This window comes from Nyctereutes procyonoides, unplaced genomic scaffold (genome assembly GCF_905146905.1).
Source record: "Nyctereutes procyonoides isolate TBG_1078 unplaced genomic scaffold, NYPRO_anot_genome, whole genome shotgun sequence".
In the NCBI taxonomy this organism is placed as follows: domain Eukaryota; kingdom Metazoa; phylum Chordata; class Mammalia; order Carnivora; family Canidae; genus Nyctereutes; species Nyctereutes procyonoides.
The window spans coordinates 15,939,762-16,449,456 of record NW_026575021.1 but is presented as its reverse complement, the minus strand read 5'-3'; the positions used below and the strand labels follow the sequence as shown (position 1 = coordinate 16,449,456).

Here is a 509,695-nt window from a genome sequence, read left to right as displayed (position 1 = left end):
CACCCCCCGCAGCTCCCCACCCAGGGTCCACCTGCACCCCCACCCGCTCCCCGCCAGGATCCACCTGCACCCCCCGCAGCTCCCCACCCAGGGTCCACCTGCACCCCCCGCAGCTCCCCGCCAGGGTCCACCTGCACCCCCACCCGCTCCCCGCCAGGGTCCACCTGCAACCCCGCTGCTCCCCCCAGGGTCCACCTGCACCCCCCGCAGCTCCCCACCCAGGGTCCACCTGCAGCCCAGCAGCTCCCCCGCAGGGTCCACCTGCACCCCAGAGCTCCCCACCAGGATCCACCTGCACCCCCCGCAGCTCCCCACCCAGGGTCCACCTGCACCCCCCGCAGCTCCCCGCCGGGGTCCACCTGCACCCCCACCCGCTCCCCGCCAGGGTCCACCTGCACCCCCCGCAGCTCCACCCCAGGGTCCACCTGCACCGCAGAACTCATTTCCCTACCCTATATCCCAGGTAATGTGCTTGTTACTTGACTGTACTTGCTCATTTCCCATACGTCCCATGTTTCAGTGCGGTTCTTTTTTTTTTTTTTAATTTTTTTAGTTTATTTATGACAGTCACAGAGAGAGAGAGAGAGGCAGAGACACAGGCAGAGGGAGAAGCAGGCTCCATGCACCGGGAGCCCGACGCGGGACTCGATCCCGGGTCTCCAGGATGGCGCCCTGAGCCAAAGGCAGGCGCCAAACCTCTGCGCCACCAGGGATCCCTTCAGTGCGGTTCTTTCAGCTGCACGCGAGTACCCGGTGGCGGGGGCTAAGGGACCCAGACCCGGAATCATCGGCAGTCATGTCCCCAAGTCCGCAGCAGGCAGTTCCCCCGCTGGGCAGCACATCGGTCGCACTGCCAAAGCCTCTTCCGTATTTAGGCCTCACGCTCCAGCATTTTGGTTTTGCTCACACCTGTCACCTCATGGTTGTGAGATGACCACATCCTACACAAACATGCCGTCCTGGAACTCCCCGACCCAGGAGGGGAGGTGGCGCAGATCATCTCTCTCTCTCTCTCTTTTTAAGATTTTTTATTATTCACGAGAGACACAGAGAGAGAGAGGTGGAGACCCAGGCAGAGGGAGAAGCAGGCTCCATGCAGGGAGCCCGATGTGGGGCTCGATCCTGGGACCCCGGGGTCACGCCCTGGGCTGAAGGCAGGTGCTAAACCGCCAACTCCCGGGCTGCCCCCCCCACGCCCTATTACCAGTTTGTATGTAGGCGCCTCTGCCAAGTGGGGCGTGAGCTCAGGACCTCCAGACCAAGAGTGCAAGCCCCAGGCCTAGGCCAGCTTAGCGCCCCAGGGCATGCATGTGTCTCTATCAAAGGGCGCACTTTCCTGAAGATGCTCGGGGGACCTCTGACCAGATGGCGGCTCTCCACCCTCTCAGACCCAACACTCCCTTTCAAGGCACGTGACTTTGTAGTGTCCCCTTTACCATCCTGGCGTGAAATCCACAGATAATAGAACTTACGCAAAACAATAAAATAATCTACATGGTGCCTAACTGTAACAGAAGGGGAAAGGAAAGGAAAAAGTAAGTAACTTATCAGAAAATATTATTGCAATACAGACACACAGCATGTCCCTGCTACATTACATAGTGATGTGATCGGATGCTTGCATCGAATTATAATAGTTTCACAGAATATTAAACGTTTTTTCATCTACATTTGATGTTCCAGAATAAGGAATAAATATATTGTGCATATATATGAAGATACGTGTATGATAAGTGCACGTACATTACATGTATGTCGTGACCAGAGACTAACAAAAATGTGTTGATGACTCAAATATTGGAAGCATTTTCACTGTTGATGTTTTGAAATAGTGAACAATTCTTGGTAAAGTGCCAAAGTAAAACAGTCTTTCCTCTTTTTATGCAATATTTGCACACCTGGGAAATTCAGTGTACATTAAAACCATACCCGGATTACTCATATTTTGTAAATGGGGCTACGTTTTGGGCTCAAATAATCGTAAACAAATCTGTTGTTACTGTTTTCCTGTTTGTGTGTGACCGACCTGAACATCTGGCAGCGCATTCGCGTTCGGTGGGGGAGGTTGTGTGACTCTTGTGCAATTGTGCGCTGTGCAGTGCGGGCAATCTCACACCCATCAACCGCCAGAGGTGCTCCCCCACCACGGTCACAACCCAAATCACCCTCCCGTTCTCTGAATGTCTTGTTTCCACTGAGAAGCACTAACTTAGATCAATCACCGTGTGTCCTGTGGCTGGACTCGTTGCCTTTAAAAACAACAACACAAGTTTATTAATATTTAACTCATCTGTTTTAAGACCTTTCTATTTTATGATAATTGCAGATTTAAATGCAGGGGTAGGGGATCCCTGGGTGGCTCAGCGGTTTGGCGCCTGCCTTTGGCCCAGGGCGTGATCCTGGAGTCCTGGGATCGAGTCCCGCATCGGGCTCCCTGCATGGAGCCTGCTTCTCCCTCCTCCTGTGTCTCTGCCTCTCTCTCTCTCTCTCTGTCTATCATAAATAAGTAAATAATCTTTAAAAAATAAAAAAATAATAAATAATAAAAATAAATAAATAAATGCAGGGGTAAGAGGTAATAAAGAGTCTGCGTACACTTCACCTAGACTTCCCTGGCGTGAGAGCACGGTGGCACAGTAAGGACACTGAGCTGGGTACAGTCCTTGACTCCATTCAGATTCGAGCAGTTTTACACCTGCTCCTTTGCCAGGGTGTGTGTGTGTGTGTGTGTGTGTGTGTGTGTGTGTGTGTGTTGTGTAATTCTATGTGATTTTATCACTCACATGACTGTAGCCACGTAAGATACTGACCGTTTCCAAGGCTCCCTCTTCTTGCTCTTTCATAATCACACCCGCCTCCCTTGTACACTGGCTCCTGGTTAACCACCAATCTGTTCTCCATTTCTGTAATTTCTTTTTGTTTTTTAAAATTAATTTATTTATTAGAGAGAGACAGAGAGAGAGAGGCAGAGACACAGGCAGAGGGAGAAGCAGGCTCCATGCAGGGAGCCCAATGCAGGACTCGATCCCGGGACCCCGGGATTATGACCTCAGTTGAAGGCAGACGCTCAACTGCTGAGCCCCCCAGGGGCCCCTCCATTTCTGTAATTTCAACATTTCAATGCTGTTATACGAATGGAACCATGCTCTGTCTAACCTTTGGAGACCGGGTGTTTTTCAGTCAATGTCATTCCTGAGAGGTCATCAGGATTGTTATCATTAGGTGGTTCCTTTTTATTACTAAGTAGCACCCGTCACATGGATGCACCACAATTTGTCAACCATCCCTCACTGAGAGACATTTGGGCTGTCTTCCATTTGGGGCTCCTAAGGATAAGGTCGCTAAGGGCACTCATGTACAGGTGTTTGTGTAAGCATAAATTTCCATCTCCCTGTAATAAATGCCCAAGAGCACGGCTGTTGAGTTGTATAGTAATTACATATTTAGTGTTAAAGAAACTACCAAACTGGGGATTCCTGGGTGGCTCAGTGGTTCAGCACCTGCCTTTGGCCCAGGGTGTGATCCTGGAGTCCCAGAATCAAGTCCAGTGTCGTGCTCTGGGTGTGGAGCCTGCTTCTCCCTCTGCCTGTCTCTCTCTCTCTCTCTCTCTCTCTCCTCTCTCTCTCTCTCTGTCTCCCATGAATAGATAAATAAAGTCTTAAAAACAAAAGAAAAGAAAAGAAACTACCAAACTGTTTCCTGAAGGGACTGTATCGCTCTTACATTCGTACCAACGACATGAGTGATCCAGCTCTACACCCTTGCCAGCACTCGGGGACGTCACTATTTTCTACTTTAGCATTCTGAGAGGTGTGAAGTGATACCTCGTGCAGCTTTACTTAGCGTTTCCCTAAAGGCTGATGAATCTGAACACCTTTCCATGTGCCGATTCGCCATCTCTATATGCTCTTTGGTTAAATGCCTGTTCATGTCTTTTGCCCATTTTCTAGGTGGAGTGCTGTTTTTTTTTTTTTTTTTTTCCTACTGAGTTTTGAGAATTCTTTACACATTCTAGATGTAAAGTCAAAATGTGGTCTCCTTGTCAGAGATGCAGTTTGAAAATATTTTCTCTCAATCTGTAGCACAAGTTGCTTTTTCTCCCTCACAAAATGCTTTTTGGACAAAATCAGAGCTTTAATTAGCAAGGAAGAAGAGAAAACTACCGTAAGGCTGGCAACCCCCAGTGTCTGCCACGTTTCACCCTCTGCGAGGGCCCGTGGTGCCATGTCCAGCACCTAAGACAGTGCCTGGGACTGACGAGGCATGACGCAAATGTCCGTCCAACGAATGGAATGACTTGCTTGAGGTCGTACAGCCGTCAAGACCAAATTAAAAAGAAAGGCTAACACTTTGGTTCTCCTTTGAACATTTAGAAAATATGTCCTGAGTTTTTATTTAGAAGAGAGAGGAAGAACTTAGCCGGGGCAGAGCAGAGGAGGCAGACCTTCCGTGCGGGGCCACACACTGACCGTAACTGTACGCAGTTCACCCGTGGGAGCTTTGTCTCCCTACAGGAGCCCCAGCATTTCTTCCAACCACATCAGTATTCTTCAATGAGAAGTTTTCACGATACATTTTTTTCAAGGTTCTGTCCTGCGGAGACTTTGAGCTATTTCAGTTCCCCTTACACCTGTGTCCTGCCGAGGCCCATCTCTTTTTCTTTAATTAAATTTTTTATTTGGGAAAAAAAATTCAAGAATACAGAAATGGTGAGAAGATTATAATAAACTTTCTCACACACATCACCTAGATTTATCACCACCTCTCTTCCTGGGCCGCTGGCTGCTGTATGGGCCTCACCTCCTGGGATGCTCACCACCGTACAGGCCTTACCTCCTAGGCTGCTGGCCACTGTACAGGCCTCACCTCCTGGGACACTCGCAGCTGTAGAAGCCTCACCTCCTGGGACACTGGCCGCCGCCCCAAGGCCACCAGGTAAGGTGCTGCCAGCTGCAGGACGCGTGCGGCCCAGCTGGGCTGCAAATGCAAGCTGGCCCGCGTGTCCCCTGAAGTCCTGTGTTGTCTCAGAATCGGCTCCCCCACGGCCCCCCTGCAGCGTCCGAGGCAGCGGGAGCCGGGGTGGCTTCTCGAGGGCCCGGACGCCAGGAGCAAGGCCGGAGCCGGACTTCCCTTACTCCGGCAGGACACAGGCTGCCTGGTGCACATGCAAGGAGCCGGCGGGCCGAGTGACCGGAGGCAGCGCTGTGTGCACGCAGAAACTCTGTGCTCGGGATGTTTCCCAGCAGTGTGTGTGCGCCTGGTTCCTGTTTTCCAAAGGACCATGGTTGCCCCTCGGGCGACGCACCCCATCCCTCTCTGCAAGCGCAGGTGCCGCTGGACTCCGGACGCAGCTCAGGAGCCGGAGCTTAACGTAGTCGGAGGTGACAAAACACCAGGACTTCTGCTGAGGAAAGGAAGCTTCCAGGCTCCTCCAGAAGTCGGGGAGTGAGGTGGTGACATCTGGAGCCACTGCAGCCATTTCACCACCATGGCGGGGAGCCCAGCACTGTGGGGTCACCTGTGGGGACTCTGAGGGTGAAACCAAGAGAGGAAAAGACGATGCAGAGGAAGCCTGGGTCCCCGGTGCCAGCCCTTAGCCTGTGGGGCATCCTCTCAGTCTCCACAGGGACTTCCCCTAAAGCTGTTTTCTGTTCTGGGAGCCCATAAACCCCTTTGTAGGGTGAGCCGACCTGTGCTTCTGTTTGTGGTAACTGCTGACTTGCATCAAAACATCTGACTGTGGGGAGGGGGAGGGCGGGGCGGGGGACTGTGGGGAGGGTGGGGGGGCAGGGGGGTTGTGGGTAGGGCTGCCACCTGGGGGGCAGCGCCGGGTGTCCGCACCCCCGAGAATGCCGGCCGCCCCTGGTCCCTGAGCCCACAGACGTTTGGGGGGACGTTTGGGGCCACGGGGGGGGAGGGTGGGGGGCATGGCCTGCGGCGGGGGGTGTGTGTCAGGGAATCAGGGGTAGGGTCACAGGGCGTACTTCGGGTGCAGCCAGGAGCTGCAGGCAAACTGGGCTGTATCCTGTGAAGACAGCACCGGGCCCCGAGCAGCGACCCTTCTCTCAGGCCCCAGGACTGGCTCAGCTCAGGGCCTGTGCCCACCGTGGACACTGCTCCTAAGGTTGACAGGGGCATGCCCAGGGCCCAGCCCTGCTCCCATGGACTCGTGCCCTCAGCTCCCCCTGCATCAAGGGCACCCCTGGCCTCCTGCACCCCGTGCACCCCCTGTGCCCTGCACTACCACCCCACGGGGCGTCTCTGTCTCCCTCCCCCCCATCTCTCTCTCTCTCTAATGAGTAACTGAAAGCTTCAACTTGAGCCTCTTGGCTGGAGAGGACCTTCCCGGCTGCGGTTGGCAGCCGTGGCTCGGGGAGCCCAGGTCACAGCCCCCGCTATGGGCTGCGCCTCTGCTGGGAGAACGGTGCGGGTGCGGGTGCGGGTGATCAGCAGGGTCAGGGACGAGGGACACGCGGGCCCCCAGCTGCGGCCAGTCCCCCTGCCCTCGATGCTCCGTGCCCAATCTCCCCCAGCCTGGGCTCCCCACTGCCTCCTGAGTGAGGGTGGGGCGAGTCGGCTTCCGCCGCGGGGCTGTGAGCGCTTAGGGCGGACTCCAGGGGCAACTGCACTTGGGACCCAAAATGGCCATTAAAAAAAAAAAAAAGATTTGATTTATTCATTTGAGAGAGAGAGAGAGAGAGAGAGAGAGAGAGAGAGAGAACGAGCAGGGGGAGGAGCAGAGGGAGAAGCAGTTCCCCGCTGGGCAGGGAGCCCCATGCAGGACTCATCCCTGCCATCATCTTGACCAGAGCCCCCAGGCGCTACCTTCTGCGGTGCCGGCAGTGAGGGGGAGGGCGGGCAGGCCAGAGAGGAGGCGGGGAGGGGTCGCGGCACAGGGGAGGCCACAGGGGAGGAGCAGTCCCATGGTCTGCACGGGGTGCGGGGGGGGGGGGGGTGCTCCCGTGGGGGAGCTGCAGGCCTCTGCGGGGCCACCAGAGGTGGGGGTTTGGGTAAAGGATGGGCAGCGGGGAGTGCGGGCTGGGGTCTCTGCGAGCTGCTCCAGACGCCCCCGCCCCGGCCAGCGGACAAGGACTGGCTGCCGGGGGTGGGGGGGGGGAGCCGGGGCGCAGGGGGCTCAGTCCCTCGAGCCTGGACTCTGGGTTCCAGCTCGGGTCGTGATCCCGGGTCCTGGACCCAGCCCTGTGTGCGGCTCTGTGCTCCGAGGGGAGCCTGCCCTTCCCTTCCCTCCCCTCCCCTCCGCCCCCCTCCATGCTCTGTCTCTGTCTCTAAAATAGAAAAATTACGAAATAAGAGAAAGAGCCTGGCGCTGTATCGGTCAGCAAGTCAGGGGGAACCAGGGGCGACGGCCTCAGACAAGCAGCACGTGGGAGGGCCCGGGCGGCAGCCGGCGAAGGGGAGAAGGGGGATGAGTGTCAGGTGCGGGGTTAAGGGGACACAGGGATGGGGGCCGAGCCGAGGCCAGCAGCGTCCCCTGAGCGAGGAGTGAGGATAAGGACCCCGGGTTGCCCTTCCTCAGGTGCCCCGGGGCCGCAGGAGGCTGAGGGGGCCCGCCCCGGGCACATGGGCACACGGTGCCCCCTTCCCCTCCCACCAGGCGCCTGCTGTACCGGCTCCACACTCGGAACAGACGCATCCCGGGGCCTCCCAGAGCAGCTCCCACAGTGCCGCTGCATCACCCCAGGGTGCTCGCAGGGCCGAGGGGCGCCCGGCAGGTGCCAGGCATGGACTGCCTCGCCCCCGCAGGTGGAGGGGCGGCCCCTCTGTGGGTGCCGTGAACACAGAGCTCCAGCCCCGCAAACTCCTGTCTTCGAGGCCCGGGGACACAGGGCAGGACCTGGCCGCAACCCGGCTCTGCTGTCCCGGCCCCGTGACATGGCGCAAGCCCGACCCGTGTGTGTGTGACACGGGGGGGGGTGGGGGGGTGGGGGGGACGTGGGGCCTGCGTGTGTGCCCGATGCCCTCATGCGCACCACATGCCAGCCCACAGCCAGCTCCGAAGCCCGTTTCGAGGGCGCCCCTGCCCCGAGGCGTGAGCTCAGTCCCTCCTGAGCCTGCGCCTGACCTCTCCCCCAGCAGGACAGCTCCGGGCCGCTGGGCCAAGGCCCTCCCACGCTCGCGGTTCCTTGGAAGCCAGAGCACCATTCGGGGTGTCCCTGGGGCCCTCCCTGCCTGGCCCCTGGCCCCCAAGCCGGGGCCGCCTGTGGGGCCCCGAGTGACCTTCGTCCCCCGGCCTGTCCGCCTGCGATCCTGCCCTCGCTGTCACAGTGCAGCGCCCTGTCCTCCCGCAGCCTCCTGCCCCCATCCCAGGGCTGCAGAGCCTCTCCCTCCCGCGTCTGCAGCCAGGAACCCCCCCCCCCAGGAACCTGGGGCACGGACACCCGACCACGTGACCCCCCTGGGGTGGGCCCCGGGCCTGACGCACATGGCAGGGTCAGCCCAGCATCACTGCACGGTAAATATTTGCTCGTGGGTGGCGAGGACAGTACTCAGGGCTCCTCAGTGACGCTGGACAAAGCCTGTTGTACGGGTCAGCCCAGCTTTTCTGGATGCGAAGCCGAGGATGGGATCCTGTGATGCAGCCCGGAGGCGGGCTGCGTCCGGGGTCCCGGGGCAGGGCTGTGGGGACGTGCCGGCTCATGGACGCAGGCCCACTCGGCTCAGTCCCAACCTAAACACCGTTATTCTGTAAAGTGTTTTTTTTCCTTGACATTTCATTTATTAGAGAGGGGGAGGGGGAGGGACGGGGAGGGAGGGAGGGAGGGGAAGGGAGGGGCAGGGGGAGGGACAGGGAGAGGGGGAGGGAGGGGGAGATGGGGAGGAAAGGGGAGAGAGGGAGAGGAAGGGGGAGTGAGGGAGGAGGTGGGAGAGAGGGAGGGGGGAGGGAGGGGGATGGAAGGGGGAGGGAGGGGAGTGCTGAGTGCGGAGCCCACCTCAGGCCTGGACCCCAGGACCCCAGACGACGACCTGGATGCCTCACCTACTGAGCCGCCCTGGTGCCCCAGGGTCACGTTCTTAAAAAGCCAGAGGGGACCCCACAGGTGGCGTGGTGAGGCCTTGAGGGAGAGGCGGGGGACGCTTGGGCCTGCCAGAGCCCAGTGCGCAGGGGCAGGCGCAGGCCAGGGCTCGCAGCAGGTCGTGGGGACCCACCTGAGTTGACGCCAACACCCGTCGCTCTGTGCATTGCGGCTTCGTGGCACATGCAGGGGACAAAGGGTTCCCTGTAAGTTCTGGGCACCGGGCCCCGCCCAGACGGCCTGCTCTACAGTCAGGGATGGGTCGGGGATGGGACGGGGATGGGGATGGGATGGGGATGGGGACGGGACAGGACAAAGATGGGATGGGGACGGGACTAGACGGAGATGGGACGGGATGGGGTTGGGCCCATTGGCTGCCCGTTGTGCAGGGCTTTGACAGAGGCAGTGAAGCCGGGGTCCAACCCCCCGCCTGGGCCCCCGAGAGCACACAAGAGGCAGCTCTGCTGGGGGCCGGGGGCAGCCCAGGGGACAGACTCTGTGACCCCAGCCCCGCCGCTGGTGCACCCTGTGACCCCGCTCTGCACCCGTCCTGTCTGTGCGTCGGGGTGTCCCTCGACCCCTCCCAACTGAGGGAGTGCAAGGATCAGATGAGGTCACCAAGCACACACCCCCCCCCCCCCCCCGCCCCAACGGTCCCTGGGGGGCCAGGCAGGCCAACTGCGGACGTGCTAGATGGCCTTGTGAGTCTGTGGCTCTGGGACTGGGGGGGGGGGGAGCGGGGGGGGGGGTTGCTGACCTTCCGTGTCTGGCTGCGCAGGCAAGGAGCCCGAGAGCAGGTGCGGGGGGACGCGGAGCTAGTGCAGGGGCACAGCTGCCGGCACCGCGTCCACATGGGCCGGGTACACGGAGCCCGGAGGCAGCCACCAGAGCCGAGCGCAGATGGAGCGGGGAGGCCCCTGGGTCCCAGACCTCCGCGTCAGGGAAGAAACAGGAGGGATGGAGACGCGGCGCCCACCCGAGGGGCACGGCCTCGTGCTCCGACGCCCGGTGGCTCCATCGCGGTGCAGCAGCGAGCACAGGCCACGGCCTCAGGCCTCACTGACTGTTGCCAGTGCGTGTCTGCTCCCCACCGTGGGGGTACAGGTGAGCGCCGTCTCAGGAGGGCTGAGCCCCTCGGTCCGGGACCGTGCGTGCCCCCCACCCTGCAGGCCCCGAGCGCAGCGGGGCCCCTGGCTGCACCCTGGCCGGGGCTAGGTGGGGGTCGCCCGCCACCGGGAGCGTCAGCCCCACTCCTGGAGACTGCAGCAGTGAGGTCAGTGCGGCCGAGCCACCTGCTCTCCGCAATATACAGGAAAACCGTGTTTTTAAATGAAGAAAAGACCAGCAGTGGGTTTCGTGAAGTGTTTTTATTTCGGCTGCATCTGGACCTTGACGTTCTGTGTCCAACATGGAGCGGGGCCACGCTCTTCTGAGCACCGGGTGGGGACGGTGCAGGAGGGGACAGCGCGGGTGCCTCCCACGTCCCCATCCTGGGTGCATCGGCCCCTCGTCTGCACGCTGACCCACTAGCCCGAGCGCCCGGAGCCGCCCCCCCCCCCCGCCCCCCGCCTGCCCCAGTCCCGCTCCAGCAGACAGCTGTCCAGGCTTAGCAGTGACCCAATAAATAAGAGACGCCATGGTGCAGGACAGTGAAGGGGCAGGCGGGGCCTCCCCTGGACCGTGCTCTCCCTGCCAGCTCTTGGCCACGTCGGCTCCCGACGCCGCAGGCAGTTCCCGCGGTGCCGGTGCCTGGGACGGGCAGCGACCGGAGGTGTCCGCAGGCTGGTGGGCACAGGCGCGCGCTCAGCCGGGTGGCCCGGGGGAGGTGGGTGGGGATGGGCTCACACAGCTGACAGGAATGGGAAGAAGAAGAAGTCGAAGGCGAACTTGACGGCGCCGTGCACGGTGCTGCGCCAGTCGTGCTCAATCTTCACGTGGCGCCGGGCGGGGGACAGCTGCGCCATGCAGTTGAGGCAGCGGATGGCCTTGAGCTCGAAGACGGGCCACTTGCTGCCCAGGCGGCCCTCGAGGACGGTGCTGAACTCGATGAGGCTGCCGTGGCGCAGGCTGAGCAGCACGTCCTTGAACTCGCCGCTGGCCCGCAGCACGATGTCCTTGGTGACGTCGTCCTCCTCCGGGCCGCGGGAGCCGTTGGCGCCGCTGTAGGGCATGCCCACCGTGATCTCGAACTTGTAGCGGTCGAACTTGCGGATGTGGCAGGGGTGCTTGGCCAGGAGCTTCAGGCGGCACAGCTCCTCCGCGGCCGTGGAGGCGTTGCCGGGGCTGCAGGACGGGTAGGCCTCGCCGTACAGGCAGCGCATCCAGTCGCCCACGAAGAGCGGGAGCATGTTGATGGCCGCCTCGGCGCTGTTGTCGATCTCCGTCACCCGCACGTACTTGAAGCGGCCCGTCCACGTGACCCTGTGGCCCTCTAGGTGGCTGCACAGGATCTGGGTGCGGGCCATGTTGGTCTCCTTCCAGGCCCGGGGCCCGCACAGGAAGCCGTACTGCTGCCAGGTGAGCGTGGAGTTGTAGACCTTCATGCCCTCCGAGCGGTACACGTACAGCCAGCAGAAGAGCACGATGGCTGTGATCCACACCAGGATGAGCTTGACGATGGAGCTCCGCGTCAGGGACTTGACCATGGCCACTGGCGAGAAGCTGGCCTTGCTCCACCAGCGGAACAGCAGGGGGATGCTGCACAGCAGTGCGGTGACGGCCACCTTGGTGAGCTCCAGCGACAGGAACCAGCGGGCAAGCTGCAGCACGCCCACGAGTGCCAGGCCGGCCACCAGGACGGGGAGCGCGAACAGGAAGAGGAAGTAGCCCACGGTGGCTCGGGCGAGCCCCAGGCCGGTGGACTCGAGCAGGATGACCACGGACAGCTCGCACCACATGAAGCAGACCAGGTAGGGCACCAGGTAGCAGTAGGTGCCCTTGAAGCCCCGCAGCTGCGCCATGCGGAAGAAGAGGTACAGGAGGTACACATACAGCAAGCAGGGGACACTGACGTTCAGGACGACCAAGTGGCCCAGGGGCACGGTGACGAAGGTCTGGCCCAAGAGCTTCAGGTGCTGCCAGCCGCAGGGCAGGGTGGGCAGGAGGGACAGCAGGCCGGTGGCCACCTCGGTCACCAGGGCCCTCCGGGTGTAGGGCTCGGCAGACGAGCTCAGGCTCATGTAGCTGGTGGCGGTGAAGAAGACGGACACGACGGCCAGCTCGGAGCAGGGGATGCAATCCTTGCTGGCGATGGGGAAGGAGAAGATGACGAAAAAGACGGACAGCAGGAAGTGCACGTAGGGCTCCAGGTGGTTCCAGCCGAAGTTGACCTCGGCCTGCTCCACGTCCAGGTTGGGCTCAAAGCGCAGAAGCAGGCCCGTGAGGGTGCGGAAGCTCTCCCACGCCCTGCTGTCCTGGAACACCTTGAGGGTGCAGATCACCATGGAGACGAACGACAGGTAGAAGACGACCAGCGGGATGAAGAAGGCGAAGAAGTCGATGGTCAGGTTGCTGATGATGAAGAAGAAGATGAGGGCGTTGATGTGCTGGGTAGGCACGATGCTGGACAGCCAGTGCATGCCCGCCCGCGAGGCCACGTCGATCAGGTACTCCTTGATCTCCATGACAGCGTGCAACGGGTACTTGACCACCTGCAGGCGAGGACACGGACACCAGCTGTGACCCACACTGACCGGAGCCCCGCCGCCCTCCGCGCTCCGCTGACCGTGGGAGCCCGCTGCCCCTGGGCCCCTGGTCCCCTAGTCCCAGCGGGTCCCTGCACTCCGGTCCACTCGGCCCGTCCCCCAGCTGCACCGGGGCCGCAGGTCCTGTTGCCTGTCCTTGGCTCCCCTCCCACCCCAACCTGCCGGGTGTGCAGACTCCTGCGAGCCAGTGTCCCCTGAGACCTCAGCACCCGCAGGCACGTCGGGCGGGCCCCCCGCAGCAAGGGTGCCCCAAGCCTCGGACCCCGGCCCCCAGCCCCTCTGTCAGCTAAGGGCAGGGGAGCCCGCGGAGGGCTCTGCGCCATCCCTGGGCAGGCAGCGGGTGTGGGGAGCCAGGGGGAGGGCTCAGCCACCGTGACCTGTGGGGGATGGGGTTCATCCCTGAGGGCAGGGGAGCCACGCAGGCTAGTGGGCTAGCGGGCTAAGCGGGCTAGCGGGCTAGTGGCCAGGACCCTGAGGACCCGCGGCCTGGCTGCCACCTGCACGCAGCTGTGCTGCCCCACGCTCAGCCCCGACGGCCACTGGCACAACCTGCACCCAGTGCGAAAGGCAGGGGCGACCCTCAGACCTCTGCACAGCACAGAACGAAGGGGGATGGGGGGCGGTGAGGGGGGCCGTCCAGGGCAGGGGGCAGGGCGGTTCCAACACCCGGGCCGGGCTCCAGCGCCGTGCACAACTCTGAGGGGTGTCGCCCTGCTGGGCTCAGGGAAGCTAGGCAGGGGCGCAGGTGCTGGCCCTCCATGGGGTCTGCAGGGGCGGCAGCAGGTCCCCAAGGGCACAGCACCACCCACGGGGGGGCAGGGGAGCCTGGACGGTGCCCAGAGCCCCCTCAGGGGCCACGTAACGGCTCCTGCCACAGCCTGGAGAACCTGGGGGGGTCCTGGGTGGGCACGACTACGTGACCGTACCAGCGCAGGGTGTCGCGTGTCAGCCCGAGAGGACGACACCTGGGAGGAACTGGAGTGTGCTCTGCAGAGTCAGGGAGCCGGGCACACACGGGGGCCTGAGACACTAGGGAACATGTGCACCCACACCACCACCACCCCTGGCCGATGACCCTGCACGACCCAGCTGACGACCACACACCCCCTGCCCGCCCGGAGCAGCCTCCACCTCACAGGTGACCAGTGAGCACCTGTGCCGCCCGCCAGACCAGACGGAGGCAGGGCCAGGCGGCCAGCGGGGGTCCCTGAGCGCCAGCCGCGCAGACCGCAGCTCCCGGGCCGCTGTGGCCCCTGGACCCTCTGTGCAGGTGCCCGGATGCCCGGACACGCATGCAGCCCTGCCCAGGAACCGGGGCTCCCCGTCAGCGTGTCAACCACCTGCGCTGCTTTGCGGGAGCCTGCTGCACGTCAACCACCTGCGCTGCTTTGCGGGAGCCTGCTGCCCCCGCTGCTCCCCGCCACTCCCCCTGCTTCTGCAAGCGCGCTCTGTCAAACAGAGGAGTAATACGTCCAAAAAATGACCGTGAAGCTTGTGGAACGCCGTGTCCTGCCTGCGTCTGCACAGCGAGGTGCCAGGGCCACTGGGCCGCGGCCCCAACTCTGCCCCGGGAGCTTCCGTCCAAGCCCTACTCTAGGGGCCCTAACTGGGAAACTGAGAACCGTCCTGCGGACGAGGTCCAGCAAGTTACAACAGGCTGTTCCCTGAGCATGAAAGATGTTTTTAAGAAAGGAGCAGAACCCAGCCACAGGGCAGGACGGCGACCCGGCCTCGGAGCCCAGGCTCACCGGGCCTGTCCAGGAGAGCACGGCCCGTCCTCCCGCAGAGGCGCGGGGAAGCGTCCGAAGGACAACGTGGGGACGGTCCTTATAAGCCGCGGGCCCCAGAGGAGGGCAGGCCCAGGCGTGGGGGGAGGCCGGGTGGGCGGGCGCTGACAGCCCCCAGCCCCACTCACCTTCAGACGCAGGGGCAGGTCCTCGGGGCCCTTGCCCGCCAGCTCGTCATCGTCGTCATCCTGCAGGAACAGGTTGGCGGGGATGATGCCCTTTGCGTACTTCTTGGTGATCTCCACGAAGTCGTCTGGTGCTATGTGGCTCTTGGCTGGGCACAAGACAGAGGGCACAGGGTCCGCCCACCCTGCAAGCGCCCGGCCTCCCCACGCGGGCAGGCGGTCAGCCAGGGAGCGCAGGCTGGGGCCCGGCGGAGGGCGAAGCCCGGCAAGCTCTGTCCCGACACAGACGGCGGGCGAGGACAGGCGGACAGGAGGAGAGGGGCAGCCGAGACGGCCTCCAGCCGTGCCCTCCACCTGCTGCCACACTGACCCCATGCCCCCGCCCCAGCCCTCAAGTCCAGGGTCTGCCCCAGGCCCTGCGCCACCCTCACCACCAGCGCCTCCCGCCGCCTCATCTCAGCCCTGGCCTCACGGCACTGCTGACCCTCCACTCAGCACGTGCCCGACAGCCTACTGCGTGCCGGAAGCTGGGACGTGTGAGCCCAGCATGTGCCCGTCCAGGCTCCTGGCCTAGTTGACCGCCAGACCCCCAGACCCCACACAGGGCGCAGGGGCAGGTGGGCGGTGAGGCTTGAGATGCCTCGAGGTGACCAGTGGGAGGACGGGGCCCAGGGGCCCATCCGGGCTGCGCATCTGGTGTCTGGTGGCTGCCGAGGCATGGGGCCCGAGGACGGGTCAGCAGAGCCTGGGACAGAGCCGTGCTGGTGGGACGGCGAGGGCAGGGCCCAGACAGGAGAGGAGCCGGGGCCAAGGGGAGTGGCCGAGGGGAGACAGGACCAGGCGGGTTGCTATGGGAACGAGGGACGAGGGGGGGTCTCCTCCTTTTGGTTCTGGGAGGAGAGGAGTAGGCACAAGCCTGCGGCCGCGGTGGGGAGGGCGGAGAGCTGCACCCAAGGGGAGCTGGCCTGCTGGCGCGCACCGAGCACCCCACCGCGGACGTCTGCAGGGGCCGCACGGCCCCCGACCCTGACTGTCTGGCTCCAGGGGCCCCCGGGAAGTGGAGGGGTGGCCGAGAGGGCGGAGCTGGGCTCCTTCGGGGGCACCACCCCACGGGCTTGTGGGCACAGGGCTTCTGCCCTGAGAGCAGCTGGGCTCCTGGCGCGCCGGCCTGACGACCGCCCAGAATGGTCCGGCGCGCTGGCTTCCATCGCCGTCCGGCATCCCACAGCGCTTTGCCTCCCCGAACGGAGCAGGGAGGCGAGTCTGTGCCGCCCACGGCCCGACGCCCCGGGGAGACCACGCGACACGGGATGGGCACCCTGCTGAGCAGCCGGGTGGGGGGGGCCCTCTGCGCGGCCCGTGCACCCCAGGAGCTCTCGGGGCTGTGGCTCGGCTCCCTACTCCCACCATCACCGTGGGCTCGGCACCAGGAGGAAGCCAGGCCTGCCTGAGCGCACGGGCAGGAGCCAGGCAGCCCCACGTCCCTCCTGTCTGGTCCCCTCCGGGACGGGTGCCGGACCCTGAGAGCTGTGTGTCCACACGGCTGGGCCGCTTGCTCCTGGGGCACGTGAGGTTGTCTCCCGCCTGGACGCTCCCCGCCCCTGCGGGTGCCCCCGCACCCTCCCCGACCCTCCAGGGCCGACTGACTCCTTATCCTTGCTGACCTGCTCGGCCCCCCTGGTGCCCACAACCCACCCTGTCCTGCTGTCCTGCACGGACTGTCCTGCGGCCCTGCTGGGACCGGGTGCCTCCGCTGGGCAGGGGCCAGGTCCCACCGCCCAGAACACCCACAGCCCCCACCGGGCCGGACCCGTCAGGCCTCCCAGCCCCCAGGTCTGGACCCTGCAGCGGGGAGCGGACGTGGTGCCCGGGGTTGCGGGCCTAGGCGCCTGGCCAGAGGGGTCATGGGTGCGGGCCCGGAGGCCGTACTCACATTCGCTGCTGACCAAGCGCTCCAGCACCCGCCTCTGCTTCTGGAGGGACTTGGGGACGGGGCCCGGCTGTGCCGCTCCCTCTGCAAGTGACGCACAGATGGACGACCTAAGCAGGTAAGTCCTCTCAGGGCAGCTGTGGGTCTGGGGACCCCAGGGCCTCTGTGAGTCCTCCACGGGCCGGTCGGGGCCACCTCCCTGGCAGCCAGCTCCGACCCTGCAGCCCCGACACGCAGGGGTGCCCTGGTCAGCATGACTCATCCCCAGACACCTCTGCTGGCCGCGTTCCCCACACGCTTGTCCCCTGGAGTACAGTGGGCTCCCACCAGGCCTGTCCCTGTCCCCCTAGCCCTGGCGCCCACGTTGGGCAGCGGAGTGCTGAGCCTGGACCAGAGGATCCTCTCCTCGCGTCGCAGCCGCCACCTGCCACAGCCCTGGCCTGGCAAGCCCTGGTTCTCCTGACGCCGGGCATCACGGGGCCTTTGCAGGCCCGGCTCGGGCGGGAGGCGCGTGAGCGAGAGAGGCCGAGGACCACGGAAACGGTCTGGCGCGCAGGCAGCAGGGGCCCAAGCTGGCACCGCAGGCTCCAGGACCCCACAGTGGCAGCCCCGACCTCGCCCCATCAGGCACGCCTCTGCAGGGTGCTGCCCCCCAAGCCCCGGCCTCCGGGGCCCCTGCGCTCGCCCCAGCAGTGTCCCCCACCCCGGCCCGGGAGCAGGCCAGTCCTTGGCAGGTCTAGCTGGGCGGGGTCCTGCCCGGAGACCCTGGGGGGGGGGGACAAAGGCTTCCCCAGCAGCCTCCCCTGCTGCTGTGCTGTTGGCAGGGGGCAGCCCTGGGGGGCCAGAGAGGGCTGGGCGGGGCCCTGGGCACAAATCCCTCCTCAACGGCTGCAGGCGGATGCTTCCCCAGGGACGCAGAGGCAGTCGGGTTGGGCCCCGGGAAACAGTGCCGCCACTCCCGGCCGGGCACCCGCTGCCCTGCGCTCCTGGCCTCCTGTCCTCCTGGCCTCCTGGCTGGCTGCTGGTGCGGAGTCTGGGGGAGGCCTGCCTCAGGGAGGCCGTCGAGCCATGGTGGGCTCAGCGCCCCACAAGCCCGGGCATCCGGGGACCCGCTCCCCACCGCACCTCTTACTGCGCCCCGTCCCCACCAGAGAAGCAGGACACCCCGGAAGGACCAGCTCCGTGGCTCTGCCCATGGACTGCACCAGAGCTCAAGCAGGGCTCGGGAAGGCCACCCCCAGGACAGGACGACACCCAGAGGGGCTTGCCTGGGCCTTAGAGGGGACTCGGGGGTCTCTGCCCAGGACCCCACATAGGCTCCCAGGGGAGCCCCCCGTGTCCAGCAGAGAAGCCCAGAGGTCCCCGCGGGAGGCCCGGCCCCGTAAGGCTCACGTACCCTGCTCGTTGACCTGACCCACGTTCTCCAGCAGCTCGGACACGGCCACCTGCTTCTTCTTCTTGGGATTGAGCTTCCAGTACATGACCAAGGCCGCCTTGCGCACCGCCCGCTCCAGGTCGGTCTCGGAGGAGAGCTGCTTCACCTCCTGCTCGTTCTCAAAAGTGATGCCTATGACACAGGAGGCATCACAGGCCTCGTCCCGCCTCTTCCGCGCGCTTTCCAGGCTCTGTCCCCCCAGGGCGGCTGGGAAATCCGGGTCCCGCACAGCTGTCCCTTCCCGAGGAGACCACTTGCCGTGGAGGGAGGTGGGCCCGGGTCCCGCGGGTGCTGGAGCTGCCTCCCCCCCGACTGTCAGGGCCGTCGGTGCTCCCCCCCAAGGGCAGTGAGGCTGGAGATGGAGACAGGGCTTTCCATCCTTCCAAACATCTTCCAAGTCGTCCCCTCGAGCGCACATTTCTTTCCAGGCCGGGAAGCACATGGTATGGCAAAGGGGGGTGTGGGGGACACGTGGGGCCCCGGCTGGCCCCCTGCAGGACGTGCGCTCCGCCGGGCCCCACAGGCTCCCTCCCGACCTTGGGGAACCGCTGGCCGCAGCCGCGGGGGCCGCATGGACTGGCTCGGGCCAGCAGCAGCGCAAAGCCCCTGCTCCTGCCCAGGACGGGAGCCCACGGAGACTGGCCGTCCCGCGCTCTCAAAGGCATCTGCCCCACTTCCAAAGAAGGGAGATTCTGCACGATAACGTGGCTCTTAAACACACGATACAAACCAGGAGAAAATACTGCAAACTCAGAGCATTTCTGTCTGCGTTTCAAGATCACGGCTCATTTGTGTCCTGTTTTCTTTATATTCCAAGTTTTGTACAATAAACACAAAACAGTTTTCCGGCCTGAGAAAACTCGTTTAAAAAAATCCTTCGTGACAAGCGCTCCCGTCTCCCGGAGCCTGAAGCTCCCGGAGCAGAAGGGCCCCCGTGCCTCAGGCCTCTGCCCGCTCCTGAGGAGCTGCCGTCTGGGGGCTCTGCTGTGGCGCCTCCTCAGGGCGCTGAGGACGCCAACACGCACCGGGGGACGGCCCACGGCAGGCACCGCCAACCGCAGCGAAACCAGATCCACACCTCTTGTGGAGCAGCGGCAGCAGCACGGACTTCCCCGACTTCCCTGTCGTCACCTGACGGGCAAGCCCCGCCCCTGGGGCCGGGCACCTGTGCGACTTCCCGCGGACCCACCTTTCCTGTTGGTCAAGCACCTGCGCAGGAGCTTGACGGCCTCGCGCCGGCCCTGCTTGGCGGCGAGGATGAGCCAGTCGACGGCCGTGCAGTTGTTCAGTTCCTCGTCCCCGGCGCCCGCCAGGAGCAGGTAGTGCTTCCCCACCTGTGACGAGAACCTGCTGAAGCCTTGCCCCGAGGCGCCCCGCGTGTGCCCGGGCCAGGGAGCCCCGTGGCATCTGCGCCCGCTGGCCCGTGGGGGACCCCAGGGACGGTGTGGCCCCCATCCCGGCCGACAGGAGGGGCACGGAGGGCTTCCCGGAGGAGGAGGGGGAGCCCCAGGCGGGCTGGGAGGAACCCCCAGAGGGGCCCCCGGCTCCCAGGGCTGGGCCCCGGCATGCGGGCTCACCTCTGTCTGCGCCTTGGCGTCCCCCGCCTTGGCCCTCTCCAGCACGTCTCCAAAGGGCGCCTCCACATCTGCCTTCACAGGCCCTTGAGTAACACAAGACAGGAGCGCGTCAGGCCCGCAGGCCACGGCCGACCCGGGCCATCACTGACGTCGGGCAGATGTGGACGGAATATGCTGGAACGTGGCCTTCGGGCAACACAGGCACCCTGGAGCGCAGCACCCAAACCTTGGCGGCAGCTCCGAGCAGCAGGAAGGGCCCACGCTCACCCCGGGTGCAGGCCTGCTCGTGTGGGGCTCCAGAAAGATCCTGGCTCCAGCGTGGAAGCCCAGACCTACGGGGCACCTGAGCCCCGGTGAACATGGCACGTGCCCCCCGGACAGCGTCGGCGTCCCGTGGCCCTGGGAGGTCAGCGTCGGTGCACACACTCAGACGCACGCTCACACGGGCCCCACGCTGGACGGTAACCGGGGCGCCTGCAGCACCCCCAGGGCTCAGGAGGCCGCGCTCAGCTGCGGGCTGTCACCCCCCACGACCCCCAGTCTCCTCCCACGGTGCCGCCAACCCTTGCACGTGTTTTCCTCGGGGCTGTTCTCCCGCAGGTCCGGCTGCGCTCCCCGAAGGGTCCCGGCACGCAGGGCACGCTGCAGTCCGCCTCCCAAGGCGGCCTCTGACTTGCAGGGCCCCGGGAGCCCGGCCCCACAGCCTTAGGGGCCACAGCAGCCTCGGGCAGGAAGCGCAACGGCGGTGTTCCCATCCGTGTCCGGGGCCCACGGCCCTCCTCAGCGGGTGGCAGGTCCGGGGCGCCCCAGGCACCCGTGGGACGCGCACGCTCACCTCACTGCAGGGCTCCCGCTCAGCAGGGATGCGCCCCTCACCCCTGGGAGTCTGTGCCGCCCCCCAAGGGCTGACTTCCTGTGGGCTCCCCCGGGCCTCTCACCAGGGCCCCCAGCCCCGCGTCCGGGCCTGCGTCTCCCAGGGTCCTGCAGGGGCACGGCCGGAACACAGCGGGTGCCCTATGCCCCGGGACTGTGCGCTGCCTGCCCTGCCCGGCATGGCCTAGGCACGTCGCCCTTCCCTCGTGCCCGGGGCCTCGGGGCTTGGTTGGCGATCAGCACCCGCAGACCGGGGGTGGGGGGGCAGGACGGGCGCCGGGCCCTTGCTCCCCGTGCAACTGTGCGGCCGTGCGTGGCTCAGAGAGGGGAGCACACCTGACCTGCGGGCACGACCTGCCGAATTCAGACAGCAGTGCCAGCTCAGCTTCCGCCCCCCCTGCAACCGCCTGCACCCGCCCCGGCCCTGGCCCCGCCCAGGACGCCCTCCATGGGGAGAGGGAGGCTGTAAGAAAGGGTTGGGGGGCGGGGGTGGTGCTGTAGGAAAGGGCCGGGTGGAACCCAGCCAGGGAACATCGTGTGTGCTCATCCCGGTGGGTCCCTGCACCAGGGGATCCTTCAGGGGGGTGGGGGGGTCCTGTCCACAGAGAGCTGGGTCCCTGCACCTCGAGGTCCAAACAGGGGTCAGGGGTCCTGTCCACAGAGAGCCGGGTCCCTGCACCAGGGATACCCCCCAGGGGGGTGGGGGGTCTTGTCCACAGAGAGCTGGGTCCCTGCACCAGGGGTCCCCCAGGGGGTGGGGGGTCCTGTCCACAGAGAGCCAGGTCCCTGCACCTCGAGGTCCACACAGGGGTGGGGGGTCCTGTCTACAGAGAGCCAGGTCCCTGCACCAGGGGGTCTACACGGGGGGTGGGGGGTTCTGTCCACAGAGAGCCGGGTCCCTGCACCAGGGGGTCTACACGGGGGGTGGGGGGTCCTGTCCACAGAGAGCCAGGTCCCTGCACCTCGTGGGTTTCACCCCCTTTGTGGTTTCGGACTCTGGTTTTCATGAACAATGGGGTGACTATTTGCAGCCCCCAGCTCCTCCCCCCACCCGTCCAGGGCCAGCTGAGCTCAGGCCGGGGGTCTCGGCAGGTCATCACTCCCCTGACTCCCTGGAGAAGGGGGTTTGGCCCCAGCTCCTCGTCACACACCCAACCAGACGGATGGACGTGCCCGGAGGGGGCCAGTCCCCCAGGTACCAGGAGCGGGAAGGCCTGTGACATCTCTCAGTGCTGGCTGGGGGCGGAGTCATCAATGCTGCTAGGTTGGGGGGGGGGCGGGCGGCTTCCTGGAGGAAGCAATGCCTGAGGCTGGGAATGCAAAGACAGAGTTCAAGGTAAGCGAGGAGAGCAGGAGAGCGGGTTGCCAAGTCTCTCAAGGTCTCAGGAAAGCACCGCACCCAAAAGAGCCTCGTCTGAGCTGCCATCTGCGCTGTGACAGGACATCCTCCAGCGATGGGGCCACGGCCCGGCGCAGGAACCAGGGGAGCAGGGCTCGCACCAGCATCGTAGAAAGTCCCTCGGGTGCCCCTGGCCCATGTGACCAGAGCGGAGAACCAAGCCGCGACCTGTCCGCTGCCAGCAGGTGCCGCCAGCAGGTGCCTGACCCGGGGCCTCCACGCTCTGCGCCTTAGGACCCCACAGCGGCAGGGGGCTGGCCGCCCAGTGCTGAGCCCCCCACCCCGGCCCCTACCTGCGGCTCCCGCCGGACACCTGGAGGCCCGCCTGGCTTCCTGCGGCCCCTCTCCACCCGCCCCGCCACGGACTACGGGCCAGCACAGCCGCAGGGCCCTCGTGTGGAATGTTCTAAGGCTCCCCAACACCCTCTCCATATCACGAGCCCCGAGGGCACGGCCGCCCTGACCCGTACCCTGACCCCCACCCTGGGGCCTCCCTCTTGGAGCCCCAAGCGCCCAGAGCACATGCAGGGGCCCCCGGAGGGCAGGGCCCGCCTGCCATACCGTCTCCGCCCCCGCTGCATGGGTCCCCAGCAGCACTGGGGGGAGCGTCCTGGCAGCTCAGCGTCCCTGCCCTGGGCCAGCACCGGGGTCCCTGGGGAGAGGCCCCGCAGCCCTCCGACGAGCACCGTCCCGGCGTGTGCGCCCATCTCGAGCTCCCGGCTTCCCGGCCGGGGCCTTGCCGTCCCCCGGGTTTGTCTGACTGAGTTAGAGAAGTGGGGGGCTAACGCAGGGGGCCCAGCTGGGCGGCGGTGCTGCCTCACTCCCGCTCCCCGGGACCTGGAAGTGCCTACCTGGGTCTCCCTGCCCGTGCAGACGTGCAGGTGAGGAAGGAGCAGGGACATGTGCTCTCGGGCTGTGTAGGGCTGGCAGAGACACAGAGGACACGGAGTGGGACCCCACCCCACAGGACCACCGGGCCGGCGTCTCTCCTGCTCCTGGGGGCAGGCGGCCAACAGGCCACCGCTGTTTCCTCTTACGTGAAACCTACAGTCCTGACTGCCCTCCCGGGACGTTTGCACACTCAGATTGAAACCAAGTGTGTTTCCAGCCCTGGCTTTTGTGCTCGGCAGCCGCGAGGCGTGTGTGGCCGAAAGCCCAGGGTCAGGACCCCTCAGCGGCCCGGAGGCCTCGGAAACAGCGGAGAACACGGTGACCTTTCAAGGAGATGCAGGGATCAGGAGCGCCCGAGGACAGGCCGTGTTTCTGGAATAAACCAGGCCATGGCCCCGCGTGACCTGCGCAGGGGAGCCCCAGGCCCGCAGCTACCGGGCTCCATCTCCACCGGGCTCCATCTCCACCGGGCTCGGCCGCCCTTAACCTGGAGCCTCGGGTCACTCAGCGTTGGCCATTGGGGCACGTCTGTGCCTCCACGTCCTTGTCTCTACGTGGGGCCACACAGAGCTTCCCGCACCAGCCGCCGTGAGGGGGTGTGACGGGGCCCAGGGACAGGGCCGGCCACAGGGTACACACAGACGCCCACAGCAGGTGCTCGTAGGGGGCTTGGGCTGCACAGGCCGCACTGCTCAGCTGGCGGCGGTCGTCTGGAGCAGCGACCTCTAGAGGAAGGAGAAAGGGCAGCGCAGGTGTGGCCTGGGGCAGTGGGCGCTGGACTGTGTCAACCGTGCGGGCCATCTGGGGGAGCAAGGCCTCCTGCCAAGCCCGGGGATACAGGGGTCCCCGTGTCCTGGGCGCCTGTAGGGATGGAGCACGTGGCAAAAGCAGCCGCACCCGGCTCCTGAACACGTGCTCACAGCTGGGCTATAGCCAACAAGGCTCTCCCGGGAGACGTGTGCACACACGGGCGCTGGACACTCACGGCCCCAAGCTCACAGGAACACCAGTCACCGAACAGGAGTTCAGGAGGGGGGACCCCAGGAAGTCTGAACCGGGGTCAGGCGGCCTGGGGACGTTCAGGAAGCGTATCGGTGCCCGCGGGGTGGGGGCCCGACTCAGCACCCGCCTGCACGCGCGGGGGCCTGAGGAATGTCACCCGATGCGCACGGTCCTGGCACCGGTGCGACCCCCGCGCGACTCCTCACGGCTGCGGTGCTCTCGCCCTTCACAGATGCACACGTGGGCGCCTGCAGCCTCCTGACTCCCCAAGGGCACGCAGCCCAAGGGTCCCACCGCAGCTGTCGCTGGCCCTTCCCGGCCCATCCCAGGGCCCGATGACCTGTGAGTCGCGGTGCGTGGGGACAGACACGAGCTCCGGGGGGGCCCGGCTGGGAGAGGCTCACCGAGAACTGGCCCTGGAGCCAGACGGCGGGCAGCGCCGCACGCAGCGTGGGCTCTACACCCCGAGGTGCCCACACCGCAGACCACAGCCCACTTCCCTGCCTGCACGCGGCGCGGCCCCTGCACAGAAAGGCCCGACGCCCAGTCGGCCGGCAGCATGCACGGCAAGGAGAGTGGAGTTCGGGACATTTTTGCTCCCACCGAGAGTCCACGTGTGTGGGTGTCGGGCCCTAGCACCCCAGGCACGGCAGCAGGACCGGAGCTCTGGGTGGGCCGGCAAGAGCCCCATGTGGGAACGGGAGCCTGCGGGTGCCTGGCGGGCGGGGCGACAGGAAGACGCAGGGAAATCATGGGGTGAGGCACCCCAAGGCGTGTGGTACCAGCCCGTCTCCCCACAAGCCACAGGCCTGGAGTGCCCGGTGAGGCCCAAGCGCTGCCTCCTGCGGCCCCTAGAGCAGGAGCAGTGTCAGCGGCGGCCAGGCGACGGCTCCTCCCAGCGGCTGTGTCTCCATCACAGGCCTGACGCAGCCCCATTATCCCCCTGAGCCCCCCACCTGGACTGGGGGCCCGGGGCTCGTGGGCCACGCCGACCCCACCCCGGACCCGGGGGGTGCCCCTTCCTGCCAGCGCCCCCACCACTCACTCACTTGGGCCTCCCCTGTTCCCACACAGCAGGGTCCCGCCACCCAGCTCCCAGGCCCAAAGCACAAGCCCTCCCAGCCCAAGGCTTCCCTCTATGGCAACCCCGACTGTGCCTGGCTGGGGTCGGGGCACACCTGACTCACCTGTGCCGCCCGTGGCCACTGAGGGCTGCGCTGGGGAGCATGGAGGCCTGACCAAGCCCTGGTGCCCTGCCCAGATTCAGGGAGAGGCCCCATGACCCAGCCCTAGCACCCTGCCCAGATTCACCGAGGGGCCCCATGACCCAGCCCTAGCACCCTGCCCAGATTCACCAAGGGGTCCCATGACCCAGCCCTAGCACCCTGCCCAGATTCAGGGACGGGCCCCATGACCCAGCCCTAGCACCCTGCCCAGATTCACCGAGGGGTCCCCTGACCCAGCCCTAGCACCCTGCCCAGATTCACCGAGGGGCCCCATGACCCAGCCCTAGCACCCTGCCCAGATTCAGGGACGGGCCCCATGACCCAGCCCTAGCACCCTGCCCAGATTCACCGAGGGGTCCCCTGACCCAGCCCTAGCACCCTGCCCAGATTCACCGAGGGGCCCCATGACCCAGCCCTAGCACCCTGCCCAGATTCAGGGAGGGGCCCCATGACCCAGCCCTAGCACCCTGCCCAGATTCACCAAGGGGTCCCATGACCCAGCCCTAGCACCCTGCCCAGATTCACCAAGGGGTCCCATGACCCAGCCCTAGCACCCTGCCCAGATTCACCGAGGGGCCCCATGACCCAGCCCTAGCACCCTGCCCAGATTCACCAAGGGGTCCCATGACCCAGCCCTAGCACCCTGCCCAGATTCAGGGACGGGCCCCATGACCCAGCCCTAGCACCCTGCCCAGATTCACCGAGGGGTCCCCTGACCCAGCCCTAGCACCCTGCCCAGATTCACCGAGGGGTCCCCTGACCCAGCCCTAGCACCCTGCCCAGATTCACCGAGGGGCCCCATGACCCAGCCCTAGCACCCTGCCCAGATTCAGGGATGGGCCCCATGACCCAGCCCTAGCACCCTGCCCAGATTCGCCGAGGGGCCCCATGACCCAGCCCTAGCACCCTGCCCAGATTCACCGAGGGGTCCCATGAACACTCTGTCCCACTCCGGTCCTCACACCACCTCACCCCTACCCCTGGAAGGTCCCTAAGGGAGCAGAGACATGGGTGGGGGTTGCCCCAAGCAGCCCGGCCTGAGGATGGAGGACAGTGATCCACAGGGCACTGGGGATTGGGCCCAGGCGACTCCAAGTGGCAGCTGGTCCTGAAGGGGAGTGTCTCTGCCGCTCCCGGACCAAGGGGACTGCCTGGCCCAACGGCCCCGAGGGGCGGCCACAATGGGCAGGGGAACATGGGCTTCCCCATGCTGGGTGGGACCCACATGGAGGGGCTGCCCTCCTGCCCCTCCGTGGTCCTGGTGGGGACCACCCGCTGGCCCAGGGCGTGCACAGGTCGGCTCTGAGCCGTCACGTCATAAATAAGACGGAACCGTGACACCTGCTAGGCCCCAGGCCGTTCATCGCCAAGAGGGCCCGAGGGACCTGCCCCGCAGGAGGCCATGTGCCGGACTCGCCGCTCGCCTGGCTTCATGCAGCGCTGGTGGCGCTGAGGACGGTCAGCTTGCAGCCCCAGCCCCTTACCTGCTCTGTCTGCCCTTTCCTGGCTCTGAGCATTCGGGGCCCGGGCCGCAGCGGGGGCAGCCGCGTTGGCCGCATCTGGTCCTGGAGCATGGGGCGCCCCCCTCTCGTCCTGTTCCACCGAGGCAGTGGCATTGAGCCGCGAGCGGGCGTGGGGCTGCGGTGGCGGAGGCTGTGGGCCAGAGGGGCTCGCAGGGGGGGTGCTGGCGTCCATCCTGCCTGAGAGAAAAGCCGAGGGTCAGACATAGGGTGCCAGGCCCAGCCGGAGAGGGGACAGGAAAGGGATGGGTGGGGTTGCCTCCTGGTCTATGAGGGATCTCCCTCGACCTCACAATAGTCACCTAGACCTTCCCACTTTAACACATGAGGAAACCGAGGGAAGAAATTCCCTCGAGGCCTCTGGCTCTATAGGCCCCACAGCAGTCATGAGCTCGGGCCCTCCGTCCCGAGGCCTGGAGTCCAGCCTCACCGGGCACGCGCCATGCGACCCCAGTGTCCTCATCTGAGTGGCAGGAACGGTGCAACCTTGTGAGGTTCCAGTGAGATGCTCCACATGGAGCTGAGAACGGTGCCTGGCTCGGGGCGGAAGGGTGGCCTGCACGTCGTATGTCCACCCCCGTCCATGAAAGTGACCCTATTTGCAGGTGTGATTAAGGATCTTGGGATGAGATCACCCTGGTTGTGGGTGGGCCTGATCCCATGACCAGTGTCCTGACAAGAGGAGGAAGGAGACAGGGACACAGAGAGAGCACCACGTGAAGATGGCGCTGGGGACAGGAAATGCAGCTGCAACCACGGGCCACTGAGGGTCATGAGCCTTCACCAGAAGCCCAGAGGGAGGGCGGGAAGGATGACCTTGGAGCCCCCAGAGGGAACCAACCACAGAGAAAAAGTTCATAAATGTTAGAAGGTAAGTGGAAGGGAGGAAGAGAAGGTGGGGAGGGGAGGGCTGGGGGGGAGGAGGGGAGGGCTGGGGGGCTGGGAGGGGGGAGGGGTACAGGGAGATGCGGAGGAGGGGTGGGGAGGTGGGGAGGAGGGGTGAGGGTAGGGAGGAGGGGAGGAGGGAGAGGCAGGGAGGCGGGAAGGAGGGATGGGAGGAAGAGGGGGAGGTGGGGAGGGGTTGGGGTGGGGGGAGGCGGGGAGGAGGGCCCGCCAACGGCTTGGGCAGGTGAGTGGTGCGCAGCCTGGTACGGGCAGAGGCCCAGGAACAGGGAATGAGGGTTCTGCGGCCCTCGGGGACCCGGGCGGGGCTCAGTCAGGGGACCCTACGGCCCGCGGCAGAATGGCAGGAAGTACCAGGGCCACAGAGCCGGCTGGAAGCTCAGGGAGGAGCCCCACGGGCGGGCGGACCCGGGGCCAAGCACCCCTGAGCCGTCGGACGACACGTGTGCCCGGGCCCGGGGTGGCCCGTCAGACTCTGAGAAGACGCTGCGAGCCGCCCCGGATCAAGGCCACGGCCGCCCTTGTCACCCAGCCCAGGATCGTGAGCGTGGAGCAGGGAGAGGCTGCCCTGCATCCCTGGCAGGCCACCTAGGTGGGACAAGCGTCCCAGTGCGGGGCCGCGAGGACCAGATGACACTGGACGCGGCGGGCGGCACCTGGGCCCGGCTCCATCACCGGCTGCCACACAGGAAGGGGCAGGGGCCCAGGCACCACGTGGCCCTGCCCACCCTGTCCCCCAGCCACCGTGGGTCCCCAACACGGGATCTGCGTCCACCGAACAACCCCACAAACTTCAGTCTGGGCATTCCTACCCCCGAGGGACGGCATCCGTGTCCTGCGACATCCCGGGGCACGGCGGGGACATGGGCAGCCCCAGGAGCCCCCTGCCATCAGCTCACTGCTCCCAGCTGCCACCTGGCCTCAGGCCTTAGGGACCAAACACAGAGGCGACTCCCGTGAACCCCGTGCTTCAGCCGCATGCGTGGACCAGAAGGCTCCTGGAGCCAGTGCAGGTGGGGCCACACGGGTCACCCCCTACGCAAGGCGCAAGGCGGCAAGCACGTCCGCTCTATAGGCCCCACGGGGCCAGTCCCAGCCCCCGCCCCCAGGCCAAGCACCACCCCCTTGGCCTTGGGGACGCCCACTTGTGCCAGGCCCAGGCTCATGAATAGCAGCAGGGATGGGCATGTGTCTGGGGGCTCCTGGGGCGTCCCATGCGGCCCGGGGTACAGGCACCACTGCCGGCCAGTGTGCCTGATGGGCGGGCAGCTTAAGCTTCAATCCAACCTCGGCCTGTTTCACGGATGAGGAAACGCGGGTGGGGAAGGTGGAGCCGTGCTGGCAGCCACGGGCTTGTGGAGCTGGAATCCCACGCAGAGCCTGTATCCAGGTGGGGGCTGTTGTGTTCCAGCCCTGGCCGCCTCCCGCCCGCTCCATCCACCCTGCACGCCAGCCCCTCTTCCCACGCCGGCTGAGCCGAGGGCCCTGGGCCTCCCTCCTGGAAGGTCCCCTGCTGCGGGTAGTGGCCCCCAGGCCTCGGGCGGGAGGGACGGCGCAGGCCAACGGGACACGAGTCCCACTGTGCCCAGGCCCAGGGCCACTCAGCCTCTGTGCGCCTCGGCCTCCCGGTCTGCACGAGGGGTAACGCCCCCGTGTCGGGCCGGGGACTGAGGGTGTGAGGGCGAGGACATGGTCCGCACACCCTAAAACATTAAAGCATCCAGCGCCCCTGACCCAGGCTGGATCTCCCGGGGCTGAACCAGGGCACGTGCGTAGAAACCCGTCCTCTGGGGCGCAGGGCACGCGTGGGCTGCCTGTGGGCTGGGGTCCCACGTCGCTTGCAGTCAAACGACTAGTTCGAGCAAAATCTTGGTGAGTAGGAAGGCATGAAGGTTCTCTGAGTTGGTCAGAAGAGCCTCTCATGTGAAGGTCAACAAGACGAATCGCTGCACGGCGGGGTCACGGGCACGGTCACACGCTGTCCCCCCCCCCCCCCCCCCCCGCCCCGCACACTCGCCGTGTCTGGCCTTTCCTGCCATAACAAGCTCTCTCCCCGGTAATCCTGGGTGCCCTGAGGGCAGGGGCGCCCGCCTTCACCTAGAACACCCGCTGCCCTGCCCGCCCGGGAACGGCCCGGGCTCAGGAAGAGCCTCAGCTGGGCAACATGGGGCCCTGCGTGTGACTGAGCAGCACCCCCAGGCCCCAGACCGCGGCTGCAGGACAAGTGCATCTTCCCATAGATCCCCGCAGCCCGCGCGGAGGGGGGCAGTCCACCCCCTGCCACCTGAGGCCAGAGCGGCGTCGCTCAGAGCCTGTCACTGTGCAAGATCCAGAGAAGCAAAGTGCTGACATTCTTTCCCCGTGAGCACCAAGGCATATTTTTATCCCAACAAAACACAAACTACCGGCACCACGGAGCTTGGAGCTCGGCTGAGGAGCTGCCGCCCGCGCGTCTCCGGACACGTGCAGCACAGTGACCACGTGTGGCCTTCTGCCCCAAAGGCTCTAACCCGTGTGCAGCAAGGCCCCGCTCCGCTGCCCTGGTGGGGGAGGGGGCAGCCCACCTCTGAGGCACCCCTCACGGGAAGCTGTAAGGTCACTGAGCGCCTTCTGGCCAGAGCCTCGCACCAGAAGCCCGGCCCAGGGGAGTAGGCAGGGACGCTCGCAGGCGTTCGGGGCAAACCGGCACCATCCAGAGGGGCACCCTACAGCCCCTCCGCCCGCGGCGACCTCCACAGACCGTCACCGCAACCTGTACACAAATAAACGTTCCAGGCGCAGCCAGCTGTTGGTAAAACACTGTTAAACGGGATTTAAAGCAGCCTGAGAATTATCCTCCAGTGTCTTGAGAATGAAAGGAAAAACCTCCCTGCAGAAAAGAGGAAAGAAGGTGCCCCCTGGCCTGTTAGGACTGGCTCTCTCTGGGTGCACGGATGATTCGCGGCTTTAGTCTATTCTTTTCCTAAACGTATTTCCCTTATTTTCTCTAACAGCTGTATACGGCTTTGGAAATTAAAACAAAGTCGGGGCCCCCGGAGGCTCAGCGATGAAGCATCTGCCTTCAGCTCAGGCCGTGACCCCGGGGTCCCAGGATCGAGTCCCACATTGGGCTCCCCGCAGGGAGCCTGCTTCTCCCTCTGCCTGTGTCTCTGCCTCTCTCTGTGTCTCTCATGAATAAATAAATAAAATCTTAAAAAAAAAAAAGGAAATTAAACTAGATATTTTTTTTAATTTTTTTTTTTATGATAGTCACAGAGAGAGAGAGAGAGAGGCAGAGACACAGGCAGAGGGAGAAGCAGGCTCCATGCACTGGGAGCCCGACACGGGATTCGATCCCGGGTCTCCAGGATCCCACCCTGGGTCAAAGGCAGGCGCCAAACTGCTGCGCCACCCAGGGATCCCGCTAGATTTTAAAACGCATCTGTGCCTGAGCCCTGAGGGAAAGGGCTGGGGGTTCCCAAGGTCTGGGAGGTCTGCTCCAGTGCGGCCCAGCCCAGCCCCAGGCACAGGGCTGCTCCTCAAGACAAGGGCACAGAGCCCTTGGAGGCTCCCAGATACCTATTTTTGCCCCAGAGTATTAAGGGCCCAAGCAAGGAACATTCCGACTCCACTCAACATGCCAAGTTCACAGAAAGTGGGAGGCAGGAGAGAATGCCCAACCCTTGGTCAAGGACAGCCATGCACAATGCCCAGAGGCTGAGCCCGCACTGCATGCGCAGCCCCTGCTCTGCGCCCGGCCCCGGCGGGTCAGCACACCTGGACTGTGGGACGACCCCTTGCTACGCACTGTGCAGGGCCTCCCTGCCCCAGAGCGCTTCTGTAGGGCTGGCCTCTGAGCAGCTCACGCCCAGGGGGAGGACACCTAAACAGGCGGCTACAAAGACGGAGCAGCATTCGGGGCGCAGGCACCCCAAGGGGGGTTCTCAGTCAGCTTTGGGAAGCAAGGTAGGGACGGTAGAAGGAGGCCCTGACTCAGCCTTCAGGACAAGCAGGCGTGAGGCAAGCGAGGATGGCAGGAAAGAGGAACGGAGGAGTGTGGGCACCCCAACAGGGAACTGCCCAGAAGAAAAGGCAGTGGAGGGAGAGTGACCTGCGAAGTGGCCAGGAAGGGCGGGAGGCTGGGAAGTGACCCCCGGGAGTGTGGGCAGCTAGGGCAGGAGCCTCGGGCCTGAATGGGCGCCGGGCCTCAGAGCCAGAGTGCAGCGTGGGGCCAGGAGTGCAGGAGGACGGTGCCCAGAGGGAAGTGACAGTTACAGAACCACTGGGGTGTGTGGGGACAGGGCGGGGACACCAGGGAAGGGGCTGGTGACCCTCCGGGGGAAGCTAAGGAGGCCTGGTCCAGGGCAGGCATCTGCCTGTGGCTCTGGGCCCAGGAGAGAGAAGAGTGTCGGCAACTGAACGTGGGGGGAGGGGGGGCCCCCCCGAGGAGGCCTGGCTTGTGGCTGGGGCCACGGCAGCGGTGCCATGTTCCATGCTGGGGATGTGGGAGAGGGCAGGGGCCATATAAAGCTCCCTCCCTCCTATGATCCTTAGCATCATCGTCCTGGCCCTGGTTTGGTGTCCGTCCCAGAGCTCAGGTACCTCTGGGCCAGGGGTGAGCCAGGGACCCCTCTGTCGCCAGCCCCCGGGGCCTGTCCAGCTCTGGCGCGGGAGGGGCTGGAAGGCGTGAGCAAGGAGCCCTCCAGGCAGTCTTCCGTCCCCAGCATCCCTCCCTGTGTTCAGAGGTCCATCTGCATGGGGGGTGGCGCCCCTAAGGAGCAGGGATATGAGGAGCCCTCCTCTAAGTCTCGGGTCAGACACCTGGGGCTGCCCTGAGACTCAGCCCCTGGGGACGCGGGACCAGGACTGGACAGCGGGGAGCCTGCCCCGGGCTTCTGCCGACGAGGCTCCCTGGTGGGCAGCAGAGAGGGTGCCCGGGACCTGCAAGTGACAGATGCTGCCAGCAGCAGGGAGAGCCCTTAGCGAGCAGGCCAGGGGCCAGGGGTCACCGCGCAAGGTGAGGGGCGGGGCCGGGCTTCCTCCTCCAGCTCCTCCTGGTCGGGCCCAGCCTCCCCGCGCCCCCGCTGACCCCAGCCCCTGGGGCTCTGATTCCTGCTCCCCTGACACTGCAAAGGCCCACACCCCGACGCTGGGGGATTTGCTCCCCGCATCCCCAGGGCTGGGCGACATCCCTCCCAAAGTCTCCACCTGATACGACAGGACCAACGTGGAGGACGGAGGCCGGGCCTCGCCGCCCCTGCGCTGCCCCTGCTCGCCCCGCAGCGGGAGGGGCCCTGGGGACGCGCCGCGCTGACCCCCTGACCCCCCGGCGGGCTGTGCGGGCGGGACCCCTCCCCCTCCCCCGCCCCCTGTCCCCCTCCCCCCGGGGCGCCCTGGGTCCCCCCCCCCGCCCCGCCGCCTCCCGGTGCTCGGAGCCGCGGGGCCCCGCGAGGGCCGAGAGCGCCCCCCCCCGGCAGGCCCCGCCCCCGCCTCCCGGGGACCCGCTGGGGCCGCTGCGCAGGTGGAGAAACTGAGGCCCGCGGCGGGCGGCGCCTCCCGGCTGTCCTCCCAGCGCCCGCCGCCCTTCGCCCGCCGCGGGGGACTCACCGGCCGCGAGTGGGCCGCGCGACGCCCTCGGGCTCCGGGCCTGCCGCGGCGCCGCTCGCGAGAGCCGGACGCCCCGGGGCGGAGCGGACGAGCCTGCAGAGCCGGCGACGCGAGCGGCGGGGAGCGCCTGCGAGCGCGGCCCCCACGGGGCGGGGAGGGGCGGGGCCAGCGCGGGCGGGGCCAGCGCGGGGCGGGGCCAGCGCGGGGCGGGGCCAGCGCGGGGGCGGGGCCTCGGGCCGACCTCCACTCCCGACGCGGCTCGGAAGACGCGGCGCCGGCTCTGCCCGCGGAGCGGCCGGCGCGCCTGCCAATCACCGCGCGCCTCCGCCAATCACGGGGCGCCTCGCCTGGCCGCCGCCGGCCGCCTCCTGGAGGATCCGACCCGCCCACAGCGAAAGTTTCCGAACCGAGTCGGCCCCGGCTCCGCCCCGCCTGGCTGCAGCCACGCCCCACCCAGCGAGGGCCCGCCCCTGCCCCGCCCCCGCCAGAGAGGCCCCGCCCCCACGTACCCGAGGCCCCGCCCCCTGCCGAGGCGGCAGGCTCAGATCTAGGCCCCTTGGCCTCTCTATCTGTTAACAGGTGGCTGGGCCCTTGCACAAGACTCGGGCCACCTTTCACCCACCTCTCTGGCCCCAACGTCCCCAACTTCAGGTCCATGATCATTTCTTTACTTTTTTTTTTAGATTTTATTTATTTATTCATAAGAGACACAGAGAGAGACAGAGGCAGAGACACAGAGGGGGAAGCAGGCTCCATGCAGGGAGCCCCATGTAGGACTCATCCCGGGACCCTGGGGTCACGCCCTGGGCCGAAGCCGGCAACAAATAGCTGAGCCCCCCAGGGATGCCCCTCATGATCATTTCTATGGCCACATTAACAGGGCCTGCTGGGCACCTCACCGCTTAGCTCCAGCCCTGTCAGAGACCCAGAGGGCTCCCCTCATTCAGCAGCAGGGATAGAGAAAATGGCCCGTTTAAATGTGTGCAAGTCACCAAGTGCAGCTTTTTTTTTTTCTTTTTCTTTTTTTTTTTCCAAGTGCAGCTTTAAATGCACGGAGTTAGATGCACGCTTTTTACAAGGTAATTACGAGATTCGTTTAACAAATCAGCCCCGGGGATGGTGCAAGGCTCAGGCAGTTTGGAAACTCTCCTCTTTCAGTGGTGCCCTAGGTCTGAGAAGGTGTAGTTTGCAGGTGGGGGTGCAGGCTCCCCGAGTCAGGCTCTCCTGGCTGGCGCCCACCCCCACCCTGGGGGGAGGGCTGCATCTGCTCTGCATCTGGTCCTTGTAGCCAAGCTTGATGCCTGTCCTGGGTCATCATTACAGAACCCGTTTCAGAGTGACTGCCAGAGATATGTCACCAACAGGTGGGGAGCCAAAACATCCCAGATGGTTTTGAGGGTGGATTGTATACTCAGAACACACAGCCCCAAGGGCTTTCGTCAGAGCCGCGTGGTTCCTAACAGTCACCTCCTCTGATGCTCCAGCTGCCCCCCTTCTCATCGAAGGCTCTGAGGCCCACAGGGGAAGGAAGGAAATGGGTACCGAGCAGAGCAGCACCTCCTCCGCCCCAGGTTCTCAGTTTGGGGGCCTTTCACGCATTGAGGGTTTTCACTGCATCCTTAATGAGTGTGGCATTGAGACAAGTGGCATGGAGCTCATTTTCATCGATCAGAAAATTGAGGTTCAGGCATAGAAGGTTATTTGCCCAATGCCACATAGAAATCTTCCCCCTCTTATAATGTACTGATGACAGAAAATTTGGAGAATTGCAAAAGGTAGAAAGAAGAAAGAAATCACTCAAGGACTATTACTGTCCACGTTTTGGGATCGGTGCATATTGAAGAAGGGGTTTCCAAAGGTCCCTGCGGTGACACCGCACATGTGCACACATGCCTGCTTCAGTATGGCAAAGTCCTGGAAAGAGAAGTTCTGATCCTGATAGGCTTTATCAGGTCTCTAGGTACATTTTTACCAAAACCCATCTCACTACTGTCTCCCGCGCACCGCTGAGGGGTGCACACTGGCACGGGGAGCTACCTGGTTTACCCTTTTCCCACTACAGTAAGTGACAAATGGTCTCCTTGCCTTTGCCGTATGCATTCCCATGGAAACTAGTGAGGCTAGACTTCTCAGGTTTTTTTAATTTTGAAAAGCATCTGCTCTCTCACTCGTCTATTGGGCTCCTTAGGCTCCTTGAAAACCCACAGGATGAGCTCTTTTATACCTACCGTCTTTCCCGCCTGTCATCCCCTTCAGCCTGCAGGATGGGGGCCCACCCGGAAAGCTCAGGCAGCCCAGGCTTGGGGGCCGGCAGGCCTCCTCACACCCGGGAGGCTGGGGCAGACGGCCTTCCTCCGGGGATTTGGGAGCGCCTCGCCGACTCTTTCTTGGTGTCTACAGGAACATAAATGGCTCCTCCTCCACCCCGGGGGTGGGGGGGATCACCATGCCCGGTCCCTATGGGCCTCACACAGCCCAGAGAAGCCAAGACCCTCCCCTCTGAGGGGTCTCATAAGCAGAGGAAGGGTAAGGGCCGAGCAGCCCAGGCCAAGCCTGGAGGCACTTAACCTGCTGCTTGGAGCGAAAGGCCTTGAACGTCACAGGCAGGTTCAGAAGAACAGCCCTTGAGGCAAGGAAAATGAGCAAACGGGTTGATGACGTGGAGCAAATACCTTCCGAGATGGAGGAAAAGCATGTGGAGATCCTCCAGGGGAAAGCGAGGGGCTGCGGGCAGTCCCAGGAGGTGTAGCCGCTGGGAGTGCGAGAAAGGCCAGAGTTGCACGTCTGGGGCTGAAGCTCTACCATCCCAGAAAGGGAGGGAGTCCTGCAGAGTTCCAGAAAGAACCAGTGACATTGAGAGTCAGCGTGGTGCTAGCTCCTGGGGGACTTGAGAACAATTTCCAGGGACTCCGTTTATCTGATCAACAAGCCTCCCCCCCCCCCACGCTATGATGAATTCCTCTGCTGGGGAACAAGATGGAAAATATCCCCACGGCAAGACCAAGATGCACAGAGGGTCCCCGTGGGAGGTTTTGTCACCAAGTCAACTATAGCGGAGACGGTGAAAGAGAGAGCAGAGCCCAGAACAGGAAATGGTGGTGAGCTGTGAGCCTTGCAGAATACTCAGGTTTATCTAAATATGCTTGGGGTTTTGTACCATAATCGCTAAGTAAGGATTCTTGAAATCTGTGCCACGTACTCTCAGGGAAACCCACACGCATCTGGGAGGAAACACAGAAGCAATCTCGGCCGCCCCTGGGGTTGGAGGAGCAGGGGCGGTGGAGCCCTTCCCTTGCATCTGCTGCTGGGCGAGGGCGGGCGCCGGGGCAGGGGACCGGGTGGGACAGGGGAGGCTCCGGGGCTGCGGCCACCGCGCCTGTTCCTGCGATCACGGGGGAGAAGCGGCGTGATTATAAATATCAGGAACTGGGAGAGGCAAGTCCTGGAAAAAAAGCAGAATAGAACTTCTGCATTCAGGGAGGGGGTGGCCGGCGGTGTAGAGAACGAGCAGGAAAGCGAAATTAAGGAAGGAGGAAATGACAGCGGTAACAAAGTTCAGTCCAAGTAAACACAAAGGGAAGAGAAATAAATAAAACCACGCATGTCGGCTTTCTTTTCTTTTTTTTTTTTTTAAAAAAGGGAACGGGCCGAACTTCCCATCAAAAGCCTGTAAGGTTGGGGTAAAACTAAAAATCCAATAAAGTGCTGTTTACAGTAAATGCTCCCCAACTGATGAGAAGTAGAGGTCAAAGGGCACGACGTCTGAAAATTGAAATTCAAAAATGACAAGAATGGCCAATCAGTGGCCTCCAGGGAGGAATTCAAGACCGAAAGCGTTCACGGGAACGAACAGGGATATTAGGCAACGGTGCAAGGGGCAGTCCACGGAGGCCCAACATCGTGGATCTGAACGTACCAGGAGTACGGCAGCCGTGATGTGCTGCGTTCTGTGCGAGGCGCTGCGTTTCTGTCGCGGTGGCCAGGCCGTGGTACCCAGCTCTGTCATATGGCAGCCTAGACGTTGCCCCGAAGATACCTTTTAGGTGAGAGTAATGTCCGAATCAGTAAACTTTTGAGTAAAACCGATCACTGCTTGCAGTGTGGGTGGGCCACACCTAATCAGTTGAAGTCCTTAGGAAAGAAAGATGAGGAGAGCATTCTGCGGGCAGAGGACGGCCTTTGGGTCTCCGCTGCAGCCTCGACCCCCCCTGCGCCTCCAGCCCGCCCTTGCCCTGCAAACCGCACTTGCAGCCCCTGTGCTCACCTGTGCCAGCTGCTTATCTGCATCCCCCTGTGTTTATGATGTAGGTGGGCGTGTGAGAGCAGGGCAGGAGGCCTGTCCCCTCCCCCGCAGGGCCAAGCCCTGGGCTGTGCTGTTGAGGACAGGAAGGACCAGCGAGTCACCGAGTGCAAGGACCGCACGAGGAGCTCCTCGGCGTCGGAACAGCGTCTAGGCTCCTCAACGTGGCATGAACACGCCTGCCACTCTGGGTCCTGCTGTCCCGCCAGCCGCCCTCGGATTTTTTCCGCCCACTTCCAGAGTCCACACTCACGCGTGGGTCCCTCTTCCCTCCCTGCTGCCGCTCCAGCTGTCCCAACCTTGCCCACAGACGTTTGCCACCCTCGCGTCAGCTCCAAGCCCTGGGCTGCCTGCCAGGCCCACGGGGAAAAGCGAGGGAAGAGGCCACTGAGTCCTGTGCTGCAGGGGAGCCCGGTCGGGGCCTCTGCAGGCCGTCGGGGCCCCGGACCCCAACATACGGGCCCTGCCCCCCGGAGCCCGAGCGGGCCGAGGTGTATTTGGGAAAAGGCGGTTGCAGGTGGGCTGGGGCTGCGTGGGCTGTGCTCGCCCACAATGGGGCACTTCTCTGTGCCCCGGGCGGCAGCCAGATGCCATCACACGGAGGCGGGGGGGCACCCCCAGAGCGGGCGGTGTGGAAAGGGGCCGAGGCGCGTGGGGATGCCCCGACCATGGGAGGGATGCAGCCAAAAGCCAAAGCCTGCCGCCACCGGGAACTAAAGGGGACAGACGGGTGCTCCTGGGGGTTGACCGGACCTCAGGCCTCCGCACTGTGACAAATGCAGTCCTGCTGGGTGAGCTCCTGGGGTGATGCGCATTCGTCACAGCAGGAACCTTCCATAGGCGGTCACGCGTCACACCTCAGGGCCTCTATCACCCGCTGAGGAGCTGGCGTGGGGCCGGCAGGTCCACCCGTCGGCAAGCGGGCTTGGGGTCCACGTATCAGAGGGCGGGCCCCCACCCCGAGTGGTTTGCGGCCTCCATGACGGGGCGGCGGGCACCAGCCCCCTTTGCCTGGACGGGCGGCCCCCTCACACGTCCTGAGTCACCCCGTGATCTGTGCAGGTACTACAGCCCACGGGGCGCCCACACGGGCTCATGCTCCGGGGCCACCGTTCAGCCGGGCCTGCTGGGCCAGCAAAGCAGAGATCTGGGGCCTGCGAGGACGCTGGGGACGCAGCGAGAGGGGAGCCACACCAGGGGTTGGCAAGGCCCAGGTGCCCTAACAGGCCCCCTTCCCACTCCCCACCCCCACTGGATGCGGTCCCGCCTACCCTTGGCCACATCTAGGACAGGAGGCTCCTGCCCTCCCGGCTCAGTGGGCTCAGTGGATCATCTCGGTGCCACGACCGACCAGGGGGCTCCTTCCCATTTCGGGGGAGCAGGAGGCTCCCAGGCTCACGCACCAGCAGGAGCGCTCCCGGCTCCCAAGCCTCTGCTCCCCCTGTCCCCCCGACCCCCCGCGTCCTGCCAGCAGCTCCCTGGTGGAGGGTTTGGTGCTGCTCACACGGCCCCGTGTCACCAGGACTGGGGGGACGTCAGGCTCCGCAGCCCTGCGCACCTGCCCCTGCCTGCACCTCCACCCCCGCAGGCGCCCACACCTCGCCTGGGGGCCGAGCCGCCCACGGATCTGAGTCGTCATTACTCACCTCTGAAGGCAGACAGTTAATGCCACTTAATGGCCGGTAGTGAGTCACCAAGCACATTGCGAAGTGTCACGTGGGATTAAAGAACACCAAAGACCCAGAGGTAACTGGAGGCAGAAGAAGGACAAATGCTCTGCAAGAAGAGAAGCGCCTTCCGACACGGCCACTCCGTCTCTCACGCCACCCACGCCAGCCCTCATCACTGCTCATTGGTCAGCCTTGTCCGGGGACAGATCCCCGATGACAAGTACAGACACGTACGCGCAGGACTCACTCATGGGCTTGCAGAGGCCGAGAAGTCCCACGAGGCACTGGCTGCACTCCGGGGACCCGGGGAGCCGTGGTACACTTGGGGTCCACGTCCGAAGGCCAGAGGACCAGGAGTGCAGATGTTGGGAGCAGGGATGTCCAGGGGTGAGGGATGTCCAGGGGCAGGGATGTCCAGGGGCGAGGGATGCCCAGGGGCGAGGGATGTCCAGGGAGGAGGGATGTCCAGGGGGGAGGGATTCCCAGGGGGGAGGGGTACCCGGGGGGAGGGATGTTCAGGGACAGTGATACCCAAGGGGCAGGGATGTCCTGCCCCAACATACGTGGGTTCTTCGCCACCGATGACGTCCGGCACCATAATTGCTCTAATGGCTTGTGTGTCACAACCGATGTTCCTACGTCAACTCATGAGTCACCGGGTCTTGAGGGCACCGCACGGTCACCCTGGATCCTGTACATTCTCTGCGGTTTAACAAAGTGGGACAACGCGCACCTTCCTGTAGCTCCCTACACCGTGGTCCCGCTGCCCCAAGACCCCTGGGACCTGCCCTCCAGCCCCAGCAAGCACCCATCCTCACTACCCCCATAGGCTGCCTTCTGCAGAATGTCATGTACCTGGAACTTTCTGGAATGTCTTGTAGTGTGCAGCCTTTACAATTGTGCATCGAGCCCCGTTTACTCCTTTTCAGGGCTCGAAAGCTCATGCCGCTGAGCGCTGAGCAACACTGTGTGTGGATGGAGCGTCACCTGCTGAAGCCCCCGAGCGGGGCTGCTTCTCCATCACAGGACCGAGCACAAGGGTCACGAGGCAAGTGTGCTGCAGGAGACCTGTCTGGTGGTCACCGCATGCCCCTGTGCCCGGGGTCATCGGGACGGCCCACGAGATGGCCTGCGGGGGAGTGGCCGGCACAGTGCCAGCGCCAGGGCCCTCCCCGTGCACCAGACACCATCGCCACCGCTTGTGCACCTGCTGGCCCGTGGCGTCCAGGCGGTGACCCTGCGGGGCAGGTATCACCGCAGGCTACAGACGGGGACGCAGAGGCTGAGACACCTGTGTGACCGCATCGGTCCCTGCTGGGACGCCACCTCCCCCTGCCCAGACCCCATGTCTGAGACCCAGCGATCCCACGTGGGGCAGCGGTGTGCAGCATGTGTCACCAAGGGCCTCGCGACACGGATGCCCCGGTGTGTGGGCTCCTGGGTCCCCTGCTGCTTCCCTTCCTGGGGCTGGAGGAGGGCGCGGTGGCCCCCCTCCCTCCCCGGGGAATCTGCTTTCAGTCCTGAGCCCCAGCTGTCATGGTGACAAAGCCCAGAGCTGCGGGGGCCGGGACGCCTTGCTCACTCCGCCAGGAAGCAGTGGAGGGAGCGCAGGCGTCTGAGCCGCACGGGAAATGTCTGGGGCTGGCGACGTCCCCCGTGAAGGTCTCCCAGGACTTGGCCGACAGCGGTCAGACTAAGGGACACGTGCTGTGGGGAGGCTGGCAGCGAAAACCGGGGGGGGGCACCTCTGATGTCTGTGGGAGTACTTCGGACACTTGAGCAAAGAGACACAGTGTTTGGCAATCGGCAGAAATACAAGCGACTGGGAAAGCTCAGGGAGCTCACCGACGATTGCTTCCCTTTAAATCTCGAGACAATGGGAGCTGTCAGGCTGACTGCGACTTGCCCTGTGACAGGCCAGAGAGCTTGGGACCAGCGCGGAGAAGGGGCCGGGGGACGAGACGATCCCGGGGCTCACTTGGGGTCCGTGCCTGTGTTGCATTCGTGGCCGCGAACGTTTTCCTGGCGAGAACCCAGGATCAGCGGCTGATCTCATTCGCCCCCGTCGAGCAGCCCCCTAAGGGCGCATCTGCCCTTCGTTCGAGCAGAGGGCAGGGGGTCTGGATGGACGTCGGCACGGGGCTGGCCCGGGAGGCGCAGGGCCCGGGCCACGGCAGGTCAAGGGCCGCAGGCAGTTCTTTTCCAAATCAGGCTCAGGCGCGGCACGAAGGCCCCGGAGCCCACAGGTGCCTGCGCAGCTGCAGAAAGGGTGGTGTGGGGGCCCGAGCCCTAAGGAAGGAGGGGTTTGCTCCCGGAAGGGGAGGGCAGGGCCCTCGTGAAAGAAGGGGCGCTGAGCCTCGGAGGGCAGCAGAGCAGGGCAGTCCTCGCAGATGTTTGGGCCGCCGAGAGCAGAGGACATGGGGCGGCCGCCTGCGGGGACAGCGGGGACCAGGTGGGGGCCGTCTGGAGATTGTAGATAGGGAAGGAGCAGCACCCCGACCCCACACCCGCGTGTCCCAGAGCGGCCCCTGGGGAGGACGGAGGCTTATCTCGTGGGCCTCGGTCAACTGCTGCTGCCCACTACTCCGCGCCTACTTGCTCGGCTGTTGTTCAAAACCAGTCACCGAGAAGCCCGGATCAAGCCAGACCCAGCCCCGTGGGTGATGCGGAACGTGGAGACCCCCCGCCACAGCAAGGGCGCCCCGGGCATTAAGTGAGCGGCTTGGCGGTACAGTCGCGACGGGCAAGGTCGGAGCTCTGCTTCCGTCCAGGGCGCCCCGCCAGTGCTCCCTCGGTCACATGGTTCTCCACGGCACACGGTCAGCACAGGAAACGATTCCATCTAACGAGGCCAGTTGCTGGAATCAGGGCTCTGATCCTCTACTCCACCGAGTGCGTGGGGACTTTTTAGCTAAATGAAAAGGACAAGTAGGAGGACTTTGGGGAAGAAAGAAACAGGAGACGATGTTACTAAGCAACAAAAAGAAGGTAAAATGAATAGCATCAAACTAAATAGGGCTTTCCAACCGTCATCGCATCACAGCGCACGCAGAAAACATAGTTGCGCAGAGTGGGGTGAATCGTTGAGACCAGCCGTGTGGGTGCCCACTGGCCCCGGAACACTGCATCCCTGTGCTGAGGAAAGATGGTTATCCCAGCACATGGGAACCCATCTGTGGTTACCATCCCATCACTACCATCAACCATCATCACCAATGCATCACCACCACCACCACCACCACCACCATCACCACCACCACCACCATCACCATCACCACCACCAAATCACACCACCACACCACCACCACCCCCACCACCACACCACCACCACCACCACCACCACACCACCACCCCACCACCATCACCACCCACCACCACCACCATAACATCACCACATCACCACCACCACCACCACCACCCCACCACCACACCACCACCACCACCACCACCCACCACCACCACCACAACACACCACCATCACCACCACCACCCCACCACCACACCACCACCCCACCACCACCACCACCACCCATCACCACCACACCACCACCACCATAACATCACCACCATCACCACCACCACCTCCACCACCATCACCACCACCACCACCTCCACCACCACATCACCACCACCACCATAATCACACCACCATCACCACACCACCACCACCACCATAATCATCACCCACCATCATCACCACCACCACCACCATCATCACACTCTGTCATCTACAGAGGATGTGCGTCCATCTCAGCTCTATTCGGAGGAGCGGGAAGGGCAGCCATCGCTGCTGAGGGCCTCCTGGGTATCAGGAGCTCTGGAAAGGGAACCCAAGGCTCAGAGTGATGAAGTGACCACATCCAATATCCAAAGCATGGCCGCGGTAGGACTTGAATTTGGGACATGTGGCAACACCCTAATGGGGGACATTTGGCTGTTCTGGGAGGCAGAAATTACCCCAAGCCCCAGGCCCTCCCTAACGATCAGCTCAGCGGCTCTCGTCCTTAGTCACACGAAAATCTCTTGGAGAACTTTGAAAAACACAGATGCTCAACACCGCCCCCCTCGCCCCCACCCGCCAACACACAGATTTTGAGTCTGCTGGTTTGGGCGAGGCTGCCAGGGAAGCGCTATCTGCAGCCCAGGGGAGGGCCGTGGCCTGGACTAAGGTCGCAAGGTCACGTGCTTAACTCTACAGTGGCCCAAACAGCCAAGGCCCATCTCCTAAAGACCCAGCACTCGGTGTAGGGAACAGGAGACAATTTCACAAGAGAGCACTTCCTTGGGGACTGCGGAGAGATTGCTGTGCAAGCGCAGAGGCAGGAGGAGGTATTTCTCCCTGGGGTGCAGGGAGGAGCGCCTAGGGCGGCCTGCTGGGACGTGGCCTTTGAGCCTAGTGCAATGACCATCCAGTGTCCTGGGGCCACAGCCTGCGGAGAGCGGGTTCGGGCACACAGAGCGGCGCCCCCAAAGGATCGGAAGTGGGTGAGCGTGGGTGCGGGCGATGGCCTCCCCACTTCCATCCTTGTCCCCCATCCACGCTTGCCTGGGCAGCCAGGATGATGTCAGTTCTTGCAGTGCCTTGGACAGAAGCGTCCAGGGGCCCTGCCTCCCCCAGTGTGGGAGTCGAGGTCCTTCCCGTGGCCCACGGGGCCCTTCCTCTTGGGCCCCAGGCTCGGCTCCTCTCCTTTAGCTCACTGGCCTCACGCTGGCCTCGCTTGCCCCAGAACACAGGTGCTCCTTCACCTCCTGTGACGCCTGCCTGGCAGGGGTTCCCGAGCCCCGTGCTTCCCGGTGCCGGCCGCCTGCTCACCGAGGGGCCTCCCCCAACCACCTCATGGAGCACCTGCCGGTCCACCCCTCCCACCTCCCCAGGGAGTGAGCCTGGCACCTGCTAAGGGTCTGCAACAGAGGGAAGGAAGGCAGCTGGGCAGGTGACTGGGCCTTGCGCACCACACAGCCAGTGGGCCGTGGCGGGGGCAGGGTGGGGGGTCCCAGCCCCGGGGACGCCGACGCCACGCCGAGGAGTGCGGACTCACCTGCTCCGTCGCCCAGGCGGCCGCAGCCACGGGGGCTTTGGAGTGGGCAATGGCATGGTCGAGCTGTGACCAGGCCCCAGGATGACACGGCCCACCATGTGGCCCACGGGTGGAGGTCCCCAGTTAGCGTCCCTGGAGCCGAGTGGCACCGGGCGGGCCCCTAGCTGCGAGCAAAGGGCCCCGGCTCTCACCATGCTGGCAGGAAGCCCGGTGGCTCTAGGATCGTGGCAGGCAGCCCCTGCGGGCCTCACCCTGCTCCAGCGGCCGAGGCCCAGCTCCTCTCTGGGCGGCTGATGCGCGTGAGCCCATCAGCCCCCACGCGCTGCCCCCTCCCCGGGGACCCAGGCGACGAGGGGCCACCCACTCCCAGGGGAAGGAGGCCTTGAGCTCGTGCACTGCAGCCCTCCACCCCTGGATGCTTCGGCCCTCGGTCCAGCTTCCCCACTGACGCTGGGACCCAGGAGGGGTCACACAGCCATTCCTGGGCCTCGCTTTCCCCATCTGTGCGACTGCCGTTCCTCGGTCACCTCCTACCTCCCTCCACGCGCAGAACCCCCTGCACCGGGTGCAGAGGCCACCGAGCCGTGCCCTCCAGATCGCAGCCTCCTGCCGAGTCCGGACCTGCCACACCCCGCATTCCGAGGCACGGCCCCTCGTCCGCGTCGGCCCTGGAGGTAGGAAGAGGACATCCTGCCTGTGCAGATGGGAGCCCGCGGCTCGGTTCTGTCTCCTTGGGGCCCGGGACACACAGCTCCCACAGGCCAGATGGCGCCACGCAAGCTTAGGCTCTGAGGGGCCCTGAAGACCTCGGGGTCTGGCCGCCCATACTTCTTGGATGGAGTCATGTGGGCCTAGAGGGGAGAGGCGACTTGCCCAACGCCAGCCAGTGCTGGCAAGTGCCCTGCAAGCCCCCCCCGTACCCCCCCACAAGTGCCCAGCAAGCCCCCAGAAAGCCCCCAGCAAGCCCCCCGGCAAGCCCCCAGCAAGACTCCAGCAAGACTCCAGCAGCCCCAGCAAGCCCCAGCAAGACCCCCAGCAAGACTCCAGCAAGACCCCAGCAAGTACACAGCAAGCCCCCAGCAAGACTCCAGCAGGACCCCAGCAAGCCCCCAGCAAGACCCCAGCAAGACTCCAGCAAGCCCCCAGCAAGCCCCCCAGCAAGCCCCCAGCAAGACTCCAGCAAGGCCCCAGCAAGTACACAGCAAGCCCCAGCAAGCCCCCAGCAAGCCCCCAGCAAGCCCCCAGCAAGCCCCCAGCAAGCCTCCAGCAAGACCCCAGCAAGCCCCCAGCAAGCCCCCCCAGCAAGCCTCCCAGAAAGACCCCCAACAAGCCTCCAGCAAGTGCCCAGCAAGCCTCCAGCAAGCCCCCAGCAAGCCCCCCCCAAGACCCCAGCAAGACCCCCGAGCAAGACCCCCCAGCAAGCCTCCGGCAAGCCCCCAGCAAACCCCCCAGCAAGCCTCCAGCAAGCCCCCAGCAAGCCCCCAGCAAGCCCCCCAGCAAGCCCCCAGCAAGCCCCAGCAAGCCTCCAGCAAGCCCTCAGCAAGCCCCCCAGCAAGCCCCCCAGCAAGCCTCCAGCAAGCCCCCAGCAAGCCCCCAGCAACCCCCCAGCAAGCCTCCAGCAAGCCCCCCCAAGACTCCAGCAAGACCCCTGACCAAGACCCCCCAGCAAGCCCCCAGCAAGCCCCCAGCAAGCCCCCAGCAAGAGCGGCCCAGGGAGCCCAGCCCTGTTCACACCACCGCTACAGAACTCCCGAGGCCGCGCCAGGGATTCCTCACCGGGCTCCGCTGCCCTCCAGCGCACGGACGTAGAATAGCAGTCCTGGGGACGCCGAGGTGTAAGGGACCTGCCAGTCCTCCCCGAGCACCCGGTCCAGGTGGGTCTCAGACCTTCACACGTCCACACATCACCCTGGATTCGGTGAGGATGCAGAGCTGGCTCCGCACATTCGGGGTGGGATTCCCACCGAACACCCCGGAAAGCCAGGCTCCCCCACCCGTGGGACGTGTTAAGGGGCCCCACGGACGGCACACCACGGTTTACACGGAGCTTCCGCACCCGCGTCATCATCATCGGCGGTGTAATTGGCGGGGCTGGGTGGAAAACCTAAAAATGTACCTGAAAAGCTGGGGAGACGTGCAGTTGACGGCATGAATGATGATGATTTTCCCTTTAAAATGTCGTGTTACGCACCCACTGTGGTAGCGGCAACAGTGACGCGTGGGTAACGACGAAACCTTGCAAATCACAGAGCCTATATTTCGGTATCACAGTCCATATAATAACACCTTATTAAAGGAGAGCTTGATAATAAGGTTTTCCTGATTTGCTTTTCTGCGGATCCATTTCCTAGGTCACGAAACGTGTACTTCCAGCAACTCACTCCCAGTCCACGCAGCGGGAAGTGACGTCCGCTGCTCTTGGCAGGTTCAAGGTTGCAGATCGTTCCTGATGATTTTTCATCTTGAGGATCTTTCTGCCTATGCAAACGTTACTGGGGCCACTGAGCACTTTGCAGGCTGTGACGACACTGGGATCAATTTCAGACCAGTTATCGATTTGAAATACGGATTTTAGTCTGTGTAGAGCCGCCGAGTGTCGCAGAGCCTTGTTTCTAAAAAGACTGAACTCTTTTCAGTAAGTCAGTTCCATGTAAGTCTGAATTTAGTGTTAAATGTAAATTCATACATTCTAGGGTCTGGTGTCTGACGTTCTCTGTAACCCAGCAGGTCTTACAAGAAGCCACAGTGGCTTCACGACTCGCAGGTAGTTCAACGTCCTGCTCAAGCACTCTGTCGTCGTATCTTTTATTTTTTTATAATATTTTATTTATTTATTCATGAGAGAGAGAGAGAGAGGCAGAGACACAGGCAGAGGGAGAAGCAGGCTCCATGCGGGGAACCCGAGGCAGGACTCAATCCTGGGACCCGGGACCCTGCCACCACAACTGAGCTGGAACCCAGACTCGGCCGCCCAACCAACTGAACCCCCCAGGCGCCCCCCAAAATTTTCTTCCTTTTTAATAACTGGTTCGTCAGACTTTATATGGAAATAGACTTCTTTTCCACCAAATGTCACCATCTCTACATTACTTCCAGTTCGAGACCTTCGGATATTTGCTTTACAACGTTGTGATTGTTTTGACAGCCGGACGCCCTGCACCGGTTGGCGAGTGCTGGTAAGCGGCATGCTTTGTCGCAATGCCCACGTGCACACTTCTGCTCCGTGACGACTTGCAGGCCAGGTGTCCCGCCTGAGCCCACGTGGGCACTCAGGTGGGGAAGGTGTGGGCATGGGTGCCAGGTGGGCCCTGGACTCTCCGGGGTGGCCATGCTACACCACCACCAGCACCGGGCCTTCGCCCCAACCCGAGGCCCCATGGGTGTCAGCCAGTGGCCAGGCCAAGGGCTCGGCGCCCACGCTACCCACCAGGCCCGTGCCACAACCTCCCCTCTACCCACGTCACATGTCACTTGGAAAACGCAGGTTCAGAGACGAACTTCCGGAGGTTCTCAAGAGGACAACAGCAGACCGCCAACCCACGAGCTGCGGGGCCTCTGTGTGGCTCCGGGCTGCCCGGCTGTGAAACCGGCCCTGAACTTGTTGTGGCCAATACTTCCTGAGCTCAGCACGTGCCGGGCCCTGGCTCCTGTGGCCGTGACATCCCCACGGCAGCCCACGGGGGCCCTCCCAGCCCCGCTTTACAGATGGGGAAGCCCATCGGGCGCAGGTGCAGTAACTGGCCGGGTGGCGCAGCGGCAAGCGGCAGCCTGAGCCCCAGCCAGGTGGGCAGGTCCCTCCTGCCGACGGGCTCACCGTCCACCCGGGAGCATGTCACCGCCTCCAGTGCGAACAGAGGGCGGAGGCCAGGCCCGGACCTCCCGCCTGCCCAGCCAGAGAGGCCCGTCACCAGGACAGGTGTCCTGCCATCCGGGGATGGATCCTGGCAGAGCTGTGTCAGTGACCACGCCAACAGCCGCTGGCCCGGTGTTGAGATGCTGCTCCGCTGTCGCTGTTGTGGTGGCTCCCAGCGACCGTCCCGCCGGGCAGGTGCCTACCACTGGAGAGGACAGGGCTCCGGACCTGCCCGGCGTTCTGACTCGGCGACAAGCCCTGGCCGGTCTAGCTCCCGTGCAGGACGAGGGGATGTGCCCCAGGTCACCCGTCAGAGGCAGCCCTGAGCCCACAGTCAAGGCCACATTCCCGCGGGCTGGCGGGCACACACCACCAGCCAGGAAGCAGTGAACACCTCCTGACCCCGGGGCCCCTTCCCACCGGGGCGGGCCCAGCCTCACGCCCGGAGCCTGCGACCTGGGCTGGAGGCCCCGGCTCCCCGCTGCTCCGCCTGCGCTGGGCTTCTGGGGCTCAGTTTCCTCCGAGGTCTGGGCGCCCCGAAAACCCACGCGGCAGCGCCAGCCACCCCTGACTCCCAGGTGTGGACAGGAGCGGACGCGGGGAAGAAGGAAAGGCGTCGGCCCTTCTGACGGTAGGAAACGGCTAGGTCCGGCATCGGCCAGGGGCGCGGGAGGGCTGGCCTGAGCCCCGGCTCTGCCGCAGTGGCCTTCCCGCGCAGCCGCACCGGCTTGCAGGGCGGACAGCCCCGGCTCCCGCGGGCGGGTGTTCCGGAGAAGCCCACGAACAGCATCTTTAGGAGGGAAACCGTGACCTGCTCCCCGTGGACCCTCGGCCGAGGCTGCAGGATGCACCCTCTTCCGTGCTGATGTCCACTCGCGGGGCCCCGCCCCCCGCCAGGGCAGGCCCCGCCCCCGCCAGGCCCCGCCCACCCCGGCAGGCTAGGGCAGGTGCGGCCCCACGGGGCGTTGGGAGGCAGGGCACACAGGAGGTACCCACAGGACGGGACGTGGGCACGGCAGACCGTGGTGCCCGGCACACAGCGATCCGGCTCCTCCCGGCTCTCCTGCGGTCCTTGTTCAGTCACGGACCCGCAGCCTGGACGCCGTCCGGGGCATGTCGTCCGCGCTCCCGGGCCCCCGCCCCGCGCCGCAGCTACGGCTCGGCGCCCCGGGTGGCTCCGCCCGCCGCCGCGGGGGCCGGGGCCTGGGCTCGGGCCGCCGGAGTCGCAGCCGCGCAGGATGTCCGGGCTCCGGGGTTTGCGGGCAGCCGGGGCGGGCGGGGCCAGGAGGGGGCGGGGCTGGAGACGCCAGGAGGCGGTTTGGGGGCGGGGCCAGGAGGAGGGCGGGGCGGGAGACGTCAGGAGGAGGGGCGAGGCGGGAGACGCCAGGAGGCGGGGCCAGGAGGCGGCTCGGGGGCGGGGCCAGGAGGAGGGGCGGGGCGGGAGACGCCAGGAGGCGGGGCCAGGAGGCGGTTCGGGGGCGGGGCCAGGAGGAGGGGCGGGCGGGAGACGCCAGGAGGCGGGGCGAGGCGGAGCCAGGAGGCGGGCTCGGGGGCGGGGCCAGGAGTTGGGGCGAAGCGGGGTGGCGATGCCATGCAGGGAAGGGGCGGGGCCAGGAGGACGGGCGGGGCGGGAGACGCCAGGAGGCGGGGCCAAGAGGGGCGTGTCCAGGGCGGGGCCACCAGGGGCGGGGCGCGCCTGCCCCGCGCCCGCCCCGCGCCCGCCCCGCGCCCGCCCCGCCCCGCCCCGTGTTGGAGTCACGCTCGCGAATATTCCCGAATCACAGCAGAACACACACCGCCTTATCACTGTGGCGAGATTAGGAGTCAGAGCCGCCGCTCTCCCGGCACCGCTTCGAAGCCAACCGCGTCCTAGCCCGCCGGCGCCTCCCTTAGGCCGGCATCCTCGTTTCCCGAAACACCATCCCAAAGATCCTCGTGAGCGGTCGACGGCCGCGCGCTCCCCGCTCCCCCTGTGCCCTCCGGCCGCCGCGGGGTGGGGGTGGCGGGGGCTGCCCGTGCAGGCGGGCTGGGCGCCCTCGGCTCCGGCTCCGCGTCCCTGGGCCTCAAGCGCTTCACGGGTCCGGGGGCACCATGCTGGGGGCGGGCCTCAGGCTCGGGGTCCGGGGCACGCGGGCGCCCGGCGGGCGGGCGGTCACCACGTCTGCACGTGGCAGGCTAAGGCGCCGTCCTCCGCGGACACGAGTTTGGGTCGTTCCACTCCCGAGGCTCCGCGCTCCATCCCGTGTTTTCGTTTCAGCCAAGGACTCGCTGGGGAGGGCTCGGGCCGGGAGCAGCTCGCGGGCGGGGCGGGGCGGGGCTGCCGCAGGGGGCCAGTGCCCTTGACACCTGCTCTTTATTTTAATATTTTATTTATTTATCCATGAGAGTCACAGAGGGAGGCGGGACTCGATCCGGGGACCCGGGGTCACGCCCTCGCGCTCGGCCCCCCCCCCCACCCCGGTAAATAGCGGCGGCGCCGCGGCGCCCCCCCCCCCCCCCCCCCCCCCCCCCCGGAGCCCAGAAGGAGCAAGAGCGGCCTGGCGGGCTGCCAGGTCCTGCCCCGGGACGGACCCCTGTTAATCAAATTGAATTTAGGAACAAAACAAAACAAAACAACCAAATTGAATTTAAATTTTAAGAAATCATTTAAAAAGAGGCACATGCGAATGGTCGGTGGCGAGCGGTGTCTTCAGTCCAGGCGTGTGACTTCGGACCATGTAGGAGCCGGTTCAGGAGGAATGGGACGGCCAGGGGTGCTGCGGCCCGACCTAGAACGCGGGGGCAGCACCGGGCTGTGGGGGCGCAGGGCTGGCCCGCACCTGCACCTGCACCTCACCGGCACCTGCACTGCACCCACACCCGCACTGCACCCACACCCGCACCCGCACCTGCACCTGCACCCGTACCTGCACCTGCACCCGCACCCACACCTGCACCCATACCTGCACCCACACCCACACCCATACCCGCACCCGCACCTGCACCCATACTGCACCCGCACCTGCACCTGCACCCACACCCGCACCTGCACCCGCACCTGCACCTGTACCTGCACCCACACCCACACCCATACCCGCACCCGCACCTGCACCTGCAGCTGCACCCATACCTGCACCTGCACCCGCACCCGCACCCGCACCCTCACCTGCACCCACACCCGCACCCGCACCCGCACCTGCAGCTGCACCCATACCTGCACCCGCACCCACACCCATATCCGCACCCGCACTGCACCGGCACCTGCACCTGCACCTGCGCCCATACCTGCACCTGCACCTGCACCCGTACCTGCACCTGCACCCACACCCGCACCCGTACCTGCACCCACACCCATACCCGTACTGTACCTGCACCCACACCCGCACCCGTACCTGCACCCACACCCGCACCCATACTGTACCCGCACCCACTCCCACACCCGCACCTGCACCTGCACCTGTACCCACACTCACACCCGTACCCGCACCCGCACCCACACCTGCACCTGCACTCGTACCTGCACCCGCACCTGCACCTGCACCCACACCCGCACCCGCACCCGAAGCTCCTACACACATTTACAGGAGCTTTATTTGTAATGGCCCCAAAGGGCCATTAACAGGTAACCAGATAAATGAACCGTGGTCCCCCCATGAGATGGGAGTGCTGCTGAGCAGTAGGACTGTACTCCTGGCACACGCGGTGACCGGGACACGAGCCTCAACGTGACTGTGCCCTAGTGACACGAGTCCAGAAAGGCTGTCGGGGCGATGGGGGGATGTGGGGGGCAGGAAGGGACAGGGGGTTTGCAAAGGGGCTCTGGGAACCTTCGGGGGCACAGTTGCCTTCGTCCTCTTGACTGCATCGATGGGCACGGGGGCACATAGATGTGTCAAGGCTTCTCTGCCTCCCAGATACGCGCCGTTCATTCTGGACTGATTTTACCTCAATGAAGTCACAAAAATAGGTTGATGAAGCAAAAGTAATTGCACTACACTTGTGAGTTTGTAAGAAACACAGACGTAATATAGCCCTCCTGATAGCACAGAGGAAAGGCCGCAGGAGGGAGTCTGTGTTATTTGAGGCCACGACGAAGATGCACATGATAAAGTCTAGAACAACCAGCAAAAAAAAAGAAAATAGCGGGAGAGCTGTCAACAGAAGACATGAGACGGGGTCCCAAAGCGAGTGAACTCAAAACAAAGGGACAGAAGAAAAACGGACAAGGAGCAGGCGAGGAGGAGCAAGTGCTAAGGCAGAGGCGCTGGCCTCATGCGCCTGCAGCCTCGAGGGGGACTCGGCGCTGTGGGAGGGAGGCAGCCGCAGCCCACAGAGGGGCTGGGGGGCTGGGGCTGTGTCAGGGTGAAGGGGGAGAGGCTGGCGGCGGGCACAGGGGGCGGGGGGCGCAGGAGCCAGGGACACGAGCGACACCGACCTCACAGCCCGGGACGTCGCCGGGGATGTGTTGCGGGGCACAGGCCTGATGCACGAAGAAGCCACAGCAACCTTGACTGCGAACATCTGTGTTCGTGATGCCCCAAAATGCAGGATCTACACCGACAGCGCCAAAAGGACGGACAGACAGATGATTCGTGATCTGTTGCAGATTTCTTGACATCACTCCCTCTCTCAGCGGACAGCAGAGAAAGAAGGTGGAAGTGAGGAGCTGTGTAAGACCTGGAAAGCCCCCTCAAGGACCTGGCCTGCTTGACGTGAGCATCCTCTGCCCAGTAATAGCAGAAATTGCAGCTTTTCACGTGCGAATGAAAAATTCACCAGGATAGACCGCGTGCTGGTCCACCAAACACGCCTCAAATCGAAAGGAAGCAAAACCATACAGAGCCCTGTTCTCTGATGACCCAAGTCACAATGTAGGAACAGTGAGATGTGCACAAAAAAACCCAAATAGGAGGAAATTAAGCAACACATTTCTAAATTCTTTTTTTTATGAAAGATTTTTTTAAATTTTTATTTATTTATGATAGTCACACACACAGAGAGAGAGAGGCAGAGACACAGGCAGAGGGAGAAGCAGGCTCCATGCACCGGGAGCCCGACGTGGGACTCGATCCCGGGTCTCCAGGATCACGCCCTGGGCCAAAGGCAGGCGCTAAACCGCTGCGCCACCCAGGGATCCCAAGCAACACATTTCTGATTAATACATCAAAGAAGAAATCCAGGGAATGACTGGAGACCAAATATTTAAACCTGCAGAAGAATACGAATAGTGTCTGTAAAATGGGCGAAGCTCACACCCCAGAAGCTAGAACTCTAACACCGGACAAACTCCTCGCGACCCAGAGAAAGGTGACGGAGGGCAAAGCACGTATTGTTTGAGGTGATGGCTGAGACTTCTCTCTTTTCTTTAAGATCTTATTTATTTTAGAGCGAAGAAGAAAGTGCACACGCGAGTGGGGGACGGGAGTGACAGACGCAGTCCCAGGCGGCCTGTCCATGGAGCGGAGCCCAACCGCCGCGACCCCGAGCCGGGCCTGAGCCAAAGCCAGCGTGGGTGGCGGATCTCGAGGAGGCCGTGGGGCAGCACGAGGAAGGTTGCTGGCAGGTGTCAGGCCGCCGGGAAGGGGCCGCGCTGTAGGGCGCAGGTGCTTCGTGAAACAACGGCAGAGCCCCAAGGACAAGGGGACGAGTCCGCACCTCCGGGGGCCTCTTTCCAACACCTCATGGTTGTGACAAAACACGTGTGGCGTCGAGTCTGCCGTTGTCACCACGTAATGGAGGGATCGGGCGCGAGGCACGTGCGCTGTTGTGCCCCCATCGACACCATGCGTCTCCAGAACCTTCCTCCCAAGCGGAGACCCCCCACCTCCCACGGCCCCGGCCCCTGGTCCCACCCAGCACCCTGGCCCGTCCTCTCGGGGGGGCGGCGTGTCGCCCATGGGGAGATGAACCGGGCTTTCCCTCTTTGCTATGGGTGAACGGTGTCCCTCCGTGAGTGTGAGTGCGTGTGCGCCGCGTGCGGCCAACCGCTCACCTGCTGATGGGCCGCGGGCAGGACGGGCGGTGACGCTGCTGAGGACGGGAGCCTGCGACGGTCCCCTTCTGCGCCCGCTCCTCGGGCTGCTCTCCCAAGTCAGGGCCGCGTCCCGCGGGAGTGCTGTGTGACTTTGTGAGGAATCCTCACGCCGGTCCATGTCCCCGCCGAGGGCGCACACGGGGTAGGGGGTCTCCACACTCCTGCCCACACCGGCCGGTCTGTGGCGCGGCCACCCAGGGAGCGTGGAGTGTCCGCACACCTCCTCCTCGTCAGCAGGACAAGCCACAAATGCAGCGGCAGCAGCAGCAGCAGCAAGGCTGGGGCGGGCGGGGGACCCAAGCACAACTCAGGCCTCACCCGGTGAGCTCGGGCACTCTAACCGCGGTCGCCTGGGTCACCTGGGGGACAGCGGCGGTTTCCGTGAGGACACCGCTTATGGCGGCGAAGCAAAATGACAAATATCTCTGTTGACAAAAAAAAAAAGGATGCCCGGGGGCTCAGCAGTTGGGTGTCTGCATCATCCGGCCCAGGGCATGACCCCGGGGTCCCAGGATCGAGTCCCACGTCGGGCTCCCCGCAGGGACCCTGCTTCTCCCTCTGCCTGTGTCTCGGCCTCTCTCTCTGTCTGTCTCTCATGAATAAATAAATAAAATTAAAAAAAAAAGAGGAGACCTCTGTCCGATGATCTTGACCCCCCGGGGAATGGTGTTCACTGAGCAGGACCCGCGTGAGGGGGATCCAGCAGGGGAGGACCCGCCACCACAGGCCCCACACTGCCTGATTTCATACGGTTCCAAGCAGGAATCCAAAGGTTCTCTGCAAAACTCACTTTTCGGATTGTGAAGTGTATGCAGGGGTGCAGGGGGGTGCAGACGTGAGTGGGGAGAGCGGGCGGGGGGCGGACCTGCTGGGCCACCAACAGCGAGGCCCGCGGTGGTGCGACACTGCCACACAGGGACGTGGGGACCGGGCACAGAGTCACCCCGAGACTGGGCCCCGGGTTCCAGGGAAGCCGGGCCTGAGCATGCTGCTCCCGGGGGGAAAGGCACACGGGCCTCCTGCTGTCTCCGGGGTCGCCCAGCCCCTGGGCTGCGGTCCCAACCCTGGACAGTAAGGCTTGCGAGTGCCCAGACGGGGATCCGACAGGATGGTTTTGTAAGGACTCTAGGAAGGGAAAAATTTCTTAAAACACAAGAAGGCACCAGTCGTAGAGGAAAAATACTAAAAATGCCGGTTGCACTAAAACTGATATTTCTGTTCACCGACCCACTGCCCGGTGGGCACGGACACATCTGTGAAAACACGTAACACTACCGTGCGGTTTTGCACATCTGATTTAAATGACATCGTATTGCGCTGATCCTGGGCGGCTTGTACTGTCGCCTCTGGATGTTACGCTTTGGGGAGTCGCTCGGGGGATGCGAGGAGCCCTCGCCCACTCCCTTCACGGGTGGGAAGCACGCGCTTCGGGTGGGTGAATTACCAGGATCCTGCTGACTGCAGACTCCGGGGGGAAGGTGTGCGGCTGCAGGGGGGCCAGGCCTGGCCGGGGCGCCCTGGGGGCGCCAGGTCACGGGCACCATTGGCTTGTCCAGGCCCTTGCTGCTGAGCTCTCCGCTTGTTGCCTTGTTTTATTTTCCCATTACACACATTCTTACAGGGAACACCCTGTGCATGGCCCCTGGCACCCCTGGGGGCATTCTCGAGCTTATATCCACGGGGCGGCCACTGCTGGGCCATCGGGCCTCACGTGTGTGTGCATCTGTATGCGTGTGTGAGTGTGCGCGTATGTGCACGTACGAGTGTGTGCATGCGTGCACAGGGTCGTGTCGGCACATGGACTTAGCTTCGGCCCCCCGCAAGGGCTCGCCTCCTGCACACCCCCGGCCTCATCACTGACCCTGACTGTAGCCTCCGTGTTGGGCTTCTCGTCTCCGTGACTCGCAGACCTCGAACCCGGACGCCCGTCCTCCCAGACCCCACACCTGCGCCCCAGCCCTCGCCACCCTCCCCCGGCCACACCCGTCTGTTCCGGGGTTTATGCAGCTGTTGCTTTAGGGCCTCCACACCAGTGGAACCCGGCCGACTGCCCCACGCAGCGCCCCACCCCGGGCCGCCCAGGTAGTTGCGTGGCCGGCCCGCCTCCTCTTGTGGCGGCTCGGAGGCGCCCGTCACGTGTGTCTATTCACCCAGCTTCCCCCACTCGCCTCTCAGCAGCCCTGCGGCCTCCGTGGCCTGGCTGCTGGGATCGGTGCTGCAGTCAACTGGGGCGTGTATGTCTCCCCGAAGTGGGGGGGTATGTTTTGATAGAAACCCAGATGTGGAATTGCTGGACTGGGTGGCAGTTCTATTTTTACCTTTTCCAGGAAATTCCACATGGCCCTCCATGGGCCTCCCCCAACCCACAACCTCCCAGCGGCGAGTGCAAGGTCCCTTTTCTCCACGGCCTGCCCGACTTCCGCAGGGTCGCTAACGTGCTCTCCACGTGGGCCGTTTTCATGGACTCTCTTGTTAGCAGCTCGGAACAGTTCCTCTCGTGCCACACCCTTGCTCCACCGAGTATTGTCGGTGTGGGGTTGTGGGGTTCTTATTCATATATTTTTTAAACATTTTATTTATTTATTCATGAGAGAGGCAGAGACACGGGCAGAGGGAGAAGCAGGCTCCATGCAGGGAGCTGACGCGGGACTCGAACCCAGGACCCCGGGGTCACGCCCTGGGCCGAAGGCGGCGCCAAACCGCTGAGCCACCCAGAAATCCCCTCTTATTCATATTTTTATTGAACATTTGACTTCTTTGGCCCTTTTTCTGATGTTGCCCAGTAGGTCCAATGTCAGTGCATAACTCAGAAATACAATTTCCCTCACTTCACCGAAACACAACTTGGCTTCAGTTTCAAGCTTGTAGTTTGCCAGCCTGGTGGAGAATTAATCTTCGTCAATTCGGGGTCCTCTTACCACTTCGTCCCCCTGAGATTCAGTCGAAGTCCTAGGAGGGTTGTGCAGTGACAAGTGGTGAGGGCGTAGGGCCTAGATCCCTCCTCCCTATGTGGTCACCCAGACGTCCTTCACTCCTGCTAAGCTGCCCCCCCACCCCCCACCCTCACCCCCCCACCCCACCCCCTGCCCCCTGGGCTTGGCTTTGACTACAGTAGGAGCATCTGCCCTTCTTGCTGCACCGGGTGAGGAAGCGTCTACAAGATTCTCTAAAGACCCGGGACGTATGTGTTCCAGCAATTTCCTCCTGGAGCTTTGTGGACTCTGCGGGGTGGGGCAAGCAGGCTGCCCACCCAACAACCAGCCTCTGGGGCCAGGAATGCGCTCTCCTCTCTCCTCTCTCCTCTCTCTCATTTTCTTTCCAGCCCTGAGGGACTCCTTTTTTTTTTTTCCTGTCCATGGATTTTTTTTAATAAATTAATTTTTATTGGTGTTCAATTTACCAACATACAGAATAACACCCAGTGCTCATCCCGTCAAGTGTCCCCCTCAGTGCCCGTCACCCACTCACCCCCACCCCCCGCCCTCCTCCCCCTCCACCACCCCTAGTTCATTTCCCAGAGTTAGGAGTCTTTATGTTCTGTCTCCCTTTCTGATATTTCCCACACATTTCTTCTCCCTTCCCTTATATTCCCTTTCACTATTATTCATATTCCCCAAATGAATGAGAACATACACTGTTTGTCTTTCTCCGATTGACTTACTTCACTCAGCATAATACCCTCCAGGTCCATCCACGTTGAAGCAAATGGTGGGTATTTGTCGTTTCTAATGGCTGAGGAATATTCCAGTGTATACATACACCACATCTTCTTTATCCATCATCTTTCGATGGGCACCGAGGCTCCTTCCACAGTTTGGCTATTGTGGACATGGCTGCTAGAAACATCGGGGTGCAGGTGTCCTGGCGTTTCATTGCATCTGAATCTTCGGGGTAAATCCCTAACAGTGCAATTGCTGGGTCGTAGGGCAGGTCTATTTTTAATTCTTGAGGAACCTCCACACAGTTTTCCAGAGTGGCTGCACCAGTTCACATTTCCACCAACAGTGCAAGAGGGTTCCCCTTTCTCCACATCCTCTCCAACATTTGTTGTTTCCTGCCTTGTTAATTTTCCCATTCTCACTGGTGTGAGGTGGGATCTCATTGTGGTTTTGATTTGTATTTCCCTGATGGCAAGTGATGCAGAGCATTTTCTCAAGTGCATGTTGGCCATGTCTATGTCTTCCTCTGTGAGATTTCTCTTCATGTCTTTTGTGAGGGACTCCTTTCTTGTCTTGGGGATGGGGCGGGGAGCCGCGTGCCCTGGGGACGTCCTCTCCCATCCTGTCTGTCTCCTGGGCCAGTCTTCACGCCCCCCCCCCCCCCGGGGTGTAGGCTTCTGGGAATCAAAGTCAGGAACCCTCCTTTGGATCTTATTTCAGCCAGTTACATCCTTTCCCTGCAGCAAAGGGAGAAGAAAGACCCCGCAGCTTGAATGGCCGGACCGGGCAGGAAGGGGGGGCAGGTTTTGGCCTCGTGAGATGTTGCAGCCAATCTGGAAGAACAGTCTGGCAGTTTCTCAGAGGTTAAACCCGGAGTTACCGCAGGGGCCGGCATCCTACCCCCGTGCCCGTGCCTACGAGGACTGAGAATACACGCAAACACAAAATCAAATGTTTGCGGCGGCACTAGTCACCCTATAGCCCAAAGGGAAAAGCAGCCAAAGGTCCCTCAGCTGATGAATAGATAACTAAGATGCTCCCATCTGTACCATGGACTATTATTATTTGGGGATAAAAACGAAAGGCTCGCGGGCACACGTTACAGCGCGGATAAATCCTGGAAGCATATGCGACGCGAAAAGAAGCTTGACACATAAACCTGCACGTTGTGTGATTCTGTTTATAAGAACATCCAGAAGAGGCAAAGCTATAGAGACATAAAGTAAATTAGTGGTGATCTAGGTCTGGGCGGGGGGCGGGGAGGGCTTGGGGAGAAATGAGGAGTGACGGCTGGTGGGTATGAGGTTTCTTTTTGGGGTGATGAGTGTTCTAAAATTGTGGTATCGGTTGCACAACTCTGACTTTACCAAAAACCATTGGATTGTACGCTTTAAAAGGGTGGATTGTATGGTATGTGATTTATAACCCAATAAAATGGTTCCAAAAAAAAAAGTGAGCCAATTGAAAAGAAACACTGGTTGCTCCCCACCACACTACTTTTCAACTATACACACACATCGTATATATTGCGGATATTTTAAACATTGGAAGCAGACCCTATATACAGGTCATCCCGCTTTCCCTCCTAAATATGTATTAGACGCCTACTTTGATCAAAGTACCACGGTGGATACTGTGGAAATGCGAAGATGGATAAGGCACGTCCCCTCCTTCGAGAAGCTCACGGTATGATTGTTTCCATCCGCTCACTGCGCCGCTCGCTGTCTAGCTGCTGTGGCCTACAGGTGGTATCAATTATTCTTCTCACGTGCCCAAATTAACATCACAAACCACAGTGAGTTGAGAGCAGCAGTTAAAATAATCAAGAGAGTAGAAGGACGCTGGGAGGAGTCATCCTAAGAAGGGTGCAACTTCGCAGTCAGTAAAGAACACGTGTGGAGAAGGGCTAGGCCGGCCCGAAATTGAACGTACGCTTGAAATCTAGGAACCCGGGGATCCCTGGGTGGCGCAGCGGTTTGGCGCCTGCCCTTGGCTCAGGCCGTGATCCTGGAGAACTCGGGATCGAGTCCCACGTCGGGCTCCCAGTGCATGGAGCCTGCTTCTCCCTCTGCCTGTGTCTCTGCCTCTCTCTCTCTCTCTGTGACTATCATAAATAAATAAAAATTAAAAAAAATCTAGGAACCCTCCACTCTTGATGCAACCCTTTAACGGGGTTGCATCCTAGGCTTATTAAGCCAGATGCTGGGGGTGAGATGCGGGCAGAGGCTGGTCTTTGAAACCTCTCACTTGATTCCATGTGCAGGTTGGAGCTCCTGGCTTGGATGCTTGAACCAAGTAGCTTGTTGTGAATAAGGGAACCTGCAACTTCGTAAAGGGGAGGAGCAGTGACCTCGGGGGTGCGGGACCTCCCAAAGAGTGTGTCTGGAAGGTTGGGCCATACTCAGTGTGACCTGTCTGGGTGAGGGGGCCGTGTCAATACAGAAGGTGACTCCCAGCATCCTCTTTGTGATTTTATTTATTTTTTTATTCATTATTTATTTATTTATTTATTTTATTATTATTATTTTAAAGATTTCATTTATTTATTCAAGAGAGTCACAGAGAGGGGCAGAGACACAGGCAGAGGGAGAAGCAGGCTCCCTGCAGGGAGCCCGACGTGGGACTGGATTCCAGGACTCCAGGGTCACGCCCTGAGCCAAAGGCAGGTGCCCAACCGCTGAGCCACCCAGGTGTCCCTTGTTTGTGATTTTAAAAACCGTCGGATGGGATCCCTGGGTGGCGCAGCGGTTGGGCGCCTGCCTTTGGCCCGGGGTGCGATCCTGGAGACCCAGGATCGAATCCCACATCGGGCTCCCGGTGCATGGAGCCTGCTTCTCCCTCTGCCTATGTCTCTGCCTCTCTCTCTCTCTCTCTCTGTGACTATCATAAAAAATTTTAAAAAAATAATTTCAAAAAAATAAATAAATAAAAAGGATTAACCTGATGTTAAAAAAAAAAACCGTCGGAGGGACGTGGAAGGCGTTTCCAAACCAAGAAACGGAACCTTGGGTTAGAATCCAGAGGTGGTCATCCACTCATTAAACTGGACACGTCAAAAAAAAAGAAATGTGTTGAATGAAGTCTAAAGGGGGAGGAAGTAAAAGAAGCGGGAAGTTCAGGGGCTAACTCCTTGGGTGCTGAGGACTGTGTAACACGGATCCGTCTATCTGGCTGGGTTCAAGGCGGTAGTGTTACATGCTTTGCGTTAGGCTTCTGAGGCCCCGCAAGCTGTAATCAAGAGGAACTAGAGATATTTGGGGTCCGTCTATACCTTTGGGGCTTGACATCATGAAGGGCGATTATACTGTTCCTCAAAATATTCATTAGTCTCCACTCTTAGAAGCAAAATATTGTTTTGGATGGATTTCCCTCTGGTTTGGCTCAGTGGTTCCAACGTCTGAATGTCTTACATTTATTTTTTCCCCTTTTCTGGGGATTCATTTGTCCAGAATGAGTAGAGAATTGTGACTGGAAGTCTTTGTCCCCCATATGCTCGGAACGGGGACAAAGGTTTCTGTGTTTGCTCAAGGCTCTACGCCGAACAGGATGCCCTTTAGACATCGCAGTGTTTGGCGAAGGATTACCCCATTAGTAGCACTGGAATTAAATGCAGAATGTCAAACTGCACACGACCATGGTCTTGGCATTGGAGTCATAGTGTCAGCGCTAGGAGCTATTTCCTGGTATAGGAAGCTGGAAGAACTGCCTTCCTGTTATGTTTCGACTGTCTGATTCGACTATCTTCTCTCCCAGGGTGTCCAGATGCAGGCCAGCTCTGTGCGGGGGGGGGGGGGACCCCACCCAGGCTTTTAGGACCGATAGGCACAGTTTCCCGTGGCAGAGAGGCTGTCTGCAAAGCAGGGGCAGAGCACGTGTTGGAAGGGGATGGCGGGAGGTCAGATCAGTGCTTTGGAGGACCCTGGCGTTCGGGTTCAGCAGCCCGAAGGGGATTTGGTGTAGGGTCAAGCCAGAATTTCCTCAGCGTCTTTGAAATAAACCTAAACTGAATACTGAATAGGAGAAGAGGCCTCGAGGTTGGGTGGGGAGTGAGGGAAGGGGGAAGGGGGGGCCAGAGGGGGCTTGTGGTTCACTTCCTTCTTTGATTACACTTGAAAGTATGTTTTTTACCCAAATTCTAATTGCTCATAGGATTTAGCCCTGGAACTTTGAAAGAGTGACTATTTGAGATTTGAAAACCCATGTGCTGGGAAAGATAAGGAGTCCTAGAATTTTAGTTCTGTTAATGCTGTCACAAAAGTGACAGTAGTTTTTGCAAAATAAAATGGGCTTTTGGTTGGTTTTATTGTATTTTGATAGAACGAATCGATTGTTGATATTAAAGTTGGAGAAATGGGTGAGATTTTTGACGGAAGGGATAATGAACTGGTATTATCTGTTTTTTTTTTAAATTTTTATTTATTTATGATAGTCACACACACACAGAGAGAGGCAGAGACACAGGCAGAGGGAGAAGCAGGCTCTATGCACCGGGAGCCCGACGTGGGATTCGATCCCGGGTCTTCAGGATCGTGCCCTGGGCCAAAGGCAGGCGCTAAACTGCTGTGCCACCCAGGGATCCCATATTATCTGTTTTAATATCTCTATTTGGCTACTGGTCAAATATTTGAATTGGAAAACAGAATTGTTAAAGACTGGAATTGTCTCAATTTGGGTTTTGCTTTTGTACGTTGACACCGTTTGATTAAAGCCTTTACACATTCAGTTTATTTTCTTAAAGTTTGTTATAGGAGCAACCAAAGTTCTGCAGATTTGTAAATAAATTATATCTCACTGTACATAACCTGGGTTACATTCTTGGGTGACTCATATCAACATTGGCAGAGCGTTTAAATAAACATTCGGGAGAAGGTTAAACAGAGGTTAAACAGTTAATGCTCCCCTTCATACCGAGCTCCTCAGGCATTTCGATCTTAAAGTTTCTATTTTACTCAACAAAGATTTCAAGAACAAAAATTTTCATGATCAATCTCAATAAAAATATTCATATTCCTTAATAGGAAAGTCTATTCAACTTTTGGTAATCACTCACTTAATCTAAAGAGATCCTTAAAAAAAACCCAAAAAACTCACCACTCCCAACGTCACAAGATAAAAAATGTTTGCTAATGAGATTTTCTCACTATAGCATAACAGGAGTTTCAACTTTTAACAAAGCTTCTGGGTGGAGCAGCCATTGGGGTAAAGGGGTATAAATAAATGAGTTAGAATGTTGGAGTTTGGGGATCCTTGGGTGGCTCAGCGGTTTAGCGCCTGCCTTTGGCCCGGGGTGTGATCCTGGAGCCCCGGGACCGAGTCCCACGTCGGGCTCCCTGCATGGAGCCTGCTTCTCCCTCCTCCTGCGCCTCTGCCCCTCTCTCTCTCTTTCTATGTCTATCATGAATAAATAAATAAAATCTTAAAAAAAAAAGAACGTTGGAATTCCCTTGTTTTCTAGTAAGGCCCCAAACCCCTCGCTCCTTTCTCTAGCGGACTATCCCTTTGAACCTGGGTTGACACATGGCTCAAGCTGGACACTGTCCTCTTGGCCTCAGAGGTTGATCCAGGATAGACAAGTGATCCAAGCTGAACTGGGTTATCCTTCCTTGGAATATTTCAGCCTGGAGTTGGAAGTCAACAGTCCTTTTTCATTCCTCATCAGGGAGATATTGGGATGGGAGTCCATCACCATAGGCCACCATATTCCTCTTTGCATGGAGAATGAACTTTTGGAGAAAGAAAGACCAACAGGCAAGTGAAAGTAAAGGGAAACAGAGATGGATAGAGTCTTGGGGGAATCGTGAAAAATGGAAGACACTAGAATTACTCCAGTCCGAATAGTCTCTTGGTAGTAGTGTCAGGAATGACAGAAAATGCTGTCTATTATTTGAATGCGATTGACGACGCTCATCCATTAATTCACTCGGTGTATTCTTCATAGAGGAATACATTGCCCAGTCTTCCTGTTTCCTTAGGCAGAGAGATCCGTCGTGCCTCACTCGTGGCCCCTCTTGCCGATTCCTACTCCTCCCCATGGCAAGAGGAGTCCATTAGTTGGTTTAGTTGGTTTAGTTGAAATGGTTTAGTCGGTTACGTGGGAGAAGGAATTGGACGTGCTCAGCGAAGCTCGTCCCTCTCTCCTCTCTGTAGAGCCCTGCCGGCCACCAAAGGGCCTGTGTTCTGTTCTGGTTTCATGACCTGCATCTGGGAAGTACTTGAGGGAGAGAAACAAGGTGGATTCATGGACAGATGGCATGGATAGATGCGTAACTATAGGGTAAAGCAAGAGTGATAAAATGTTATACAGAATTTAGGTAGTGATCTAAGGGTATTAATTATAAAACTTTCAATTCTGCTGTATGGTTGAAGTTCTTCATAATAAAATGTTAGAAAAAAAACAGTCTGCATTATGACGGTCGAGCGTTTGACCTAAGGCGTTTCGATATACGTTGGGAAGCAGACAGAGATTATATTCCCTCAAAAGAGCCCGATATTGGGTATTGAGTTTTGCAGATCACGTAGGTATTACAACCAAGCATCAATCTAGCTGTACAGCTTCAAAAAGTGGCCAAACAGGTCATACTGGTAATGCCTCTGAGGAGCAATTCTTCCTCACAGGTGAAAGCTTTTGCTCTATTCACTGGCCGGAATTTTGAAATGCTACTCTCCTTACCAGAAAGCAAAGTAATGGAAACTGGATATTTCAATAGTTGATGGGATGTGGAGAAGTAGGTTAGGGGAAAGACATTTTGTAACTTAACTGAGATAATGCTTGTAAAAGGCTTACTGTGTTGGCTGAATAAGTTCTCAATAAATGTTAGCTGTGATTATAATTCGCTTATTTTTTAAAGGTTTTATTTTTTAAAAAATTTTATTATTTATTTGCAAAAGATACAGAGATGCACACTCACAGGCAGCGGGAGAAGCAGGCTCCATGCAGGGAGCCCAACGTGGGACTCGATCCTGGGGCGCTGGGATCATGCCTGGAGCCAAAGGCAGACGCTCAACCACTGAGCCACCTGGGCATCCCAATTAGCTTCTTATTTAAAAAAACATCATATATTAGGTGTCATGTATTAGTGGGTTGAATTGTGTCCTCCAAAATGATGTGTGCAAATCCTACCCCCAGGACCTTGAATGTGACCTTCTTTGGAAATAGGCTCTTTGCAGATGCAGCTAAGTTGTAGATGCTATCCAAGAGGTGAGAGAGCGTACTGGATTGAGGTAGGTCCTCAATCCAATGACAGGTGTCCACTGAAGAGAAAGAAGAAAAAGATACAGAAAAGAAAGGTATTTGAAGATGGAGGCAGAGATTGGGTTGTGCCATCACCAGGCCAGGAACCCCAGGAGCTTTTGGAAAGGAAGCCACAAGGGAGGATTTTCCCTTAAACCATCAAACGGAATGTATCACTCCTGATACCTTGATTTTGGCTTCCAGAATCGTGAAAGAAAAAGTTTCTGTTATTTTAAGGCCCCACATTTGTGGTGATTTGTTACAGCAACCCTAGAAAACCAACACAAGTGGTAAATGGAGATAAAGACCGTAACATGGTACTATGTGGTCTGGTACAACTGAATAGCATGGATTGGAGTGGGAGTGTTTGGGGGGAAATGTTTTAGAATCACCCGCAGGAGGTGTGAAGTCTCAGGCACGTCTTTTGCAGGGAGGAGGGCACTAGATGGGGAACAGGTTCTGCTTTAAAATCACCACCTTGTTTTTGGGGCCCTCAACTGGGCTGGATCTGAATAAAAGTAAGAGAACCAGAGGTATAGACGATAATTGTGGTATACAGATGGAGAGCAGATGAGTATCAGAGACATGCCACTCTAGGCTTGGTTGCCTAGGCAACACAGGCAAAGGGAAGTGCATTATCTATATTTAAGCCGTTTACATGAGATTTGAAATGTTAAGATATTGGCTCTAGTATTAATTCTCAAGGCTCTTGGTACCTGCTGAGAGAAATAGCTCAGTCATTTTTTACAGTTACGTTATTTACTGGAATGTCGAAAAAGCACCTCTTTGATGTGCAAGGCATAAAAATATCTCTGAGCTTATGATCTGCATCCTAAATGCCCATCCATTTCTCACTCTTATCGTTCAAGTATGGTTGCGGTAGGTTTCAGCCAGCTTCAGCTAATTTCCCTTTTTAAAAATAAGATTGAGAAAATAGTAACACAAGCAATCCATGTCCATCGTAAAGTAATTAGGAAATACAGGGAAATCAGATGGAGGGGTGCCTGGGTGACTCAGGGGGTTAAGTGTCCCACCCTTGATTCAGCTCAGGTCCTAATCTCAGGGTCATGATCTCAGGACCAAGCGGGGCTCCGTGCTCATCACGGAGTCTGCTTGGTGTCCCCTTCCCACTACCCTGGATAACCTTGGTATCCCTGCCACTGCTCCCGCTTGTGGACACGCGTGTGCGTGTTCTCTCACTCTCGAAATAAATCTTAAAAAAAAAAGAAAATACAGAGTAGTCAGATGGAAACAAAATTTAAATTATTCATGATCATATCGATCAAAGATTGCCATTGTTAACACATCAGAGAACATCCCTACAAAAGTTTTCCATGCAAGTATGTGGTTATAAGAATTTGATTAATATAAAAAAAAGAATTTGTTTTTATTTTTATTTATTTATTTATTTATGATAGTCACAGAAAGAGAGAGAGAGGCCGAGACACAGGCAGAGGGAGAAGCAGGCTCCATGCACCAGGAGCCCGACGTGGGATTCGATCCCGGGTCTCCAGGATCGCGCCCTGGGCCAAAGGCAGGAGCCAAACCACTGCGCCACCCAGGGACCCCTAAAAAAAAGAATTTGATTAATATATATACACTATTTGGAAACTTGTTTTTCTTCCCTTTCATTATATATTAGAAGCATACTATGTTAGTGAGCCTGGAACTACCTGGATGATTTTTAATGGCTATATATTGCTCCATTTTAATACTATTTTATAATTTACCCCTTATTGAGGGATCTGTTGCTGTGATTACACTATTGCGACACTCAAATGAACGCTCCTTACATATATTAAGTTGCTTGTCCAGTGATTTCCTTAGAATTGGTATATGGTTCCAGAATGTCCTCACTATCGTTTGTATTGGCTTGTTCTCCCGCCAGTGGTGTTGGTGAGGGCCTGTTCCCCTACAATAGTACAGACTGGTGATTATCAACCTATTTCATGCTTACCAATCTGCTAGGCAAAATAAGTGGAATTTTGCTATGACCTACCTGTGTATCTCTGATTATTAATGATTTCCAAAAGATGATAGGACACTCGTTCCACAATTTAGGAGTGCAAAAGGCACTGTTTCTTTATTTTTCTGTGCTCAGCCTCTTTTCTCATCCTCCGAGTCCTCATCCCACCGGAAGGATGGAAACAATCTCCATTCCACACACTTTTCCCCGGGATCGCGGCCAAATTCCAGGGCAGTAAGTGCGAAGGGTGTGAGAATTGGAGTGTGTTTTGGGGGATCCTGCTGATTGGCCAAGTCACTCCTCCCATCCTAGGACCGGCTGGAGTATCCATTGGGTTCTTGGTCCTCTGTCTGTCTCCGGAGGATAAGGGATGACAAGGTGCCGGGTGTCCAGGAGAGCCCTCGGCTCTGCCACCCCTGCGGCGGGCCACCCTCGGGGGGTTGGGGGGTTGCAGGCCATCACAGGCTCCGGCGCGCAGGCCGGCCACCCCTCCCGAGGGCACTCAGTACCAAACCTGGAGCTGTCGAAAGGCAGAGAGGGAAGGGCAAAGGGAGAAAGCAAATACCCGGTTAAAAACATCTGCCAATATTTCAGAGTATTATCTTACACTATTATTAGCCAATTGTACTAATCCTTCTGTGAGACACCTGCTCTTGCTCTTTGCTCGTGCCATCTGCTTCCAGTTTTCTCCCAAAACTGCATTTGCACTTGCAAATGTCTGTGCGTACTTTTTCTTCTGGTTAATTCCTGCTTCAATTATCTGTGTAATCCTAGTTCTAGTTCCCTCTAAATGAACACTTATCAGGCTACACTTAATTGTAGAGTTATTTGTTTGTGGGCGGTGTAGACCATGAACTCTGCCGACACAATTATCCTTCTCACTGAAATACCGCATTCCTTGAACAAAAGCATCGTGTCGGACTTTTTCCCTTTCTGAACATGTCCTAAAGCAGATTTAGAAATACGGAAATAGTTTAAGCTCTTACTGAATATACTTCACGAAAGCGGAGATGCATAAGCAGAAGTGGTTTATTTTTATTTTTTTTAATAATAAATTTATTTTTTATTGGTGTTCAATTTGCCAACATACAGAATAACACTCAATGAAGCAGAAGTGGTTTAATGTGGAACCTCTAGAATCAGAAAGCACTGAGCAAAGCTGGAATTTGTTATTTTTCAGCTGTATAACTTATCGATCCTCTTAAACCTCAGTGTTCTCGTCTGCAAAATGGGAAGCATGATCGGGACTGGATATGGAAATGCTTTAAAGCACGGTGCCTGCCACTTAGTAAGCAAACAGCAAATACCGGTGACTACTATTATTTTTTAAAAAGATTTATTTTTTTTATTTATTTATGATAGACATAGAGAGAGAGAGAGAGAGAGGCAGAGACACAGGCAGAGGGAGAAGCAGGCTCCATGCAGGGAGCCCGACGTGGGACTCGATCCCGGGACTCCGGGATCGCGCCCTGGGCCAAAGGCAGGCGCCAAACTGCTGAGCCACCCAGGGATCCCCAGGTGATTACTATTAATGAATATTCTTAGGTGAAGAACAGAAAAGCCGACATGCTCATAGTCTTCTACTTTGCTGGTACCCGACGGCCGGCCCTGCAAGTTGTTTAGATCAAGTGAAGTGTGCTGGAGACTTAGCGCTAGAGAAGCAAACAGAAGTAATTAATTTCATTGATGATTATTCCTAAGGGAATAGGACTGATTAGCCTGCGGGGCTGTTGGACACACTGTTCTGTGAGCTGGAACACGACTGAGTCGTGAGTTTGTGAGTCACTTTTAGGTAGCGAGCCTTACGTGGATCGAGGCCGAGATTGTGAAGGCAAGTGCCGCAGAGGCCACGCAGCTTCTGCTCCCGAATGAGGGCAAACGGGAGAGGGAGAGGATGCGGCGCCGCGGCGACTGCAGCACACGGCAGAGCCGCGCTGCTGGGGGCAGTGGCTGCGAGCCCTGGCCCGGGGGCGCAGGATGCAGAGCCCGTCGCCTCTTTCAAGTTGTCAAGAAAAGTCGGAAATCTAGAATTTTTTTCTTTTCCTTCCCCATGAAGTTTCTGAATTTCTAGAAGTTGGTGATCAATTCAAGCATTGCTTTAAAGCACCGCGCAGGCCCCAACCCTGTCTGTAGGCCGGAGCTGGTTCGCGCTCAGCCGCTTGCGACCTTCAATCTGAAATATCATCAGCGTTTCCAAGAAGCCCAGGGAAACGGGGCAATCAGAGCATAAAGGGCTCATAACACATTCCAGGGCCTCTGTCCTATTTTTCATATCCTGTCTCAGCCCCTTTGAGTTCCACGGAGGTTGATTCCGAAAAGCAGTGGCCCAGAGCCTCCGGGCCGGGGTTCTGAGTGCCCCGTCCTTCCCCTGCCTGTGCCGGTCGCGGCCTCCTGGGGACATGGCCCGGCTCGCAGGCAGAAGGAGGCGAGGAACCCACTGGAACTTCTGCGAGGCCCAGGTTTCAGGGCGACCGGGAGGCCAGCAGGACGCAGCCCCCCAGCAGCTGGCTTCGGGGCCTGGGGCCTGCGCGGCCCTAACCCTAACCCCGGGCTCTGCCTCGCACTCCCGACCAGGGGACAGCGACAGTGCGCTCAGGGACAGGTCAGAGCCCGACTCTTGGGGCCACCAAGGTAGCGAAAGTCTCTGCTGGCTGACGGCCCAGAGGCATTAACCCCCTTTAGCGTCCCCACGCCCAGGACTGTGTTCTTTGCCAGAGGGGCCCTCGGCGAGCAAAAGTCACTGCTTTAATCTTATTTTACTCTAAGGAATTCACAACTCAAACAGATTTAATTTTTCTGTCAATGTGGGTTTTTTTTTTCTTTAGGAATCAAGTTTATCAATAATATGTATTTGGTCTGAACTTCCTGGCATTCAACAGGGGAGGAGTAAGTGAGTCTGGAGAGTGGGTGCTTCTCTGAGTTAGGGAGCAGAGCGGAATCCTTTCATCGTGGGTCTGTCTCTCACCCGGGGGGCCGGTTAACCTGGAAGCCAAGGACTTTTTTTTTTTTTTAAAGATTTTATTCATTTATTCATGAGAGACACAGAGAGAGAGGCAGAGACACAGGCAGAGGGAGAAGCAGGCTCCCTGTGGGGAGCCCGACGCGGGACTCGATCCCAGGACCCCGGGGTCACGCCCGGGGCTGAAGGCGGCTGGGGCCACCGGGCTGCCCTGGACACAGGTATTTCCGAGGTGAGGGTAAGGGAAGGCCGACCTAGGGACACCTTGGTCATGGGTGTAGTGGGATATGTACGTGGGTGTGTAGGGTATTTTGCTGCCAGTTGTCGTGGAGTAGGAGTAACTTCTAGTACTGTCCCTGTGGCCCGCTACGCTAATCCACAGGGTGTCAGGTCCGGGATGCCTTGGAGCCAGTTCAGAGGCTGGATCGAGACGCGGGTATATGTCCTGCGGTGCCGGCGCCTGGGATGCGGGTGTGCGGGAGAAACAAACCTGGGTGCGGCCAGGCTCTAGCCTGTGGACAATGCTTTCCGTCATCAGACTGGGGAAGTTATAAATGGGAGACCTGGCTTCTTGATGGGTCCTAGAAAAACTGAAGTTCCAGCCTATGAGAAGTAGGCTTAATAAAGCCGCGTAGACGACAGTAAACATGCCGCACATTTCCCATGGGCATCGTGTGATTGAGAGCTCATCAGAATGCCCGTAAGTTCCCATCTGAATGACCACGAAGCGCTGACGACGAAGGTAACATGGAGCTCCATACGTAACCGCGCAGGGACACTGATGACAAGGTGGCCAGTGAGAACTGCTGATCCAAAGAGCAATTAAGATGGGTCATTACTGGGCGCCTGGGTTGAGCGTCCCCCTTCGGCTCAGGGCGTGACCCCGGGGTCCTGGGATTGAGTCCCCCATCGGGCTCCCTGCGTGGAGCCTGCTTCTCCCTCTGCTTGGGTCTCTGCCTCTTTCTCTGGGTCTCTCATGAGTAAATAAATAAAATCTTTAAAAAAAATCATCTGCTGGTCTAAGTTCAAAACGATCACTGCTGTTGCTATTGAGGTTTCACAACATAATAGATGCACTATTATTAGTTTAAATTAGTTTAAGTTAGTCCATCTTACGTTAGCTGGTCTTTAATAAGCATTATGGACGACATTGGAGTCATGTTTGACAAACTCCCACGTATCCAGGGCATCCCAGACATGCATTGACGCAGGTAGGTGTTATTTTGAGAGTAAGTTCATAAAGGTTCAGAATTATTCCAATTTACTTTAAGCTTTACTTGGGTGTGGCCCTAGCCCCTGTGATAATACACACTCCGCATATAAAACTGTAGCTTCTAATACACAATAATAGCAGGACGATTGTAAATATGAGGACATAGAACTTGAGTTACTGCAATGCTGTTCTTCTTAGTGAAAATCAGCCTCTGGACTTTGCAGAGTTTACTTTTTGGGATCAATTTTTCATGTGTTTCCCCCCCCATTTTAGAGAATATAGTAATGTAACTAAAAATATTAATCTATTACTTTTTTTCTTGTCTTTTCTGTAATGTGTTTTGTGATTTTACTATTTTATTTATTCCTATCATGAGTTATAAAGTCTAATAAAGGAAAATTTCAGTGAAAAAAGCCAAATCAAATGTGAATTTACCATGTAGGACACAAGGCGGCATAGTCTCTCTTCTCTCTCCAGAAAGTGATCATAGAAAACATCATATGAAGAGGTAATTAAAGAGGTTATAACCCAAAAAAGGTAGGAAAAAAGCTTTACAGACGTGTGTCAGGCAAGCAATCAACAAAAATAATTTTATTTTTCTGGATTTTGTCATGGTGCCTCTCAAAATTGGATAGCCTCTCAAAATTTATAATTTATTTCCTTTATCATTCTATCATCATATATATATTCATGTTTAAACCCAATTTTGTATTCATAATTTGTAGAAGCTTGAGGCCCAGTAAAATCTAGATCTACCCTTGTTCTCACTCCCCCATAACAGTAAAGTCAGGTTTTTTTTTTAAAGATTATATTTATTTACTCCTGAGAGACACAGAGAAAGAGGCAGAGACACAGGCAGAGGGAGAGGCAGGCTCCTTGTGGGCAGCCCGACGTGGGACTCAATCCCAGAACCCCGGATCATGACCTGAACCAAAGATGGACGCTCAACCATGGAGCCACCAGGTGTCCTGCAAAGTCAGGTTTTTAAGAGAAGAATTTAGAGACTAAAATGCACAGATCTTAAATATACAGATTATTGATTTTTAACCTATTTATATGGCTATATAACCAGCATCCATGAAGATGCAAAACATTTCCATCACCTCAAAAAAATTAAAATTTCTAAGATACTCAGGTTTAAGAAGTCAATATATTCGTAAAATAAGAATATTTTGCTGAGAAAAAGCAATACTCAACACAAGAAAACTCTTAGTGATAAACTTAGAGCTCCTAAACTTAAAAATTCAACAGAAAGATTAGAAACTAAGGTTGAGGAAGTTGCCCAGAACGTCAAGCAGAAATACAAAGACATGGAAAATCTGAGAAAAAAATGAGACATGGGGAACTGGTTAGAGGAACAGCTCCACCAGACAAGTCCCAGAAGAAAGAAAATGGAAGGTAGAAAACTTTGAAAGAAAAAAACATTTTTATTTATTTATTTATTTATTAATTATTTTTTTTTGAAAAAAACATTTTAAGACTTGAGGAATGACATGACTTTTCAGACTTTAAGGAGTTTCTCACTACCCAGAAGATCAATAGTTCAGAAGTATTTTTACTTGCATTTTCTTACAAAATCTTAAAATTTTGTGAAAAAAATGCAGCTGAAAAATTAAAAAGATTAAAAATGAGGATGTTAGAAGTGTAGTTGACTTTCACTATCGATTGGCTCACCCTATTTGTTCTAGGTCCCATGTGGCCATGGTCATTCATTCAGTCACTCATCCATCCGTCCATCCCACCCATCTGTCCATCCATCCATCCATCCATCCATCCATCCATCCATCCACCCATCCACCCATCCACCCATCCAGCAGTGCTAAGCCATGGCGGTGCTAATCTCAAAGGAAAGGGCTGATCCCTACTATACATCCAACCGCAGTACAGTGTTACGCGTGCTATGGTGGAGGTATAAAGGAGCAGCGATCGCAGTATTTCTCATTGTCATTAAATAATGTCTCTTTTAAATATATGTAATATGTTTTTCAGGATTCATTATGCTCCCTGAATCTAATAATTCATGCATTTCATTAATTCTAAAAAAAATTCTACCCATTATCTTTTGAAATACCACCTCTCCTCATTTTCTCCATTCTCTTCTATAATTCCTAGTAACTGTTTTGTGGGGAATTTGTATTTTCTTAACCATTCATTAGTACTTTTTCTTATTTTCCTCTGCTTCATTCAATATAATTTCCAGAGATCAATCTTCGAGTTCACAAATGTTCTCTTCACCTGTGTCTAACCTACACTTTAACCCGTCCTTTGTGTTTTAAACTTATGACTACAGTTTTCTAGTTGTTCTTCTCATACTCGTTCATGTCGCTGTGTTCTTTTTTCTGTGTCTTGTTATTTTCTTCTGTTTGGATTCATTATTCTATGTTTTCAGTCCCCTGAAACTTTATTTTGATCGCTGTATTAAATGAATTTCTGGGAAAGCTAATTGGGTTCTTTGTTGTGGCTCTTGAATTTTGTTTAGGTGACATGGTTTTTGCATGTACTTAGTACTTTTAAATGGAAAGTTCATCTCCATTAGGGTTTATTTGTGAGAGTCCCATGAGATTTAGATGGAAAGGATGTCTTCCAAAGGGACTTTACATTTGCTTCTTCTAGAGGCCCAAGAAGTCCTATATCAAGTTGTAAATTAATCTCTTAGCTTGAGGGGCCTTGGATCATGTACATGTTGTCTATAAAGAGGATTAGGCTTTTGTTTACATACCCTCAAGGAAGGTTCCCCAATATCCCCCCAACCCAGAGTGGAGGTCAAGACAAAGGAACGTCCTTATTGTCTCCCTATGTGGTGGTCAAGTATTTTCTGGTCTAGTCTCTCTCTGTGGGATTAGTGTGCGTGTGCGTGTGCGCGTGTGCATTGCTGCTCAGGTGCATTCTCCACATGGCTCAAGCACAAGGCCTCAACTTTCAGTACTACAGCTCTAACCCAAGGTTTCTGAGTCTAGCAGCTACTGTGCACTGTCCTTCCATGGGACAGTCAAGGGTGAAATCACACATTTACCCCTCTAGTTTTATCTCCCCTTTCCATTTTGCCTCCTGGGGGAATCTGTTAATTTCTTTTGAGCTCCACTCTTCATGTAAGGAATATTTTATTTATTTTGTGTGGCATTTACAGGAATTTTGGAGCAGGAAAGTTAGTCAGTCATAGTCTGGGAAATTGAAATTGTTATTCATGTTCTTCAGTGGCTTTAAAAATCAGAGCAATGATGAATTGAGAGTATTTTTCAAAGCCCTCCTTAAAGATTCTCACACCTACTTTGCTGTGTGGAGCACCCCCATATTATGGGAACATAGAAGAGGTGACTAATTCTGAGGGAGTTGCTAGAATGGTGACATTTACGTCAGACTTCAGAGCATGAGAAATTTAGTACACTTATCTACCGCCAACCATTAGTCTCCAAACTATTCTCCACAGTGAAATTTAGAGTTAATCTTGGTCCAGTTGAGTTAGCTTGTTTTATATATTAATAAGCATACATATTTCAACACACGATGTCTCAAAGTCATTATTATCCGTTGATTTCTAAGCAGCAGGCAAGGAAGCAGATGCTTTATCAGTAAAACTGAGGACCCAGAAAGGCCAAAGAGCATTTTCACTCCTGTAACATAATGAGCGACGGGGCTGGATTCGAACCCGAGTGTGGAGGCTGTAAAGTGCGCCCTTCCGGGAGCTTACCTGACCAATGGCCCAGCTGCCGTGCTCGGAAGTCCTTTGCACGTTGGCACAGAGCCCCGCCTTCCTCGGGCTGCTCCCAGCCCGCCACCGACGGCCGTAGGGACAGGGAAGCAGGCTCCACTCCTGGGGCAGAGCGGCTCACGGCCTCCCGTCAGCCCTGCCTCGACTGTGAGCAGCCCAGGCTGACCCTGCCTAACCCCCCCCTCTTTTTTTTAAAATAAATTTATTTTTTATTGGTGTTCAATTTGCCAACATATAGAATAATACCCAGTGCTCATCCCATCAAGTGCCACCTCAGCGCACTTGCGTTGTGCTCTGACTGCTTGCCCAGCATCTTCTCTCAAAGTCACTTCCCTAATGAAATCCTTGCACCTCTGACTCCATCGTGGTGTCCGCTTCTCAGAAGACCGACTATCACATCCAGTCTGTGTGACCTCAAAACCCACGCTTTTGTAAAAAATAGCTAAAAATGGGCCACAGATCAAAATGTAAGAGTCATAACTATACAACTGTTAGAAGCAGCGTGGGCATAAATCTCCATGCCCCTGGATTAGGCATGACACCCAAAGCACAAGCAGCAAAAGGAAAAAATCGATACCTTAGACTCATCAAAATCAAAAACTTTTCTGCTTCAAAGGACAGCATCAAAAAAGTGAAAAGTCAACACACAGGATGGAAGAAAACATTTGCAAATTATAGATCTGATAAGGGACTCCTAGCTAGAATATACAAAGAATTCGTACAACTCAATGATAAAAAGAGAAATGACTCAATTAAAAAAAGTGAACAAAGATATGAATAGACATTTCTCCCAAGAAGATGTGCAAACGGCCGATGGTACGTGAAAAGATGCTCAACATCATTAGGCACCAGAGAAATACAAGTTTAAACCGCAAGGAGAGACCACGTCACGTCCACTAAGAGAGCTATAGTCAAAAAAATCAGAAAATAGCAAGTGTTGACCAGGAGGTAGGTGTTGACCGTTTGCCCGCGGGAACGTCATAATGATGCGGTCATTTTGGACAATGGGTCTGGTAGGTCACCAGGTTAAACATGGAACCATCGTGGGACCCAGTGATTCCACTCGGCATTCACCAACACAAATGGAAACGTGGGTCCAAACACTTGCACATGAATAGGTTTACTGCAAGATTATTCACAATCACCGAAAAGTGAAAAGAACCTGAATGTCTATCAGCTGATGAACAGATACACAAAATGTGGCACGCCCAAACAACGGGCTATTATTTGCCCATAAAAAGGAATAAAGTATTGATACGTGCAGCCACTTGGATGAACCTTGAAAACATTATGCCGAGTGAGAGAAGCGACACTCAAAGGACCACATGTTGTATGATCCATTTCTGTGAAATGCCCTGAAGAGGCAAATTTATAAAGGCAGGAAGTAGATTAGGGCTCATGGGCCTGGGGAGTTTGGGGAGGTGACAGCTAAAGACTATGGGGTGTCTTTTTTGGAGAAACCAAAATGTTCCAAAATTAGCTGCAGTGCTTGTTGCCCCAGCGAATATACTAGAAAACAGCATGTGAATGAAATCTCAATAAAAAAAATCCACGCTCTTTGAATACACTATCCCCTTCATTTGGCATTTATCACAGAGAACCTCATCTTACGGTTATTTTTTTTTTCAACCAAAATGTTGCTCCATACCCTCCAAGGAGTGATGACCTTTGAATTGTGGATTTTGTGTCTTCATCACTGTTTTCGAATTTTCACCGTTTTCAAATTTTCTCCTGTGGGTGTATATTACTTTTATATCTGAAAACTACATCATACAGAGGTGAAAGTGTTGTTTCAGGAACGAAATGATTAGCTCCTAAAGGAAAATGCCTGTGTCCCCCTGTGGATTCCTCCGATGTTAGCACAGTCTCATACACAGTAGCTGCTTAACGATGATTTGAAGCTGTCCTTGGTGACGGCGCTAGGTTTGAACTCCACGGTGGTCCTCGGTCTTTGGTAATCCAGGGAAATTTCTTATTGGCCAGAGAGTCCGGGAAAAGTAGGGGTTATATGGTGATTATGAACCTTAAAAAAAAACATTAAAAGACTTGAAAAGTGTTTTCATTGAAAGAAAAACCTATTTTAGTTTGAATGCTATTTCGACAGCGGGTATTTTACAGATATGATGCATTTCACCTTAATGAATTCATTTTTGGGGCCCAGTGGTTGGGCGCCTGCCTTCGGCTCAGGCCGTGACCCTGGGGTCCTGGGATCTAGTCTCGCGTCGGGCTCCCTGAGTGGAGCCTGCTTCTCCCTCTGCCTGTGGCTCTGCCTCTCTCTCTCTCTCTCTGTGTCTCATGAATAAATAAAATCTCAAAAAAGAAATCACTTCCAAACAGATTCCGCTATGGCATTTGGGTCGCCGGCTGTGCCTTGCACTTGCTCCCTGCCGGGGAAGCGGCCTCTCCCATTGGCCTGCTGGAGTCTGCTTGTGAATTGTTCACTTGGGCGTGTTTCTCTGTGAGGCCAAGGTCATCCTCTGACAATATATTTTATTAGCCCCTTTCCTCAGCTTGTCTTCCTTCCTCCTCTTTATAATTTGTCCCTTCCGTCCCTTCTGGAAGGCGGGAGGGAAGGGGTGCTCGCAGATACTGGGCACTGTGTGCCAGCCCCGGCGGTGGCCCTTGCACATTCAGAAAGCCTGCTCCCTTCTCACAGTCATTCTGCCGGACAGTTGCCATTTCAACCTCACTGCAGTGAGGAAACTGAGGCACACATCGTCAGCAGCAGGGGCCGGCCCGGGGCGGCCAGGAGCGTGGTGTGTGCTTAAGGGCATATCTGGCGCTGGGCTGTCTGGGCTGAATCTGGGCTTCAGTGCTCACCAGCTGTGGGGACCCCCCTTCTCCTAGTTCCCTGCAGGGCGGATAATGGTCTAGGTGACCGGGTTGGAAGAGGGAACGAGCTAGCCGATTGTTTGTTATGCACTTAGACCGGCACCAAGCACGACGCAAGTGCCATCTGAGTGTTTTAAGAGTAAATAAACTGAAAGCTGTCTGACTCCACAGCCCGTCGTGGTGGAATTTCAGGCCTGCTTTTTGTTCTTTTCCCCTGTTAAAGCTGCAGAATTGGGACTAAACTAAGCTACACTTGGACCCTGAACAGGGGGCACCCACGGGCTTCCTGCCCCGGGCAGCCCCTCCTGCCATCAGCCAGGCTAAGAGGTGAACCCACTTGCTTTAAGTTGGCTCAGACTACTGTGCTCACCAGGGGATGCCCACGCCGTAAATCCCTGCCGGCCCAGCCTGGCTCCCTTCCCCGCCCAGGCCTGGCCTAGCCCGAGGCCTCTCTAGGGTCCTGTTCCCTCCTCACCCCGGCCCAGTCTGCAGGCCCGCCCTGGCTTCCTCGGCCCCCACCAGGCTCATTCCTATCTCAAGGCCTTTGCACGCACCCGGAATTATCTCCCCTGATTGCTGCACGATTAACACCTTTCCCACCCGTCACCTCCTCAGTTCGCCTTATCAGAAAGGCCTGTGACGGTCAGATTGGGCTCCCTAGCAAAACAGACGGCCGGGCTGCTCAAGGAGGGGCCCAATTTATCAGGACAGCGTTCGGGGAGGTGGGTAGGGGGCACAGTAAGGTGGGGAGGCCTTCAGCAGCACCTGGCCTGGGAGCCGGGTTGGCCCAAGAGGTGACCCGGGGCCTCCGAGAACCAAGGATAGGCCCCAGCCGGAGCTGTAGGCCCCGGGGCTGCAGGGGACCGCAGGCCGGGGTGTAGGGCCATGCAAACACCCCGCTCCCCTCTCCTTCCCCCTGACCTCCCGCCCTCCGCCTTCCTTTTTTTTTTTTTTTTTTTAAGATCTTTAAAGATTTATTTAGTCCTGAGACACCCAGAAAGGGACAGAGACCCAGCCCAGGGAGGAGCAGGCCCGCGGGGAGCCCGAGGGGGCTCGACCCCGGGACCGGGGCACCGCCTGGGCGCGACCCCGCCTGCCCCCGCCTGCCCCCGCCTGCCCCCGAGTCCCTGGTTCCTCTCGGTCCCCAGCGCAGCCCCAGGCCCGGCGCCCTCACTAGGCTCAGGGGTCAACAGGGCGCTGCCCGCAGCAGGGTGGGCTGGGGCAGCTCCTCCCGCGGGGGGTACGGGATGCGGCAGGTGCGCGGGGCGGCGGGCGGGGCCCCACACACAGCCCCGTCCGGGTATTTTTAGTCGGTAGCCGACAGCCTCCCCAGCCGGGGCCGAGCGGCGGGAGGAGGTGGGGCCGGGGGCGGGGCGCGGAGGCCGGGCGGCGGGCACAGCGGCTGGGTCCCGGGCCTGCGCCGGGCGGGGCGAGGGCCGGAGGGGGCGGGGCCGGGGCGTGGCGAGGCGGGTGGGTCGTGGCGAGGGGCGGGGCCAGGGCGGGCGGGGCGGGGCGCCTGGGACAGGCCTGCGTGGGCGGAGGCCGGGGCGGGAGGGGGTGGGCTGGGGGCGGGGCCGGGGCGGGGCGCCTGGGACGGGCCTGGGGCGCGGAGGCCGGGGTGGGGCGGAGCGCCGGGCGGGAGGGGCGGGGCGAGGGCGGGGCGCCTGGGACAGGCCTGGGGCGCGGAGGCCGGGCGGCGGGGGCACAGCTGCGGCGGCGCCCTGGGGGCCTGGGCGAGAGGGGGCGGGGCCGGGGCCAGGGGCGGGGCCAGGGACGGGTGGGCGAGGCTGGGCAGGAGGGGGCGGGGCCGGGGCGGGGCCAGGGGCGGGAGAGGGCGGGGCCATGGGCGGGGCGCCTGGGACAGGCCTGGGGCGCGGAGGCCTGGCGGCGGGGGCAAGGCTGCGGCGCCGGGCGGGGCGAGGGCAGGAGGGGCGGGGCTGGGGGCGGGGCCGGGGCGGGGCGAGGCGGGGCGCGGGGCGGGCGGGCGGGCAGGCGGGGGCGGGGCGCGCTCCTGCGCGGCGCGGCGGCGGCGGCGCGGCGCGGCGGCGGCGGCGGCGGCGGCGCGGCGGCGGCGGCGGCGGCGGCGGCGGCGGCGCGGCGGCCGTGCTCATCCCGGCGGCCCAGCACTCGAGTGCACGCGGGCTTCGCAAATGGCTTGTCCCGCCCTGGGGCTGGAAGCCCTTCAGCCTCTGCAGCCGGAGCCGCCCCCCGAGCCCGCTTTCTGCGAGGCGCAGAAGTGGATCGAGGTAGGTGCCCCCGGCTGGCGGGAGGCCTTGCAGGGGCGCCCGAGGCCCGACTCGCGCACACGCACCGCGCCCGGCAGGTCAGCCCCCCGCTCCCCCCCGCGCCCCCCGCTCCCTCCCCGGTTCCTTGGCCGGCGGCTCCGAGCCATCCTCCGGGCGGGCGTGAGCGAGGGGCGCCGCAGCCGGGCGGTGCGCGGGGGCAGGGCGCCTCCCTCCCTCCCTCCCTCCCTCCCCGCGCCCCGCGCACTCGGGGTCCTGCCCGCGTCCTGCCCGCCGCGCCCCCGGGCCGGGTCCTGCGGGTCAGGTGCGAGGCCGGGCCCGGAGCCCGCAGCACCCACCTGCCCGCCCCACCGCGCGCCCCGGGCGTCCCCGCCGCGCACTGCGCTTCTCGGGTGACCGGGTGGCGCCGGGAATCCCTGGAGCTCGGGGCCGACGCTCGGCGTCTCTGTCGGTGCAGCCCGCTGGCCCGGCGCCGCCCGGATGGCGTGTGCGCGGGGATCGGGCCTCGGAGGGCGCGAGGGGCAAGGTGACCCCCTGGGATCCTGGGCGGCCTTGCGGGAGGCCTGGCAAGGCGAATGTGACCCTCCGCTCGGTGACAGCCCTGCTCGCGGACAGTGGGGGGGGGGAGGTGCGGCTGCCAAGCCTGCGAGGACCCAGGCCGCCGCTCCGTGACACGCCTGCAGCCCAGCAGCTCCCCAGAGCCGGGGGGTGGGTGCAGATGGGACCCTGCCAGCGGCTGCACCCCGCCTGCCGCTCTCAGGCCCCCGCAGGAGCCCTGCCCCCCGGAGGGTCACCTGCTTCAAGCATGAGCCTTAGGCACAGCTTGGAAGCATGCATTTAAAAATAGGGTCAAAGAGACAAGACTGAACGTGAGGCTCCGTTGACAAAAGCCACAGTCATACACGTCTCCTACTTCGTTGGCACATGAGGAGATGAGGGAAAGACCCAGGCTTTTATTTATTTTTTTTTTTTTATTTTTTATTTTTTTTAAATTTTTATTTATTTATGATAGTCACACAGTGAGAGAGAGAGAGGCAGAGACATAGGCAGAGGGAGAAGCAGGTTCCATGCACCGGGAGCCTGACGTGGGATTCGATCCCGGGTCTCCAGGATCGCGCCCTGGGCCAAAGGCAAGCGCCAAACCGCTGCGCCACCCAGGGATCCCCAAGACCCAGGCTTTTAAATTAAATATGCGGCTGGAAGGGCGTGGGGTGTGACAGGTGCTGTCTGTGCTGAATCCTTGGGCTCATGGGACACACAGGGCACGTTTGTAGTCACTGGCTTAGTTGGGAGTTGGAGGGCTGTATTTTGTGTGTGTGTGTGTGTGTGTGTGTTCTGGACCTTTAAAATATTAAAGTTTTAAAATATTAAAAATATCCTCAGGAGAGATTTTGGACGTGGTGGGTGGTGAGGGGAGGGTAGCAGAGCGGAGCAATCTTGCAGGTCTTGAAGGCGAGTGGTTTACTTACCCTCAATATCCTGCACCGTAACTCGTAATTGTACAAATTGTAATTGGTAGAGTCTACCTAGAAGACGGGCGGTCGGCGTATAAATTCCACGCAGGAGAGTGCACACGTCTTCAGTGCACATGTCCCCGAACGCCCTCATGTCGCCCTCATGTCCGGACGGTTACAGCCCCACCTAGATCAGGGCCTGCGGTGCGGCCTTCGGCCCGGGGTGGGGGGACCACGGTCTGTTTTGGAGGAGTGGCACGTGGTAGGCCAGAGGTGATGCGGCACAGGAGAGCAGCTTTTGTCCTGGTTCCACTGGTTTCCAGCAGAAGAAGGGCTTCCCCCGGAAGGCCGAGCCCCGCTGGGCCCCGCGGTCGCCCGGCGTTGCTGGCGGGCCCGCCGTGGGCCGTGGCTCGGACGGGTGGCCTGGGCTCTGCTGGGCTCCACTGGGCGCGTGCATTATTGAAGCGGCCTATCTCCTTTCAGTTGCGGAGTTCGGTTTCTGGGAAAGGAGACCTTCCCCTCCCGGGCTGTAGAAAGGTATTTGCTCCAGGGACAGATAGCGACCTCCCCTCTTCCTTCCCGGACGTTCCTCTTGAGATGTAAATGCCGCGTCTGCGGAGCGGGGATCCCGGAGCCGTAACAGATGGTTCTGGGCGCACTGGCCGGCGAACAAAGATTCCTGGGCTCCTGGGGCGATAACGTGGTACTCTGAGGAGCCGAAAGCCTCCGTGGATTGTTATCTCGAGACAATTGCATCTCCTTTAGGGGCCCCATTGTCTTCGGCAACATCCTCATTGGAAGGGCTTTGTTTTCCACTTTTGTTGGGTCGGTGATTAAGTTTCCCACACGCTCCCCTCCCCTCCAGGCCCCCCACATCCTCCCCCTCCCTTTGAGTAGTCAGGAATTTCACCCTTTCAGAAAAATGTTCCCTTGGGTGCAGCAGGTTAATAAACAAACTTTGCAGCTTGTCTTTCCCCGCAGCCCTTGGTCTTCCTTGAGTCATGGGTTGGCGAGAAGAGACTCATTCTTAATAGAGGCTCAAGGGAAAAGCTCCCCGAGCTCACTCGTTAGTGAGGAATTTCTCGGCCTTGGCTCTGGGCGGGCGGCGTGACTGGCAGGAAGCGGTGGCCTGGGAACTGCTGCTTCCACCTCAGCTGGCAGAGGGGAGAGCCGGAATTGGGGTCAACCCCATAACACGGTGCCTTTTTTCCCCTTACGGCTGCAGAAGCAGGCTGCATGTCTTTTTTTTTTTTTTTAAGATTTTATTTATTTATTCATGATAGACACAGAGAGAGGCAGAGGCACAGGCCTAGGGAGAAGCAGGCTCCCTGCAGGGACCCGGACGTGGGACTCGATCCCATAACTTGGGGATCACTCCCTGAGCCAAAGGCAGACGCTCAACCACTGAGCCACCCAGGGCTCCCAAGGCTGCATGTATTGATTGTGGCCACCAGCAGGCGGGGGCCTGACTTCCTTCCACACTCCTTTTCTAGAAGGACCTTCCTCAACAAAGGAGCAGTTAGGACAGGGAGGTCCGACTCTGGATCTGGGCAGCCTGGATCTGGATCTGGATCCCGGGGCCGTGGCCCGCTAGCTGTGTACCCTGGGTCACGCTGCGTTTCCTCTCCTTTTGGTTCTGAATCATTTTCTTTGAAAGCCGGCTTGAGTGCTTAACAGCAGCAAAAATCCCAAAGATGTCGTCGAAAGCGTCCGTGAAACGGGGGCGCCTTGTAGGAACAGCGTACCCACCCCTGGGACTGCTGTGAGAGTTAAAGAACTTAACATATTCTAAGCGGGTGGGAGAGTGCCAGTGGGACGGTTGGTGGTAGGACCCTTAATGGGTTCTTTGGCTGTTTCTTCCCACCGTCACTACCATCATCACCAACACCCCTGTGACCGCCGTCGTTGCTGTCTTTCCTACTGCTGTTTTGGAAGAAAATCTTCAGGACCCTAAGTTTCTTACTATAAAGAAATACAACTCGATTTACACACCGGCCTCATTCCATTCTCTTACCCGACGGGCTCCCGATACCCGCCTAGAAGTTAAGTAGATGCTCCGACACCTCGCATTCAGAGCGATTTAGGGGATCTGAGCACAACCAGTCCTATCTACTCCTGAAATGATCCCGGTGGTCCAGGGAGGCTTAGAAAATAGATCCCTCACCTCGTGTCTAGTATCTGTGCTTAAGGCCGAGGCTCGTCCTGCAACTCCAAGCAGAGGCTCAGTGCCTGTCCTCGTGCGCACGACCCAGTCATTGTATAAAGAGGGACTGAGTGTGAATAGTCCCCTCCCCGGTTGCAGGGTCTTGTTGGCTCAAGTTGCATCTGCTCCTGGTAGGAAAAAAAGAACCCCTGCCCTCTATTTCCCTTCCTTCCTTCCTTTCTTTTTTTTCTTTTTCTCTTGAGGATCCTCATTTTCTTGGTAACCACCGCCCCCCCCCCGCCGGCCCCGCCCGGCCTTTGCCTCTCTGCCCACAGCAGTATTTATCGGTTCTAATCTGTAGCTCTGCTCTGCGGTGCCAAACCCTTTCTGGAGAGACAGATGTCCCTTCAGCTTGGTTTCAGTTGTGATTTGGAACAGGTTGCCAGGCCTTTGGGGAGGGGCTGCGAATTAACGCGGCTCAGGAGTGTCTGGGCTCCCGTAGCTCTCGTCACAGCCTGCCCGTGGGGCCGGTGCTGATTGCGATCTGATCTGTGACCCAGTGCATGAGCCCGGGAGGGATCCGATCATCGCTTTGGGTCATTCCCCCCCCCCCCCCATGTAGAATCGTTCTCCGACTCCACTGGGACCTGACGTTGAAGGTGAAAGGCACCAGGGTCCCTGAGCCCCCCAGGCTGAGAGGGGTGTATTGTTTGGCCGCGGGGAGCCCTCAGGCGTAGCCTTTGAGAGAACCTTGCGTTTAGCAGCCGGTAACACGTGACGTTCGCGGTGTAGTGACGAGCGAACACGTGCCCGAGTTCTCTGCTGATTCAAGTTCCCCACCTCCGTGGGGACGTGATGAGTCTTCTTGCTGCTGCAGTGGGAGCTGTGGCTTGGCAGGTGCCTGTGGGGCCCGGGAGCTGAGGAAGACCCAGGAAACCTCTTCTGCTAGGTCAGGAGAGGAGGAGGGTCTGAATACATATGTAAATTAAGGCGGGCAGCATCTTTCTCCCAAGGACGCGGGAATAATCGGGCCCATTTGTAGACCAGCGGCTCGGGCACAATGCCGTCACGTGGTAGGGGAACAGTGGGGTCCCACACATTTGGGGAAAGGCGATTGGAATAGGAGGTGGGGCTGGCGCTTCTTGCCCTGGCATCTCCCTGGAAACCAAGTTTGCATCCGGGCCCGGGCGAGCTCCACATGCAAGATTGAACTCTGGCCACCAAGGGGGGGTAGGGCGGGACATGTGTTCCCAGCCACTGGGTCTCTTGGCCTCCCCGCTCCGCCGGTGGGTGACAATGGAGCCGTGATGGAGCCGTGATGGGGACATCTGGCTATGATCCCATGGGTGGCAGTCCGTGCTCGGTGGGGCCAGGCAGCGCCTGCCACTTGGCCTGGCCGCTTCCCTCTTTGCTCTGGACCCTTCTGCAATTGAAGGATGTTGCAGTTAGGGTACCAGGGTGACGGTGGTGCGAAGCTGATGCCCACGAGGATAAAAGCTGGTGTCTGCCGAGTGCCTACTATGTGCTGGGCACCGGGCTGCGGCGTCTACGTCTCCGTGAATCCCTTCTAAGTGAGTACTACTGTTACCCCCATTTACAGGCGAGAAAATTGAGGCCCTGAGATCAAGTATCTTGCCCAAACCTTCAAGTAATTGGCGGAAGTAGGACTTAATTAAAGCACCCTTCCTTCCTTCCTTCCTTCCTTCCTTCCTTCCTCCCTCCCTCCCTCCCTCCCTCCCTCCCTCCCTCCCTCCCTCCCTTCCTTCCTTCCTTCCTTCCTTCCTTCCTTCCTTCCTTCCTTCCTTCCTTCCTTCCTTCCTCTCTTTCTTTCTTATTTTATTTATTTATTCCTGAGAGACACAGACAAAGGCAGAGACCCAGGCAGAGGGAGAAGCAGGCTCCCTGTGGGGAGCCCAAGGCAGGACTCGATCCCAGGACCCCGGGGTCACGCCCTGAGCCCAAGGCAGACACCCAACCACTGAGCCACCTGGGTGCCCTAAGCCACCATTTAACTTTTCTGAACATATGCATTGTTAGAGACCCAAAATCTATAGTTGAGGAAATCGGAGCTTTCGGGAACGGGGAACCCCATCCAGAGTCAGCTAGTCAGTGAGTCCTGATTGGAGTCGGGATTGAAATCCAGGCTGTCTGACTTTGCAGCCCTTGTTATCTGATTCCTTCTGTTGCCTCTCACATCAGGACCAGGTGTCACAAACTCCTGTAAGGACTGAGCTTCCTGTTTCTCTGGCCGCGGAGGCCTCCCAGTCCTCCACCCACCGCCCGTCTGTAGACTTTGGAAGCCGTGGGTCCCCATGGCTCGTCTCTTTCCCATAGAGCACGAAGGGATGTCCTTTCTCCAGGCTCACGTGTGGAAGCGCATGTGTCTGCAGCCTTGACCACCGCTCTCTCGCCCTCACCTGGGAGTGCTCCTGCCCGGCCAAGATCTCACCTGCGAACAGTTGTGTTGTTGGGCTCAGCCCGGAGGCAGGTCCTTCCAGGAGAGGAGATTGGCAGCCCCGTCCCATCCCCGGGAGCTGAAGGCCCGGAACAAAGCAGCTCTGTGACCTCTGGGGATCCTGCGTGCATCTTCCAGTCTCACCATAATCCTTCTGACCTTCATTTTCATGGTTGAGGACTGAATCGGTTAAAACTGGTTGCTCTTTAAACTACTCTTACCAGAACTAGATTTTTTCTTTTTTCATTTTTTTTAATTAAAAAAAATTTTTTTAAAGATTTTATTTATTCATGAGCGACAGAGAGAGAGAGAGAGAGGCAGAGACACAGGCAGAGGGAGAAGCAGGCTCCATGCACCGGGAGCCCGGCGTGGGATTCGATCCCGAGTCTCCAGGATCGCGCCCCGGGCCAAAGGCAGGCGCTAAACTGCTGCGCCACCCAGGGATCCCGATTGATTGATTTATGAGAGAGAGAGGGAGAGACTGAACAGAGTCCCTGCTGGGCATACAGCCTGCTGTGGGGCTCCGTCTGACGACCACGAGATCATGACTTGACCCCGAGCCAAGAACCGGGGCGCTTAACTGACTGAGCCACCCGGCCGCCCCTAATTTTTCTTTTTAATCCCAGTTTACTCCTCTGTGGTTCAGAACAAGGTGCAAAACAATTTTATAATATTTCCCCTCATTTGTTCCTAAGGATGTGTGTGTGTGTTTACATGTGAAGCAAAAGAAAGGTATCAGATATGATCTTTTTGGGGCGGAAGGTTGGGTGGGAAAACGCTGACTTCAGTGCAGTCCAATGAGGAAAAGGGAAGGATGAAATAACTTTGTTTTTAAGTGAGTATAAAAATAGTCCAAATTGGAGGGTTACTGGATGCTACAGGAAAAAAAAATAGTCCTCTAAAAAACAAAAAAAAGAAGAAAGACTGACAAGGTATGGGAAAGACACCTGCCTGGACGCGAGGGGCTGTGCCGTCGGTGTCCCGAGGAAGAAGGACATCGTGGAGTTGGGCTGTGCCGAGAACGACCTCGGGAGACGTGTCCTCGTGGCGCTGACCCTGTGGGGCGGCTGCTGTAACCTGGGGAGTTGTCTTCAGCGAGGGGACCGCGGGGCCGGGACCCAGTGTGGGTACGTCTTCCCGCTGGCCTTACACTCCAGGCAGAGGCCGCGTCCTTCCGCCCATGGCGGGACCCCAGGGACCGAATGCGGGTCACGCTGAGGAAGCTCCATGCTTCACTGCCCGCGTCCTGCCCATGACCGGCGTGGCCACCGGGCCCGGCGAGGACCGTCCAGCCGCACCCCGCCCATGCATCCCTAAATAGCCATCAGGAGGCCGTGTAAGGAGAGACAAGGAGAGACCTGCACTTGTTTCTCTTAAGTAAATGTCAAGGGCAAGGCCTTGTGGCGTTTTTACTTCCTTGACCCAAGGCTGTCATAAAAAAAATCCTCAGCCTTATTTTTCTGTTTTTTTTTTTAATTTTTTTTTTTAGCCTTATTTTTCTTACCGAGAGGTCGAAGTCTTATTTATTGCGCTGAGCACACAGCTCTCTTTTCCTCCCCCGGATAAACATTTGCAAAGAATGCTATTCACACAATTATCTTCTTCTAGTGGGAAAGTGAAGGGTAAGGCTACGGTAGGCTCGGCCAGACTGTTTAAAATATGAAAATAATTATTTGGGGCACCAGGCTATCAGTCATCTGTAAGTTCCCTCCAGTGCAGACGCTAAAAATAAGCATATGGTGAAAGTAAACATCAATGCGTGAAAGTATTTTAAACAAATTTTAAACCTCGTTTCCTGGAAAGTAGCTGCTGGAGCTGCCGTGGCGAGCAGGGCGTTGGCCGGCGAGGCCTAAGCCTGGCTCCCGTCCACGTGGGGCGCACGGTGCCTCACGCGCTGGCGGCTCGAGCTGGGGCACAAGCATGACTCGGGACACGCGGCGCGAGGACAGGAGACGGGGCTGGAGGGAAGGGGTCCTTGAGGCAGACGAGGGCCTGGGGAGCGTCGGGTTCACGCACGACCCTTGACGGGTTGGGCAGGTGGGGCGTGAAGTGATGCATGTGCAACGTGTGCTTGGGCTGCGGTGACGCGCTAAGGAAAGGGGGCAGAGCCGGGTGCAGGACCCCCAGGTGCCCTGAAGGCGGGGTGGGGGGTGTCTGACATGCCGAGTGTTCGGGTGGCCCATTGGCTGGGCGCTCCCCGCGCCTCTCAGGACCTGGCCCACCTGCCCTCCTGGGAGGGACCTGCCCCGCGGAGGGGAGAGGCCTGGAGAAGGCTGCCGGCGCCCCGTGAGCGAGCCGAGCGCCTTGGCCCGGGCCCCTGGATGGCGAGCGCGTGTCCTCTCGTCGGGGAACCTGCCCCAGGCTCGTCTACGAGAAGGTGCTTTTTGAGCACAAGTCCCCAAGTCTGCAGGTGCGGGGCTGGTTTAACACCTGGACACCCCCCCGCCCCCGGCGTCTCGTGGTTCCACGCGGCTGCTGCACACTCATCATCAAGTCATCTGTCCAGAGAGAAGGACGGAGGACTAGGCAATGAAGAGCACATCCTTCTAGAAAAGTCCTCCCGACACTTCCACTCACAGTCATCGCCCAGATGTTCAGTGACACGGCCACCGCTGGTCGTGGGGAGGCTTTGGGGTCCTCAGGCCATACGCCAGGTTCTGTTCGTCCAAGGAAAGGGGAGCCCGGGGGTGTCCTTTCTCCACTTCCCAGGGGGAAGATCCTTGCCAGACCGAGCTCAGATACGTCGGCCTCCGAAGCTGACTCCCCGATTCCTCCCAGCCCGTCAGTCCGTCCTGTCCATGCGCCCCTGGCGCCGAGTGTCCCCCTCTGTCCGAAGCGTCGCCGTAGGTCAGTGGGCCGAGCGTGTGCCCGGTCAGACGGCCTCCTCTGGGAAGCCCCGGAGCTCTTGCGGCCCGGCCTGCACCTTCCTGTTGCTTCGTTGAAGATTTTATGTATTTATTCCCGGGAGGCCAGAGAGAGGCGGAGACACAGGCTTCCGTGGGGCCTGACGCGGGACTCGATCCCGGGACCCCGGGCCTGGCCTGGTCTGCGTCACGTGGCCGCTCCTGCTCGTGTGCTCCCCGTGCCCGGGGTTCCCGGGAGCCCGGGCCCAGTGCACAGGCCACCTCATGGCACAGAAAACAGACTGACAGGAAGCAAGGTTGCTGGGTTTTTTTTTAAGACATAATGATTATAAAAAGCAGTTTGCCGGGGGTGGCCCGGAGACAGCCGCTGATTGGATGGACCCCGGGACCGTGATGTCACCACTGGCTGCAGGCAGGTGCTATCAGTTGGAGGAGTGACTTGGGCGGCCAGCTTCCCCTCTGGTGGATCGCCTTGGGCGGCCCCCCTGTTCTTTAAACACGTGCCCCCGGCGATCTCGCCTGGGACCCTCCCCTCTCCCTTCTCCCTCCTCCCTCCAAGCCGCCAGCTGCCCCTCTTCCCTGTTGAGGCGTCCGGTAATTCCCACCTCTTAGTATGAAAGAAAGACCGGAGCACGTCTGCTTACAGGATATCCCCCCCAAAAAGCCCTGAGGCATTTCTGAAAAAATTTTTCTTATTTTTAAGAATTTTTGAAAAAAAATTTTTTATTTTTTTCAGTGAAATACAGTATTTTTATTCTATAAATAATTGTCCAACATCCCTGTATGTGTTATACTATGAAAAATATACAATTGGGAAGACATAGGTGATTTCTTTAATTTTTTTTTACTGTTTGATTGTATTTCTTTCTTTTTAATTAATTAATTTTTTCAAAGATTATTTATTTATGATAGAGAGAGAGAGAGAGAGAGAGAGAGAGAGAGAGAGAGAGAGGCAGAGACACAGGAGGAGGGAAAAGCAGGCTCCATGCCAGGAGCCCGACATGGGACTCGATCCTGGGACCCCAGGATCACGCCCTGGGCCGACAGCAGGCGCTAAACTGCTGAGCCACCCGGGGATCCCCTTTATTTTTAATTTAAATTCAATTAACATGTAGTGTCTGGTTAGCTTCAGGGGCAGAGGTCCGCGATCCATCAGTCCTCTACAACACCCAGAGCTCATCCCATCACGTGCCCTCCTCTGTGCCCATCACCCGGTTACCCCGTCCCTCACTGCCCTCCCCCGCCCCATGACCCTCAGTTCATTTCCTGTGATTAAGAGTCTCTTATGGGTTGTTTTGTTTTATTTCCCCTCCCTTCCCCTCTCATCCTCTGTTTTGTTTCTTAAATTCCACATACGAGTGATGTCGTATGACAATCGCCTTTCTCGGATTGACTTATTTTGTTTAGCGTAACCCCCTCTAGTCCATCCCCCTCTAGTCCATCCATGTCATTGCAAATGGGAAGATGTCATTCTTTTGGACGGCTGGGTATGTATAGACCGCAGCTTCTTATCCATCATCCGCCTGGGGCCCCGAGCTCCTGCCGCAGCCTGGGTGTTGGGGACGCTGCTGCTGTGAACACTGGGGTGCAGCTGCCCCTCCAGATCGCTGTCTCTGTCCCTTTGGGGTAAATCCACAGCAGCGCACCTGCTGGCCGCAGGGCAGCTCTGCCTGGAACTTCCCGAGGAACCTGCCCGCCGCCCCGTCCCGGAGCTGCTGCACTAGCCGTGTCCCCCCACAGCGCAGCAGGTTCTTCCCCTTCCCCTGCCTCCTCCCAACCTCTCATGTTTCCTGAGTTTTTTTTTTTTAGCTTTTGTCTTTTTTTTTAATATTAAATTTATTTTTTATTGGTGTTCAATTTGCCAACATACAGATTAACACCCAGTGCTCATCCCATCAAGTGTCCCCTTCAGTGCCCGTCACCCATTCACCACCACCCCCCGCCCTCCTCCCCTTCCACCACCCCTAGTTCGTTTCCCAGAGTTAGGAGTCTTTATGTTCTGTCTCCCTTTCTGATATTTCCTACCCATTTCTTCTCCCTTCCCTTATATTCTCTTTAACTATTATTTATATTCCCCAAATGAATGAGACCATATAATGTTTTTAAGTGTAGCCACTCTGCCAGGTGTGAGGTGGCACCTCGTTGTGGTTTTGATGTGCATTTCCCGGAGGAGGAGTGATGCGGAGCATCCTGCGGTGCATCTGTTGGCCACCTGGATGTCTTCTTTGGAGAAATACCCGGTCGTGTCTTCTGCTTAGTTCTTGATCAGATGATTTGTTCTCTGGGTGTTGAGTCTGTTGAGTTCTTTATAGATGTTGGTTATCTGAAGAGACATTTGCAGATATCCTCCCCCGTTCTGCTGGTTGTCTTCTGGTTCTGTGGATTGTTTCCCTCGCTGCGCAGAAGCTTTTTACCTCGCTACGTCCCCGTAGTTCATTTTTGCCTTCGTTTCCCTTGTCTTTGGAGACGTGTCCAGCAAGAAGTTGCTGTGGCCGAGGTCACAGGGGTCGCTGCCTGTGTTCTCCTCTAGGATTTTGATGGGATCTTGTCTCACATTTAGATCTTTCATCCATTTTGAGTGTATCTTTGCGTCTGGCGTAAGAGAAGGGTCTAGTTTCATTCTTCTGCACGTGGCTGCCCAGTTTTCCAGCACCATTTGGTGAAGAGACGGTCTTTTTTTTTTTTCCATTAGATATTCTTTCCTGCTTTGTCAGAGATTAGTTGCCCATAGAGTTGAGTTGAACCCATTTCTGGATTCTCTATTCTGTTCCTCAGTCTGTGTCTGTTTTTGTGCCAGGACCACACTGCCTGGGTGATCACGGCTTTGTAAGTACAGCTTGACGTCCAGAATCATGATGCCTCCAGCACTGGTTTTCTTTTTCAACGCTGCTTTGGCTATTCGGGGTCTTTTTCGGTTCCATACAAATTTTGGGATTATTTGTTCCAGCTCTGTGAAAAAAGTTGATGGTATTTTGATAGAGATTGCATTGGATGCATAGATTGCTCTGGGTAGCATAGGCATTTTAACAAAATTTGTTCTTCCAGTCCATGAGCGTGGAACATTTTTGCATTTCTTTGTGTCTTCCTCGATTTCTTTCATGAATGTTTCATAGTTTTCTGAGTACAAATCCCTTGCCTCTTTGGTGAGGTTTATTCCCAGGTATCTTATGGTTTTTCGTGAGAGGAAAACTTCTAATATGGTGATAACCTGTGGATTCTTACTAGGTAGGTATTTTTTTTTTAAGAGGAGAATATCCCATAAAAGCTAATGGCCAGTAACTGGAATAAATAAATGACCACAGCTATGAACATCATTGTCATGACCCAATGGAAACACTGAGAAATAGCATCCTCTCTGCCTTTCCTGCAGAAAACTTACAAAGGCTCTTTTGGAGCTGAATGTTGTCATCAACCAACAGATGTGGTTGCCGCCTATTTCCGCAGAGACCTTGTAAGATGTAATAAATAGGAGGGCCGGGTGACAAGTGGCGTCTGATTCATTGTGTTATGAGAGAGTTGGCAAAATGTGATAACACAGAGTGATAAAGCGGCTAGTTCAGTGCCAAATTGTGCCAGTGCCAGTCTAGTCCCTTGTTTGAGTTAACGGGAAGTCGTATCTGTGTATCACACCTGGCCTGGTGCCTGGCACAAAGGTAAGTGCTGTTTTATGCCCATTTTATAGATGAGAAAGCTGGAATACAGTTAGCTGATTTGCCCGGTGTCATGTAGCTAATAAGTGGCAGGGCTGGAATTTGTACCCGGGAGGTCCTGTTTCAGAGCTGGAGCTTCAGCTGGTGACTGATGTAAAAGCAAAACTCCTAAAAATCATGGTCCGGATTAACTCTCTAACCAACCCCACCGCTCCCCCTCCTCTTTCCCGTAACAGCCGTTTATTGAGCACTTTCTTTGTGCGTGGTGCCATCAGTTGCTAGGAGACCGCTCTCTCTGTGCTAGTCACTTCCAGGGTTCTTACTGCTTTTGTCAGTGTTCTGGTTATGAAATTGAATGGGGCTTGAGCCTTCTGCCTGAAACCTATATTTTCCATAAGCCCTGTTATTTTTTTTAGGTTGTGCTTTTGCAAAACACAAGGTTGTTGGTTATTTGTCTTCCTTTGGTACAGTGTCCGTTCATTTTCAGGGGCATGTGTATTCTTTTAGAGTAGACATGCTTGGATCTCTGTGTTTTGTGCAGACTTTACCGTCTTTCACTCACGGGCTCAGACATACAGCTGTAATCAGGAAATCTAGGGTCTTGGGCTATAAAGCGACTTTTTAGGGAACTTCACATTTCCTATCCACTGTCAGAAGACCTCACGGGGTTACATTCCACTGTGAAAGATGGACCCTGAACACAGAGCTCCATGCACGATATGTGTTCAGAAAGGGGAGAGCAGGGTGTGTGGACAGTGGAGAGGCTGGGACCACCCTTGGTCTATGGGGCCTGGGTCAGGCCTCCAAGGAAGTGCTGTTTAAGCAGAGACCCAGAGGGTGAGCAGGGACTGGCCAGGCAAAAAGGAGCAGGATGTGGGAACCCTATGAAGGAGTCCAGTAAAGCAGGAGTGTTGGGAGTCAGAGGTGCAGGTGCAGGATGTAGCTGCCATAGGTGGAGGGGGAACTGCTCAACCCTCAGGTAGAATATAGGGGTCCTCAGTGCTGCTGGCCCGGGCCAGGGGGCCTTGCATGGCTGTCAAGGAGGTGGGGTCTTCTCCCAAACTCCCTCAAATTACCATAGCCCGTGACAATAGTTTCTGAGGGCTGGTAACCCCGTTGGCCCCGTTCTAAGCACTTCACTTCTCACCCACCCTGTGAGACAGGCTCGAACTCTCTTTATTTCCACTTTAAGGAGAAATAAGTAAAGCCACATAGTCATTAGGTGGCGAAGCGGACCTTCAAACCCAGGCAGCCTGCCTGCTTCACCTGTGCTGGTCACCCCCGTGCTATGGGGTGTGATATGGGCTCCTCACCAGGGGCACCCTTGAGGAAGAGTGGCGAGGGACAGCATAGCGAGGAGTGCAGGTGGGGCTGGGGCTGCCTAAGGATGCAGGAGGCCATTGTTAGCCTTAGACATGCTTTCAGTATTTTCAAAGAAAACCCCCCAAAATGAAGGTCTTCACTCAATACCCTGCTGGATAGTTGCCACTCGGGAAGGAGAGGAATCTTATCCAAACGAGGCTCTGGGCACGTCCCCAACCCCACATTCTAATGCATAAGGGAACCCCAGGCTCCAGGTGGCCCGATGAACCCTGGTGGTGTTCTGATATGGTGGGTCACTGACTTTTAACTACCACCAAGAGTCGTGAATTGCATGATGCCAAAAATTTTTTTTCCCCGTTCATTTGGTTTTATATGAGCGTGTGTTGCATAGTTTTTCATTAACGTTTTTTGGGTACGTGTTTCAGTTAGTATCCTGATGGCTGCAACCAAGAGAAATCCAACCCAAACTGGCTTGGATAGGAGGGTGGTTTACTGGCTCGTTGGCAGTCTGGCGGTAGATCCCTATTTCAGAGGAAGCTGACTCAGCAGCAGAATGTTATCAGTGAGGACAAGGGTTCTCTCCGCCATCCCCGAGCTGTGCATCGCGGGACTGTATGCTTAGGAATTACGCAGCACATCCGCACCTGTCCTGCGAGCCCCAGAAAGTCTAGGCTCCTCCAACTGAAGGCTGACGGGGCAAGAACGGTTCCAGTCCCCGCGTACTCCTTATGCCTTCTAGTCAGGAAGGGGACACATCCCCCTCTTGGTCACCAGGGGAATGGACGAGTTGACTAGCTTAAGCCAAACTGGCTCCACCCTGGTGTATCTCTAACGAAGATCGCGGCTGCACTACCCTGTAATGAAGCACTGGGCTCCCGAGAGCAAAATCTGGGAAGTAGACCCAAGGAGGCCACCAACAAAGTTACCAACGTTTTAATTAAAATGTGACAGTATGAGACACTCTCATACTGTCATCAGAGGGTCATGAGAGGGGCAGGGGCGGAGGGGACGGGGTAACTGGGCGATGGGCATGAAGGAGGACACGGGATGGGATGAGCACTGGGGGTTGTATAAGACTGATAGATCACTGACCTTTGCCTCTGATACTAATAATACATTATATGTTAATTAATTGAATTTAAATAAAATTTAAAAAAGAATAATAAAGATAGCATATAGGAATTCACACACATGGGTGACAAGACTCAAGAAAAGCAAGGAAATAATTAAAATAAAAAACTCAGAACAGTGGCTACATCTTGGAAGTGAGTTTGAGGGATTGACTAAAAAAAAAGGCGTTCATCAATTGTTTTATTCCGATTTTTAAAAAGATTTATTTATTTATTTATGAGAGAGAGAGAGAGAGGCAGACACAGGAGGAGGGAGAAGCAGGCTCCATGCAGGGAGCCTGACGTGGGACTCGATCCCGGGTCTCCAGGATCGCGCCCTGGGCCAAAGGCAGACGCCAAACCGCTGAGCCACCTAGGGATCCCTTATTCCGATTTTTATAAGACTAGAAGAGGGTCGGTTTTAAAGATGTCATTAAATGCAAAGTGCTCAACCCAGCACCTAATTGGTTCTACTAGGTATAAAAATGCGATTGAATGATTCAGAAGTGTTGATTAACAAGTAATACAGCCCACACGAGTCAATAGCAAAAATCCCAAATAATCCAATTTAAAAATAGGGAGAGGAATCGAATAGAGATTTTTTTCAAAAAGGACCTGCTGATGGCCCACAGGTGCCTGAAGAGGTGCTCCATCAACATCACTCATCCGCAGGGAAATGCAACTCAGAACCACAGTGAGACATCATGTCACACCCGTTGGGATGGCGATGGCACCGCCCCGGAGAGCAGAAGCAGCGTTGGTGAGGAGGTAGAGGGACGAGGGCCCTGGCGCCCTGGGGCTGCAAATTGGAGCGGCCACTGTGAGAACAGTATGGAGGCGGCTCAAAAATTAAAAGCAGAATTATCAGGGGCACGTAGGTGGCTTAGTCCTTTAAGCCTCCAGCTCTCGGGATCCCTGGGTGGCGCAGCGGTTTGGCGCCTGCCTCTGGCCCAGGGCGCGATCCTGGAGACCCGGGATCGAATCCCACGTCGGGCTCCCGGTGCATGGAGCCTGCTTCTCCCTCTGCCTGTGTCTCTGCCTCTCTCTCTCTCTCTCTCTCTCTTAAATAAATAAAAATAAAATAATAATAATAAAGAAAATTAAAAAAAAAAGCCTCCAGCTCTCGATATCAGCTCAGATCTCGATCACAGGGCGAGAGCTCAAGCCCCACGTTAATTAATTAATTAATTGCGAGAATTACGATATGACCCAGCGGCTCCACTCCTGGGTGCAATACATCCAAAGGGAATGAGAACAAGATACCAGGGGTGCCTGGGGGGCCCCTGGGTGGAGCGTCTGCCTTCTGCTCGGGTCATGATCCCGGGGTCCTGGGTTCCAGTCCCACGTAGGGCTCCCCACTCAGCGGGGGGCCTGCTTCTCCCTCTGCCCCTCCCCCACTCCATCTTTTTGCAAATAAATAAATAAATAAATAAAATCTTAAGAAACAACCAAAACCCAAGATACCAAAGAGGCATGTGCACTCTCATGTCTCGTGCAGCACTGTCCACGCTGGAGGAGATACGGGAACAATCCAGCTGCCCCCTCCCCATGGATAAAGAGGTGAGGCGTGGTGGGTCCCACACAGATGCACGTGGCGTGGACATGTCCGTAGTGTCCTGCCCGCACGTATCGCACTGTGGGGTGCCGCCAGAGAAAGAGGGAATCCTGCCATTTGTGGCAACGTGGGTGGCCATGAGGGCACGACTGGGTGAGGTGCCCACCCTGGGGCGGGGGGACATGGGGGGAGCTGGTGAAAGGGCCCAGGCCTTCACGGGGAGAGGAACAGGGGCTGGGGCTCTGGCTGTGTTGCAGCAGCGAGCTCTGCTGCGAGCAGAACTGAAACGTTTTCAGGTGTCCTCGAGCATCTTCTCACGTCTACATGTGTCTGCGTACTTGTGTGACACGCGAGGTGGCGCGTTGTAGTGGCTGGGCGAGCGGGAGCCTTTCCCAAGGTCACATGTCAGGTTACCACCTGTGCAGCTTTCAGTGCCTTACAAGTTTTGTCAGTTTGCCTCCATAAAGTGAGGGAGAGAGTCGAGGAAGGTGCACCTGGGCCTCAGTTTCCCTTTCTGCTCATGAACGGACCTTTGCGCCACGTCTTCAAACAGCACCTTGGGAAAAACATTCGACTTGAAAATCCTCGGCACTGGGATCTGCTTGGTGTCCCCACCGAGTTCCTATTCCTCACCTGAGGGTGTCCTTTGGGGGGACCTGCGGGCTGCGGGGAGGATCTGCGGGCTGGGGGGAAGACCCCACGGGCTGGAGGGAGGATCCGCAGGCTGGAGGACCCTGTGGGCTGGAGGGAGGACCTCGCAGGATGGAGGACCCCGCAGGCTGGGGGGGAGGACCCCGTGGGCTGGGGGGAGGACCCTGCGGGCTGGGGGGAGGATCTCGCAGGATGGATGACCCCGCGGGCTGGAGGGAGGATCTGCGGGCTGGAGGGGGGGATCCCGTGGGCTGGGGGGAGGACCCCACAGGCTGGAGGACCCCGTGGGCTGGAGGGAGGACTCCGCAGGCTGGAGGACCCCTTGAGCAGGAGGGAGGACCTCGCAGGATGGAGGACCCCACGGGCTGGAGGGAGAACCCCGCAGGCTGGAGGGAGGACCCCATGGGCTGGGGGGGGAGGACCTCGCAGGCTGGAGGGAGGACCCGCGGGCTGGGGGGAGGACCTTGCAGGATGGATGACCCCACGGGCTGGAGGGAGGACCCGTGGGCTCGGGGGAGGAGCTTGCAGGATGGAGGACCCCGCGTGCTGGAGGGAGGACCCCGTGGGCTGGAGGGAGGATCTGCGGGCTGGGGGGAGGATCCCACAGGCTGGGGGAGGACCCCACAGGCTGGAGGACCCTGTGGGCTGGAGGGAGGACCTCACAGGTTAGAGGACCCTGCGGGCTGGAGGGAGGACCTCGCGGTCTGGAGGGAGGACCTTGCAGGATGGATGACCCCATGGGCTGGAGGGAGGACCCGTGGGCTAGGGGAAGGATCTTGCAGGATGGAGAACCCCGCAGGCTGGAGGGAGGACCCGCGGGCTGGAGGGAGGAGCCCGTGGGCTGAGGGGAGGACCCCGCAGGCTGGAGGATCCCACAAGCTGCAGGACCCCACGGGCTGGGGGCCACTGGCTGTGCCTGGTGGTGGTCGCCCCCATCCTCTAGCCCAGGGCCCCGGATCGGCCGGGTGCAGCAGGTCTCCTGCGAAGCTAGTGCACGAAGGAGGAGGGTAAAAATAAAAACCAGTAGGCAGCCTGCCTGGGGTCAGGACCCCTGAAGCTCAGCGGCTGCTGGTCCTTGGTGGGATTTTCCATTCCCTGTGGTTGTTGACGGGGTCGTGGTGGTTCCGGTGATGGTTTGCAGGTTACTGGGATCCGGCTCAGCAGTTGCCCGGCCGGCGGGGCACCTGCCTCATTGGAGAGGGTGCTTGGAGTTTATGACCCTTGCCCTTGACACGAGCTTCTTATTTGCCTCATTGCTTACCATACAGCCTTCAATCAACTGTTTTTCCAAAGGCACCTCTTCTACGGAGTTACTCCTCGACCGAAGATGCTCCCCTCCCCGCCGCTCCTTTTTTTATTTTTTTTGGTTAATACAATTAAATGAGCATGTCATTATAGAATCATTAAAAAATATGGTTTTCTTTGTAATATGAAAAAAAAAAGAGTAACAGTGTTTTAGTATCGTATCAATGATCCGAGCAGAGCAGTTTTTCAATCCTGCCGTTCTTTGGGGTTTTGACCTTTGTGTTTTTTTTTATTCATTTTTTTAAATTTAAATTTTAATTTTTTTGACCTTTGTGCGTTTTTATTCATTTTTTAATTTTAATTTTAATTTTTTTGACCTTTGTGTTTTTTTATTCATTTTTTTAATTTTTATTTTTTGATCTTTGTGTTTTTAAAGTGTGCATTTGCTGGTTTTGAAAGCTCTGGTCCCTATTATTAGAAATACTGAGATTTTATTTTTGGCATTTGACTAAGTTTTTTTTTTAATCTTTTGGTGCTAATGCAGATTCCGTATCATGTTTTCCTCAGTTTACAGGTAGCTTTGAGCTATGTGGGATTTGGATTTTTTTTCTTCCCTCCTCCTGTAGGCTTTGTGGCTCTTAAGGTAGGCATCTCTCTGTGATCTGTAGACCGAAGTCAAATCCCCCAATGGCATTTGCTTGGCAGTGGCAATTGTAAAGAATATGAAACATTTATATTTAAAATATGTGAGAAAAAAATAAAATATATGAGAAATATAGGTATAAGTTATTTAAAAGAAGTAAAATGACTTTGAAATACCTAACAGAAACGTTTCTGAATTTTTTTTTTCTGCAACGTTTATATCATCCTGCTAGCGTGGAATAAGAATTCTTCTAAGAACTTTCTTACATATTCATTCATTAAGTCATGCATTTACAGACATCTTCTAAGAGACTGCTAATGGCCCCGGGTTTCCTTCTGGCGCGGTGGAAATATTCTTGAATTAAGGAGCGGTCATGGTTGTCCACTCATCTATAGTATTTAGTGAAAATACTAAAAAATTCTGATATATGCACTTTGAAAGGCTGAGCTTCTGTTATAGGAGTTGTATCTCAACAGTGTTAGGGTTCTTACTGTTCTAACCACTATGCTTAGCCTTCAAGACGTGGAAATAAGGCTTTCGGGTACGGGGAAGTCAGCTCTAGGTACGATGGTGCAACGATCCACCCCCAACGCCCGGTGGGAGACGGTGATGGTTTGTTCTTTTCTGGCTCACAGATCAAGGATGGTCCTGCCTCCAGCTCTGGGTTGGCCGCAGTCCGCTCGAGGCCGTGGGTCGGGTTCAGGTCGGCTCCGTGTCTGCGTCCTCTTCAACCAGAAGCACGTTGTCTTAACGGCAAATGAACGGCAGGTGCAGCAGAGCCTGTCAAGCCGTAAATGGGCTCCCAGTCTCCACTTGCTTCACGTCGGTTCGTGTTGCAGTGTCAGAGCACGAAATGTGGCCACGTCCAGAGTCCGGGGTGGGCGGGGGCAGGGGGAGGACAGTCTAAGTCACGGTGGGAGGGGAGCGCATGCATGTTTTTCGAATCCTATTCCGACTGCCGCAGTGTTGGGAAACGGGTCTGTGCTGGTTTCCTTGGGGCCACACAGGAGGAAGTGAACATCTCTTCCCTGGTAGGGGTTGGCACCCTCGAGGAGATGGGTGCTGGCTGGAGGCCTGAGCGGTGAGCAAGTATCGGCGTCTGGATGCGGAAGGTGGGGGCGAGAAGGGGGAAGAACGGGCTGGAGACGAGCCTTCTAGACTTGGGCAGAGGCGTGGGGGTGTGTGGGGCTGGGCGTGAGTGGACAGCTGCGGGGCTGGGGCGGGGCATGGTGCGAGAGGGCGCTGGGCTACGTCGGGGAGGGCCCGGCGCTCCTCGCATTCGGGCTTGGTGCTGAACCCGACTGGCGGCTCCAGCGTCGGCGGCCTCGCTTAGGACCTTTGTGAGCAGCTTGCTTGGCCTCTGTGGGGCTTGGTTCATCATCTGTGAAACGGCGAGGGTACTCCCAGTGTCTGCCGCGGGGATTGTGCCTCAGTGGAAGCGTTTGACACGCGGTCAGGGGCTCAGTAGGCGTTACCTGCTGTTAATACCTTAACATGGCGTGAGGGTTGTACCTGTAGGCAGTGGGGGGTAACTGCACGGTACGGATGGGATAATTGTAGGATCTTCCAGGAGGGTGACCTCGGGATGATGGTAGCGGCCAGTCCTGAAGCAGAGCGGCCGCAGGGTTGCTGCAGGGAGAGAGGTCAGAGGTGGTGATGTAAGAGCAGTGGACGTGAACGTTCAAGGTGCCAACTTGATGAGACCTAGTGACTGAATGAACGTGGGAGATGCATGGCAAAATGGAGAAATCGAGGAAACGTCCCAAATGTACTGCTTGGTCACCGGGGGGGGGGCTTGGATCATTTCCTGAGACGGGGAACCTCGGGGAGGAGTGGGGTGAGGGGATGGGGTGGTCAGGCCTGCACGTCGAGGATCCCGTGAGATGTTTTAAGGAGTAGGCCTGCGGCTGCGAGAGGTCGGGGGACAGGGCGAGCCGCCTTGTGACCGTGGGGGTGGCTGGAGGCCCCGGGGAGGCGTGGTAACGGGTCCGTCGTGGTCCTCGTCAGCGGAGGAGGAGAGCGGTGAAGAGCGGCAAGAGAGGAGCTGATCGCAGCTGGGGTCGCTTGCTTCTGTGTTTGAGGGGGACAGACGAGGACACAGTGGGGGCCTGCCGAGAGGGGAGGGGGACACACGTTACAGGACAGAGAAGGCAGGACGGGCACAGCCAGATCCCGGAGACACGTGGGGAGGGCGTTGAGGTCATGTGGTAGCAGAAGGGACACTGTGGGGTGTTTGCCAAGGGAGCATAACATTTTGTGTTGGTGTGTTACCGACGTTTGCTGCGTAATGAGTTAGCCTGATGCACGGCATCGTAAACCAACAAATATTGATCACGTTGTGGTTTCTGCAGGTCAGAGACTTGGGATCAGTGGGGAGTTCTGGCCCAGGGCCTTTTCTGAGGTTGCAGCCAAGGTGCTGGATGGGGTTGTGGTGGCCTGAGGGCCGGGTGACGGGGCTGCAGACCCCGGGCTAAGACGGTGAGCGGGAGCTTTGGGCCTTTGGTGGCGGTTGACCAGAGGTCTTAGGACCTCACCACCCAGGCCTCTCCACGGGGCCGTGTGTGTGTCCTTGTAACACATGCTGACCTTCCCCGTCACCCCGACTGAGTCAGAGGGCAAGGAGGACACAAGCCCTCTGAAGGATCGGCCGTAGACCTCACAGGCTTCCCTCCCGGCTCCACCCTGTTCCTGGAAATGGGTCCCTAACACAGTCCCCATCAAGCAGGATGGGGCTCAGGCTTCAGAGAGAGGGAGGAACCTCGAGGAACTTGTGGCCCTACTTGAAAACCACCACGGGGGCTATGGCACCAGCATGTGACGTGTTTTATGTACAAGGGAGTCGACATTAGAGATGCTGACGCAGAGTCGTTATGCCGACGCTCCTCTGTCTGGGTAAATGGTAAGTTTAAGAAGTTCTCTCTAGGTATCTCTCCCAAAGTGAATCTAGTCGTTTGCATTGTGGGGTCATAGGCGCCTGGGCGGCTTGGTTGGTGAAGCATAGCATTAATCTATTAATAAACATCTCAATAAAAAAATTAACTGTAAGATTATTAGCAACTGAAAACGATAGAGGAGTCAAAGAGCTTCGGAGCCCGAGTCTCACCGGGTACAGGCCATCGCTGCTAATATGCGCCATTTGCACCTAAATCCATGTGGCTCGGGATTTTGCTTCGTTCTGGAGCCTTTCGTTCAAATACAGTTGTATAGAAATCCGGGGTTTTCTCAAATTCTAGGTTTTAGGCTAAGCATTCAGTGATGATTGCTGCTGCCCTGCGCGTGTGGCGCCCAAGCACAGCGGTTCTGGGCTCCGGCGGCACAGTTCGGTCCCTGGTCCGTGGGGAGCTTTTGGTTGCAAACGATCTGGAGCAGGGCCTGGGCCTTGTTGGGTGTTGCCGTTTCCCCGAGCGATTCCAGGTGCAGCGGGGCGGAGACCCCAGATCTCAGGACCAGCAGGTGCCTTAGGGCGGTGTCCGCAGCGGTGGAATTTAAGGCGGATTCTAATGGTCATTTCTGTGGGGGCGTCGGAAGGGATGTGCACCGGGGCCCAGGGTCGTTTCTGCCAACATCGTCCCTGGCTCCTGTGATGGAGGAAATGGTGTGTCGCGGCGGCCTGCAGAGAACGGCATGGAATCCCGAATATCTGAGCTAATCTGACCACGGTTCCTTTAGGGGAAGCTCTGTGTTCCCTGCATCGCGTCCCGGGTGTCCCGGGTGTCCCGGGGTGTGTGCCCATGTCCCCGTCGCTGTCTCTGGCCTGGATGCCCTCATTTAGCGGGCAGTCCTTGGGCCGCTGTCGTGTGTTGGGGGCCATGTAGGCAAAGTGGAACATGGATTGCTGCCCCCCCCGACGGGCAGCTCCGCAGCCAGCGCAGGCGAGGGGCAGGAAGGGGCCAGGGCGCCCGCACCCTAAGGACCATTTTGTGAGACTTTTTAGCATTTAAATTCAATTTGCTAACCCAGAGTATGTTCCGTGGTGCTCCCCCCACCACGTGCCCCCGTTCCCTCATTAAGCACCTACTCTGTGTCTGTGCTTTCTGGAAGCTTCTGGTCTAGTGGGGATTGATAAACAGGCAATCACAGTACATGTTGGGACGAGGGAAGTAAAAGAGGGTTTTGGGGGATCCCCGGGGGGCTCAACAGTTTAGCACCACCTTCAGCCCAGGGTGTGACCCTGGAGTCCCGGGATTGAGTCCCGCATCGGGCTCCCTGCATGGGGCCTGCTTCTCCCTCTCTCTCTCTCTCTGTCCCTGTTTCTCATGAATAGATAAATAAAATCTAAAATAAATAAGTAAATAAATAAATAAATAAAATCTTAAATAAATAGATAAATAAATAAATATATAAAATTAAAAAAATAAAAAATAAATGAATAAAATCTTTAAAAAAATAAAAATAAAAGAGGGTGTGGGGTCATATTGGAGAGACAGTCTGGGGCAGAGGGTCCCAGTGAAGGCTCCCTGGAGGAATGAAATGGCAAAGAGGTAGGGTATGTTGTAGGAGGAACTAAGGCCGGGCAACTGTGGGTTTTCTGACCGTGGATCAAAGGAAAACATTCATATTTGGGGAACAAACTTGATCATAGCTTGAGATGACACGAACAGACACGTCTCTGCAGAAGGCCCACTCACGGCCAACAGGTGCATGAATAAATGCTCCACCTTGCTCGGCACCAGGGAACTACAGATCAACACCACGGTGGGATCCCACCCCACATCGGCCGGAATGGCTCAAATGAACAACAGATGTGGGCGAGGATGTGGAGAAAGGGGAAGAGCCCTGGTACACTGCCGGTGGGGATGCAGGCTGGTGCAGCCGCTGTGGGGAGCAGCGTGGAGGGTCCTCAAGCTGGAAATCGAGCTGTGACCCAGCAAGTGCGCCACTAGGTATTTATTCAGGAGCTGCAAACACTGTGACCCCAAGCGTCCACAGCAGCAGTGTCCACAAGAGCCAAAGTTTGCTTATTTTATTTTTAAGATTTTATTTATTTACTCATGAGAGACACAGAGCGAGAGGCAGAGGCACAGGCAGAGGGAGAAGCAGGCTCCATGCAGGGAGCCAGATGCGGGACTCGATCCCAGGACCCCGGGGTCACGCCCTGGGCTGAAGGCGGCGCTCAACCGCCGAGCCCCCCGGGGATCCCAAGAGCCAAAGTTTGGAAAGAGTCCAGATGTCCACGGACAGATGAATGGATACAGAAGACGCGGTGCATGTGTGCACGCGTATCGCTGGAGGGAGGTGCACGTATGTACGACTGGAATAGTACTCGGCGATCAAGGGGAATGGAATCCTCCCATTTGCGACAACATGGCTGGAACTAGAGGGTATTTTTTTTTTAATTTTTATTTTTTGGAACTAGAGGGTATTATGCGGAGTGGAGTAAGTCAATCAGGGAAAGACAAATACCATATGATCTCACTAGTATGTGGAATTTAAGAAACAAAAGAGATGGACGTAGGGGGAGGGAAGGAAAATAAAATGAAAATTGAGACAGAGGCAGATCATAAGAGAGACTTAATCATAGGAAGCAAATTGAGGGTCGCTGGAGCAGAGGGGGTGAGGGACAGGGTAACCGGGTCATGGGCATGAAGGAGGACGCGTGATGTAGCGAGCGCGGTGTGTTATATGCAACTGATGAATCGCTAAATTCTACCTCTGAAACCAATTAAAAAAAAGAAATCAAGCGTAGTTTGACTGTGAAGGGCCCTCATGGGTTGGGAAAAATCACTTTGATTGATTTTCAATTTTGGCTGCTCCATAACCACCTTATGGAGCTCTTAATAACACAGATATCTGAATCCCACTCCAAACCTATGGAACCACCGTTAGCGGAGCGTGTGGCCTGTCTACGTAGGTGCACATCCCCGTCCACACACGTGCGTGCGTCTGGGTGTGTATTTTAATGCGGGTGGTTCTGGTGCGTGGCCTGGGTTAAGACCCCGGGGCCTGCGGCACAGAGGAAGGAGTGGAGGGAAGGGGCCAGCTCCGAGTCGGGGAGACTAGGGGGGGCGGAGAGTTATCTGGGCCGCTGAGGACGGTGGCCCAAACCGGAGTCTTCGAGGGGATTGGGGCAAATGTGCGCACTTAGAGACTTAGGGGTTAAAATCAATGGAACGTGAGGTTGATTGCCTGCAGGGAGATGGAGGGGTGTGGTTCGCAGGTGACACCCAATGTGACCACGGAGCGGGAGGTAGTACTTCTCACTCATCTAGGATGTGTCTGAGGAGGAGCAAGTGTCGTGAGGAAGGGAAGGCTTTGGGTTTTAGCTCAGTCAGTGGAAGCTTCTCGTAGGATTGTCCACCAGGTAATTGTAATAGTCGTGAGAAGCTGGAGCTTGAAGGTAAAGGAGTGTAGGTCGTCGCTGTGCACCTGGCACTTGAGCCCGTGACAATGGGTGGGACCCTCCAGGGAGCAGGCAAGCCTTAAGCAGCGCCAAGGGCCACGTCATTCGGAGGGTGAGTGGGAGGCGGACCTGCCGAGGAGCCGGGGTACAGACGTCGGACATCTGGTTGGACGGCTGGGAGGGTGGAGTCTCAGAAGCTCCTGGAAGACAAGTTCTCAAGGGGGAAGGGGCGCACACGATTGATTGTCACATGCTGCCACGGAGACAAAGAACGAGCTGGAAGCGGCCAGTGGACTCGGGTCCTGAAGGCGGTTGGAGATCTTGGCTGCAGGGTGTCGTGGTGGGGACAACACTTGGCCGCGGGTGGGAGAAGAGAGAAGGCCGCCGGCCGCAGGTGCTCCCCACCGGGATCTGCCTTGTGGTCACCGAGAGTCCTCGGCGCTCACCGTGCAAGTCAGGGCAGGTGTGGGTGGTGGGAGAGGAAGGGGGCAAAGGGGACGAGCAGTTCGGCCTGATGTCTGGGCCCGGGGCCGCGGTATCCTCTGCGATTTGCAGCGAAGCGGGAGGAGGAGTCGGGGTGTGGTGTTGAGGCAGGCAGGGGTGCGCCTGTGTGTTGGGGCCGACACCCTCCTTCCGGCCGGCCGTGCCCTGTGCGCTGTCCTCCAGGCCCGTTCTAAGTACAGCCGGGGGGTTGCTTGCGGTCGACCAGAACTCCCTGAGCCTCGACTTCATGAGCTTAGGAACAGGATGGAACTCGCATGAAGAACCGGCGAGAAATTTAAGAAAAAAAGGGAATGAAGCAGCTCACTTCTGGGTGTAAATGGACTAGAGCTGATGGAAGGGGCAGTCTCCTTCAGATGAGCCAGTTGGGCTGGCTCGTCCACTCTCAGACCGTGTATTTGGCTTTTTCAGTGCATTTAACTTTCATCCTTTTGAAATTGGGAAAATTCAGTTAAAGTCGGGGCCAGCGGGTACCTGGGACCTGGCTGTGTTCCAGCCGGGCGAGCTTTGCTTCCTTAATGAACGGACTTCCTCATCTGTCAGCGATAAGCAGGCAAGTGAAGAATTCTTATCTGCATGCACGGATTGCACATCTGTTTCTGTTCCACCGTGTTCTAGTTCAGACATCCCTGCTAAGAAACTAATGCAGATAAGTGAGTCCCCTCGTGTGTGAAGCCATTTGGGATTGTGAGTATTTATTACCCGAGCACCTTATAGGGATGAAATTGATAATTCAGAGATTTTTCTCCCCCCCACTCCTTGATGTTTTGAGTCGTGCAGAAATCACTGTCATGCTTCTCCCTGTCTGCTGTGACAAATTTTTTGAAAATGTAATTTTTGTGGATGGTAACTGCCAAGTGTCTCCTGTGGGATAATTCGGAGTCGTTGGGAGTGCTGTCAGATATTTTATTCTGTGTATAAAAAATGTTCCAGAAAGGAGAGAAAAAAAAAAACAACACCATGGAAACTTGATAGAATGCTCATATTTGTTCCTCTGGAAGTGGAATTCTGAAACGAGGTGATGATGAGTGCAAGAGCAATGGAGAGCCTGCGGCTGGCTTCCTGGAAGTAAGCTCAAGAAAGAATGGATTTGGTGCCCTGTGGGGGGCAATGCCATTTAGTGAAGAAAGGTCACGAAAAATGTCCAGCAAATAGCCTGATGAATTTTTCTTTGCAATACAACCTTTTATTTATTTTAAAGATTTTATTTATTTATCCAGAAGAGACCCAGAGAGAGAGGCAGAGACATAGGCAGAGGGAGAAGCAGGCTCCATGCAGGGAGCCTGACCCGGGACTCGATTCTGGGACCCCAGGGTCACGGCCTGAGCCCAAGGCAGACGCTCCACCTCTGAGCCCCCTGGGCGTCCCTGCAATGCAGCCTTTTAGAAGTCACCTGCAAGTATCAGGGCCAAGGGAGGGGCAAGAGGTGCTGGGGCTGGTGAGAGAAGTTCCTCAAGATGCCAGAATGACCCAACCTGTGTACTTACCAGAATCATATCAGAAATGAAAAAAAAAAAAAAAGAGTCCTGGGCCCAAAGCCCGTCCTTGACGTCCTTGCTTTAAGTATTCTTCTGGGTGGTTGTCGTGGCCAGTTGGGTCAGAAAGCTGTCGCGTGGCTCTGGAGCACGAGCTCTCTAAATACAAGGACGTGGGAGGTTGTGATGTTGGATGTCCCCTTTTTTTTAATTTTTATATTATATTATTTTATTTTTGTTTTTTTGGACGCCCCCTTTCCTTCTGGTCCACGTGAGTAGGTGCCTGGCCCCCCTTAGAGCCCCGCGGCCGGCCCTGCCGTCTTGCTTCTTGTACTCAAAGCTACATGTGGTTTCTTTGCATCACCCTGGAGAACTTACCCACCCAGGAGCATCAGCACCACGGCTTTTTTTCTTTTTTTTCTTTTCTTTCTTTCTTTTTTTTTACTTAAAGACAGAAAAGTAGCATCAGCCATGGAGCAAACGGTGTCCGTGTTCGCCCTCAGCCTGTGACCTCTGCACCCTGCCACCGTGGGCCTCTCTCCCCGCTGCGTCCCGGAGCTCGATGACCCCACGCCTTCTTGCCGCCCCGCTTCCCTCCCCGGACAGTCCTCGGTCTGGGCCGCCCCCGACTCCCTGGAATCCTGGGGAATAGAGTGTCCCTCAGTCTGTTGCCCGGCTGCTGCGTGTGCCTGTCGCCGTGGCTGAGTCCTGCCTGGTCCCCTCCGGGCACACGCGCTGTGTGCGGGGATGCGCTCTGTCCAGGTGACCGGCTGGCGGCGAGGTACCTGTGCTCTGCGGTTGGACTCGGGCTGCCCGGCTCAGCAAATAAAAACACAGGGTGTCTGTTGGATCCGAGTTTCAAGTAAATAACAAGATTTTTAGTATCAGTCCGTTCTTTTATCTGAAATTCAAACCTAACTTTATTTCTGGCATTTTATTAGGTGACCCTGCACTTTAATTTTTTAAAAGATTTTATTTATTTATTCATGAGAGACCCAGAGAGAGAGGCAGAGACCCAGGCAGAGGGAGAAGCAGGCTCCATGCGGGGTGCTTGACGCAAGACTCGATCCCGGGACCCTGGGGTCACGACCTGGGCGAAAGGCAGCGCTAAACCACTGAGCCACCCGGGCTGCCCGACCCTACACTTTCCATCAGACGTGGCTTCACCCTTGGCTTCTCCACTTGGCTACTTAGAAATTCTGTAGGTTCTTTATTATTATTATTATTATTTTAAAGATTTTTTATTTATTTACTAGAGATACAGAGAGAGAGAGAGAAGCAGGCTCCATGCTGGGAGCCTGACATGGGACTCGATCCCGGGTCTCCAGGATCACACCCTGGGCTGAAGGCGGTGCTAAACCGCTGAGCCATTGGGTCTGCCCTATTACTATTTTTTAAAGGTTTTATTTATTCTCTGTAGGTTCTTTAACATCCCTGAACCGTGGGTTCTTTATCCGAAGTTTAGGGTCCGTGTGGCTTGCAGGTGCGGGCTCCCGTCCTCAGTGGACTTGGGTCTACGGGGCAGTACTAGCCCTAGCGCTGAGGCAGAACTCCCGCTCACATTTGATGTCCGGGGTTCAGGCACAGCGCACGGAGCTCTGAGGGCGCTTGCACTGGGTCTTTATTCTGAGCCATTGGTCTACGTCAAGGATTCCGTTATAAAGGCAAAACTTGGGGACAATTAACAGCCTTGGCCACACGTTTTTGTTTCCTTTCTAAAGCCCGTTAAATAAATGCCACTGAGGAAACACAATTGATGGAACAAAGGGTATCGCCCAGTTGCAACAATCAAGAAATTGGGTCGTTGCCAAAGACGCAGAGTAGGGGATTATTCTTGGGTTCGATTCACTTGCTGTTTTATTCTGCTCTGTTGGGGAAATATTTTAATCTTCCGGCCTCTACTTTTTCCGTTTCTGTGACCACGCTCAGCCTACTCCCGCCCCGCCCCCCGGTCCACAGAAATAATCCTAATACATGGCTGATGGCTGATTGCGTTTCTGGGACAAGCCGCCTACACTTCGTAGGCCTCACCTTGCCTTGGCGAACAGTTGAAAGCGGAGCTGCGTTTTTGTAGGAATTAGATTCTGACAGTCAGCACGCGATGCAAACGTGGGTAAAAGCGCCCCGGGTGTGGGCTGCTAGTGACTCACGCAGGACACGTGGGACGTGGACGGAGAGAGACGGCGCCCCGGCCTCACCTACCACTCCAGCCCGCGGAAAGCCAGGGACTCCTGAAGGGCCGTCCATGATGGGGGGGGGGAGTACGCAGGCAGGTGACCGAACAGACGGCGGGAGTAAACTGCTTGAGTTCATGGTCTCGTACTGACGGTCACTTCTTACTGTTAGTAAGGCGCCGTCACTAGATAAGACGTTAATATTAGAGAAAGCTGGGTGGAGGACGTGCAAGAACTCTCTTCGCAGCTCTTATAAAATCTGAAGTTTTTTATTTTTTATTTTTTTTAAATCTGAAGTTTTTTAAAAAAAGATTTCATTCATTCATTCATTCATTCATTTGTGAGAGACCCAGAGAGAGGCAGAGACCCAGGCAGAGGGAGAAGCAGGCTCCATGCAGGGAGCCCGATGCAGGACTCGATCCCAGGACCCCGGGGTCACGCCCTGGGCTGAAGGTGAGCCACCCAGGTGCCCCCAGGTTCGCTTTTCTTCCAGCATCAAAGCAGGTCACTGCCTTACCAGTGGATGTTTACACGTGAATTTCCCCGACCCTGGGGATACAGCAGTGGACACCAGGGTCAAGGAAGAAAGCCTCTGCCTTCACAGAGCTTGTATTCTTGTAGCAGAAGATGACAAACAAGATAAAAAAGCAACCTGTGTAGTGCACGTAGTTTTCAGTGCCGTGGGGAACTGTAAAGCAGGACGGAGAAATAAAATGTGGGAGGACTGATGGAGCCCAGCTTGGAGGCTCTGAGAGGACCTGACGGAGAAGACACGAAGACTGAGGGACGTGGCGCCTGGAGACCGTGGACATGTTTTGGCTAAAAGCCTCTCGGATGGAGGAGATCGCATGTGCAAAGGCCCTGAGGCTTCGCCCACTGTGGGTTTTCCCCACAGAGGACAGAACCACGGCTGTGTTTGGAGCCTTAGTACCTTGCAACGAAGCCGCTGAGGGCTTCGGCCGACGTCTCCGCCTGTAAACCAGCGGCCCCTGCCTTGAGCCTCCGGACGGACGCATATGAATGTAAACCATAACATGGGAAAGACTTGAAGATACTTGTACCGGAAGACGTGAACCTCCTTGTCCTCGGAAGGCTTGGCTTGGGCCAGCCAGACGGCCTCGCTTTCGGGAGATGGATAAAACGTGACCCTTTCAACTGCATTATCTCCGGAACGATTTTTTACTGTGTCTGTCAGGAAAAATGATGATGGTTTGGGAATAACATAAAACATCCCCGAGCCCGAAATCTATGGGCTTAAGTAGGAAGTTGACACGGGAGGGCGGCTTTTTGTCCTGGCTTTCGGGCGGAATTCTTTGTCTACGTAAACCTAGTCCCTGCAAGTCCAAAGTAACTATGTGAGGTTTTCCCTCCGATTCCAAAGTGTTCTAGGGCCAAGATTGGTCCTGTTTTAGGTCGTATTGGCGGTCTGCGATTGGACCCACCAGCGTCACCGGGTGGGCACGTCGCTGGGTCCCGTGCTGTGTGTGTGAGGGAACGAACGCTTCCAAGAGGCCCTGGTTGTGGCGTCCCAATGGAATCAGACATCGGACTCTTAGGTTTCACTCAAACCTCCCAATGAAAAGGACTTTTTTATTATACTATGAAACGAGAATGAAATATTCGTTTGCGTGGAGCCTGTTAAATTCTTAAATTTCATATAGGAGCTGCAGAATAAAGACCTATTGTGGGCTGACCCTAATCTGAAAATCTCTGTCATGCTTCTCTGCAGGCTGGAGAAGCCGTGCACTTGTGCCCTGGGTCCCAGGATTTAAAACCTTAGGATTTCCTGAGATTGGTAGTGGAAGGGAGCGTGGAGGTGAGAATGCCAGCAAAGCGCCTGCCCGTCTTGATCTGGGATTGCGCGGGCCCCTGCGGCCTCTAGTCCAAGATGCCTTCGGGTTCCCTGGCATCCGAGTGTCAGTAGCCAGGTAGGGCCGGGCGGCCGATGCACGGGCTTTGGTGGCTGCAGGAACCCGAGCGCCTGGAGACCCCGCAGCAGGTCACGGCCTTTCCGTGCTGTGCTCAGGGCGAGGGCACTGCCTGCATCCAGGGTGGAAAAGAAACTGCGGAGTCGGCCCGAGTCGCTCCTCTGAGAATCCGCGTAGACGGAATCATTAAACCTAACTTCGTGGCTTCACTTCTTTCTCTGGACAAAAGCAGAAGCATGCTGCTGGCTTGCTTGCGGTCAGGGAAACCGAGCCGCAGATGCATTTAGAGATGTTACTAATGCGCTGTCAGCGTAAGGCAGGAGGTACCAGGACTGCGCTCCCTACAGGCCCCCCAGTGCTTCTGCCGTCCTAAACTAGTTTCTTATTTAAAAAAAAAAAAAAAAAAAGGAGACGAGGGAAGAGAAAAAGTTTGCCTGCATTTTGTGATTGTTGGGCATCGAGTATGAATTTTAACAAAATACTTTTAATTGAACACCAGTAAAAAACAAATTTATTATTTAAAAAATAATAATTTTATGGGATTCCTCTTGCGCTTACCCTGTACAAATAACTCGATACACTATTTAATGTTTTTAAAATGTTTTTTCTTTATTAGCTGAATCAGTGGAAATATGCCCAGTGGCGGTGTGATTATTTTCACATTTGACTTTAAGAAAGAAAGGAAACGGGATCCCTGGGAGGCTCAGTGGTTGAGCATCTCCCTTCGGCCCAGGACGTGACCCCGGGGTCCCGGGATCGAGTCCCACGTCGGGCTCCCTATAGGGAGCCTGCTTCTCCCTCTGCCTGGGTCTCTGCCTCTCTTTCTCTCTCTCAGGAATAAATAAAATCTAAAAAAAAAAAAAAAAAAAAAAAAAAGGAAAGCCTACTGCTTGATGAAACTACTTCCTCGTGGTTAAGTCTTGATCTTCTTCTCTTAGGCTGTGGTGTCCTTTCGGGGAATACCTAACGGCTTGGGTGTATTTTTTTCCTGCTATGGTTTCCTGTTCTCTCCACTGTTCCACGCAGCGAATATTTATTGAGCACCTATTACGTGTCAGATGCTTTTCTAGCTCTTGGGGATCCCTGTCTTCAGGGAACTTATGCTCTAGGGGGTGGAGTCTTGAAAAAAAAAAAAGAAAGAGAAATACCTGTGTCGGATAGCTGCAGAGAAACAGGAAGCAGGGCCGTTGAGATAGGGGACGTTCGGGGTGGGGATACGCTCTGCATTAGATGGTCTCACTGAGAGGGTGACATCTGGGCAGAGACCCAACGGGGACGGAGTGGAGGGCGGGAGAGGCACTGAGAGGTCACGGGACCAGATCCGTAGGGTCTCACCGGCCAAGGAAAGGCTTGGGGTTTGGTGCCATGTGCGGGCATCCTCAGGGACCGCGGTGTCCCTTCTGCTCGCCCTCCGCTGTGCTCCTCTGCTGTCCCCGGTCGTCTCACCAGGCAGGCGCGTTCATGTTTAGCAAAAACGAAACATAACGACAAACAAACAAAAACACAACCCAAAGAACAAAGTGCTGAATGCAACGGTTGAAGCCTGGGTGTCTGTTTCTACGACAGCCCCCGTCTGGCTGCGGGCGCCACACTGGGGAGAGCAGCACTGGCCACAGGCCTGTTCGCCTGCGCCGCGCGCAGGGCCCTCCCCAGTCGGATGCACTGGACCCCTGGCCGGGACAGGAGCTTGGTGCGTAGTTTCGGGTCCAGCTTTGATGTTCACCTGCAGCAGGGCGTTTGCAGAAAGCAAGCCTGGGAAGGCAGGTGTGTTCTCCGTATGCTGCTTGGCGTGGTCGACTCGGTGACATGCGGGCCATCCTGTGCCACCCTGCTCATCTGGGGGCTCCCTGAGGCGCGTCTTTCCTATGCAGCCAGCCATGGCGGCGTTCCTTTGTTCCTTGCCAGGGATTGTCGCAGCACAGACGTGGCCAAAGTCGGGGAGACTTCCTGGAAGTGTTTCTTTGCTTCTAAGAAAGACACAGGAGGTTGTCTCTCGGCCTCTCGTCTGTCTGTCTGCGATCCTGGAGCAGCTGCAGGCTTCTTGCTGCGCTCGCCCCCGGCCCCCGACCGTGACGTCAGGACCTGCTGAGCTATGGGGCCATCCGACGCTGGAGCCCACCCGCTTTGGGCTTTTCATGGTATGAGGTGACACAGATTCATACTGACCGAGGCAGGTTGGCGGGTTTGTTTAGTTTACAGCCGAAAGCGTCCCAACGGACCAAGGCCTGTGAATTCTCTTTCCGCCGCCCTTTTCACAGACGTCCTATGGATTCACACTTAGTGTTTTCCAGAGGCACTTGGCTTCCTGGACCCTCAAGTTACTGAAATAATTTAGAAGATTAAAATGGAAGCACGGATACACTAAATTGCCTTCGTATAATATCTGGAGTTTTGTATATGTGCATTTATGTCATTTTGGGGGGGAAATATGATAACTTTGGGTATTTAAAAAGCTGAAAGGACTCTTTAGACAATGTTGGTTTATTCCAATGATCATTGCTCTTTAAGTTGAACCCTTTAAAATAAATATTCTTTTTTTAAAGATTTATTTATTTATTTATGATAGACAGAGAGAGAGAGAGAGAGAGAGAGAGAGAGAGAGAGAGGCAGAGACACAGGAGGAGGGAGAAGCAGGCTCCACGCTGGGAGCCCGACGCAGGACTCGATTCTGGGACTCCAGGGTCACGCCCTGGGCCAAAGGCAGGCACCAAACCGCTGAGCCACCCAGGGATCCCCCTAAAATAAATAAATAAATAAATAAATAAATTGAACCCTTTAAACATCTGAACTGACAATGGAACAAGCATAAAGGTAACTTTTAAGACACAAACGTAGCCCATATGCCAGATTCTTTGGGAGCTATTCTCACATAAACCCAGATATTTTAAGAACCTAAAAAGATACCATCCGAGAGCTTTGGATTCCTGCCTTTATCCCAGTCATCGACTAAGGCTGTACATGAGCACAAGTGATACTGGCAGCTCGGGACCCGAGTAGGCAAGGGTTTTAAGGCGGCCAGGACGGAAGTCCCACCAGTTCCTGTACTTTTCCATCATCTGACTGAGTTCGGCGGGTTAGGAACATCATTGCTTTATTTATCTTGAAACCATATTTTTGGTATTTTGTCCGAGCCCCTCATGTATCTCTTTAGTAGTTATAAAGGCTCAGGGAGGAACCTTGCTTCTCCAACGGGCCGTGAGCAGGTAGAAGGAGAAGTTTGGCCGTGACCCTGGGAAAATGCTAACAGTGAGTGTCTTTTCTGTATCTGAACTGAAATCTGAGAGGTTCTGAGTTTCTGCACAAGGTAGCTTTGTGCATATTTCTCTGATTGCCGAGTCTGGAGTGGGCTGCCTGGCAGGCTTCTGATAGTCAATTCCAAAAGATCAGAATTCTCTTTCTCTTTCGAAATCTTGCAGGAAAAGGTGAACAAAAAAAAGCGTGATTAGAACTCCCTGCCCACGTGTCCCCATCCCGAGCACAGCACGGCTGTGGGATACCGAAAAGACCTAAGAATACTCCTTGCTCCCACCTTCCTCACCCCTGGATGCACCAGCAAGCCAACAGCCCCAAACACCTCGCAGGGAGACAGCTCCTTTTTGATCCTGGCGGAATCCAGGAGCTCCTTGTGCATCGGGGTCCGCAGACATAAAAGGAGAGTCCCGCGAAATGATTTCAACCCGTTAACATCTCCGGGGGACCCGTCGCCCTGCCACCATGTGATGCGGTATTTAAGCTTCGCAGAGATACGTTAAAATTTGCCTTTTGTCTCCTTGCCTGCTCAGGGGGGAAGCGGGCACGGGAGGTGCCGTCACAGAATCAGGTCAGTTTGCGTGTGAGGCTTAACGCACGGCGCTTCATTGCTTTGTCTCATTGTTTCCGCTGACAAACACGGTGTTTTTATATGACACAGACTCCGTTATTTATTTGCTTGGACACTGAGACGGCTCAGTGGCATAAATAAGTGAGGACCCCCCCCCCCGATACGCACACACAAATAGGCTGAAGGGGTGCGGGTGCAGGGGGCGTGTAGAAAGAGCAGAAAGAGCGTGATCCGTGTCAGCGTGGCCGGGGGTGGGGGCGTGGGGTAAGCGGAGGTGCATTAGCTAAAACAAAAGAGGGCAGGTGTCGGAGCCCGCGGGCGGCCCTGGTCCTAGCAGAGGGACGTCGAGGAGGTCTTTCAAGGTCAGCTTACAGGACAGAAGGCTGAGGCCTGGGCGGTGTCCCAGGAACCCTTCCAGCCCCGCGCTTCCGCTCTCCCGAGGGCGCGGGGTGCACAGCCCCCTGGTTTCCGCAGCGCCTCCCTGGAGTGTAGGGCACAGGCCGGCTTTACCTGGGACCCTGCAGGGGCAATGGCTGGAGATGCTGTGAGCTACCGGATGGAAGCTGGGGTGCCGTGTCCCCGCCCCCTTGTGCCCTCCGCCCAGCAGGGGTGCAGCGCCAACAGCGACCAGCATCGTTACTGGGCTGTGAGCCGCCCCGGGCTCTGGAGTACAGTTTGGGTCTCGTTGGTGTTTTCTAGGTAGACCTCAAACGGGCATGAGGAGGAAACCAATGGGGAGGTATGGAGCACCGGGCCTGGAGCGTCAACTTTAGGACACGTTTTGGTGACAACATGAGCGATTAGCCATGGGTCACACTTTGCACCTTGAAATTTGCAACAGGAATTTCAAAGCTAAATACATTCAAGTGTCCTTGGAGCCTGCTTTTTTGTTTTATTAAAAAAAAAAATCTATCCAAATGCTCAGAGTGAAACGAGCAGGAGTTAGGTAAGGACGAAATACTTCACGGTGTTGGTTTTGTGTCCTTATCGTGCCCCGTTTCCCAAATCCAAAAACTAAAGGACCCTCGTGAATCAAATCTAAGATAATAGACTGAATGCTGCAAAAATGCCTCAACTGTCTATCAGACGTTTTGTGACTAAATTTTCTCGTGGACAAAGGGTGGCAGATGGAATTTCCTCCTTGATTTATAACATGAAATTCAAGATGTAAAGAACCGCAGCGTTGCCCCGTGTTAAGAGACCCACCGTTTCCTGATAGCAACCCTGCAGTCCGCTAACGCCTGCGTCGATCCTGTGTATTTTCCAGCCGGTCTGTTTCGGTTGGCCTGCTTGTGTGTGGGATTCCCGTGGCAGGATTCGCTAATCTCCTTAATTCCATGGCCTTGTCCGCTGCTGGGACGAAGAATTGGAACGGCAGCGGATTCCGTTGGATGAAAGGATGGGATGGTGGGAGCCCCCTTTCTTTCCTGCCTTCCCTCCCTCCTTCTCTTCTCTGCCTCCCTTTTTCCATCCACATTTGTTTTATTTTTTTATTTTTATTTTTTAAAGATTTATTTATTTATGAGAGACACACAGAGAGAGAGGCAGAGACACAGGCAGAAGGAGAAGCAGGCTCCCTGCGGGGAGCCCGATGCGGGACTCGATCCCGGGACTTGATCCCGGGATCCAGGATCGTGCCCTGGGCCAAAGGCAGGCGCCAAACCGCTGAGCCACCCAGGGATCCCCCACATTTGTTTTAAAGGAAGATCATCAAAACACTCACTTGGATCTTTGGAGATTTCCTGTATTGGGCCACGCTCAGGAGTGTTCCCGCCTCCCCTCGGGAAGCCGCAGGCTCCGTCCAGGTTGGGGCGGGCACGGCACCAGCCCTCCGGGCCCCGGGCTGCCCCCCGACAGCGTCTTCTTTTTTAAAGATTTGGAGCATTTCGATAAACGGACGTTGCAGGCGGAGGCGGTGGCCACATAAGTGATCCCAGGGCGTGTTTGTCTGTTCATTCTTTTCTTCATTCCTTCGTTCCTTTATCCCTTCAGTAAATATTTGTTGAGCTATCGTATATCAAGAACATAATGGAAGCCTTGATTTATTTGTTTTCTTGATTTTATTTTACTTGTGGACTCTTTGCTGTTTGTTTCTTTAACTCATTTTTACGGCCTTATCGATTTCTCGCGTGTGTGTTTCTTTTGAGTCCGTTATTCTTTAGCTTCCTTGGGGCATGAACCGGACCCGTTTTCTTTACTGCGCCGTCCTCCTGCGGTTCTTACTACATATTTGATGACCAAGCAGTGAGCAAACTGTATCCTTGGTGGTATGTTTTTCTCAGTATTTCCATGAAACAGTTTCAATTAAAACGCAAAACGAAACGATGATTTATTAAACATTTCAATTAACATCTTAAAGTTTTATCGGTAACGTGATTTTCCCCTTGCTGGTTTACCTGTAGGGGTCACATGACTATTATGCGTCATTCGGGTCACCTGAGAAAACCTCTGAATAATAAGTAAAGTTATTCTAGAGGAGTGGTCCCGTGGGGGGCACAGAGGGGTGGGGGGGCGGGGGGCGCGGGCTCAGGTGTGGGGCGCCGCGGCCTGCTGGGGGGTCCCTGGGCTCGAGGGAGCACGTCTCCCCACTGTGCTGTACGAAAGGAACGGTTGTGAAATTAAAACCCCGCCCCCCACCTCCCCACTCCCTGACCACCACCTCCCCACTCCCCGACCACCACCCCACTACCATCCTCCCACCCCCCACCCCATCCCACCACCATCACCACCCCCACCCCCCACCGCCCCCACTACCATCCCCCCACCCCCACCCCATCCCACCACCATCACCACCCCCACCCCCCACCGCCCCCACTACCATCTCCCCACCCCACCCCCATCTCCACCCCCCACCCCAACCCCCATCTCACCACCATCACCACCCCTACACCCCCACTTCACCACTCCCATCCCATTCCACCACCATCACCACCCCCACCCCCCACCGCCCCCACTACCATCCCCTCACCCCCACCCCACCCCATCTCCACCCCACACCCCAACCCCCATCCTACCACCATCACCATCCCCACCACCCCCACTACCATCCCCCACCCCCACCCCTATCCCCCCACCTCCCTACCTCCACCCCATCCCACCACCATCACCATCACCACCCCACCCCCCACTGTCCCCATTACCATCCCTACCCCATCACCAACCCCCATCCCAACCCTCACCCCACCTCCCCACCCCCACCCCATCCCCATCACCACCTCCCACCCCAACCCCCACCCCACCACCTCCCCACCCTTTATTCTGATGTAACAAAGTCTCCCTCAATCACTTCAATGTTCTTTTTACTGACTTCATTCTCCTGAAGTAAGTCCTTCTGGGACCAGGTCCAGTGTCTCTGCCTTGGAGAAACCTTGTTATGGGGTGCGCTAAACCCCCTCGTAGGCCTGCTCTGACCGCAGGTGAAGAGCACTACCTGATTTATGGTTTCTGGGAAGTCTGCTTTCGGACTGACTGGGTTTTACGGTAGCTCTTTTAGTTGATTACTTGGACTTTTATTTGGAAATTATCCACGCGGCCGTGTGATGCCGTCGGGAACTTGACTGTGACTCAACTGCTCCGGAGGCCGCGGCCAGGAGGGCGTCCATGCGCGGCGGGTCGCGGGCGAAGTCGCCGTCATTCCTTCGTGGAAGCTAAGGGTTTGGACGGTATTGAGAGTATTGAAACGCCAAGGATTTTGTTTTGTGACTTGGAGTCTCTGAAGACTGCAAGAGGCGGGATTGCAGGGTCACGTTCTGAGGACGCTGGCAAGGTGTTTGGCATTAACGTTTTTAAAAATTGCAACAAAAATTTTGCTTTTGTTGATCAAAAATGATCAAATGATCAAAGCTTCCTTTGGTGCGTGTGGTAGTGATTTCATTGCTCTGAGCTCAGGCAGGGTAGATTCTCCGCTAGGAAAGATCCCGGCGAGGATACAACGTTAGGTTTCGACGAGAAGATTCCCAGAGTCACTGTGCTTCCGGAAGCGTGGTGAAGAGTTGGTGACATTAGCTCCCGGCGTTGGCGGCTTGGGAGCGGGGGCACGTGTGCTGTCTCTGCTTACAGGCGTGTGTGACTGTGGCTCCGGGTGTTCCAGGATGTTCTTGGGGTCCCCTGTATCAGCTCCAGTTGCTGTGCCTTGTGGCTTTGGGATCCTTTCCTGGAGCCCAGCACTTTCATGGTAATGGGTCCCTCCGCTTTCTCATAAAGGTCTTCTGTTGGTCCTTGTGTCGGTTCTTGGGATTTGGGTAAAAGAGAGAAACTCCCTCGTGAGCCCAGACTCCCCACTGGGTGCTCCGTGGTCTCCATCCTCCACATGCGGAGCCCGGGGGCGGGGGGCAGTCCGCGTCCACGGGTGGGTGATGTCACGGTTGCCATTTGGCCTACCCATGCCCTCTGGGAAGGTGCCAGGCTAAGAAAAGCAAAACAAGACGAAACCAAAGGGCCCAGGTCTAGACTTGAATATTTGAGTATTGAAGCCGTTATAGCCAACTGCCGCTCCTCTTCCAGATTCTTAAACTCTAGGTGGCCGGTGTTGTGATTATTTCACTTGGTCATTCAGCAGAGCTGCTACGTGCATATGCTGGCCTTTTGGGGGAGCGTTTTATATATATATATATATATATATATAATGTTCCTGGAAACAATACAAACAAAAAGTATTTGTAAAGCTATTTTTTTTTAAAGATTTTATTTATTTATTCATGAAAGACATACAGAGAGAGAGAGAGAGGCAGAGACACAGGCAGAGGGAGAAGCAGGCTCCATGCAGGGAGCCCCACGCGGGACCCCATCCCTTGACCCTGGGATCAGGCCCTGAGCCACCCAGGCATCCCTATTTGTAAACTTATTGCCTGGCCTCATTTCATACCTCCTCTTGCTCAGAGTCTTGTCCATAACCGGCGCTCAAAATATCGGGTTGAGCGGATGAGGGACACGTACTCGGCAGATTTAGCAATAGAGGAAGTGAAGCAGCCACGGGGCAAGCATGCACGGGTGGGGAGTCCAGCCTGGGCATGCTTTAAGTAGTCAGAAAATCAGTCAATCAGTCAATCAATCAATCAATCTCTGGTTGATGAAGTCCGAGAAGGTTGAACAGAGGTGGCTGGACAGGGGAAAAATGGTTTTCTTGAAGCTATTATTCTGTGACATGTTCTCCGAAAGGCTCATGGGAAGGATGGGGTTTGGAATGAGACACAACTGGGCTCACACTTAGGGGCTGCGTGACCTTGACAGCCTGCGTGGGGTCTTGAGAGTGAACAATCCACACAGAAGTGGCCGCCAGCAGTCCGTGTGCGTGTGTTTAGGTGTGTCTATCACGTTTCCTTTCACGACTTGCCAGGTGTGCTCGGGGCCCCTTTCCAAGTACCTACTCATTTAATCCTCCCGGCAGGATGTTCGTTTGCTCTCATTTTCCTGGTATTTTTTGCAGATGAGGATGTTTGGGCATTGGCCAGTCACATAACATGCTCACAGGTGGGTGGCTAGTGTGTGGCGGAGCTGGACTGTGACCCCAGGCGGGCCCTCCAGAGGGCCCATCCCTTGGGTGCTTACGCCACAGCGACGCCTTTAATTTGAGCTCCTCCCGTGGATGTCGGCGCTGGGTAGACACTACATTGAAAATCACTTAGGCTGTCACGGTTGCTTTCACTCTGCTCAAGTTGCCACGCTCTGCCCCCCTCCCCCCAGCCCTTTAAAAAAAAAAAAGAAAAAGGAAAAATCTTGAGCCTTGTAGTTTTAGCATCTACTGGTTGTATCGCCCTGTTAGTCACCTAGCACCCCAGCCTTGACTTCCTCGTGGGTGCAGTGGGAGCATTTTATGTACCTAAGCTGACCGCCGGAACAGGTACCCGAGAAAACGTGTTTGGGAACAGGAAAGTGTAAGGCCGGGAAAGCTGGAGGGCACCGTCCTGGGACTCGTGCTCTAGCCTCCACCCATCCAGCGCATCTTTAGCTTCCTAGTGACAGCTTGCAAAGAGTGGCATCGGCTACTCTGAGGCCTCTGTGGCGTCCTTAAGCATCTATGTTTTAAATTCACCTCCAAGTCTGATCTTGCACAGGGAGTAGGATTTAAACTTAAAAGGCAGGTCCCGAGGGTGAAAAGTGAATGCAGTCACAGTTGTCCCTAAAATACCTCAACGTCCACCCTTATCGGTTGACTTAGTGTTACCTCCACGGCCTCTGCTGCCCTTGTTCACCGCAGCATCACCAAGGGCCTAGGGGAGCAATCGGCACATATTTGTTGAATGAATTAATAGCTGACTCACAGCGAGGAGCCAATTTCGTGAAAAAGCGAGACCTTTTCATGCCAGCATCCTGTTTAGTGCAGTAGAGGGTCCATCTTAAGAAGTCCGCATGGGGACCCCCTCCGTGGCACCCGTGTAGTTGGCATTTCTGTCACCGAATGCAAACATAACATGACTCCGCGGTGTGTGTTTCTGTGATTACAACAAGCTGCACAACGTTTGTTATTATCTTACTTCAGAAATGAGGAAATCGAGACTCCGTAGAGGCAAGAAACACAGCCAGAGCCTCCCTGCTGGCCCTCGAAACACATTCTCATGTTAAAAATATTGGGTTTTCCAATCTTCCTCCTGCCGCCGTAGAGTGTCTGTGTGCCACGGGCTGAAGTAGGGAGTGGGTGAGAAATAGGACTAAGGAGGGTCGTTTCTTGTGTGACACTGAGCCCAGAGGGCAGCAGGTGCTGTTTCCACCTGAAATAAAATCTTCATTTTGTTTAGCTCTTTCTTTTTAATTTATTTTTATTTATTTATGATAGACATAGAGAGAGAGAGAGAGAGGCAGAGACACAGGCAGAGGGAGAAGCAGGTTTCATGCAGGGAGCCCAACGCGGGACTCGATCCCAGGACTCCAGGATTGCGCCCTGGGCCAAAGGCAGGCACCAAACCGCTGGGCCACCCGGGCATCCCCTGTTTAGCTCTTTCTTAAGCGTCTGTGAAGGTTTAAGGTTTTGGGAGTTACTTCGATTGTACTGAAGGGTAAACTTCCCAGATTGGGGCGATTATTGGCCCCAAGAACTATTGTCATGGAATCTTCTAGCACTTAGATCAGTCTTGCTATTTCTTTTCTTTTTTTTTTCTATTTTTTTTTCTTTTTTTTAAGTCTTGCTGTTTCTCATAAATGCCAAAGTGCTCAGCAGTTTGGTCTTGGAATCAAGGCTTTTCACTTGGGCTGCGGGAACCGATGGCCTCCGACACTGCCTGCGTCGGCGTCTTGATTGGAGGTGGTTTATGAGGGGGTACCTGGGCGGCTCAGTCGGTTAAGCGGCTCTTGATTGGGGCGACCTGGGGTCCTGGGGAGTCTGTGTCGGGCTCTGCACCCAGTGGGGAGTCCGCTTGAGGATTTTCTCTACTCCCTCTGCTGCTCACCCCGCTCACAGGTTCTCTCTCTCTCTCTCTCTCTCTCTCTCTCTCTCTCTCCCCCTCTCAAATAAATAAATCTTAAAATTTTTTTTTTCAAAAATTTAAAAGTGTTTTATGAAATTTACCTTCCATGACTCGGCCAGCACGTGGATTGTGTGTGGATCCCTGTGCGAGAGGTGCTTGCTTCATTTCGGGGACTTTCTCTTCCATGACTTACATAAGGACTTTCTTACTTGACTTGAATTCCATGGTATGACTTCTTGTTCCTGAATTGACGCCAGGACTTGGCTTATTCCTCGGGCCAAATTAAAAAAAAATTACTTGTAAGGAATCACATTTGACTCATTATTACTCATGAGCACCTGAAATCAACGGCTTGAATTTTAAAGTCGGTTCATCAGGAAATATTCAGCAGACGTTTTCCGGGGGCCTCGCGGGGCCTAGAGTGTCATGGGGGTCAGCGTAGCTAGTAGGCTGTTTCCGTGATGACATTTCAGATTTGAAGGATTCTCCTCCACAGAGGTGAGTTGGGAAATGTTGTCCAGTGATAACTGGTCAGAGCTTGATATTGGGCAAATATTGACTGATTTGATTAGTCTTTACAGTTTTGGATGTTCTCCCTGTGGTCCAGGAAGCCGTCATGTGCACCCGAGTGGGGAAGGGTGGTGCTTGGCCCCGCGGAAAGCTGGTGGAGCCTTTTTTTTCAGAAATCGTATTGAAATGAACGTGCGGGCGTGCGGGCGGTTCCTATAAATGATGTCATGATACAGTAACACTGTATTAATCTTTTAGAAGTCTGTTCTTGGCTCATTTACCCAAATAATGTTGCCAGATATTACAGCTGCAGTGTAATTTGAAACAATGTGAAAATTGCCTTGTTTACTCATTGCGAGCGAGAAGGCCAATGCTAAATTAGTTTTCATGTTAAAAGTTGATTGAATTGAGTAATAACCAGCTTTATTCACTCTTCCCTGGTCCTTTTAATGAAAGTCTTTCCCCCCAGTGCAGTCCTTTTTGATTTAAACTCTTTGAAAACAAAAGAGAAAAAAAAATCCTAAAAAAGTTACTCCTTTCTCTCTTTTCTGCCTCAGAAGAGCTAAGGACGGGCACTGGGTTAGGAGTTGCCCCAGATGAAGTCCTAAAGGGCTTTGTAGCTCATGCTACCAGAATCCTTTTACGTGAACTGGAAAAACAAAAACTAATGTATCAGAATCTGAATGAAAGCACCGGGCGGGGGGGGGGGGCATGTGTAGAGGATGCGGCGCCCTGAACCCGGAGGCGAGGCCCTGGCCGGCCAGTACCGCGCACCTTCCTAGGAAGCAGCCTGAGGTTCCGGGGCCTCCGGATCACCGCATCCCGCCCAGCGCCGCGTCTCGGGCTCATGTCGGGCTCGTATGGGGCTCGTGTCGGGCAGCCCGGGCTCGGCCTCCAGTGGAGCTCTGCCCCCGCCTCTGCCCCAGGAATGATTGCCTCCTGTCCCATCCCCGGCGTCCTAGCAGCCGTTCTTCTTTGCTTTCCCAGGAGGAACCTGCCCTCCAGGTGCTTACACCTGTACCTGGATGTTTGGGGTCAAATCCTCTGCTTGGGGTCAGATATGGAGCTTCGTGCATCCCCTGCCGGACCGTCCCCTTCCCCGAGGTGTCCGTCACCGCCAGCAGTGCCCAACCTGAGCCGTGCATTCAGCGACAAGTCCTTGGGCCCCACACGTTTTGGGGTTGTTCGGCGCTTCTGTTTCTGCTACGTAATTGGCCCGTTTGCCATCTTAGGGCGTCAGCTCATCCTTGAGTTAGTGAAACGCTCCTCCGGTTTTTCTCTATACTTGTTGCAAAACCCCAAAGAGTTACTCTCACCCTTTTGTTGGATCACAGGCACTTTGTCTATGACTGCAGGTGGCTTGTCTCTGTCCTCTAGGGACCCTCTTAGGGCCAAGGGCCCTTAACGTCTTTCATGCCCTGGACCGCTTTGTTTGCTGGAGCCTATGGACCTCTCGCAGAATAATTTTTAAATGTATCAAATAATATACCTGCGGCTGCAAAGGAAGCCAGTTATGCTGGAATAAATCATGAAAATATTAAATTTACATGGAGCTATATGTATGTGCTTTTTTTTTCCTTAAAGATTTTATGTATTTATTTATTTTAGAGAGAGAGAGAACATGAGCAGGGGGAGGGGTGGAGGGAGAGGGAGAGAGAATCCCAAGCAGACGGCCCTGAGCACGGAGCCTGACATGGGGCTCGATCCCGGGATCCTGGGATCCTGACCTGAGCTGAAATCAAGGGTCATATGCTTCACCGACTGAGCCCCCAGGCCGCCCTCTACAGATGTGCTTTTTATTTGTTTTTTAAAAAAGATTTTATTTATTTATTCATAGAGACAGAGACAAAGAGAGAGGCAGAAACACAGGCAGAGGGAGAAGCAGGCTCCCTGCAGGGAGCCCGATGCAGGACTCCATCCCGGGACCCCGGGGTCACACTCTGAGCTGAAGGCAGACACTCAACTGCTGAGCCCCCCGGGTGCCCCTCCATATGTGCTTCTTTTAAAAAGCTAATTCAATGACAAGATTTAGTGGTGGATCAAAAACCTACCATAATTCCAAGGTAACCGTGACAGTAAAATATGTTTCCGAGGGATCCCTGGGTGGTGCAGTGGTTTGGCGCCTGCCTTTGGCCCAGGGCGCGATCCTGGAGACCCAGGATCAAATCCCACGTCGGGCTCCCGGTGTATGGAGCCTGCTTCTCCCTCTGCCTGTGTCTCTGCCTCTCTCTCTCTCACTGTGTGCCTATCATAAATAAATAAAAATTAAAAAAATATTTAAAAAAATATGTTTCCGGGATCTAAAATTGTAATGTCATGAACAAAAAAAATCTTTGCTCAGAGATTCTTTTTTGGTGACCAAGTCCCAGATTCTGCTAAGTGGTCCTACGAGTCTACTGTGGTTTATTAGTGGAAGTGAAGGGTAAATCGCAGTTAGACTTAGTGAAGTTAAGATGTAATTTTTCTTCTTCCAAATTCACGGACACGTTCAGCATGACCCGTAGACGCCTGCCTGTCTATGGGTAATGCCCACTTCGCCTGCTGTGGGTGACTATCTTGGGCTGCAGCCCCTATCTGCTCGGGACGAGATACCACCTGCTGTTTCCATTTCACCCGCTGGTCCTTGCTCTTCCTTGGCCTAACTGTGCGCTGACCTGACCCTGGGGGCAGGCCAGCTAACCCCATTCTGCAGTCTTGCCTGTTGTGTTTCTAGATGTTTACAAAATTCAAGAAATGGGGGGATCCCTGGGTGGCGCAGCGGTTTGGCGCCTGCCTTTGGCCCAGGGCGCGATCCTGGAGACCCGGGATCGAATCCCACGTTGGGCTCCCGGTGCATGGAGCCAGCTTCTCCCTCTGCCTGTGTCTCTGCCTCTCTCTCTCAATCTGTGTGTGTGACTATCATGAATAAATAAATAAAAAAAATTAAAAAAAAAGTCCAAGAAATGATGTACCTTCATCAGGTTACTTTCCCCCCTTCTGTTAGCCTCCACTGAAGACTCTCAGTCTTCTCAAATTCAACGCGTAAGTAATAGTTTGCATTTGTAAAGCATTTTTACGGTGTGTGTTTTCACCTTGACGTCTTACTCGATCTTAAGAGGGAAGAGAGGTAGACATTATTATCCCTTCCCTCCGTCGCTGCATCCCTCCAGTACTTGCTGAGCGTCTATACACCAGGTATCTGTACGTGAGATCTAGGCACCAGGGACATCGTAGAGAAATGCTATGTGACTGCACGGCATGGAGACCTAGTCTGACCTCGGACAGGGGAGGGCCGGAGGTTGAAAGACTTCAACTGAGATCTACAAGATCTGATGGAGAGAGTTGGGGAGCATGTGGCAGCCGGGGGCGGGGAGAGGCAGGACACGGAGGGAGTGTCGCAGAGAGAAGAAGCTGCAGGCAGTCTCCTACAGATGAGAAAGGAAGCTGTTCCTCAAGGTTAAATGACTTGTCAAAGCCATGCATCACGGACCTGGGAGTCCTTATGGCTTGTCTTTGTGCTGTCCCAGGGTTAGAAGTGACATCCTCCTCTGTCGTTCGTGGCTCCGCATGGAAGTAACCATTCTGACGTGTCTCTTTCCCTTCCAAGTTGGATATTCATTGAGGAAATCTGTGTGTGTGTGTGTGTGTGTGTGTATGTGTGTAAACTCTAATGGAAGTTAACATTCTGTGAACTTGATCGGCACCCAGAGAAGATCTAGCGTCACCCAATGATGATGATGATGATGATGATGGGAGGTGACAATAGGTCACGTTACCAGGGTACCAGGCACGCTTCCGTATACGTGACACGTGTTCATTCACCTGCTAGTCCTCAGAACATCTTCTGAGATGGTGTCACTGGAGGACACAGGCGTGGAGTGGCTGAGCTTACAGATGTGTCAGGAACCCAGGCTGGGATTGAAGGCAGGTAGTCTGGCTCCAGATCCTAAATTGTTAAATCACTAAGCTTCACGCTTGGGATGATAGAGAGAGAAGAACCTGCACAAGGGATGCCCGGGAGGCTCAGGCATTTAAAGTGTCTGCTTTTAGCTCAGGTCACGATCTTGGGGGTCATGGGGTCGAGCCCCACATCGGGCTCCCTGCCCTGTAGAGTCTGCTTCTCCCTCCCCCATCTCCCTGCTCTCTCTCTCACTTTCTCAAATAAATAAATAAATAAATAAGTAAATAAACTTAAAAAAACTTACACAAAACCCTGTATTATATTATTATATATTATATATAACCTGTTCCTTTGTTTGAGGTGCTCTAACTCATCATGGCCACAGTCATCATTAGTAGCCATCAGCCGAAAGTTACTATGTCATTGTTTTGCATTTTCTCAATGAGCTCCCTTGAAGATTTTTTTTAAAATTTTTATTTATTTATGATTGTCACACACACAGAGAGAGAGAGAGAGAGAGAGAGAGAGAGAGGCAGAGACATAGGCAGAAGGAGAAGCAGGCTCCATGCACCGGGAGCCTGATGTGGGATTCGATCCCGGGTCTCCAGGATCGCGCCCTGGGCCAAAGGCAGGCGCCAAACCGCTGCGCCACCCAGGGATCCCTGAAGATTTTTTTTAACAACTTTTTTTTTTTAAAGATTTTATTTATTCATGAGAGACACAGAGAGAGAGGCAGAGACACAGTCAGAGGGAGAAGCAGGCTCCATGCAAGGAGCCCAATGTGGGACTCAATCCCGGGATCCCGGGGTCACGCCCTGGGCTGAAGGCAAAGGCTCAACCGATGAGCGACCCAGGTGCCCCCCCTTGAAGGTTTTTAAAGAGACCTTCAAACCTCGCCTTTTCCTCTCTCTCTGGTTTGGCCACAGTCTGGTTCATGGCCTGGTTGACACTTTCACCACCCATTCCTGTGCCCTGCACCTGCCCATGAACTCAGCTTGCAAAGAAAGAAAACCTAGCCGTGACACAGGTTGAAAATTCTTGTTTAAAACAGATTGCAAAAAAACCCCCCAAAACCCCCAAAAAACCAGATTGCAGTTGGGCAACCTGGGTGGCTCAGCGGTTTAGCGCCGCCTTCAGCCCAGGGCGTGATCCTGGAGTCCCGGGATCGAGTCCTGCATCGGGCTCCCTGCATGGAGCCTGCTTCTCCCTCTGCCTGTGTCTCTGCCTCTCTCTGTGTCTCTCAGGAATAAATAAAATCTTAAAAAACAAACAAACAAAAAACATTGCAGGGAAGGTATAGTTTTAAAAGCCAACTCCATTGGCAGAGGTTATTAGCTAGATCCAACTTAAATGAAGTTCTTTTTGAAAAATGTTTCCTCCCTCTCCTTTGAGCCTGCGACCCACAGCTCCCATCCTCAGAGTTACACACGGGAGTTGGTGCCGCCGAGCAGCAATTTTTTTGGTCCTTATTGAAGATTTCACGTGGAGCTTGGTTTTCCTCTTGTGTCATGGAGCCAAATATTTTCAAATGTGTCTAAGAAGTGGTCCAGTTGAGGATGAGAGGTTGTGAATAAATTAAATTACGTACCGAAGATATCTGACAGCTGTTGTTCTCAGCGCCGAACTGCTTATCTCCACCCATATGTTTTCTTCACTCTTCAGGTTTGAAGACTTGTAGGTAATTCCATCGTCGGTAGAGGTTAGTCAAGGATACTAAGTGACTTGAGGTTTTGCAGTCGTAGGGGGAAATAGAGGTCAGATGGGAAACTCTTCAATACTAATATTTAGGGCAGTATTTTAAAAAAGTATGGTAATTGGGTCAGCTGATATATGTGTGCGTGTGTTTTAGAAAGATGCATGAATGGGAAAAGGGAAAAGGGAAGAATTTTTTTTTTTTGCATTACATTTGAACACTGTCATGTATTAGAATGACACCTTACTGATGGAGAGATCAGCCTTTGAGGGCTCAGAGGAGTTGACCAAGAGGCTGTGGGGTAGTTAGGACAGAGCCAGGATCGAAACATAACCTCTGCCTTCAAATATGCTTGACTTGTGCCTTCTGGGTAAACAGATTTCCAGCTTTGCAACCTGGGTAAGCAACAGGTCCTAGGCCAGGAGGATGGAGACCCTCATGCCTGACCTAAAGGCTCAGGGGGCCGGGATGAGCTTACTTACTTTCATCTCTGAGGTCAATTGATATCATAAATGTGGAAGTATCTGGTACCTGATAAATGTGAAATTTCTTTCTCCTTTACATATGGATCTGTAGATTGTTCAGACTTTTCCAGTGACATTACTTATTTTCCACCAAGTCCCCTTTGTCTTATAAAACCATAAAAAGAACCATCTTACTATATAGAGCATGTAGGCTGAGTAAGCTAAAAAAAAAAAAAAAAAAAAAAAAAAAGCAGAGCTCTCATATGCCGTAAGGTAACTTCCAAGAGGTTATCATCCAGCCAAAGGGTTCAAAGTCTCGTGGAGCCACTGAGGATTCCAGCTACGGTTTAACTTTTAAGAAAACAGCAGAGATGGAACGTAAACACCAAGAGAGAGGACGAGATGCTAACCTCTGTACCATTTGCACTCGCGGCTGCTGTGGTTTTGCTTGTGGGGCGGTTAATGTCCAGATCAGTTCCACATAATGGAAAACTGACCTCAAACAGAGGGAGGATAAATTGGATAAAAGGAGGAAAAAAAAAAAAAGACTAGAAGAGGTTGCTGTGGTTTCTAAGAAGGAAGTGGCTAGAGGAGAGATTGACAGCAGAGGATGACTGGTCGGACGGCTGGTGTGGGGCTCTGAGGTTGACCTTGGGGTGAGGGGCGGGGGCTGTGCCTCCCTCCTTCCTGGTAGAATGGGAAATATCATCGGAGGGTAATAAATATATTTAGTTTAAACTTCAGTTCTGTATGTTTATATGAGAAGAGATTAGATTACAGATTTATTATAACTCATTCCCCAGAATATCTGGGAAGGAGTAAAAAACCAAATAATCCGCAGTTACTCATCTTAACAGGACAGGGGAGGCAGGAAGCGGGTGTGTGTGGACGACACAGAACAATGAATAATAGGAAAACCACCGAGGGCCAAGGGACTCCCACGGAATCTTCTCCTCCGTCCTCTGCCTCACGTCCTTGGCTGAACGACACCGGCCACAGCCGCATCCTCCGCGAGAGGAAGGGGAAGTGTTGGAAGACACAGGTCACCCGCCAGTGACAGCGGATGACCTTAAACTTTCGGAAGACGTTACCCCGGCGTCGCCCCTCGGAGTCCGTGTTCCTCCCAACCGCCGCCCTCACAGCCGCACTCACAGGCCTCTGGTGCCCGCCTTGACCCTTGCGTCGTGATGAGAGTCAGATGTTTAGACACACGCGGCTAACGTGCCTCGACTTGGCCGCAGCTGGGACCATGACTCCATATGACAGATCCTGGGCAATTGCCGTTTTTGTCGTGAATGTGAATGATGCCGGGCCTGGAGCCCGACGAGATGTGATGCATGGTGTTGCTGCATTGACTGACCGTCGCGGAAGCCTTTGTCTGATGTTGGTCCTGGTCGTCTGATTTCGGGAGCATGGAGCACAGTCAGGGTGCCAGTTTCGAATTCAAATGTCAGCCAGCCGTGATGATTAGGTTCTATGAATTTGTGCTTTAAAGGAACTTACATCTTGCAGGTGGTTCTCAATATATAAAGAGTAAAATTGTTCAGGGCGCCTGGGTGGCTCGGCCTTTGGCTCATGTCGTGATCCTGGGGTCCGGGGATCGAGCCTCATGTAGCTCCCTGCTCCACGGGGAGCCTGTTCTCCTGCTCCCTCTGTCCCTCCCCCTGCGTGTGCTCTCACTCTCTCTCTCAAATAAATAGAATAAATAAATCTTTTTAAAAAAGAGGAAAATTGTTCAGTGTTTTAATTTTTTTTTTTAATTTTTATTTATTTGACAGAAAGCGAGCAAGGATGTGCAGGGGGAAGGACAGAAGGAGAGGGAGAAGCAGGCTCCCCGCTGAGTGGAGAGCCAGACACGGGGCTCGATCCCAGGACCCCGAGGGTCATGACCTGAGCCGCAGGCAGAGGCTTCACTGGCTGAGCCCCCCAGGCTCCCCTGTTTATGTTTTTAAAGTGTATTGTGCACGTATTACATTCACAATATTTAAAAAGTTTGTTATGGATTAAAAGGAAAGTACACGTAACACAATGGTCAGGAATGTGAGATTTGGAATTGAATCTTAGTTTAGGACTTAATCTTCCCGTTTAGTAGTTAATGCCCCTCAAGCTCGTTTCCCTGATACATACAATAGGGAGAGAGCATCCTGGTTTCGTGGAAATATTGTGTTGATTTACTGAGATGATGCTTTTTAAAAAAATTTTTTTAAAGATTTTATTTATTTATTCATGAGAGACACAGAGAGAGAGAGAGGCAGAGACACAGGCAGAGAGAGAAGCAGGCTCCGTGCAGGGAGCCCGACGTGGGACTCGATCCCGGGACCCCAGCGTCACACCCTGAGCGGAAGGCAGATGCTCAACTGCTGAGCCACCCACGTGTCCCATGATTTTTTTTTCCTTAAACATCCAGTTAAAGTGAAACGTTCCTTAAGCTTTTCATCCCCTCTGTTATTCCCTCCTCAGAGAGAAATTTGGTGGCAATAGCCTAACTATGGTATCTTTGCAGACCTCCGTGAGCTAGGTTCTCTGAGTTTATGAGATAACGTGGTGCGGGAGAAGAAGACCAGGGCCAGAAGCAGGGGGGCGCGGGGGGAGGCCCACCCTTGCACGTGCATCTGGGCTCAGCTCTGGAGGACAGCTTCTGGAAACCTCCCCGGCTCTCGGAGGCCTCTGTGCTTCCGCCGTGCGTCGCCTCCTTTGTCCGCATGTCTGGGGCTGCTCCTCATGCACGTGCCTCCCGTCATGCTTGGAACACCATACAGTTACTAAAAAACAAAAGTAGCTGCCTACCCGCTAGCCTGGAGGTCCTCTGAGGGCCTTGTCCGCATCTTCATATTCTCGGTGCCCAGCACGGGGCCTGGCAGTGAGCACTGACGTCGTAAAGGCGGTTGCCTCCCAGGGTGGAGGCAGGACTTGCTGGGTGGTCTTGAGCAATTTACTCCGTGTTTTGAACCCTGAACGTCCTTGCCTCTCCGTTGAGCCTCGCACCTTGATTTGTCTCCTGCAAAACATCGATGTCAACCCAAGTGGACAGATGTGAATATTTTTTTTTTCTGTAAATTTTCGGATGCTGGGCAATAGAAGGTAATATGAAAGAAGTCGTCATATTGGAATGTAAGCTACGATCTGTATCGCGGAGCTGTTTGTAACAGTGAGAGCTGGAAACGACTGAGACTTCTAACACGAGGGCGTTGCTGGAGGGCCGACGCCACATACACACCCTATAATACTGTGCAGCCGATGGTCATGAGAGTCACTGAATCTTGCATGATGCGCCAAGTCCTGTTCTGCACGTCTAACAAATATCTCCTTTAATCCTTGCGCCAACCCCCCCCCCCCCAGTCAGGCTGCCAGCATTCTCGATTTACAGGTGGAGGAGAACTAAGTATGCGCATAGCTTAGGAAGAGGTACAGACTGATTTGGATGCGGATAAAGGGCAAGTGGAAGGTGAGCGTGGACACTGCCGTTGGCATGTCGTGAGCGGAGAAGAGCGAGCCCCGGGTAGGTTATCCGCCAAAGAATCATCAGCAGTTGCCTCTAGGGACTGAATCTGTGGGGGAGCTTTTGCTCTCTGTATGGCACTTTTCGATTTGATTGGAAACATCTTTTTTTTTTTTTTTTTTACAATGAACATATTTTATAGTTAACGAAATGAAGCAGCGGATGATGGCTGTCATCAAAAGAAACTTCTGGTTTCTTATGCAAAACAAGAAATACCCAAGATTCCTTCTTTATTTCTCTCCCTCCTCGCTATTTTCGTGTTTCCTGGGTCTCGGGAATCCACTAGACTTCAAATTTGCAGTACCGGTGAGGGGCGCGCAGGTTTGGCCAGTACGCAGGGAGCGTGACACCTCGGTGACTCTGGGACTAGAGCTTGCAAGCCAGCGAGTGCCTCTTTCCGTCAGCAAACAAAGCCTCTACCTTTCACAAATCTAATGAACCCAGTGACTATCCTACATTCTACGGAAGCTGTAAAACTTAAACCTGCCTGGGCCGCTCACCAGTGTGCCAGAAGGTTCTGCGTGGGGTGAGCTGCTGTTCAGCAGCTGGCACGGGAATCCACAGCCACCCGCGCACGGGGGGAGACTACACAGCCGTGCAGCTTCGCCTCGGCGCCCGTCACCCGGCGCGGCGGTGCCACGAAGCCGCCAGGCTCCTGGGAGCCACCCCAGGCAGTGAGGCCTGGTTGCTGGGCCTCCTGGTGGCACCGGCGCCTTGTTGCCCCTGGGCTTGCAGCCCTCACTGTTGCTTCAGAAACTTTTGTTACTGCAGAAGTTTCTCACACTCGCTGGCCCAGATGTTTGCTGGATTCCGGGGCTGGTGCGTGTGGTCAGGCTGCCAAATTCCAATTTTAGACGCTGCTTGTGACCGTGCAACTCTGTTAACTCAGGCTTTACAGGGCTGACAGGGTGTGTGCTGTGTGGTGTGCTGCTGGGGAAGGGAGAGCAGTGAAGAGCAATCAATAAGCAACTACCAACCAGAGGATAAACCTATATTTCAAGAGGTTTTGAATGTTACCAGTGTTAAAGGTCTCTGAAAGGTGCAGTGGCCCTGGGATTGAAAATCACCCACATTTCACAAAGGATCAGGCTAACATTTTTTTTTCCCCAAAAAAGATTAGGCCACTCATTTTACTTCTGAATTTCCAGTTATTTCACAACTTTCTGTCGTTTTTAAAAATATTTTATTTTAGGGCAGCCCCAGTTGGTGCAGTGGTTTAGCGCCACCTGCGGCCCAGGGGCGTGATCCTGGGGACCCTGGATCGAGTCCCATGTCGTGCTCTCTGCATGGTGCCTGCTTCTCTCTCTGCCTGTGTCTGCGCCTCTCTCTCTCTCTGTCTTTATGAATAAAGTCTTTAAAAAATATTTTATTTTATTTTGTTTTATTTATTCATGAGAGACACAGAGAGAGGCAGAGACACAGGCAGAGGGAGAAGCAGGCTCCATGCAGGGAGCCCGACGTGGGACTCGATCCAGGGTCCCCAGGATCACGCCCTGGGCTGAAGGCAGGTGCTAAACCACTGAGCCACCCGGGCTGCCCACAACTTTCTTTCGTTTATGTGCCTCAGAATTTGACATCATTTCTAAGTCACAAAGTTCCTTCTAATGCATTCTCCTAATGGAGAAATTTATAGAGGCATCTGCATTTCCTCCGTCCCCCCTCCCTCCCTCCCCCCTTCCTTCCTTCCTCTCATACTTAAGTGCCTATTCTTTGCCAGCTCTTGTGACCGCCATTGAGTTCATTGTCACTGAACTTTGAACCAGGCAGACAAGTTCCTTTGCTCTCAGAAACTGACCTTCTGCTGGAGACAGACACTAAATAAATATAGGATTTCAGATAAGATCAGGTGCTGTGGATAAAACTCAACAAGATGACGTGATGGGGGTCTGAGAAGTGAGAAGGAGGGGACTTGTTGCCTTCCGCTGGCCGGCTGACCTTTCAGCTGAGACCTGAGTGATGAGAAGTTAGGGGGACACTGTTGGTCAGACGTGGGGGCCTCAGCTTTCCCATGTGTAAAGGTGGGGCAGGATGAGGATACCTGCCTCACAGGTGGTTGGGATTAACTGGGCTAACATGCGAGAATGGCTAGGATAGCGCTTTGATGGATAATAGCCATTATAAATTATATTATATATTATATATTATTATTATATTATATATATTATAATTATATTATTTTATATAATATATATTATATATTTATATATTATAATTATATATTATTATATTATATATTATATATATTATAGTATTATATATATATTATAAATTATAATAATAGTAGGGCTTTAAAAAATGTTTCTCTCCACCACAGTTTTGCAAGTCTGTTAGTTGAAGTCATCACCATATCATCTGTATAAAAATCCATTGGCAGTAGAGGCCAGAGTAAAAGACCTACTGGAGCCATGGTTTGGATTTAGGGTGTAGGACCAAACAAGATGATTCCAGAATCTAGCCTGGGGCCTCTTGAGATTACCAGAGGGCTAATTGCATTCCATTATATGCCAACTTTATTTCAAGAGTTGGCTAGAACTTAGTTATTTGATAGATGAGTTGGACAAAAGACTTCAGAATACGAACCACGCCTTGGGTTTACTTAACTCAGTTCTTCCTCCCCAAGGAGGTGAGTTTCTGGAAGCCCTGAAGGCAGGGCCAACACGCTAGCCTCAGGAGGCTCCTGAGATGTGTTCACATCTTGGCAGGTCATCCGCTGAAATTCCCTAGCTCCGTAATGCAGAGCGTGGAAGAGATGGCTTTGGCTTGGGAAGGTTTGACAGCAGGTGTTACCTTGCGGCTGCCAAGAGCTGGATGATAGAGATTCCTCATTGCAAAGAATGCTGGAGAAAGCACATTTTATTGTATGTGGGCCAATTTGAATTTATTCTTACCAGTCGTGGTTGTTGTAGACCTTATTCCGAGTGCTGTATGCCAGGTTTCCTGAAGGGACAGCACGATGACTAACACTCACATGGCGTAGCACATACACCTTGGCCTGGATCTTCGGGCCTTACAACCACCGCGGTGGTTCTCACCATTTGACGGTGTCCATGAGGACTGTCAGTGCCACGATGCTAAACATCTGAGTGTTGAATCTAGTCATACCACGACCTGTGAGACCCCGACTCGTGAGACCCGGAGTGACTTATTTAACTGTTCTGTGGTTTGGTTCCTCGTCGTGAAATGGGGCTCCCAGGAGTCACCTCAGAGGACTGCCATGCAGAGGAGGCCCATGTAGGTAAGCCCCTCGGAGGAACGCCTGGGTCGGAACCAAGACTACGTGGGGGTGACCCAGATGCCGGGGGCCACACGACTGGCTTGCCCGAGCAGATTCGCAGAGCTGCACCCCACGTGAGTCTCCTGATTCTAAGTCTGGAGAGCTTTCTGCTCTGCCTTGTGTTGAACGGTTGTTTATGATCTTAAAATAGGACTCCAGAAAGGAGTATATTAAGACATTTACGCTTATAACAATAAACTAGCACATTATTAGCAGCTGTTAGCCCTGCTTTACATATGGGGAAACTGAGGTTCAGAGTAGTTTTTGTTTTTGTTTTTTAAATATTTTATTTATTTATCCATGATAGACACAGAGAGAGAGACAGAGACACAGGCAGAGGGAGAAGCAGGCTCCATGCAGGGAGCCCGACGTGGGACTCGATCCCGGGTCTCCAGGATCACACCCTGGGCCAAAGGCAGATGCTAAACCGCTAAGCCACCCAGGGATCCCCTTCTGTTTGCTTTTTAAGTGAACTCTGCACCCGACTTGGGGCTTGAGCTCATGACCCTGAGGTCAGGACGTGCACAGCCTACGGACTGAGCCAGCCGGGCGCCCCCCATAGTAGCTATTTTGAAATGACTTCTGATGTTACTTTTGGTGACGGTTTTAGAATTGCCCCTGGTCCTTTTCTGTCTGCTTGCTGATGTCATAATGAGCGTGGAAAGCATAAGACGGGAGATGGCATTTCTAATGAAACGGTCAAATGGACTTTCCTTGAAGGCAGAACTATACAAAGGATGCGATTCTCAAAATGAACAGAGATGCGTGGATCACAGCGGGTGCTTTGTCTTCTGCGGTGAGCTCTGGCGGTCACTCCTCAGATAGTCTCCCTTTCTTTGGAAATTACCTGAACGATTAGCATTACCTTATTTTATTTTATTTTTTAAGATTTTATTTATTTATTCATGAGAGACACACATAGAGAGGTAGAGACCCAGGCAGAGGGAGAAGCAGTCCCCACGCAGGGAGCCTGACGCGGGACTCGATCCCGGGTCTCCAGGGTCACTCCCGGGGCCAAAGGCGGGTGCCAAACCGCTGAGCCACCCAGGGATCCCCTAGCATTACCTTATTTCAAATAAAATTTTTAAGGTGAATATTTAAATCTGAAAGTGTATACGAGGACACAGGAGAAACGAGAAAGAAGAAAGAGAATCCCTAGTTTCTTCAGACACAGAAAGTGACCTCTGCAGTAGACCAGGGAAACAGTGGGGGGCTCGTTGGCTGGTTTGCGGAGGCACTGGCCCGGCCAGGTTGTGACTTCGCGTGGCTCGGGCGATAGAAGGCGGCTGTGTCTGCACCCGCGGCGGCCAGCATGGGAGCCAGTAGCGTCTGCTGCGTGGGTGCTCGCGCCCTGGGCCTCGGCGGGCAGGACGGCCAGAGGGTTGTCCCTCGGGCACAGGCTCTGAGTGGACCCGGGACTTTCCTCTCCAAGGCGGCGGCTGAAGGGACAGCCCTGGCCCTGGGCCCACCACACCGGGCGCTTGGGGGTGATGCGGGTGGGGCCGCAGGGTGGGAGGGGGCCCAAGCTCCGAGGGGAGCACCGGGCGGGGTGGCCCAGGCTTCCCCAGCTCCCGAGGCCACAGCAAGCGGTGGGCCGCGGGTCCCGCGAGTGTCCCCGACTTGGGGTGACCTTGCGGCCGCGCATCGGAGGTGGCCACGGATCGGCCTCCATCCGGGCTTGGGCGCCGAGGAGGGATGGGGCCTCGGGGGCTGTCACCAGACGGGACCTGGCCGTTCTCCAACGACACCTACCCGGATGTCCCGGGCCCCATCTTGTGGCTCAGCGCGTGTGGGATTTGCATGCGTGGCCAGGGCACCCGTGGGACTGAGCTTCCACAGCGCGCTCATGTTTCAGATCGAGTCAGAGGCAGTCATGGTCGTGAACACGCGAGACCGTGTTTGGAGATGCAGCGGGAGGTGATTTCAGTGGCGCCGGAGCAGAGAGCAGCTGGCGTCGTCCAGGTGGCGGGTGGGTGGCCCCGGTGACGCCGACCCCCGTGACCGAGAGCCTGCCTGGGACCTGTCCTGCGGGGAGAGACAATCCCTGACCAGGGAAGGAAACGAGTGTCCCGTTGTCTCCAGACGGCAGCCCTGGCTGGGTGGGCGGAGGAGGGACAGCTCCGCGGCCTCGGGTCAATGCCGCGTCCGCCGGGTCTCCTCGCGGGATCACCCACGGCTTCTGTGTCGCTGGGTTTCTGCAAGACTTAAGCAACTGGGCCACAGGGGCCCCGGCAGGGGGAGGGCAGGCGCGGGCCTGGCGTCAGTGGTAGTCCCCGGCCCCTATTTGCGTTGGGATGCGTCCAGAGTCCCGTGCTCGCGGCCACGCGTGTGTGGGACCGTGGGCCCGAAGTGCCCCCCTCTGGCCGCGGAAGTCCGCGCTGCTCCCACTGCACGTGGCCCTGCCCGACCACAGCTTGCACGGGGTGGCCCGGCCTCGGCTGCGGGACCCGAGTGCTGCGCTAACGAGGGGCCGCCTGTCACCGCTTACCCGCCGGCCCAGGTGTGTGTCTCAGACTCCCTGGCAGCGTGGAGTAGCCACACCGGGCACGGACCCACGGCCACCCCTTGAGCTCCGGGGCCGAGGGCGTCTCGCGTTCCAGGGATTTCCACATCATCTCCAGGCCGCAGACCGTGCTGCGCGTGGCACCCCGAGTAGCGTCCTCTGCTGCGCAAACACGTGGACTCTTTGTCCTTGTAATGGCGGGAATGGTCATGTTGCATAAATGCAGAGAATACACAGCTTCGGGCAAATTCAGGTCAGATTTTGTCACAAACTGAGCCTTGAGCAAACCTATGCACTGGGTGTCTCGGGGCCTTTGGGCCTTGGGGATTGTGCGCCGGGAGCTGGGGGCCACGGCTCGCAGCTCTTCTCTTGTACGTGGCTGCCACAGGCCGCGGCCTTCGGACGTGGATTCCTCGGGGTCGGAGTGGCCGTTGGTACCGTTTGTCTTGTTTCCCAGAGGAAATCTGTGTTCCTTTTCTTTTCTTTCTTTTTGGAGACGTATTTGCGTCTCCAGAAGACAGGGGGTCTCCCGCTGTGGTTGTCCGTCCGGGCGCCCGTGTCGCATCCCCAGTGGCTGTGACCTTGGCTGTCTAAGTGTTTGCCTGTGGCCACGAGCTTCCCGCTTGCCCTCGTGGTCCCTCCCGCCCTTTACCGCGGCCCCGAGCAGCCTGGCTTTGGCCCTGGAGCTGAGGGGCCTGTAAATCCAGAGGAGCCCAGTCCGCTCTTGTGCAGACCCGTAGGAAGGTTTGGGACACAAGGCAGGTGGACTTCAGAGGCCACGGCTTCGGGTCGGCACGGGCCCGAGCGCCCGGGAGCGGTTCTGGCCTCGGCTCTTGCTCTTACCCCTCTTCCCACGGACGCACGCTCCCCCCGGGGCCCTTCCCAGCGCTCAGCGGCTCTTTCCTGCCACTGTCGCTAGTCCTGTCGCCTGCTGCCCCTGTTTCCTGCAACTTGCTGGACTCGCCGTCCTCTTCCCCAACACAGTGGGTGTCAGTGGGCGCCGCTCCCCAGCCCCCAGCCCCGGCCCGTCCCATCCCCCCGGGGCTGCCCTGGGCTCCCGCTCACGTGCAGGCCCTTGGAACTCGTGGCTTCGTGGCTTTTGGGGGAAGCGGGGCCTCCGGGCGGCCGGGCGCCAGGTGCGAGACGTGCCGCGGCCCCTCGGGTCCTTCGTGCGCATGTGGCCACTTCTGGTCTGAAAGTGGGGCTGACGGTGGAACCGAGGGCGCCCGCGGGGCCCACAGAAGTGCAGGCGGCTCTTAGGCCTCGTCAGGTCCGTGTGCAGGGGCGTGGGCAGCGGATGTCTGCGTTCCTGCTCGTGACCGCGGGAGGCTGGCTTCGTATGCGTGTCCCGTAGGGGACTAATGTGAGATCTGCGGGTCACCACCGGATCGCGGTGACCCTAGAGATGTCACGGGCCCCAGCAGCGCCGGTCCGAGCCTTCCTTACGAAGGGTGTCTCCGCGCCCCCGCCTTCCGTGCCTGGGACGAGATTTGGAAAAGCTGATTCCCCGGGTGTAAAGAACCGACCTGTGCCCCGGCTGTTTGCACACAGCACCGCCGTGTCCTACCAGGGACCCCCCCCACCCCAATAGGCTTGGGGTTGGCGAGGAACCCCTGGGGCTCAGACGAGCCGCCCACCCCACGCGGAGCTTGACGGCCCGGGGCGGCCCTTGTGGGCCTCGCTGGGACCACGCACCCGCCCGGGCTTGCGTGCTTAGCACCCAGGCCTTCTAGCAGCGGTCGGTTTCATTCTCAGGAGAAGCGATCATTACGGGAGGGACAGTGGGTTAAACACCTTCACTTCTCTTGCCACGTAAAAGCACACCTGCCTGATGCTTTCGTTGAAATCCTAGGGAGCCTGCCCGCCTCCGAGGCCGCCGATGGAGCAGGGGTGCTACAGTCTACGCCGGCGGGTCTCACGGCTCCTGGGCCCGGACGCACCCCCACGCATCGGGCCGATCAATGATCGATCGACCTTTGGCCCCTCCCAGTTCCAGCAGCTGATGATCAGGGAATGGATGGATCAGGGATTTTTTTTTAATTTATTTTTTATTTTTTTGGATCAGGGGTGTTAAACTGCGTTTTTTTTTATTTTTATTTATTTATTTTTATTTATTTTATTTATTTATTTTTATTAAACTGTGTTTAAACAGTTCTTGGGAAGTTTGCTGAGGGAGACATTTGGAGGCTGAAATCTGAAGTTTTGGAGAACGTCCACTGCTCTTACTGCCCCTTCCCTCTTTCTGCCGTGGGGTGCCTGGGGTCTGTTTCTTCCGACTCAGAGGACGGCCTCGTCATGCGCACCCCAAGTACCCCATAAAGATTGCCTTCCAGGTGAAGCTGCTCTTGCCACGCTCGCAGAAGGTGGGTTTTATTTTCTGTCTGCCCGAGGGTCAAGAGAATGGGCAGTTTTGTATTTATCAGTCTGCATGGCCATTTCCTCCTTCCTACCCTACTGCCCTCTCCGCGTCTTATGCAAGAACACGGTGTGGTCCGGTGTAGTGACCTCCACTGGGTCAAACACAATTCTGGAAGCCTTTGTGTGCTCATTTCCTTAAATAAATGGAAGGTAAAATATTTGAGTGCAGGGCAGCTCTGGGATGTTCCAAAACATCGCTGTTGATTGTTTGTTTTTCTGGATCTTAACAAAGGAGCTTTAGCCAGGAGACCTTTGCACTCCTGCTCATACCCCCAAACTACAAAAATACATAACAAAAATAAAACAGAAGCCAGACTTAAGGTTATCTTACCAAAACAGGGCTCCTTCCTTCTTCAGATTGAACAAACACACGAGTTCCTCGGTTAGGTTCCAATCAATCATCCCCGATAAATTCAGCGCAAGTTTAGCTTTATCTTTAACTCGTACCACATTGTCTAGTCCTCGGGGCTTAGCTCAGTTTCCTCACCTTGTTTACATGCCAAATGGTCAGTCCGTGTGGGAAAAAAAAAGAATAGTTTACTGATTTCTTTTCCCCTCCATGTGTTCCGCTGTTAGAACAAAAAGGCTCCAGAATGTGTGCAAGGGAAAAATAAGCAGTTTTCCTTGGGTGGTCTTAACAGCCCAATGGCTAGATTACTCTGAAAGTCGTATTTTTCAAAGGTGACCTCTCGATGAGGCAGGGGGAGCGTTGACTTTCTGATCTTCGGGAAGGAAGGGGATGCAGCAACGGAGAGAGAGAGCGGCGGACGGTGCTAAAAAACTCAACTCCGAGCCCAGTCTACGTGGTCTTCTGATGCTGGCGGTGGACTGAGCGCAAGTCACTTAATTGCTCTGCGTCTCATCTGCATAATGAGGATAATAATAGTACCCCCCCCCGTATCATGGTGATGAAATAAATTAATACTTCTTTAAAAAACTTTTTTTTAAAGATTTATTTATTTATGGTGGAGGAGAGAGAGAGAGAGAGGCAGAGACACAGGCAGAGGAATAAGCAGGCTTCATGCAGGGAGCCTGATGTGGGATTTGATCCCGGGACTCCAGGATTGCGCCCTGGGCCAAAGGCAGGTGCTAAACCGCTGAGCCATCCAGGGATCCCCCTAAAAAACTTTTTTGAAAAATATTTTGTTACCGAGTAATCTCTGTACCCAACATGCTTGAGCTCACAGCCCCAAGATCGAGAATTGCATCCTTTACCAGCTGAGCCAGCCGGGTGCCCCTAAAATAGTCAATATTTCTAAGGCGCTTAGAACAATGCCCGGCGTGTAGTAACTGCTCTATAAGCTTGTGTTAACATGAACTAAAAAGAGGTAGAGATGGGGAAATGCCAGGAGAGGTTGATTGATGTCAAGATCCCTTAGGGTTGATTGAAAGTGAAAAGAGCTACTTAATGGGGATAAAATAAAAGTGGTAGAGAGAGCAAGTAGGTCGACAGTCTGAAGGTAAACAAGGAGTCGGTCCTTGTTGATGGTTTGCAGAGCCTGAGCGGCTTCCAGCTATTCAGGTGTGTGACCTTAAGCGGGTCATTCAACCTTCCCATCTGTACAAGGTGCCAGTCAGCTGGCTAGATGTTCCTGTAGGTTCGTCCCAACTCTGGAAGTCAACAGGCCTGGCTTCTGTTTTTAATGAAACGCTTGGAGCAACAGCTAGACCGCGGTTTCAGGTAGGATGGAGGAGGGATTACAGAGGCCACACCTGGGATCTGTCATTATCTGGGTGCGAATGGAAAAGGAGGGCAACAAAGATACAGATGCAATGAAACGCGGGGACACCTGCACCCCGATGTTTATAGCAGCCATGTCCACAATAGCCACACTGTGGAAGGAGCCTTGGTGTCCATCGAAAGATGATGGGTAAAGAAGATGTGGTTTATGTGTACAATGGAATATTCCTCAGCCATTAGAAACGACAAATACCCACCATTTGCTTCGAGGTGGATGGACCTGGAGGGTATTATGCTGAGTGAAGTAAGTCAATCAGAGAAGGACAAACATTATATGGTCTCATTCATTTGGGGAATATAAAAAATAGTGAAAGGGAATAAAGGGGAAAGGAGAAAAAATGAGTGGGAAATGTCAGAAAGGGAGACAGAACATGAGAGACTCCTAACTGGGAAACGAACTAGGGGTGGTGGAAGGGGAGGAGGGCGGTGGGTGGGGGTGACTGGGTGACGGGCACTGAGGGGGGCACTTGACGGGATGAGCAGTGGGTGTTATTCTGTATGTTGGCAAATTGAACACCAATAAAAAATAGATTTATAAAAAAAAAAGAAAAAGGAGGGCAAGGCTGGGAGGCAGGAGTTGAGTTGCTTCATGAAGGTGGTTATTCACCGCTGCCTTAGGGACCTTCATGGGTTTCCTACATGTGTTCCCTCTCAAACGTTTGGCTGTGTTTCTTTCTTGATTCCCATCCATCCATCCATCCATCCATCCATCCATCCATCCATCCATCCTTTCCCTTTCTAAGTTGCACATGAAGGGGCCTCATCATTCGAGACCCACTGGGGAAGGGAGGCAGTGGTGTGCCTAGGATGCTAGCAGCAGCATAAGGAGCAGGTGCGAGTGCTCCAGGTGCTTCCCAGCAAAGGTCGGGCTCATGTGACTGCGGAGTTCTTTCTGCCTAACTGCACAGCACATTTTTGGTATTACGGCCCGTCTGTGCACCGTTTTCTTCTATGTATGGTGTGTGTGCGCATGGGGGTGGGTGTTGCTTTATCCTTCTCATTTTCCCCTTGGGCTCCTTAAATACTCTTGTTCTATAAAGCAGCATTTGGTTTCTGCTTCCAGTGCTCTGACCTCTTGGTCAGATATTATTATTAAATATACTATTTAATAATAATTTATTTAAATATAGTTTAAATAATAATTTAAATTAAAAATTTGTGTATTTATTAAATTTATTTATTAAATTAAAATTTAATGATTTAAATAATAATTCATTTAAATATAATATTTAATGTATTATTAAATATATTATTAAATATAAATTTACGGTGTTCAGTCATCGAGTGAAGGGTACTCGTTTCTGAGGAACAAACCTGTTATTCTGGCGTAAGAGATGAGAACAGGCTGTTCTCTATAGACCTTAGTGTCCTAGGGAGGTGGTGCTGACGGCAGGGGCATTAGGCAGCAGGATTAGCCGACCAGTAGTCGGCTTGGTTGTAGTAGTGCTCGTGTCGGGCTGGGGTAAGTGCACTATTCTCAGGTTTGCACTTGTAGGGGATTATGAAAAAAGAACCACGGTTTCAGTGGCAGTGGTCATTCCACCTATCATCTTCAGGTTTTCCTTTCTTGAGTTTTCTTCATTGAAAAGTTTCACTTAGAATTTTTTTTTTGTAATCACCTGGAGTGTGCTAGATCATGCCGCAGTAACACAGAACGCTCCTATCTCAGTTGTTAAGAGAATAAGGTTTTCGGGACGCCTGGGTGGCTCTGTGGTTGAGCGTCTGCCTTTGGCTCAGGTCGTGATCCATGAATTTATTTATTTATTTTTAATTTTATTTATTTATTCATAGAGACACACAGAAAGAGGCAGAGACACAGGCAGAGGGAGAAGCGGGCTCCATGCAGGGAGCCCGACGTGGAACTCGATCCGGGGTCTCCAGGGTCACGCCCCGGGCTGCAGACGGCGCTAAACCACTGCGCCACTGGGGCTGCCCATAAAAATGAATTTAAAAAAAGAATCAAGTTTTCATTATTGTTTATGGTACGTGTCTGTGGAGGGCTGGCTTAGGGTGAAGCTCAGTCCTGGATGGCTGTTGGGGGGGCCCTCCCCATCTGGACTGCTGTCAGTCACCACGTGAAGGGAAGGACACGAAACATGGTGACTCACGTACGGCATCTTAAGGGATTTGTCCTAGAAGTGATATTACTTGCACTCATGTTTCAGTGGCCAGTTGATAAAAGGCGAGCCAAGGCGTGTCAGCGGCCATGCCTATGTCCAGCAGGCAGGAAGACATGATCTTCTCATGTTCTTGGAGGGAGAGAAATCAGAAATATTTGGTGAACCGCACTAAATGCTTACCACAGACTTTCCCCATGGCGGATACCATAATGCACGCATGGAACATAGAAATGAGTAGGGTGGACCCTAGTCCTAGAGAAATTAAGTTTAGTGGAAACAGCTTTATGTAGGAATTTCAAAGATATAACAATGAGGCAAAAATGGTTAAAAAATGATCTCTGTATTAAAAAAAGATCGGCAAGGTCTCCTTTGCCATCCCATTTTTCTAGTTTTTGTAATTATTTTCCAAAAGTCACCAGATAGCTACAACGTGATCCTCAGGACGTAAATCTGTTTAAGGAAAATTGGCTTTCCCTGATTTTACACCAGTTTTGGGTCGTCCTTAGAATCTTTCTGAAACACAGAGTTTCTGTGTGTTTGCCATGCGTTAGCAGTCTAAAAATTGAATGTGCCCAAGGAGAATAACTTCTTTATTACATGCTGGCTGAAAACTCAGCCAAAATTCCATTGAAAGCCAACTGGTTCTCTCTTTTTTTTCCTCTATGTGACCTTCAGTGCTGAAACTGGAAATAAACCAGCAGTGTGAGTCCCCGGTTGAGAGTGTGGCAGTTCAGCACAATACACAAGCAAATTTGTCCTTTAAAGTCCCGGACATCTGTCCGAAGTTGGTGCTGACCTTCTAAACCGCGACTGAATGTCCAGATTGTTGCTTCTCCGTCCTCCTCGGAGGCATTTCCAGGGCCGGGTTCACAGCCCCATGCTTCTTGTCTGCTTCCTAGTGGGTTATGGGTTGTTTCCTAGAGTCTAGACATGAAATGAAAAATGCTTGTGTAATTCATTTCCTGTTCATCTCTGCAGAATTCGGAGGAAGGTCTCCAAGCTCTGGGACGCACCACGTCCTCTACTTGGTAGGAGTGGCAGGCCTTCTGGCCATCCAGACGCCCGTGGAAGCCTGGGCCGGCCTCTTGCTACCTGTAGAACCTCAGGCAAGTTGCATAATCCCTTTAGGTCTCAGTTTCTTCACGGTGAAACCAGGAACTTAAGAACCGTTTCAAAGGGTTGAGTATATGGTTTATAGAAAACGCCAATCCCGTCTGACATGTAACAAGCACCCAATAAATATTCTCTACTAGCACCGTGCTTACTGGTTTTCAGAGGATTTCATTGCATTTTATCTCCTGGGAATGCATCAAGGAGATGGAAGGCGTATAGTTGGATTGGTTTTCCATTTACTTGCAAAAAAAAATTTTTTTTTTGAATTCTCTTGGAGTAACAACCATAGTTGACTTAGCAAAGATCTCATTTAATCACATGTATCTCTTCTCTCCTCTGTTTACATTCTCCCTCATTCATCATCTTGTTAGATTCCGTGTAGACCGAGTCCCGTTAACTCCCTTTCTGAGCTTATAACTCTCTTCTCATGTTCTTTCGAAATTTGAGCGATTATTTTAGTGAGCAGTGAGGGCTAGTGGTAAGAAGAGCGTAAAGTTGGAAACCAGAAAAACCAACAGGCCCTGCCTTCCTGTCTGAACCACTCTCATTTTTTCCGCACCCCTGACCACTTTCCTGCTAAGTAAATCTAGGGGGTCCTCTGTCCTTGTTTGGACCTGGTGGCACTTGACCATGGCCTTGCATTCTTAAGGGAAGTGTTACGGGGCTGGGTGGCAGCTAATGGATCCAGATTTCTGCTGTGAATTCTGAAGCTTACTAGGCTGGACGCCGTCTTAAATGGTAGTGATCTTTCATGACTTCAAACCTGGGGCAGCCCGGGGTGGGGGCGGGGCTCAGTGGTTTAGGGCCGCCTTCAGCCCAGGGCGTGATCCTGGGGTCCCGGGATCGAGTCCCACATCGAGCTCCCTGCATGGAGCCTGCTTCTCCCTCTGCCTGTGTCTCTGCCTCTCTCTCTGTGTCTCTCATGAATAAATAAATAAAATATTTTTTTAAAAAATAAATAAAGCCTGGTTGCTCAAATACAGGACATTTTGGAGACCCTAAAAGGAGCCCGTACCTATAGAGGTTTTTTAAGCAGGCAGTGGAAGTGGGTGCGTGATTTTCTGATCTAGTTTCACGGTTCTTTTGATCAGCCACAAATAAAACTGAATAAGACAGCATTGCCCAAAGGGTTAATACCCTGGAATTTCACACTTAACAATTGGCATTATGTCCTCTGCATTCTTGAGGAATTTTCTCACTGATGTCAAAAGACTTTTGGTTTGTTATGCAAGACAGTGGTCCAGTGACTTTGCATATCACATTCTCTTACAGGGGGGCAGGGAGCCCTTGCACGCGAATTGGGGAGGAACACAGTAGTGTCAGTCGTTCTTTGGCCACAGCCGAGTTAAAGGAGCGAGTGCGTTTAGTGAGAAAATAAAGCACAACCGAACCAGATGCGCGGGCGTTCTGTGGAGATGCGCGCTTGCCACATCTTGGTCGTTTTGTGTCTTTTTGCTGTGTCACTACCATGTATTTATATAGTTTGTTTTTCTATTTGTTTCTTTTTCCTCCTGACTGCTTTTGTTCTCTATTCCTGGGCAGGAAACCAAACTTAGTGGCTTAAAATAACAACAGTGTATTATTTCTCAAGATTCCCTGCGTCGAGCAGCTCAGCAGGGCAGTTCTGTGCCTCGTGGTGTTAGCGGGTCGTCCTCCGCGGCTGTCAGGGCCGGGCTGGAAAGTCCAGAAAGCCTTCCCTGAAGTGCCTGGTGCCCCAGGACCTCGCCTCCTGGACAGGGGGGCAGGGGCGGGGGAGCTTGCCTTGTGTGTTCCCACCAACAGAGACCACCCACGTTGTAGTTTGAGCTGTCTCACAGCACTGTGGTCTCGAGGTTCTCGTACCCCCGTAGCCAGTGGGCTTTCAGGAGACAGAAGGCGGAGGTTCCAGTCCAGGTAAGGCTCGGCATGCAAGTTCCAGAACATTCCTTGCGCCGTATCTTCTAGGTCAAGGGAGTTAATGGGGTCAGGCCCAGACTCAAGGGCAGGGAGTTGGGAGGAGTAGATCCCACCTCCTAATGGATGGAAAGACATGTGCCCAGAAGGAGGAGAGGAACCCATGACCCAAATCAGACGGGTCGAGGGGAGTCTGAGAGCAGAGGGCCTCATGCCTAAGACGGAGGCGAGTTTTGTGCCACTTCCTTTCTAGGGTTCTGGGCAGAGGCTGGTGCATGGAGCAGCTCCATGCAAGCTGAAGAGTGCAGAGCAAGAGGACAACCAATGAGGTCAGATGAGGGAGATCTCACAGGCACTTGCAGTTCTCTCTTAGCTCCTCGGTGGTGGCAGAGGAAGCGAGAAGTTCCTGAATTTAGGAGAAAGGCTCCGAGGATGGCTGAGTTAAGAGGTGATGAGCTTAGGCCGGGAGCTGGGAGTCCATGAGGTCACAAGCCAGCTGTAGCATCCGAAGGGGCCTTGACCACCAGCGTGGATATCAGCAGCCAAGGCCCAGGGTTGAGGGTTTAGCCAGTCTCACGACCACAATCCCCCACAATCCCCCAAGCTGCAGCGCCGACCAGCCCTTTGCAGGAGGGGCCAGCCGGGATCCAGAGGACTCCGTTCCATTTCCCATCACCACCTCCCGGGCCAGTAACTAGACTGTCCTCGTCTAGTTACTGTTTTGGAGCTAAGCAGGAGGAGGGCGGTCATGATGGCTAAAGCAACTGGGTCTGGAGTAGCTGTTCAGTCCATCGCCTTGGTCCACCTTCACCTGGTCGCCTTCCCTCTGGTAGTCTCAATAATGCCCCCCCCCCAGGTACATTCATGCTTGCGTCCTCGAGGCCTCTCAATATGTTGTCTTACGTGGTGAAAGAGACTTTGTGGATGGGACTGAGCTCAGGATCTTGAGTTGGGGAGGTTTTCCTAGGTCATCGGAGTCGGCCCCGTGGAATCACCAGGTCTCCTTGTAAGAGGAATCCAGGACATCAGAAGCAGGAGAAAGAGATAGGATGATGGAACCAGACGTGGTTGGAGGGATACGTGTTGAGGGCAGAGGAAGGAGCCGTGAGCTCAGGGATGTGGGCGGGCACGTCAGCTGGAAAACACAAGGCAGGCTCCCAGGAAGCCTGGAGCGGGAATGTAGCCCTATCGACACCTTGATATCAGACTTCTGACACTGTTAGGAGAATATTTGTATTGTTGTAGACCACCAAGCTTCATGTGGCTCCTCCTAGGAGACGACTCTGTCCCTCCCATGTCCAGCCAAAGTCACTTAAACTAAAATTCCTTTCTTCGTGTGAGAGCAGCATAGAGCCCCCCCCACCCTTCCTTCTCCTCATGAGGTACTAGTTCTGTTTGATAAATAAGAATATTGAGGGGCGGGGAGTGAACTTGAGTAACTTTGTCCAGATTGAGTGGTCAGGATTAGAACTCAGTCCCTTTAGAGCCACAGATAGAGCTCTCTGGGGACATCCCACAAGAGCATGGTCTTGTGTCCAAGTATATCAAGTAGAAATCTATATAATGAGCAAGCTTTCAGGGTCTCAAAAATCCGGCCTTAAAAGTCTTATGCGTAGAACTCATGGATGTGATGCTTCATAGAAATAATACCAAGGCAGGTGGCTCTGCATGACCCCGTGGCCCCCTCATCCTTAGGGAATAGCCGGGATACCATATGCTCTACCTTTAGTGCTGCAGCCAGTCTCCAGTGCGTGCGCTTACGGATTTTTACGAAGTTCAGTTGTTCCAACTTCTCTGGGTGGGAGAGTTCAGGGAGCGGCAGAAAAATCTCTCAGATTTTATTTTTCTATTTAAAAAAAAAGAAAAAAGAAAAAGCAAAGCAATGACCACAGCTACATTCTGATGTTTGAATGAGGATGCCAGGAAGCCCTGTTTCATCTTTGGGGGTGATGTGGATGGTGGTGACTTGAGCCTCTTGTTTCCTCACCCAGATCCAGGGACGCAGACATGGGGACTGCCCACCGTGCACCCTCTCCACCTGCACGCAGGTGGGCACACCTCCAGGCCCCTTCTCCTTGGGCTCTTCTGGCGGAAGGAAGGTGGGCCGTCGTCCCCGCAGGCGCATCGGGGTGGCGGGCTCGCTCCGGGCCTGCTTGTGGGTCTGGGTCACTCAGAGGTGATATCCATATGCTCAGCTTGCGTTGAGCATACTCTTTGTGACCCAGTTAATACTCAGAGAGATTTTTTCCTGACATTGTCACCGTGCTATTTGCAGCACAAGTTGCAGCAAAACAGCTTTTGCGTGCTGTCGCTGGGACTGTAGGGGCGGCGTGGGAAGCAGCTGAATAATAGCCGGTGTGTGTGAAGCTGCTGGCAGGACCGGGAGGGGGACTCACCCGCGGGGAGCTGTGCTGTGCGTTCAGAGGTAAGGAAACAGATTTGGTCAGTGTGCGGCCGTGCATCGGGAGGGCGGCCCGAAGACAACAAATCCACTAAGGGCATGCATCACGAAGTGGAAAATTCGGGTAAAAATACCTGGTTTGGTGGCAGCCCAGGTGGCTAAGTGGTTTAGCGCCACCTTCAGCCCAGGTGTGATCCTGGAGACCCGGGTTCGAGTTCCGCGTCGGGCTCCCTGCATGGAGCCTGCTTCTCCCTCTGCCTGGGTCTCTGCCTCTCTCTCTCTCTCTGTGTCTCTCAATAATAAATAAATAAAATCTTAAAAATAAAATACCTGGTTTGGGCTGGTCTTCCACACTTCCTATCTATAAAGTGAATTCCTTTAATGTGGAAATGAAGGCCACCCCAGAGCTCCCCGGGCAACATGTCCAATACCCCCATGGTGCTCGGATCCCTCTCGATCCCTTTCGTTAAGCTCTTTGTTCTGTCGGAACCTGAGCCCAACACAGAAGTCTTCTCTAAGGAGGATTTCCAGAACGGCCAGTGTAGCTGCGTGCCTGCTTTAGGATAAAAGTAAATCTGTGTGTGTCTCACTGTTAAAAAAAAAAAAAACCTCCCAAAACAAAACAAAAAAACCCCCACAAAACCTAATTTGTGTCCATGAAAAATAGCTTTGCATGTCTAGACGGTCGTGCCGAGCATAAGGAAGGGGTACAGAAAAGCCATTATTCTCTGCAGAAATCTTGTAAGGTCCCGCGTGACCCTAGCGACCTCTTGCTCAGCTAGTGTAACGGGAGCCAGAAGTGTGCGAGGGGCCTGAGCTCGGGGACCGAGGCCGTAAACCAGTCCTGGCTTTAGGGGCTTTCCTGCCTCAGGCTGTGTGCCCTCGAGGACGCCTGGGGACTCCGCCGCAGACTGAGCGTGGGGGACGGATTCCCGAGCAGTACGCGCCGTGTGCACCTCGTCCTGCGGGGTCCCCACCGCGGGGGTCACAGCACGGAGGAAGCTCCGACACGAGGTCGTTAACTGGCACGAGGGAAGGAAGGATCGAAGCACGCTTTTCCCGGCACAAATCGCGTGCAGGGCCGGAAAGGGGATGCTCCTTTGCCAGATGCTGCGCTGGGGGTGCAGCAGGTGCCTTTGCAGTACTGGGCAGGGGGGTTCCGGGGTTGGTTTTCATTCACGGAGAGGCCAGAACGACGTCGGCGTGCTCGTGCAAATGGGCCTGCGTGTTGCCCCCCCTTCCACATAGATTGCACTTCGTCCTCCGGCTCCCCTCCACGGCTCCCGTGTTTATGGCCGTGAGTCGTGCGTGCCCCGGGAGCCGTGGGTCGGTCTCCAGCTGCTGTTGGACGCGGTTGAGAGGCCCAACCGTCCCATGTGGTGGGGCCCGAACCCACGGCCACCACGGGGTCATCGTGGCCACATCCAGTCCCTCGTGGGTGGGATTTGCTGCCCAAACCCTTCCCTCCTGGGGAAGGTGCTGGGCGCCCGCATGTGACCTCGGGGTTCGGACACACGGCCGCTCTTGCCCGTCTCGCCCGGTGCCGAGGAAGCAGCTGGCAGGGTGCAGAGGCTCGGAGGGCTGCTCGGGCCACACAAGTCAGGGGGGGGCCCGGTGGGATTGGCCTGCCCGCGCTTCGTGTCACAGGCCCCTTCAAGCTTTTGTGGCCCAGGTACCCCTTCGGTTCCCTGCATTTGGGCTGCGCTGTGCTGCGGCCCGTGGTGTGGCCCCGGGTTGGCACCGAGTGCACACGGCCTTCCCCGTGCTCCATGCCCCATGCCCCGTGCCCTGTGCACCGTGCCTCGTGCCCCATGCCCCGTGCCCTGTGCCCCATGCCCGCCACTAGGCCACCACTAGGCACTCACCCCTGTCGGTGCGCTGGGGCCTGGGTGATGTCAGGTGGCTGTGGGTGCATCTGGAGGTTTGTCTCCAGCACTGGCAGTCATGATGTCACGGGTCAGCAGTGCTGGGGTGGCAGCCCGGCCCGGGCAGGGGGCAGAGGGGCATGGGGCAGCTGGGTGCTGAGCAATGAGGAGGGGGCCTGGGCATCAGGTGGCGGGCTTGGTGCTTGGGCCACTGTGGGGGCCCCGTCACGCTCCTACCACAGGCAGGGCACCGCTGTGCCATCCTCTGCACCGAGTCATCTCCAGAACCCATGACAAGCCCTGCGGGGGGTGGGAGGACAGATTTGAAAGGACGAGGGCAGAGAGCAAGCGTCCCTATGGGAGCTCCCTCCGCATCCATCTCACTTGGCGGCCGCTGGGCTCCTGTGCCGGCCCGACCCATCCTCGGTGGGGGGCCCTGTCCCATCCTTGGTGGGGGGGCCTGTCCCGTCCTAAGCATGCGGGGCCCATCCCGTCCTCAGTGGGGGCCCCATCCTGTCCTTCCGGAAGGGCCCGTCCCATCCTCGGCACGCGGGGCCCCATCCCGTCCTAAGCACGCTGGGCCCGTCCCGTCCTCACGCGGGGCTGGCACCAAGGAGGGTGCCTGTGCCTCATGGCTCATTTTGCTGCCGGAGAAGGAAGGAAGGAAACCTGAAAAATACCACTGAATAAACATCAGCGTCAATTTTGTTATTAGTTGCTTTTCTCTAAGTGACAATTTTAAGGACATGTTTAAGGCTGGATTACAGCCCCTCCAGGTGCTGAGACCTGGCAGTGGGAGCAGTGTATGTTTGAGGGTATGCGCCGGGGAAGTAGCATCTAATTAGAACAGTGTTTCTATGGCAAAGTCACTTCTTGCTGGAATATTTTTGACTTTAATGCTTTCCTCGGGAATAAAACCTGTCGCACGAAAGTGCGAGAACTGCCTGCACTTAGCAGGGTAACTTATCCCGGGAGCCAGTCCCGGGTAAGCGGCGCAGTATGGTACCATTTGGGCTTCTGGGGTCTACAAGATAAAGGAACGACGCCCCGTCCGTCTCGGGCGGTTTGGGCGGACCCAATTTGATGCGACGGAGCATAAAAAACATGAGGGACATCCCGACATCAGTGACATCGCGGCGAGGCCGGCGACGAAGGCACCGACGGTACACCTGGTCCCAAGTCTCTGACTCTGTTCACTGACCCTTTTCCGGCAGATGTGCTTCCGCGCCACCATTTGGATGCCCGTCCCTTGGGGCGCTGCCCACGGAGGGGCACCGGCCTCGATCCCCCCCCACCCCTTTGTCCTGGAAGGTCAAGGATGACGCGGATTGCTGTGGGTTGACTGTTTAGCTGATCTTCCGAATTCAAATGAATTCACGGGGAGAAAATATGGAAATGCGTTTCTAAATCATTATGGGGATCAATGAATAATGAAATTTGCCTCCGCTTTAAATGAAAATGGAGACTTGAGCGGCTTTTTTTGCAAATAAAATCTATCCATAACATCTTAAGTAAAGATCTGATTTTTTTTTTTCAAATACGTATGTCTGTTTTAGATTCCTTGGCTCAGCCCTCTTTCTGGCTTTCTCTGTTGGTGAGTTTCTGTAGAGAAAGACTTGAGAACCTAAGGTGTGCGGTCTCTCAAATCCGCGATTTTCGCCCCCTCTTTGGTAAAGGCATATTGCTCCTTGGTTTTAATATGAAAGAAAATGAAGACGGGGTGGAATTTGTATGAAATATTTGGAGTTTTTCTTCCTCCCCACCCTCAGCATCTAAAATATGCATGGGATTTGGAAAACAAATTAGGAGCAAGATCTTTCACAGATACTCAAAAAATGCATTTCTAAATGGTGACAAGTTTGGGTTTCTGAACAGTGCTATTTCGTTTAGGAATTTTGATTGCTAAATTGTATGTAGGTCCTTAGTTTTCTTTTCCTTGGGTTTTTTTTTTTTTGATTTCCTAAAGAAAGACCTCATAAAAAAAATTAATACCAAGTAACCACTTTGCTAATAACCTAAACTCATTTGCTAGAATAAACTAATAATAGTAAAAGCTAAAAATATATTAGTTTTACAGGTTTTTTTGGTGGGACCTGTGGTGAGGAAATATAATTAGAATCCCAAATAGTTTTGCTCCTTTGTCTCTCTGTGTCCCTATACTCTTAGGTTAAGTGGGAACATGGAGATCGTGAGTGAAACAAGAGATATGATTCCTTCTCCAGGCATTTATTTATTTATTTTTAATTTTTTAGGAAATATTTATTTGGAGAGAGGGGAAGGGCAGAGGAAGAGGGAGAGAAGTTCTTAAGTAGAATCCACACTGAGCGTGGAGCCCACAGTGGGATTCTCATGACCTTGAGATCACCATTGAAGCCGATAAAAGAATATTAAAATAAAAAAAGACCACCACTTAGGGTCAGTATTTATTTTTTCTCAGTATTGTGTGCATGCTTGGCATGTTCCCTGGCACCTCCGAAGCTCCCAACATGTATCTGTGGAGCGAAAGCATGAAGGAAGAAATTGGGTATGTGACGAACCAATGGACTGAGTGATTTCGGTGGTAGTTTACAACTTCACTTGTGTGGGTCACCGTTATGGGTGCAATTACCTGCGTTTTCCAGACAAACTTTCTCTGTATTCATTTTCTCTGTACCCTGTGTTGATGAGGAAAGAGACTCTCCACCACCCAGAAGCCTAAATATAGCTTCTCACAAAAGAGCTCATGTTACTGTGATGCAAATGGAAAATAATAACAGACTGAGTTTTTTTTATTTTTTATTTTTTTTAATTTTTTAACAGACTGAGTTTTAATCACGTAAGGGGTGCAGGTCTGCTTTCCCTCCTCACTCCATTTAATCACAGATCATTACGGTATTAGGCATCCGTGGTTTAGCCAAGATAGGTAATAGTTGCTGGAAAACTGAAAAAACTTTTTTATTTTTTTTAATTTGAAGACAGGAATGGCTAAGTAAACTCAAGGGAGACATGCCTACGTGCAGTGTTTGGTGACCCTTTTTGTAGGACTGTTTAGCAATTCAGGAAGTGACTTAAATTTCGCCTGCCAATGTTTGATGCTAGATTTTTATCAGAGGAAGGGTCATCTCGTTTTTCTGTGTGTTTAGAGATTTGTTGAAATGGAAACATTAGTAAGTGACAGTATCACCTTTGGGGGGAACGCGTTCCCTCGTGAAAGCTTTGTGTCCCAGGCTCCGGTGTAAAGAGAAAAACGTCCTATGGGATGCCCTTCTCGTTCTGCTCCGGGGAGTGCATCACACACAACAAACACAGTGAGTTCAGACGACCTGGGAGACTCCAGATTGCTCTTCCTGAATCTATGTTGAACTGAAAAAGCAGCATTTGATTATGGTGTTTAAAGCAAATCACAGAATATTCAGACGACTCGGTGGATAAACACATTTAATAGTATGGACCTTGCTCTTCCTGCAGATAGATTACCATCTGGTGAAACCATTCTTCTTTCATGCTGTAAAGCTTTCCAGATTTCAGGAAGCCAAGGCAGCTGTATTTTTCAAAACCATCATATGGGATCCAAAAGCAGCATTTCCTAGGAGAAATGAAGATCTGTTAATGCATGGTTTTTGTTAAGCAATGCCTAAACTTTTTCTGAAGACATCAGAGATACACCTGGTGAAGGAAAGCCCTCATGCCAGATAAAGTGGGATGTTCTCCATGAACCAAGGGAGCAGTTTGGGAGCCAGGGAGCAACGCTGCAGGTGCTGCTGGGCCTCTCTTGCAGGCTGTGACGGGTGCAAGGAGATTTGCTTGGCCTCAAGGTGATTGATGATCGAGAACCAGCAATACAAGTGACTCAGCAACGTATGCCCCCGTTACTTGTTTGTCTTGCAGGACGTGCCACATCAGACTCATGGACTCAAGGCCCCGCAGGCTGCCGAGGCCCAGCCGAAACTGTGATTGATAAAAAGAAAAGGCTGCCCGAGAAAACCCTGCAATCAGACAGATAGGGCAGATGTTTCTGTCCGGATTGCAATTGTCAACGGGGTTGGAAGGGAGTTGAAATGTGTGCAGATGACTCAGAGACCTCTTCCAGTTGGTAGGAGTCCCAACACTTCCCCAAATTAGGCACTCATTTAGTTTAAGCTCTAGCAGATTTTCTTTGTGCACAATTTTATTCTCGATCCTCCTAAGCAGCCATTTGGTGACCGTTCGGTCGTATTTTGTACGTATTTCTCTCTGCTGTTCGGGGCACAGTGCGGGTTTATTTTTGTAGCATCATTAAGAAACATAAGGATGATGTACAGTGACAGAGTTTTAGGGAAAGTCAATATTAATACATAAGCTTGACCTTAAAGGTAGTCCACTGGTCCTGGGAATATTTGGTTGGTGTCTGGCCAGTGCAAACTTGGACTCGTGGTGGCTCTTCATTGCCCAACACGATGGCGTCTTTGCCTGGCAGGCTCTACCTCTCATTAAGGAGTCAACATGTCACAGCAGCACTTCCCTCCCCAAATAACCCTGGGAACAGAGGAGCTAACACAACCGTTAACCTTTGCCAAGGACAACAACATGAGGTTCCATCTGCCCTAAGGAGGGGCATCCTTAGGAACTTCGGGGCCTCAGAGGCTGTCCGTCAGAGCCATGGGATTTGATTTTTAGCCTTGCTCAACATTGGGGATTTGAGTATCTCTTTGGATAATCTTCCTTTTCCTAGTGGTTAGGCATATGGTTCTCATAAAAGAAATCTTATGGACTGTATTTTGCTCAAGTCTGCACATCCACAGTCTCTGATGTGATAACCAGACCACCAGACTGAGGTTAACATGCTAGACGATTCACTGGCAATGTTGCCAACTTCTTCTGGCTCGGGTGGTCTTGCTCAATAACCACTGCATGCTTTTGTAGGTGCAGATGAAAGGGCCCTCCACCATGTCCCCGCTCTTTATTAACTTGTAAGAAGCATATTTAGACCTCAAGCCTCTGACTGATGATCAGTTGATTGACCATGAAACGTAGGGCTTCATCCCATCCCGAGTTTGCCAGCACTAGTCTAGGGTGAAGGTGATGGCTCTCTTCTGAGATGGGAGCCCCTGCAAGGCAACCAGAAAGCCGAAAGAATTGAAGGCGTTTGTGGAATTTTTGTTCTCAAACGTTTTGGCAATAAAAATTGTAACTGGAAGCACTCTTAATATTTTCAAGAAAAACAGTAGAAGCGAATTGTTATAATTAGCTTCCCCAATTAGATATTCAAGGAAAACATGAAAGTATGTGAAGGTTTCCTTATCTATTTACCTGCCAACTTGTATCTTTCCACAATACTTTTCTTTTCCTTTTATTCTTTTTTTTTTAAAGATTTACTTATTTATTTATGATAGAGAGAGAGGCAGAGACACAGGAGGGGGGAGAAGCAGGCTCCATGCCGGGAGCCAGACGCGGGACTCGATCCCGGGACTCCAGGATCGCGCCCTGGGCCAAAGGCAGGGGCTAAACCCCTGAGCCACCCAGGGATCCCTATCTATCTATTTATTTATTTAATTTATTTTGCAAATTTATTTTTTTATTGGTGTTCAGTTTGCCAACATACAGATTAACACCCAGTGCTCATCCCATCAAGTGCCCCCTCAGTGCCCGTCGCCCAGTCACCCCCACCCCCCACCCAGAGACAGGGAATCTTAAGCAGGTTCCATGCTCAGCGAGGAGCTCGACGCGGGGGCAATGACATGAACCAACATCCAGAGTCAGATGCTTGACCCGCTGAGCCACACAGGTGCCCCATCCACAATACTTTTCAAATGGCACTTATTTAGCCTAAAAATAGAAATTAATTTTGCACCAACGACTTGAGAGGGGAGTTCCTGTGCATTCTGGAGATGGGTAGCTACTGACCTTTACATTTTGGTTTATTGTCTGTTGGTCTTGGCAGTAACCTTTCTCTTCCAGGATGCATTCCCAGAATGGCTCAGTGAAACAAATGCAATCTTTGGAAGACTTCGGCTCTTTGTGGCTGAGATAAATACATAGCAACTTGGAGTGGGTTTTATTTCCCCATATGAAGAATTCCCAGAGAATTACAATTGTGGGAAGAATTAAAGGTTCAGATATAATAGAAGGAAGTTTCCCTAAAGGATTATGGTTTGAAGCCTCCGTACATTGAGTAATTGTTCTGAAGTAGGTCTTTCTTGTCAGAGGATTGGAGGGTTTTTGCCAATCCATTTTCCAAACAGGAGATGAGGGGAGTGTTCTCAGCCGCAGGTACAACCGGGACGTAGCAGTGTAATAAGCTTGGCTTGTTTGAAGCCCGGACAAGATGTAGAAGATGGGGACAGTGTGGGCTGGGGGCTGGGGGTGCGGCCGGGCGCAGGGAATTTAAGCCTGTGTTTCCTAGTCCCGTTGTACTTTTGAAGCCTCAGAGTGTCCTAATACCCTGTACACGTGTGTGTGAAAATGGGTGGAAGACTAGATCCCTAACCAATATGGAAGGGAAGATCATCCCGAGGTTCGCCAACACAGATAATCCGTGAAACCATGACCCTTAGAAGTCAGTGTGTGGGGAACCGCGTGGGAGGAACTGGAGTGAAGTGAGTTTTGAACGTCTGTTGCTTTCTTTCCATACTAGCTAACGAGTTAATGTGCCACACATCCTCTACCCGTTCTGGAATGGTGAACAAATGGAGAGATGTGCTGAGTAAGTACTGGAAGGCAACACGAGCCCTCGGGCAATTAGCTGGAATTTAAAGGACTAGCCCATGCGTTTATGATTAAACCAGGAAAAGCCCACACACACGTAAATCCAGTCGGTGACACTTTACATAACGACAAGCGATAAAATCCCTAATGTTCTTGATCTTTCGAAGTCTCTTTAAAATGGAAAGTGGCTCCAGAAATTGAATCAGCAAGAGGTGAAGAGCAAGCATGCGGGGCGTGAGGGTGCGTTCCTCGGCTAGAGATCATAGTGCGGATGGATCGGTGTGACGGAAACACTAGACACAGACTCAAGGGTCACACCAACTCCATGCGTTTCGAGAGGCGCAGGTGCTTTGAGAGAAAGCGAGGGGCCCTTGGTTGAGGTGGGCCGGACGCTGGCGTCCGCTTCTTCAGCAGGACCACCACCCGTGTCTGTGTCTGGAGATAGGAGGACTCGTAGGCAGCGAAATGCTGTTTTTATTATCGAGGTGATGTCGATCCAAACTGGATGACTGTGATTCATGGAATCTTCAAGGAAAACCAGATTTTCTTTTTTTTTAATAAAGTAATGGAGTTGGGATTTGCACATCTGCTCTTAAGAATCTGTCTTCTGTAATACGGAACGTATGTTCATCACTCCATCTTTTATGAAACGGAGGGAGAATTCTTGTCGAGCGGCTTAATTCTGGGTCCTGAAAATGTGGAAAAACGGAGAACAGCCTAGTGAGACGGGTGCCTGTCCGTCTCACCTCTTGCTGGTGGAGCAGGGATTTGCACACTGCTGGTTGCGACCTTGCAAAGGTCGTCGTGTCACGGAACAGGTTGCGACTAGTGAGCGTTCCTTCTTTTACTTCTTAGGGATTTATTCGTTTCTTCCAGAGAGAGAGAGAAAGTGAGAGCATGTGTGGGCAGGGGGAGGGGCGGAGGGAGGGAAGCAGACACCCCAAGAGCACAGAGCCTCACACAGGCCGCGCCCCAGGACCCGAGATCGTGCCCCGAGCCAGAATCAGGAGACGGATGCTTCACCGACTGAGCCACCCGGGCGCCCCGCGTTGTGACCAGCATCCAAAAGCAAGGACATGGCATAAGCATGTCAGAGAGCATTGAATGCAGCAGAAGGCGGGTGCTGCTGTGCCAGCTGTGGACCTGCAAGCACGACGTGTGGCTTGTCCATCCTGGATTCCTCTTCGGAGGCAGCCTCGGGCTTGGCGGCACCGGGGGTCCCGTCACAAAGCAGTGCACATCCGATGTGGAGCAGCTACAGCTTTCGAGGACCGTGTTGTGAACGCTGCCCTGTCCCTGCAGCGTCAGCGGCCGCTCACCTGGCTGTCCCCCAGGCCCTGGGCGCGGGGGTCCCCTCCTGCGTTGCCGCGCTTCTCAGCCGCCTCTGGACCTGGAGGCAATGTTCCAGACGTGGAAGGAGGGACGACTCATTCAGTCTTTCTTTTAACTCTTGTTTGATAACAGCTCTGCGGACATCTAATCTATATCCCATACCCTATTGGCCACCCCCTTAAAGTTTGCAAATTCTGGCTCTTAGGATTTTCATAGAGCCGTGCAGAGCTTCACCACCATCAATTTTAGATATTGCCGCCCTCTCCGAAGGGAAACGGCGTGGCCGTCAGCCAGCCTTGTCCCCCAGTCCTTCTGGCCTTGGGCTGACAGGGCCCTCGAGGGAAAAGATTAACTTCCACCTCCAGGCTGACTCCGCGGTTTTCTCCAGGTCACTTCCCTCTTTAGAAAAAACTTTTGAGTGGGGACCCCGGGGGGGTCCGGGGTGGAGCATTGGCCTTGGGTCAGGCCGTGACCCCGGGGTCCTGGGATCGAATCCCGTGTGGGGCTCCCCGCCGGGAGCCTGCTTCTCCCTCCGCCTGGGTCTCTGCCCCTCTCTCTGTCTCTGTGTCTCATGATGAAATAAGTAACATTATCTTTAGGAGCCAGTCTTCGAGTACGAACTCCCAAGGGGGCTGCACAGACGCGCAACTACGAGGGGCATAGGTCACGGCGTGGACGTGTGACCGGCCAGTCAAGTGGGTGCTGGGGGTGCCGTCGAGGCAGGAGAGCTGCGGGGCCAGCACATCCTGGCAGCGTGGTCGGGGCTCGCCTGAGCCCTCGGCCCCTCTTCCGTCCTCCAGGACTCCAGCCTCCATTCCGGGAGCCCGGGGAGCCTCGCCAGAGGCCCGGAGTCCTGCTCCCCTCGTCCCCCCGCGGTCCCCTTCCCTAGGAGGCCGAATGCTTTACCTCCACCAGTTCTCTGGGATGGCCTAGTGCGGTTAGTGGCCCGGCCTCCCCATTCCCGGACCTCCTGCGCCTGTTCTCCTGGCTCCTTTACTTATTTATTTGAGAGCAGCAGCAGGTGGAGGGGCAGAGGCAGAGGGAGAAGCAGGCTCCCCGCTGAGCAGGGACTTGATCCCAGGGCCCTGGGGACGTGGTGGGGACGCAAGGCGGATGCTCAGCCAGTGGAGCCTCCCAGCCGCCCCTCCACTTGGCTTCTTAGAATTGATTCCTAAAGCAGTGACGCCGCTTTTTATCATAGTTAAAAATTTTCTTCCGGGATAATAGATTGGGATCCGATCGTGGAGGTGCCTGAATGTCCGACTGAAGCGATCCTGAGCACCCGGTGTGTGTCTGGGGTGGGCGCCTGCTGGGAACGCACGAGATCAGCGCTGTGCCGCGTGTTCCACGTACACGTTCCTTCCCGGCGCATGTCCCGTGAGCACTTGCAGCGGGCGTTTGCTGAAGAACCACAGAGAGTGAAATAGTGAGCAGAAAATCTGATTTTGGGATGTAAAGGTTGTAGGAGGTGTTGCTGGATGATCTGGGGACACTTACATATTTAAATTACTCTAAAATTGTCCTTTATCAGGACAGACCAAGTTTTTAGTCCCCAGCCCACTCTGTGTGTACGGCTCGTCCTAGAGGAGACGTGGGAGCCGAGATGCCATTATGAGAAGCTTGTGTAAAATACACTCATTACTACGGTCCCCCATTCCTCGTCGGGTGATTGAAAATTATTTATACTTCTTGGGAAGAGTAAGAAATGCCCTCAAAAGGGCAATTATGAGAGACTCCTCACTCTGGGAAACGAACAAGGGGTGGTGGAAAGGGAGGTGGGTGGGGGGATGGGGTGACTGGGTGACGGGCACTGAGGGGGGCACTTGATGGGATGAGCGCTCGGTGTTATGCTATATGTTGGCAAATTGAACTCCAATTAAATATATATATATATATATATATATATAAGAGCAATTATTTTAAAGCACTTATTTTTATGGTCAGAAGAAAACTGGAGTCAGCCTCCCGCCGTCCCCTGACGCATCTCCAGCCCCTGGACTCCTCGGTTCTGCTGAATGGGGCTTGGGAGGGGGCGAGGACGGGCCTCGGGCATCAGCACTCAACACGTCGTCCCCGGTCCTATAGACGAACGCGGAAATATTTTAAGTTCCAAAAGCACGGGGATGTTCTGCAGCTTGCAGGTCGCGGCTCCAGTCGCACACGGTGGCTTCGATGTTGACACCTACGCTCCTTAGTCACGGGCCTGGTCGGGACCTCCACCTTTGGGGTGGCACCACACGTTCCACTATTGTGTGGTTTCCTCTTCTTTCTCCTTTTTGTTCTGCGTGAAAATCCCCGTCTCCAGCGAAGCTCCCACCTGCCCGTCCTCTTCCCTTTGAGGCCGACTGTGCTGCCGTGAGCCTTGCTTCCCTGCAAGCCGAGGACGGGCTTTCTGGGTGAACTTCGTCCTTCTTGGAATCGAACAGCCCAGCCCCAGTTGGGCCCTTTCTCTTGGCTCCAGCTCTTGTCCGCAGAGCCTGACCCCACTGCCGCCCCCACCCCTGCCGCCCCCACGGAGAAAGAACTGGAAAACTGCAAAGCCGGCTTTTGCTGCCAAGGCAACCACTGCCTGCTTACTTATTAGCTCATTTTGAAGTTATTTCCTAGTTGGGAAGGTTAATTTGCATGACATTGTCCAACAGTGGGACCCGATGCTGCTAACTGTTCCCGATCCTCATTAGGAGGGTCTTGTCCCGCTTCCTTTGTTGTAGCTCCCGGGTGCCTGGGTTTCTCCGTTGCAGATCCTGGAGTGTTTGCCCCGCCGATGGCAGCATTGTCTCTAGAGCTTCCAAGCCCTTGTGTATGGGGTGGCGTCGGCTTGTTATGCACTCTCAGTGTGAAAACATCTTTGGGCCGGCCTGCGATCCACTGGAAATCCAGAGTAGGGTGATTGTTTCCAAAGTGCGGACTTAAGAACGCACGACATAGCTCACGTTGGGCCGTTGCGAGAGCAACAACCCGTCGTGGCTCCTGACAACAGTCGCCTTACAGACAGGGGCTACTCTAGTTGCTACCATTAGCGAGGATGAAGACGTCCAGAAGACGGTGGGAAGACAGACTTGGGTGCAGGCAGTGACGGGGAGCACGTGGAGGGCTTCCAACCATGATGAGAAATTCGAGGTCGCTTCTTTTAGATGGTCATTGAAGCAAAAATCCTGAAGTCTGTAAGCTCGTAGGATTCCCGAGTCCCTTTTATGGCTTTTGCACCCAGTAGGTTTCTTGCTCCACTGTTGATATGTTCAAGGTCTGGAAAGTCACTCTTTTTAATTTTTTTAATTTTAATTTTTTTTAATTTTTTAAGATCCTGTTCCAGCTCTTCCTTAGCACTTTCTTACTGAAGCTGCCTTTCTAAGATCTGTCGTCGTGTCGGCTGATTACAGGGTTTTCCAGCAGTTGAAATTCCCCAGGCAGTGTGCAAGTGTTGGCGTGTGTCATCGAGCAGCCAGGAGAGACCGTAGAAAGAAATGATGTGTCCACGCAAAGCCATGGAAGGCAAACGTCCGGTTAATGCTCAGAGGAAGTGTCGATGCGTCAACTCACTCATCGGACTTTGGGGACTAGAACTAGATGTTGGGCATAGTTCTAGACCACGGAGACCTGGGGGTCATCAGTGTTGTCGTGGCTTCGAGAGCCTCTGGTCTATCCGTGGAAGAGAGTGAATGTGATGCGTGCTTGAAGCCTACTCATGCCCCCACCCCCAGTTCCATTCTCTTTCCCCATCTGGCCACTAATCTGATTTTGGTTTTTATCATTTCCACGCATGTTTTGATATTTTTTTCACTGATATGCGTGTATCCATAAACTAGGTATGATATCGTTCTGCGCGTTTATAGAAACAACCACACACCGCTAGTGTCATTCTGTGCTTACCCTCTTCGCCTTTGCCATTTATCCGTGTAATTCCTCTTTGTGATGTTTGCCGTTGAGTCTTACTGCGTGAATAAGACGTTACTCCTTCATGCCGTTGGTTGATAAACTCTTAAGGTGTCTCGACTTTCCGCTGTAGCCGGCCCTGGTGGGTTGCACGGCTCTGCATGTGTCCTGGCGCAGGAGTCGCGCAGGTGTATTTGTGTGATTGTGGAGTCAGATGACCTGTGTGTCCTCAGCCTTTCTAGATTCCGGTCCATGAGTTGCTCCTGGCAGTGATTATACCAACTTACTCCTCCACCACTAAGACATCTGAGTGTCCGTTCCCTGCATTCTCTCTAACGCTGTTTTTGTTTGTTTGTTTGTTTTGTTTTGTTTTGTTTTTGATATTTGCCTTTGTGGTGTCCTTAGGGCTCCCGGCACCTCGGGCCTCTCATCCTACTTGATGAATGTCCTTTCCAAACCGTAGACTCTAATAGGCAGGGACGAACCAGCTCCTTCGTCCTCCTCCTATACCACAAGGCCGATTTCCAGTGCCGTACCTTCCACAAAGCCTTCGTTGATCACTCAAAATCAGACGGCTTTTCCGTATTGAGGGGCAGACAGGAGGCACTCTATTTGTACCACTTTCTCACTCACCAAAGCCTGCCCTATCTTTTTTTTTTTTAAGATTTTATTTATTTATTCATGAGAGACACAGAGACAGAGGCAGAGACACAGGCAGAGGGAGAAGCAGGCTCCATGCGGGGAGCCCGATATGGAACCAGATCCCGAGACCCGGATCACGGCCTGAGCCAGAGGCAGATGCTCCACCGCGGAGCCCCCCGGGCGCCCAAGCCTGCCCTGTGTTATATCTAGACATATATTTTCCTGTTGCCCCTCAGGTGGCTCGTCCTGAAGGCCAGGGAGCGCTTAGCGACCCTTTCCGTGCCCGTACTCTGTGGGCTTCAGGTGCTTGGTAGGTGTGCATGCAAACCCTCCACCGCCGGGTATGTTCTAGATGATTCACACCCTTGTTATTTCATGATACGCAGTGGAGTTGCCAACAAAAGACAGGCACTTACTGCAGCTGATGCCCTAGAAGGGCCTGAGGGACAGGAGGCCTTCCCGCCCCACACCCGTCCCGTGCGGGCATTGCCAGTCTTCATCTGTCAGTAGGAGAGGGAGGAATGTCATCTCTGTGCTTTGATTGACGTCGAACATTAGCTGGGATGGACGTCCTGTCAATGTCAGCTAGCTCATAGGTACGTGCACATACATGCAACACACACACGATTTCCTTTACTAAGACTTCCGTGCATATTCTTTGTTCTTTTTCTCTTTTAGGGTGTTCGTCTTGTTGTTTGTATGGCCTTTTCCTACATTAAGAATTTTAATGCTCTCACATGTTGCCAGTTTATGAATCCTATAAAGCTTGTTTCCTCAAATGAATTGCCTGCCTGAGTGCCTCCGCTCCTACGGTTTCTCTGGAAAAACCATTCCTTCCTTTTCCACCCTTCTCTTTCTCCTGCACCCTCCTCTCCTTGTTGCACTTCCTCGAACGCTCTTAACCCGGTCAACTCCTGCTCATCCTTCGTAGCTTAGTTTCGATACTACTGCTTAGGATTGGCCTTGAGTCCTGGCCCCTCTCCCCACGATTCTCTGCCATAACGGCCTTCGTGCTACCTGGTGGGGCCCCGACCATTTGCGATTATATGCACGTTTAATGTTTTAGCCACCACCACAGAAGAAACCCCTTCAAGGGCTGGGGATAGAATCTGTTTGGTTTAAAATAAGGGAGTGAGCGAATGCAACAGCCAGGTGGTTCTCTTGGATCAGTAGTTGATGAAGTCACACCACAGTCTCGTTTCTGTTTCGCCAGGTGGTAAAGCCCTGTCTAAAGACTTACACTCAGAAAAACGTACGTGTTTGCTGAATGACAATGGAAATGAGAGTTTTGTCAAATGGGTGGATGAGCGACAGGGTTAATGTGCATCTGAAGGCGCGTCTTGGGGAGTAGGTGCGCTGAGCCGTTCCAGGGTGCCGCCCTTGCCGGCTCTGGGGCTCTGCGTGCCGTTCACACGGCCCCTGAGGGGCTCACGGCGCCGCGTCCAGGGGCAGCACATCTTATAGCTCTCTCTAAAAGATGAAGCCGGGGCTGAGCTATGTGAGGCGCGTCGACATTCACAGCAGGCTGATTTCTGCAGGGCACGCGCGATTCTGATCTGATTACCGGGTATTTTCGCACTTGGTAGGTGCATGTTAAGGGCGGTCACATGCTCGGTGGTGAGAAAGTGGGAAACTGAAATCCTGGCCTTCTGTGATTCTGCCTCAAGTGCTCTCGTAGCACAGAAGGGGTATCTTTGGTGTTTTACATGTGGGTGTAGGCACACACGAGCGTGTGGGTACATGTGTGCGGTCAGATGCGACCCGGGGCTTCTTCGGCTGGTTAGCCGGGCTGTGGGTGACCGCTCTGCCCACGGCCGTGGGACCTGCTGTGCTTCTCTGCCGGCTTGACCGCTGTAAATACTTCTGTGTAGTTTCTTTTCTGGAATACGGTTTTCCCAGATCAGGAGGAACACCAAAGCTGAAGAACTGCGGGGCTGCTATCAATTACAGTGTTTGCAACTGTGGCTCCAGATGAAAGGATGACTAGTGGTTTAATGTATCAGACACTATCGTGAGCAAGTTCTGGTGGACCACATCTGGGTGTGTTCCCCTGGCCCTGACGGAGGGTGAGCCAGGAGTGACGGGGCTGGGAGCATCCTCGGGGTGGGGCTGGATCCCACGGTGCGGGGGGGTATCGGGGAGGATGCTGCTGTAGGCGGGCCATGCGCAGGGCCCGCGGCACGTGATCTGTAGCTGCTCGAAATCGGCCTCCTGGAATGTGGCTTGAACGCAGCTCTTTTGGGGTGGCTGGCATCTTCAGCTTGGTCCTCTTTTACGTGTATTTCATACACCACCTCAAATGATTTTTTTTTTTTAAGATTTTATTTATTCATGAGAGACACAGAGAGTGAGGCAGAGACACAGGCCGAGGGAGAAGCAGGCTCCACGCAGGGAGCCCGATGCAGGACTCGATCCCGGAACCTTGGGTTACGGCCTGGGCCGAAGGCAGACGCTCAACCACTGAGCCACCCAGGCGTCCCCCCACCCCTCCAACCGCAGATGATCTTTAAAAAATGACCAGCCATACCACAGACCTGCTGATGAAGCCCTCTGCATCTGGTTGCTTTGACTCAGCACACGGATAAATTTAATGCTGAGCTTGGGGAATTATTCCGGTCCTGAATCGTTGCTGCTGCGGCTGGTCCCTCGTGGCAAGAGTTTGTTGATCATCCCGGCTGTACTCACTACACGAGCGCTGGGGATCGACGGGCTGCGGACGGGAGCCCCGGGGTACTTCCCCCAGACTTGATCCTAAGCACATAGAAATGGCTTATTTCTTTACAATAACTGGAATAATCGCTTCCTTAGCTAGTGAAGATCTCAACATTCCTTTGGTTCTAATTCTGTGTATTTCCTGCATCGGAGACACTTTTTTTTACCTGTATGGGTTCTTATGGTTTCAGTGACCCAGTTAGATCAATACCTTTTATCACAGTAGTGATTTTGTCAATGAGAATAGTTGGTCCATCGACGTTTACAAAACTTGAGAGTCAGGAGCAGCGTGAGCATCATCAGCTAGTATTTGGAAGGTGGCTAAGCTTGTCTTCCTCACACAGCTTGTTACCAGCTGCCGTTTGAGGGTTCACATTGCGTCCTTTTGTTAACAGAGGAGATGAAGGACCCAGCCGGCTTCTCTGTTCTCACAGTCGTTAGGTATCTGGACCATCTTCGATACATTTTTTCTAATTTCTCAGGTTATTTGGTCTTTGGGGGTGATGTTTTCTTGCTGAAAAAAGGAACCACAGGTTTCCTGGGTGCAGTCGGTGATCTGCCTGGCGTCAAGCAATGCATTAGACACACGGTCTGTAATGATTCGTCATTTTAATGATTTAAGCTAAAATTAGCTTTATTTTATTTTTTTTAAAGATTTATTTATTTATTTATGATAGACACAGAGAGAGAGGCAGAGACACAGGCAGAGGAAGGAGCAGGCTCCATGCAGGGAGCCCGATGTGGGACTCGATCCTGGGACCCGGGATCACGCCCTGGGCCGAAGGTGGCTCTAAACTGCTGTGCCACCTGGGCCACCCCCAGGGAATTGGTTTAACAGCCAAGAGGCAAAACGGGAGTGGATGGCGGCGGAGAGCCAGGGACCCCAGGGCTGGGGGGTGGGGGGACCGCCGCTGGAGCCGCACACCTGGAGCAGGAGTCAGGAGGGCCTGGATGCCCCGAGACATAGAGCAGGGTGGGCCGCAGGCGGTGGAGCCGTGAGGGCAGCCGGGACGGTCGGAGTCGTGCTTGGCTCTGCGGTGGCCCTGGCCGCACGCAGCTGTTTAAATTAAATGTGAAATCGGCTCCTCAGCTGCAGTGGCTGCGTTTCGAGTGTTTAGGGGCACGCGGGGTTCCCTCGCCACCGAGAGTTGCTGGGCCACGCTGCTCCGTCCGCTGGCGTGAGGGTGGTGGGGTCACCGCGCAGGGACCAGTAGGCGCAGAGACATGGGGGAGTGGACAGCTCTCGGCCGGGGCGGGAGCACGGAGAAGACGGAGGCTTGTCCCCGTGGCCGACCCGCTGGCGCTCGGGGAGCGAGGGGGGCAGCTGGCGGGAGGCCTGCGTTGGAGGTGGGGAGCCCAGGCTTCCGTGGGGCCGTGGGGTCGAGGCTGCAGCAGCTCTGGGCTGGCAGCTGTGCTCCTGTTAGGGGTCGGGCTGGACATGGGCACGCGGTGCTGTCCGCACGGAAGTGACTGGTGGACGTTCGGGAGGAGGGCCGCCCGCTTAGGGCTGGGACCTGGCCGGGCACAGGTGCATGGGGAGCCCACCCACGGCCCGCGCCCTGGCCAGTCGGGATGGTGACTCCCTCCAAAGCTGCCACACACGTGGCCCAGCTGCCTGGGAATGTCATCGACGGCGGAACACCAGGGGCGACCACAGGACAGCGGGCCGGTTGGAGGTCCCGACGGAAGCGAAAGGCCAATCGTGTAGGTAGGAGGTGGTGTCAAGAGCCACAGGGACGGCGAGAAGTGGGTGCTGCTGGGAGGAGACCGGGTCTTCCGGGAGATGCTGCACGGGGTGGGCGCAGACAAGGCTTCAGCTGATGCGGACACTGGACAGAGGGGCCAGACGGGTGACCCCGGGGAGGAGCCCCAGGGCGCTGGGGGCGGGGACTTAGTCCATTAAGGGACCCTCGACGTCGGGTCCCAGGGTCCCAGGGTCACGAGATGGAGCCTGCTCTGGGCTCCACCCCAGGTGTGGAGTCTGCTTGACACTCCCCCCGCCCCCGCTCTCACTCGCACCCCGAGAAGGAAAAGTCCCACTGGAGGTTGACACGGCTGCGGATCCATCCAGTACGTCGACACCCATGGGCACTTACGGTGTGCGCGGCCGTAGGTCCTGGGGGTGGCTGCTGGGGACAGCCCGTCCCTTCCAGGGAGGTGCCAGCGGGAGTGGGGATCTGCAGGGGTGAGCCGCGGGGCGTGGGGGGTGAGCCACCTGTGGCTGCCCAGCAGAGGCCGCGGGCAGGAGGCGATGGGGCAGCGGGAGCGGGGGGCCGACTGTGGTTCCAAGGGGGCCGTGGCTCACCCAAGGCCAGACCCCGAGGACGGTTATAAAGGAGGTGGGGGCGGGGGCTGGGCCTAGAGTCATGGACGGCGGGAGGGGATGCCGAGGAGGCAGGTGTCACTTTAGGAGAAGCTTGGGGACGAGCCGGTCCCAAAATCTTGTGACCTGTTTTCTACCTGTAACCTTGGAGCTAGTGCTTCATAGAATCGGACTTGAGGGGTCTTGGTCATGGTGTTCCAGACGTGATGTGGTTGGTGCTCCTGACAGCCGGGGGGCCTGCCGTGAGGGGGCAGCCGGGGAGCCCCCCCAGGGGACAGCAGGGACCCCCCCTGAGGGGACAGCAGGGGAGCCCCCAGGGGACAGCAGGGGAGTCTCCAGGGGACAGGGCCTCTTCCAAAAGCCAGCACCTCCTGAACACTGATGAACTCACCGAATCCTTGCATAAACGTGAGGATGGGGACGAGGAGACCCCTCCTGTCCCCTGCTTCGCTGACGAGGAAACTGAGGCAGCATGTGCTGCAGTGGAAGTTGCCTGCGGCCAGGATGTGGGGAAACCGGTCTCAACCCCGCACTGCTCCGGCGCCCGTGGCCGCGGCCCTCCCATTCGAGGCCTAAAGGCCGCCTGGCTTGTGGGCGTGCGTTTCCTTGCTTATGGTGACCAAGGACATTTTGCCTCCCTCGATGCACAGTTGTATCGGGAGTTGCACAACTTTTACTGTCTTTTGCTGGAAACAAAACAAAACAAAACAAACCCCAAAACCACACACACACAAAAAAAACATAAAAGAAAATTACACGTGTTGTTTCTGAGAAGCTGAGGCTCCGTGGTTGCCTTTCACTGTGTGGATCCCTAACCCCCGACTCAAATCACGAGTATAGTCTTTGCTTATTGTGACCCCACCCACCCACCCACCCCCGCCCACTGGGACATGTGTCGTGACCTTAGCACAAAAATAGCAGAAAAGGCCTTATTACTGAGGTTGCCTTTGGGGCCGGTGCCTGATTTCTGTTAGGTTTGTGAAAGCTTGGCAATGTCTTACGGGCTGGGGGGCCTTCCACATAATCTGGATTTTTTTTGGGGGGGTGGGTCAGCAAAGCATTAGCCCGAGTGGCATTTCCCCTTCACATCTTGTCCCTTTCCTTTGCATGGAAATGATTACTTTAGTTGAAAAGCATAAAGGAGAAAAGCCCCGAGACCTAAGTAAGATCCTGATGAAGCGAACATGTGCAGCGCACGGCTGCTCGTCGGCCCGGGCCGTGATTGATGGTTCCGCGGGCCGGTCTAAATCAGTAGCATGTTTTTGGGGCAGCTCGCGGAAAACCCACCTATTTAGCATCCTGGCCAGCGTCAGCAGGGGCTCTGCTGCTCCAGGTCTGTGCGGTGCTTCGTGTGATAAATAGTAAATAATAATAAATAATACATAATAATAAATAAAGGGAACCGTGGAGTTGAGCATCTGGCTGATGGAAAGACTGACTTGAAAGCACGCTGAACTCTGGGTGGATCCAGCCCCAACATCTGGTGCGGGGACTTGATGGATTGGGGAGGGGGCAGGATGCTTGGCATGTGCACATTCGGCCCTAGAATGTTCCTTTCAAGTTGTTTGTTCTGGTCCCAGTGGACTTGTATTCTTTAGGAAATAAAAAGACAACTGCAAAAAGGATTAATTAGATTCCATTTCCCTGCAGAGGGGGCAGAAAAAAAGATCTTTATGGGTAGCTCGCTGTTTAGGAGGAGAGTTTTCATTGGAAATGTGACGTCCCACGGGGTTGACTTCCGCCTTGAGTAGCTGTAATCCAGGAGATGGCTCAAGAAGAAAAAAAAAAAGTTGTAACGTTGTAAAGGCAAAAAAGATAACAGAAGACGAGAGACCAAGAATCCCATGGGAAGCATGAGAGCGTTTGGTGTAGAGGAGCATAAGTAGTTCAAACATAAACTAAAAAAACCCAAAAAACCAAAAAACTAAAACAAAAAAGAAACGCTTTGAATCACCTAGAAAAGCATAAGTAAAAAAAAAAGTAAAAAAAAAAAAAAAGTAAAAAAAACTTTAAAAAAGTAAAAAAAAAAACTAAAAAAAAGCATAAGTAAGTCCTCGGTTTGTGCTGGGTGCATCTTGAGATTTTTGAACTTTTGTATGTTACATAAACTAAAAAGAGCACGAGTTTTATACCAGTGACCCAAAACCACGAAGTAATTACTTTTATTAGCATTGGAGTAAATACCAGTGTTTTCTGGCTTGTGGCTTGGATATGAAACATAAAAGAGGGTAAAAGTCTGTTTGGCTCCCCCCCCCCCCAAACTAAGACAGCTGGCAAAAGCCAACATTTTGCCTTACTTATAATGGCCCGGAAATTTAAAATAGACCTTTTGCTTTTTCGGAGTTTATATTGGAATTCCAGCCCTCCATGGAGTCCGGGCGCAGGTTTCACAGCGGACGTCGGCCCCCGCAGCCTGCAGCCCGTGAGAGGCCGGGGCGCCCGCGGGTGGGGCGGCCGTTCACCCCGGTGAGGTGACGGGTTGATGAATTTTTTTCCTTTTTTTAAAATTTTCTTTTCTTTTTTTTTACTGTGAAGCTCTGTGCGACACCTTACAGGCCCGCGGGCCGGCAGGGGAGCAGGGTGCCAGCTGTTTAAGAACTGGACACCGTCCACTTCCTGGGGGTCGTCTCTTCTTTTGATGATAAACCTGCGTTTTATGTCATCGGTGACCGTCCAACACGAGACTTCCTTACCTATTTTTAGGGCTCCGACCAGGAGAAAGCAAGAGGCGCTCCGGGGTCTTCCCTTTGCCTGGGCACTGTGACACGTGTCTAGGCCCCAGGGCTTTTAGGGTTGGTGCAGACCTGGCCGACAGGCTCGCCGCGGCGGCTTCCTGGGTGGGCGTCTCCGTGGGGCCCTCACCCGGGCCTGCTCCCCTGCAGGGTCTTCCTCAGGTGCATCTGGCCTGTCGCCCCTTGTCTCGCTCTGCTCAGGGTCACTCCGCGGCTCCTGCTGCTCCTGGGCTCGCCTGGCGTCTGGCGTGCCTGCGGGACCTTGGGGCCCTCGGGAGCCGGGTGCGGGTGGGGTCCCGGGTGCAGGTGGGGTCTCGGGTGCCGGCTGGGGTCCTGGGTCGGCTCTGCTCACCCGGCTCCCTCGGCCACCGAAGGAGCACTCTTCCCCCGGCGGCCGTGTCCCCGACTGGGGCTGTAGGGGGGCCCTGCGCTGTCTGCCCCCACCCCGCCCAAACTGCCCCACTTCTCTCCTGCCCGCGTCCCCAGCAGCGTAGCGCGGAGGCCCTGACTGCTACGGCCCTTGGCGCCTGTTGCCCTGTTCACAGGCTCCGCCGGGTCCCAAGGTTGCTCCCCACGAGGCCCCACATCGCCTGCCTTTTGGACCGCTCGGATTCGTGACCCCCCCGACCCGGGGCTCCCACCTGCCCCCACCTGCCCTCACCTGATCCTACCTGGGCGGTCGGCCCAATGAGGTTCCAGACCCGCGGTGCCTCGGGTGATGCTCCCGGGCCACTGCCACCTGCGGTGGGGGGGGTCCTCGGTGTTCTCGGCCACATGACCCTTCCAAGGCGCCACTTCCCTCAACTTCGGGACTCCAGGCCTTGAGTTAGGGCCCCGTCTATAGGGACGCGGTGGGAGGGGTTGCTCAGTGATGGAGCATCTGCCTTTGGCCCAGGCCGTGACCCTGGGGTCCCGGTATCGAGTCCCACGTCTGGCTCCCCGCAGGGAGCCTGCTTCTCCCTCTGCCTGCGTCTCTGCCTCTCTGTGTCTCTAATGAATAAATAAAATCTTAAAAAAGAAATTCCCCTTCCAAAGCCCAAGTAATAGTTTTTTTTTTTTTTTATCTACGTAGAAAATCTGAAGCCTTCTTTCCCATAGAGCAGAGGTCAGCACACTGCGGCCCACCACCTGGTTTTATAACTAAAGGTCTATGGGAAAAATAAATAAATAAAAAAAATAATAAAGGTCTATGGAAACCTCGCCCACTCGTGGACGTTAGTGCAGGGCTGTTTCCACACTACAAGGGTCGGACTGAGCAGCGACACAGTCCGCAGGGCTCCCAAAGCTGAAGGGGCGGGCCTGTCCGCCTGAAACCTTGGCGTCCCCCAGGCCAGGGGAGCGGTACTTTGGTGATGAAGGCAAATAACCCGAATCTGCCGCGTAGCCCTGTGAGGTGGGCCGGGGGCCTTAAGTGTCCCGCACTGTGCGGACCCCGCACAGCTGTGTCCATCCCGCACCCCTGCGCTTCGTCCCCACCCAGGACAGCTGCCTGGGCCCCGTGTGGCACCGGCCTTCCCGTGACCGGCTGCTGTCCGTGGGGCCCCCGCCCTCAAGCCTCAGTGGGTCCCCTGGACGCCTGTCGCGAGTCCTGCACCCGTCCCCTGCCGGCTGGTCCTGCGGTGGCTTCTGTCTTTCCGCTATTGCCAGGGAGGTGGCCTTGCGCTGAGCCCCGAGAGTCCCTGCCAGTCTGTCGCATCCCTTTCTGACCCGACGTCGCGGATCCTGCCTGTGGGGGATTCGGGCCTGGCCGTGGCCCCCATCCTCACGTTGCACGTAATGTTCCCGGAGCTCGGGGGCACCGGCGTTGTGTATCGTGCGGCTTGGGTGGAAAACAGGGTCTCGGCCTTGTGTCCACAGGGGCCCCTGGGCCCAGAGGCCAAGCGCCGCTCGGCCTGCGCTCAGCAGCATCAGGGCGCCGTTCCCGCTGGGCCAGAGCCTACTCCACCGGGCGCCTGCTGATGTGCGGCGGTGGCCTGTCCTCCTGTCCTCCTCCTGTTCTTCACATCGTAAAAGTGCAAGCTCTCTGGGGGTCTGCGCGTTCAGGATAGCAGATTTATGGGGTGAAGTTTGCATGTTTGCTTTTATTTTATTTTATTCTTTTTTTTGAAGACTTTAAAATTTATTTATTCATGAGAGACACACAGAGAGAGGCAGAGACCCACGCAGAGGGAGAGGCAGGCTCCATGCAGGGAGCCCGACGCGGGACTTGATCCCAGGTCTCCAGGATCAGGCCCTGGGCTGAAGGTGGTGCTAAACCGCTAAGCTCCCTGGGCTGCCTGTTTCCTTTTATTTTTATAGGTCCACAGTCACTTGAACACAATTACAAAACCTAAAGAAGTAGAGGCCTTCTTTTTAATTTTAGGTTTTCAAAATTTGAGGCTTTTTCCTTCTTCCTCCCTCCCTCTCCCCTCCAAACCCTCCCATCCCTTCCCTTCCTCCTTCCTCCCTCCCTCCTTCCTTCCTTCTTTCCTTCCTCCCCCCTTATTTCCTTCCTTCCTTCCTTCCTTCCTTCCTTCCTTCCTTCCTTCCTTCCTTCCATAATTTATTTAGTGGCAAAACTCTAACCTGATCCTAAATGACTCCAGGCTGTTCATTATCTTTATTTACTCCATTTAACGTGAACATTCCGACTCTTTGCCACAAAAACACTGTGTTTGACCACAGGGCACTCAGCCAGACCTCTTGGAGATGTTACGTAACAGACCGTACCTACATTAAATGACCTTCCAAAAATCGAAGAAACGGTAAACCACCTTCAGAAGCGTGGGGCACGGCTTCAGCCCTGCGTTATCTAGGGTCTGTTTTGCTCTCATTCAGATGAGATCAAAGGTGGCGATGACGTTCTAGGTCACTAGGTCTAGCCACTCTTGCTGTCTCGTCTTCGGCCACCACAGCATGTGAGTAGCTGCACAGCTTTCTAACCCGGGCTTGGATCTGCCGGGAATGTGCGGGAAGCTCGTTTGTTGAGAGATTCTTATTTTTAAGGAGCCGCAAAGCTGTCGCATTACCCAGGAAACCCAGGCATGGTGTTTATCTTAGTGCTTTTCACACCCTTCTTCCCAGGAGACTCCGCGGAGAATCTGTCATCGGGGCTCCACTTAAACATGGTCAGATGGGCAGCTTTCACCATATTGTAAGGCTGTCACAGGGTCATCCTGTGAATCGACGGGGCTGTAGACCACGGTGGCCTCCCGGGAGGTGCAAGGTCAGTCAGCTGTGCCTCTGGGTAGTTGAGCCCTGGGGGATTTAAACCACCACAGGGGCAGCCCAGGGGGCTCGGCGGTTTAGCACCTGCCTTCAGCCCAGGGCCTGACCCCAGGGTCCCGGGATCGAGTCCTGCCTCGGGCTCCCTGCATGGAGCCTGCTTCTCCCTCTGCCTGGGTCTCTGCCTCTCTCTGTGTCTCTCATGAATAAATAAATAAAATCTTAAAAAAAAAAACACCGCAACAATTGAGGGGCACCTGGGTGGCTCAGTCCGTTAAGTGTCCGACTCTTGATTTCAGCTCAGGTCCCGATCCCTGGGGTCACGAGATCGAGTCTTGGGTCGTTGGGCTCCGCACTCGGCAGGTAATTTGCTTGAGATTCTCTTTCTCCCTCTCCCTTGGCCCCTCCCCCCTAAATCTTCAAAACCATATAAAAAAAAATAAACCACTGCCACAGTTGAAATGAAGCTGACCACCTCTGAGTGATGGACCCTCTTCCACCTTTGTTGACCTCGCTTCTTTTTTGGGGGAAAAATAGGATCCTTTATGTTGCTCCAGGGTACGGAAGTGTGGTCACAACTCAAAACTCGTACCATGCTGGTTGATTTTCTGCCTCCTTCTTTATTTATTTTTTTAAATATTTATTTATTCATTCGTTCATTCATTCATTCATTCGTTCATGAAAGAGAGAGAGAGGCAGAGACACAGGCAGAGGGAGAAGCAGGCCCCATGCAGGGAGCCTGACGCGGGACTCGATCCCGGGTCTCCAGGATCACGCCCCGGGCCAAAGGCAGGCGCCAAACCGCTGCGCCACCCAGGGATCCCTGCCTCCTTCTTTAATTCAGGGATAGATTTCCCACATTTTTGCGAGTTGCCTCTCTGGGATGTCCCATCCATCAGTGGCTCCCATGTCTCATCAAAGTGAGAGATGGAGGGGACCCTGAACGTGGGCTAAGGGCCACGCTTGCATCCTGGGCATTTTCCATGGTGTCCAACGTGTGGCCGGCTACACACGGTCCAGAAAAACTTTCCTTTTAGTTCTAACACCCCATCTTTCAGGATAATATCATTGCTGCCGGTTTTGAAAGACTTGTAAAGATTCTTCTGGCTTTGAGTTTCTTCTGGCTTTCAAGTTTAGAGTTCCTCAAAGAAACAAGCCGCAGGATCTCGGGCTCGCAGACGACAGCTGCAAAGCTAGAGGGGTTCTTGAGCCAGAGCCCCAGGAGGGGATGAGGGAGGGATGGGCCCTCAAACGGCGGCTTTTCCTTCCTTTATCTCCCCCAGGCTGTGTGCATACTCACCATCCCCTGGCAATCGCTCACGTCAACGTCCCCTGTGCTCGTCATTGCCCAGATCCAACAGGTAGCGCCCTGCTCTCACCTTGCACAACCCCTCGGCACCGGTGGACCGCCAACCACGCCTTCCCTCTTCAAACATTTTTCGTCCTCCTCTTATAATTGGCCTCCTGGCACATGAGCTGTTCCCTCCGGTTCTCCTTTGCTGGGCTCTTCTCTTTTTCCTGACTTTCGATGGTTGGCCGGCCCCAGGGCTCAGCCGTCGGACCTCTTCTCTTGCTCGCGGACCGGTTTATGGCTGATTTTATCTCGTGGTCTACGTCGAAGCGCGTACCTCTAGCCCCTTGCCTCCGACCTCGACTGTATCTCTTTCCCCGGTGTCTCCACTGGGGTATCACATGGTCATCTCAGTCTTGATAGGAATAAAATGCTGCTCTCGATTTTTCTTTCCGGAGCTGCTCCTCTCCAAGCCCTCCCTGTCTGAGTGGCTTGTACCACCGTGCATCCTGTTGTTCACAACGTACAGATATTCTCGACTCTTCTCCTTTGCTGATATCTCTTGCTTGGTTAGTCCAGCAGCAAACCTCTTAGCTTCTATCTTCAGAATAAGCCTGGGATCTGACCACTTCTCAACGCCCCCCGTGGCTACCGCCTAGGCCAAATTACCGTTTTTCTCACCCGGCCTATGCGGTTCTGTCCTCAGTGTCTTCCTAGCATCAATCTTGCTTATGTGTCTCGCCGTGTCAATTCTCCATCCAATGGCCAGAGTAATTTTTAAAATGTTACTCAGGGGATTCCCTGGGTGGCTCAGCAGTTTGGCGCCTGCCTTTGGCCCAGGGCGCGATCCTGGAGTCCCGGGATCGAGTCCCGCGTCAGCTTCTCCCTCTGCCTGTGTCTCTGCCTCTCTCTCTGTATCTCTCATAAATAAATAAATAAAATATTTAAAAAAATAAAATGTTAATCAAATCACATCACTACCCCGCTTAAAACTCGGTTTCCAGTGGCTTTGAACAGAATAAGTCATGAGGTCCTTGTCATTGTCTGTAAGGCTATTAGCCGTCTCTCTGCCTGCGTCTCGTTGGCCTGCTACCCTCACTGGCTCCGTTTCAGCCATCCTTGCTTCTTCTTCACCAGGAATGCCGTGTGTCCATCCACCTGTGGGCCTGGAGCTTGCATTTCTCAGCCTGTAATGCCTTGCCCTTGGCAATGAGCGGTGCTCACTACCTCCTTCGTTGTCTGATTATGGGTCACTTCTTCGGTGAAGCCTTTTTAATGTAAACTATCTCCAGCAGCCAACCGTTCTTTCCACTTTTTATCCCCTTGTTTTGCTCTATTTCTCTTCATAGCTCTTATCACGACCCTATATCACGTCGTTTATTATCTGTGTTGTCTACTAGACGGTGCTGTTGATTCAGAGACCGCATCTCCAGGGTCTAGAATAGCATCAGAATACGTGCTCTGTAAATAAGTGTTGAATTCCTTAATCTACTCGGGAACCCGGGGACAAAACACACAGGTTCTTATGGCCGTTCTGGGTAGATTACACCAACAGTTCTCATGTGCTCTCATGTGCATCATCTCGTTTAATCCTTACTTAAGATCAGTGCTATTAAAAAAAAAAAAAGATCAGTGCTATCATCTTCCCCGTGTTAGAGGTGAGGAAAGAGCTTCGTACAGATGTACATCATCACATAGAGAATTAGTGGTGGGGGCAGGATTTAAGCCCAGATCTTTTGATCATAAATCCTATCTATTTCGCAGATGAGAGACAATAAGTGCTTTGGGAGTTGGAGAGAAATCTGGGTTACCAGGAAATATAGGCCCTCGTGGGTGCTTTGTAGAAATCTTAGAGTATTAGTATCTGGAGATCTGCACGTGGGACGGGGCATGTGCAAAGGGTGAAGGCATTCTGAATGCTGTGAACGGCTGAGCAAAGGCAAAGAAGCAGGGGTGTGTGTGGGGAATTCACAGGAAGAGGAGACTCCTGTAGCAGGTTCCTTGACCAGCAGTTTGCAGGTAGGGCTTGAGCTCCAGGCAGTAGGAGACATTTGGAAATATTTGAATCAAGACTGCCACAAGCAGACAGGTACTGCAGAGACCTCCTGGCTTGGTCATCAGTGCAAAGACGAGGGGGCGGAGGGGAGCAGAGTGGGACAAGCAGGAGCAAGGGCCTGGGTTGGAAGGATTTGCTCTGAAAGCAAGAGAGGCAATTCATAGAGGTAGAAAAAAAAAGGTGCTGATGGTGGAGGAGACTCCAAGATTTTGGAGAACAATTTTCTTTGTGTCTGAGAATGCCGTCCTTATTAAAGCAAGGCATGCTTTTGAGAATATAGGCGGAAGAGTAATCAAATCTGAGGTTGAAAAAAAATAAAAAAACCTCAACAAATCTGGGGTTGAGATTTTGAGTTGTTAGTAGAAATCTGGAAAAGAGTTGTCATGTGAAAAATAACAAGTTACAGGACGCCGACAGTTGGGTCTTAATTCAGGCAGAGAACCACGTTCTGAGCTCCTGTCCTGTGTTGGTTCTAACTTCTTAATAAGAAAATATTTTTTGTGTTTTTTTTGTTTGTTTGTTTGTTTTGCTTTTTAGACTGTGCTCATCGCGTTGTGGTGAAGTTAAACTACTATGCGTCGTGACTTTAGGCGAGGTGAAGCTTTATTTTAGAAGCTGACTCACTTTGAACTGGTTTTTAATAAATGTTCTAGGATGGTAGAAAGATCTGGGTGGAACAGTGCTTAATAGTTCAAAGCGAGCACTTGAAAATCTATTTCTGCTTCTTGGTAATAGGATCTCTGAAGTTCCAGAATCATTTTCGAACTGGTTCACTGGTTCTTGGAGGCCCTGCTATCCCAGGTCGGTGGAACTGGAGAGGATTCTGAGGTGATTGCTTTTGCACCTGGCATTCGATGGAAATTGTTTGGGGGAATTACTTAGTCGGATATCTAAGAAATATCTAGTGTTTATCCTCTCAGAGACTGGATTTAATGGCCAAATGGCTTGATTTGACCCCATGCATGGCTCTGAGCTACTTGATTATTAAAATTCCTGACTGCTGAGTTCCCCGGTTAAATTGCAAATTTAAATTAAACGTGTGTGTGTGTTTTGTATCTCTATTTTGAAGCAGCCTGTGATCTATCTTTATGACTTACTGAGTCCAGCCCTGTGCTCGTGTTCTGGGAGCTTCCTTTCCCCCTGCCCATCTGAGCTCATCCCCACTTTTCGGAAGACCTCTTTAACATCCCCTTCTCACTGGCCTTGTTTTGCTTCATACGCAAGTGCGCTTGTCATGTTTCTTTCCTTAAGTTCACCCAGTTTGGGTTTTATTTTTAAATTATTTTATGGCTTAAAAGCTTTTGCACAGAGAAAGCAAGTCTGTGGGCACGACATGCTCCATGAGTCCACCTTTTTTTTTTCCCTTCTTTCAAGAGAAGCAATAAAAACCCTTGATTGTTTAAACACTAGCACTTCTGATTTTTAAATTTGGCAGCTTATTCACATTTTTTAAAAACCCGGCGACTAGGTGACACAGTACGGCGAAGGCCGGACGACACGTGTGAGGGCCTGGTGGGTCCCCCCGGCCGGGATTCAGCCAGCTCTGAAGAAAGCCAGAGTTTCCTCTGGTTCCAACCACCAGGGACTTTTCTCCAAAAGAGGTCTCGGTCAGACGGTTGGGGAAGTGCTATGTCATCGCCCGCTGGAGGATGTCTGTGCACCCTGGCCCGTTACGAGTTCTGAGAAGCTCAAAGTCGGAAAAAACAACAAAAAAACCCCATACATTTTTTAAAAACACAGCATTCCCCAAAGTTACTTGACCGTGGAGCCTTCTTTCCACATCATATGGCTTGTATCCTGCGGAGCGAGGGTTCTGCGGGGCCCCGGAGGTGCTTCTCCAACAATTCCTCTCTTGGGCAGGACGTGAAGGCCGGTCCCCACGAACTAGTACCGGACGCCCCCAAAGACGTGATGTGAAGAGCCAGTATTGTCCGGGCATTTTCACCCCACCCAGGGCCATAAAATGCCAACCCACTAAGCTCCGGTGAATGGCTTTTGGAGGTACCTGCCGGTGCCCGGAGCGGGGTGAGGAAGCGTGTGCCATTCGCGGTCCGCCGTCTGAGGGGCCGGGTCTGCCCCTTTGTCTTTCGGCAGGTCTGTCACCGCAGTGGGTCCCGCCAGCACGGTGCATAATGGATGAGGCCAAAGGGACGGGGCAGCAGGTGTTCTAGCAATTAAAATAAAGGAAGGAGGAGAAAGAACAGAGCTGCTGATTGTTGGAAACAGCATCCGTCCTCCCTCCTTCCTTCCACGAACAGCAGCTCTCTGTGTCCCTCGGCGAGAGGCAGCAACTGCTCGGCCTGTGAGTTCCGATTACCTCCGAGCAGGGCCATCAAGGCTGTCGCTTGGGTAGCCTGTGTCCTTATGTCCGAGGGGAAGTGCATATTCCCCTCGTCCCGGGTAAATGCCCCCAAACTTACTTAGTTAAAAATCTCATTGCTGGGCAGCCCGGGTGGCTCAGCGGTTTAGCGACGCCTTCAGCCCAGGGCATGACCCTGGGGACCCGGAATCGAGTCCCGTGTCGGGCTCCCTGCATGGAGCCTGCTTCTCTGCCTGTGTCTCTGCCTGTGTCTCTGCCTCTTTCTCTATCTCTCATGAATAAATAAATAAAGTATTTTTTTTAAAAAAATCTCATTGCTGTGGGCACCTGGGCGGCTCAGTCGGCTGAGGGCTCTGGCTTCAGCGAGGGTCATGGGCTCCAGGTCCTGGGATCGAGCCCCGCGTCGGGCTCCCTGCTTGGCGGGGAGTCTGCTTCTCTCTCTGCTGCTTCCCCCACAGTCCTGCTTGCTCTCTTTCTTTCCCTCAAATAAAGATATAAATAAATAAGTAAAAAATAAAATAAATAAATAAATAAATAAATAAGTAAAATCTTTAAAAATATATACATTTTTAATGCTGTTTGTTAAATGCATCTGGGAACAATGACTAGCTTTGCTCTAATTCTTGGCTCTCCTCTAAAAGGAAGAGGAAGAACGACGTCTGCAAATTTAGGCTGAGAGACTGTACAAACTCTCAAGGACCTGAGCTATATTGCACAGCTCAGAAACATTGACTCTTCCGGAGAACAAAAGTAAAAAAAACAAACAAAAAGAACCCCAACTTTATATTTGAATTTGACTGCTTGCAAAAGGCCTGTTCTTTGGATGATTGTTATTGCTCCAGTTGTCAAGAATTCAGAAGAGACCTTTTGCATTGCTTAACCTGTAGCCAGAAAGTTGGAAACGGCGATCGGAAAGGATACTAGATCCCCATCATCACAATAGTTGCGTGTTCTCTAAGAGGTTGAGTATTTACACACAGGAGCGTGTGCGAGTTTAGGAGCATTGACGTTGCTATACGGTCCTGTGCTGTGTTTCCAATTATTATTTGATAGATTCCCAATATCATGGATATTTGGAAATTGTAATGCATCTAAAATACCGTATTTACCTGTTGGCCGCACCGTGTCTACGTAATTCGGATTGCAAGGTCGCGGTGACATTTTGCCGGAGAGAGGATTCTGTGACGCGCTGACATCAGGTTGAGCTTGCCCTGGGCGGTGGCGGGAACCCACGCGGCGGAGGCGGCAAGTGGCGGACATCAGGGCTCCCCGGTCCCCTCGGGAAAACCCACCGCCAGACGTGCAGCAGAACGTGCCTCGGCTCTAGGCCTTCTCTGAGGACGCCTTGATCATAAAAGGTCTTTAAAATATAACGCAGGACCTCGTAGAGCACAGCACTAGTGCTGACGACAACAGGGTCACCTCTTAAAACTTTTCTCCTTTCTTCTTCTCCCCGAGGTTTCGGTTAATGTTGGTTCAAGATGATGCGTGGGCAGCAGCGCCCGACGCTCAGTTGGTCTTGCTTTTGGTTAAGCGCAGCCCTCGCCTGTTGGGTTCACAGTCTTCTCGTTTTTTCCTTAATTGCCCCGCAGTTGTCCTGCGTTACACGGGTTTTCTCACAGTTTTTTTGCATCACCCTGAGGCCAGGGCTCCCTCTTGCTGATGTGGATCCTAGTCGTGCAGGAAGGGCGAGGAGAGCTGAAGACCCGGAGCAACGCTCTCTGCCGTGGGGCCGAGGTGGCAGCTGCTCCCTCCGTCTGGGCCGCTCATGGTGCCACAGAGTCGTGAGGCCCAGCGACGGGTGGCGTGTTGGGGGGGGGGGGACGACCACCTGCTGTCTTCACCACCAACCAGCCAACAGAGCAGATTTTCTGCCATAACACATTATTTGTGAGTTTAAAGAACCAGAGGACGATAGATAGGGAGGGATTTTTTTTAATTTTTAAAAAAATTTATTTATAAATTTATTTTGTATTGGTGTTCAATTTGCCAACATATAGAATGCTATATAACATATAGCATAACACCCAGTGCTCATCCCATCAAGTGCCCCCCTCGGTGCCTGTCACCCAGTCACCCCCACGCCCTGCCCACCTCCCCTTCCACCACTTTTTTTTTAATTTATAAATTTATTTTTTATTGGTGGATAGGGAGGGATTTTATTGCGGAAAAGTCTAACGGTCTTAGACAAGACGTCTTGCCTTCCTTCCTCCTCCTCCCCTCCATTCCCCGTCAATAGGCATTTATTTATTTTTCATTCCATAGGGGGTCACGTTGTATATAGGATTATTTCAGTTTGGATTCTTCGTTGTATATTTCTGATGATTCTTTGCATACAGAGATAAAAATATAGCGTATCACGGGTTGTTATTATTTTACCCCCACGGCATTGAGCCAAGTGATAACAAACGCGTAGCCGTTTTGACATTTTTCTGGGTTTGGGGATTTATTTCCTTTTTTTTTTATTATAAATTAATTTTTATTGGTGTTCAATTTACCAACATACAGAATAACACCCAGTGCTCATCCCGTCAAGTGTCCCCCTCCGTGCCCGTCACCCATTCACCCCCACCCCCCGCCCTCCTCCCCTTCCACCACCCCTAGTTCATTTCCCAGAGTTAGAAGTCTTTATGTTCTGTGTCCCTTTCTGATATCTCCCACACATTTCTTCTCCCTTCCCTTATATTCCCCTTCACTATTATTCATATTCCCCAAATGAGGGAGAACATACACTGTTTGTCCTTCTCCGATTGACTTACTTCACTCAGCATAATACCCTCCAGTTCCATCCACGTTGAAGCAAATGGTGGGTATTTGTTGTTTCTAATGGCTGAGTAATATTCCATTGTATACATAAACCACATCTTCTTTATCCATTCATCTTTCGATGGGCACCGAGGCTCCTTCCACAGTTTGGCTATTGTGGACATGGCTGCTAGAAACATCGGGGTGCAGGTGCCCCGGCGTTTCATTGCATCTGAATCTTCGGGGTAAATCCCTAACAGTGCAATTGCTGGGTCGTAGGGCAGGTCTATTTTTAACTCTTTGAGGAACCTCCACACAGTTTTCCAGAGTGGCTGCACCAGTTCACATTCCCACCAACAGTGTAAGAGGGTTCCCTTTTCTCCGCATCCTCTCCAACATTTGTTGTTTCCTGCCTTATTAATTTTCCCCATTCTCACTGGTGTGAGGTGGTATCTCATTGTGGTTTTGATTTATTTCCTAATTGCATGCTGTAAGGAAAAGGCACACTGAAGAGAGGAGAAGGTGACACGACAGTGGGAAGTCAGAGCCTTATTGACAACTCAGCTGATAATAGGGGAGAAATCACAGGGACACGGATATTTAGGAGTGATTTTGTGTGAACTCAAAAAGACCTCTCGGAGGGGACCGTGTGAGCTTGGGCACGCACCGTGGCTTTGTGTGAATTAGGAAAGCATGACTCTTCCTTTGGAAGCGTCAGTGGGGTCTGGCCAAGAGAGCCCACGCTGGCGCTTAGCCTCAACTTGACCAAGGAGCCAGTGGGACCCCCTTGTCCGAGGCACAACCTGTGTCATCAGCCATGACAACCCGACTACGCCCTGGGAAGCTGAGGCATCCATGAGTCGGTTGTGGTTCAGTAAAAGATGCTGTTATTATTGTCATCAGAATTGCAAGGTGGGAGGCTGGGGCGGAGGAGGGCTCAGAAAGCCTGTAGAGTTGCATGGGGCTGTCTTCCAGAAGGGAAGGGATTTGCCAGAAGTGGTTGGTTATTGGCAGGACTGCAGCCAGCACCCGTTGTCCTAACTTCTGGCCTCCTACCAGTGCTGAGGAGGTGTCGCCAGACAACTGTGTGACTCACACAAAAGTACCATTGATGGAAGATGAGGGTGAGGGCGCTGTGGCCACTCCTCGCACCCAGCGCCTGCTGAGAGCCATTCACATGGCAAACTCACAGATGATGCGTCTTCTTCTTCTTCTTTTTTTTTTTTTAAATGATGCGTCTTTTCAAAGCCAGACAGTATACATTGGCTCTTTTGTCCGATATCCACGTATTTGTTTTAAAATATACTATGCAGAGGACATGCATAGATCCCAGCCACCATTTTAATGGGCTTGAGGAGTATTATTATATGGAGGTGTCCTTCTGTTACACTGAAGTGAAAACCCTTCGAAAAGTGAAAGATGATGGATAAAGAAGATGTGGTTTATGTATACGTGGAATATTCCTCAGTCATTAGAAACGACAAATCCCCACCATGTGCTTTGACGTGGATGGACCTGGAGGGTATGATGCTGAGTGAAGTAAGTCAATCGGAGAAGGACAAACATCATATGGTCTCTTTCATTTGGGGAATATAAATAATAGTGAAAGGGAATAAAGGGGAAAGGAGAAAAAATGAGTGGGAAATATCAGAAAGGGAGACAGAACATGAGAGACTCCCAACTCTGGGAAACCAACTAGGGATGGTGGAAGGGGAGGTGGGGGGGGAGGGGGTGACTGGGTGACGGGCACTGAGGGGGGCACTTGACAGGATGAGCACTGGGTGTTATTCTATGTTGGCAAATTGAACTCCAATAAAAAACAAATTTATAAAAAAAAAAAAAGAAAAGTGGTCTCTTCACACTCCGAGCTCTTCTGAGTAAAACCAAATGGAAAATGGCTTTACTCACTAACGAGAAAAAAGAAAATGAGGTTGAGTGAGTCATGACAGAGGTCGGCCTATGTATTCCCAGTCCTCCCTCTAAAAATCTTCAGGATTGTAAAATATAACACAATTCTAGAAACCGCGTGAAACTGACACAGAGCTCAGTTAATTACTGAAGGGGGACGGTCTTGGAATCACCGTGTGCTTGATCCAAACCAAGGAATAGAATTTGCCCCCTTGGAGACTCTTCCTCACCTCCTCCCAAGGAGACGTCCTTCCCTCCTTGGAAGAGTCACTCTGCTCATCTTATGTTGACCATTTCCTTGGGTTTTTTTCTTACTTGTGTTGCCCAAGTCATGGCAACTTTTTAAGGGATAAGCTATTTAAAATGTCATCCTAATATCTATATATAATGAGCGCTTTATCATTTTTTTAAAGATTTTATTTATTTATTCATGAGAGAGAGAGAGAGGCAGAGACACAGGCAGAGGGAGAAGCAAGCTCCATGCAGGGAGCCCGACACGGGGCTCAATCCCGGGACTCCAGGATCACGCCCTGGGCTGAAGGCAGGCGCCAAACCGCTGAGCCACCCGGGCTGCCCCATTTTATAATTTTTTAAAGCATAATTAGCCTGTATTAGTTTCAAACGTACAACGTATCGATTTGACATTTTTAGAAACGACTCAAGTGTGCTCATCATGACGTGCGGTCGCGCTTGGTCTCCGTACGACCGTTGACCCTACTGCCGATGCTGGGCTTTGCGTCACCGTGCCTTATTTCTTTTATAACCAGGAGTTCGTACCTCTTAGTCCCCTTTATTTTTATTTTATTATTTTATTTTATTAGTCCCCTTTATTTATTTCACTCGTCCCCCCTGCCCTGTTCCCCGCTGCTGACCACAGATTTGTTCCCCATATTTAAGAGTCTGGGTTTTTCTTTTTCTGGGTTTGTTTGCGGTTCGCTTGTTATTATTACTTTTTTATATTCCACATATAAGTGCCGTCATCTGTGTTTGTCTTTCTCTGACCAACTCCTTCCACCGAGCACGATGCCCTCTGGGCCCATCCATGTCGTCACAAACGGCAAGGTCTCCTTCTCTTCCGCCGTGTTTTATTTTCGCTTGGTTATCTAATAACTTGTTCGGGTGAAGCCTAGTAGTGTCCTAATTTGACTTGGATGCCTTCTTAGATGCCAAATCCTGGTGAAAGACAACAGTTTTGCAGTTACTTGGGATTCTCGGTGGAGGATTCTTCGGTTATTAGACCATCAAGTGGCGAAATGGATCGTTCCTCACATGGCCCCGCCGCAGTGTACCTGGCAGCGTCCAGTCCAGGGCTTTGCCCCGAGTCAGGAAGCCGAGGGGCTTGACCCTTCTTTCCTTGCCATCCTCGGTGCTCACGTCAGGTTGGTTGGGTGGCTGGCGAGTGCCGTTTGCGTGCAGGGAGCAGGTGAGAGGGTGGGTGGATATAAATGAAACGCCCAGTAGCACACTGGCAAGTGAGCGATAGTGACTGTTGGTGGGAACAGGTAAGAGAAGGGGAGAAGGGGCCCTAGGAACGCAACCGAGTGAGGAGAAGGCGCGGGCTGGGCTGCGCACCTGCGCGCTCTGAGGGCTGAGCCGCTTGGTGACTTTGCAGTCCTAGCCCCAGACACCGGTTTGCTATGAACATCTTGGAACATTGAAAGAAAGAAGGAAAGAAGGAAAGGAAGGAAGGAAAGAAGGAGGAGGGGGGAGAGAGGAAGGAAGGGAGGTAGGTCAGTTCAAAGAAACCCACGTAAACCCCACCTGGTTTCAATAATTGCAAACATTTTCTGCATTTCTCTCTCTCACACGCTCTCACACGTACCCCAAGTATTTTTTCAACCATTCCAGAATAAATCACAGGCATCTGACCTCCTTCCCTCTAAATACTTGAGCGTGCAGCTCCAAGTCCCCCTACGTGGCCACAGGCCGCTGCCAGTCTTCGTCAAGTGGGTGATGCCCTCGTCGTAGCAAATGGCTGGAATGTGTTCAGGTTTCTGCGCTGGTGCCCAGAAGGCCTTCGGTGAAATTTCGTTGGAAACCGGGGTTTTCTTTCTTTTCTTTTCTTTTTTTTTTTTTAAGATTTTATTTATTCATGATAGAGAGAGAGAGAGAGGCAGAGACACAGGCAGAGGGAGAAGCAGGCTCCATGCAGGGAGCCCGACGTGGGACTCGATCCCGGGACTCCAGGATCGCGCCCTGGGCCAAAGGCAAGCGCTGAACCGCTGAGCCACCCGGGGATCCCTGAAAACCGGGGTTTTCTTAGAGAGCAGGCAATGCATTTGAACGATTGTCTCCCAAGCCTCTCCCCTCCTCTCTTCTTGGGGACGGTGGCATGTTGAAGGGCAGTCTTCCTACAAAACGTGTCATATCCTGGGTTTGCACAACTGTTTCCCCGTGGTCTCGTTTCGCCCAGATGCTGCGTGGAGGCGGCTGGCACACCGGCTGCCTGTGTGCTTTTGTACCCGGCACCTGTAGGCCCAGCTCCATCTGTCAAGTGGCCCCAACCGTACCCTTTCTCCTGAGCTCTTTCTGAAAATTGCAACCACTTGATTTAGACACTGAAGTCGTGAATTTCTTTCTTTTTTTTTCTTTTTTTCTCCTTAGATATAAAGCTTGGGGTGGGGGGGCGGGGAGGAAGTAAGAACTTCCAAGCAGGATGAAATATCCTACTAGATGGTTTCTACGTGTGATTCATAAACTCCAAGCGCCCCAAAGAACGGGCTCCTGCGACCGTGTCTCTGGGCCCCGGGAGCGGGCTCAGACCTGAAGCCGCTTGCTCAGGGTCACGCAGCTCCTGAGTGTCAGACCTGAAAGCTGGGCCCGGACCTGCCTCATTCCAAGGTTTTTCTGCGTTAGTGCGCCGAGGGGCGGGTGATGGTCATGTACACTGAGCTGCCAAAATTAGCCCGGACTGACGTATTTATTTAAGGACCAGACCATGCCACCAGGTAAGAATGACAGTGGAGCCAGAGCGTGTCTGCTGGACGCCGGCCTCCCGGGCCCCCGGTCGGCTTCGCTCCCTGCAACGCACGGACGCTTTGTGTCGTGTGGGGGCTCAGTGCGTGCTGCTGGGTCCCGTCCCCCGGGAGGCGAGTGCACCCCGAGGCTGCGCACCCACCATGGCCCACGGCACCCCACGCAGGATCCGAAGCTCCCGGGTGCTTCTGAGCGTGGCCTGCGTTCTTCATCAGGTCCGGCGGTTTCAAACTGGAGCCTGTCAATCTGCGGCTCCAAAAGGCGCCTCTGGCTTTCTGGTGACGGATGGCGTTTCGCTATCCTGCAGGCTAAGCGCCTCCACCTGGGGCTGGGGAGGATCACGGTCCTGACGCTGATTAAAGCACAGCAGGCCCGGCGTCCGTTCCTTGGCCACGCCGAGCGCAGGGCACGCAGGCAGCTGTCGTGCGGAGAGTGTGGCAGTGCAAGGGTGGCGGGAAGGGGCCTGGCCAGCCGCATCCTCGCCGAGAGCTACCGCGGGACCGCAGCGAGTCGCTCCACGGCACCTGTGACATGCAGGGCTGTGCCGATGACCCGGGCGGACGTCGGGGCGGTGCGAAGGGACGCCGGGCGGGCCGTGGGGGCTCCTCGGCGCTGCGCGCGGCCGTGGCCATGTCGGGCAGGCGGGACAGGCCCGAAGGCCGCTTGGAGGGAGCACCCGGCCCTCCTCGCTGCTCCTGGGTCAGGGACGCGTCTCATACTTCAGACCCCCTTCAGCGTGAAACGGTCAGTAGGTGACCGGGGGGACGTGTCAGGGAAGATGCTGGGCGTCGGATGCTTGAGCGTGGGGAGGAGGCTCGGTGCCACGTTGGAAAACGCGAGTTCAAGTGTCTTAGTTAAGGAGATGTGAAGGTGGGGTGCTTCTAGAAAGGCTGAGTTATGGTATGAGATGCATTCACAGGCGGGGCCTGCCCAGCGGGGGACTGTGCGGCTGGCGAGGGGCAAGGGCCAAGTGAAGGAAGCACGGGAACCTGTCGTACCCGCAGGGAGCGAGTGCCCACTGCAGCCGTGGCCGTGGGCCGCCCGGTGCTGGGGGGCTGCCTGCCGAGTGGGGGTCAAGGGGCAGGGGGGCTGTCCCACCCGGGGGGGCCTGTGCGACACTCGTGGTCCGAGGAGCAGGGAGTGGCCGCTGTCACGCTGCTGAGACATGGATCCACTGAGGACACGTCCGGGGGGGATCTGGGATGTCCCAGGAGGACCGGGGAGACGTGGGCTGCTGAACACCAGGGAGGAAGGACCCGCGCCCAGTATGGAAGAGAGAAAGTAGTAATGGGCTCTAACTTTAGTGCTGTTGTCTATGTGACAGTGACAGTCACCGTCCGGCCGTGCCCAGGTGCCGTGGCGGGATTGGCGTGCGCCCGCCGTGCAGGCCCCTGGAGGAGGGGCAGGCACCCTCCCTCTGGGTGGGGGGAGCTGACGGCGGCTGCAGGTTTGTGGCTCTGCTGAGCATGCTCATGCTCCTGCAGCCCGGGCCCAGCCCATGGGTCTCCACTCAACTCGAGGCCTTGTCCGCAGATTGAGAGCAGTCGGGCCGGCTCGTAGGCCTGCGGGTGATGGGGAGAAGGTGGCGGACACTGCACGCTCACGTGGGGAGCTTGGACCCTGGAAGGTGGGGAAAAGGGGCGCCTGGGGGCTCAGGTGGCGAAGCGTCAGGTCATCATTCTCGGGGCCTGGGACTGAGCCCCACGTGGGGTTCCCTGTTGGGGGAGCCTGTGCCTCCCCTCCCTCTGCCTGCCACATCCCCTGCTTGTGCGCTCATTTTCGGTGTCAGATAAATCAATAAATCTCTTATTAAAAAAAAAAAGGAAGGAGAAGAACCGGATACGGTTGGAGGGGCCAAATTCGGGTCCTTAAGGGAAGAGGGAACGCGCGCTCCCAGCCGGGAGATGAAGACTGCTGTGGGCCGAGGGGCAGGTAGGCGCCCGGGGATGGGATGGCACCTGGGGAGGCGACAGTGCCCGGGGAGGGGACGGCACCCGGGGATGGGAGGGGATGGCATCTGGGGACGGGAGGGGATGGCACCTGGGAATGGGATGGGATGGCACCTGGGGACGGGAGGGGACGGTGCCCGGGGACGGGATGAGATGGGTAAAGTGTAGTTCTTCCTTCGGAGGAAGGGCTGAAAAGAGAGGGTCAGAAAGCACCGGTAGAGGAGCGTGGGCTGGAGTAGCTGAAGGAGGCCTGGGCAGCCAGTGTGTACCCACCGTCGCCCTGACGGCGAGGTCGTTGTCCACCAACAGGGCTGGGAGGGTGCGCAAGGCCCTACGGATGGCATCCAGCACAATCTCACCTCGGAGGCCCTTGAGCGTGAGTGGTGGGGGCACCAGGAGAACGATGGCCAAGGAGCTCCTCCCCACCCCGCCTCGCTTCCCATCAGGGTCAGCCCGGGGCTGTGGCGCCCAGACCCTTGACGTGAGGGCCGTGCCCACGCTGGCGCCTCGGGACCCAGCACCCCTCCCGCGGCCTCCCGGCTGCGCTGGGCCCTTGGACCCCCCTGGGCTCAGGGAAGCCTCGCGGGGCCTGGGGTCTGCGTGGACGCCCTCCTCCGGCTCCTTCGTTGGGGCCTGTTGAGGAGCAGGTCCGCAGGGGCCGTCCTGGCCTGTCGTGGGCAGAGCCATTCATTCCTCTGCTCACCGCTGCCCCAATTGTGCTGGGGGCCGAGGACCCTGCAGTCCTACCACCCGGGGCTCAGTCCTTGGTCGCATTGCTTGACCTCTGGGTTTCCTTGGTCTCGCAGTGGAACCAATGACCATTGCAGGAGCCACCTCACTGGGTGCTTATGGGGTCACATGACATCATCCCTGGCGGCATTTGGACCCGAGAGCACGTCTGGCGGGGCTGGTGGATCTGAAGGCGCCCGGGACTCAGTTGTGCCTTCGGGGCCGCACCCTTGCCCGCTGCTCCAGCTGCGCCCTCGTAGGCCGCGTCCGTGCTCCCCCTCTGGCGCCCACCCTGCTGTGTGATCCTTGTACCTGGGTCGTGGGTTCTTGCTGGGCGGCCTACAGATTGCACTATTTCGGTCTCACAGGCACCCCTGGTACATCGCCTGGCACAACACGGGTACTCGGCGGATGATTGACTGGCCGATTGCTAATTCTAGTTCAGGGGAGTATGATTTATGGTTGTTTATGAAGAGTTTCCATAGAAACTTGATTGGATTTTTCTAGCAACCCCACGAAGGAGACAGAAATAGAGGTGGATTTATTTCTCAGAAAATGTGAAAAATAAGAGCAATTCTGTTCCACTTTATGTTACAGTTGAAGTGTGAAAATATGCAGAGATGTCCTTTTATTAAATAAGTCAGATGTGATCAGGAGAGAAGGGCGTGTAACGAGCCGCACATAATCTTCTCCCATGAATTTCAAAGGCGTATTATTTTTCATTTTACTGTTTAGAGGAGGAGATCACAACCTTGTGAAAGCATACCTTTTTTTTATTATTATTATTTCAACAAATATTTATTGAGTATCTACTGCGAGCCGAGGACTTCTCTAGGCTCGGGGTACGCAGCACGGAGGGACAAGTAAAATCTCCCACTCTCACCTTACGAGGTAGACTTGGGAAATAAACAAAATAAAACGTGGGATGAAGCGTGCCTGTTTTTGCACAACTTAGAAAATATCCATGTCTTTCAAAAAGTCAAAATATATTAAATTCTGTATTTTTTTCAGTCGCCTGAATCCAGGGACCATCGTTTTGTCAGGCAATGGACTCTCCTCTTAGGGCCATGTTAATAGGGTTTCCAACATTTATTTAAAATCCTCTTCAGGCGTGCAGTTTATTAGGGGACTGCAGTTTGTCCACCAAATTGCTTTATAAAACAACAACTGGGGGATTCCTGGGAGGCTCAGCAGTTTGGCGCCTGCCTTTGGCCTAGGACGTGACCCTGGAGTCCCGGGATCGAGTCCCGTGTCGGGCTCCCTGCATGGAGCCTGCTTCTCCCTCTGCCTGGGTCTCTGCCTCTCTCTCTCTCTCTCTATCTGTGTGTGTCTCTGATGAATAAATAAATAAGATCTTAAAAACAAACAAACAAAAAAACAACAACTGAAGATTAATGAGAATATTTCTGAAATATAGTTCGTATAAATGATAATGAGCAAGAGGCTGGCTCTTGGGAGTCTTTGACTCTTCCTGGCAATTAATAATAGTGTAACAAGGTAGTTAGCAAAGTGTATTTTGATATATAATGTGTTACATTAGAAACACATCATAAAAATGTTACCATCCAGTTGTGTGGTTATGTTAGTAGACTTTTTTTTTAAGCCCTCCATATTTCAGTGATTTGAATGGTTGAGAGCAGCGCCACCAACATCCACAGACTCAGAAATATAAAATTACCTTTTAGTTCAATGAGAAGGAAATCAACTACAGATGAGTTTACTTAATAATTCCTTGTGTAAAATAGTGTGATGACACAACTGTGGTGGCTTCCTCTGCTTTTGGTTTAATTTCTCAGGTAGATGGAAGCATTTCTTTTCCTTCAAAATCACCAGTGTTCTGTTAAGCTATCCATTTATTATTTTTTAAAAAAGATGTTGTTTATTCATGAGAGACACACAGAGAGAGAAGCAGAGACCCAGGCAGAGGGAGAGGCAGGCTCCCTGCGGGGAGCCTGGCACGGGACTCGATCCCGGGACCCTGGGGTCACGCCTAGGCCGAAGGCAGATGCTCAACCCCTGAGCCCCCCAGGTGCCCCATTTATTATTTTAATCTGACATTTGCCACATGTCCCTCCATTGCTGTAAATCACCACTATTTTGGATAGTGATAAAAATGAATTAATCCTGAAGCATAAAGCAGGGAAAGAAATCTGGTCTTAGGCTTTCCCAAAAGGCGCGCAGGGCACGGTTGGCGACATAGGTACCAGCGTAAGTGCTCCTTGGATCTCTCCGAATGAGGACGTGCGCACAAGGTCATTAGAGCTACTCATGGTGGCGTCCAGTGGTTTGGTCCGCGTGTTGTATTCGTTTTTTTATTTGTTTCTTGCTTGTTTCTCTGGTGAAGGCCTTGAGGGAACAGTAGGAACTTTGGCCCTTAGTGTGAGTGAGATGGGGAGATATTGAGGGATTTTAAGTGCAATAGTGGCATGATCTAACGTCACGAGATTACCCGGGCTTGCTCCGTTGAGAGTAGAGGGAAGGGAGGCAAGGGTGGAAGCAGGAAGGCCAGCGAAGAGACTTTTCCGGGCTCGGAGTAGGTGGTAGAGTGGAGGCAGTGAGAAGCGGTTGAGTCCTGGCTAAGTTCCGAAGGGAAAACCAATGGAATTTGTTGGTGGGTGTGATGGGGTGTGACGGGGTGTGAGGGAGAGGGGTCAAGCATGGCAAAGCTGAGCAGCTGCCAGGATGGAGCTGCAAGGACTAATGGTCAGATAGGTGAGGGTCAGCAGGGAGTGGAGAGCAGGATCTGGGGGAAATGATAAGGCGTCCTTGACATTTCAAGCTGCCTTTGCACTGCTAGCCCTGGGATGCTCCTGAACCCGGGCGCTCTCCCCACCACTCCTCTCTCCATCCCCACCTCAGGCTCTCTCCGTAGTAAGAGTTTTCCTGGATCTTCCCCATCCTGCTCAGCGTCCTTGGGGAGTCATCAGGAGCTCATGGCTTGGCCAGTGCCTTGTCTGGAAGGTTAATGAGAGGCCTTAGTTGGGATCCAGGAGGGAAGGTTAGTGAAGCGTTTGGGGGATGATTGTTCACTTCCACTGCTCCTGGACCGTGGGTGCCGGTGGTTGATTCTTGACAGTCCTATTTTTTATAGCAATGGTTTAATGCTGTCGCGAAAGGAACAGTAATTAACAGTCTTTAGCGACAAAATTCACAATGTGTGACATTGTAAACACAACATAAAGATGTTGCTGAGAGGGGTTGTTGAGACAAGACGTCCGAAATCCTGATTCCAGCAAAGGAAGGTCGTCCTTTTCTGATGCTGAGCTGTTGGCTCACGTTCATAGGCGAGGTCAGGGCTTTGTAAAATTTCCTGTGCGTGTGAGTCACATGGGGGGTCTTTTTTGGGATGTTGGTTCTGATTAAGTAGATCTTGTAGAGGGAAAGGAGGACTGGTCTGTATTTCTGACATTGATTCCAGGGGAAGATGCTGCTGCTGCTGGTCTCAGGACCTGCCTCTTCAGTGCATGGTCCTTGTTGAATCTCTGGAGTCTATTCAACTGTTGACCTTCTTTTTTTTTTTTTTAATATTTACCCTGTGACTTCAAGTTGTTTTTTTTTTATTTATGATAGTCACAGAGAGAGAGAGAGAGAGAGAGAGAGAGAGAGAGAGAGGCAGAGACATAGGCAGAGGGAGAAGCAGGCTCCATACACTGGGAGCCCGACGTGGGATTCGATCCTGGGTCTCCAGGATCGAGCCCTGGGCCAAAGGCAGGCGCCAAACCGCTGCGCCGCCCAGGGTTCCCAACTGTTGACCTTCTTAACCAAGATCTAGACCCGTCTATACTGAATGACTTGGGCTCGGAAGAAAGGATGGCATTAGAGTCCGCAGAGAGCAGTGAGAAGGCTGTGACCTGATGGACACAGGAGCAGGGAAGGAAGAGAGGAAGAACAGAGGCAGAAATGACCTTCCTCCAGATGCACGGGGCCCCGTTCCCACCTCCAGCGTTGGCAGTCGGGAAATTGAATTTAATGCGGCTACACCCTGGAGGATGTTAATTAGCAGACTGGCTGTTAAATCAAATCTCCTTGACATGTCTTCCTAGCCATGCATCACATACAACATAATTTTAAATAGTACATGAGAATTTTGAGTAATCCATGGACCACCAATGTTTTCTTATAATCTAAATAGTCCTGTTACCTTCTATTTAGGATATGAGTTTTAGGTATCCACTTTCCTTTCTGAGTGTTTCGCATGCAGTGTCCATGGCTGATTGTGTTTCTGATGACCCTGCCCATTATCATGGCTCAATAAATGGAGAGGGACCTGGGTTATCTTGGCCAGAGATTCTGTAATAGATATAGGTAAACCCTCTGGGTTCCCACTGTTAGCACCCCAAATTATAATAAAAATGTAAAGAATTGGGGGAAAATGTTTTCAGAACCTTCTAATCACTTCTTGGTGAATAAAGGTTACTTTTTTATATATAAATTTATTTTTTATTGGTATTCAATTTGCCAACATATAGAATAACACCCAGTGCTCATCCCATCAAGTGCCCCCAAAAAGGTTACTTTTACAGATCATGTTAGTGGTGTTTTAAGAATATAAATTAGAACTAATAGAGTCAGGAAAGAAAATGCTAAATTTTTTAAAGTCTGTGTTTAAAAATCTTAGCTTTTTAAAAGAGATCTTTCGTAATTTCTTTATTTTAGGGAGAGACCTAGATATTTGCAAACTGTAACTACAAGCTACTTTTTATCCATTTTCTCACATTTCCTTAAGTAAAAATGAGCAGATATTAACAAAGGACTATTTTTCTTTTTCTTCCTTCCTTCCTTCCTTCCTTCCTTCCTTCCTTCCTTCCTTCCTTCTCTTTCTTTCTTCTTTCTTTCTTTCTTTCTTTCTTTCTTTCTTTCTTTCTTTCTTTCTTTCTTTCTTTCTTTCTTTCTTCTTTCTTTCTTGAAAGTTTTAGGAAAGTAGGGAAAATTTTAAAAAGAGAATAAAAATCACACCTGCTTCCCACCACGAAGAGACAACATGTTGGCATATTTTCTGTGTGTGTGCATGTTGTAATATTTTTGTCTGATTTTGGAATCAGGGTAATCCTGACCTAATAGAATAAGTTGGGAAGTATGCTTTCCTCTTCAGTTGTCTGGAATAGTTTATGTAGAATTGCATTACTTCTTCCTTACACATTTGTTGTAATTTACCAGATAAACCTTCTGGGATTGACATTTTCTTTGGGGAAAGTTACCTATTTCTTTATTGAACGAACTTGGGTTGTTTGTGTCAAGAAATTTATCCAGTGCATCTAAGTTGGTAAATGTATTGAAATAAATTCATGTATAAAATTCACTGTTATCTGTTTAATGCCTGTAAAATCTGTAATGATGTCATCTCTATCATTCCTGATGTTAGTAATTTGTGTCTTTCTCTTCTGGCTAAAACCCAAAGATTTTCTGTTCTATTAGCTAAAGATTTATCAACCTGGCTAGATGTTTCCCAATTTTATTGGTCTCAAGTAAATTGCTTTTGATTTCATTGGTTTTTCTCTATTGCTTTGTGGTTTTCTATTTGATTTGATTGCAACTGATATGGTTCCCCCCTTTTTTCTACTTAATTTGGACTTAATTAATGTGGAAAGAAACAAAATTCATTAATTTAAGGTCTTCTTTTCTGTTACAGGTGTTTTGTGCTATATATTTCTCCAAAATACTGCTTTAGTGTCTTTCCATACATTTTTATGTTGCCATATTATTTCACTACAAAATATATTCTAATTTCTTTCTATTTCTTCTTTCATCAGTGGGCTAACATGGCATTACTTAGTCTAAAATTATTTAGATTTTTTTCCCTAGAGATATTTCTGTTGTTAATTTCTAAGTTAATTCCATTGTAGTCAGATGACATGCTTTTTTTATGGGTTGAGTTATTTTAAGTGTGTGGAGACTTGTTTACTGACTCAGAAGTTGGTCTATCTCAATACATGTTCATTGTGAAGTAAAGGAGAAAAATATGTATTCTGCTATTGTAGGGTGAAGTGTTGTTGGAATGTCAAGTAAGTCAATTTGGTGGACAGTGTTGTTCAAATCTTCTATATCCTTACTCATTTTTTGTTTGCTTATTCTATCACTTGTGGGAGAGAGATAATATATTTCTAATTTTAGTTGTGAATTTGTTTATTTCTCCTTGAAGATCTATGTTTTGGCTTATGTATTTTGAAGTTTTTATTAGATGCAAAACTGTTTAGGATTTTTTTTTTGTCTTCCTAATTAGCTAAACTCTTTGTCATTATGAAATGACTTTGTCTGTCTTTCATATTACTCTTCTAAAAGTTTCTTTGTCTGATATTAATATCCAGCTTTTCAAAATTAGCATTAGCATGTTATTATTTTATTCCATTCTTCTATTTTTAACCTACCACTATATTTATATTTAAACTGCATTTTTCCTAGGCAGCACATTGTTTGCTCTTGCTTTTTTTCCCAATATGATAATCTCTGTCTTTCAATTGGAGATGTTTAGGCCATTTGTATTTAATGCACTTATTGATATGGTTAGGTATAAGTGTACAGTATTGTCACTTAATTTTATTTTTTTATCTGTTCTGTATTCTCTTTTCCTCTTTTTTCTTTTTGCCTTTTTTAATTATTAAGAGTATTTTTTATGGCTCTAGTTTATCTCCTTTCCAAGCTTATTAACTATACTGTGTTTATTTTGCTACTTTAGAAGTTGCTTTAGGGTTTATAGTATTTATCAGGCACACTGTAGATACTCAATATTCTTATATTTGACAGTGAGTGCCCCGGTGCCTAGGTCAAAGGGCTGCTGAGAGCCAGAGGCATCAAGAATCAGTCCTGGGCTGTTACTCATTCTTTTCCAGATTTTATTTTCCTCTTTCACCCCAAATTATTATGGGTATTGACTCTCATATTCCTGTCTTGATGTTTGTCTCTTGAGGTTAAGTGTCTGTATCCTTCCCTCCTCTTCCCCTTTAATGTTTTTACAAATAGAGACTTTATCCTTAGGTGGTGCTTTCTGCAGACTTTTTTGAAAGTGTGTGGGTTGAGGCCGTGGCCTTGACTTATTATGGCCAAGCCCCAAAAGTAATATCCTTATCAGGAAGAACAGACATTTTTTTTAAGGTATTGGGTAGGAAAAAGCTTCAAAATAATGGTCTAAATTTAAGATTAGCTGATCTCAGCAAAGCTACACATGGAAAGGAAATTCAGACCTAACAGATTTTCCCCATTCTTGGAAATGTCACCAGTTATTTGAAGCCTCTTAAATATTAAAAAAAAAAATCATTGAGCTTCCTGATTGAAAAAGAAAAATTTATGCTCTCTCTCTCTCTCTTTTTTTTTTTCCAGCAAGTAACCGGCAGAAGTTTTGGTGACAAAGATTTTCGGACAGGGTTAGAAAATGGAATCCTCCTCTGCGAGTAAGTATAGTCTATTATTCAGTCTGTTTTTGTTAAGAAAAATCATTAGTGCTATTCAGTTCATCTGAAAACTATGTATTTTATTTTGAATTTATTCATAGTTTGATTCTGAAATTTTAAAAAAAATCACTGGGTCAGGCAGTAAATATAAGTAAGTGAGGGAGTTTGAGTGTACGATAGGGAGTGTTGGGGACTTTCTAATTAGATAAGAAGTATCTGGTAGCTGCTTTAGCTCCAACCATCATTTACTATGTAGGAATCTGGGCCCAAGTAATTGAAAGGATGTGGACCCAATTGTAGTAAAAGTAGCAGCTTTTCTACCCCTATTTCCCCAAAACAAAAGCAATTTATGCCAAGTGAAAAAAATGCATCCACTTACAACATCTTAAAACGTGACAGGTAATGTTCCTCACTGGGCTTGCTCCCCTGACTTATTTTGAATAATTTATGCCCTTGGCAAATGTCAAATGAGAACAATAACTGTAATGTTTAATTTTTATATTTTATGACAAAACCAGATTTTGTCATAAAGTGCTGCTGGGATGGTGGGTTCAGGAGCTCTCTGTGAAGTGGTTCTAGACACAAAATAAGCAAGAGCTTTAACGCTTAGAGATGGATGGACATAGACTTTCAGATCTCAAATTTTGAATTTAATAGGTTCTGTAATTTGGATACTGCTTTTTGTTCCATTGAGGTGAAATGCACCTCAGGAAATGCACAGCTTCAAAAACCCAGTCCGGTGGGATTTGAGAACTGTGTACACGCTTGCAGCCTACACCTGACCAAGAGGGAGGATGGCGGGTTCTCTCCTGCCCTTCCCGATCGGTCTCAACCTCCTCTAGAAAAGTACCGTAATTTCTATCACCATAACATTTACCTGCCTTACATCTGGAACTTTATGTAAGTGAAATTACATAGAATGAATCCACCCTGATTTTGGCGACTTCGGGAATGTTGTTTGGGACCCACTGAGGTAGTCGAAAGACTTCAGGCCTTGGAACCTGAGAACTAGAAACTCAAGCCTTACTATACCCCTTAAATCGTTTAGCCTCCATGAGTCTCAATTTTTTTTTCCTCTAAAATGGTAAGAAAAAGTGATCACTTTTGCTTATGTCATAGACTTTTCTTGAATTTCAACAGGATCACGTGGATGAGGTGCTCTAAAGAATCACGTGCCGTACAAAATGTTGATTCTTATGCAGCATCTTTCAACACAGTTCACACCAGCATGTTTTCCCTGCTCCCCATCGTCCTTTTTTTTTTCGATTAACTCTCATTTACTTTATTTATTTATTTTTGGATATGCAAAAATTCTTTTTATTATTATTAAAATATGACCTTTATTTTATTTTGTTTTTTTTTTATAAATTTATTTTTTATTGGTGTTCAATTTGCCAACATATAGAATAACACCCAGTGCTCATCCCATGAACTGGAGGGTATTATGCTGAGTGAAATAAGTCAATCATCTTTTTTTCTTCAAGGAGAAAGCATGCCCTGCTTGCTGTTTCCACGCATTCCTTCCTGCAGTGCCTCTTTGCTCCTCTCATACTTTTACTTCCTTCACTGTCTCTTTTCCCTTTATTTTTTTATTTTTATTTTTTATTTTTTTTTAGAAGGAGAAGCAGCCTCACTGCTAAGCAAGGAGCCCAATGTGGGGTTCGATCTCAGGACCCTGGATCATGACCTGAACGGAAGGCAGACGCTTAACTGGCTGAGCCACCCAGGCACCCCTCTTTTCCCTTTATTAAACCTTAATCAGAGCTCATCTCTTAGATGAACCATAAGTAGTTTAGCATCTCAGTGGAGACAAAGGCAGGCAAACCGCAGACACCTCCCTTGTGTTCTAACACCTGCTTCTCCGGTGGTTCTGGGCTTAGCTTTCTTCTGATGTGGATGGACTGAATCTGGTCTGGTTTATGTACGTTGTGGTCTCTTAATTCTGTTGAAGTGGGTCTTGGGTACCAAGTTTTATTTAACTGACATTCGCTCCAAAGGTCCCTGTAGGTGTCCACCTCCCCATGACGCTCCCCCGAGTAAATCTGCCGGGGTGCAGTATTGCCTCCCAGACTTCGGATTGGGCAGGTTCATCTGCAGACAAGGCTCTGGGTCTGGACACTTTTGCCTGAATAGAACTTGTTTCTCGGCGCACCTGGTGGCCCAATGCTTAAGCGACTACCTTCAGCTCAGGTCAGGATCCCAGCGTCCTGGCTCCCCGCTTTTCCCTCTCCCTCTGCCCCTCCCCACGTCTTGTGTGCATGCGCTCTTACTCTCTCTCAAATAAGCAAATAAAATCTCTAAAAAGAAAAAAAAAATAGAAGAAGAAAGAAGAAAAGAAGTTGCTTCTTCCCTCGATGAAAAGGTTAAGTTAGAGGATGGATTCAGTCCTGTGAGCAGTGGCGCTCTCCGTGGGCCTTTCCCAAACACGTTGATGAGTGTTGGGGCTGTTTAGGGGTGGAGGGATGGGGTTTGAGCCCAGGCCAGGTTAGGAAACACTATGGTTAGACAAGGTGGAGGCACAGAATGTAGCCGGGGGCCTCTTTAGATAAATAGAGGGTTTGGACTGCGAACAGCCAGGGGCAAGCGGAGGGAGCTGGCTGACTTGAGGCCGCACAAGGGTCACTGAGCGGTACTAGGCCAGGGCTCAAGAGAAGTGCGCTACTGTCTAAGCCTCCTACCCGCCGAGGATGGGAGTCCCTGGGGTACTTGCAGGAGTCGGAGGACCAGGGCGAGTCCTGGCTTCCCTGTGGGACCCACAGAGAGGGTGCTAAGGCGCATGCACCGGATGTAGCCCGTCTCCACCTGGGCCGTTGGGGCAGAGCTGGGGCCGCGGCTGGAGAAAGCAGAACCAGATGAGTTCCTCAGTGCAGGACCCCCGAGGCTGACTGCACCGAAGGTTGGGCGGTCCAGGAGGAAGAGGTCCCCTCCTCTCTGGGCAGAGCAGGGCCAGGCTGAGATCAGCAGTAGTGACTCCTGGGCCTTGGGTCCTGGGAGCGCGTGGCGAGGCCTTGTGCCGTCGCTGGGGTTGCTGGCTCACGGCAAGGACCAGACGGCAGAGACGGAGGGTCTGAGCACAGTGCGGGCTCCCTGACGGTGGGTCCCGGGTCTGAGAGCAGATGGGGGTGTGCAAGGCCGTGCCGCTCTCTAGGACCAGAAGGCACCTCCTGGGTGCTGGTGACTAAGGGGTTCTGGCTCGGAACCCTCCACCCATGGAGTGACACGCGACACTGTACGAAGAACTCCCTGTAATTTCAGATTTCAAAAACTAGCAATTCAGCTCCTCAGAGACTGAGGCTTTCATAACATGCAGCCCTCTTTTTATTTTTATTTTTTTGAAAGATTTTATTTATTTATTCATGAGAGACACACACAGAGAGAGAGAGAGGCAGAGACCTAGGCAGAGGGAGAAGCAGGCTCCATGCAGGGAGCCCGACACGGGACTCGAACCCGGGACCCTGAGGTCACGCCCTGGGCTGAAGGCTGGTGGTAAACCGCTGAGCCACTGAGCTGCCCGAGCCCTCTTTTTAAAGATTGTTGGATAAATAAAATCTTTATTTTTTTTAAAGATTTATTTATTTATTCATGATAGACATGGAGAGAGAGGCAGAGACACAGGCAGAGGGAGAAGCAGGCTCCACGCAGGGAGCCCGATGCAAGTCTCAATTCCGGGACTCCAGGATCACGCCCTGGGCCAAAGGCAGGCGCTAAACCGCTGAGCCACCCAGGGATCCCCTAAATAAAATCTTAAAAAACATAAAAATAAAAATTGTTGGAGCTTTTCAAGTTCGTATTATTCAGAACAGAAGCCCAGCTGGTGTCCTGTAATAGTGTTGTGACCCCAGCGGAGGAACACACGAACAGCGTCAGTGAATGACTCCTTTTGTTCGACAGACTCTCCTCCCTTTGTCCGGGTTGGATCGGCCCTAAATGCCGGTCCAGCCGGGGAGACGTCATGCTCCTTGTTCACTAAACATTTCCTGAGCTGTTGATGGGTCTGTAGAAATTCATAGTTCTCATCAAACAGAGGGCTTCCTTCTGGGTCTGGGGTCTGGTTTTTTGCTTCTTGCCAAACTTCCGTGTGGCCTGTGAGGACTGTCCTCATACCCGCTGCACGGAGGCGATCAGTGGAGGCTCGGGGGATTAACTAACCCGCCTGAGGCTGTACGGACGAGAAATACATCCAGGGGTCTGGTTTCTTAGCTTTTGCTCTTAACGACTGTCCTGAGCCTACAGTTGGGATGTTAAAGGGAGAGAGAAGCAAGAGGCCCGGGGCTGGTGCAGAAAAGGCTGAGTGTGGAGGGAGGAGAGAGCAGGGGGTGACGACGGGGTCTCAGCAGGACAGGGCGTGAAGGACAGCAGGTGGTCTTGGGGTGTAGGCACCCCGCGGGTGCTTGGGGTGGTCTGGTCTTTGCTTCTCTTCTACCATTATGTATTTTGGAGAGAGTGCACACGTGCGTGCGTGCACATGAGCAGGGGAGCGGCAGGGAGGGGAGAGAATCTCCCGCAGACTCCCCGCCGAGCGTGGAGCCCAGTGCAGGTTTGATCCCAGGACCTGAGATTAGGACCTGAAACGAGCCCTGGGTGCCCGGGGGCCTCCCGAAGAGGGGGAATGGGTGCAGGGGAGTGGTCGGGGGTGCGGTTTGGGCCTTCTCAGGTGGAGCCTGGGGACAGGGTGCCCAGGGGCACCTGGGGCTCCAGGGCAGGATGGAGCTCCAGGCGGGGAGGGAGCAGCACCAGGGAGACCTGGGACCTGGCCTCTGGCTGCGACACCAGCAGCGGACGGCGGGCCGTGTGTGCCCAGGCCAGGGACAGCTGACGCACTTTAGCTGTGACCGTTCGTCGCCCCAAACGTACCCTGGACGTGTGGGGGTTAGATGCTCACATGACGGGACGGCCCGTGAAACACGTGTGGTCCAAGTGGGGCCGGGCTGCAGCGGCGACAGGGTCACGCCGTAGAGGCGGGGACCAGCTACTGCAGGTGGCCCCGAGCACTGGAGGGCCTCAGAGGGAGGCGGCGAGCAGCAGCCCCTAGGGGGGCGCCCCCGCGCCCCGCTTCCCAGTACCCGGCTCGCCCCGCTCGGAGAGAATTCCAGAAAGGAGCCTTCCGAGTGTTTTCCGTGACGCGGACTGTACCATTTAGCGGGAGCTCGAGGACCTGCCGTGCAGCTCAGGGTGCAGCGGTGGCTCGTGTGTCCTGGCTCGGGGGCCATGGTGACGGTCCTCCAGTTTCCGGGGGGCTGCGGGTCGCGAGGGCAGGTGTACATGGCCCACGGGCGCAGGCTGCTCACGGGGAGCACTGGCCGTGGGCACCGTGCTGCGTTTCAGGTGGGACCGTCCCCCTCCTAGACTCAGGTCCTTGGGCTCGGGCAGCGCCAGAATGCTACTTAGGAGACTAAGACAGCTTTTCAGGAAAGGTTTTCCCAGGACTTTTTTATAAATCTCCCCCCGTGCCGCCCATCCAACTATTTTAAAAAATTTTAGACTTAAAGGAAAGTGACAGGAATCCCGTAGGGATGATGCATGCACCCGCTTCTAGAAGCAGATGATTCAGGAAAAGAGAGTTGTGTGCGGAGACACATGAAGTAAGGAGGCAAAAGGGGAGGCCGGCCGACCCTCCAACAGCGAGGTTGGACACGCACCTCCACTTCCCTGTGGGCCTTTTGGATCAACATAGGCCAGGACGGCACGTGTGTTTTCTCTTCCTTATGATGTTCCTTTCTTTTTAAAGATTTTATTTATTCCTGAGACACACAGAGAGAGAGAGAGGTAGAGACACAGGCAGAGGGAGAAGCAGGCTCCCTGCGGGGAGCCTGGTGCGGGACTCAAACCCGGGACCCTGGGGTCACGGCCTGGGCCGGGGCAGATGCTCACTGCTGAGCCTGGGGTGCCCCTTCCTTATGACTCTCCTAGGATGCTCTTCCCCTTCCTTCGCCGTGGGAATGCCGCACGGAACGCATGCATGTCGCACACCGCATGCACGGGGACGGGCCGCCGGCTACCGGCAAGGCCAAGGGGAGGCAGGAATAGGCAAGAGGCGGGGTCACGGGGGCGTCCGCGGCTGCAGGGGCACTTGTCACAGGGCACAGGCCCACCCTCCCTCCGTCGCCCTCTTTACTCTCCATTCCGCCTCCGTCCCGCGACGTGCACTCAACCGAAGCCAGTCCCCGTGCTTTCATGAGCAAGCGCAGTGCACTGCGGAGGCCTGAGTTCGAATCCTATCGAACTGTGCGAAATAGACTGAAACGGGTCAGAAAACACCGTGTCACACGGTGCAGCCGGGCGGACAGCTCGCGTCGTCCCCGCGCCGTTCCCGCGGCCTCCGGAGCCCGGGTTCCCATAGCCGAACAAGCGGCATGACTGGAGCTAATTAACAGGGCTGATGGGAGGCCCGGGTGAGCTGATAATGCGGATAAATAAACGTCTCTGTTGAGCGCTTGGAGCATTGTGAGCGCTGAACTGTTCGCTTGTGTCCCTTCATCTGCGAAATGGGGGGCTCGCTCGCTCACGAGGCCCCAGACCCCAAGCGAGGGCGGGAGGGCCGCGGCGCTCGGCAGGGCCCGGGGTTGGCGCTCCAGACCACCAGCCGTTGTCACCACTGGAAACAGGCCCGAGGTCATCACGGATACGGCACAGTCCGTGTCACCAGGCGCCCAGCAGCTCTTTCTCTGGGGCGGCCACCAGCCTAGGGGTGACGAGCTGGGCCCTGCTCCGCAGCTTGTCCTGCGTCGCCTGTGATCAAACGCTGGGCAGGGAGGTCCGGGCCCTTTACAGACCCGATCATCTGTGAATAACAAGCCTCGGCTGCCGGAGCCGGGGGCCTAGACCGACTGTGTGGGCCACCGCGGCCTTGCCCTCGCGGCGATGTCATTTCCTCCCACCCCGTCCAGCCTCCTGCGGTCTCCTGCTCTGGGAAGCTGTTCCGGAACCGTCCAGGCGGTGTTAGCAGGTTCCCGTCTGGCTTCCAAGCGGCCGTAGCCTGTGTCACAGCCAGCCCGGCCCGGAGGGAAGAGCTCTTCTGTTTGTCGTCGGGTCTGCTCCACTGGACCCTGGTCCCACCCGATGCCTGTGTCACAGGCACCTGTTGCCCCTGGGTACCGATCGTCAGCGACCTTTACTTTCTCCCCGTCCTAGCGGCGCTGTCGGGGTTGTCCCGTCTCTTCCCCTCCCCTCCGCTGCCCTCCTCTTCCTCTCCTTCTCCCCCTTCCCTCCACTCCCCTCCCGACCCTTCACACACACACACCCGTACGCTCTCACATGAGGAACAGCCCCATCCTTGAAGGCTAAAGCCTGCAGCATAGAAACATCTAGTTTCTTTTTTTTTAATTATTTTTTTATTTTTATTTTTTTATTTTATTTTATTTTTTTTTTTGAAACATTTATTTTCTTTAAGATTCTCTGTTACAGCTCCATCCGCCTCGGGGTTAATAGAGGTTGCACTTAACGGGTTTCGTTCTGCAGATGCGTTTTCGTGGAACGCAAAGCCTGAGGGTGTCCGTCTGCAAACGGGGAACCCCTCGACCACGTCTCAGTGGATTTTTGTCTCAGTTCTTAAGTCGGTGAAATAATTTTCTGAAGATAAGAAATCTGTCGGCAAATAGTTGTTTATATCGTTACTGATGAATGAGCTGCTTCTTCTGAGAAGAAAGGCTTGCCTTGGATTGCTGTCCCTGTTCCAGCGTGAGATGTGGCATGACACAGACGTGTCCTGGCCCTTCTCGGACGGGGTGGCTTTGCATGGAGACATTTTGCCATATGGAGGATTTGTTAGATAGTGACCGTGTTCTGCGCGGTCTCAGACTAGGAACAGAGGGGTCATAAAAGGGAACGGGAGGCCCGATCCGGATCTTCGAGATTTTTATGATGCGTTTGGGGCCCCGAACACATGCATGGAAACAGTTAAGTAGCCGCGGAGGCCAGCATGTGAGTAAATGAGACCAACCAAGTTTTAATTGCCAGGATTTAATAAGAAGCCAAACAAAGGGAGATTGTTACAGCTTGGGAGACGGTTACTGGGGAGATGCTACATCAACAGAATTTTACCGAAGACGAGAATAGGCTGAGGGGAGGGAAGGGCATCCCGGACGGAGGCAGGAGCAGAAGGCGAGGTCTGAAGTCAGGGAGCAGTGTGCCGTGCGTGACTTCCCCGGGAGGGACGTGCCTGACAGTGGGGGGGCATCCCTTCCTTCATTCAACCAGCCTTTGTAGGAACCCACTTACCAGTAAGTTACTGGAAGGACTAGGACATGAGCAATAAAACCACGTAGTAGGGCCACCCCGCTCAGATCTGGACTCTAGATCCTGACTCCCTACGGGATGTAAACCTCAGGTTCTCTTGCGGAAGAGACATGAAGGTAGAGACCTGAATGAAGAGTAGAGATTAGCCAGGAGAAAGGGAAGTAGGGAGGAGCCTAGAGCTGCAGCGTAACGTGTCTGAATTCCCGAAGATAGAAGCTCGTGCATTGGAGGAATCGCAAGGAGACTTATTTGACCAAACTGTAGGACGCAGGGCGGGGCGGGCGGCCGGGGATGATGGTGTGAGATGAGGGTAGGTGGAGAGGAGGACGAGGCAGGGGCAAAATTGAGGGCCTTGAAGCCATGGGAAAATTTTTGAGTTCGACCTCCACCAGAGCAATAGAAATAAGAAGAGTCCTGAAGAAATCAGTAGGACTTGGTAGGGTAGAGGATTCAGATAAGTGAAAGAAAAGGCTCAAAAATAACCGCGGTGTTTCAGTTAATGGGCCAGCAGACTAGGGCCGCTGGCACTCACTGAAGACGACCCTGTTTGTTGGAAGACGTCGTAATTTCAGGTGAGTTTGGGAAATAGCCCGTCCAGGGGGCGGCTTTGTAGACCACTGGGGACAAGGGCCTGGAGCTTAGGGGTGAGGCCATGGATTTCGCTTTTTCAAGTATGATTTGTTAGACATCAAGGCCCAACGGTGATGACACCAAAGTCTGAGTCTGACACCAAAGATCACGTTAAGAAAGAACAGCAGCAGTTTGAGGAGGCCTGCCCCCGGGTCAGGGGTGAGAGACGGAGAAGCTCGCCAAGGGGCATCAGAGAGGTGAGAAGGGCCCCCGGGAAGCGTGGTGCCCTGGACGCCAAGGGAGCTAAGAAGACGTAAGAAGTGGTGGTCACCCATAGTCCACGGTCCCGGTGGACGTCAACTTGCCCGAGGCCTCGGAACAGGCCTGCCTCCCGGGTAGAGGCGGGTCCTGCAGACTCTGAGCCAGTGGCCATCTCTGGCAACTGCCGGACCCGCAGATCATGATTTTACCAGATTGCTCCGAGTCTGGCTCATTCCTTTGCCTCATTCCAACAGGCTCTTGGTAGAGACTCCATCTAGTCTCAACGACACCTGCGGTATTTTCCTCAACTATTCAAAAAAAAAAAAAAAAAAAGGAAAAGAAGAGAGGTCTGGCCCCACTGACCGTATCGCCGAACTGACATTCAGGCGAGACGGTTTTGAGGGTGAAATTGGGGGCGTTAACCAGCCAAGACGCTGGAACAACCAATGAAACCGGAGACCGTCCCTGGCAAATGGGGGTATGTGGTCGCCCAGGTTGTGGGCAACCCCAGACCGATGCCTTCTAGTCCCTGCTGCTTTGTTCATCGTCGGCATAACCCATCCCCTACCTGATCCTCAGGGCGGCCCCGGTAGGTGAACATCCCGGGTCAGCCCTTCTCGCCTCCCTTTGTCGTGATGAGGCGGAGACCCAGGGTGGTTAGAGCGCAGCGTGTCTTCCAGCTCTTTGGAGCTCTTTCTCTAACCCAGATGCTCACTCGAATCTCAGCAAACTTGGGCCCTTTGGCCCTTGCTGATTTGGGGCTTAGCGGGCCGGTAAGAATTTGATAGGCCTTCTGTGTAGGCTTCTCCTTTGTCCCTCGGCCATATCGCAGTTGGCTTCACAGACTTGGCCAGGCTCCCGCTCTTTGGCACCAAGGCTCATTAAGCTTTCAAGTTCAAGTAAGGACATTTCAACCCACTCTTTTTTTTTTTTTTTAAGTTCTCCACTGAAAAGCTGCTTTTTTCTCTTTGATGATTGGCCTGGCTTAGGTGGGGGCTTAGGTGAGAACTGAGTATCCCAACAGCCTTCTGTCAGGAGGGATGGAAACAGATGAAGAACATAGGAGACCTTGTAGGACTCGTGATGAGCAGAATGGACTCTCAGTGTTGCCTTTTTTCCTTCTTGAATCTCATCAAATAAGCATGATTTCTACTCAAAAGGGGGGCTCAGCACAGTGCGTGCGGGGTGCTACTATCCCCATTCAAACTGAGTCTTAGCATCAATTACAGGCGTCTCCTGGGGGAGTGACGGGGACTTGTGTGCGTTGAAACGTTCTCAAGCTTATCCATCTTTGCAACTGTTTGTCCATGAAAAATTATATAATCCTGGTCACAACTTCTTTCTCCTTTCCTTTCTTTCTTTCTTTCTTTTTTTTTTTTTTTGGAAGATTTTATTTATTTATTTGAGAGAGAGCAAGAGCATGAGCACGGGGAGGGGCAGAGGGAGAAACAAGACTCCCTGCTGAACAGGGAGCGCCCCATTTGGGGCTTGATCCCAGGACTCTGGGATCATGACTTGAACTGAAGGCAGGCGTTTTACCATCTGAGCCACCCGGGTGCCTCAGCTTCTTTTTTCCTAATACACAGATTTGCATGACCGAGACTCAGTAGGGCAATTATAGAGCTTGTATTGATGCTTCTAAAAAATGTGTTTGAAACTTAATTTAGCATAATTATCTTCCGGGAACTGCTCCCTTCAAGATGCAGTGACTTCTTTCACCCTATCAATCCATGCCTTAAAAAAAAAAAAAAAGATTCCCTCACTTAAATCACAGGCTTCATCTCTTTACCCCTGAATAAATTTATTACGCATTTACTGGAATGATCAATTGATTTAAAAAATACATAAACAAGGGGTTTAAATATGGCCTGCTTGTGTGGTAGAGGAAACAGTGGTCTAGGTCATTGCCTGCCTGTGGGGTTCCATGCTGGATTAGGCTTTGCTTGCATTTGAGAGGATTTAGTAGCTCCCTAATTGCATTTCCTTAATAATCCATTTTTTTGGATTGTCTCTACCGGGCTGTCAGGCTGGGTGGGCTGACTTCTCACAATGAACTGTGCAAAATTCCTGCCTCGAGCCTGCCATTCTAAATGTTTCCTTTGGTAACCCACAGAAGAGGACCTTTTAAATAGCCCACCAAGGACCCCGGTTAGAAATAGTTTATTTTTAAGTCAACTATGCAGACGTAGACGTCCCCCTTTATATTAAGGAGAAGAAAGAGTGAATGACAAGACAAGGAGAATGGCTGAGTGATTTTGCTCCAGGGCCTGCCCTTCCTTCCACCACTGTGGACTTTGCCATGGGGCTAACATTTCCCAACTGGGCTGCATCACCCCTGATGCCCTTCCCGCAAAACAGGACATGATTCAAGTTCCTGAGCCCAGAACCTGGTGTCCCTCACTGCGTAGGTGCAGCGTTTCCCTTTGGCTTATCTCTCAGTAGAGAGATCCCTTTGGCCACGGAGAGTGATCCTCGTATCTCTGACTTCCTTTGTCCTAGGGCGCTCACTCCCTGTCCGTTTCCATCCCCCTAAATCCTAAACCCATCCATCGGGTACCTTTTCCTTCACTAAAATATCCTCCTCACGACAGCCCGAGTTCAGTGCTTCCCTACTCCTCTCCGCGCCCACGGTGGTGACAACCACGCATCCTGGGTCGGAGACGGCAACCGTGATTTCAAGTGCTCTCTTTCTCGTTTCTGGTTTGAAAAGTATTTTGACGGTGCCCAGGGCAAGTAATTCGTCTTCCATAGGGCACTATTCAGGAGATTGTACGTTTTGACTTTCTGTTTATGAGTTCTTGGTGTAGTGACTGCGACTCACCATCTTTCTGGGCCTAATGATGCCTACATGTGGCAGGGGTGTAATATAGCATTTTGAAGGAAGAATGGGAAGGGGGAAGATTAGTCCAAAATTCACATTTTTCAAATGGTTGATGTGTGGGACATCTGGGTGGCTCAGCTGGTAAAGTCTCCAACTCGTAATTTCGGCTCAGGTCATGATCAGGGTCGTGAGATTGAGCCCCGCACAGGGCTCCATGCTCAGCATGGCGTCTGCTTGAGATTCTCTCTCTACCTCTCCCTCTGCCCCATCCCTCCCCATGTGCCTGTGTGCTTTCTCTTTTTCTTCCTCTCTAAAAATAAATAAATTTTTAAAAAAACAAACAACCCAACCATGCTGTATCAGCTGAAAATGAACCATGGGCCTAAATGTAAGAACTGAATCTATAAAATTTTGGAATAAAACACGAGAGTATATCTTTGTGACCTTGGATTAGGCAGCCGTTTCCTGCATGCAATATCAAAAGTACAAGGGGCAAGAGAAAAGATAGATAAAAAAATAAATTTGTAATAATAAAAAAATAAAATTAAGAAAAAAGAAAGAAAAAATAGATAAATTGGACTACATTCAAAGTTAAGAGCTTGTGTCCTGCAAATGATACCATCACCAACCCACAGAATGGGAGAAAATTTGATGAAATTTGTAAATCCTGTGTGTGAGAAGGAACTTGTGTCTAGAATATATAAAGAACTCTTGTAACTCAACAACAAAAGAATAAACGATCTATTAAAAAATAGGCAAAGGTATCTGAATAGATATTTCACAAAAGGAGATATAAAAATGGCCAGTAGGCACAGGGACAGATGTTGAGCATCACTAATCTTTTGGGAAATACAGTTGGGCTCCCGGCATGGAGCCTGCTTCTCCCTCCTCCTGTGTCTCTGCCTCTCTCTCTCTCTCTCTCTCTCTCTCTGTCTATCATAAATAAAACTATACCAAAAAAAACCACCGCACACCCACTGGGATGGCCAAATAAAAGAGGAAGGTAATAGGTGTGTGTGGGGGGGTGTGGGCGATCTGGAACCTTCACGTTCTGCTGGAGGAATGCGAGACGGGACGGCCACTTTGGTAAACAACCTGGTAGTTCCTCAAAGGGCTACACGTTGGGTTATCATAACCCAGCACTTACACATCCAGGAGAAATGGAAGTGTGTATCCTAACAAAAACTTGTTCACAAATGTCTGTGACAACACGATTCACAATGGGCAAATGTCGGGAACAACCCAGCGTCCATCACCCGACGAGCAGCGAGGTAAACACGGCATGTTCACGTAATGTGAAATGATTCAGCCGTAAGAAGGAATCAACTACCGACGCGTAGGACAGCGTGGATGCACCCAAGCCGTTATGCCAAGTGAACGAAGCCAGTCACAGAAGACCACATTTGACGCGGTCCTGTTGCAATTACCCAGAATAAGCAAATCTGTAGACAGAAAGTACCATGCTGGTTGCCTGGGCCCGGGGGTCACGTGTGGGTGGATGGGAGTCAAGGTACCATGTCTGCGGCTCCTCTCAGAGGGGAGCAAAGTCAGAATTAGTTCGCAGAGATGGTTGCACGATCCTGCGAATGTACCAGAAAAATCGGATTCATTTAGTGCCTTTGTAGATGTATAACATCGTGGCGTAACGTGCTGCTATTCCAGAACTATCTTGAAGAGAAGGCCCTGTAGACAGGTTATGTTAATATTCTACTTCCAAAAAGATACAAAGAAAATTTTAAAACAAAAACTAAAACTCATTGATTAATCACGCATACTAACATGAGCACTGGGTGTTATTCTGTATGTTGGCAAATTGAACACCAATAAAAAATAAATTTATTATTTAAAAAAAATCAGGCATCATGACCTTAGACACAGAAAGGCCGTGGAAATGAGGGAAGTTTGAAAGTTTGTTGCTTAAATACTGCCCGCAGAGTCGGCCCCAACGCGTGGAATCCCGAGGCAAGACCTTCTAAGGCTCTTACGGTCTCTTCTTTGCGCCCGTTCCAGGCAGGGGCTCAACCAGCCTGATGCTCCAATGCCCTGAAGGATGCGTAGTGCCCTTGAAACATTCGGAAGGCATCTGTGATGGCGATTTACATTCCATCGCTAGCTTTTTGTTCGTGCAAAATTCTTGTTTGGCTCGGGTTTCACCTTTCCCTACATTCTGCTGAATTTTTCTTGACCTTGGGAGGTGGATTAACGTTAGTCCCTTTGCTGAGAGGCAAGTCTAGAAAGACGTCTTTAAAGATGACACCTGTAACAGGCTTACGGTCCCGGTTAGATGGATCACGGGCTTGGGTTCGGAGAGAGTTGCCACGTTAAAGGAAAGTGCATGCACTTTCGTTCAGGGTACGGGGTCAAACCCAGAAAGTGATCAAGGAAACCACGTGGAACTGAATTAGAAGGGACGCAACGTAGGTAATTTTGTGGTCTTCACCGCCTGTTGCAGCTGTACAAGCCCAGCCAATGAGACGGTGATGTGACCTCTGTTGCCCAGAATCGAGGGATTTCCCGTGAGATTCAGCATGACCTTCCCAACCCCGTGCTCACGGTCTAGCTATCTCCTCCACTCTCCCCCAAACACTCTCTCGGGTCATTTTTAGATTCTGAATTGATGAACTGAGTGACTCGTAGAGCGAGCTGAATTTTGCGATCCTTGTAAAATTTTGCCTTTGATGTTCACGCTGCCGTCCAATAACAGACTTCTTACTGGTTTGATTCCTAACGTCTGGACGGTCTCAGGACGTATCCTTGGTGACCATGTTCTCTGTGTCCTGCCCCTTGCAGGACTATTAGATTGGCTTCTGGAAGAATCAGAACGAACCGGAAACTCTCCATCCCAGCCTCGAGTTTTGAGATTTTTCTTTTTAATCGCAGGTAGACACAGATTTCTTCAGTGCGTATGTTGTGACCTTTGCACGTGGGTAAGAGGTCACCACAGGCTGGATATCGGATGTCATGAAGAGCGGCAGCCTGCACATCCTTCCTTGGTGTCCCAGCAATGGGTTCTTTAAGGAATCTCATCTTTAATCTTCTAAGAATCATCCTAATCTTCTAAGAACTCTGTTCCATTGAATCTATGCCGAGCGCGTCTTTAATTCGTCTTCTCGGAGACTCAAGATGGTCCCCGCATCAGGCGGTGTGCCGATGAACCACATATGTGCACGGCTCTGGTCTTCCTGTGGGTTTTAAGTCTTCAGTGAGCGCACCCGTGAGGGAGCAGCCTGGGGCCCGTGTCGTCTCCCCTTGTTCCCCCGCACCAGCTTCGGGCCAGAACAGCACGCGTGCTCTGTGGGCATTTGTCGCGAATGTGAAGGAACACACGGACGAGCCTTCCTTGAAATAGGTCGCAGTGTGTTTCGGATTGAGAATATGAGTTTAATAGAGACCATTTAATTTCTATCCCATAAGACACATCTATCTTCGCTTGCCTTTAATGTCATTAGCTCTTTCATAATTGAGGCTTATCCCGGACCGTGACTTGCCTTCCTGTGTCTAGTCATCTCTCAGTACATGTACATCAGGCAGGCTGTACATATGTGTTGACTTGATTCATTAATATGAAATGTTGGTGCAAAGGTGGCCAAAAACATAATAATAATAATAATAATAATAATAAAGAAAACTTATCATCTTCGGCAGCTGCCGATGGAAAGATTAAAACTAAAATGACCTGAGTTTATTTAGCAAAAAAGGGGTGTGCTTGGTATATACCACGTGGGTCTCCACGCACGGATTTCCACTTACCAAGTGAGCACCACACATTGTCCCATTGGCTCCTCACCACAGTCCTGGTTGGTGGAAGGTGAGGTTATTAAAATCTCCATTTTGGGAATCCCCATTAAGGGGAAACTGAGGTTACTCAAGTGACTCCCCGGTGGCCCACAGCTAATGAGTGTTGAGTTCAGCTTTTTTTTTTTCTTCAAGATTTTATTTATTTATCCATGAGAGACCCAGAGAGAGAGGCAGAGACACAGGAGAAGCAGGCTCCATGCAGGGACCCCGATGCGGGACTCGATCCTGGGACCCCAGGGTCACGCCCTGGGCCGAGGGCAGACGGTCGACCACCTAGCCCCCCGGGTGCCCCGAGTTTAGCTCTTAAAACCTAGACCACTTATTCCTAATCCACTACACCTTCCTTTTCATTAAGTGTTAAAGGTCTGTTTTCTGGGTACGTGGGTTTTGAGTCGTGCTTTGATAGCACAGGCTCAAGCTGGACTTTCCAAAGCTCTAAGTTTCTGTATAAAATGACGGGTCTACGATGCGAAGGCTGTCCTGGCGTCCTGCAGGCCAGTGTGCGTGCCTCTGGGGGAGCTCTTCGCGTCTGTCCAGGGCTGTCTTTTCTCCTGCAAAAACGGTGGGATGAATACATGACCCGTCTTTACAGGACAGGGTACTTGGAGATGCTGCATATCGCAAGGTTTGTGAATATAAAATATGTTCATCACTTTAGAGCATGTCATCAATAAGCATTTATGGAAAATATTTATATTTTAATTTACATATGAAGACAATAGTTTTTTTTTTCTTCAATAGGGTTTTTAGTAAAATTGCAAGTGGATATCCTTGGCTCTCACTCATAGCCGTATTTTTAAACTTCTCACCTGTCTCCTAACACATGGACAAGAAAGGTCCTCAGTTTAACACAAAATACAAGATAAGCAGGTGCTGGGCATGCCTGCAACGTCAATTCAGTGTAATCCTTTGTTGTTGTGTACTATAAACTGGGTTCGGGACTGAAGCAGTGTTTATACAAAAAAAAAAAATACAGCTGCCTCAGTCTTGAAAGCATTCCAGTTGTTTCAGGACACTTTGGCTTTTTATTTTATAATTTGTGGTTAAACATTTTGACCGATAAAGTGTTTTGTTGCACTTTTAACTGAGGTCCAGCATCATGGCTGTTATTTATTTTTATTTTTTTAAATATTTTATTATTTAATTCATGAGAGACACAGAGAGAGAAAGAGACAGAGACACAGGCAGAGGGAGAAGCAGGGTCTGTGCAGGGAGCCCAACGCGGGACTCGATCCCGGGACCCCAGGGTCACAGCCTGGGCCAGAGGCAGACGCTCAACCCCTGAGCCCCCCAGGGGCCCCCATAGTTGTTTTTTAACAACATCATGCGACAGGAAATATTTCTGCCACACAATTGTACAAGGGGTGAATACGCTGAAGTATTTAAGAGCGTTTAAAGATCTAAATGTGAATAGGAGAGGAATCGGGGCACATCGCCACTAAGCGTACTCATACGAGGAGCCCCTATAAAGGAGGAGTTTTAGTTGATTAATTCTTTAATAGGGTCTTTGTTGTTCTCTCTGCTGGGCTAATTCACAACGAAGCTCGAGGAGACTCTGGTAGCCGTGGCGTTTTATTTCATCGGGAAAACGAGAAGTATTCGAGAGAGTGGTCGATCTAAAATGCTATGCGTGGGGCAGCCTGGGGGGCTCAGCGGTTTAGCGCCGCCTTCAGCCCAGGGCATGACCCTGGGGTCCCGGGATCAAGTCCCATGTCGGGCTCCCTGCAGGGAGCCTGGGTCTCTGCCTCCCTCTCTCTGTGTCTTTCATTGATGAATAAATTAAAGATCTTTAAAAAAATAAAATGCTATGCGTTGAAATAGTAGAGGATAAACGCCGACCGACCGAAGCCGAGGAGCCCCGGTGAAAGCATGTTGAGCTCCAGGCCCCACGCTGGCCTGTTGGCCATGTCACAGCCGAGCCTCGCAGCTGGAGCCGCATCCCTGCCGAGGCTGCAGCTGATGGGCTCGAGGTCCCGGGAGCGGCGGGGCTGGCATGGGAGTCAGCAGCTCGGACTCCGGGGCCAGTGCCCCCGGCCCCTGCCAGCTCTGTACAGTCGGCAGTGCAGGCTGTCGGGGAGGACGTCGGTCCCCACGTGTGGAGCAGGGACATGTTCAGCCTCCGCGGGATGGCGGTGAGCGGCCAAACGACAGGCAGGAAGGCGTTTCCCATACGCCACATGTGTCCTTTTGAAAAAATCTTCTGTATCTTGATGCGTTTTCTGGGCAAGGTCTTTAAGGTCACCTTGAGGGGACAGTCCGGGGCTCTGGGGGATGGGGATACCAGTGAGACTTTTGAGTTATCGATACTGTGCACAGATATGATTTTAAAATCCGGTTAAAAACGACGGTGAAGAACTAGTGGGGAAAAGTAACCTGTCCTAAGCATTCACAGATTGAAAACCTTTACTTTGGAGACATCATCTCTCTGTTTTCAAGCATAAGATACGGGACGTTAACACCGCCCCAGAGAGCAGCTGGTCCAGGCACCTCGTGCTGGGCCTGGTTACACCACCGATCGGGCCTGGGCAGCTTCCTCACGCGTCATCAGCAGGCCCAATCTTCTAAGCTATAGAATGAGGAGAGGACAAGTTGTCTTCTGACTTGAAAAACTAGTGATTCCGAAATAAGTCATAAAGAAGCACTTAAAAAAAAATAATACTAGCCCTTTATCTGATGTGTCATTTGCAAATATCTTCTCCCATCTGTAGGTTGTCTTCTAGTTCTGTTGACTGTTCCTTTGGCTGTGCAGGAGCTTTTTATCTTGATGAAGTCCCAAGAGTTCATTTTTGCTTTTGTTCCCCTCACCTTCATAGATGGATCTTGCAAGAAGCCGCTGTGGCCAAGTTCAAAAAAGGGTGTTGCCTGTATGTTGGCAAATCCGACTCCACTAAAAACATTTACGTATAAAAAAAAAACTTAAAAATTTTAAAAAGGAAGAAAAATAAATAATAAATAAAAATAAAATAGAAAAATACTAAGTCCATTGTTAAAACTAATAAGCCATTAAAAAGATGTAAAAAAAAAAAAAAAGAAATGACAAATACCCACCATTTGCTTCGACGTGGATGGACCTGGAGGGTATTATGCTGAGTGAAATAAGTTAATCGGAGAAGGACAAACATTATATGGTCTCATTTATTTGGGGAATATAACAAATAGTGAAAGGGAATAAAGGGGAAAGGAGTGAAAATATCAGTGAGGGAGACAGAACATGAGAGACTCCTAACTCTGGAAAATGAACAAGGGGCGGTAGAAAGGGAGGTGGGTGGGGGGTTGGGGTGACTGGGTGACAGGCACTGAGGGGGGCACTTGACGGAATAAGCACTGTTTTTTTATGCTATATGTTGGGAAATTGAACTCCATAAAAGATATACCAAAAAATTCTTATGTTTTAATTATTTTGTGATTCTAAAAAAAAAATGAAAAAAAACTAATACGCAAGTTCATGAAAAGACTGCCGTCCTGGCTCTCTGCGGGCAAGACGCACGTGTGTCCTCTCAGGGGCACCTGCTGGGGGCAGCGGGTTGGACTCTCAGCGGAAGTCACGCAGAACAGGCGCTCAGTCACTGCCTGGTGCGGAACCAGTGTCCTGGCCGTCACAGCCCTGGAGCGACGGTTCTCCATTCAGGGAAACAGGATGTGTCAGAGTCAAATGCAAGCCAAATCCAAGACTAATCACTAGACTATGTCAGAGCATCTTTTGTTACTGATTCGTGGAGATCTATCAGGCATAGGTTCTTCAGAATTTTCTATGATCTTGGACTCCATGGTTGATAACCTAAGTTGGCAAACTTACTCTTGTAAAGAGCCAAATAGTGAAAACCATATGCTTTGCAGGCCATATGTTCTCTGTCACAGTAACTGAAGTCCGCTGTCCCCAAACCAGCAGTAGATATTACGGAAATGAGTGTGTGTGGCTGGGCTCCAGTAGAGCTTTATTTACGAAAGCAGGCCCTGGGCCATATTTGGCCCAGGGGTCGTAGTTCGCTGAACTCCAAGTTCTAATAAACTCCCGCCCTAGGTTTGTCCCTGCCCTGCATCCTCTCCTCTCTAACTCCTGAATGTGGGAGCACATGCTTCCAGGCTGCAGCCCCTCGACCTTTGATCGTCCCTTTCTGAATAACCTCGTTTGCAAGTGGAACATTCCACCACATGGTCCCGACGCCAAACATTTTCGTTTTACCGATTGCCTTCCTTGTTTCTCTTCACTCTGAACCATTTCCTGAAGACAAGTAGCTAGTGTTGTTTCTTTTGCATTCCTTTGCTTATATTACCATTTTTACATGATTTCAACCTCCACCCCCAAAATGTTTTGCTCACATATCTTCTCTACCTAGGGAGTTGTGGGGAGCCTTATTTAGGATCCCGAAGACATGACTGGTTAACCTCTCGCTAACCGCAGTCTTCCCTGTCTTAAGTGAAGATCACCCACATTTAACAAGCCACTCTCAACGAGCAAAAGGGTCTGGAGGTAGAATTAGTCTTGGCAAATTATTTGCGAAGGCAGATGTTGGTCTCTGAACTGACTGCATTCCTGGAGAGACCCCTGCCTTGGCCGCGAGAATTGGGAACAGGCCTCGCCTGTGGTAATAGCTGGCTCCGGTCCTAGACGGTTCCCTCCCGACCGCGACCCGGCTCGCAGCCGTGTCCTGTCCCTTGACGTACCTCCCCGTCTCCATCTCTCCTCTCCCGACACTTCGAAGTTCTCAAACTTCACATGCTACGGGCAGACCTGACGCTGGCACTGCCCTCCACTTGGATGCATGAAGGCTCATAGGTTATTGAGATTTACTACGTGCTTTAAATTCACTGCTTTTCCTATTCAGCAGTTTAGCCGTAGCCCCGGATAAAGGTGATTTGTGTGATCCGTCTTGCTTTATGTCTCACTTGACATTCTTTCTGCCTTTTTCATGACAGGTTGCTGAATGCTATAAAGCCAGGACTTGTTAAAAAGATCAATAGATTGCCTACCCCCATTGCGGGATTGGTGAGTATCCAGAATTGAGATTTATTTTCCAATATTCCTTTGCTCTAACCTAAGGGTCATGACAGTGCCATTTATTACGGCTCTCCCCTGCAATATATATTCCACTTGAATGAGGAGGCATTGAATGCATTAGGCTGAGAGGTCACTTAAAAATGAAAGATCGCAGTTATGCCTAAATGGCATCTTAATCTTTGTTTGTATCCTTCCCAGGAGTGATAAGGACCTTCATCCTTAAAAGAGGTGAATTTGTTTTGGGGTGAGAGGCTGATAATTAGGTTGACCCCAGGGGAGGAATGTGATTGTAATTATGGTTTCCTCATTTCAGTTTTTCCACTGCACTCCCCTGGGAGAAGAGGAGGGGAGGGGAGGCGGAGGAAGAGCATATGTCATGATTTACAAGCAGCGTTTCCATCATAAATTGCTGTTTTGAACCTCAAAATCTACTTGTGTTTAAATACCACATTTGTAGACCAACTCTTCTAAAGACCCGATGGACACTCAGGTGATCCTCTGGAGAATTGTTGGAGGAGAGCCCTTGACCTTTCTGGACCCAACCATTGAAACAGACAAAACTCACGTGTTCCCGTGTGGTCAGAAGCAGGATCTTTTAATGCATTGCTGTGTTTCATAATTCTTGGCAACCAATGATTATTTTAGTTGATGTTGCCTTTTATGTAAAAAGGCGGGGGGAGTTGAAAGATCAACGAGACAAACATACCTTAGTTCTGGAAGGAACATGCATACATACACACGTGCACAAAAAGCTGAGGATGGCTGTGGTCTAAAGACTGTTTCCATCGTGGCCTCCTTCTCTGCGTGTGGTTTTGCAGAAAACAATTAGAAAAATGTCAGGAATTTAGACAGGCTCCTGCATAGACCTTACTGAGTGTTGTCAAAAAGGTTCTTAGCCCTGTCAGGATGACTAATTGAAATTAGAGGTACCCTCCCCCCTCGAAAAAAATCGTGTTTGAGAACTGTGAGGGTCATGGGAATAAGGTACATGGTTTCAGCAAGTTGAACAAAGTAGGTTTGTTTTTAATCGTACGAACTGATATTTCTGTGGACCCATTTTATTTCCCATACTACTTAGTAGTGAGCTGGTAATTACTTAGTAAAAATCCTTCTAATTTTGTGAGCCAGGTAAGATAACAGGTGGATAGATAGATGGGTTTGGAAGGAATAGATTTGAATGACTTTATAAAACAAATAATCTCTGTATCTGTATTATATATTATGTATAGTAATGGGTATGTATATTATTTACATTTTTTATTAAGGTTGTTTCTTCCAAATGTTAGAATCATAGTCTTAAGGATGTTACACATATCCATTTGGCCTCAAGTCTGTGGCATCTCCTGACCTTGGAACTGTGGGATTTCGTCCGTGTAACAGAAGCAAGTAGCCCGGAGTCCAGAAAGTTAAGGAGAAAAGGGTTTTGTGACTGATTCAAACGTGAATTATAAATAATTTTAGAAAAATTACAGGTTTAAGACATGGGCATTGATCTTTACAGTATTTCTTATCATGATCAAAGTGTTATTCTTTACGTAGCGCAGAAATTTGATTCAAGAAAATAAGGGGCCCTGGTTGCTTTCCTCCCATTTATATCCTTGACTTTTATTTTTCCTCTTGCCCTTTTCATTTGAATTTCCTTTCTACTTTGTCCTTTCTGTGATTTTTCCTCTTTCTTGCCTTTTTCCAAGTGACACGTCCTCGCTTACCTTCGTTCCTTATCACTTATATCTTCTTTACCAGTTTGTTATTGTGGTACTGTCATTTGTAATAAGAAAAGTATATTTGGTCTTGTCCCTTTCTAGCACAGAGCTCCTAAAGCCCTTGAAATTTCCTAAGCATTAGGAGCCACGGGAACATCTTTGTAATAATACTTGGTCTTTTATCACTGGTTCCTGAAATAGCTTGGGTTCAGGGAAGTTTGAAGGGGTGTCTTGTTATTCATTACAAGCCCTTTTCAACTACACCTGGCTTTATGTTAATGAGGTAAGCACCTCATTATTGGGGCTTGGGAAGCCCCAGGGTGGGGGGTGTTGGTTGTCAGGGGAACCAACCAGGTGATCAGAGGGTTGGAACTTCCAGCTCCACCCCCAAACTTCAGGGAAGGGAGAGGGCTGGAAATGGAGTTCAGTCACCAGTGGCCAATGAAGCCTCCATAAAAACCCAGAAAAGGGGGTTCTGGAGGGCTTCCAGGGTGGTGAACCCACGGAGATTTGGGGAGAGTGGCAGTCCCAGAACGTATGGAGGTTCTCTGCCCTTTCCCACATACCTTGTCCTGTGTATTTTTTCACGTGGCGATTCACCCGTGTCCTTTATGGTAAACTGGTAAATATAAGTCCACGTTTCTCTGAGTTCTGCGAGCCAATCTGACAAATTAATCAAGCCCAAGTAGGGGGTCATGGGAGCCTCGGATTTCCAGCCCACTGATCAGAAGCACAGCTGGCAGCCTGGCTTTGGGATTCCGACCTGAAGTCAGGAAGGGAGCAAGTCTCATGGGACTGAGCCCTGAACCTGCGGAATCCAACACTATCTCCAGGTATATGGGGTCAGAATTGAGTTAATTGCATGACGGTGTTGAAAACACACACGATAGAGTTATCCTGAGTCCCCCTGGAAAGACTTACTGAAGGGTAGTTAATTGCTACCTGTTTGTTAGTGATTCCTGAACCTGCACATCTTGTCAAATGCTTTTCCTCTCCTACAGTCACCTTCAAAACAACATTGCCAAAACCGAGTACAGTAGTCAGGGACCTGGTAAGAAACCAAGCTGTCACCCTCTCTCCTGCATCCCCTCGTCCTGTTGCTGTCCTTCTAGATTCTCTCTTCCTCCGCTCATGTTCTTGTCTGACTCCGTGACTCCAGCTCTTCATAGCCCTGACCCAAATCATCATCCCTCACCACATTTTTTTCTCCTGAACTCTGACCTCTTGTTCTGTTTATTGGACAGCTCCACCTCGGTGTCCTACCAGCACCACAACTTAACATTCAAATTAGACCTAAATGACCACTTGCACCCACCAATTTCCCAGTGCCAGTAAAGGCCTCATGGACATGCAGTCGCCCCCGTTCAGCCCTCAGAGGATTTGGCAGCTTTCCCCAGTCTGCTCGTCTGCATCTGCTTGGCCACTAGCCAAGGCCTCGAGGAGGCTTCATCCCTTTCCTGCATTATTACCGTCAACCCACAGTTCCTCCAACAGTATTCACTCTAACGCACAGTGCCTTTGCTCATGACACGTCTTGTGAATATGACGCTTTCCCCCTGGATTCTCAACACGATCCTATTTGTTTATCAAGATCTAGTGGGAACCCACTTCCTTTGTAAAGCCTTTACCATTTACGGTGCCTGTGACCTTTTATTGTAGAACACAGTTAGCATTTCTTAGTTTAGGAAAAATGACCAGTAGAGAGGTAAAAGATAGCCCTGTTGAAGTATGCTTCAGTGAGTAAGATTTTGAATAACCGTTAGTAGCAGTTTGAAATAGAAGGTGGGCCCACGGTTTAGTATTCATGTTAAGACATTGTAGCTTTAGTTTATTGGCCATGATCAGAGTCACCAACATGCATAATGGGTACAAACAACGTAAAATACTGTGTCCTAATGATGCTGTAAGAAGTCACAGCATCACCTGGATAGAAAGTCTGCCAAAGTAATTGGCCTGAATCCAACTCTGAGGAACAATCGATTAGACAAGTCCAATATGAGGAGACATACCGTGAAGACACCTACCCTTCTCAAAAGGCTAGAAAAATGGTCACAGAGGAAAGATGACCTAGGAGCCAGGCCAAAGGACGTGTGATCCTTGGTTGAGAAGCAGCTATGATAGACATTATTGGGACAATTGGAGGATTTTGAGTGTAGATTGAATATTAGATAAGATATTCTCTCCGTCTTGAACTTCCTGCATGTGGTAACTCTATTGTCAGAGACAGTCGTGCACGCAGGGGAGCACTCTGGATGTTAGGAGGTGCTTAAGCTGACGTATTCAGGGATGAAGTGTCGTAATGTGTATGCTAGTCTTCAAATTGTTCAGCAAGAAGAAATTTGTGTATATACTGTATAATTTTATATAAGAGAGAGCGAGAGAGAGAGCGAAAGGGAGGGAAGTTGGGAAATGTGGCAAAATGTTGGCTCTGGAGAAAGGAGATACAGTTTTCATGGTACCCTTCTTGCAGTTGCAAGAAGGGCTTGGAGGGCTTGAAAACTTGCAATATAAAGAGTTGGGGATGAAAAGACATTAGTTCTCTTGTCTCTTCCTGAGGGGTCGGGGTGGGAACCGCGTGTAAGCAGTGGACTTGGAGATGGCGAGGCCCCCGCGGGTTGCAGAGCCGCAGTCTCCTACGCGCGTGTGTCCGCCGCATGGCATCTTCTTCCTCTCTCGTTATGACGTCGGGAAAGGGCAGACCGAGCCCCCGCGCGCACCTACACACTTGCAGGCTGGTTCGAACTCGGTCGGGGGGCTGACAGCTCACTGACCACCGAGGGCTCCAGAAGTCCTCAGTGGCCGGGCCTGTGGAGACCCGGGAAGTGTGGCTGGAGGGGTTTTGAGGCCTGGAAGCCATGCCTCGGTGTCTTAATGGCCTGGTGTTGAGAAGAATCCATTAAGGTGGCCCAGCTGCTCGACTTGAAGATAAATGAAGAAGTGTGTTTTCACATAGCAATCCCAAATTATAAACACGTGCACATTCACAGCGGCATGAATAGGTGTGTTCTAGCCTCCGAGTGGAGCTGTGGTTACCAAGCATTCAGGGGTGAAGGTGTTAAAACAAAGTAGTTGAAAATGATTTCCTGGCAGGAATGCAGCGACCCTGGATCCGGGTCTGGGTTTCTTCGGTAACGATTGCTGACATATGAAGCCGAGGGGTGACCGCCTACAGATGCTTGCATTCTTTTTTAGGTGTTAGTGATACTGCTGGCTCTTGCCAGTGAGAAAGATCTCGAATTTAGGGCTTGGCATACCAGAGACTTCTAAAAATGCTGCCCTTTAGTCTGCCAGCTTGTCAGGATTGCACAACGAGCCACATCCTGAAATGCAATTTAATGGTCATTAGAGATTGTGCTAAATTCTCTTTCATCCCAGAAATAGACGTTGTGTGAGAGACACAAATGTACGAAATCCTCGCTAACAATAGGAATTTGTGGATTAAGCCTTCTCTTGCCCAGATTTTAATTGTAACAGCCATTGTGTGTGCATGTACGTGTCCGGACACGCACACGCACATGTGTGAAGTATAACTGGCAAGAGATGATATTTGGGGATTCAGCCCTTGGGTGCTGAGCCTTTCTAGAGCCGTCGTGACATACTTGCTTGATCTTGCATGTGAATCCATGAGGATGAAAGTGATCCGAGAAAAAGAGAATTTTACAGCTGGAGGAGGGGCGTCTTGGGGATATTTGTTTTACAGACGAGGACATGCGGGTCTATAGAGGGGAGCTCTCTGCCCAAGGTCACACAAAGAATAAATGCTGAGATGGGGGCAGGGCTCGGGCCGCCCTCCTCCTCGGTTGTGTCACTCATCAATGCTTCCGGTTGGAAATGGGACACGTGTAAATGACAGGTTATTTTCCCTCTTACGAGAAAGAGTGGAAAGCAAAGACTTGCTTTTTAGGTTCATTTCTGTCCCCATCCCCACCCCCGTTCTGGGCCACTCTACCTTCAAAATCTCTTCCCAAGCTCTGAAGGGCTTCACTTCGTGGAGCGTCTCTTTGCCTGATGGATGCTGGAAATTTGCCGGTGGCCGGAGCTCAGTAGGAGATAGCAGGAATGAGGCCAGTAGAATTATCTCGCACCCACCCAGACAACCCACTCACTCACCCTTATTCTTTTGAAAGAGGATGTATTCTCCTTTAGTCAAAAGATAAAGATTTCAGATACAGCTGGAGCTGAGCTTCCTGAAGTGGATAAAAATGCGAGTTTCCATAAACCCTGTGGACTTTAGGAAGCTTTCAAAGCGTATCTGCTTTATTTTATGGGACTGATACCGGGACAGTTGGCGTTTCATCACTCGAGGGAGGTCAGAGCAGGGGAAGAGATGAAAGAAGCCAGTAGAGATCTCCGCATTACGAGAAGATTAAAAATTTTGCTCTGGACAAAAGGTAAACATACGAAGCTGTTGAAAACCGAGTAGCAGTCGAGAAAAGCCCTTACGCAAACTTAATGATTTCAGCAAGATGACGACACTGTAAATTTGAGTCGCAGGTGTGTTGGGTGTCTGCCTGCCAAGGCCTGGTTCCCTGCAGATCCTACCTGGAGCCTGACTCTTGTCGGCCGTAGCTCATCCCCAGCGGCGTCTGATGTTTCGGCCTTATATCCTATGGTTCCTTTAGAACTTCTCGAGCATTCCCCTTCCCTTCACAGGCTGGCTTACAGGGGTCCTCAGAAGAAGCCGGTCCACGTTCTGTTCTCTGCCTCTGTTTCTCTTCCAGTTGAAGTTAACATTTTAGGCCAGGACGGAGGCAGAGCAGACCAAGCGGGAGGCCAGAGGTGTAAAGGTGTAGTGATACCACCCCACGGGGAGTACCTGCATGACAGGTACAGTGGCGGGTTCTCCTTAGTCTCGACGATTGCCCTGCAATATAGTCATTGCCGTATCTTTAAATATCCCAGGAAATAAAGGTGCAACGTTACCAGTAAGTTACCAGCTTTCCAGTAAATAAGAGACGGAGTTGAGATTTGTGCCCCGGTTTGCCCCAACTGGAGACCGTGCCTTTTCTACTGGGTTGCTCTGTGTCCTTTAGGCCTTGCCCCATGTCACTGAACCCCAACACCCCTGAGTCGCTGTTTTTGGACACGTCTACGGCTAAGGAGATCTCATGTGTTGCATCCCTCTCACTGAAGATTTACTGACTTTGCCAGGTTGTGGCGGGGGCCCGTTCCAAATATGGCTCTTCTAGTGTCAATCCCATGAAGTCAAGCTCCTGGCAGGGCGGGGGTGGGGTGGGGTGGGGCACACCTCAAGTCTCATAGTGAAGTGCCAGTTCAGCAAATGATGAAATAACAGACTAGAAATCTTTCCTGAAGTCTTTGGGAAGAATATCATAGAGTGATTCCATTTATATCATGTGGCAGAACTTTCTAGAATGCCCTCCTCTCTTTCTCTCTGTTTTCCCCTCTTTACCGTGGGCAGGAGGTATTTTCACGGAGATAAATGAATAGACCTTGTGAGGAATCTCAGCCAGGATGGAGTTTCACGACACCCTTTCCTTTATCCTCATCCCTGGCACGTCGGTCATGTTCTACAACACGCAGAAGGAATGCACAATTTGCTGCTTTTGCCGAGCCGAAGTAGGGATGGTGGTTAGCATTTTTGCAGGTTTGGGCACAACGGAGCACAGGCTGCCGGGGAAAACAACAACAAAACACGCACGGCCTCTGGTACCCAACCCTGCCTTCGGTCAAGTGGTAGAAGGTGAACCTAGGGGCTGCTCGGTTTATTTGACGGCCCCCAAGTCAGTGTGGCTTGTGCGCTGCTGGTTGTAGCAGCCTCCACAGGTAGCTTCTAAAAGTACAGATTGTTTCGTGCCCCTTATCTTCGCAAATAACTTTCTACGGCCGCCCATTGCATATGGGACATAATCCAAGTCCCACAGAAGGGCGTTTGCGGCTTTCCCTGAGCTAAGGTGGCATTCCAGGTTTATTTTCCATTGAATACATCACTCTGACGAACCAGGATGACAGCGCACGGGTGACCTGAACCAAGAGACTTGGCCACGTAGTGAATACCAGGTGACAGTGTGACCATTGATGAGAGCCATTCTCCAGTGAGTTGGACAGAATGAAAGGGAAATCGGATCCTACTGACGTGCTTGGATCAGACCAATGGGTTAGTCCCCATGTACACCTATTTTGAGTTCTTGGGAAGACCTAATAGTAGCTTTTTTTGGTTCTTCCCATCCATCCTATGATTATCCACTTTCTGATTTTCTTATTTGGTGAGTGTGCTAAATACCCATTACTGGGTGACAAGTTCCCCCCAAGACTTAGTGACTTAAACCACTCATTGTCTCATCTTCCTGTGGGTCAAGACTCTGGGCGTGGCTTAGGGCAGACCCTGGTTCAGCACCTCTCAGAAGGCTACACTCAAGGAGTTGGCCAATGTCATGCCAAGACTTGACTAGGGAAGGTTCTGCTTCCAAGCTCACTTACGCGGATATTGGCAGGATTCAGTTCCTTGCAGGATGTTGGCCAAAGCCATCTTCAGTTCCTTGCCTTGTGGGCCTGCTCACATAAAACAGCTCACAAAGTGGCAGCTCGTTTCATCAGAGGGAACAAGGAAAAAGAACCAAAGAGAGAGAGAGAACAAACAAGATGGAAGTCACAGTCCTTTGTAGCCAAATCTCGGAAGTGACATTTCATCACTTCTACCATAGGCTATTCATTGAAAGCAAATCACACACACACACACACACACACACACAAACAAACACACAAAAAAAAACAAGATAAACTAAAAGCAAGTCGCTAGCGCAGCGCACGCTCAGGGTAGATCACACAAGGACACGTTCGCAGGAGGAAGGGTCGCTGGGCGCTATTCAGATGCTGCCTCCGCAGTGAGTGAGATGGTTACGTTAATCTATTGAGAAATCGGGGCATAGATTTCCGGTTTTCCTGATAATGCATCTCCTATAGGACTTTAAAGATAACACAGTTTCCCTCGGACCCCCCTCTTGCCTGCCATTTAAGGCCTGTCTTCCGGTTTTCCTTTGCACGTATGCGCCAAAGAGCGATGGTTTGCTCTCTCTTGCTTTCCAACTGAAAATCTACTCGTGACTCAAGACGTAATTCCTGCCTGTCAGGAGCTCACCTCCTGGGAGACAGATGCACAAACAAGGTCTAATAAAGGTAGGGGGTGCGGTGTTAATGAAATAGAACATGCGAGGATGAGCAAGGGGAAAGATATCTGAGATGAAGAGCTTTGGGAGTTGTGGGATCTGAGCTGGGAGTGAGGAGCACCAGAGTTGGAGGAAGGACATTCTCACCTCGGGGGTTGGAACGAGAAAGATTCGGGGCCACGAGAGCCAGGGTCTTGTCTGGGGGTGGCTGGTATTTGCACGTGGCCTGTGCATCAGAGCCACTGATCACAAAGGAGTCCCGTGTTCCAGACAACTGTGCTGGCGTCGTGAGGAGCAAGCTGTGGAGAGAGGCAGCGGCGGGGTCAGGGGTGGACGTCGAGATGGCGAGCACCTAGATCTTGGTAGAGGCGGCGGGAGTGGCGGGGAGGAGGCAGGATTTATGTTTCTGTGTTTCTCCCTAAATGTAATGTCCCTGAGACATTTTGTGCAGGATGACTGATTGGAGAAAAGCTACCGGGTGAGTTACGGCACCGCGCGGGGACGGCGGCGAGGGAAGAAGCGTCTTTATCTCAGAGGTTAAAAAAAAAAACGTGCCTTGTAGAGCTGATGAAATACGGTAAGCGATCTGGGGAGGACGGCATCGGCGTCTGGGACGCAGACGACCCGGAGGATAATGGTGCCGTTGATGCGAGTCGCGGGGGCCGCGGCTGGGAGGTGGGTTCCAGGAGCCCAGATGATCCGCTCCTGGCCATCCCGAGTCGGCCGTGTCTAGGAGGCCCTCACTCCGCGCAGAGGGCTGGCACACAGCTGGAAATAGCGGGATTGGAACTCAAGGAGAAAGTCATAAAACACTGCACGGGGTTGGTGCGCGGCTGGTTGTGAGGTTAGGTCCTGATGCTTAAGCGCATACGAAGACGAATCACGGCTTTCTCCGAAGCCGCGAGCTGTGAGGCCTTCCCCCGCGGTGGAGCCTCGCCCCCGAGTGTGGGCCGTGTGCAGGATGCGGGAGGAGCAGGTGCGGCAGTTGGCTTGTGACCACCGGGCCCGCACGCGGCGCCTGGACAATCGGCGGCTGGGCCAGCCCCACATCCTGCCCCCCGGACCCCAGGACGAGGAGGGCGGCCGTGTCCATCAGCACGGCAGGAGGTGTGTGCCCAGGAGGCCAGGGCCCCACGGTGGTGGGTGGCGGGCACCCTGCCATCTGCCCCGCTCCTCGCAGCTCCCCGGGCCGGGGCTACCGTCCACCATGGGCGCAGGCACGGCCGCTTCTGAGCCCTGGGGTCCTGACCTCTGTGCAGCGGGAGGCCCTGCTCAGCCCACGCCGTGGGAGGCCGGCCGGGCGCTTGCGATCCCGTCTCGCGTGTCCTGGGTGCCTCGGCCTGCCCGCCAAAGCCTCCTGTGCACCACAGGCTATTTTTCCAAGCTGGTTTCCAGGATTATTTGGTGTCCGTGCCGAGGTTATATATAGTACGGCTGCAGGGCTTTTTTACTATTTTTTGGTTTCTTAAAAAAAATTTTTTTTGCCTTCCTGTCCCTGAAAAAAAAAAACAAAAACCCACCACCACCACCAAAAACCCATTCTTTAAAGAAAGAAACCACTTGTTTTCCCTTATCTTTCGTTGGACAGCGTTTGGGAGTTTGTGACATTACATCAGTTCCTCACTTTTGTCCCCCTCAGGAACAGACCTTCAATTAGGAACGGTGAGGAAAGCATATATAATAGCAGGAAATACTTATTCCAGCCTGAGTTTTACTTCTATTTTTTTTTTTTTCCCTTCATGGCCCTAGCTTAAGAAGAAATTTGGGAGGAACCAAGTTCTGGCTCCCACTCCAGACCGGGGGCCGTAGGGATTTTGTTGTTTGGCGGCAGGAGAAAGTGCCCCCGGGCTCTGGAGCGTCGCGTGGCTCGGGGAGGCTGTGCGAGGCTCACCCAGGACTTCTCTCCAAAACGAGCCGTAATCTGAGGTTGTTTTTGCAGGAAGTTTGCCTTGGCAAGCATTTCAAAAGAACCCGCTAGACACCTCTCTCATAATTAGCTGGCTTCCTGCTGGGCTCCGAGGTCTCCCCTCATCCTGGTGAGTCCGAAAATTAGCCTCGAAGCTGGTCATTCTCGTCCCAGGAGAGAGCCTCGTATTTCCGAGCCGGTTGATATTTAATTCATCATTGGTGGATAATTTGTTGATTTTTTTTTACATAACTTTTTTTTTTCTTTTTTTATTTATGATAGTCACAGAGAGAGAGAGAGAGAGAGGCAGAGACACAGGCAGAGGGAGAAGCAGGCTCCATGCAGGGAGCCCCACGCGGGACTTGATCCCGGGTCTCCAGGATCCTGCCCTGGGCCAAAGGCAGGCGCCAAACCGCTGCGCCACCCAGGGATCCCAATTTGTTGATTTTTTTAATCGTTGGTATTCAACTCTGCTTAGCTTCAAGTCTTGATTTGCATATTTTCCCCGTTTATTTAAAAAAAATGAGAAGATGGCTAATTGGGTATTACGAGGGTGATGCTTCGGCTCCGTGATCCTCCTCCTTAAAACCTATTGCCCCCGTCCGACCATGAGGGAAATATCAGACAAACCCAAAATGCCGCGCCAAAGCCCCGACCGGAGCTCCTCCTAACCGTCAGGCCGTCGACGTGAGGAACGGCCGAGATGCAAGGCAAGTCCACAGGTAGTTAAGGAGACGGGACAACTAAACACCATGTGGTGCCCTGGATGGGATCTTGGAACGGAGAAAATACACGAGGGAACAACCGACAGAATCCAAATAAAACACCGCGTTTAGCTAAAAGTCGGATCCCAGCGTTTTTGTTCATTAACTGTGATAAATGTGCAGCACAGCAGCGTCAGAGGTACCGTGTGGGTCGTGCTGGAACCGTCTGTGCTGTCTTTGCAGTTCTCTGTGAACCTAAAAACCATCCTGAAATAAAAAGTTTACTTTAAAAAAAAAACAAAACAGAATGGAGATAAAGACAAAATAGAGCACGATACACAGAAACTACAAAAACAGGCAAAGCAGCACAGGAGTTATTAACAAATACTGGATGTCAGCCTAACATTTGATGTATGGGCCTCAATAAACGGCCCTATAGCAGGGAGCCCGTTGGCCCATCAAACGAACAAACTTTTATAAATGATGAATTGGTTGTAAACACTGTGTTTTACGGCATTTGAAAACTCCAAAACGGTAAATCCATACACATGAGTTTTCTGCTCACACATTTCAGGATCCCCGTTTTTAGAATCTGCACAAAGACACAGTTCATGTCCTTTAGGGAGGTTTCATAAAAAAAAAAAAAAACAGGTGGGAAATGGGTTCTGCAGTAGCACGAACAGCCATCACCATAAATACTCGGGCCTCGGAACGCTACCAGCGGAGGGCTGTAAACACATCAATCACCGGCCGCGCAGAAATTCCGTTCTCAGCTGTCATCTCAGTTTCAGCCGCAAAGATTAAACGCCTGCATTTCAATTCAAAGCACCGCACGGATAGGATCCACGGAGTGAGTTCACCGGCTTCCTTTTCTGTCAGACGGGGTTGGTGAATCTCGCCCGAGCTTTGCGGGACTGCTGTGCCGACGTCTGTGTGACACGCGTCCCTGAGGTGGCGGGTGGCACGCCTGGGTTTCCAGCGTCTGTGCTTATGGCTGAGGCTCGTGGCTATCACGACGCCTTTAGGGTTTCAGAAACAGACTCAGAGAGGCAGGGCCTGCCTGGGGTGGTGCAGCTCCTGTGTGCCAGGGCCAGGCCGCGGCCTCCTGCCCGGGGTCCTGCGGGCGCCCGCCCCGTGGCCAAGTGCCCCGCAGAGCTGGCGCTGGAGCATCTCCACCTCTTGGGGAGTCTGTTCCCCGTCCCCCCCATCCTCCGAGGGAGCGGAATTCTCCGCCTCCCTCCCCCACTAGGTGTGGCAATCACGCTCCCTTCCAGTAAGTTCCCTTTCCCTGCATCAGCACTTGGGCCGCTGCAGCCTGCCAGGCACGGCTGGCCGGGCGGCGGGCAGAGGGGGCGGGAGGGCACGGCCGGCCGCGTGCGGTCGCCGGGGAGCCGGACACCTGCCCGGGCCACGTCCCTGCGCAGGCAGGCGGGAGGACTCCAGGGGTAAGTCGGAGCCCCAGGGACTCAGGATTACGGGGTCGGTTGGGGGTGCGGGGGAGGAAAGACGCTCGTTCGTGACCACTCGGTTAAAAAAAAAAAGTTCCTTTTGATACAGTCAGCGGAGCGGCTGCGGCAGCAGCAGGGCTCCCGTCCCCCGAGCTCTCCGTGTGCCCGGCTCTCCTCCTGCCTAGTGCTTTGCAGGAAGCCTTTTTTTTTTTTTTTTTAAATATTCTAAGGAAAGCACTGTTTTATCTTTGGGGATGGGCTGTGGAGGATGCACAGACACCGAGTTCAGTCCTAAGAAAAGAGGGTTTTTTAAGAGTTTTGTGAACTCGCAGCGAGTCTGCTGCACCTGAGAGCCTGCCCCCGGCGCCCGGCATGCGTGACCGCGTGTGGGCAGTGCTCCCCGGGGCCCCCAGGTGTGCTTTTCCTCTGTCACCTGCACCTTTGCTTTCTAAAAATTTCTGTTTCTTGAAATGGGGGAGGGGGGAGGACCGAGAAAAGAGGGGGGCGGGTGTTTAAGGGGGCAGGTCGGGTCCAGGGGCCGCCCCTGCCCGGCCCTCCTGCCACCTGTGGCTCAGGGCCACGGGGTCACCGCGGCAGCTGGCTGATGACAGCGGGTCAGGCCTGCGTGGCCGCCGCCGCCCGGGCCCCGGGGAGGACGCTTCCCCTGCCAGGGTCGTGAGGCCACGGCAAGAAGCTCGCAGCGACAGCCGACAAGTCCCCGCGGCCCAAGGATTCCTCCTGCAGTGCTGGAAAGTCTATTTTTATCACCTCTCTTCAGCCAGCTCCCTGTCTGTTCTGTGGCTGAGCGGCGGCGCCTCTCCTGGGGGGCCCGCGGCCCGGGGGGGGGGACGGCCTGCCCCGGTGGCCCCCGCGTGTGTAGGCCGGGCCCAGCGGCTCGCTCGGAGGCCTGCCCGGGGCCGGGGGTGGGGGGTCGGGCCTCCTGCCTTGCAGGGCAGGTGCGTGCAGGGCAGCGTGAGCTGCAAGGTCGGTGCCCCTTCACCCCTCTGCCCCCTGCTTGCCTTTTGGACCCCGAAGCAGGACGTGGAGAGGCTGCCAAGGGGTCCGAGACACCCGTGTCCGTGCCTGTGGTCGTACTCACACGTCTGTGCCGCCCCCGCTGTGGCCCAGGGCTGCCCGCTCCGTCTTGCTGGAGCTCGAGGTGCGGGGGGAGGACTGTTTCCGGGGGGCCTTTGAAAGCTAGAGAGCGAGGAAAGAGGGATTGTTCCTGAATTTCCTGGTCCAGCGGACTCGGCGTGCTCAGCGTCGGAGTGATGAGGCAAACGGGACAGGAAAGCAACAGGAGCGCTGACTGTGACCCACCAACTGCCCTCCTGGCCGTTGGGGATGTTCTTGGCGTCTGGCATACAGTAGGTGCTCAATAAAGGCTTTAATGATTGGGATGGCCAGGCCCAGCTGTTTCCCAGGGGGCCGCGGGCACGGTCAGGTGCGCAGCCTCGCGGCATCTTAGGTTTGCAGCCCAGCCGGGGCTCTTTGGCAGGTTCGTGATGTCATTTGAGGCCTCTGTCTGCTTGTCTGCGAAATGGGAGCAATACAATCACTACCTTGTATGCTCCTCCTGAATCAGGTTAGTTAATAGGTAAAGAGCCTAGAATTTTTCCTGGGATGTGGCTCCAGGTATGAAGAGGAGGAGAAGCCGGAGAAGGAGGCGGAGGGGAAAGAGAGTTGGTTATTGGGACGAATTTGGGGACCTCTGGGGTTTTGGCCCTCCCTTTGGGTTCAGCAATTAATTCCCTTAAGCCACGATTTCGGTGATTTACAAACCCGCCTCTGTTTGGTACAGAAAATAACTTGAGAATAAAAGAACAGAGTTTAAGGGGGAAAAGAGATTACTTCTAAGCTGTGGACAAGTGGCTGTTGAGCTCCCGCCGCGTGCCAGGTACTGACCTCAGCGTTGGCTGCCCGTGTTGAAACAAGCCCGGTCGCGGGGCCGGGCCAAGCTGCGGGGCGTGGAGGCCTCGAGGGCTCGGAGGGCTCAGTGGCTGCGCTCCGTGGCCCCGTCACCGCGGGTGAGGCGTCGGTGGGCAGGGGGACCCGATGGCCTGTGGGGTCGGGAGCGAGGATGGTCGTCTGTGCTGCAGCGAGGAACACGGGTGGGGAGTGAGGGACTGAGAGCGGGTGGTAGAGACACCCTCCCAGCAAGGCCCGGGATCCCCCCTGTGCGACCCTGAAGGTGGGGGTGGCGGGGGTCCTCCTGCCCTTGCGGCCCCGGGCCCTCACGTCTCCTGGAACACGTGAGCAGCTTGTCTCCGTCGGCCTCGCCAGGCCGCAGATCGGTCTCGTGCTCTAACTTGGAGAAGCGCCCTTTGCCTTGCGGCTTTGGGGAACCCCAGTGGCGTCTGTCCCGGGCCCCCATAACCACGGCAGTGTGTCCCGGCCCCGTAACCACTCACTGCCTTGGCCAGATCCGATGCTGTGTGACCGCTTTGTCCCCAGGGGCCCCTGGTGTGCGCGGGTGGGGTGGCCCAGGAGCTTCGCCGGGCTCTCCCCCTGCGCCCGCCTTGCTCCCCGCGTTCCATTTCTCCCACAGCGGCCACATCGCAGGGAGCAGGGGACATGCTCCGCGGGGCTCTGCTCGGGCCTCTGGGCTTGGTTCCGTGGGGGCAGCGGTGTCCGCGGGGGCTCTGCGGGCAGTGCTGGCGAGTGAGGCTGCTCAGCAGAGGACACGGCTGCAGTGTCCCGGAGGTCCCCCGTCCCCCCGGAGCCGACCCCAGCACCGACGACGTGGGACATCCCGGGCTGGGGACGGCCCACGGAGAATGCTCCACCCCAGGGTGGGGGGGCTCCGCTGCCTCAGTTTCCCTTTCCCCCACTGCACGTCCTAGGATCCCCCCACCCCCCCGGCCCTGAGTCCGCTGCAGCATTGCGTCTTCCTCCTTTCTGCTTGAATTCTCACTCCCAGAATAACTAACCAGCCTCGGCAGTGGCTAATGTATTGATTTTATCCAGATCTACTGTTGCTGCATTTTGCTTTTAGAAACATGGAGAAGCCTAGGAAATTCTCAGATATGCACAGATCTCTCTCTCTGTCTCTCTCTCTCTCTCTCTCTCTCTCTCTATATATATATATATATATATATACCTATTTCCAGAAGCTGACCTATTTTCCCCGTTTCTCTCTTGTTCCTTTCCGGTAAAACAAATATTCGTAAAGTTCCTTGCCACGTGGATGTTTCCGTTGTCTCCAGAAATCCATCCATTTTGCTTATACGCATGAACTCCAATACAGGGGACAGAAGGACAAAAAAAAAATCATAAAATCTTAATGGAGTCTTCCACGACTCCTAAAGAACTAATCCGTTTTGAGGTCGGCAAAGCCGACCACCAAATATGACGCTCCAGGGATCAGCTGACATTCAAGAAATAATTAGCGGTCTTATCTTTGGCGCCATTGATATATTTTTTGGTGCATGACATGTTGAGCTGATGAAAGCTAAAAGCTGTCGCATGCAAGGGAGAAAGGAGCCTGCGGAACTGGGTCCAAGGGACGCCAAGTGTTAATTCTGCTGGATCCAGCCCTTCCTTCCCCAGTGAAGGAGCATTTGTTCCTAAGACGCCTGATGTCCTTCAAGCACAAAATGTCTAACCAGGCTAAAGATATTTAGTTTTTTACTAGAATATACCTGCTGTATATTTTCATGTAATTTATTTATTTATTTATTTATTTATTTATTTATTTTCATGTATTTTAATAGAAATATTTTAACTTATGTTTAAAGATTTAGATAGGGGATCCCTGGGTGGCTCAGTGGTTTAGCACCGCCTTCGGCCCAGGGCGTGACCCCGGGGTCCCGGGATCCAGTCCCACGTCGGGCTCCCTGCATGGAGCCTGCTTCTCCCTCTGCCTGTGTCTCTGCCTCCTTCTCTCTCTTTTTCTATGTCTATCATGAATAAATAAATAAAATATTTTAAATAAGTAAGTAAATAAATATTTAAATATAAAAACCGTAGAACACACGGAATAGGTTTAGTATGGCATTAGGGACGTTTCTGAGCTACCGCATTGAGCGACCGTGCCTTGCCCCTAAGACAACTTGGATTTTAAAAAGTTGGACTTTTCATGAAATCCACTCAAACGAAACAGCACAGCAGGTTTGATGGATGACAGTTAACCTTTGGGTCCGTCGGACCCAGATGGGAGCTTCCCGCCTTCCCTTTGAGCACAGGGCTCGAGGCCAGCACAGCGTCCAGGAGGCTGTGGGGCGTCCTTGTCATCATTCTGTCTGCATTACGGGCAGGATTAACAGGACAGCAGATGAAGGGATGTTGTCACCATCTCATGTTCCCACCCATGTCTGCATCTGCCCCCGTAGGTCCCAGAGCCCCAGAGGAGTGCCCGGCTCCGGGGGCCCCATGTCTTGGCCAGCTTTCTGATGAAAACACAAAGGCATCTCTGTGTCGTGCTTTTATGGAGTGCATATGGTGTGTATTTATTTTGTGATAGGTTTTTATCACTCGGTAGGAAGATGTTCCTGCGTCTGAAGTCCGCGATCACTCTCCCCATCCTTTCACAGATCCTGGTGGTTTCCTCAACATGGGTAACGAAGTTAGGGGGCACGCCGTGGGAACACTTCCTCTCTAGACGATTATTTCTATCTTCGTGTCTGAAATTCAGCCCTTGTGGCCGCAGACGTGCTTTCTGGGAGCAGATAGCGTGGTGGACTCTGGGCCTTGTGTCTCCGACTCCCCCGCTCAGCCCCAAGCCGTGATTACGCTGGATGCTCTCTGTGTTATGCTTTGGCTGCTAACGGGCCAGCCAAAAGATAAACTGCTCTTAAATAAACCTATGACCCTTTCGAAAACAAATAGAGCTGTTGAAAGAGTTTAAGAAAAAAAAAGAGCTTAAGAACATAGTGTGACTCCTTGAAAGATCGTCAACATTCTTGAACCCTTTGACTGAAAATGGATTTTCTTCTGTGTGTGTGTGTGTATACTTGAAATTTATTAAAAAAAAAAAAAAGGACCTCAGAACCTCAGTAGCAAGATATCTGGAGCCTTTTGTGTTCTTAACCTTGCAGTGTTTTTCTTGGCAGGACTTGAAGAAGACTTGGCTGCCGTCTGTTTTCTGCTCCTGTTGAGGGGAGCGGCTGGAGGGGGAGACAGGGGTGGCAGGGACAAGCCTGCAGAGGAGCACAAGCTGCAGGTGCCGCCAGGGCCAGATGCTTCCCTACTTATTCTGTTGCCTTTGCCCTGCTCCCCAAGGCTGGGTCCTTCTTCCCTTGTTATGTTTCCTCGTGGGTCTCCACCGCCATGGGGCTGGAGTCTGCCCGGGACCACACACACCCTCCATGGCCACCGGGTTCATCTGTGGACCCAAGACCTGCCTATGCCACTGGGGTGGCTGCACGTCCTTAGGAGCCGCATTTCTGGGTGCTGAGACAGCTGGCTGGAAGCGCATGGGCCTTGCCGCCGTGGGTTTAGCTCTCTGTGGGACTCCCCACATGGCCTGACTCACCCCTTGGGTTTTTGGTCTAAACCCCGGCTGCCAGGTAACGAGGATGCGGTAATCTGAACTTGTCTGTCTTCCCTCTTCTGTCTTGTTTCCATCCTGAGAACAGCTGCTCCCAGCTGGCCCAGGCCTGTGGGGACGTTGGCGTCGTGACACAGGATGCTCTACTCTTCTGTGCAGCCTCAGGGTTAGCACCAGTCTAGGGGTGGGGAACCAGGTTAGGTTCATCATCCCAAGTCGTAGCACGTCGTGTGTTGCAATGCTGGGAGCAACTCGGAGGTATTTTTAGCCAGATGAAATATTTTGATGCATATCCGTCACCTGAAATTTTTCCCAGATCTGCTATTTGTACCTTCTTAGCAACTTCACAAAGGGGTATTGTATTTGAGTCGGAAGAGAAAAATATTTTTATTTCCTGCCCTTGAGGTTGAGTGGAATTGATAAAAAGCATCAAGGCTCTTTGAGTTCTGGATCTACCCCCCACACACACACACACATACACACAAAAACATTATGTAAGAAAGAACTTGAGTGACTTTTTTTTTTTTTCCTGTTTGTCAGTATGAGGAGGGGAGTCACCGCGGAACGCGGTAGGCGGATCCTTGGCAGGAACGGAAAACAGAGAGCTTTGCTAGGAAAATCGTAGCAGGAGTGATTGGACGGCTCTGCCGTCCAAGTCACAGCGACCTTGACTGATGGCTTCCAGTTTTCCCTCCGCAGGTTGATTCAAAGGCTCATCGACTCGCGTGTATGCCTGGACGCTGTGTTCTATAAAATGGTTATTTGACCAACAGATGAGTGAGTGATAGTGTCTTTTGGTTGATCAGAAAATGTCCATGAAAGAAGTCACAGGTTTGTCTTTTCAAAAAGTGAAGTAAATACAGAGCTTATGTACTTACGGGGTTGGAAGACAGGGTGATGCGCTCGGTCGGGACTATCCATTTCATCTCATAACTTACTTGGCATTTTAATTCTGGGGGCCATGGTTTCGGTGGCCCAGCTGTTCTGTTGGTTAAATTTGCCAGCATGAAGTACTAACCACGGACTTTACAAAAAAATAAATCATCCCTGCTTGGCCTACCTGCTTATTCATTCACCAAGACTTTCCAGACTTTGCCAGTAGATCTGTAAACAGACGTCTGGTGATGTTGTTGTCGATGCGTAGAAGCCCACCTCCTCTGCAGAGTAGAAGGAAGCCCTTGCTTTTCTCTACTTTTTTTTTTTCGTTTTTTAATAAAAACGAAAAAAAAATTAAAAAAATTAAAAAAATAAAAACGATCCCAGGAGACATTGTGTTGTTCTGTTACAATCGTGTGTCCATGGAATGAGACCCACCTGTTGATTGTCTTTATTTCTTACCTTTCTCCAAGCTTAGGTCCCTTTTAACACCCTTCATTCAATTTCTTTGCTCCGGGCTCTTTTGGGCACTTTCTCACAGCCTTTCCTTGCCCGGTTTAATGTTCCACTGGCACAGCACTCCGGACAATTAACAGGTTGCTTCCTATCACGGCGCTTAAACAATAGTGAGCTTTGGTGCAGTTGGAGCAAAACTCGTTCTCCAGGGTCGACTCCGTTCTTCCTCAACTCAACCCCATGTTCTGTTAGCCACAGAAAGGCCAAGTGTTTCCGCCCACCCCACCCCGCGGTCATTCCTCTGGATCGTCACCATAGGTGTACCTCCCTGTCAACGTGAGTCTTTAATACAGAGACAGAGCTTTGCAAATGGACTTTTTCTTCGTCCTTCTTCCTAGTATTATCATCATTTATTTTATTTTATTTATTTTATTTAAGTATTTTTGCCATGTAATGTTGTATTAGTTTCAGGTGGACAACGTAATGATGCATGACGTGTGTATATTATGAGTCAGCACCGCAATAAGCCTGGTTACCTACCATCTGTTATCACACAGAGTTTACAGTATTTTTTTTTCCCCAGGATGGGAAATTTTAAGATCTGCCCCCTTAGCAACTTCCAAATATACAATAAAGCATATTGTATCTCTGGGACTTATTTATCTTATAACTGGAAGATTAGATCTTTTGATTCCCTTCACCCATCTTGCCCACTCCCCACCCCTGCCTCTGACAACCACCAATCTTGTTATTATTACTTTTTAAAGATTTATTTATTTATTTTAGAGAGATGGGATAGGGGCTGAAGGGGAGAGAAAGAGAGACAGAGAGAGTCTTAAGCAGACTCATCACGGTACATAGAGCCTGATACACGGCTGATCTCACAACCCTGAGGTCAGGACCTGAGCAGAAACCAAGAGTTGGACACTTACCGACTAAGCCACCCAGGTGCCCCCAATCCGATTATTCTTAAAGATGTTAACTGCAGAGGCCCAGATTTATCTCCTGGTAGGTGACCTTAGGCCAGTTATTTAACCTTCTTCTAATAAACCTCAGCATTCTCATCTGTAAAATGAGGAACAACCCTAGTACCAACCTCTTAAGACTATTGTAAAGGGTCAGTGAGCTAATGTAGGTAAAACTAGCATGTTTACCTGGTGCATAATACGTGCTCTAAAAAGGTCGTGATGATATTGGCGCTGAAACAGGTGGTCGTCACTCCCATTCTTCCTGAAACCTCTATTTTCTCATCTGTAAGATGGCATAGTAATAGTGCCTAACCCACTGATTAGTGAGGAATAAAGACACACAGGTCGGCGTAGTGTGTTGTCTGGCATCGTACGCGCTCTCCGTGGTGGTGGAGACTCTCGCGCTGATGTAGATTCATGATCCTTCTCCTGTTTGTCTTTACTCTTACTTTAGTTTCAGGGCCTCATGGATCAGCTCATGGCTCAAAGTGTCAGCTGTAGGCAGAGTGACTTAGAGCAAGGCACCGGCTCTTCCTGTTCCGATGACTCATTGTAAAATGACAGCGTTGAACTCAGTGCCCCAACGCGTCTCTTCCTCCTAAGTATTTTAACAATGATCATTCCATCAGTCAACGCAGTTTTGAAAATAACCTCTTAATGAGAAACTCATCCAAAAGAACTTCTTTGCCCTCTGCCACCAAAGACCTTACTAAATTAGTCTCCTTTAGCTCTTAGCAAATTTTCTCTTACTTTAAAAAATCGGGCTGTTTTGTTTGTATCAGTTAGCCCTACCCAGACGTGTAGCCGATCTGTCTAGATTTTCCAAAGCCATTGTTACTTCTCATACTTATATTTTTAATCTATAAACTCTTGGCCAGTTCTACCAAAAATTAAAACCTGATGCCTTTGCGATATATCCGTTTTGAGGAACAGTATTCAATTTTGTCTGTTTGCCAATGGCTGCTCTCGCATTGTTCTACCCCCCAAATCCCCAGCCAGTTTTTTCTCTTTGGAGAATAGACATGAGAAGCTGGTTTCTATTACGATCTCATCACCCTTGAGGTAGGAAGACTAAGTATGCAGTATGGTTTGAGTCCAAGAACATTGGACTGGAATCCCAAAGACCTGGGTTGCAGTCCAGGCCCGGCCCCCGGGGCTGTGAGGCTATGGATAGTACACGTACTGTTGGCTTTATCCTCACTTTTCCCATCTGTCAAATGAAAGGACAGAATGATCCCTTAGATTTATCTACCTGTGAAGCCTATCCCTATCCCTTCCCATTTTTATCTCACTCTTTTGTTTCCTGTGGCTTGTTTTTATTTTTATTGCAATCGAGGCATAATTGACACACAATATTCTATCAGGTATACAACACAGTGATTCCCGATTTGCTTATATTACAAATGATCTCCATGGGATCACGCAGTAAGTCCAGTTAACATCTGTCACCATGGTTAGTTACAGAATTTTTTTCAAAAAAAAAAAAGAAGAAGAAGAATTTTTTTCTTACGATGAGAACTTTTACGATCCACTTTCTTAGCAACCTTTTTGCTTAGAGAGGGGGAGGGGGAGGGGAGGAGCAGAGGGAGAGAGAGAATCTTAAGCAGGCTTCACACCCGGGATGGAGCCCAATGCGAGGCTCAGTCTCACAATCCTGAGATCAGGACCTGAGCCAAAAATCAAGAGTCAGATGCTTAACCGACTGAGCCACCACCCAGGTGCCCCTTAGCAACTTTCATATATGCAATATGATATTATTAACTATAGTCTCCATGCTGTATATTACATCCCAAGAGTTATTTATTTTATTTTATAACTGGGAGTTTGTACCTTTTGACTCCCTTTACCCATTTTGTTCACCCCTACCTCTGGCAACCACCAATCTGTTCTCTCTCTGTGAGCTTTGTTGGTTGTTTATTTTTAATTTCACACATAAGGGAGATCATAGGGTTTTTATCTCGCTCTCTGGCTTATTTCACCTAACATAACGTCCTTGAAGTCCACCCATGTGATCACAAATGGCAAGATTTTATTCTTTTTCATGGCTGAATAATATTCCAATAGATGGATCGATCTCTTGATTTCTTTATCCCTTCGTCTGTCAGCAGACACTTAGGCTGCTTCCATATCATGTCTATTATAAATAATGATGCAGTGAACGTGGGTGAGCATGTATCTTTTCAAAGTTAATGTATTTGTTTTCTTTGGATAAATACCCAGAAGTGGAATTGGTACTACTGGATCATGTGGTAGTTCTAGTCTTAATTTTTGAAGACCCTCCATGCTGTTGCCCATAGTGGCTTCCTCAATTTATATTTTGACCAACAGTGCATAAGCGTTCCCTTCATTCTACATCTATGCCAACCCTTGTGATTTTTTGTCCTTTATTTTTTATTTTTTTTATTTTTTTGTCCTTTTGATAATGGCCCTTCTAACTAGTGTGAGGCAACATCTCATCATGGTTTTGGTTTGCATTTCCCTGATGATCAGTGATGTTGAGCATCTTTTCCATACTGTCAATTTTTACTACCAGTTATTTAGTACCTATAAATGTCAGACATTATTCTAATAAGTTAACATTAATTGAGTGCTCGTTGTATGCTAACCACTTTACATGTATTATTTACTCCCCATAGTAACCCAACAAGGTAGATGCAACTAGTATCCTCCTTTCATAGATGAGGAAACCAAGACAGAGGGATGCTCGGTATATGCTCAAGGTGAATAAAGGAGCCAGTGAATGAGTGATGGCGCTGGAATTTGAATCCAGAGTCTGACGCCATACCCTTGCCCTTAATCATTTTGTTATACATCATTCCTTAAGCACTTCCCTTTTTCTCCTTTTCCTTCCTGCAACAACACTAGGAAGGATGTAATAGTGCCCTCGTTTTATAGATGAAGAAACTAAGCACGGGAAGGTCAAACGTTTGGCCATGGTAACCCAACGAGTGTTTGACACAGCTGGGGTTCAAACTCAAGCCTGGCTCTTACCCAGAACGTCCCATGGCCTCAGTGGATTTCTCACTACTTTCACAGGTACCTTTGGGATTAGTGAAAAGCTAAGTGATGGCACATTTTAGTTTGGGTATTTTATTTTTTTTAAGCATGTAAGACAGAAACTTTTATTTATTTTTAAATATTTTATATTTTATTGAAAGAGACAGAGCGAGAGCATGGAGCAGTAGGGAGTGAGGGGGGTCAGACGGAAAAGGAGAAACAGACTCCTCCCTGAGCAGGATGCTTAACGTGGGCTCGATCCCAGGACCCCGGGATCATGACCTGAGCCAAAGGCAGATGCTTAACCAACTGAGCCACCCAGGGGCCCCAGGTAGAAGCTTTTAAGTGATAAGATTTTTTTTAAGCACGTAAGAGACCAGATTTACTCAAAGAGCCGGGTATAAATCACCTTGTAATCAACATATTATTTATTTGCAAAGAGATTCTTTTTATTTAGTAAGATGTTACAGTTGAATCTAATTCCTATGTGATTTTCTTAGATTCCAAATAATGCTCTTTGAATTAATAAGACTTCATTGTAAGACCAAACTGCAGGAGACGACAGGTTTCACCCCCAACATCCTTAGTGCAGCTCTAATTATGTACATCCTTAATTATTCACTCTGCCATTTAAAAAATCTATTTTTTGTTTACAGGAAGATGAGACCCAAAACTTGATACAGAATCCAATTGGTTAATTTTTATTGTAGGTCTGACATGCAGTAGATGCTTAATTAATGCCTGCTGGCTGAATCAATAAGGAAAATTAATTTGATACCCTTACTTCATTTTACTCTCCAAGGCATTAAAAGAATGAGTCTTCTACTTTCTAAATGATATGGAGTAAATGACTCCAGGCCATCCCATCTCCCCGTCTCCGGGTGCATCAAGTTGGAATCAATCACATACCACTTGGCCTGAAATTTTAACTTAGAGTTGACAGGAAGTGGGCAGGAGTTGTTATTTTGCTTTTTGTTGTTTGTATAAATATTAAGTGTCATGGCAACAAAAAACTAACAGCCAGATGAAGAACAGAAACATATGGAGAAATGGAAGGCAATCTTGAAAAAGGATATTTGAAAGAAATGCTTCATTTGGGTTGTCTTGAAATAAATGTATTGCTAACATGGTTACATGGTTTATTCTGTTCCTGAGGAAAAATAAAGATATTGAGGCAAAAATAAATAAATAAAAGCTTTGAGCATTTGAAAATATCAGTATAGCCAAAGGATAAATATTTTTATTTGATTTCTATAACTGAGGCACAGACTTGACTCTGAGTTTTCTGGCAGCCACAACACAAAGGAAAACGTGATTAATTATATGATTAATTATAAACGTCTTCATGAGACATGGTCATATTAATTGATTTTGAGGGACAAGGCTATCTTTATTATCTAGATCTCAAAGAATTTTGAAATTCAAAGAGTTTAAAGAAATTCCTTTTATAAGTCTTTCTGTAAGGGACTCTGATTCTAAAAACGCAGAATGAAAAAAAAAACAACAAACAAACAAAAAATGCAGAATGTTTCTTTTACCTTTCTACCTCCATGATAGGAAATCGACACCGTTCATGGGAAGCAAATTTTAAAAATCATTGTCAGAAAATAAATAAATAAATAAATTAATTAATTAATTAATTAATTAAAAAAATCATTGTCAGGGGAGTTGTACAGTTAGATAAACATACAGCTAGCCTATGGGGGAAATGGTGTCTTTCATCCCTCAAGCACTGTCCCAAGGGTTCATGAGTGTAGCTGAACTTTCATAATCATGGATACTAATAACAGCCTTACTTTGTATTGTCAAGCTCACTAAAGGCCACAAACATAAGCGCCTGATAAGATGAGCACCAGGTGTTATGCTATATGTTGGCAAATTGAACTCCAATAAAAAAATAAATAAATAAGCGCCCGACCCTTAAAATTTTCTGAGGGTGTTGCGTGGGACAAGATAACTCCGGTGAGTTCTAACTTTTCCTTGTGCAGCTGTGTCGTAAAATTACAAGTTGCTCTTATCATATCAAAATGGTCACTCCTGAGCATCTTCTGGGGGCCGTCCTTTTTTTTTAATACTTGGAATTTTTATTATTATTATTTTTTTAATAATAAATTTATTTTTATTGGTGTTCAATTTGCCAACACACAGAAAAACACCCAGTGCTCATCCCGTCAAGTGCCCCCCTCAGTGCCCGTCACCCATTCACCCCCACCCCCCGCCCTCCTCCCCTTCCACCACCCCTAGTTCATTTCCCAGAGTTAGGAGTCTTCATGTTCTGTCTCCCTTTCTGATATTTCCTACCCATTTCTTCTCCCTTCCCTTCTATTCCCTTTCACTATTATTTATATTCCCCAAATGAATGAGAACATATAATGTTTGTCCTTCTCCGATTGACTTACTTCACTCAGCATAACACCCTCCAGTTCCATCCACGTCGAAGCAAATGGTGGGTATTTGTCATTTTAATGGCTGAGTCATTTTTGCGAGCATTGGGCAGTGGGAAGACACAACTATGAGATGTCATTAGAGTCCTCATGTAGACAAGGGGGCTGGAGCTGTGGCCCATGGGCCAGAACCAGCCTGCCGCCTTTTTTCATGGCCTACAAGCTAAGCGTGGCTTTTGTGTCTCTAAATGGCTAAAAATTAGAGACATAATAATTAAATTAATAATTAAATTAATAATAAATTAATAAAATAAGTTATTAATAAATTATAAGTTATAAAGTATATAATAAATAAAATAAGTGATAAATGATAATTATTAAATTAATAAAATATTAATTAAATTAATAAATGAAATTAAAGAAGAATATTTGGGGACACATGAAAATTAGTTTTGATTCTAGTGTCTGTAAATAAAGTTGTCTCTGAATATGGCTGTCCTCATTCACTTACGTGCCGTCTATGGCTACACATGACCACAAAGCCTAAAACGTGTACTGTTAAAAACAATTTGCTGACTTGTGTCGCAGTGCGGAGAGCACTTTCCGTGCCTTCCTGTGCTATGCAGAGATCTGCACAAAGAAGAGCTATTTTCTCTGAGGGGCAGGGACCTCCCTAAGCCTGAGGGGCCTCTGCACACGGGGCTCATCTCCTATATCCTCAGGTACTGACCTTTAGACCATGACGTCTGCTAAGCCTACATCAGGATCCATATGAGAGGAAGAATGTTCCAGAAGGCTGGAATCATGAGCCCAAGGCCTGTTATATTTATAAACACTGTCACCTTGCACTTGAAGCCTTTCCTTACCGGCTCACGTTCTCCTGGAATCAGTACCTTTCCTTTGTTCCTTGCTTCTTGTTGTCCTGGGCTGCTTCTCACTAATCTATAAAAATGATAACCATGAATATTTTAAGAGTCTTGTGCCACCAAATATCCATTATGTTCCACTTCTACCTCCCTGGACACTCAGCCTGTTATTTATTACTCCTGCTCCTTTCCTCGGGAACTTGGAAACTAGCTTTTATAAATATTTTTTCTGAATATTTTCTAAATATTTGGTTGGGTCTATGTGGTTTGTAGGCCCAATTTCGACAATTTGCCTTCTTGGATTCGGCGGGGCGTGGGGGGGGTGCGGGGGGACTAGGGGCCAGCCTTGCCGTCTTCCATTCGTTTTTGGTTTAATAAATATCTCTAGAGTACCTAGTCTGTGCTAGATCCTGTGCTATTGTCTGAATGCGTAAGGATGGAAGAACAAAACGGATAAGGTTCCTGAGCTAAGTGACCCAAGTCAGGCTCTCCGATATCAAGCCAGGGAAATCGCTTCCCGGCCTTTTGGCCGAGGTCAGGTGAAGCCAGGGCAGCGCAGGTCCAGCAGCTTCGACCAGCCTGTGATTGCTCACGGATCTGGGATGGTCAGCCTGGTATCTTCTGAGTTGGCCAGGCCCTCTCCGGTGCCAGGGGGTGACCTGGTGTCAGCCGGGCTGGTGGGGCTGAACCAGGGCCGTCCACTTGTCTGTCTTGCTCTGGTTGGCCGCCCTGCTCATGTTCTCGTGCCTCCCAGTTCCTTCTACTGTTACCTCTGAGACTTAGTTCCTGGACTACTCCCCATCAGGTCAGAACGGTACACCCAGACCTGGATAGCTCTCCGCCAGGTGTCGTTGGACCCCCTAAAAATGCAAAGGAACCATTTTTTTATCCTTATCCTCTGGACACTTTTGCTCTGTTAAGTGTTAATTTGGGCTCAGATGACATTAGCTTATTTAGCACATGAATTGCCAGTTGGCCCTCGACTCATATTGGGCTTGAGAAAAACAAAACCTCTCAGATCTCCTTCCATATATACGGCTGCCAATGCTCATTCATCCAGTTGGCCGCAATCTTTATCTAGTCCTTCAACTGTGTCAACTGGGTTTCCTAAAGGGTCTTTGAAATATGTATTAAAGGAGCTAGATTTGCTCACCCATTCAGTACATACTTGTCCGGGGCCTGGTAGGTGCTGGGTGCTCTTTGAAGGTCAAGGTATCGACGTCACCCTTGCTCATAGGGAATTTGTGCTGTAACTGCAGCAGGGTAGGCCGGATGCTGAAGACTCAGCAGTCAGGACTAAAAGGCAGGCGTTATCAACCCTGTAGTATCTTTTTTTTTTTTTTTTTTTTTTGCTTTGGGAGCCTCTCTGTTCTATTCGAGCACTCCTGTAGTCGATTAAAATTCCACTCATTGCCTTTTGATTGATAATTTGGTGAGATGTTGACACATCTGCTCGAACAAGGCATGAATAAGTCCGCGGATATGGAAACTGTTCACACATTTCAAAAAAGCAGGTTTCTGTTGAACATTTCGAGCTTGACCGACATCACGCTCACAGCGATGTTGATCTAGCCGGAGTCTCCTACTGTTTTCGTGGAAAGTTCAGACGCCTTCTCCTGGATGGGCATAATGTGTGAGGGATCTTGGGCAAGGGAGCATGTGGTGAACATGTAAGCCTATCTCCAAAAAGCTCCCCATGTCACTCAGAGCTTGGTATGTCCACGTGAGGGCCATACCCTCACACGTTGAGTGCGTCCTGATGGTCCTGGGCGCCCAGTTAGCAGCGCCGTCCCTCCCACGCAGAGCCTGGAGCTGACAGGTGAGCACCGTGGGGAAGCATTACCCCCCTTCGAGTGACCCAGCGTTCAAATACAGAACCAGCGTAGGCACACTTCTTCTTTCATCCATTCAGCAAATATCAAGAGCTCACCAAGCGCTAGACAGGCACCAGTAGGCGACACCCGCACAACTCCTGCCCTTGCAGAGCTGATGTTCTAATGGGACAAGAGGTCGTGATACAATAGGTGAGAAAACAGGAGAACATGTTCGGTGACCACGTTGGGAAGAACAGCCGTGGATTGTCCTGGTGGAGGACTGAATGGTCAGGGCTGGCCACCTTGAGAACATAGTATTTTGGTCAAGAATCTGACAAAAAGTCAAAAAGTGAGCCGTGCAGCCACCAGGAAGAATCACGGACAGGATCCAAGCCCCGGGTCCCACGTTTCCGCGGACCAAGAATCCTGGCCTCCGCTGCTCGGCACATCTGGCCAGGCCTTGGCTGCCTCACAGCCGTAGCCCGGAGGGAGGCTGTAGTGTCGATCCCCATCCGCAGTTGAGGAAACCGAGACTCAGATACATTCAGAAGTCTCGTCGGAAGCGTCAGTGGAGACGGGATTTGGATCTGTCCGGCTTCGAGCGTGAACACCTGAAGCCTAAGCGGTTTCCCTTTTGCCGTGTGGTTTTCCTCGCGTGTGTGATGTTGGGGGGAGCAGCCTGGGGAGTTACCCTCCGAATCAAGCCGTTTGGGGAGCGTCCTTGGAAACCCGAGAGATCGGGTTTCTAAAAGAATTACATCAGTCACACATTGTGCAAAATCTGCCTACGCGCCCAATCTGTGGTCTCTCCTGGATTTGGGCACAGGATGCTTCCGACTCGTTGCCCCCCCGGGCACCTGGGGCCCGTGAGCAGACCAAGGGCTGAACGAGTCTGCAGAGGTTGCCAGGCTCTCCGGGCCCCAGGGCTGCAGCCAACCTACACGTGAAGGGGAAGCACGATGCCGCCCTTGCCCATGTTTAAACCCTTTGCAAATAACTCTCCCTTCCCACCTCTCTCCCTCTGGTTTAGAAATGCCATACTTGAGTTTAGTTTCACCCCTTGGCTATATATATATATATATAATTTTATATAATATATTTTTATAATATATATATTATATAATAAATATATAAATATTTATATAAATAACATATAAATAAACATATATAAATAAATAAAATAAATATATAAATATTTATATAAATAATATATAAGTAAACATATAAATAAATAAAATATATAAGTATATATTTTAATAAAATATATTTTATTTTATTAAATAAATATTAAATATTTATTTATTTATTTTTATTTAAATATAAATATATTTATATTTATAAATATATAAATTATTTAAATTAAATTAAATTAATAACATTTTTAATTTAAATAAATTAAATTATTTAATTTAATTAATAAATATATATTTATTTTTATTTTTATTTATTATTTTTTTATTTTATTTTATTTTTTTATTTTTATTTTTATTTTTTTTTAATTTTTTTTTGCCCCAGCACCGCATGGATTTTTCTGTAGCTGTTAGGAAATCTAGATTCCAATTAACTTTGCCACTGATTGCTTTATAAATCTTGGTGAGTCAGGGCCTGTTCGTGAATGGCGATGAACGTCTTAAAGTTCTTTGAGCGGGGCGGCGCGTGAGCGGCATGCAGATAAACTAATTAGAATGTATGGTCGCCGCACTTGGCATGCGGGGTTTGGAGAAGGAGGCTGTAAATAAATATGGAGCTTTCGAGTCGTGTCGACGGTTTTCAAGGGGGAATTGGTGTGCTTTATCCTGTATGACAAACCAGTCCATAAAATGCTCTAAATCTCTCCTAATCTAAAATTCATATTCGTGGGCATTAAAATACGGTCCAAACACCATGGAGGGGAAAAAAAAAAGAAATGGATAGTTTTCAAAAATTCTACTGGCGCTGAATAACTGAACGACCAGGGATCTGATAAACAAGAGAACCAAAGGCAAAGCAAGATGAGAAAAGGACCCAACCATGTATTCTTTGTGCCTCCTAATTATACGGTGGAGAAATAGGAATGTCGCAAGGACACGCACGCCAGTAAACATTTGCCTGGAAACAGTATTTAACGATCCTCAGAAATCTCCCCGAAGACCTCTAAAAATCCTTCGGTCTGGAGGGAATTGGGGTGAGAAAACATCTTCTGTGCGTCTCGCCCTTATATGGGCAGCGTCACGGTTGCCTGTGGGCTCGGGCTTCTGGGAGAGCCCGTGCGTGGCCTTGGGAGGTGTGCAGAGCCTCACGCGGGTGCTGTGGGCCGGGCGGTCCACAGGCCTCGGCCGCTTCTCCACTGAGCCTGGTGGGTAACAAGCCGCTTCCTCACCTCTTAGCCAGAACTTTCCACAAGCTCTTATCCTCCTTCCAACATGTACGGATTTTTTTATCCCACAAACAGGTTGAGCGGCGCGGGTGGATGGGGAGGTTCTCTCCCTTCGGCGTGGTCAGGGCGACTCCGGCTTTCCGAGGTGTTATTTGTAGCTCTCCTTAGTCCCCAGTACCCTTCCAAGAAGTCGCAGAGAATGTCAATTAGCCAAGTTTCTATCCAAAAGTGAAAGGGAAAAAGGGGACATGTCAACAAGCCTGGCAGTAGGAGAACAGTCTTGGTGAGCTGTTTAAATGAAAAGGGAGTGTTTTTTGACCCGTTGTGAAAATTAGTGTGGGACCAGTCATCCTGTCCCAAAAGAGATTAATTTAGGGGCCGCTTCGTGGGTCAGGGGGTGAGCATCTGCCTCTGGCTCAGGCCTGGGATTGAGTCCCGCGTCGGGCTCCCTGCATGGAGCCTGCGTCTCCCTCTGCCTGGGTCTGCCTCTCTCTCTGTGTCTCTCATGAATGAATCAATAAATAAAATCTAAAAAAAAAAAAAAGAAATTAATTTAGACTTTAAATAAATTGTGCAGTCAGATAGCAAAATCTGCAGCTAACCCAAAGATTGTCCCCACCCCCATACACTGGGGAGCTTCCTACCCTTCCTGCAGCGCCCGTTGTTATTGATGCAGGGACTTTTAAACGGTAAAGTCTAGGCTTTTTCTGGCGCTAAGGGTCCAGACAGCTTTTCCTTGGTATCAGAAGGGTATTTGACCGTCTGCACCAGGGGGAGGAGAGTGCGCCCCCGGGGCCACCATGGGACGTGGGCCTCTAGCTTTCCCTGTCACCAGAACTGCTAGGCCTCAGATGGGAGGATCCTCGGGAGGCCTGGGAGTAAGACCCCACTGCAGTGCATGGTGAACACGCGGCCCCCCGGTTGCAGCACGCTCCACTGGGTCAAACTGAACAGCAGCATTTCCGGTAAAGGTGGGCCTTTTCCTCTCCAAGTGGCAGGCCGGACAGGACGGCCTGTCCGCTCCAAACTGCGTGCTTCGCTGGGGAGCTTCTTACCTCGAGTCGTTGGAGGATTACAGCACGAGCTACAGACTGTAGCCCTGAGTTCGAATCTCACTTGTGGCAGTCAACACCGCAACCCTCGGTGTCTGGCCTGTGACCTTAGTGGTGATAGACTCAAGGGCCCCCCATGTGGGCACGGGGCGAGCACTCCGTCCCCCGCTGTCCATCCTGCTGCAGATGTTATTCCATTCCAGGAAAGATCTGGAGCGTGGATAAGCAGAGCCCCGCCAAGAGCTGGGGAGGCAGACGTGCTGCCCATGACACTGTGGCAACGTGGTGTCCCCCAAAGAGCTTGTCAAAGGAGGAGAGTGCGTCCCAAATCCAAGGCACTTGGACCCTTGCAGATGGATTCTTGCATTTTCCCTGTAGGGAAGGGCAGAGTTAGGTCACTCAGAGCGACAGACACAAAAAAGAGGGCAAATTTCTTTTCTTCATGGTTCTTTTTTTAAAAGATTTTATTTATTCATGAGAGACCCAGAGAGAGAGAGGCAGAGACCCAGGCAGAGGGAGAAGCAGGCTCCATGCAGGGAGCCCGACGTGGGACTCGATCCTGGGTCCCCAGGATCACGCCCTGGGCTGAAGGCGGCACTAAACCGCCGAGCCACCTGGGCTGCCCAAGAACTGATGTTTTTACGACTCCCTCCCTCTCGTCCAGCGATCAGAAACTTCTCCATCAGGGGTCTCCTGCCACTTCCCTGGAGGTCACGGGGGCTGGACTTCTTAGCAGCCTCCCTGGCTCTGTGCTGGCATGGGAGGACTCTTGGATCCGTAGCTACCCTCTGCCCGCAGCTAGGTGACTTACCCAGGCCCTGGGACGAGCCAGTAGTGCGATGGCGGACGTCGTACTGGGTGCTTATTTGTAGGCTAAAAGCTCTCCTTAAGCATTTTGTCTCTTATTTCAATTACTTCTCCTAAGAAGCCCGAGAGGTGTCCACGATACTACCATCCCCGCTGTATGAAGGGCGCAGAGAGCACAGAGACGTTTGAGCAGACTCCTCAAGTTGGTAGACCTGGGATTAGAACACAGATGCCTGGTTCTAGAGGCTTCTCTCACCCATTTGCTCCACCAGCAGAATGGGGAAGAGGACTCAGATGAAGCTGTTTCCAATTTCCAACTTTCTGTAGAGAAGACTCCTGGGCCTTACATCAGCCCTGTTGCTCAAGGTCCTTATGGCGAAAGACAAAGGCTTGCTTTCCTGCAATTCGGGAACATTTATCCAGAAATGATTTATTGGGTACATAATATGGCAAAGGGTCTGTGTCGGGCTCTGGGGTGGAGGGGTGTGAAACTCAAAGAGAGAAATGATGCCAGCTTTGTCCTCAAAGAAGATTTGTTCTATTCCTGCAACTTCACAGCGACTTCAATCATGTTAACATGACTGATCGCTTTGTATCATGGGCCCTGTTTAGTCTTTAGGAAATCTGGATTACTTGAAGGATAAATAATAGGTCCTGTTAAAGCAAATAAGAGAAGAGAATAATGTCTGAATAAAGAATCCCCAAATTAGGCTTCGGGTAGATGGTGGGAACAGCTTGACAGCGGTGTGTTGACAGCGCCTAAGAGCTTGAGCGAGTTTGCAATGATTTTTCTCTTCTGAGTTGTCACCATCCCATTCCAAGCGAGGATCAGCCATTGGAGCCAAGATTTCCTTGGTTTTTGCATGTGGTTTTTGTTGCTCTCCATCAGAGGTTGGCGTCTTTGGAAAGAAGGTCAGAAAAAAAAAAAAAAAAAGAAGGTCAGAAGTAACTTAACTTCCGGGGGGTTAGGGATTTAGCTACTTCTGTCCCTTTTTTTCCAGCTTGGCATTCCTCGCTGATCCAAACAGTCCTGTGGTTTTCAGAATCTCCCGTCTCATAGTAAAATCTATCACGTGGTTTTAATATCTTTCGCTAAAAAGAGTTCCGCTACGTCTGCCAAAATCCATGTATCCACTCCTCTCGGTACGCTTGGAGTGGCACACGGGCGCGTAGGTAAGTCTCCAAAGCGCAGGTGAGTCATGTCGAGAAGGGGACACGCGGGTGTCCTGGCTCTCGTCTCGGGACACGGTGGTGACGTGCGTGGTGCACACTTAAGACTCAGAGTGTCTGCCCAGCTCTTCCTGTGCTGTCCTGGCGCTGGATCAGAGTGGGGGTCTCGTTCCTACTTGGGACCCCACAGTCTCACAACATCCCAGGCGATGACGGCAGCAACTATCGGCAACTGACATCTGGGGACACGTATTGTGTACCGGGCGTGGCACTGGGTTCTTGGGAGCTTCTTACAGGTCTTGGAGGTTTCTTAATCCCCGTCAGTTATCATATACGTATTCTCATTCCTGTTTGGCAGATGAGGAAACCTGCCTGAAGTCGCAGAATTAGGGAGACAGAGCTGGTGTTTGAACCAATGTCCGCCTCGCTCCATCCCCTAACGGTTGAGCACCAATGTAGAGTCCCCGGTGGAGAGGACAGCAAGGGCCGCACCATGTGGATGGAGCAACTGGGAGGCTTTGAGTGTGGGGAGGAGAAGCCAGAAGCCAGAGGGAGACGTGAGGGAGCCGCACAGTGTTGAAGGGCATGTGGGGGGGGGCAGCCTGAGCATGACGCGGGGCGGGCAGTTCCGTGGATCAGAATCAGAACCAACGAGGAGAAACCACTGGGAACAGCGTGTTGCGGGATATACGGGAGACTTTTATGTCACGTTCAGAGTTCTCCAAAAATGGACCGAAGTGCCTCAGAAATGGGTCACCGCCTCCTCAGTGAAGCTCTTCAGCCTCAGGCTGGACAGCAACCCGGCGAAGACTCCAACCACTGTCAGTCCTTCGCTTCTTTGATTCCAACTCCTAATGCTCTTATCGGTCAGTGCCCCAAAGTGCCCATCAGAAAGGCTGCAAAACCATCCACCTTCTCAGGCTTCTCTGTTCCTGAAGCCATTCTTCCTTTCACCAAGTTTCGGGAATGTCCAAGCACTCGGCCAGACGGCCCATCGTGGCCCAATGCGCCGGGAGGCAAGAGAGAGAACATTCAGGTTAAGGGTCGGTGTGCCAGGGTTTGCACCCTGGCTTAGCCACTTACTGCGTGTGCCTGACGAAGGTACTAAACCTTTCTGTGCACAGGTTCCTATTATGCTGTAAATAGGGTATTACGCTGTAAATAGGGTAATATTAAAATATTAAAAATTAAAATATTAAAATATTAATATTAAATATTAAAATAGATCAGTGAGTCAATACATTTAAGGCCTCAGAACAGTGCCTGGTATGTTCTGGGCGCTCAGTGTTCATGTTAGCTCCACACCATGGTGTGCTTTTGACCTTCTTTCAGCCAATTTATTCAACGGTAGCCATGACAAGTTCAACAGCAGCAGCAATAGTAGTTAATAAGTTATAGTCATAAGCCAGAATTAAATTCCAGAGTCCACACTTTTAACTACCTACTTGGAGTCGGTATGGAGTTACGTGCCGTGCCTCTGTGATCTCATTTATTACTTGGGGAAACCTGGTAGGCATGTTTTCTCACATTTGACAAGTGAGGAACCTGGGTCTCAAAGGGATTATGCAGCTTGCCCAGGTTTCCCAGGGAGTAGGAAAGCATGACTAGAACCCAGGTCTTTCTGGGTTTCTCTTTGGACATGTATCTACCCCCTGCGCAGTAATAATACAGCCTTTTTTGAGACAACTTCATAAATTAAGTGGCATCAGAAATGATTATGAGTTTGTTTCACTTCATAGACGATGTTCTTGGGGGTGATCCTGGAGACCCGGGATCGAGTCCCGCATCGGGCTCCCTGCATGGAGCCTGCTTCTCCCTCTGCCTGTGTCTCTGCCTCTCTCTCTCTCTGTGTCTATGAATAAATAAATAAAATCTTTTTTAAAAAAAGATTTAAGATTTGCAGCTCAGACCTTTACTTAACATGGGTAGTCAGACGGCATTTGAGAATAAATGGCCAGTGGGATCCAGTATGTGCAGCTAGAAGCGGCCACAAAATTACAGCCTTGCCACAAAGAAAGCTTTCCTCATTCTACGGTAAGGCATGTGATCTGAAAATAGTTTTCGTAAAAAAAGATCATTGACACCCAGCCTTGGGCTCTGCTATTGTTATACACTATTTGAAACACCGGATTTACAGGACGAGAATGTCACGGTCCCTTCGAAAGGGGTGTCATGGAATTTGACCCATGCAATCACCGGGTTTGTGTGTTCGAAAGTGTGGTGACGTGATGTTTTACTTATTTTTGGTAAATATCTTCAAACACCAGGGTTAGGAAACTCCTCTACAATGGACTGTTTCTTCTGGCTTTCCTTCAGAAAGGCTGTGTAAGAAGAACATGACGTTGCTAAAATGAGCCCAAACATTGATGAAATGTCTATGGGTGTTCAACCAGCTGTAAATTGTCTTCTTTGTCATAAAATAGAGCCAGGCTACAAGTGTAGGGGTTGGCATTTCCTGTGAATAGTAAGGAACTGTTCAAAGACCATGCCTGACTCTGAAGTTGCTCGCAAGAACAGACATTCACAAGTATTTTACCAAAGTCTAGGTCTTTGAGACATGTTTTTGACTTTCTATTCAGGTTACCCTGCCTGTCTTGACTTGTTGGCAATCTTGCTAAATTTTCCTTCTTTTTTTTTTTTTTTTTTTTTTTTGTCAGTTTGCATTCATATCGCCAGTTTTTCATCCTCTTGATCTTCCGGGTATCGGTGTTACGAAAATACACACTGAATGAAATAGAGAAACTGTTCTAAGTAACTAAGAAAACACCGTTGGGTTTCTTGACGTGATAGTAAAAAAGGAGTTCTCCGCCAGAGGAAATAGAAAAGAGCTGACTGTAAAAATAGCCCAAACCAGCATAGATACTGTCTGATAATTTGTTTTGTTTCTCATTATAATAACGCAATCACCTGTCTCCCCGCTCGAGAGATGTGGAATTTGACAGAAAAAGATCAAAATGCTCACTTCTTACTGGTAAGAACTAGGTTGGAGGCCGTGACTTTGGTCTGGCAGGGTTGCTTGCTCCTGGTGCAGCCCCAGCTCAGCGGGGCCCAGCCAGCCCGTGGACGCCCCGCCAAGCAGGCCTCTGCTGCAGGAGCTGGAGGGAAAGCCTGGCCCTCGCCAGCAGCGGCAGGAAGAGCCTAGGCTGGAAGTGCGGTCTCTTCTCCTTTTCTCAGCCCTCAGATGACTCGGGGGCCGAGAACGCTTGGGAGGGTTACCCTGCTGGGGCCCCGCCACCCGGAAACATGAAGCAAAGGAATAACAGGCCTGCCATCCGTGGGAAACCGTAGGGTGCAGCTGAAATCTAGGCCTTTTTACAAACCCGAACCTGCTAACCCGGTACGTGGTGCTTACTTACCGGGTGGCGTGATTAACTTACCCTACGAATGCAGATCAGTCGCGATGGCTGGTCAAGGCGGTGAGGTCCAGAGCCGCATTCAGTACTGGGGACGGCTTCAAAGGTGATGATACAGAGTAAGGACTCCAACAATGCCACTTCCGGCTGTGCATCAGGTGCACCACCGAAGAACAACCCACGGCTTTCTCGTCATCAGGAAGGAGTTTACGCATAGAAGCCCCTACACTATTTAATTGACGTGGTGTTTCTCTTGCTGTTATGACTGCACTTTCCTTCAAGGAGGAAAGGAGAAAACAGGCGGTCACCGTAGCATCCCGGGTGGGAGCGCAGCCGAGGGCCGCACAGTGTTAACCGCGTGTTTGCAGGATGGGGTTGTCGCGTCAGGTCCCCAGGAGATGCGCTGCATCAGCCTGATGGAAGACGGTAAGCCTGCCTGACCCCTGGAATTCTGTAGCCCCTCCAGCCCCCATGGCTTAACCTGTAGTCCTAAAGCAAAGCTCTTACCCGAGCATTCTGGTTATAACTCGAAAACAGCCTTGTCTCCCATGAGGTTCAAGTAAATCATCAAAACATGTGGTCACCGGCCCGATCCCGGTGGACATTCTGTGGTTCCAGTGGGAGCTGTAACGTCTGACGTTCGGGCCTCGCTCTTGTTCCATTCAGCCCTCTTTTCTTTACATGACGTGGTTGCCTTAGCGTTGCAGGGGAGTAGATATAAGCTCGTGTTTACTTCCGTTTGCATGCGTACACCAAGGCAGAGGCATTAATTCTGTAGATGGAAGGAATCATGATGTTGGGCCTAAGCACCGAGCAAAGGAGGAAATGGTCACTCGGCACCATCTGTAATGGTGACCGTTCTCGGGACATCGTGGAGCATGAAAGATGTCCTGCAGGCAGCTCTGGGAAATCTTGAAGGATTCAAGAATCGTGAATGTTTTGGCAACAGTTAGAACCACGGGGATGAATCGTAGGGCCCAAGAGCAGACTGAGAAGAGAAATCAGCCAAGGGGCGTGGGGGGGGGGGAAGTATCAGTGATGGAATAGGGAGAAGGAGGGACTCGGGAAGAGGACTGAGAAACGAGGGCGAGGACTGTTGGAGAGGGCCTCATTATCGCATCAGTAGGAGGGAGAAAGTCTTGAGGAAGAGAAAGCTAGTGAACTCTGTCACACGCGGGCAGAGAGCCCAGTGTAAGAACTGGGAAGTCTCCCTTGATTATTGACCTTAAGATCATTTGTACCAGGTGGTGAGACCTGGACTCAAGTTGTCATGGGTTCCAAAGCGGGGAGAGACATAAAGACTGTTCCTGGCAACACTACACATGGGCATGACAGCTGAGGGAGAGGCGGGGAGAGTGGGCATAGGCTGAGCGAGACACAGTCCGCGGAGGATTTTTCTATAGGGTAGGAACTGTTTTATCCTGTCTGTAGGACAAAGAGAAGACCAGAGAGGAAAAGGAGAAAAGGAGAGAAGGGAGAGGATAAAGTAGATGGAATGAAGTCTTCGGACATAGGAAGGGATGACCTTGACAAAGAAGGAGAGACATCTTGTGTCCTCAGTCCAGAGGAGCAGAGGGGAACACGATGTGTGTAAATAGGGAACAGAGTGTTGATGGTGCCCTCTCGAGGGCCTCGACTTTTCGGGGCAGTGACAGACAAGGATAGGTAAAAATAAGCAGCGGCAGTGTGGCACAAAGCACACACAGAGGAGTGGGAGGTTGCATTTGCTGCTGAGGGGGACTAGGAAGGTGCTCTCAGCAGGGACCCCACTGAGTTCAGAAATCATGAATTTATAATGGAGCCAACATGCTCTGTTGAGTGATCAAGAGGTTTGAACTCGGTTACGAGGTCTAAGAACTAATGGATTTTGCAGGTGAGAGCTCGATAGATAGATGTATTTGGCCATGTGAAGGGGCGCTGGATTTTCCAAGCTATCACTATAGGTAAGGACGAGGGTCCCGGGGGGCCTCCAGGGTGGAGCCTGGCCTAACAGGAGGGTGATGCAGGAGGCTTCCATGGGGTTTAAGGTCAGGGATGCTGAAATGCCATCCTCACTGCAGAAAGTCACCCCTGCTCCAAGTAGCTATTTACAGCCTAAAATTCCTATCTTGGGTGTTGTACACGTCCTTGCCTTTGTCGTAAACTGGTAATAGAACTGACACGGGTAATATTTTCATCTGTGATGACTCCTAGCTAACCATGAATGAAAGGTGAAAGGGACAGTTCCCAGAAATATTTTATTGCTTGGTGTGTCGACAGCGATAGGAGCGTGTGGAGAGAGTGCGTGTGAACTCCGACCACAGGCAAAGAGAGAAAACTCCAGCTGCTGAACTGAATTCACTCACTGTCAGCAAACTTGTCCACATGCAGCTCCTTCCGGAAATGTGACTCACAACATCATCTCCAATTCATAACAAAGTGGTCTTGCAAATGCCTCGCTTGGATTACTGTGAATAATACGGAGATGCTCACCGTTTGGGGATTTAGGATCACAGATAAATCACTGGATTTAGGTAGATGACCATAGGAAGGGGTTGTGTACTCCATCTCGGTGCCTAAGAAGGCATGTTCCATTATTTTATTTTATTTTATTTTATTTTATTTTATTTTATTTTATTTATTGATTTTATTTTGTTTACTTAGGGAAAGAAAACAGGAGACATCTTAACTCCTGAAGGAAAATTAAGCGTGGAATTTGAGTGAGAAGGAATTCAGCGGGGAAGTAAATGAAAAAAAGGGTCCACGAGACAAGACATTCTGGCAAAAGAAAGCAAGGCTTTTCGTAGCATATTTTAAGTGATCATAGTGAAGGACAATAATGTGAAACAGGCTGTTTTGTAAGCAAGGGAGAAAGGACACCAACAGGAACAACACAAGGTCAGGCCAGAATGAACTGTGAAGGTGGATTGCCAGGACGTTGCCTCACGGATTCGGGGTTTCGATTCCAGGATCTTGACGGTTAGAAATTTGGCTTGAAAGTGGGTAAGAGCCTAGTTAGCAAGTCTTTGGTTGGTTAGGGACACCCCAGTTCCGAGGCGTCGAGACATTAAAGGCAGAGAGAGATGAGGGCACTCGCGTAGGAGGAGGCAGACACCTCCCAGGAGCTGTGGCCCGGCGTCAACATCATGGGAATTCCTAGTTTAAGGGGTTTTTATTGCCTTAGACCAAGATACGGTAATGAAGCAATTTCTGCAGCAGGGGTTACATGGATAAGGGAAATCTCTAAGTAACTTTAGCCACTTTGGAATTCCAAATCTTGGCCAAACAGACGCATGGCGATCGGTCTGTCCTACCAAAAAAGATGGCTTTGGGTTTCACCCTCTCACTCCGCCTTTCGACACTGGTGATAATACCTATAAGCAATGAATCGGTCAGACTGCAGAAGGCGAAAGAGAAACAGTCCTGGACGACTGAGCTGACTGGAACCGGAGACGGCTCATGGCTCAGAGGGTCAACAGCATCTACAACCAATTTAAAAAATCTTTAAAAAAAAAAAAAAAGACCTATGTGTCATCTTTTTCTGGGTTTAACTGTAATATGTAATCATAACATCCACATTTGTGTCTAAACAAAAATTAAAAAAATATATGGAAGGGCAAATAAAGTCATGCATATAGTGCAGTCCCGTGGTTAGCATCCTGGATTACGGTCTTTTCGTTGCTTCTCCATGTGCGCGTTTACAAAGGACGTGGTTGAGGTTCTGCTATGCATCAGCTTTCTAGCTCTCATTATCCCTTGTCCTTGATGAGGAGGATTTTTCTGTGTTGTTTCCTTCGTAAACATCATTTCGATGGCGTATATCATTTTACCCCATGTGGACATTCAATAAATTATTATTATTTTTTAAAGAATTTATTTATTTATTCGAGAGAGAGAGAGAGAGAGAGGCAGAGACACAGGCAGAGGGAGAAGCAGGCTCCATGCAGGGAGCCCGACGTGGGACTCGATCCCGGGACTCCAGGATCACGCCCTGGGCCGCAGGTGGCGCCAAACCGCTGAGCCACCTGGGGATCCCCTGTCGTTGAGTATTTATGTTGTTTTCAGTTTTTCATTTTAAACGATATTGCAAAAAATAAAAAATAAACTATATTGCAGTCGACACTTTTACAAATATCTTTGTGAATCGCTTCACATTTGTCTTTAGAGCGTAATCTCAAGAGGGAAATTGCCACAGCCAAGGAACGTAAAGTCCTACAGCTTTGGCACTTCTTTCTTTCTTTTTCTTTTTTTCTCCCTTTCTTTCCAAGTTTCTATTTAAATCCCACTTGGTTAACACATGGCGTGATACCAGTTTCGGGTGTAGAATTTAGTGACTCACCACTTTCCTTCGACGCCCAGTGCTCCTCGCAGCAGCGGGCATGTGTTTCTAAATCACCCCCTGAAGGGCAGGACAGCCGATTTACACTCTTGCTCGCTCAGCAGCGGCACGGCCCATCTCCCATAGCTTCCCCTGTGCCGGGCCTCGGCATTTGTGCTCGTCGTGGCCAGTCTGACACTAAAGCTGTTTTACGCTGCGGTCTTAATTTGCATTGAATTTGGTTTGATAGGTTAAAATTTCCCCCTTATACTTATTGGCCGTTTGTACATCCGATGAGTAAAAGCTAGCAGAAGAAAAATAAACAGATTCCTAGTGGGACAGGTGCCTTAGAAGAAGTTCTGGGAGGATGAGACTGCGTGTGTCTGCTTAATCACGTATTTATTTTTGCCTGTCAAACATTCAGAGGAAAAGCTTTGACAAATGTCAAATCTAAAGTGGTCGCGTCCGTCCGCGGGCCAGCTGCTGCGCTATCCCCAACCGTGCCTCTCAGCGTCAGGGCCGCTCGCCCCGTCCAGTTGCCCATCCTCAGAAGCTGGCCCCGCAAATCCGTCACCACTTCTGACGCGTACGACGGCGGCGTTGACACAGGAAGAAGAGGTCGTAAAAGTTCACTGTAGCTTGTGGGGTGATTGGACTAGCAGCGCCACATCAGACCCTTAACGTGGGGGGGGGGGTCACGTGCACTAGGATGCTTTGACCTTAATCTGCTTTCCGAATGGTGCTGAGTCAGATGTCTCGCCGGGGTCGCTGTCCATCTGGCGCACAGACGGGCGTCGGTAATCCCACAGTTATCGGCATCGTGTGTAGGTGTCCAGACATCAAACAAATCAAACTCCTTTGATGTCCTTCTCCGTCAGCCCCGAGTTGCAGAACCGCTCTGCAGGACGTGGACTGGAGCAGCGAACCCGCCCTGGGAGCCCTCCTTGGTGCCCCCACTTCCGCGCACCCACGCAGTGTTTCCAGGGCATTGAAGCACTTCAGTGCTTTGGGGACCCTGGGCCTGGGACGGCTGCCTCTGGGCTGCATGTAACACACGTGCTGTGCCGTGTCCATGCCTCTACCCTGGGTGGTCCCGGCACCCGGCCCACGCGGCTCCACGTGGAGGCTTCCCTGCTCCTGCTGGGGCTGCGGGGAGCTGCTGCCAAAGGGCAGCGTCTCGCCAGCTGCCTGGGACTTTCAGGAGGGCGCCGCACTCAGCGGGCACCCAGGCTTTGCTCCTCCTCTCGCTGGTAACGTCGGGAGGCCAGTAGGACCAAGCACCGGAGGCCCGGCCCTACACAGGGAAGACGCAAATCTCATGCTTTGCCTCATCACGTCATACAAGGTGTCCTGTAGAACAACGGTGAGGTGACCTCATGTCCTGCCGACCTGGCAAAGATCACATTCAGCCAATAAAAATAGGCAGGTGGACGTCCCCGGTCATCCAGCACTGCTGCCCTTCCCCTGAATCGCGTACTGACCCCCAGAGAACGCCTCACCCCTCGGCGACGGGACAGAGACTTCACAGGACCCCCAGGTCCTGAGATGGAGTCCCGCGCCGGGTTTCCCCCAGGGAGCCTGCTTCTCCCTCTGCCTATGTCTCTGCCTCTCTCTCTGTGTCTCTCATGAATAAATAAATGAAATCTTTTTTAAAAGACACTATATGTTAATTATGCTGGCATTTATTTTTTGTTGTTGTTTATATGCTGGCATTTAAAATTCAAAAAAATAAAATAAAAATAAAACCACAAACAAACGGATAAATAATCCCAAAGCTGGCCCTTTGAAAAGACCCATAAAATAGATAAACCCCTTGCAAGCCCAATTCAGGATAAAGCAAGGAAGCAAGAGAATGCAAAACAAAGATTTGAGAAAAAGAAAAGAAATGGCCAAGCAACAGATAGAAGAAAAATTAAAATCATTTTGAGACTTGTATAAACAAACCTGGGGCAAAGGGGTCGAAAACCGGCAGAAAAGGACGATTTCTTAGCAAAATGTAAAGGATTGAAATTGTCCCCAGGAACAACCAAAACCCTGAAGATACTGAAATTACTATCGAAGGGACTGGAAAGGGAGAGTCAGCGCTGACAGCGGCTCACAGGCTGGCTGGTTGCAGAGCTCGCCTTTCAGGAACAGATAACAGTCATATTATTTGAACTATTCTGGGTGAATGAAGAAAAATGAGGACAAATACCGACCCTGGTGCTAACCCTGGGCACACACGTGGGCGTGGGGCCGTGGTGGGAGCTGAGGGCACGGTGGGAACGCAAGCGAGGCCCCGTGGGCTCCACTTCCTCCCCCGGAAGGTCGGGCCGACGCCGAGGTCCCCTGGCGGGGCTGTCACGAGCCCCCGGCGTCCGAAGGCACACGAGTGTGGCACAGAGCGCGGGCGCCAGAAGCGGGTGACGGGGGCGCCGGGCCGTGGAGCACCGGACTCTTGGTGTCGCTCGGGCCACCATCTCACGCTTGTGGGCCCGAACGGCTCCTCCCCGCAGGCAGGTGCCGCAGAGTCTGCTTGAGCGTCTCGCTCCCTCTCCCTCTGCGCCACCCCCTCATGCACACACGCTCGCTCCCTTTCTCAAAATAAATAAATAATCTTAAAAAAAAAAAGCAGAGGGTCGGGCGGATAAGGATGGAGTGAGGACGAGGTCGACGATGCCCTCATCATCAGCGCCTTTACCATTATATCTGAGAGACTCAGGGAGAGCCTGGGGGCTCTGGGGCCCCGCTGCGTGCCCCTAGTGTTGTTGTGGACACACAGCGTGACCTTGGGAAGCTACGGGAGTGACCTTTCTTTCTTTCTTTCTTTCTTTCTTTCTTTCTTTCTTTCTTTCTTTCTTTCTTTCTTTCTTTCTTTTTATTCTTCTGGTAAAACATACGCAACTTAAACTTGACCGTCGTAACCATCTTAGGTGGCGGCTCTGTGGCACCAAGTAGCTGCCGCCGTTGTGCCCCCGTCACTGCCGTTCGTCCCCCGCGCTGGGTCAGAACCCGACTGGCCCCCGTGCTGGGAGACCCTGGCTCCTCCCGCGGGTGCGGCTGCGTCGCTAGAATCAGGTGCGCGGGGAACCGCCCTTGGGGTCCCGGCTCTCGGCAGCCGCCCCGGGGGCCTCCCACGTTCCCACCCTCGCCCTCCCCGGTCGGTGGGCCCTGCTGGTTCCTCTCCTCCGGTATCTTGTTTTGTGAACACGAACAGCATGTGCAATGTGTTAACTCCCGTCCGAGGCCAAGAATGTGCTAGGTGCTGTTTGTGAGCGATAACTTGCCCATTAGATTTATTGTATAAATTAGGCCAAACGCTGACTTGGAAAGAGGAAGCCAGTATCCATGGAAAATTTATTATTTTTGAACATACCTTTTTTTTTTATGTTTCTTGAAGATGAAATGTGGTTTCCACTTGTGCATGATTACAAAGCCGAGGATCTAGAGTCATTTGAAGGTAATCTTTCCGCCTGCACCTTTTTTGAATTACATAGGAACAAAAAAAAAATTGGAACAGTTAAGGGGGGGGGCCCCCGACTTGGGTTAAGAACCTGATAAACTTGAAAGAATACAAAGAATGGCAGTGATGTTTTCACCAGATTTCTCTCTCTCTCTCTTTTTTTTTTTTCTTTTTTTGCTTCGGATTCCTACTCCGCATACCTTCCTTCCTTCTCACATGTGTCTGAGTATCAGCAGAACGTTTGCAGCAAGCTTTTTCCCAGCCAAAAATGTTAAATACTGCAATTACTCCGGGCTGTGGTGTACGGCGACGAGTGCAAAGGTGGATTCTGGTGTTTTACTTTGTGGAATTTCCTTTCTGGCTGGCTTTTCTGGCCTTCTCAGTAGAGAGGTGGTGACCCCTAAATACGATAGGGGCAACGGTGTTTGGGTCCATCAACGTGGCTCCTGCTTTCCGTACTCCTTCGCCTGTTTTTTTTTCTAATGTCCTCCACATGTCTGACCCGGCCCCTGAGCACTTTGTTCCTGGGGTCACTCTTTTTTTTTTAATTTATTTTTTATTGGTGTTCAATTTGCCAACATATAGAATAACACCCAATGCTCATCCCATCAAGTGCCCCCTCAGTGCCCATCACCCAGTCACCCCCACCCCCCGCCCTCCTCCCCTTCCACCGACCCTAGTTCGTTTCCCAGACTTAGGAGTCTCTCATATTCTGTCTCCCTTTCTGATATTTCCCGCTCATTTTTTCTCCTTTCCCCTTTATTCCCTTTCACTATTTTTTATATTCTCCTGGGGTCACTCGGACTAGTAAATAGTTGGCTTCGCTTGCAGCCCCGTGAAGGCAGCTGTGCAATGTATCCTCCTTGTGGGGCTTGAGGGGGGCAGAGATAACCGGGTCCTGGCTGCTGGACTTCTGCTAGCCCGGCGTGCCACGGGCCTCGGCATTGCCCACACAGGAACTGGTGAGGGCGCCTAGCAAAGGTTGACCGTTGTAGACGAGGGGCCACAGCCCAAGTGTGACGACTGTTGCCCTGTCCTCTGTGTTGATTGTGAAAGTGTGAACCGTGTGTCCGCGTCCATGGGGCAATCAACATTTATGTCTCGTGAGATACCAAGCGGTGGACATGGTGGCAGGAAGGGTCCTGACGTCCAGTAAGCTTGGAAAATGCCAAGTGCAAAGTGAAGACTTGGAAATAAACAGGGTAGAGGGAATTTCTCAGAACGGTCTGTCCTAAGCCTTATGAACTCCAAGGGCGGGGCAAGCACTTTTCAGCGTTTTATCTGACCTGGGACTCTGCCTGTGTCTCTGCCTCTCTCTCTCTCTCTGTCTCTCATGAATAAATAAATAAAAATCTTTAAAGAAAAAAAAATTTCCTTCCTTTTAAAGGCTAAATAATACCCATTGTATGTATGTATCACATTTTGTTTATCCAGTCATTGGTTGATGGGCAGGTGGTTTGGCTTCTTTTCACCTTTTGGCTCCTGTGAATATGAACATTGATGTACAAGTACCTGTTTGAGTCCCTGCTTCCAACCCTTTTGGGTACATACCTAGTAGTGGAATTGCTGGATCATATTGGAACTCTTTGTTTGACTTTTTAAGGAACCGCCAAACTATCTTCCACAGAGGCTATGCCATTTTATGTTCCCCCCAGCAATGCGCGAGGATTCCAATTTCTCCACGTCCTTGCCAACTCTTGTTATTTTCCTTGTATTTTTTAAAAGATTTTATTTATTTATTCATGAGAGACACAGTGAGAAGCAGAGACACAGGTAGAGGGAGAAGCAGGCTCCATGCAGGGAGCCCTATGTGGGACTCGATCCCAGGACCCCGGGGTCACGTCCTGGCCGGAGGCAGATGCTCCACCCCTGAGCCCCCCAGGTGCCCCTTCCTTGTATTTTTTTATTTTTATTTTTTTAAGATTTATTTATTTATTTATTAGAGAGAGAGAGAGACGGAGACAGAGGCAGAGGGAGAAGCAGGCTTCATGCAGGGAGCCCGACCTGGGACTTGATTCAGGGTCTCCAGGATCATGCCCTGGGCTGAAGGCGGCGCTCAACCACCAGCCACCCAGGCGTCACTACCAGTTTGCTTCCCCCCCCCCCAGTATTTATTTATTTATTTATTTATTTATTTGTTTATTTATTTATTTATTTATGAGAGACAGAGAGAGAGAGACAGAGAGACAGAAACACAGGCAGGGGGAGAAGCAGGCTCCATGCAGGGAGCCTGATCCCTTGTATTTTTTTTTCACTGATTTTTTTTTTAAGATTTATTTATTTATTTATTCATCATAGACAGAGAGAGAGAGAGAGGCAGAGACTTAGGAGGAATGAGAAGCAGACTCCATGCCAGGAGCCCGATGCGGGACTCGATCCCGGGACTCCAGTATCGCGCCCTGGGCCAAAGGCAGGCGCCAAACTGCTGAGCCACCCAGGGATCCCCCCTTGTATTTTTTTAAATAGCCATTCTGCTGGGTATCAAATGGCATCTCATTGGATTTTGATTTGCATTTTCTTGTCATTTATTTAATTTCTAACCGAGGTAGGACTGATAGGTGACTTGACTACCATTAACTAACAATTCACATAGTATGCAGGCTGGAGAAGCATCCAGAATGGTGTTTACCTTGTTCAGTGAGATGTGCCTATTGATCGCATACTTAAATGTGTTTAGATTGCCAAATTGTTATAAAAGTTTCTAAAAACTTATTTTTGTTCTGCATTTGCCTCACCATGGGTGAGAAGTCCAAACAGGCAACCATCCATGGACCCCAGTTTGACTATCACTGCCCTGAGAAATGCTGAAGTCATATATTACATGTCAAATATATGAGTATTGTTTAATGAGGTATGATAGCTTCAGCAGCTTTATTTAGTATTCTAACATAATGCAAAGCTATTTTTCATTAAATTCCCAAGTACAATGAGTGAATTATGCTGGAAAACAATCTGGCAATATGATGGTAACACTTACACTGTGTTTTAGGGTTAGTCCAAGTAGTTTGGGGAATAGTTTGGTCATTTTTTGGAGAGAGAGAGAGATGCTTTGGAATCTAGACAGCTTTTCTGATAGGCTGGAATCCCAGTTCTCCTGAGATATTGCTATGGCACCGACCCTCCAGTAGGCTCGAATGTCAAGTCCAGGAGCGGAGAAGCTGCTGCTCTGTGGACGGTCATGAATCTGGAATCCAGAGAGAGAGAAAAAAATCAAGGTGCCGGAGCCTTTGGGACCGGGAGCTCTATTTTCCTAAATGTCCCAAAGGAAGAGGAGCTAGTCTCCCATCACCGTGAACCAGGAATCGTGCTCGAAAGCTCTTCCAACAGAGTTAGTTCAGTTGCCGTGCTTGTTTCGCTCGGGGTTGGCGGTCTTTGGCAACTAAGCCTGTGAAGTTTGGGAAGATGAGGCAACATTACAACTTAGTCTGTATGCTCTTTGAAAAGAACATCTAAAGGAAAACTAAATGTGATCAGTCATATATAGAAACACTAAAAAAAATGGTAGTAGCAGCTCTGTAGACTACTCCGTGAGAACTTTGAGAGAAAAATCTGTACCTGGGCCACTCTTGTGAAGATGGCCAGCGTGGCTAGCTTTGGCTGCCAGGGTCCCCTTTCTAGGGAATCATCCTCCCTCTTTTGGAAACTCTTGTGCCCCCCTACCTGGACCCCGACCATCGATTAAAACGATCCCTGGTCTCTTTTACGCCATCCCATTGCACGCTGTAGGAGGGAACCTCACCCTAGGCAGGCCACTAAAGGTCTTTTCCTTCTCCCGGGATTTTTTTTTTTTTTTTGAATTGCAAGTGAAGAAGAAAATTAGTCCTCTTGGGGGGTGACAGCCTTCATACATGAAGCTCGGGAACTAGGAATCCACATGGATGAAAACTGTCTGCGAGGAAAGCAAATAAGCCAGCTTGCAGAATGAGCAGACAAGAGATGAAGCAGCTCCAGCTTCAAACACGCAAGGCCCTGGTTTCCAAGGATCAGCTGCCTCCCCAGTCCCCTGTGGCTGGGAGGTACTGGGCTCTGGAATCCGGTATATGTCTATTTGCGTCCAGGGTTCTCTCACTTGAGATCAGGGTCCCTGCTCTCACCGGGACCCCTTCCTCCCCAAAGCACCTAGCACATTACACCATCTTTCATGCAATAAGAATTCAATTCGTACAATTGAATTGCATACCATTTCATGCAATAAATATCTTTTTTAAAAAATATTTTATTTATTTATTTATTTATTTATTTATTTATTTATTTATTTATTTATTTATTTATGAGAGACACAGGAAAAGAGAGAGAGAAGCAGAGACCCAGGCAGAGGGAGAAGCAGGCTCCATGCAGGGAGCCCGACGTGGGACTCAATCCTGGGATTCCAGGGTCACGCCCTGGGCCGAAGGCGGCGCTAAACCCGCTGAGCCCCCTGGCTGCCCAATAAATACCTTTGAACACATTTTAAAAAATAAACTAAAATTAAGATGGCCACAACCACTGGCTGTTGGCTGTTCACTCTAACACAGACTTACATTTTGCCCCCGTTGTTGAAAAAACATTAACTGACTGCTTGCAAATGCCTTACAGTATCCAACTTTCTATTCTTTTTTTGAAAAGCTTTTATATACACAACCTGGGATTAGTGGGGTGAAGGGATTGAACTCTTGGGGGCTAATGATGTCTATCTGTGGATGGAGAAGATGGAGGCATGGTAGAGAGATATTAGAAAGCAGAAGGGGCGTGTAAAAACCTCAGCAAGGGGCAGCCTGGGTGGCTCAGTGGTTTAGCACCACCTTCAACCCAGGGTGTGACCCCGGGGTCCCGGGATCGAGTCCCACGTCGGGCTCCCTGCGTGGAGCCTGCTTCTCCCTCAGCCTGTGTCTCTGCCTCTCTTTCTGTGTCTCTCATGAATAAATTAATAAAATCTTAAAAAATAAAATCTCAGCAAGGAATGAGAGCACGGCTGACCAGGGACACCCAGAAGGCTTACCACGTGGATCCAAGGCGCCCAGGGAGGTGGGCGCTTGTAAATTTATCACAGCTCCAGACACAGTAACGGCACCATTATTTCCAGTAGCACCAGGAGAAGATTATTAGGGATTTAGGGTGATCAGCAAATAATATTCCTCCCTTCCCCTCCCTGCTGAGGTATAAACGCAGGAGGCAGATGGAGACCAAAATATCAACTTTACTTCCCATGAAATAAATAGGAGAGCGGGGGTTTAGAGCGGCAGCCAGGAGGGTTTGCTAATCCTCATTCCTGAATTAAACAAATTGATGCACCCGCTCCTGGCACAGCTGAACAACCACGGGCCTCCCCCACAGAGAGAGGCCTCCCACCACGTGGCAGAGGCAGACAGGACACGTGTCTTACAGACCGGCTGACTTCCACGGAGAGAGGTCCAACCCGACTGAGCTGAGCATGCCCCGTTCCTCCATCTGTGCAACCAAGCGGAGGAGAGTGAGGGGCCGGAAGTGTCCCTCGGCCTAGAGACACGAGGGGTGGGTGTACCCGATGCCCCTTCGAGTAGAGGCCACACGTGGTTGGGCCGGTTGGCCGCCAGGCTCGCATCCAAGGCTCGCGGTTCCACCTGCACCATCTCCTTTCCTGCTCTTCGCTCCCTAAGAGAAAGACAGAAAGTGGGGGCGTTGAAGATACAGCAAGTGGGGCAGCGGAATAGTCTCGCTGGTCTGGACTGGGCCACAAGGGACGCCCGGCACCAAGGGGGTGAGGGAGATGGACTGAGAGAGCAGGGAAGCATCTGGAGATGGAAGAGGGGGCGTTAGGGGAGAGAAGGAGCCAGAAGCCTGGAGGAAAAGGGGCTAGACCAGGGCAGGGTGTTGGAGTCTCAAATCCCACTGGCTGGTATAGGTGATAACTAGGATCCTAGGATCCTAAAATGACTAGGATGACTAGGATCCTAAAATGCAGCATGTGAGTAAATGCTGTTGGAATCGAGGGCGTGCGAGAACTGTCAAATGAGCTGCCCACGGGGAACGTGATGTCGCCCAGAACGGCGACTGTGTTGAGGAGCAAGCCTGGTGCCAGGGTCCCCGTGATTATGACAGAGGTAGTGAGTGGGACGGAAGACCGCGTGGTGAAGGGCTGATGGCCCAAACCTTGGACGAGACGAGCGCGAGCCCAACACGGTGGCCTGGGGCGGCCAGGCTGGGTCCCGCGTTTCTCCAGGCCCGCGGCTTGCCTAGAGGGGACAAGCGCCAACGTCTCTGGACCCCCCGCGCCTTATCCCATAATCTCTTCTCCGCTAAACTTCCCAAAGGTGCCTCCGTGCGTCTCCCCCATTGTTTGGGTTCTACGCCGACTCTGAACATTCCCACAGTCTGACTTTCACCGTAGTGTCGCGCCGAAGGTCTCCCCAAAGTCAGGATTGTCCTTTGGGTCAGAAAGTCCATTCATTGATGACTTCACGGTTTTCACTCTGGTGGAAGCAAGTGCCGTCGGTGGGAAGCATGCATCGTGTCTGCCGTTGCTTACTGAACCCCCACGGGGGCCCTGTGATATTAGGGGCATCCCCGTTTTTATGGCCGTTCGCCCCTTCCATGCGTGTTTGTTGGGTGTGTACCTGCTACGAGCCAGACGCCGTTTCAGGTAACACGTAGGTAAGAAAATGCGCATGCGGAGGCCCTGGCCGGGCTGGTCCCAGGCCAGTGAGGGGCTGTGTCCGGCTGCAGGGAGAGGAAGGGCGGGAGGGACGAGGCCGGATGGGCAGGGCAGCCGCTCGAGGGCTTTGGAGGCCACCATGAGCATTTGTGCTTTCAGAAAGGGAGACTGAGGCAGGAACCAGGTAAGCAACCTGGCCCTGGTACTTGGCCGGTCGGGGGCAGTGCTGGGATCTGGATGTAAGCTGCAGTGTCTGGCACAGGGCCCGCGGGGCTCCCTGAGCAGTGCTCCCCCCGGCCCCCCTGGTGTTCCAGCTTCCCCTCCGCTCGCCTGGGCTCCCCCGCAGTCCTAACGGGCCCCCTGTCCTCGAACAACCCCCTGGTACCGGCGTTCTGGGTGGCCCTGCGTCAGGCTCTCCCGCTCTCTCTCAACTCCTGGCCGGGTGCCCAGGTGGCCGGGTGGCTGGGTGGGCGCGCCCTGGTGGTCCCCAGACCCGCGTGGCCGTCGGGCTTCACCTCGGGGCTCCAGACCCAAGTGCAAGCTCCCCAAGGGCTGTGGCTCTTTCACTGGACAGTGATCCAGACTTCATTTACCATTTCTGACTCTCAGGTCTCCCCTTGTCTGTCCCTTGTTGAGCCCCCTGCCTCCCCTTCTCTTCCCTCAAGTCCACTCAGCCGCCAAGCAGCAGGTGCTCACTGTGGCCTCCCCTTGGTTTTCCCTGCTTCCACGTGAGCTCGGCTCCCCCCCACCCCCCGAGTTGCTGGGACCCTCCCGGAGCGGGCCTGCCCTCACCCGGTGGCTGTCCCCACTGCCACCCACTGCCACCAGATGGACATAGCCTCTGTGTTTTCTTTATAAAGATGCTATTTATTTATTCCTGAGAGACCCAGAGAGAGAGAGAGAGAGGCAGAGACCCAGGCAGAGGGAGAAGCAGGATCCACGCAGGGAGCCCGATGCGGGACTCGATCCCGGGACCCCGGGGTCGCGGCCTGGGCCAGAGGCAGACGCTCACCCCTGAGCCCCCGGCGCCCCCACATTCTGGACTCGGTGGGCGTCTCCGCCTCTGGGAGCCTCTGGGAGGCTGAGGAATGAAGTGCGGGGCCCTGTGTGAGGCCTGGGGCGCCCCCGGGGGTGAAGCTGAGGCCCCGGGTCGGCGTCCATGGTCCACGCGGTGACGACGCAACAACAGCAACTACCTTATAAATTCTTCTTTCTTTTTCTTATTTTCACCACGTCCCCCGTCACTGGCAAGGGCTGCGCACGCCCCCCGCCTGTGTTCCGCGGTTGGACCAACGGTCCCTCCTTCCACCTTCCACGGGCTTTTCTTGTCCGGAGTGGACAGGAAGGTGACGACGACTTCCGCGTGCCGAGTGCCCAGCTCTTCTGTGATTCAGGCATCCCGTAAGGGGGAACCACATCCTCCGGCCTCCAGATTCGGAACCCGAGGCTCAGAAAGGCGAGGCCGTGAGGCCGAGGCCCCAGAGCCAACAGACGGACGAGGCTGGAGTTCTCACCGGAGACCCCCCGACTCCGAGGCTGTTTCGCCGTGTCCCTGGAGATACCCGTTGGCGGGCTTCACCCCCAGCACAGAGCCCACTGCAGGGCCCGATCTCGTGACCCCCAAGTCACCCAGACGCCCTTCATTTCCACTGTCGGATTGGAGGGCCGACCTCGGTTTGGGGATTTCTTGAACAAATCCAGCTGTTTAACGTGTCGTGGACGCGAACCCAGAAGAGAAGCTACTTTTCATTCTCATGAGTCCCCAGAACCCGGTACTTCATTCACGTTAGATCTTTAGCGCGTGCCTCCTGTATCCCGGGGATCATGCCATGCTCCACAGGTAGAGACCACCCCGGGCTTTCCCTCATCCTGCCATTGAAACAAGAGAAGAGGGTGAGCAAAGTACAAGGAGGTTTTTCAGAGAAGAGGCCCCGGGGAGGGTGGAAAGCTCAGGCCTCCACCACAGGGTTGCGGGGAGTGTTTTCACGCACGGTGCAGGCCCAGAAATTAATAAAATGAGAGACCACCAGCCCAAGAGCAATGGACACGTGGATGCACGTTGGCCGAGCACAGAGTGGACTCTTTGAGGGACTCGACGTCGAGCATCTGTGTTGAATTGAGACTCACGTTGCAGCACTTCCCAGCTCGCCACAAACGGTGGCCCTTCCATCAGCGCCACTTGAGCGTCTTCTTTGATGGCCTTGCAGGAGTCGCCTCTGACGCAACCGCTACTTCCTCCTTGAGTTTTACGGGACTGGTCCTGCCAGCCAAGTTGTGTAGTTGGATGCACTTCTACAAAGATTCTTTTATTTTTATTTTTTTTAATTTTTTCTTTTAAAGATTCATTTATTTATTCATGAGAGACACAGGGAGAGACAGAAGCAGACGGAGAAGCAGGCTCCATGCAGGGAGCCTGATGTGGGATTTGATCCCGGGTCCCCAGGGTCATGCCCTGGGCCGAAGGCAGCGCTAAACCGCAAAGCCACCCGGGGATCCCCCAAAGATTCTTTAGAAGACTGTATTTATTTATTTATTTATTTATTTATTTATTTATTTATTTATTTTAGAGAGAAGCAGAGGTGGGGGGAGAGGTTGGCTGAGCACGGAGCCCCACGCGGGGCTCGATCCCAGGACGCCGAGGTCACGACCTGAGCCAAAACCAAGGGTTGGACGCCGAAGGAACTGAGCCGCTCCGGCGCCTCATGCGTCTACAAATTTCAAGACGTTTCCTTCAAACTTTTTTAGGAAAACTTCTAAAGGTCAGAGAAGTTGAAAGAAGGCTGAGGTGAATACCTGCGTATCCATCCGTGCAGTAGGGCCGAGGGCTGCACAGCCTGTGTCCTAATCCAGCCCCAGGCCTGGTGTTGTGAAAAAAATGTCGGAATATGCAGGCTCGCGTTCATTTCTTAATCATCCGGCTCGGAGGACAGAATCAAGCCATTTTGGCAGAGATGGTTAGAGGCCCACGAAGGCCCAGGCTTTTACAGAGAAACCTTCCCAATCCCTAATTCTTAGATTCACCGGTTGTTAATATTTTGCCATATTTGCTTTATCCCTTTCTCCGCGACAGGCAAACATTCTCTTTCTCTCCGATAGGCGCACACCCATGTTTTTTTTTTTTCTGACCCTTTGAAATTACGTCACAGACATTATGATAAATCGTCCCTGAACCGTTTCTATATTTGCTTAAAAATAAAAGCACTCTGGAGATTCCCCCAAGAGATTAAAAATAAAAATAGCATATGACCCAATAATTCCACTACTGGGTATTTACCAAAAGAAAATAAAAGCGTCAATTCAAAAAGAAAAAATAAAATAAAAATACTTTCCTCTGCAGCCGCAATAACCTCATCATCCCCCCCCTTAAGAAAATCAATATTCATTCAATAACATCATCCAACACACAGTCCATATTTAAATTAGGTGTTTATAGCCCTTTTTTTCCTTTTTGGATCTAGGATCCCAGCAAGGTCGTAAGTTCCACTTGGTCATCACGTCTCCTTCATGTCCAGTTCTTGTTTTTTAATGACATTGAATTTTTGGAAGAGTCCCTTAAAACCTTTTTCTGAAGCCTCACCAAGTTTTAATGGGTGCGTAATGCTGCAATAGTGAGAGCTGATGTAATGCTCAGGGCCACCCATCAGTGACTTCTGCTTCCCTCCTGTGGGCCTGAGACACTGCTGTACCGCTCAGCGTCTGCAGCGAAGGCACGGAGACGTGAGTTTTGCTTGGAATCATACGTGTGGAAAAAGCTCAGCGTGAAGAGCAAGGCAGATGGGAATTTGCAGGATGCGTTTTACGTAATTAAAGGCCCAGTCCTTTTTACCCACTCTGGTGCCCCTGTTAGCTCTTGGCCACGGAGCCCTTCTGGCTTTTCTCCTGCCCGGGCCTGGCTCCCCTCCAGCATCATCAGGCTGCAGCGAGGAGCTGGAGGGAGACCCGGAGTCATTAAGTCTCCCGGCCCCAATCGTTCAGCCCGGCTGGCAGCACAGCACTGTTGGGTTTGCCGTCTGTGTGATGAAGGTGGTGTGGCACTCAGGGTCACGGCTGGGGATGCCTACGGGAGGTGCGCCTCCTTGCCTTTCTTAAGAAACGGAGGTGCCACAGTCATGTGCTTCTTAGGGGCCTCTGTGCAGCTCACCATTGGTCCTTGTATTGCGATCCCGAAGGACTCCTACAGAGCCCCAATACTACGATCCCGAAGGACTCCTACAGAGCCCCAGGACCCATCCTTTCTTTTCCCTCCGGGGAGAAGCCCTCAGGGCTCAGAGACCAAGCAAGAAGATGGTTGCATGCCGTAGAAAAGACTCACATGAACATCTAGTCGAAGTCTGGAGGTGGGGGGTGAGGGGGATGGAGAAAACCTCGAAAAGAAATTGGATGAATTCTAAAAAATATTTTATTTATTTATTCACGAGAGACACACACAGAGAGGCAGAGGGAGAAGCAGGCTCCCTGCAGGGAGCCCAATGGAGGACTCGATCCCGGGACGCACTGGGCTGAAGGCGGCGCTAAACCCCTGAGCCATCCGGGTGCCCCGAAATTGGATAATTTTAAAACATGCCAAGTGACCGAAGGAGAGACGGACGGGGGGTGGCTAACTTCAGACTGTGACCGGCTGGTTGTCACTCATGAAGGACACAGTCTCGTGCAAATGCAAGGACACAGGCCAAACAAGGGAAAGATATTCTGGGAGGTGTTGCCCTCCATGCCCGGGGGGTGGGGGGGTGAGATTGTGGTATCTCCTCCTCGGTTTCCCTGCCTCCTGTCTTACTTCCCTGAAGTCCTTCACACCCTGCACCTTCCCCGCACCTGTCCTCCGGCCATCTCCCTCTGCCGCCAATCTGGGCACCGTTTCTCAGATTACAGCCTACCTTCCAGGGCCGCCACAACGCCCTGTGGCCTCCAGAGCATCATCTTCCTTTGGCGCCACCTCAGATTTGATGCCCGAGCTTGTCTTGTATGCCGTGTGTTTGCACGTCCACCCCTTGCTGCACGGCCTCGGGCCAGGTGCTTGGTGGTTCTGTGCTGCAGGCTGCTCATCCGTAAATGGGGATGATGGTAATACCTGCTGTCGGCACCTACGGGGTCCCTAGTAAGGTAAGCCGGGAGTACCTACTAGGGCAGCGCAGGGGCTATGTGAGTTAGCGCGTAGGAAGCTCGTGGGGGGAGTACTGAGCCTAGAAGGGCCGTGCACAGCCAGCCATTCGTTGCTGTTGCTCTTTTGGTTTTGCGCCCGGGTAGATTAACTTTTGGTCGCTGCATTAAAAATTACTATACACTTAGAGTCTTAGGTCAGCACCCACTTCTTTTCTTAGTTTCCGTAGATCAGAAGTGTGGACGTGGGGTGACCTCTGCTCGGGGTCCCACGGGGCTGAAGCCAAGGTGTGTGCGGGAGCTGAGTCCCACCTGAGCTTCCAGGCCTCGCCCCAGCTTCTGTGGTCGTTGACAGGGTTCAGCTCCTTGCAGCCATTGAACCCTGGGCCACCAAGAACTCTGCTCACTTTCCTTTAGATCCTCCTGGGGTTACGTGAGGCCCAGTCAGATAATCTTCCTTGGGATTAACGCAGAGCCAGCTGGTTAGGAAGAGAACCGCAGGGGGAGGTCCAGCACACTCACGGGCCTTGCCCTCGCGGGGAGGCGACTGTGCAGGGTGTGCGCAGGGAGCAGCGCTCCCAGGAGTCACCTCTTGCCTACAGACTGGGTAACTGGGAAATCCTCCGCCGCGTGCCTGCTTTCTTGAACTGCGTCTGCGTGAGTATATGATTCGGTGACCACTGCCCCCATCGTTTCAGATTTTTGTAGCAACTTTCTTAGGGCATTCGGATGGATTCACGGCGCTCTGGCCCCTGGAACCAAGCCTACCATTCCTCTCCTGTAGTTCTAACTGGTGGGACCCGGTAGCCCGTCAGAAGTCTTCTAGGAAGAGGACAATGAGGGACCCGTAACCGAGGAGCCGACTGCTGATACCCTGGGATTGCAAACGGGTGGCCCCTGGTTGCAGTCTTTTCCAGAGTCTTCTGCATATTCTTGACTCCCGGCGATGAAGGGCCGAACCTTTGATTGTCTGATGTGCCTGATATGTACCTGCTAGAGGAAAGGTTCCCTTCAAAAAAGGCCTTGTGCGTCATTTTCAAAAGCTTTCCTCGCTCCTCTTCCTTCCCTTCACAGTTAAGTCTATATTTTTTTCCCCACTTAGCGCAATTTATGGTCCACAAAGCGGTATTATCAGTCAAAACCTGCTGATGAAGAATGCATGTTAGAAGATCAATTTAAAAGAAAAGCCTGTTGCTGACATTTGGGTGGTAAAACTAAGTTTTAAAAGAATCTATCCAGTTTGAACAAACTCTAGCAATAAGAAATGGGCAAAACCTTGAAGTTCTAAGGGTTACTTGGCTCCTAGGAAGATGGTTGGTTCTGCTTTTCAATGATATTTTACTTGCTGTTTTATATAAATCTGTTAAAGTAAAGGGGAAAAAATGCATCTGGCATACTCTAATAAAGTAAGATTTTATTATCCAACGAGCCATAATTTAGATCCGACTCTTGCCGTCTTAACAACTGGCGTTCCTCTGGTAATCTGGACTATTAAAGAGGAGGGGCTGGTCCATAAAGGTAATACAAGGTAATATAGACCGGGATTTCTTTTTTTCCTTTCAGGACAATATCATCTTATTCTTGAGAGGTTGTAAAGAGCTTGGCCTGAGGGAATCTCAACTTTTTGACCCTAGTGACCTACAGGATACATCCAACAGAGTGACCGTCAAGTAAGTAACACAAGATTTACGTGTAAGGAAAACTTATGGTTTGATTCGCAGCTTTGTGGTGATGTTGTAAGTAAGGTCTAAGAGGCCGCATACTAGACGTGTCTCATGAAATAAAAATGGGAAGGTAAAAATTAAGCTTTCAAAACAAGACACGTTGGCCTTGCGACTACGACTACGAAACTTTCATTCTGGTCAAATGTGATTTCTTTGAAATGCAAAAATCACGCAGAGAGAGTTAGAATGCCAAAGAGGAGAAAAACGTTAAGTGGGACTTACTGGAGGGAGAGGCAAGAGAGAAATATGCTCAGAACCCCCCTGTGTTAGACTGAAAGCCTTCATTGGCTCCAGTTGGGCATTTGAATAGGCCCTCGGGAGGGTACAGACTTGGTAAACAGATCCGGACTCTGATTATTATGCAAAGAGGGCAAGAGATTATGGAGAAATTGCTTCCTCATTTACATGGGTAACTGTTTTCTCATGTGTCAGTGATCAGGTTCTTTGAAGATGGATTATTGGCTGTTTGACTGTAGTTGACTGTGTCTACTCACTGAGCCAGGTTTGCGGCCAAAGAATTTTTGGGAAAGAATGGCACAATAAGGGAAAAGACAGTGTGTCTCTTGGGAAAGAAATAGCTGATGGGAAAAAAAAATAGCTGGTGAGCAGGGTGATGAGAAGAAAGCAGCTCATGGGGCGGTATTGATGACCTTCCTGTAGTTTAGAAGTTCTTCCCACCCTACAGAGTTCACACAGAACACTTGCGACTGCAGTCAGATAATATTTGGCATGATATTGCCAGATATCTGAGGGTCTGTGGGCTGGCTACGCTTCTTTTGATTACTTTTGGGTCATTTTTATCACGGATGTGCAGAAAAAGGAAGAGAAGCCAAAATTCAGAGCTGGTAATTTCATACTCTTTGCCAATAATGATTATCAGGAAGAAAAATCGGAGCTACTGAATAAAATCAAGTTAGTTTATATTGGATTTTATGATTCATGACGGGAAATAAGGGAGAGCCAGCCGTGATTGATCATATAAAATCACACTTCTCCATTGTCCACGTGCCTCTCTTTAATATTTCTCATGGAAAAATTTTACTTGAAGGCAAAAATAGAATACAAATTATGGTATTTGGATATGGAAAACCACCATTTTCCTCATTTAAAGATATGTCTGTATGTGAGAGAGAAGGAGAGAGGGCACAAGCAGGACGAAGGGCAGAGGGAGAAGGAGAAGCAGCCTCCCCGCTGAGCAGGGAGCCTGACGCAGGGCTCATCCCAAGACCCTGAGATCATGGCCCGAGCCGAAGTCAGATGTGTAACTGGCTGAGCCACCCAGGCGCCCCTGCCTCATTTTAGACATCATGTGCTCCGTGCACTACTGCACCTAAATCTGGCCTCTATAAATTGTTCACTTTAGGAAATGCTTTCTGACTCCTCTGACATTTATAGTTTCACCTGAGTGGCAAGCGACCAGAAACAACTCCATGACATCATAATGGTTGGCGCCACACACGTCGCTTGGACAGTGCAGGAAGGTTTGTTTGGACAGTGTTGGCAGCTGCACTGTTTGCTTTTTGGAGCTGCCCCAAACCCATATGTCCCTGAACCAGGGGAATTCTGAGACGGTTTTGGTTTCAGAAATTCAGAGTTTATATCGCCATTGTTGCTTCTCCACAAAAGACTGGGCGTGAGGAAGTCGAGGGCTGGCCCTGATCTGCTACTCCCGGGCTGGAAGGGTCTTGCCTTCAGCAGGGCTCTGTGTCTCCGCTGTGAGACGGGGCTGGACAGGAGGTCCTCACGGAACGACGCTAGCTAGGGCTTGCTCAGATCTGCGACAATGGCCCAATCAACGCCAAAAGAAAAAGGCAGGAGGACAACGTAAGGAGGAAGAGTCGCTTAGCCCAGTGGCACACACGCGGTCACGTCCCAGTTGCTGTGCCATCTGCACCTTCTTCCCCGCCTCCGTTTCCATCGTTGTTCATCTTTCCAGCTGCTTCTGGTCTCCACCTCTTCTTCCTCCCTGTGCTTCCCTTCCTTTCTTTATCTTGTCTTTCCATCTCTCTCCCCTTTTGCAACGTCTTCCTCTCATTCTCTTCCCTTTTCTGTTCTTCCTTTACTTGCACATTATTATTTTCTCTAAGCGGTGCTTTCCCGTCACCGTCTCCTCCGACTGTAGCATCTTTCATTCACTCAGTGGCTAACGGCCGAGCAGCTGCTATGCGTCCGATACTTTACAGTCATCAGGCAACTGGAACGAACGAGAAAAAGCCAACACTCCTGGGTCCGTGCGATTTACACGCAGTGTCAGGAAATGAGAAATAAATGAGTAAAATCAGAGCGATCGCGGCAGGAGTGACAAGTGCTGAGAAGGAAGGAGATGACATGAGAGACACTCGCCATGGAGCGTCGCACGGCCTTACGGTGTGGCCCGCCAGTGACAGCCGAGTAGGACTGGAGGAAGGAGCGAGCGGTGGGCGCCGTTGGGCACAGCCCGCAGGAGGCCGCAGAGCAGACGAGCGGGAGGCAGCGTGAGGGGCCTGGGGCTTCAGGGCAGGGGCCCATCCCGAGAGGTGGCACGAGGAGCCCGCAGAACCACGGTGGCGCGACGCGAAGCCGGAGCACCAGGGGGAAGAATTTGAATTTCGCCATCCGAGCATCTGGAAGGACACGCAGAATTCCACATCAGAGTCACACCGTGAGCTCCTTCGTGGGCCGCGGAGAGTCACTTCCAATTGGGGTGGCAGGTGGAGCGTGGGACGAGCTCTGCTCCCCACTATTCCAGAAATGAGGCGCGTTTCACCTGGCGCGGCCCGGGGCAGCTGTCCCGCGTGGATTTTCTAGCCACGCAGGTTGAAGCAGGACCAGCGTTCCCCCACTTTGTCCTCCGAGGCCTGAGCAGAAGGTCGGCCAGAAGCAGAACGGGCACTGGCGCCACAGCCCACGAGCACGCAGCAGGGCCTCGGGGTTCAGCCCGCGGAACAGACTGTGGGGCGTCCCTGACGCTGGTTTTGAAAGAATGCTCTTCAGTTTGGCTTGTGTTGTAGGTAGTTTTTCTTACCTCATGGTTGTTTTTTTTGTTTTGATTTGTTTTGTTTTGTTTTGTTTTTTGAGAAGTTACTTGAGTAGATGGAAGAAAGAAAAAGAAAGGCGGGGGGGGGGGCAGGGTGGAGGCTGCAAATGGCTAGTGCGTGTGTGACCGTGTGAGCTGCACCTTGATGGATGCGGGCCTCCTGCAGGGCCTGCAGCGCCTGCTAGTCCAGGGAACTGAAGCAACTGCATGAAAATGAGGAAAGGCTTCGGTTTGCTCCTGAATGCACCTCTTGAAAAATCTGGAAGCATTTTCGCATAATTGGTTGATAGGTAGAAGCCATCCAACAAATATTTTGTGAGCTCCTGCTGTGTGCCAAACATGAGGTTTTTTATTTTTTATTTATTTTTATTTTTATTTTTTATGAGTTTTTTTTAGAACCAGGTTTCAGTCTTTAGTCAATGTTTTATTGTCAATGCAGAAAACATTTTATGTTCCCTGTTCTTAGTGTTCATTAAAATTTCAAATCTTGCATAGGTTTTTTTTTTTGTGTGTTTCCATCTGGGATTTATATATATTATATATATATATATATATATATATATATATATATTTTTTTTATTAAAAGTGAGAAACTTGAAAGCTTTCTGTTAATCAAATCCAAATTAGACCAAGGTGTCCTTCAGTCCAAGTCCCTGCCGCTGGGTGCATCTGCTTAGTATATACTTACTAGTTGTTTTCTCTTCCCCGAAATCCCAATTGACTTAAAATCATACAACTGTTCATTGGTACATCCTTTGGGTGGAATATGCAGCAACGAAGTAACCAGTGTCTCAATACGCAACACAATTCCTGAGTGGTTATAATTTATAGAATTACAATCCCTGCCCCCTGCTCCCCACCCCAGCTGAAGTTACCAAGGGAAAAGGACATGCTTGTTTTGGTTTTCCTAGCATTTATTCATTGACATGTTAAGGAAACTTCAAGTTAGCTTTGTAGAAACTTTTATATTTCGCTGTATGAATATTACAAAAGTACCATCAACTAGCTTTTTTTTGTTTGTTTTTTGGTTTATGGCTTAAGAGTGAACATTCATATATTTACTTCTAAGGATGCACATGAATGCGTTTGAACGTAGCACACGTATCTTCCTGCCCATGGCTAATTCCCAACGCTGATTTACATCTTTTTTTTTTTTTTTTGCTAATTTACATCTTTAGCGGACAAGAACAACCACCTGGGTGGCTTTGCCTCTTCTGCATGTATTTTCAGGTCTGTTTAACGAAGGGAGGTTGTAGACCTTTGTTAAAAGTACCAGTCGTACGAGGGTTTGGGAAGCCTAGTGGGGTTTCGGTTTGACAGTGGCCCGTGGTCAAGGCATAGATTTCACTTTAACAGTCGAGCTTCGAGGACACAAGCATCAAGCATCCCAGTTTTAGATGGAATCCTTCATTTTCCAGCTGTTACAACGCATTCGTCTTTTCATGGTGCACTTTGCAAGTCGGATATCATCCCGTCCTTCCACACTTGGTTTCCTAAATGACTTTCCTCCAGTACCTGAAACCGCTAAGCACGGGCGTTAGAAAAAATAACGTATTCTACTGATTTCATCCTATTTGCTGGCTTCAGGTACATCTTAGAGGTGTTTAAGGGAAGCAACTGCCGTTCTGACCAGATTTTTCTTTTTCTTTTTCTTAATCAGGAGCCTCGATTACAGTAGGAAACTGAAAAATGTAAGTGTTTTCAGTTCACTTTCAAAACGTTTTTCCTTCTAACTTTGATGATGGCTTGGGTGTAAAATGTGCTTCTAGGTTGGGTGACTCTCATACGCCTGCTAGACGGCGTCCTTAGCAAACAAGTTTAGGTGTCCCTGACGCAGTAGCCAATCGCTGCGACAGAAACACAAATTATCGATGGGGGGGAGTCTGTGTAATCACTAAGGGCTCGCCCTAGAAGTCAATGAACGAAAGCTTGCACCGTTTGTAATTCCATTTCTTAAGCACAGGATGACCTGTCTCAGCCCCACTATCTGTTCCTTTCTGCCAGTAGGCACAGATGGGAGATGATGAAATGAGGCAGTTGGGCACATATTTTTAGGGAAGAGATCCACGTGATATAAATCATGCTGCCTGTCATGGGCCTGCCCTTTTTCTATGTTTCTTATTAATCTTTTGCATTTTTATTGGTATTCCCCCAAATCAACTTTTTGGAGCTGGATCTCGTCTTCAAAGAGCAAGTATATGAGCGCTCTTTTAAGTTTCAATTGAGAAATGTAAAATATAACCTTCTGTATATAAAATCCAAAACCGGCTGCAACCAAGACCTCCTTTTTTTAATTTCCAGGATGCTATTACGTTCACTCGGCATTTTCATTCCCGTCTTCCTTTTTTGCCCTCTATAAAACTAGGGATAGATGCCATTTTTCATCATGCATTTTTTAAACAAATCAGAAAACCCGTAATCTAAAACACAACACAGTCCTATCTTTCTCCTATTACACCTTCCAAAATAGCCTCGTACCCTTAGCCCACGTTACTTATTTTACAATCCTAGTTAACATCCTGACTTGGAACTGTCTGCTCTCTGGGAATTTATTTGTAAGCAATCAGTGTTAAAAAAAAAAAAGACTTCTGGAAGTTTCGAAGGGGTCCTGAAGTGCAGATTTCCCACAGAGGCAGAAAACCGAATCCCATCGTAGCGTTGATACGCATTAACCGTATTTTGGACCTGTTGCCATCTGGAGATGTATTCACAGATCTTGCCTGGCCTAGCAAGGGGAGGGAGGTGGAGGAAGTACTTCCCCGCCCGATAGAAGCAATAAGACCAAATGTGAAAATAAATTAATAGCTTTTCCGAGAGCTTCAGATCCAAATAATTCCGTTTTAAGGCACTCATCTTCGGCCTTCTGGGCTTTATGGAAAAACCAAGGTCAAGAACCTTTGCTTTTGTGGACAGTTTCTATGGAAAGACAGAAAGGGTGAGCTTAGGGCCGTAGCTTCAGGCTGCCAAATATGCACGGGCACGTATGAGCATCCAAGGTCATTCAATTGGCAGTGATTTTTGTCTAGGCTAAAAATGTCCCATCTCGGATGGATTAATGGGACTCTAACTCTACCCCCACACCAGGCACCCAAAGAACATACGCTTCATCACATTGCGTTCTTGTGATTAGTTAGATATGTGGTGTTGCTCATGTGCTGGGAAACACCAATTAACCGGTATCTCTGCTGAGAGTTGGCTGCGGGCCTTAGCAGAGCATTGTGCCCACAGGTAGGACTCGCCAGGCTGTAAAAGCACCTGTCCCTCGAAAGGAATTGACCTGTGTCATGCTCACCGGGGTAAAGACCCCAGAGTCTCCGACCACTTGACGACTTTCACTTTCTGATTTTGAGACCTTTAAGACATAAAAATGATTTGGGGCATTTACTTTTCCTTCTGGCTGCCTCAGAGACCATTCTCCCCCAACCAACCGTTCCCTAAGGCTGGAGCTCTGTTTTAACTATTTTAACTACCGAATCATGTTTGTGTTGACTGATAGAGTATTGGGTTCCTATTAACATGATTTTCCATTTAATGGATCCCTCATGGGCAGTGGGCGCTGTAAATCAGCGTTGCACATTCCCTCCTTCCTGCTTTCCCGTTGGCGGGCATCATTGGTTCCTTGGTTTGAAAGTGATTCTTGAGGGAAAACTCCCCCGCTCTTGTGCCCGGTTTTGTTTTGCAGGTATTAGTTACCATTTACTGGCTGGGAAAAGCAGCAAATAGCTCCGCGTCCTACAGCGGAACGACGCTGAACCTGAAGGAGTTCGAAGGCTTGCTGGCTCAGATGAGAAAGGTAACTGGACTTTTCTTCTTTATCCCAAGAGGCTGGCACACGATGGCAAGCGGCACACGGGTTAAGGTCCCTGCGGTTCAGCGCGGTGAGCTTGCCCTGCCCCCAGGAAGACGTGGGCTCCCCCCAGCGAGGCCTGCGCCCCGTGTGCCCCGTACACCCTGTGCACCCCGTGCCTGCCTGAGCCTGCAGAGCCTTCAGGGAACGGCAAGTCTCAGTTGTCCCCAGCTTGCACCCCCGAAGAGCACATCCAGCCCAACGGCACGTGGCCTGTGTGCCGGAGAGCGCAGCCCCTGCTCCCGTGCGGGGGAGTGGCCTGAACTGAACAATACGGTATTGTCCAGAGACGAAGGCTTGCTCTGCCTTTGTCCTAAAGGTCACTTTGCTTCCCCGTCAGGGCCTTGGTGTGGGCGAGGTCATGTCTGCCACGTTCCTGCCTGGCCCACCCTGGCCAAGCCCCACCAAACCAGGGGCAGCTTCCCCCAACGTGTGTGTTTTACGGCCCTTGTACTTGGGTGACCAGGAAATGTGGGAAACCTTTTTTTTTTCTTTTTTGATAAAATAAACGTTTATTTGATGATGGGGAGGCTGAGCTAAGGTAGGAGCGTGTCAGGGAAGCCGTGGTCCGAGGCCCGAGGCTGTGGTTCCGCCTGGGGACCCCGCCGCCAGCACAGGAGTGGAGGGGGCGCACAGTCGCGATCACATCGGCGGGTTTGGATGAGGTCCCTGCGATTGCACGGAGGTAAGGCCGTGCCCTCCTACACCCGTCTAGTGCGCACACAAAAGGCACTAATGAGACCCCCCTTGAGGGACCATCCACACTTTCCAAACTTTCTTTTCATACTGAAGCACAAGAACGTGCTCCAGCTTTCTAACGATTTATCCTCCTTTCCTTAAATTGAAGATAATAGTCCTGACAATTCTTCCCATTTGACCCGAGCCGGTCTGGCTCATGTATTTTATAAACGGACAAAGCTTCCATATTGGTCGTTACACATATAGACAAAGACCTTTCAGCTAAATGCCTTTAAAAATAAACTGAACAAAATAAAATAAATAAAGTAAAGTAAAGTAAAGTAAAATAAAATAAAATAAATAAAATAAAATAACTGAACACACCCAATGATGCCTTGTTTCTTACTTTTTACTCTTGTGCGTCCTTTACCATTTCCTGCAAGTCTGTGTTAGAGAAAGGACACAGGTAAGGTCCCGTCTGCTTTGTGAAATTCGAATGCGTGTTTTTTTTAATATTCAATTCAGATTTGAATAATGACACACGGGCCATCTCTCTTTTTTCTAAAGATTTTATTTATTTATTTGAGAGAGAGAGCGCAAGTGAAGGGAAAAGCAGACTCTGCGCCGAGCGGGAAGCCTGACGTGGGGCTCGATCATGACCTGAGCCGAAAGCAAGAGTCGGAGGCTCAACCGACTGAGCCGCCCGTGGGTCATCTGGGTACGACTGTGTAAAAGCCCCTGCCTCACAGTCCCTTTCTTTGCTTGGAATCTGATTTGTTCTTGTGTCTCCACGAACCCAGCTTGTCTACACTCTGCGCAGCTATGGTTTCTTCAACTCCTTTCTGTTGACCCTTGTTACACCAGCTGCCTCGAGACGACCTTTCGTGGCCAACGGCCGTTCCCCTTTCTTAGTGAACGTAGCACAACATCACAGGCCACGAGGGAGGCCTCAGTGTCACTGGACATAGCAGGGCTTTGCTAGCACGGCCCCCACAGAGCCCCCGAACACAGCAGAGCGTAGTCGACCCGAGCTTCACGGAGAGATACCAACACCTGCAGAAGCTAGCTTACCTGGAGTAGATCCTATTGCATTTTATTGCTTAAAATTGGGTTTTGTGGGAAATGCAGAAAAGCCTGAATGTGGTTTAAATATGATAGAATCGGGAGCCCGGGTGGCTCAGCCGTTGAGCACCGCCTTCGGCCCCGGGTGTGACCCTGGGGTCCCGGGATCGAGTCCCTGCAAGGAGCCTGCTTCTCCCTCTGCCTGTGTCTCTCCCTCTCTCAATCTGGTCTCTTATGAATAATTAAATAAAATATTTAAAAATAAATACGATAGAATCTTATTTTGAAGTCACAGAAAAGAGGTCTGAACATGAGCAGGGGGCAGGTGATCATCAGGGACCCAGGGCCCTCGGGTCCTTTGCTCCGACATCCTCGGTCCCCGGGCTCCCGCCTTCTGATCCGACCCGGCTGTCCCGGCGTAGCCCCCGCATCCTCACCCGAGTCGGGAGGGAAGGGGGCTGAGGGGGAGGAGGACCCGTGCCCGCCGCCCGACGGCATGTCTGCTAAGTCGTGCGCGCCTCCCCGGCTGGCTCCTGTAGACGTGAGCGTGCTCACACGTCCGTACCTACCTGCCGGGGGGACTGGGGAAAGGTAGACTGTGTTTCAGTCAAGAACCGGGTGTTTCCACTGGAGAAGGAACAGGGACCGGATACCGAGGCGACAGAGACCACAGCTTCTGCACAGACACGAGCTGACACACACCTGGAACCACGACGTCTTCTTTCATGAAGGACACTAGAGATTTTTTTATATTCGTTTTTCAAGTGGGAGAAATGTTCCCGAAAAGTACCTATAGGCATGGTAATGGGGGCAGAGCCCCGAGCGCAAGCGTCGGGCACCGACCGGTCGCCGCTGCCCTGTAGCAACGAAGCGTCTCCGAAAGCGTGGCCTTTCAGTGAGCCCGGATCTGTTGCCGGGGGTCTCCGAGCAGAGGGGACATGAGGGGGCAGAGGGGCGTCACCGTGACAGCGTTGGGGTTGAAGCAAGACCTCGGGACCTACGGTGGCCTCAGAATCGCACAGGCAGGGCCGGGTGTGAGCAGTCGGGTTCTTCCCCTTGTCCCTCACCACCTCCTGCCTGTCCTGACATGTCCCACATCAGCGATTGGGGCCAGCAGCGCCCTCAGGATCACCGGCCTCTGGCCCCTCCCCAGACAGCGGGGAGTCTTCCTGGGAGGCCCGGCTGCTCGAGCCTCAGGGCTGTATGGGGTCTGGCAAGGGTCCTATTCCCGAGCCAGGCTCTGTGGCCACCGCCCCTGGCCGACGCACTGGCGTTCTGGGGACATGGACAGGGCGGCCAGCCTCAACCTCGCTCCCCTTCACCTGCCTGGTCTGTGCGTGTTGCTCGCCGCCCCACCTTGTGTTCACGTGCGCGTCCTCTGTCTTCCTGCCGGAGCGCAAGCCAGTGGGAACAGGTATGTATGGACTCCCGGAGAGCCGCGTGTCGGGCTCCTGGAGGATGCCGGGAAGCATCCGAGGGGTGAACAGCCCCCCAGCCGGCGCGTCGTAGGTGCAGGTGGGTCATCGAGCTGGAGAAGCAGAACCTCAACCGCTCCAGAGTGCGGCTCGGCCACTTTATAAGTCACAGAGGAAGCGGACAACGCTGAGTGGGAACACGGAGGCATCTGGGCTTCCTCAGACGCCGCCAGCCGCCCGGCAGCCTTAGCAGCTCTTGTTTCCACTGACTGAGGAGGACGGGGCAAGGACGGACGAGTGAGAGCGTCCGGAAACACCGCAGAGGCCTCGGCCCCCACGCAGGCGGCGCGCCCGTTTGCTGGAGCAGCGGGTACGGCGGGCGGCTTGGCGTCTGGTCTCCGCCGCTGAAGTGCTCCCCGTAGAAGTGGAAATGCTCCTGGGGTCCTGGCTGGAAACACGGATGCCTCAACACGGGCCCCGGAAGGACAGTGCAGGCCGTCTGGCTTTGTGTTGGGCTTTCAGCTTTCGCTGTCCCCAGCAGCTTAACCGCGGACGACCTGATGGAAAATCCGGAAACTCACTCCCGCAGCTGGGGCCACGTCTTTATTTCTGGCTGAAGAACCAGCTTCTCGCTTCACCCTGAGGGTGCAAAGGACCAGGTTGGCCAAGGGTGACCACGCACGGGTGGCCCGTTTTTCACTTTTCCAACCGGCCATGCCTTTCAGTGTCCAGCTCTTGCTGGTATCACTGGCCCATTCAACAGGTGGGGAAGCTGAGGTCGGGGGAGCAGCTTGCCCCAGGCGCCCCACGACCAGGCGCGGAGCTGGGATTCAAGCCCCGAGTCTCGCGCCCCGCTCTCCGTGCCCCTAGACGGCCTCTGTTTTGCCGTATCCGTGTCTCGGGGCCGGGGCCCCAGCAGCCGTTAGCAGGGGGCATCACGCACAGAGGGAGGAGCGGCGCCCGTGGGGAAGGGGCCACGCTGCTCGTGACACATGACCCCGCCCGGGTGCGGCAGCCGGAGCTGGGGCCGGGCGTGGGGATCCCAGGTTTGCTGCTTCCCATGTAACCTCGCGGATCTCATGGCCTCTCTGGTCTCACTGTTCTCTTCGGTGGAAAGAGGACAACGCTGCCCGCGTCACCGAGGGGCCACGAGGGTCAAGCGCAGCTCAGAAAGCGCAAGGCTCTGGCCGTTTGGCCCGTCCTCAGGGACACATGGCCCCGGGTCAGCACCTACGTTTCCAGAGGAATCGAGTACAAGACGGGATCCGGGTCAGACGAGCGCTCTCGGCGCCGCTGCAGGCTCCCCCGGGGCAGCCGCTCGCCCGCTGTGAGCACCGCCCGGCCACTTGCCACCTGCGAGGCAGCGGCTTCGGCCGGCCACGGGGTGGAGGGCACGGCCGCTCACGCTCACACTCGCCCTCGCGCTCACACTCATGTTCACACTCACGCTCACCCTCATGCTCACTCTCAGGCTCACCCTCACCCTCATGCTCACACCCACCCTCACATTCATGCTCACCCTCACTTTCACACTCACCCTCACACTCACGCTCATGCTCACCCTCACGCTCACCCCCATGCTCACACCCACCCTCACATTCATGCTCACCCTCTTTTCCACTCACTCTCGTGCTCACACTCACGCTCACTCTCACACGCTCACTCTCATGCTCACCCTCATGCTCCCACTCACCCTCATGCTCACCCTTGTGCTCACGCTCACCCTCACGCTCACGCCCACCCTCACCCTCACACTCACGCTCATGCTCGCCTAGGCCACGTGACACCCTATCCTCCCCGGGCTGAGCCAGCTGTGTGGGTGGAGGCTGAAGCTATTCTCTCCATCCTGCCCTCCCTTCTCCCCCTCCCTTCTTTTCTGGGGGGAGGGGAAATTTTTTTTTTACATTATTTAATTTAAATTCAACTTGCCAGCACGCGGTGTAGCACCCAGTGCCCGTCTGCAGGCCAAGCCCTGGACGCCTGTGGGTGCAACCACTGTCCCGTCCAGAGGCTCCTGCCGCCGAGTGTGGCGGGGGTGCCGGGCTGCTGGCGGGGATGCCTCCCACCGAGGCATTGGCTCCAGGGCAGACCCGCCGGCGTAGACACTTTCCAGAACTGCGTGGGGCAGGTGCAGGCAGTAGCGCCCCGGGGCGGCCACGGGGTGAGCTCCGTCACTGCGGGTGAGGGCAGGCCCCTGCCAGCATCGGCGCCGTCCGGGTTTTAGGCACGGCTGGAGGGGATGAAACTGAGGTTTACCTTTGGCGACTGGAGTTGCTTTGGTCGCCGTCAGCCTGGACTGATGTAACCAAGGCGAAGACAGCAGCGGGGACAAGGCTTTCATTATGGTGCAAGACCGCAGCTGGCTCTGGTGACCTTTGTCCCTGGGGCCTGGCGTCGGGTGTGCCATGGGCACTGGCCGGCCTCTGTCTGCGGGGCACAAATTGTTGGCGGCCCGACTCGCGGCCGCCCCGGCCCCCAGCGCCCCGCCGGCCGCCTGGATTCTTCGGAGGCACCACGAAAAGAAAAGCAGTTTGCATATTTTTCATTGCTGCTTTTTTTTTTCCTTCCTAACTTTCCGCCTCGGAAAGACAGGTCCCTCAGAGCCGGCAGCTTCCCCGGGGCGGCAGGATGGACGCGCGCTGCTCGGGGACACATGCAAGTGCTGCGCGGGGCACGGGGCAGAGTGGGGGGGCTGATGGGTGCCCCAGGGCCCGGCAAGGTCACGGCATGCGGTTCCCTGGCGGCTCTGCTCTGTCGCTGTCCTGCTGTGAATCCAAACATCATGATTTTTTTATTCTTCTTTCCTTCAACCTTTAAAGACAAACCGTGGTGGCACGTACGTCACTCGGGTCTTTCTGTTTGTTGTTTGAGTTGTGCGCGGTTTCCCGATCGGGAAGGTGTGGCCAGGGTCCGGGAACGAGATGCCGGCCTGGCGGCGGCTCTCCATGACTTTCCACCTGACGCCACGCGCGGGGCCCTCGTTGCGGCGCCCAAGCCGGGTTCCCTCTCCGTCCGTGGCCGGGGGGCCTGAAGTCCTTCCGTTTTGTTTTTGGACAGGAGACCGATGACATCGAGAGCCCTAAGCGCAGTATCCGGGACAGCGGCTACATAGACTGCTGGGACTCCGAGCGCAGCGACTCACTGTCCCCGCCTCGCCACGGCCGAGATGATTCCTTCGACAGCCTGGACTCCTTCGGGTCCCGATCGCGGCAGACGCCCTCGCCGGATGTCGTCCTCCGGGGAAGCAGCGACGGTAGGTGACGGCTGTGGGCCCCTGTGCCCTCGCGGTCGCGCGTGCACAGGGGAGGCCGTGGCACCGCGGGCACCTTGCTGGGACCAGTAACTCCGAACTGGGAGGAGAACGGTGCTTGAATGTTGTTTTCCCGGGCGCCCCCAGTTGGGGTCGGCTCCGCCCGCGGCCATTCGCACGAGGCCTCCATGAGCAAGGGGAAAGCGGGTCGCCTCCCTCCCCGCCGGTTCAGGGACCCAGGCACTGTGCAGCTGTGAGCTCGGACCGTGTGCCCAAGCTTTTATGCTCCGGGTGCAAGGAAGGGAAGCGTGTTGGCACCACAGCGTAGACGTGAAGACGAACCCACTCACGGACTGGAGCCGCGCCGCAAGCTCAGGGACGGGCTGAAACCCGGGAGGCTTTAACGGGGGCTTTGGGCAACCTGCTCGGAGCTCCCGGCGCCTGCGCGCTGGCTGCGGCCCTCACGGTACACGGCCCAGCCTGCTGGGCTGCTCCGAGTCCGGCTTCGAGTTAAACCCCGTGGATTTCATATCACCTGCAAGGAATGGTCGCTTCTCTAGGAATCTGGGGTCGTGCAACCTGATGTGAATCTGACGCGTCACCTTCCGGAAGCTGTTGCCGTCACTTACCGCGCACCTCCGCACCTCTGTACTTTCGGGGCGGAGGGTGGCTCGCTCCTGTCCCCATGAACCTGCAGAAGGGGGATGAGGCTGGCGCGGTGTTTTTTTTTTTTTTTTAATGTTTCTACTTTTTCTATGCATTGCTTGATGCTGACATTTCTAGAGACTTAAGGGCTCCTCTCGGGGATGAGAATTGCCCCTTAGGGCTGAAAGATCCCTTTCCGCCATAAAAGCCTAAGATACTTGGAGGTTTCTCGCGCCCGGGTCCTCAATGGGTGACCTGACACCTGGCGTGGGGGGCAGCACAGGTTGCGAGCCACGTGGCTTCTTGCTCAGCCCTCCCGGGGCCGCGGGACGTTATGCATCTGCGTTTTACGGATGAACCCGACAAAGGGTCAGGAACTGTGACCCCGAAACTTAGACCCTTAAACGGACGGTGCCCACACTTCTATTTACCCAATAGATCTTTGGGATTCTAGAACAACTGGGCTGATGCTTTCGTTTTTCAGCTTTGCAACAAATGGAGCAGCCTCGGGGCCGGGTAGTATGTGACCCCGAAAGAATTCCATGGCGCATTGTGAGCGGCCTGGAAAACATCCCTAAAATGTGGAGTGCGTGTGCAGTGCCGCCCACGGACTAGAAGCTGCAGCGCCAGCCCGTGACCGGCCACCCGGCCCACCCGATTACTGAGCACGTCTGCACCGAACTAGGTCGTGTTACCGACTGTTTTTTTTTTTTAGAGACCTACCATTTTCTTCACCTTGGAGCTTCACAAGTGGTGATGGATCCTTCATTCTGTCAACCTCGGGGGGGGGGGGTTCAGAGTTTGTGACAGCCCCATCCTGAAGGTATCCAAGGTGGTGATCGCTGATATCTCGCTAACGTGCGCTGAGGCACAATGTAGTTTGTGACAGGATGGATGCGCTCAAGTCCTTTGATTTATTTTCTTTTTAAGGATTTTATCCATTTATTCATGGGAGACACAGAGAGAGAGGCAGAGACACAGGCAGAGGGAGAGGCAGCCTCCATCCAGGACCCCGATGCAGGACTCGATCCCGGGACCTCGGGGTCATGCCCTGAGCCGAGGGCACACGCTAAACCGCCGAGCCACCCAGGGATCCCCTGCTCAAGTCCTTTAATAAATATTTTTTCTGCATAAAGAATAATATGAAACTGAGCCTCACAAAACACCATTTGGGAAAGAGGACCCTACACACCGATCTCGCCAAGCAGCCTCATATCTGCAGGCTTATGTTCTTGCAAACTGATTGAGACCTAATGAGGTTTAAAAACACACGTAAAAAAAAAAGCACTTTTTAAAAAAATCTGCCTTTAAAAATAGCATGATTTTATTCAAATACATGTTGTAGTTTATCAGTGTTTACAGTATTTTTTTAACGATGTCGATCAAGAAGACTGCTAATCCTAAAACCCACTTTTAAATCTAGAAGAACATTTTTTTTTTAAGTCTTGAAAATTCATTTCCTAAGGACTCACAATCAGGGAAAATCCTAGCATAAAGTTCTCTGGTTCCATGTTGGGTCCGTATTTCCATACCCTTGAGGCCCGCTGACCTATTCAGGGAGGACGGTCAAGAGCCACGCTCGTGAGGGTCGTGCAGGAGGCCTGCTGGCCCCTGGCGCCCATGAAGCCAGCTGGTCCTGCTGCCTCGGTGCCAGTTCCTCCTCCCGAGGCCGCTCAATGGACCTCACGGAAGAGGAAATACAAAGCCTTCCACTTGATTGCTTTTAAAGTTAAGAATAAAAAATAAACAAATAAATAAATAAATAAATAAAGTTAAGAACATAGTTCATAAATATGATGTGTTTTGTTAAATGAACATTGTTTTATAAAAGGGTGAGTTGAGGAAGAGAAATAAGGAACGAGAGAAATTTAAGTGTAAAAGGAAGATGAGAAAGCCGGGGATGCCTGGGTGCCTCCGCCATTGAGCGCCGGCCTTCGGCTCAGGGCGTGACCCCAGGGTCCCAGGATTGAGTCCTGCATCGGGCTTCTTACATGGAGCCTGCTTCTCCCTCTGCCTGTGTCTCTGCCTCTCTCTGTGTCTCATGAATGAATAAATAAAATCTTTTAAAAAAAGAAAGCCAAGGGTTGGGGTGCATATGGTCAAAATACAGGGAAAAAGAAAGCCCCCTAGTTAGCAGAAGGGAGAGAAACGTAGCCCCCTGGAGAGGCAGGCTCGGACTCGGACAAAGCGGCATCGCCCCCATCGTGTGCTGCGCTGTCGTTGCCTGACGTCGGTATCAAGATCGAGGCCACCCCAGTGTGTGTTCGGGGTGAAGTCAAGCTCTTTTGAAGTCCTGGCCTTTGATGAGGATCCCGCCCCGACTCATGGAGGGGAGGCCGCAGCAGCCACTCTCTGGGTGCTCGTGCCGTCTCCTGGGCCCCCGCCACCTGTTACCGTCTGCAGGCTTCCGGGAGACCCCTGAGGTCTGTGTGCAGCAACGCAGGGGACAGACTGGAATTACGGCCGGGCCTCTGAGTCTGGAAAGCTGCCCCGTGTTCAGCTGGGTCCCTCCCTGGGCCTCGGAGCATCGGCACGTGAGCTCCTCTTCAGCCGTCTGACAAAGACTTTTACCAAAAAGCGTGGGAGAGAAAAGGTGATCGCGCACGTGCTGATCTACTGCCCTGAGACTGGCACTAAGGTGTTGTCAGGACAGGATGTCCTCAGCTACTGCACCCAAGGAAGCCTCACGAATTATAGGATTTCAGCAGTTTGAGACGCCGCCAATTCCTGGGCTGGCCTAGCTGATCCCAGAATCGTTTCCCTTCGTTTGTTCGGGAAAGGGTAGCGCTTCTCTAGTCGGGGTGCCGCACGCACACGTGGAGGACCCTTCTCCGCGAGGAGTGAACCCAGGTGAAGGAGGAGCTTCGGTCCAGGGTCTGGAGAAGAGAAAGCGGGGGCCCAGCTGCTGCGTCCCGGCCCCGGCCGCGGAGGGGGCTCTATGGGTGTCTCCGAGCCTCCACGTCCGCCCGAGTCTGCGAAAGGGGGATGGTATCAGATCAGGATTCAGATCCGAGCGCCTGGCAAGGTCAGAAAACGTCAGGGTCTGTTTGTTCATGAGGCCTCTCACGGGGGGGAGGCGGGGCGGGGGGACTGTGACCACGTCCCTCGGGGACACACTGACGATACACACTGACGATAGCCTCGGGGTGGGAGAGTGCGGAGCGACGCGTCAAAAGCCAGCGAGGACTGACACAGACGACTTGGGAAGGGAGGTGAAGCCACGAGGGATTCGCACCCACGTGCTCCGTCAGCGACAAGGAATGACTCGTTTACGGCCCGTGCTTCTGACTTTTAAGGCCTTTCAGAAGCCGTTGAGTCATTTAATCTGCAGGCGCATCATTTCGTTCCTGTTGTTACCGCCAAGGACCGGCAGGTGCGTTGGAGCCGGCCTGGGAGCCCACAGTGAATGCCAGGACCACCCAGGACGGCGACAGAGAGCGGCCCGCGCTCGCCGAGCGCTCACCGTGCCGGCCGCTCACATGGACCCGGTCCTCCCAGAAGCCCCGCCAACCAGGTGGCATCCTTACCCTCCCTTTGCAGATTGGGGAAACTGAGGCATGACCTAACGACTGCAAAGCTAGTGAGTGGCCAAGCTCAAAGCAAGGTGGATCAGTCCTAAGGCCCTGTCCGCTGTCCTCTCTGCCTTGGCCGCCCCTTCTCTTGACTCTGTCGCGGGCGCTCCTCCCAAGTGTACAGGAGTCCCCTCTTCCTGATGCTCGCCGTGCTGAAGGGTTTCCGCCTGAGCCCCCCTCACTGGGCATCACTGAATTCCTTTGCGTCGCCCACAGCGCTGTCTAAGCCAGAACCGATTTGTGTGCCCGTCAGATGATCTGAGGCTGCCCGCCGGGTGCAGAGACGCCAGCTGAACCCTGCAAACCCCTGTCCTCCAAGCGTGAGGTCAGCGGGGTCACGCATCTGCAGGGCAGGGTGGATGGGGCCCCAGGGTCCGCAGGAGGAAAGGGGGGCTACAGCGAAGGCCGCAGGCAGGGCTCCGGCTCGGGGGTACGCGTGCATCACACCTCGCAGCACCTCCTGGGAGGCAGCCCTGGGCCTCGCGGGACTCGGCCGCCCGTGTGAGCCCCGCTCTTGTCCTCCGTGTTTCCCCCTTGCGATGGCCGACGCCCCCCGGGCTTCCGTAATGTGGCTCTGCTTGTCCCACAGACATGAGGCCCTGTGGCCTCCTGCACAGCCGGCCTCACCTCTGTGCCCCTACTTTGACTTTCTCCCCCTGATCTGAGTTCGGAGCTTGCCCCAGCGTAGGTCTGCTGGACGGATGCTTGGCACTCGGCCAGTGGACGGTCCAGGGTGGGGGATCCCCAGAGCCCCGGGGAGACCCGGGCCGGCCCGGCACACCAGTTCAGTGCCCGTGTCTCCTCTCCAGGGAGGGGAAGCGACTCTGAGTCCGACCTGCCGCACCGCAAGCTGCCGGACGTGAAGAAGGATGACATGTCTGCGAGGCGGACGTCCCACGGCGAGCCCAAGTCGGCGGTGCCGTTCAACCAGTACCTCCCCAACAAAAGCAACCAGACGGCCTACGTGCCGGCGCCTCTGAGGAGGAGGAAGGCTGAGCGGGAGGAGTACCGGAAGAGCTGGAGCACCGCCACCTCGCCCCTGGGCGGGGACCGGCCCTGCAGGTGAGGTCCGGGGGGGCCCTGGCGGAGGGTGCGGTGCGGGGGAATGGGCATCCCGTCTGCGGGTCCCTGCCGAGCCCGTGGATGGTGGAGACCGGGTCTGCTGCCAGGTCGCTGGGGGCACAGAGGCCGCCCGGTTCCTTTGCGGAGGCCACCTGCCTCCCCCTCCCATCAGTTGGGTGCACAGAGCCTTGCCTTGGTGCAAGAAGAGTTTTCCTGGGCCTAGAGACGTGCTCACCTGGGTGCGAGCTCGGGGGTGCGAGGGTGTGCAGGATGTGTCCCCGACCCCTGCGTGGGGCGCACCGAGGCCAGGGGGCGCACTGGGACGTCGGCGGGCATCTCCCTGGCACCCGGTTAGGTCCTCGTAGTGCGCATCCACTTACTCAGCAGGTATTTACAGGTCCCTTCAGGCCCCAGGGACCCAGTGGGAAATAAGACGAGCCCCCGCCTTCAAGGGACTCCAGGGCCAGTCCGGTCCTTTGAGCAGAACCATCCTGACCCTTGCACCCTTATTTCCTTTACTGTCCGTGACTTTCATCGAACAAACACACTATTAAAAGTCTTGATTGTTGAGCAAGACGTGACTTCCACCTTCCCAGCAGAAAAGGCCCTTCGCTTCTCACTAGCCCCCGTGAAATAGCTCTTGGCGTTGGGATGACGCTGCCCCGTAGCTAACGGCCACGTTCACCTTTCTTCATGTTGCCAGGACCGTATTGCACGTCATGACTTTTTTTTTTTAAGTGAAAAGTAAGATGAGAGTGGCCACGAGGTGACACGTGGCTGCCCCCCGCCCCCCGGGCTGTTAGTTTGGTAAACCGTGTTGTCCACTCACATAGCTATCCTGAAACGATAGAGGAAGAGGGAAGTGAAGTGGGGTCTCCTTGTGACGAGGACCCCGCTGGCCAAGCGCAGCCCGGTGGGAAGCCTTGTGGCGGGGGCTCAGGACAGCCTGCCGGCCGTGGGATGGAGCAGCCTCCTCCAGGGGGGCCCACGGCGGCACCAGCTCCCCGGTCCGAAGACAGAGATGCCGTCGAAGTCCAGAAGCGCCGACGGCTGGAGCAAGCTGGGATCAGAGTGAGGCCGGCGGCGCGGCGCTTTGCCAGGTTAGGCCGAGGGCGGCCTGCGGCACGGGGGGGGCCGCCCTGCTTCCACTGCCCGCTTTGCCCTTTGCAGTGCTACGCCCTGCACCCCGCAGGGGCTGCGAGTCCTGGCCCTGGGCACGGCTCCGTCAAGAACCTGGTGGTTCTAAACGGAGGTGAACGGTGAGCTTCTTGCTGCTTCATTAGACTCGTCCTGGTCGGGGGGCCACGGATCCCCCACGCGAGAATGTTGTTTCCCAATAGCCCGCCACGTGTTGGTCGCCCCACTGCTCCTAAATGGCTCTTAACCCTGTCTGCACTCACCGGAGACGAGTTCCTTGGAAATGGGGGAATCCCTTTTTAGAAAGCATAGCTGGCCCCCACCGACCCAACCCCTCTTCGTCCCGCAGGAGTGGTAAGGAGGCGCCCGTCGGCCTGCCCTCCCAAGGCTCGCTGATTCCAAAACAAAAGAGGGCGCGATGCCTTCCTTGGTTGTACCGAAGGCACCAGCCTGACTTTGCGGGACGGGGCGAGGGGAGCCGTGGGCAGCCCCAGCTCCACAGTCGGGGGCAGCGCTTGGAGAAGCTGCTTCATTTCCCCCCTATAATAGTCGTGGAGATCCCAACAAACTGTCACGACACCAAACCTTGACACGTTAAAATCCCTAACACACAGTTTGACGGTTGAATTTCCATTTAACTGGAAGCGGTGGGTGACATACCCATTTTCAGGAAGGGTAAACTGAGGGCCGGTGACAGTCGGCAACTCGCCGGCCCGAGTGCTAGTGACTGCCCGCCTGGAGGCCAGATCGTAATGTTCCGACCACAGAACCGCATCTGTGGTTGAACAGAATGTTTGCCATTTTTCCGTACGACTCCAAATGTGGTTAGTGCTACACGGTCTGGTTCTTAAACTGGAAGTTCCAGCCCTGAACCTATATGGACTTAATCGTGAAGCACCTTTGTATTGATTTGAGAGGAGAAAATACCACCCCATGTGTGGTATCCCACTTAAGTGTGTCCTAAACACACACTTGCTTCTAGAAGACTCTACCGTAAAAGTGCGTTATAAGCAGCTCTCTGGATTTCTGAAATAAGAGTGATGTTGTAGAATCGTAAAAAAAAAAAAAATCAAATCCAGATATTCTATACATTTTGGTGGAAAGACCTCATTGGAGACGTATTTTTTCAACACCATTTTACATTACTTGCTGAGAATACAAAGATGAGTAATGTCCCCTAACCAGGTATCGGCTTTCAGGCCCAGGGGGAGTAGTAGGTAACACAGGTAAGACTGTGAAGTCACCAAGAATATCCTTGACACACATACCTTCATTTTTATGACATCTGGGAAGTCTTTAAGGCAAAATTTCCCGAAGACACCGTGATATTTTTCCCCCTGTTTTATTATCACTTTCAAAAATTACTACTCTGCTCGGCTAAAATCTTTAAAAAATGGATTCTTCTATAATTACCAGTCTGGTTGAGGGTAATTTGCATTGGCTGTTCGAGTTTCTTCTTCCATAATCCTTGGCCACTTTCTCCCCATTTAAAAAAAAATATTCATTTTATTAGAACACTGAGCATGAGATCTCCCTTCTGAACAAATCTTTATTTTTCTTTTTTCTGAACAAATCTTTGATACAGCGTCATTGACTGTAGGTAGTGTCGCATGTTGAGCTCTAGAATTCGTTCGTCCTTCCTGAGGGGCACTTTATGCCCATTGATCAGCAACTCCCCGTTTCGGTGGTGAAATAAGTATTTGACTAAAGTATTTGACTAAGTATTTGACTCCTAGATCTGACATTTCAGAGGAATCGTGCAGCATTTTTCCTTCTGTGACTGGCCTGTTTCAGCCTAATAGCCTCAAGGTTCATCTATAGTGTCACGTAGTGGAGAACTTTCTTCTATTTAAAAACTGAGCGATACTCCACTAAACATAAATATCACATTTTCTTCCATTCATCCATCAGTGGACACTTAGGTCGTTGCCACAATCTGGGCCACTGGGACTAGTACGGCAGTGAACACGGGAGCACTAGCATCTCTTACGGGTCCTGACTTCGATTCTTTGGGATGAATAACCAGAAGTGGGATTGCCAGGTCAGGTGGTAGCTCCATTTTTAGTTTTTCAAGGACTCCTTCTGTCGTCTTTAGAGTATCCAAAAGGGCAATAAGAGATGAGTGCAGAGCTTCACGAAGCTAAGTCAGCACACCCGGGAGCCATGGTGATGGAGAAAAAAGAAGAGATTGGACGAGGCTGGGAATTCCCTGGGTGACCTGTGTCAGTGACTGTGAGGTTTATTTCGTGTTGACGTATTGAAATCTTTTATGGTGGCTCCCATTCTGTGCACGAACCCAGAATCTTGGCTCATTTACATATGTAACTCTGACGGATGAATATTACTTATGTGGTCGTCCTTGGTGCCGTCCACGTTTCCCGTTACCTGACTCAGTTGTTCACATATTCCATCCAAGTTAGCGGCGTGAGGCCGAGATCCCCAGGTCTGTAAATATCATCACACCTGAGATCTTCCGACTCGGCATTTAAAACTGGGCTCAGGAAAACGATGCATATTCCCAGAGAATGTCCCCAACAGCGGTGTGACGCAGCTGCTCCAAAGGCCCGGAATTCTTCTATCGGCAGATTGTTCAGCCGCGAGCTCTCCCGTAAAGGTCGTACACATACCGCGTCCCTGGCCTGCCTGCGTCCCTGTCACTCACATTCCACAGCCTTCACTGGAATTGAGAGTCACGCTAAGTTTATCCACATTTGGAATCCTGCTTTTAATGTGGCAGAAAGTAGCTTAACGGGAATGAAACACATAAAGATGAAAAGGCGTCTTGGGATCTGGAAAATAAGGATAGGAAATATGTAACACATTGAACCTCCACTTCCCGTCCTTGCCATCTGGATGGCTTCTGGCTGCCACATCCCTGAACCCAGCAAGAGGCCCCACATCTGCTCCGTGGCCCATTTCGCAGCTGGGAAACTCTGTGTCTGTAGACATGGGTCATGACATAAAGTCCCGGGCAAGGGATGGAGGTGCACAAACACCAAGACTTTATTTCTGTACTATTGTCCTGCGTTTTCCCCCAGTATTCTCAGACACCACCTGTAGCCTTTCTAATGTGGCATGAAAAGGAGGAAGAGTGTGCTGTATTCTGTTTTCATAGGAGATTAGAAGCCCAGAAGCCCCGGGCTTCCTGCCTAACCATCTATTAGGAGGTATCTTAGCATCGAGGGAGAGAAAGTAGGACTTCGTAATGAAGGTGTGGAGTTTAGTGTGTTTCAGAGTCACCACCGAAATAAGAAGTATACTAACTACTTTCTCTTCTATTTTAGTTTGTGATTAAGTCAGCTTAATTACCCCCAAACATGAGACTGTGCCACAAAAGCCAAGATTTCTGTTCTTAAGAGGATAAAATAGGAACCAACATTCACTTCCCCCAAATTAAAATGCCAGGGAGATTTGAGCTCCCTTACCTGCTGTTTCCTATTGGAGAACTGACGTGTCTTTTGGAGTTTTTTTTTTGTTTTGTTTTGTTTTGTTTTTAAATCTGAATTATAGGTTTCACGTGATTGCACTTCTCTTCTAATTGTTTTCATATGTTCCAGCACTCAGTCTTTTCTGCTGGTCTGTGGATCTTCTCAACCACATAGTAATTAATTACAGAGGGCAAAAAAAAAAAAAAAAAAGAAAGAAATCTCTCCGAGGAACAATAGGCATTTTTGAGATCTTTAGAGGAAGAGTGGATGCAGCTAAGTGCCAGCCCCCTCTGCTCAGCAGAGCCTGTGGCGGTGGCCGTGGCTGAGCAGGTCCTGGGGGAGCGGGGCAGGCGCACAGGGTGCTTTGCAGGGGCCTCTGGGACGCTGGACGAGAGCCCGGGGTGGACCAGGGTAGCGTGGAGGTTTCTGGCGTTGCCCCCGACGTTCCCTGGGGGCCTCACGGGCCCTTCTGGAGAGCCCGGTCTCTTTCAATAGAACAAACCGGCTGCCAGTCTGAGCTGGTTGCTTGTGTGTCACCAAGGGCAAAGGGGGGAAAGCAAATGCCAGCTCCTTCTTAGTTCAATCACTCTCTCAGTCAGTCTGAAATCTCTAACTTGGAGGCAGGAGCGCTTTCTTCCCCTCACCCGCCTTGAGCCCACGGTCTATCCTGCAGAGGCAGCTTTCCCTGCTGCCGGTGAGACTGGACAGGGTTGCCAGGCTGGGGACAGGGCTAGGGTTCCTCGTGTCACGGGTGAAGCAGAGCCGCCCCTTCTTCCCAAAGTGACTCCTCTCCGAACGACTGTAAAAAAGAGAGTCCAGGCTCCCCCGTGAACATGGAGCCAGATGCCCCGAGCCTGCCCCCGCAAGTCACTTCATTGCCCTAAATTCAGATAACTGGAGCTCGAAGCCTCAGGGTTCTCCTCCAGAAAGTAGACGCGATAACTGCCCCCCGTCCCGCCCCGTCTCCCAGAGTTTTCATGAATCTGAGATGCACGGGCTGCTCGGGGTGCCGTGAGGATCAAAACCCGAGGAAGGACTGCTGAGGCTTTAGGCAGACCGGCCTTCTGCTCTTTCAAGGGAGAAAGAAAAGCCCAATACAAAGAGTCACTTAAAAGCTAGTCACGAGGCATCTACCGCTTATGCATCAGGGGTTCCCGCGTGGCCAGAGGTACCGCCCGGATTTTGTGTTTTTATTTTTCTCCTCTTTCTCTGAGTCTGCCTTCAAACCCTGAATTTACAGGATTCAAGCAAGTAGTAGCGGAAAATCAGTCATTATGCCCATTGTTTTTCAAGGGGGCAGGGAGCGGCTTTCGGCGGCCAACGACACAGGGAGCTTTCTTCACCGTCGTTTTGTGTTGTAAGTCCACACAGCTAAATTGAGGTCCCTTGAGGCCCGTCCTGCCACACTGGGCGTTTAGCCTAAAAAGAAACACCCCAGGGAGCTGGCAGGCTGGCCTGGGCTCCTGTGATAGAGGGAACACCAGATTCCCCTGCTCAAGTTGGCCGCGCGGGTTGGCGGGGGCATTTGCATAAACACACACGTTTTGCTCTAAAGATTTCTGCCTGACTTGGGGGGAGATCGGAACCAGTGATCCCCGGTCAAAGAATGAAAAGCGTGCTGCCTTTGAACCTTAAGAGGTTCCAGCTAGGGGCCCGCTCCCCCGCCCCCAAACGTAGAGTCCGATCAGCTGAGATGAGAAAATGAGCTTGAAAACGCTTTGTGAGCGTGCGGTGCCCCGCGAGCACTGTGAGGTGGGATCCCTTAGCTTCTGCTCCTTCATCCCAGCAGAACCCTGCAGTCCGTCATCAGCAACGCCAGTCATGGCTCTAATCCAAGCGCCACCCTCAGGGTCCCTTGAGTTAGTAACCAGAATCCTTCTCTTTCTCCTGCATCCGTAGCGGGGATAATGCCCTATTTTTACATCACGTCCTGCTCTCAGCGCTGCTCCCGGCCGGGTCTCGTGTTGCATGTGCAGTGCAGTGGCCACAACAGAGCCCCTGGAGCCAGGCTGCCTGGGTTTGGATTTTAACGTAAGTGCTGGCGCTTTGACCTTGGGCAGATTTCTTAAGCTAGAACCTACTTTCCCCTCTCTCGAAATGGCAACGCTGGTAACACAGACATCACAGGGTTAGGGGACTAACGCGTAGGCGGCCTTCTATCCCAGAGTGTGTGCTCAGTGGCTGTTGGCCGCTTCCTCTGTCATCAATGTTGTGCTTTTCAAGTAGTGCCTTTTTGAGGAGATTGAGTCAATGGCCCGTGATTTCCTTTGGCCATTCTTTGCGACCGTAGTCAACCCACGCCGGGCGGTACTTGCCAGGCACACTGGCCAAGGAGGCGGGGAGGAGCAGGAGCGCCGTCCAGGGGTGGCCAGGCAGGACACGGAGACTCAGGCGTACAGCTCCAGGGGCAGGGTCTCATATTTTAAGAAATTTATTCAGGAAGCAAAACACTGCCGACCACTTACAAACTCTGTGCTTTAAATTTTTATTGAGAACCATGTCAGTTGGGGCGCCCTGGTGGCTCAGTCGGCGAAGCGTCTGCCTTCGGCTCAGGTCATGATCGCGGGGTCCTGGGATCGAGCTCCACATCCGGCTCCCCGCTCAACGGGGCATCTGCTTCTCTCTCTGCCCCTCACCCCACTCGTGCTCTCTCTCTCTCTCACCTTTCTCTCTCTCTTAAATAAATCAGTAAAATATTTAATAGAAAAGGAAATGTCAGCAGTAAGGAGAAGGAATTTTCTGGGTCTGATGAGTGAAGATTTGATTTTCTGAAAGTCAGATGAAGCGAGGGCCTGCTGTAGCCATCAGATGCGTCCCCCTCAGGAGCCGTATGGAGCAAGAGTGCGCGGGCCACCTGGTTGACCAGGTACACGGTCTCATTGCTCATTTTCCTCCCAGCTCGGCTAATTCCTCCTTCTTCATTTCTGAGATGAGTTGTCCTTTGAGGATGAAGAATTTACTCTTCATTCTCTCTTAGAAAGTGGAAACAAAGTAGGTAGGCTTTATAAGTCCAGATCTTTCCTTCACTTATCTTTATGAAATGAAAAGATAAATGACTTTAAAGATCTTCACATTTTCTTATTGGTTAGAATAATAATTACTTAGAAGCAAGGCTGATCTTAGGAGTAGGGGGAGGGGAGTTTGTGTTCACACCAGATGGACACACTTGCCCCTATTCCGAACCCTCAGGCCTCCAACGAAGACAAAAACAAAACTCAGTGAAAACTCCTGATAATCCACCATTAAACTACGTTCAGGAATTTAAGGTTTGAGGTCTTCAGTTATCTCTTTGAAAATGGAAATGGCGCCAAGTGATCGGTTTTTAGCCATTTTTGGCAAGATGGTTCACCACAATTTAGTTGACATTTAGCATACAACGAAAAAGAGCGGAGGGGTGGCCAGTCGTGGGGGTGGAAGATTGAAGACAGAGCCGCTCTTAGGAGGGTGCAGGGCAAGGGAGGCATTTACGCTTCGGGTCCATCCTGTGAATGGTCCTAAATGCTTCCAAATGTTTCATGTTAGCTCAGCTCTGCTGAAAGACCCTCCTCACACTTTGCAATCTGGCCCGTGGTCAAGGCTGGCTGTCACATGGCTGCAAGCATTAGCTTCTCCCCACATCAGTTCCTTGGTGGCTCCAGTTGTTGCCCTGTCGCTCAAAACCACATTGAGTCCCCATTGGGTGCATTGCTAATGTGCTAACAAAAAAAACAAAAAAACAACAAAAATAAAGCTTTCAGTTCTTCCCAATTTCATGAGACGGCTTTGGATGGTCCCTCTCAGAGCCATTTAGGACCTTGCATTGCTGATGCTGATGGGGCTCTGTCTGTTAAATGGATTTAGAGCATTGCTAATGGCTGGCTAAACTCAAGGTTTTAAGACTCACCCCGACTGTGCTACAACTCCGGCCTGAAAGAGTGAGCAGACGTCATCTAAACTAATGATACTGAGAAGACTTTTCACTAACAGCACCGTTGTATGTCCGGAGATGGGGGCTTAAAAATAAACATTGGGTCTGATCACACGGGGAGTTGTATTTAACTCTGCTCTACCAGTCACAAGCTGTCCAGTAGCGGGGAGGAAGCCGTTCAGGACACCGTCCTTCGCAAAGATAACCCTTCCCCGACCCACCCGCGAGGCAAAGATTCAGAGTCAGGAGACGACGTTGCGCGTCGACGGCCCGACCCCGAGAAAGATGACTTTGCTGTGAGGAGAGCGAGGATGAACCAGACCAAGCCAAGGGTGCCGTTGAATCAGCTCCTCTACGGGCCATACCGGAAGAGAGAGGCGGAAAAATCAGACGGCAGAGAAGAGCGCTCGAAGGGAATTTCAGAAAAGAACAGGCTAGAAGATAAAAGGTGTGCACTGTGTGTGTGTGTGTGTGTGTGTGTGTGTGTGTGTGTGTGCAGGGGAGGGAGGGGGGAGCATCGCGAAGAGAGGGGTCTCGGGTCTTAGCCCCGCTTCGTTTCTTTTCTGCCCCAGTTACAGGTAGTTGGTCGTGGTGGTTTATCCAGATATCCAGTGCCCCTGTCCATTCAGAGGAAGCAGAAAACACTTGTTCCTTGGCTGTAGCCTCTTCTCTCTTATCGGCGCCTTTTAGATATTGCAAGGCGGGGAGAGCGAGGCTTGCTCTTTATTCCCACGTACCAGCAAAATCGCTTTGGCGTTTAATGATGGATAACCTCTCATTTAAAACAAAACAAACAAACAAACAAACAAACAAACAAAAAAAACAAATCCAGAGTGCCTGGGCCACTCAGTCGGTTGAGCACCTGACTCTTGATCTCAATTCAGGTCATGATCTCAGGGTCGTGAGTTCAAGGCCACACTGGGCTCCACGGTGGGCAGCGAGCCAGAAATGGAACAAAACAACCTTCTCAAAAACACAATACACCTCGATTTTCCTATTTGTCCTGTTACGGAAACTTTCTGAGTTGAGTTTCCTTCTCCCACCATTTTTCCCACCCTCTTAGTTTGGCAAAGGAAAATGGTCACAGGATGGGTTTTGGCCAGCGATTTTTTTTTTAAATCCTAGGAGATGCATGGTTTTATTTAAGGCTAAATTTCATCGTACAGAGTTGATCATTCTTGTATTTTTTTCCTTGTACCAAAATCCGCGATTTGCATCGTCCCAATTTGCCAGCTCTTTGCCCATCATTTTAAGAGGTCTGTGGATTCTGTTGAATGAAGAGTATAAGCATCTTGACTGTGTTTTACACGATCCGGATGGTTCTTTGGGCGGAGTCGCTGAGCCCAGGGGAGTAGTCCGTCCATGGTGGTGGTGGTGGTGGTGGTGGTTCTGGGACGTGACAGGTACTAAATACCTGGAAGCTCCCCCGAAGCAGAGCAGGGATTAGCACACAGAAGCCAGCATGATGTCTTTCATGGGGCGCACTAGAGCTTCGAGAGCCTCTCACCCGTGCTGCTCCTGTCAGCATGCCTTGTAACCACGCGTTTTGCAGGGGATCCATTGGTGCATGTGAAACAGAGACTTCCGGACAATGTGGACTAACATCGTGGCACGTTGATGAGGACCCGCAACTTGAGTCAGGAGAAGGAGGAGCTTTTGTGTCTCCTTTTTCCCCTTTCTCCTGCATGCAATTTTAATTCCTGCTATTTCCAGCCTCGTTTGTGTGTTGTCACCTGACCCCAGGCTCTGGGCCTGGGATGGCCCATGACCTCTCTGGAGAGCATCAGAGAACAGATGAAAGAAGAGAAGGCCCCGGTGGCTCTCGCCTCCACCCTTCCTTCCTCCCCTTTCCCAAACTAAAGGTAAAGAGAAAATCCTGTAGCCCTGCTGCGTGTCTAGGCTCTGCAAACGCAGCACATCATTCAGGTAACAAGAGAATGCCGCTTGGTTTTCTGGCTTGGGTGATGGTGATGCCTTTAAAAAAAAAAAAAAAAACAAATCGCCCTATTATGTAGATTATTGATATTTTCTCTCCTAGGAAGCATGCTTGGCTAGAATCTGGCTTTTAATGCTATGGATGTTTATGCACATGGACGCCACAGCTTTGGTGCAAACGGCACCTGGCAGCATGAAGCCGTCTAACGTCCACGTCTTAGCAGAACAGTTGAGAACATCATTTTAGAAAAAATAAAAAAATAAAAAAAAAGACATCATTTTAGCATCAGCAAAGGGGACGGATTATTAACACAAGAACAAACGGGCGAGCACTGGGTGTTATTCTGCATGTTGGCAAATTGAACACCAATAAAAAATAAATTTATTATAAAAAAAAAGAAGAAGAAAGAAACAAACGGGTGTTGGCTCTGTAGACCCAGGTAAAGGGGATACGGGTCTGTTTGGTTTTCAAGTTGGCGTTCCCCGAACCCAGCTGGTGCCATCAGGAGGCAGAGACGGACCAGGAAGGTCGAGCCCTTCTGTCCTGGACCCAACCTACGTGTCCTCTCCGGCAGTTGCGAGAGTTTGTGGCTGAGAGATTTAGCATGTGAGCCTCGTGCCAGCCGGCTCCAAAGTAATCCTAGAATTTGGATCGTGCAGGGCTCGTTCCTGACATTTTACTGCTGCAGTAAAAGACATTCTGGGCGGGCTCGGGGATTCCATCAGGAGACCGAATTCATTATCGTAACTTGAATAGTGTGGGAATCGGGCTTCGTTACCGGCAACCCGAAATCTCATTACCATTCCTAATGGTCTTCCAGCCAAGCCCCGGCTTCCCTTCCTCAAAGCAGAGAGCGCCCTCGGGTGCAAAAACCCCGTCCCGTGACAGGCTCAGAAGGGTAGCTTGGGTGAAAGGCGGTTCCCTATTCTTTTTTTTTTTTTTTTGAGAAAGGGAAAGGTGCTGCTATCCTGTCCTTGGCCCCTGGAATTCCTTGCTTGACGCTCCGTCTGTCTGTCTGGCCCCCCTCCCTCGAACCTGCTTTTGTCCCAAGGATGTGGGGGCCTGGATAAAACCGACGGATGCCAGGGCTGCTCGCACTCGGGACAGCCGCCTGAAGAAGGGGCGCGAGGACGGCCCCGGTCTTCACCCGGCGGACACTCGGGGCCGGCCCGCCGCCCGCATCACGGAAGCCGACTCGGACGCGTGGAGAGGCTCAGGGTGTGTGGCCTTTGCCCCGGTTCTCCCCGGGCCGCGACATCTTTGCACGTCAGCGGAATCAAACGCCAACCCTGTACCTCTGTGTACTCGCAAGGCCAGAGAAAAACACACCTGTCAAGACACGGGGTCAAGACCCGGGGTAATCGGGCATTAGCTGAGTTAGGAGCCGCTGGATGGAAAGCGTCCTCCTTCCCTGAACCGACTGCCCAAGGGGCACTTGGCGGCTTGTTTAACCGGAGGAACTTACACTTGGATCATGTGGCTGCCCTGCCACCTCCACGGTGTTGTGTCCAAAGGCCAAGGCCGCCCAAGGCCCTGCTCACCCGGCAAGACATGGACCATTTCCTTGTTGGCTCGGCGGATGGAAAAGCAGTTCTGCGAGAGCCGTAGACACAGGTCTCATAGCTCGAATTCAAGGAAATAAAAATAAATAAAAGCTCCTGCTAATCTGCACTCGCCTGCGCCCCCGAGCCTCCACCGGGAACCGAGGCAGAAACCGGCCGCAGCGGTGATCCCGGCGACCACGTGCAGCCCGCGACACGGGTCCCTGCACTTCAGGCTCGTGATGGAGCTCGCGCTGCACCCGGGGAGGCGGCCCGGCTCTGGGTGCCCAGTCCCACCTCCACGTCCTGTTGCTGGTTGCGCTCTGCGGTGGCTCCGCATCAGCGGCACGAGGGTCGTGGCAGGCGTCGCCCGAGTCACCGCCCGGGATCACCCGCAATCTCGGCGAGCGACCCTTTCTCCCTCAGCTCCATCAGGCGCGATTTTATGGGTCGGAGACATTGAAGGAACTCGATGGAAGGTTCTGAGGATCCCCTCATGTTTCCTCTAAGGACGTGCTGATAAAAGTCAGGCTCACCTACCGCCTCCCCGTCTCCGCTTCCACGGAGGGAGGAAAAAAGTCATGATCGACATCAGGAGCTCACATGTGGACGTTGACACGGACAAGGCGAGAGTGAAGATCTCCCCCACATACACTTAAAAAAGTGTAATAAGTCAGTAATGGAAAAAGAGGCCTCGCTGGGGGTTCCTGAGGACCCAGAGTCCCCTGGGCTGAGCCACCACCGAGCAGGCGGGGGCCTGGGTCATCCTGGGCCACCAGCTGGTGTTTCGGAGGCTGACGGGGACCCGGTGGGTGCCGAGGAGCAGAGGCGGCGGCCACCGGGAGCACTCGCCTGTGCTTCTGTGGCTGCCGGGCCCTGGGACGCAGCTCGGCAGCGTGTGCACCCTGGGGCCCTGACGGCAGTCCCCGTGGCCAGGGTGGCGCTCCCCGGGCCAAGCGGCCAGCCTTTGCATGCAGCCAAGGCCCATTCTTGGCGCCGTGAAGCCCAGAGGGGGCCCGTCCCCGCGAAGCGCCCGCTGCACGCCGGCGTCCCCATCAAGGTGGTGGCTGGGACGGTGCGACCAACAACAGCTGGGGCGCGCGGCGGCCTTGACCGGCAGACCCGTGTGCTGCCCTAGTCTATGTCCCCTGGCCTCCGAGCAGAAGGTTAGGGGACAGAAGCACTCGGAGGGGACGGCGGCGCCGCCTGGAGGGGCAGTGACCCAAGCAGCCAAGGGGACCGGCATGGCTCACGACACACGACAGGCTGCCCGCTCAGGGCAACCCGACGTCTGGCACGCATGTGGCATCCAAGGCGAACCAGTTCCCTCCAGTTCCATTTGCAAGACACTGGGCTGTGCAGGAACCCGCCAAGGCCCTGATGACAGATAAGATGTCAGCAGCTTCTCCCGAGCCTTCGCCCCCGGGGGGCCTCGGGCACCTTGAGAACGACCATGGCGCCTCCGTGTCGCCGCCTGCAGTTCTTGCCGACGTGGAATGATAAGAACCGGCCCCGCCTGCCCAGAATCTTTATTTCTTCCTTTCTTGGCGTATAAGCAGGTGTGCAAAGAAGGTGCAGTTGGGGTTTTCCCGCTAAGCACGCTTTTCTGGCTCGTCCTGTGGGCAGCGTGGAGGCGCGAGCTCAGGAGGAGCCCGTTGGAGGGGGGGATCAGAGCTCCTCTCCCACCTGCTGCTTCCACGTTGACCCCAGGACGCTCTCGGCTCCGGGAGGATGTGGACCACTTGCCTGTCGGCGCCTTCAGTTCATTTGAACGTCCGCGAACAGCCAGCAGCGCTGTCCGGAGGCCCTCTTGGGTCGGCCGTGGCTCGATGTGCAGGGAGGAGTAGGGACGGGATCAAGGGCTCGTGGCTGAAGTCCTAGATGCCGAAGCCCCTCCGCTGTTTAGTAGGGGAGCTGCGTCTTTGTTGGGAGGATCGCCCGACACATCTGAGCAGAATGAAGGGGGTTTTGCATAATTATGGGGTGTTTTGCATAATTACAGGGTGTTTTGCATAATTACAGGATCCACCGTGAAACAGGAAGTGATAGAGTTCCGCTTGTCCAAGGACCTGAAAGGACCGGGACAGAGGGTGGGATGGGAGCAGCGAAGACCTTAAGCGACACCCAAGGTTTAGAACCCACGTCCAGCCGCGTCTCTTGGCTATGGCTCTGAGGTGGCCGTTGCCTGAGCCACACGGGCCCCCAGCAGAGCCTCTGGAGCCGGCATCCTCGGTGCCCGGCTTCACCCTCCAGAGCCCCGTAGGGCTTGCCCGGGGCCCGTGCCTCACACGGGCGAGCGGGTCTCTGCGGGTCCCGGCTGGTCCGGGCCGCTCAGGGACCGAGGGGCCACCGCACGCAGCTCCCAGGTGCCCGGACCCAGCAGGGCCCCGTGTCCCCGACCCCATAAAGCAAGTCAGCGTGGAGCGGAGGGTGGTGGCCGCCCTGGGCCTGCTCAGCACTCGCCGCGCTTGCCCCTGCTCAGGCCCCACACGGCCTTTGAGAGGCCGGGTCTTCGCCTGCACTCGGCGGGGAGGAAGCGGGGGCTGGCACCCCCAGCTCGTGATGACCGCGTCCCACAGAAGACCCAGCGGGGGGGTGGGATGAGCACCCGCCCCCCTGCGCAGGAGACCTAGGGGACCTGGAGGCTGCAGGGGCTGATGCATTCCCCGCCTCCGGCTCAGACAGGGTCCTCTTTACCCCATGGGAATGGACGGCTCCTGGGGCACCGAGCAGGTGAGCGCCTCGGGGACCCGCGTCTCCTTCCCCGAGTGCGTGCTGAGGGGTGCTGAGGGGTGACGGCTGGACCGCAGTGGGGCTGGGGCTCGGGGGCTGAGGGCGGGACGGCAGGGAGCATCGGCGGCCACTCCCGTCCCATGACGCCAGCTCCAGGGTGCTGGCGTGTAGGCCGCTGGGTAGCGATGCCCGGGTGCCTCCGGGGGGCACGGGTCAGGAGGTGCGCAGAGTGGACCCCGACCTTCCTAAACGTCCCGGCCTCACCACTGGCCTCTACTCAGAGCCGTTCTTTCTCATCCCTCCCTCTCTTCCTTCCTCCTTCCTGCCATCCTCCCTCCCTCCCTTCCATCCTCCCTTCCTCCCGTCCTTCCTTCCATCCTTCCTTCCTCCCTTCCTCTCTGCCATCCTTTCTTCTGCTGGGACGCTCATACCGACTGTGCTTTGCCCGATCTTGTACCTACTGACCCACCCACTTTGCGCTCCTTAAAAAGTCCCTTTATCAGTGGTTCCCCGGCTTCCCATAGGACACCTGAGAGAAAGCCATCCGGAGCCTGAGCTCTAATCACCTGCTCCCTAATGGCAAGGCCGTTCCGCTCACAGCGATGCCCTCTCAAAGCTCATGAGTGAGTCAGAGAGGAAGTCCCCTAAGTCAGTCCAGGCCTCCCAAAGGGGTGAACAAAGGGCATCCTCAGAGACCGTGCTATTCTTTGGTCCCTAAGTGCCCGACACCTGCTTCCCGAGGGCCTTGTCCGCTCCGTCCTCAGGGAGCCCAGAGAGGCACCCCCGCCCTCCCAGAGCTTGTGCTGTGGTGAGCCCGTGTCTGTCGGCAAAGACCTCCACAAATGCCGTTAAGGATTCTCGGGTACGGGCAGCCCGGGGGGCTCAGCGGTTTAGCGCCGCCTTTGGCCCAGGGTGTGCTTCTGGAGTTCCGGGATCGAGTCCCACCTCGGGCTCCCTGCATGGAGCCTGCTTCTCCCTCTGCCTGTGTCTCTGCCTCTCCCTCTCTCTCTCTGTGTGTATTCTCATGAATAAATAAAATCTTAAAAAAAAAAAAGGATTCTCGGGTAGAAGCAGTGGGGATTCGAATCCGTCCTACGCGCAACGTGTAGCTCAGTCTCCTCGACAAAAACGTGCTAACGGAGCCGAACCCAGAGGAACGCGTACTGCGTGGTTCTGTGCACACGGCACGACATGGTCGACACTAACCCCCGCGCATGTGTGGCCTGTGCAGCTTCGCTGGGGAGTGTGTGTGGCGGGTGCACCTGCTGCGTATACTTTAAAGCTCCATAAAACACTCACAAAGATCCCCAGGAAGAGACGCAAAAACACGTGCTATTGGTCGTCCGTAGGTTAACCAGGCATGACCTCCCTGCTCTCTTCCCTGGAGAATCTAGAAAACTGGATTTGAATACGCCCATTGCAACAGCCCATTAACCGGCAAATGTGGGAGTTGGGGGCTCACGCTCTGTCCCCTGACCTGGGGGAGGTCGTCCATTCCAGTGTCGTCCGGTCCCGAGACAATCGAGGGTTTTCAGACTTTAGCCCCTCCTGGAACTGTCCCCTGGAGAAACAGGAGGCGGGCCTTGCTGCTGGGAGAGAGAGACCCACAAACCCTCTGGTCATTACCCTCCCCCCCCCCCCCCGAGACCTTGGGTCTGGCCCTGGTCCGGTTGCCTTCACTGTGAACTAGGACAATGACCAATCAGTGTTCTAGAACTACGGGAGCAGGTAAGTCAGGGGCGGGGGGGGGGGTGTGCACCGAGCATTCCGGGGTGTTTTCCCTGAAGATGCAGGAACACGTCTTTAGAAATCACTCTTTTCCCCATAAACTGTTACAAAACTGAACACGAGACTAGGTAATTTTTGCTGAAAACCCCAAAATTCAACTTGCTGGGAACTGAAAGCAGAGCTTTTTTTTTTTTTTTCCCCTTTACTCAAATAAGTCTTTGTCCACCATCAGAGTGAGAAATGAACAGCTTCTGAGGGCGGAGGTAAGAACCTTCTTTTAAAATTTCCCTTGGCTCAAGAGCTCAGGAGACAGTCCTTTGTGGAAGCGGCTTTTTAAAAAACATGCTTTAAAATATGTCTTTTCAGTGCCCTCATTTCTCTCTTTTTTTTTCCAATTTAACCTTTTTCTTGGCTTTATCAGATACCTTAAAATGTAAAGTGTCTGTACTGCAGAAGGTACAGCTTTGTAGCTCTGAATAATCAGACTGTAAAAGATTGTAAAAAAAAAAAAAAGATTCCAAAACTTCGGTTTTTCAAGTTATGGAATATTATCCAAGTCTGGTTTTGATTAGGGCCCTGCCAGTTTTCTAGGAATTGTGGTTTTTGTCAAATGCATGCAGAAGGCACTGATTGGGGCTCTGGTTGGAGTTCTGGTTTGCTTTCAGAAAACTGCAGAAACGCTCCCTGATGGCACTTGTGCAAATGCATGAGCGCGGCAGGGCGGGGTCGGGAGCTTGCGCCCCACGCCGGGCGCCCCTGGAGCCTGCCGCCCGCCCGCCACCGACGTAAGGGCATGAGCAATTTAACCGTTTGTGACCAACTGTAATTCAGGTTTGGCTTCTCTTCTCCTTCCTCCTCTGACACTGCCTCCTGCACACATCGTGGGCCGCACCTAAGCCGCCTTGTGTTTGGACTGAGCAGATTTTTTTTTTTTTTGTGGGCAGCACGGGGGCCTATTTTCACTTCTTCTCGGTGTTTTAATACACGTTTTGCATTCCTTAGAAATGTCGGGACTCCGTTCTCGGTCTCAGCAGCTAACGACGCTTCTCTTCCAGTGTGATGGGCAGCGACGGCCTGGCCGCAGACACGTCGCAGGCGATGTCTGCTGCTGGCCTGGTTCCGGAGCTGACCGTCGGTCTCGCCCCCTCCTCTAATTTTGTGTTTGGTCTTGTAGATACGGGCCGAGGACTCCTGTGTCTGATGACGCAGAGTAAGTTGCCTTGCGTTTGTAGGAACCCGGTAATAATAACTGGCCCAAGCTGCATGCCCGAGGGACTCCCCACTAATGGAAATGCCGTGGAGGCAGCAGCGAAGCGAGCGGCTGGCCTGCCTCACGCGGCCCCGGCAGCGCTCGGAGCGGAGCGCAGGACGTAGGCTCCTGCGGGGATGCGGGCGCGAGGGTGCCCCAAGCATGACTCTGAGGCACAGCTGCTGCTTAAATCCTAACATTTGCTTTCCACGGGTGTGGCATGGCGGGGCTGCTCGTAGGACCCGGCTGTTGGTGCCCCTTGTGAACCACAGAATCGTTCTGCATTTTGCACTTAATTCTTGATATGTGAGGACTTGGCCTTAACAATGAAGCAAGTCATTCTCACGGCCTTGGTTTTTGTTTTTTGTTTTTTTTTTTTTTTTTTAGCTAAGAAAATAAATCCTAAACCACTAATGATGGCTTCAGAAGCCCAAGTTCCTCCCAGGTTGGAGTAACGTAAACTGTGGGATGCTCAAGACCAGACCCTTGAGGTTTCGTTCGAATTCTGTGGCATAGCAAGGGGTCAGGATGTCCAACACTACGTGGGCTTTCCGCTCCCGGCTCCTTAGCTTCCGCTGCTCTCGGAGGGTCATTCCCTGCCTCTGCCTCACATCTCAGTGTGAGAAGCCAGCCCTCCCCACCCGTGACCGCAGTGACTCCGTCTCAGAAACGGGTTGCCCATCTGCAGAGCATCCCGAAGCAGAAATCCTCCAACGCAAAAGTCCCCTTTGCAGATTCCTAGTTTTCGCAGATCTGGGTAAATTTTTGTATTTTAAGAAACTTAATTCATATCTAATTCCCAGGGAGTGGCACACCGGCCACCCCGTGGGAAGCGCTGTGCGTGCTGGTGCGGCCCGGGCCGTCCGACCGGCAGCACTGGCCTGAGACGCGGACGGCACCAAGGGGTCAAGGTGTGAAGACTCAGAAATGCCTGCCGCCCACGGCAATGCGATTAGGCCCCCAGCTCGCTGTCCCAGGACCGCGTCCCCGTTGGCGTTCAGGTGTCCGCTTGCTTCGTGCTCCTCGCGCTAAGGCATCCGCCTCGGGTGCCAGGGCGTGTTCCCTTGTGCAGCCAGCAACTGCCTGGTGGCCCGGCGTGCAGGACGGTCACGTCACAGCCCTGAGGTCTCCCCGAGCTGGACGGGCTGCGTGGCGCCGAGGCGTCTGCAGGGTTGAGCCCTGCTTCTCACTTACAGGGTCTGTGGTGGCGACAGAGCCCCCCCAGGAGGGACACGGGCAGGACGGGCCGGCACCAACACGCTGGTGGGCTGGACTTGCTGTCCGCCGGTGCAGAGCCCGATGGAGGTGCACTTCCCGGGAGCTTGGGGGCAGGAGGCCGCAGCCGAGTCTTGCTGCGCCTGAACGTGAGACCTCACCCACAGGAAACGTCTGTGGGTTTTGTTTTTCCTTAAGGCGGTGCCGGTGGGTCTCCCCGCTCCGCTCCAAATTCACAAAAAGCAGCCTCGTGGCCTAAGAGGAAGCGGAGCTGCCGTCCAGGGGTCTTACCTGGAGCGTCCAGGGGCCCGCAGGTGCCTCTCGGGAGCGGACACGCCTCCCCGAAACCGCGAGGGGCGCAGAGTGCAAGGTCGTGTCGGGAGATTGTTTCTCAAGTAGAAGCGTTAGTGGCCCAGTTCATTCCCCACTCTCACCCGCTTCGGGGACCTTTCGGGGGCCACGACTGGCCGGGCTCTCTACTCAGGAGCGGCACGTTCTCAGGACAGCCCCAGTCGAACAAAGATGTGCCCTTTAAGGAAAACGCAGGTCGGGGTGGGGGTCGGGGTGGGGGGCAGAGGTTTCCACCTCCCAGGCGTGCCCATGCATCTAGTTTCGCCCCCTTGCCCTGCTCTTCAGGTGCACACCCCTCAAGCCTGCGCCCCCCCCCCCCCGGGACCCTGTCCCAGCAGCATGTGGCACGGGCTTGGAGCAGATGCTCCATGCAAGTCACATCAACATCCTGCAACCTGGGCTCCTCCACGGCCCCCACCTGCCCCCAGATATGCGCCCCTTCGCGCTGGAGGCCGAGTCCCACCTCTGAGGTCTGAACATTTTCCCGATGGTGACTCAGCCCATGTTCTAGCTAGTATTATCAATTCTCCACTTGCTTAGTTCCTTTTTTTTTTTTTTTTTTTTTTTTGGCCAGTTTGCTGGTATTTCTTAACCCAGAACAAAACAGAAAAACCCCTATCGGGGAAAATAGTCCTTCCTGGTATCCGGGAGGGCAAACGAGAGTTTCTCTTTTTATTCCGCCCACACTTGGGCTGCGGTAATTACAACTTCACGATGGGGCGGAGACAGGAACCCAGGGCAGAAGAGGGCACTTCCCAGGGCCTTGCCCCCGTCCTCTTCCGAGTGACCAAACCAAATCCCAAATCTTGGACAAGACATTTTTTCCCTGGGGTTCCAGAGGGAGACCCGGCTCCAGGAATGCGATGAATGTCAGTCTCCCTCCGGAAAGCCTACTTAAGTGAGTTTTCATGCACGATGTTAAAAAAAAACAACAACCAGGTTAGACTTTTCTACCTACTCTGCAAACTCCCCAAACCTTCTTAAACGACATTAATAAATAGTAAAAAAATAAATGAAAAGCCACAGCCCCTTGCCCCTTGGAGGGCTGCGCTTTATCCTTCTGGAAGGCTTGGCGGCCGTGGGCAGCACTACCTACGGAGCGTGCAGAGGCGGCTCCACGTGCTGGCTTGTCCCATCTGTGCCATAGAAGCCGCAGGTAAAAGTCCTTCCATGCAGTCTATGCAGTCAAGGTATCAGAATGCTCTTGGGGAAGATCAATTACAAGCACAGTCTCCCGTGCTGGCTCTCTTAGGTCAGACTTAAATAATCCAACGTGTAGACTGAAGGGGGAGGCCCCCCAACGGATTGAACCTGGACGCATCCCCATGAAGGTGGGCGGCCACTGCCCTGAGCGTCGGTCTTCCCCTCCCAGAGAGCTGGGCGCTAAGGACCCACCGGCATCCAGCGCTGCTGCTGCTGCTGCTGCTGCTGCTGCTGCTGCCGTCGTCTGGCCGTGGGGATGACTATTTTGCACGTCACCCTGATGTCTAGAATTAATCGGTGTCTAAGTGCATGGCTTTTCTTTTCTTTTTCTTTTTTTTTTTTTTTGCATTAAGCTGGCTTCGAAAATGGACTCTCCTCATCTTGCGTTCTTGGAGTTTAACAGCAGACCTGCATTTTTTTGATTTTGGACCATGTGACCCACTTGGTCCCAGAACTCATTTCTTTGAGAGAAGGAAAAAAAAAAAGAGGGAGGGAAGGAGAGAGGGAAGGAGGGAGGGGGAGGATTTTGCTTTGGTTTGTATTTCTGTTTTCATCTTGCTGCTTCAGCTTTTGCCGTAACAAAGGCCGCGTGAGCACCATGGAATAGTCCCTGTGTTCTTGCCCAATGTGTAATGCGCTCCTACAGAATATTATCAGTAATACGTGTAGCCTAAGGGTCTAAAAAATTGCTCGCCCTCCCAAAGAGTAAATTTAGAAGCCAAAGTAAGGTAAAATGCTCATGAGACTATTAGGATACGCTGGTTTCTATGTTTTACTCCTGCGTCCTTACAATAAAACACCTTATATCATTGATTGCAAGGTGCTATCGACTGCACTACCAGTGTAGACATTCTTACAGGAACCAGAAGTAACCACATCAGATCTATGAGTCAGTCAAGCCTAGGGCTGGATGCAGCCGCAGCTCAGAAGACGCAGCTAGGAGCTTGAGCCTGGAGGCCGGGTGATGCCTGGAGGGTGCAGAGGTCGCCTGAGTTAGTGTGCAGAGCGTGTAAGGCAGCTCTTGACGCACGAGCGCCCACCTGGGTGCAAGTTCTGCTTTGTGGAATGCCAGCCTCCTTGCCCACAGTCTCCCGCCTGCACCTTCTGTCTTCACTCCGCTTTCTGACACATTTGCCAATGAGAAAAGCCCGGAGCTCCCCAGTACCTTCCCTGCTCTTCCAAACACATCCCGGCACCTGCACCCTCAGTCCCATGGGCCGCGTCGCTGGCTGCGGCCGCCCTGCAGGCCGAGTGGCTGCGGGAGGGGGGGGGGGCCCTCCGGGGCGGAGCGTGCCGAGCAGCAGGACCCGGCCCATGGCTGCCCCCCGTGCCCCCCAGGAGCTCCAGCCTGCTGGACATGCGGTGTGAGGAGGAGACGGCGGTGCAGCCGCACAGCAGGGCCCGCCAGGAGCAGCTGCAGCTCATAAACAGCCAGCTGCGCGAGGAGGACGACAAGTGGCAGGACGTGAGTGCCGCGGGCTGCGGGCCGGGCTGCGCCTGCACGGGGGGCAGGGGGCCTGCGGGCTGAGAGGCCCTGTCATAGCCCGAGTGCCGGGACCCGGGGCCGGGGCAGGGAGGGCCAGGACGGTGACCGGACCGGGCGTGGCCCTTCACGGTCCTCACAGAGCCCCCGAGCAGCCCGTGGGGACCCTACCGTCCAAGAGCTAAAGCCTGTAACACCGACGGTAGGGCTGGCACCCCGTAGGCACCCCACCTTGTGACCCCGGGGAGGCTGGCAGGAGTCCACGTCACTGCCACCCTCACCTTAGACATCGGGGAATCGAGGCACAGATAGGCTGTTAAACGTGCCGAGATCCCAAAGCAGGGAGGACCCGCTCGGCTGCACCCCCACCCACCCAACCCCACAGGAACAATGACCTCTGCCTTCTGCGGGGTCTGTGCCCGTTCCCAACCACTCCGTCGTCAGCAAGCACAGCCGCAACGTGCGGGCCATAGATGGGAAAAAATGAGGTTTCCCAGGGGCCCCGGGAGGCAGCACCTTAAACCCCAGCGGCTGGCTATGAGTGAGCTATGATGCTAGCTCATATTACCATGGTTACGCGGACCGCTGCCCTGGCCCGGGGAACGGGCTCCATCCAGATGTCTCCTGCCTTCGAGGCGTCCCTGTTCCCACCAGACTTCCGCTGGGTTGAGTGGGGGCGGCTCGCCGAGCGCTGGGCCCACGAAGGGGGACCCAGGCTCGCCTGCGCATCCGTAGCAGCATCTCATGTCTCCCCGACCCCCCCCCCACGCCCCCAGGACCTGGCTCGTTGGAAGAGCCGTAGAAGAAGTGCTTCCCAGGACTTAATCAAGAAAGAGGAAGAGAGGAAGAAAATGGAGAAGTTACTGGCTGGAGAGGATGGGACGAGTGAACGAAGGAAAAGCATCAAAACCTACAGAGAAATCGTTCAAGAAAAGTGAGTCATTTCTGTTGTTGTTTTAAACATGCAGTAGTATCGAGATGTGCTTCGTTCTAAGACAGTGGTTGTCGCGAAGGCTCGGACACCCACGTGGCCCGGGGTGTCCCCCTTTCAGCTCAGCCTTGGCTCCTACCAAGGTCTTTGTGATTTTATGACTGTTGACTGTGTCGTTGCTTCCCCTGCCGTGTCCATCCTGTAGGGAGCGGAGAGAGAGGGAGCTGCACGAGGCCTATAAGAACGCGCGGTCCCAGGAGGAGGCAGAGGGGATCCTTCAGCAGTACATCGAGAGGTTCACCATCAGCGAGGCTGTCCTTGAACGCTTGGAGATGCCAAAAATTCTGGAAAGAAGCCATTCAACGGAGCCAAACTTAACCCCCTTCCTGAACGACCCTAACCCCATGAAGTACCTGCGGCGACAGTCACTGCCTCCACCCAAATTCACTGCCACCGTGGAGACCACCATCGCCCGGGCCAGTGTTCTGGATACTGGCGTGTCAGCAGGTGGCGGGTCTCCAAGCAAGACTGTCCCTTCCAAAGCAGTGCCTATGCTGACACCCAAGCCTTACTCCCAGCCCAAAAACTCTCAAGACGTTCTGAAGACCTTTAAGGTAGGACGCACTCCCTAAGAATCCCAGGTATTCGATCCACAAAAAGAAGCATCTTGCCCCCAAGAAGATGCAATTATTTTTTATCAAGCAAAAGCAGAATGGTTTAGCGTTCCCCATTGTGAAGGTTGGGTCTCAGGGGATTTGGTTAAAGTCTCCAAATAGGAGCGGGGTTTAGTTCCAGTCCCATATAACTGGTCTCTCTACCCTTGATTTAGTAAAACCCTGGGGCTCTCCGGCCATGTGGAGGTCTAGCAAACTCCCCCAAAACAAAATCGTAATTGCCTTTGGTTTAGATAGAGGCGTATGCAGCCACCCCTTCTTTTTTAAAGAATTTGGCATCATGTCCGAAAAGATGCTAGAGTCGCACAGAAGGAACTACGCAAGGAGCCCATAGGAACGCGGGATGTCCTTGATTCTCAGATGAGACAGGTTTCGAAAAATATTTTTTTAAGGGGAAAAAAACTAGGTTGTTTCCTGCTGATGAGTAGGTAATTTTCCAGAACCAAGAACCTCCTGTGTCAACCAAGCATCTTCACGCTTCCTCAGATTCCAGTGTTTTCCATCACGTCACGAGGAAGCAGGCCGTTCTTTGGCTTATGCTCTTTTGACTACAAAGAAAAACTGGTTTTCGTTGTCCCTGCACAACACGTGGGTTCTTAATGGGTCACAGAGGCGGGATTCATGAGCAGGAGACACGGGTACGTGGCCGTAAGGAAAGTCTGCTTGGCTACTGACCGTTGATGATGTGACGTCACGGATCTTCCCATCGAATTTCAGAGGGAACCAAACGTGGCTTAACTGACTCGGGATGGGTCTTAACCATCCTTGCCTTATGCTTTGATGGAACAGAAGGAGGGTGTCCTGGATGTCCCGTCTGGGCTGAGTCAAGATGTGGGTCCCTCGTGGGGCTGGGGCTGTGTCTTCCCAGCTCTGTCCCGGGAGCCTGGCCTAGGTGCCCGGCACGTAGTGGGCGCTCAGGAAGTTCTTAGTGAATAAATACATGGATTTCCCCCTGAGAAGCTGAGCTGCTCATCATGCACACTCACACAGGGACGAGTGTGTCCCCGTCGCGCTCACGTCCCACCTATGCTGCGGCAGCTCTCCGTCTCGGGCTCATGACCCAGCGCGGTCCGTGATGGTTTGCAAAGGAACATGCGATGCGGAGGTGGCCCAGCGCGGGGACAGGAATACCTTTACTTGACTTGGTACCCGAGCATCTGCTGGGATAAGCCAGCTGTCCACTTCCCGTCCTCTATGTGAGTAGTACAAGGTGGTCATGTAAACTGAGGAACCAGGATAGATGACTTGAAGGCAGGACTTTGACCCTGAGGAAACCTTGCCTCCCACTGTCGTGGCAAATCCGCGTAAGAGGGCCTCAGGAGGAACACGCATGGGGTGGGGGGAGCAGAGCTTCAGCTGAGATCTTTTTAGAGCTGGGGTTTGCTCTTGACCACCCACGAGCTGTGGACGCGTCACTGGCGTTGGGGGCTATTGCCCCATACGCAGCCCACCATTGACCAGCCATGGCCATGTGCAAAGGGTAAGGCCAGCTCAGAAGCTAAGGGGGATGTGCGTGTTCCTGTGGGGAGGGCAGGGGGCGGCGGGGACAGACAGTATGGGCTCAGGTTCCCAGGACGATACAATTAAGGGTAAAGGATGATCAAGTGAGGAGTTAAAGGCAGCGTTTATCACAGTGACAATTGCTACCTGTCACCAGGTTGTGAAATTCACTTAGTAGCTTGGTATCAGCATTTTTTTAAAATAAAGCAAAATTAAAAAATAAAAAATAAAAATAAAAAAAAAACAACCTCTAGTGCACCACACAGAATACAAGTAAATAGCGTTTCTGCAAAAGTCCTTTTTCAGCTGTATTTATGGGGGGGGGAGCTCAGCTGTGATTTGAGTTTCTTTCTTACAGATCACAGGCAGCAGATTACGTGAGCCACTGGCTCACGGTGAATGAGCAACACCTAACACCTGGCCTTCCCTGGATTCCTTGCGGAGGATCTTAGGGCACCTCGTAATTATAATAGCTAATGTTTACACGCACGGAATGTGCCTGACACCGTTGTAAACTCCGTACGTGAGTCAGTCCGTGAGATCCCCTCCATGGTGCTCTCCGGGAGATGCAGGTGTTAGGGAGTTGCTGGGTGGGGAGCCCGAGCACGCAGAGGGAAACACCTGAAGATCATGTGGTTTGGGACCCGAGGGGGGCTGACTGCAGAGCTCCTCGCATGACTGCTGTGTACTCGCCTCAGACCCCAAGACGGGGCGTTCTGGGTGCCTTTCAATAAGCCAGACCTAGCTGACCCCCCTCTCAACTCCTCCTTTCTTGCCTTTCCCACCTTGCCTAGACATGGGTGCAAAACAAAGTATTTTAATGTGTATGGCCTTCCGTTCTGGAAAAAATCGGGATTGTAAAATTACCTGGAAATAGGGCTTTACTGCGATGTAGCGTAGCATCGGGCCAGGGGCCCTCCGTGTTAGCTTGCGAAAATGTACCCGTTGCCCCCTTACCGCAGGGTAACCCGTAAAAGATTCCTGATCTGATGCGGGTTCCACCTCATTCATAGAAAAAAAAAATCTCAGTCGCGGAATAGCATTCAGAATTTAAATGGAGAAGTAGTGCAATCCAAGTAGGTGATGTGCATCTGTACTTAAGATTCCTTGATTTTTTTCTACACTTAATTTTTTTTGTATTTTTTATATTTATATATATTTATATATTTATATATTTTTATAAATATATTTTATATATTATATTTATATTTTATTTTATTTGAAATCAATTAACATGGTGTGCTAATTAACGTAGTGTATTATTCATTTCAGAGTCTACGTTTTAAAATAAGAGCCCACCCCAAGTAAGGTGAGCATGAAATTTAATCCAAAGTGAAGTGGCCTGAGATTTATGACCTTTTATTTTTTTTCCTTCAAAGCCTAAATATTTATTTTTTTATTTATTTTTAAATTTTTTTTATTGGAGTTCAATTTGCCAGCATATAGCATAACACCCAGTGCTCATCCCGTCAAGTGCCCCCTCAGTGCCCGTCACCCAGTCATACGGTCTCATTCATTTGGGGATTTATGACCCTTTAAAGAGGCCATCAGAAAGGTCATTTATGGGAGCCCTGATTTCCAGAACGGATGGGGGCATATGAAAGACCTCATTTCTTTGCTGGACTCTGATTAATAAATGATAATGTCTTCCAATGACCCTAAATGTGTTATCTCGTTGGGAAATAGCATGTTTTTTGTGCATTGTGTGTCTTACAGGTAGATGGGAAAGTCAGCATGAATGGAGAAGCAGTTCATGGTGACAAGGAGAAGGAGAGAGAATGTCCCACGGTGGCACCTGCCCCCTCATTAACCAAACCCCAGATGTTTGAAGGTGTGGCCAGAGTGCACGGGTCCCCAGCGGAGCTCAAACAGGACAACAATAGCATTGAGATCAACATAAAGAAGCCCAGTTCCGTTCCCCAAGAACTGAGAGTAAGAGCGAACTTTTCTTTTCCTTTTTTTGGGGTGATTCCGTGGTGAAAGAGTCTACTATTAAAAATAAGTCGGTCTTGAATAGCCACCGTTTCTTCCCTCCGCGTGGGTATGTCATCTTGCTGAGGCTGCTGTAGCAAAGTGCCATACGTTGAGTGGGTTAGGAATCAGAAACGACCTGTGTCATAGTCGTGCTGGCCGGGAGCCCAAAGTGAGGGTCTTGCGGGATGGCCCCTTCTGCAGGCTGCGAGGGAGACTCTGCTTGTTGCCGCCCTGCTGGTTTCGGGGGTTTGCTAGCCCATCTCTGGCTGTCGTTGGCTTGTAGAAGCGCCGCCCTGCTCTCTGCCTTCATCTTCACCTGCAATCCTACCCGTTCCCTGCCCGTGCCCAAGCCTCCCCTTTCTGTAAGGACACACGTTATCCTGGATGAGGGACCCACTCTGCTCCGGTCCTAGAGGTCAGGGTTAGGACCACACCTAATGTGACTCGTTATATCTGCAATGAGGTTACCTCCCAGGAAGGCCTCGCCTTCCCAGGAGTGCAAGGAGGTAGGACTTCAACACGTGAATTTGGGGTGCTGTGGGGAGACACAATTCAACCCGAACCGTGGGGTGTTACAGAAGTTGTATTATAGCTTATGAATAACAGAGACTTTTCCTTGTCTTCACATTCTTGGTTATCTAGTGTTACAGAAAAATAAATCCATCTCTAAAGGACCTTTTCCCTCCCTCTTTGTTCCCCATCAGACTTGTGAATATGTGTGAAAACGACTGGTGCCCTAAGGACCTGGCTTTCCATCCTTGACAAATGTATGAAAGAGTATCTATCTTATTAGCTAAATAAATAAATAAATAAATAAATAAATAAATAAATAGATAGATAGATAAAACTACAAAAAGATAAAAAAAACCCAAAAGATTAAAAGCAATAAAATGTTTTATTAGTTTAGCCCCTTAAATTCAGAGCAACTGGACCCAACTATTGAGTGGCCAAGCTGAAAAACGTAGGGTGGTTCAAGAACAGCAGAAGAGAAAACTCAAAATCCTATTATATTTGCTGGTTCAGAATGTAAAATACAGTCAGGAAGAGCACGCTTTCCAGGGGCTCTCAGGACGGGTCCTGCTGGTTTTGTGGCTCAGACCCAAACTTTCTCGACCACGGACACCGCCCAGCTCTTAGGACGTAGGCTGGACTCTGCACAGTCTTGTTCATTCTCACCAGACGCTGATTTCTGCAGTCTTCGTCGCTGGAGTTTGGGTCAGGATCGCAGAGGATGGGGGAGACCTTCACAGTTTTATGCCCCAGAGCCTGGAAAGGTCCGACACAGAGGGAAACTTGTCTTCCGAGGCTGAGTCAGAAGACCCAGCGAGCTAAACTCCCCAGTGGGCTGGACCTTATTTTTCTCATCTCCGGAGATATCCTCTTATCTCTTACCCTCGTTTAAGTGCAGTGTAGTTGGCGTACCATATCCTCTTCATTTCAAGGGCACGTCAGAGCGATCCGATAGCCTTCCACATTGCGAGCGGTCCCCACAGTGAGTCCGGGTACCGCCATCGCCGTACGAAGTCGTCACAATATTACGGGCTGTCTCCACGTGACCTGCTGTATAACCAGGAGCTTATTTATCTATTTTTAATTCTTTGAGGAACCTCCACACCGTTTCCCACAGTGGCTGCACCGTTTGCATTTCCCCCAAGAGTGTACAAGGTTCCCTTTTCTCTGCCTCCTTGCCAGCTCTGATTCTTTGTCTTCTTGGTGTAGCCAACGGGACAGGAGTGAGACGGTATCTCGTTGTGGTTTTTTGTTTTTTGGTTGTTTTTTTTTTCTTTTTTGGTTGTGGTTTTGATTTGCATCTCCTTGAGGACAAGCGACGTGGAGCATCTTCCCGTGTGCCTCTTGGCCATCTGGGTGTCATCTTTGGAAAAACAACTCAAGTCCTCTGCCTTTTTTTTTAATCACTTTGTTTTTTGATATCAAGAGGTGTAACTTCTTTATATATTTCGGGTGTTAATCCCGTTATCGGACGGGTGACTTACAAACATCTTCCTTTCCGTAGGTTGCCTTTTCGTTTTGTTGATGATTTCCCTGGCCGTGCAGGAGCTTTTTAGTTTGATATAATCCAGTTTTTCCAGGGTTAGCTTCTGTTAGCCCAGCCAGAGGAGACTGGTCCAAACGAACACTACTGAGACAAACGTCAAAGAACCTATGATTTCCTCTAAGTATTTTATGGTTTTCGGTATCACAGTTAATATGTTGATCCATTTTGGATTTATTTGTAGATGGTGTAAGATAATGGCCGTGTTTCATTCTGGGGTTTGTCTTTTGAAGAATAAAATGTGTTTTCTCAGAGGAGCTGGAGGACGTAGGTCTTCCCCATGGTGCCCAAGTCCTGTGGAGGAGTTTCAAACTGGAATAAACCTAAATAATTTCCTCACCATGGTAACATATTCACTGGCCTCCAGGAGCAAAGTTTTGAGATCCATGCATATGCTGAGTCTCTCATTGTGGAATTTAATCTCACTTTTCATTTGCATAAATGTTATCATCTCTGAAGAATTCTTAACAAATTATCCTAAGACGAAATGTTGAGTTTCGCTGCTAGCGTGGGAACTTCACTGGTAGAGTCAACACACGCTCTTAATTTTAAATTAGAAGTGCCTGTAATTAACTCGACATCGCAGTGGTAGGATTGCTCTTCTGGGACACTCAGGAATTCTGTTCTTATTTGTCTTTTGCCACAGTTATTGATACGCATTTCTTCAGTTCCCTCCATAAGGACTTTCCATGACTCGGTTTGATGACTCTGTCAGGCCACAGGCCCTTTGCACATACTATCCAGCACAGGTCTTTCTCATTCTCCTTGGGAAAAGCAATGTTTTGGTGCCATGCTTGTCCCGTGACACCTGCCATGTAATAGAGGGACACAGGACTGACTCGGGCACAGCCGACTGAGTATGAGAACAAACCCTGAGGGCTCTACTATCGGGCACATGTCTGCTTTCTACCTCTTAGCCAGTTCTGCCCTCTGACCATTTTGTTGTTTGAGTCTGGGGGAAACCCTGCCCTTGGATGAATAGATTTTATTCCCAACAGAAGTTAAAGAGATGAGATTGCGGTATGAAGCCCAAACTTTCTCTAAGTCTTTAACCATTTAGGGGAAAAAACAGCTTTTTCTGTGGCATTAAGCAGAAGACTCCTAAAAAAGAGCAAGGGGTTTGTTGGTTTGTAGAGAAGCATAGCCTCCCTTTAAAAAATATACTCATTCTTGATGATTAGTAATTCTCTTATTTTTACAGGGAGCAAAATTCTCCAAAAAAGCGATGTCTTCTCTTTTTAGGGGCAGGCATTTTCCACTTTAAAAGTCGTTAAGCACCCTGAGGTCAAAGCAAAGAGGGACCAAAATATTTCACACTTGTTGCATTGTCCCCTGAAGTGTCTTGTTTGAGGAGGAGCAAAATCAGATGATCTGAAAGGAATCAGGTTACTTCAGAAATTCATACAGCATAACCAGGAGAGCTCTGATCTGAAGGTGTCCTGCTGGGCTTCCTTCCCCTGAGCCACTGATCCAGGTGGGGTCAAGGTGTGGGTCCAAACTCATGGAAAAGCCTGGGAGGCTCTTCCTGTATATGCCCCTTACTTGAAAACACTGCCTAGTTTAGGGGTGCCCGGTGGGGCAGTCGGTCAAGCATCCAGCTCCTGGTTTCGGCTCAGGTCCCGATCTCAGGGTCGTGGGATGGAGCCCCATGTCTGGGTCTGCACTCGGTGTGGAGTCTGTGGGGGTTCTCTCTCCCGCTCCCTCTGCCCCTCCCATGTGTGCTCTCTCTCTAAAATAAAGACCTCTTTTAAAGAAGAAGAAAGGAGGAGGAGGAGGAGGAGGAGGAGGAGGAGGAGGAGGAGGAGAAGAAGAAGAAGAAGAAGAAGAAGAAGAAGAAGAAGAAGAAAGAAGAAGAAGAAGAAGAAGAAAAGAAAAGAAGGAAAGAAGAAGGAAAGAAGAAGAAGAAGAAGAAGAAGAAGAAGAAGAAGAAGAAGAAGAAGAAGAAGAAGAAGAAGAAGAAGAAGAAGAAAGAAGAAGAAAGGGGCACCTGGGTGGTTCAGTGGTTGACCGTCTGCCTTCAGCCCAGGGCCTGATCCTGGAGACCTGGGATCGAGTCCCACATTGGGCTCCCTGCATGGAGCCTGCTTTCTCCCGCTGCCTGTGCCTCTGCCTCTCTGTGTATGTCCCATGAATAAATAAAATCTTAAAAAAAAAAGAAAGGAAGGAAGAAAGAAAGAAAAGAGAAAAGAAAAGAGAAAAGGAAGGAAGGAAAGAAGGGAGGAAGGAAGGAAGGAAGGGAGGGAGGAAGGGAGGGAGGAAGGAAGGAGTGTCTGGTTCGGAGTAATTTCTGGCTCAAGAAGCCCTGGTGGTTTCGAGGAGGAAGCATTCATTGCTCTGCCTCTGGGCCTCAATGCCCTTGGTCAACCGATGCGGGGCCGTGGCAGTATTTCCTGGGGAGGTGGCTCCGCGTGTGCCTGCTAGACAACGAAATGTCGGTGCGTCATTATAACGTCTCCATACTCACAGTCCATGACTCCAGAAGTTTTCCATTCCCAATGTGTTATCTCCAGCGTCATTTTAAAGGACTCTCTTCTCTAGTAAACCTACTCCCCATTTTACTTCCTCCACCGCACGCCAAGAAAAGCACTTCTCACTGCGTAACAGCCAGTGTATCCCTGGGGAAGCGGTGGGCCTGACTGGTCAGGGCAGGGTATGGCGACCAGCTTGAAACAGGGGCCTCCTGGGGCCTGATACCAGCTTGGACTCGGTTCTGTTTTCTAATTCATTGGCCCCACAGAGTGGGGAGTCAAAGGAATAGTGTTCTCTTTAAATGGTGTCTTTCTTCCAAAAATTGCATTCCCAACAGATGCACTCTCTACAGAGGAGTAGCCTCACCCACCACGAAAATGTCACAGTTGTCCAGGGCGAGCTGGAGCTGTCCCAAGGGCACAGCAGCCGTGGGCAGGAGCGCTCATTCAGACCGCAGAGAGGGGCGACAGCCAGGCTCCAGTGGGAGGGGATGGGGTGAGGTTGGAGGCTCAGCCTGTGGGGCCAGCGCCACCACTGTTGTGTGATTCACGCTATGTCATCTCTTCGGTTGCTTCCTGCCTCACCTTTGGCCCTGAAAACCCTTGGGACCATTGCTCTCTCACTTTAGAAATGGATCTGAAATTAAACTAGGCCTGTTAGGGGCCCTGGGGGGCTCAGTGGTTCAGCATCTGCCTTTGCTTAGGGCGTGATCTCAGGTCCCGGGATCGAGTCCCGCATTGGGCTCCCTGCAGGGAGCCTGCTTCTCCCTCTGCCTGTGTCTCTGCCTCTCTCTCTATGTCTCTCAGGAATAAATAAATAAAATATTTTTCCTAAAAAGTGCTGGATAACAGGGTCAGAAGACTAGAGGGATGTAAGATTGCAAAGAACAGGTAAGACCGTCATAGGTTGGGGTTATGGGAAGGGTTTTGTGTGGGATAGAGATTTTGAAATTTGGCCTTAGATGTGGGATTCCCATTGGTATGGAGCATGTCGGGAATAGCGGGAGCAAAGGCATGGACGATGAGGAACGGTAATGAGGAATCCACGAGACGATCCCAAGAGGGAGTCACAGGGTGAAGAGGCGACGAGGGTGACTGGGACGCTACACGCTACAAGCAGGGGTATCCTGCCTCCCACGGCTTCATCTGATTATCCCTGAGATATTTCCCAGCAGAAGCCTAACACTTTTTTTTTAATTAGGCATTTAAAAATATTGGCTCCTGTAAGAAAATCATGTCATAGCATAAATCCAGACTCCTGGAATCCCAGGTTAGAAAATAAGTTGTAAGTTCTTCTTCTCTGATGGTGAATTTATCCTGTTCAATAACCTGCAGAAGGATGTTTCTGTCTCCCCCAAAGCTAGACCCACTGCAAGTTGTATTTATATTTGAACCTCTTCCTCTGTGGTACCAAAAATGACCATTTTCCTAAAATACCGAGAGTACTCTGTGCAGTAGGTCAGAGATCTAACCCCACCTGAGCCTCAGTTTATATGAAAGACAAAGACAATGCGAGCACGTCATCCGATGGTTGGTGTGAGGATTCGTGTACAGAGAGCACTTGGCGGACGTCAAGGCGGCTCAAGGACAGAGGTGCCCTTACGGTATATGTAATAACGGTTGTACAACAGATGGGAGACAGTCACGGTATTTTTCAGTAACGTTTCTTAGCTTAAACCAAGATCATCAAAATGACCATAGTGCTCAGGTGCGAATTTCAGACAAATGGGATGAATTTCTTGTCACCGTCCAGCTCGGCTTGTCAGTCCTTCCGGCTGGAATTCACTAGGAAACGTGCAGATGGGAGTAGCTCCTTCCAGAAGATGATTGCCCTCGCAGGTGCTCCTGTGGTGCTTCCCCCGTGCTCCTGGCCCCCCATCACCCCTCTCTTGCCCAGTTCTGGCTTCCCTCTGCCATCTGAGGGAAGTGATCAGCTCCCACTCACCAGCGGGTCCCTGGGGTGGGAGTGGGGGGTGTCATGCAAGCCCCCCTGCTGGCAAGCACCTTCCTATCCAGTTTGTGGCAATTCTTGCCCATTGACCAAACCTCACTAGTCACTGTTTGGACTGTTTGACCTGCTTTTCTCAAGCCAAGTAATTAGGTAGGTGAATTTTTTTTTCAACCTTGATAATATCAGCCATAAGCCTTCGTCTTGAAAATTCAGTACTTTACTAACGTGGTCTGACCCAGGAAAAGAGACAATTAAATCTTTCTTAGAACATTTCACTTTGCAGTGAGAGCGGGGGGAAGGCATTCGAGTAGGTGCTGTTTTCCTTATGACTGAGACCAACTGCAAATTCCTTTCAGATGTCAAATGCCAACAGGCATTTCTTTAGAAACTTTTTCTCTGTCGAGAAGTAACTGTAAGAGTGTGTGATTAAAAGCCGTTAAAAATGTTGAGGTTCAGAAGCATTCACAGACTTCAAAAAAAGTATACATCCGAGACGATTTCTAAAAAAATCCAAACTAGCCCATCTTACCTGGACCGGAGCCTCACATCGTTGGTTCAAAAAAACTTAAGCAAAAAGAAAAAGTCTAAGGAATGGGGAGTCTGGTTCTCCATGTAGATCCTCTTTCATCCAGTGAAAATAGATACTCGGAGGTATAAAAGTGGACGGGGAAACACATGCATGGCATATGTGATACCTGGGTCATGGTGCCAAGACATAAATAGACTGATTTTCCAGGCTTCCGTCCAGATAAGTTATTTGAGACCGAAGCCAGGAAATCACTCAGTCACAGAAGAGTAGCTCAGGGAAGAAAGCACTTTGGGTATCACCTCTTCCAACCCGTAGAGGTCAAACCATCAATCCAACTCTGTCCTGGAAACGGGACCACCCAAGCTCTGGGTCTCGGGACGTTCCTGCTCTCCGGCTTCGTATTTCCAGTTCCTCCTCCCGTGTGGTGGTCTAGGCCAACCCAGCAGGCAGATCCTGGTTAGACCTAGCAACCAGACGCCAGGGGAGCCTGTGGCCACACCAGGTTCCTCTCCGGCCAGGAAGCTGCCACCACCCACCCGTGGGCCCGAGGCTAAGTCTGGCACCAGAGCCAGCCTGCATCTCGGTTCTCCGTCCGGGAGAGGCTGACTGGGGGCCGAGGCCCCGTCACCTTTCTGTATTCTTATTTACTCGGGTCCAGGGCTCTGTTCTTATTTACTTGTTTTCATTCTTGAGGCAGTGTTACCGGGTGGAGAAGGGAAGGCCTCGCTCCCAGTAGCTGGAACCAAAGGAATGTACAGATCAGAAAGTGCCATTTCCAGCAAGGCCAGTCTGTCCCAGGCCAGTTTCCCAGCCCATTGGGACTGCTTGGAACTGCCAATTTTGATCTCATTTCCTTTGAAGTAGTGATGTGAGGACAAAGATAACAAACTTTCAAGATGCAGTAGCCAGACACAAGTTAATCAGACTGTTTTGGGGGATTTCCCTTGATTACATCCTCTGTTGACTCTTGAACAACACGCTTCGAACCGCGTGGGTCCACTTAGGTGTGGATTTGTTTCTATATATACTGTATGTATTTACTCTTCCTTATGGTTTTCTTAGTGACATTTTCTCACTTTATTTTAAGAATATGTATGGGGGGTGCCTGGGTGGCTCAGTAGGTTAAGCGTTTGCCTTTGTTGGCTCAGGTCATGATCCCGGGGTCCTGGGGTCGAGCCCCATGCGGCGGGGAGTCTGCTTCCCTGTCCGTCTCCCTCTGCCTCTCCCTTCTCTCTCTCTCTCTAATGAATAAATTAAAAAATCTTTAAAAAAAATACATATGGAACACATATAACAAACACTGTATTAATGGACTATGTTATCAGTAAGGCTTCTGGCCATTGATAGGCTATTAGCATAGTTTTTGAGGAGTCAAAAGTTACACATGAATTTTTGACTGTGCAGAGGGGTCAGCGCCCCCAACCCCACCTTTGTTCAAGATCCATCCATAGTCTAAGCATATTGCAAAACACAGAACAGTATAAAGGAAATAAAACTGCATACGGCTCCGGCCATATGGAAATGGATCCTAAGATTTCTTTTTAAATGTGTGTCCTCCTCTTTCTCTCCGTGCATATAAAATATTTATTAAATGGGCTCGTGTTATTCAAATTGTGTCATAGCTTGCTTTTTCTCTTCATTTACCATGAATATTTTGCTAGCTAATAACCTGACTTGGGTGACCACTGTGTGTTTAAAGTAAGCTTGAGAGTGTGAATTCCATGAATGATGCACAGAATATTTGCTCACCTGACCTGGATCACATATCTGCTCGGTGCCAGGTGCTGTGCTGTGTGCTCCCCCAACCCCGCAGAACCTGGGCTGGGTGGAGGGCCCCAAGATGGGATGGTGGCTAGGGGCAGTCAGGTCTTGAGCTGCCCTCGGAAGTGGAGTCTTGGCCAGATTGCCTCCTGTTCTGAGAGATTCCAGGGAGTTCTCATCTTCTGCAGAACAAACAGATGAGAAGGAGAATGGATGACAAGGGAAGGGACTGGAAAGGGCAGTTTGAATCATTTCAGCAATAAACTTGGGGATTCTCAGGTTCTTATATTTCGTCTTAACAATCAAAACCTTTACACACCTGGGGACGACGCAGAGGTGGGCGTGAGTCTGAGCCCAGATGATGGAGCACTGAGGTTGCCAGCACTGGGCCCAAGGTTCCCACCGCCTCTGCCTATTAGCACTGACCCTACATAAGCCACGTAGCCCCTTGGGCCTCAGTTTCCTCACCTGTATTAAGAGAATCCTATTGATACCTACGTTCCAAGCTGCTGTGAGCATCAAGTGAAATAAGCCCTGTCAGGTGCCCTGACAGCACTGACACGTGGTAAACGCGGTATCAAAGGTAACGACGGGACATAACATCTATAAAGCATCGTGTTTAAGGGAAGGTAAATAGGGTCGTCTGGGAGCTCAGTGTTTGAGCGGTAAGCCAGAGAGAAATGAATTCAGAAATCTGAGAATTCTTGGAAATGGAAGTGCTCCATTAGTCATGCATAAGTAAACTTGTCCTGGAATGTGATGTGCGAGGAAAATAATCCTCAGTGAAGGAGCGCTGGAGGATTTTGTCTCCTGCGCATTATAAATTATGTCTAAAGGGCTTCATGAATTATTTGCTGGATTCCAAGTGGCACACTTTCCGCATTTGAAGGTCTCTAAATCGCTCTGTATCTTACCGCCAGCAGCGCATCATGAGAAGGAGCGTATATACCCTTTCTAGGTCGTACCCAGAGGAACACAACTTAGACTTGGCATCCGAGATGTGATAACTGTGCCCATGTCTTTGTTCATTTTTGGAGCAGGAAGGCTTGGCCCAGTTTTTATAGTTCTTTCTTTTGTTCCTAGTGATCAGAAACGCTAGTGTTCTCAAAAGCATTCTTCACCAATATTTAAATCTGCAAATTTGTCTTCCAACTTCAGATAGTTTTCTATAATGAATTTGGGGGCACAGCCTAAAAATCAGTATTTCTGATAGTAGTTTATATATGGAAATCATAAAAATACTACCACATGTGTGGTGCGGGAGTGTGTTAAATTATAAAATCTAACTTATTCTTTTGTCATGCGAGGCTGGTCAATCTTCAAATACTGCTTTTCCATCAGCCATTTACGTAAGAATGCAAACGCGTGTACCACGTGCGTATCACATATGATAAAAGAGACTTTAACTATTTCCAGTCATTAAGTCTCTTTGAAGGGATTCAACTCAGGCTTGGTAATATATTAAAAAGTTACAGAATTGATCAAATAATATAAATACGGTGCTTATTCCGTTTTTAAAAGTATATTTTAATTTAATATTATGTTCTTCCAGAATTGATACATAATAATCCATCATGAGAAAATGTGCATCAGGGCGCCTGGGGGGTTCAGTCAGTTGAGCGTCTGCCTTCAGCTCAGGTCGTGATCCCAGGGTCCTGGGATGGAGTCCCGCATCGGGCTCCCAGCTCAGTGAGGCGTCTACTTCTCCTTCTCCCTCTCCCCTGCTCATTCTCAGTCTCACACTCACTGTCTCAAATAAATAAAATCTTTAAAAAAAAAAAGAAAGAAAGAAAATGCCCATCTAATTATGAGTTCAAAATCACCCCATCCTCCAAAAGAAAAAACAAATTTTTGCCACTAGATGCAATTGTAAAATCTTTTAGAAGCTCCAAAGTCTTGTTGCCTAAAGTTTCTTAGTGCTTTTTTTTAAAAAGCTTAGAAAATTTGCAAATAATTTTTATTTATTTTTTACAGCGGTTTTTTTTCTAATTTTTTATTGAAGCAATTTTTTTATTCCAATTTATGTATCGTGGCAACACATAACATAAAATTTACTATCGTACCCATTTTTACGTGTGCTCTTCAGTGTATCAAGTACTTTCATAATGTGCAACTGTCACCACCATCATCTCCAGAATTCTTTTCATCTTGCAACACCAAAACTTGTCACCCATTAAACAATAACTCCCCACGATCCCCTCCCCCAGACCCTACTTTCTGTCCCCTTTCCCCCCCGCACCCCAGCCTGTGGTAACTGGGCTCCACATATAACTAAGATCGTGCAATATTTGTCTTTCTATGTCAGCTTATTTCACTTAGCCTAAGACTCTCCAGGTTCATCCATGTTGCAAATAGCAGAATTTCCTTCTTTCTCATGGCTCAGTAATATCCCGCTGTGTCTGTATATGTGTGTGTGTATAGTTAGATAAGAGATAGGCGTTTATTCGTATATAGATACAAATTATACATGCATGAATGATATATTTGCATATAATATTAATATTTATATATCATCACACTTATGTATTTCATTATACATGTAATATAATATTTAAACATCACATTTTCTTTATCTGTTCATCCATCAACCTTAGGTTGGCTATTATGAACTATGTTGCGGTGAATGTGGAGTGCAGATAGCTCCTCGAGACCCTGATTTCATTTTCTTTGGATATGTACCCAGAAGTGAAATTGCTAGATCATACGATAGTTCTATTTTTTATTTTTTTATTCTTGATTGTTCGAGGAGCTGTTTTCCACAATGGCTATAGCAACTTACATTCCCACCATGAGTGTACAGGAATTCACTTTTCTCCACGTTTGATGACACTTGTTACCTTTGACTTTTTAATAACAGTCATTCTTAATTCTTAAGTCACTCTTAATAACAGTATGAGGTGCTATCTCATTGTAGTAGTTTTGATTTCCCTGATGATTAGAGATGTTGAGCATCTTTTCATATACTATTTAACTATTTTAATTGGATTATTTGTGCCTTTTTTTTGCTATGGTGTTGTAAGAGTGCCTTGTGTATTTTTGGATATGAATTCCTTATTGGATATATGATTTGCAAATATCTTTCCCATTGTATAGGTTACCCTTTCATCCTGTTGTTTCCTTTTCTCTGAAGAACCTTTTTAGTTTGTGGTAATCCCACTGGTTTATCTTTTATTGCCTGTGCTTTTGGTGTCAAATCATTGCTGAAACCAATGCCAAGGAGCTTTTCTCCTGCTTTCTTCTAGGAGTTTTGCAGTTTTAAGTCTCTATCCCATTTAGACATTGATTTTTGTGTATGGTGTCAGGTAAGAATCAAATTTCATTCTTTCACATGTAGAGATCCTGTTTTCCCAACACCATTTGTGGAAAAAATCCTTTATACATTCTGTGTTCTGGTGCTCTGGTCAAAAATTAGTTGACCATAAAAAAAAAAATAGTTGACCATAAAAGTGTAGGTTGATTTCTGGGCTCTCTGTTCTATTCCATTGATCTATGTACCTTCTTGTATGACAGTGCCATACTGTTTCAATTACTGTAGCTTTTGCTAATATAGTTTGAAATCAGGAAGTATGATGTCTCCAGCTTTACTCTTCTTGCTCGAGATTGCTTTAGCCATTTAGGATCTTCTGTAGTTCCACATGAATTTTAGGGGTTTTTAAAAATTTCTGCGAATATGCCATTGGAATTTTGTTAGGGACTGCACTGAATCTGTAGATTTCTTTGGGTAGTATGGACATTTTAATAATCCATGAGCATAAGCTATCTTCTATTTACTTGTGTCTTCTTCAATTCCTTCACCCATGTTTTAGTTCTCAGTATACAAATCTCTCACCTTTGTTAAATTTATTTCTAAGTATCTTATTCTTTTCAATGCTGTTGTAATCGGGATTGTTTTCTTCTTTTTTTATGTTGTATATTGATTTTGTATCCTGCAACTTTACTGAATTCATTTATTAGTTTTAACAGTTTTTTGGTGGAGTCTTTACCGTTTTCTGTATATATAAGAACATATCATCTACAAACAGAAATAATTTTGCCTCATCCTTTCCTATTTGGATGCCTTTTATTTCTTTTTCTTGCCTAATTGCTCTGGCTAGGACTTCCACTACTATACTGAATAGAAGCAGGAAGAGTGGGCACCCTTGTCTTGTTCCTGATCCTAGAGGAAAGGCTTTGAGCTTTCACCAGTAAATACTATGTTAGTTATGAACTTGTCAAATATGGCCCTTATTATGTTTAAGTAGTTTCTTCTGTACCTAATTTGTTGAGCACTTCTATCATGAATAGGTGTTGAATTTTGTCAAAGGCTCTTTCTGCATCTATTGAGATGAGCATATTATTTTTATCCTTCACTTTATTAATATGGTATATCACATTTTATGATTTACATAGTTGAACCATTCTTGCATTCTTTCATAAAGTTTTTTTTTGTTTTTAAAGAATTCGATAACAATTTCCACCAATGCATTAACTATTAAGAGCTTTCATTTTGGTTGGGTGAAAGGCAAATCTTGATTTAGGAGTAATATATATATACTTACAAGATGTCAATAAATGCATTGCTTTTTGAGAACCCATGCAGATATTTTATAAAGTACTAATAATGCCTTTTCTGAAACCAATTTTAATATTTATCTTAAAACCTTTTAAAATGTATTATTTCATACATATTTTAAAAATTCAAATTCAGCCCTTTATAATAAGACACTATGACTAAAAAACATACTAGTTATTAATTTGTTTTCTTTGATTGTTCAAGTATATTTTAGCCAGTATTTAGTCATCCTTTTAATTACTTTTATCAAGCAACTACTATAATATCAGTGGGAGAATTTTGAAATCTCCCTGGAATCAATTGGCTCCCAAGTAAAGATAATGTAAAATTACATTGATTTTGTTTTCTGAATCAGAAGCAATACATATAGTCATTGGAGAATATTTTAGAATATAGGAAATATATTTATAAAGAAGAAAAAGTCATCCAAAATAATCACTATTAACGTTTTAGTATATTTCCTTACTGTCTTTTATATAAAAAGACATTTTTATATATTTTTAGCAGGTATATTTGTGTATAAATATAGCATGTGTAAAATCTTATATCTGTAGGCATCATGCTGGATATGCAGTTTATATTTTTTGGCTCAACATTAGATAATAAGTATTTTCCTATATCATTAACTATTATTCAATACCATTTTTAATGGCTGCATAGTATTTCCTTCTATGGACATGCTGTAATTCATTCAGCCATCCCCAATTGTTGGACATTTAGGTCATTCAAATTTTTTTTAATGTTATAAATTTTATGAAGCATAAAACAGATAAATTGAAGTACTCCTGAAAGAGAGGAACACAGGCATAAAAGTGATTAACTGAGGTACTACTGAAAGAGATGAACATCATGGTGATGTGCCAGGTGGATTAGACACCAAGAGTCGAATCAGAGAGACCCCTTAGTGGAAGAGCATGGGAGTCAAGGATATACTTAGGCCCTAGCTTATAGAAACAGAAAGGAAGGGATGCATATGAAAACTATTGTGTTAGAACCTTGGCAAGACTTGGCAAATGACGGGCATGTGTGAGATACGAGTCAGGAAGCACTTCCGAGTTTAATTTGTGTACTAGGGAGAACTAATATCGTAAACAGAAATTGTGAGTTTGGGGGAGGGCTTACTTGAAGGTAACTTTTAGCACGTTGAGTGTGAGTCATTTACCATGACACCGATGTGCCAGACTGAAGCTCTGATGGGTGCTCGGGCTGGAGATGAAAGTACGACCCATAAATGGGTGGAGAACATAATGGTGAGTTCATGAGAACAGCTGATCCACTTGAGGGCGATTCAGCACAGGTGATGGAAAATAGTTGAAGTTTAGTATAGAGAGAGAATGAGAAATCAGGCAATAGTTCTTGAGAGCCCAGAAAGAGAACATCAAGGCCAAAACCCACAGTGCTAAGAGTCATAGGCATCTGTGCTGAAGACAAGCTAATTATAACTTTAAAAGATTTCTTTTCACTGGTGATATGACCCTAAGCCAACACTAAAGACATTTGGGAGCAAGTGTGCGGTGACTGTGACTTTGAAAATTCAGTGGTAATGAGAAAGGAGAAGTGGGATGTGCATCTGGGGTGGCCAGAGGAGGTGGGGAGGTGGTGGGTGCCTGTGACCTCCTATTGCCCCGTTCACCTTCACGACTATCTCTTTCCAAGCAAGCCAGCCTTTCCTAATAAGGCTACCCGGGAAATGGAAAAGCAATGAACTCATAAAGGCAATTTACCTCATTGGCCTAAAACTTACTATTCAAAAGAAAAAAGGAAGAAATCTTTTACCCTTTAGAACTTTCAAAGAGATCATTTATTCAAAGGGGGAAAAATTATTTTTTTCAGGCAACCACTGAGGAAACTGAACCCAACAGTCAAGAGGATGAGAATGATGGCGGAAAAACACAGAAAGGAAATACAGAACTCGCCCCATCAGGTTTGTTCGCTAACAAACTAGTTTTAAGGTAGATGGTAGATGTCCTAACTGTTAAGACACAATGAAAATAGTCAAGGATTTCTCCCGCTGAGCCTGAGAAAGGTAGTCCGTGAAGGCGCTGGCACTGGTGTGGTCCTGCTGCCACCTGCAGGCTGCCTGGGGGAATCCCGGGATGTGACTGGTCTTTGCTGTAGCAACTGGAGGCCACACATACTTTTTTGCTCCTGTGGTGTTTTTTTGTTATTTTGAAAGTGTATCTCCATCACCAGAAGGATTATATTTCCCCAAATAAACGATGCTTAAAAACTGCGGGTCCTATTTTAGTACACGGCACATCACTAAATAAGATATAAACCAAAAATATATCACAAAAACAGACGCTCAAATGAAAACCGCTGGGGAATAGTTTAAAAGAATAAAGCAAAAAAAAAAAAAAAAAGAGAGAGAGAATAAAGTAAAATGAATGAATGAATGAATGAATGAATGAATGAAGTTAATGCCACTCGTGTGGACGGTGAGTCTGAACGTTCCCTAAGGTAATGTTCCTCAGTACTTTTAACACGTTTCATCTTTTGGCAGACGTAAAAACAAAAACCTCTTACCCTCCTCTAAATCCCAAATTATTTTAAAACGTATTTAAAAAATAAATGTTTTAAAATATGCTAAGAATTTCAGCATATGCTTTTTCAAACTAGATCGCACCCCCACCTTTTGATACGGCCCTCGCTCTAGACTGTACCTGAGTCTAGGCTATCCCTGAGTCTCCTTTATATAATCAGAGAACACTTTATTTTCATTGCATTCTATATACCACACAACCCTTAACACATTCCAGTTATGAAAATGTGCTGTTCAAAAGGAGCATTGGAATATGAAAGAAAAGAAAAAAAAAGGAATATGAAAGAAAAGACTCAGGCTGCGACTCAGTCGTTTGGGTAGAAACTCTTTAAATGTTCTCCCAACCAGCCCACCTGCCATAATATTTTGCATCAGCATTCTGCTCCGTGTAGTGTCATTCACATGGAGACTGTGACTCTTATTAACAACTTATATTTTCCATAGTGGGGTTCTTTGATGTGTTTAATGTTGTGTGATTTTTTTTTTTTACTATCTTGAAATAGCCTAGAAAACTCTGGCATCTGAGGCTCTTTAATACCTCTCATCACACTACAGTTCAACTTCCTATGGCCCAAGGGGGATATGGACTGGTGTGTTTTGCGGCATCGCGGGATAAATGGTCCTTGATGTGGTTTCCCTCTTCTGTTTCATGTCTCTGAATGTCACTCCATTTCAGAGCCACAGCATTTCACGACAACTGTGACTCGGTCCAGCCCGACTGTTCCCTTTGTAGAGTTTCCCTCCAGCCCCCAGCGGAGGAACGATGTGCTGCCAGAAGAAGACCAGAAGAAACTGGGAAATGAAATGAGTGGGAAGGTGGAGTTGGTGCTGTCCCAAAAGGTGAAGTGCATATCCCAAATGAGCGTGGCTTCATGTCGCAACTGGCTTCTGAAGTGAACTGATTGATAAAGTGGCACTTTTCAGAATGAAGATGTCTTTTCTCTCTGAATCTATTCCTATCTTCAATGGGTATTTTTTTTCTAACTACAAATGTGCTACATGTTCCTTGTTAAAACAAAAAAAAAGTTAAATGCATATAGAAAAGTGTGTGCATTAGGCCATCGGGGTGCTAGAGCAGACTCCCATGGACTGGGTGGCTTGTAAACAACAGACATTTATTCCTCGCCATTCTGGAAGCTGCAAGCCCGAGGTCAAGGTGTCTGGTGAGAACCCGCTTCCCGGTTCCCCGATCGCTGTCCTCACTCGGCGGCCGGGATGAGGGAGCTGCCTTGAGTCTCTTTTATAAGGACACAAATCACCTACGAAGGTACCACCTTGAGGGTTAGGGTGTCAACATAGGAACCTTGGGAGGCCCCATTCAGTCTGTAGCTATATGTTCTTCTTAACTTGTATTTATAGCGATGTACATACACAGGTAACAGATTTATCAAGAGATAATATGTAAACATATAAAAAATAATACATAAACCTTAAAAAATAGAACAGAGAGAAAAAGTCGCTGAAATCTGCCTCTATTAGTAAAAATTGACATATATATTGGTCTGTATATATTCACTCAATATCTTTTAAATTTTATTTTACATAATTTTTTAATTATGAAGAATTACATACATTTAAAAGAAAATGTAATACAAGCTCTAAAGCTTTGGGGTTAGGTGTTCGTTTGCTGTGCATGAGCTTGCATATTTGCAGCTTACTAAATATTCTCTTTCTAATATTTACCTGCTTTATAACAACGGTACTTCTGATGCCTCTGGACTTGCACAGCAAGAAAACTAGAAAATTATCATTCTATATAATGAGTTTTAATGTATTGTTTTTATTAAATTTCTTCCTTGCTTGGAGTCTCATTTCATTCATATTAATTTGGTCTGTTTTCAGCCACTGTCTAAGTCTTTATCTTTAAAAAAAATAAATAAAAAAAAATAAAAGTCTTTATCTTTTATACCAGTCGCTCTCAACCTTGGCTACCCTTTAGAATTTAAAAATACCAGGCATGCCCCATATCAAATAGATGAGACTCCCTGGGGGCAGGGCCCAGGCATCTGTGTTTGTGAAAGGGCCCCAGGTGATTCCAGTAGGCCACCAAGTAGAGAGCCATGGACTTGCACACTGGCTTACTCTAGGTGGTGATGTTCCAACTTTAAAAATCAACCCTAAGTTTGGATATAGCTTTAGAATGAAAAATTTACCACCTCTAGTTCCACTCCATCCATCGTTTACTCTATTGACTGTGCCCCTACTAGAAGCCAGGCACTGTGCTAGACAGTGGGTGTTCCACAGTGAACAGCACGCAGCCCATGGTCCGAGTTGCTGACAGCGCTGTGTCCTCGGAGCCTCAGAAATGCCCACTGCCTTAATGCTTTGGGGGGATTTCAAACTCTAGTTATAAATAGGGGATTAAAGAGTGGTCCAGAATTCTGAACGGAGGAACTAACCTGTAAGAAAACACTGGGGGCAGACACGATTTCCCACCTTTGCAGATCTTGCCTTATCCACATTACACTTGTAGCTATTATTTATTTATTCTTCTTCCAAGTAGGCTTCCCCCCACCCCCACTTAAGTCTAAACTGGAAAGAGAACCGTGTCGTTTTTAAAAATGAAACAAAATAAACACGAAAACTAAAAAGGGTTTATCTGCATGTCTCACCTGTGTGACCCATCTTTGGGCCGCCAGTGTCATGTCTACCATATACTATGGAAAAAATTGTTTTCAGGGGTTCTTAATTGTGTGTGTGTGTGTGTGTGTGTGTGTGTGTGTGTGTGTATCCTTTGGTAAACAGTATTCTCAAGATACTATGGTGAAAGCATAAAACACACATATTTTACCACATTTTCCTTGGTATCAAGTGATACCAAGTATATCCACCCCCTAAATTCTGTTCTGTGGACTCCAGGTTAAGAATCTTTACTAGTGGTTTAGCAAATGGAATAATGGTCTTAGAACCCAGTGCTTTTCTTGCACCGTATGAATCCCTTCCGTCCCTTCTCCCTACTGTGGAGATCGCTCTTAGAAAAAGAAAGCAGGTCACCGATGCCACAGCTTTTGTTTCCTGACTTCACTTGAGAGCGTCACCTTTATGAAAGAAAGTGCCCATGCACACAGGCTGACCTTTTTGCCACCTCTTAAGGTGGTCTTGAGCATTTCTGCTAGGAGCATCCATTTACAACTGAGCATTACCGAGGCATTTTTGTCAGACTCCACCACGGAGGAAGTGGTATGGGGTTAAGATTCGGGGATTATCAACTTTATAGTAAACCTAAGCCTTGGCTTTGGCTGCGTGTTTGACATCGAAGTTCACGTGGACATCTGATTGACCTCTGTAATGCAGAATGAAGTGATTAACTCTATTTTCTTCAGGATTCCATTAGGGTTGAATGTATTATTCATAAAGAAAAATAAAATTTTATCAAGAAGAAATTATAGGTATTAAATCATCCTGAGAACCAAATCACAGATCAGCTTATGATGAAACAATGCTCTTCAGCCTCAGTTGCCCTGTTGGCTTTCAAATTAGTCTATTGGGAGCACAACCACCAGCCAGAGTAAATCTGAGAAAGCCCTATAAGCAGCCAAAAGGACATGAACTGATACAGCCATGCCCCTCCTTGAGATCTTTGCTCAGAATCTACTGACTCTTATTTCAGACATCCGTTTGCTAATCTGGTCTTTCAGCGATCAGTTGATTGGAAGCAACAAATCCAAAGGACGGTGCTTCTACCAAAGGCCATTCAGGGTGGGGAAAAACAAATTAAAAACAGCAATGACAAGAAAAAATCTATTTCATATAGAAAGCAAACATAACAATCTTTAAAGCCTGTCGTTTTGGAACTATTTACCCTAAGAACAAGTGGTGTAACATGGCACAAAGACCTCCTGATGGCCCCATTGCTATGACACTAGTTGATAATAGTTATAATAATACTTCCTTGTCAACATGGGAAATCCATCACCTTCAATGTGCTTTGTGTAAGTTTATGGGAGGGCTCTATAATTTCTCAAGAATAATGTCCATTAGAAGGTGATATTTTATTTATTTTTATTTTTTTATTTATTTTTATTTTATTTTTATTTTAATTTTCAGCACTTACAGAGTGAGATTTTCTTTTATCTTATTGTGGAACATCCCACTTCCTGACATTACAAAATCAGTATTATGTAGTCAGTATTATGTAGAGAATATGTGATGGATCTATCAGAAAATGGGACAGAGTGATATACAATCCCAAAAGTGGAATATTATCTTCTGGGTTTGGAGAAAAGTGATCGTATTTTTATGCTCCAGTTTGACTTCCCTAAAAAAAATTGGCCTCTATATCAATGTAGAAAGTACAAAAGGGTTTGGGGAAAGGGTAAGCATCTCCATTTAAAGGTTACATATTTGGTTTATTGACTTACGTATTTGCCATGAGTCCTTAAATTTTATTTCACCTGTGCATTTTTTAATGGACACTACTTATAATGTTTCTGTCTGTTGCCCATGATCCAGGTGGTAAAGCCAAAATCACCAGAACCTGAAGCAACCCTGACGTATCCATTTCTGGAAAAAATGTCTGAAACCAACCAATTACATTTGCCAAATCTCAATTCTCAAGGTAAAAGAAATGCTTTATTTTAGCTCTACGTGCTTTGCTGGGCCCAACTATAGTAAAATGGTCTTTTTTATTTTATTTTATTTTATTTTATTTTATTTAATTCAATGAATTAACATAATATTTGGTTTATTGATTTACGTATTATTAGTTTCAGAGGTAGAGTTTAGTGAGTCTTTCACTCATATGTGGAAATTAAGAAACAAAACAGAGGATCATAGGGGAAGGGAGGGAAAAGTGAAATAAGATAAAATCAACGAGGGAGTCAAACCATAAGAGGCTGTTAACTAAAATACTTTTTTTTTAATACTCTTTATTTTAAAGGAAGATTACTTCCTTTATGTTAAATCCCATGAGCCGTAGTGTTTGCAAGAGTCCACGGTGGCTGAATTAAATGACTTCTGAACAGAAATCTGGGGTTACATTCTCTATTTGGCCCAGCCGGGAAACCAGCTGCCAAAACCATTTTGTCGGCATAAGGGAGCCTACATAAGTATTTGATACCTTAAAATAATGTTATTGGCTCCAAAATGTAAAAAATTAAAATTAAAATTAAAAAAAAATTACAAAATAAAAAATAACTTTAATAAAAAGTTTATCTTTCCTAGTATGATGTCAACTTCATTAATTGTTAATTATCTCATCTTTATAAAATATTCATTTAATCTGACAATCTGACTTTTCAGAAGAAAATCAGATTTTATCATCTCATAATAATTCCAGGGTGTGCATGATGATGGCTGAGAAATCACTCCCACCCACGGATCCAGCGCGTGCTGCAGACTCCCCAGGAGCCCCCCAGGCCATGCATAGTTGTGAACGCGCCGCTTTGCTCTTTAGGAGCGCTCTTGGGGTACCTTCCTCCCCGTGAGCACCCAGGTGCCCCCAAACAGCAGAAAGGGAGCCGAGTGCGAGAGTGTTCTTCAGAACAGACTCCCTGCCTTGCTGGTGTGAGTGCTTTTCCAGGGGCAGAAGCAGCCAGAGTTTAGGAGGCAAGACTGTCAGGTTTTGTTTGTTTGTCTTTTTTTGACCTACTCTTCCCGGTACATTTTATAGATTTATCAGGTCAGGCAAAGAGAAGATGGTCCAGGGCCGTTGTGGCTGGGGATTTATTTTTCCTTTTTCTTTTCCGGGGATGAGCAGCCTTCTCCAGCCACTCCTGGCAGCCCCTGGGTCGGCTTTCATCCCCTTAGTAGCGGGCTGGGAGAGGCGGCGGCTGTCACTGGGTAGCAGGACGTCCCAGGGAGGGAGCGGCCACGGTGCCTGGTCTCTGAACGTGGAAGCGGGTTCAGTACTGTCTTCAAAGCGTTTGTCTTAAATTTGTCAGCCCTCCTGTCCTGAAGGGAATCGACAGAAACGAAGTCTCGTAACTGGGTCGGCAATGGACCGTATTTAGACAGATTTTGAGCCTGCCCCATTTTTTTTTTACCACTTTTTAATTGTGAGGATCAGTAATACGGAGGGGAAGTAGCTATTTTAAGCCACCTTAATTAGTTTTGTTGTCTCACATGTTTTGACAGCCCGTTACCTGTGGCAGGGCATTCCGATTTTATAAAACGTGCTGTTCACTAAGGGACTTCACGTCACGTGTTACCGAAATCGAGTGATTAAAAAAAAATGAAGCTTAGTAGCACTAGAGCATTTCAAACATGAGTCTTTATGATAGAATCGTATCTGGTGCACACCTGTTCTGTGCGCTCATCCGGTTCAACGGAAGCTGGAGTGGCCGTTGCGGGCTCTGGAGACAGAAAGCCCGGGTTCGAATCCTCGCTCGTCTCCCCCCCACCAAGAGCTCCTAATCTCTCATTGTCACCTGCCAGCTGTAAAGTGGAAGTCACAGTACCGCCGACTTCATAGGAGTATTGGCAGAATTAATGAAATGAGATCGACCCCACAAAAGTGTTTATTTAGCTCAAGACCTGGCCCAGAATAAGCACCAATAATATAATCTAGTCGTTTCAGAACGGTGGCAGCGGGAGTGTTAGTACAAAGCAAGATGCCAGGTGGCAATGAGCTATTCTAAATGCTCTTCTTAAGCTTGGAGTGTATGTTGTAGACTCACGGCTTAACGCGGCAATTTTGGAGCGTGCGTAAGAGCCAGGGTTCCGCGCCGGCTGGTGAAGACGCGGGCGTCTGGGCTGCGGCCTGCAGCGCCTGGGTGGGTCTGGGCTGGGGCCGGGGGGTTCGCATTTCTGACGAGTTCCCAAAGGCGGTGCCGAGGCTGCAGATCCAGGGGCCACACTCGGAAAACCCCTGGGAGGCATAGGATTTTGCCCAGAAACAAAAACTCAGTGGGAGTGGGAGGAGCAGGGTTCCAGGGGCAGAACGGGTAAGTGAGGGGGACGAAAGGCGCGGCTCCACGTGTCTGCCCCCATGCTCCGGCTGGGGCCCTGCACCTGGGGCTGGGGCCACCTCTCTGCGCTTCGATGACAGGGGTCCACGGGTCTGTGGTCGCGTGCAGTCCGAGGAAGCTGCACGGCTAGGACCCTGGCGCCTCCTGTCCCCTCCCCCGGGCCGTGATGGCTCCCCTGTTTTTATAGACTCACCTGTCCAGAGACTGGCTGTGGGGGCTGCTGGAGATCCGGCCGCGAGCCCCGAAACCGCACAGATTCCCCTTAAACACACACACACGTCTTCCAATACCCTGAAAACATCAAGTACGCCTGGAGGTGACGGTCCTCTGCCCCGCGGTGTCCTGGCGGCTCGGGGCTGGCATGGCGCGAAGACAGGTGCTCGCTCTGGAAGCCCGTGTCCTGATCCGCCCTGAGGACGGGCTTTCTTTCTTTTTTTTTTTTTTTTTAAGATTTTCTTTATTTATTCCTGAGAGACCCAGGCAGAGGGAGACGCAGGCTCCGTGCAGGGAGCCCGATGCGGTACTTGATCCTGGGACCCGGGGTCACGGCCTGGGCCGAGGCAGGTGCTCCACCGCTGAGCCCCCCGGGCGCCCCTGGCCTGTCCCGTTTCTGTTGGTTTTTGCCCACGTCTTCAGGTTTCATGTGTTTTATTGAGATATTTTGTATTTTAGATTCACTCCTTCTCGGCGCCTGCAGCCACTACAGCCAGATCTCCTTCGGGACTGGGGAGCTCGGTCCTCCTGGCTCCTCACCCCCATTCTCACGGTTTTCTGTCTGTTCTGTTGTGCCATCTGCTCCAGGGTCGCCTGGCGCTGCCAGCTCCCCGCTCAGAGTTCAGAACTCTTGGCGGCGCTCCCAGTTTTTCTCGCAGTCAGGTAAAATGCGTCCTGGGTAGCTTTATCTCCTTTGTGCAAAAATCCCTGTCGGGGCCACCAACAACGTCTGGTCGTCTTCTTCATTTCTGATTTCGGGGGGAAAAATGCTCATTTCCGACACACAGTTAGCAGAGAGTGAGTTCTTTGATGCCAGTACCACGTAGACTGAAATTGGAAGGAAATTCGTAGTTTTCTTTGATTTTGAAAATCTGAAGAAATAATATTCGACTCTTTCTTTAAAAAAAAAAAACAAAAACCAAAAAAACAAAATATAAGCGTTCAAACTCATTTTTTGTCTTTTTTTTTTTTTTTTGCCAAGGATAGAAGCATTTACCAGGAACTGGTAATGGTTCTCTTGTTAACTGTGTCCCTCTGTCTACTTCCCGGATGTCTGGCCTCCCTCTGTGTGATGATTCTCCACGTCAGACAGTGAGGGAACCGGGCGAGCCAGCCGCGACGCAGGGGCCTTCAACACTAGCACCTGTCGTTTTTGCTCCTAGAGTCTAGTACCTGGTGCTGATGGATGGGCTCGGTCATACTACGCTGGTCCTATAACATCTTTTGGTGATGGGTACAAATTGCTTCAAGGGTGTGCTTCATTAATGATTTTCTAATGCTCTCGGCTTACCAAAAAAATTGATCGGAGGCTCACCTAGCAACCGCGCTCCACCCCGAGGACCAAAGCAAAATACTGTTAGAAGCTGCTCACGTCGTGATCTTTTCTTTTTTTCTTTCTTTCCTTACAGTGGATTCTCCAGGCAGTGAAAAGTCGCCTGTAACTACTCCTGTAAGTAGCTCATCTTAAGGAATAAGATCTTGCATATAGTGTGATTTTATTCTTATTTTTTAATTTTTTTTAGTAAATTTATTTTTTATTGGTGTTCAATTTGCCAACATATAGAATGACACCCAGTGCTCATGCCCTCAAGTGCCCCCCTCAGTGCCCATATTTATTTATTCATGAGAGACACGGAGAGAGAGAGGCAGAGACACAGGCAGAAGGAGAAGCAGGCTCCATGCAGGGAGCCCGACGTGGGACTCGATTCCGGGACTCCAGGGTCCCACCCTGGACGCTAAACCGCCGAGCCACCCAGGGATCCCCTGTAGTGTGATTTTAATGTATAAAGTATTTGTTTTGCTTAAAGAGGATTCGATCAAAAATGGGCTCTAAATGATGGTAAAAGAACAATGAAAAAGTCACGTGTAATGCTGTCGGGTGAAATTCGAATACAGACGTGGATGATCACTATGCAGAGTCGTGATCATGCCCAGAAACAAAACAGTGAGTGAGTCAGGAAAGTAAAATTCCATGAAGGTAACGATAGGAATTAGTTGTAGAACCTGCAACTTCTATAAGCGCTCAAGATCTTTTTTTTTTTTTTAACCGAGGACGATACTTGTCCACGGGCAGACGGTTCCCACCCGGAACTCTCTGGGCGACCCAAGCTGTCCTTGTTGCACTCCTTCCCACAATCAATGTCTTGGATAGTGTTGACTGTACCTTTAGCTTTCAATTTTTTATTCTGATGGTACCTAAAAAAAAAGCATTTGCAGAAAGTCAACCTGAAGACGCATGATGCTGTAGAAACCGCTGGCGGCCGAATTGCATGTGCACGCTCTGTGCAGACCTGACTCCTCCCTGGACTGAGTGCTCCCAGCACTGGGCCCGTCGCCGTCACCGGGCTCACTCTCTGAAATTCCCGCCGGATTCGGAGACTTCCTCTGCACAGCCGCCTATAGCGCTCCCGGGAGCTCCCGGGCGAAGAGGCATCCTCACGGAGGTGCCCCCAGATTCCAGCATTTCCTAGCATGTGACCCTGCAGATGTTACGTGACCTTTTTGAGCCTTACGTTCCTTGATTGTGCAAAGAAGAGGTCATCCCTCCCTTAAGGGTGCTGTGAGCTTTCACGGGCGTGATGACATGAAGCCTTGAGGACAGTGCCTGACCCGGAATTAATCCTCCTCGGTGATGAAGGCCCCCCAGAGCCAAGAGCAGCTCTCGTCTACAGGTGACGTGTCTCCCTTTGGGAATTCCTGAGTGTCCTTGCAGGACGGGGAAGGGTCTCAGGACCCTCAGTATTTCCAGCCACCTGCGGCCAGGACGGGAAACCTGCAGCTGAGTGCACCGCGGTGGGCGGGAGCCCCCGGAAGGACCCCACAGCTGGCACCCACAGCACGGGCATGAGATCTGCAGACAAGCTCCAAGAGGGAGGAAGCACTTGGCCGCGGGGGACTCGGACCCTGTTCAACTCCCTTGCCTATAGGCTCTGGGGCCCGAGCCTATGATGGGGGAGGAGAGTGTGCGCAGCATGAAGTGGCTCCATCCCGGATTCAGTGTCACCACAGGCCCCAACATGGAGGCCCGGGGACACGTGGGGGGCGGGGATGCAGATGTGTAGACAGACAGACTCTAGGACCAAGTGGGCTAAGCGCGCCCGGTCTTCTCTAGCACCTTTCGCGTTTCTTCTGCAGCAGCTGTGGCAGCATCCCCAGCGTCAGGGCCCCACACCCACCGCCCACTGCACACTCAGGTGTGAGCTCCACGGGGCCTGGGCCACAGGTACCCCACCTGGCCCCCGACAGGGCTCAGCCAGGAGTCACCTGCGGAAGGGGTGGGATCACCTTTCCTCTGCATCTGACCCTGAAAACCCTCAGGGTTTCCCCGTCTTCCCCAGATGTCCCAGCCCTGCGCCCCGTGTCCCTCCCTCACCTCCCGGCTGCCTGCCCTGCCTGCGTGCCCCTCACCTCTGCTTGCAGTTCCCGCCTGGAGAAGCCGGAAGATGAGAGCATTCCTCATCGATGCTCTATCTTCCCACCGGACTCCCTCTGGCTTTATTCACGTGACCGCATCCTTTGTCCTCAAAACACAAAGAAGGGCGCCCTTGAGGGAGGTTCTTGGACCGTTCAGCCGCTCCTGAGGTCCCCCCCCCCCGCAGGTTTAGGAAATGCCAAGTGAAGCCAACCTCTAACCCACTAAGTCCAGGTCTCTTCCCTGGAATCCCATTTGGGTGACATTTTACGGTCCTGCGAGGAGACTTGAGCAATCTCGGACTATATACCATTAAGTAGCTTTTCTCCTACACGACGCGTTAGAGCCTTTGGCTTGGCGTGAATCCCACGCGCGGCATCCAGGAAATGTGTTTCCCCGCCTTGTTTGCCCACCCTTCCTTGACCTTCTGTGGGCATCATCCTGAGCAGGTGCAGGCACCCCGGCAAGAGCCTCAACGGGGGCTTGTAAGCGGAACTACGTGAAGGTCACCACATTGATATAGTAAGGAGCCAGGCAACCCCCCGCGGGACCTCCGTTCCCAGCTTGGAGACTTCCCAGGGCCAGTCCAGCCCCGGAGGCAGGGCAGGGTGGGAGGAGGGCTGGCCCAGGCACCCCGATCAGAATGGGGTGGGGGGTAAGGTGCCTGGCTCCTGGGGCACCTGCTGGCCTTGGCAAGTCCTCCAGGTGTCGGGAGGGCCAGGCTCAGTGCCACAGGCCGCAGCCCATAGGCAGGTTGCCCGGAGCCCGGCCGTGACTCCTCTTGCCCTGTGGACCTGCTCAGCCGCACAGGTTCTGTGACCTGGGTGCCCACTTCGCTCCGTGCTCCTTCTCTCATTATTCCCGCTCATTCATTTGGTGCCAAACCCACAAACACCTTTAAAAAAAAAAAAGAAGGCTTGGGTCTGAGGTTGGCTGCGCGGGTGCCAGGCAGAGGCTCCGTGTCACCTGGGTCCCGGGGGTGCCAGAGGACGCCCGCGACCTCAGCCGTGGGAGGAGCGAGAACAGCTCTCCGTGTGGCAGGCACCGCTCTGCAGAGCGCCCCGCCTGTGCGGCCCCGGACCCAGATGCACAACGAGCACCTCTCGCCCAGGAGCATGAACCCAGATGCACAACGAGCATCTCCGCCCAGAAGCGTGAATCTGTGCAAGGGACCACTTCTGCAAGAAACGAAGCAAAAGCCTCCCGTGCTGGGGGCTAATGGCCTCCACGTTTTCCTTAGCCCCAGCGATGTTCAGAGTCCCGCCAGCCTCTTGGAAGTCAGCCAGGGAGGGGTTAAGATTAGAAAGCAGTTTCCGTCGACCAAAGAGGGTGTTTGCGTGCAGGGGGCTCCTGCTTGGGCGCGTCCGTCGGGCGCCGGGCTGTAGGCCGCTGCGTCCCCCGCCCCGGGCCACCCGGGAGGACATGGCTTAGTTCTGATCACGATTTTATTTTCTACGCAGTTCAAGTTCTGGGCGTGGGACCCAGAAGAGGAGCGCCGGCGACAGGAAAAGTGGCAACAGGAGCAGGAACGTTTGCTCCAGGTACGACTGGGCTCACAGCTTCCTTTTCTCCGTTAGGCAATGCTCTCTTAGTGACCCTTGTATTAAATGGATTCTCAGCACCGCAAATGCACGGAACTAGGTCTCCTCAGGAGCTGGTGAGTCTACATCGCTCACCTTGTGCCCGTGCAACACGGTGCCCTGTGTCTGGTTCCTCTCGTCGGGGAGGCGACGCTAATGAGCACAGTGAAAAAGCATTTCATTAAAACAAGCAAACAAACAAAACACCCAAGGGGGCGCCTGACTGGCTCAGTCGGTGGAGCACGTGACTATTGATCTTGGGGTTGTGAGTTCAAAACCCACTTTGGGTGCGGAGATGACTTAAAAATCTTCCCAAAAAATAAAAATGCAGGTATTGGGGGTCAACCTGTCCATGTGTCACCTTCCTAATTGCCAATCAGACTCCAGTCCAAGGAGCAGTGGGGATGAGTTACCGAAAAGCTATTTGATTGTATACACATAAAATAAAAATTTGGCCTCGGTTTTGTTCCTTAAGTGGAAATGTTTGTTCCATCTTTTAGTCAAGGCTGCTATTTTTAATTCTAGGAAAGCCTTGGGAGCGTCTCCCACTCCCTGCGCCGTGCCCGTCCATCGCCCTGGGGAGGGGAGCACGTGATGTGAGCTTCTAGAGCCAGTAAACCTCAGCTGTGCTGGTGCTTCAGCTTGCGTTAGGTTTAGAGCCTGTTTTCCTCTATCCGGAAGGGCTCCCGAGGTCCCTCTCAGAGACTCTGTAAGGTCTGATCTTGATAACAAAGCAGAGTTAAAACCCGGCCATGGGGTGACCAACAGTGGTTTCTCCCGAGCATCATAAAAACATCAGGCTGCAGACAATCCCAATAAAGCCCTTTTGCTCCCAAGATAATGACGCCCCTGGGGATGCCTGGAGGAAGCCTCACTGCCTTCCCCAAGGGGATAAAGGATAAAGAGGATAAAGGACTCGTGTTGGCCCCAGAGAGAGTGGACCATAGTCAGGCTGGGACCTCTGGCCGCATGGGGTTCACCAGGGATGCCTCCATCTCGGCCGCATCGGGGGCACCATCCCCGAGGCGCCCAGGGGTGTCGGCTCTCATCGTGACCATTAGAATCTTAATCTCTATGTCTTCATTTCTTCTGGTCACCTCTCCGGGGGACCCCAGTCACATTTTCAAAGCCACCCTTACTCAACTGATCATCTTGTCTACTGTGGCCCTTTCTGCACCATGGGTCTCGTAAACCTACAAGGTTCTGTTTGGTTGGTTGGTTGGTTGGTTGGTTGTTATCTTGCCTTTTATCCAACTCTCTCAATACCAACGTATTTCTGTCCGTGAAATAACAGAACTTACCCCTCGAGGGCCCGGTCGACCCAAACCGTAGGCTTAGCTCACCTCCTGGGACAAAAGCCAAGCTAAGGAAGACCTTAGGGTCTTTTTGGTCTGTCTTTTCTCTGCATAAACCAGCGTCCACTCAGGTACCTAGAGAACGCCAAGCACAGAAGACCCCGTCCCGGTCAGGGCTCCCATGCCTTAGCCCGTTGGGGTGCCCCAAGGTGGCATTGCCCTTGCGCAGCGTGAGAGGTCGGACGCAGACTGCTGCTGCACGAAGTTGGTCCTGCGATGTCTTGTGTTTGGGGGGGGGGGTCCCAGTGGTCTGTGCAACGTCTGTTCACGAGCCTTCTGGAAATTCTGTAACAGGAGAGATACCAGAAGGAACAGAACAAGCTGAAGGAAGAGTGGGAAAAGGCCCAGAAGGAGGTAGAGGAAGAGGAACGCAGATACTACGAGGAGGTAGGGGGTCCCAGGAAGGAATTTGACCCGTGGCTCTGATGCCTCAGTTTCCCGGTGGCATCAGCAGCGTCTCACTGTCCTTGCATCTCGGCCCCATGGGCTTCCTCAAAGAGTCCAGTCCCGGGGCTCAGGGAGACCACAGGCCCCAGGCCCGGAGGGTGGGAAGGGCATTCAGGTCACGGGCGGGGACGCCAAGCGGGCCTTCGGGTCTTCAGTAGAGGCAGGGTCCTCATTTGCCTTGGGGAGGCGGCCTGGGAGCCCGTGTGTTTGCTCAGGAAGTCAAGTTTGCTGGGAGTGAATTAAATTTCGAGACGATGATTTTGACATTGAGGCTAAGTGAGTCCTTAACCACCGCGTTCACGGTACGGTACTAAAGAGATCTGGAGGGAGGAGAATTTGGTTTTGTTTGTCTCATCTTTTTTTTTTTTTTTTAGATGAACACACCAGACCACAGTAGAGAGTTGGAAGGAAGCTCTATTTAATGTGTATTATCTAAAATTTGTTCATGACTAATTTTGTTGTGAATTTATCTTCAGTAGTTTTTGTGCATAATCTGATCCCTGAAAGCATTTCTAATTAGGCCTCTTGAATCTGACTAAGTAATTTGCAAAAGACTTTGGTTTTTCCAAATTAAATGCTAATTTCTAAATTATTGCCCATAGAAAGTGTTATCTGATTTACATGCTTTTAGAAAATAAGACACACACACCCTTTTTTTTTAATGCCCTGCTTGTTTGCACATAATCCAATGGGTTTTTTTGGAGGTTTTGTTTCTATGGGTTTTTTTTTTTTTTAGTTCCTTAATGCAATTTTCCTCTTGACAAATATCAAGAGATTTTATTTTATTTTATTTTATTTTATTTTATTTTATTTTATTATTTTATTTTATTTTATTTTATTTTATTTTGTTTTGTTTTATTTTATTTTTTATTTTATTTTGTTTTATTTTATTTATTTTTTATTTTATTTATTTTTATTTTATTTTATTTTATTTTATTTTAATTATTTTATTTATTTTATTTTATCTTATTTTATTTTATTTTATTTTATTTTATTTTATTTATTATTTTATCTTTCCCCTTTCACCAACTTCTATCCTTCCCTTTAGGAGCGCAAAATAATTGAAGACACTGTGGTTCCATTTACTCTTTCTTCAAGTTCTGCAGACCAGCTGTCAACATCCTCCTCTGTGACCGAGGGCACTGGGACAGTGGTGAGACCTTAGATTAAAATCAATCTGTGAAATAAATAAACCTAAAGAGAAGTACATAACAACAAGGCAACTCTCCCATCAGTTTGAGTCCGGGACTAGGCTATTCCCCTAGAGTCAGCCGGTGTGTGGCCCTTGGACCAGGCGCTGTCACTGCCATGGCCAGGCTCCGAGTCATTTCCTGGGGAGCAGGGAAATCATTACTGGGGCCCGATCTGCTCCCACGGCCTGGCCACCGAAGTCTCTGCACTGGCTGGAGACATCCTGGTTAGTGGAACCATGTGCTGCAACATCCCCCTGACCGCCCATCATTCACTCATTCAACAGACGTGTGTCCCTGTCGGCCACACCGTGTGTTCCTTTGCACCGGATGATAGCAGGGGGAGGCCAGCATCATACCCCAACCAGCTCCGCACAAGCTGCCTCCAGCCCACTCTTAAAATCCCACGTGAAATTTATATGCATCTTCACAGGCTGCCGAGAGCGCAGAAAGGGTGGTCCACCTCCATCTCCCCCAAGTCGGGTTGTGAAGATACCGAACAAAAGTCACATGGAGACTGGAACAGTCTGTAATCTGCATTAAAAAAAAAAAAAGGCACTCGAAAGCCATTGCTCCTAAATGAATACTCCGATGGCTTCATTTTATTTTGAAGGGTGGTTTTCTAACCAGCTCTCTACCATGATGACTTTCAAGAGAGATCCAGATTATACATTTATTTCAGATCATTGGAAATCCGTTACTCTTCAGTTAGTCTGGACGGTTGTGCTTTACGTTGTAGGCACTGTGATTGGAAAAAAGTGTTTCAGATATTCTCCACGGCCGGAGAATAGTGTTTTCCAGTGTGTTTAAAAATTATATTCAGGGGCGCCGGGGTGGGTCCGTTGATTAAGCTCCGCCGACTCTTGGTTTCGGCTCAGGTCGCGATTTCGCGGGTCGTGGGATCGAGCCCCGTGTTGGGCTCCACGCTGAGCAGGGAGTCTCCTTGAGGTTCTCTCCCTCCCTCGTCCCTCCCGTAGCATGCACCTGTGTGCGCAGGCGCGTTCCTTCTCTCTGTTGCAAATAGATAAATCATGTCCAATATTATCTTTGTTTTCTCAATTAGAGTAAGATGGACTTGGAAAATCGTCGGGAGGAAGAACAGGAGACAAAACAGAAGAAGCCACTCCGGGGGGACGACAGTGATTTAATGCCTAAGACTAGGGAAGATCACCCCCTGGAGGGAAAGGGCAGGTATGGACTGTCTCGGGGCCTCCTCGTAACTGCGCGCGGCCAGGCCTGTCTGCTCCCCAGGAAGGGGACCCGTTTCTAACGCGCATCACATTCAGCTTCGAAACTATCATTCCTGTGCCACGTTGTGTGTTGCCCCCAACACATTCTGAGATCTCTGAAGTCAGTCTTTATGATACGAATCATCTTATGTTTAAATAGGTGAGATCTTTTTCAAGTTAGGGGAGATCGTATAGACCATCAAAGGAGCACGTTGTCACTTGAAAGCCCCAGATCTAAGTATCTTTCACCTGAAACGGTGAACGTGTCCCGAGGGACAGAGGATGCAATGAGGCCCTGGGGTCCTACCCACCGTGGGTTGACTGTGGGCCTGGCTTCTGCCATCAGTGTCCTCTGCGCTGCGAGAAGCCACATTTACTCTGGGTGACAATATAAAGGATAACTAACAAATGGATCGGTCGTAGATCCATCACCATCACCCCACCCCGTGGGTTCCCGCATGTTCCTCGGGAGAGCCAAACAGGGTACCTAGAAGCCTCTGGATCGTTCAGAGCTCGCTCAAACTGGAGCGGAATCTGGTTGCGGCTCTAACATATGCGAGGTCCCTGCGAGGGACCCACAGAACCCCAAGCAGCTGCCAGTACCCTGCCTCCCTTATGAGTTCTTTAGGAGACAGTTCTTTACGAAGCAGATGTTTGCTTCCGGGGCTCTGAGACGCCCAACAGATGTTGGCAAGTGTGCAAACATATGCACACCTACATGTCCACCAGTCTGCATGCCTACACACGTGTGTGCACACAGCATCCTCAGAGAGACCCAAAGACACGAAGGGCCAAGTGCCATTTTTCCAAGACTGTCCAATTTGAAAGTTTGGCTGGAGGCCGAGCTCTTCTAGTGGGATCTGCTCTGAGAATCCTCCTGCATCCATCAGCTGGAGGACTGGGTGAGTGGTGACCCCAGGAGCCCCGGGTCCATGTCCAGAGTCTGCAGAGCCTTTGCAATAAATAGCACATCCGTTTCCAGTTGGCACTATTGAAAGAAACTTCCCGGTTTCATGAAACAAAAGCCGCTCGTCAGGAATGTTTGAATGGAGCTGCTAAGCCTTGTATGTGATGTTTTGCTGCCCCTCCAGACAGTCCCTGTTATCTCCAGAAACTTTGTTTTTCCCAAAAACTTTTTGAACCTCCTCCTCCTCCTCCCTTTACACACAGAAGCTCCTGCAAGGCCAGTGAATTCGCATGGGCTGCCCAAATCCTGCATGGCCCAAGTGGTCTCTACAATGAGTCCCTCTCTTGTGAAAATCCGGGAGATCCCGGTTAGCTCCGACATCCCTTGAAATGATCAGAATGAAGAGCTGTCTGGACAGGGAGATGGAGAAGACATCAGAAATGATGGTCTCTTAAGCTGATTAAATTGATGGATAGTGGAAAATGTGTACGACTTTCCAGGACTTTAAATCTGGTTTAAAATGAAAAGAATAAATACACACGCAGTTAGTCCCATTTGTTTTTCAAATTGTAGCTGGAACGTCCAGGCCCGAAGAGATAGGGTGAGCTTACCACCCAGTTCAGTTGTTTCCATCTGTGTTCTAAAATATACTTGTTTATCCTAACAGCCTAACTCAAGGGGCCTTGGCTCCTTCTAAGAATCCTGGATCAAAAGGAGTCCATCAGGACCATCAACTGGATGCAGAAACGGGGGCCCTCCACTGTGGGATGAATTCCCAGCTAGCTCAGGGTAAGAATGGGTGTTTAAACCCAATAATTAAATTATTATAATTCCCCCCAAACACGGTTCAGACACGTATGACCTCTACCGGCTGCAAGCTTCTCTTGTAGCTGATGCTGCACAGTACAGGGAGTAGAGTCCCACCAGCGTGGGCCCACAGAGCTCACGAACTCACCACGAGACCACAGCAGGCATTAGTGCTTTCAAGAAAGATGATATACAGGGCCGCTGGGGGGCTCAGGAGTGAGCATCTGCCTTCCGCTCAGGCCGTGACCCCGGGGTCCCGGGATCGAGTCCCGCGTCGGGCTTCCTGCAGGGAGCCTGCTTCTCCCTCTGCCTGTGTCTCTGCCCCTCTCTATCTCTGTGTGTCACTCATGAATGGATAAGTAAAATATTTTAATCTAAAAAAGACGACATACAAAGCACTAGGGTGATGTCACTGAACACTGAGTTTGTGTTCTTTATTCTTTACTTGGCCTTAGATCCACCCCAGAATCCGCAGGTATCAAACCCACCAATGCACGTTTTAGAAGATGTGAAGCCAAAAACGCTCCCTTTGGATAAAAGCATTAACCATCAGATCGAGTCGCCGAGTGAGAGACGGAAGTGAGTAGCCAATAAGATGCATGTGGAATTCCTTCCTTTGTGTGTTTTTAATTTATTGACTAAGAATGGGAAGAAAGAGTGTGAGATGGAGAGACGGCAGCAGTCTTTTTGTGCTTCTCTCCGTTGATGCCGAGTGATCAGATGATAAGTGTTTATGGGTGTTCGAGACAGTCTTCCTGGCAACTAAGCATGCACACTGATTTTTATCAGTTTGCAAGAGCAAAGTAATGTTTTTAACCTTCAGATCTGAACATTTAGGAGGAATGTGCAGGTCTGTTGTATTAGCGATTTATTGAAGTGAGTTAAATTGTCTCAAAGCCTGTTGACAAATGTTCTTTGAAAAAACAGAGAAAAATGAGAAAATAAATGAGAAAAAAATGTTTTTCTCTCATTTACATGCTCTCCCATTAAGCAATACCTCCAGGCTGTATTCTTATTTTGTAAAAAAAACTGTATTATTTTACAATAAGCATAGTTTTTATCATTTTTGAGGCATTTCAATATGTAATAGGCACTGTGTCAAAGCGTTTACATATCTCTCCCCTTTTTTATAGACATTAATTCACTGAACTCTTCCAATAACTTTACAGGGTTGTTGTTTCCATTTAGAGATGAGAACATTGAGGCTCAAGGAAATTAAATAACTTCTCCAAAGTACTTGACTGCCTAAGTGGTAGAGGAAGTCAAAATGAACCCATCGTTCCATGATAAGATCATATTTGGGCTAGAGGTTTCTTGTAATAAATTTTTTTTCTTGTAATCAATTTTTAACATATATAATAACATCCATGACAGTCATGATACATTGACCAATCATTCGATGTAGAGCTAGACCACCTGGCTTCAAGCTTTGACTCTGCCACTTGCCTACATTGGACTCTAAGCAAGTTACTTGATCTTCCTCTGCCTAAGTTTCCTCATGTATAAAGTGAGAATAATCTTAGTACCCTCCTAGGGTTTTGTGCATGGCAAATGATAGGTGCTATATAGTGTAGGTGGTAGTGGTGAGAATGCAAGTAGTGGTGCTGCTGCTGCTGATGGTGCTGGCGATGATGCTGGTGATGATGATGGTGATGGTGTTGGTGATGATGGTGCTGGTGATGCTGGTGTTGATGCTGGTGATGGTGCTGGTGATGGTGATGGTGGTGATGCTGGTGATGGTGATGATGCTGGTGATGGTGATGATGCTGGTGCTGGTGATGGTGATGATGGTGCTGGTGATGATGATGGTGATGGTGTTGGTGATGATGGTGCTGGTGATGCTGGTGATGGTGCTGGTGATGGTGATGGTGGTGATGGTGCTGGTGATGATGCTGGTGATGGTGATGGTGATGGTGCTGGTGATGGTGCTGGTGATGGTGGTGGTGATAGTGATGGTGCTGGTGATGATGCTGGTGATGGTGATGATGCTGGTGCTGGTGATGATGCTGGCGATGGTGATGGTGCTGGTGATGGTGCTGGTGATGATGATGGTGCTGCTGTTGCTGCTGGTGATGGTGCTGGTGGTGCTGGTGCTGGTGGTGGGAGGGGGATGGTGATGATGGTGACAATGATGGTAATGGTATAATGATGATGGTGATGGCGGTGATGACTTGTTTTATGAGTTCATCTTTCTACCTTATTTAGTTACACTTTTTTTCTCAATTTAGTATTTGAACCATTTCCCCTTATCGCTTATGTCCATCCTATTTTATTACCATATGTCCCGATGACACTCAAAATCAATAGAAGGTAAAATCACATAGAAGTAATCATTATTATCTTGATTACTGCTCTGATTTTCAGCCTTTTCAAAGGCAATGTACTTACCCTGTATATGAGTACATTGGTACGTGAGTACCTCCGGGTATATAGTCTGATCCCCTGGAGGAGACAGGCTCTGCCTGAGGAGAGAGGTTGGAGCGGGCGGGGGCTCAGGGAGTCGTTCTGAAGGCAGTTCAAGGACCGACGCACTCGTGCCTTGTTCACTTCTGTGTTGGCATTTCTCTTTTCCTCCTTCTTTTCTGTGTTCTGTCCCTTTCTTCATAAATGAAGTTAACTCCTAAAAGCAAGAGCCCAGAGCAGGCTCACATCCACCACGAGCAGGGCTTAGGCGCAGGCTCAGCCCAGGTACCCCCACAGAGCACCTGTAAAACCCTTGTGATGCCTTCTGGCTGGGGGCCGTTCAGCGGTGTGGATGTTCATGACACAGCAGTCACTGAATGTTTTGAACATGACCCCTAATGTACCCGTGATGGACTCATTGGTAGGGGTCGAAGCCACCTGGTGGCAACAATACCTCCTTTAAGATCTGCCCTTTAGCTCTGGGCTCCTTTAAAGAGCATCTTCCTGTATCCCTCCTCATCTCTCCCCACCCGCCCAGTCCCTAAGTTTTATATCTAACCCAGCATGCAAAGGTAACTAGCAAAGGACCTTGCAAAAAAAAATAATAATAAAGATTAGAAAGGTATTTGATCTTTTCTCTCCAGCTGTGCTGTGCCAGCCTGGCTTTGATATTGTACAGCCAGTGCATGTACAGTCTTTGCTAGGTGGAATGGCTGGTGTTTTTTTGTTTGTTTGTTTTTCATAAAAAATTACCACTAGGACGTTCCGTTGTTTTTTGTTTGGTCACCAAGGGAGTGGGGTTTTTTTGTTCTGTGTGGTTTTGATCCAAAATGTCTTTTCTTGTGGGATGGGCTTCTCTTGACTCCTCATAATGTTTGGCTCCTTTACCGTGTTACAGGAAAAGCCCTCGAGAGAATTTCCAGGCCGGACACTTGTCCCCCTGCTCTCCCACCCCTCCTGGCCAATCACCAAACAGGTACAAGAGCTTAGAGAGCCTTTCTGCGGCCCCGTGGTTTCGCCTGGAGGCTGCTGAGCGTGGTTTCGGCCAAATTCGTGCTTGCCAGATGATTTTGAGTGAATCATTGCACTCCCTCTCTTCCTAGTCCCGCACACAGGCCGGAGGAAGGGACACGTCCCCCCATCCTCCTGCAGATTTGCACAGCCCGTGATAGAAAAAGCCCAGTGCATGATGTTGGCACGGCTGTGGCCATGGAGCTTTAATTACATTGTGCAGAACCTGCAATCTAATAATAAAACCCACTAGACAATTGCCGGGCTCCTCCACCGGCGCCTTTCCCTCCAAGTTTGCCCAGTCCTTCTGGGCAGGGTCTGCTGATGGCTCTTACAGTGGCCCGGGGGGGCTGGCCACGAAACTCCATCCTTCCCTTACCCCACTCAGGCTCGGCCGTGATGGCTTCTGGACATTAATTGGGCCCCATGATATTCTTAAAAGCTGCCTGAGTTCCCATTCACTGGAGAGCAAAGTAGTGGCTACTCAGAGGTTTTCTTTGATTTGGAAACTTCATTTTACTACCGGATAAGAGGGAAATCCTAAGACGCAGAGTTTGCTCAGAGCAACTCTTCCCTTTTCTCTTGTCTTCCTTTCTGTTTCTTCGGTTCCTCTGTACCCTGTCGGCTTTTGGATGAAATTGCATATTTTTAAACGGCCTGTGTAATTCCAAGAGCTTTCCAGACAGTCCGGCATCGTGACGATGTGCCCTTAGCTGTGGGAAAGCTGCCTTGGAGGCTGGCGGTCAGTCCGCGGGGCCGGGTTCTAGTCCAGTGTAGGCCCCGTTGTGGGGGCTGCAGGGGGCCAGAAGGGGGGGTGACGCTGCCGTGCCCTCCAGGCGCTGATGGCTCAGAGAGGCAGCAGGTGCCCAGATCATGGAGTCACCAAGCGGTCACACTACAAGAGGTGGTGGGTAGGGACCCAACTAATCCAATCCCCTCATTTTAACAGTAGAAGGAAAAACCAAGAGCGTGTTCCTCCCACCAGATCCTAGACCTTGATGACAGCAGGGAGTGGCCCCATGTCTGCCTGGCACCTATTGGCCTACGTCACAGTTGCCTCTCTATGTTTCAACCACGACTTTTCTCTTAATATGTAAAAAGAAACGCCCTAGCGGGCCAGTGAACCGATTATAGAAAATTTCAAAGCAACGTCGAAACCTTAGGAATGCTAAAGCTGATTACCTTTTAGGACTTAAGAAAACATATGATAAATGATAAATGCATTGAATCATTGTCAAGGCGTTTAATTGCTGTGGTTGGAGAGACGCAACGTAGGCTTCTTAGAACATATGACAGAGAGACAGACCAACACCGCAAATCCCATGCCACAGCGGACGCCTGTTGCATCGGGTCGTGCATCTCGTTCGCGACTTGTCCCTAATGCCTGATTCCTGCCCGTTACCAGCTCCACTCGGGATGTAAACGTTCTTCAAATCCACGATCTGGTTTGTTTTTCTGCGTGAGGTCACGCATTAGTGCATTAGTGCGCTAGACCGACTATACTCTAAATGGACGTTTTATCTCCACATCTGTGTCGAACCTATAGGTCGATCAGCGGGAAGAAGCTGTGCTCGTCCTGTGGGCTCCCCCTGGGGAAGGGAGCGGCCATGATCATCGAGACGCTGCAGCTCTACTTCCACATCCAGTGCTTTCGGGTACGTGCGTGCCGCTCTCCCCGCGCGTGGCTCTGCGCGGAGACCTCGCCTCCTGGAAATCCTGCCGGCCTTCGTGAGGCCCAGGCGGCGCGGGTGTCTGCAGAGCCCGCCCTTCTGGATGAAGCCCCCTCCCCCGCGTCCATCTGGGGTGTCAGGTGACAAGGGGCCAAGGGCACATGCAGGCAGCGGCAGGAGCGGGGCCTGGTCACCGCCAAGCCTGGGAAGGCCGCGTGCATTTATGTGGAACGTCACGACTTTGTGGCTTCTGACACTCCTGTGACGTCGCATCAGAGTTTTTTGTCTTTGACCTAATGGAAGACTTCCTGCCAACTAAGTGGTCGATGGCCCGTTACAGAATTGTAGGCGTCCGGCGAACACGTGCGTAACCACGATTGGGTGTCCCCGTCGCCCGGACCAGCTCAGTGGCCCGTGTGACGGTCCTTACTGAGCCATTCGTGGTCCTTTATCACTCGCTTGCTTGTTTAATTATCATCTCCTCGAATAAACTACCACCTCCGTAAGGGCAGAGGCCACGTCCGTCCAGCTCACCGCCATTTCCTCCGATCCCCGCAGAGATCGTGTCAGTAGTTTTCGGTGAATGAAATAATCAATAAACTGAAAATGGGGAGTCCTAGACCCTAGTCCCACATCTCCTGCTAATAAGGAGGTGAACTAACAACCTCTAGTTCATTTCTTTTTTTTTTTTTTCCTCTAGCTCATTTCTTATAGAATTTACAAGCTGGACTGTTGGCGTCTCTTTTTTTTTTTTTTTTTTTTTTTTTGTCTCACCCGTGGACACAATTCAGGTTGTTAATACCTAATTCTGAAGCTAAACCTTGAATTCTGGATAAGAGTCACTTTTTTCTAACGTGCTTTCTTCCCCCCCCCCACCCCCCTCTCTAATTTTGTTGTGTTTCTTTGTTGGTAGATTTTTGAGCTATAAACTAAACTTGCGTGGGTGAAAAATAAGCCCCACTTTACCTATAAACCCACAGAAAGTGAGCAAAGTCCTAAAATTATTAATTTAATGGTATCCGTGATGACTGGAAAGCAAGACTCATCATGGGCAAAACACACCCGGGTACTTAATCAGACTCAATTTATCGATATTCTCATTGTGAAATGAAGCTGGACAGTGTGTGTCCCTAAATTGTCTGGAGGTGTCTTAAGGCTCAAACTATGTGCTTCTTAGACATTTCCTGGCAATGCCAAGATTCCGTGTCCCAATACCAGTTTGTTCTTAGAGACCCTCCCTGGACTTGAGATAATGCGGATGGCAGAGAGTCTTTGCCGTTTCTCACGGGATTCAGAGACTTGCCTCCTTGGCTGTCAAGGCCTTTGTTCGCTCCCCTGATTCCTGTCCTGGAGCTGATGCAACGCCTTAAGGCGCATCACCTCCCAGATTGAGCCCCTGCCCCAGTGAGTTCAGTGGAGCCTAGAACCCGGAGGAGGCCTCCCCAGGCCGCTGCTGACCTTGCAGCGAGAGGCTGCGGCTGGTTCTCCTCCCCCGAGTGGGGTCCCAAGCGCCCCCAGAGGCTGGCCTCTGCCACCTGCCCTGCTGCTATCAGGCCTCCTCCTGTACCCGGGCAGACTTTGCTGAGGTCTCTTCTGTTCCCAGTGGATTTGTTGCTCCGGGTGTCCCTGCTTTTGATGCAGAAGCGGAGGACGGAGTAGCTGACCCGGTGGGACTGGACAGCATTTCTGGGAAGCGTTTAAGGGTGGCCCACAGACGGGTTTCAGCAGAGCCAGGCGTTTACTTAAAACCACTAGAATGTCTCTGTTTGAAGTAGTTGTTTCGCGTTGGCTGAGCCGACCTGTCTTGACCCAGGCTCGGCCTGGGACCACCGACCAGAGCCTGCTGATCCAGTGTCCTTGTCTGTGAGATGCAGGGAGCAGGGGTGAAACGGCGCGAGTGAGCGTGTTGTGGCCGTCGGGGGCTCTCGGTGCAGGACCTGCCTCTGACCGTGCACGCAGTGGAGGTGGTGGCTGTGCCCTGGTGCGGAGCGCGCTCGGCCGTCTAACTTCTGTCCCTCCCGCCCCACAGTGTGGACTCTGCAAAGGACAGCTTGGGGACGCGGTGAGCGGGACAGACGTCAGGATCCGCAGCGGCCTGCTCAACTGTAACGACTGCTACCTGCGATCCAGAAGTAAGCACGGCGCTGGGCTCGGGGCCCAGGGTGGTCGCGGCGGCCCGCGCAGGACGGGAGCAACTCCTCACTGACCGGCCCCCCGGGGCAGGAGGGCCTGCGTCCAGAGGCCCTTGCCTTGCGGGAAAATAAACCAGGAAATGAGCCCTATTTACTGCCCGTCCCTTACTGAAGTGACCGCACGGTGAGGCCAAATGCTTTTTATCCAGAAAAATCCCTTGTGCCCACCGCCACGGAGGTGAACACCGTAGACCAAGCCTGAGACCTCGCCCAGGCTCACCGCAGAGATTTGGGAGAGCTAGATGGAGGGTGCAGGTCCGCACCGCGTGGCTCCCTGGGGTCCCAGGAGGAAGGGCTCCCCGCGCCGCCCAGCCCAGCCCCCCCATCCTCCGTCCGTGTGCCTGGCCACCCCAGGAGCCGAGCGAGGGCCTGCTTCCCCGCGGGCTGCCCCCAGCCCCGAGGCCCCCACGGCGGGCCCTGGCGCGCCCCGACTCTCCGGCCGCGGGAGGCCCGTGCTGGCGTTGGGGGCCCCGGGGTGCTGCTGCCCGCTTCAGCCGCGGCTCTCCCGAGAATCCCGCTCACTGGCTGCAGGGGGAGTACTCCCCTGGCGGGCACCCCCACCTGGGCTGCCAGCAAATTCAGAGTCAGAATTTCTTCCTTTAAAAACCGTGGGAGTGAAGAGAGCGAGTTTGAAATTCAAGAATCTTTTTTTTTTTTCTCAAAGTAAGTGAAGGGACGTCTTTTACAGTCTTTTTTACATGGGTCTCTAAATCTGCAAGCCTGAGGATTGGAGAGTGAAATTGAAGTTGTCTTATTGCTGTGGATTTAGTAAATTCAGAGAAGTATATGCCTACTTTAATAAAATAATGGGAAATAAGAATTAGATCACGGCAGCCCCGGGTGGCTCCGCGGTTGAGCACCGCCTTCGGCCCAGGGCGTGATCCCGGGGTCCTGGGATCGAGTCCCGCGTTGGGCTCCCTGCATGGAGCCTGCTTCTCCCTCTGCATGGGTATCTGCCTCTCTCTCTCTGTGTCTCTCATGAATAAATAAATAAAATCTTTAAAAAAAAAAAAGAGATCAAACACAGGTGGTTCTAATCCATGACAAACGTTAGACTTAAAGTCAAAACAGTTCTGACTTTGAGCTGCTGCCCTCCAGCTGAGTTATTTGTACCACATACTATATATACATACACTATATTGATATTGATTTTATATATCATTTATGGTATCTATTGACATAATATGTAATATTGATATTAATTTTATACTATGTATTTTATATATATAATAGGGTATAAAGAGTAAAAAAAAAACCTAAACTCCATAAAATGATCAGCAAAAAATAGTATATTCTGTATAATCCATAAGTATGTAAGTATACACTATACATATATAGTGTATAGTAATTAAATATATTTATTTATATTTATTTAAACTGGATTTTTACTTTTTGGTTTTGTTTTTATACATTACAATGGAAAATTAAGCCCTTTTCTCCCATATGCCAAAGTGCTTTTAACTATCATCTTCTACAAACTATACTTTCTCTATCTCCATGAACCAGATGAATGTGAATCATGGAACCAGAAGAGGGCACTGTTAGGTTGAAGGACTGTTAAGCCAGATTGGAAAACTACTGTAAATCTGAATTTCTTTCACAATTTAAAGTGTTTGGAGGATGCCAGCAGAGAATAAACCTGAACCCACCTCTGAGTGACAGTGACCTGTTTTCATCCAGATTTTTATTTTATTTTTTATTTTATTTTTATGTAAAGATTTTTTAATTTAAATTTTATTATTTTAATTTTATTTTATTAAATATGTAAATTTTATTTATTTAGTATTTTAATTTTGTGTTTATTAAATATTATATTTTGTTTTTATATTTTATTTAGATTTACTATAGTAAATACTTATATTTACTATATTATTATGAAATATATAGTATTAAAATAAAATATATTTTATTACTTTAATTTTATTTAAAGATTTTTATCTATTTGAGAGAGAGTGAGAGTGCACATGAACAGGGGGCAGAAGGAGAGGGAGAAGCAGACTCCCACTGAGCAGAGAAGAGCCCGACCTGGGGCTCCATCCCAGGACCCCGGGATCATGACCTGAGCCTAAAGGCAGATGCTTCACCGACTGAGCCACCTAGGCGCCCCCACATTTTCATTTTTAATGGAGAGATTGAGTGATTTATTGTCATTTCTTTTGGAAACTAGCTTTTTGGATCTAGGCCAGTAATTTATCTCCTGTGCATACAAATAAAAAAGGCCTTAACTGCTTCTAATTCCAAATCTAAAGACAAGAACCATGGAGTTACATTCATCCATATTATAAGTTATAATAGTCCCCTAGATAAAAAATAAAAAAGTGATTGGGAGGTAAACTAAAACGATTTTTTTGTTTGTTTTATATTTTATATGAAATATTTTACTAGGATTTTTTTTTGGATACTAAGAAGAAAGCAAGAAGGCTCATTCCTCCTCTGCCTATAGATATTCAAAGGAATAAGTAAATGCAACTATGAATGGTATAAAGTTAGAATGGTGGGTTGTTTAGAAAGATACCAAATTAAAGATTTTATTTATTTATTCATGAGAGACCCGGGCAGAGGGAGACGCAGGCTCCATGCAGGGAGCCCGATGCGGGACTCGATCCCAGGACCCCGGGGTCACGCCCTGAGCCCGAGGCAGATGCTCCACTGCTATTCACTTTTGGAGCCAGCGAGGGGCCACAGATAGACACCAAATTAAAAATGAAAGTCTCCAGAATTAACCGCTGTAATCACTTTAACTATTTCTTAGAGAGAGAGGCAGATGTACATTGGTATACGCGTACACATACCCACGTGCACGTGTGTGATGCGTCTGCCTATGTGTGTGCTGGGTATAGGGTTCTGTAGGGTTCTGTACTCTTTGTTGCTCTTGCTTTTAACTTAATATGATATATTATGGCCATTTTTTTCATGTAACATTCTTTCTCCTCATTCTTCCAAATGGCTTTCTAATACCCGAGTACAATACCATTGTGTGGACTTTTACCATGATTTAAAACTAATTCTCTGTGCAGGGGCACTTTGGTTGTTTCCAGCTTTTTTGGTAGGTCTTCTTAAAGGCTCCCAGGACCGTCCACAGACATCGGTCTTTGTGAACGGTTGAAAGCATTTCCATAGGGCAGATTCGGAGCAGGGGGACTGCTGAGTCAACAGTCATGTGCTTTTAAAATTTTTTCAATTTGTCTAGTTATTTTCCAGAAAAGTGCAGGAGAGGGCCCCGTTCTCTCTCCACGCCTGTGTCAGCTCCGGAGAGCGTCAGACTGTAAATGTCCACTGTCGCGTGGGCGAGAGAAGATCCCATTGCTTTGATCTGTGTGTCTTTAAGTGAGCTTGAACATCTTTTCACGTGTTTATTAACCGTTTCTATTTCTTTTTTGCTATAAAATATTTATCTTTCTTCTCTATCCTTTGCCCGTTGTTTTGTTGATACTTGATTTGTAGTTCTTTGTAAATTAGAGACATTTCCCCTTGATTTTATATTTGCTGCTTACTGCAGTTGTCATTGGTCTTTCTGCATGTGAACTTTTTTTGATGGAAAAGATTTTCATTTAAGGTGATTAAACATACCTTTTCCCCCCCCTTTTTTTGGATTCCAAATTTTGTGTCCTGCTTAGAAAAACTTTCACTACTCCGAGGATTTATCTTAGATTTCTCCTAGAATTGTTCTTTATTTTCTTTTTCACATGTAAATATGTGATCGTCAGAAATATATTTTGGGATAAGAAATGACATCAATGTCCAGCCTTATTTTATTTTATCTTTTTGCCAATTAGCAGCTGTGCAAATATAACTTAATAATCCCTTTCTTTCTCATTAATTTGAAATGCCAGCTTTCTCATAAACTAAGTTCCCATAAATATTTAGATCTATTTCTGGATGTTTTATTATGCCTTATTAACCTACTTATTCTCTAGTATTGAATCGTTTTAATTATTATAGCTTCATAATATGTTTTAATATTGAGTAGTAATGACTACTTTCTTGCCAACTATTTTTTTTCAATTTTTTCTTAACTCTTCTCTCATGCTTATTTTTCCAGCTAAATATTAATATTATGTTGGGCTAAACTGTACTTAACACATGACAGGTACAATGATAAGCATATCTGAGACTAGTGCACATTTCTTTTTTGGTGCCAGAAGAAAAAAATATAGCTTAAGAATGAATCAGTGGGGGGAAAAAAAAAAGAGTGAATCAGTGGAGGGGATAAATAATTGGCTTAAGAAGTATAAATACACTTGAATTGGTTGAGTATATCCCAGCTGCAATAATAAAAAAGAAGTCAGAATGGAAAGAAATTGCTAAAAACCATTTTTCTTTCTTTTTTATTTGATTTGGATCTGAGCTGAGAAGAGGGGAGCTGGGTAGATGGGCGGGGGGTGGTTTACATCATAGGCATTCTAAGTGAAACGAAATAATTTCATTGTGTGGAATAATAAAGCCTGAATATATAATCCCATTTTCTTCAAGTAACTAGTCACATTTAAATGAAATTTTTCTCTTGGAGGGGAAAAATAGCATAACGGCATATTAAAATGCAATTCCTAAAAGCAATGTAAACGGTTTTTAAGTTCATATGTAAATGGGAATGGAAGTGCAAAACAAATCACCTGCCACAAGTGAAGCCGTCACGTGGCTAGCCTGTGCCATTTGCGCTTGGGTGTTGGATGGCTGTGTCTCTGTGTCTGTTCCATCACTCATTCTGGTGACACGCATTTAACGTAAAATCCCCAGGGTCTCTTCCAGTGTTGTGATTGCCTCATTACAACTCTCGTGCCTCCGACGGAAGGAGAAACTTTGTGAAGGTTCAGCAGGAAATATGGAACCCAAACCATCCTTCTAGATGGAGTTACCAGATAAAATACAAGATGCTCCATTAAAATATTTTTGTCCTGGGACGCCCGGGTGGCTCAGTGGTTGAGCGCCTGCCTTCGGCCCAGGGTGTGACCCCGGGGTCCCGGGATCGAGTCCCGCATCGGGCTCCCCGCAGGGAGCCTGCTTCTCCCTCTGCCCGTGTCTCTGCCTCTCTCGCTGGGTCTCTCATGAATATAATTTTAAGAACTTATATTTTAAATTTTTTTTAAATTTTAAAAGAAATAAAATTTTTTTAAAAATTAAAATAAAAAAATTGTAAAATAAAATTAAATATAAATAAAAAGTTTTGGAAGAAATAAAATTTTTAAAAGTTAAAAAAATAATAGTAAAATATTTTTGCCTTATTAAATGTGAATTTCAGAGAAACAATGATCTTTTTTTAGTATGTGTGTTCCAAATATTGCATGGTCAGGATTTAGCACAATCTCAAATACCCCTATGGGATATACTAGAAAAAAAACTCTTTTTTGAATTTGTTGTTTACCTGAAATTCAAATTTTATTGGGTGCTATGTATTTTCATTTCCTACGTCTAGCAGTCCGACTTGCATGAGTTTATAGGTGGATCACAGGATCACAGGATCCTCCTGTAGCGATGTACGTATTCTCAGAGAAACCAAAAGCTAAAGAACCAGAGAAGAGAGGTGATTTTCTTGCGTATTTGCCCCAGAAGACAAAGTAGAAAACTTGATGAAGACCGTTTGGTTTAGGGTGAACCCCAGATTTCATACGAATCCCCGGGGGCTCCTGGTTCAGCTCCAGGGGGGACCCGAGACCGGTTCTGACGAGCGCAGGTGACGCGGGCACTGCCGGCCTGGAGGGAAGGGACGCGGGTGGGTCGCCCCCGCCCCCCGCGTGCCCTGTCCCAGGCAGGCAGCACCGGCCTCTAACCAGATGTTGCTCTGTGTTCTTCGTCGTAGGTGCCGGCCAGCCCACCACCCTGTGACGTGGCTTCAGGCTTCCCGCTCACCCGTCGCTCTGTTGAGGGGGCGTCCCCTGCGACCGTTTAACACCACCCCACGTGCAGGGCCTTCTGGGCGGCGATCTCATTTCTGAAAAGATGGTCTCTGTTCTTCTGTAGCACAGCGTTTGTGTTCTTCCCCGGTTTTGTTTCGGGTTTGACTTTTGTTTTGTTTTGGGTTTGCATTCGCAAAGTACATCTGAAAGAGTCCTGAGCTGCAGGGGGCCCGTGGGTCCCCAGGATGGCTTGGGGTCCCTGGGCGGCCTCCCCTGAGAACCAGCCAGATGCGGGATGCAAGGCCGCTGGGTGTGGGCAGGGGTCCCACGTGTCGGTTTGCGGAGGGCGGCTGCGGGGCTGCAGCTCGGGCCGTGTGAGCGTGGCCTCCTCGGGCCGAAGCTGCGGTTCAGCGGGGCAGGACTGGGGTGGGGGTCCCCCGCTGGCCCTGAGCCGCACCTGGGCCGCAGGGCCACGCCCGCAGCACCTGTCACCCCCGGGACGCAGAGGTCATGCCAGTGGCGGCTGTGCCTCGGGGGTTGTGGCATGCTGGCGGCCGGCCCGTCGGAGCCCGCACCTGGTGAGCCCCCCGATACCCCCACCCTGGGCCCTGCCGGGGGGTGGACACCACAGGGAGAGGTTTGGGGCATCGTTTCCAAAGCTGTGACCGAACCCCGCGAGGAGGCTGCCTGTTGGAAGGGCGCTGGGCAAGACCCCGGCCTGGCGACAGGTGCACACGGGGGCCCCAGGACCTGCCGCCCTGAGTGACCACGGTGCCATCGCGGAGACCAGAGCCTACGTTGTGCCCTGCCCGCTGCAGCAGGTGCGCCCTGTCCATCCTCCCACGTCCCGCGTCCCCCACTGCTCGGGGGAGGCCACCAGGGGATGGCGGGGCTGGCCGTGCCAGGAGCTGGCTGCCAACGGAGGCTCCGGGTCCCCGGCGCGACCACCTCCGTGTCCATGCTGTTTTCTTCAAGACCGGGCCACGGGGCTTATTTATCCTGCCTTAAAAAGACGGCAAATAAGTGAAGATGACATTTTGTGAATGTAGACTCTGGGTAGACTCCTAATAGGTTAGCATAGTCATGAGGAGGACCTCGAGTAGATGTCCGTCCCGTTTATGTAAGCAATAATTCTTTTCTGTGTCTTATTGAGTATGGCTAGCAATTATTTATTTACAGGCTAGACAGTCCTCTGCATGCGGGTTCCATGTAAGTGCAGAAATTTCCTCAGCCACCGGAGGTATTTTGACCATTTTGCCATTTGGATGAGCTGTCGTTAGGTTGAAATTTACACATCATTTCATTTAAAAAAAAAATCGTGCCTTAGAAAATGCGAAGCTGTTGCACATAGTCCGTGATGAATTATGGATGCAGTACCTTGGAGAGAGAGGAAGTCACTTCCAAGTCACCAAGACTTCGGAAGTGTTTGCTGTTTTACGGGGAGAAAAAAAAAATTCAAAAAAAAAGAAAAATAGAAAAAAAAATCAAAAAGTTTTGAAAATGTACAGATTAAGTTCAATATTTTGATTAACCACCTGCATGTTTTATTAAATATTTTGATAATGTGGATGTTTACACTTTGCATGATATTAGCGGAGTACCTTACCACAAATAATGCACAGAACATGTACAATATGATCATTCATAACCGATTTTTATAGGATACTTTTTACATGTGGAACTCCATCTGTTATGTAAGGATTATATGAATATTGCACATTCTCCTCTGGTTTCACAAACCCATTTATACATATTTCTTAGACTCATTGTACATGTATTGAAGCCTGAATCGAGTCAAGAAAAATAAAGCGCCATTCTCCGCCTGCGAAATGTGCTTTCCCATAATGAACAATAGTCACCAGCACAGAATAATCTCCAACATTTTCTAAATTCTAATTGCCAACTGTTTCTATTTATATTTGATTTATATTTCATTTGGAGTCTGTTACATGGCAGCTCGGACGGACTAGATCTTGTTTTTTCCAATGCAGCATAAGGAGTATGATCTATTTCTTTTCAAATAATCTTTGAAATCCCAGGAAAAAAAAAAAAGATGCTCTGCTCTGTGGAGCTACGAGGTAAATGCGTTTGTTTAAAAAACAGATGAGGCATGTGAGTGATTTATCGTTCCTGAGGAAATATATCTGATTTTTCTCCCCCTCATACTGCAGAAGCTAGTCCTTTCTTAAGAAAAAAAAAAAAAAGAAAAGAAATGGGTAACTGTTTTCTCACTAGCACACTTTCATGGCATTTCCTCATCCTTTCCGTGTAGTGTTACTAATGCGGCGCCTATTGTAGTTCTCTGTACGCCGTGTAGGATTAACAGACTGAGACGATCCACCTCCTGCGTGGGTCCATCCAAGAGATGTTACTGTTCTGGGTGGGTGGGCCAGTGTTCCGTATCAGTTATACTAACCTTCATTTAAGATATTTATTCTAAAATGCCTCTGACAAATAGTAAAAAAAAAAAAAAAATTAAAAAGTTGTCTAAAATGCAACAGCTTTTATAGTAAATGTACATTTATAAATAAAATACTCGAATCAACTCTGTATTCCGTTATTTGGGGGGCGTGGAGGGGCAGCTTTCTCGGGGCGGGGGATGGGGGGAGGCTCACGCAGTGTCCCCGGGAGCCCATGCGTGGCCCAGGGTCCCGGTCACGGGGTGGCAGGGAGGCGCCTTGATGCCCTTCGGGGGCAGGAGTCGCCAAGGAAGCGCCTTCCCTGGAGGGTTGGCACCCCCGGAGGGGCCGTAACCCAGAGGGAGCCGCAGGCCCGGGCCAGTTGTCCCCGCGCTGCTGGGCCTCCCGCCAGGAAACGTGCCAAACAGAGGCTTCCTACTGATGCCGGGAAATTTCCAGAGTAGAAGGCACCTGGGCTGGCCCTGCCACAGGTGTGGGAGCAGGATGAGGGAAGCAGGTCCTGGGACACTCCGCCGCCCGGGCACGTCCTGATCTCGACAGGTGGTTGGGCCCTGGGAGCGGCTGCGCCTCTGGGGTCGCTGACCTGTCGCCCTCAGGCAGCTGCAGTAGCCATCGGGCCACTGCCTGTGCCCATCGTCCCTTCAGGAGAGTCAGGCCTCCGCGAGACCTTTGACACCAAGAGGTGTCGCCACAACCCGCACTCCCCGCAGGGCCCTGTCCCAGGTCCCCATCGCAGGGCCCCACCTCAGGTCCCCATCCCAGGGCCCCACCACAGGTCCCCATCCCAGGGCCCCACCTCAGGTCCCCATCCCAGATCCCCATCACAGGTCTCCATCCCAGGGCCCCACCGCAGGGCTCCATCCCAGGGCCCCACCGCACGGCTCCAACCCAGGGTCCCACCGCAGGGCCCCATCCCAGGACCCTATGCCAGGGCCCCATCCAAGGGCCCCATTCTGCTTGGGTCTGCACCGCCTGCCGCCCACCGATTTTCTTCAAGACCCAAGGACTTCTTCTCAGGGTCCTGTTTAGAGCACAAGGGACCCTTGCCCATCCTCGGGGTTCTCTAAGTCAAGCGGCCCAACTCAGGCACCCGGAGGGACTGGTCATACCCCAGAGGAGGAGCAAGGGTGGCCAATCCGGAGGGTGTAGACTATAGCCACCTGCCACATGGCCACGTCTGTCCTTCTGAAGAGAGGTGCCTCCGTGACTCCGGGCAGTTGTCTCCAGACGGAATCATGGGCCTTTAAATGTCAAGGAGGAGCGCTGAGAGCATTCCCGACTTGAGCCTGCAAGTGAGAGCCCCCCCCCTTCCCAGCTGCTCTCTGCCCGCTTCTGCAGCCTGCATCTGAGCCCTAGCACCCACCTCCCTCCTGCGGTGCCCTCGGCCAGGCCCACGCTTGTCGAAGCCTCTTGGGCATTGTTGCACCAAGGGTAGCTTTGCCCACGTTGTTCTATGCATCACAAAGCACGTCGGGGGGTGTTTATCCGCCCCCCCATTCCGCAGGTGGCAAATGGAGGTGTGAGAGCAAGTGAGGCTTGTCCCGGGAGGGCGAGTGAGAGTGTCCGTGACTGTGTATCCGTCACCATCGCCAGCCGGGGTGGCCGGACTCCCCTCCCGCACAGCGGGGCCTGGCCCTGCTCGGTCTCCGCCAGCCCACCCCGGAGGAGCCTGAGCCACCAACTGCCTGGAAGTTGGCAGGATTTAATCTACACCCAAATGGAGAGCGGAGCCGTCTTCTTAGGGTAAATTGACACTCACAAAATCCTCAAGTGGACTTAGGATTCCCACATTACCCCTTAGGGTTTGATGTCTTTCCCCGAGAAGAGAGAAGAGAACTGGCCCTTGTGACGTGACGTTGGGCATCTTAGTGTTTGCCGGCACGGTCGCTAACGAGTCTCTCAGGCCAACCTCACACCTGGCCGGAGCCCAGCAACCCATGCCCTGACCCACAACACTTCCAAAGCCTCTCCACCCTCCCGGAATCTGGTCCCCAGAGCTGGGAAAAAGTAGCCTTCCTTATAACATGTTTGTCCAGCCCAACCTTTGTTTCACTGTCTCAAACTCAACAGCACAGGCCTCCGATGGGGAGACGGCCCGGAGGGCACAGCCCACAGATTCCTATAGCACAATAGTATCTCACTGCCAACATTAAATCAAGGCATTTCATCTTTCCCGCAGGAACAATGACATTATCCATGAAAAACCTGTTTACTGGCCACCAAGGAGTCAGAGAACTAGTTCAGCTGCCCTGTTAGTCTAGAAAATACTGTGGCTGGAAAGTGACCGAAGTATAAATCTACAAAGCCCCAGCCAACATCTCAAGCACCACACTCCTTCTCTGGGGCCAGCATTACTTACTATCCCAAGCTCCGATCCTGAAGTATGCAGCAGTTCCTCCTGAAAACATGAAAAGTTCTGATAATATTTCCTGTTCTCTAATACTTTGAAGACTGAGAAGCTACACCTTGTTTATACGATAACACTCCACGAAACAAGTGGAGTATATGATTTGCTAACTGCAGATGCCTATTCTGAGATGAACCAAGAAAGTTTGGAGAGAAGGAAAAAAGAAATTTGCTGTACCAACCGGAAAACTTACTATAAAGATAACAATAAACAAGTACATATCTTGGCCAAAAATTAATAAACTAATTACAATTAATGGAGCAAAGTATATGGCCCAGAAACAGACCCAAATAAATATACAACTTATAGTGTATAATAATAATAATAATGGTATCAGAAATCAGTGGATAAAGGAGGAACAGTTAATTAATGTCACCCTTTCACAATAAAATTAATTCCAGATTAACTAAAGTTTTAAGTGCAAAAAAAATGATAGGTTTAAATACGTTTACATAATAAAGGGAATTTTAGGCAAAATTTACAAGTGATGAAAAACTGGGGGAAATATTCCCAACAAATAAGCCAAAAGGTTAATGTCCTCAACATAGGAAATCCTTTGCAAATCAATGGAAAGTGGGCACAAGGACATTAAAAAAGCAGGACAGAAAAGGAATATAAATGACCAGTAAACATGAAAAAAATGTTCAGCTGACTGGTGATCAAAGAAATGTACATTAAAACAACAGTAAGATAAGACTCTCCCTACACCCCCCAGATTAGGAAGTCAATCAATTATATTAAGAACTAAAAACTTCCATATCACAAAAATAAAGATTTTAAAAGGCTACAAACCAAGAGAAGTTTTGTCACACGTCCAACCAACAAAAGATTAGTATCCAAACTGAATAAGGAAATTCAAAATATCAATAAGAAAAATACAAACCGGGGATCCTTGGGTGGCACAGCGGTTTGGTGCCTGCCTTTGGCCCAGGGCGCGATCCTGGAGACCCGGGATCGAATCCCACATCGGGCTTCCGGTGCATGGAACCTGCTTCTCCCTCTGCCTGTGTCTCTGACTCTCTCTGTCTCTCTGTGACTATCATAAATAAATAATTTTTTTTAAAAAAATAAAAAAAAAAGAAAAATACAAACGGGCAACTGGGTGGCTCAGTTGGTTAAGCGTCTGCCTCTGGCTCAGGTTGTGATCTCGGAGTCCTGGGGTCGGGCCTGGAGTCAGGTTCCCCACTCTGCAGGGAATCTGCTTCTCCCTCTCCCTCTGCTCATCCCCACCTTTTGTGCTCTTTTTCATTCTTTCTCTCTCTCTCAAATAAATAAATACAATCTTTTTTAAAAAGGAAGAAAAATGTAAACAGGTCAATTAAAAAAATGGACCGGGCAGCCCTGGTGGCGCAGCGGTTTAATGCCACCTGCAGCCCAGGGCCTGATCCTGGAGACCTGGGATCGAGTCCCATGTCAGGCTTCCTGCACGAAGCCTGCTTCTCCCTCTGCCTCTCTCTCTCTTTGAATAAATAAATAAATCTTTAAAAAATAAATAAATAAATAAATAAATAAATAAATAAACAGACCAAAAACATGAAAGTGATATCATAGGAAACATGAACAGAAAAAAAAAAAGGCAAAAATACATTCAATTTCATTAGGAAGATGATGCAAATTAAAACCATTATAAAAAAAATAAAACCATTATGAAATGTCATTTAGACCCATCCAATTGATAAAAATTTAAATCTTTGGGATCCGTGGGTGACTCAGTGGTTTAGTGCTGCTTTCAGTCCAGGGCATGATCCCGGCCGGGATTGAGTCCCACATCGGGCTCCCCATAGGGAGCCTGCTTCTCCCTCTGCCTGTGTCTCTGCCTCTCTCTCTGTGTCTCTCATGAATAAATAAATAAAATTTTTTAAAAAAAAATTTAAAGCTTTGATGACACTAAGTAAAGATATGGAGCAATGGGAATTCAAACACTACTTATAAAAAATGTATATTGATAAAAAGTTAATATCCAAAATACATAAAGAACTTACACAACACCAAAAAGCAAAACAAACAACTAACTTGATTTGAAAATGAGTGGAGGACCTGAATAAACATTTTTCCAAAAAAGACATGCGGACAGCCAACAGACACACAAAAAGATGCTCAACATCACTCACCACTAAGAAAATGCAAGTGCAAACCACAATGAGGCATCAACTCACACTTGTCAGAATGGTGAAAATAGAAAACGTTTAGAAACCAGTGTCGGCAAGGATGTGGAGAAAAGGAAATCCTCGTGCACCGTTGGCGGGAACGCAAATCGGTGCGGCCACTGTGGGGAAAAGTTGGAAATTCCTCAAAGAAACAAAAATAGAACTACCCTATGATCCAGTAATTCCATTACTGGATATTTATCTCAATCAATCAATCAATCAATCAATCATCAATCACTAAATCACAAAAGTACATTCCCCCCGGAGTTCATTGCAGTGTTGTTTATACAGAAGCGGCCCGAGCATCCACGGCAGGTAAGTGGATAAAGGTGCGCGTGCAACACACACGGCGGAGGAGTATGAGCCACAAAGATGCTCGACACGTTGCCACTTGCAACAGCATCGCCGGCCCTAAAGTAAAATAAATCAGCCAGAGGAAGACAATTAGCACATGGATTCCCCTGTAGGTGGAACTTAAGAGACAAAATAAATGAACAGAAAAAGGAAAAAAGAGAGACAAAAACAGCCACCCCGCTCTTAAACACAGATAACAAGCTGGTGGTTGCCAGATGGGTGGGGGGCGTAGTTCACGGGTGAAGGAGGTTTTTTTTGTCTTGAAGAGTAAATGCTGGTACATGATTCTGCATCAGCTTGGTGAAGCTCACAAAGCTCACACCCCGGAATGTAGGAATTTCCTTCCAAAATGTAAATCCCGGAGCCTCACCTGGAGAGAAGCTCAGAACACGGTCACCAGTCCCCCACGGGCATGTTCTAGAACAAACTACCAAGTGCGCACATGTAACAGGGACACCACCTGTGACCTGCACGGAGACACCACCGCCCTGAAAGTCAAAGACAATAGAAAATTAACCATTATGGTCTCCTGGGCGGTGCGTGATAGTGAGAAGAGTGAAGCAAAGCTCAGGATTCGAGGTGGCAGCGGGGGTGGGATGCCTCAAGGAGCGCACACGGGGAGTACGGGCTTTATTGCCTTTTCATTTTTTATCCTTCATAAGTTCTGTTTGGAGTACCTTCAGCCTCACTAGATACTATCAAATTGCTTTTTTTTTTTCTTTTAGAGAGAAAGCACGCAGGCGATGGCAGGGAGGGCAGAGGGAGAGGGAATCCGACAGCAGACCCTGCGCTGGGGGATCGGCCCCGGCCCCAGGACCCTGACACCTGACCTGAGCTGAAACCAGGAGTTGGAGGTTCAACCCACTGAGCTGCCCGGGCATCCCACCAAAAATGCTTTTTATTTTTTATTTCTTTTTTTTTTAATTTTATCTATTTATCCATGAGACACACACAGAGAGAGGCAGAGCCACAGGCAGAGGGAGAAGCAGACTCCCTGTGGGGAGCCCGATGAGGGACTCGATCCTGGGACCCCAGGGTCACGGCCTGAGCTGAAGGCCGATGCTCACCCCTGAGCCCCCCAGGCACCCCCCAAGACTGCTTTTTAAAGTGATTGATTCTAATAGTGTGATGAGCACGTGTGGACGACCCAGTCCCGCATCATCCCCGAAACTTGCTGTCGGGCTTCGTAGTGCTGGGCCTGCCTGGCGGGAGGAAAGTGGGGCTCCCCCCTATGGTCAGCGCCCCCTGGCACTGGTGGCACCGAGCATGTCCTCACACTTCCTTGTTGGTCCGGTTTCACTTCTGGGGATCACAGCCCCTTCCTTTGGCCAGTTCTCCTACTTAGTTGCTTTTCTTTGTGTTGTTACCTTTTAGGGATTCAGGGAAGGTTCTGGAGCCTATGCCCCTATCGGCCACAGGCGCCCCAATTCTTTCAGCCTGTGGCTCATCTTGGGAATTTTGTCATGCCCGTTTGTAACCGGGCGTAACAGATGCGCGGACCCTTGTGCACGTTGGGGCCCCCGAAGTCCCACCCGGGCCCTCGCTGCCCCGATTCTGTGGACATCTCATGCTCCCCACTCTTAACAGTCCTTAAAGTTTGGAATCTCACATCTGGATCAAGAAAAGTGGAGTCTCATGTTTTTCCCTCTGGACCATCTATCTTCCCAGAACCACTTCTTAAATAGCTCATCCTTGGTCCTGCTGATTTGGGGACATTTTTCCGTTCCACTCGGGCTATTTGTCTGCCCCCCCCCCCCCCCGCACCCGCATCGCGCTCCTTAGTCACTGCATTTTCAGGTCGTGCCTTGATAGACGGAAGGAGAGATTTCCTTTCTTTCTCGAAATTGTCTCGGCTGTTTTTGGCCTTGACTCCTCCAGGCGAGTTTTAGAATAAACCGTGAATTTCTCCAAATTGCCTCTTGGAATTGTGATCAAAATCGAACTTGACAATAATTTTCTAATTGGCCTCGTTAGTATCCAAAAATACCTTTTTAAACGTTACTCCAGGGTCATCAACTCCGTGAGACTCTTATTAGTCGTAACAGGTTATCATTTCTCCGGCATCTTCTATGAAGTCAGTCATCATCTACCAAAAAAATAGATATATATTATTTTGTCTCCTTCCAATCACATCTTCGTTTCTTCGTGTGTCATTTTATTGTTAAGATGACTAGTAAACGGCGAGGATGAGATTCCTTGTCTCACCACGTTGTCATATTCTAGGTTATTTCGTTTTTGAATTCATTTCTTTCCAATACTTACTCGGGGAGCAGGGTGCACTCACAACGCCACGTCCGCTCAGGCCGGCAGCGCGGCGATGTGACGATTCGGGGCATCATTCGGGGCGGCCCACGGTAAGTGCGGTCACCACCCGTCTCCTCTCCGTGTGATGTCACTACGACATTATCAGCTACAGTATCTGGGATTTTGTACTTTGGTAGTGAAATCACGGTGTTCTTTACATTGGCAGGATGGTCAGAAAACATCCCAGACGCCCAGCGACAGGGAAGTAGTGGCGAAGACTGTGGTCCGTCCCTGTAATTGCATTCTACTGTTGAAGAATTGCGTGTTCAAAAATATCTCATTTGAATTGTCAAAATACTGACCCTCAAAGGGCACCTGGGCGGCTCAGCCGGTTAAGCATCCCCCGGACGATTTCAGCTCAGGTCACGATCTCAGGGTCGTGGGATGGAGCCCCCGTCGGGCTTTGTCCTCAGTGGGGCATCTGCTTGAGGTCCTCTCTCCCCCTCTGCACCTCCACCTGCTTGTGCTCTCTCTCTCTCTAAAATAACAATAAATAATAAAATAAAATAACACTAAACAAAATAAATAAATAAAATAAAATAACAATAAACAAACCCTTAAAAATATACTAAAATACTACAGTGAAAAGCCATGATATCAAGCGGTACATATAATGATTCCAGTTTTATAAGTAAATTATACATCATATGTTCTGCCTTCTGTATGGACCCCAGGAGTCCCCAGCCATCCAGACTTACGGGACCGAGGTTCCACGTAGCACCCGAATATAGACGCGTGCCCCAGGGCACAGGCCTTGCGGTCTGTCCTCACTGCAGTTATTTGCAATGATCTTCAGCTCGTCCAGGCTGCGGTTTTCCACTCTCCGGGCCGCGGCCGCTTCCTGCTGCTCTTCGGCCCTTTCGCCTGTTCCCATCCTTCTGGCGCTTAAGCCCCGAGCGCGGACCCGGCCCATCCCGTCTTTGCTCTCCAGGCAGCAGCTGACCGGCTCTGCGGCTGCAGCAGCTCCCGTGCGGCTTAGGGCCCCGAGCCCAGTACTAGGCCAGAGAGCGGAACCCCAGACCACGGTGCACCTATCGGGCCTCTTAGAGTCCGTTGGGCGCACCTGTTCCCAGGGAGCCAGGGCTTTTCCTCCTCAGCTGTGGCATGAAAGGCACGCTCGGCTTCTGGCCCTCCCCACCCCGTCCCCCTGCCCCTTGGAGGGCACCCCTGCATAGGGACGTCCGGGGGAGCCACATCGAGGCTCCGACCACGAGGCCTTCCTCGGCCGCGCTCCGCCCACCGCGAAGCAGCCTCTCCCTCACCGAGGGCCGCGGCTCAGTCTCCGTCCATCGAAGGAGCTCAGACTCTGCCCCGGACCCGTCCGGGCTCGGGCTCGGAGGCCTGCCCCGGCCCTCGCCGCTCGTGGCTTTGGCAGGTGTGCGTCCTCTCCGTGGGAGGGAGACGCGGCATAATAGAGCGTCCACACAGTGCTGTTGTGAGAATTAAATCAGAAAATGTACTTCAAATAGGAGAGGGGCACCCGGGGGCCCAGCGGTTGAGCGTCACCTCCGGCTCAGGACGTGACCCAGGTCCTGGGATCGAGTCCCGCATAGGGCTCCCTGCAGGGAGCCTGCTTCTCCCTCTGCCTGTGTCTCTGCCTCTCTCTGTGCCTCTCATGGATAAATAAATAAAATATTTTTAAAAAATAAAATAGGACTTATTCTACATATTAAAAAAATGTTCAGTTTCCATTAGCATTGGTATTGCTGAGTGTTGGTAGGGACAGAAATAAAATCATTCTACCAGAGAGACTCCTGACTCTGGGAAATGAACTAGGGGTGGTGGAACGGGAGGCGGGCGGGGGTTGGGGTGACTGGGTGACGGCCCGGGGCGGGGGGCACTTGGCGGGATGAGCACTGGGTGTTACACTCTTTGATGGCAAGTTGAACCCCAATAAAAAAAACACACATAAAATAAAATAAAATAAAATAAAATAAAATAAAATAAAATAAAATAAAATGAAATGAAATAAAATAAATGAAATGAAATAAAATAATAAAATAATTCTACGATTATTTGGGGCCAATGTATATAAAAAAAAAAAAACTCCCGCTGCACTTGTATCTCTGTGGCTGGACAGGCTTATCAGTATAGTTCTTCTGAGAAAAGGGAGCAGACCCCCCAAAATAAGCTCCAGCCCACATGGTTAGGGCCACAAGGAGCACAGAACTACTCTCAAACCACTGTGCAAAATAAGAATGTGCCAAAATAAAAAATAAATAAAATATTTAAATGGATAAACCAAAATACCAGTAGCAGTTACTTCTGATTGGTGGGGTTATGGGTGATTCGGATTCTATCCATCTGTATGCCCTTGTGTGTTTTGCCCACACTGACCACCTATTGCGTTTATAGTATGAAAAAGAATAAGAGCATTACAAAATATGGAAAGAAAGCCTTCCCCTAAATCCACAGCAGGTAAGACCATTTATGAGAGTTTCATTCGACTACAGAATTTCTACAGTGGAAGGTGTTCTCGGGTGAAGCAAAGAGAATTTGTCTAGGTGGCTGGGCCCGGCCCGGCCTCGCCGTCGTGCGGCCGTGATACTGGCCTGGGGGCAGCCCGCCGGCCTGCCAGCCTCCCCACAGGGACTAGGGTGGGCCCTCAGGGCCATCTGGATCCTCACGGGGACCCACAGCTGACCCCAGGCCCTGAGCTCTGTCTGCAGCCTCCGTGCACAGGAATCACCCCGGCCCTCAAAGTGGGCTGTGAAGGACGCCTCCCTCGACCCTTGTCAGCTGTCTCAGACCTCGGCGGGACCACCTCCCACATCCACTGTGACCTCGCGTGTGCACAGCAGGATATGGGTTAAGGGGGGAGGAGGGATCCAGGTAGAGGTTAATGGCACATGTCCTCTGCCCTCAGACATGCGACAATGACGATGAATCAGAGGCGTCCGGTTCTGAATCACATCTGCTCTCCTTGAGAAAACAGCATGAGGGCCTTTCTCTATCCTACGAGTCCTTGAAAAAAAAAAACTGGCAAAGCTTTTCTTGGGGGGTTGTGTCGTGGAACCGAGTCCCAGCACAGCTGGTAAGGAAGGCCGTCGGAAGACGGGCAGATGCTAGGGTCCTAGGAACGTGGTGATCGGACATGCTGAGCTTTCCCCAAAGTGTGTTCCTCAGATGCGTGACATGAAACACTCTTCCAGAAAAGAATTCCATGGGCAGCCCGGGTGGCTCAGTGGTTTAGCACCTGCCTCCAGCCCAGGGCCTGATCCTGGAGACCCGGGATCAAGTTCCGCGTCGTGAGCCTGCTTGTGTCTCTGCCTCTCTCTCTCTCTCTCTCTGTCGCTCATGAATAAATAAATAAAATCTTTAAAAAAAAAAAAGAAAAGAAAAGAATTCCATGGTCAAACAAGTGGGGACAGCGCCCCATATCCCTTTTCTTGGGGACAGAGAATACAGACCAAAGGCCTGAGCCTTTCTGCAGTAGCCCATTTTTTTCCCCAAATATATTTCATCAGGAAACTCTATTCCGGACTCTTCTCGAAAACTCTTCTGACGCTTGGGTTCCAGAGAATACACTTGGGGAAACATTAACTGAGCAAGTACTACGTTTGGGAAGCCATGCAAGTACCTCGATAACCCGCAGACGTGTTTTTTCAGGTCTTAGGCGGTGTTTTCCTCTTACGTCCAGGCTCACGGACGGCAGCCATCCCTCCGTCCCCCCGGGAGGCTCCCGTGAGGGAAGGCCCAGGGCAGCTGTGGGATGGCCGGGGACCGCGAGCACGCTGTTCTCCAGGGCCGACTTCTGAAGAGTTCCAGGGGAAAGCAGTGTTTTCGCGAGGAGCTCTGTCAGCAATATGGTCGGAAGTATTTATTTCTCGGAGCAGGAATGATAATTCCTCAAATACAACGTTTGCGATACCCCAACAGACAGCAAACTGGAGGACAGAGTGGTTCCCCTGCCCAACAGGCCCTGCCCTCCTCCCTCCACCCCGCACTCGAGGACAGCCCCGGACGCAGGACAAGCAGCACGAGGTGGTCCTGGGAAAGCCTGGGACAGTCTGCTCTGACCAACAAAATAAAGAAGGTCTGAAAGTCGGGGAGCTGGGGCCAGGGGCTGATACTGGCCGTAGCTGACTGGCTACACGGGATTCCATTCTGGGTCATCTCACCTGGTTGTTTCGGAAGAGTGGCCAACGCGGGCTGTTGTTTTTTCTGTCTGGAGAATCTTTTGAAGGGCGGGGTTTATCACTTGCCCTCACCTAACTTCTTGGGCTTTTTTTTTTTTTTGTAAAAAATGGAGGGGTGGAATAAGGCTAAGAAATGTCTTTTTCTTTAATGCATCATTTATTTTTTTTTAAAGATTTTATCCATTCACTCACGAGAGACACAGAGAGAGAGGCAGAGACACAGGCAGAGGGAGAAGCAGGCTCCATGCAGGGACCCGACGCGGGACTCGATCCCGGGACCCGGGGTCACGCCCTGAGCCCAAGGCAGCCGCTCAGCCACTGAGCTCCCCAAATACCCCCCTTTTTGCATAGAATTTGAGAATGATTTTTGACTTTGAATTGAACTCGTATGCACCTCAGTATGCTTTTACGTGACTCATAGAAGAAAAGTCTGAGTGACATAAGTGAGGAAACCGTTGAACAACCTCACAACCTCTCCTTCTGTAATAGCTCTCAGAAAGGGGCCTCAATAAATAAAAACACTGAGATTTCTAATAACTTTAAAGGCATCATTGTGTTCTTCACTGCCTACGGTAACGGATACCCCAAAGGTGGGGGGGCCTGAGCTCAATTTCCAGGGTTACCTTCCCCACACCCATTCTACAGCAGTTGTGTAGTTTAGGTAGAATTAACCCCTCCATCAGCCCCAGGGCTCAGGTCTGATTGTTAGGATCCATCTGGATCATCCCACCCCCTTGCCGTGGACGTTGGCTTCAGTGGCCTTGGCTTAAGCCAATCGATGGCTGGGTCAGCGGGAATCTCAGAACGTCTGTTAGGTAGTTGAGGAGAGCAACCTATCTTTCCCAGATAAGAAAAAGGAAGCACGTGAATCTACTTGTACCGACAGATATCCTATAACTTCAAGGGGTCCAGCCCTAGGGTGAAGCCCACACTGTCGACGGAAGATAGAGCTCTGAAAAAAAAAATGGAAGCAACAGAGTCAACGATGACATCATGGAGCTAACTGTTCTGAAACTCACACCCCCGGAGTTCCACGGAACCTATTAACTCCGTTATTGTTTAAGGTGAGGCGAGTTGGTCTTTCCGTCACTTGGAATGGAGAGGCTTTCCAACTGAGGCAGAAACATTGGTCTGTGGCACACCCCAAAAATCACATTAAAATGAGCACAGGTACTTACAATTTCATTCCTGGAAGTACTTGGGATTTTTTTTTAATATATGATTATACTTGTTTTAAGGTCAAAATTTAATAGGTTCTGTAGTTTTTCCTTAGTAACACCTTCTTTGCCTTTAATATCATTGTTTTTTTTAAATACTATCATTGGTTTTACTTTTGTCTCGTTTATTCTTCGTCCACACCAAACTCCTGACTTGCATTTTTTTTATTATTTATTTATGATAGTCATACAGAGAGAGAGAGAGAGAGGCAGAGACATAGGCAGAGGGAGAAGCAGGCTCCATGCACCGGGAGCCTGATGTGGGATTCGATCCTGGATCTCCAGGATCGCGCCCTGGGCCAAAGGCAGGCGCCAAACCACTGCACCACCCAGGGATCCCCTGACTTGTATATTTAAAAAAAAATACTATCATTGGTTTTACTTTTGTCCCATTTATTCTTCGTCCACACCAAACTCCTGACTTGCCTATTTAGGAGGAAACAAAAACAAAAGGAAGAGATTTGATATCTCTTTTTAAGTCAACAGTTACTTCTACATCATAAAAAATTCTAGAAAGTCAGCTTTCCTGACAGGGTGTGACAGGTCTCCTATTTACAAGGGCAATGAAATCTACTCCTCGGGCTGACCAGGTAATGGGAAATGTGTGTGCCAGGCCCAATTTGGTTGAAAAACAAAAACACAGCCAGGTGTGGTCAAATCCAAATCCATGGTTTCCCTCCCCGAATCGCACGTGGCGTTTCTTTGATTTTTCTAAGAATCTAAGAATCACCGTCTCCGTTGACTTTTCCCGGGGCTGGAAGGCTAACTGATATGGAAAAAATATCACATTCAGTATTTAGGGTTGAAGTCTGGGCTCGAAAGGCCTGTACAGGGAAGCTTCTTCTGGGTCCCTTGGACGGAGTACTGTGGTTTTCCTTCTTCAAGTCACGAGGCAAATCTCCAATTGACAATATTGGGGCCGGAGCACCAGAAAAATGAATTGTGTGGATGAGGCAACACGTACATACTGAACCCACAGAGATTCATACTATTTATTTCAGGGCCAAGGTGATTCCCTTCAGCAACCTGAGCTGCAGTCGGTTGGCTCCTGGGCAGAATTAGCGAGAGGTTAAGAGAGTTATTTCTACTTGGTGACTAACCCCATTTGATTGTCTTAAGTGCGTCTGGCTTCTGGAGCGTGCTTTTATTTCAGATGATTATGAATGTTCCGAGTGGACTCCTTGCCGCCCACCTGGCTTAAGGACTGTAAGGCACTTCGGAAATCAAATTTCAGGAAAGAAGATTGGTTTGAGAAACAATGAACGAGGAGAAATCTTCTCTTTGCAGAGCTGCTGTGTGTCAAAGTTTATCCTCATTATATTATGGTAGGAAGAAAAGAACAAATTAAGACATTTAACTGCTTAAAATTTGAGACCCAATTACATTTAACACTGCAAATCGTGTTACAGGACCTGTGGGCTTACCCTCTCCCTGTGTGAAGTCTGGTTGTATGTTAGCAAATAACTTTTTTTTTTTTTAAATTGTGGAGTGGGTCTGAGCTAAGTGGATAATCACCACTACACATTCTCTGCCATATAAAAGAAGATCCTGTAGGATCCAAAGAGTTTTATAATGATATCAAAAGTCCTTAAAAAGAAGACTTTTAAATATGCTCCTTCCCTGCCCACTATGGCTAGCGCCGGCATGCTTTAAATTAAGAGCAATTGTGTAACTGCTCAAGTTCTAATTTCTAATGTTAGGGATCATTCAAATGCTCAAACTATCCTTTTAAATTGGCTCCCATAATGAAAGAACCATTAAGGGCTTAGTGATGTTCCAAGAACTCTTCCAAAAAGAGAGAGAGAGAGAGACAGGGAGAGAGAAGGAGAGAGGCAGGGAGGGAGGGAGAGAGAAAATTGGCTCCTTTTCTTTGGCCAGTAACCCATGTTTTAATTGAATTTTGATGAGATGATGGATGTTGTGCCGCATTCCAAGTCTATATGCTAAATTAACGAGGCTGTCTGCTTAGTTTCCTCTTTTTTATTATTTATTTTTATTTATTTTTTATTTTTTTTTATTTTTTTAGTTTCCTCTTTTGAAGGCCCACTGAGATGAGTTTCTGCTAACTCTCTTACATAAAGTAGGATGTGGAGGTCTCCAATTCCTGCTCAGGGCCGGGAATGGCCGCGTTCTGCAGGCTGGTGCCCCGCTGGAGCTCCAGGTATGTGCTCAGGGGTGGGGGGCGGGGGCGGTGGGGGGACTCCTCAGGGAAGACTCTATCGCAATACTCCACAGTCACCCCCTAACGTATTTAAAACTTCCCTTAATATTTTTTAAAGACTTCGTTGTGCATCTCTTTACATAAAGAGCATGTCTCCAATGTCGAGCGCAGGTACTTCGTATTTGTCTATAAAATAAGAGTGATGAATGGAGCAATTGAGAAAATAGGTAATTTCAGCAAATTCCGGTGCCCGATTATTCATTCGCTTCCCAAGCTTCAAGCTTTGGGCTTTAAGAAAAGTTGGGGGGGGGGGACTCTACAACTCATTTTTCTCTTTATCCTGAATAGTTTCAAAACCACAGTCTTTTTTTTTTTTTTTTTTGTATGGTTGACACATCATGTTACAGGAGTTTCGGGTGTACGATTTAACGGTTCTACAAGTTTATACGTGATGCCGGGTTCAGGGCAAGGGCAGTTGCCTCTGTCCCATTGCGTCCCGATTACGATGTCCTTGACCACATTCCCATGATCTGCTCGTTCCGTAACTGGAGGCCTGTGCCTCCCCCGCCCCTTCACCCACTCCCCCCAACTGCCCATTTCACTGTCCTCGCAACCATCAGTGTGTCCTCTGTATTTATAGGTTTGGTTCTGCTTTTTGTTTATCTATTCACTTGTTTTTGGTGGGGTTTTATTTTTTTAGATTCCACTTATGAGCGGAATCATAGGATATTGGTCTTTCTCACTTTCTCAGTCTGACTTATTTCACTTAGGCTAGTACCCTCCAGATCCATTCATTGTTGTCTTACATGGCACAATCTCATCATTTTTTATGCCTGTGTAATATTCTGTTATATATATGACATATATATTTCCTTATCTATTTGGGGTTTTTCAAGATTCTACTTATTTATTCATGAGAGACGCACAGAGACACGGGCAGAGGGAAAAGCAGGTTCCATGCAGGAAGCCCCACGTGGGACTCGATCCCGGGACCCTGAGACCATGACCTGAGCCACAGGCAGACGCTCAACTGCTGAGCCACCCGGGTGTCCCTCTATTTGTTTATTGATGAATACCTAAGTTGCTTCCATATTTAGGTTATTGTGAATAAGTCTGTAATCATGTAGGGGTGCATATATCTCAAATCCACAGTCTCAAAGGTTGGCCCCTTCTCTAGAATGTGAGGGCTTAGGAGTAGAAGAGATTTTTGAATTTTGCTTTTAGAGTTTTGAGTCTTTTTAAATACTGGCATAATGGTCATTTTACTTCTTAAATTACTCAGTGCAATAGACCTGCCTACTTATTGAAAATAAAAGTCCATTCATCATTCTGGTGCCAAAAAACAGCGTACCAAATGGTAACTATCCACCTCCCACAGCCTGGAGGGGTCAGAGAAGACCCTCCCACCAGAGAAACCCAGATAGCGGGGTCTGGACTTGAGGCATGGCAGCCGCGAAATTCCCAGGGGCCACGAGCGGGCAGACCCATGGCTTGGGTCTGTGCTACAAAGAACTGATCCCCACATACCCTGAGACACGAGTCTAAACTTCAGGCAAATCTCTCCTACCTGACTTTGTCCAGAACTCGCCGCTCAGAATAGACCCGCTACCAAGAGTCATAGCCACCCATCCGCACCGTAACATCCCCTTTTCTATGACACTATTCTAGGCTGAATTGTGTCCCCCTCAAAATCTGTATGTTGGAGTCCTATTGCCCAGTACCTACAAATGCGACCTTATTTGGGAATAAGCTCCTTGCAGATGGAGTCAGCTAAGATGCAGCCATATTAGAGTAGGCTGGGCCTCTGGTAATATGACTGGTAGCCTCATAAAAAGAATAAATTTGAACACGGACACATGCACGCAGGGAGAGTGTCATGTGTACACGAACACAGAGATTGTGCTGACACTTCTACAAGCCAGGGAACCCGAAGATTGCCTGTAAAATGCCAAAATCTAGGGGAGAGGCAAGGAACAGATGCTCTCACAGCCAACAGAAAGAACCAATCCTGCCAACATCTTCATCTCAGATTTCTGGCTCCCAAACCATGAGACAATAAATTTCTGATTTTTAAGACCCCCAGTTTGTGGTGCTTTGCCACGGCAGCCCCAGCAAACTAAGACGCTAACTCAGGCTCTATTACTCAAATGCCCCAAAAGAATCATGTATAATCCAAGTTCAGATACAGATGTCAGAGGCATTTATCTCCAATGATGAGCCAATTTGTCAGATTTGGGGTGCAGATAGTCTTAAACAGTATGGCCAGGAAGTCAAAGCTTTCCCCTTTCCTGGTGATATAAGCTGTACTGACATCTAATTCGAAATACTAAACAAAAGCTCACTTTTGACTAATGTTTGCATGTAATCAGAGATCAAGTAAATCACATCTTCTCTGGGTCTTACCTTCCCAAGTGTATGATGACAGGCATAGCAAAATAACTATTAAGATCTCTTCTACCCCCGTATGCTATTATTAATTGTTATGTTGTTACTTCTTGCTGTAAATATATATATATATATATATTCTCAATGAAAAAAAAATTTCAGAAGCCATAGAAAAATACAGTTCACACTTATTCCCCATATCCAAGAAACCAGTCTTTGGAATAAAGCCTCCATTTTAATTTAATAAACAGCTGTTACATGAAATGTCTATCTGCAGCCGACACGCTTTCAAAAGGGGCTTGGGGTGGCTTCCTGGACACGCCAAAGGACTACCGAAATTAGGCTAAAAGTAGAAAGTCTTTGCAATGAATACAAGAACCTCGCTGGCCAGAAACAGCCGCCGATGGCTGCCAACGCATGTTCCACGGTGGCGGGGGCTCTGCCTGTTTGCCCCCTATGCTTTGGTGGCTGCTCCAGGTTTGTTGCAGAAATCACCCTGAAATGGGGCCGTGAATGCGAGGCAATTATCTGAAACTGACCTTCCCAGCATTCTCCAAGCTCCCTAACAGCCAATGGGGGACAGTCCTTCCTGGGAGGGACCAACAATTACCAGGTCTAAGCACCCTGGAAACCACTCATCATTGAGGCATGCTTGGTCTTTGGGATAAAGATATTCCTCACATCCTATCTTTCTGTAGCAAATATATTTAAGCTGTTCTCAGAGTGGTACCCAGACACCAGTGCTATCTGTGAAATAAATGATGCAGTGACTCTCTGGCTTTAGCTTTCCTATCTAGCCCGATGTTTGCAATGGGCCAGAATCAAAGCCGCTGGCTTAACACTCAGTGATCTCTACTATAGCCCCTTAATTTGTAAATAACTATGCTTTGAGTAAGCCAAACTGGACTTGAGTCTTTATCCTGATTTGTCCCTGAAAATTGTACTTTGTCTCCAGTAAACCATGAACTTTTTTATTGCCAAATATTCACTACTAGGTGCTAAAAAAAATATAAAATAAAATAAAATAAAATAAAATAAAATAAAATATTAGGTGGTTTGTTTATCAGAAACAAGTATGTATTGAATAATTATTTCCTTCCACTAGCCATACCATCTGGGGAGACTGACTTTAGTTTCACTTATTCATTACATATGCACTGAGCATCTATTACGTGCTAAACACCAGGGGTACAAAGTAGAATGAGATAAACAGAGTCTTTTCCCTTGACGAGCCTGCAGGCTCACAGCAGAGCCAGACAAACAAATAATTACAGAACAGGATGATGAGTGCTATTATAGGAGAAGGATGACACAGTGTATGACTCATAGTATAAGCTCAATAAAAATTTGATGAATGAAAGAATTGATGAATGATATGGGAGCACTTGGCAGGGACAACAAATCCAGGCTTGGAGGATCAGAGAAGGCTCCCAGGAGGAAATGATATTTAAACTAAGACCTGAAGGATGAGCAGGAATTTGAAAAAAGGAGAAAGGGGAAGGGATGACCACAGGAGAAAGTATTTTCGGTAGAAAGAACAAGGGAAAAAGCAAAAGGAATCAAGAGACAACATGATACCCTGAAAAAATTGAAACAAATCAAGGATGATTGGGAATGTAGAGTCACATAAGGTGAAGCTGCAAAATAGGCAGGGACAAGAGCCTGCACAGATTTGTAAGCAGTGGTAAGAGGATTGGACTTTATCCTAAAAACCATAGAGATCGATGAGAAAGTTCTAGATGGCCAGCATAAACCATAATCATATTAGCATTTTAGATGATCCCTGTTGCTACAGGAGGCATCCAACGCTGGAGAAGGGGGATCTGGAATGGGCAGTGGCATGGGGGGGGACGTGCTATTCAAGAAATATTTAGGAGGTATCATCAAAGGGGCTGGAACCCCGATGTGGAGGATGAAGGGAAGAAATGAAAAGAGGATTGCCAGGCGTCTGGGCACATAGTGTTTCAGTTGTCCGTGTTGCTGTATAATGAACCACTCAACGCTGAATAGCTAAACAACAGTTTATTATTATTTATTATTATTTATAAGCAACTATTTATTATTATTTATTATTTGTAAACAACTGTTTGTTATTATTTATAAACAGTTTATTATTATTTATTATTATTTATAAACAACTGTTTTATTATTTTGCACGATTCTCTCCGCCGATGGTGCACAGCTGGATAGCTCCTCTGATGATTGGGACTGTTTGCAGTCACCCCAAAGCTTGGGTTAGAGCAGCCAAGGAGGCTTCAGCACATGTCCAGGGCCTTGTCACAGGTGCCTGGGAAACTGGCTCATCTGGAGTGTTGGGATACCTGGGCCTCTGCCTTCCTTCCGTGTAGACCCAGGGCCTCAGTGTTGCCCTGGAGACTCTCCAGAAGGGCAGCTAGACATCGGAGGTGGCGGTTCAACGCTCCCAAAGGGGCCAACGTGGAAGCTGTTGGTGCCGTGTCTCATTTCCACCACATTCTTTTGGTTAAAGTGGGTCACGGGGCCAAAGGGAGTCAATGTGGGGTGATGTGGACAGGAGTATGAACGCGGGAGGTCGGGGTCCCCGGGGCCCTCTTCAGAGAAGAGCTACCATCCACAGTGCTAGTGCTTGCTGAGAATTGAGAAACAAACAAAAAAATTAAAAATTAAAAAAAAAAAAACTAGAGGAGGAGCCGTCTTGAGAGAGGGAGAGCTTTTAAGCTGAATTTTGAGTCGACGGAGCTTCAGATCCATAGGAGACGTCCAGGAGGAGGGGGACACGGGTAGGGATCTGTACATTAGGAGAGAAGCCTGGACTCGAGATGGAGGCCGGAGCGTCCCCGTCGTGTGGCAGCTGCTCTAGGGAGACCGAGGAGAGTGAGAGAACATGAGAGGCCGGGGTAGAAAACTGAGAAACTCCGAAATTTAAAGATTGGGATTGGGAAGAAGAAGCTTAATGGGAGGCCGCGGGGACGAGGTCATAGGGGTCACAGGAAAATCAGGAGAGCTCTTTTTTTTTTCTTTTTTAAGATTTATTTATTAGCAAGTCAGTGGAGGGGCAGGGGGAGAGGGAGAGAGAGACGCCCGAGCAGGCGCTGCCCGGAGCGCGAGGTCAGACAAGGGCTCGAGCCAGGACCCCCAGGCTCCCAACCTGAGCGGGAATCCGGAGTCCCACAGCACTTAACCCCCCAGACGCCCCAAGGACACCTCTCACTAGCACGATCCAGGAAAGGTTGGCAGGGTCAGGTGCCGCCGGCCAGGCTGGAAGCCAGAACAGGCTGGTGATGACGTCGTAACAGAACCCCGCCCCAGCCACGGTGGGCACACTGGGGGCTCCCTGCCCCGGGCCCCGGACTCTCAGGGCCCTGAGGAGGCCCACGCGGAGCCCTCGCTGCAGAGGCCGGGCCACGTTCATCCCGTGCCTCCGCCCATGAAGGGAAGGACCTGGAGCCCCAACGGGGGGCAGCTCTCAGGGGGTCCCCGTGCCCTCGGCGCCTCGGCACAGCCGTCGCCTGCAGCTCTCCCCAAACCTGCCGGGGCCAGAAAGAGGTTCCACATGAACTATGGGGAAACCAGAAAACGTGGTCCTCTGCGTCCCCGGGCAGGGGACGTTAGATTGAACCCGGCGACGCCATCACATGTCTTTTAGACAAAGGCCAAGCAGGGCAAGGACGAAAAGGGTCTTTTGGGGGGAGCAAGAAAATCGTGTCCGCATCCTAAGCAGCTCAGCACGACGGGCCCTCCAGGGCGAGGCCACCGAGACGCGGGCACTGAGCGCGGGCAAGTGTCCCCGGCCGCCTCCGGACATAAAAATCCCCGACGACTGTCTCGAGCCCAGGACCTGGGAGGCGCCAGCTCTCCGAGCCTGGTCCGCTGCCCAGATCGCAGAAACCCTGCCAGGGGTCTTCCGTGGCAGGAGGCAGCGCGTGGCCGGGCTGGCGGGCTTCGCCTTTTCCGTCAAAAGTAAGAATCAGCGGAAACAGCAGCTGTGTGGAGGCTGCAGCCCAAGCCAGATCCTTAATTCCATTAGAGAACCAATAATTAGAAATGACTGTTTCCTCCCAGTCTGAATTACAGGATGATTATTTCCCTTTAACGTTCACTGGCTGCCCAGCATGGCAAGGCTGCGGCGTTATTAAAAATACACTAATTGGGGGAGGAAGTGGCCAATGAGCAGCAGTTTTCCAGCTTCCAGGGTCAATTTTAGTCACAGGGACAGGCTACGTGGGAGGGACTAAAGGTTCCGTGAAATTCCACTTAGGGGTTTTTCCGAGGGTAGCCCCGGGAATACTGGAACGCCACCGCCATCCAAACAAAGCGCCCTTTCACATCACCTCTCCTCCTCATGACTGAACTTACCGAGAATTTGATAAAAGTCAAGGTAGTGATGTACAAGAAAAAAAGAATTTTTTTTCTAGTAAGAAGAAATTACCCATCAGGACCAAGTAGAAGGTGAAACCACTCCCTTCACCAGGGGGAAATAATTTCAATCTTCAGTAAATGGGAAGAAAAAAAAAGAAAGAGAGAGAGAGGAGAAGAGGCTTGGTGAAAGTCAGCCCAAGGACGTATTTAGGGTGGTGGGTAAGCATCATGTTGTCTTACAGGCACCATTTCCCCTAATGACGGGAAAGAATCAATTATTTTAAAAACATTCATGTGGGGGGATCCCTGGGTGGCGCAGCGGTTTAGCGCCTGCCTTTGGCCCAGGGCGCGATCCTGGAGACCCAGGATTGAATCCCACGTCAGGCTCCCGGTGCATGGAGCCTGCTTCTCCCTCTGCCTGTGTCTCTGCCTCTCTCTCTCTCTCTCTCTGTGACTATCATAAATAAATAAATAAATAAAAACATTCATGTGGAGAGTAAAGGATGCATTGAAATGACAGTTCTGCTCTCCCTCCGGCAAAAATCCATCTAAGTTGGAAAAATAATAATGCCCGAGTAATAGGAGCACACGAGAGACTTTTCACAGGACGGTTGCTTCCCCGTCAGAGCCGCGGGCCCGGCCCCGTGTGACCCACGCAGCCTCCTCCAGCATCGGCCTCTGCCCAGGACCCGGGCCAGACACTCACGGTTCTGACATTTGCCTTTACTCCCTTGTAGATTATATTTAAGTCTCTTTTTTTTTAAGACTTTATTTATTTATTTCAGGGACAGAGAGAGCGCATCCTGAGCAGGGCGCCGGATGCAGGGCCCGATCCCAGGACCCCGAGATCACGACCGCAGCAGGCCAACCAGGCGCCCTTCAAGAGACAGCGAGGACCTGTGGACAGGCCTGGTGCAGTCGAGGATGGGGACAGGCGGGGCCCACAGGGCCCCAGGCCGGGGGCCGACAACGGGAGGCCTCAGGGGTTGTATGGGGCCAGCAGGCCCTATACCGGGGGACCGCGTGCTCCCACCAGGGTAACAGGCCAGGGGATCGGGGCCAAGCAACAGTGACAGAGAGGCGTCCTCTCTCAGGTGCAAAAGGACCAGTATCTGGGCTGGTTACAGAGCCCCGAAGGCCGGTGGCTGAGGGAGGAGCTCATGGAGGTCCAAGTCACTTCGGATTCACCGAGACGTGTGGCCTTGTCAAATCCGGTGACACAGTGCATGGCCAGGGAGACGCCAGCAGCCCGGCGGGGGACTCAACCTGGTGCTGATTGTGCCCTCAACATAATAGTTGCTGCACTTTCTGTGGATGAGAAGGGAAGGAAGGGAAGGGGAGGGAAGGGAAGGGAAGGGAAGGGAAGGGAAGGGAAGGGAAGGGAAGGGAAGGGCAGGGCAGGGAAGGGAAGGAAAAATAAAAGAAAAGAAAAAAGGAAAGGAAAAGAAAAAAAAAGAAAAGAAAGGAAAAGAAAAAAGAAAAGAAGGAAAGGAAAGGATAGGATAGGATAAGGAAGACAAGGGGAAAAAAGGAAGACAAGGGAAGGGAAGGAAAGGAAAGAGAAGGGAAGGAAAGGGAAGGGAAGAAAAGAAGAAGAAAAGGATAGGATAGGATAAGGGGGAGAAGGGAAGGGAAGAAGGAAAAGGAAGGAAAGGGAAAGAAGGATAAGGAAGGGAAGGGAAAGGAAGGGAAGGGAAGAGAAGAGATTGATGCTTTAAAAACCAGCGTGGGGAGATCCCTGGGTGGCTCAGTGGTTTAACGCCTGCCTTCAGCCCAGGGCCTGATCCTGGAGTCCCAGGATCGAGTCCCACGTTGGGCTCCCTGGATGGAGCCTGTTTCTTCCTCTGCCTGTGTCTCTGCCTCTCTCTCTCTCTCTCTCTCTCTCTATGAATGAATACATAAAATCTTTAAAAATAAATAAAACCCAGCGTGGCCGCCTTGAGTCGTGCCCAGTTGCAGTCGTTTCTAGGCTCTGGAGTGAAAGGACATTTCAGGTAAACAGGCATCAAAGTCCTAACTCTGGGAAACAAACTAGGGGTGGTGGAAGGGGAGGTGGGCGGGCGGTGGGGGTAACTAGGTGACGGGCACTGAGGGGGGCACTTGATGGGATGAGCACTGGGTGTTATGCTATATCCTGGCAAATTGAACACCAATAAAAAATAAATTTATATATAAAAAAAAGTCAGATGACAGGGCTTCCCTTGTACCCCGAGGAGCGGTGACCGAGCACCCAGCGAGCGCTGAGGCTGGGGCAGTTCCAGCTCAGTGACAAAGCGAGTGCCTCAGGCTCCAGGGCTCCAGGCAGTGGCCCAGAGCTGTGCTCCCCAAGGGCCACCAGCCTCGGCCCAGGTCACCGGAAGCGACTGGGGAAACCCGCGTGGGTTGGGGCTGGGTCGCAAGGCGGCAGCGGGCCGCTTGCTGGGTACTCCTTCCATGGCCTCCGTTTTGGTTTTTCTTTAACAGAAGTTCAAGTGTGTGGGTTTGCAAAATGTGAAAATCTATTCAGAGGATTCTGGAGGATGAGGCACACGTGAAAATGTGCGTTTATTACTTATTTTATCATCGTGGTTGACTAGGTTCTTCCAAAAAAGAGTATTTTTTCAAAGAAAATATTATTCCTTTAAAGTCTAGCAAAACCTGACTTCCAACCCCATGAAGCAGTAGTTTCTCCCTTTTTATAGATTTTATTTATTTATCCATGAAAGAGAGCGAGAGAGAGAGAAGCAGAAACACAGGCAGAGGGAGAAGCAGGCTCCATGCAGGGAGCCCGACGCGGGACTCGATCCCGGGATCCTGGGGTCATGCCCTGGGCTGAAGGCAGATGCTCAGCCGCTGAGCCCCCCAGGGGCCCTACAGTTTTAATGTTTGACTTTTGTTTTCCTTATTACTATCAGCACTATTCTTGTATATATTAGACATGGTAAAGTTTTTTGTCTCATTTTCTTTTTTTTTTTTTTTTTTTTTTTTTGGTCCCACAGTGGACAGAGAAGTGGAGAAGGTTCTATAGGAGAGAAATTGCTCGGCAAAGACACAGAGACTGCCGAGGTGCTGGACAATAGTTGAAGAGTGAGAACACGGAGGAATGTGTTAGTAGAGAACACTCGTGTAGGGGCGCCTGGGTGGCTCAGCCGGTGAGGCGTCTGCTTCGGATCGGGTCGTGATCCTGGGCCCAAGCCCCGCGTCGGGCTCCCTGCTCAGCCAGGAGCCTGCTTCTCCCTCTCCTGCCCTCCACCGCCGGCTTGTGCTCTCTCTGTGAAGCGAATAAATAAAATCTTTAAAAAAATAATAATAACTTGGCAGCTCGGCGGGGGGGGGGGGGTGGCCCAGCGGCTTAACACCACCTTCAGCACAGGGCGTGATCCTGGAGACCCAGGATCGAGTCCCGCGTCGGGCCTCCCTGCGTGGAGCCTGCTTCTCCCTCTGCCTGGGTCTCTGCCTCTCTCTCTGGGTCTCTCATGAATAATTAAATAAAATCTAAAAAAAGAATAATAACTGAACTCTAGCTGTTTGGAAACAAGGATGAGGGGGGACCCCGGTAGACTCAGTATGTTCACCCTTCAAGACAAAAAAGGAGGAACGTGTGTGATAAATACACGGGTTCCAACAGCTCCATGTACTGCCAGGAAGGGGGTGCAGTTGTCTGAGTGTGGCCTGGCTGCTGTCCCGGTGACCTTGGAACGGCTGGGGGGACCTAAAACACAGCAAAACGGAGCGCAGCAGTCGATCAGCATTATATGATTCCGTAAGTAAGGATTTTGTAACTTGAGGAGTCCTTGCAAGCGATTTAATAGCGTCAACCATTTTTGATATGACCTCAGAAAATCTCTATTAATCATCTCAAATTTAAAAGCTGACAGAGGAGAAGTTGCCTTTCCCTAAGTCAGAAAAAAAAAAAAAAAAAAGCTTCTCAACTGACCCAAAAGTTGTAGCAGGAAAAAAAAAAAAAACATTTTGATCAATCAATAATTAAAATCATTGCGGACCAGGCTTGTTGCATCAAGACTCTGAGGTTGGTTATTTATCAGATCTTACATATCCAAATAGATGTGGCTTTTAATGTGACTTTAAAAGTTTATAGACCACTGCCTTTAAAATTCATCCGTATTGATTGATACTCAACGATATTGATTCTACTGTATTAGATTGAGTGGCTTATTTTAAACTACAGTGCAGAGAGCAGTACTTTGCTTGAAAACAATAAAATAATAATGATAATCATTTTTTTCTCTCCCCCTCTTTTAGGCTTTGACCAGGAGAGAATAACCACAAGGAACTACTAATTTACAAAATGTGCAGATGACCTAGTTTATTCATAACCATAGGAGTTTTAATTTATTAAGCAACAATTTAATATAAACAGTGCCTAGTAATTCTAGTTCGCTGTGTGTTTCGTGGGAGAATAATGTATTGCTTAATGGGGAAGATAAATCTATTATTGGAAAATTTTAATCATGAACAAAATTGTGTTGGGGTATTTTCACGGGAAGTAATTAGTCGCAAACTGTCCTTCCCTGAAGTGCGGGGGTACGCGGAGCAACTGTTCTCGGGGCGGGTCTCCTGAGGTGGATGGGCCCGGGCCTGGGAGACACAGTCCTGACCTCCAGTGGGCCCACCGCGTCCGTCCTCCCAGCTACCCCACGGCGGACCTTGCACACAGGACGGGCTGGAAGTGGGGGCTCTGCTCCGCGGCCCCGAGCTCGGCAGAGGTGCCCCAGCGGACCTCCCCACGCGTGGCTCGCGACCCTGCCCGGAGCCGCTCCCACCACTCGTGTCAAAGCATTCGTTCTGGAAGGCCCTGGGCAAAATGCAAATGTCCACCCAGACTGGGACATACCACTTCGAGTGAACCCACGAGCTCTCGGCTTAACTGGCAACGACGATCGCGAGGAAGCGGCCGTGTGCGGTGGGGAGCCCACGGTGACAGCAGGCCACCTGCAGCCAACCTCACCAGATGAGGAGCGCCCTGGTTCACGGAGCCAAGAAACCAGCGGCAGCTCATGGGAGTAAGGCGAGAGCCTCGGGGGCACTGCCACGCGGTCTGGGAGCCAACCTGACTCCACCCCAGCTCTCCCACCCCATGTTCCAGCTCCGTCTCTCTCTGGGGGTCAACACGATATTCTGTTACCAGGACGAGCTTTCCCCCCCTGCCAAGGAAAATTGATACCGACAGATCTCTACGCACGTTCTCCGTGCTTAGCAGCACCCATGACGCAGGGATCCCTTCTCTCGCCGGGCATCGACGGCCAATCCCAGGGAAAACCACGAGCGGCCCAATGGGTCACATACCAACGCTTGGATCAGTCACTCGTCGGGAGGAAGGGGCACCGTGATTGGGTCGATCTGGGCCAGGTGCCTGTCCCTGTGGCCGGAGAAGGAAAACACGAGGGCAGACTCCCAGTGGAGCCCCACGAAGTGGAGTAAGAGTTGTCTCCAAGGGAAGGGGGGACCGTTGGTGCAGTAAAAGAGATCTTAAGCCGTTACTCGTCACCGTAGACAAACGACGTCCGGGACCCCCCACAACCCGCAGCTCTGTGAGTAAGAGGGTCACCAACGAGCCCGCTCTCCAGGCTCAGGATTTCGAAACACCGAGCAGAGAACCACGCACACCTGACTTCTGGTAAGAGACTATTTAAAACGTGACTCCTTCCCCTTTTTTCTTGAATCATGTCAACCGTTGTAAGGATACTGGGAACCGGAAGCTCTGGTTGGCTTTTGAGCAACACCCGGGAGTCTCTGAAGTGGCTTGGCTGGTGTCTGGTCTGCAGGAAGTCCTGGAAATGGGCTTACGGTGACCGATGCAAGTCACAGATACAGTCTTTGCTTTCTCGGGAAAAATGTCTCAAAATGTTGAGTGGGCTTGAATCGAAGAGATCCCTGGCGTAGGGTGGGAAAGCACCAGTGGAAGGCGTGGACAGAGAAGAGCAGCAAGAGGAGGGATCAGAGCTGAGACCTTGGGGAGAAGCGAGTGAAGGAGGGACGTTATACGGCAAACACGAGGGGGTCCCTGCGGGGACGTGGGACACCCCGGGCTGGCTTTGTCAGCTTTCTGATCCTGCTAGGAGGGCCTCTGCTGAACACCTGCCCCCTCACCAGCCCGCTCCCATCATCTCTCCTGGGCCTCAGAGACCTCCACCTCCTCATGCTTCTCCCTCTGCCTACTTCTGTCTTGTTTACTTTGGGCCACCATGAGTTTTCACGCGCTCTACCACCGAGGCCCCATACCTGGCTTCTCAGTCTCTAATGCCTTCCCCCGGCCCCGTTGCAATCGGTTCTCCACCCTCCAGGGCAATAGACTCCGGACTGGGCCACTTGCTTACTCAAAACTCTTCTCCGAGTCCGCCTGGACTCAAAGCAAAGCCACAGCGTGGCCCCCAGGGATGACTTGTGCAACGGCCCCATGCGACGCACCCTCACCGCACAGTTCTCTGAAGGCCCTTTGCATTCTGGGGCTTGGTTTTGGTTCTTGACCTTTCAGCCTTTGCATATGCTGTGCCTTTTAAGCCCCTGTGCCCCCCTCTCCATTTCCAAAGGAAGTAAGTCCTGGAAACCAGCTAATGACACCTTCAATACGCAGTATTTCTGAGAGTAGAGTCTTAGCTGCTACAAAGGAAAAAAAAAAGATCCCCCCCATATCACGTGGCTTAAATAAAAAGAGCTCAACATTTCTCCCGCACCGCAGTCCGGAGCTGAGTCCAGGCTGGGAGAGCGGAGCCGCCTCCCCCAGCGCACAGCTCCCTTCTGCTCCGAGGCAGCGGCTCCTATGTCTTGCATGCATCCCGGGCATCCGAGGGATGGAAGGGGTGAAGAGTGGCACGACACCCTGGGCTAATGCAGACACAGGGCGCACCGCGGCTCAAGGGGGGGTGAGCAATGGAGTGTGCCGCTAGCTGGGCAGCCGCGCATCCAGCAGACACCTCAGAGCTGGGTCCTTAGGGGCAGGTTGGAATGGGCCTGGGTGAAGGGCACCAGTCGCCGCCCTAGAGCATTAGCCCCCAAAGCTTGCAGAGTTGCTGAGAGGCAAACAAAAGAAAGAGAAAAAATGAAAAGAAAGAGAAAGCGAAAGTGAAAGCAAAAGCAAGACAGCAGGAAAGCAAGGAAGACCAATCAGCCCTCCAAGGCTGCACACAGCCACCCCCCCCATCTTTACAAGCACCACCAGCTCAGTGGAGGGGAGTCACCTGCCGAGGGGGGTGGGCGTTGAAGCTCTCAGGTGGGGAAGGCCAGAAGCGGAGCTGATATTTAGTCAAAAGGCACCCACGTGCTGGTGGTTGAAATATTGAACCAGAGCTGCACCGGCTGGTAGAGAATCATCCTCTAGGATCTCCTCGGCCCGCCTGTGATCCTGGCCGCCGAGTCCTCCCTCACCCACCGAATCCACTCCAAAATAAAGACACGAGTGCACCGGACAGAGGTTATTGCACCTCACCCTTATCTTCCTTCTGAAATCTTGCTTTAGTTACACACAACCTGAAGCTGAATTAGCCCTATTTGTAGGACGCATAACAGGGGAGTATGACCCCTGCGGGCGGGGCTTGACTTACAGAGGGGAAAGGCTCAGCTTGAGAGAGGGAGACACGCAGGCTGTGTCCAAAACACAAGACTTTAAGGAATTAAAATGTGGGGGCGCAGTGGGTTCATTATCTGCCTCAGGGCGTGACCCCTGGGGTCCCAGGATCGAGACCCACATCGGGCTCCCTGCGAGGAGCTTGCTTCTCCCTCTGCCTGTGTCTCTGCCTCTCTCTCTCTCTCTCTCCCCGTGTCACTCATGAATGGATAAATAAAATGTTTTTTAAAATAAAGAACAAAAATAAATAAATGAATAATAAAGAACAAAAAACAAAGAGAAATTAAAATGTGGGAAAGACAATTAATTAAATAGAGAGCCCACCAAGGACATCTCTGGAGCATCAAATCCTTCCTCCTGTGGGTTAGGCAGGTGTGATACACTGGAAAGAACCCTGGATAGGGGGCGACCAGGCCCGGGTACCAGCTTGGAATGGTGAAAAGAACGGGCTTGTATCCCGGTCCTGGTTGACAATACAGACGATAGTAGCCTCTACATCGGTAGGACGGGAAATAGTGGTATTTACCCCAAGTGGCCATGTGACCCGAGTGAACTGGGGTATTGCGGGTGACAGACATGCAGTAGGCACTCAGTACAAGTTTTGGTATTCTTCCTTGACCTCTGTCTTCGCTCTTTCCTACCCTTCCTCATGCCCTGGGGCCCGGCGGGTGTGCACACCTGCACACCTGCACACGCACGGGCACGGGCAGTGGGACCACAGGGACCACAGGCAGGTCACCCGATGTATAGTCTCCGTGTCTCAGTGTGCAGGATTTCTCGGGAGGTGGGATGAGGCACGCGCAGCAGGCTGCAGATGGGGGGACTGCGGGTTGGAGCCCCGAGGGGCCGAAGGAGCCGACGCTTGACTTGAGTTCCAATCATAGCCCCACACGTCCTCGGCCAAACTAGCAAACTGGCCACACTTGATGTTTCAGCGCGTGTCTGGATTCTTTTATAAAAAATATTTAATTTATTTATTTATTCATGAGAGACACAGACACAGGCAGAGGGAGAAGCAGGTTCCTCGCAGGGAGCCCGACGCGGGACTCCATCCCGGGACCCAGGTCACACCCTGGGTCAAAGGCGGGTGCTAAACCGCTGAGCCACTGGGGCTGCCCGGCGTGCGTGGATTGTCCCCCGATGTCTCGTCCCCCAATCCCGCCTCTGGGGCTGCCCTGGCCCAGGGCAGGCTCCCGAGCGCACCTGCTGAGTGGAGGCCTGGATGTGCAGCGCTCCCACTGACTCGCAAGGCAAAGGCAGCACAAAGCCGGACGTTCTGGAGGTAGGTGGGGGCCGATTTCCTACCAAACCCAGACTAACGTTTGAAAACAGAAAAATGAACCAACTCATGAATTATGCTGTTTTACACTTGTCTCAAACTGGCAATTGCTTGAGGAGGAAAGAGCCTCCTGTCTCGGTCATTGTCAGCTAATAGATGAAAATGGATGCTTTTCCAAACCTGCATTTGAATTTCTAAAGTCTTACGTTTCACACCAAGCCCCAAATTTCACTCAACATTTCCACTTACTAAAAGGAAGTAATCGATGAATAAACTTTGTTTTTAAAGAATTACCTTTGGGAAGGGAAGTAGAAATCCATGCATAATTCATGGACTGGCAAGCGATCTCCCAGTGTCTCTTTAGCATTGCTCACCGAACACCTGGCCCCTGGCCCCGGAGGCGCAAAACTCCCCGTTCTCTGCAGACCCATCAACAAGTATTTGGTGAGTGTCTTCTGGGCTCTGTGTTAGAGGAGTTCAAGGTGGTGGCAGGAAACCATTAGGGAAAGGGGAGGGACGTAATCAAGAGCTTGGTTTTAATGTTATAAATAAAACATGTCCTTTGAACCAGATGTTTTTTTAAATTTTAATTTGGAAGGCTAGAAAACAGAGAGGCATGTGGCTGGGGCCTCGGGAAGGGCCAGGTGGGCCTATTAAGGCAGTTAGATTTTATCCTATAACAACAGGGAGGCATCAAGCATGTTTGGTGGCATGTGTGGGGTGATGGGGAGGGATCTGTATTTTGGGAACTTGATGCAGGCAACTCATGGAGGGTGAATTGGAGGGGACTCGCCTGGAGGGAAGGAACCGAAGGGAGGAGACTCTCATGGGGCCCAGGTCATCTCCGTGCTGTGAGGAGCTGAGCTGGGGTCACGTCCCTGTCCCTGTCCCTGAGGATGCTGCTTGAAGGCCCATCCGGGGAACATGAGCCGAGGGCTTGGGTGAGCATCCGAGGACGGCAGGGGGAGCGCTGCCCTGGCAGGACCGACCATGATGCTTACGTGGCTCTGAAGCAAATTTAAATGATAGGTTAACTCAGGGGTGAAGGAGTGGAGTTAGATGCTTTTCCTTTGCTTCTTCACATCGTGTTTTATTTATTTTTTAAAAATAGTTCATATATATACTTTTTAGATTTTATTTATTTATTCCTGAGACACCCAGAGAGAGGCAGAGACACAGGCAGAGGGAGAAGCAGGCTCCCTGTGGGGAGCCCAATGGGGGACTTGATCCCGGGACCCCGGAGTCACGGCCTGAGCTGGAAGCAGGTGCTCCACCGCGGAGCCCCCAGGGCGCCCCACAGATTTCATCTTTAAGCATCTCTACATCCTGCGTGAGGCCCAAACTCACAACCGAGATTGGGTCCTGCGCTCCACTAGGGAGCCAGCCAGGCGCCCCCTTCACCGTGATGTGACTAAGGTGTTAGTGCCCTTCTATTTTGCACGCGGGGGACACCGGCCTGGTTTGGATTTGTCTAAATGACAGTATTATTTGGAATCATGTCTCTCTTCTTCAGGTTTCAGGAAACCCGTCATGGTTTACTCTTACTGACGCCTCCACTCTCCTGGGGCATAACCCGGGGGCCGGCCTCTGGAAGGGAGACTGGAGACAAACTCTTTATTTGCCCTAAAACCGTAAGTCCTTATCACTGTAGAGATACAGTGAACCTCGGTCTGTCAATTTGGGCAAACACACACACACACACACACACAAGACAAACCCACACATCTTACTTAAATCAAGCATGTTTTAGGACCTCAAAATCTAAAACTACTGTGTCCATATTTCCTAAGGATGTATGGTCCCTGACCATTGGCAAAGGTATCATGTATATGTGGGGTTTTTTTTCTTTTTAAAGATCATGCAACCCTTTATGATCTCTGTTTATAGGTGGAAGTCATGCTGTTTTCATCTATAAGTGACAAGAAATAAGAAAGAAATTCTTTCTTTCTTATGATAAGAAATTTCTGGGATGCCTGCGGGGCTCAGGGGTTGAGCGTCTGCCTTCGGCTCAGGGCATGACCCCAGGGTCCTGGGATCGAGTCCCGCGACGGGCTCCCTGCATGGAGCCTGCTTCTCCCTCTGCCTGTGTCTCTGCCTCTCTCTGTGTCTGTCATGAATAAATAAATAAAACTTAAAAAAAAATGAAAGAAAGAAATTTCCGTTTAACATCATGTATTCAGGAAAAAAAAAAAAAAACAACCGAGGTTAACGAAAAGAAAAATAGTCAACTACATAGAGGTTTTCTGATGTGTCAACACTGCAAAGGTGGTGAGGGAGTGAGTGCAGGCCACGGAGCACCGGACCCACAGGCAGACTCTGGGATTCCAGGTCAGGGTTCAAGCCCCAGCTTGATCATGAATAACCATGGTTCTAAGCAGATGGAGCGGTTTCGTTTTGCTGGATTTCATCTGCAAAGTGGGAAAAGTAACATCCGCCTCGTAGGATCTTAATCAAAAGAGACAAAGTACCTGATGGCACTTTGAAACCTGCCTGGTGCATTGAGAATGTTCGTTTTTATTGTCCTGACAGGTGCTGCGAGCTCTGATGTTCAACCCCTGATTTACAATTGCTTCTCCTGAGACAGAAGCAGAGCGCGGGGAGCGCCAGGAACGTGACTGCTCTAAAAGGCATCTGTTGCTGCCTGATGATGCTGTCGATCTTTAGGGGAAGGAATTTATTGATTTGTTTCCCTTAGAAGTGCTTCTGCGAATTGATCTGGCCATTTCGACCTCGCAGGCTTGCTAATGCCTCTGCGTCCCTGGCGGTGGTTGGAAATGATCCTGCCGCAAGGAAAAGGCCGCATCGTCCTGACACTCTGGGCTCTGGCCTGGCTCCTCGGGGTCTGAAGGCCTCCAGCCTGTGTTGAGTCCTGAAGACTTCTTGTTATTCAGTAACAACCAGTGATCTCAGACTGTGCTCTGCTCCCAGCAGCCCTGGGGAACGGGAGCCAAGGGTATCTCTACGGGTATTTTCCTTGCTTAAAGCAACCAGAGGGACAGGGCCAAAGAAGGTCATGTGTGCCCTGAATGGCTGTCATTTCTATGATATCTCCATTCCAGGCATAGGTGGAGTAGGAGCAGCAGAGCCACTGGATAAAGCGCATTTTTTAATTTAATTTTTTTTATTGGAGTTCAATTTGCAAACATATAGCATAACACCCCGTGCTCATCCCATCAAGTGCCCCCCTCAGTGCCCATTACCCAGTCACCCCCACCCCCCGCCCACCTCCCTTTCCACCACGCCTTGTTCGTTTCCCAGAGTTAGGAGTCTCTGCGCATGGGCTTTTGAATCCAAATTTCCACCACTTACAGCCCGAACAATCTGACGTGAGTCATTGCTCCCCATCCAAACCTGACTTCATACATCTGGAAAATGGGAATAATCACACCTGCCCGTAAGGTGGCTGTGAGGCCTGAGTGAGATTAATCATACTCAGACTCGATTGAGCAGTGTGGCAGGTTCTGGACTCATAAATTAGTTTGGGGACATGGCTGGCCTTTGGGTAAGTATAATCCATTTATCGCCTGCTACAGATGTCCCAGGCTCACACTGAAAAGTGTTGACGTTCCTGAATCAACCTACTACGCTACTTACCAAAGTGGGAAGAGGCCACTTGCTTCTAGAGAGGGAAGTCTTGGGTCACATAGGGCAGGGTCTAGATGGGATCCTCGTCATTTGGAGCCAACCTCCTGACCTCAACCTCATATGGCTGCTTCTGGCTATCCTCCTGTGTATGGGGCTCTGAGGAGGCTGCCTGAAGGAGGACTCATGAGCAAGGAGAGGAGTAGCCAAAGTAGACCCCACGAGGGTCTTTTTTTTTAAGATTTTATTTATTTATTCATGAGAGACACAGAGAGAGAGAGGCAGAGACACAGGCAGAAGGAGAGGCAGGCTCCATGCAGGGAGCCAGATGCGGGGCTCCATCCTGGGACCCTGGCTCATCCTCACCCCTGAGCCACCCAGGCATCCCGACCCCATGAGGATCTTACCCAAGCCCCAAGCACCTTAGAGTCCTTCTTGCTCCAACTCCTTGAGCGGAGCTGTAGACCCCCTGCATAGGTAAACACTCAGTATGCAGTAGCTGCCCGGAGATGGGGCTTCAGAACCCATTGGCTCGAGCCTGCAACAACTAAGGCTCTTGAATACGTGATCACACACAAGACTGTGCACCAATACTGGCTTGTGCACAATCAGGCCTCTTTGGGGTCATGAGGAGGACTCTATGCTCCAATGCATGAGGAAGCTCAGGACAGTGTGTATAACCAGATTCCGTAGAGCAGAGCAGAGCCCGGAGTCAGGCTGTCCCGAGTTCAAATCAAGTTGCAGCTCTGCTGCTTAGCCACGGTAGGAGCTTAAACGAGCCGCCTCACCTCTGTAAGGCCTGGTTCCCTTACCTCTTAAACGGGGGTTATTGTAGCACCCATCCCATAAGGCTGCTAGCGAGATTGCAGGAGATAACGAGCGGAAGGTGCCTGGTACAGTTTCTAGGGCGTGATAAACCCTGAATCAAAGTTATATCATTATTTTTGGCTGTTGGTAGTGGGTCTCCTTTTTCATGAAGGTAAATATGTTTCTAGACTCGCCGCAAAAAGGTCATTTGCTGGGTACCTAATCCCCCTGAACTAGTCCTTGATGAGGTTGCTTCGTGTTTCGTTGTAAGGTACTTTGAGAAGTGTAGATGGTGCCGGCGTGAGAGTGTTTATAAGATGCAAGTTGCATTTTGAGGAGTTATTTTGACTTTAAGACGGTTATGTCTTTTCTGTGGACCCAGGATTCTCCTGTTCAGAAAGTTGCTACTTAGAAGGAGAGAACCGCAGCTAGATGCGAACCCTGTGGCTACGTGCTCTTCAGTGGGATTGTTCTTCAGAGCTGTTGGCACTAGGAGTGGTTGGGACCCGTCTTCCTGTCATTCCAGTGGGAAAATCTGTCCTAGGATTTCCCAGGGAATCACAAAGTAGGCAGTTCATGTTGGTCATACCCAAGTCCATCAACATTTTCCAGGAGAATAAAAACCTTAAGTGAACATCGTACTAATGGTGTTGCAAAATGATTATGGACTTTTTGGCGACAATAGACCTGAATTATCTAATCCATCCGCCACTTACTGGCTCTTAAAAAATCATTTAAGTTTCCCCAGCTTTGTACACGCAATAGGCTGGAGTGTCATTCTCACACCCCAGTCCATCGGGCGAATCCCACTCGATATTCGGCACAAATGTCAGCTTTTCAAGGACAGGTCTTATCTTTGTTAAGACGATGCTTCAATCGTTTAACACGGACCAAATAGCTGCCAGTGGAATAGGTTTACGTATTTCTCTGCAAAAATCATCAAAGTGTAATAGGACGGTCCTACTGCAAGGAGTAGGGCTAGGTACCTTAGAGTTCCCTGCCACGTCTACGTTCTACTTCAGAGCAAGAAGAAAATAAGTTGAGGCTGAGTAGCTTTCTTTCAAGGTCATGTCCTAGAGGTGGCACGACCACTCTGCTCACACCTCATTGACTGGAACTCAGGCATGTGGACCTATCTAGGGCAATGGGAGGCTGGGAAATGTCCTCTCTACCCAAATGGCCATGTCCCAGCCAGTCGAGAAATCACGAGGTTCTCTTACTACCTGGGAGAAGGGGAGAATGTTTGTCAGGGAACCCTTAGCAGTCTCTGGTCACAGTCTCCCTTTCTCTTTGAGGCACCGTTAGGACTGCTGGAGCTATGGTGCATTCCCTTTTAGAAACCAAACACTATGCAGCCATTAAAAATAGGCACATTGGGCCCTGGGTGGCTTAGCTGGTTAAGCATCTGACTCTTGATCTCAGCTCAGGTCTGGATCTTAGGGTTGTGAGTTCAAACCCTGCGTTGATAATAATTTTTATTATAAAAAAATAAGGCAGACTCGAAAGTTTTGACCTTTTGGATGTTTATGTTAAGTAAAAAAAATATAAAATACAGAAATTGAGTATAATGTAATGGCTTTGTGCTCATATATATTGACTGCTTTAAAGATTAAAAAAAAAAACTAACACCAGGGGACAGAGGCAGGAGGGAGATATACTTCTCATTGAATAACCTTTTAAATCATTTGAATTTTGGGGACACCTGGGTGGCTCAGCAGTTGAGCATCTGCCTTCAGCCCAGGTCGTGACCCCAGGGTCCCGGGATCAAGTCCCACATCGGGCTCCCTACGGGGAACCTGCTTCTCCCTCTGCCTGTGTCTCTGCCTCTCTCTGTGTCTCTCATGAATAAATAAATAAATAAATAAATTTTTAAATAAAATAAAATAATCATTTGAATTTTGTGCATGTTACCTATGCAATTTTTTAGAACCTTGATGTCACTGAATTATTCAGATCTATTTCTATTACTTATGACAAGCTACTTTTTCAACAAGGAGGAAACCATCCTAACTCATCCCAGCTATAACAGGGCTAAAGGACATCTCACGAAAAAGAACGTAACCACAGGGCTGTCATCTGGTGGGTTTACTCTTTCCAGGCAGAAACATTATGATGCAGGAGAACCCTGAGCTAACAGAGAGAGACACGATGGTGTTAAGACCAGAAAGCTCCTCAAAAGGCAACTTGTGTCTCTTGGAAACTGATACACCACCATCATCTATACCTTCTCAAAAGACCTTACAATGAAACAGGAAACACATTTTTAGGTGGACTACCTTGATTTCTGTTAATAAATGTGTGCTGAAAATTCAGTCTTTTGAGGCTTTTTAAAGAAATTACTTGTTTATGTTTCAATGGACTTGAACAAACTCTCAGGAAAAGAGGAAGAATACCTTCAGGCATTTTTCAAACATCCTTTAAATTTTACTTCTTCTCCTTCAATAGAAGATGAGCACTTCTTCTCCTCCCTCCAGAGGAGTCCCCATGCTTCACTATATGGCCAGGTACAGAGATGCTTCAAATGTCTGACCATTTTAATGGCTCTCTGGACTTTCAATGACTAGTTTGAAAAACCTACCACAGCATACCACTTTTTTAAAATATTTTATTTTATTTATTCATGAGAGACACAGAGAGAGAGAGAGGCAGAGACACAGGCAGAGGGAGAAGCAGGCTCCATGCAGGGAGCCCGACGTGGGACTCACACCCTGGGCTGAAGGCGGCGCTAAACCGCTGAGCCACCCAGGGATCCCTAAAGCCCTCACTTTAAGAATGTTTTGCCTACTTTGCTTTGAAATCAATATTGTAGAATATGCATTCATTAGCCTAAAAAAAAGGATAATTGCTCAAGAAAACAGTAATATTTTCCACTGTCTTCCGTCTCTATTAATTTATATTGTTCTGGTTTAAAACTCAGATGAAGGCGTTTGTGAATTACCCTTGCAGGGTAATTAAGGACATCACACAGGAAGACGAACCAATATGCTGGGTTTCCCGTATTCGTTTCTGCTTAAAACAAAACAAAACAAACTGAGAAATGAACAAGTCCGAGGGTGTCATGCTTCAGGATTTCAAACTATATTACAAAACCATAGTAATAAAAACAGTGTGGTGCTGGCACAAAAATAGATCAATCAGTGGAACAGAATAGAAAGCCCCAAATTAAATCCCAGCATATACGGTCAAACACTATTTGACAAGGAGGTCAAAACTACCCAGCGGGGAAAGGATGGTCGCTTTAACAAATGGCGCTGGAACAGCAAGACACACACAGAACAAAGAAATTGGAGCCCTTCCCATGCCATTCACAAGACTTAGCTCAGAATGGTCTTAAACATAAGACCCGGTACCATAAAACTCCTAGAAGAAAACATAGGTAAGAAGCTCGCTGATACTGGTTTTGGACTTGATTTTGGACACGACTCCAAAAGCACACACAAAAAAAGCCAAAGTCAACCAACGGGACTAGATTAGCCTCAAAAGCTTCTGGACAGCAAATTTGATGCATTCTGTACCGACATGAAGACAACTGACGTAATGGAAGAAAATGTTTGCAAGCCGTGTATCAGATAAGAGGCCACTATCCAGGGGCATCTGGGGGCTCAGTAAGTTGATTTTCGGCTCAGGTCTTGGGTCTCAGGATAGCAAAATTGAGCCTGACATGGGTCTGCTTGAGAGTCTCTGGCCCCTGCCTCCGGCCCTCCCCCTGCTTGCATGCATACTCTCTAAATAAATAAATAAATAAATAAATAAATAAATAAATAAAATCTTTAAAAAGAGAGACAAGACAACAGGCACTGGTGAGAATGTGGTGAAAAGGGATCCCCTGTATATTGTTGGTGGGAATGTAGATTAGTCTGCCCACTATGGAAAACAATATGGAGGGTCACCAAAATAATTTAAAATGTATCTACCTTTCAACCCAGCAAGTCCACTTCTGGGCGTACACCCAAAGGAAATTAACAACAGGATATTTTTTTCAGGTTTTAAACTTTCTATTTGCATATTTAAAAAATCGTGTGTTCCAGTAATTAAACATCATTTGAACAACAACAACAACAAATGGCCCTCTGGTTAGAGCGCATTTTACAGCCTGTGGGACGCTTTGGACCAGTTTGGTTTTTATTCTAGATTTCTCTATCGATCCCACCCAGCGTGTTCCTCCACCGACATGCAAGTTCTTTTCCTTCCCGGCCAGCTAGGCGGGCAGATGGGAGGGGCAGGCGCGGCCTTCCTTGTCAATAGTTCTTGATTCGTTCATGTGAAAGGGGGCGGCACAGTCACTTAAACTTGATCCAACCTTTGCATCTTACACAAACAGCTGAACGAGCGCACGCCTTCGCGTCCTAGTGGGCGCACCTCATTGCACTTCACCTGCTTGCTTCTCGTGTTGGTTTCTTTGGAAGGCAGTGGACTTTTCTCTCGAGTTTCTGTCTTCTTCAATTTCAGCTTATCGAATTTCTCTCTCTTAGCCATATTGAGTTTGTCCAACGCAGTTGCAGAGGAAGCAGAACCGGGTGCACCAGTGACTACAGTCCAGTCTGCACAGAGGCCAACAGGTGCCTAAAACCAAGACTTTGACCAGATACGTGCACACCCTTGTTTATCGCACATTATTCACAGCAGCTGAGATACAGAAACCACCCAAATGCCCATCGATGGGTAAATGGATATTTTAAAATGTGGTACATACACACGATGGAACATTATTTAGATGAGAAAGGAGGATACCCTTTCATGCGCCATATGGACGGACCTCAGGCACCTCATGTTAAGTGAGATGAGGCAAAGGGAGAAAAACAAGTACTACGTGATAGCAGCTATACGTGAAATCTAAAAATGTCAAACCTATAAAAAATAGACTAAAGTGGTGGTTCCCAGGGGATGAGGGCTGGGGGGATAAGAGTGATGACGTCTAAGGGTACAAACTGTAACCAGTGGTAGGTAAGCCATGAGATCGAATGCACAGTCTAATGAATATAGACAATAACATTGTACTATTATTATTAGCGTGAGTAATGTGACGTTAGTACATCAGCGATCATCTTACAATATATAAATGTACCAAAGTAGCAAATTATATACCTTAAATGTATATGATGTTACATGTGAAATGGATTCAGTAGAAAAAAAAATTGACTTGCGATTCACGTCGCATAAAATTAATTCACCCATTTAAAGTCTACGGTCCAGTAGGTTCCCGTATATTCACAAAGTTGGGTAGCCATCACCCTGGCTACTGGGACGTTTGCATGACCCTTTCTATCCTTTTGGACATTGGCTTAGGGTGCGAGCAGCAAGTAAGGGCAGTGCCCAGCCCTAGACTGTGACCTCCGTGAATCTTCTGGACTCTGGGACCCCCTAGAGAACGGGGCTTTGGGGTCCAAGGGACAGAGGTTCAGAGCACTTACGAGCTCTAGCACCTTGAGCAGGTTGCTCAGCCTCCCTACTACGTGGATTCTTTTCACCCGTGCAGTGAGACTCCTCTCTGCCTCCGGAGTCTCGAGGCCCGTAACACACAACAAACGCAGAAGAGCGAGCCGAGTATCTAACACACGGACGGACGGACTCTGGGCGCACGACCCTTATGCCTCACACAAACCAGGTTTACGCTCCGTTTTTGCCTGAGGTGGCCAAGCCACTGGGACCTTAAAGAAATTAAGTTCTACACCCAGACTCTTCCTGTTCTGGAAATCGCTGCTTAAATCATCGGATGGCAAATAGCAAACAGTCATCCATTTGGTTCCCTAATGAAATTATGTCCAGGTAAGAAGCTTTTATTTCCCCCTTGATGTCTGACTTTCCCCAGAGGGAGGTCTTTGACATGAAACACATGGCTAAAGTAACATCATTGCTCCATCACTTGGCCTTAGGGTATTTGAACAAACCAAATAGCTTCAGGTTCAGTTAAAAAATAAAGTGAGTGACAACTAGGCAAATGAAAAATTCCTTTCCTTCCTTTCTGTCTTTTTTTTTTTTTTTTGACCTTTCTGTCATATTGGCTGCAAGGCTGGGCCTTGGGTTGAGTCCTGACTTTGCCTTTAGTGGTGTGGCTTGGACAAGTGATTCGACAGCGTTGAACTTCAATAGCGTAAAAGAAGGAAAGCACCACCTTCCTCGTAGACTGCTCTGGGGAGCACTCAGCACGGTGCCTGTCTCTGTCTCGGGTAAAGACTCAATAAATAGTTCGCAAACGTGCAAGCCCCACTGAACCCTCGGAATCACCTCCTCTTCCCCCCCGGAGCTGCCAGTAGTCTTTAAAATCTTAAAACTTTCTTTGTTCAGCTTTAGGGGGTTGTTTTATTCAATTTTTGTCCTTTGGATAACCCTTCTTAGGTTCAAGACTTTTCTACGATTTCTTCCACCTGTAGGATAAATGGATTTTGTGCTCGGGTCCTAATGAGAGATTTTGGAAGTCAGAGCTTCAGAGAGAAGGGGAGCACCCTGCTCCCATCAATTAGCCAGGGGCTCTTAGCTTTTTCGTGTGCCACAGACCCCTTGGCAGTCTGGTGAAGTCCACACACCCCTCCCAAGATAACATTTTGGGGGCTCTTGGATGGCTCAGCTGTTTGAGCATCTGACTCTTGATGTCAACTCAGGTCTTGATCTCAGGGTCCTGAGTTCAAGCTCTAGGGTTGGGCTCCACCCTGGGGGTGGAACCTCATGGTAAAAAAAGATGACTTTTTTTTAAGATTTTATTTATTTATTCATGAGACACACAGAGAGAGAGAGGCAGAGACACAGGCAGAGGGAAAAGCAGGCTCCATGCAGGGAGCCCAGCGCAGGACTCGATCCCAGGACCCTGGGATCACAACCTGGGCTGAAGGTGGCGCTAAACCGCTGAGCCACCCGGGCTGCCCAGATAACATTTTTATTTATTTTTATTTTTTTTATTTTTTCCAGAGAACATTTTTAAATGCAAAAACTGAAATCCATAGGATTACAAAAGAAGCCAATTAAAATAAAATTATCAGGCATGTTTCAACGTTTTTATTTATTAAGTTTCTTTTTAATTCCAGTGTAGTTAACACACGGTATAATATTACCATAAAGATTTACCCTTTAGTGATTCAGCACTTCCATACATCATCCGGTGCTCAGCACCACAAGAGCCCTCCTTAACCCCATCACCCAGCTCACCCAACCCCACCCACCTCCCCTCGGTGACCATGGTGCCCACCAGTTTGTTCTCTAGAGTGAAGAGTCTGTTTTTTGGTTTGTCTCTCTCTCTTTTTTCTTCCTTTTGCTCATCTGTTTTGTTTCTTAAATTCCACCTATGAGTGAAATCACATGGTATTTGACTTTCCCTGTCTTATTTTGCTTAGTCTAATACGCTCTAGCCCTATCTATGTGGTTGCAAATGGCAGGATTTCATTCTTGTTTATGGCTCAATAATACTCTAGTGTATATATAACCACCCTTTTGTATCCTTTCACCTACCAATGGACACTTGGGCTGCTTCCATGATTTGTAATATAGTCGCGTACGCAACTCTTTTCTGCGTATACTTCTTTATTAATGTATTAAATAACCAGACCAAGAGGCTAGGCTTATAATTGCCATAATTTCAAATTAATGATGGATATAAATGGTATGTTGAGATAGCTTCAAAAACTCTAATGTGAAATGAAAATATCTGTGATTTCCATTGGTGACAATCTCAGGAACAAACAAAATGTGGCTTTGTGGCCTACATTCCTCACTGAAGCAATGACTAGATTTCACGTGGAGATTACTAAAAATATATATATGTATTTTTTTCATATCCTTTTTGAATTCTACCCAAGAGCCCAGAATTAAGAATCCCTGAACTAAGCCATGACCAACATGATCCCAAATGTCTACCATGGTGATAGGGACATGGCCATAGGCTGTTTTCAGATAATCCCGCCTACTGGCCTAGGACACTGGTAGGTCTTGGCTTTCCAACATGGAAGTACCAACAGGTGAAGACATTCAGTCATTATTTACCTGTGTAGCTTTGCGATTACTCACTTTCAAATCCAGGCTGGAAAATTAAGGATTCAGGTGGGCTTTTGCCATTTGCGCCATCCATCATCATGGTGGTGATAAATGAGCCTAGAGGTCGGCATCTGCTCCTGACACCCTTTCCGACCCACTGACCAATGTTCCACACTTCATAGATGTAACTGTCCTTTTCCCTGGCATGGTCCATGCCTCTGGCTACCCCTTGGCTTGTTCAATTGCCAGAAAGACACCATGAACTGCAAATACGTTGCCTTTGCAGAGAACATTCTCCATCTTCTTGGGGATCCAAAAGCCTCTCCCCTTTCAGACCTTGAACTTCATTTTGAATCTGGCTGGGGTTCTCATTCCAGTGTTACTCCTCCTGTTGTCCTTTCTAACCCTCACCTCTCTTTCTGAGTCTTTTTACAAAATAAGATCTCCTCCCGGGTCTGGAAATATGTGACTTTGTGGGCTGAAATGAATTCCTCCTTTTGCAGAGACCATAAGGAACATGGGCTGTGGAGACAAACCAGCTGGGGTTGGATTCCTGTTGCAATACAACTAGCTGCATGACCCTGGCCATGTTACCTAATCCTTCATGCCTCAGTTTCCTCTTAAGAAAAAAAATGGAGGGGCACCTGGGTGGCTCAGTGGTTGAGTATCTGCCTTTGGCTCACGGCATGACCCCGAGGTCCTGGGATCACAGGGAGCCTGCTTCTCCCTCTGCCTGTGTCTCTGCCTCTCTCTCTGCGTCTCTCATGAATAAATAAAATAAAATAAAATCTTTTGAAAAAGAAAAAAATGAAAGCAGTACTTTTCTCATAGGGTAGCTGTGAAGCTTTAAAGCTTAGGGAGCACCTGGGTGACTCTGTAGAGCATCTGACGCTTGGTCTCAGGCTTGTAAGTTCAAACTCCACATTGGGTGTGGAGCCTACTTTAGAAAAGAAAAAAAATAAAGAAAGAAAAGAATATTTAAGTGGTTCTTGGGTGGCTCAATGGGTTAAGGCTCAGGTCACCATCTCAGGGCTGTGAGATCAACCCTGGGTTCTGGCTCCGACAGCCAGCGGAGTCTGCTTAAGGCTGTATCTGTCCCTCGCTCCCCACCCTCACTCGCGCTCTCCCTCTCTCTCTCAGAATAAATAAATGCATAAATACCTTAAAGCTTGTAAGTTTAAAAATGCCTGCCATATAATGAGCACTCAGTAAATACTAGCAGTTACCTTGTCAGCCCTTGGCTATTACTGTCACCCTCAGCAAAGCTCTCCAATGCCAACCTTTGCATATTCTTCACACTCTGTGCTCCTGGGCCATTGACCTCAGTGACAAATGAGGGCCCTTTTTAATTTTCTGGGGGCTGATCTCTGAGGAGATCAAGAAGGATCTAGAAGTTGCATCATCATCATCATCTTCATCATCATCTGATATTTGCTGAGAACTTCCTGCTATGCTGGGTACTTGAACATTTTATTTAATCCCACCAATACCCCCATAGGTCTGTATTATTTTATTATCCACGTTTGTGTTGAAAAATCAGGTTCAAAGGAGTTCAGTTATTTGCAGTCCCAAGTCACGTGGATCCCTTCCCTGAATGGAAGATCGCCTCTGTCTAGCCACGGGCTGCCGGCCTGAGGATGTGGGGTGGCCACGGGGAAGCAGCTGAGGTGCGTGTGGACAGCTACCGTGTTTGCGTGGCTATCTGCTCTACTCTGAGCCCGCTCTCTGGTTCTCTGTGCTCAGCCATCTTGAAGGAGACTTGGCTCGGAGGTGGCCATCTGGCATCGGCTCATGCAGCTTTTGTGAAGTCACATGTGGTCCCGGACTTGCCAGGAAAAAGGATGCCTTGATGAGCCAAAATGCAAATTCCTTAGGAGAGGAAAAGTGAAAGTGAGCTTGTTCACACTGTGCAGGGCTCCAAGGAAATGACACAACCCAAGAGACACAGTGTCCTGCCACTGGGTTCCATCATATTACAGGGGCATTATTTTGCATTTGATCATAAACTTGCCTCCTAATAGTTTGCTCCTTTGACCGGTGAGCAAGGCAGAGGTGACCCAAATTAAAAAGAAGTTGATATTTAAAATACTAAAGCTGTGTGCCTCCAGACATTAAAAATGCAATCCTCTGGGAAGCCAGAGCGCTGTGGGGATGGGAAGCATATTTTCCTCATTAATCTCTATTTTCCCTTGTCCTGGAGATAAGTTGTTCCAAGAAGGTCAAGGCCAAGAGAAGAGGATTTGGGGATCCTTATCTAGTCCGTGCCCCTCGGAAAGGATTTCTAGGCCCTTCACTGCGGTTTCTAAACACTCCCCATTGGCTATTTGTCTTTCCTCTTTCTTCTCTTTCTCTTTTCTTCCTCTTTCTATTTCTCATTCTGTTTCTTTCCCCCGGTCTTGCCTTCTCCAGAACGCCTGCCCCACCGTTCTGACCATCAGCTTGCACAGGCTCCCACTTGTCCCTCGATGCCCACAGGAAGGCTAATTTTCCTCCAGCCAAGCCTAGGACCAAGTTACCCAAACTTTGAATGTTCTTTGCATCTATGAATCTCTGCCCCTCCTGTTGCCTCTCCCAGACCATATAAATTACATTTATAACCAAGGGATCTAGCAACTGCTAGTGTTTTAGAACAGCACAATTAATGCCATTGTATATGGAATATCGTCTTAGGGAGTTTGCATAGGGCATTTTTTTAAAAAAGATGTTATTCATCTGTTTGCCAGAGAGAGGGAGGGAGAAAGAACACACAGAAGGAGAAGGAGAGGCAGGCTCCCCTCCAGGCAGAGAGCTGGTGGGGCTTGACCCCAGGACCCTGGGATCATGACCTTAGCTGAAGGCAGAAGCCTAACTGACTGAGCCACTCAGGAGCCCTTGTGTGGGGCATTTAAAGATAGGAGGGGTTGTTGTTGGTTTTTTTAAGACTATTTAAAAGCCCTTTAAAGAAACTATTAGAAGTTACATAAGATCCAAACATTTGAAAATTCTGAATGAAACCTGCCTGATTTGATGCCGGTGGTATTTGGATGCATAAGGTAAGAAGCTTTGATACATTCAGCCCAGATCAGCAGCTAATCCTCAGACCTGAGCTAGCAGGCCCGGGGCTCCCCTCAGAAGGGGATGGAGTCATCTGTTGATAAGGCCCAGAGAAGTGCCTGAAGTGACCCAACTAAACAGTGCAAGGAAGAGGCGAAATTCCCTTTTGGGGCTCTGGTGATGAGTCCTTCTTTCCAAAGGGGCATCGCTGAAGCTGCCAGTGCCTCCTCCCCCCCCCCATACCTGTTCCCAGAGGAGCCCCAATTCTAGAACTTTCCTGTTCGGATTCCTTCAAGCGTTGTTCAGTGGTGCTCCTTCCTCCACAGAGCTCATTAGAATGTGTATTGCTGACCCCCGCCCCCATCAGAGCTGCCGATACAGTGGATCGAGGCTGGAGTGAGTCGAAGAATCTGAAGAATCCGTGTGTCCAGCAAGTTCCTGGGTGATCCCGACGCTGCTGGCCCAGGGACCGCTCCGGGAGCCTGGTGTAAGGTGCGGGCTCCGGAAGCGGAGTTCCCAGGCTCAGAGACCAGCCCCTTCGTTCATACACTGCAGACTCTCGAGCAGCTCAACTTGCCTGTTGCCTTAGCACTTCATCTGTTTAAAGGGAAATGAATATAGGAATTGAGGCTGCTCCCCGGAGCTGTTTGAGGGGTAGATGAGAGATCGCGTGGAAAGCAGAAGATGCTACGTGCAAGTTCTCACTGATCTCGGTCGCTGCCGGCGTTATTCCTCCGAACCCACCAACACTGCAGAGCTGCTCCCAGGCCGGGCTGTCCTTCCTGACCCACATGCCCAAACACCCTCCCTCCCTCGGATGCGCCAGGGGACTGGCATTCTGCAGGCACCAGATGCCACTGGTCCTGAAAACGCAGACACGAATCCTCACTTCTGAGTCTTTCTCAAAGTCGGGTATGAGAAACCCGCCTTTGCTGCCACTGAGGCCTGCTGAACGTTTTTATCGATGCCCTGGTGTCCTTCTGTCCTCCGGGGCCTGCGAGACCAATAAACACGGACCAGAGAACCTTGCCTGCTATCCCAAGCACCAAATCTTATATTGGCTGAATTTGGCCGCATGAATTTACACTCCCCAACCCTCCTGGGGTTCCAGAGCCTCAGTGGCTTCTAGATATTTTGTAAGACTTCCTCTTCCTTTGTCCTCCCTTATCATTTCTAAAATCAAATTTAAAAAAAAAAAACAAAACAAAAACGAATCAAGGAAAAGTTGGAAGAGTTCGATTGCTAGACTTGCTTTTTGTTTTTATTATCAACAATCAAGTTAATGGTACACTCTTGGAAAACTATATGCACATGTAGAAATATTTCCCTTTTAAATAGAAGCATTCATTATAACACATATAAATAAATTCGAAAATCTGAAACATAACTTAGAACGCTTATGTCCACAAACATGGTCCGACAGGAAGAAAAAAGGAATCAGACAGACATGCACCTGATAACAAAAATATATACCATTGTCTGAACCGTGGTCTCTCTAAACACAAAGGAATTGAACCCGTGAGAACCTTATTACTCCATAAAGACACGCCATAGACACTACAAGGGGAGAAAAACATTATACGGTCACGTAGAGGAGACGGTCTGTACTGATATTAACACGATACAATTGAGTCACAGAACACAGTCGTAGAAAGACACCGAAAAAGTTAAAGCCTCAACATTCAACTAATATCTATAGTTTGTGCCTTTTAAAATAAAAACAAAACCAAACCAAAAAAAGAAAAAAAAAGAAAACCAAAACAACAACAACAACAACAAAAACCAAAAGTCCCAACAGAGATGTCTAATCGGCTTGAATGGAATCATCAATATACAGCGCATCCACCGGCCGGGATGGGAGTCCGGGCGGTTCGGGCCCAAGCTCCCGCACACCTGCGGCCCCCCTGTCGCCGCGGGGCCACCCCGTGACTCTCATCCAACGCAGGGCCACAAAAGTTCCGTAAAAGCTGGTGGAAGAAGAAAAATGCCGGTGGGGGGTGACGGGAGAGAGCAAACGGGGAGAGCTGCGAGCTGGGAGGCCTGTTTGCAGAGTGTGCGGGTGAAAAGGCATCTCATGTTCGGGGGGCACATCTGCGGGCGGGCGAGGGGCTGCGAAGGGGGGCGGGGGCGGGGGCTGCAACCGCGCGGGGTCGGGGGGGCGGGCGGCGGGAGCGCGGGGACCTGTGAGCCCGGGTCGCCCCGCCGCCTACGCAGGCCCCGACGGCGACTCCGAGCTCCCCAGGAGGCGCCCCGAGGCGCGGGTGCTGCGGGCCGCGGCCTCCCTTCTTCCCCACCTGCCTCGCTTCCCCTTGGATCTAAAGCCTTTCCGGGTTGTCCTCGGCTGCTTTTTTCAAAGTGATCGCCGCCTTCCTAAATTTCCCCTTTTTAAAACTTGGGCGGCGGTGGTGGGGTGGAGGGGGGATGTTTCTTTTCCTCTTTTCCATAAGCGCGTGGCCGAGCCGGCGGTGCCCCCCTCTCCACGCACCCCGCCTGCCCCTTGCCCGGGGGGTGGGGAGCCGCAGACACACAGTTCCGGAGGCGGACGGACAGACGGACCGACGGACGGACGGCGGCACGCGCACGCACGCAGCCCCCTGAGAGCGCCCCCGAGTCGGGCCGCCGCTCGCCCCCGCGCCCAGCAGGTGCGCGGCCCTGAGGCAGGTGCGAGGCAGGTGCGAAGCTACGGGGAAGTTCTAAGTTTTGTTTCGCTGGGGGTTCGGGGTGGGGTGGGGGCGGGTGGAAGTGGGGCGACGCCACGTTCTCTTTATTCTTAGGGCGACTGCTTTGGGCTCTCCCCCAGGGCGGCGGCGGCCTGCAGCCTCCTCGCTGCCCACTGGGCCGCCCGACCCCGCGCCCGCCGCCGCCGCCGCCGCCGCCGCCGGATCCCATCAGAACATACTGCTCTTCACTAAGGCGGCTTTGGCACCGTTGGGTCTTTGGAGCGAGGATAGGACGCTGGCGAAGGGGCCCCCGAGCGAATCCGGGATGGAGGTGATGGGGCCGGGGCCCGGGGCCCAGCCCTGTCCGGGGCCCCCCGCCGCCGCCAGGCCTCCCGCCGCCGCCGCCGCCGCCGCCGCCGCAGCCGCTGCCGCCGCCGCCGCCGCCGCCGCCGCGCCGCCCTTGCCGGGCTCGCCGCCCGGGCCCCCGGGCCCCGCCGCCCCCGGGGCTCCCGCCGGGCTGGGCCCGCCGCCGCCGCCGCCGCTCGCCCCGCAGCTGGGAGCGGGGTTGGGGTTGGGGCCGGGCCCGCCCGTGCTGTCCGGGTCGGTGCTCTTGGCCTCCTTGCTCTCGTCGTCCCGGGACGAGTCGGACTTCTTCCCCGAGGACCCGTTCTTGGCCGCGGCCGCCGCCGCCGCTGCAGCGCGCTCCTGCTTGCGGAACTTGGCGCGGCGGTTCTGGAACCACACCTGGCCCGGGAGCAGAGGGGGGGGGGAGCCGGTGAAGCGCGGGGCGGAGGCCCGGTGCACCTGCCCCGGGTGCGCGCCCCTGGACCTACCCCGGGTGCGCGCCCCTGGACCTACCCCGGGTGCACGCCCCTGGACCTACCCCGGGTGCGCGCCCCCTGCACCTGCCCCGGGTGCGCGCCCCTGGACCTACCCCGGGTGCACGCCCCCTGCACCTGCCCCGGGTGCGCGCCCCTGCACCTACCCCGGGTGCGCGCCCCCTGCACCTGCCCCGGGTGCGCGCCCCTGGACCTACCCCGGGTGCGCGCTCCTGCACCTGCCCCGGGTGCGCGCCCCTGGACCTACCCTGGGTGCGCGCTCCTGCACCTGCCCCGGGTGCACGCCCCCTGCACCTGCCCCGGGTGCGCGCCCCTGCACCTGCCCCGGGTGCGCGCCCCTGCACCTGCCCCAGGTGCTGGAGTCCGGGGAACCCTCCCCGGCGGCCTCCCGAGCCAGGCAGGCTGCGCACAAGGCCTACCCCGGCCGCCCGCGCGGTGCATCCCGAGAGCCTCCGGGGCGGCGGCTCTAAGGTTAGAGTCCCTTTGCCGTGGGGACGGGGAGGGTCTCTCTCGCGGCCCGTCCTGGCCTCTGCGCCCCGAGGAGCGCAGGGCGCGCGGCTCACCTTGGCCGCTACAAGGTCACAGCCAGCCGCGGTTCGAGGCCCTCGTGGAGCCACGGCCCCTTTGCCAACGTGATGCAAGGCACAGTGACCGGAGGAGGCAGTTGCGCTACAGGGCTCCGAGTTAAAGACTGACAGCCGGAGTTAGGAGGCAGCAAACGGCGGGAACCGAAGCCCCGCTTGCTCGGGCAACACCGGGGCGAGGTCTGCGCTCCCCGCCCAGGGCGCTCGCTCCCGTCCTGCGAGAGCCTCGCTCGCTCACGGCCCAAGACTCCCGAAGCCTGCGCAGGGCTGCGTGGGGCGGGAAGCGCTGCCAGCGGGGCCGCATAGACACGAGCCCGCACCGCCTGCGCTCAACCCATCCGAACTGGGCCTCTCGGGTCAGCCCTGGGTCAGCCCTGGGTTAGCCCCGGGCCCGTGGTGGAGCCGCCAGGAGCACCGTCCCGGTCCCCGTCCCCGTCCCCTGCCCCCGGGCCTGGCTGCACACTCAGCCCATCCGAACTGGGCCTCTCAGGTCAGCCCTGGGTCAGCCCTAGGTCAGCCCTGGGTCAGCCCTGGGTTAGCCCCGGGCCCGTGGTGGAGCCGCCAGGAGCACGGCTGGGTCCCCGTCCCCGTCCCCTGCCGCCCCCCCCCCCCCCCGGCCTGGCCGCGCCTACCTGGACCCGCGCCTCGGTGAGGTCGATCTTCAGGGCCAGCTCCTCACGGGTGTAGATGTCGGGGTAGTGCGTCTCGGCGAAGACCCTCTCCAGCTCTTTGAGCTGCGCGCTCGTGAAGGTGGTGCGGATGCGCCTCTGCTTGCGCTTCTCGTTGAGGCCACCATGGTCGGTGAAGAGTTTGTAGGGAACTGGGGGGACGGAGGAGGGGACAGAGCGTGAGCCGAGCTGCCCGGGGCGCGCCCCGGGGCCGCAGTGTGGGGCCACCCAGGCCAGGCAGGGCGGCGCGGGCGGCCGGCGGCGGGCAGGCTAGTGCTGGGCCGAGCCCGGCAAGCCTCGGGCTGCAGCCGGGTCCCCCTCGGCTCCAGCGCCCTGGGTAGGAGGGGGTGACACGGCGCCCCGGGGTCAGCGAACCAGAGAGAGAACCAGAGAGGCGGAAAAGAGTCCAAAAACATCAGTCGGCTCATGTGGGGAACCGGGCAAGAAGTCCCCCAAACGCTCCCACGGTGGCACCTTCCCAATTCCCAGAAGTTGACCCTGCCCAAAAAGTTGGGGGGGAAAAAGTGCTGCAAAAAAAAAAAAGATGATAACGATAATAAATTAAAGGAATAATCACAAACAGGACCAGCCAGAGAGGTGTGAGCCGCTGTCGGTTCTTAAAAAGCGAGAGCGGGAGACACTGCCAGTAATGAGCTTTACTCTTTGTTATTTAATTATTTTCTAAGCTTTACGTCTCATCGCAAAGTAAATAAATTATGCCTATCATTTTGGCAGCTTAAGATAATTTTGTTGGCGGTTCGGGTGTGACTAGGATAGTGTAACCCTGTAAGTGAATTACCCCTCCCTGCAATCGCTTCTAACGTGATAAATTCTTTCATTTGTGTAAGCAAATTTCGTTTGGTAAATACTAAACACATTTCCATTTTCAAATGCAATCAAGGCTTCCTATATACGAGCGGAAAGGCGGCTTCCTCGGCCGAGAAAGCTGGCGGTCCTTACCTGCGGCGTACGGACTGCTCTGGTGGTCCCTGAGGGTGCCGAGGCTGCAGGATCCCGGCGTGAGGGACGGGCAGCCGGACGTGGCCCCAAAAGTGGTCCTTATCGGGTTATACTGGAAGCCACTGGCCTGGCTGCAGGAACTGAAGTCTGCATAGGCTGAAGCCAGGCTCGAGGTGTCCATCCCAGCCATACAGGACTCGTAGGCAGAGGAATTGAGGTAAGAATATTCCATTTTATACATTGAAAAGGCTCTGGATGGCTCAGCCAAGTGGAAAAATGAAATAAAAGATGGGTATGGAGAAGGTGGCTGGAGTGGGGAGATGTGCACAGCTCAACGCCTGCCTCCAAACTGGCCTCCTTACTACCAGCAGAGCCTAGTTTTATGAAAAAGCCTCCTATGAGATGCCTTGTCTGAGGTCTCTAGAGCATATAGTCCTCATAATAAACTTGGCTCTTTCCACTTGGACAATAGCAAAGCGGTTGGTCTTATTGCTGGCGCTTTTTACATGACAATAACTCATCCGTCTATTGGGCTGGCACTGGGGAACTGAGCTGCCCAACCTCCCTATCATTGATTCCTGCATCTCTAATTAGAATTTAATACCACACCATTACGCACCGAGCCCCTGATCCTCCCTTCTAACCAGCTCCCTGCCCTTTAATTCAATCACACTACTTGGAAATAATGAAAGTTGGGTGACGATTCACTCTGATCCAATTTCCCCGAGCTTTTAAGCCTTTTTAACTGATCATATACCTTAGGCATAAATTGAGATAGTGTGTGTGTTTTCCCCCTTCTTCGTCCTCCTTTTTTTTTTTTTCCCTCGGTGAGGAAGAAGAAACCTTGATGTCATAGAAAACCTGTTTTGTAAGAGCGTTACACGCTCAATTTAACAACAAGCCTACCCCCCGAAGTGCATGAAATGTTATAAAGGACTGGGACATTGGCAAGACTCGGGCGCCCTGTAATGTGGAGTAAGTGGGCCGAGGGGGTTTCCGTGAAGGAGAAGCGGATTTCTTTACGATACACCTGGTAGAGGGGGTTTAAAAAAAAAAAAAGGAGCGTCTTATAAATTGCATTTCTTGTCGCGGCTTAACATGCTTTTCTAGAGCCTCCGCTTACACAGCTGTTTAAAAAATAAAGCAACGTCCACGTAAAGCTCTTGAATGTGAAACATCTGGACTGTCGACCGATGGCTTCCTTGCGGTCCGCTCTGTGTCTTTCTGCATTAGCTGCAGGTTTGCGTTTCGTCGGTTTGGAGGTTCTGGGCGGTTGTTGATTTTGATTACAAGCCGTGACTGGCAAGCGGGCAGGAAGCCTCCCTAACGAACGTGTGTCCTCTTCCCTCCCTCCATGGGAACTCTGCTCTCTTAGCACCCACTACGCTTTGCCAGGTGCCCCCCCCCCACCCCAGACCCGCGGCTGCGAAAAGAGGGGTGTACGCGCTCGCCCTTCGGGTCTGCTGACCGCTGGGAGCGGAACCTTTGCTCTTTACTGAGCGCCCAGGCTGCGGGTCAAGCACTTTCCTTCCCCAACTCCCCAGGCTCTTGGGTGCTGGCCGCAAGGTACAGACAAAGGAGCCAACGATCTGTGGACCTCGGTGGCCCCGTGATTTAAGCAGAGGGTAATTTTCATTTGGTTCGTTAGGCTCTAGCAGAATAAGGAAAACTATTTCATTAAACCCTTCCTCTCGGTGGACAAGAGGAGGAATGCTTAGTTGAATCGCCGGGTGGTGTAAACAAACCCTGGATATTTTATATGAATTAAATGTGTAGATAATTAGTTTTATTGCATTCATTACCCCCTTTATGTGCTCTGTAACAAGTCAGTAATTAAAGTAACAAACTCATAAAGTCTTTATAGGGGCATTTAGGCGTTCAGTGTTTGCCAAACTAAGTGGTTTAATTCGATGCTAGTGCTGGGGAGCGGATGGGCGCCCGCTCTCCGCTGCCACCGTGTTTTATTGCGCACTAAACTGCAGCGGACGCTGTAATGGATTAAAGAGGGACAGGGGCCCCCCAGCCTGGGGCTTCCGTGCGGGGTGAGTTGCGGGCTGCTCTCTGGTGCCGCCGTGGCCTCCGCACCTAAGGGCGGCCGTGCGGGCAGCGGGTCCAGCCGAGCAGCCTGCTGATAGTTTTATGGGGAGGGCTGATAGTTTTATTGCAGTTGCATGGTGTACAATGCGTATTTGATAAAGAAGGGCCTTTGGTGACCAGTGTGCACTTTTTTGTGCACGGGGGTGAAATGAAAATAAATGTGTACAAGGTTGTACTGCGGCGAGAAACAAATTGCAACGCTCTAAATGGTTTTTCTTTATGGTCACCAGACAAGAGGAGAAAAGAGATGCAAACATCTGTCTTCGGTCCCCTAAACCTAAAGGCCAGCAAAGACGGATGGGAATCCAAGTGTTATTACAGTGGGGATTTGTCTTTATTTACCCCGTTCTCATGAATATGAATCTGCATTTAGACCCGGAGGTGGCTGTGCCCCCTTTGGACGCTACACGCGGAATTTCCTCACCCTTATTGACACCACCCTCACCACCACCCCCTTTCAGGGAGGTGGAGGATAGGTTGTCAAGTGTAAGGGCTGCGGTTGTCCAGGTTGGGGGGGGGATGCCTCCTGGTTTTCCAAAGGCTACCCGCTGCCCCAGCCCCGCATGCACGGGGTGTGGGTGCAAGGAGCCCTGGCCCAAGTGGCACCCAGCGTGGTTCTCCACAGCAGAGGGACATTGTTTGCGCGTTGTGGGGGGATGCATTTGGGCTTCCAGGCCCTGGTTGGGGGGACCCGGGGCTGCGTCTCCCCGGGGGGGAGGGAGCACACTTCCCAGAGGTCCCCGCTCAGGGTGGCCACGGCCTGGGCCCCCTGTGCCCCTGGTGCTCCCGGGCCTGGGGCGCTGGGCGGAGCAGGGTGCTGCACTGCCGAGGGTGGCTCCACAGTGACCCCGTGGAACTTGGGGCCCTGGGCGGAGTGGGAGCTGCGGGGAGCACTGAGTGCGTGTGGGGAGCAGGCCGGGGGCGGGGGCATGGGTGCGGGCACGCGGGGGGGGTGCAGGCTGGGGGCAGGGAGCAGGGCGTGCAGGGTGCAGGGGGCGTGGGGGCGCAGAGGATGCAGAAGGCTTGCAGGGGGTGCAGGGGATGCAGGGGGCGCAGGGGGCTTGCAGGGGGTGCAGGGGGTGCAGGGGATACAGGAGGCCTGCAGGGGATGCAGGGAGTGCAGGGGGTGCAGGGGGCGTGCAGGGTGCGCAGGAGATGCAGGGGATGCAGGGGGTGCAGGGGGCTTGCAGGGGGTGCAGGGGATGCAGGGGGCACGCAGGGGGTGCAGGGGGCTCAGGGGAGTGTGCAGGGGGCACAGGGGAGCATGCAGGGGATGCAGGGGGCACAGGGGATGCAGTGGGTGCAGGGGGCGCAGGGGAGCATGCAGTGGGTGCAGGGGGCGCAGGGGGTGTGCAGAGGGTGCAGGGGGCATGCAGGGGGTGCAGGGCGTGCAGGGGGTGCAGGGGGCAGCCCCGCCCCGCCTCCTCGGCCCTCTCCCCGGGGCGCCCTCTGCCGCAGGGCCGCGCGGGGTCGGGGTGCCGCGCGCCTCCCTCCCTTTGGCGGGGGACCTTTCAGCACGCCGGACCGCACGGTCGGATGAGCAAATGCGCTTGACTTCATCTTCCCCTTTGTAGGCCATGTAGGTTTATTTTGTTCGGTGTCACCGTCCCGGCCCCCCCACCCCGCCCCCGCCGGCCGGGCCCCCCGCGTCCCCTCTGCGGGTCTTTTGTGGCCCGGGGTCCTGCTTCTGCTCCGAAGATGAAAGGCTTGCGGGGCCGGGCCAGACCGGAGCCCCAGCCCCAGCGCCCTGTTTTGTTAAGAGTTGTGCTTTCTACACGCGAGCTCTCCCCTAAAAGTTGTACCAAATGGTTAATTTGATTATTCCAACTATGGACCAACTGCTTCAGCAGCCTCCACCACGCGTCTGGGAGGAAAAAAGAAACCATCTATAAGAAATAATCTAATAAAAGTGAAGTGTAGAAAAACCCCTCCTGATTTTCAACCGGCACAAATAGAATTAGAGCTTCAGCATCCTTTTCCCAAACAGACCTTTTGTCCAGATCACAACTTCAGCCAACCAGCAGTGTGTACAGTGCCTGCTATTTATTTTAATAGAGGCGGGTGGGTAGCGAGATGGATTGATAGATAAATGACCGCATGGATAGATGGATGGTTTGATCCATCTTCCTCTGAATTCCCTTTCTTAATATGTGTACACGGTTGATTTTTTCCTTCCCCCTTGCCGATTTTCTGAATCAATAATGGAAAGGCAGTGCTATGTGGTAAAAGAAAGAAAGAAAAGGGAGGGGGGAGCCATTTAAAGCACAAAAAAAGGGGAAGAAACTACCAGCATATATACCATGAGAAAAAAAATGTTTACATGCTACCCAGTACCAAATGAAAAAGGTTGAAAGTTTAAAGAAACTTTTCTTTCCTTTTCTTTGCCATTCATAGGAGGGTTTCTTTTTCTTCTTCTTTTTTTCCTTGAAAGTCAGAAAGAATGTTAGAAGACAAGGAAACAAAACAGCAAACAAAATGCCATTGTATTGTAGTAGCAATTCATGGGAAAACGCTTGTCAGCCTCCTAATGCCTCACTCCTAGGAGGCTGTTTTGAGGCTGTTTCACCGCAGGCGAAGCACAATAACATGGGAATGAATAAAATATTAAATACCAGTGAGAGTTTCAGAGGAATTTTCTTTCTGATTGCTTTATTTGATCCTGCATCCAAATGATCCCAGCACAGCGAGGCCGCGGACTGCCAAAGGCTCAACTCAGAACCAACGGTTCCCCTCAACCGGAGAATTCAAAGGCGAGATTTGTCCTTGGGTTTCTCCAAAAAGATTTCCGCGGGCAGCAGCCTTTCCCGTTCACCTGCATCAAGAAAATAACCTCGTCAGAATTTATCGAGACGACATTTCCCCGGGTCCATGGAGCAAACCAACCACAGCATCTTCCAAGCAGGAAGAGCCACTGACACAGACCTTCTCCTGGCATCTTAGAGTTTTTTTCCACATTTTTCATTTGCCTAGCAACCATAATACACGTTTCATAATAGAAATTCCTTGTATTTCTGGTAACTAACCTCCTGGCCTGGGGGGACTAACAATTATTAACTGATTGACAATAGTGTGTGCCGAGCAATTAGCACAGTGCTTGGCACCTGGAAAGAATCCCGGGAATGTGGGACATGAGGATTATGACGATGGTGATGAGGGTGGTGCTGGGGTCTCCTTGGATTGTGTAGTAAACACTTCGGGATTTAGGCGGTGCTGGACCCTGTCCTTCCTGTTGCCTGTTTATGATGCATATGAAAGAGGACAGACTAATCGAAGAGCAGGCTCTCAGATATCAGATGGGAGAAAACAAAGCAGCCAGGCAGCAAATTTCCCTTTTAAGAATTTACTGGAAGGTGTGTTTCTGTATAGAGGTTAGTTATATGTTTTCTCTTAGTTTATACCCAATAATCATGCATGATTAATGGGTTGCTTTACTCCCGTGTATAAATATTATGCGTTCAGAGTCATGTCACTTTAAAAGGCCTTTGTCCAAAAAAATAATAATCAAAAATAAATAAATAAATAAATAAATAAATAAATAAATAAATAAAGGGCCGTTGCCCTGGGTTGGCTGTGTGGTTTGGGGTTGGAGCTTCATGGCTAACTCCTAGATGATGTCTCTGTCTTTAGACTAACTTCGGAGACACCCCAGATGCAAATGCTGTGCTCCGTATAGCTGATGGGATACAATTCTCCAGCCTGCAGCTTTTTAAGGACATCACAGGGAAGGGCCCTTTCTACTTCTCCTGTTGTCTCCCCCACCCATGCTATGATTAGCAGAAGGGGCTGCCTGTTACCTTTTTTTTTTTTTTTTGCCAGAGTTTGGCTAATAGTAGTAACATCTGCTGGGCTGGTGGTGGGGAGACATGGGGCATTTGATCAGAGTCACAGATGTAAAAGTGACATCTGCTTGTAACAAAGAAAGGAGAAACAAAATTAAATTAGGCAGGGAGGCGTCTCTGTCTGAACCAAAAAAAAAAAAAGGAAGGGAAAAAAAAAACTATTTGAAAAAGGAGGAAAAATATAATCAAGGGCTCTGAGCAAGCCTGCAGGGTGCAGAAGAGCATTTACAGAGAGGATTGTGACTTTCCAGGCCAGCGGTTTCCAGAATGACTAGAGCAGGAACATCCTAAGGTAGCGATGTTTTGAGACTTTGAAGGCGTCCTCTTATGCTCCAAAGGAAAGGAGCAGGTCAGATGTTCTCAGCTAAGCAATGTCCCAACCTGTGTGAGGATAGTGTGGGTTGGGAAGTCATTTCCAGGTTGGAGACAGAAAGGGGGGTGAGGAGGAAGCCTCTGGGGTTAGTTAATAAATAGCCCAGTATATTTAGGGATGAGTTTGGGCAAAAACGGACTTTCATTTCATAGCTGTGTTAAAACTCCTAAGAATGAGCCAGTTTGGATCCCTGGGTGGCGCAGTGGTTTAGCGCCTGCCTTTGGCCCAGGGCGCGATCCTGGGGTCCCGGGATCGAGTCCCGCATCGGGCTCCCAGCATGGAGCCTGCTTCTCCTTCCTCCTGTTTTTCTGCCTCTCGCTCTCTCTGTCTGTCTATCATAAATAAATAAATAAATCTTTTTTTTTTTTAAAAGAAGGGATCCCTGGGTGGCGCAGCGGTTTGGCACCTGCCTTTGGCCCACGGTGTGATCCTGGAGACCCAGGATTGAATCCCACATCGGGATCCCAGTGCATGGAGCCTGCTTCTCCCTCTGCCTGTGTCTCTGCCTCTCTCCCTCTCTTTGTGACTATCATAAATAAAAATAAATAAATAAATAAATAAATAAATAAATAAAATAAGAAAAGAAGAAGAAGAAGAGATGGCACTTGGCAGTTAAACCTGCCCCAGCGGTGCCTGAAATAGGCCTCAAATCGGGTATGGTGTACAGAGCTGCAGTGTGCTCAGCATCCTCCCCACCTTTGTGCCGGGTGTAGGATTACAAAGGGGCATCCTACACCCCCCCACCCCGCGCCCCTGCCACGGTCTCCTAAATGCTTCCAAGGGGAATACATTATGATCACAACAACAGAAGTCACTGAAGCAGATTCCCTCAACTCCCTGCTGCTTCCCAATCTATGAGCCGGTTGACCTCGGTGCCCACTTGCTCCTCCACGGCTCCTACTGTATCCAGGAGGGAGGCCGGTTGCAATCCAAAGCCCATCATGCCACCATGCTTTAGAGCCCAGGCTCTTCCCCGGGCTCAGGGACCTTACCCAGTCGCTCCTTCTAGAACCTTCCAACAGCCGTGCTCATAGCCAAGTATCCCACGTCGTATAAACACGCTCAGGCTACACTCATGCTAATAACTGACCAACGAACACTGTTCTCTTCCTCGGCTACAGCCGCCACCGCCGCCCCTTATCTACCTTCCCTACTTAACAGTCCAACACCTCGAAAGAGTTGTCTTTTATCCTCACGCTCTCTTTATTTCTTTGCTTCTCAGGCACTGCACTGCGCCCTCTGACTTGGCTTTCGCCGCCATCACACAAATTAAACGCTCTCCCCCTTCAGATCACCAAATCCACTGGGGATTTACCAGGCCTCGGCTCACGTCAACGTGGAAGTCACCGGGGGTGCCTGGCAAATATCGCCGGTTCTCACCATTTCTGGCCACAGAGTACGCTTTTCCTTCCCTAACCCCTAAACGTTTAGAAGTGGCCTTGAGACTTGCTTCGGACAATGAAAACGGAGCAGAAGCGTGAGCTGTGACTTCCGTGGGGAAGCCCCAAGACCTAGTGTCTGAGTCTCTGCGCTCTTTTGTCCTGTTCCATGGCAGCCGGCGGAGCTCAGGCAGTGGCTCAGGCAGTGGCTCCTCGGTCAGCCTGATTCCGGAATATGGATGCGGTGGAGAAGGGGGCCCGGGAGACGCACGATGGACATGTAGTTCCTTCCGGTGTAGGGGAAGGATTCTGAGAGAGGTGACATCCCTATGCTGGGTCCTAAAGAGCCCGTGGGAGTGAGCAAATAAAATGGCAGGAAGAGGGGAAAAGGAGAAAGTTGCAGGCATAGGAATCAGCGACTGTCAGTGACTCCGTGGCCGGCGAGCATGGAGTGTTTGGGAATCTAGAAATCGTGCCACTTAGTTAGAATCAGGGGAGATTCGGGGGGCGGGGGCCACCCAAGGAGGGCTGTGATGAGACAGACGTAGGCATGAGGTACTGCAGGACTACAGATGCCGTGTAGAGGGATTGGGGGGCAGGGAGTGAGGAAGCGGGGAAGCCCAGGGATTCATCAGGAGGGTTGTTCTAGGCCACAAATGATGGATTCCGCAGAAATTATGGATTCCAAAGCAAGGGAGGAGCAGCATCCGGATGAGGAGAGGTAGGGGATTCAAGAGACGCTATGGAGGCAGGGCCCGAGGGCAGGTGCAGGTGCAGGAGCAGGTGTGCCCGGTGCTGGGATCTCAGGAGGCCCAACAGGACACCTCAAAACCTAAGCCCTCTCCCATATCTGAGGGCAAGATCTGCACCTCTGTTCCTGTTTCATGACCCATGGGCATGAAATCCCGACCCTGTGGTGTCCTAGAAACCTGAGCTTTACAGGTGGCTCAGGTGTTGTCTTGCAAGCTCATTTTTGAGACAGAGCAGACCCCAGGTCAGCAGGCTTCTGAGTGGAGGGGGAACCACTGGGCTGAAGGTGGGGACCCCCTTCACCCTCCCCAGCCGGGGACAGCGTGGCTTTGTTGGGGCGCTGAATTTGCTGGGTCTGGATCTCCACCCTGGACTGGCCATCAGACCGGTCCCTGCTCCGTGTGTCCGGGGAAAGGTCTTAGTGGCCTCAAGAGCCGGAACATAAATTTGTGAGGTTCTTTTAAGTCCCAACATTCTCTTATTTATTATCCTCTGATTTATTATTATCATCATTATTATTTTTTAGGGGCGGGGCTTAGGAACCTCCTCTACATACATTTCAATATGAAAGGAGGAACATAGGAGCAGCGTATTGGGGGAAGCAGGTGTGTAGGGCCCCGGAAGAGTGTAACGGGGAGAGTGGGGAAGAGTAGAGTGACTGTCCCCGTTTCTCCATTCTTTATACGAAGGTCTTAGGATGCTGTGCTCTAGGAGTATTTTCAAAGGAAGGTGCCAGAACCAGACACCACAGAGGGAAGAAGCACTGATGGTGGGATATAGGGCATCCTAAAAGTGGGCGGCCCCTCCCTCTGCCTCTCCTGTCTCACCTCGAGGAAGCCACTTCCTGCACCCCAAGGGCAGCAGGCCTACGTGCAGGTGGTGGTACGGGGGTCCGTGCTGCCTCCCCAAACACAGAATCCTACCTCGAGGAAGTGATCTTGCATTTGACCCAGCCCAGGGAGCCCAAGGAGAGCCGCGCAGGAAGCCCTGGAGACTTTCACCCTCTTAAACGGCTCAGCCTTGAAATACGTCTAAAAAATGCAAGAGGAAAAAAAAATTAAAAATTAAAAAAAATTAAAAATAAAGAATGCAAGAGGATCCTGAAACTCCTGAGGATGTTTTCCTCTCTGGGTTGTCCAAAGATCTTGCGGCCACTGTTGTCGCTTGCTTATGTCACTTTGCGTTCTTTGGGAAGTTGTGGGTTTGCCAGTAACAGAATGCAGCATCATGCATTTTAATGTGAATTTCGGCTGATTCAGGATTCGGAGGCAGACGTGACCCAGGCCTCGGGGACAGGCACCGTGCGTCCCAGACCTTGCGAGCGGGGGCGGCGGCCGGTCCCCGTGCTGCGAGCTCCCGGTGTTCCCCCATGTGGCTACGATGGACAGTAGGCACCTGCTTTCCTCCCTCCTCCCTCCCCGCCCGACGCCCCTTCTCCATCTGTTTAAGGGCAGACGCCACAGGAGCTCGGGCCCAGGGCTCTAATGCCAGCTAGTGCACTCCCAGCTCCGGCTCACCATGCTCCCCCCCCCCCCCCCCGCATGGAACTGGGGTGGGACTGGGGTGGGACTGGGCCGCGCGGGAGGAGGGGGACGGGGCAGATCTAAGGAGAGGCTGGGAGGCCGCTGGGAGGGACGCAGCACGGAGCAGTCGCCACGGCTGCCCAATGAGTCACGCAGGCCACACGCGAGCCACAGCAGAGGCCAACAGCGGTAGCCCGGACCCGGGAAACCCCTCGAAAGCACAGCGCTGACCACTGGGCACCAAGCACCCCAGGGTGGAGCCAGACGCTGCCCTTGGCCGCCCCACTCTGGGCAGGGCCCCTGGTCGGCAGCTGCTGCAGCGGCGACCTTCCCACCAGCTGCCGAAGCGGCCTTCCACGCGGGGAGGCCCTCATCCAGGCCTGGCCTCTGGCACAGAGAGGGGGGCTAGTGATTGATCCCGCGGGATGATTGGCCAGAGCACGCTGCCCCCAACACCCGTCTGCGGGGAGGTCACAGCTGCCCTGGGAGCCCTCTTCCTATTTTTATCATTAATTACTACTTTTTCTTATTTTCAGAGTAACAAATGTCCATTTTAGAAAATGTCCCGGCATACGGTCCTTAGAATTCTATTGGAGGGGCGCCTGGGGGGTAGCACAGTTGGTTAGGCATCTGACTCTTGGTTTTGTCTCTGGCCTTGGTCTCAGGGTCATGGGATCAAGGCCTAAGTCAGGGCTTCAAATTCTCTCCTTCTCTCTCTGCCCCTCCTGCTCAGGCTCATTCTCTCTCTCTCTCTCTCTCTCTCTCTCTCTCAATAAATAAATAAAAATTTCTCCAAAGAAAAAATGAGTGGGAAATATCAGAGAGGGAGACAGAACATGAGAGACTCCTAACTCTGGGAAACGAACAAGGGGTGGGGGAAGGGAGGTGGGCGGGGGGTGGGGGTGACTGGGTGACAGGCACTGAGGGGGGCACTTGGCGGGATGAGCACTGGGTGTTATGCTATATGCTGGCAAATTGAACACCAATAAAAAAAATTAGGGAAGGAGGATCCCTGGGTGGCGCAGCGGTTTGGCGCCTGCCTTTGGCCCAGGGCGCGATCCTGGAGACCCGGGATCGAATCCCACGTCGGGCTCCCGGTGCATGGAGCCTGCTTCTCCCTCTGCCTATGTCTCTGCCTCTCTCTCTGTGTGTGTGTGACTATCATAAATAAAATAAAAATTAAAAAAAATTTAAAAATAATAATAATAATAATAAATTTTTAAAAAATTAGGGAAGGAAACAAAGCAATGTACAGAAAAATAAATAAATAAAATAAAAGTTAAAGTTTCTCCAAGAACTATACTTGAATTTCTCATATAACTTTTCAATCTTTTTTTTCCTTATGCATACATATAAATGATTTTAAAATGGGAGGCATCCTCTACGGACTGCTTTGTGGTCTCCTTTTCCCTCTAAATTATGTATCATGAGCATCTTCCCATATTATGAAATATTCTTCTAATGTATTTTTTTATGGCTGTATGGTGTCACGCGATAAGCCATAGCTTATCCGGTCAACTGTTTTGTTGAACATTTCATTTGCTTCTTATTTTTAAAGTATATTCAAAAAACTCTGCTCCACATACCCTTTTAGCTAAATCTCTGCATATCCACACGACTTGCTTCCAGCACCTCCCCAGAAGTGGGACCCTTGATCAAGGATGACATATTTTCTTTCCTTTTTTTTAAATTAATTTTTTTATAAATTTATTTTTATTGGTGTTCAATTTGCCAACATATAGAATAACACAAGGATGACATATTTTCAAACAAGCTTTGGACACATGTTGCAAAGTGGCCTTCCGGCCTTCCAGAAAGGCGGTACCAGTTTGTATGTGCAGAGCAGAAGACGGTAATACCTGTTTTCCAATACTCAGCGGCACCATGTGATACCAGCCAATGATCTCTTCCTACTCTGCTATTAGAAATAAGCAAAAATCCTTAAGAAAGAGGAGAGCTGGGGCCCCCGGGGAGCTCCACGGTGGAGCATCTGCCTTCAGCTCAGGGCGCAACCCCAGGGTCCTGGGATCGAGTCCCGCATTGGGGTCCCCGCAGGAAGCCTGCTCTCCCTCTGCCTGTGTCTCTCTTTCTCTGTCTCTTGTGAATAAATAAATAAAATCCTAAAAAAAAAGAAAGAAAGAAAAGAAAGAATAAAGAGGAGAGCTTGCCCAAAGAAACTTGCCATCCTGCGCAAAAGAAGGAGCCAGAACAGGGCATCTTCAAGGACAACAGACGGCATGAGCAGAGTTCAAAATGCCAGCGTCCAGCTTTATTTATTTATTTTTACATCTAATGATGACAAAGAGGTCTCCTCCTTATGTTTAGGAAGAACTTGGTGATAAAAGGAATACATTTACCACTTGGGATTGATTTTTTGAATGTTGGGAAACGATAGCACGGACTCGAGGGCCAGCTCCAGTGCTTGTCTCCAGTCGCGGGGCACGGGCTTCGGGCCAAAGCGGTCGGCGGACCCGAGCCCAGGGCCCAGAGCCCAGAGGTCACAGTGCCGGCCACGGGCCCGCGTCCTGGGCAGGTGCCTGGGTAGGTGCCGGGTCCCGGTCTCTGCGGTGCCGCGGGATGAGGGGCGAGTGGGCCGCAGGCCACGAGGGACGGAGAGCGGCCCCTGCAGCTTCAGGGGGGATTCTAGATTATTAGATCTCAAAACTGTGGCGGAGAATGTCCCTGACACACAGAGGCAGGGAACGGCCCACAGAAAATACGGTGCCCCCGCGTCGGGACAGTGGGTCATCGGCCCGGGGCCACGTCCCCTGCCTCGGCCTCACCGGCCGCCACCACTTCCTTAAGAACTTTACCTCTCAGAGACGAGGGCTCTTTTCTAAAAGTACGAAACCACACCGCAACGATGTCTCCGTGTCCTCGCCGAGCCGGCGCTCGATTTCCCCTTATTTGTTCCACAGAAGTTGTTTTAGTTGGTTTGAGCCAGAGTTCAAACAAGGCCACACCCCGCACTTGGGCGTGTTTGTGTGTCCTTCGAGCTCCCTGCTGTCTACACTGCCCCTCTCCCCCCACAGCTGTCTATACTTCCCCTCTCCCCCCTCAGCTGTCTATACTTCCCCTCCTTCCCCTCTCCCCCCAGCCTTCTATACTTCCCCTCTCCCCCTCCACCGTCTATACTTCCCGTCTCCCCCCCACTGTCTATACTTCCCCTCTACCCCCAGCCATCTATACTTCCCCTCTCCCCTCAGCCGTCCATACATCCCCTCTCCCCCCAGCCGTCTATAGTTCCCCCCCCCCCCCGCCCAGCCGAGTTGGGCTCTGAAGGGCACGCGGCCTGGGTTAGGCTGGCGGCCGCCACGTGCTGTGGGGACCTAACCCTCATGTCCTGTCAGCTGGTGGTGGGTGTAGAGCCTTCTTCGGACTCAGGTTTGGCGTTTAGCAAGGAGGCTCCTCGGTGGTGCTGCGTACATCCCATTGCACACATCGGGAGGCGGGGTATCGGCCCTTTAAGGGTGTCAGGGTCCAAACAAGGTTCTGTTGATCTGTGGGGTTGGGATGTTAACCTGGAATCACCCATTATAAAGTTCCCCGTGAGCTTGTTACCTAGTGATTTTAGGAGCCTCGACCACGTTGATCAGTGCGTTGCCTCAACTACAAGATTTTATTCATTTTAAGGGGTGAAAATGTTAATGCCTTATATCATTTTTTGTTAACTTATTAGCTAGAAAACTCCCATGAAGAAAAAAATAACTCCCTTTTTCGTTCATCGGGTACCTAAGACATGCTTGGTATATAGTAAGGTTCGGCAAGTCAAGATAAATACTGGATCATTCCCTCTGTTTATCAGTTTTCAGAATAATTAGTTTCTCTCCGAGTGTCCTTCAGAGATCATCAGTGGAGCTTTTTGTCTTATTTTGGGATTAGGGTTTTTTTTTTCAGCATTATGAGCTCATAGGTCTGAATATGTTTTATGTATTTTCTTTCATCGCAGTATTTATTCTTATTTATGCTCAAATTATCCAAACTTTGACCAGCAGAAGCCTCCTCAACTTGCCTCTTAGTTCTTTTGACAGGACCCTCGTGGTCTCTGATAGCTTCTCTGCTAGCTGGTATGACACGATGTCCCAGGCTCATTTTTTACTCTCTTTGCCTAGACCTGGTATCAGGCATTTCTCCAAGGAGCCCTGGTCCTTTTTAGTCAGAATTGGTATTTAGAGACCACATTGTGGGCCCTAGATTGGATTTTGGAATGAGTGATTTATGAGTTTTTTGGAAAGGAAGTAATGGTCACTAGGCACCAGGGCCTAGTTGAATTAAAGTCATCATACATTTATTAAATAAGACATGGCTCATTCTAGATGAGGGAGAGGAGACTGAGCATAAGCAAACAACTGGGACATGATATTATGTAGAAAGAGCTTTGGGGAAATAAACCAGGCATGAAATAATTATGCCTGGAGTCAAGGAATAAGGCTTCGGCAAGAAGGGGACATCTGAGCAATGGAAATAGTCATGCAGCCAAGGTGCAGTGGAGAAAGTTCCGAGCAGAGAAATAACGTGAGCGAAGCCTCCAAATCATCAAAGTGCACGGCATGGTTGAAGAAGAGTCAGATTTGCTTCATTTCCTGTGACAGGGATAGTGGATTCAGTGGATTCAGAGAGCAGCCAACCGCAGTCAGCATAATGCATCTGGACTTCAGCGGGGCATTTGTCCAGGCCTATCCTGATATCATTATGGACAAGATGGAGAAATATGGACTAAGCGATAGGACTATTAGATGAATTAACAACAGTTAGGTGAATAAATGAACCCAGAGGATGCTGATTAGTGGATGGATATCAGCATAGAGGACGGTCTCCAGTGGAGTAACACAAGGCTCTGTGTAGGTCAACTTTTTTTTTTTTGGATTTAGATACAAGTATAGAACAAATACTTAACAAATTTGCAGATTATCTGGAGCTAGGTAGGATAACGAGTAGTCTTACTGACAGGGTCTGGTTTCAAAGAGGTATGGACAGGTTGGACTTACTGTGATAAAATTTCTAGGGATGAGTATAAATTTCTATAGCTGAGTGAAGATAGCAAATGAAAAATAAATAAATAAAAAGAAATAAAAAATAAAAAGAAGAAGATAGCAAACGAGGACCCAAGTGCACACGCGTGTGCGCACACATACCGGAGACGCATGGTTAGTAGTACGCACATGGAAAAGATTGAGGAGTTCAGTTCTTCACAACATATTATTATTTGGGTGCGTGGGTAACAGTGGAGCGCCCAGAATGCAGTGGGGGTGCTCATCAATGGTGAGATGCTCGGATCCCTCTTGAAGAACACTTCGAGAGAGCAGTTGACCATCTGGGGTATGGGGTAGTTTATAGGAGAGTAGCCTAATTGGTAGAGGAATTTTAAAAAGCAATAACGAAAAAATCAGAAACCTAGAATCGCGGAATTCACTGGGATTAAAAATGCCAGAACAGCCGTAGAGCTGCCCCGTGGAAGTGTTCTGCGACATTACCCTAAGGCGACACGAGCCTCCACCTGGCACCACTGGGTACGAGTTAGAGGGAAGCAAATTTCCGCCCAATGGGAGAACATAATCAGAGCTCCCGAGACGCAGAGGAGCCTGCCCCACAGCTCGAACCGACCATCCTAAGGACAGAGAGTACTGGTGGGGAGGGACTTGGGCATCTTAAGAATTGGGTTCACCTCTACATCAGCGAGTCCACGACCCCTGTCCTCCCCGGCAGCCTCCTTCCAGGCTCCCGAGTCCTCCTGCTACTCACAGGGTTGCTTAGGGGCTGCCCTGCGATGTTTAGGACGACCATGACCCCCACGGTGCCCCACACTGTCTTTTCACGGTTCCTGGTACCACTGTCAAAGGTGTCATACTCCGCTGAGACTCAGGAGAGACAGAGTCTAGTTTCCGTGCTTTTTTTTTTTTTAAGATTTTATTTATTTATTTATTTATTTTTATTTATTTATTTATTTGAGGGAGAGAGCTAGCATGAGCAGTGGGGAGGGGCAGAGGGAGAAGCACACTCCCTGCTGAGCGGGGAGCCCAGTGGGGTGACACCAGGATCCCAGGCACCCGGACATCAGGACCCCAGCAGAAGGCAGCGCTGAATCACTTCACCACTTAACCGGAGCCACGCAGACACTCCAGTTTCAGGTCTTTTAACGCTGATTCCAGAACTTCGGGTGTGGGAGGTTAACGATGGCCCCAAATTCCTTGTCCTTGCAGCAAGGGGTGGGCTCTAACTCCCTCTCCCCCTGCAGTCCAGCGGCGGCCAGCGGCGTGCGGCGACTTGCTGCAGCAATGGAACATGCTAGAAGCGGGGGGACGTCCAAGAGTAGGTCTCAGGAGGCCTCGCTGTTCCCCCCAGCTCATCGTGTAAGGAAGCCCCCGGGCCGAGGGAAGACCAGGCGAGCAGGCCGGCTGCCCAAGGCACCGTGGCCCCAGCACTCAGGCATCGAGTCTCTCCAGCCGAAGCCCTAGACGCGGTTTGGGGCAAAGGGGTCATCCCCTCCTAGGCGAGTCCAAATTTCATATTAGAGGGAAAAATGAATGGTGGTCGTATTTTCCGCTGCTGAGTTCTGGGCGGTTTTTAGTGCAGCAGTAGGTAACCACATGCAAGCCACGTGTCCCTGCTTCTTTGGGGTGTTGATTTTCAATCTGCAAATGACGTGACAGGACTTAATACTTTTTAAGGCCCCTTCTTCCTCTGACATTCTCTGCAGCCCACATTTGTGGTCCCGTGATTTCTTTACACTTTTAAATATTATTCAGAACCTCAAAGAGCTTTTGCTTATGCAGGTCATATCTATTGATATTTGCCATATTAGGAATTTAAACTGAGAAAAACATGTATCATTTATACCTATTACTTCATTTAAAAACAATAAAGATCCATTAAATGTTTACAAACAAAAGACTTCTGGGGAAATGTTTTCCCAAACAAAAAATTACTACAAGGGTGGCATTGCTTTATATTTTTGCAAATTTCTTTATTTTTAAATTGCATTTCTTTTCCTTTTTAAGATTTTTGTTAATCGGAGTATAATATAGTTGACTTACAAAATTATGTTAGTTTTGGGTATACATCATAGTGATTCAACAATTATGTACAGGACAGCACCTGGCTGGCTCAGTTGGTGGAGCGTGCAATTCTTGGTCTCAGGGTTTGAGTTCAAGCCCCACGTTGGGTGTGGCGATTACTTAAAAATAAGATCTTTTAAAAAGGAACAATTATGTGCGTTACAAAATGCTCACCACAAGTTTCTTTAAAAACCTGGCTTACTAGAAGGCACCTAGAGTCTTTTATCCGCTTCTGCATGAAAACTGTTGTAATCACACGTCGTGTAACCTCTAGAAAACTTCACTGTACACTTGAGAGAGAATGAGAATGAACAAGGTCAACAATGTATTTTTATTATTACGAGAATGGTCGTGACCTCACAGACCCCTCAAATGAAAGTCAGGGATGTCCAGGCGTCTCCAGACCATACTTTGAGAACCACTGCTCTGAAGAAATGATGCGTAAAATTAACCTATGTTGGTCCATTAGTAGGTGATAACCCGTAGCGTGTTCAAATTTTTAGAGTCATTTGCGTTTTAATGAGAAATAAAGTCTTCCTCCGAAGGATCAAGCTCTAATGACAGCATCTCAAAAAACACCGAAGGTGTTCATCTGGCTAAGGGTCCCCTGTTCTGGTCCATCTACCCTTCGGCCCCCACTGAAGTCTGGCTCTAACCAGAGGGAGGCTGTGGCCACAAGACTAGACCCATTGGAGGCAGAAAGAGAGCAAACTGGCTGTTATGATCAGTCTTCCACAGTCCTTCACTTTAAGAGAATGTCTCTTTCTTGGTTCATGGACGGAGAAAGGTTCTATGTGTAATTAGCAACGAACCCGAGATTGCCAACCAACCATTCTTGCCCCCATTTTGAGCAATTAGACTGGGTTTTTCACTGTGTTGGGAACTAGGCTAAGAGACTGTTGTAACATGGAGGTAATATGCTTGTTTATTTTAATTAAATCATTGAAAATCAGAAATGATATCATATCTAGCCCTTCCTAGCATTGCGGACATTTCCCAGAACTTTTAACTGCAGGTTTTTAGTAATTGCATTGTGCTAATCAACTAAAATGGCCCAGTATAAATGTTAATAAATAAGCATAATCATAATCATCATCCTAGACATACCCAGTTGCCAAGGACTTCACGAAGTCATTGAATCCATCCGTCTGCCTCCAGGCGAGCTTTATCTTCCAGTCCATTCCCAGCAAAAAAAAAAAATATTTTGGAGAATATGTTCTACATTGGATACTTCTTTCCACCTTCCTTATATATATATTTTCATATATCCTAGTCCAGAAAAAAAATAATTAACTCAAGTAATTTTAGAAAGCACTAAAGAAAAATTGAAATACTGAGAAATTCGTTTGAGGGAAGATTTAAATTATCAAATGAACCCCCCCCTTTTTTTTAGAAATCAAACAATAAGTACTTGGCCAAATGCTTACAAACCTACGAAGTCCACATATGTTGAATATGATTTAATTTAGATAATTTTCTTTTTCACTTTGGTAACAACCACACTTTAATGACAATTAATTGAGCATTTTTCACCCAGGTCCACTAGGAATTAGGTATGTTGGAACACATTTAAAAGTTTTCAGATTTGAAAAGATACCTAGACTGGATACACTATCTAATACTTATTTGGAGAAATCGCAAGAATTACCGAAGATTTACATAAGGTTGAGGTTCCATTTTGTTATCTTTAGGACTAAATAATTTGTTAGAGAATGCCAGGTGATGTCCTTTAATTTTGGTCCTATGGGATTTTTCTAAAAGATAGTTCCTCTGAGGCACCTCGGTGGCTCAGTAGGTTAAGCCTTAGACTCTGGTTTTGGCTCAGGTCATGATCTCAGGGTCCCAAGATGGAGCCCTGCTTAGAATTCTCTCTCTGTCTCTTCCCCGGCTCCCCTACCCCTGCTTGGTGTCACTTTAGAAGAAGAAGGAGGAGGAGGAGGAGGAGGAGGAGGAGGAGGAGGAGGAGGAGGAAGAGATAGTTCCTGAGTTATCAAGATCTCTTAAAATAATAAAATAATCATCTGGCGCACTTTCCGCATGCTCTGCGACCTAGAAGAGAATTTCTTCTTGCACGGTCTATAAATTGAGCTCTGACCCCAAGCCACAGATGGAATCAGCATGCTTAGGTTTCCAGAGAACTACCGCTGTCAAAGATGGAAATATGTACTTTCCTACCTCCAGCGCGACAAAGCCCTTGGTCCAGACCCTGTTCCTCAGGGACCACCCCCTACCTGGCCCCCATTCCCTTCACCACGGTCCGTTTTGAATGTTGCAGCTGGAATCTTCTACCTCGGCGGCCTGGAAATTAGTCCTCACCCCTCGCACGAGCTCTGTCACGTTTAATATCGACGCTGCGGTTTCCACACCTTACTCCTCGGTCTTGAGTGCTGAGAATGCTCTAGGAAGGCCTGGGGGGCATAGCACAGCGGTTAAAGGATCAGCTTTGACGTCTAAGCCTGCTTCCCCCCCACCTAGCTGTGTAAACCTGGACCAGCTGTTTTTGTTTAAAAGTTGTCATGTGGCGGGATCCCTGGGTGGCTCAGCGGGGTCCTGGGATCAGGTCCCGCGTCGGGCTCCCTGCATGGGGGCTGCTTCTCCCTCTGCCTGTGTCTCTGCCTCTCTCTCTCCCTCTCTCTCTCTCTCTCTCTCTGTGTGTGTGTGTCTCTCGTGAATAAACAAATAAATAAGTCTTTTAAAAAAATAAATAAATAAAAGTTGTCGTGTGTACAATGGGGTTGTGCTGGTCTTTGGCTGGTAAGACTCAGAAAACCAACCAATGTGGCTTAACGTCTCTCTCTCTTCCCTCTCCCTCTCTCCCCCTCTCAGATGCGCACATGCACACGCACACGCGCACACACACACACACCCGGGGCTTCCCTAGCTTCACAGCTGTGTGACTCCAGGAGCAGAGGCAGGAAGCTAAGAGCCTTTGGGAGGTGGCAGTTTGGGGCTCTCCGATGCTGGCTCAGGGATGCTTCTCCACTTCTGAGTCCGCTTCCCCCCACGTTGACCGGGTCTCAGCGGCATCTTTCCCGAGGGCGCAGGATGACCACAGCAGCTCGCTTCCAGTTTCCTCCACGAACCCGGTGGAGGGCGCCCGGGGGCCAGGGGGGTCAGGGGGCTCAGCGCCCGCCTCTGGCACAGGCCATGATCCTGGGGTCTTGCGCTCCCTCCCCCTCCGCCTGCCGCTCTGCCTACTTGTGCTTTCTTGCTGTCAAATAAATAAATAAAATCTTTAAAAAAAAAAAAAAAACACCAGAAAACCCCAGTGGAAGAAGGGTCCATTTGCCAAGAGTCTCCCCCAAAAGGCCCAGAATGGCTCTCTTAGCCTTTGGTTGGTTCAGCTTGGGCCCCAGCCCGACTTTAGAGAATTGCCGCAGCCGAGAACACGTGTGCTTTCCTCGGCCAGGCCAGCGTCGTGCACGGAGCACGAGCGGACCGCATCTGACCGCGTGGCCTGCGATCGTTGCTGGACAATTCCTGGGAGACAAATCGGGTCTCTACGTGCAGATGAAGAGACGGTGGGTCCGGAGCAGACAGCAAACAACAGGAAGCTGGCGTGACCTGTCAGAGAGGCTCAGAGCTCCTACCTTAATCCCAGGGGGGTGTGCTCACGCGCAGGTGGGCCGGGCAGACACAGGCTCCCCTCCGAGCGCGGGCCAGGCCGGGCACTGGACTTGGGGCCGGTTCTCAGAGCCCCGACATCATGACCTGAACCAAAACCAGGAGTCAGAGGCTTAACCGACGGAGTGGCCCAGGCGCACCTTCCTGGGGGTTTTATGAGAATTAAACAGTAAGAGCACATGGCCCGGGGCCAGCTCGGGGCCAGGGCTCCACAGCATGGGCTGTCAGAGTCCTCGGTCAACCTCTGAAGTGGATGTTGAATGTTAGCCCCGCCTTGATAGTGGCCACTCCAAGTGGATGGCATCGCACCTATTTAGTGAAAAGTTTTATTTTTATTTATTTATTATTTTTGATGAAACCCTTTAAGGGGGCGGGTGGCAACTCACGTGCCAAGTCCATTAGTGACTGCATGGACTGCTGGGTTAAGAAGGATTCTGAGGCCGATGCGGGGCCCATCGGGAGCGTGTTCCATGCTCCGTTAGGAATGTCTGGAGGCCCCCCACGTCCTCTCTTCTACAGTAAAACCAAGTCCATAAGGCTACTTAGAGGACCGTGTCACTTGACTTTGGGTTGGGGGATTATTAAAATACGGGATTACATGTAGAGTTTCCATCCATATTAGGAAGGTTAACGAGGACCATATTATGCAAAGTTAGAGAGAGGAGAGGGCGGGCTGATGCCTCACTCACTCTTAGGGAGGCAGGGCCTGGCACATAGTAGAGGCTCAGTCAATATTTTTCTGAACTGAAAATAATTATATTATGCTGAAATCTTTCCCAGGAACCCAGGGGGGATATTGGTAAAATTAAACCATGTGGAACTTGAGTAGTGTTAATGTTCTGTTCACAGGTTCCCTGTATTTTTGCATATATTTCATGGCATTTATATTAAATTCATAAATAAAATATTCCTCTGTTTGCGTGAACTCAATGAAATATTTTAAAATAACAGCAAAAACATCCTCCCGCCCTCCTATATGTTCATCAGTAATCCCGCTGATTCTGGGCACCCGCAGACCCCTGGAGAGGTTCTACTAGGACTCCCGGCGGGTTACTTCGTTACCAGGAGGCTCGTTAAGCTCGTTACTAAGCCTCAGTTTCTTCGCCTACAAGATGGAGCTAATATGGATCAAAAATACAGAAATGTTAGCCTCGTAGTCACTGTGAGTGTAAACAAGATAAGAGTCATAAAGGCCTTGGCACATGGCAAGTGCTCAATACGCGGTGGCTGCCGTTACTGTTCGGATTTTAAGCCCCAACTCGGAGGGTGTTAGTTGAAACCATACATTGCATTAGATCTTGTAGATTAAATTACACATATGCACAGCATGTGGGTCACCTATTGCTGCACGTCGCTGCTGTAATAGTCTCCAAAATCCCAAGCCAAGAAATTTCGGAAGTGGTACTCCCATTGATACGTGGCATAAAAATAGTCCGCTTCATTCTCTTTGGAATGTTCCTTGAAGATTCATTCCTTCTTGCATGTCCTTAGGAGTCCTAGAATATGCACTGGGTCAGGATTGGGTATTTTGCAAAAGGAGGTAGAAACGTAATCGCACCATTGTGGGTGTGGGATGGGACCCACCTGGGTCGTGTTCACCAGGGGTCCCGCGTGACTCCTACCTCCTGGGCCCTCACTTCCTCTTTGTTATTGTTGGATCCTTGTGGGGAATGTAGGAAGAGCTTCAAACCAGTGGTGGTTTTGAGGCTGACTTTGCAAGGTAGCTCGGGTTGTACCTTGTGGAGGGAAGGGGGAAGGAGATTCGAGCTGGACAAGCTGCGTCCTGTCTCCCTGACTAGTTTATTATGGGGCTTAAATGGGAACATGCACGGGTGCCTGGGGGGCTCGGTGGGTTAAGCGTCTGCCTTCGGCTCAGGTCATGATCTCAGGGTCCTGGGATCAAGTCCCAGGTCGGGCTCCGTGCTCCGTGTGGAGTCTGCTTGTCCCTTTGCCCCTCGCCCCTGCTCATATGTACACATACACACACACACTCTCTCTCTCTCAAATAAATAAATAAAATCTTGGGATGACTGGATGACTCAGTGGTGGAGCGTCTGCCTTCAGCTCAGGGCGTGACCCCAGGTCCCAGGATCGAGTCCCGCATCGGGCTCCCTGCATGGGGCCTGCTTCTACCTCTGCCTGGGTCTCTGCCTCTCTCTGTGTCTGTCATGAATAAATAAATAAAATCTTTTAAAAAATAAGTAAATAAATAAAATCCTAATATATATGCAATATATAATATAAAAATAAAATCTTAATATGCATATATATAAAAGAACATGTATATATGAAACGCTTTATAGAGCTGCTCATTTTTGCAACAATGGACTGGTAAGACTAGAAAAATAGGATGAGTTTTTTTTTTAAGATTTATTTATTTATGATAGAGAGAGAGAGAGGCAGAGACACAGGCAGAGGGAGAAGCAGGCTCCATACGGGAACCCAACACAGGACTCAATCCCGGGACCCCAGGGTCACGCCCCGGGCCAAAGGCAGGCGCTAAACTGCTGAGCCACCCAGGGATCCCCAGGATGAGGTTTTCTATAAATGGTACTTAATCCTCATTTACCGATGACAGAACTGAGAAGCCAAAAGGTAAATTCATTTGCCCAAGCTTCCATAGCTGGTGAGCAGCAGAGCCAGGATTTGTGCTGCGGGCTGACTAGCTCAGAAGCCCAGAAAGTCCATCACTGAAGCGTACTACCTCGATTGTCCAAAATCTTGAAATGCCAGGATGAGGACTGTGCACTTGATGCGACGAACCACTGGGCAGCCCAGACTAGTGTGAACCAACGAACCACTCACCTCGGGCGCGAGAGATAAGAGCCACCAAAAGAACCCAGCAATCAAGATTGATGATATTATAATGTGATATTTAAAAAAATTAAAAATCAGCAAATACAGGCCCCAGCCCCTTCTTTGTTATTTCTTTTTTCTTTTTTCTTTTTTTTTTTAAGTATGATTGAAACCAGAGGCAGGATTAAGGTCAGATGAACGAGACAGAGTTGTACAAAAACAGAGTTGGATCCTAGTCTTTATTTAATATTTTTATATTTTGTTCGTCCTATTGTCCAGCATTAAATTTGTTTGAAAAAATGTTGCATTGTAATAGTATGTATCTTGATTGCCGAGTGTTTCGTGATTCCCTAAAAATCTGCACCCAGGCGGAGCCCTCTGCCTGTTTCGCCCTCGTGCCAGCCCAGCTGGGAGTCTGCTTTTCAAAAAGAGGAGTTTGGCAGTGATGACCTAGGATGGGCGCGGGGAACAGACGAGCACAAAAACAGCCGGGGCCCCATCCCACACCCACAATGGTGTGATTACGTGTTTCTACCTCCTTTTGCAAAATACCCAATCCGGACCCAATGCATATTCTAGACCAATCGGATCAGGAGCTTTCACATTACTGAGCTTCAAAACTCTCTGAGATAGTTCCCTTCTGTGTGGTTATGGCACCAAACTGGTACCTACCTCAATCCGTTTGGTTAATTTTGCTTTCGAATCTTCACTTTGCTTTTCAGTCTCATTTGTTTTATGATTGTGGAAAATACTGACATCATTCCAAAGTCACATCTTTAAAACAAGGTAGTTGGAGAACTCTAGCTTCTCGTTCTATGCCCCCGACCCTGGTCTTGACCTACCGCTCTTAGTAACCCGAAGAAAAACGTATCCCTCAAAATAACCACCACCATAATAATAATGATGATGATGATGATGATGATGATGATGAAGAAGAAGAAGAATCCGGACCCAAAAGAAGAAATTGGGAGTAAAGACAGAAAACACAGGGAGACACTTTTGAGAATGAAAGTCTATGTAACTTGGCAATTAACTTCGTGGTGAGGAGGACGCATGACCCTCGGACAACCCCATGACTCGGAAAAGATGACTCCTGAGTTTCGGAATGTGCCTCTGGAGTCGGAACCGGGAAGTCAGGAGAAAAGCCTGCTTTGGGAGGGTGACGTCAGGCTCAGGTTCGTGGCAGCCTGCGAGCACTGGCCTCTTTCTGTCCTATTGTTAGCCCGTTGACGCTGTGAGGTAACAACTTCAGCAAATAAAACATTTGAAATAATCGGGCCCGTGATTAGAACTTGGAAATTGTGTTGTTTTTAGATTTTTAATGGTGAGTTTTCACTATTTTGGTCTTAGGTTTTGGCTTTTTGAGGATAAAATGACCGTAATGTCAGTTTCTCCTCCTTTTCCTAGAGGAGGCCAAAGACAGGATTTATTTATTTGCCTCATATCTAGATTTTCCTCTTTTCATCTCATATCAGGCATCTGAAATGCAAAATATCTTTCATCTCTCTGGGGGGCCTTCTGCCTTCATAAACACTCACCCAGCTACTATATTAGCTAATTTTTCTTTCTTGAAATCCCCTTGTACCTGAATTATTTAAACTGAGCTTTTCTGAACTCCCTCTAAGTATTTGGCGATTTCATAAAGCAAGGCATTTTAGAATGCGTCCATTTACTAGAAATGTCTTTGGAAGGCCTTTCAGCCCATTGTGTGACACAATACCCTATTGTGCATGTGTAACCCAAACTAGTTTCAGGCTATTTTTACCACACACGCTCACCCTGGTTTGAGCCTTTTAATTAAATCAGATGAACAACCAATCACTAACTTGGTAACCATTCACTGAAAACAGTCAGACAGATTGTGTCTGTAGATACAGCCTCAATCTTTTTGTTAACACAGCCATTTTGGTTTTCTCCACTTAATCTCATTAAGGGCGCCCCCCCCTCCTCTCCCTCCACCTGATTTAGGACTTTCTAGGTTTTCCCGGGCCCAGTGAATGTTGAGGTTTCCAATTACATGTCCCCAGATGCATTTGTTCTGCCTTAATTCTTTTTGTTCTTTCTCTTCAATGAATTTAATGTATTTTGACCTGCTGTATTTTTCATTTGTCCTAACCGGGTTTTTACCAGTTTCCAGTTTAGGGTCTTAGCATTTTAGTATTAGGTATGCATGCCATCTGTGTGTGTGGAGGCATTATAATATCCTTATCTTGGCTTCCTTTCATCCTTCGCTCATCCCGGGGATGGACGAAGGCCTTGTGTCTAATAAGTCATTTGCATCAGCATGTCCCAAATGACCAAGGGATGAGGATAGGAGAGATTAGCATGGTAATCTCATTCTGATGGATAAAATTAGCAAAGATATTCCCCACAAATGGAGAGCTGCCATTGGCGAACTGCTGTGCTTAGAATCAATTACTAAATTACTTTGAGCTCTAAGTTGACATTAACAGAAAAAAATTGCCATCGACCGAAGGGAAATAAGATAAAAAATATGCGATCATTAAATCTCTCGCTACTATTCACAAATGTGACTCACAAGAATGGTACACAAAATAGGGCAGAATTGAATTTCTGACAGTGCCCCCTGTCAACATTTCATCCCAAGCTTCTCAGTGGCCATTCCCATTCAGTCTTTGTAAAGGGATGAGAAGCAAGAAGGGGAGGAGAAAGCAGGTAAGGGGAAGAGGTCCGGGTCAATTCCTCCACCTCTCCCCGTGGCTCAGCAGCCAGCCGAGCGGACCCAGGGGCGGTTTCTGACTCCACAGCCACCCATCATGCCAAGTGGGGATTGGCGGGCTGCCCCTTTGTGTCCGAAGGAGAACCACATCAGAGAAGGCCTGTTGACATTCTGGACGCCTCCGATCCTCGTCACCCCTAACACCCCCCCCACCCCGACTCGGACTAGCCCAGCCTGCCAGGGACGTAGTAACTGCGAACATTTCCTCGGACCATCGCTGGTGCCAGCCGCTTTTCTGGACGTTGGTCAACTCACACAGAATTCCTGATTAACGCGAAGCACCTACATTAAGAAAAGCCTGTCCCCGTTCAGAGCCCCGTCCTTGTCTTGCTGGAGAGACAGTGCTGGTGACGGTGACAAACAAGGAACTCGGTTGGTGTAAGGGAGAAGCTTTCAGATCGCTTCTTTTAGCCGGAGCCTGGGGAATCCCAGTGGCATAGTAATTGTTAATATTATTAGCACAGTATACATATCAGCTGTCGAGATATTATGAGGACTTGAATTCAATCTCTGTTGGGGGAGTCAGGGTCAACATCATTAACTATAGATCTTGTCTCGGTTTCCATATAGATGCCTCAGGCCAAGTGTCTGCTAGATACATCTCTATAGATGGGCATAACCATGGGACGTACAAGGAGCCCATCGCACACATCAGTAATAGACAACAAGCTTTTGTTTATCTGAAGGTTTGCTGGAATTAACTGATTAGTGTCAACTTGACACAATAACTTTTGTCTACAATGCAGTAGATCATTTTGATGGTTTTATTGATGGAGTGTGTGGCCTAATGTAAATTGTAGGAGAAGTCGAATTTAGATAAAGTCGGGCACATTTTTCTTAAGAGGGAACTGGAAAAGCTGTTTGTAAATGCACCCTTGACAGGACACCTTCTGCAGTCTTATGGATATTACAATAGTAATTGTGATATTAATAATAATAATTACGAGGGAGGGTTGTAATTGAAACGTATGCAATTCAGCGGTTGGCAAATGCATCTTTAAGAGGACACATTTGGTGCTCTTACAGATATTACAACAAAATTGTGATATTAATAACAATGATTAGAAGGGAGATTTGTAAGTGAAATGTAAGCAATCCATTCTTAAATTAAACTTGGAACACAAAACCATTAAAGGGAAATTAGAAAATAAGGCTAGGTTGTTAAGGGTGACACAATTTGCATGTAAAAATTGCCTGTGAAAATGGCAGAGAAATTAAATGGGAGCAAGTTGGAGTTTATATATCTACATGGAATTTTAAATAACTGTAAACAAATTTTATTCAAAAGCTAAATTCTAATTTGGGGAAAAAATTAAAAATGGATGCTGAGCTCTGAGGGATTATTTGTGGTAAACATCAGCAGAGCAATCAAGCAAGCTGTATGCACAGTCAATTTTGAGATTTAGGTAAACCCAATCACTTCCAGAATAATTAAACGGGGATATTACTGGTGATTTAAAATCCCCTAAATCAAATAGTGTCTAGAAACAATTCGGCACTTTGACTTTCTTTTCAGTTTGGTCCTAAAATTCTGTATTTGAAGGCTAACAATGGCAGTTTTCTGAACACATGTTCTGAAAAAAAGAAACGGTTCGCTATGGTCCCAGGAGAAATGACAAGGATTACTCTGGAAAGTAGAAACAGAGTGAGCATCTAGGAATTGGGGAACTTCTTACAGGAATAAAGAGAGGAAGCTGGCATTCAGTGACCGGGCTCCATTTAAACCCCGACTCACTGCCTACTGTGGGGAGCTAGCTTCTCTTCTCCCATAAGGACAGGACACGCTGTGAACGACGCAACGGAGTCATCATATCGTGAGCACCTCGTGGATGTGCCCCCAAAGCCTGCGGGCAGCCATCCCGTCGAGTTTCAGGAGAGAACTGGTTTCTGGTCTTCACGAGAGATACACCAGCACCTCGTGCCGAGGTTACTACACAACTTTTCTTGCTCTTTCTTCCTTTGCGTTGTTCTAGACCCTCAGTGATGGGCCCTATTGTAAATAACTGCCGTGTAGGCCACAGAGTAGTGCTAATCCATTGGGAATTATTTTTTTTAATATTTTATTTATTTATTCATGAGAGACACAGAGAGAGAGGCAGAGACGCAGGCAGTGGGAGAAGCAGGCTCCATGCAGGGAGCCCGACGCGGGACTCGATCCTGGGTCTCCAGGGTCACGCCTTGGACTGAAGACAGCACCAAACCGCTGAGCCACCCAGGCTGCCCTCCATTGGGAATTATTGATCACGCTTTCCTCCAATAGTCACACTCTCCTCTTCTGGGCTCCCAAGACAAAAAAAAAAAAAAAAGAGGATAATGCCACCAGTATTCTTGTCCTGAGAAATGAGTACTTGCTGCACTGTCTCCCCTGCAAATGTCGGGCTAGCTTCTGCACACATGCCTTTGGGTCCTCAAGAACAAACAAGCCACAAATGGTTCTTGTGCCTCCTGCAGACTTCTCTATCTCCAGCTAGAACAGAAGGTCACCTGAGGGTCACCTCTGGCCCCAGTGTCCTTCAACAAAAAGGACCTCCATCTCCTTTCTCCCAACCACGAACCTGGAAGAACAGAAACTTTGGGGGAGGGGGATGGGAAGAGTGAGTTAGTAAATTAATCCATTTAGGCATAAATGAACCCATTTAGCTAAACAGCAGAAGCTCACATCAAAATAAGAGTGTTTTTAAAATAGAAAATAGGGACGCCTGGGAGGCTCAGCGGCTGAGGGCGTGACCCCGGGGTCCTGGGATCGAGTCCCACATCGGGCTCCCTGCAGGGAGCCTGCTTCTCCCTCTGCCTGGGTCTCTGCCTCTCTCTGTGTGTCTTGCATGAATAAATAAATAAAATCTTAAAAAAATAAAAGAAAATAGGAAAGAAAAAGTAGTTCCTCGGGACACCGAGGCTGACAACATCAATATATCGGCAAACAGGTGCTTGGCAAACACCATTGTTCGGCTCTACTCAGTTCTTTCAGCGAGCCTGTGGGTTAGGGATTCCCATCACCATTTTATAGGCAGGAAAACTGAGGCCCTGCCAGGCGATGTGACACAAAGCGAGGTCACACAGACGAATGGCAGGGCTGAATTTTAACCCAGAGATTAAAAAAACTCTGGTTTTACCGGTGCCCTTCTACCTCCCCCCTTAGGCCCTCCTGCTCTGGGGTTCCCTTGGTTGCCCCCCATCCCCCCCGGGACAGCCGGGCTGCTGGGCGGGGTGGAGGGGCTGAAGGGTCCCCATTGTTTAGGAGGCTGCTGGGCCCGGGCAGCCCGCGCTCGCCCCGGGCGGTGTCTGAGCAGCAGCCTGCACAGCCTCATCATCCCTGACAGGCCAGGGGCTCTGAGAACAGAAAAGGCCCAGCCCCGGGGGGGTGGGGGGGCACCGGCACAGGAGCCTCCTCTGCCCCTGGCCCGTCATCCTCCAGACTCCGCGCCCGAGGGACGGCGATCGCAGCAGCAGCTCAGAATTCGAGAGCATTTCCCACGGATGCCCAACCTCTGAGGGCCCAGCCCAGGGAACACGACGTGCCATGTGGGTAATAAGGACAGTTCTTCCCAGTGAGGTGTCCGGAGCCGCAAAAACCCCATATAAGAACATGTTAAAGTCCAGAACCTTCCCTTTCCTTCTCGTGTAGCTCCCTTGTTCCCTGTTCCCATGACCTCCTGGGACGCAGACGTCAGGTCCTATCAAGCTGCAGGTCTCCTAACATCCAGCCTCCAGCTGGTCCTGTTATGCTGGAAGGTCTTTCCCGTTCCCTCCAGCTCACTCCTGGGACCCGACAACAGGATCCCCGTCCCCATTCTCTGAATTTCAAACTTTGAGCCCCTCTGCTCTGACATTCTGTACAACCCAGGCGGGCCACAGGAAGGGGCAGGAAGGGGGTGAATTACAGTACAGCCCCTCGGAAGGTGGTTTAGACGTTTCAAACGATAAGGCTGAAGGTACTAGAATAGTTTGGGTAGCGGATCCCTGGGTGGCTCAGGGGTTTGGCACCTGCCTTTGGCCCCGGACGTGATTCTGGGGTCCCGAGATTGAGTCCCACATCGGGCTCCCTGCATGGAGCCTGCTTCTCCCTCTGCCTGTGTCCTGCCTCTCTCTCTCTCTCTCTCTCTCTCTCTCTCTCTGTCTCTCATGAATAAATAAATAAAATCTTAAAAAAAAAAAAAGAATAGTTTGGGTAAGTGCTGATGATCTAAAGCTATGTACAGGGGCCCCTGGGTGGTGCAGTCAGTTGAGTGTCTGCCTTCGGCTCAGATCATGGTCCCCGGAGTCCTGACCTTGGGCTCCCTGCTCAGCGGGGACCCTGCGTCTCCCTCTCCCTTTGCCCCTCCCCTGCTCTTGCTCTCTCTCTCTCTCAAATAAATAATCTTTAAAGAAAAATTTAAGCTAAATATAGAGAACAGCGCACAAAATTATGCAAACTTGGATTATAGTTTATCAAGGCGGTTAAAGCGTGGAATTGGGACTCAGGCAGACGTAGACCAGAATCTCCCACTTACAAGCTGTGTGCCTTTGGGCAAATTGCTTCACCTCCCTAATTCTCCATTTTTTTCAACCGTCAAAGACGAATAGTCATAGTCAACAACACAAAGATCTTATGAAGATCCGAGGAGGTGATAGCTGTTGGAGGTTTAACATAGGACTGTGCGTCTCTCAAGTATCTACTAAGTGGCACCTATTACAATTAGAAGGGAAGTTGAATTGGAATGGGAGAGTAAACTCTCCAAAATGTCGAGTAAAAAGGATGAAAGGTGGGATTAAAAAAAAAACTCTCAGGGAAAGAGACTTCTGGTGGGATCAGGCTACGGGACCACTGGCCCTTGGAGCCTGGAAATGAGAAGCCAGGGCAGGGTCCACTCACTTGAGACCAGCACGGTCAGCCTTCTGGGTGCTCTCACCTGAGCACCTGTTGGGCTACGCTCCGCGTGACGGGCAAAACGGGAGCCTGGGACTCTTGACTCATTTGGGGTCGACTTAGATTCACTGCTTGCTTCACATTCAGTATTTTGGAGGACCCGATTACAGAAAACAACCATGAAAAAAAATCGACCTGTCAGGGCGCCCAGTGGCTCAGTGGGCTAAGCGTCTGCCTTTGGCTCAGGCCGTGATCTCGGGGTCCGGGGGTCGAGCCCCGCCTGGGCCCCCCTCCCTCTGTGCCTCTTCACCCCCCCCCCACTTTGTGCTCTCTCTCTCTCTCTCTTTCTCAGATAAAAAAAAAATCTTACAAAAGCAAATCTCCCTGGCAGTTATCGTCCCGTGAGGACAGGAATGCTCATGAGGACGTCACTGACGCGCAGCACCCTTTACTGAGCGTTCCTCGGGGGCTGGGGTCTCAGGAGTAGGCCGGCAGACCCAGCCCGCCCCACGCTGCGCACCCACCCAGGATGCTGTGTGGCGCCCCTCTCAGGGGACAATTTCGGGGTGGTCGAAGTATCCATGATTTGCTTCTCTGTTATTCCATGTTTTCCTGTTTCTAGGATTAAAATGTGTTCAATAATAAATAATAAAATAATAATAAAATAAATAATAATAATAAATAAATATAATAAGATAACCATAAAAATGTGTTATTCTTTTTTTCAGGAAAAAAAAATGCCATCTAAAATGCTACCAAATAGGGCAGCCCCGGTGGCGCAGCGGTTTAGCGCCGCCTGCAGCCCAGGGCGTGATCTTGGAGACCCTGGATCGAGTCCCACGTCAGGCTCTCTGTATGATGCCTGCTTCTCCCTCTGCCTGTGTCTCTGCCTCTCTCTCTCTGTCTCTATGAATAAATAAATAAAATATTTAAAAATAAAATAAAATAAAATGCTACCAAATAACCAGTTCAAGCAAATTTTCGAATTTTCATCTGATGGGTGGGTATCCGGTGAGCCGAGTCCAGGGGCCCCTGCACCCTTGGGGTGGTGGGATGGGCTCTGCGTGCTCCCATAGCAGCCTCCGCGGGACGGGGAGCCTCACTTGGCAGGAGGGTGGAGGCAACGAGCCCCGGCTTTCCTTTCTTCCTCTCTGCAAAATGCGCTCAGAAGCCCAGAGGATGTGGTTTTGGTTATTTTCAAACAAGGCCATTTTTAAGAATTGACTGCATTTAGAAACTCATTCCTATCACTTAAAACTCTTGCTGGTGCTCCTTGGTCTGCTCCACTGTGCTAAGCACCCTGCACAATTGCCTCGTTTCAACTTCACGGCAAACCTAAGGAAACGTATCATCATCGTTAAATAAATTGTCCGTGATGATAGAATAATAAGCGCCGGGCCCTGATTCACCTGCTGAAAATCAGCCTCCGAAACCGCGACTTCAGCGCATCCTGGGATACTTGCTGCTTACAGAGGGAGGGAGGGAGGGCGGTTGGGGACGCAGCCCCCAAGTTCTGGGGAACCAGCGACAGGTCCTGGCTACGTGAGCCCCGAACGATTCATGAATAGCTTCCCTCTCCCTGCTGCCCTAAGACCAACAGCAGGCCCTGGGCCTCCGTAAGATCTCTTGGAAAGGTGCGACCGGGGATCCTTCGGGGCCACCAAACCTAGTGACAGCTGACAATAATAACACAAAAAACCCCAACTTCAGGAGATCCGTGTGCAGGGGCAGGACGGGGTCTCCCGCTCCCGTCAGCATCCGAGATGAGCTGCTGTGACGACCACTCCTGAGCACCTGCTCTGAGTCGTGGCCTCAACAGGTGCTTTATTTATTTATTTATTTTTATTTAAGATTTTATTTATTTATTCATGAGAGACACAGAGGAGAGAGAGGCAGAGACACAGGCAGAGGGAGAAGCAGGCTCCATGCAGGGAGCCCGACGTGGGACTCGATCCCAGGTCTCCAGGATCACATCCTGGGCTGAAGGCGGCGCTAAACCACTGAGCCACCTGGGCTGCCCTCGACAGGTGCTTTAGACACGCTACCTTGCATATGAGGAAACTGAGGCACACAAGAGTCCAGTAGCTTGCTCAAGGTCACAAAGAACACGGATTCTGGCCTAGAGCCTTTGGCTCTGCACCCACCGCCCCCGCCCACCCCGACCGGGACAGCTGCACGGCCTCTCCCGGCCCGCAGAGCCAGGGCCGGAGGGCAGGTTTCAGCTTCCCGAAGCTTGAGGCTCTCCAACCCGGAGGTGAGCCCTGTGCTCCGGGCACGGGGGCTGAGGCCACGCTGACCGCGTGGGAGGCTGGGCAGGGACACCCCACACGCAGGTGAGCTCAGAACACGCAGCCCAAGATAGCTGGGAGAGGTGGGAGGTCGCGGACCTTGGACAGCCTCTGCCAGGCTCGCCCTCAGATTGCTAGTGTGGGACGTCTGTGGGTCCCCAAGGGTCCCCTGTTTACCGGGAGGCATCAGCCTCCTCCCCGTCCCAACCAGAGACTGCGAGCGTGCAGGCCGCGCAGAGGACCTGCGTCCTCACGGCCCGCTCCCAGAGCCCTCCACCTCTGGAAGCAGGAGGTCCCAGGAATCGCCACGATGCACAGCAAGGCAGGAGGTCCCAGGAATCCTGTCATTTCGGCTTCTCTTGGGGCAGCTGAGTGGCTCAGTGCATCGGCCGTCGGACTCTTGATTTTGGCTCAGGTCATGACCTTGGGGTCCAAGGTCGAGCCCTGAGCCAGGTTCTGTGCTCAGCGTGGAGGCTGCTTGGGATTCCCTCCCTCTGCCCATTCCCCCCACTCGCGCTGCCTCTCTGTTTTACCCTAAAATAAATAAAATCTAAAAAAAAAAAAAAAAAAAAAGAAAAGAAAAGAAAAAGAAAAAAGCTTCTCTCAAACCACCCAGGTAGTTCCCACTGTGACTGCCTGGGGCCAACTTGTCGCCTTTCCATGCCCGGAGGATCAGTCGCCTCTTGCACTCTTGTCCCCGCACGGAAGAGCTACAGTTCTGTCAGTGTGACCCTTAAATACGCACATCAAATCCAGCCACTTGCTCACAGCTCCCTCCTACCTGTGGGTTTCCATCAACAGGGAAGACGGGGCCCTCACGATGGGCTCCAAGACCCTCTGTGGTCTGGCCTCCTGCACCCCGACCTCACCTCCTCCCACTGCCCTCGCTCATCCGCTCTGGTCACCGTCCGGCTGCCCGGCATTGCATTCGCTGCTCCATCGGCCTGAAATCCTCTTCCCTCGGACAGTCATGCGGCCCACAGCCTGACGTCCCCCAGGTCCCTGCTAAAGGGTCACCCTTGGGACACCCGGGTGGCTCCACGGTGGAGCGTCTGCCTGCAGCCCAGATCGTAACCCTAGGGTCCTGGGATCGAGTCCTGCATCGGGCTCCCTGCATGGAGCCTGCTTCTCCCTCTGCCTGGGTCTCTCTCTTTCTGTGTGTCTCAGGAATAAATAAATAAAATCTGAAAAAGATAAAACAAAATGTCACCCTTATCAAAACCCACCCCTAGTCTTCCAGCACCTTGACTCCATCTGCCAGGAAATGTTCACATTTTCAGCATGTGCGTGTTGGCCATGTCTATGTCTTCCTCTGTGAGATTTCTGCGTGGGTGTATACATCCGGGGAAGAGAAGGCCCGGCGTCGTGTGGAATCCAGCCCTGGGCCGGGCAGGGGCTCCCCGACTCTGCAGAAAGGAGCACCCCCCTGCCTGCCGTGCCCCCAGGTGCCTGACCTATGCACCTCTCTCTCTAACGATTCCCACCCGTGGATGCAAGACTTGCCTCTAGGCTCCTTGCTCATGTGTCTCCAGGCTGCCACGAGGCTGGAGAAGCCAAGGCCTCTGGAGTGGAGCCTGCACTTCAGCAGGGCCTGCCCCCGACAGCCCCGGAGACAGCCCCGGAGACGACTGCTGCACTGACCGCACGACCCAAGGGGCCGCATCCTGGGGATGCGGAGGAGGGAGTCGTTGGGAACACAGTGAGGGAAGCTGCAAATGAGGAGGGGAGGGGAGGAGGACGGGCAATGGGGGGAGGTGTTAGGGGGTGAGGAGCGCAGACCCTAAAGGGGACGATTCGGTCATCCAGGTGATGACCGAGCAAATAAAGATGCGGGAGCCAGGTGACGCCAAACAAGCTGCAGCCTGTGTATAGCCATCAGGGTGCCCGGCCCTGGGGTCAGCAGCGGGGAGCTGCAGCCTGTGCACAGCCATCAGGGTGCCCGGCCCTGGGGTCAGCAGCGCCGCGTAGACATACACAGGAGGGCTTTCCGGGTTTGGCCCTCCGTGACGATTTAAGCTTCCACGTTTGATGCTCCTCTTCGCGGGGGGAAAATGATGTAAAGTCTCCCAAGGTCACCGTGATGCGGTTTGGGGAATAACATCTCACCCGTTTCTGAGGCCCGCGTATTTTGTTCTTAAATAATTAAAACACTGAATCCCAGAATTCCTTTCCTGCCCTTAAATGTGTCACCTCATTAAGCGGGGCTGTGAGCAGCAGCAATTCATTGAATCGCATTAACAATCTTTATTGTAAAACAATATCAGGACGGCCCGTGATTTACTAGAATCCATTTTCTGTCAGGCACTTGACTTAATGATATTTCCTCTTCAACTTACTTATGCATTTCATTACCCGGTTTTGTGTCTTCAGAAACACAATCAACTATAAGCAACATGAAAAAGATTGGTACGTTTTTCCGAGCACGCTTCATTTTTCATCTTTAATGGGTGTTCTCGCAGGTTCTTGTGAGCGGTGGAAGGAGAATGAAGCGGTTCCCGGCCTCGACCCCAAGGCCCCGCTTCTCCTGGAACAGCGCGGGGAAGGAGACGCTGGGCCTGCGGGGCTTGGCGGGAGCGGTGGGGAAGGGCAGGAGCCCCGCAGGGAGGGAGGGAAGGAAGGAGGGCGGCCCCAGGCCCCTGCGGGCCCTGCTGTCGGCCCTTCTGTCCAAGATGCGCTCGTGTTCGGGTCCAAGTCTTTTTTTTTTTCTTTTCTTTTTTCTTTTTTTAATTGAAGTTCAATTTGCCAATATATAGCATAACACTCAGTGCTCATCCCGTCAAGTGCCCCCCTCCATGCCCGTCACCCAGTCACCCCCACCCCCCGCCCACCTCCCCTTCCACCTCCCCTAGTTCATTTCCCAGAGTTAGGAGTCTTCATGTTCTGTCTCCCTTTCTGATATTTCCCGCTCATTTTTTTCTCCTTTTCCCTTTATTCCCTTTCACTATTTCTTATATTCCCCAAATGAATGAGACCATATAATGTTTGTCCTTCTCTGATCGACTTACTTCACTCAGCATAATACCCTCCAGGTCCATCCACGTTGAAGCAAACGGTGGGTATTTGTCATTCCCAATGGCTGAGGAATATTCCATTGTACACATAGACCACATCTTCTTTATCCATCATCTTTCGATGGACACCGAGGCTCCTTCCACAGTTTGGCTATTGTGGACATGGCTGCTAGTGTCCCGGCGTTTCATTGCATCTGAATCTTTGGGGTAAATCCCCAACAGTGCAATTGCTGGGTCATAGGGCAGGTCTGTTTTTAACTCTTTGAGGAACCTCCACACAGTTTTCCAGAGTGGCTGCACCGGTTCACATTCCCACCAACAGTACAAGAGGGTTCCCTTTTCTCCACATCCTCTCCAACATTTGTGGTTTCCTGCCTTGTTAATTTTCCCCATTCTCACTGGTGTGAGGTGGCATCTCATTGTGGTTTTGATTTGTATTTCCCTGATGGCAAGTGATGCTGAGCATTTTCTCATGTGCTTGTTGGCCATGTCTATGTCTTCCTCTGTGAGATTTTTGTTCATGTCTTTTGCCCATTTCATGATTGGGTTGTTTGTTTCTTTGGTGTTGAGTTTAATAAGTTCTTTATAGATCTTGGAACCGAGCCCTTTATCTGATACGTCATTTGCAAATCTCTTCTCCCATTCTGTAGGTTGTCTTTGAGTTTTGTTGACTGTATCCTTTGCTGTGCAGAAGCTTCTTATCTTGATGAAGTCCCAATAGTTCATTTTTGCTTTTGTTTCTCTTGCCTTCGTGGATGTATCTTGCAAGAAGTTACTGTGGCCGAGTTCAAAAAGGGTGTTGCCTGTGTTCTCCTCTAGGATTTTGATGGATCTTGTCTCACATTTAGATCTTTCATCCATTTTGAGTTTATCTTTGTGTCTGGTGTAAGACTCTTTACCTGATCAAAACTCTTCAGAGTGTAGGGATAGAGGGAACATTCTTCAGCACCTTAAAAGCCATCTACGAAAAGCCCACAGCAAATATCATTCTCAATGGGGAAGCACTGGGAGCCTTTCCCCTAAGATCAGGAACAAGACAGGGATGTCCACTCTCACCACTGCTACTCAACAAGGTACTGGAAGTCCTAGTCGGGCCCAATTCTAATCGTGTTGATGCCATTGGCCGAAGCGCAGTCTTCCCTGCCTCAGCGGCACCGGCTTTGCAGACGGAGGCACGACGCCCCCGCCCACTTCTTGCCAAAACCGTTTCCTTTCCCTTTTCCAAAACCTCCTACAGGCACAGTGGACCGAGGCCGGGCCTTCCAGAACTGGCCCCCCAGAGTGTGGGGGCCTCAGCCCAGAGCCACTAGGTCATCATCTGCAGCTTCACGAGATCCCCAAAGTGACCCGGTGGCACATTCGAGCTTAAAAAGCGCTGGCTGAGGTCAAAGTGCATAGGATGAATAAATCCAGTCCAGGGTACGTCTAGACGCGGGGGGACGCTAACACACCAAGTGACTTTGACCTCCTGGGAGGCAGCAGAAGAAGAGAGGCTCGCACAACTGAAGTACGTGCTCCCGTCTTGTGTCCTTCTCACACGTTTCCCAAGTGCCTCAAAGCGTACACATGGAAACATAAAGGGTCCCAAGAAAACATTTATAAGAATCTGTCTTGTGGGCTTTTTTTTTCCTTATCAGAAATTGAAGATACAGGGACACCTGGGTGGCTCAGGGGTGAGTGCCTGCCTTCAGCCCAGGGCGTGACCCCGGGGTCCCGGGATCGAGTCCTGCCTCGGGGTCCCCGTAGGGAGCCTGCTTCTCCCTCTGCCTGTGGTTCTGCCTCTGTCTGTGTCTCATGAATAAATAGATAAAATCGTTAAAAGAAAGAAAGAAAGAAAGAAAGAAAGAAAGAAAGAAAGAAAGAAAGAGATAGAAAGAAAGAAAGAAAGAAAGAAAGAAAGAAAGAAAGAAAGCAATTGAAGACACAGAAGAAAGATCCAAATGCTCGGTATGCGTGCCCGCGGGCCGTGGCTCGCTGTGGGGTACTCGGGTGCCGAGCTCCCCGTCCACCAGGGCCACAAGGGGTCCCTTCACTCTGGGATAATTACACGGTGAGTGGGCTCCCGGCAGAGGCCGTCACCAGCTCCAGAGGGCCCTCCCGGCCACGTGCGTCCTGGTAAGGTCTTAGACGCGGGAACTCCGAGTCCATGGGGAGGTTGCTGCGCGGTCCAAGCCCGCGGGGACAGCCCGACGTGCGGGCAGCCAAGTGCCTCGGTCTCCACCAGAGCATCCTCCGGGGCTGCGTGCTCCCCCACCATGCGGGATTCCAGTCCTCCCGCGGGGCAGCCTCAGGATAACGGGGAGCGCTGGCCGCCCTACTCCAATGTTGCTTATGAGACCCTAATGGGCCTAATGGAATCAGCGCCGGAGGCCAGGCTGTTGGAAGCGAGCAACTTGCATGGAAATAATTCAGGGCCCCTGCACGCTAAGCCCCAAGCCCATCACCCGAGCAGATTCCTCCAAATCGACGGCAAGTGCCCAACTCCTGCTTCCGCCTCGGCACGCGTGCTCTGCTCCGACCACACGGTTCACCAACTGCCTCGATCTCCAGGGCTAGGCTGACGGTAGTGAGGAAATATGCAGTGCACGCAGAAAGTGGGGTGTTCGGGAGGCGGCGGGCCGAGGGGACATCGTGCTCCCCGGCTCGTCCCCAGGGGTCCCTGCAGCTGGCTGTAGACACCCCAGGACCCACAGCGGTCTCCACCTTTGGCCGCTTGACGATCGAACCGTTCTAGTCGGGCCCCGTGCCCCGGGGCGCTCGGCCCACGACGTGGGCACAAGTTCTTGCTCAAGGTCCACCAGCTGTCGGAGCAGATGGTTGGGGATTTGTTTACCGTGGTCCTAAATATCGCCCTTTAGCTCTGAGGCACTGGGAACAATTTGACAAATTTGATTAACTGAGAACAATATGACGCTTGCCTGGGAAGCTCTCTCAACACTTTCCCAGAGTTCCTTATGTTCTTGTCATGCTCTAAGGATACAGGGTGATATTAGCTGCCAACCTCGGTGCAAGGACACTATCAGGGAAGACAAAGAGGGTCACCCTTGGCTACCCCTTTTGTCTTGCAGCCCAGGGTCCCCAGCGGTGAGGCCTGCGATTCGCCCCCAGGCCGCCTGCTCTCCGCCTCCGATGCAGGGACAGGAGCTTCCTGACGACGGGAAGAGACAGGAGGTTCCGGGCCATGGACCTGCCACTTTGGGAGCCCGATGGCCAGCAGGCCTCCCGCCGGAAAGCCTCACATGCCCCCGTCCGCTTGCCTCTGCTTCTCCTCCCTGCACCCTCTGGGCACTGGCCGGGTGCGGCCCCGGGGAGGCTGGCAAGGCCTTTGGGGCTTTGAGGGGCGAGCGTGCCCCGGGGTGTTGGAGTGCACCCATGGGAGTCCCCGAGCACCGCGAGGCTCCGCACAGCCTGGTGTTGGGAGAAGAGGCCCCCAGGCGCCCTGCTGTGCCCCGGAGCTTGGAAGCGGGCACAAGCCAGCGCAGGCCAGAGGCTGGGGGGCCGGGGGGAGGCCCGTCAGGGGACAGGCTTTCTTGTGTCCGGATTCCACTTGGGTGACCCTGGGCGGGGAGACCGCTGGCTCTTTTCCAGGGCCACAATGCCCCATTTACGAGCTGCAATTAGTCGCAAACAAAATTTGTGCGCCCACCACTAACTGTCAGCTCAAGGGGTTGAAAGTTCAGTCCCGGGGAGGTCAGGACGCCTCCTGAGGGGCCGACGACTTGGTTCCCAGCCCCCTTGCCCCGCGGCAGTGCTGGGGACTCTCCTGGGGGGGGGGGGCGGGGAGGAAGCCACATTCCAGATTGGGAGGCCTGCGGAGCCGCATGGCCAGTGTCACAGGGGATCTGGCTCCGACCTCCAGTCCAGCAGGCGGGGGACCAGTTGGACGCCAACCTGTCCTCTGCTGGACGCCGCCGAGTGGGGACTGGGCCTGTGACAAGTGTGGCCGTTCGACGACAGCAAAGCAAGCCCTGCTCTAGCGACGAGGACCATGAGGCCCGAGCTGCCGCTGGGAGGTTCAGCAGCGTCGCCCGCACGCTCCATGGGGAGCAGGAAAGGCAGCGGGGCCCAGAGAGGCTGTTCTTTGCCAAATCCAAATGTGTAATAGTTCTTCTGAGAGCACAACAAAGGGCCTATTTTGCCCTTCAGCACCAGAGCCAGACACAGGAAAGGGCCAGAGTCAGCCAACCGGAGCACAATGCGGAGTTAAGGGTGACGGCATGACCGCGGCCACCACGCCTGCACCTGCCCTGCGGCCCCCAGAGCTGGAGCGGGCTCCCCCGGGTTGGGAGGCCCCGTCTCCCTGGAGCAGGCCCTGCACCCTGGCCCCGCACCCTGGGACTGCTGCTGTCCGCCCCCCACAGGCGCCGGGAGGTGCGGGAGGCCCAGCGGCCACAGCCACCCCTGCCCTGCACAGAGTGGAGCCCTCGGGGGCCTCGGGGCCTTGCTGAGCCACTGCGGGTGTCACCAGGGGTCTCCCGGGGGTCCACTCGGGACCCCCAGCAGCAGCCCCGGGGCTCACCCAGACAAAGGCTGCTGTTGCTGCTGTGACCCTCAGGCGGCACCCAAACCACCTGTCGTGAGGCAGCCACTAGCCGGTCAGCAGAAGACGGAGCTCGGCCCTGGCAGCCTCGTAGGACCCACACCACCTGGCAGACACGCAGCACGTTGGGTTTTTAAGATTTTATTTATTTATTCACAAGAGACCCAGGCAGAGGGAGAAGCAGGTTCCCTGCAGGGAGCCCGACGCGGGACTCGATCCCGGGACCCCGGGGTCACGGCCTGGGTCGGAGGCAGGCGCTCACCCCTGAGCCCCCCGGGAGCCCAGATTGCACATCTTTATGCTTCTCCCCGAGGGCTTCGCATGGAGCAAACCCAGATTTCCCGATGCAAGGCCTTCGGGGATGGTGTGTGTCGTGCAACAGACCCCGACACCCAGAGGGCCCCCCCCGAGAACCTCTGCTTCCCGCCCTCCCCATCCCCCCGAAACCACTGAAAGGTGCCCGCTGATGTGCACAGTCCCATCAGAGGGAAGTGGGGTGAGTCTCCGCGGGGACCAGACCGGCTCTGGGAAGCAGCCCTTCCTGCACACGTCCCGTCACCTGCGCGCCCACCACACCCGGACCCCAGAGAGCACAAAATACCCCTCCCTTGCTGGGCGGAGGTCGCAAAGCCAGACTGTGATGCCCGATGATAAATTAATGAGAAAACTATCACCTGGTGGGTAATTTTTTTCTAATTAAGTTAATCGGATTTTTTTATTATAAAAGGAATGCATGCTCATTATTAAACATTTGTAAAATGCAGAAAAAAATAGAAAGTTGGAGAAGAAAAATAAAACCTACAGGTGGGTAATTATAGTCCTAGAATTATTAGTCATTCTGACTGGGCTACCGTTAATCCATGAATTAGGTTTTCAGAGTCAACTACAGTTCCACTTTTTGGTTTAACTGCTTGTGTCGCCCAAGTCGATGCCACAGTTTATTCCGCACAATTCGCGTGGGGAGGGCAAAGCCCCAGCTATCGGGACCACAGGCCCCCTGAAACTTCCAAGGAGAGCCCTTCCTCTCAGAGTCCGCTAGGCTCCAGGTTCTGTCCCGGGCTCCGTCCTCAGCTCCATCCCGGGCTCCGTTCCGGACTCCGTCCTGGGCTCCATCCTGGGCTCCGTCCTGGGGCTCCATCCCGGGCTCTGTCCCAGGCTCCATCCTGCGCTCCGTCCTGGGCTCTGTCCTGGGCTCCATCCTGGGCTCCATCCTGTGGCTCTGTCCGGGCTCCGTCCTGGGCTCCGTCCTTGGTTCCATCCTGGGCTCTGTCCCACGGCTCTGTCCGGGCTCCATCCTGGGCTCCATCCCCGGCTCCATCCTGGGCTCCATCCCGGGCTCCGTCCCAGGCTCCGTCCCGGGCTCTGTCCTGGGGCCCTCTGCTGCTGGGGTCTCTCCCTCCAGCTTTCCGGGCCGGCTCCCGGGGCTTCAGCTTTCACCCAGCACTAGTCTTGATTTCTTTTCCCCACCATTGCATTCCTTTACATTTCTCTGAAGTCTGCTGTTTTTATAAAGTGTCCCAGGTCTGACAGCATTTCTGGCAATTCACCCTCTATTCCCCTCTCCGCAAAGTGTGAACACTTCTACAAAAAGATGGAAGCAGAACAAAGCAGACATCAGGCCAGATCTTGGCTCCGGTACAGGAATCAAATATCCATCGACCTCAGCTCCTCATGGCTCAGGACACAACAAATGAAGAAAGGTTCCCAGGCAGCTGGAGCCCAACAGCCACGCATCCCCTCCCTTCATCACTCCCATGAGGGCCCCATTCAAGGGACCCCTGGGGGGCTCAGTGGTTGAGCATCTGCCCGCGGCCTAGGCCGTGACCCCGGGGTCCCAGGATCGAGTCCCGCATCAGGCTCCCTGCATGGAGCCTGCTTCTCCCTCTGCCTGGGTCTCTGCCTCTCTCTGTGTCTCTCAGGAATAAATAAATAAAATCCTAATAAAACAGAACCCCCATTCAAGAAAATAAGATTTTTTCGGTTTTAACTGCAAGGTGACAATGGATCCTGGTGGGAGGGTAACCACCCGGCAAACAGAAGGAAATAGAAAGACCATCAAAGCATAGGCACAAGGCCTGGAAATGCCAGTAATCTGAGGCCACCTCGTTCAGGGAAAATCGGTCCGTGCACATCAGTGCTCCTCGATGCATTACCACATCGCCGCATAATGCAATTACGACGGTGATGTCGAATTGTGTTCTGTACAGAGCTGACGGAAAACGGAGAATGTGTGACCCATTTTAGAAATGATTTTTTTAAGACTTTCAGGGAGACGTCTCAATTATACGGTAAACACGATTAATAGAACAAGTCCATTGACAGCGGGGGTTTGAGACCCCACCCACAGTTACCGTGGCTGACCGGGAAGCCTGACACCACTGACCTCCTCTAGGCTCCCAAGGCCACGGCTCAAAAAATTACCCTCCCTCAACCATCTATTCCTACTCTATACTTCTACCCTATGATAAATAACACAAGCAATGCATTTTGTCCACCACCCTGCAACAATGACACTGGTGGTACACAACTGATGTCCAAAGTGGTATTTGCTTAATCAAGAAAGCCCGATGGGAAGTCTCAGTGGCAGGGATGAGGATGGGTGTAAAGAGCACCATCAAGGCAGGGCCTCTGACTTGGCTTCATATCATCGTATCTTGAAGATGTTCCAACAGAAAAGTACTCAGTTATTTTTTTTTGTAGCCAACAGAATAGCAGTAAAATATTTTGAAGCACCTTGAAAAACAAAGCAAAATATTTATGTATCGTAGGCCGATGGCTGCGACAAGTAAACGTGCACAATGATAAAGACTCAAGCACAACCAAGTTCCTTTGTCGCAGCAACGGGTGGGTGCATAGGCCAGCCCTTCCCCACCAGGGGCCCAGGGACACACACTGACCGACACTCGGCATCTTTGGGAAGGGACGTTCCGGGCGCCTGGGTGCAAGCACCCAGTCCCGACTTCGCTCCAGTCATCATCTCATGATCATGGGCCTGAGCCCCGGCATCTGGCCCCTTACTCAGTAGGTAGTCTGCTTGAGATTCTCTCTCCTTTCCTTCCTCCTTCCCCCACCCCCGTCACTCTCTCTCTAAAATAAATAAATAATTTTTTTTAAAAAAAGGAGGGGGCACCCGGGTGGCTCAGTCCGTTGAGCAACTGCCTTCAGCTCAGATCATAAGTTCAAGGTCCTGGGATGGAGCCCCACGTCAGACTCCCTGCTCAGTGGGGAGCCTGCTTCTCCCTCTGCCCCTCTCCATCACTCCTGCTCGCTTTCTCTCAAATAAAATAAAAAATCTTAAAAAAAAAAAAAGGAGGGATTTTTAAGATCGCCCTCAGAGGTCGTCTCCATTCCAGCCTACCAACAGAGGAAGGGGGACACAGTACTTCTACTTCCACATCATGGGTTAAAGCACAATCCCATGGCCACACTTACCTGCGAGGAGGGCTAGACGGGCAGCTCTGTTATGTGTCCAGGAAGACAAGAAAATGGGTTTTGGAGACCACCTAGCAGTCTCTCCCATAACTTGATGAACTGAAGTTAACAGTTATCCTTCCTCAAAGTTGTTCGACCAGCAATAAACTTCTTCACTTTATCTGCAAAAAAATTACCCTCCCTCAACCATCTAACTCCTACCCTATACTTCTACCCTAAGAGAAATAACACAAGCAAGCAAAATGTGTGCACAGAGGCTATGTCTTGAATTTACTACAGACGTAGTCCAATCTCCCGTGCTTCCTCCAAGAAGTAACAAAATCACAGCATCTTAACACTGGAAATGGAAATAGAAGTCATGTAACTCCATCCCTTCACTCCGTGGGTAAGCACATGAGCGTTAAAATCCTCTGTGGTTTTTCCCGAGATAACAAAACCAGTCAGCTTGTGACAGAGCGGGAGCTAGAACCAAAACTTGGAAATAATCATCAAAATGAAGGACAAAAACCCTGAGTTTCCAAAAGACCTCTAATCACTGAGGACACTAGGTCCATTATAATCTACTTGTAGGGCTAATATATTTTTAGAAACGTTTTCATCAACAAGAGTTGAAGTCAAAATGATTGCCTTTCTGAATTGATTAAGGATGATGGATTAGAGATGACCACGTGCTCCTTCCCAATCCTCCACTGAGAGGTGGAGACAGTCCTCCCGCCCCCAACGTCCTCTTGATTTGAGTGTGACCCTGTGACTGACTTGAACATACTGCAGCTCGGGTGACAAGGCTTAACGGTCAAGGCCGAGTCTCAGGTACCTAGCAGCTGCTGAGTTCAGAGTCAGCTACCTCTTGGAACCCGGCCACCATGACGCAGAAGACCTACAGGTCACAGAGGCGGGTGGGGCAGTACTAAGGCCTTCAGGTGGACACCCCAGCTGACTCCCAGCGTCTAGCTGGACCCCCTGCCAGCCATGTAGATCAGCCTGCCCGGTAGGGCCCCACTCGGATTGTAGAATCGTGAGAAAATAAATTGCTGGTTAGGCCACTACAGTTTGGTGAGGCTCGAGATGCAAAAGTAAATGATTTCAAGCAACTCTCTCCAGCATCAACCCAAGAGAAGCTACGCAGTCATTGATTTCATCAACTCAGTAAAATGCATTCCAATATTTTGAGCATAGGAGAAAACAGTGTTGGAATATTCCCTGAAATCCCTAGACATAAACAAGAGCGGATCTTTGTGATTAACAGCGTCAGCAGGGCTCTCCAATAAGGTGAGCAGACACCCAAGCATAGGAAGGGATCGAGTGTGTGAAGTCAGAAAATGCAAAGGCTTGGGGAGCCTGGGTGGCTCTGTTGGTTAGGCATCTGCTTTTGACACTGGTCATGATCCTGGGCTGCTGGGATCCAGCCGCACATCAGGCTCCCTGGTCAATGGGGAGCCTGCTTCTCCTTTTTTTTTTTAAAGATTTAATTTATTTATTCATGACAGACAGAGAGAGAGAGAGGCAGAAGAAGCAGGCTCCATACAGGGAGCCCGATGTGGGACTCGATCCCGGGTCTCCAGGATCACACCCCGGGCCAAAGGTGGTGGTAAACCACTGGGCCACCAGGGCTGCCCCCTGCTTCTTCTTCTACTTCTGCTTCTCACCCTGCTTGTTCTCTGTGTGTGTGTCATATAAATAAAACCTTTAAAGAGAAGAAGAAGAAGAAGAAGAAGAAGAAGAAGAAGAAGAAGAAGAAGAAGAAGAAGAAGAAGAAGAATGAGGAGGAGAAGAAGAAGGAGGAGGAGAAGAAGAAGAAGGAGGAGGAGGAGAAGAAGAAAAGAAGAAGAAGAAGATGAAGAAGAAGAAGAAGAAGAAGAAGAAGAAGAAGAAGAAGAAGGAGGAGGAGGAGGAGGAGGAGGAGGAGGAGGAGGAGGAGGAGGAGGAAGAGGAGGAGGAGGAGGAGGAGGAGGAAGAGAAGAAGAAGAAGAAGAAGAAGGATGAGGAGGAGGAGAAGAAGAAGAAGGAGGAGGAGAAGGAGAAGAAGAGGGAGAAGGAGAGGAGAAGGAAAGGGAAAAAGAAAGAAAGAAAGAAAGAAAGAAAGAAAGAAAGAAAGAAAGAAAGAAAGAAAGAAAGAAAGAGAGAGAGAAAGAAAGAAAGAAAGAAAGAAAGAAAGAAAGAAAGAAAGAAAGAAAGAGAGAAAAGAAAGAAAAAAATGCAGAGGCCGTGAGACGGGAGAGGGCGCGGTGAGGCTGAGGGGCTCCCTATCTTCCTGCTCCACCTCAGGTTCAGCTGGAGATAGCAGAGGTGGGGCTTCTTCCCTGTCGCCCCTGTACTCACTCATTCGTGCACACATTCGGCAGTTACCTGTCAAGTACCCGCAGAGCACCAGGCACGTGACCGGGCCCGGGGACCCGTGTGGCGATGAACGAGGAGCTGGGCTGGGGTTACGGTCAGGGCCAGCGCACCCAGGGAAGAGAAGACTGAAACCATGTAGGTAAACAAATAAACAGACGAGATCCTTTCAGATAGGGAAGATCTATTAAGAGAACCAAAAAGGATGACGCGACTCGTGACCGGAAGGCGACGGCCGAGACTTAGAGCTCAGGGAAGGGCTCTCCGAGGAAATGACATTGGTTTGAGACCAAAATGACAAGAAGGTTACAGCCATGCAGATACCTGAAAAAGAGTATTCCAGGCAGAGGGAACAACGGATGCAAATGTCCTAATCCAGGAATGAATTTTGCATCATCGAGAAACAGAGAGGAGGAGGTCAGAGGGCCTGGAGACAAGCAAAGGAGCGGAGGAGCCTCGGATGGAGTCACGGATGGACGCGGCCAACTTCCTGTAGGAACTTGTTAGCCACGACAAGCCGGGTTGGATCTTGAGTGCACGGGAAAGCCTCTGAAGGGTTTTAGGAACAGGAGCTCCCCGATCTGCTTTGTGTTCCTGGAACGTGGCGCTGGCCCCGCCGGAGGGTGGGGGGGCGAGCCTAAGGGCAGCTTAGGGGGACGGCAGCTTCGAGAAGGGCGTGATCTGCAGCCATAGAAGGAAGGATGCATGTCTGAAATAGGTTTTGGATATAGGGTCATTTGGACCTCCTGGTGGGCTGAGGTGGGAACGAGGGGAAGACGGAGATCAGCAAGGACCTCTGTGCCTTCAGCTCGAACTGCGGCGACAGAGGTTCCGCCTACCGGGATGGAGACGGTGGAGTCAGAGTGGGCCTGGTGACAGGAAACCGAGAGCAGTTTTGTAAGGTCGTGTTCAAGCACAGAGCCCGTTAGATGTGGACATGAAGAGGCCACGTAAGCAGTGGGACTCCTGGTCTGGGGCTCAATGGAAGGACACAGCTGACCATCGTCACTCAGAGGATGGTATAAAGTCCTCAAAGAGGATGAAAATTCCTAGTGAGAGACGGTCCGGCGAAAAGAGAACGAAGTCCCCAACCAAGCCGCAGGGGATGCCAACGGCGAAGGCGTGAGCACGGAGCACGGGGACAAGAGGTAACGGCCGGGGTCACTGCTGATGCAGAGGGGCAGCTGGCTTCACCGAGGTGGTAGAGGGGCCCAGAGGACAGTCCAGGGGAGGAGCCGCTGGGGGTGTTCCACGATCTCCAGAGCTCGCGTGGGAGTAGATCCTGCCACACTATTCAGGCTAAATGCCCGGGTCCTCTCTGTCACCCTTCCCATGTCCCGTCTGACGGCAAATGTGACGGGTTTTCACCACTTGCAAGTCCCCTTCTCACGCAGATGGGCTGGAATTGCCTCTTAACCAGTCTCATGGCTTCTGCCTTTGTTTCCCGTGTTTGTACCTCCCACTGCATGGAAATGACCCCAAAACTCAGCCGCCTACAATGAGCATTTGTTATCTCGCGATCTGCATGGGGCGGGAGGGCGGGAGTGGCTCAGGGGTGCCCGGCTCAGGCCGCCTCACGGGGCCAGCCTCAGGATGGCATCTAACGGCTCGGTCGGGGGTCTCGTCGACGCACCCTCGGTCGTCTTGGGCTCCTGCGCCGCGTGGGCAGCTCAAGCGCCCTCGGGACACGCGCCTGGCCTCCCCAGAGCAGGTGGCAGGAGGCAAGGACGAGCTGCACCAGCCCTGGTAGCCCCCGAGTCGCGCCCGCCCCTTCCACCACTTTCCCCTGTGTGCCGGGCGTCACTCGGTGCGTCCCCGCTCCAGGGGGGCAGGTAGCGTCTGCTCTTTGGGGAGAGGAGCCCTTGAGGCACGTATAGGAAAGCCAGCCCGCTCCCCTATGATCTGTCCTCAAAGACGGAAGCAGGATGATGGTTTGCGCCAATTCTCTACCCCCCTACGTCACTCACAAGCACCAGACTCCTCCAGTGGGCCTTCGATTCCTGCACGCTCCGGGGCCCTGGCCCCCTCTGACCTCACGTCCCACTCCCCAGCCCTTTTCCTGCCACCCCAGCTGTTCCAGCCTCCTCGCCGTGCCTGCTGCGTCCCCAGGGCCTGGGCGTTTGCAGTTCCTCTGCCCGAAATGCAGATCCCCCCACGCACCCTGATGGCTCCTCATCTCTCTACTTGGGTTTTACCAACGTGGCACCAGTGCACGGAAATCAGCCCTGAGCGCTCAGGTTGGAACTGCCACTCTTGGGGCCCCAGGGGCTCAGCTGTAGAGCGTCTGCCTTGGGCTCAGGGCGTGACCCCGGAGTCCCGGGATTGAGTCCCACGTCGGGTTCCCTGCATGGAGCCTGCTTCTCCCTCTGCCTGGGTCTCTGCCTCTCCCTCTGTGTCTCTCAGGAATGAATGAATGAATAAATAAATAAATAGTAAATATTAAAAAACAAAAAATAAGGAGCCCCCAAGCTTCCACTCTCTACCTTCCTCCTCCTAACCCCATCTACTGCTCCAGACGTTTCACCCAGTTGCTGTCTGGTCTGTTCCTCACAGCAGCACTGGAGCTCCCTGCGGGGAAGATGTGCTGCTCACGGCGGTAAAGACGCGCATGAAACCGTGGGTGGCACCAAGAGGGCACGTGGCACCAGTGTCCTGAGTGTCACACACACGGTGCAGGGACCGGGCTCGCAGCGGGGGCATCCACGCCCGTCCTCAGGCCCTTGTATCCGTGAAGGTGTTCGGCGTAACCTGAGCTGGAATCCCGGCCCTGCTGTCACCCCTGTGTGACCCTGGACCGACCACACAACCTCCGGAAGGCCAGTCTCCTGTGAGAACTCTGACCCCAGATTGTGAGGAGGGTTACAGAGGCTCCTGCAGGGAAGCCCCCACCCGTGGCTGCTCCGGATAAGCAGCTAACCTAACCTCCCACTCAAATTTGAGTTACACGTGGGACGTAACCGCCCACGACAAACCCCGTGAAGTAGAGGCTGCAGGTACTAGCTGCACCCGTATGGGGACCCGTGACGCCGGCGGTGGGGCTGTGCCTCCCGGGAGCCACGGGCAGCGTCAGACACACGTTAGGTCGTTCAGCGTGGGGTTGCGGCTCGTCCACGTGGGGGCCGGGGGCTTCAGCAGGTGCAGCCCCGCTGCAGGCCGGGTAAAGGCCTGACACCTCACGGTCTCAGGGGCCCTGCAGACTCTCTGCTCCCCTCGGCAGCCCTCTCCCCGGCCTCTGCTCCTGCTGCCAGCCCGTGGGCACGTGGGGCCTGGGGAGGGACATCCTGCCCACAGAGGCTACCTTCACGTCAAGGAACCTGGCCCCGGTGGAAAACGGCGTCGCAGGGCCACATGCTGGTGTCTGCGCCCGAGCTCTCTACCCCGGGGCCCGAGGGCCGCCTCATCCTTCCCTGGCGCTCCTGGGCCCCCTCTGCCCCGATGCCCTTCCCCAGGAGGCCTCCGGGGATCCGCCTTTCAGAAACAGCCCCGTCGCTGTCCAGGGCCCGGTGCTCAGGGCCCCTGGCCTGGTGCCTCTCCGTGGCCAGAACAGAAGGTCCTCGGAGCCGAGCGTGGGGAGGCAGAGGCAGGGACCGAAGCGGCCAGTGTCAGGCTGCCCAGCCCCAGTCGGGGCTCTGGCTCTGGCACCGATGTCTGAGTGCGCGTGTAAGCGTGTGAGCGTGCAAGAGGGGGACGGAGATGTTGGAAAACCCCTCACAGTTAGGTTCACTTAGGTATTACCCACCCCCACCCCAGAGTAGCTGGCAGTCCTCAGGAGTGTGCCAGCTTCCTGACTCGGCGCTTGGAGTGTCAGCCTTCTACGTTATTTAATTGGATCTTTTTTTTTAATTAAGATTTTATTTACTTATTCACGAGAGAGAGAGGCAGAGCCCCAGGCCGAGGGAGAAGCAGGCACCCCGCGGGGAGTCGAGGCGGGACTCGATCCCGGGATCCGGGGGCCGGCCCGGCGCCTACTTGGACCTTCCCCAGGGGCCGCCAGGTGGGCGCACGGCCGGGCTTACAAGGCAGTGAGGCCCAGGCCGGGGCGCGGCTCGCTCAGGGTGGGACTCAGGGCCGCAGCCTCCGCCAGCTGTGGGTCCCCGCCGCCCACCGCCTGCGGCAGCGCCAACCCAAACTGGGGCATTCGGGGCGCAAACGACAGAGCCCTTCCTGCTGCAACAAGACGGGTATTTTTTCCCCTTTTGTTCTCTTTTTGCTGCTGTTGTTTCTGAAGGACAAGATGTTCTCTCATAATTAATTCTTCGGACCATCCCAGTTTTACAGGATCCTCCAGAGAAGTCTGAACGATTTTACCAAAATTGGTTTCTAAATAGTACAATGTACTTTTTAAACTAATCATTTTTGCAGGCTGCGCCCCATGTGGGAGAAACTCTGCCAAAAAAAAAGAAAGAAAAGAAAGAAAAGAAAAGAAAAGAAAAGAAAAGAAAAGAAAAGAGAAAAGAAAGAAAAGAAAAGAAAAGAAAGAAAAGAGAAGAAAAGAAAAGAAAAGAAAAGAAAAGAAAAGAGAAAAGAAAGAAAAGAAAAGAAAAGAAAAGAAGGAAAAGAAAAGAAAAGAAAGAAAAGAGAAGAAAAGAAAAGAAAAGAAAAGAGAAAAGAAAGAAAAGAAAAGAAAAGAAAAGAAAGAAAAGAGAAGAAAAGAAAAGAAAAGAAAAGAAAAGAAAAGAAAAGAAAAGAAAAGAAAAGAAAAGATCTCCCTGGAGTCAGGATTGCACCTGGAAGGAGAGACCGACAGAGCCCCCCCCCCCCCCCCCGCCCCGTGCAGCCCCCAGGGGGCCGGGCCGGCTCCCCCACCGCGGAGGCGATGCCTGGTCGGGCCCTGCCCGCCGGAGGGAAGCTCCCTAAGCCCACCCGCCCTTGCTGCCCCCTCTCTCAGCTCGGCTCCTGTGGGCGTGCCACGTCCAGGGCTCCCGGCTTGAGCTGCTCTGCTAGGACTGCAGCGTGTCTACACCGCCCCGCTCTCCTCTCTACCCTCCGTGTGACCTCACTGCCATTTCAAGGCCGCCTAGTTGGTCACGACGACCCGAGCGATCGCGTGATGTCCCACCCACGGGGATCCCTAACGTGTCCTCCACCTGGAAATCAGAGCGCGTCTTCTTTTACCCGGAAGCCGTATTCACTTACACAGATCTGGGCGGGAGGTCAGAAAGACGGAGCCCCCGAGGGCATAGACCCGTCCACTCACTCCTTAGACGGCAGACCCTTCGGGCCTGTTGGCGGATGGATGGAGCCTCCTGGATGAGGAGCCGGGAGCCCTGATTTCTAGCACAGTCTCTGTGCAAGAGAAATAGAACATCAGCCACATATACTTAGAATCTTCTAGTAGCTGCATCTCTTAAAGTAAAAAAAAAAAAACCTAAATACATTTCAATAACACATTTTTTACTTAAATACCCCAGATATTAACATTAATTAATATTCCATTATTCAGCTGTACCATGGTTTACCCATCCACTCATCTACTGAAGGACATCTTGGTGGCTCCCAGGTTTTAGTATTCATGAATGAAGCTGAACAAAGCAAAGTAGTATTTACGAATAAAATATTTATGAATGCAGCTTTAGTATTTATGAATAAAACATACGTGTAGGGGTTTTTGTGTGGACATGAGTTTCCCACTCATCTGGGTAAATACAGAGCACAACTGCCGGACCATTTTGTAGGAAACTACTTGAATCACTGAACTGTCTTCCCAAGTGGCTGCATCATTTTTCACGACCGCCGGTAGTGAATAAGACCCCTTGTTGTCCCACATCCCCATCAGCACTTGGTGTTGTCCAGGTTTTGAATTTTAGCCATTTTAGTAGGTGTGCAATGATATCTCATAGTTGTTTCAATTTCCAATCGCCTGACGATACGATGTTGAACAACTTTCCCTGTGCATATTGTCTATATACCTTTTGGTGAAGTGCCTGTTCATGTCTTTTGCTCATTTCTTTAAAAGATTTTATTTGTTTATTCATGAGAGACACAGACAGACAGAGAGAGGCAGAGACACAGGCAGAGGGAGGAGCAGGTCCATGCAGGGAGCCCGACGTGGGACTCGATCCTGGGACCCTGAGGTCACGCCCTGAGCTGAAGGCAGAGGCTCAACCGTTGAGCCACCAAGGGGCCCCATTTTTTTTAATTGGGTTGTATATCTTCTTATTGTTGAGTCTTAAGAGTTCTTTGCAGGCCTTAGAGAACAGTGCTTTATCCAGAAAGGTCTTTAGCGAACATGTCCTGATCTATGCCTCATCTCATTTTTGTGACAGGCTGGCCACATTTCCAGGACTCAGTGGTCCCCCTAGCCGTGGTGCCCAACAGGCCCAGCAGCCACTGCGTTGGACTGCACGGCTTCTGGTAGCTCACCCTGGGTATGGATGCAGCCACTTAACCTCTGCGACGGGGCCTCCAAAAGGGAACACCCAGTGGGTGGCTGAAGCCAGGATGTTGGGACTCAGAAGAGAAATCCAGGCCGAATTTAAAGATGCGGGTTATCAGCAGTGAGACGGTAGCTGCTGTTCACGAATGATGACACCACCGAGAGGAGAGTACAACCGGGAGGGAAGAGGCCCTAGAACTGGTCTTCAAATAACACCTCCGTTCGGGACGGTGAGGATATACTCCGATTCCGAATATCCCCAACTCAGCTCATTATTCCCCCCAGCGCCTCTCGCTCGTGCCCCAGCTGGCCCTAGCTGGAGACGCAGAAGCCAGCCTCACTCTGGCCTCAGCTTCCAATGTTCATGTGAGGCCGACTCCTGCTGACTCTGTACCCCAAGTTGCCCTTGCATCCTCCATCCCCTATCACCGTCCTCGTTTCATCACCTCTACCTGGATCACTGCCACAGCTCCCCAGCTGGCCTCTCCGTCTCCAGTCGGGCCTCCGTCCAACACATTCTGGACCCTTAGGCCATGGTGACAATTTATAATAAGGTTAACCAGGGCGCCCGGGTGGCTCAGTGTGTCAGGCGTCTGCCTTTGGCTCAGGTCCTGATCCCTGGGTCCGGGAATCAAGCCCTTCGTTGGGCTCTCTGCTCAGTGGGGCCTGCTTCTCCCTCTTCTTCTGCCTGCTGCTCTTCCAACCTGTGCTCCCTTTCTCTCTCTCTCTCTCAAGTAAATAAAGTCTTTAAAAGGTAAATCTGATCTTGTCACTCCCGACTTAACCCCTCAGTGACTCCACGCTCATCCCTTGTGGCCCGAGCTCCCACAGCACTGGCTCCTGCTCGCTCAGTTCTGCTCTCACACCCTTGCTCCTGCACGTGTGCTACACACTGAAGGCCATGTCCTCCTCAAGCTCATACGTTGAGCTCCTAATCCCAACGTGTCAGTGCTCAGACGTGGGGCCTTTGGGAGATACTTGGAGTCAGATGAGGTCCTGAGGGTGGCACCCCCATGGTGGGATTAGTAATAAGAAGAGGAGGGGACCAGAGAGTTCTCTTTCCACCAGGTGAGGATACGGCAAGCAGGTGGTCATGCGCCAACAGGAAGAGCGTTCCCACCAGACATCAGATCTTTGGGCCCCTTACTTGTGGACTTCCCAGCTTCCGGAACCACGAGAAGTGAGTGGCTGCTGTTGAAGCCACCCAGCCTGGGGTTCTGTTACAGCAGCACCCGTGGACACGTCCCCTCGGCCTTCCTTGCACACCCCGCCTCCTCTCCTCGTTTCCACCCGGGGAACGCCAGCCTTTCACGTTCGTGCCCAGCAGCGTCCTCCATTCTGAGGGGCTCCCCTGGGCTGTGCCATCCTAAGCCAGGGCCTCCTAGGTCACCTGTGACTTTGTGACTGGTGTGCATCCATGTGTCCTGCCACCTGGACTGTGAGTCCCTGGGCTTGTCATCGCTATAGCCCCAGAAATTTCCCTGGTGTTTGGCAGAAGGTATCTGATCAATGTTATGGGACAACAGGGCAGCAGAATGCCCACCCGGCACCTGGGAGGACCCAGAAGGGCGCTCTCGCATCTCACCCCAGGAATTTCTTCAGAGCTAAACTGTTGGGCAAAGGAGGGCGCAGCACTGGGAGTGTTGGAGGAGCGGAGTGGGAACAGCTAGGATTTTTTATGGCCTAATTATGAATTAATGATCAAATTAGAAAAGTCGCTGTTAAGGAGTTAACATCCACCATTGAACAAACCCCGCAGAACTCCTTGCGGGCTCTGCGTCCGCTCCCACGTCCTGATGTCCCCCGCTGCCCTCGTGGAGGGGAGTCCCGTGCCCCCGAGTGGTTGTCAGGCCCATCCGCTGGGCTCGTGCTTTGATGGGGGCCATGCCTTTGAGGACCTCGAGTCCACAGAAGCATTCCCTCTTGGAGGCTTCTGAGACACACCGTCTTACTTCAGTGGGGACCTGGAGACTTTTCCAGAACTGAGGGAGCCCTGCCCTCTGTGTGGAGAGAAGACAAAGTGAGATGTTATGACCTGGTGCACCGGAGTCAGGCAGACCTGAGTTTGAATCCTGCTCTGCCAGTTGCTGAGCCATTGGCAGTCCGCCCGCCTCGGTGTCCTCACATCGGTGTCCTGCAGCTCCTGCCACAAGCTGTCCCAGGCAGGGGACTCAACCTAACACTCACTCCCTGCAGCTCCCGGGCCAGGCACCGGCGCTCCACAGGGCCACCCCCTCTGGGGGCTCGGGGGGTCAGTTCCTCCTCGCCGCCCCCCCCCCGCTCTGAGTGTAGCAGCTTCATGGGGCCTCACCGTGTGGGCCATATCTGAGGATAAATATGAGGGCCTGGGACCACTGGAGAGTCCAGGATAATCTTCCATCTAAATGTCTCTAACTTGGGGCGCTGGGGGGCTCCGTTGGTGAAGCGTCTGCCTTTGGCTCAGGTCATGATCCCGGGTCCTGGGGTCGAGCCCCGCTGCTAAGGTTCTCTGCTCAGCGGGGAGCATCCTTCTCCCTCTGCCTCCCACTCCTCCCGCTTGTGCTCTCTCCATCGCTCTCTGTCAAATAAATAAATAAAATCCCTTCAATAAATAAATAAATCAAACTTTAAAAAAATTTATTCATGAGACACAAAGAGAGAGAGGCAGAGACACAGGCAGAGGGAGAAGCAGGCTTCATGTAGGGAGCCCGACGTGGGACTCGATCCCGGGACCCCGGGGTCACGCCCTGGGCCCAAGGCAGATGCTCAACCCCTGAGCCCCCAGGCGCCCCAAATATATCTAACTTAATCACAACTGCAAGGACCCTGTTTTCAAATGAGGTAATATTTACAGGTAGCAGAGTAGGACTTAACACCTTTGGGGACACCGTGACATTTCTCAACCATTAATAATTGTTTCTACTGGAGTTCTGTCCTGGAAAGTAAGCCCCAGACAGGGACTCATGCAAGTAGAGTTTTGGGGGAAGAGATCCCAAGGAGCAAGAGGGGGCCTGGGGAGAGTAACACAGGGAAGGAGGGAAGTCCACAGGAGCAAACCGTATAGAGCTGGTCTCCATGTGTAGCTGGGGCTCCATCCTGCTGAGGACCCTCTGAGAAGTGTCTAGAATGACCTCAGCATTGTCCTGTGAGGATAGTAGAGGGAGCCCTCATCACCTAGCCGGCTTTGACCCTGTGGGATCTGGAAGCAGGGACGCCCCAGAGCAGAAACCCTGATAGAAGCCACACAGCTGAAACAAGGTGCCCCCAGGCCGCACCTGGAGGAAACGGGTTGTCGTGACCACAGCTGGACCAAAAAGCTGAGTGAAGAAGCCGGGTGAGGCAGACCATGGTTCTGGTCCTCACGTGTTGGGAGGGTGCAATGTGGCGACGTGCACCTCTACCACGTGGTCAACACCCGCGAAACGGGAGCCGTCACTTTGGTGGCTGCTGTTACTACCACCTGAGTGTATACCACATGCCTGGCACGGTGCCTAGAGTATGTGCAACTCCCAGGGTATGTGTGCTGGTGGAAGGAGGGAGGTGAGGAAGGAGGGAGGTGAGGAAGGAAGGAAGGAAGGAAGGAAGGAAGGAAGGAAGGAAGGAAGGAAGGAGGAGAGGGAGGGAGGGAGGGAGGGAGGGAGGGAGGGAGGGAGGGAGGGAGGGAAGGACAGGCAAAAGCAAACAGACAAACCAATACATGTTCTGAAACGAAACTTGGCGTTTACCAGGTAGTCAGACGGGGGCTTTGAGGCACCCGGTGAATACAATAGGACAGGGACCTGGTGCCAAGATTAACGCTTTTTTGAACCTAACTGCTTTGGGTTTTTCTTCCGCTACAAAGTTGAAGGAGACTGAATTCACTGTGAGTGAAATGAAACTTTGAGTTTCCATGGCTCCGGGCAATTTCAAGATTCAGCTCCAGCTATTTCACGCAGCCGTGGATCAGTTGCAGCCCTCATGCTGTGTTGGGCTGGAAGCGACGTAACTTTCCATCCTGGAGTGAAATGTTTTCGGAAGACCCAGGTGCTCTGATTCCGGGGCCCAGGACTGCAGGTTAGCAAGGCGCCCACCGCCTTTAGGAGGAATATATTCGGACCCCTGGGTCGTTATCATCATCCATCTCCTCTGAAACAAGCACTTCGTGCTTCACTAGATGCTTGCTAGGCGCTAACCCCTGTGTCGGGCGCTAAGAGTAGAGGATTCACCATGGAATCCTTAATGAATGTATAATCTGGGGAGATAGTGTAGTTACGTAAAAATAACGTTGCTAGGCAACTTATAATAAGGCCCGTGGAATACTTCTGACAAAACTGCTGAAGCCGGGGTAGGGGACCGGGCTCACAAGTTCTGTAGCTCATCCAATCCTCCTGAGGATAGAGCAAGCTCAGGCCTTGAAGGGAGGGCTGGACTTGGATACTTTGAAAGGGGACAGGAGGAGCGATGGCAGGCCGGAGGAGCCACGTGGGAGAGGGGCTCAGCACTCTCCAAGGGGAGCTCTGGCCAGGGGGTCCTGGGCAGACGGGTGTGCCAGCAGGAGAGAGAAGAGAAAGTACTAATGCTTCGTCGCTCATCATAGCCCAAGGAGGGCAGGCTGCTAGCCCGAGCCGGGCCGGTCCACATATCTCCAATCCAGCGGCTACAGTGCCAAGAACAACCTAATTTGGGATTGAGGCTAGTGAGATCACACTTGGCTAACTTTCCTGTAGCCAGATCATGGTTGGCTGCTGCTCTCTGGCAGGCATGTTGAGAAACAAAGAAATAAAATCCCTCTTCTTTTAATGCTTTAACCGTATGTTTTCCATCTTTCCTGCCTCTGCCTGGTTCTGCAATGGAAGGGAAGGATCATCCTCTTGGGTTTACTCATATATCCATCTGTTTAGTCAACAAATATTTACTGAGCACCTGCTGTATGCTTCACTCTATGCTAGGCACCGGGAGTCGATGGTGAGCCTAACAACCACAGACCTTTTCCTGTAGAGCTAAGAGTGTAGTGATGTAGGCAGTTGCTAATCTGATCACCATCCCTGTAAATGCAAAATCACCACTCTGGTGAGTTCACGGAATCTCTGGATGTGTTAATATGGGGGGGGGGTACCCAGAAAGGCCATGCGGGACCTGAAGAAGTGACAGTTGGGCTGAGGATGAAAGACAGCAGGCTGAGTCTAACCAGGTGAAAATAGGGAGCAACATTGGTCCAGACAGCTGCCCCTGCAGTGGAAGAGGGCTCAGCTCATTTGAGAAACCAAGAGAAAGCCAACGAGATGGGGACGCAGAGACTCAGGGGAGCAGAGGGGAGGATGAGTCTGGAGAGGCAGCCGTGGCTGAAGAAGGCCGTGCTTTGTGGTCCGTGTCATGATTTTGTCCTTCAGCCTAAGAGCAGTGAGGAGTCATCAGACACCCAAGTAATGTTGCTATGGAACAAGAGGACGGAGTCAGCACAAGTCCTGCTAGTGTTATCGAGCTCAAGTAGCGGACTTTGTGGTGGTAAAATACAATAATATTCCAAGTTAGTTAGGCACTAACAGCTGGGTGATGGAACAGAGACCACGAATACTAGTGATCTCGGTCTGTGTCTCTGTCTAGGGCAGCATGACGGCTCCACAGTTATGAATCAGGCCCCCTCTGGCCTGTCACTCTCATTCACGGGTCCAAGGTGGCCCCACTGCCAGGACAGCATTCCAGGCAGCAGGGAAGGAGAAGATAGGCCTCAGAAGCGCTATGACTACACTTTCAATGGCATAATCCAGAAATTGCACAACTATTTTTGCTCACATCCCCTTGACCACAATTACTTTTTTTTTCAATTTATTCATGAGAAACAAGAGAGAGAGGCAGAGACACAGGCAGAGGGAGACGCAGGCTCCCTGCAGGGGCCTGATGCAGGACTCGATCCCAGGCCCCTGGGGTCATGCCCTGAGCCCCCCAGGCACCCCCCACAATTACTTTCTCATCCTCTCCTAGCTACAAGGGAAGCTGGGAAATATGGCTTTTCTCATAAGCAACCCTGCACCTGCAGCTAAAGATCCTACCACTTCTCCCATTAAAGGGGAAATAAATGTGGGTGGACAGCTGGCGGCCTCTGCCACCGGGCCGTTAGAGATCACCCAGCACCAGGTCGACTAATGCAGGTACACATTCATGTGATGACCACCTACTGTTTGTCATGCCCCGTGCTAGTGCAGAAGCTGTGAAGACGAGTGACACCCAAGAGCCACCCTCAAGGGGCTCACCATCGAGTGCAGTGGCGCTCAGCCTCGGCTCCCTGTTAGGATCACCTGAGGAGATATTCAGTATTGCCGTGCTCAATGTCTCACCCCTTCCTCATTAAATGAAAATCTCGGAGAACTAATTACTGGTGTGTCTTAAAAGTCCCCAGGTGCTTGTAATGTGCTGCCAAGGTTGAGAAACACCGGCTTTAGTGGAGGAGCTTTTGGGCGAGCAAAGAGCTCCAACATCAGGCAGCGTGTGCTCAGAGAGAGGTTCAGACCTCCGTGGGAGCACCTGGGGGCGTGGGACTCCTTCCGGGGCCCCAGGTCTTGGAGCCTGCCTGCAAGAAGGGCCACCTGAGCAGAGTCTTGGAAGACTGGTGGCAGCTTGCCAGGTGCGCTTGGTTGGGACGGGCATTCCAGGTGGTGCAAGGAGTCCGTACAGGAGCACAGACCTGCGACCCACTTATGGAATTCTAAGATGAGTGGAAATCTTAAATTATACAACGTCCTAGCACTTGCAACCATCGACAAGTCAGAGCCCTGCTCGTTGTACCTGAAAGCAACTGCTAGTCTGCAAACAACCAAATATTAACCTTTTGTGCTTATTCCTCTTCTCCTGGTTATAAGCACTTAGCCTTGTGGGTTCCTGGAGCTCGAGGAAGCAGGCATCTTTCCAAAGGGGCAGAAAGAATGGATGCAGCTAGAGCCCCGGCAGGGCTCAACTTTAACCCTTTAGTTGCCAGAACGTGGGGAGGTGATGGGCCGAGAAAGCCAGGCTGAGGGGCTCAGACATTTTAGTAAATGGTACGACTGTGTGGTTGCCTCCTAGCCAGCGTCAGCCCTGGCCACGGTGCCTCACTGAGCACGGAAAACCAGGTATCCCCGCCGCCACCTGCAAGGCGACCTTGAGGCCGAGAGGCGTGACGGCGGCCAACAAAGTGGAGATAAGGCGAAGGACGGGGGTGACAAGGTGGCAAAGTGTCGATGGAGGGGGGAAGGACTCTAGATGGAGGAGCTCAGGGCGGTCATGTCAGAAGAAGGGGGGAACCAGGTGGCGGAAGCCAGGGCAGGACAGGCCCGCGAGGTGCCTGCCGCGGCCGAGGCTCCTAGCATCACGCCCCCGAGAGCCTGTCTCTGCAGCCCTCCTCGGCTCCCTGAAGCCTCCGACCCAGGCCGAGGCTCCATGGCCACCACCACCCCGGGGGGCAGTTCTCCAGCTCAGTCTCTGACTCCGGGGGGAGAGGAGCGGAGTGAGGAATGTGCCAGACGCGGCCCAGGACAGGAGGGCCAGGAAAGGGCTGCTGTGTCGGACTGGCTTCGGCCCCTCTTCCAAAATGAGAGGCGGACAATAGGGGGCCATTGTGTCCCCAATCAACTCTCAATTATCCAGGGGCAGAGTCTCCACTCCGGGTCCCCCTGCTCCGGCCGAGCTGCCTCCAGCTGTCTGCCCTTTGACCGCCCTCCCACCACCAGAGCGCTTGCAGGGCGGGCAGGTGGAGGCAGGGCGAGAAGTGAAATTCAGATCCGTCTTTTTATAGCAGGTCCTTAGAAGCTCTTGCAAAAGGGGGAACAGTCCCTGCTTAAACCAACATTCGGTTTATTTGGGGTTTTAATTTATCAGGGCCCTGCCTCATCCCTCATTAGCATGGGTAATTGGTAATTGGCTAAGTGATACTTATTCAATCTGTGGCGCCTCTGCCACTGTAGCTGCCTTGTTCCATTTTAAAAGTCGTCTGCATTAGTGAGTGCTATATTGAAATGACTTTCTTAATGCACTTAGAGCTCTGCTATTTTAGCATAAAACCTGCATGTGCATTCCCCATCTGGGGGAGGGGGCGCCTGGGGAACGGGGGGGGGTGCCCACAGACCGGGGTGTCTGCTGGGACATTTGCGCTGAGCACCGTACAGTGACATTCGTCCCACTTTCCAGTGTGAGCCACTGAGTCCGAGACGGACGTGAGGAGGCATTTCCCACAGATCCCCCTGAGGGCTGTGTGGCCAGGGGAGGCCCGGAAGCCCAGGTTGCCCATTCCTCTCATCCCCCCCCCTTTAATTTAGACACCTTGTGTTCTCGCCTGCAGGAAACAAAGGTGGTTCTTTTCCTCACTGGAGCTTAGAAAGCTGAACTCACGTCGGTCCACACAGAAGGAATTCCCGAGGTCCGGAGGCACCGTCCACGTGTGCGGTCTTATCAGAAGGCAAACCAGGGCGGGATAGGTGTCCCGGTCTCCCGACCAGGCTGCAGGGTGAGGTGAGCAGAATTTACACTCTAGGGGCAGAGAGAAAAATTCCCTCGTGTGTTTTGGGGGCTACTTTTTATTGCGGATATTCCATAGTGTTTTGAATGGTCTAGGGTCACGAATTTTTTTTTTTTAAAGGAGGAGGACCAGCCATGATTAACCACCAAGGAGTTGGGCTGAGATGTGGACAAGTTGAGTGCTCACCCTTTGACTTTGATTAGAGCAGCCCAGCTGTGAACGTGGCCGGGGTGCTGCCTCTGAGCCCACATCTGCCCCCAGGGGGACAGGGAGGTATTTTGCAGGGGGGCCTGACCCACTCCGAGAAGGTCTGGGTGTGACCCTCACTTGATCACTGATTTGCCAGCTGCCAGGCAGCGTCCCTGAGCCTTGATGCTGCCACCTGACTAATGGGCATGGTAATGGCTCCTTACCCCATAGGAGGCCAGGAAGGACGGGGTGCGTGAGCTCACTTAGCATGATGCCTGGCACACAGCAAGTGCTCAACACATGTCCAGTCTCCCCAGCACCTGCAGGGTGCTGGTGCTCTGAGAATCATCGGTAGCTGTGAAAAGAAAGTATGTGGGGAATTGAGAAGAAAGCTGCGGGAGGAAGGGGTTGCAGTTGCACGACACGGGCTCCGCCCAGATAACATGCCTATTTATCCAATCACTGTTTAATGAACTCAGTTCTAGTAGGAGCCCACCAGGTGCGGCAGGTGACTCTATTCTTACCTTCAAGCTGAGCCTTGCCCTGGGTTGACCTGGCCTGGGAAAGCATGTGCACGCGACAGCCAGGTTTTGATGAGGGTCCTGAAGTCGTCTGTGGCAATCTGATGGTGGTCCCATTCCCCAGCCAGAGGGCGGGCGGCGGGGTCAGAGAGGAGCAGGTCCTTGCCCGGCCTCTCGCAACGTATGGAACCGCGGTCCTCCCGTTCGGGCATTTCAGAAAACGTTTGAATTGCTTTCGATGTCTCACCATGCTAATTAAATAAAATATGACTAATTAAATGTCATAAAGCACGATGTAAACTTGTTAATGTCAGGGGCGATCTTTAAAAACAACTATCAAGATGGGCATCATTTGTCACATGTCAACATTTTTAGTTAATTTTCGGTGGTAAATAAGTAAATTTTATTTAAGAAATGTGAAAACTGGCGAGGTGATTAGGGCATCCTATATTTTGTGCCTGATTAGACTGTGGCTTACATGGGGGGCTGGAGAGTCTCTTCTGAATAGTTAACTACCCATTTTTTCAATTAAACATAATGTTATGTTAACATCCTTAAAGAGGTAAATGATGGCACAGTAAATCCAATTAGAATACATACTTAGGACTGGATTCTCCTGCAATTTTCAAAAAGCTGATTGCATTTTACATCTTCCCTGCTATTGTCAGAGCGGCTTGAGCACAAGTTGCTTTGCACCCCCCGCCCGATGTCTGTGCCTTTTCGCGGTGACCTTTGCTGGAAGAGCGGCTGCAGACATCACAAACTCTCACATCAATTTGCCACAATTGGATGTGGCATCTTGCAGCTAATTTGATTTGGGAAGAAATGCACCTGGCTCTGTTTTTTTCCCTATAGAACGTAGAGGGAGTTCTGAGTCCTCGCAGATGCCATCTACCCGAGGAGCCCGGGTGGTTTTCAAGGTCTAAGCAGTTTGTCTCCACCTCCCCCAGTACAACCCGTTACAAAGGGAAAGGAGCTGAATTATTTAACGCAAAAGGAAATTAGATTGGTGTCAGGGAGGGAGAACGAGAAACAAAGTGAACTGAGAAATACAACTGTTGATATTACGTCCAGTCTTTTTTCCTTAAAAGAGAAACCAGCCCTTTTAATTTGGCCCCTTCTCTTTGTTTTTATCACATCAATTACACACAACCCACTGCCCACCCCCCGCCCCAGATCAGAATTCTAAACAAATGCCAACCTGTCAAATCCATACTATTTGAAAGACATACAAACATACAAATGTAGTTAGAGAGGGTTTGGGGTTTTGTTTTTGTTTTTTTTTTTAAGTTTCAAACTGATTTGAGGTTGTGGAAAATAGATAAAATGGTAATGTGCTTAATCTATTATTGATGAATTTAAATAGATCAAAGGGCTGCCTGTTGAAGGAAAAATACAAGTCTCTTTTATTCAGTGACCCACATTTTATCTCAATTATTCACCAGATATTGAAAAACAAAATAACCAACAACAACAACAACAACAAAACCTGCTTTGCAAATATGATTTATATTGAATAGGTGAGGATGCTCTAAAGGTAAGGGGGAGAAAAAGGATACTGAGTATTTATTTGCCCCAGAGACGCACTGGATTTAATTTGCACGGGAAGAGTGGTTTCCTGGGGAGGTAAATACATGTTTATTGTGTGGAACTCTCCAAGGGCGGTTGGCATCTTGTCTGTCCTGCTGCCCCAGGACTTACCTACAACGTGACTTATGTACCGGAAGGTGGGGGCATTCTTTGGAAAAAGAAATCTGTCATTTTTTTAAGTAATCTCTACCCCCAATGTGGGGCTTGACGTCACGGCCCCCAATCGAGAGTCACATGCTCCACCCACCGAGCCAGCCAGGTGCCCCTTCACCTGTTATATTTTTAAGAGTGAGTCTACACTGCGTCAAAGGTTGAACTAAGGCGGTTTTACTTACACCTTCATGTTAAGGGTCTGATTCCACATGATTCACGCACAGGTTTGAAGTAAAGATGGGGCGGGGGTGTGAGTGATTCTCGCCAGGGAAAGGAAGGGGCCTGCGGAAAAATCTAAGCAACAAGAGGGCAGGGACCATTCTGATTGCTTCCTCCTCTCATCCCTGGTGCCAAGTCTGTCGTGGATGCTTAATAAATACTTATTAAATGAGTTCCTGAACCTTTATAACTTCAGCATTCATTCTCCTTTTGCACAGATAGACCTAACCGAAGTATGTCTCCGGACAGCAGCCTGACGGGTCCAGAGGTACCTGTGTGCATGCCGGATGGTCTGGTGATTTTTATTTTGAAGATGCAGAGCGTGTGGTTATTGCCATCACGAGCGCCTTGTATACTTTTACTCCTGCTTCCCCTGCATCTTAAAGATAGAAGGTTTGGGGTGAACTTTGATCGTTGTAGAGACCAAGGACAGCTCATTTTCGGCTGGTGAGAGTGAAAGATTCTGTAATCTTCAACAAAAGGCGGAAAGGCAGGGAAGAAAATCAAGACAAATTTCTAGAACTCTCCACATCCCACACTTATACCATCAACGGTCCTCCCGGTGCGTCATCATTCTTTTCTCTGAACTTGTGATTTTCGGATCGTTAGACAGCTCCATTTTTAAAAGCAGGAAGATGCTATAACACAGACATAACCATTCTGTATAATATTCCATTTGGATGTGTAGGAGCCACAACTCATCCCCATGAGACCAGTGACCCGAAGAAGGAAATATCTCAAGAGGTTGCTTTAACTCTTCAGCTCCTACCACAGAGCGGGGACTCAATAAACATTTGCATGAATAAATAATCAATTAATGAGCATAGAAACCAGCACTTGGGAGTCAGGACAGGTTGGCTGCTTACACCAGATGTCGAACAAGCAAAATCACGGTGGCTTTTACCCAAGAAAAAGTTGCCTTCACACTCATGTTAAGGAATTCCAGAGTCAAACAGTATGAGATTGATAGTGATGCAGTTCGATGCTGTCTTCAGAGACACCGGCTCCTGCCCCTGCAGCTATTCGCACGGTCTGGCGTCGACTTTCTAGACGGAATTGAAGGTTCGAAGACAGGAAGGCAGGAGGATAGAGAGGGAGCCCTCCAGGAAGAGGCAGCTGCTGTTCAGCAGCTTAGAAGCTCCCACAACGATCCCACTTATCTTACTGTCTAGAATGTAGCCCTAAAGCCGCACCTACCCGCCCGCCAGGGAGATTCGGAAATGTAGTCTTTTGTCCAAGCCTGGAATTCAAGCTCTGGTACCAAGGAAGAGAAGGCAAGTTGGTATTGGGTTAGGCAATGATAATACCTGCTACGTTAGCATATACTCTGCAATAGAGGGTTGTAAACAAAATTTTTGATTCCTCCATCTGGCCTAATTATTCATTTCCTCCACATACCTGTCAGGGGGTCGAAGAGGAAGAGGCAAAGGGTTTCTTTAAGCATAAATGTCAAAGGCATTGAATAATAACATAACGTTGCTAGGTGCCAGGTACTGTTCTAAATACTTTACCTATATTAATTCATTTAATTTCTACAACATACATACAATTCTTACAAAAGCCCTCTTATTATATTCATGTTACAGATAAGACTTTAAGACACAGAAGGGTTGAGTGACCTGCCCAGGATCAATATATGTGGACAGCAAATATATGATGGAGCCAGGACCAAACGGAGGAGGTCTGACTTTTAATCTACTCATCAGAAGTTGCCAAATAAAGACTGAACAAACTAACAAAGTTAGAGAACAAATTCTTAGATTTTCACAAAACACATCTCTTTTAAGAGAGAAAGAGAGAATGCATGTAAGCGGGGGAGAGTCAGAATCTTAAACAGGATTCACACCCAGCATAGAGCCTACGTAGAGCTTGATCTCAAGACCCTGAGGTCATGACCTGAGCCAGAATTAAGAGTCAGACACTCAACTGACTGAGCCACCAGGCGTCCCCACAAAACACAACATCTTAATCGAAATATGGGATGAAGTAAAACTTAAGAATTAAAGTCCTTTCCTCTCCTCTTACCATTTCGTTAACATTTTCTTAATGCTCCTAAAATACTGTTTTCTTTCTGTCATGTTTTCATTTGCGGTAGATGATTCAAAGTTAATAAACATTAGAAAAACTCAAGATATACTTTTTGGACGAAATTACTCAAACTTTATTCTCCCTCTGGTTTCAGCCATACATTCTTAGAGCATACACATGAGTCTCAAAGCTACATGAAAACATGCTATGTGGAAGAAGGCAGACACAAAACACATATTGTATGATTCTACGTATATGAATTGTCCAGAATAAGTAAATCTACAGGGACATAAAGTCCACCTGGTGGTGGAAGAAAGGGATGGGGATAGACTGCTAATGGGAATGGAGTTCCTCCTGGAGGTCAGGAATATATTCTAAAATTAGATGGTAGTCATGGATGGACAACTGTGTGAATGTACAAAAAACCATTGAACTGTATACTTTAAATGGCTGGATTTTAGGTATCTGAACAATATCTCAACAAAACATTTTAAAAAGAAAAACAAGGGGCACCTGGGTAGCTCCCTGGTTAAGCATCTGCCTTTGGCTCAGGTGGTGATCCCCAGGTCCTGGGATCGAGTCCTGCATTAGGCTCCCCTCTAGGAGCCTACTTCTTCCTCTGCCTGTGTCTCTGCCCCTCTCTCTTCATCTCTCATGAATAAATAAATAAAATATTTAAAAAAGAAAGAAAGAGAGAGAGAAAAAGAAAAAAGAAAGAAAGAAAAACAAAAGCTTAATGTTTAATGGTTGATGCAAGTCCAGAGGACCCACCATGCTAACGGCTCTGCAGCTGTGCAGGCTGCGGTAGCTTGGGTTACATCCCCCGTCCGTCTCCTTTTCTGTTCCCATCTTCATTCCGGGCAAACGGGCAGACCCAGTGTTCCCTGGACACAATTATGGGGTGTCTGTTTGTTTGTTTTTACTTGTTCTTTTGTTGACTTTGCCACCATCCTGGATTGCCCTCCTCAATCACTCCCTGCCCATCCTTCAAGGGCGGCTCAAATCCTACCACAAGACTGTTCACCCACAAAGTTGTCCTTCTTTCCGTGTTCCTGACACCAGTAGATGCCACCATCATCCAGTCAGTAAGTCCCCTGTTTTCTCCCTTCCTCTTACTCTCTGCATGGAGCCCTGCTAACATAAATTTCAAACATACCTTGAATCCACTCCCTGTCTCCGTCTCTACCATCATCACCTTTCTTAGGTTACTGCAGTCAGCTTTCTAAACTGTTCTCCCCACCTACATGGCTGTTGGGCTCTTTATTAATCTATTGTTCTCACTTTCTAAACTCTAATTTGGATTGCCGCAAAATACATTTCTGCTTCCTAGTGACAACAAATGACAGCTGTTCCTGTTAGGCTCTACCAGTAGGGGACCCCAAAGGGAGACTCGAAGAGAGAAGGTGGGGTGAGGTGAATCAAAGACTTAGAAAAGAGGAAATACCACCTAAGATAGAAAAACTTACCAACTGACTGGGTTCCATGTGGAGGCCCAGAGGAAACCCCTTTACTAAAGCAATCACCAATGCAGCAGCAAACGGGGACCCAACATTATTGAGATGACTGTCCTCTACAGCAGAGATCAGCAAACTTTTTTTTTATAAACGGCCTGAGAATAAATATGTTAATGCTTTGCAAATCCTATAGCCTCTGCCACAACTGCTCAATTCTGCTGTTGCTGCACAAAAGTGACCATAGACAATATGTAAGTGAATGAACATGGCTGTATGTTCCAATAAAACTTTATTTATAAAACAGGCAATGGGCTGGGTTTGACATGTGGGCAGTAGTTTGCCAATCTCGGAGAGACAGATGATGACTGCAGGTAGACCGTGTTGTTATAGAACTGAGTCATCTGTAGCATTGAGAGTAAGAGAGTCCTAAAATAATAGAAGCTAGGTAGGGGCACTTAAAAATCAGAAGCAAAATGAGTGCAATTATCATAATGAGCAGCAAAGTTAGACTGGCAATAAAGCGGGCCTAGCCTCAGAGAGGTAGGAAAATGGTTATTAGGGGCATCTGGGTGGCTCAGGGGTTGAGCGTCAGCCTTTGGCTCAGGACATGACCCCAGGGTCCTGGATCGAGTCCCGCATCAGGCTCCCTGCATGGACCCTGCTTCTCCCTCTGCCTGTGTCTCTGCCTCTCTCTCTGTGTCTCTCATGAATAAGTAAATAAATAAAATCTTAAAAAAAAAAGTGGTAGCCTCGATTACAGCTGTTGTGCCAAATGTGGTATCATTGCTGGAGCAGCTTTGTGAATGCATTCTTTCCATCCATACAAGGAAGGGGGATCAAAACCTATTTGCATCCACAAAAGATGGATAAGAGTATATTTTTAGAGACTCGTCCCCAGCTATATTAACTCTTCTGCCCTGTGTTATAATATCTTCCAAAGGGATCTGGACCATCTTGAAATACCACAAAGCATCAGACTGGCCCACTGTGTCAGCAGCATGATATCCAGCTCATCAGACTAGACAAGCAGGAAGTAGCGAGTGTGGTGGAGGCTTTCATAAGATCCATATAGTCCTGAGAGACAAAGATAAACCCTGGGAAGATTCAGAAACTTAACACATCAAAAAATTTTATAAGAGTCCAGTAATGCAGGACATATTGGTAGATATTCTCCAAAGTATGCCTCTTTCACCTCCACCTCTGGAAAGAAAACCTCATGCTTTTTGGAGTTCTAGAAGAAGTATATTCTCCATGTTTGAGTGCTACCCCCTATTAGTTGACCAGGTGACGTGCAAGCCTACCAGCTTTGGTAGGGCCCAGAGAAGGACAGGGCTCTGAAGGAGGCCCAGGCCCCTGTACCAGAAGCTCTGTCATTTGGACCAAATAACCTGGCAGGCCATTTGCTGGAGATATCCGTGTCGAGAGACAATTTTCCATGGTTTTTTTTTTGTGTAAAGATAAAGGTAAAGATAGTACTTCCTTCTAGAGGAAAGCGCAGGCATGCTCACTGCCCATTATAAAATGTTTGGGTTCCCTAAACGCAGGGGTCCCTCTTCTGGAACAACCCGCTGTGGATACAGGTGTGATGTGATACTCTCTGCATCACCTTATGGGAATTGGGGTCCAGGAAATCAGTTCAAAAATGCTGATATTCGGGCTACTGCTATAGCTGTGGGGAATAAAGTGCTCTTCATCTCTGACCCAGGAGCCTCATGTCTTCTTCCAGCACCCACGAAGGCGTGGCAGGTTGACTTGTTGGCTTGCCAGGAGGGTAAAGCTTCAGACCCTTCACAGTTCTTGAAAGTTATGATGGGAACAGACTCAGTGTGCCATGTATGGCAAGCCCCGATAAAAGAGTCATGATGTGGGCCCCCAGGGTCCTGGACAAACAGCCAAGAGATGTAAAGGACTTGACTCACAGGACTGTGGGCCTGTCCAGCCCGAAATCTATTTGGGTGAGAGTTGATATCGCAGAGGTCAAATTTCCAACAGGCTGAAGACCCGGGCAAGGTTTTTGTACTGCAGTCGTAAGAAAAACTTATTCTTCAGGAAAACTCTTATTCTTCAGGCTTCCTCCTAAGTCTTCAACTGACAGTATGAGGCCCTTCACATTATTTGGATGGCAATCTGCTATGCTGGAAGGATGCTGATTTAAATGTCGTTCCATCATGAGAGACTCCTAACTCTGGGAAACGAACTAGGGGTGGTGGAAGGGGAGGTGGGCAGGGGGTGGGGGTGATTGGGTGACGGGCACTGAGGGAGGCACTTGATGGGATGAGCACTGGGTGTTATGCTATATGTTGGCAAATTGAACACCAATAAAAAATAAATTTATAAAAAAATTCATGTATGATTCTTTATGTAAAATAAATAAATAAATAAATAAATGTTGTTCCATGTAAAAAATGCCTTCACTGCAACTTTCAGCCTGGTGTTTGGCCCAACGCCCAGCAACTGGGTACCACAGCCTAACCAAGTCAATATAAAATTACTTGTTGGGGGTCCCTGGGTGGCTCAGCAGTTGACTGCCTGCCTTTGGCCCAGGGTGTGACCGCGGGGTCCTGGGATCGAGTCCCACGTCAGGCTCCCTGAATGGAGCCTGCTTCTCCCTCGGCGCATGTCTCTGCCTCTCTCTCTCTCTCTCTCTCTCTCTCCCTCTCTCTCTCCCTCTCTCTCTCAAATAAATAAATAAAATATTTAAATAAATATATATATATATAATTACTTATCACATCATCCAAGCCGTACAGCTCCCCATACTAGTGGCTGCGGCCTCTGTCGCCACCACCCCTCAGCCCAGCCTCTACCCCCCTCCCAGTCCTGCTTCCTTCACCTTCTCGCTACTGGTGCTCCCAAGAGCGACCTCCCAACAAGCCTCCTGTACAGATAACTCCTTCCGAGAGTCTGTTTTCCCAGAATCCTGAAATAAGACAGAGACACCAAGATACACAAACCGTGCTATCGGAATAGTTACCAAGTCTACGTTAGCAGCTAACTCCCAAGGGTTTTGTTGTTATCTTTTAAAATATTTGAAATCACAGAGTCCATTATCTTTGAGAGAAATAAGCCTGTCTTATTATGTGTTGAAAAAGCCATTTGACTCCAAGACTAAAGCAACTGATCGATTCAACAGAAAGCAAATAATGGTTAAAAAAAAAAAAAACCTCTCTTACTTGTTTTTCTTTGTGAGCTTCTCTCCTAAGCAGGAACTGCTTGGAGTTTTAGAGCTCCAAGCCCTCGATCTGTTACTCTTATCCATGCACATGTTTCAAGAATGTGTGCCCACAGACATTCAGCAGATGGTCTCGGGCTGGACATCTGGAAGTCTCATCAGATTATGGGGCACAAATTTGTGATAATAGATTTAATTCAGTTTTTGCTTAACATTTTTTTGGCTGGTTTAAAGACCCTGGGGTCAGTATGTAACTTGGCAAGAGTTTTACAAAAATTGTTCCGAATTTACCATCAATGGGCTGATCTTATACAATATTTTGTTTGTGCAACTCAAACCAGCTGGGTAAAAGCTAATGAAAGGAATGCAATTATAGGGGGGTGGGAGGTACACGCAAGCCTTATTAATGCATTAGTCATTCCCCATGTACCCCTGACCATCCCACATGTGCTGCTGCATAATGAGTGCAAGATAACCTTGGGGAGCAGGGCCATCTTCCTTTATTTTCTGATTTGAGACTCTAGAATATGTGCTTCATCTTGACAATTAAGGGGCAACACGGCCATAATTGTAACCACATAATTTTGTATTATTATTAGGAATCGTCTAATATAAACCTTAAGGTCAAAAACGTGAATGAAGTAAATGTTCACCCCAATGCAACACTTATGTAAGGTTAAAGAAGCTTTCTCTTCTGATCACCAAAAAGAGTATGAATCAAATCTTGGCATATAAGACACGATGCATTTTTCATGCTCCGTTCATAGCATCTAGCACCCGAGTTTCACTCAAAAAGTATTTTAAGTGGATGGATAGATTTCTTCTCCTTACTTATGTAAAATTAAGAATGAGAATAAACCAAGAAGAAAACGTCTAACCACCCCCATTCAGAGAGTAATCAAAGATTATAAAAAGGGCACGAACAGGAAAAGAAATCTCAAAAGCCAATCAACATAGAGAAAGGTGGTCGGTCTCAGTATCACTCAGGGACATCAGATTTGACAAGGAGAAACCACGTCACGCCCTTCATGTTGGCAAAAATGTAAAGAAAGACAGGCCACCCCAGAGCTCTGCAAGAACTGTCACACCGTCAGGGTGGGACTGAATATTGTGGGAACCACCGGGAAGAGCCATCGGCTGCTGGTAGGTCGGCCAAAGATGCACTGAGCCTAAGACCCAGCCATCCTGCGCGTGGGTTTTACATGCCAGACGAGGATACCAGCTCACCAAGGCTCATTGCAGCATTGTTGGAGGTAGCGAAAGCAAAAACAGAATTGCAGCTCACCTAAGGGTCTCTCAGTGGAAGAAGGGATGAACCCATCCCGGCATATTTCCACTCCGGGTGGAATACTATGCGGCAGCCAAAAGGAATAAATTATGGTGGCGTCTGCCAACAGGGATACATCTCAGAAACAACAACAAGAAAAAAGCAAATTGCAGGAATTTAGAAAAAGTACTTCCCAGAAAGTTGAGAAAAAAAATCTTAAGAAAAAGTTTGGATGGGGACACCTGGGGGGCTCAGCGGTGGAGTATCTGCATGTGTCCAGGGTGTAACCCGAGGGTCCCGGGATGGAGTCCCTCATCAGGCTCCCTGCAGGGAGCCTGCTTCTCCCTCTGCCTGTGTCTCTCCCTCTCTGTGTGTCTCTCATGAATAAATAAATAAAATATTTAAAAAAACAAAAAGAAAAAGTCTGGATGTTTAGGGATGCAAAATGCATAGAAAAATTACTAACCATGCATGGGAAAGACAACCACTGAAATCACTAGGGCGGTTACCGCTAGGGAGGAAGGTGCGGAAGTAGAACTGGGGTGGGGGTTCACAGATGGCTTCAGTTGTGTCCAGTACTTCTACATGGGGGGGCATCTGAAGAAAATAAGGCAATATGTAAGACTGCTGCTCTTGCCGTAATTTTCTGTTTCTTACAAGTACATTTAAAATATATGATGTTTTCTTAAAAAGCAATATTTAAAATAAAACAATCACGTTTATTTAGAAATCTGAGATCAAGGACCAGCTTCCTTGAACTCCATAAATTCAATGGCGCGAGGGAAGACGAGCTCACTCTGACACCGGCCCAGCAAACATTTCTCCCAGCGGCCTCTCTCCATATTTGCAATGAAAAATCACCAAAGAGAGGACGATTTGTCTGGGAGAGCTGAGCTCATCCTCTCCCTGTGAGCGCGCTGGATTTCCTTTCATTTCAGTGCTTACAAAAATAAAAAAAGAATTGAGGCTGCCTCTTCAACAAGCCTCGATGGAAAAGTCTACATTAGCAGAAATCCCATCAGCTACCAAGCTTCTATTTTTAATTTCGCCTCATAATGTAAATACTTTTACTTGGAATTATTCACACACACCCCTCTGTGCCCCGCTCCCCCCAAGGCCTGGAGCTAACATGACCTGGTCTAGACTCTTTTTCATTTCTTTAAAAACAAAACCAACAAAAATCCCAAACCCGCCCCCATCCCCAGGACCTCTGATTATGCTAGCAGCACCTGTCCCTTGTGGGAAATTCAAAAAGTGCTGAAAAGCATTTTCCAAATTAGAAATCACTTGTAATCTCAAGACTCAAGCTGGCACCTTCGGGACGCCGGGGGGGGGGGGCGCTATGGTTGAGCGTCTGCCTTCAGCCCAGAGTGTGACCCCGGGGTCCCGGGATTGAGTCCCAAGTAGGGCTCCCCTCATGGAGCCTGCTTCTCCCTCTCCCTGCGTCTCTGCCTCTCTCCCTGTGTCTCATGAATAAATAAATAAAAATCTTAAATTTAAAAAAAGGCAGAAACAACCACCCTTAACGTAGCCACAGTACTGTTTTCCTGCTTTTCTCTATGCATGTGAACACTTGCACACACACACCTGAAATCACACCGTCTACTGTGCTGCATTTTCCTCACTCGACAGCACATTCCACTGCATCGCTGGCCTGGAGCATCCCTCTACGGTCCGCGGAGGCCACAGCAGCCCTTGCGCAGGGCCCACAGCGCACGGAGGCTCCCAGCAGTTGCCGTTCCTGAAGCCTGACCCAGTTCCTGCCTGGCGTGGCCGGGTCCGCCGTCATGAGGACGTCCAAGTCCCCATCCCCGTCACAGGGAGACACTCATCGTACGTCCCGGGCTTGCAGAGAGGCCTCTGCCAACGCTTTGGTGTGTGCGTGTAAAGCACTGTTTAATGGCCAGAGAGCTTTTGTACAGGTTTTCTCTCTTCAGTACAAGCCGTTAGAGTAGCCGTCGGCCCTGAAAAACCCAGAGTCCTGTTGACCTGGGCTAGCAGGCTCCTCGCACTACGTAAGCTCCTTGGGGCCAGAGAAGACGCTTGATGTGTCCTTGTGTCTCCAGCGTCTTGCACGTAAAAGGCTTTCAGGACATGTCTGTTGAAGGCAAGAATAAAAGGAGGTTAAATCCATGTCGCGCAAACCCACAGTTGGCCGTGCTATGGAAATCACTTTATACCTTAAAGCTGTGTTTTCAAAATGTCGCAAAAATTGGATTCAACTCTCGTAGTTTAAGAGCTTCACTTCTGGGATCCCTGGGTGGCTCAGCAGTTTAGCACCTGCCTTTGGCCTAGGGAATGATCCTGGAGTCCCAGAATCAAGTCCCATGTCGGGCTCCCTGCATGGAGCCTACTTCTCCCTCCTCCTGTGTCTCTGCCTCTCTCTCTATATATGTCTATCATGAATAAGTAAATAAATAAATTTAAAAAATTAATTTAAAAAAAAGAGCTTCACTTCTCCGTGTTCACAACTGCTACGTCGGCCTTAGGACACGGGGCCCTGAGCAAGCCAAGGCTGGGTGGCGGAGAAACATAAGAGTGAGATCATAGGAAAAAGGAGCCTAAGGACGCAGGACATTTGGGGGCTGGGGGCAGGGGACCAGCAGCCTTTGCAAATGACTTAGGCTGTTGCCCTGGGCTTTGGGTCTACACTGAGAATGCTCATGTCTGCAGTAGTAAGAAAAGACGATTCTTGAGCAGCCAGGATGGACTCTGGCCAAGGTCGGGGCCCTGGGTCCGCAGCCGCACACCCCGCCCGCCTGCACCATGAGCCAGGCCCGCAAGGGCCCTGCGTCCTGCCAGCAAAGCACAGGCGAACACAAGTCCAGGAACCTCTTGCGGGGCAGACGTGTGCTAAGGGGCGGAATGGCTACAGAAACAGGGCGATCGGCCCTACAGCAAGATGTACTTTTGCGCTCAGCGTTGACTCCAGCGGCACAGAGCATGGGCCTGGACACTGTCTGCACAGCCCCTTTCCCAAGAGCTCTCAGATCGCTGGGTGGGGTGGCGGGGGGGGAATGACCCCTACATGGTTACGGAGAGGAAACCGGCAAAACAGCCAGTTGAGTGTTTTGACGCTGCCAAGGGGGAAGCTGTGTCCTGCCAGCGATTCCCACTGAGGCCTCCATGGCCGTGAACCCAGGGACCACCTGCGCCACTCTCCATCCATCGGGGGCGACGGCTGCCTCTGGATTAAAACTTACCCGAGAGCCAGGCACCATGCAGGTGCTTTTCTTGGCCGTGAGCGCTGCCTGACGTGTTTTGTATCACGTGTATCACGTGTTTTGTATCACGTGTTTTGACGCGTGGAAGACACCACGTGTGTGGCCAGCACGCAGCCAGTGGCCTAGGCGAGAAGCCACCGGTGAGGGATCGCGAAGCTTCAGGCCGCACCAACCCATCAGTGGTCCCAGAAACATAGTATCGTGCCGTCCGGCTAATCCACCTGTGGCAAGCCGTGGGGAAACTGCTTGCGGGGTCGCCTCATGTGACAAGTCCAGGCAGGGAGGCGGTGAGTGAGGCCCCGATCACCTCAGCCAGGTAAGAAGCGAACTCAGCTGTCGTCGACCGTGTTACTCACGCACGGTTGTTTGTTCCCTTCCTACCCTCACAGTGCTTTCTTGGAAGATGGAAAATACTCCTCTACGCTGTTAACTCCAGGCTCAGACCCATGACTGGCTTCAGGCAACGAAGCATGTGGACGCACCATCTCCAAATAGGGGCTGCAACCGCGTAGAGACGTGTGTGCTGTCATGTTTACTGCGGCCTCACTCACCACAGCCCAGATATGGAAACCTGGGAAGAGCCCATCAGTGGATGAACGGATAAAGAAATGTGTGTGTGTGTGTGTGTGTGTGTGTGTGTGTGTGGACATACATCCTCGATGGAATGTTATTCAGTCTTGAGAAAGAAGGAAGTCCTGCCATTTGCAACAACTTAGATGAAACCCGAGGGCATTATGCTAAGTGAGATAAGTCAGACCAGGAACAGAAGATACTGTACGACGTGGCTTATATGTGGAATCTTAAAAAGTCAAACTTCCAGTAATAAGATTAACAAATTCGGGGATCTAACATACAGCAGACAGTGCAGCTAATGTATTGTCAACCCGAAGGCTGCTAGAAGAGCAGATCCTAAATGTCCTCACCACACAGAGAGATGGTAGCAAGTGACCGGCTGGAGGTGCCGGCTAACGCTACGGTGATCATCATTTTGCAACAGATACACACGTCAAGTCAACACATTTATACCTTCAACTTATACGACGCTATGTGCTGATTCTGTCTCGGCAAAGCTGGGAGAAAACAAACAGAAACTCAGGAGCGGTTGCACGATGCAGTGTGACTTCTGAGGCTCCCACCATCTGCCCCAATAATGTGCCCTAGACAGAAGCGTCACGATGAAAAGCTGGGAGCGCAACTGAGAAGAGCCTTGCAGAACCAAGCACAGCTATTGCCAACCCACAGACACGGGGGTGAGGAGCGAGAAGTATCCCCATAAGACACGGGCTTGGGAGTGAGTACAGCACAAGCCCACGAGTGCAGGACATCTGCTTGAATCCACAATCCGGGTCTCTTTCATTTTGCCCTAGTGCCCCCATCCTCAGGCCTCGAGCTCTCCCCGTCATCAGCCTATTTCCTGGTATCTTACTTTTCATATTCTTGGTAAAAATACAAGGACCTCTCTTTTTGCCTTGTTTTCCTAGCTGTGATACGAGGTCCCTGGAAAATCCCAACATGAGGGGCCCCTGACTGGTTCAGCATCCGACTCTGGATTTTGGCTCAGGAAGGTCAGGATCTCAGGGTCTTGGGACTGAGTCCCACATCAGCACGGAGTCTGCTTCTGCTCCCTCTGCTCACGCTCGCTCTGTCTCTGAAATAAATAATTAAATAAATCAAAAGAAAGGAAGGAAGGAAGGAAGAAGGAAGAAGAGAAGAAGAAAGAAAGAAAGAAAGAAAGAAAGAAAGAAAGAAAGAAAGAAAGAAAGAAAGAAAGAAAATCCCGACATGGAAGACAAATGACTCCTTGCAAATGTAGATATAAATACACGCACATGTATCTACACATAGATACTTTTTAAAGCCCATTCCCTTACTGTCACTATTATTTCCACACTCATTACCCACCAGACAGTCAGGACACTCTTGACACAGCTCAGTTCTCACTGCTGTTTACAGAATGGGACAATCGATCAATATTCGCTTTGCTTAAGAGAAAATGAAAGACTCAGAGATTGATAATAATAACAGTGATCTCTGGGTCTGTTGCTCGCCAGGAGCCCCATCTGTGCTAAATGATGGTATTTAATCCCTACAACTACCCCAAGAGGCAGGTATTCCGGGGACAGCTGGCTGTGCCCCAATTGCCATTTTTCCTGACTTCCCTTAGTAGTTAGGGACCGGGAGCAAGGCCCAGCGCCACCGGCAACACACGTTTTTCGTGCTTCTCTGCCACGGGCGGCCTGGGTCACTAAGGTTTGGCCAACAGGATTGAAACAACATCCAAGTCTTGCTCTTGAAAGAAAAGCAGCGTGCCTTCCCTTTTCTTTTCCTCCTTCCTCTGGTTCGATCCAGACATAATAGCAACACCAGGAACAGATCATGAGCTCAGGGTCCAGGGTCCCTAAAATTTAACATGAACAAGGAAAAAAATTATCTGTTTTCAGCCCCTGTGGCTGAGCTCACTCTCTCACACACACAGGCCGAGCACCTGTCGTGTACCCTAACTAGTCCACCAGGTGGTACCGCTTTGTTTGGATGGGGAAATTGAGGTTAAGATGGATGAACTTAGGGGCGCCTGGGTTGCTCAGCAATGGAGCATCTGCCTTCGGCCCAGGGCGTGACCCCGGGGTCCTGGGATCAAGTCCTGCATCGGGCTCCCCGCATGGGGCCTGCTTCTCCCTCTGCCTGTGTCTCTGCCTCTCTCTTTGTGTCTCATGAATAAATAAATAAAATATTTTTTTTAAAAAAAGAAAAAGAAAGAAAGCCAGCCAACCTGACATCCAGTCACACAGTCATGAGCACCTGTGCCAGGACTTGGTCGTGGTGGGGCTGGTGCCCACGGTTGGCTCTTGGTGCCCGGCTCACCAGCTTCTGTAGGTCAGTGTTTAACCCTCGGGCTCCGTCTCCACCCATTGGTTGCCACGGAGTCCAGCACAGCGCTCCGTGACAGGCTGGAAGTTCCCCTCGGCACCAGGCAGGTGGAGGCCTCCTCCAGGTGGGCCACACCCAGAAGGAGAATACTCTGCGGCTGGGGGAAATCGAGTCATGACTCCCCTTGTCAGGATGCTGCAGAGAAAGCATCAGGGCAGAGTGTGCCTCGTGTGTAGACGAGACCCAGGTGAGGGCCTCACGACCCCAGGGTGGTGGGATCGAGTCCTGCATCGGGCTCCCTGCTTAGCGGGAGTTTGCTTCTCCCTCTGCCCTCCCTTCCTGTTCCAGATCTCTCTGGCTCTCTCTCCCTTTCAAATAAATAAAAAGAAAAGAAAAAAGATGATCTACTCAGGCCTGACATAACTCAGCTAAACCATTTTAAAGTCATCAAGAAATGTCCTATTTTTAAAAAATTAATTTATTTAGTGAGAGAGCGAGAACATGCGCATGTGAGTGGGGGGAGGGGCAATGGGCAAGGGAGAGAATATCAAGCAGACTCCCCACCGAGCACCAACCCCTCAACACACACACCACCCCCCACCCCAGTGCGGGGCTGGGTCTCACGACCCCAAGATCATGACCTGAGCCAAAATCAAGAGTCAGATGCTCAACTGACTGAGCCACCCAGGTGCCTCAAAAAATATCATATTTCATTTTATGATTTTTAAAAAATATTTTATTTATTCATGAAAGACACAGGGAGAGAGAGAGGCAGAGACACAGTCAGAGGGAGAAGCAGGCTCCATCCATGAAGGGAGCCCAACATGGGACTCGACCCCGGGACCCCAGGATCACGCCCTGGGTTGAAGGCAGGTGCCAAACTGCTGAGCCACCCGGGCTGCCCTCATTTTATGATTTTTAAGAATATTTCATTCAATCATTTTAGACCATACGAGTGGTGGGGAGATCACGACCTGAGCCAGAGGCAGACGCTTCACTGACTGCACTACCCAGGGGCCCCAAGAATATCCTATTTTAAAGACGATCAACAAAAAAAATAAATAAATAAATAAATATGATCGACATGTACCCTCATTAACACTGAATCTCAACCCTAACTATAATATTGAGACTTGAGACATTGGTTCCTGATGGTATGAAGCCATCACGCGTGTCTTGCCCTATAGGTAACCTCCTTTATTTCGTCATGCTAAAATGTTCACTTTTGTGTGTGTGTTGTAATTCAACACCATATAAGAGGAGTAGTGCACAGGATATAATTACAGACACTCTCAGGTGAACACTAAGCATATGCCGTTCATCCATGATTTTGAGAGTGCATGCTTTAAAAGTTTTACTGATCAAGGACACAATCAAAAAGGGTAGTCTGGCCTCGTAGAAGGATGATTCCATCAAATCCTTCCTGGCTGCGGGGGCAAACATCTCTGACCTTCATCATGAGAGTTTAGGGCTTGATGTATCACCAGGTAAGAGGAGGGGAACATGACGCATAAGCCCTCACTCTAGATCATGGAGAAGACAGATTTCTTTCCGTATGCTTTATTTTTTCTCAATGCAATAACCTGTTAAATAATGGAATCAAATTATTTCACCTTGGACCAGCACATATTGGATAAACCGAAGTGGGTTAAAATGACATTTCTGGATGACAGGTTATTGTGCATGTGGAAAGTGTCAAACTGAACTAGTGTCATGGTTACGTACGGACAAGTATCAGGAAACATCTCCGAATAATGCACAATTGCCTTTAATGAGCGTCTACAATGAGGGGAAATTCTCGTCCGGGGTCTACTCACTCTTTGCGACACTAGCAATAAAATAAACATTTACATACATCGAGGTTTTTTTAAAAGATTTTATTTATTCATCTTGAGAGAGAGAGAGGGGGGGCATGGCTGGAGCAGGGACAGAGGGAGAGAGAGAGAGAATCTCAAGTAGACTCCACACTCAGGGCAGAGCCCAACCCGGGGTTCTTTCCAGGGACTCCGAGATCATGACCTGAGCCAAAATCAAGAGTCGGCTGCTTCACCGACTGAGCCACCTCCCCATATATACACCTCTGGGCAGGCCCTGCCATACACACCCTGCTTGTACTAACTCATTTTGTGATTAGGTTAACTCCCCAAGGATGTCCCATCGTCCCCATCTTCCAGAACAAGAAACTGAAGCGCAGAGAATGTAAATATCTCCCCCCAACCCATAGTAGGTGACTGAGCCCGGATCCAAGTCTAAGCAACCTACCCTCAACCTCACGCTTCTCAGCCATATGTTTTACTGCTAACCACCTAACAGGGCGCACATTATTAGCTCCACTTTAGAGATGAGATAATTGAGGCACTGGGTGGTAGAGGCAGGACTTGAACGCAACCTAATGGAATCCAAAGCCCGTGGCCTTCCCACCTACCCTGCTGCCTTCTAACGTTAGTAGTATGACCAGTGGTCCGGTCCCTGGAGAACGCTGGGAGGGCAATCTTCTTGTTAGAAAATCTGTTCTTTATAGAAATAGAAGTGTCAGCTCTGCCATTTTCTTTTTGTTTTGCTTGCAAATGCCAGAAAATTCACTTAAAGGGTTTTTCTTCCCATTTAGAAAAAGTATATTCATTCAGAAAAAAATCAGATATTGTGAGTGTGCGGCTCAGTGAATTTTTATAAACTGAGAATTAGTATTCTCTTCAATCTGCGGTTTCTCTCTCTTTTCTTTTTAAGATTTTATTTATTTATTTGAGAGACAGAGATTGAGAGAGCCCAAGCAGGGGGAGCAGCAGAGGGAGAGGGGAGCATTTGCTGCGGGACTCCATCCCAGGACCCCGGGGTCATGCCCTGAGCCCAAGGCCGACGCTCCACCGACTGAACCACCCATGTGCCTCATGCGGTTTCTCTTTTTAAGACACATTTTGTGAGGGTTTGTTTAGTTAATGTGCATTCATAGTTGCAAGCTCAACCTATGTCATCCATCAGACACGACAGGGATTTATTTCTTGTTCGTGGAAAAAACAAAACAGGGGCTCCCGACCGTCCTGAGCTCTCCTCGAGGGACGATCCAGGCCTGAATCCCTTCCCTGTGGCCTGTTACCATCAACTCATGGTTTCTAGGGTCATGATGCTTCAGAGGAGGGCGAAGGCCTCGAGGTCCCGGGCCCGAGGTGCCACGGGCCAGGCGGGGAAGCGGGACGGTCACTTCTGTTACCGCTGCCCCGGGCCCCATGGCCTGCCCTCACCCACGGAGGCTGGAAGGCGAGCGGAGCTGCGCCCAGGAGCAGGAAGCAGGCCCACGGGCGGCGGCCTCCACGCTGCGGCCCTCGCCCAAATGTCCAGGAAAACATAAGCTGTTAATACTCTAGGGGCGCCTGGGGGGCTGTCATGACCTCAGGGTCCCAGGATCGAGCCCCAGGTCGGGCTCCCTGCTCAGCCGGGTGTCTGCCTGTCCCTCTCCCTTGCCACCCCGCTGCCTTGTGTGCTCTCTCGCTCTCAAATAAATAAAATCTTCAAAGAATTAATATTCTAGTCACAAATCCTCTCTAATTTTTAAGCAAGCCCCTTTAACGGGCCTCTATTAAGCAACGTAAAATTTATCCCAAATCATACTGCATTTTGTCACTTTAAAGTTAATGAAACCACCTTTCCTTTTCAATGATTTATAATTCACGTTTTTGAAGTAATTTGATCCAATGTTTCCTACAATAAGATGGAATTGCATAATCATAGAATTTTAGTTTTGAAAGAAGCCTGGCGCTTGCTCCTCATTTTACAAGTAAGAAAACTGGAAACGGAGAGGATGGGAGGCGTGGTCAAGGTCACAGGGCCACTCACCGAGGTCTCCCTGCAGAGCTATAACATTTTCTGTTATAAGGTTTAACTTCCTCAAGTCAATGTCCTTCATGTCTAAATATAATTTGAACTTTTCTAAAGACTCCTTTTTCCGTTTCTTCCCATTAGGGAAATTACTTTTACTCTTTGTTCAAGGAACTGACATGGCAAAGGGCAAAACATCCAAAATAAAAAGAACTTACTTAAGAATTCCTCTCCTCCACCCCCATCAGAGCGCTCTGTTCCCTTCTAAATTGAGAACTGATGGGAGCCTTCCTCACTCACCCCTAACTTCCTGAGACGGAATAAAGTAGTGTAATCTGTTCAGCCCACAGTTTTTCGAAGAAGCCACTGTATTTCCAAAGGCACATATCAGGTACTTCTTGTTCTTTCTTCTTCTTCTTCTTCTTCTTCTTCTTCTTCTTCTTCTTCTTCTTTCTTTCTTTCTTTCTTTCTTTCTTTCTTTCTTTCTTTCTTTCTTTCTTTTCTTTTAATGAAGAAACCTGGTCAAGTGGTAATTAATTATGTGTTTTAAAAACCCAACTCCGGGGGCACCCAGGTACTCAGTCTGCTGAGCGGCCAAGTCTTGATTTCAGCACAGGTCCTGATCTCAGGGCGCTGAGTGGAGCCTCCCGTCAGGCTCTCCACTCAGCACAGGGTCTGCTTCTCTCTGTCGCTCTTCCTCTCCTCCCACTGCCCCTCCCCACTGTCTCCAAAATAAATAAGTAAAAAATTATAATTAATTAATTAATTAATTACCAATAAGCTTCAATTGTACACATACCTACTGAGCACTTACCACGGGTCTAGTGTTGTGCTAGATGCTGGAGATGCAATGGAAAGCCAAACACACAGTCTCACTACCTGCAGGATGACAAAGTGCTTCCCCGACCACTCCTCCCACTAGAGAGAATTCAAAACCATGCATAAAGTATTTATCTTATTTAGAAAAGCTAATATATATTCAGAAAAATGCAGATATCTTAGGTGTATACAGATCAATGAACTGTCACAAACTGAACAGATCTGTGTAACTGGCAGCCAGAATTAGAAATACGTCATCAAAAAAACAAAAAGAAGGAAAGAAAGAAAAAGAAAGAAAGAAAGAAAGAAAGAAGAAAAAAGAAAGAAAGAAGAAAGAAAGAAAGAAAGAAAGAAGAAAGAAAGAAAGAAAGAAAGAAAGAAAGAAAGAAAGAAAGAAAGAAAGAAAGAAAGAAAAAGTTATCAGCGTTCCAGACACTTCCCTCGTGCTCCCTTCCAGGTACTAATCCTCGATCACCCCCGTGACCTCCAACAGCATAGATCAGTTTGCTGATTTTGAATTTCTGTATACATGGGATCATGCTGTATGTTCTCTCTCTCTCTCTCTATTTTTCAAAATTTTATTTGTGTATTTTAGAGGGAGCATGAGCAAGGGGCAGGGACAGAGGGAGACAGAGAAGCAGACTCCTCACTGAGCAGGGAGCACAACCCGGGACTCGATCCCAGGACCCCAGGATCCTGACCTGAGCCCACGGCAGCCGCTTCCCCGACTGAGCCCCGGGCGCCCCGTGCCATCACTTCTAAGTCCAGGTTGTCTAGTGACGCTCCTGAGACACGTTCGTGCCATTCCCTGTAACCGGTTTGTTCACTCCCAAGCCCCGCATAGTGGTGTAGACACTACACGGAGGACTAATGCCTCCGTTGATGGGGCCGTTCTCCTGCGGATGAGGACTCGCCTCCTTCCTAGTTTTAAAGCGCTTACGAGTAAGACTGCAGGGAACCGCCTCAAGGGCGTCCCTCAGCGACTCTGCATCTGTATTGGTGTCGGGCCCTATGTTGGAATGCAGCTGTTGGGCTCGGACACGCACGCGGGGTTGGCCCCAGTGCACACACACGGGCCTTCCGGGGTGCAGGTGCCCTCGTACATTCCCCCGGCCGCCTGTGACGCTCTTTCATGACTTTTTCTAAAATTTTAAATGTATCGATAAGTAAAATAGGGAACATTCCGAGACCAAAATTAACTAATAAAGCAGGAATCCAGAAAAGTGCTTAGGGTCCTGAAGAGAACACCCCCCCCATGAGGCATTTGCTAAGGCCACAGGACTCGAGGCTTGGAAACGCGAGGCCTCAAGGGACAAGGGGCATGAGGGACGAAGGGCCCCAGTCGGAGGGAACTAACAATAAACTGAACCCCCCAGAGGAGAGGGAGAAAACTGCCTTGAACCCGGGAGTTCAAGTAGAGGAGGTGAGGGAGAAACGCCCGCCCCGAGGCTTCAGAGCCCCAGGCGGGCCCCACAGGCCTTCACAGCTCAGATTCACGGCACTCAGAGGTGCGAAACACCTCAAGACCTGAATTTAGTTTAAACTAGTTCTGGAAAAAATAAAATAAAATAAAATAATAAACTAGTTCTGGGAAATGAACTGGGGAGGGTGGAAGGGGAGGAGGGTGGGGGGTGGGGGTGACTGGGTGACGGGCACTGAGCGGGGCACTTGACGGGATGAGCACTGGGTGTTATTCTGTATGTTGGCAAATTGAACACCAATAAAAAATAAATTTATTATTAAAAAAATAAAAATAAAGTAGTTCTGAATGAGGAGTTCACCCAAGGAACCTAAGGGGTGGGGAGGAAAAAGTCACCCCTCAAACTATACGTCTAAGAAATTTCCAAGGACTTACCTAGCGAGCAAGTGCTCACAGTAAAAAAGGAAATTAAAAAGAGAGAGAAAAGAAAAAGAAAAAGAATCACAAAACACACAAGTTCAAGACACCACGAGCCAGAGCTAAGAGACACAACCGACAGCAACACTGGAACAAAGATGAATAAATAAAATAGAAATATCCGTATTATCATTGGAATTTCCACAGAATTTCCATTTCTGTGACTTCGGGCCGCTGTTACTTTGCCGTGTGCTGTTACCTGGGGTGGGAATAAAGCTTACCCAATCATTTTCAGTGTCTTTAGCAAAATTTGGTCTATCCAGCGTCAGTCCTTGGTGTGCCCCCCATGAGTTCTTCCCATTGTGTGGTATCGTCGTACTCTTACATACTCAGTGTCTTATTTAAATTGACTTATTTTTAGAAAATGCATATTCAGACATTAGCTTAGCGCTGACCAATAATATCCCAGCATCACAACTTCTACAAATTGAGTCTCGAATACAATTTAAAATAAATACTTAACTATTACATTTCAGATGCCTGGGCGAGGAGCCCCCGTGACAGCCCCGACACGCACACTCCAGAGCCGGCCGTGGGGTACGAAGCAGGCAGCAAGACAGAAGGAGGCAGGTGCAGGCCAGGGAGATGGCGGGGTGGCGTGGAGGTGAGCAAGGGCAAGGGGGATCGGGCCCCAGAAGCCAAGAGCAGGGCAGGCCCCCGAGGGACGTGACTAGTTTGCAGGTGTGTGTGAGCGCTGGCCCAGCCCGGTGACCGTCCT

The 509,695-nt window shown here is 51.5% G+C and overlaps 3 protein-coding genes and 1 long non-coding RNA gene across 13 annotated transcripts; 1 reads left to right on the top strand and 3 right to left on the bottom strand.

The window, feature by feature from the left end:
- Positions 1–10,383: 10,383 nt before the first annotated feature.
- On the bottom strand, positions 10,384–33,121 carry WFS1 (wolframin ER transmembrane glycoprotein). Of its 2 annotated transcripts, none has more exons than XM_055341468.1 (8): positions 32,994–33,121; positions 26,469–26,684; positions 19,594–19,676; positions 19,206–19,350; positions 17,978–18,148; positions 16,585–16,665; positions 14,655–14,800; positions 10,384–12,685 (listed from the first exon to the last, which is right to left on the bottom strand). In XM_055341468.1, the coding sequence occupies exons 2-8, from the start codon at positions 26,677–26,679 to the stop codon at positions 10,877–10,879; spliced, it is 2,646 nt and encodes an 881-aa protein (XP_055197443.1). In that variant the 5' UTR covers positions 26,680–26,684; positions 32,994–33,121; the 3' UTR covers positions 10,384–10,876. The 2 variants fall into 2 exon arrangements, with proteins under 2 accessions (XP_055197443.1, XP_055197447.1); XM_055341472.1 differs by having other exon boundaries at positions 26,469–26,680.
- Positions 33,122–36,667: 3,546 nt separating this feature from the next.
- On the bottom strand, positions 36,668–39,396 carry LOC129520477 (uncharacterized). The gene is made up of 5 exons (XR_008666621.1): positions 39,211–39,396; positions 38,940–39,043; positions 37,258–37,366; positions 36,910–37,029; positions 36,668–36,755 (listed from the first exon to the last, which is right to left on the bottom strand). It is a non-coding gene; the product is annotated as an uncharacterized LOC129520477 (long non-coding RNA).
- A 40,141-nt stretch (positions 39,397–79,537) lies between these two features.
- Positions 79,538–373,049, top strand: LIMCH1 (LIM and calponin homology domains 1). 9 transcript variants are annotated; one of them, XM_055340170.1, is made up of 29 exons: positions 79,538–79,683; positions 198,554–198,624; positions 219,227–219,296; positions 277,793–277,899; positions 282,630–282,660; positions 284,652–284,762; positions 291,029–291,224; positions 296,248–296,500; positions 297,334–297,600; positions 305,118–305,420; positions 314,085–314,120; positions 318,267–318,393; positions 319,188–319,345; positions 319,548–319,956; positions 323,233–323,448; positions 338,638–338,728; positions 340,023–340,186; positions 343,799–343,904; positions 347,877–347,917; positions 351,340–351,420; positions 353,109–353,201; positions 354,310–354,414; positions 355,515–355,642; positions 357,255–357,376; positions 357,850–357,973; positions 360,696–360,773; positions 362,355–362,463; positions 364,508–364,610; positions 370,468–373,049. In XM_055340170.1, exons 1-29 carry the CDS (start codon positions 79,588–79,590, stop codon positions 370,491–370,493), a joined length of 3,822 nt encoding a protein of 1,273 aa, XP_055196145.1. In that variant the 5' UTR covers positions 79,538–79,587; the 3' UTR covers positions 370,494–373,049. The 9 variants fall into 9 exon arrangements, with proteins under 9 accessions (XP_055196145.1, XP_055196154.1, XP_055196172.1 ...); XM_055340222.1 differs by lacking the exon at positions 79,538–79,683 and adding an exon at positions 106,282–106,300; XM_055340188.1 differs by lacking the exon at positions 79,538–79,683 and adding an exon at positions 140,437–140,596.
- Positions 373,050–421,491: 48,442 nt separating this feature from the next.
- On the bottom strand, positions 421,492–424,555 carry PHOX2B (paired like homeobox 2B). The gene is made up of 3 exons (XM_055339325.1): positions 424,315–424,555; positions 423,319–423,506; positions 421,492–422,007 (listed from the first exon to the last, which is right to left on the bottom strand). Exons 1-3 carry the CDS (start codon positions 424,553–424,555, stop codon positions 421,492–421,494), a joined length of 945 nt encoding a protein of 314 aa, XP_055195300.1.
- Positions 424,556–509,695: the final 85,140 nt, after the last annotated feature.

Bases quoted from the DNA above. Each gene is read 5' to 3' on its own strand.
- WFS1 (XM_055341468.1), bottom strand. From the start codon at position 26,679: ATGGACGCCAGCACCCCCCCTGCGAGCCCCTCTGGCCCACAGCCTCCG. The intron at 19,351-19,593 runs GTGAGCCCGCAT...TTCTCGTCACAG, and splicing joins ACGCCAAGGCGCAGACAGAG to GTGGGGAAGCACTACCTGCT. The intron at 12,686-14,654 runs GTGAGTGGGGCT...CCTCGCCTGCAG, and splicing joins ACCTGCCCCTGCGTCTGAAG to GTGGTCAAGTACCCGTTGCA.
- LIMCH1 (XM_055340170.1), top strand. From the start codon at position 79,588: ATGGCTTGTCCCGCCCTGGGGCTGGAAGCCCTTCAGCCTCTGCAGCCG. The intron at 353,202-354,309 runs GTAGGGGGTCCC...CCTTCCCTTTAG, and splicing joins AACGCAGATACTACGAGGAG to GAGCGCAAAATAATTGAAGA. The intron at 360,774-362,354 runs GTACAAGAGCTT...TCGAACCTATAG, and splicing joins CCTGGCCAATCACCAAACAG to GTCGATCAGCGGGAAGAAGC.
- PHOX2B (XM_055339325.1), bottom strand. From the start codon at position 424,555: ATGTATAAAATGGAATATTCTTACCTCAATTCCTCTGCCTACGAGTCC. The intron at 423,507-424,314 runs GTAAGGACCGCC...CCGTCCCCCCAG, and splicing joins GAGCAGTCCGTACGCCGCAG to TTCCCTACAAACTCTTCACC. The intron at 422,008-423,318 runs GTAGGCGCGGCC...CTCCCGGGCCAG, and splicing joins TCACCGAGGCGCGGGTCCAG to GTGTGGTTCCAGAACCGCCG.